At 43.9% G+C, this 450,000-nt stretch overlaps 2 protein-coding genes across 13 annotated transcripts in view; one reads left to right on the top strand and one right to left on the bottom strand.

Moving 5' to 3' along the window:
- The window catches only part of SH3TC1 (SH3 domain and tetratricopeptide repeats 1), a 67,937-nt gene extending 28,697 nt beyond the window's left edge, over window positions 1–39,240 (bottom strand). For all 4 annotated transcript variants that reach the window (XR_012787952.1, XM_075569948.1, XM_075569957.1 and 1 more), the window contains exons 1-7: window positions 39,115–39,240; window positions 27,505–27,827; window positions 9,661–9,753; window positions 8,540–8,661; window positions 8,201–8,306; window positions 6,736–6,879; window positions 3,602–3,800 (exon numbers count right to left, since the gene is read on the bottom strand). Coding sequence is in view for 3 of the 4 variants with exons in the window: in XM_075569948.1 (XP_075426063.1) it covers window positions 3,602–3,800; window positions 6,736–6,879; window positions 8,201–8,306; window positions 8,540–8,661; window positions 9,661–9,753; window positions 27,505–27,781 (941 nt within the window). In the remaining variant the exon portion in view is untranslated. The remainder of the gene's footprint in view (window positions 1–3,601; window positions 3,801–6,735; window positions 6,880–8,200; window positions 8,307–8,539; window positions 8,662–9,660; window positions 9,754–27,504; window positions 27,828–39,114) is intronic.
- Window positions 39,241–129,161: 89,921 nt separating this feature from the next.
- On the top strand, window positions 129,162–377,695 carry ABLIM2 (actin binding LIM protein family member 2). 9 transcript variants are annotated; one of them, XM_075569935.1, is made up of 22 exons: window positions 197,492–197,665; window positions 221,063–221,206; window positions 244,355–244,538; window positions 260,906–261,021; window positions 266,659–266,785; window positions 272,524–272,617; window positions 276,912–276,999; window positions 278,530–278,588; window positions 295,351–295,428; window positions 298,398–298,544; window positions 306,470–306,502; window positions 308,269–308,389; window positions 314,506–314,604; window positions 320,172–320,273; window positions 320,820–320,873; window positions 329,210–329,262; window positions 331,973–332,114; window positions 333,490–333,548; window positions 342,623–342,677; window positions 344,540–344,604; window positions 344,769–344,849; window positions 372,648–377,695. In XM_075569935.1, exons 1-22 carry the CDS (start codon window positions 197,650–197,652, stop codon window positions 372,759–372,761), a joined length of 2,031 nt encoding a protein of 676 aa, XP_075426050.1. In that variant the 5' UTR covers window positions 197,492–197,649; the 3' UTR covers window positions 372,762–377,695. The 9 variants fall into 9 exon arrangements, with proteins under 9 accessions (XP_075425998.1, XP_075426005.1, XP_075426050.1 ...); XM_075569883.1 differs by lacking the exons at window positions 197,492–197,665; window positions 306,470–306,502 and adding an exon at window positions 129,162–129,414; XM_075569890.1 differs by lacking the exons at window positions 197,492–197,665; window positions 306,470–306,502 and adding an exon at window positions 150,108–150,411.
- The last annotated feature ends 72,305 nt before the right edge of the window (window positions 377,696–450,000 follow it).

The following is a 450,000-nucleotide window of genomic DNA, read 5'->3' as shown; positions in this document are numbered from 1 at the left end:
TGTGACACCAGAGGTACCTCCCCCCCCCCCCAATCAGTCAGTCACCCCTGCCCCGGTCAGTCAGTCACCCCTGCCCCGGTCAGTCAGTCACCCCTGCCCCGGTCAGTCAGTCACCCCTGCCCCCCTCTCTCTGGTCTCCCCCCATCTCCCCTCTCTCTGGTCTCCCCCCGTCTCCCCTCTCTCTGGTCTCCCCCGTCTCCCCTCTCTCTGGTCTCCCCCTCTCTGGTCTCCCCTCTCTCTGGTCTCCCCCCTCTCTGGTCTCCCCTCTCTCTGATCTCCCCTCTCTCTGGTCTCCCCTCTCTCTGGTCTCCCCCGTCTCCCCTCTCTCTGGTCTCCCCCCTCTCTCTGGTCTCCCCCCTCTCTCTGGTCTCCCCCGTCTCCCCTCTCTCTGGTCTCCCCCGTCTCCGCTCTCTCTGGTCTCCCCCGTCTCCCCTCTCTCTGGTCTCCCCCCTCTCTGGTCTCCCCTCTCTCTGGTCTCCCCCGTCTCCCCTCTCTCTGGTCTTTTTCTCCCCTCTCTCTTTCTCTCCCCTCTCTTTCTCTCCCCCCTCTGTCTCCTTCTCTCTCCTGTCTCTTTTTCTCTCTCCCTCCTCTGTCTCTTTTTCTCTCTCCCTCCTCTGTCTCTTTTTCTCTCTCCCTCCTCTGTCTCTTTTTCTCTCTCCCTCCTCTGTCTCTTTTTCTCTCTCCCTCCTCTGTCTCTTTTTCTCTCTCCCTCCTCTGTCTCTTTTTCTCTCTCCCTCCTCTGTCTCTTTTTCTCTCTCCCTCCTCTGTCTCTTTTTCTCTCTCCCTCCTCTGTCTCTTTTTCTCTCTCCCTCCTCTGTCTCTTTTTCTCTCTCCCTCCTCTGTCTCTTTTTCTCTCTCCCTCCTCTGTCTCTTTTTCCTCTTTCTCTCTCCCTCCTCTGTCTCTTTTTTCTCTTTCTCTCTCCCTCCTCTGTCTCTTCTCTCTCTCTCTCTCTCTCTCTCTCTCTCTCTCTCTCTCTCTCTCTCTCTCTCTCTCTCTCTCTCTCTCTTTCTCTCTCTCTCCCCCTCTCTCTCTCTTCCTCTCTCTCCCCCTCTCTGTATCTGGATATCTTATTTACCCTATATATCTTAACTGTTCTATACAACACCAAAATAACCTATACTGCTTTCTTCCAGATCTGACTCAAGCTTCACACGGAAGACATCGGAATCCCCCCTAACCCAGAAGACAGGTAGGGAACACATCCCCTCCAACTTATAACATTGCGGGAATGAGGTACCTGGACATTGAGGGACTGCGGATCAGGTAAGATCCCAGGCGGGATTGCTGCTTTAGATATTGGGAAGCGGGGACGTCCAGACACTGGTTAAGGGGTTCAGGAAACTAGTCATCCACACCTGGCTTTTATTTCTAGATCCGACACTTACACACACACACACACACACTAAATACATTTGTCAAAAACGAATGTTGTTCTGACTAGGAATTTATTAAATGTATTTTAATTTTAATTATATATTTTATTTTAAAGCGGGGTTGGGGGCGGGACTAGGGGCGGGGTTGGGGGCGGGACTAGGGGCGGGGTTGGGGGCGGGACTAGGTGGCGAGTAGATTTTTTGGTTGGGCGAGTAGATTTTTGGGTGATTTGTCGAACACTGTATATATATATATTAAACAAAAATCGGCCCTCCAAAACGGGACCTTCATCAGGGAGGTGCACTCCATGAGGAAGGTCCCGTTTTAGAGGACCGAAACGTTGGGTTTCGTGATGTCTTACATTTTTCATTAATACATTTATTTTTGGTTGATCCATTACTGAGTGCTGTCTCCTGATTTCCTGACTGGCAGATTGATACAATGGTATCGTATGGTTTTATATATATATATATATAGGGAACCATGTTAAAAATGGTTTTTGAGGCAAAAAGTGACACTGTGTGCTCATTTGCATGTCATTTCCCAGAATCCCTTGCTGCAGTGGAAGTGCTGTATGCTGGGTGATGATGGGGAAAGGCGGGGTTGCAGACCTGCCTAAGATATGCAGATGAGCATACAGTTGTATTTGCATATATATATATATATATATTTTTTTAAACAATACAAAAAGCTTGCTAAAATAAATCCGTCAAGACCAGGATTAGTGTAAAAATGAAATCTCGGTGATTGTTAGTTACCAAGTATACTTTACCAACATACAGAATAATTTATACAATGGAGGCTAAAACAGATCACACTTTATGAACGTGAATTATTTTATTAATGGACCCCGCTGAGGTAGGGAATGCCATTTCTACTCAAGGTCATATACTAGGAGACCATGTGCAACGCCTGTCTATTCAGGACCAGCAATTGGCCATGATCACCACATCTATGCAGGACATCTCTATTCACCTTGATTTTCTACTGGGGATCTTCACTTCATTACCGCCTCTAGTGGCTCCTCCTATGGTCTATAAACCTCAGCCTCTTTAACCCCATGCTCCACAGCGCTATGGAACGGGATTCAGCGGCATAAAGGAGCTTCCTGAACCAGTGTGAACAGTTCGAGCTACAGCTATCGATGTTCATCACCCATCGCACATAGAGTGACATACATTATATTTCTCTTTGCCTTGGGAGGGCATAGCTAGGCTTTCTCCACCTGGTGAACAACATGAGGGGGTTTGTAACTCATATCCTGGGCCCTGAAAAATCTGTCTTCGGCCCTGCTCTCCAGCACAAGTCCTCCCGACACTCCCCATTTTTCTCCGGCCTCGGTTACCACCCGCTCTGTTGCTGACTTCCCCCAGCAAATTTGGGGTACCTGCGTATTGACTTGAGGTTCTAGAACCTTTAAAAACTCTGAACAGGGATTACCAACTATAACACATTTTCACAAATCTCTCCATGCATTCTCGAAAGAAGCTTAAAAATGTAGAGAATGCAACACGATACAAGTCGTTATGCAGCCTTATCCGTCCTAGTGCTCTATTTATTTAGAAAATTTCTAGATATTTTGACACTGCTGGCAACTTTTTATACACATTTTTACCATTCAATGAAATTGTGGTAACTGTATTTTTCAAATATTGACATTTTTATAAATGTTTTGATGGGACGTCAATGTCCAATATTCACTGTGAAACAAATGAACAGAACACAGACACAGTTACCATTATCTTTCACCCTGAGAGGCACATTTTATTTTTATTTTTACACTTTTCAAGTTGCACGGAGTGCTAAAAACCTAATATACTAAACTGCAGTATCGGTGTACTGCATGATCTGCAATGGTGTTAATGTGCACAAAACATGTGCCTTAGTTTGATAAATGAGTACAGATGGACGAATATGTCAAAGTTCGGCACACAAGACAATCTCTTTTTTGCTAGAGTTCCAAGTTGGAGTACCACCCAAAACATACCTACTGTATACTAACTTGAAACAAATATGCCAAACAAATGGACTACGTTTGAGATTGTATCTCCAGTATTGTCCTTGTGTTTCCTGATCTTATCTCTACAGGTTATATAGTTGTGTACCTTTATTGCCTGTGCCTCATTATTTGCATTGTGAAGTGCTGTGTGCACTGGCAGCAGAACACTGTTACATCAAGAAGCAACAATGAAAAAACATTTTAGAAATTGGAAGCCAGCTACCTACTGATGAAATGGGCACAATGGTTCAGCTGAACCTTTAGAGTTTAACATGTTGTCATTGTCCTCAGCCACAGAGTGTTTGGTCCCTGTCCATCCAGCACTGTAGCCTTCAGTAACATTGTTTGACTGGAAAACTTGTAGGACATCATCCACAACAGCAGCCTGTCTTATCTGGTTGTCAGCACAGAGGACAAAGAATATTCCTTTAGTACCAAAAAAAGAAAAAGAAAAAACAGTTACTTTTGTTATAAAATAAAAGCAACATTGAATCTTCCGTTACCCACTACTTTTTATTTTTTTAATTCTTTATTTAAAGCATTTTGAGGATACAGAAAGAAGAAGAGGGCAATGAAGTAAACACATGCAGGTAAATAACAGCATCAAAGTTATTATAAATCGTTTTGTTCTTGACATTTTGATTACTGTTATCTAAACAAAGTGCAACAACATTTTAATCCATTTGCTAAGAGACTAAGTTAATGTAAAATAAAATGATGACATAGCTATAACCTATTCAGTGTTTGGTTTTTATTTATGTTGTCGTTTGGAGCTCAGCTTAATTTGCATCCCTTTCATTTATCCTTTTGGTGATAATTTCTCCATGGTACCCATATTTCCTGAAATGTATCTATAGAGTCATGGATTGTGTGTGCGCTCTTCTCCATCACCATTACTTCCCATACCCTTTCCCTCAGTTTCCCCACTGGTGGTGCAGTAGCTTGTTCCAGGGATGCAGCTACGGTATGGTGCACCTCACAGTTGTTATCAATTAAAAAATGTGTGCTTTCTGTAGTGTGAAATCAACAATTCCATCCTAATTTAGTAAAAGAATCCATGGGTTCAATGGGATTTCTTTTTAATAATGTTAATTATTTTTTTCCACAAATCTGTATAACTGAGCACACCCACCATATATGTTTCATAGAGCCCATGAGACTAAACTCACCATCATCTATCAGATATATTCAGCATTATACTATGTAGTTGTACTGACATATAATACCATTTAAATAACATTTTATATGAGTTTTCTAGTTTGGTTGCTACTGAAGATACCTCTAATATCCCATATTTTTGTCCATTCTTCCAGGGACATCTCTTCCCCTAATTAGCTTTCCTAGGAAACAGTTTAGCTTGGCTTTTCACTGGATTGTATATACAGTATACAGATGTAGAACATTTTACTGTGTCCAGCACAACGGCAAGCTGCATGACCACGATGTCTCAGCAGACACTATCTCCGTAACCACAGCCTTTTGCTTTTCCTGCCACGTCTCCGGAGACCGTGGGTCAAACTACGTCTGTACATGTGAGAGATTGTGACATGTGGTTTAATCTTTTGAGAATAAGAAGTATTTAATTTGTGTATATTTCCACATTTCAGACTTAGGCCACCTATACTTACAGATGTAGTCAGACTAAATGTCTTCGATGCCGCTGCCACCCGCACACGACCGCAGTGGTCTCAGCACAGAAGGATTAATGCTTCGGGGGTTCATGTGGAGGCATGGACCCCCTGTAGCTCGATCATGGCACACCTGATCCCCAGCCCAACAGACTTTTGTATATTCAACCACGTGCCGGGACAGCGAGTCTTGTAACATCAGTATCTCTAACGTGCTCATAGGGTTTCAGATCATGAAAGAATATCTCAATGCCTGCCTGCTTCCATTTCTGGAAGGCCCAAATTTACTTTGAAATCTGACATTAAAGCTGCAGTTCAGTCTTTTTTTTTTTTTACATTTATTTTTTTACTTCAATAGTTTTATGTGGGCAATCTCTAATTACCTAAAGAACTGTATAGCTGCAGCTCAATTTGTTCTCCATGTATTGATAGGCGAAATTTGGTGACATAATTAGAGCTGGCATATGTTTTTATTTGCTTCTGTCAGTCAGTGGAAGCTCATGAATATTCATTAGCACTCCTGCTCTGACATGTGCTAGAGGGAGGGCAGGGCTGACAAAGGGGTGTGCCAGGGCTTGTGACAGGACATGAAGGGGCAGTGCCTTAGCAAATGGCTGTTAAAATAGAATACAAGAAAATTGGTCTTTCAAAGTTGTTTTTTTTAAAACAGAAAATGCTAAAAGTATTTTTTCTTACTACAGAACTGATTTATTAAAAAAAACACACATGCAGGATATTTACTGAACTCCAGCTTTAAGCTTAATATTTAAATTTCTTTCAATATGTTGGACATGGATATATTAAGGTTAGTTATGATCAAAAGGATGTTGTCTGCATATAAAGCTATTTTATGTGCGCGGTTCCCAATATGGATCCCTGTGTTAACAATATTAGATCGTTCAGTTAAGGCAGGGGTGCACAAACTGGGGGGCACAAGAATTTCCAGGGGAGGCCCAGCGGTTGCAGAGGCCCCGCGCTCTTCCTCAATGCATTTAAATGAATCGTGTAAGGCTTCTGCAACTTCCCTTACCTTGTCTTCTGCGACACGTCGCAATGGCAACGCGGCATCACATGACCCCACAGCGTCATTTGACAGCGAAGACCAGGTAAGGAGGGGGGCACAAGCAGGGGAGGAGAGTAGGCAGGTGGGCGTAGGGTGAAATGTTTTCACACCCCTGAGTTAAGGGTTCAATCACTAGAGCAGATATCCGGGCGTCCTTGCCTTGTACCATTACTTATAGGAGGACATTATACAATAACCCATTAACTTTAATTTTAGCTGTTGCTTTTCTATATAAGGCTCTAATATAATTGTTTAGAGGCAAAACCAAAATACCAGGGCCAGTGAGCATTTCTCTTATCTTCTTCAGTAGTGCAATCAAGGGGGTACAAGGGTACACTTGCACCCCCCCAAGAATGTCATATACTTACACGTGGTTACAGATGCTCCGTGCTCCTCCCCACAGCAATGAAACGGATTGCCAGGGGAGAAAGTGGGGCCTCTGTAAGAGAGCAGCCCTCCTCCATCGACGCTGCGTCGTGGTGGCGACGCAATGTCACATGGGGATGTGTTGCCATGACAACGCACCGTCAGTGGACGCAGTGACATCATGATGCTGCGGGATGGCACGTAAAAACTTTGCATCCCCCAAAAGGAATTTCTGGTTGCGCTCCTGATCTACGCCATTAATATATTTTGCATTTTAAATGTAGGTATATTTTTGAAAGCTAACCTTCTTCCATTAGGAGACCTTTATATATCAGGTTTAGAGACTCCTCATTAATGCAGACTTGAATTCCAGTATCTTCTTCCTCTGGTGAGGACAACCAAAATGACTGGTCTAGAAACATGTTCTCCATGCAGTGATTTAGGAAACCTGTATTGATGAAAAACATACATGTAAAATAGCTAATGGAGAGATTTGTACCTAAAATAGAGGCAAATTGCACATCTACCACTGGCCAACTTCAATAGAAGACAGCAAATAGAAGGTTTGCTAGCCAGCAATAGTCCTCTCACTGAGGTAGATACCACTGCTACCTATGGGTCCTCAGCAACATTAGGGAGATTCTTGGTTCATTTATTTCTTTTTCAAACTGACTTTTTTTTACTCTTGAATGTGTTGTGTATATTGCTACATGTGGTACCACTACTTAATAAACCCACAACACAATCCAAGTACAGCACCATGATATATGTACGTGTAGCTGGGACTCAATGCAGCTATGTATCAAAGTCTCCCAGATGCAAAACTTGAGCAATTAATTTGCAGTATATTTATCAAATTAAAAATATCCCATTGTGTCCTATGAGACCGTTGTATTTGTTAAATCTAATGCTGATATGTTGTCCCAGTTTTCCAGCCATTATACTCTGATACTGTACATACAGTATATAACCCAACATCTCATGCACCCATAGGTATTTCACATAGACATTTAAACATGCCAAATTGATCATATCCTAAAAAAGCAAGATATAGCCTATGTTTCATTCAGAAGGGGTTATACATTGATAGAGAGTAGATAATTAAATATTTGTCTGAAATATAATAGATACAGGGGTATATTTACTAACTGGTGCTAAGCTTTAAAGCCTCTCACAGCCTACTAATTTGAAAGGGATATAAACTGCCATCAGGTGTGGGGCCTTTATAATAAGCTGTGATAGCGCTGATCGTACCAACATCGCTTCAAGTCAACATCAGCTTTCCTGCCACATATTAATGAATGTAGCCATAGAGTTTTAACACTCACTTTGTACCAATCTGGTCCGATACATTTTATTCCATTATATACCTATTCAATGTGGTTTTAATTTACTCATAGTACAATGAAGAAACAGGCACACTGTCTTATCATGAGGTTTAATATGCCATAAAGACCAACGTTTCGGCAGTCTAATGCTGCCTTTCTCAAAGTGAAGGCTACACCGTCACATATTACCTATGTGACTGAGTGCGTGTCTCATCCTCTATCTGTTTAATTTACTCATACCCATATTTCACTGCATATAGGACCAGATTTTTTGTCTTTGACTGTATAGCTCTTATTAGATAGGGCACTCTCCCCTCACAAATCCTGAGTGCAATATCAAGGGACTTATCCGGGAGGTAGTGCCTTTGCTCCACCCAGTGTTTCTTTCTTTCTCAGTAGTCATAGAGTTGTTTAATAAATCTGGGACAATTGTTTTTTTACCAAGTGAGTAGTGGGTGGAAAATTTCCATATCTCCTCAAATGTTTTGAAGGTCACAATTATGAGATCCTTATCACTCTGAATGGATAGCAACCGGGCCGACAATTCCTAAAAGAGATGCAAAGAAAACCGAATAAACTGAAGGTTTAAATAAGACCCTCTAAAGTTAAATATTTTTGTCAAAACTATAAAGGGGTTATTTATCAAAGTGTCTCAGCTGGAAATTTGTGACACATGTGGTTCAGAAAATGGCATGAAATGTATTAAAGAACAAACAAAATTCCCATTTAAAGCCATGTCAAGTCAAATAATCACTGCGATTAATAGCTGATTGTACTTACACTAAACACCGCAGTGACCTCCTTACTGTCATTCTCCAACAGACGTAGTCTACTTCTGAGTTCTACTTGCAGATGTGGATCAGGAACTCCATGTCTGACCATGACAAGGTGAAGGCAAAGGTCTGGAAAAGTATGGAGGATAAACTCATACTAATTCATCTTTTCTTCCTGGACTTAATCATCCAACCAGAATATACAGTATATTGTGCACCGGAAATCACTATAAGGTGTCTTATGTAATAGCACTGCTTAGTAAACATGGTCTGGCTTGTACCAATAAATGTTAGGGAGAGTAACATTTTATCTCACCACAAGTCCAAATCTGCTTCTTGCTTTTTAGTAATATAAAGTCTGTTTTTTTGTAGATATATTATGTATCTTCCAAGTATTTAAAAAAAACCACATTAATTAAACTTGAATTGTATATTTTACTATTGGTATGATGTTAAGTTACACAAAAAAGTATGCTGAACATTAATGTTTACATTACACCAAAAAAGATGGAAGGGGTGGCCAACCCATTGCCTGCGTGACGGCATTTGAGGTGGGCCACGTTATCCTCTAGAGATCCAACTTTTTGCACGCTGGATTGTATGGGATGTTGAGCTCGACCTTTTTAAGGTGCAGCAACCTTCCACAGCAGGATCTGAGGGGAGCTGGGGACTTGTGGCAGATGCAGAAGTTGGGCCCGACTTCCAGGTAGGCCCAACCTATGACACAGGTGCACGGGCCGGTGTGACAAGAGGCTGATCCCCAAAGGATTCTGTGCCACTGCACCCCAAGGTAAAATTGTGAGGGGGAAGGGGTAAAATTGTAAGTAAGGGGGGGGAGGGTACATTTATAAGTGAGGGGGTCAAATTGTGGGAGGGGAGGAGAAGAAATTGTGAGTAAGAGGGGGGAAGGAGGAATTGTGAGGGGGTGGGGGAAGTTGTGAGGTGGGGTTGTGAGTGAGAGGAGAGGGCAGTTGTGAGTGAGAGGAGGGGGGAGATTGAGTGAGAGGAGGGTAGATTGAGAGAGAGTAAGGGCGACAGAGGGGAGGAGAAAGGGGGACTATGAGTGGGGGAGAGGAATACACGGGTGGAGGGTGGCACAGTCAAAGCAATTATTATGTAAAGACTTACCTGACATGACAGTGTCTGTGTGATCTATACATTTGTCTGAACTGTGTTTTAAGCAGTCATTAATATGAACAAAGTCTGCAAGCATGGAGGGAGCTGTAAAAGAAAATACTTTGTCAGTTTAAAAAAAATATGATATTGTCATCTGAAAAATAATTGTGGAAACAACTATCATAGGATGGGATTCACTAAAGTTTATCGTAGCCCAATTATTATAATAATTTATTTATAAAGGAGATTCAACGCCAACGTGCAGTATTGTATTGTATAGTATTCCACATCACAATCCAGCATTAAGTGCCATACAAGTGATTAGTAATTACTGCAGAAAGCAGCTGCGGGGCCCCTATCAGAGTTTATGAAACTCCCTAACAGGATCTTGTATTTTCCGCCTATTTTACTATTTTCCGATGTTACTCCAGGTATATTAATTACAACTCTTTGAAGGATTGAAATCACTTCTAAGGCCGCGGGCATGGTCAGCGCTGAGGCAGCAGACTTACTCCCGGCACCCTTTATGAGGGCGGCTTTAGGAGGCGCTTCCGCACGCTTCCGCAAGCGTGCGGAGGTGGAGGAGACAGATCAATTACATTTTGGCGCTGAGGGGAGCGGAGGGCCGGTCACATGAGCGGTTCGCCCAATGAGGGCGAACCAGCTCCGTGACGTCACTGGCCCGCCCCCAGACACGCCCCGGACGGCGCACACACCCATTTTCCCTCAGCCTCTGTGCGCCTCTGCACGGCTGCAATCTCTATGGACTCAGCCTAATTGTTTTGAGTCTCCATAAAAAATGAGGCTTACTGTACATGTTACATTATTGAACTTCAAAGAATGGATACTCTTTTCAAACAATAAAATAGACTACGCCACTGGACCATTTCTGGTTTCAGTTTGTCAGTGTTTCGCAGTGTTTCTCAGTGTTTCTCTCCTAAGGACACTCCAGCCAGACCTTATTTTAGAAATAATCAATAAATTACCCAGCACACATCTACATGTTTCTTATTTGTGAATGTGTGATTAGCTGGTAATCCCTCAAATATGGCCTGGCTGGGGTATCCTAAGGGGATGGTTGAGAAACACTGATTTATGGTGATGGCGATTACTTGGATCCATCAAGTAAAAGGAAAACTTTGTTTCTGATGGAAAAGTCCATTCTTGTGACTTGTTACCTTTATCAAAATCTCCAAAAATAGGATGGTCGGTTAAGAAGTGATTGAACCTCTAAATTAGGACTGAATGGCTTTATTACCTAAAATACGTGATCTTTAAGGGGTACAGGATGCCTATAATTACGTCTTGATGTTGGTCAACAATTTCCTCTAAATTTATCGTGATAAATGTGACTGTCCCTTTAAACATTGTCAGTCTATAGAAATGCATTGCTTTACAGCTTTGTGATCAAAATGACCGCCAAACTGCAGGCAGGCCAATAGAAAACCGGTGTACGGGCACCGAAATCTGTAACTCCAGGGGGTCCCAGAAGCTGGAAAGAGAGCCGTTCTTCTCCAGGGGACCCCTTGGTTTGAATCGTATTATACAAAAAAATATCAGTATTGAGCGAGATTGCTGCTTTATGATGGCTGCACACGGCATGTTTTTGCAAACATTAAGGGCTTTAATTCCCACTGCTACTATTCTGGCACCGGAAAACAAATCTCTGTTCACTAAAAGTGAATATAAGCAGATATATTTTTTCTGGCAAATACAGAAAACGTGTTGCTATATTAGGATGAGAGCCAATAAAACATATTTGCATTTTGCCTGCATGTTGCAAATAGTTCCAGATGCTTGCTTATCTATTGCCAGTCCAGCCTAATTGTTTACAGTTTCATTCTATTGTTCACATTTTCAACAAATGTGTTTGCCAAAAAATACATTTCCAAGAAATCTTTACTAACCTATAAAAATAAACAGTGGAAAAAACTCAACGGTCTTTGCTCACTTAGCAAAATAAACCAGTGGGCCATTGTAGCGCTGGAGGATTATTTATGAAACTCTAATATTGCCAATGTAAAAGCTCCCGAAAACAGCATGCAATTTGATGCGTGAAAAATCTGGCATACAAGTAGTTTGATACCTCGTTTGCAGGCATGTATCGCTCTATTTGAAGAAATTCTGTGGATGGTAACAGTCAGAAACAGGGCCACCGACAGATTTCCCAGGGTCAAGGACTAGGGTTTCTACAGGCCCCCTCCCCATGTCGGCGGTCTTGCGAGCCACCTTTTTCACACCTCCTTGCGAACCCAATCCACAACCCCCTCTTCCCATGTATTTCTCTCCACCTGTCTCGCTCTTACCCCCCTCTCTTCCTCAATCACTCTTTCCCTCCTCTCTCCTTTCTCTTCCCCCCTCCTTTCTCTGCCCCCCCTCCTTTCTCTTCCCCCCTTTCCATCAATTACCCCCTCATTGAATCCTGCTCCCTCAATCCCCCTCCCTCCCCGACCACATACAATCCCCACACAATAATTACCCCACCCCCCCACAAGATACATACAAAAAATCCCACCCCCCATACATACAAATCCCCCACATACAAACCCCCCCAAATACATACAAAAAATACCCCCACCCCCAAATACAGACAACCCCCTCACCCAATACATACCAAAAACACCCCCAAATACATTAAACAAAACACAGCCAAATGCATATGTAGCCATGCATAACAATGTCTACAATCATCTCTCCTGCTGGCAGTAAAACCTGGTAAGTTACAGGAATGCCAGCAGTAATCATGGAGGTTTGCCCTCACACCCTGGTGAGGTGCCCTACAGTATGTATGGATGGGAGTGGCTACATGTGCTGAGTCCCTAGTTAGTGACATCAGAGATGTGCCTGCTTCCTGAGGTATATAAGGCACTGCACTGCCTAAAGTTAGTGTGTGGTTGCTGCGGGTTGATGTTACAAGGTGAAGCAGCAAGTTCAAAGGTGCCCACTAGTGCAGTAACTAGTGGCACCATTCTATATCCAGCCAGAGAAGGCCAACTGTGTCCAGGGACCTGGCACACGGGTGATCTCCCTGCGAGGGAGAGGGGATCCCACTCCATTGGGAGGGCGTACCTTTTAAAGGGGATCACGGAAGAATGTGCGGCTGAGACCATGACTGTGCGGGGCGGCTGGCCCTTATCACCACGCACAATAAAAATGGCTTGTTCAACGAGAACCCCATGGTGTGAGTCTGCAATTACTCTCCTGGGGCCCTCACCACCAAGAAGGAGTTCCTCATCAGGACCATCTACCTGCATACGCATAGATCCTGATGAGGTGGAGGCGCTGCAAGTGATGTAAGTAGGACTCGCACCCACTACCTCAGATACCTGTCTGGCTTGACATCCCCGAATACCATCATGCGGGAGACTCAGGAGTCCTGTTGCCTTCAGGTGCACCACCAGACACAGACATGTAACGGGGCTGGATAGACCACAGGGGCCAATGTAAGATTGGGTGGGTCAGACCAGACACAAACAAGCGTTACAGTTGGAGGCGCTGCTGAGATACCTGTCAACAGGACAGGCTTTTGCTAGGCTCACCAGGAACGGGAAGAGTGTCTGCTGCCACTTTGTGCTGCGTGGAAGGGACCCAGGGGTAGTCAGGGGAGCTGCATGCGACGCGGACCGCACGGATGCCCTGGGATTCTGCAAGGAGTTAGCTGGGTCTGGAGCCGGGCTATAGCTGTCCGAGTCCCTTGAGGTAGTGCTAGTGGTAGGACGCCTAAAGGGATAAACTGGTAACTTAGAGCAGGAATCCTGGAGAGGGTCTGCGCCAGACTAGCCAACAGTAGGTAGACGCCAAAATATTGCATGGACGAACCAGAGTACTCTAGTCCATTCCAGACCACTCACCGCAGGGAGCACAGACTGGGAGGAAGGAGATACAGCAGACACAGCAAGAGAGAGCCTAGCCTGAGGTAGTGCAAACACAAGTCAGATCTACATTAGGTACACAAGGTGGTGCACAAGGCATTTTTATTGTATCGGTGTGGCAGCTGCCCCACAGAGTGGAGCTCCATGTACAATAATTCAAGACACAGTATTCGAATGGCGCCCGACAAAATGGAGAATCCGCGCAGTGCGGAAGCTCAAATATGGCTGACGGAGGCCGAAGGAGAGAACGAATATGTTATGATGTGTGAGGAAGAGGAGCCAGCTACAGAAGAGACTTTTGTGAGCCTGCTGTGGAATGGCGTGAAAACAGTGGTGGTGCCGTGTATGGCCTGCTTAGGACCTTGGGGTACTGACCCTGAGGAAAGTGAAGGGGACAGCGTTGTGAAATGGGAGGCACGTAATTGACTTGCTTGTCATTCAACATACAAACAATCGAACGCTACCTCAACGATGAATCTGATTGACAGTGCAATCCAAGATGGAGGTTCCCGCGTCCCTGGGAAACCGCATGGGCCAGTTGCAGAAAATATTGCAAATGCGCAATTGGCAGAAAGTTGGCCAGGAGTGGTGCCAACGGAGAGACCCTGCCCTGTTGGGGGGTATGGCGCGAAAGCTGGAGCCGCGCCCACATGGATTGTGACTAGTTCCGCCCCTGTGCTGGGCCAGCCTACAAGTCTACGGGACATCCCCCAAGTTTCAACCAGGGGGAGTGGTTTCCTGTCTTGGCGGATGCGGATGGAGAAAGCTGGAGGAAGGATTGGCGACCCAGCTCGCCCTTGCCCTTCAGTTGCGAGGAACCAGCAAGCCGTACAGACCACTAGTGCGAGCACCTCCATTGGTGACTATGGCTTGCAAGCAAGAACAAGGGCCTTTGATAACCACTCATCCCTACTCGGCTCCAGGAGGCTCCCTGATCCTCCGAGTAGAGGGCGTAGAGACAGTAGCATGCCTATGCCTGCAGTGTCGACTGCCGGGCGGAGCGGTGAGCTCTACTGCACGATGCGCCCAGTGTGGCCTACAATATTTATGGCCCATGCCAACATTTGTGCCGATTCAGGCAGTAGAGGCTGCAGAAGATGCCGCTATGCTGGCGGCGGAACTTCCTGGTGCGCTATGGAGGGAGGCTACGGGTCCCGGTGAACAGGGACCAGCTCCGGTCATCAATACAGAGCCGACCGAGAAAACCAGTCACCGACGCGGTGATAAGAGGGGGCCGCGCCGCAAATCACCAGGCGGAATGCCCTGGCCAAATGCAAAATTGGAGTCCTTGGACGAGGAGTCCCTCAGCATTATTGCCGTTACGACCCGACCGCTGGCGTACCACAGCAGCAGTACAATTAAAAGAGTGCCACTTACCGGTGTCGGCGAAGAACGGAGCCGAGTGTCGCCCATACCGCGGCGAAGTCCCACGGCCGTGGTGACCAGCGGATCCGATGGCGGCAGGTCCACTCCAATGCCCCGGAGTGGTAAGCAGAGTCCATGCTTGACCCAGGCTCCCAAGGTGGTGGTGGCGGAGGAAGGAAAGAGCCAGGCCCAGGCGGCGCCACGACGGAAAAAGGCGTTGCCGGATATCGTGGTGGAGGAAGAGGTCCCGCTTGGGGACCCAACCCAAGATGGCGGCGGAACACGTGCGTGTCCGGACATCACTTCCGGTGGAGCTGCGAGGGAGATGATCGTGCCCCGGCGCTCGAGCAGTGGAGGTCGGATGCCCAAGTCCAAGAGGAGCGGGCGATCGACGCAGCGATCGAGGAGTCGTGAGACCGGAGAGACGGAGAGTCCCTGCGGCGGAACCGGACCAGGTAGCGGAGAAGAGCGGGTCCTAGCCCCGCGGATACCGACTGTGCGTTCCTATCCCCAAACCCCAGTCCTAGCTAGACCCCAGGCCCTAGTTAAAGTCCCAGCCCCATACACTTTCACTTTTGGGTCATCCTCTAGTTTAGGGATGTCAGGGGATTCCCGGGTCACTTCTGATGAACGGACTGGGAGCCTGGACTATGGGACCTCTGATGATGGGTCAGTGGGATGAGGGAGGATTACACGACAGGTGTCGGTATCCAGTGACTGTCCCAGTAATGTGAGCGTTACTATTGGAAGCCAGAAAAAGGGTTCAGACAATCAAGCACCGTCCGAGTGTACGTCGGGTATATCTTCCGGGGGTGTACCAGAAGAGGGAGATCTAGAGGAGGTATCGCTAGAGGAAGTCAGGGAAACCCGATGGTGGGCCCCCTTAGTTGAGGGATATGTGCCCTGGATTGATAGGACTCGGTTCATCATAGATCGGGATGGGGTGGTAGATCATTGGTGGGCTAAAGGGGAGTTTACGGAGGAGGATCACCTAAGGGAGATTCAGGAGAGGTGGTATAGAATTGGGCGAGGATTAATAGAACCCATGGGTCCGGATGGGTTGGATGATCCGGTGGATCCCGAGGAACCCGTCATGGGTGTTGCCGGGGAGAGCGGGCTGTGCTAAGCTGACCAGGGCCTGCCGAGCAGAACGGGTCATTATAGCTAAATATAAACGTACCCATGGGCTAGAATACCCATATGTTCCCAAACCCCTCATGCAGAAGATAGAGGACCGCCGGGATGGGTGGCTCAGGGAGGATATTGAGTACTACATGGTTACCAAGGGAGATGCCATTGAGGGCCCCAGAGCAGAGGGACGTATATCTCAGTTGATGCGAGTCTGGAGTATTTGGCGCATCATCTATATGCATAAGGTGGTGTATAGAGGGGAACGTGGCTTGCCTAGGGAGTATAGCGTAACAGTTACCGACATGGCGGGCAGAGAAGTGAAGAAGCCAGATCCTCGTCACTAAGGGAGAAAGCCAATGTGGTCTGTGAAAAGAAATCTTGAGCGCCCCTGCTGGTCAGTGAGCGCTGTGTTATAACTGATTATGAAAACATTGTTATGACTTTTGATTGTGTGTTCCTTTTGCAGTGTTTCCTGAAGAAAGGTACACCAAATTTAGGTCCCAGCCGGGGCGGTGGGGATTCACCAGGGGGAGTATGTAGCCATGCATAACAATGTTACAATCATCTCTCCTGCTGGCAGTAAAACCTGGTAAGTTACAGGAATGCCAGCAGTAATCATGGAGGTTTGCCCTCACACCCTGGTGTGGTGCCCTATGTATGGATGGGAGTGGCTACATGCGCGGAGTCCCTAGTTAGTGACATCAGAGATGTGCCTGTTTCCTGAGGTATATAAGGCACTGCACTGCCTAAAGTTACTGTGTGGTTGCTGCGGTTGATGTTACAAGGTGAAGGTGAAGCAGCAAGTTCAAAGGTGCCCACTAGTGCAGTAACTAGTGGCACCATACGATATCCAGCCAGAGAAGGCCAACTGTGTCCAGGGACCTGGCACAGGGGTGATCTCCCTGCGGGGAGAGGGAATCCCACTCCATTGGGAGGGCGTACCTTTTAAAGGGGATCACGGAGCAATGTGCGGCTGAGGCAATGATTGTGAGGGGCAGCTGGCCCTTATCACCACGCACAATAAAAATGGCTTGTTCAACGAGAACCCCATGGTGTGAGTCTGCTATTACTCTCCAGGGGCCCTCACCACCAAGAAGGAGTTCCTCATCAGGACCATCTACCTGCATACGCATAGATCCTGATGAGGTGGAGGCGCTGCACATGATGTAAGTAGGACTCGCATCCACTACCTCAGATACCTGTCTGGCTTGACATCCCCGAATACCATCATGCGGGAGACTCAGGAGTCCTGTTGCCTACAGGTGCACCACCAGGCACAGACATGTAACGGGGCTGGATAGACCACAGGGGCCAATGTAAGATTGGGTGGGTCAGACCAGACACGAACAAGAGTTACACATACAAACAACATCCACCTCCCAAATGCATAAAACCCCTCCCACCCCCCAAATCATACAAAAAAACACCCCCAAACAAATACAACCCGCACCCCTAAAGGCATACAAAAAAAACCACCCCCCAAATGCATACAAATCCCCCACACCCAAATGCATATAAGCCCCCCACCCCACAATTAATACAAAAAAAACTCCCACCCCCCAAATACATACAATCCCCCCATCCCCCAAATACATACAAATCCACCTCCCAAAATACATACAAAACATACTTACTTTGGGGAATCGTCTCAAGCCTCTGGTGCCTCGGCCCTCCCCCAGCTGCTGCGGGCCTCCTGTCAGGCTTCCCTCTCTCCCACGCTGTTTGTTCCTGTCTGTCCTGCAGCGGGCTTCTCTCTCATGCCGGTGCGCACCGACGTCAGAGGGGGTCTCTGTGCGTGACCGTGACGGAGGCCCACAGCTGGGGAGAGACAAGACCCGACCTCTGCCGGGCCCATCTTCTTTGCCCGGCTGCCAGTCGTCTTGTTGCTGCCAGGCCCCAGGCTCTCCCCAGCTGCGCCAAGCTTCTCTCTCATGCCAGTAAACACCAGAAACTGGGCCCAACTTCCGGTGCACGCCGACGTCAGAGAGGCCCGACGCGCACCGGCGTCAGAGAGGGGACGAGAGCGTGAGAGAGGCAGGACCGCAACTGGGGAGAGCCCAGGCCCGGTGGCAACGAGAAAACCACTGGGCCTTGGACACTTGTCCCAGCCCTCCCCCTTGTCGGAAATGTAACCTCCCTCAAATAAGCGATATAGGGCTTTTATAAGGTTTACAAAGCGCCAATGCGGGGTATCGCACCACAGTCTGGTGTTAACTGTCCTTCAAGTTAATAGCAGTTAACAATGGATGGAGATCTGATACACAGCATCAGCGCTTGGCGAATCACAACCAAAGAGAAAGAGACCCAAGAACAGCCTTGAGACAAAGGTACCTGAGAAATATACATATAAAGCATTTAAATACATTTGACATATTTTGTATTTGCATATTTCCCAGACAAACTAAAGTAAGCTAGACGTGATACCTAACTTTTGTTTGTTCATTCTAATGGCTAACATGGCAACATCCTACATTTGTGCCCATTATTTCCCAGGTATCTGTGATGATTGCCCATGTGTGTTTCATTTCCACACGTAGAGTATATATTAGGTCAATCAATTGTCCCCTTACTGGATTGGTTTCTCTTTCTCGCATTTGTAGTAAATAAAGGATATTTAACGGATTGCCTCAAGGTTCAGTACTGGAGTTCCTGCCTTTTAAAATGTTTATTAATGGCATAAAGAGCAACGTCTCCATCTTTGCTGATGACACTACATTTTAAACTTGGATAACACTGGAGGTTTGGTGCAGGTAAATGGCAGATGAGGTTTAATACAGATACAGTAAATGTAAGGTAATGCATTTTGGAAGAAGTAAAAAAGCATGCTACCCACAAACTAAATGAAGTGCTTGTAGGCATAACAAAAGTGCTCAATGTTGTGCAGTAGCTGCAAAGGGTACCAGAATATTATCATGCATAACACAGGTGGAATACCTAAATCATGCAGAATACATGGAAGGAAATATAGCATAGCTTTACTCCTGTATACATCTTTAGTAACAATACCATCCACACCTTGAATAGGGAGTAATTTGTGGAGTACGTTGTGGAACTAGAAAAGGCGCAGAGAAGTTCCCCCAAATTAATAAATGGGATGAAAGGTATGATTTACAAGAAAAACTATCCAGATTTGGATCGTTTACTTTAGAAAAAAGGTGTCTCAGAGGGAATATGATTACTAAGTACAAATATATCTAAGTTCAATACACTTAGTTCAAGGAACTTTCAGGGACAGTACAAATGACACAGGGTCATCCCCTGAGGGTAGAGGAGAGGATATTTCACCAGCAGCAAAGGAAAAGAAGCCTGGAGCCCCTCAGTAATGGGGCACCTGACCGCAGGGACTAGGCTCCCTCTCTTCCCTCCCGGTTCACGTGCTGCTTCCCCTCTGCCCTCCAGCTTGGCTGGATTGCATGCTGTTTCCCCTCCCCTTCCCCAGTGTCACGGGGGGCGGAGCTAAGGGGATTCAAAGGGGCGCAGGGGAGGGCAGTCTGGTCCCTGAAAAGAAGTTCAAATGGCTGCTGTGCAGGAGCTGTGGGACAGGCTGCAAACAGAGGCTGGATGGTTTCAGAAACAGCTTGGAGGTCTGCTGCAGGAGGTGGGGAAGGGGATGCAGAGGGTGAGTGTGAAAGTCTGCTGGATAGGCTACAAACAGAGTCTCTTTTAAAAGGGGCTGGATGGCAACAGCTTGCAGGAGGTGGTGAGGCTGGAGTTTACACTCGGAAGGGTGGCCTCACACTTGGGTTTGCATAGGTGTGGGGGGCCCCACTTGAGCCTGCATAGGTGTGGGGGGGGCACTTGAGCCCCTCACTGGGGTGGGTAAAACTATATTTGTGTCCCTACAGTGTTGGTGTGCCCCCACAGGGGTGGGAGGACCAACAGGAGGAGGGGGGGGGGCTTCATGGGAGCCCCCATGGGGTTTGTGGGCTCCCCTTTTTAGGGGGCTCACCACACTTAAGTCCCTGCGGGGGCTGTGGTAGTTCCCCATCAAATCCACATTGGTTGGGAGCCCCACAGGGGTGGGGAAGCTATTTGAGCCCCTGTGGGAGTGGGAGGAGCTACATGTGACCATTGGGGTGGGGAACCTCTCTTGAGCCCTCACTGAGGGGGGGGGGGGGCTATACTTGTTCCCCTAGGGGGTTGGTGTGCTCCCACAGGGGTGGAAGGACCCACAGAAGGTAATGGGGTGGGGCCTACATGGGAACCCCCACTGGGTTTGGGAGGCAGCCCCACTTTAGCACCTGTGTGTTGCTGCTATTGTAAAAGCGGTGCTGGAAGCCTTCGGTTTTCACTTGTTAGCAGAGGGAAAAAGGAAAGCTATGGACAGGGGAGTACGTGGAGATGTTATCCCTACTACACAGGTATAGGGAAGCGCTGAACTGTGGGATTGGTTAATTTCTAGTGCTGGTATTAAGTGTACAATTAGAACCAGGATGAGTGCTGTGCTGTATATACTAGCATGGGTGGCTGAACTTTGTGTGTTCAGTGGGTTAATTTCTTTTAAGTGTGTGGTAATTGAAAGCCTGTAACTTTATTTTCTCTCCGTGCGGAAGCGTAGGTCTTAGAAAAAAATTAGTTTCAAGCGCTCACGGAGCGCAGGGCCGGTCACGTGAGCGGTTCGCCCAGCTCCGTGACGTCACTGGCCCGCCCCCCGACATGCCCCCAGATGGCGCGCTAACCAAGGCCAGGGAAAGCACCTGCTTTCCCTCAGCCTCAGCGCGCCGCCGCACGGCTGCTGCAACTCTGGACGCAGCCTTGCACGCCTGGTTGGTGTGTCTCTCTATTTAAATCAGAGGTTTGTGGTGAATCCTGAGCTTGGGTTCCCTGATCTGTGTGACTGTGGTTGATTTCACGTGCTGGCTGTATTAAACGTGGAAGTGGAGCCAGATGGAAAGTGCTGGGTATACTAGCAGGGGTGGCTGAACGTGGGGATTGTACAAGGGGTTAATTTCTTTTAAAATATGTGGTATTATCCAGAGGGATCTTCTGTGAATGATGGTATCAACAAGGAGCTTTGCTCGGTGGGTTATGCATTTTGTTCAGGCTGCAGCATTATTGGACCGGTACGGGCAGGGCGCGCTTCTGGCGAAGGCAAAAATAAATAAATCGGCATTTAGGTTACTATCAATACACCTCCAGTGCTTTCACCTACTGGGATGCAAGTTTGGTGACCAGAATTTGTGGCTTCTACTTGAAACTTTCAGCACTTTCTTGGAATGGGTAGTCCGGAAAAGAATGCAGGCGGTTGGAGTAATACACTATTTAGACAATTTTGTTCATATTTATTTATTTATAAAATGTTTTGCCAGGAAGTAATGCATTGGGAGTTGCCACTCGTTTTGAGTATGTCCTGGGCATGGAGTTAAGATGACAAATGGTACATGGTTGCATGGGTGAACAGGGTATACATTGTGTGTGGGACATTGCATGCACAGTATGGTTTGACAGTTGGAGATGGTAGATATTGTATGCGTATGGAACAGTTGGAAACTGGAGGGAGGTGTAAGACAGCTTTGGTTTTGAGGGAACTTGGACTGGTGGTGGCTGTGGAAGTCTCTGGTAGGTTGTTCCAGTTTTGGGCTGCATGGTGGGAGAAGGAGCGGTTGGATACTTTACTGAACCTTGGGACCATGAGCAGTCTTTTGGAGTCAGATCTCAGATAAGTGCTACATGTGGTAGGGGTGAGGAGCTTGTTCAGATAGACGGGTAGCTTGCCCAGAAATTATTTGAAGGCAAGAAAGGAAGGATTCATTTTGCACCTAGACTCAAGTGATGACTAATCTAGTTCTTTGAGCATTTCGCAGTGGTGTGTGTTGTAGTTGCATAGGTCCAGGGAAGTCAGATTTGTGCGCCAGATGGTTGTCAAGAGTTTTTAGCAGGGGCATGTGAGTTCGGCGTTCCTTTGGCGGTGGAAAAATGGAGGGCCCCACTACCGTTCTGTTTTTAGGAATCTAAATTGATTCGGTTCTTATGGAACATAGGTTGCCTGAGGAGAAGCTGAAGGCTTTAAGAGGTTCCATGGAGACATTTATGTCTCTCAAAAAATATGAAGTTTTCAGGCCTTAATGAGACACCTGTTTTTGCAGTCAGAATTATGCCAGTGGGGAGGGTATTTTCTAAATGGCTAGCGGCTGCTATGACCGGGGTGAGAGGTCCACATCATTTTGTAAGGGTAACAGCGGAGATCCAGAGGGATTTGAGAGTGTGGTTGGAGTTCTTGCAATGCTACAATGGGAGGACACTGCGGAGGGGTTGGCCTACATCCAACAACAAGTTCCAGCTTTTTACGACTGCAGCAGTGGGATTCGGAGCGTATTTTGAGGGGTCTTGGTGTGCGGAACGGTGGCCGCTATCTTGGGTGGAGTAGCAGTTAATTAAAAAAAAAAAAAGACGTTCCTAGAATTTTTTCTTTAGTAACGGCGATAGGACTTTGGGTCGCACAGGTGGCTAAGTGGAATGTAGTATTCTGGAATGACAATATGGGGGTGGTTGGGGCAGTTAATAATTTGGGTCTCGTTCCTGTCCCATCCCGTTCCCCCCCCCCCCCCCCAGTGGTGGCTTTATTGCGTAACTTTGTTCTAACTTGCCTGGAGTTAAAAATAGCCTTTAGGGCTATGCATGTACCTGGGGTGGCTAATGTAGTGCTGTCTTTTTATCCCAAATGTAGTTAGCAGAGTTCAGGAGGTTGGCACCAGAGGTGGATCCAGTTGGCCGGTGGAGTTGTGGTAGTTGGTGACGGTCCAGTGATGGACTTGGTGCTGGCTTCAGTGGCACCTGGTCTTTGCCTCCAGACGTTTGGATAATCGGGAATTATTTTATTCATTGGGCAAAGAAGCATGTAGGTTCACGGCCATACGGGTGGAATTTGGGCATGAGCAGGAAACAGGGAAACGTGTTCTGGTGGGGCAGGCAAGATGAGATGGCATCAGCTGTTGCCAGAACCTCTGGTACTGGCAAAGGACAGGAGGCCTGCCAAAAATGTTGATTATTCACGTGGGGGGGTAACATCATTAGACTACTGTAGCGCAGATTCAGGTGTGTTGCGGAACGGTCCAGGTGGTGTGGTCAGATATAGTCCACAGGAGGGCATGGTAGGGGGCGCTGCGAGCTGAGGCGGTGGAGCGCACAAGGGAAAATCAATAAGGCAGTTGGGAAATTGACATTGCAGGTAGGAGGCTGGGTGATGAGGCATCTTGAATTCGAGTCAGTGACATAGAGGTAGTATTTGGGAAGGAGAGTCCCTGCTCCGAAGAGCTTACAATGTAATTAGTTGATGGGAGGAACGTATGTAGACAATAGGAGGCCGTTCTGGTGGGTGCGTCTGCAAGGGGCAAGTAAGGGCAGTGACCGTGTAGAATGTACTACCCATGAAGGCTGTGATGACAGATACAGTAGATAACTTTAAAAGGAAATAAACAGACATATGCCAAATTATATAAACATAGAAAGAGCATTGAGAGAAATCTAATTGCCATTACTGGGGCCAGGAAGGATTGTTTTTCCCCTTATGGCAACATTTCCACTGGGTCATTTTGTTTGCCTTCGTCTTAATCAATCGAGCTATAGTATACGTATAGGATAACTATCTTGCTCACTTAGAATTAAGCAAAACTAATCTACTATGTTACTACGTAGCTTGAAATGTATAGATTTTTAACACATTTACTGTAGATATGTCCACAATATGATGTCCACAATATGTGGTCCTCATTTGGTTACTAAAACTTACTATTAGGGAATGAAGGAGTAGCTTAGTGTTCACCATACTGTCTTTGAAGCTCTTCTTGTGTCAGCTCTCTTTCTGCCCCTGCGCATGTCAGTTTACTTCCTTGTGCCTCAGCACCAAAATTAGATTGTAAGCTCTAAAACCGAGAATCATTGTGGAAAACTACATGTATATCTCTGTATAGTGGTATGTTAGGAGACATAGGCCCAAATCCACAAGGCTTCGTTATTGACTTAATGAGGAATTAACTTAACATATGAGTAAATGCTAATGGAATCTTCAACGCTCATTAATGTAGTGTTAAGTGCTATTTTCATCAGTAACAAACCCTTGTGTTGCTATAGCAGACGTTAGTGCTAATGATAAGCAAAAGAGGCGGTCCCTCTAACAACACATATCCAGAGCTGTGTTCTAGTTACAGTATCTCAGAGATTTAATGTTATGTTAGTTAGGTAATTGCTAAACTTGGTGCTACTCACATCCAGGTAAATAGGTCTTTCACAGGGTATGGATAAGTGTATGACCACAGTTAGGTATGATTTAACTGTCATATATTGTTATTTACATGGTTCTTTTCCTCTCCTGTCTTCTCTGTGTTAACTTTAATTAAACACCTATTCAGGGTTTTGATTGGAGGAGCACCCCCTTTAGGTACGACAGGCTTACCGCCATGTTATCTAAAGCTAATGCAAGGCAGTACTACAGTAACTTCACATGGTGTTAAGCCTATGCTAATGAGATCACTAACGGACGTTGTTTTTGCATAGATTTAGCTTTGTGGATTTGGGTTAAACTCAGGGGGATATAATGTTTGTTACTGATTTTGATAACATGACGTTATGATCCCGGACTTGCTGTAACTGAGCTTTGTAGATCTGGCACATGAGGGAGTAAGTACAGTAGATGGCACTGCTTGACCACCTTGGCTGGTAACTGTGGATGTGAGGCTGTAGCAATGAGCCAGGCTATAGAAATGTTTCCTTCAGAATGTGTATTTTTAGATTAGACTTAACGGTGGGAAGAGAAATTGCTTGGCATACTGTATACTGCGAGGGAGTTCCACAGATAGATAGTGGGGGGAAAAGGTTTAGGGTGAGAGAGCAGTATAGAAGGGGTAAAATGGAGACAGTTACGAGCAGAACACAGGAGACTGGTAGGGACATAACGAGAAATAAAAGCTTATGTGTAGGCAGGATCAGAGAAGAAGAGAGCCTTGAAGGTAACAAGGAGAACCTTGTAGGTGATCCAGAATTTGAAGTCAGAAGGAATTTCAGGAGGAGCAGATCAGGGACTGTTCTGGGGAAAACGTTGAATGATTCTGCTGTAGCTGTTGAATTCTGGATAGATTGCAGATGAGAAAGTTGCGAGGCAGGGAGACCACTTTGTAAAAGTACTTAAACAAATCCCAAACTTCCCAAAACTAAAAATAATATGAACCCCAAGTATTCACACACTAAATTATATTAAAATAAATATGAACAACTAACTAAAAATCACTTTTAACAGCTCTTTAGTGGGAGCTGGTTTTACACACAATGCAAGTGTGGACAGCAAAGGGCAAGTCTGTGGTATGAGTAGAAGCAGAGATACATTTATTTTTAAGCCTCAGCCTGATACAAATATCTGGTTGATCATTTAGACCAACCAGAACAGGAAAGGCTTAAAACTAAACTAAACGTAAACCAGAAATCAGTGCTTCTGTAACATAAAATCAAACAGTGCAATATAATAGGAGGCATCGTTTAAATAAAACTGGATGGGGGGATACCGAGCAGAGCACCCCATTTATGGCCCACTGGGAGGCAAATGCAGGTACCTGTGGCCACAGTGTGGGTAAACTCTGCTCGGACACGGGCGCACACCGGCACCCGGAACAGGGCCTGACAGTCAATGGAAGCCTCACCAGCCAAACGCTCCTTCCTGGACTTGTATATAGCAGCTTGGCTAATACCAGGAGCAGGTTGGTGAGTTGGTCCCTGGCCCTATTGTTCCGGGATACTGGACGCCCAAAAATAAATGTATGAGGACAGAAATGCAGCCAGAACTGCAGGAGGAGGCCCCTCAGGAGTGACAAGAGGGGCTGCAGTCTGGCGCATGAAAAATAAATGTGGAACATGGACTCCCTTGCTCTGCAGAATGGGCATGCTCCTGGGGAGTCTGTGAAATGGGTAAGGTACTCTACCTTGCTCAATGTACCATGGAGTATTCTCCAACTCAGATCCACAGTGGGGCGGGGAACCAACCACTTAGTAATAGGTTACAATATTCCAGACAAAAGAGGCTAAGAGCATGAGTTAGAGTGTTAGCAATAGATTGACAGAGGAAAGACTGATCTTGGTAAAGTTACAAAGGAAGAAGAGATGTTTTAGCCAGAGCATAAATGGGAATGGAGAAGGAAAGGAAAGAGTCAAATGTCATACCTAGGCTACATGCTGTAGTGATAGGATCGATTGTGGTTCAATTTACTGTTATGGGGGCAAAAAGGATACTAGGTCAGGTTTTGGAACAAATATAGGGAACTCAATGTTAGACAAATGTGACCCTTTGTTTCAATAGACAAAACAACTTGTTTTGAAGAACTGCACTCATTTTGCTCCAGAATTGCATCACAGTATGTACCAGACTTGTTAATCCAGTTGCTTACATGAGTAATTTTTAAGCAAGAAATCTAACGTCACCTCAGACCTGGCCGATTCTTTGGCGATGACTGAAAGGAGAATAGTGACACACAGAGGTGCACAATTCGATACATAGTTACATCTTATTAAAATCTGTGCACCGTGTCACTCCTTCCTAACTCCTCCCTTTGACACTTTTGACAAACTGATGCATAGTCCTCGACACATTGATGCATAGAGGCGCAACACAAACATTGTGCTATTTGCTCCAATTTTGTTCCAGAACTGCCTTAGTGCCACATTTAGACCAAATTTAGTTTGAGTTTGTGGAGATCCATCCTATAGATGTAGCTGATGTAGCAGAACTATTTGTGTCTGGCACTGGGGCAAGCTGTGTGACCGTGGCTGCCCTGGTACCAGAGGATTACTGCTGGAGGATTCAATCCAGAAGCAATGCCCCCCCCCCCCCCCCCCCTGCTAACCCCGCTCCACAGCGATGTCTCAGTAGCACTATTTCTGGAGACAATAAGTCCTGCTACATCTGTAGGTTCCAATGTGGCAATTTGGAACTAGCCAATGGCTATTCCTGACACAGTAACTGGCTACTTCAGTGAGTCCTCTTCAGAAAGTAAACCTCATTTTTAACAAATGATACGTCGTAGTTTCATTTATCAAAAGTTAACAAATTGAGATGCATTGCTTCTTTATACTGTAGGACCACTCCTAAGGACCATTTATTTATTTGTAAATAGGTTTGAAGCAGGAGTTCTCTGGAGCCGAACAGCGATAATGTCAGGTCGGGGGACCCCCTTCTTCTTGAGATACTTTCCTCTATATGGGGTGCCGGTATCTCTGTTTTTTTAAATGTCCCAATTCACGTAGGCCAATAGGAAGCTGCAAGGAATGACATCACCGCTTCCTATTGGGCCGCAGAATGTGGGAGCTTTAAAGATGCCATTTTCATGCGGTTCTGGAGACCCTTGCTTCAAACCCACTGTATTTTATTTCAAATAAATGGTCCCTAGGAGTGTCTCTTTAACATGAACTGCCCAAAACATATCACAAACAAAGTCACTTATATTAACCAATTATGTGTCCTGGCAGAAAAAGGAAACTTATTATAACCACTAAATACTGTACTTACTACTAGGTCCCAGGAAAGAAATTGCCTTTTTCATAGAAGTGACTATGGATTTGGAATTCTTAACAGACGTTGCCTGCACACCTGCAGAGTCTTGATCTCCTTCCAGCGTCGGATTTTCCCATTGCACTTCATTTTTTTTCTTTCTTGTCCAATGTGACAAATCCTGTGGTCCCGGAGTTGTCTGCTCCTCCTTGTCAGATTCCAATTCGTCCTCCTCAATGGGATGCAGTCTACGAACTGAAGCATAACAGCCAATGACCGCTTCTGAGAGCTCCATGGCTTGCACAGTCCTCTGATGCTATGATACTTGCATTATATATGCACTATGAGGGAAATAAATACTTGATTTAAAATAAAAACATGACATCAAATCATACTATATTTTGAAATGTAGAACACAAAGGGGGATATTCTAGTAACTGCGAGATTGTCATTGCCAAACCATGCAGTTTGACGTTATCATAAGAAGCGGATTAAAACTAGACAAATATCCGTATTCTGTATTGTAAATCTCATGGTTTAAACCGTGTCTATAAAAAGAGACAAACCGCACGGTTTAACAGCCAAAACGCCCAGATTGTATTTACTTTTGAAGCGGAATAACCTGAGGTGGTGCTAACTCCATCCCCCGTCTGACTTCTGGGTTTTGCTGACACATGCTTTTTTGCTGAGAGAGCAAAAAACCCACTGCACACTCACAGCGCACACTGCACACTCACAGCGCACACTGCACACTCACAGCGCACACTGCACACTCACAGCACTCACAGCACACACTGCACACTCACAGCGCACACTGCACACACTCACAGCGCACACTGCACACACTCACAGCGCACACTGCACACACTCACAGCGCACACTGCACACACTCACAGCGCACACTGCACACACTCACAGCGCACACTGCACACACTCACAGCGCACACTGCACACACTCACAGCGCACACTGCACACACTCACAGCGCACACTGCACACACTCACAGCGCACACTGCACACACTCACAGCGCACACTGCACACACTCACAGCGCACACTGCACACACTCACAGCGCACACTGCACACACTCACAGCGCACACTGCACACACTCACAGCGCACACTGCACACACTCACAGCGCACACTGCACACACTCACAGCGCACACTGCACACACTCACTGCGCGCACTCACAGCACACTGCGCGCACTCACAGCACACTGCGCACACTCACAGCTCAGCGCACGCGCACACACTGCGCACGCGCACACACTGCGCACGCGCACACACTACACACGCGCACACAGTCAAATACACACACAGAGACACACTGTCTTTTTAAGGGAGCTTGCTCTCGCAAGACGGAAGCAGGAAGCAGAGACAGGAAGAAGAGCTGCCAGATGCCGGGTAAGTGCTGTGTGCTGTTGCCGCTGCCCCACCGGGTCTGGGAACGCTGGGAGAGTTCTCAGCTTTCCCCCTCCGGCGGACACAGTACCACCACAAAAAAAATGTAAAAAAAAAATAATATTTCGGCGGCCATTTTTTTTGGTGGCCCCCGATGACCGCGCTATAACGGGGTTAAGCTGTACATGCAAAAACAATGGCTGTTCCATATCTCCTTAGCATGGGGTTTAACGTCACGTTATTGTATTATAACATTGCATTATCTGCCAGTGACGGGACGTTAGGTTGTCTTTGCAGTCTCCAATTCAGACCTTAAATAGGTGTTTGACTTAAATTGAGAAAGAGAGACGAAGGAAATAACACTCTATTAATTAAATCATACCTAACTGTGGCGTCACACCTCGGGTAGGCAACTCCAGTCCTCAAGAGCCACCAACAGGTCAGGTTTTCAGGCTATCCCTGCTTCAACACGGGCTCAATTGAAGACTGAGCCACTGATTGAACCCCCTGTGCTGAAACAGGAATATCCTGAAAACCTGACCTGTTGGCTAGTCACCCCTGTGTTAGACCCATCCAGACCCCATAAAAGGCTTACCGTATATCACTGTTAATGTCAGTAACGCCAAGTTTAGATGTGACTAACATACTGTAACATTAAGTCACTGCTTTAACATTAATGCACTTTAGTGGATATGCGTTGTTAGGGTCATGTCTAATGTGTATCATTTGCATGTCATTATTACTACTGTGCATTATAGTTAAAGCAATGCTCTGTATTGGCGAAAACACGACTTAACGTTACGTTGACATCCTTTGAAGATACGTGCTTAGGGTAAGTTACAGTATGATCTGGGCCTTCCAGTTGTTTTCTTAGTAAGTGATATAGTGTAGAAAAAAAATATCTACAAGAAGTGAAATACAAACTTCCAACAAATGAAAGAATATAAAAAGTTAACAAAGGTAAAATGCAACACTAATGTTTGAATAAAATATATACTGTATGTTAGATTCAAAGTAAGAGTGGCTGCAGTGTGAGGACTTTTATCTGTATGTATGCAAAACACATGAAGTGTACAAGTCCATATATCACTGGTGGTACAGTAGGTGGGTGGAATGTCAGCTTTGTGGCTCTGCAACTACATGTTCTGGTGACACTGTGTAGAACGTTTATCACGTACAGAAAATGTGGTTTAAACAAGTGCATAGATTCATTCTAAGAATTTCTTTGGCCACATGAGGTGGGGGGGGAAGGGGAGGTCGTACACATACAGTACTATTTCTGTGGTTTAACAAAAATAAAAAGACTCAATTATTAACCATAAAGAACCTAGAATTATGTCTGAATAAAGTGTATATGAATGAAAATTAGAATACATACTATAACATTGCAATGGGAATTAAATCAATATAATTAAAAATTTTCCAATCCAAACTAGTTCTTAAAAGGTAGATGTTTTTTCATCAATCTGGTTTAGGGCCAATTGCACCAAATCTGTGTAAAACACTGCATTCTAAGTATAGCCAGGACTGGTTTCTGGCTACCAGTCTGCCCCTCTCCTGGCAATTGGCCCTGGTAAGGACAGGCTGCCAGGAGTTATCATGGGTTTTCCCCACCCACAGTAGCTTCCGTGAATCACAGGGGAGGCGGTGGGACTAGGCCTGTGTGTGTCCAATCAGTGACTCAGACCTGGTACTGTAACGCGTAGCGCACTACAAACGAAGCGCGACCGCGGTGCTGAGGTAGGGAATTGAGAAACGCCAACCCACAGCCACACGGGCGCGTCTAGGATATAGATTGGTCGTGCAAGCCGGATCAGGGTTAGAGAGTGCAGAGTAGTCGTATATACTTGCCAGGTCAGGATTGGAGAATAGTGGATCGTTTGGGTACTTTGCCAAGGTCAGGAGCGGAGAGAAGCGGAGTACAAGAAACTAGCTGGGTTCAGGCAACAAAGGGTTAATCAGGCAGACAAGGCAAAATAAGTTATCAGGAACAGAATGCAGCAAGGCACGGCGTCACACTGACTATGCTCAGCAAAGGTAAGCTGGAAGTGCAGGGTATATATAGAAGGAGGCTCCAATAGCAAGCAGGGGTGGAACCAGGAAGTGAATCGTCATAGGCTGCTGGTACATACAGGTGCGTCCAATGATGCAGCCGATCAGGTAGGAGGTTGCTTGCAGCCTGCACATGTCACAGGGTTCAGAGGGTGGGACTTGGAGTGTGTGATACTCGCACGCCGGTTCCTTGAGACATCAGAGCGGGGGCGGAGCCTGGAACGCGCGTCACTGCCATACTGGTGTTGTTTACCAACAGAGCGGGGACGGAGCCTACCGCGCGCATCAGCAGAGAGACTAGACGAGCACCCACGACGTACAGCCAGGTGAGGGATGCTGGAACAGTGAATCCTCACAGGTACCTACTTCCCTTGTACTTAAGGAGCTGCAATACCAAATTTAGTCAGTGCCTCTACCTGCTTGAGAGAGGCTGGTCTACCCACAACAATTCTGCAGGGGTCTGAGAAACTGTATTCCCTCCCCTAGGGGAGTGGACGGGAGACTATTCCCCTTTCTCCACCAGGGAGTAAGGAACTGCTTCAGGGCCCCTTGGCCTGGAGTGGAGGTCCAGGGTACATCCTGAGGGTGAAACCCCAAGAAGAACTGTCTGAGGCTGTGTATGATGATCATATGCAGTGTAACCACATAAAGTGATCCTGTTCAAATATATCTTTCTGCCTGAGACTACAATCTATCAGGGGGAGGGGAAAGAAGTTTTCTTGCAAGGATTGTCTCCACATCCCAGGGCCTGCAAGAGATGGAGAGTTACTACCCCAGAAGCCTGTCCGGTTCTCCCCTACAACAACGCGGAAAGCTCTGATCTACTGTGAGCCAGTAGGTATGCACCACACCACACCGTGTAATGGGGGGGAAAACACTGTTATATTTGGAGGCGCTGCTGAGATCATCAGGACAGGCTTTCAGTGAAGCAGAACTGGAAGATATGAGGTATGATTCCAGTGAGAGAGCCAGAGAAGGAGGAAGGCTAGGTGTCGTGTCCGGGGGACACCGGCATACCATAACCGGGGCTCAACTTCCCCGTCAGGGAGCTACAGCATGTGCTGACCTTAAGGGCAAACTGTGCTGAAGCAGAGGGCTATTGCTGTTCGGATTCACCCCGTGGTCTGATGTTGCTCAGGGTGTCTAGAGGGATCTCGTTGCCAGGAGCCTGGATTACCTGAAGGAGACTGGGGGGTCAGAGTCAGACAGGGTGGCGTAAGGTACTGCTAGGGGGGGTTCCTGGACATACTCGGGTGCCTGAACCTTTGCTTGAAAGAGCCACCACAGTGCTACTAGCTGTTGAGTCACAGGGTACTCAAACTGGACTGTAATCGTGTGCAGTGTACCACAGAAAGAGTTTTGCCTAGCCTGGGGTATATTAATGTTCCACTGGTCAGAGACTACCATGTGCTGCAGATGTACCAGGAGATTGGGCCCCCTGCAAAATCGTAAGGGTCGCACTGAATCCCTTTATTTCAACTAAAATGGCGGCTTCTCTGCAAGGGAGTGCACCTCGTCGACTGTGTGATCTAAAATTGCGGTTCCTTCCGAACTGGGAGGTCGCGTGGAAAGTTTGCAGAAAGTTGCAAGCTTTCCTTTGCCAAGCCTATGTGGGGCTCGGCGCGAAAGCAAGAGCCGCGCGCAAATACTTTGTGACTGGCTCAGAGCGGAGCCGAAGTCACGCCTTGCTGCTGTGTGCCCCTAGTCTAAACTCCACCAGAGGGACGGGGCACAGTGAGCACCAATCGGAGAGCTTTATCTACACTGAGGGAGGAGCTGGATGTGAGCTGCCGCACCCTCAGTTCCTCGGAGCTGGTGAACAAGACAGAGCCCTTCTAACAGTGCTGCTGTTCAAATTTGCCTTAACCAAATACAGAATGGCTGAGTGTCACCTAACCACATATCAACTCCCAGGAGGCTTCCTGGTGGTGGAGATGGCAGGCCAAGAGTTACAGAAGTGCCTGTGCTCGAAGTGCAGAGGACCCGGAGGTGAGCCGAGTACTACGGCTCGCTGCCAGCAGTGCGGGACTTATTATCTATGGCCAGCAGTACCTTTGCTTGCCCTCGGTGCACTGACTGAAGGCCCTATGGCTATGCTGATCGAGGTGGAAGTCCTCGACGCTACAACCACCAAGGGCCCGTGCACCCTAACAGACATTCCAGGCGGTACGTGCACCCTGGTTTCGGAGGCTAGAACCCAAAGACCCCAAGGTGCGGTGACAGGCCTAGGAGAGACCAGAGCATATCCCCTGGTGGCATCGGAGCCGAATGGCTTCAGACCAATTGCCACCAGTGCAGGTGAAGTGCTGCAGAACCTCTTCCCGAAAGAGCCGTCCCTATCCCCCTCATAGGCCTGGGACACAGTAGTTGGAAGCTCGCTGAGGCGCGCTCCTGCTCTGCCTCGCCTGCTGAAAATGCTGCTTTTTCCTGTCCTTGCAGGTGAGGCAGTGAGCGCGCTCAGGGGGCGGGGCAGAGACAGAGCAGAGGCGTGCCAGGAGGCGGAGCGGGAGGTGGGGCTAGTCCCCCGCTCCCATTGGATGGGAGCTGTCACTTTACCGCTCCTCCGCTTCCCCGAGCGGCAAATTTTAAACCTGCCTGTCTCGGCAAAGTTTCTGAGCCTCCGCACGCATCAGCGCGCATGCGGAGGGAGAAACTATAGCCGCGCTGATGACAGATGCAGGGGCTTTGTGCATCTGCTCAGCGTGGCTCAGCCTGCCTCAGCGACGCTTAAACTCACTATGTCCCAGGCCATAGCAGAAGAACCAGAGACGGTCAGGGAGCTGGAACCCTTCCAAGGGCCATCCGTGGAGTCCCCGTTTTTATCCAGGCAGAGTGGTGGTCGGACGTCTGTGGTGCTTCGCTTACTGGTGTGTACCCCTACTGACTGGGCTACGGATGACAACGGTACCGGGGACCTCGAGCAAGGGTGCCGTCTGGTCCCGATGACAGCGATGGTGCGACCTGAGCGGCGGAGGAGCGTATCATTCATGGTGGTTCCCAGCAGCCTGGTCGGCAAATCAGCATCCCGATCAGAGAATACCAGGGTTCCAGTGGTGAGAGTCCACCTATTTACACTCAGCAGGAAACGACGGAGACTTCCGGTGCAGGGTTGCAGGATGACTGCGATCTCTACACAGAGGAGGACGACGACATGCTCATCCAAAGACCGGATGCCTACGCACTTCCAGTGCGGGACATCAATCTCTATCCAGATTCCTTGAGACCAGCTGATGTAAACAGAGGCGCCCGCCGGGGCGAACGAGGAACGGATGATTCCTGCTCCGGTGAGTTCCGTTTCCACCAGCCCTGGAGTGGGACGTTTTATTGACTCTATGTGAGCACGCACGTAACACAAGCCGGCTGCGGCGAGTACTAGGACACTTACCCAGAACACTTGGCTGCATGCCCTGACCCTCTGAGCCAAAAGCCAAAGCCAGACGCGGAGCCTCACACAGTCAGTAGAGCACTGGCATCTAGTCCAGTTGGGCGTCAAACCAAGGACTCGGACCGAGACTTTAAGGCCTCAACTCCCGGGTCTATTACACTCCGCACTGCCCTTTCTCACCCCCTGAGTCCTGGAGCTCTGCTAGGTGGGCTCGAAATCAGCACTTTATGTTCAGCAACCAGGGGGTAGGGAGATTGAGTCTGAGTATAGTTTGGATGAGGAACTAGGGGAATCCTCTACTAGGACCTTCAGGTTTAGGGAAGATATTCCTCACAGGGTCCCTGTTCGGCGTGTCAGGATGCAGAATTAGGATAGTGATGGGGAGGAGAATGATATTTCGGGAATATCCTCAGATGAGTCTTCAGAGTATGACTCTCCCAGACAGGTGGTTTCTATGCTTAGAGTAATACCTAGGTGTGGGTGCTTGGTGTGTTACATGGAGTATTGTTATGAACAAGCTTTAGATAAGGTTGAGTATGTTTTCGAAAGACCACCCTAAGAGGTTTTTTTTTTTTTTTTAACTGTGCCAGATAGTACTGGGGCACTTGTTAACATACCAGACCCGGAGCATTACTACTGAGTAATTAGGTTCTCCATGTTGGGAGGGCCCCGGGTTTTTCATGGAATACTGTGATGTAATCAAAGTTATATGCACTGTAATACAGAAAAGTAGGTGTCTTTTACATTGTGATTCTCATACTGTTATTGATTCTCCTGTTCTGTTTAGGATATGCATCTGAAGGATGGTACGCGCAAATTTCGGTCACAGTGAGGACATGGGAGTTTCCACCAGAGGGACAGTGGAGCCAGGACTGGTTCTTGGCTACCAGTCTGCTCTCCCTGGCAGTAAACCCTGGTAAGAGCAGGCCTGCCAGTACCTATCATGGGTTTTCCCCACTCCCAGCAGTGCCCTTGAGTGACAGGGGAGGAGGTGGAACCAGGCCTGGGTTCACCCAATCCTGGGTCAGACATGGTGCCGTCCTCCTTGCTGTACTTAAAGTTATTGCCACCCAAATTTTGTCAGTGCCTCTCCCCAATTGAGAGAGGCAGGTCACACACAGGTTGCCTGAATACTGGCCTTTCCTGTTCCTCTTCACCTAGGGGGAGAGTGAGTGTGAAACTTTCCCCTGATCCTGATAGAGGATCAAGGAAGAGCAAGGACTGCTGCAGGGCTCTTGACCCATAGTGCAGGTCCAGGGACCATCCTACAGCTGGATGTCAACCCAGATTGCATTGGGCAGTTGCCTGCCGTGACTGCCTTGAGCTGAACAGAATAAACCATTATTCTACCTCCTGCCTGGTGTTTGATATTTCTGGGGAAGGAGAGGGGATTGTGTTTTATCATAGGAGATCGCCTCCATACATCTGGAGCCTGCGGCAGATGGAGGCGCTGTACCACTAGAAATCTATGTCGGGTATGTACCCCAGAAGCTTGCCCTGTGTCCCCACAAACATTGGCGGACGACTCAGCCCTCCTGCTTACCAACAGGTAGCATGCACCACACATGCTGTAATGGCAGAATCTCCCATCGGGTGGGGGAAACACTGTTACAGTTGTAAATGGAGTACCTTGGGGATCGGCACTGGGACCCCTGCTTTTTAACTTGTTTATTAATGACCTTGAGGTTGGCATAGAGAGCAAAGTCTCCATCTTTGCTGAAGACACTAAATTGTGTAAGGTAGTAAAATCAGAACAGAATGTCATTTCTCTCCAGAAGTACTTGGATAGACAGGAAACTTGCGCAGGTAAATGGCAGATGGCATACAAACTGGCATATAACGTTTAATCCAGATAAATGTAAGGTTATCTGCTTCCCAACAGACAGGCCTCGGTATGGGCGTCACGTAACCCGGGACAGTTAAACGTGCAGGAGATACTGGCACGCCATACTGGAGATACTGGCACGCCATACTGGAGATACTGGCACGCCATACTGGAGATACTGGCACGCCATACTGGAGCCTGTAACTCGGGAAGCAGAAGGTCCCCGATGCTGAAATTAATGTGGTTCAGCTCCGTAAACCCCCTGCTTCAAAACTACGTAATTAAAATAAAACACTGCGATCGCCTGTTAGAAATGCACAGAGAGAAGTACCGCTTCTGTCTGCTGTCACTACGCAGCTCTTCCAGACTGATGAGTTACCCGGTAGGATTAACACAGCGGGTATCCCATTAAGAAGCAGGGACCCCCGCTGTGTTAATCCTGATGGGCAATTCCCCCCTACTCTGCACTTGGCTGTGTTCACTCCACATTTGGTCCGTGGTATACCAGCAGGGCAGGGTGGAGATAAAGCTGGCTACATCTGTATGACTTTTTTTCAGCCTCATCTACTATGTAACTATGTAATTTTTTCTCTACTTTTGCCCTACATTTGTAGCCGGGAGACTGCCTCAGTCACTTCAACATACTGTAGGGGTGCTTATCTAGTTACGTCTACAGGCTGCAAAACTGGTGCAAAAATCAGCATTAATTTAATATATTTGTATTTAATATTACATATCAGATGTAGTTTTTTTTTTGCTGCCAACAAACTTGTATAAATTGCCACCAAAGTGATATCTCACGTCTATTTGGCACTAGGAATTATAACCTCCTATTTCAAGGAATAATATTATTACCATTAGACCAATTCTTCTACATAAATACGTTTAGGCCAAACAAATACATGTACTGTAATCATCACCCATCCGTCATGCATTCATTTTAAGTTAGTAGCATTTGTAATAGAATTTTATACAACGGTATAGTGTAATTCAAATGTTCCATCATTGCAGTTTTTTTATGCCAGAAGTTCTCAACTCCAGTCCTCAAAGACCCCCCCCCAACTGTTCAGGTTTTAAGGATATCCCTGCTTTTGCACAGGTGGCTCAATCTCTGGCTCAGTCAAAGACCTGTTGGGGGGTGGGCTGGTCTTGAGGACTGGGGTTGAGAACCCCCTGTCTTACACTGTTCAATTTTTACAATAACTTCAAAATAACATTTTCTACAGATGCTGGAACTCGTTACAAATGTCACCACAAACTAAAAACAAATACAGGTAATGGAAACATTGACAAATATTAATCTTTCACACTCTCACCTTGCTAATGTTTTCTACATGTGGTTAGAGTGTAACTTTATTTAGTCAGCTGCCAGTATATTAAAAGTCCCAAGGATCAAAACAAATGATTGCGAATAGCAGAACATGTTTTTTAATTGTGATAAGAATTTTGCCAATCTTCTAAACGGTTTGTATGAAATGCATATATTGCCCTTCATCTTGTGCTGTGTTGAGTTCCAAACTAAGGCAGCGCAACCTTTTCATGCAAATCAGGCGAAATCTGCTGATTATTTTTTTGGTAAAGAATTTCGCCATCACGGCGGTGGCAATCTTTGCAACATTCCTTTCCAAGTATGTATGCAATGTATCTATATCTTTATTTATCTCACCCTCAAATACTTTCTGGGCAAGCTACCCAGCTACCTGAACAAGCTCCTCACCCCTACCACATGCAGTACCTATCACCTGAGATCAGACCCCAAAAGACTATTCATGGTCCCAAGACTCAACAAAGTATCCGGACGTTCCTCCTTCTCCTTCCGTGCACCCCAAAACTGGAACAACCTACCAGAGACTCTCATATCCACCACCAGCTTAAGTTCTTTCAAATCTAAGGCTGTCTCACACTTTAATCTGGTCTGTAACTGTTTCATACGCTCATAATATATATTTTCTCTAACTGTGCATGCAATGTCTTGTATATAATGTATACCTTGTTCATTTATGTAACTGTACTTGTAACCATGTATTATTTGTTTTACTCTGTGTCCAGGACATACTTGAAAACGAGAGGTAACTCTCAATGTATTACTTCCTGGTAAAATATTTTTATAAAAAAAAATATAGCGCCATTAATGTACATAGCGCTTTACAGCAGTAATACACGTGATAAGCATATTAATAACAAATAAATACAAATAACACATGAAGGGGAGAAGTGCTTAAGACTTAAAAGTGACATTTAGGAAAAAGGAGTCCCTGCCCCGAAGACCTTACAATCTAGTATTAAAAGTCAACGTGCATTGCAAATTCCAACACAAAAGCGAGTGGCATCAGGTGAAGGGGCTCTTTAAACGCAGCTATTTTGCAACATTATTGCAACAGTAGTGACAGTTTGTGGTAGTCAGGCAAAAATGTAACATTTTGAAGGGGTTTATTCTGTATACTATACATTTTGGCAGTGAGTGCAGTGGTATGTGTCTAATAAAATAAGTTCAAATTATCTGCTTTTAATGGTGCAATTTTGTAAAGAAAAAGTTTGGGAAAGATTAAAAAAAAAAACCCTATTCAATATGCTCTGAAACCTCTTCCATGTGTCGGAGAAAAGATTAGCTGCATTCAAATCAGTGGCACTCAAATCTGCTCCAACACAGGGAAGCTGCTTCAGAGCATACTGAATAAAGACCAGAGTCCAAAAGTCAACTGCTTATTCGCTGTACAACAGAAAGGAAGGCAAGAGTAAAGTGACATTTACATTCTTACATTAAAAGCGCCATTAAATATAATTATTACAATTAAGTGAAATTAGTGTATTTGTTGTTCAATTTTTGGGCTGAAATTCAGTAAATGTTTTTCAATTCCAATTTACAGAACATAACCTCACACCTGATAACTCACTGGAATGCTGTGACTTCTGTGTTAAATAGAGCCACATAACCTGCAATGAGAAATAGTCGTGTTCCTTACCTTTCTGTGTGGAACCTGTTCTTTCTAATACTTTGGCAAACTTCACTCAGCTGCTTTGCTGTGTGCTGAACTGACTTCTCTGTGTGTACATCCCTTCCTGTGTGACCTCTTTACCTTTCCTGTTGACTGAACAAGCCAGAGCTGAGCTCTGTGCTAACAAAGAGTTGACCATTAACAGTTAGTTTGTCAAAACAGTTGTGTTAGTTGTTCACAGATACCGGTGTAGTGCGTCTGGAAGAAATGTTTTTTTTTTTTTTTAATAAAGAAGCATTTGATTTTTAGGAACAAAATGCCACATTACCATTACAAATGTGCAAAAGCATACTCTTCCTTTTCAAATAATGTCAGTTTCTCTATGCACATTTAGGCTGCTCTCTTGGTGGCGGCGCAGGCACACGCCACCGCGCGCACTCCTGCAGCCCCAGCGATCTGTGCACTTGGCTGCAGAAGATTGGGAAGGCGATGCGGGGGCGTGGTGGAGGCGTGGCGGACACGTCACGGAGCTGGTTTGCCCTCATTGGCTGAACCAGCTCAAGTGACGCTGACGTCACGCGACTGCAGCCTGAAAAGACAATTTTACTTGTCTTGCCAACCTGCAGCAGCATCGACGCGCAACATCACCGCCAGTAGTATGCTATCTTCAATAGAGAAGCATAGAGGAGTCCTAAACGTGCGCAAGCACGCACATGTAGTGACGCCCCCACCATGAGCGCGGCCTTAGGATGGCAAATGACTTCTAAAAGAAAATATAGGTGGACTCTCGATTGCCAATAGAGTAAGCAGTGCACTGTGGTTTTGAGTTCTCTGGTTGCTCATTTGCTAATGTATTCTTGGTACCTAAAGACGATTATATCTGACATGTGGACATTGTGTAATTAGACAGCAATCAGATTATAATAAAACTTTTCCTTAAATGTTCAGAATCAGGGGAAATTAGTATTTTCCTGATTCAACTTATGCTAACTTTAGACAACAGATACTTTATCCTATATTTGTATTTACAGTATTTTGATCCAGAGGAAGGCAAATAAAAAAAAAAACAGTGAAACATCATTGTTCCTGATTAAAAACTCTAAATGAGATATTAAGATAGTGGTACATTTGTAATACATAAGGGTTTATTCTTTGATTGCAGTTTGTGTAAACAGTTGGTTGATCGAATGGAAAAAGTGGCAACATCAGTTTTACATAAATCATGCAACAACAAGCAAAAATCTGTCAATGTGAGTCACTGATTTACATGTAATCACCATAATGCATTGTCAATCCTTTGTCTGTAAACCATATTAAGTGTGTGTGGGTGTGTGTACTAAAAAGTTATATTTCTGTGTGCTAAAAAAATCACGTCCACCTTGGTGTAAACCCAACAAATGCTCTTAAAAGTGTTAGCCCAGAATGAAGTTACTATATATAAACCCAGAAATATATTTGCCTCAGCAGGGATGTTTCATTATATAGGTATTATTTTCAGTCGGGCTATAATAAATAATACTAAACGAATAATTGACATTTACTAATACTAGTTTAAATGTACATTTAAAAAAAATACACACAATTCTGTTTTCATTAAAATTGTGCCCGTCAGGTATTTAACATGGAAATATACATCTTAAAATTATTTCAAACAATGGTGCATGATATGCATGAAGCCTTCACATACTATACTGTATATGACACACGTTTTTTGAAGGTTTTGTTTGACTTTTTAGCACTGAAATTTTGTCGCAAAATAATAATGAAAATAAAATCTTAGCACATCGCCCCACTGGCGCTTTCAATGGTCGTCTTTCATTTGCTGCAAAACTGGAGCACACGACATCCAAAAACATCCCCACATTTATCAAAGAACATAAATCCTATGGAAAGCAGGCAGCATTTTTACTTTGATACAGTAAATCTAGTGTTGTGTTTTTGCAGCCACTAAGCTTTAGTAAATAACCCCCATAAACTTCATATGGTTCTGATTATTGGCCCTATAATTGCACCGCTTTTGCCTTGATAGATTGGGTATTATTTACTAAGGTCTCCCAGTGGTAAAACCAGAGCAAAATCAGTGCAAGATTATCAAGGAAAAAGTACAGTAACCTCAGTGACATGAATCCTGAGCAAATAGTTTTGCTGCTGGATGACCAGGAGTAACCAACCTAGCCCACAAGGGCGGCGATGTATCAGAGTCTCCCAGGTGGAAAACTGTGGCAAAACCGGAGCAAACAATCACAAAATTGATCAAAGGATTGAAGATGTTTTCTTTTGATAGATTTTGTGCAGTTGTTTTGCTCTGGTTATACCTCCATTTTGCAGCCGGAAGACTGAGATGCATACCTCCCCCCTCCCCCCCCAGTTGTTGCAGTATTTTAAGCAGTCTGCGCAAATTTATCATTTTAGAATTTACCATAACTATTTACACTTGTTTGGCGCAAATCTGTCATACATTTTTGTATATTTATTTTTCAGATTTCCAATTGAATCACCAAGGGGAAGACGCACAAAAGAAATCATGTTTTAATAACCATTCTTTGAATGGTTGTTAATGCCAGATCATAACTATCACATTTTCATGAATCTCCCCCTAATTCTCTATCTTACGCACAGGGCATCTCAATTACAAAATATTCACTACACTGCAGAACTGGTTGAGGAATCCTGCATTAGGATATCCTACTGTATGTTCCATAGAATAAAATAATTCAACTATTATTGATGTAATGCTGCTTGAATAAACTGTGCAATAAAAGCACTTGTCCCTATTTTTAATTGACACACATTTATTGTTTGTGGCAGTAGATGTACTGATCTCTAATGTGTATTAATGCATTTGTGCTACGTTTATAAAATATTTGCTGTATTTTCTCATAAATAAATTGTTACTTTCCTGCATGATATAATATTAACAAGATGATTTGTTTATATCGATAAACATACATGATATCAATATCATATGAAATGTGTGACTATTGTAATTTATGAGGCCAGAATACATCACATCCTTTGCAGCTCTGATATACAAATGCAAGGACATCACTTTTATCAGTCATCGTTCCATTGTAAAACCAGAACATACCTACATTGTTCTCAAAGCTCCGAACGCAGCAAATTAACCACATGGTTCCTGAAAGTGCCATTTCAGGGCTGGAAAAGTCTTCTACATTAGATAAACAGGAAGGGAGAACATCATTGTTATATTCAAAATCTGATAGCTTAGTTCATAAAGGGCACTGCATGCAGCTGTCTCCCAATTTCAGGAACACTGTGGGATCATTGAATTTATTAAGATGTACTGTAAATTACAATACAGTGCGTTATGTAAACTTGCTCTAAAAAAATATAAATATATATATATATATGTGATTTTGCCTAAAAAGGACACTAATAACAAATACTATATTTTTGTTAAATAGCGCCAACAGTGTACACAAAATTTGTCATGCACAATGAGTGCCTGACCAGGCTTCGGTCGCTTTTATAGTAGTTAGTTGAAAAAAAAAAACATATTACTCCAGATAATGAGGAATAAGGAGAAAATAAATAATATAGTGTAGTAATCCCAGTGATAACTGAAGAAAATAGCTAATATACCCCCAGATTTATCAATTATCCATTATGGGTTGACACACCTGAACAGGCATTACCTACCATTTAAGTCAATACAAGTGAGAACACCCATTTGGGTACCTGTAACGCTGTTCTCACCACAAACAAGGCGGGACCCCGGTGCTGAGGTGGGAATGGGTAGAAATGCCACTCACAACAACGGGGTCACGTCTGTAGAGTGGATGGTCAGGCAGCCAGGTCAGGATTGGAGAGTATAGGTTAGTTTTGATACTTGCCAAGGTCAGAGGTAGGAGCCAGTAGAATAGTCAGAGTCTGATAGCCATGGTCAGGGGTTAGAGCCAGTTGGATAGTAGAGGTCCATAAGCCGAGGTCAGGTTTGGAGAGATGCAGAAGGTCAGAGGTAAGCCGGGGTCGGTAAGCCAGAAGTGTGGAGTCCAAGGGTCAAGCCAGGTTGGTACACAGGAGATCAGGTGTAGTCTTAGATGTCTTCCAAACTCAGGTGGATAACAGGTATTTCTGCATTGTGTTCCTCAATAGGACACATCTGTGTCCTCATATCAATATATGTTTTGTTACTTTGGCTGATGTGTTGTGTGAAATAGAATAATGGCACATGGAGAAGGTGCATTGAGTAAAATATTTTCAACAGTATTGCTCCATTGGTTTTGTACAAAAAGCTCACGAGAACCACAGTGTGCCACTTGGGAGTGGCAGCAACTGAGGACACTGAACAGAGGAGAACACCACTCAGGTAAAAATAACAGAACTTGCTGAGAATCGTTCAAAGATCTGTGCAGAAGAACTCAGTGGATATTCCTCTGATGATACACAGCCATTCATTTTAAAGGAACAAGCCACATTTATAGGCTAGGAGATGTAGATATATATTCACCACATGTGATTGAGCATAATTGTTTTGCCTATTTCTAATTTTCTTTTAGTTTTCTAATATTTTTTTCCTATAGCTGCAAGCAGAGTTCTTATAATACTGTAATACAAAGGAGAACAAGATTACACTATTTAAATAAAGTTATACAATATGAAGGTGCATACATTTTTTCAGCTATTTATCACATTTGTACTGGACATTACAAAAGTTATGGTCAGTTAAAAAAAAAAAGAGAGACCAAAATCCTTCACTGTAAAGTGTGCAGTAAGTAAAAATACCCCGTGTGGTGCATTTACATGTCTCAGACAGGTCTGCAACCCTGCCTATTATCACTTAGCAAACAGTGCTTCCACTTCAGCTAGGGATTCTGGGTTATGACATGCAAATGAGCACAGTGTGTCACTCTTTACTTCTCATCCATTTTAACATGGACCCCAGCAGCTTCACGTTGCATAGCCAGCAACCAGCCTCGCACTGATGAGACCCAAAAGGTCGAAACAGATGTCTTTGAGTAGGTTTACTGGCTATGCACTACTCTACTTAAACAGAAAAAGAATCCCTGTGCTTCTCCCTTTGGGATAGCAATCAATGGGGAATGTATATATATATATATATATATATATATATATATATATATATATATATATATATATATATATATATATATATAACTATATAGATATAGATATAGATAATGGGGAAAGGCGGGGTTGCAGACCTGCCTAAGACATGCAGATGAGCATACAGTTGTATTTGCATATATATATATATATATATATATATATATATATATAGATGGTGTAAATACCTATAAGAAAAAAGGAGACTTTTGGTATACATCCTTTGATCAAATAATGCCAAGCCTGCTAACCACATCAAGGTAAGTATCAATAGCAGGTCCCTACGCTCAATACATACTAGTGTTATGTGAAATAAGCCCAGAAGGGGTTAAAATATAAAAGCATATGCTTATATAATCTAGTGCAGTTAAAAACTGGTATATACCAGTACAGATACTCACATGTCTGCAAGTGAAGTGAAATAATGGGACCTTGCTTTGGGATTATATACCTAGAAGAGGAGGGGCTGGCCTGCCACAAACTGCTCAATAAGCAGTTGCAGGTGATTGGCTAAATATATTAAATTACACCATAGTAGTGTTGCCCTCTAGGAGCGTGCTGCTAAGGATTAAAATCGGCCCAACAAATAATGTAAAACAAATATATAATCAACGGGCTTCTCCATATAAGGACAAAACAGAAAGAGAATCCCTGCGCTTCTCCCTTAGGGATAGCAATCAATGGGGAATGTGTATATATATATGTGTGGTGAAAATACCTATAAGAAAAAAGACTTTTCGTATACATCCTTTGATCAAATAATGCCAAAAAAGTCTCCTTTTTTCATATAGGTATTTACACCATACATATATATATATATATATACACCTTCCCCATTGATTGCATGGATTCTCTTTCTGTTTTGCACATTTGTATGGCCAATTCCTTCACTAGCTGCATGCTCCTTATACGGAGAGCGCGGTGATTATATTTGTTTTACATTATTTGTTTGGCCAATTTTAATCCTTAGCAGCACGCTCCTAGAGGGCAACACTACTATGGTGTAATTTAATATATTTAGCCAATCACCTGCAACTGCTTATTGAGCAGTTTGTGGCAGGCCAGCCCCTCCTCTTCTAGGTATATAAGTACAGTATGTATTTAGCGTAGGGACCTGCTATTGAGACTTACCTTGACATGGTTAGCAGGCTTGGCATTATTTGATCAAAGGATGTATACCAAAAGTCTCCTTTTTTCTTATAGGTATTTACAATAGACATATAGATATATATACAGCTAAACCCCGTTATAACGCGGGTCTCGGGGTCCACCCCGAGACCACCGCGTTACTAACGGGGTCGCGGAAAAAAAAATGGCCGCCGCTTTAGCGCATATTCATCCCGCGGGACAGGAGATGGGAGCGGGCATGTCCCTCCGCTCCCCGCTTCCCCCTGTCACCGCGGGACAGCCCGCGGGGCAGGAGATGGGAGCGGGGATGTCCCTCCTGTCCCCGCTTCCCCCTGTCACCGCGGGACAGGCCGCGGGGCAGGAGATGGGAGCGGGGATGTCCCTCAGGTCGCCGCTTACCTCAGATCCCTCCACGGGCCCGGTGCTCCCGCTGCCTGCATGGAGGTGGTAGCGGGGGGTTTCTTCTCCCCACCGCTGTCCCCGGTGCTCCCGCTGCCTGCGTGGGATGAGGGGGGGGAGCGGGTGGTGGTGCTGGTCGCGGCCTTTCCTCTGCTCCGACCCCACCCCCCGTCTGTGTAGAGTGAGAGAGTGTGTGTGTGTATGTATATATGGGAGAGAAAGTGTGTGTGTGTATATGGGTGTGTGTATGTGGGTGTGAGTGTATGTAAGTGTCTGTGAGTGTGTGTAAGTGTCTGAGTGTGTGTGTAAGTGTGTGTGAGTGTCTGTGAGTGTCTAAGTGTGTGTGTGTGAGTGTCTGAGTGTGTGTGTAAGTAAGTGTAAGAGCCTGAGCGGGAGGTGGGAGGTTTGACAGGGAGGGGGGGCGTGGCTTGAGCGGAGGGACCCGCTACTCTCCCCCCCCTCCCTCCACGGACTGCAGGAGGGAGCTGCTACTCTCCCCCCCCCTCCCTCCACGGGCTGCAGGAGGGACCCGCTAATCTCACCCCCCTCCCCGGACTGCAGGAGGGAGCTGCTACTCTCCCTCCACTGGCTGCAGGAGGGACCCGCTACTCTCCCCCCCCTCCCTCCACGGACTGCAGGAGGGAGCTGCTACTCTCCCCCCCCCCCTCCCTCCACGGGCTGCAGGAGGGACCCGCTACTCTCCCCCCCCTCCCCGGACTGCAGGAGGGAGCTGCTACTCTCCCCCCCCCCCCCTCCCCGGACTGCAGGAGGGAGCTGCTACTCTCCCCCCACTCCCTCCACTGGCTGCAGGAGGGACCCGCTACTCTCCCCCCCCTCCCTCCACGGACTGCAGGAGGGAGCTGCTACTCTCCCCCCACTCCCTCCACTGGCTGCAGGAGGGACCCGCTACTCTCCCCCCCTCCCTCCACGGACTGCAGGAGGGAGCTGCTACTCTCCCCCCCCCCTCCCTCCACGGGCTGCAGGAGGGACCCGCTACTCTCCCCCCCCTCCCCGTACTGCAGGAGGGAGCTGCTACTCTCCCCCCCCTCCCCGGACTGCAGGAGGGAGCTGCTACTCTCCCCCCACTCCCTTCACTGGCTGCAGGAGGGACCCGCTACTCTCCCCCCCCTCCCTCCACGGACTGCAGGAGGGAGCTGCTACTCTCCCCCCACTCCCTCCACTGGCTGCAGGAGGGACCCGCTACTCTCCCCCCCCTCCCTCCACGGACTGCAGGAGGGAGCTGCTACTCTCCCCCCACTCCCTCCACTGGCTGCAGGAGGGACCCGCTACTCTCCCTCCATGAGCTGCAGGAGGGACCCGCTACTCTCCCCCCCCTCCCCGGACTGCAGGAGGGAGCTGCTACTCTCCCCCCCTCCCCGGACTGCAGGAGGGAGCTGCTACTCTCCCCCCACTCCCTCCACTGGCTGCAGGAGGGACCCGCTACTCTCCCCCCCCCCTCCCTCCACGGACTCGGGCTGGAGCACTCATACATACACACACACACACACACACACACAGGCACTCACGCACTCATACACACACACACGCGCGCACACACATGCAGGCACTCATGCACTCTCACACACACACACACACACAGACAGGCACTCGCACTCACACACACAGACCGCTAACCCCCCCCCCCGCCGCAGTACAGGGCCCGCCGTAGCCGCAGCGCAGGGCCCCCCCACCCCCCCACAGCACAATGACTTCCCACCCCCTTAACTTTGTCAAACAAAAGTCACAAGACGTTGTACAGGCAAAATACATCTGTTAAAGTGCAGTTGTCTGTTTATTTCTATATAATAATTGTGTGCAGTGTGCAGTGTGTGTGCAGTGTGTGTGCAGTGTGTCAGTGTGTGTAGTGTGAGCAATGAGGAGTGTGTGTGCAGTGTACAGTGTGTGTGCAGTGTGGCAGTGTGTGCAGTGTGAGCAATGAGCAGTGTGTCAGTGTGTGCAGTGTGAGCAATGAGCAGTGAGTGTGCAGCGTGTCAGTGTGTGCAGTGTGAGCAATGAGCAGTGTGTGTGCAGTGTGCAGTGTGTCAGTGTGTGCAGTGTGAGCAATGAGCAGTGTGTGTGCAGTGTGCAGTGTGTGTGTCAGTGTGTGCAGTGTGAGCAATGAGGATTGTGTGTGCAGTGTACAGTGTGTGTGCAGTGTGTCAGTGTGTGCATTGTGAGCAATGAGCAGTGTGTGTGCAGTGTGTCAGTGTGTGCAGTGTGAGCAATGAGCAGTGTGTGTGCAGTGTGCAGTGTGTGTGCAGTGTGTCAGTGTGTGCAGTGTGAGCAATGAGCAGTGTGTGTGCAGTGTGCAGTGTGTGTGTCAGTGTGTGCAGTGTGAGCAATGAGGAGTGTGTGTGCAGTGTACAGTGTGTGTGCAGTGTGAGCAATGAGCAGTGTGTGTGCAGTGTGTCAGTGTGTGCAGTGTGAGCAATGAGGAGTGTGTGTGCAGTGTACAGTGTGTGTGCAGTGTGGCAGTGTGTGCAGTGTGAGCAATGAGCAGTGTGTGTGCAGTGTGTCAGTGTGTGCAGTGTGAGCAATGAGGAGTGTGTGTGCAGTGTACAGTGTGTGTGCAGTGTGTCAGTGTGTGCAGTGTGAGCAATGAGGAGTGTGTGTGCAGTGTACAGTGTGTGTGCAGTGTGTCAGTGTGTGCAGTGTGAGCAATGAGGTTTGTGTGTGCAGTGTGTCAGTGTGTGCAGTGTGAGCAATGAGCAGTGTGTGTGCAGTGTGCAGTGTGTGTGCAGTGTGTCAGTGTGTGCAGTGTGAGCAATGCGCAGTGTGTGTGCAGTGTGAGCAATGAGCAGTGTGTGTGCAGTGTGCAGTGTGCAGTGTGTGTGCAGTGTGGCAGTGTGAGCAATAAGCAGTGTGTGCAGTGTGCAAAAAAAAAAATTGTCCATTACTGTACTGTATGTGTTGGGGGGGGGAGGGAGGTTGGGGGTAGAGGAGGTGGGTAGTAGGGTTGTTGTGTGTATTTTTGTTTATTTTGGAAAAAGGGATTGGGTGAAGTGTTAGTAGCCCCAAGGATGGATGTTTAGGCCTACCAGGTGTTAGCTGGAGGGGTTGACCCCTTCATTACCTTAGCGGTATTAACTGCTAAGGTAATGAAGGGGTTAACTCCACCTGCAAACCCCCCCACAAGGTCTAAACACCCACCCAGGGCCAAATACCACCTTCAACCACCCCCACTATCCCACAATAAACCGGGCACTGGTGGTTAACCCTTCAATGCCTTAGCGGCTAGCCGCTAAGATCATGAAGCTGTTTTAATAAAAAATGTAATACTAGTGTACGTGAGCAGTGGGTCTCCGAAGCAGAACCGCATTGATTTGAGGTCCGGTCCCCCCCTGCTCCGAGATACAGACCTCGTTATGGGGTGCCGATATCTCCTATGAATTTTATTCCCATGGTCACGTGACGCAAGACATTTAAATGCATAGGAGATACCTGCACCCCATAACTGGGCCTGTATCTCAGGAAGCAGGGCGTCCCCAGACCACAAATCAACGCGGTTCTGCTCCGGTGCCCCCCGGTTCATGTACACTAGTATTAAAAAATGTATTAAAAGCCTGCAATGGCAAGATAAGTGCAGGGAGAGGCGGCTCTCTCTGTGCAGCTCTCTTTGAAGCTGGGACAGATCGTTGGGTGAGCCCTTTTGAGAGAGGCGATCATCACGTTGCTGGTTACTCGCCACTTTTGGGCATTTTGCTATCGCAGGTAATCGAGGCTTTCTGAATACCGTGATAGCAACGCTAATAAAACTAGCAGTGTAAACAGCCCAGCGATTTTTTTTTGTATGAAGCTTAATAGAATAGGGCCCTTAGGTGTTTCATCCCATCCAAAAATGGTAAAGTTGTTATCGCCTTCTTTGAGCTATGGAAAATGTCCGATATCATTGGTACCGTACACACTGCTGATTGTGATGTCAGTGGCCTCTTTGAGACAGGGCTTTGCTGTTCCATGAACTTTCTCCTAGACTCTTGTTGCTTCTATCAATTGTTACTAAGTGGCAATCAATTACATCGAAAACATTTTGCTCATTATACATTCTGGCAAATTCTGCAATTTTACCGTGCTTTTTTGAATATGTATGTACAGTATGTGACTATGTTAGAATAAATGCCAGAGTATGTTATAATGAGCGAGGCATATAGGAACCTATTATAAAGTATGTCCATAAATGACTAGGCATTGCTCTTCTTTCCTACAGTACTTTCTGTGGTTTGACTTTTAACATGCAGTTCAAGCTGCCGTTAAAAAAAAAAAAAAAGTCCATTCAATATGTGCATCAATACAATCTGCACACTGGCAAGTGAGTAACTAAGTTGCTGATCTCTCCGTTCTCCTGTAATCGATCACCAAATCAGGGGCTATTTAATTCACTGTTAGGGCTGCACAAGAGTACAGTGGCGGCCGATCTGAGTCTAAGACGGCTAGATCCGCGGCTCTCAGATTATCCCGGTTAGGTGCGTTTTTTTGTCGTTTTCGCCCGGAGTGAACTGCGTTATTTTCACGCTCGTGATATTAGCATTTTATTCTCGCTGTCTGCAATACTGCAATGCCGTGTAAAAACTCAGGGGGGCGTTTGCGAGCTGTTGTCTTGGAAGTCTAATACCTTCGCGGTTCAACCTACGTCAGTACACAGTCTGTGTGTGTGTGCGCAGTAATTGTCAATTTGCATATTTAAAGTATACATGCATTTGTAGTGCTGTGCTGCTGTACGGTATGTCTCATTTGAAAATTGTTGAAACGCATAGGTGTGAACAGTACTGTAACAGTGTCACATTTCGGCATATACATATTGACAGCAGGAATTTACTGCGCATGCGCCTGTAACTTCGCCCACCACTGCTTGCTTGCCTGAAATTAAAAATACAAAATTAAAAAAAAATTCAAAAAAAAATTTTATTTTTATTTTCTCCACAAGCCTGCAAAAACCATCTTACTGTATTACGATATTCAATCTGTGCTGTAGCTTTTGACTGCGACCATGTGCGTTTGACTGCACATGGTTGATTTGTGTGCTTTTTACGTACTGTATTTGGGGGTGTAATATTATGATGAACTGCCTTTTGAAATTAAAGTATGTCTTTAGCTTTGAACTTCATGCAGATGTACCCTGTAGCCCCCTCCCCCATGAATGCTAGCTCAAGGATTTGAAATTCCACGGAGTCGTTAATTTTCTTAATCTTGCCATTGTGTTCTGAATCCGTCCATAGCTGAGCTACAAAGCCTCACTGCGCCTGCGTGTAATCCTTTTAGAGATGGGAGATAGCTGCTTACTGCGCATGAGTCACCCAACCCCCCCTCTCTCCACAGGGTCGTTAATTTACTCAATCTTGCCATTGTGTTCTGAATCCGTCCATAGCCAAGCTACAAAGCCTCACTGCGCCTGTGTGTAATTCTCTTTGAGATGGGAATTTTGAGGCTTTGTTTACGGAAACGCTTTGGAAAATCCCTTCTCGAATTTGATTTGCACATAGCATCACCTCTCTGTGCGCCTGTGTGTAATCCTCTTTCGGATGGGAGCTAGTTTACTCCTGCTCATGCGCCTGTAACTTCACCCACCACTGCTTGCTTGAGTGCCCCCCCCAAAAAATTTAATTATGATTTTTTAACTGTTATTTTATCCACAAGCCTGCAAAAACAATCTTGATATTAAATCTGTGCGTTTGCCTGCACATGGTTGATTTGTGTGCTTTTTATGTACTGTATTTGGGGGTGTAGGGATCAAATTACAGTATTATGATGAACTGCCTTTTGAAATTACTGTACTCTACAGTACAGTATGTTATTTCTTTGAACTGCTGCACAACTAATCCTTCATCCCTCCCCCACGCACACACAAACTCTTATCGACATACACCTCCACAGAGTCATTAATTTTCTGAAGTTAGTTAGTCATTGTGTTTTTAATCCGTCCCTAGCCGAGCGTCAATCGCCTCACTGCGCCTGCGTGTACTCTAATCCTTTTAGAGATGGGAGCTTGCTGCTTACTGCGCATGAGTCACCCAACCCCCTCTCTCCACAGAGTCGTTAATTTTCTGAATATTGCCATTGTGTTCTTAATCCGTCCATAGCCGAGCTACAAAGCCTCAGTGCGCGTGCGTGTATTCACCCCCCCCCCCCCAACCCTTTGAGGCTTTGTTTACGGTAATGCTTTGGAAAATCCCTTCTCGATTTTGAAATTTAAATCCGATTTGCACAGCATTGTGAGAATTGAGAGTTAAAAAAAACATTAACTGATTCATGTTGTTTTGTCATTCATTCTTATTCATTGGAGTACTGTAGGGGTGGGGGGGGGGGGGTTGTGGTTGTTGTAAATGATTATGACTAGCAGGAATGTGAATAAATATTTATTTTATTTTATCAGGAACCAAAAAATACAAATATAAAAATAATCATGAATAATACATAATGCAGTCTTTAATAAGTTCTTTTGGCAGATTGAAATTGGATAAACATTTAGAAAACATTTGTAAAACATGGGGAAACATGAATAATGCACATTTATAAGAATATTATTTAATAATATATACTGTAATGTATAATATATATATTGTGATGCCGACACCACATTGCAGTCTCTTTTGTCCCAAATGAGGCAGGAAACACTGTATTTCTCTATACTTGGGGTTTATTTACAGGGATAAATAATATGAATAGGCCCACCATCCCTTTGAGAAAAACCAAATAATAAAATCAAATCCTATTTCCTTTAGGAAAGCTAACTACACATTTCAGCAGCAACCCTTACTAACCCGGCTGCCAGCTAAGCCAGTTGTCAGCCCAAAAACATGTACATTGCATGCAAAGTCTCTGCAGATAATAACAAAGCGCTTGCCTTATCTTTAGTCCTTTAAGGTCCTCTGCAACCAGACGTCACTGCTTCAGCACAGCTCTCTCAGCAGTGTCTCTCAGACTTCTTTTACCAGCCTCCATTAGCTGGGGAGCTCCTCTGTCTCATCCCTTCTCTGGGATAAACTGTCTCTCTGTGCCTTGCAGCTTCCAGCCTTTTAAAGCACTTCCTGACTATTCAGAACAGGTTGATTAGCTTCATTAGTTATCACCTGAATAGCCTTTCCAAGGAGGATTAAATTAACTCTTTGTGGTGAAAAAGTCCAATAGCTTCCCCATTCAGCCCCTAGAGGACAGCGATGGCACCACATACCACTCACCCCAGTGAAACATTATCCTGTGAGCGACCTGTGCACTATTCCTGTGCACCCACCTCTTTGTCAGACTTCGGCCCTTCCCTCCCCCCCTTTTTTTTTCTTGCCTTCCAATTTAGGCATTTTCTTTTTGGGGTAATTGCCAGGTCATCTGGGCCTGAAGATTGGTACCTGTCTTGTACCGGCCTGAGTCTAGGATTGAAGCTCCGCCTTTGTTGTGTCCCCTTTTTCAAATGTTCCTGAGCATCCTGCCGTCTATCAGCTATCTCTGCCTTCTTCCTCTTGTGCTCAGAGTCTCCCTTACCTGTAGATGATCCTTGACCTCAGTTAGCTCATGGCGTTCACTCACCAGTGCTTGTTTGGCCTTTTCTTGTGAAGACAGCAACTCCGCTTTAGCGGTGATGGCTTTTGGACCTTTTTCCATCAGCGTTCTTTTAGGGTTGGTTTTCACATCATTTATCTTCAGAACTTCAATTTGGGTGGGGGTCTTACTAACCCCAAGTGTACACCATGATGCCTCTCTATGACAGTCGGCAGACTCATAGGCTTTGGCCTTTCTTCCTTGTCCCCTTAACTTACTCCGCTGGGAGTGTTGCTGGACAACCTGTGAGGTCTTTCTCATCTTACGAACATAGACACTCTTCAGTCCCATTCTCGACTGTCTCTTCACAGCGGCTGCCTTCCTGTCAAGGAATCCACTTTGGGTCCCATGGGTATTGCAGTACAACTGGCTTCTTACTGTGCTACTATGTCGCACGTTGGTCTTCCCATTCCGTGCCTTGTGGAAAATAGACTGTAGCACTGCAACGGTATTGCAGTCACGCTTTCTGGTGCGACTCACTTGCTTTATCTCTACCATCCTCTTTTCCATGGACCGCTTCTGTGACCCAAGTGTCTGTCTTAGGGTGGTAACCTCTTTCTCCAACTTCAGCTGAGAAATCTCCTGATGGGCAGCATTAGAGTCCAACATAGCGTCCTGCTCAGTCTTCAGAGCCTTGAGTATCTCGTCCAGGTCACGCTTTTGTTTCTCTGCCATCTTGCGGCCAGCACGCTCAGACTCCAGGTCCTTCCTCAGGTCACGAAGCTGTCCTTCTGCATTTCTTTTTTCACTCAGTGCAGCTGCCAGTTCATCTTCTTTGGCGCTGAGTGGCGACTCCACATCTCCTAGCAGGTTCAGCGCAAGGCTTAAATCTGTTTCTTTTCCTCTATTTCTGACCTGCAACTGCCTGTGCTCCTCCCAGACCTTGTCCAGCTCCAGCTGCAGTTGGTCCCTCTCATTGGCCGTGTGGTCCAGCAACTTGCGGGTATGAGCCATCTCGGTTTCATAGCGCAATGTCAGGCAAGCCACCTGACGAACGGTCACCTCCTCCCTCTCGGCGAGTTGTATTTTGCGCTCAGCAATCTGCGTCTGCAGGACTTCAGTTTGATCCTGCAAGTCCCCTCTCAGGCCCTCACCTCTTCACGGTGCTTGCTCTGGGCTTGCGTCAGCACCTCCTTCATCTTTTGGAGCTCTGCAGTTTTTGTTGCCAGTATCGCCGCTGCTTCTGTTTTCCCAGCTTCTTTCTCCTTGGTATACTGACTCATGGAGATGGAGCTGCCTCTCTGCTCCTCCAGTTCTTGCTCCAGTCTCTGGACCTTCTCACGCTCCCTCTCATACAGAATCACCTGGCTTTCAAGCTCCGCCCCCAGCGATGCTCTTGTGGCGTACAGCGTGGCCCTCAGCTCCTCATGCTCGTCTGTGGGGACATACTGGGTACTCAGCCGTTCCTGTAGCACTCGCTGCTTCTCCTTGGCTGCTTGCAGACTTGCATGTTGCTCTTGCAGCTGGCTCTGCCATAGGTGCGCTGCTTGATTGTGCTGCTCCAGGGAGACATGTTGCATCCTCTCTGCATTCTGCAGTGCTTCCTGCACCTCTAGCTTTTCCTGGATCAATTGCTTCTCCACTTTCCCTGCTTGGTGAAGCTTCTTAGCATCTTTACTGATCTGGTCAGTCAAGTCTGAATTTTTCTGTCCCAGGCTTGTATTTGCTCTTTTTACCTTTTCTAAACGAATAAGGATCTCTTCCTCCGAATCCTTCAATTCAGAGACCTCATGGCGTGAGAGTTCCAGCTCTGTTTTGAGCGCGCGAGCCTCTTGGTGAGAAATTTCTAAGTCTGTGATGAAGTTCTGCACATCTTTCTGGGACATCTCATGGCATAGTCTCCAGTCAGGACTTGTTCTCTCTGGTTCGCTCGGCTCTCTGCACACGGTGGTAGCGGCAGCCTCTGTCATCTCTAGGCGTGTCGTCGTTCCCGTGACTATTGTGCCAAACACTCTGGGCTGTAACTTCTGCTTTAAGGTAGCAATACTGGGCACACATTCTCTCTCATCATCATCATCATCATCAAGATATGCTGCCTTTTTTGTGGAATGCAAAGCTTGCAAATCTCTCCAGCGACACAGTAGACTCGTCAGTGAAGATGCAATCCTGGAAAGTTTCCCCACTGTCGATCCATGCCTTTGCCTGGATCACTCTTTTGATTTTGTTTGCGTCCCTTATCATGGGGTACGCTCTGTAATGACAAGGAATAAATAATTTTAGCGGTACAGTACAGTTTCCTAAACAATACTTTTACCTCCTGTACTGTCCAGTACTAACCTCATACGTCCATATTTCCATCCAATGCTGCGTCTCATCTTCTTTATGCTGGTCTCGGATACAGCGAGATTGTGATTTTCCTGCAGAGTGTATTTGACCCTTAATGCACTCCTCTCATCATTCTCCTCACTTATTTTATCCACCAGAAGATTTGTCTCCCTACAATGTAAAGAAAAAAATTCCGGTAAGTAAAAATATTAGAGACAGTAGATCAAGAGGATACAATATATTGTTCTATTAATATGCAGCAATATAAAACTGTTGAAATATAAATATACACAATATATTTACTGTTGTAATATAAATATACAAAATATATATACTGTTGTAATATAAATATACAAAATATATATACTGTTGTAATATAAATATACAAAATATATATACTGTTGTAATATAAATATACAAAATATATATACTGTTGTAATATAAATATACAAAATATATATATACTGTTGTAATATAAATATAAATATACAAAATATATATACTGTTGTAATATAAATATACAAAATATATATTCTGTTGTAATATGAATATAAATATACAAAATATATATACTGTTGTAATATAAATATACAAAATATATATACTGTTGTAATATAAATCTACAGAAATAACAAAAAATATTAGATACAGTACTGTAGATGTACAGTACATTTTTGTATCTAATTTTTTTTTTAAAGTTTTATAAATATACTTACGCGTTTGTTACCCTTGGTGCCCTTTTGCGTTCTCTGTTTTTTCCGTGTGCATGATAGCTCACGGTGGTTGCTGGCACAACGAGGCCAGAAGTAGCTAACCAGCGTTGGATGGCAGCAATTCGGTGTCCGCTCGTGTACATCTCCTTAATTCGCATGCTGAGATCCTTGGAAATCTTTTTAACAACCATTGCTGCGAGTAGAAAGAAATACAAACACAAGAATGTATATTCGATGTTTAGTCGATGTGTATTCAATGTGTACTGAATCCACAAAATGGATGGTGTATTTATACGGTAATGACTCACATTAGAGTACGCCCACTTTCAGCACCTGTACCTCGCCGCCATGCATAAAAGGTTACACACTTTGCATAGCCCACCACTCGATGATCTTTATCTGAACTTGCCCTTGTCCAGATACTGCATTGAGCCACCTGCTTCCATGAACAACCCCGATTCTACGGACGCAGGAACCCACTCGCCTCTGCCGTGCCTGTCATGCAGAAAAAGCGAAAGGCGATTGCCGTTTCCATGCCAGGGCAAAAGCGACAGGCTAGGCCAATAAAGAAAACCTTCTGCTGACCCCAAAGGCTAAGGGTTTTCATAGACGTCAGCCTTATTATGTCAAGAAGATATAATGTACTCGCGACGCAAAACGATTGGCAGCCAACCCATCGAATCCGCAGACCACTTCCTCCCATACGCTTCGACGACTCTGCCGCCGCTATCCCGGAAATCTTCAGCCCGTCTTCTCCACCCCTCGTCCTCGACGCTGTCACCGCCCTCCCGGAAACCCACAGGCTATCTTCTCCGGTTCTATCCGACGACGCTGCCGCCTCTGAAATCCACGGGTCACTTTCTCCTTTGCTCTTAGACGACTCTGCTTCTAGCCCGGAAATCCAAAGGTCACTTTCTCCATCCCTCTTCGACGACGCTGCCGCTTCTCCTCTTCTGGATATCCACAGGTCACCTCCTCCACCCTTCTTCGATGTCGCTGCCACTTCTCTCCATGGAACTCCCATCTCATCCTCCGTTGCACCCATCCACCCAGATGTCCACACGCCATGCACAAGAAGCAGCTCGTTAGACTGGATGCTGAATGGGATAAATGTGGATTTCCCCGGGAACTCTATTGTGCTAGCAAAGATAGATCTGCTTCTGGAGACCATGTTAAATGTGGAGCAACGGATGCAACATATGGATCAACGGATGATACATATGGATCAACGGATGGAGAAGATAGAGGCTGACATAGCGGGTATACATTATTTGCTCTGTGTTAATGCCCCTGTTTCCCCGACGCCGGAGCAGGGGGGTGACATGGATGTGATGAATGGGAGCATCGACCCCCCTTCCATCACCAAGCGCACCCCCTCCACCAGAAGATGTAGTGTACATGTATGCCGTTGAGGAGGACATGACAACCCCGTCAAGACCACGCCAGGAGACAACACAGCGACCTAGACTGGAGGAAAGCTTCCTCCCAGACAACCTACCATCGCCCGTCGCCTCAAGCACACCTGCTCGCAGAAGACCTACATTCGCTCGCATCGATGCGGTGCCCGACATCACCCTGTGCGATCTGCCACTGGCGCTCAGGGAGAAGTATAGGGTGAAGAGTGCTGGTGCACCCCACAAGTATGCCTTGTTACTTTTTAAGCACCATGTTCCCTACTCGTTGTACTGCGACTGGGCCTTCAGAGTGAACTACGACGGAAATCGAGTAAAAAAGACGCTTCCTGCCAATTTAAGAAAGAACATTCTGGATGAAATGCGGTGCTTTTATCCAATTACAGATCCTGTAATGAAATACGTTCGAGACTGCATTAATGGCGTTTTGTGCCATGCAAGGAATCGGCCATGGACGGACAATGTGGTGGACTTTCTGGATTAATCACGGGAACTGTAAGACCATACTGTTGTGCTGAACTGTGCTGTACTGTACATGTTTTGACCTGCTGAACTTAAATAAAGGAGATGTTTTGACCTGCTGTACTGTATTTAACTTACTGTTTTAACTTGCTGTACACGCACACAGGACCTGCACAATTCCAGTCCCTGAGGGCCGCAAACAGGCACAGTTTTCAAGGTTGTCCTGAAAACCGGGCCTGTCTGTTGACCTCGAGGACTGTACTGGTGCAGACTGTTTTGCACACCATCCCACTGTACTGTATATGTTTTGACTTGCCGTTCTTTAATAAAGGAGATGTTGCGTTTTGTATTTTTTATGAATAAAGAATTTGTTTTTAAAACATGTGACTGTAAACCATACTGACTGACTGTAAATGTTTTTACTTTCTATACATAAATGTTTTCACAACTGTAGCAGTAAACCAAACACCTGTTGATGTTTTGAATTGCTGTGCACTTAAAATGTTTCTACATTGTACAGTATTTGTAAATAAATGTTTTTGTACTTACTCCACCAATAAAAGAACATGTTGATTTGTTTTACATTGTTCAATTGGCTCCTTTGCTACTGTAACAAAATAGTGTTTCTAGAATGTACACTACTGTCCAGGCACACTGTACTGTATACTGTAGGCATGCTCAGTACAAGAGTATTAAAAAAAATAAAAGACACATACAGTACTGTACTGTGTACTGGCACTGTATAGAAGACACATACTGTATGTACAGTACTGTAATACATGTAGAATAAATGCATAGTTTTTATTTTTTTCTGGTTTATTACACAGTATACTGTTTATAAAAATGTATTGTATACTGTACGGCCGGAAAACATCAGCATAGTGTACATCAGCCACTAAACTGTAGACTCCGGTACGTGGGTTTTTAAATCTGATTCAGCAATGTGCAAGCATTGTTACACAAAGCGATATTATCCATTGAAATCCCTCCATTAGCCGTTTTCTTTTCTGAGGAAAAACAAAAAGAAAAGTTTTACTGTAATGGTCAGCCCCCTAAAGAAGTTCCCAGCCAGTCCCACCAATAATTTTCTCGGGGGGCATCTCCTGTTCACATGCGCATGCGGCTACCGTCGATGTAATGACACGCATATGCGTTTCAAGAAGGTTCCAATGCGCATGCGTCTAGCGTTCCACCAATTGTTCAGTTTCTGCAGTACAGTACTGTAGAAGTCGCTCAGCCAATGATATTGCTTACAGGAGAATCGCTTGACTTTTGAATCACACCGATATTGATACTGTATTGTCAAAATAAAAAAAACACTGAAAATAATACGGCAACAATACTCACCATAGAATTTCCCATTCAGCTGGTGCCGGCGCCGGTCCACTGCCAGTCCAGCGTTCTTGATCATCCACGTCGATAGTTTGCAGCGGGACTAGTCCACCTGTAGTCAGCTGATGAGGCTGGAAATTGCTTGGGTACATGCAAGCTTGATCGAAACTGCTCGCGAAATCCGGCTCAGGCTCAGGGTTGTCACTGACGGTGGGACCGTTATTGGAAGCCGGTGCTGGTGCATTGCTTGGCAGCGACTGTCGTTTCTTAGTTGGTTTTAACACGACCCTTCGCCTTTTGCCGTCTGCATGGTCATAGATACAGGAAAAAGCCGGTGATACATACCAATACCCTACAACAAATTGTGGCTCAATACGATAAAAACTGGGATCGCTACATAACCTTTTCCTTATTGCATGCTTCCACGTATGAGGAGTTGGCGAAAATTTGTAAAAGTCATAGTTTTCGATAAAATACTGATAAATTTGAGCAACTGTTGCCATCTTATCATCTGTTGCATTAATCGCGGCCCATATCAAATACGCGTAACTTCTGACGGGTTTTTGGAAAACGGGCTGCACTTGAACACTCATGGCAGGCGGCGGGTCTCTGGAGAATACTGTAACCGAAACTGGTCTTTGTCTGTAATATGAAAAGCCTAAATTGATACATTTTTGCAACCTCTCCCTTCAGTCTCAAGGCCAAGTTACAATAGCACACTGTTGTATCTTTTTTTAACGAAACACCTGCAAGTCGACACATTACTGAAGCGCATGCGCATTACAATTCATGAATATCTGCCATCTGGCGGACACGCGAAGAATTGCAACCTATTAAATCCATTCTCAATAAACGCATCAACCGCGCGTCAACCGCACATGACCCGTGGCTGAAAACGCAAAATGAATGCGGCATGCTTCAGGTGAAGTGCGTCGCATTCCGGGAAAAAGCCATGGAAAAAACGGCGATGTGTTAGACTCAGATGCCGCAGCAGTACCAAGGATGCAAAGTTCTGTGTGGAAGATCATGTGTCCAGGCAGTTACTAGATACAATGGGTGCGCTGCTAGAGAGAGGGCAGGGCCCAAGAGCCAGAGCCTGTTTCAGAAGACGAACGGGGTGTGACTTTGTAAATGGTTTCTATAGAAACAAAAATGCTACCTTCATTAGAATACATAAAAAATGTCTTTAAATTCTTCTTTTTTTTTTTTAATGCTACAAGTATTTTCTCATAGTACAGATCTGATTTATTTTAAAAAAAAACCACATGTAGGATATTGCTTGGTCTGCAGCTTTAACTGCAACATCTGCACATTCCAGTCATTGTGACAAAAAATAGCTATTCATGAAACAATGACAATGTGTTGAAACTTACTTTGAGCCCTTCTCGAGTTGCAGTGCTATGTCCTGTTTACAAACTTCACTGCAGATGTACATATTTTTTGCTATAACAGGATATGCTACTGCATTATTTTGTGAGTACATGGATATACTGTATTTATAAATGACATAAAGTACATAATATATTGTATTTCCACAACAGTTTTAATAGTTTTTAGCTATATTTTTTTAAGCTTTACGTTTAGCAAACATTTTTGTGTAATAAACAAACTAATAAAGAATTAAGGATGGGCAATTTCACTGGTGTATATGTTTCGGTTCTAAAGAAAATTGGTTTTAGATGTGGTTTTTGTTCTACAACTTTGTTGTGCTTTTGTTTTGATATTAGTTTTACCAAAAAAACAAGATATGGTTTTGGATTTTTTTGGGGGGATTTCTTTTTAAAGTGATTACATTTAAAAAAAAATCAAAATGTTGTAAGAGAGAGAGAGTGTGTGTGTGTGTGTGTGTGTGTATGTGTATGTGTATGCGTGCCGTATACAGTATACACAGAAAAGAAATAACAGTGCCAAATCCAGAAATAAGTGTAAATAATGGAACTGTATGTGAAGATAAATAAATGATATAAATCAAAAATAATGTCCCACTCTATAAAGGAGTAGACATATGTTGCTAATACCAATGTGTAACATAGAAAGGAATCTGATAATAGGAGAAATTGCAGCCTCTAAATTGGACAAATCAAATCCAAAAAGTAGATGTGAACAAAAAGAGAAAAAATAGAGGCATTTTTAACCAATTATTAGCAGAACAATTCAGTGGTGTGAGCACCATGGTGTAGAGTAGATGTTCTAGAACCACCTACAGTCACAATTCTGGAGTTTTTGCAAGAAGGTCTAGAGCAGGGACTCGGCAGTAGCTCACTGAAAGTTCAGGTGTTCGCATTATCAGCACTACTAGAAAACACTTGGCAGCCATAGATCTCATAAGTAAACTCTTCCAAGCTTTGAAGAGAATCAGGTCACAATACAAGGACCCAGTTCCTGCTTGCTTGTATGTATGTCTGTATGTCTTTATTTATATAGTGCCATTAATGTACATAGTGCTTCACAGCAGTAATTCACGTGACAATCATATAAATAACAAATAATATAAATAACACATAAAGGGGAGAAGTTCTTCAGACAAAAGTACCATTTAGGAGAAGGAGTCCCTGCTCTGAAGAGCTTACAATCTAATTAGTTGGTAGGAAGAACGTACAGACAGTAGCAGGGCATTCTGGTAAGTGCGTCTGCAAGGGGCGAAGGTTTATATAGGAGGTGTTGAATATCAGCGATGGAGCTGCTTGGGATTTACCATTAGTATTACAGACCCTAAAATACAGTATGCCCCCTTTCACCCACTTTCTTAAGCTTCAGATGTTGATCTAACGTTAAAACCAGTCCTGTTGATAGCAATAATATCCGTGCGCAGGATTGGTGAATTACAAACCTTGTCTACGAAAGAACCTTTCCTTATTTTCCATCAAGAAAACGTTGTCTTAATGCCAGTATATCTCTTATTACCTAAGGTCGTTTCAAGATTCCATCTCAACCAAGAGATCAAAATAATTGATTTTGTCCAAAGCTGGTGAACGACAAAGAGCGGACTCTATACACGTTGGATGTAGTGAAGTGCTTAAAGCTCTACCTTTCCAGAACAGAAGGATTTAGGAAGTCAGATAGAATGTTCATACTCCCAAAAGAAACAAGGGAAGGGCAACCGTCTCAAAGTCTACTATGTCAATGGATTGCAATGGCGATCAGTAAAGTCAATACTATTCAAAAGATTCCTGCCCCAGAGCTGGTAAAAGCCCATTCGACAAAGGACATGGCCACATTATGGGCAGCGAAGGCACAGGCTTTCCCTGCAGAATTATGCAGGGCAGAACTATGGACTTCAATTATAACATTTATCAACTACAATTCTTGGATGTACATGCCTCAGCAGACTCATGCTTTGGCATGGCCTACAGTCAATTGTAACCACTTAAATAAAAGATCATATTTAAGTAACAAAGAATGTTTTATTCTAGGACCCCTCCCTTTTTTTATGTGGGTACTGTTTTGGCAAGTCCCATTGGTGACCACTGCCATAGGGATAATGAGGAAAATAGAAAATCAATACCAAATTTACCCTCATTTTCTTTTCCTGGAAAGTCCACCCATGGCAGTGATCACCAGTTACTTCCAAAATGTTAAGTCTAAGATGATAATTTTTGTAGTCATATGTTTCAGTTTTTGTACTGAGACTACCTGCGGAGGAAAGTAGAGGTTATTTATGCTCCTCCCACAGGTAGCATTTTCTGTTCTATCTCAGCTGGAGGGTGGAACCTAACCATTGGTGAGCACTGCAGTGGATGGGCTCTCCAGGAAAAGAAAATGATGGTAAGTTGGGCATCAATTTTCTATTTTCTAACTTCATCCTCTCATCTTACATTTGGTCATTGTCTTCGTCTTTTGATATCCTTTGGAATCCAGTCGAGTATCATCACTGGCAATGGTAATTTATTCTTGCAAAATGTCCAGCCCACTGCCATTTTATTTTTTTCACCGTTGTAATGATGTAACAGACCTTTGTTTGGTTTGAAACCCATTCATTCTTTCTCTTCTCTCTTTGGTAATGACCAGCATACAGCTCTCTATACTTCTTTCAGTTTTCTGAATTGTGTTCACCTATCGGGTCCAAGTTTAACATCCATATGTGAGAATAGGTAAGATACACTGTTCAAACACATTCCTTTTGAGGAACAGTGGAAGGTTTCCTTATAAGATTGTCTTGTTTTCTTCCAAATGTGCTCAACCCCATCTTCATCATCCTATTGATTTCATTTTAACGGTTCCCACCCATTGATACTTGCTGGTCAAGGTAGATATAGTATTTGACTTCTAGTTCTATTCCATTTATTTCAATCTTTGTAGAGTTAACACATTTGTTGAAAATCACTTTGGTCTTGCTGAGATTTATTTGGAGGATCATCTTCTTACTTTCATGGACAAGTTTTCAAATTTGTTGTTGAAGGTCTTCTGGATTGTGGCAAAGAAAGCAATCTGCAAATCATAGGTGACTCAAATAATCACTGTTGATTTTGATTCCGTTTTATTCCCAATTTAACGTCCTGAACCATGCACACTACTTCAACGCTTTGTTTTCTTAATATCTTCAAAACCGCTGCAGTGCTGACAGAAACAAAAACTTTTTCGTAATCCATGAATCTTAATGAGTGCTAGATCATATTCATTTATTCCGGAAATTCCTGCTTTTATGTAGAGATGGGAATACATTTGTACTTTGGTCCGTGGATTTCAACGGATCACTGTGAAAAAAAGCATTCTGGAATTTCATATTTCTTTCTTTCAGATGCGCAAATTTCATCAGGGCATGGAAGAAACAAAAACACAAAATAGTGCAATATTGTCTAATTCAGCAATAGAGAAATAGAACTGGAGACTATAGATTTTGCACTCACGTGTTAAACGTGATATTCAGGCAGTGCGGTTGTTAGAATTAACCAACTTTGATTGTATCCAGACAGGTACTTCGGATCAACACAGGCAATATTCCATAGGAGGGGAGGGAAAATCCACATACAGAAGGAGAAAAGCAAAAATAGTATAATATTGCCTTAATATTTAAAAAACAAAAAGTATTGCACTTGCATAAGTGTCTTTGTGGTAAGCATTCAGACCACCCTGGGTCAATTGGACGGATAGCACTCCAAACAGCAACAGCTTCTGCTGCACGGCCGATACAGCATCCACTGGGCTGGATGATGCAGTCCTCCGGTTTGAATGTTCCCAACAAAGTGTCCCTTAGCGCGTTTCAACTTGTTAGTCTTCTTCAGGGGCTAAGAGATTTTAAACATTACAGTAATGTAGCAGGGTGTCTCCGGAGCTGAACCGCATTGATTTCAGGTCCGGTGACCCTCTACGTCCCGACATACAGGCTCCGTTATGGGATGCCGGTATCCTTCTGTTTTGTTTAGATCCCACGGTCATGTGACCCACAGGATTTTAACATGGCGGGAATACCGGCACCCCATAACGTGGCCTGTATCTCGGGAAGTAGGGGGTTACCGGACCTGAAATCAATGCGGTTCAGCTCCGGAGACACCCTGCTACATTATTGTAATCTTTAAAATTAAATAAAACCCCCGCGATCGCCTGTGAGAGGTGCGCAGTTAGAGTGAGTGATTCAGCCTCTCTCTTACTGCGCGTCTCTTACAGACAGGCAGACCCCGGTAGGATTAACACGGCAGGGACCTCTGCTGTGGTAATTCGATGGGCCATTAATCTGCCGTGGCAAATTTTGAAAGATGCTCTGGCAAATCTTGAAATCCATTTCAAGAAAATGATCGGATAACGGCCGCTGCATATGCATACTGATAAAATATAAGTGTCAGTATACATTTTACTACACACATTTATTCAGGTTTTCTTATCTCCTTCTAAATTCTGTTTGTACGCCAGTGTCCAATAATTCAATATAAAGTCAATCAATATCAATATTGAGTATTAAAAACCACAATAGGAGGGGCGCATGCGCGGCGACTGAACTGCATGGACGTCTGAGCCATTTGCTCCGTCTTCAGCCGGCGGCAAAGTGTAAAAAACTAACAGCACAACGAAATAAATAAATCAATAAAACTGACTCAAAGCTGCCTTGAGACGGCAGGATGTCAAAGGGGACTCGCTCAAAGCGTACATCTACAGTCCTCACCGATTATTTCACGAAAGGGGATACCGCACGTATGAAGAGCCAGGAGAATATGGCGCGCAGCGGCTCCGAATCGGAGGAGGAAGAGGAGGTTGGAGCAGAGGGGGGAAAAAACACCACGGACAACCCAATTGTCAGACGAAGCGATCTGAAAGAATTCTGCCAGGATATCAAGAGGTGCCTGCAGTCTGAATTGGCGGCAATACGGGCAGATATACGGGGGATTGGGGAGAGGACTGACTCGTTGGAGAGGAAAATGGATGCCACAGCAAAAGCACTCCAACGCACGGATAAACAAGTGGCACGGGTACAGGATTCGGTCAGAGAGATTGTGGACAGGCAAGAGGATGCAGACAATCGAGACCGAAGAAACAACCTACGTATACGAGGGGTGCTAGAAACAGAGATAGACCCTGAGGATTTTATGGGGAGATGGTTGCAACATCTAATGCCTGACCGAGCAGAACGAGACCTACACCTCGATCGTTGCCACAGAGCACTGAGAGCTAAGCCCCAACCTGGAGACCGACCACGTGACATCATCGCCCGATTCCATTTCTTTCGAGTTAAAGAAGCTTTTGGACAAATGACCAGAAACGAGGTGGAGTTCGAAGGTCACAAAATACACGTGTATCAGGACATTTCCCCCACTACCCTAATAAAAAGACAACAGTTGTCCCCAATCACGAAAGTCCTAAGAGATGAGGGAACCCGGTATAGGTGGCTGTACCCCTTTGGCCTTCTGGTGATCCAGAACGGTAAGGCCCACACTATAAGGCGCCTTGAAGATGGCGTCCCCTTCCTTACAACACTGGGGCTCCAGGATAAGATCCCAGAGGGGATGGAAGCAGGAGAGCCAGCTCCCGAGCCAGCATGGTGAGAAGGCAGAAGAGGGGAAAAAAAGAAACAAGCCCGCAACACTAAGTGAAGTTCCCCGCGATAGTTCCAGTTAATTGACACTCGCTACCTGTTACAGATGAGGCCTAGATGACGCAGGCTCAGCCCCGGACTCCCTCAGGTCAGTGGCGCCCCTGTCCCGGAGCTCGGACGGCGTTCCCCTCCAAATGGCGGCCATCTTGGACTGACATTCACCCCACACTGAAAGAGAGGCGGAGCGGGGAGGAACCAGGGGAGGAGCTATCTCCTCTCGCGAGACACGGAAGGGATGGTAGCCTTGCCACACACAAGATGGCGCAGCGATCGGAAGGAGAGATGACGACACAAGAGACGGCCGGCGAGCGCACTAGTTACCCGCGCGGGACATTGACAATGCACTCGACCCAAAGGGGAGGGAGGAGGGGGAGCCGGGGGATATAGGAGGGAAAAAGGGAAAGTACAGGGAAGCGAGCAATGAGGGAGAGCAGGTAGTAGAGGGGGCAGATCTCCAAACTAGAGGAGAAATAGAAAACATAAGGAGCGCCCTAAAATAAATAAATAAATAAAAAAAATATATATATAAACAAAAAAAAAAATGTGACACAGGAAGACATTTTAGGGCATTTGGAGCACCCTGACCTCAGTACCCTCGAACTTGGATACTTGCCCCCTACCTCAGCCTCACAGACAGGCGACACGGAGGGAGCACTTCTTTTGGGCTCCACGAACAGGCCATATTCATAGAGCACAGGTAGTGAACATACAGTTTAAAGGTTAGAGTTAGAGTTAAAAAATTACAGTTGACATGAGAGGCTATCTTTAAGGCCCATAGTTCTGATTAAGGAGTCCGTCTGGTCTACAAAAAGAAGGGAACCAATAGTAGTAGAGTTAGTCTATTAGAAAAATAGCTGTTAATGTTTGATAAGTTTTATATGCAGATGCCGCTGCCGGCCAGAGCTGCAGTCTGGTCGGTGCCATGAACCTACAACCTCAACTCGGGGAACCCACCCCGAAGTGTGAGGAAGTCCTTGGGAGGAGGGGAGTCGGAGCCGCCAAGCAGGCAGGCGGAGGCCCGGAAGTGAGTCCAGGAGACCCCCACATTCCAAAGGCATGGGAAGGGCAGTGGCCCGGGGCCACTAGTATCTTCCCCACTACATGTACCTTCCCTATTGTCTCTTTTGTCCCCATTGTGTACCCCCCCCCCCATATCTTCTACCAAGGTGGAGCAACGTTGCGGCCTGAAGCACCGCAGGATGTCACAGGGACGCGGGAGACCCCGAGGACCATCGGGCCACCTCGCTGGAAATCTCGACTGACGACAGGTGAGGCACACCATATAGTATGGCACTAAAGGTCATATCACATAATACGAAAGGACTAAACTGCCCCCGCAAAAGAAAGGTAGCCCTTACAGACTACAGGAGAAAGGGTGCGGACGTGGTACTATTACAGGAAACACACTTTAGCTCCTCCAGCTTCCCAAAATACTTTGACAAATACTATACACAGGCGTTCCTATCCTCCGCAAAGGAGAAGAAGCGGGGTGTAGCAATCCTTATCCATAAAGGAATAGACCTAGAGGTAGATACAATCAAGAAAGATAAAGAGGGGCGGTTTCTCCTACTGACGGGGACTATCCAACAACAACATATTACATTGGTGTCTATTTACGCTCCTAATGGACAAGACACGGATTTCCACACCACAACCTTTAAGGCAATTCAGAGACACACCAAAGGCGCTCTAATAATAGGAGGCGACTTCAACGCAGTGCTGAACACGACTCTAGATAGATCAGGACCCCCAAGGGCGGGCCCGCAGGCAAGACCTAAAGCACTGGAAAAAGGGCTGCGAGACTTAGATCTAGTAGACATCTGGAGGGAACTACACCCTTTAGACAAAAATTATACTTTTTACTCCCACCCACACAACTCCTTCAGCAGAATCGATTACTTCTTTGTTAATAGCAGACTGGTCCCACAGATCTCCCACACAGGGATCCACGATATTTCGTGGTCTGATCATGCACCCATAGAGCTACGGTGTACAAGAATAGGTATGGACAGGCCAGGAGCAAATTGGAAATTGAATGAATCCCTTATTAAAATACCGGCGATACAAAAAAGGATAGGTGATGAAATTAGACATTTCTTTAGAGAAAATAAGGGGAGCGTCCAGTCTCATATCACCCTCTGGGAGGCACATAAAGCAACACTAAGAGGGACTTTAATCAGTATTGCGGCCAAGAGAAAGAGAGAGAGAAACGCCCAAATAATGATAGATCAACAAGAACTGAGAACCCTATGGGATCAGCATAAGCGGTCTCCTGACCCCGCAACCCTCCAAAAGATTAAAGACACTCAGACGAAACTAAATTTGTTACTCACATCTCAGGCCGAGAAGGCGCTGACTTGGTCAAAGAGGAAATTTTTTGAAAAAGCGAACAAGCCAGATACCTTGCTAGCCAGAATGCTCAACCCCAGGGGGAACAGTTATAACATTCAGGCGATTAGAACACAATCAGGTACAACCTCGGCTAACCCCCAAAACATAGTGGGAGAATTAAAAAAATTCTATGAACAATTATACGATGGGAAGAAGGTGATCCGCTCCTCTACCACAGAAGGGGCCCTTCGGGATTTCCTGAGGGGTGCGAACCTCCCAGGTCTGGGAGTGGTTGAAAGAGAGGTAATGGGTAGAGATTTCACCTCGGAAGAGGTTATGGAGGTAATCAATAATTTGAAACCCTCTAAGGCCCCGGGTCCTGACGGATTCTCTAATCTTTACTATAAAAAATATAAACAACAATTGACACCTCATCTACTACGCATGTTTAACCAAGTATTGGAGGTAACCCCCTTCCCTCGACATATGCTCCAAGCGTCCATCTCAGTAATACCCAAACCGGGAAAAGACCTGCAGGATTGTGGTAGTTATAGACCAATTTCCCTGATTAATTCGGACATTAAAATCTATGCTAAATTATTGGCCAACCGTTTGAGTCTAGGCCTTCCCAGGCTGGTGCACCCAGATCAAGTCGGGTTTATCACGGGCAGGCAGCGGATAATACCAGACGAATCATTGATCTGTTAGAAATAGCCAATACAAGATCAATTCCAGTTATGGCGCTCAACCTGGATGCAGAAAAGGCATTTGATAGGATAGACTGGCCATACTTAGAGGCTACGCTTGGAGCGTTTGGACTGGGGGAGAGGGTGACGAGAGCTATTTTGGCCCTATATTCAGATCCGTCAGCGAGGGTGACCCACCGAGGATTCGTCTCGGATCCCTTTTCAATTAGAAGCGGCACGAGACAAGGCTGCCCGCTCTCCCCACTTCTCTTTGCTTTGTGCATGGAACCCCTGGCTGCTCAGATTAGAGACAGTAGAGACATCTCAGGTATTGTCATTGGAAGCCAGTCGCATAAGGTGGCACTATATGCGGATGATGTATTCCTGACAATCACTAAACCCCTTACCTCTCTGCCAAACCTATTTGACTTACTCGGGAGGTTTAACAGGATCTCTGGTTTCAAAATCAATCAGGCTAAATCAGAGGCTATGAAAATAAATTTGCCAAAACCATTGGAGAAGCTGATCACCCTCAACTTTAATTTTGCATGGCAACAGAATCAAATTAAATATTTGGGAATCAACGTCACAAAGACAGCCAAGCTGCTATACCAGGCCAATTACCCTAAATTAATAAGCACCCTGAAAGGGGACATACGGCGATGGGCTACTCATAAAATCTCTTGGATCGGAAAGATCCACTGTATTAAGATGAACCTGCTTCCCCGCCTTCTTTATCTGTACCAAACCCTACCGGTGCCGATACGATTGAAGGAAACCCTCGCGCTTCAATCAGAAATAGATAAATTTATCTGGGGAGGTAAGAAGGCGAGAGTAGGCAAGCAGATAATGCGTAGACAAACGGGGGCAGGGGGGCTGGCGGTACCTTGCTTGTTCAAATATTATAAAGCGGCACAATTATGCCAAATTGTGCAATGGCACGCCGACCCGGACTCAAAACGATGGGTCGAGATAGAACAGGAGATTTGCTCCCCAATTGACTTGAAACACCTAATCTGGCTACATAAAAAGGTGCGATCGGGCACCAAATGGCCGCTATCCTCAATGACCAACTCACTCTCGGTGTGGGAGAGTACAAGGCTTAAGTGTTCTCTGACCCATCAAAAATCTGGTATGACCCCCTTATGGGATAATCCATTATTTGCTCCGGGACTGAACGGTCCTAATTTCGCAATCTGGAAAGCTAACCATCTCAACCGATTAACAGATCTGGAGGGCTGAAGAGGCATACAAACTTTTGATCTACTAAAATCTGATAACAATATCCCGAATGCTGAATTCTTTAGATACCTCCAGATCAGAGCATTTTACCAGGCATATCAACCAATAAGCCCATTGACAAATTACGAAAAGCTCTGTCGCTCAGTGACATCCACTAAGGGACTCATATCGCAGTTATACAAAGAAGTGATGGGTTCGGGAGTAGAAGTGGCGGAAAAACTGTGTTATATGACCAGATGGGAGTCTGACCTAGGGGAGGAGCTGGAATTATAGGAGTGGACAAAAATTACGACTGCGGTCTCCAAGAGCTCCATATGCACGACCCTACGGGAGAACGCATATAAAGTAATGATGAGATGGTACTACACCCCCACAAAATTAGCTAAATTTCTGCCCGGTTACTCCCCATTGTGCCCCAGACAATGTGGACAGCAAGCAGACCTGTTACACATGCTGTGGTCTTGCCCCAAAATAGTCGGAGTCTGGGAACAAATCAAAGATTGGCTAACTAGAATCCTAGGCGTTGAGGTCCCATTGGACCCATGGCTGTTCCTTCTGAACAGACCACACAAAGACCTATCCAAACATACCCATAAACTGATATCCCACTTTGCAACGGCAGTGAGGGGAGAGATCACAGCACGCTGGAAACAAAATACGATCCCATTAATAGCAGCAATTCGGAATAGAATCTGGACGGTCTGTCAGATGGAAAAACTGACCAGCCTCGTACAAGACACAGGCGAAAATTACCTAAACGTCTGGATACCGTGGCTGTTCCAGACAGACATACCGGGGGTAAACAGGTCCACAATCTGGCAATGATGGAGAGAAATGCGTTCTCCCGTGGTAGTGCAGCACAAACACAAATAATGACACTAAAAATAAGAGACAGACGGGAGACATAGAGAGCCCCACGAGGGGGGCGCAGATGGAACCGGAGAGATCCCAGCCACCCCCTGTAAGAGATTGGCTGAAGGTGATAAGGCACGCAGCGGAACATCGGTAGAAGATAACTCCCTCCCCACCCCCCCCTGTTTACCCTATGCGTAGCTTAGAGATGTTTGTTTGTCTGTATGTCCCCCCCAGTCTGTCCTGTGCATAGCTAGAATACATGGACACTGGATTTTGTTCTGATTTTGTGATGGATAACAATGTATGCAATGCCTGATGTACATGTCACCTTCTAATAATTTTTTTTTTAAAAAAAACCACAATAGGAGCTAAGCAGTTAAAGATTCTACAACAGACCAAGTCAGCATTTCCCCTTCCTTGTTGGAACGGAAATATTCCATGTTTTTCTTTATTTGCAGGACAGGAATCTGTACCACTATCTGGGTCGCAGTACAAATGAAAAGCTGAGAAAAGAAAACATTATGTTAAAACTATGAGGAAATGCTGTCGCCCTGCAGTCTGCAAGAAGTTGCTGACTAACAGGCAGCTGTGACAATATTTTACCTTCAAATCAGTCACAAAATAGTCCTACATCTTAAAGTTTTTTGTGTTAGCTGAAAACTTCTATAAAACTAACAAAACAGTGTGTGTATTCTATATTTTCTATGGCCAGGTTTCAGGGCCCACGTTTGTAATGCTAGTAAACATATATTAAACTATAATACAGTGTTTACAAATGGTATAGAAAATGCTGATGGACATGTTTATTGTAGGTCCATTGTAAACTTTAGAGCCGGAGTGGCCAACTCCATTCCTCAAGGGCCACCAACAGGTCAGGTTATCAGGATATCCCCGCCTTAGCATAGGTGGTTCTAATCTGGGCACAATGCCAAACTTTCTTCTCCCAGGTAATGCCTCGTGATAAGTTATATCGCGATGTTTCACCTGCAGAACTGTCAGTCTCACACCCTTTTTATGTCAGGGTATTGTATTGTGAGATTATTATAAAGAAAGGTCACTCAGAGTTTGTATAAGATAAGGTTTGTTGTTTATTGTAACGCAACAAAATAACCAGAAAACATCATAAGCAAAATTGCAAAGAAATTAGCTAACAGTAAGCTAACAGTCAGTGGCCATTGAGGACTGGAGTTGGCTACTCCTGCTACAGTATAGAGTAATGTTTCCATATGAGATGTGTGGAGAATGGTGACCGCCATTTACTGTGGAACTAGGAATTCCACAACTGCTAAAATTACTCATCTTGAGTCATTCTTGCTTTGTTTTCATTACTGAGGCACATATTTTCAAATGTAGGAAGGTAGGGTTTAAAGGAACGACACACACTTCTCAAATGATGCACTGTTGAGATAAATAGATTTTAAAAATGCTATTATTTTTTAATCTTTGGCTCTCCTTCCTTGTACTGTACAAACAGGCCTATATATGAAAGTAAACAAAAGTGGTGGGGGCGCAAAGAAAAGAGATCATCAGTATAAAGCAAAATAATTCAATTTATAAAGATATAAAATATCAAGCACAAAGACTTACAATAAAAATAGATCACATAGATCAAAGTACACCGGACAGTAAAGCATCACAGCAGGAACGTCTGTAGTTCAGGTTAATTCCCCTCTCCGGATTGCAGATGTCTTGTGCTGAGGGGAAAGTTCCTAGACCGGCATCTCCGCGTGGTGTCTCCTGCAATGGTATATGCACTGTTGGGCGTATGACGTCGTCACGCAAAGCCCAGCATGCACTGGCTCTCCTACGCGTTTCGTGTCACGTGGGACACTTCGTCAGGGAATAGCCACATCAGTCATTGGTGCTCACTAAGTACAGCCAGCTAACCAATGAGAACCTGGTATTTCTAATCTGGGGGATGGTACACATAGCCTTCCAACTAGTTAAAAAAAATACTATTATCATGCACAATAAAAAGCGACAAACATAAAAACAAAAAGCAATATTAGTGTCATTGATATACACCATAAAGTACATATACAAGTGTTGAATCGTTAAATAAAAGCCAAAATAGGCTACATCAATTGTGATTCAGTATATCTAATTAATTATACTATACATAATGTGTAATTGAACCAAAATATCTAAAATACATAAAGGAGAAAGCAACCTTATAAAAAGTACACGGGCATACCAAACAAGTGTAAACAAGGATTTTATTAAAGTGAGTTAAAAACAAGGGATGAAATTTAAAAGAGGAGGGGGACTCACATCTACCATGTATATGTACCTTGAGGCAAGGGTCTAACAATAGAGCCAATTCTGACACCAAATTCAAAAGACACAAGGAGCTCTATTGAAGCAAACATGTGGAACCTGTAGACATACTACAAATTAGTACATGCCCAGATAGATAATCACCAGACAATATAGGTGAATAACTGCAGTAAGTGGAGGCATGAATAGCACAGATAACAGTATTATATATACGTCACCACTAAAAGTATAGGTGTCACGGGCAAGAAGATAGCCATAGCCTCATGTCAGGAATAGAGAGGTAGGGGCCCCCCTCAAGAGACTCCACTCGTCAACCTCTTTTTTAGACAGGGGCTCACGCCCGAGAAGAGGAAGGAAGGCGGGGAAGGAAGGCAACTCAGAGACAGAGAGACATACGGCTACAAGCCTCAGTACCAGAATCGGCGGGCCTGGCAGACGATGAACTTAATATCATCAACCTTTCTGAAATTATTCTCTCTGAGGCCCAAATCAGAGTATTGAAAAAGGGTTTATCCTTTTCCCCTACCAGTTATATGGACAAATTTGAGGTCATTAAAGATCTAAATGTTTTTTGCCGCAAGCTACTACTCTTCAAACATTTCTCTAAATCCCAAGATTCTACTATAGTCTCTTTTATATCTGTGACATGGGACAAAGAAGAACTACAGTACATACATTGGACAACATGGCTGCGCTTTTGGAAGAACAAGAACTTATTAATATATCTACTAAGGATATTATGTTGCGGACAAAACCTACATCTACATTTTGCCCACCCATCCAGAGCTGTTCGTCAGTTGAGGTGTTTGCCAAGGCAGTTACAGAGGAGATTTTAAAGCTACCAATATTACATAAGACTACGAATTTGGGTAAGGAAGGGTGATTATCTATTAAAGAGCTACAACAGATCCCTTCTGTGGTAATCAAACAACCTGACAAGGGGGGTAATGTTGTTATATGGCCACAGCTCATGTATGAACGTGAAGCATATAGACAGTTGCACGACACTTCATGCTATTCTGAGCTTGCCTGTAATCCAACTATACGGTTTAGGTCTGACTTGGATCGCATATTGCGTAATGCTTTAGATAATCATACCATCACCAAGCGCAATTATGATGGCTTGATCCCCAAATTTCCTGTGATTCCAACTTTCTACCTGTTGCCAAAAGTTCACAAAAATCCTTCCCGCCTACCAGGTCGCCCAATTGTTTCAGGCATAGGGGGGTTGTGTGAACCTGCTTGCTGCTTCATTGATTCTTTTCTGTGCCTTGCTGTTGTGAATTTACCCTCTTATTTAAGAGACTCGATGGAGGTTTTGTCCAGGGTCAACTGCATCACGGTCGATGAGGATACTATCCTCGCGACCTGTGATGTGGAGTCCCTGTACACTAGTATTCCCCATCGTGAGGGTCTCTTAGCATCAAAGTTTTATTTATCTACTGCACCGACACACTTTATTCGAGCAAATACCCAGTATGTACCTGGCAGATACCTGGAATGCGCCGCTCCTCACCTCTGACAAGCCCCGTTGCGTTTGCCTTCCCAGCCTGGGTTCATGCCTGGCTGACGGGCGGCTGATCTGTTAAATGATAATGATTAGGATTTAATAGGCTGCAATGCTTCGCGTGTCTACCAGATGGCATAAATTCATGAATTGTAATGCAGTATATATATATATACTGTGCAGTATTGCAGCCAGCGGGAATAAAATGCTTCAATCCCTGCTTGGAAAATACCTCAATGCACTCGGGCAGAAAACAGTCACAAACCTCAATACACCCGGGTATACCCGAATTCGTGGGACTAGCCGAGCTCGAATAAAGTGTGTCGCCAGTGTATGCAGGATATTTCTGGAGACTTACTTGATTTCATAATGGACTTACTTCATTTTATTCTTACCCATAACTATTTTATTTTTAAAAATAAATACTATCTACAAGCAAGAGGCACAGCTATGGGAGCGGCTTGCGCACCCTCCTATAAGAACCTATTTTTGGGCTGGTGGGAGAGGGAGGTAGTTTTTTCGGATCAACATCGCCAATTCAGTGATTTGGGTTTATTGTGGCTGAGATACATCGATGACATCCTGGTAGTCTGGCATGGCACCAGTGATGCATTTGCAGATTTCATCGATGCGCTCAACCACAATGAACTCAACATCAAACTCACTTACCTATGCAGTCCTACATCCATAGATTTTCTGGATGTTAGGATTAGCATTGATCAGTCAGGCATGATTGAAACAGACATTTACCGCAAAACTACCGCGACAAACTCTGTTCTCCATGCCTCAAGTTCCCACCCACAACATCAAATATCAGGGATCCCATGCACTGAATTCCTTAGACTTAAGAGAAATTGTTCATCTAAAGCCAATTTCGAACTTAGAGCCGCAGAACTAAAAACAAGGTTCTCTAAATGTGGTTATACTAAAACACAGATTCAAAAAGGCTATACGAATTGTCTAAAAGTGGCTCGTGAGAGTCTATTACAACCAAAACTCAAGTATAGAGGTAGGAAACAAATCAGATTTGTTAGTACTTTTAATCAGCAGTGGCCTGACCTGAGGGGCATTCTACAGAAACATTGGGGGATCTTAATGACCGACACAGAACTTAGAAATGCACTTGGTGATCATGTAAGTCTTGCCAGTCGCAGATCTCCAAATCTGCGAGATAAGTTAATCCGCAGTCATTATGCCCCCCAGGTCAATCCCACTTTTTTATCCCAACAACACAAGCCAGGTTTTTTAAAATGCGGTATGTGTTCCGTGTACTTGAACACACTCGCAATATAAAAAACGCACAAAGAGACTTAGACTCTTGTAAGAAAATCACTTCGGTTGCCCATCACATTTTGCGTTGCCATGGGTCCGACTGTGCGGTCCTTGCTGCGTTTGCCTTTGACAGGGTCTCTCTCGGTGCACGTGGTGGTGACCTTGAGAAGGCTCTGTTGAAGAGGGATTGTAGATGGATCGTGCAGTTGGGCACTATGATACCACGGGGGTTGAATGATTATCTTGGCTATGCAATGTTTTTATAAATATTACTTCCTTGTCACGGTTTGTTTTCCTTTGACCTGGTTTTGTGATGCTCTAATATTTGGCTCTCCCACCCTTTTTCTCTTATGTTCATGCTGTGGACTAGTACCTATACCAAGGATTCCCCACTGTGGCTACCCGTGTGCGTCTGCAACGTCATCTCTTCTGATTCCCTCTCATTTTTGGAGGATCTGTGTATGCTCTGGACTGTTTGATTTTTTTCGTGACATTGTGTCTTTCCCTCTTTAGATGTGGAAGTTAATTAAGACTCAGCGACGAATCAAGTCCTGTGAATATGGACCATCCTAACGAACCAAATACCCTACTCTGGGTTATTCTATCTCATGTTCTGAGCCAATAGATATTTTGGCATTCCTGATATTGCGAGCCAATTATGATTTTATGATGGACCTAGTCCTCATGTCATTAGGGATATATTGTTTGCTGTATATTGCAATTTTCTTATTACTTATGTGATAAGGCATTCATGTATACAAGGAGAAAATATGGTCAGACTTTGTTGTGCTTATGTTTGCTCAATTCTTTTGACCTCTCCTAGTAATGATTTCCATCATATGATGACGCTATTTATATCATTCAGTAATCTAGAATAATGTATATGATGTTTTATACTTTATTGAGCTGTTTGACGGACATACCATCTATTATAGTAAGCTGACATCTATTATATATCTAGTTTTACTGCTATCGTTAAACTGCTTGTCATCCTAGTACTTTATTTACTACGACCTCTCTTTTTACACTGGGGGTTCTTCAAAGACTAATGCCTGTTTTATACCAACATCGTCCTTTGTGGCCATTATGCATTTATGTGTCTTATTTGTCTGTTAAGTTTCTTACAGCTTATGGCTTCATTATTCAAGTTTGCTTAAATCTCCTTGACAACCATGTGTAATTGTTTTCATCACGTGATGACGTCATTTGCGTCAATTATCGGTTCGCTAATGTATAAAATAACATGTGTAATGTAAGGCAGTTATAGGATTGGTGAGACAAATTGTTTAATGTGGGTACGGCCAAGACTGTTTTCCCTTCTCCTTCCCCCCTGTTTGGGCTGTTGTCCCTCTTATGGTAGGAGGCTCGCGGATGCTGTGGCATTCTTATGTAATATCGCGCTATGCGCAATGACGTCACTATCTGCTCATGATCAGGGAGGTTTTGATGCATACCATGTGTCTCATCCAGTCCAATGAGGTCTGTAGTTAGGTTCCTATAGGGATTAGGGCAGGTTCATGGTTGATAATAAGCTACCTCTGGTTGCTATGGTAAATTCACGTAATGACGCGCTATACGCGATGACGTCATATGCGTCATATGACGAGGTTTACATGGGAGTGTCAGACGTGTACCAGGTGACTCCCCTAGACCAATTAGGTTGATAGTTATGCTTCCACAGCAACCATGACGCGATGTTACACTGTGAGTACGGTATTCACATTGATCACAGCTGTTATACAATAAATGTACTTTTGGCGCGAATTCTTTTAACATGCTCCATTATAAATTCTAGCTAATTTCTCCCCTCACCACTCCCCGAAGAAGACCGTTTTCAAGTCGAAACGCGTTAAAGGAGTGGGAGTCTGCTGAGGGGGGCCCCTAGCTCTCTCTTCCTAACATGAGGCTATGGCTATCTTCTTGCCCGTGACACCTATACTTTTAGTGGTGACGTATATATAATACTGTTATCTGTGCTATTCATGCTTCCACTTACTGCAGTTATTCGCCTCTTTTGTCTGGTGATCATCTATCTGGACATGTACTAATTTGTAGTATGTCTACAGGTTCCACATGTTTGCTTCAATAGAGCTCCTTGTGTCTTTTGAAATTGGTGTCAGAATTGGCTCTATTGTTAGACCCTTGCCTCAAGGTACATATACATGGTAGATGTGAGTCCCCCTCCTCTTTTAAATTTCATCCCTTGTTTTTAACTCACTTTAATAAAATCCTTGTTTACACTTGTTTGGTATGCCCGTGTGCTTTTTATAAGGTTGCTTTCTCTGTTGTTACAATATTATTTCAACCTTTAGCACCACTGTCTAGTATTATTTATACTACACATTGACAGTTTTGTGGATACTAGTGACTTATTGTGTTGAGCGGTATTTCTGTGTGTATCATTATATAAATATATATATATATATATATATATATATATTGTGACGTCTCAGTCCCAGCGTCGGATCTTTTGTCCAGATCAAAGGCAGGAAACACTGTATTACTCTAAGCAGGGGTTTATTTACAGGGTATAAAGCAGGTACAGGGTTAACTCATAACACAAAACGGAAATAAAAGACCTAACTCCTTCCAGGAGTACTGACTAATACTGCTTAGTCCCTAACTAGTCGTGGGAGAACTAAATTCTTTTCCCCACTTTACCCAGTATACCTGCAGCAGGTCTCCTTTCAGATCAGTCTACAGCAGCTTCTCTCACCCTGTCTGTATAACTCTCAACAGTGTGTGTCTGGCAGCATTGGGGGGGGAATCTCTGTATCACTTCCTGACTATACAGGCTAGGCTAATTAGCTCATTAACTCACAGCTGCACAGACCTGTCCAGAATAATTAACACTATGAGAGCTGTAAAGTCCCACAACTGCCCCACTCTAGCCCCTAGAGGGCAGCGACGGCACCACATATCCCTCCCCCCAGCGAAACACAGTCGTGTGAGCGGCCCGTGCACTATCCCGTGCACCAACATCTTTGTCAGACCTGTCTGACATCCACCGCTTCTTAAAGGTTTTCTTTCATTAGACCTTCTGCCGAGCAATAATAGAGCCCAGCGTAGTGTCCCACTCAGTCATCAGAGCTTCGAGCTCTTCGCCTAGGTCACGCAGATGTTTCTCTGCCTTCTTGCGGCCAGCACGCTCTAACTGCAGGTTCTTCCTCAGGTCTTGAAGCTGTCCTTCTATGCTTCTTTTCTGGCTCAAGGCAGCTGCCAATTCAATTCCTCTCAGGGCCTTCATCTCTTCCCGGTGCTTGCTCTGGGTTTGTGCCAGCGCATCCTTCAGATTTTGGATCTCTGTAGTTTTTGTCGCTAGGATTGCTGCTGCTTCTGTTTCCCATGCCTCTTTCTCCTGGGAGTACTGATTTTTTTGTGATGGAGCAGGCTCTCTGCTTCTCCAGCTCTTTTTGAAGCTTGAGGTTGTCCTCCTTTATAGCTGTGAGTTGCTGGGACGTGTGTTCAGTTATCTGCTTTAGCTCTAGAAGCTTTTTATCCAACTTCAGTTTTTCAGATTCCAAGGTTTGGACATTTTTAGTTTTTTTCGTATTCCGCTTCCAGTGATGCTCTGGTAAGGCTCAGGGTGGCCTTCAGCTCATCATGCTGCTCAGTGGGGACCCACTGGGTACTCAGTCGCTTCTGTAGCACTTGCTGCTTTACTTTTCCCAGCTCTGTTTTTAACGTGCAGACCTCTCGCTGAGAAGCTTCTTGCTTGGCGATGAGGCATTGAACATCTTGTTGGTGTGAAGGATAAAATATCCCTAAGCATATCTCTATGCTTTATAGAAACCACTCGTCTCCATATTTATCTGTCTGCTGTGCTTTTTTACTAATACTGTTTTCTATCCGAGGTGACTGTGGAATGCTGCTTGCACAGACTCTGGCCCACGCAATAAAGAAGTAGCAAAGTGACCTAAAGCCGACTGATTACAGAGAAAACGAAACATAACTTCAGAAAGCAAGGACACACGGCATTCCTGTGAAACTTGCATCTGCCGACAAGACCCCCGCCCCCATCGCCCCCATCGTGCCTTTTTTCTACTAACTAATGTAATAATATAATTGGATAAGCTTTGCCGCATAATAGGTGTGGCATTGAATGATTGGCTAGTGTTAGCCTACTTTGATATAAACAGATTGTAATACAAAAAACTCGGCAGTCTTGTCTTGACTACTTGTCTGAGGAAACTAATACGTGACTCTGTGTCATTATTGGGATCCAGGGTGCGCACCCAGACTCCAAGTTACATAATTTGGAGCCCACATCTGAGCAGTAGAGACCCTCGATTGAAGGGACCTTAACAGTTGGCGTAGTCGGCAGGGTCCTTGTGAAGGGACATCGGAACAATCCTGAACCCATCTCCATCCAAGGAGGACGTCCCCTGTCCGGACTGATCTGGGGGTCTGATCAACCTCTAAGGACAAGGTAAGATATATTCAGAATATATTTTTACCGAACTCCTGTCAGTCTGTTCAGGTTGGCGACACTTGGTTGATGGGCTAAGTATTGTTAATCTATAAGAGACCATAGAGTCCGGTGGTTCCCGCCAAGGATTTATATAGTTGGTAAGGTCTTGTGCCTGCCAGATGTGTGGTTTATGTTCATATGTCAAAAGGGTTACGGAATAACGACATTATAAGTAATAAGGGGACGAGTGTGTAAGGATATCTATTGTTAGATAATAGGAGGATCGTCCATACAGGTGACGGTCCGGGGAGTGTCTGCGCGCCTCCCCGTCTAGGTCAATTTATCGTTGAAGCTCAAGAGTCCAGGTACCGCCGGTAATTGGCGCACATGTCCGAGGTTGTTTTTAAAATAGACAATGTTCTCGCAGTTTTTAAAGAAGGATTTGCCTTCTGGTGCACGGGATTCCGTAACTCTTGTGACAGAACGGGAGGGAAAGAAGTATACCAAGAAATGGAAATTGTTGTTTAAAGTATTGGATTTACCCTCTACGGGAAGATTGCAACCAAAAATGTTGAAAGATAGAATCCAGGCATGTAAATGAATGTTGAAAGATGGAGGATTGTGGGAGAATGCTGAGAATTTTTTGAGTGTGGCTATTGAGCTTCAAAAGGAAGGTTTCACTGAAATAGAATGTGGAGGGAAAGATAAGAAAAGTTACTGTTATATGAAAGTACCCGAAAGTGACAAAACTACACCTTCTACCCCTAAAGTTGACCCTCCCCCGCCATATCCTCAAAATAGTCAGAAAAGTCCTGAGGTGAGATGAAGGAAGAGTTAATGAGAGTTAGACTTGTGAGTGTTGACTAATGGAGAGAAATAGGTGTGTGTAGCTTGAGAAAGGACAGAATTGCAACAGGATAGCATAAATTTGTAGTGAATGAAGTCAGTGAAACTATAAAAGTTCAAAACAGAAAGCATTAAAAAAAACTGAGTGTAGGGAAATAGCATGAGCGTGTGGCGTTATTTGTGTGTTAAGATGTTATATGAACCTCAGCTATATAAAAGCCTGTTGGTTAATTTTTGAAAGGTCATAAAAAATGTAGTTCTTAGGGCTCTGGATAAAGCTCCATGTATTTAAACTTTAAGCAAAAGTTCCAATCAAATAAATACGTGACTCTGTGTCATTATTGGGATCCAGGGTGCGCACCCAGACTCCAAGTTACATAATTTGGAGCCCACATCTGAGCAGTAGAGACCCTCGATTGAAGGGACCTTAACATTGGGATGCCTCATAGAACCGTTTCCAGTCAACAGTCTTTTGGTCTGGCTCACTTGGAATTCTGCTTATGGCGGTATCGGTACCCTTTGTCATGCCAAGGCTAGTAGTCATTCCTGTGACGATTGTGCCAAGTGCTCTGTGTTGTAGTCCACCTCTGGTCTTTTCTGATGCCACGGGGTAACCTTTCCCTGCAGCTTCTGTTGCACACGGAGGTTGTTCATTCCGCAGGGCCACATAGGAGTCCTCATCGTCCTCTTCTGAACTGCAAGAACTGTGCTGAACCGTAGAAACCCAGCGCGCATGATGCCCCACAGAAAAGTTACATTCCATTGGTTCTGTGTTCCGAGGGCAAACTGCGGCCACATGTCCAAGTTCATGGCATCTGTAGCACTCTATATACCTTCCAAAACTGGGTCGGCGTTTTGTCTCCAGTCTACTGGGAACAACGAGACCAGAGTCCCTCTTAGGTGCTGTGGGACTCCCTACTCCTTTACGCAAGTCAGTGAGTCCTTGGGGATTCCTATTCGGTTGAACAGTCTTATCGGACCTCCTGGAGCGCAGGAAGTGAGAACCGGCGCACTCATCTGGACTTGAGCTCTTGGACATCTCTTCGGCAGTCAAGTAACATTCGACTAAAGCGACCACCTGTTCGGCGTCTTTGGGGTCACTCTGGCTCACCCACTTCTGGATGGTGCGGGGGAGACCTCTCAGGAACCGGTCTATAACGACTCTTTCAACAACTGCAGCGATGGAACATAACTCAGGCTGAAGCCACTTCCTTGCAGAGTGTATAAGGTTATAGAGTTGAGAGCGGGGTGTCTTCTCTAAATCATAACGCCAGGAATGGAACCGTTGAGCCCGAACCGCGAGGGTGACCCCTAGTCTTGCCATAATCTCCGCCTTCAGGGTGTCATAGTCTTTAGCTTGCTCGGGCTCTAAGTCATAATAGGCTTGTTGTGAGTCACCCACCAGGAAGGGAGCAATTATTCCCGCCCACTCCTCTGCGGGCCACCCTTGGCGTACTGCGGTGCGCTCGAAGATTGACAGGTACGCCTCAACGTCATCGTTCATCGTCATTTTCTGAATGAGGTACGTTTGTACCTGGTGAGCGACCTGTGGGGCCACTCTAGGCTGGGCGGTAATTTTCTCTCCCAACGCTCGGAGCTCCTGGTGCAGGCGAAGTTGCGCCTCGTTTTGCTCTTCTTTTAGCGTCTGATGTAGCGACAGCGCCATCTGCTGTACTAACGCAGCTGTGCTTTCAGTTTGTCATCTGTAGTAAACCCTCATTATAGGATTTTGCCATCTCCTCTTGGGTCTTTGCCAGTTGCTGCAAACCCCGCATTAAAATTGCAGAATTTTCTGTTTGCTTGTGCTGAAGCGAGGTCAGAAATTCATCCATTTTCCCTTTTCACTGCCTTGTGGACTGCCCGCGTTAAACTCCACCAATTGTGACGTCTCAGTCCCAGCGTCGGATCTTTTGTCCAGATCAAAGGCAGGAAACACTGTATTACTCTAAGCAGGGGTTTATTTACAGGGTATAAAGCAGGTACAGAGTTATCTCATAACACAAAATGGAAATAAAAGACCTAACTCCTTCCAGGAGTACTGACTAATACTGCTTAGTCCCTAACTAGTCGTGGGAGAACTAAACTCTTTTTCCCACTTTACCCAGTATACCTGCAGCAGGTCTCCTTTCAGATCAGTCTACAGCAGCTTCTCTCACCCTGTCTGTATAACTCTCAACAGTGTGTGTCTGGCAGCATTGGGGGGGGGATCTCTGTATCACTTCCTGACTATACAGGCTAGGCTAATTAGCTCATTAACTCACAGCTGCACAGACCTGTCCAGAATAATTAACACTATGAGAGCTGTAAAGTCCCACAACTGCCCCACTCTAGCCCCTAGAGGGCAGCGACGGCACCACACTATATATATATATATATATATTTTTATTTTTTATTTTTTATTTATATATATATATATATATATATATATATATATATATATGTATGTGTATATATATATATATATATATATATATATATATATATATGTATATATATATGTATATATATATATATATGTATATATATATATATATATATATATATATATATATATATGTATATATATATGTATATATATATATGTATATATATATATGTATATATATATATATGTATATATATATATATGTATATATATATATATATATATATATATATATGTATATATATATATATATATATATATATATATATTTATATGTATATATATATATATGTATATATATATATATATATATATATATATATATATGTATATATATATATATATATATATATATATATATATATATATATATATATATATATATATATAGAGAGAGACCAGGGGATCCTGATAGCCAAAAAGAGACAGCACACTGCAGGTATGGTATCAAAAAGTGTATTCAGTAACACAAGGCCGCCAACGTTTCGGTCCTCCCAACGGGATCTTCCTCAGGGCTATATCTATCAAAGACAACACAAAAATTAAGTAGCCCTAAAGAGGATGTGAAATAACCCTAATAAATGATAAATTATAATAACATATTGAAAATATTAAAATAAATTAAAATTACCACAATTTAACCTAATAATATCTACAAACCATAACGTGATAGTGAAAAAAAAGGAAAATCCAAATTGAATGTTCCACTCAAACAAAAAATCCAGAGAGAAATATAGTCCAAATAGAAGATCCAGGGAGCGTCTTTGCAGCTTTAAGGGGAGTGGTATGGCCAACCACTTTTGGAATCTATGAACAAAAACAAACAAAAGCGCAAGCTCCATAGCACGTAACTGAGTAAAAAATAAGGTACATTTATTTAAAAAATCAGCAACCCATAAAAATGTGCACTTACAGGATTTCAAACAGAACCATTCGTGGGAGAGAAATCTCTATTGTGGTCATCTGCGGTGGTAGGGTGAGTCCCAGGTTTGCAGAGTGGATGTAAACAGCCCAGGTTTACCATGAATTGGCAGCAAGATATAAAGGCATCCAATGCCTGCACGTCCTTTGCTCCCTCATACAATGATTGCTAACACTTGAAATTACCGCCAGCCGGAGCGCAGGGAAGCCAGGGACTCCAAATACACCAACACAAACGCAATGACGTCACAGCTCTACGCGTTTCGTCACTGCATACACCCACGGGGACCACCTGAGGAGACCCGCAGGGACCACCCGAGGGCCCCCAGACACCCACGGGGACCACCTGAGGAGACCCGCAGGGACCACCCGAGGGCCCCCAGACACCCACGGGGACCACCTGAGGAGACCCGCAGGGACCACACGAGGGCCCCCAGACACCCACGGGGACCACCTGAGGAGACCCGCAGGGACCACCCGAGGGCCCCCAGACACCCACGGGGACCACCTGAGGAGACCCGCAGGGACCACCCGAGGGCCCCAGACACCCACGGGGACCACCTGAGGAGACCGGCAGGGACCACCCGAGGGCCCCCAGACACCCACTGGGACCACCTAAGGACCCCCGGACACCTGGGAGGGGTTAACCTCTTCATTGCCTTAGCGGCTAGCCGCGAAGGTAATGAAGTTAACTGTAAATGCATTTTTATTGCATGGGATTCATATTGGGGGTCTCCGGTGCTGATTATAATGGTTATCAGCTCCAGAGATCCCCGGCATCAAAAAAGCATTTTTTTCCCCTAAGTCCTCTATCGCCGCCTTTAGCTTCTTCTCACCACCCTCACGCCAACTTTTCTCGCCACTCATCCGGTGATTTTTTTATGACGGATGAAAATTTTGGCGATTCATGCCTTTATCGCCCACTTATCGAGACTTACTGAATAGCAGTAGGCATTTTGGCAGATAAGTGCTCGATAAGTGGCTTATCAATGCTTATAGCATAGGCCCCATGGTGTTTTGTTATCACCCTACATTATATTAGGATTTACACGGACGAGGCTAAAGTCATGGCAATGTTGTATTCAAGGTTGTTATGACTACTAAACAGTGATGACATTGTGATTCATACGCGTCTTCCGTTATGCGCGGTAATGGCGACCGCCAACAGTTGAAATATTTTGAGTGAGGAGAAGCACCTATATAAGGTACACGTTATCATTGGTTATCTAGACTCTTGACAAAGGGCTACTGTGTCACTTTTTTGTATGTGCCCGTTTCAATACAATATTGATTTGTCTCAGACTGGTGTCTTTCCTACAATGCAAAGAAAAGACAAATGCTGCACACCATAAAGAATAAATAATCGCAATACAGTTACCGGTGCTCCTGTGTTTGTAGGATATCCTGTAGAAAATCCAATGACTGTAGTAGAGAGAAGGCACTTTCGGATTTAGTTAATCTAATTTATTAAAGCCGAAGCCAAGTTAAAGTGGCACTTTATGGAGGAGGCGGAGCTACACCGAGGTGAATGGAGTCCTGATCCCAGAGCTCCTCACCCGTCGGCATTCTTAAACATAATAAAAGCGGCAATTTCAATCACTCCCCGGCTCACTATACAGCAAAAGTTTTATAAACCTGCAGAGATGGCCTCAGGCAGAACTGCCCGCACCAAAAGCCAGCCAGTTTCTACATATTTTAAGCGGAAAACAGTGCCCCCAGCAGATAAGCAGAATAAAATGGTGTCTCCCCCCCACCCTGCTATAGATGACCCGGAGGCAGATCCCTTCACGGAAGATGAAGGAGATGAAGAAGTGGTTCGCAGAAAGGACTTAAGAAAGGACTTAAAAGAATTCTGTTCACATATGAAAAAGTTTTTCAAATCTGAACTTTGGGCCCTCAGGAAAGACATTGATGCCCTGGGTGAAAGAACTGACACTCTTGAAACAAAGGCTGATGAATCAATGGCTGCCATCTCCCATACACAAGAACAAATATCCTCTCTGACTGACAAAGTTAAGTTCCTGGAGGATAAAGCAGAAGACGCAGAGAATCGTGACAGGAGATGCAACATTAGATTACGTGGAGTGCCAGAAAGCATCAATAACCCAGAAGATTTCACCCTCAGGTGGCTAGAGCACCTCTTCCCGGACAAACAGGAGGCAGAGTTAAGGCTAGACCGCTGCCACAGAGCTCTCCGTGGGAAACCGCAGAGCGGGGACCCCCCCAGGGATATTGTCACCAGATTTCACCACTTCCGCACAAAGGAAGAAGTGTGCAGAATTGCCCGAGAGGCCAGGTCACTGGAGTTTGAAGGAGTTAAGCTTCAGGTATACCAAGACCTAGCCCCAGCTACCCTTTTGAAGAGAAAAGCCCTGGCCCCCACCACACGTGTAATGAGAGACAACAACATTAAATATAGGTGGCTGTTTCCCTGTGCCCTTCTTAGCATCAAGAACGGAGTAGCCCATACACTAAAGAATCCGGAGGATGGGGAGAGTTTCCTAACCAAATTAGGCATCCCCAGAACCACCCGAAGCACACCGGGTTCCCCATTACCAAACCCCCCTTCCACATCTACCAGCCCCTCCTGGTCCAAAGTGGGAACCAACAAACCTAAGGGGATGACTGCCCCTGAGGCATCAGGATCAGAATAAACCAGCTTCCCTGATTCCTGATACAAATAATGAACTGTTGGCGCAGAATACCCCTCCCCGCCGCTGTCCCGACCTACCTACGCTCTCAAAACCCTGATCGCCGCCTGGAGCTGAGCCGCACACCACTTTCGAGCGGCAGCCATCTTTCCCTGGTCCTCCCTGGTCCGGCGCGGGAGCTGCAGTGAGGATGGCGCGAAGCCAGGTATGACGTCGCCGTCGCGCTGCTCCCTCTCGCGGGATCAGGGTTCCCTTGAGTGATCAGACGCCACCACCAAGATGGCTGCCGCTGGATGCCGCTCACGTCACCGAGGACTCGCGGGATTGGAGTCTCCTTAAGGGATCCGACGCCACCACCAAGATGGCTGCCGCTGACGTCACGAGGTCTCGCGAGATCGGAGTTTCCTTAAGGGATCCGACGCCACCACCAAGATGGCTGCCGCTGGATGCCGCTGACGTCATCGAGGACCCGGATGCAGGAAGAGCCCAAGCTGAAAGGAGGAAGCCGGATGCCAGACGAGCAGAGAGAAGAAGAAATTCAACATAGCAGCATTCTCCCCAGTATCCACCTCACTCACATCTACACTGTACACCACACACTAACAAACTAATAAACTAATAATCTAATACATTACATAGTTATATACATATGAGTGTATATGGGTGTATGTATATATGCGTTCGTATATAAGTATGAGTGCGTGGGTATGTATGCATTTGTACATATGTATGTATATGTATATGTATGAGTATATATGTTTATGTATATGTGCGTATGTATGTATGTATGTGTGCACGTGTATGTTTATGCATATGTATATGTGTGTGTATATATGAGTATATGTGTTTGTATATATGTGCGTGTGTATATATATATGTGCACATATGTGTTTATATGTATGTGTGAGTATATATATACCTGTGTATGTGTGTATGTGTGCATGTATGGATAAGTATATATATATGTATGTACATGAGCGTATATATGCGTTTATATGTCTGTATGTGTATGTATGTGTGAGTATATATGTATATGTGTAGGTGTGCCTATGTATGAATATATATGTACAGATGTATGTATATATGTGTGAGTTTGTATGTTCGGGGATATGTGTGATGTGTGTGATGTATATATGTGGATACGTATGTACGTATATATGTGTGCATGTAAGAGTGCATTTATGCACATATATATGTATAGATATATATTTTGATTCTGGCTCATCACCACAATATAGCCGAAACATCTGGCTTTTACCTAGCAGGGAGAGATCCGAGGAGGCACACTCTCTCTTCGACTGCATCGCAGATGGGTTGGGAATCTCTTCATGAACTATACTCCCCAAGGCTTCCAAAATATATAATCCAATCCTTAACTCATTACTTACACAATAACTACATTTTCTATTGCAGGAAATTTTACTATCTATACTGATCCCACTATAAGCAGCTATCACTATATTCAGTCCTTAGGTGTCCTCCCTCACGTTCGTTCCCCCATACTTTAGTATGTATACACATGCTTGTTTATCCAGCGGTAGGTTTATGTATACTTAGGCGGAGCCAGATGACAGACAATATACTTTAATACATTCTCCAGTTACCTAGGCTATTCTCCCAATCGGGATTAATCATAGCCGTAGGAGGTCTGGGCTCAAAGACTCTGGCGGGATCTGGGCGGTTTTCGCAATACGCTTTATACTCACCTACAGAAAGAGCCAAAATTCTGTACTTACAGTTCACAGTTTAGGGTATATAATCTGTTTAATACCTGTTTAATATGTTCGAGCTATTTGCCGCAAGTTTGATTTGTTTTCCCAGTAGAGGAGTGCCGGCGGGCCCAGCCTCGTCGTGGCATATGCCTTCTCTAACCTGGTCCCCTAGTTTACGGGACCAACCTCAAGACCTAGGGAGATCTGACTCCATTTTTGGAGGCAGGCTCATCCAGGTGATGAGACCTGAAGTCCCTCCCTCTAGGCGCAGGAGCCGTCCTCGGGGGCCCCCGAGGCGAGCTCTTGTCTTCCCTTTTTTCCCCTACCTTTTTTTACTTTGCATATGTTGCACATTACTTAATTTATTTTGCTCTTTCCCCCATGTAGCTTTCCCAGTATGTTCAACCTCTCCCCACCCCCTCCCCCCCCCAACCACACTCCTAAGACTCAAGGATCCAAGGGTCACGCTCCAGACGCGGGCAGAAAAAGACAAAGCTAAGACCACTTCGGGCATTGATAACAGTAAGTACCCATCATACGACACATCGTACCTCCTCCATATTGCACAATGGCATTAAACTTAATCTCACACAACGTTAAAGGCTTTAATAGCCCAATTAAAAGAAGACTAGCCTTCTCTGATTATAGACGAAAACAGGCTGAAATATTGCTCCTCCAGGAGACACACTTTAGTAAAAACAATACACCTAAATTCCTAGACAAGGGCTTCTCCCAGTTCTATACAGCTTCGGCGCCCACCAAAAAAGGCGGTGTAGCTATACTCTTTAGCAATAAAACTCCATTCGTAGCCAAAACAGTGAAAAAAGACGCGGAAGGACGTTTTCTAATCCTTGTAGGTACTATACACGAACAACATATCACCTTAGCATCCTTATATGCCCCATGTGTACAAGATGCTGCATTCTTCAATAAATTTTTCCGAATTCTGCGCTCAATATCCCAAGGCAGCATAATCCTCGCAGGTGATTTCAATATAGTAATACAAGCTTCCCTAGATAGATCAGGGGGAAAGGACTCAGACAACAAAAAAGCTCACTCCTCCCTACTTAAAAACCTAAAAGATAACCAATTAGTGGACATTTGGCGAGAGACACATCCGACGAGTAAGAATTATACTTTTTACTCCCATCCACACACAACATATAGCAGAATCGACTACTTCTTCATTTCGGGTCAACTGGTCCCTATGGTCGCTCGTTCTGAGATCCATGATATTTCATGGTCCGACCATGCACCTATAGAGCTACGGTGCACTAAAATTCAGGCCTTTAGACCAGGGGCGAACTGGAAACTAAATGAATCAATCCTAAAGATACCCGCACTCTGTGATGCTATAGGTCAAGATATTGATCAATTCTTTAAACTTAACACAGGCTCTGTGGAATCCCATATTACTCTTTGGGAAGCTCACAAAGCTACACTGAGGGGTCTACTAATCAGCATCACCGCTAAAAGAAAACGGGAGAGAGACGCTAAAATTATTATTCTCCAAGACAAACTCCACTCTCTACTAGTATCTCACAAGTCTCACCCAAACAAACAAACACTTCAGACATTAAAAGATACCAAAATTGAACTAAACATGTTATTAACTTCCAGGGCCGACAACTCACTAAGCTGGTCAAAGAGGAAGTTTTATGAAAAAGCTAACAGGCCGGATACGATGCTAGCCCGCGCGCTAAAAGATAGACAATCTAAGTTTAATATCCAAGCTTTACGCTTAAAATCTGACATCCACACATCCAACCCCCAAAAGATAGTAGAAGAATTTGGCTCTTTCTATGGCTCCTTATATGATGGGAAGAAAGTGGCACATAACAGCAAAACGAGCAAGGCTCTAAGAGATTTCTTAGCCAGCTCAAAACTAGAGAGATTAACAGAGAGCGAAAGCAACAAGCTGTGTACTGACTTCACATTGGAAGAAGTGTCACAGGCTATCAAAGAACTCAAATCTTCAAAGGCACCAGGTCCGGATGGCTTTTCAGGGCTCTACTATAAGAAATTCTCAGAATTACTTGCCCCAAGGCTGCTCCACATGTTCAACGCTATCTTAGCGGGAGCCCCAATCCCCGGAGATATGCTGCGGGCGTCTATATCTCTCATACATAAGCCTGGGAAAGATCCGTTGCATTGTACAAGTTATAGACCTATATCATTAATCAATACAGATATCAAATTATTCGCTAAACTCCTGGCCAACAGATTGAGTACAATCCTACCCAGACTAATACACCCAGATCAAGTCGGCTTCATAAAAGGAAGGCAGGCAGCGGATAATACCCGACGATTTATTGATCTGCTAGAATTGGCAAATAAAAATAACACCCAAAGTATGCTATTAAGTCTGGATGCAGAAAAAGCCTTTGATAGGATTGACTGGCCATATCTTAAGGAAACGCTCGCAGCATTTGGATTCGGGGATCAGGTGAGCAGAGCAATTATGTCTCTATACTCAGGCCCAACAGCCAAGGTTATACATCAGGGTTTCCCCTCTCTCCCATTCCAGATTCAGAGCGGCACGAGACAGGGGTGCCCTTTATCCCCTCTCCTGTTTGCCCTATGTATTGAACCTCTGGCGGCACACATCCGAGACAACCCAGATATCTCAGGGTTAAACGTATATTCACAAACTCATAAGGCGGCCCTGTACGCAGATGATATCTTATTAATAATTTCAAAGCCCCTCACTTCCCTCCCAAACCTATTTGACCTACTTGACAGATTTTCCAAAGTCTCTGGATTCAAAATCAACCAATCCAAATCAGAAGCTCTAAACATTAATCTCCCTAGTCACACCGAGAAATTGTTAAAGCTCAACTTCCAGTTTAATTGGCAAAAGAAATCCATAAAATACCTAGGTATTCAAATTACAAAAAACGCTAAAAATATCTATTCCGCAAATTATCCCAACCTAATTCGTTCCTTAAAAAAAGACCTCTCCAGATGGGCCTCCAAGCAAATTTCATGGATAGGTAGGATACATAGCATCAAAATGAACCTACTACCCCGTATCCTATACCTCTTCCAAACCCTGCCAGTGCCACTCAGACTGAAGGATATACTCTCACTTCAGTCTGAAATATCCAAATTCATCTGGAAGGGGAAAAAACCGAGAGTCAATAAAATAAATATGAAAAGATCTGTGTTAGCGGGAGGCTTGGCGGTACCCTGCCTGTTATCGTATTATAAAGCGGCTCAATTAAGTCATATTATACATTGGCACTCCGACCCTAAATTGAAAAGATGGGTGGAGTTGGAAGGTGCTGCTAGTTCCCCATTGGACCTTAGCAGTTTAATTTGGCTACCTAAAAACTCAAGAAAACACATAGGTCTGCCGCTCACCTCAATGACTAACTCGTTGTCGATCTGGGAAGCTTCCAAAATTAAGAACTCTCTTACATCAGTTAATTCCCTAATGTCCCCCATATGGAATAATCCGAGGTTCGCACCTGGTCTAATAGGCAGTAATTGTTCAGTATGGAGATCAAAAGGATACAATAGGATCAAGGACCTAGAGGGTTTTGATCTTAAAATTAAAACATTCGAACACATCAGATCAGAACAAAATATCCCCCACTCAGAATTCTTTAAATATCTCCAGATAAGAGCATTCTACAACAAATTGGCCCCATACCCCCCCCTGACTAAATTCGAAAAGCTCTGTCGGGCAGAAACCGACACTAAGGGACTTATATCAACGATATATAAAGAAGTAGTCGATCTCTCAGCATCACACCAACACACCCCTGCTTTTAGAAACCAATGGGAGACGGACCTAGGAGAGATTCTAGAGGAGGACGATTGGAACACCATATTTTTAGCCACAGCCAAAAGCTCTATTTGCACCACACTAAAGGAGAACGCATATAAAGTACTCATGAGGTGGTACCTCACCCCACTCAAATTATCTAAGTTCGTGCCAGGTTCCTCCCCCCTATGCCCCAAACAGTGCGGAGGAACAGCCGACTTGTTACATATGCTGTGGTCTTGCCCACGAATAGCCCAAATATGGGACAAGATTAGAAATTGGATACAGAGGATTTTTGACCTCACTATTCCCCCAGATCCTTGGCTGTTCCTCCTGAACAGACCTCTAAAAGATCTAACAAAATCCCAAAATAAATTAATTTCTCATTTTGCAATTGCAACGAGGTGTGAGATCGCAGCACTATGGAAACGCCCCGACATACCAAACATCCCAAAGATTCGAAATCGATTATGGTTTATCTGCCAGATGGAAAAGTTAACGAGTCTGGTTAACGACACTGGTGACAATTATCTAAACGTCTGGCTGCCTTGGTTAGCACAGACAGACATCCCCGGGGTTGAGCGTAACACAATTTGGCATTGATAATGGTAGATGCGTTCTCCTGTAGGAGTGAGCGATTTCAAAGATCCCGCTCTATCTTATATACTTCAACACTCAGGCACCAGCTTACTCATTCTACGACTGACAACTGGAGTATCTCTCGTGACCCGGCGATACCAACATCTAGTAATCAATTACCTCCTTTCCCTATCCCCCCTGCCATTTCCTAACCCTCCTCCCCCTTCCCCACCTCCCCCCCCCTTTTTTTTTTTTTTTTTCCCCCCCCTCAACCCCGGTTCAACCCCATTTTCCACGGCTCAGTAGGGCGCGAAAAGTCGTGGAACCCCCACTTTATATACAGCACAATGTTTCAAAGATTGTATTTATTTTATTACGATGCACAAAGTAACTATGTAATGTATGTTTTATTATATTTCTTACGCAAAAAAATATTTCAATAAAATACAAGTTATAAAAAAAAAAGTGGCACTTTATTTCAGTTGACAAAGACCTATGGGTCGAAACATTGTGCTTTGGCTTTAAGAAATTAGATTAACTAAATCCGAAAGTGCCTTGTGTTACTTCTCTCTACTATGTCTTTCCTACAATTACATTACAAACATATATGTCTTTTTAGGGACTTCTATGAAATAACGTTAGGATGATCATGGTCTGACAAGAATTATGGCAAGTTTTGTTATGACCTATTTCCCTGCATTAACTTTAATGACATTTAGGGCATCTGTGATGTTAGGTTAAAGGTACAGGTAGAGATGGGCGAATTTGTTTTTGCGGATTTGGATCCACCTCGTATCAACCGTTCCCTTTGGTCTGCAGATTTCTGTGAATCGGTCTCAAAAAGGGCGATTTGTGTTTTCCGGGGGTTTTTTTTTTTCCATCACTGACCATCCAATTTGCGGATTCCGCAATCTGTTGGAGGATTTGACGAATTCAATCCATGGATTTAGCAAACCACTAGTGGATTTTCAGAATCAAATCTGCAATCCGCGTGGATTGTTAACATTCACCAGCGGATTATATTCAATGGTGGTTTTAGATGAATCCACATGCATTGACACTGGGACAATCCATAGATGGATTTTACAATGCGGAACGGAATTTGAATGGAAAGCTCTGGAAATTCCAGAAAATGGATTTTGACAGTTTCGCCCATCTCTAGTTGCCGGTCCATTATCATCTTATATGCATGCGTAAGCCTAACATCCTTAGAGAGTTTTCGATATGTTATTGCGGTAATTAACACAAGGTTATCGTTACATTATTCTCTTTACTGCATACGCGTTAGGTTTAAAGCAATGTTCATTTAGGTTAACATTATGTTGAATAGGCTAATATAGTTTAGTGCATCTGGCTCTTTGATTAATTAATTATTAAACATTCTCCAATTCTTTTAAACAAACCCTCTATTCTTAATATGTTCAAATAGTTACTGTTCAACTGAGACTATTCTAGCTCATTTCTGCCCTCTAGCTGTTTCTCAAGAAAAAGTGAAAATCTCTCTTGTCTTAATGTACAGTATTTGCAAAGTACTTCTCACCACTCAAAAACCTACGCCACTATTGACACTATAATTGATCATTTTCTGTAATTTAGTGAAGGTATACATACTGTACCTCATAATAGCCATGCTTTTCATTTTATATTACCAGAATGTTTGGTTTATGGATTAAACCGACCGTATGCGATTATTTCATTTAATCTCATTGCTTTATTATGACAAAAAAATTGAGATTTATTTATCAAAGTCTCACGACTATGTAAAACTGTGGCAATACTGTAAAATGCAAAAATGCAATACAACAATGTAGCAAAATAATGATCAAAAAAAGATCACATTACTTTCCGATGGATTTTTTAAAAATTCGTTGTGTGTTGTGATAATATTGGACCAACGTTATAATTCTTTATAGATGAAATTATGATGAGAAGAGCTTTCGAATCCTCATAGGTGTCTTCAAGTATTATTTCATCTATGAAGAAATCTCATGTTTGTCTCCTAACAGGTATAACAACTCACAAGAAATCTATAAATCTCCAGTACCAATAAGGCTCTTAGAATATTGAATTACATCTAGTAGCATGAGAAAAAATCTGGTACTATTTGTTGAACCAACTACACGCCATTTTGGCAGCTCTATCATTTTGATAAATAGCCCCTATTGTGTAAATTTCCAGGGGTTATTCATTTGTTCTGATCTGGGCACTGTCCCACAAAAGGTCCCATTTAAGTCAACAAGAGCTTTCATTGTATAGTGCCCTGCTTAGCCTTATCTAAGCGTAATGAATGAATGTTAGAGCTTAGAAAGTAAATGCAGCTTCAATAAATCACACTCATCCAGTGAGGCAACAGTCTTTTCATATTTATTCATTTTTATTCTACATATCCTTAAAATACCTTGGTTGGCATATATAAATGTTAAAAAGTGATGGCAATGCAAAAAAAATCCAGATCTTGAACTTTTGCTTGTTTTCTCAAAAATATTTACTTAAGGTTTTCCAGTAATTTTTAGGTAAAATGTGGTTCTGTACCACTGTGTATAAACTGTATATAAATGACTAAAAACCTGTGTTTTCAGACATATTTGGAGATTCTCCCTACCATTTTAATAATTAAGAACAATTCATAGTAAATACTGTACGAGAAAAGTTGTTTTGCTTGTTAGGATAGGAGTTTGGATGGTTTTTACCACAATGGTGGGTATCTACCAAGGAAATTATGGAGCAAAGTCTACTGCAAAGAGCATCATTTTCATCTTGCGTCTCTTTGGTCCAGTATTTGCCCTGTGTGCGTCAAGTTTATTATTTTCAGAATGTCAGATGTAGGAGCCATTGAAGAGTTAAACGGTGAATGTATTATAATCAGATGTATCAAATTGTGCTCCACTCTGCATCACTTTTCTACCATCAAACTGCAACAAAAAAACTCTGCCAAATATAAGGTGCCGTAACTCTCAGGCTTCTAAAAATCTGCAGCTTATGTAAAAAAACATTTCTTACATCTGATACAACTGTGCACCAACACGTATGCAATGCATCAAAACACAATTTCTCTGCGTAAAATTACATTAGTACATAGCCACCCCAGTGTTAACTGATCTTAAAGGTGAAGCACATTTTCTTTTACGTTATTTCAATTTAATATCAAAACCAGCGCAACCATGAACAATAATAAAGACAAAATGGGTTGGAGTCTTTAAGCATAGCCTAAGAAGTGCAGATGTGCCAACCTTTTGCATGAGGTCAAGGGACAAACAAAATTGGCAAATAAACGTGGTTCAGTCAGAGTTCGCAGACAATACGCCATACATTAAGTCAATGTGCATTACAATTCTATTTGACGTGCTAATTTGCAAAATGTTCTAAAATTCAAAGATTCGCTTGTGTAATTCTCCAAAATCGCTAGATCCTAATACTGGGACTTAGGGCTGCCAAGAGCTATCTTGGGGCCCAGGACAAAGGAAAGGTACAGCCTGTGCACCTCTGTGGTGGATGCCCGTTGCGGTCAGATAAAAAAAATCTACGTACATTAATTGTTCTGTTGTGCCTGAGATTATCTTTTTTTGCAAAAGTAATATCATACTATACATTCATTGGGGGCTATGAATTAAGAGCGCAAAGTGGCTTTTAAGGCCGATACAGACTGCTGTGCGATCCACTAAGCAGTGATAACAACGCTTTATCGGCTTTAAAAGGCATTTTTTCTGGCCTGCGAGCAAAACGCATCTGATGTGGCAAAAAAAGGCAAACGCAGATTTTTGCCAGTCCACGGGATTCTCTAAACAGCGCTAGCAAAGTCAATGGTGCTTTAAAAGCCCGTCGGAAAAATGTGCCAGCTAACGGCAGGCGCAAAAGATGCTGGACTTAGAAAAAATTCTTTGTTTACCTTTTTTCAGGCACACCATCATACATAGACCGGCGGGTGTCCCCGGCTGATCCCTGCAGGGGTCCCCGGGTGATCCCCGCGGGCCTGCGGTACCAATGGTGTTCCCCCAAAAAATAAACAATACTTTTAAATAAATACCCCGCCCCCCCCCCCCAACACACAGTACACAGTACAATAATGGGCAAAATTACTATTATCCACATATGGATAATAGTGCATTTGCCCATTTCAAATACATTAATCAGCATAAATAAAGTTAATTTATTGCCAGGCTGCCACGATGAAGGCCGTCCTCATCCTCATCCCGTCCATGCCCTCCGGTGCTGCAAACAATACAGAAGAATAAAAAGAGACAATCTAATGTCCCCTAACCCCTTAATCACCTGTTGATTCTATCCTACAGTATTCGCATGCTGTCTCAGCCTCACTTACCTTGAAAACGTACCACAATCTGATTTTTGAAAGGTTGAAAACTGGATCACCATAAACAGTAACTATGGTGTTCGGGAGTAAGGTTACACTTCGTAAACATCCCATGACAGAGGTACTGATTATAACCCGCTCTAACACTAACCTTTTCTCTTTTACTAACTTTAAATATTTAGTATGTGGCTTGACATAAATGTAACATCTGGTTTGCATATTGACAAACCGACATCCAAAATCTATCCCTAACTGGATGTACTTTATAGAAATAAATTTGGCTATGCCAATTGGTCAGAAAGTGCATTGTACAGCAGATGCTAATGCCAATTATTTATTATGGGGATATAGTGAACGACACAGCACCTCAAATTCACCTCAACAAACTTTACACTGGTAATATTTTAAAAACAAATAAATGGTGGTACAGAGAGATAAAATGTTATTTGCAAAATGTGTTTTTGCTCATAAAACAGGGTTGGTTACCATCGTGGGAACTAAATCCATTAACTTAAATGTTCAAGTCCAGTAATACCTACATTTCAATGCCACTTAGAAGGCTAAAAGGATATAAACAAAACTCTGCTATGCCGACTATGGACCCACTTAGCTATCCATTAACTTTTGCTCAACTTAAATACAAACAGAAAGAAAATCATGATAGAGGACAGTATCATTGTTTGTTTCTCTGGCTAGGTCTAGGTGCCAATGCAGATTTTGCTCTGCGTTCCCTTGCAATGTTGTTTAAGCTCTGCTGTGGCTCACTGAAAAACTATTTTTACTTGTGACCTATGCTGTTTGTAATATTGTGAAAGCACCCATCCCAGCTATGGCATCTAGCGCATTGCTGTTTCAAATACTTGGCATGTGATTGCAAATTCACTTAATGAAACAAATACCCCAGTAAGATGAAAAGTGGTATGCAAAGTAATTGGATGCTATGAGGATTCTATTTGGTGCTGCTTAACATTCGAGGCCTTGTTAAAGCTGCTAACAATATTTCTACAGTATTACTAAATCTAAACTGATCAATTCAACATTCACTTAAAAATAATGTAATAGGGTAACATTGTAGATTGCTGTCAGTAAGTCAGAAAATAGCTTTGGTTTTCAGATTCTCAGATATGGACTGTCTCAAGTCTTGTTGGTCCTTTCAAATTTTTTCAGTGCATCATAGAAAGAACACAAAATTATCATTACAAAAGTAGTAGTAGTACATTGTTTGATAATGCATAGTCCTGGGTGAATTCTGGTGCTCAGAGGTGTACGGGGCGGGGAAATCAAATCACTCAAAAATAGTACTTATTATACTGAATAAAGTATAAGTTCCAAAGCTCCCTTGAAACTTATAGACAGCAGTCACAGCTCAACTCCATTATAGCGCTATACGCTACAACACAGATCGCTTATAACGCAGTCTGAGCGTGGCTCTCGTTTTCCCCCTTGGCACAAAACAAGCAGCAGTGGTTGCCTCTCCTACCTGGGATCGTGCTGCCAGTGCTGCCGGTAGTGTGCGGGCATGTGCGGGGGTGCGGGCGCCCCCCTCCCTTCTCTGCTACTCTACTCCGGCTTCCCCCTCTGCTCCGGCGTCCCCCTCTGCTCCGGTGTCACTCTCTGCTCCTCTGCTCCGGCGTGGGCAGCATGTCCAGAGCGCATGGACTGTCCTGCCCACTGACCTCTACCCGGGGCGTGATTGGGCCGTGGATCTGTGATGTCAGGAGCGAGGGAGAGCGCCAAGCTGAGAGGAGGAGGATGCAGGCTATAGGTAAAGTACAGAATCCCGGATCGCGGCCACTTTTTCCCCCCCGTAATTCAGTTATAACGCAGTCGCATTGGGTGGACCTCGAGCACCGCGTTATAACGGGGTTCAGCTGTATATACTAAAACTTGTAAGTAGAAGATAACACCTACTTGGACCATTCAGAGTGTGAAGATGTCTTTAATTACCATATAAAGTGACCATGAAACAACAGCATCCTACATTTATTCAATTTTTGCACATAGGGTATATCTGTGAAGCCTTATATCCAGAACAGTCCAAAAGTAGAATTTCCACAAAACAGTACACGCACATGCTCATGAGTCTCAGTCGTCCGCTCTTCATGCTGTTGGGAACTCCTCGGTCTGCAAAGTCCGCTTGATACTGAACAGGGAGAGAAATGTGCAAATGCGGTGCACTGCCAGCTGAAAAGGAACAAAATCGAGAGGTGAAGTCCAATAAAAATGAATGTATTTCGTCATGGATATAAAATTGAGGTAAAAAAACCTCCTATCTTTTATCAAGGTGGACAAACATATATTCAAGGCAACCCAGCCTGATGACGTCATCTGCAGGTATTATGCATAAATCGCATTGGATTGATGCTATGCATAATACGTCCTCATGCTTAGATCAAAATGCATAAACTATATACAACTTTGTTGGAAAAAAACAATACACAATCAATGAGAGGAAATTGTAAGGAATCCACTACTGGCTTTGACTATAGCCGTGCAGACCTATGCAGTTGCAAGCTTCCTCTGGCAATCTATGGCACAGGTGCTGCCTCTCATTGCAGCTTCTGCCCTGTGCTACTTCATTGGAGGAATTCTCACACACCCTCCTCCTGTGATTGGATCTCCGCCCTTTATATTCTAGGCGTTGGCTCTGAACCAGCGCCGAGCATAACTATTCAGGCCACAATTTCGGATTTGATTCTCTCTAAAGATCACAAACCAAAGGAAGCGGATCCTTCTTCAACTGCCAGTACCATGAGTTGCATACACACTGCTACAGACTCTCGCAAATTGCTTGGGATAGCAACCCTGCTTGGTATCAAAAGTACCGCTGCAATAGTGTGTAGTGAACCCTCCCGCCCCATTCCCTTGCTAACCACCACCCGGAATTCCTTGGAAGCTAAAGACTCTCGCAACTTCCTCCGTGCTGATTTCACCAAAGACATTGCCTTCTCTGAAGGTCCCTCTGCCATTTTTGTCCGACAATCTGTGTCCTGTGTCCCGTACTCTTGGACTATTACTATGCACCGGACACCTGGCTACTGTCCTTCCGATGTTCCCATTCCGGAGCCCTCAGGTCCCATTGTCCATGTACCAAGAACTGCAGTACCACCGCTGTCTTTCATGGCACTCGCCAATGTACATCTGGATTGTGGACCTAATTCTCACCGGAGACACTTCAGGAACAACTCAATGTCTCCCAGACCTATGAATGGTCCTGTTCACCCAGGCTTCTCACCCAGTGGTGGGGGTACTGTAAGGAATCCCAACAAACTATGGGCTTTCAACGCCACCTCTCGCCTAAGGAGGTTTAGGAACAATTCCATGTCCCCCAAATCTGTGATGGATCTTGTTCGTCCGGAGGTCTCACCTGAAGGGGGGGGTACTGTAAGGAATCCACTACTGGCTTTGACTATAGCCGTGCAGACCTGTGCAGTTGCAAGCTTCCTCTGGCAATCTATGGCACAGGTGCTGCCTCTCATTGCAGCTTCTGCCCTGTGCTACTTCATTGGAGGAATTCTCACACACCCTCCTCCTGTGATTGGATCTCCGCCCTTTATATTCTAGGCGTTGGCTCTGAACCAGCGCCGAGCATAACTATTCGTTTCTCTATGTTACTGACTCTGCCACAAACCACCCCAGGCCTCTCTCCTAGTGTTCTTACCTTCCAAGTTTCTGAGTATCCAGAGGCCTGGTCCTGGACGTCTGTGCTGAAGCGTTGTTGCCAGCACTGGCCTGCTGCTATCTCCTTGCAGTGGCCTACCCTGGACGTCTGTGCTGAAGCGTTGATGCCAGCACTGGTAACTGCTGCATTCCCTCCTAGCAGTGGCTACCCTTCCTGTCCTGCGGCCTGCTGCTATTCTCCTGCAGTGGCCTACCCTGGACGCCTGTGCTGAAGCGTTGATGCCAGCACTGGTAACTGCTGCATTCCCTCCTAGCAGTGGCTACCCTTCCTTTCCTGCGGCCTGCTGCGATCCTCTTGCAGTGGCCTGCCTTGGACTTCTGCGCTGAAGCGTTGGTTCTTCCCGACGCTGCCCTGCGGTGAACTTCGGCCAGCCTGCTGTCTCCTCCTGCTGAGATCGGCGTCATGGGCCGAGGCCGCTCCTCGCGCAGAAGCCACCCCCGCGCTCACGCTCCTAAACTGAAGCGGGGCACTCCTGATTTCCTGTTGCCGAACTCCTGCTTCATTAACGACGATGTTGCCTTCTCCAATCCTGACCCTGCGATGTACGACTACGAACTGCGCACTCCGGATCAGTCTGCGTGGACTAAGGTCGGTGATTATATAACCCCACCTCAGCCCCGCGGTCCGGTCCCAGTTTGTGGTGAGCATCGGCGTAACACAAATAAACTGTGTTTAATTCCCCCCTCACTAAAAATGCATTACATGTGTGTTTTTCTTGATATTGCATATTTATACCGCAGTTGGGGGCCCAGACCCCACTGTCTGGGACATTTCAACAGTTAGTTATACAATTTGCATTGCATGTATATGAGGTATATTGTACAGATTTAATAATACTTGTCACATATATATAATACTTTGTCACATATACACATATATATATATATATGAAAAGGGAGTGAAGTAGCGCCAAATAAGAAGTGTTGAAATAGTGTAAAAATATTATTAATGATAATTTAAATGAATATTTCTAAATAGGCAAAATCACTAAAAATTATAGATGTGTATACTACAATTTAAAATAAATATATATAACATATATGATGTGCTCCTATTTCGTGAAAAACAATTTAAGACAACACTCCAAAAACATGTGATAACATAAAATACAAGCAAAAAGTAAAATTGATATGAAAACCAGTCCTTGAGTGAAAATCCTTAAATAGGAAAAAATAGTCCTGGTATGAGGGGATCTCCGGCAGCTCTCAAATAGGATGAACCACATCCAGATGATACCTATTAGAAAAGAAAAAAGAGAGAGAGAGCGCACGCCCATAGCATAATACAGTACATTTATTGGGAAAGGGGAGGGGGGGTGGTGAAAATCCACTCATAAGGGTAGGTTAAAATCAAGCAGTGTGTGAAATATATCACCGCCAACTCTGGTCACACAGCCTCCAGACCCTGCAGTCCAAATCTCACTTGAAGCTGCTGGTAGATGTTCTCTGGTGCATGAGTAGAAAGGCTCCTTAAAATCAATGATGCAGTCTTTGAGTTTTAGGAAAATCTCCAATCTCTGCTGGCCGCAATGTGTATCAGCGCTCGATACGGCCTGTCATGCGCTTGCGTGATGACGCAGTTCCGTTCCCTAACGCGTTTCGTTAGGATCATAGGGACTATTCCTAGATCTGTGACTCTCATGAAGAGTCCCTTTCAATAGATCAATACAGGATTTTCAATATTGTATATAAGTGTAGCCTGTGCTTCTGTTACCTGCGTGCTTACAGGAGACCTGATCCTCCACTACTGGGAGCCTGGGGTGATCGCGTTCATTGGTACACAGAGCCTCCACCTGCGAGGGATCCTAGCGCGGCAGGATAACCCCTTACAGGACCCAATCCAAGAATAGTAATATACACACACCAGTATATGATAACAGTTTACTAATACACCAATAATAATACCACTTGACAATAGTACCCCACACAGTAACCCACATGGTATAGGCCTCACAATATACACAGCCCGGTGAGATCCCCCAAAGTACTGGGGTGCCCTGGGCACCTAACAACCCGGTGTCCACAGAGCCAAGCCCGCCCAAAGTGTGGCCATTGGTGCACTTCTAGATACCTCCCTGGCACTCCTGTACCCAGATAACGCTGAACAATAAAGGATCCGTCTGATCCCACGATGGATGTCTCTACAAAGCCGCTGCTCCTGGTGCATCCAGTCCACCTCTGAGGGAGCTCCAGCTGGAGGGTGTCCCTGTAAATGTCTAATGGAATGCCTGTGGTCTTCCCAAACTTCAGGTCGCAACTCGCTGCTCTGTTGGGGTCCCTCTGCTGATTGGCGCATGGTCCTTCGCGCCAAAATTTATCTGGCTTGCTGTGATTCTATGAGCCCTATTGGTTCTAAAATGATCACCTCTCGCGCCCGTACGGCACATGTGCACGCTTCTCCTCACGCATGCGCAATACTCTAAATGGCGGTGCCCGGTATCGCCGATCCGCCACGGACCTCCGGCAGCTCCCAGACTCCTCTGCAGTCGCCCCCCTCACCCCCCCCCCACTACCCTGGCCAGGAGGTATGAAAGGGGACCTGGCTAATTCCTCAACCTGGTGGAGAATCCAATGTCCCCGCTTGAGAACAACATAATACATAAGTTATATAATAAAAATGCATAACAAATATATATATATATATATAACTTAACTGATGCATACTCTAAACAACATTGAAGACTTCAGTGAACACGGTTATTATAGAGGCAAACCAGCTCAGAGACAGTTGCTGAGACTCGTAGTGAGGTGTCCCTATAGAATCGTATGCCACTCTAGTGGAAGGGCTTCTCACTCGCTGACCTCTGCGAGTCTCTTCTTCCACGTCTCCCTCTTGGCGAGGAACCGGAGGATGAACAAGGTGAATTCCACCCCATTCATGCCCAAAGAGAAGGCCCACTGTCAGGAAATAGACCTGACATATAATTTCATAATTCTTCCTCTCCCCTTCTGTTACTTATCTGTCCACCGGGTGTGCTGCTGTTTCTGTCTGCTCTAGGGTTCCTCTGTCTGTCTCCTCTTGTTGGTCCTGTCCTCTGTCCTTATAGTTTCCTGTTCCTCCCTTGCCTTTGTTTTGTGTCCAGACTCCTTCTAGCATGCCCTGATTTGCTTCTGTTTCTGTTCAGTCCTGTACATATTAATGTCCCTTGCTAGTGTTCTGGCTTGTCCCTGTTTGTTTCCTGTTCCCTGCTCCCTAGTCTCAGTCCCTGCTCCCCAGTCTCAGTTCCTGCTCCTTAGTCTCAGTTCCTGCTCCCTAGTCTCAGTTCCTGCCTTCTTGCTACTAACCCCTGCCTGACCCCTGCTGCTGGCTCTTTGCTTGCCACCTGCCACCAACCCCTGCCTGTGACCCTAACGATCCTACTTGCCACCTGCCACTGACCTCAGCTCGTGACCGCACCAATCCTTGCTTTCCCTGCTGTTTCGCCACCGAGGTCCTACCTGCTCCTGGAGTCCCTGTGGCAAAAAACAAAGGCCATCTCTAGATCTCGCCGGAACAGATTCTCTGCCTTCTTACTTCAGCAGACCCCATCCGCTTGTTTTGGAGGATGAATAATACTTTTGTTTTTGTTTTTGGAACCCCTGTTTGGGATCTTGAAGGGTTTTTTTTTTGCCGCAACGTGTTCTGCAGGATTTGCTGTGCATTTTCTGCCTGAGACGAATTCCCTTATAAAAAAAAGCACCTTGCATTTTTCTGCAGTACCTGGTGTCACCATTTTAGACTCTCAGACTTTCATTCCCTGGACAAGGCTTGTCTCTCTCTGCATTTCCAGGTGGGCCACTGCAGATTTTCAGACATGCATTTCTAAAAACAGACTTGCTTTTGATATCTTTGCTTGGGTATACCACTGCTGGTTCTCAGGGTCCATTTCAAAAAGACAAAAGTATTTCCATTTGTTTGTATTTTTCTATCTATGGTTTCCCCTGCAATTATGATATGTCTATCACTTATGCTAAGGTATCAAATCTAAAAGTCAGCTCCCCTATCTTTTTGTCTCTCTGTTTATGTCTATTTATGTTGTTTATTCCTATGCTTCTGCTTTAAAGACCCATTTCATCTTTACTGGTTTTCTTGGGAAGTTTGGATTCCCCATGTCTGAAGCTATGGCTCCCACATTGAAAACAGTCTTGAGCAATAAATGTGAACACAGTACCACTGATTCTTCAGCGTTTCTCAAGGCAAAGAGAAGGAAAAAGAAGAAGAGTGGCTGTTCAATTATAGTGGTAACTGCATAAGGAATTAAGGATGACCCTTTAACCTCAGGAAAGCCTGCATTAGAAGGGAACAGAGATATGCTGCAGCCTAAGGCAACTCACAGAATTGTTCCAGGGGTAGTGGAAAAGAAAAAGGACGCCTTTAACCAAGTTAAAGATGCCTTAACTCAGGCACTTCAATCTGCATGGAATGAGATTGATTGCCTCTATGGATGACTTGATAAAGAGCAAGAGGCCAAGGCTGCACTACAAAAGTAAAGAAGAGAGAGACTACTTGTATCTTTGTATTACAGTTTTTTGTTATTCTCTTGAAATTTTTTTTTGATAAATACCTTTTGGTGTGTTCGAGTTTTATGGTACAGTACAGGTATACACACACATATATGTCTAAATATGTGTTTATGTATATATATATATATACAACAAACGACAGAGATGCCCAATGCTGCATCCAATATGACAAAAGTACACAGTAAAATACTTATATATTCTCTTGAAAAGGGGTCATTTAGTTTAACCCTTTGGCCAAAGCATTGTAAGCTTGCGAGCCACGACAAGGCAGACCCTTTTCTCAAGTCCTAACACTACCAGATAAAATACTAATATATCTCTATTAGGATTAAAATTTTCATTTACCTCTATTAGGAGGGAGAAAGATCACCATTGGATCTGTATCCAGTAGAATGAAAGGACCTACTCACTTGGGAAGTGGGGAGGGGCGGGCTTAAAACCTGGGAAGAAGGAGCCAAAACCTCCAGCAGCTGAGACAGCTGAAAATAAATGAACAAAACACACAAAACCCCAGCAAGCTCTTTTTGGGAACCCCTGAGCTCCCACAAAAAAAAATATGTATGTGTATATATATGTATATAAGTGTCAAAAAGGAGAGCTATTGAGCGTGGCATATGTATACAACAAACGACAGAGAAGCCCAATGCTACATCCAATATGACAAAAATACACAGTAAAATACTTATATATTCTCTTGAAAAAGGGTCATTTAGTTTAACACTTTGGCCAAAGCATTGTAAGACTCAGACCCTACCTCCCCCTTGTCTGTCCTGGCCCCAACTGATGCCTCACTCTCAAAGTGCGCCAAATGTAGCCAACTGTTGCAGGGGAATCCTGGCAGCCCTATTGGTTGAACCTTGCCGTGTGTGAGGATTCGCCGTTCTGGTGCTTCTGTCCCCTTAACCCTTACTCGCCCATCTGACTCCCATGGCACGCAAGAGTGGCAACCTAACAGGGGTACTTACACGAGGCGCGCGGGTGCTGAAGGGTCCCGTCACCCTACTCTGTCTCTGGGCGCAGGGTCTCCCCGTCGGTCTGCTGTCTCCGCCTCCAGCCCTGCCCTGATGTCAGGACTGCTCTGCACTCCGCCTCGGTTCCTGTTGGCCCTGCCTCTGGTCTACGCCCCCGTATGGGCGTCGGGTGCGCGATGACGGCACGCGACCGGGTCGCTAACGTTTATGTGTGGGTTGCGCGCGACGCGCGCACACACTCTGATGTGGTCGCAATTGACTGTGCAATAGGACACACCTGCATGATCCAGCAGCCTATCAAGAGCCGCAGCCCCACTTCCTGGTTGCCTCCCATTGTTGGGAGGTCCTTTTAAATACCTTGTCAGAACTCTCCTTCCTTGCTGAGCATAACTCTTGTTTGTGTGACACTGTACCTCACTACCTTGTTCCTGTCTGCCTTACCTTGCTGCCTGGAACTTACCTTGTGATATTCTCCGAAGCTGATCCTGGATTGGATACGACAACTCTACTCTCTCCTGCACTGACCCTGGCTTTGGATTACGACGACGATGCTCTCTCCTACACTGACCCTGGCTCTACTCTCTCCAATCCTGACTCTGGCTACATACCCCGATGATCCACTACTCTACACTCCTGGACCCGGCAAGTATCACATTTATGCTGTCTTCTATTACCCTGATCCGGCCTGCAAGACTATCCTACACTCTAGATGCCCCCTCGCGGTTGTGGTCGGCGTTCTATACTAATCCCTACCTCAGCCCCGCGGTCGTGCCACGTTTGTGGTGAGCTACGCGTTACAGTATGCTCGGTCACACAATCTTCGACCACGCTGAGGTAGAAGAGTCCTGAACACGCACACCTACGCCCTGCAAGTCTGGAAAATAAATGGGAGTCTAATGACCAAAACTTGAGAATCCACCGGGAGGACTTTAGAACCCTATCCCTCCATCTACAAGGGCCACTCACAGATCCCTTGCAACCGGTCACTAGTACCCCCACCATGCCCGCTTATCTGTCCGAACCCCGTCTTCCCATGCCCAATCGGTATGGCGGAAATCCTCACAAGTGTCGAGTTTCCTTAACCAATGTTTCATTCAGTTTGAGATGAATTCTTCCCGCTTTTCTTCTTCCCGTTCCAAGGTAGCTTACATAATCTCTCTCCTCATTGATGATGCTGTCACCTGGGCTTCTCCCATCTGGGAGCGAAGATCCGATCTCACCCTAAGCATTGAAGCTTTTACCAGAGTTTCGCAGGGTGTTCAATACACCAGGTCGAAAGGTATCTGCTGCTTCTGCTCTGTTCTTTATTTCTCAGGGTAACCGCGCAGTTGCTCGTTACGCACTCAAGTTTAGGACTATTGCCGCTGAGACGGATTGGAACGGAGAATCTTTGTCCGCTGCATTCTGGCAGGGATTATCTGAGACTTTGAAAGATGAACATGATCGGCCTACCGACCTGGAGGATCTCATTGCGGTCTGCATGAAGGTGGATCATCTCCTGCAGGAGAGAAGGGCTGAGAGACGTCTCCATCGCACTGTTTCTCCCAGGATAAACCCCAATCAGATGGGTCAGTTTCAAGTTACTGTTCCTGATTCTTTGAACCTATGCAATTGGGAGTCACTGTGCTCTCGCGCACCGAGAAGCAACGCCGCATAGATGCTGGACTTTGTCTGTATTGTGGAGGTCCTGGACATTTCGCTTTCTCTTGCCCCAACAAGGCGGGAAATGCAAGGTTCCCATGAGGCCTAGGGGAGTCTTATGGGAACGATCTCTCTTTCCCCTATGGCTACTTCTAATCCCAGAAATATCCTTGTGCCTATCTCCTTGTCCGGTGAGGGATTCTCTGTCTCCACATTGGCCTTTCTTGATTCATGTTCTGGGGGCAACTTTATTGATCAGAGTTTTGCAGAACACCACAAGATCCCTTTAGTGTGCAAGAAGAGCCCTATCGCCTTGGAGGCCATTGATGGTAGACCACTTCATCCTGCGTTCATCTCGTTGGAGACCCAGACTATTCAGCTAAGGTCTGTAAATAACCATGTGGAAAATATTTATTTGAATGCCATCCATTCATACTCCCTCCATTGCGGTAATCTTGGGCCTACATTGGCTACAGGTCCATAATCCATGGATTGATTGGTTGAGCAAGGAACCTATTTAGTGGAGTTCATACTGCGTCCAAAATTGTCTGGAAGGCTCAATAGCGTTTGTGCAACTACCATATCGGGAGAAAAAGAAAGGGTACAATTGCCAGAGGAATACTTCAACTTCAAGGATGTCTTCAACAAATTCAAGTCTGAAATACTTCCTCCGCATCATCCTTATGATTGCCCCATTGAATTACTTCCAGGTACGACACCGCCTAGGGGAGCCTCCTATCCTTTGTCTATGCCAGAAACTAAAGCCATGAAAGAGTATATTGCTGAGAATCTTCTGAGGGGCTTCATCCGCAAATCCACATCTCCCGCTGGCGCCGGGTTATTCTTCGTTAAAAAAAAAAGATGGGACCCTGCGGCCTTGCATTGATTATCGTGGACTCAACAAAATTACTGTTAAAAATCGCAATCCCCTTCCTCTCATTTTCGAACGTTTTGATCGTCTTCAAGGAGCTAAAATCTGCTCCAAATTGGATCTACGGGTGCGTATAACCTTATCAGAATCCGTCAAGGCGACAAATGGAAAACTGCATTCAATACGCGGGATGGACACTACGAGTATTTGGTCTTTCGGTCTTTGTAATGCCCCAGCTGTGTTCCAAGATTTTGTCAATGAGATATTCAGAGATATTCTCAATTCCTTTGGAATTGTGTATTTGGATAATATTCTAATCTTCTCTAAGTCTCTTGAGGAACATGTAGGACATGTCAAACAAGTACTTTAATGGATATCGTCCTTCAGCAAAATCAGATTCCTGATAATCTTACGGTTCTTGAGGGACGTCTGTTTACTTCTTCTTCTTTGTGCAAACAGGTCCTGGAGTGAGGACACTCTTTTAAATCGGCAGGTCATCCCGGGGCAAAAAGTACATTGGATCTCATCTCCTGGACTTTCTGGTGGACTCGGATGCAGAAGGATGTTACGAACTTTGTGCTTGTGTGCCCAACTTGTGCCAGGACTAATACTTCTAGAAAACTTCCTGCTGGGCTAGTTCAGCCATTACCTGTTCTGGTTCGGCCATGGACACACTTATCCATGGATTTTGTGGTGGATTTACCTAATTCTAAAGGTATGAACACTATTCTTATAGTAGTAGATTGGTTCTCAAAGCAATCAGACTTTGTACCTGTCAAAGGCCTGCCTAGCTCTCCCAAACTTGCTGAGATATTCATCATTGAGATGTTTTGTCTACATGGGGGTCCAACAGTGATTGTATCTGATAGAGGATCGCAGTTTATATCTAAATGTTGGCGCTCTTTTTGTCTCCAGTGGGCATATCTCTTCACTTTTCTTCAGGGTATTGTAATAAATCCGCTCCTGGCTTTGATTATAACCTTGCAGATCTCTGCAGTTGCAAAAGCTTCCTCTAGTAATCAATGGCACATGTGCTGCCTCTCATTGCAGCTTCTGCCCTGTACTCAGTCATTGGAGCAGTGCCCTCACACCCTCCTCCTGAGATTGGCCCGCTGGCTTTTAAGTACTGCATTCCCACAATCCCTCTCTGCCGAGCATAATCCTTCTCTGGACGTTACTGTCTCTGCCACAAGCCGCCTGGCTTGCCTCCTTGTGTACTAACCTCTCTAGTTCTCATCTCTAGATCCTGAGTATCCGGAGGCCTGCTGCTAGTTCCACGCAGAGGCCTGTTCCTGACTCCTGTGCTGAAGTGTTGTTTATCAAGCACTGTTTCCAGGTACCTGCTTCCTTCTCCCCTAGCAGTGGTTACCCTTCGTTTCCTGAGGCCTGCTGCTAATCTCCACGCAGAGGCCTGCTTTGGACTTCTGTGCTGAAGCGTTGGTTTTCCCCGACACTGCCCCGCGGTGTACTTCGGCCAGCCTGCTGTCTCCCCCTGCTGAGACTGGCGTCATGGGCCGAGCCCGCTCCTCGCGCAGAGGCCACTCCCGCGCTCACGCTCCTAAGCTGAAGCGGGGAACTCCCGACTACCTGTTGCCGAACTCCTGCTTGAATAACGACGATGCTGCCTTCTCCAATCCTGACCCTGCTATGTAGGACTACGAACTGTGCACTCCGGATCAGTCTGGGCGGACTAAGGTCGGTGATTATATAACCCCACCTCAGCCCCGCGGTCCGGTCCCGGTTTGTGGCGAGCACAATCGTAACAGTATGCTCGGTCCCACAAAACCGGACCGCACCGTGGCGGGGGTTGGTAAACGTTTTACTGAACCTATGTCCCAGGCTGCGGACCAGTCCCTGTTTGTAAAACCATACCTGTTTGAGAGACTGCCTTCGCCTGAAACTGTGGGTATGTGTGAAGGTTTAACCCTTTCAAAAAGACTGATCTGTAATGAACTCCTTACTAAAGCTCAGCGCCATAGAGAGATGAAACAGCGCCTGGCTCCCCAACTGTACCCTTCTACTTCCACTGTAGACTGGGAGACTGTGGATCTTGGGGTACTGGCCCAGGCCCGTGATGCGTTTCATACGCTTTGCCTAGATTTCGATCACTCCATTAGACTACGGGACCCTCTCCTCGCTGCCTACGCACGTTATAATTACACCCACATTCCCTCAAGCCCTTTTGCTGAACCCTTGGGGGTTCTTCCCGCACCTCAGGATAGCCCTACTGTCTTGGTGTCTCTACAGCCTAAAGAAGCTGCCACGGTCTCTAGTCCTGAGTTAACCTCCCTGGGTTCTGTCCCCGAGGTTATTCCTGTTTTAACCCCTGCTAGTCAGGCCTATGAGTCCCCCACTGTAAATCCCAGCATTCCCCAGGTCAATGTGTCTCTCCTAGCAGCAGAGAATGAACCCTGTTTGCCCTCTCTTTCTAACCCAGAATTTCTAAGCTCTGTTCCCAAGGTTATTTCTGTTTTAACCCCTGCTAGTCTGCTCTGTGAGGTCCCCATTGTTCACCCTTGTATTCCACAGACTAATGTTAGGTCTCTAGGGCAAGAGGCTGAACCCCCTATGACCCCACTTTCGGAGACTAGCTTCTCTTTTTCTGATTCTCAGGCACAACCTGACTTAACCCTTGATGTTTTTTCTGAATTAACCCCTGCGGGTCAGCTCTATGAGCCCCCCTTGGTAAATCCATGTAGTCCGCCAGTCAACGACACCTCCTTAGCTTCAGAAGATTAACCCCTTATGTCCCCTGGCTCAGCTAAAATTCTCAGAGCTGCACCCCCTGAACCTTCGGCAAGAACACTGGCTCCAGTTAAAAGTGTTCAGGAACCGTTTGTTTCCCTAAGCCTGTCCGCAGAATCCCCACTCCTAGGTATTTCGCTGCCCCAGTCTGTCACTCAGAGAGCTGAGACCCCTGCTTCTGAGCATAGACCCCTTTTCTTGGAATCTATAGTCGTTTCTGATGTCCCAGACACTCCTTCCCAAGTACCCACTTCAGAGACCAGCACAGTTGTGGTTGCCCCCCTTGTACTGTCTGTGTTCTCCTCTTCTCAAATTCTAGGGTTAAAAGCGAACAGTGCACATTATGCCCCTTCCCTAGTGACCCCTTCAGAAACCAGCACAGTTGTGGTTGCCCCCCTTGTACTGTCTGTGTTCTCCTCTTCTCAAATCCTAGGGTTAAAGGCGAACAGTGCACATTATGCCCCTTCCCAAGTGACCCCTTCTGAGACCAGTGTATCTGTTGTTGCTCCCTTAGTATAATTACTGTCAGGCCCCTCCTTTTTGGAGGATCAGGTTTTCAAATCTAAAACTCCCTCTACCCTGGATTTTGCAAACCTGCAGTCCCCTCTCACTGTAGTCTGTGAGGTGCCTATCACTGTTGCTAAAATTCCTGTTTTGCAAGGTATTTCTCCTATTAAGTCTGTGATACCTGCAATTCCTTTAATTGATCCCAAGACCCCTGTCACTGAGTCTCCCATGGAGTTTGCTACCACGAACTCAGGGGTATCGCACTTGGAACTTTCGGCAATACCCGCTGCGTCCCTTTTTTCGAAAACTCCTGTGTACAATATGGGCTTATATTTCACTGTATTTTCCACAATACTTGGGGTACATACTATTGACTGTCCTGTCGCAAAACTAGGGTTATCTCTCAGGAAGGTGCCTGGAGCTACCGATGTTAAGAACCCTATGTTTAAAACAGTCACATTCCGCATTGCTTCTCCCACAGTATCATGCGAGACCTGGGTACCTGGGACCTCCACTCCTAAGCCAAGCTCTAGTTCTCTGTTTTCTGCACTTCCAGATCAGTCAAGCAGCGTGGCGGCGTGATCCTGCGGTCCCGTCTGTGACGTCAGAGCGCCTGGTTTACTTAGAGTCGCGGCAGATGCCCGTCCTGCTTCAGACTTCACTTAGCAACCACAGAAGCAAGCAACATCACAGCACATGCGCAGAAGGATGGAAATCAACTCGGTGTTCAGCAAACCGTTTGACCTCACAAAAATAAAATGCACCTTGGAAAATAGATATTAAAAATATATAGGTTGAATGGTATCTCTCCAACGCGTTTCGTAGCTCAAGGGCCACTTCTTCAGGGAAGTGCAGTGAGGTCTGCAGGGGAACCTGTGCACAACCTGCGAGTAAAGGACAACTACTCCCAAGGATCCACTAAGCGTATTGACGCCATATACAGGACATTGAGACTGTGGCAGAGTCATCAGCTATCCGGTATTTTACCTACCTGCGCGTTTGGAGAGGGGAGAAAAGTCTCGGCGGTTCCTGGTTGCAGCCGTTGGTAACTGCCACGTTGTGGCTCTATGCTTGATTAAATCTACCTTGATGTATGGATAACCTTGAAACACCTTATATATAAACATAGTTTATTACATTTTTTACGATGAGTGTTGTGCTCTTTGTTTGTTTTTTTGTTACTAGATTCTAGAGTCTTGGGCTACCCTTTTGCACAGCAGCATACGCTCATCTACATAGGTATACATTTAATTACCTTTTTCACATGGTGGGGTGTTTTTGATTTTTAATTCATATCACACTTAACACTTTTATCAAGTTTATATTCTTGTGCGCACTTGTCTATTTTTTCTATTTTTTTCTCACCCAGAGGTGGGGGTACTGTAAGGAATTCCAACAAACCGTGGGCTTTCAACGCCACCTCTCGCCTAAGGAAGTTTAGGAACAACTCCATGTCCCCAGATCTGTGAATGACCTTGTTCGTCCGGAGGTCTCACCTGAAGGAGATCTTTTGTCTACATGGGGGTCCAACAGTGATTGTATCTGATAGAGGATCGCAGTTTATATCTAAATGTTGGCGCTCTTTTTGTCTCCAGTTGGGCATATCTCTTCACTTTTCTTCAGGGTATTGTAAGGAATCCGCTCCTGGCTTTGATTATAACCTTGCAGATCTCTGCAGTTGCAAAAGCTTCCTCTGGTAATCAATGGCACATGTGCTGCCTCTCATTGCAGCTTCTGCCCTGTACTCAGTCATTGGAGCAGTGCCCTCACACCCTCCTCCTGAGATTGGCCCGCTGGCCTTTAAGTACTGCATTCCCACAATCCCTCTCTGCCGAGCATAATCTTTCTCTGGACGTTACTGTCTCTGCCACAAGCCGCCTGGCTTGCCTCCTTGTGTACTAACCTCTCTAGTTCTCAGCTTTAGATCCTGAGTATCCGGAGGCCTGCTGCTAGTTCCACGCAGAGGCCTGTTCCTGACTCCTGTGCTGAAGCGTTGTTTAGCCAGCACTGTTTCCTGGTACCTGCTGCATTCTCCCCTAGCAGTGGTTACCCTTCGTTTCCTGAGGCCTGCTGCTAATCTCCACGCAGAGGTCTGCTTTGGATTTCTGTGCTGAAGCGTTGGTTTTCCCCGGTGCTGCCCCGCGGTGTACTTCGGCCAGCCTTCTGTCTCCCCCTGCTGAGATCGGCATCATGGGCCGAGCCCGCTCCTCACGCAGAGGCCGCTCACGCTCCTAAGCTGAAGCGGGGAACTCCCGACTACCCGTTGCCGAACTCCTGCTTGAATAACGACGATGCTGCCTTCTCCAATCCTGACCCTGCTATGTACGACTACGAACTGCGCACTCCGGATCAGTCTGCGCGGACTAAGGTCGGTGATTATATAACCCCACCTCAGCCCCGCGGTCCGGTCCCGGTTTGTGGCGAGCAGAATCGTAACAAGTATCACCCGCAAACTAATGGACAGACGAAGAGGACTAATCAGTCTTTAGAGCAATTCATTCGGTGCTTCGTGTCTGATTCCCAGGATGATTGGTCTGAGCTCCTTCCTTGGGCGGAATTTGCACACAATAACCTTTGTAGTGAATCAACCACTGAATCTCCCTTTTTCATCAATTACGGATTCCATCCAGCTACTCTTTCTTACTGTTTCTACCTCTGGGGTTTCAGCCGCCGATGACAGGATCAGGGAACTTCAAGTGCTATGGAGAAGGACCCAAAAGAACATCAAATCAGTTGTCGAGCGACAGAAATGTCAGGCGGATCGCCAGTGTAGACCAGCCCCTAAATTTAAACCTGGTGACAAAGTCTGGCTGTCTTCTAAAAATATTAGGCTTAAGGTCCCGTCAATGAAGTTTGCTCCTAGATTCCTCGGTCTGTTCTCTATTTCTGAAAAAATCAATCCGGTAGCCTATCGCTTGTCTTTACCTCCGTCCATGAAAATTCCCTCAGTTTTTCCTGTGTCCTTGCTCAGACCTGTGATCCAGAACGGTCATTCTATTCCCGTTCTTCCCACCACTCCTGTTTTGGTACAGGGTCAGCCCGAATACGAGATCCAATCTGATCTGGATTCCAAACTCTCTTGAGGCTCCCTACATCATCTCGTTCACTGGAAGGGATTCGGTTCTGAGGAGAGATCGTGGGTTCCTAGTCATCGGATGCATGCGGCAAGAATGGTCAGGAACTTCCATTCACATTTTCCAGAGAAAGCTACATGGAGTCGCCCGGAGGTCGCTCCTAGAGAAGGGGGTACTGTGAGGATTCGCCATTCTGGTGCTTCTGTCCCCTTAACCCTTACTCGCCCATCTGACTCCCATGGCATGCAAGAGTGGCAACCTAGCAGGGGTACTTACGCGCTGCGCGGGTCCCGTTGGCTTCCTCTCTCTCTGGACGCAGAGCGCGCTCCCGCTCCTCCGGCTTTGATGTGCGTGGTCTCCCCGTCGGTTCGTGGTCGCCACCTCTCGGCCCCACCCCCACACCCAGCTGTTCCGCTCTCCACCTTGGTTCCTGTTGGCCCCACCTCTGCTCTCCGCCTCCGTACTGGCATGGGAGTTGTGGCGCGCGATGACAGCGCGGGACCGGGTCGCCAATGGCTATGCAATAGGACGCACCTGCATGATCCAGCAGCCTACCAGGCTCCGCAGCCCCACTTCCTGGTTGCCTCCCATTGGTGGGAGGTCCTTTAAATACCTTCACAGAGCAAAAAAACGAATATCAGCTCCAGAAGCAAAAGGTAAGTGAAATCAAATAACAGTCTTTTAAATTGATAATAGCAATGTCCGGAACATATAAGTATAGATCCAGGGAGAGGGGAGAAAAACCCAGTGGGTTAAGCAAGGTATAAGAAGCGGGGTACTTACAGAGAGGTTGGATTCCCACCAGGCTGTGTGACCCCCTGAGAAGCTTCACCTTACCACCGTCTCCTTCCAAATGAAGTGGTGTAGAGCCGCACGCTCACAAGGTGTCACCACTAATCCATTCCTCCCGCAACAATGGTAAAACCGGTGGTGTCCTCCGATCCAGGCAGCAACAGAAACAAAAAATGATCGAGTGGACTACCACTTGCTATGAAAAGAAGTTGGGGAACACACCAGATTTGAAGGTTAAAAAAGTCTTTAATGAAAACTACATAAAATGACAAAACTCCTCCTGGAGGAGGAGTTTTGTCATTTTATGTAGTTTTCATTAAAGACTTTTTTAACCTTCAAATCTGGTGAGTTCCCCAACTTCTTTTCATAGCAAGTGGTAGTCCACTCGATCATTTTTTGTTTCCTTTAAATACCTTGTCAGAACTCTCCTTCCTTGCCGAGCATAACTCCTGTTGTGTGACACTGTACCTCACTACCTTGTTCTTGTCTGCCTTACCTTGCTGCCTGACCCTGCCTGGAACTTACCTTGTGATATTCTCCTACGCTGACCCTAGATTGGATACGATGACTCTACTCTCTACTGCACTGAGCCTGGCATTGGATTACGACGACACTGCTCTCTCCTACACTGACCCTGGCTTCGGCTCCATGACTACTCTACTCTCTCCAATCCTGAATCTGGCTACGTACCCCGACGATCCGCTACTCTACACTCCTGGACCCGGCAAGTATCACGTTTACGCTGTCTTCTATTACCCTGATCCGGCATGCAAGACTATCCTACACTCTAGATGCGCCCTCACAGTTGTGGTCGGCGTTCTATACTAATCCCTACCTCAGCCTCCCGGTCGCACCTCGTTTGTGGTGAGCTACGCATTACACCGTGTGACTGCAGCCTCCAGGGGCATTCTGGGAATTGTAGGTCCGCTGCGGAGCACTATCTAACATGGCCGCCACTGCTGCTGATCAGCGCGCATGCGCAATGCTTCTGCGCATGCATGCCAATGCAAGATGGCGGCACCCTGTTAGAGATGCCGCCGCGGAGCTCCAGCGACCCGGTCACCCTAGCGGCATACTCTCCTCCTCCCGCAGCCGCCCTGCTGCTCGCCACCCCCATCGGAGTCAAGGGGGAATTCCCAACCGCTGCCACAGCCGCCGCCTTAGCCTCCCCCTGCCCGAATCGGAGGTAATGGGGGGGAGCAGGGGGACATGGCGACAATTATTAGAAAGGTAGATAGCAAAGACAAGGTTGTGCACCTTATTTTAGTAGAGTTGAAACTGTTGCGATAAAGGGTTTCAAGGCTGTAAGACGAGTTGCCAAATTGAAGTCAATTGTTGAGTCAAGAATACCAGGATTATACTCATGCATAACTTTTATATTGCACTGAAAATCTGCACTTATAATATGAACATTATAAAGGCAATACTAGCCCCAGCAATGCTTCCCCAATAGTGACCTCAAATTTACAGCATATCATCAGATATTAATCAGTGCTACAGTAGTTTACACAATAAATCCTGACAGATGGCTAATAAGCAAATTAAAGGTATTAGCAGACTAACATCAATTATAGGAGATAAGCAACATTAAGGAAAGGGATCAGATAAAAACCCTGACAGAGGTAATATACATTTCAACTACTGTATATGAAACATAAACTGCCAATAGCCATTTCAATACTGTCAGATTAAGTAACTTTCATTACCAAACAGATTTAAATTGTTTAGGGGGGTTAACTTTCATTATCTGGAAGTGGAGAGAGAGTGAGAGTGATGATTTCTGCATGGAGTCTGAGTAAAATGAGCTATACATAGTAACTAGCAGAGTAGAATAGAACACATGCATAAGTCTTATATTCCACTTGAAATATGCACTTATAATATGAACATTATATATGCAATGCTAGCCCCAGCAATTACTTGGCACTGCTTAGTAAATATACACCTCACTCCACAGGTTAGATCAGCGGTGCGCAAAGTGGGGGGAGCGCCCCTAAGGGGGGGGGGGGCGCTAGATTTGCTGGGGGGAACGGGTGTTACAGAGGCCCTGTGCTTCCCCGAATTTATTAAAATAAATGCCGGGGATCGCGTGAGGCCTCTGCAACTGGTTTACTTACTTTGGTTCCAACGACGCGTTTCCATGGCAACCGACGGCAAATTACACCGCGGGGTCATGTGACGTAATTTCACGCCGTGCGGGGGGAGAGGGGCACGAGCCGTAGAGGAGAAAGGGAGGCGCATGAAGATAAGTTTGCACACCCCTGGGTTAGATGATCTCACATCTGAAAAATGTATTGTATATATATATATGAAGCTGTAAGCGTTTCATACTGTAGCTAGTCAGGACGTGCATTTACTTGCATTCTTATACATTACTTTTGTTCATTATTTAAAGCAGCAATCTCACAAAAAAAGAACACTTTTTTTTTTTACATAATTTGGATCAGGGTGTCCTCTGGAGCTGAACAGCTGTAGTTTCATGTCGGGGACCCTCCGGTTCCTGAGATAATTGCGGGTGAAGGTTTTGGTGCTCCTCGTGGAGGAAACAACATGGCCACCGGTGTTGCTCAATAGGAAGCCACAACCGATTACATTATGGCTTCCTACTTGATCTCGTTGTTTGCAAGATATGGTTGAATATTGATTCCCTCCTTCACACCCGATATCTACTGCATCTCGGAAATAAGGGGATCCTCGAAGTTCAAAATAGCGTGTTCAGCATTGGATGCTCCTCTGGTGGAAACCTGAGAGAATCATAGATGCAAAGAATTTGATGGCAGATAACAAACACCTACTGTAGTATGCCCATTTTTCTATCTGCTGTAAAGCCACACACCCTATTTTATCCTTTGCTTTCTCTCATTTTTCAGATAGCCTTATGTGTATCAGACTAGGAAGCAGTGTTAGCACGTTGGACACGTGACGTGACGCAAACGGAACAGGGCAAAAGACCGAGGAGGAGAATAACATCCAGGAAGCGGTGGTGGAATACAGAGAAATCCCTTGCCAAGGCACTTTGGAGGGGAGACTTTACAGGAGCCCTGCAGTACACCATATCAGATTTCTACTGATGGGCCTGTTATTATCCTACTATCTGTAATTAGGACTCCATTTTTTCCCACCCTCCCGGAAGATCGTCAGCCAGCAGTTCTTTGTGTCCTTAGACATATTCTGTCTTTTTAAGGATGTCTTCTCAAGGATGTCTTCTTTCTACCCCCCTTTGTATCTAAAGCCCTCTCCCGCCTTAAACCTTTTTCACTGACTGCCCCACACCTCTGGAATGCCCTTCCCCTCAGTACCCGACTAGCACCCTCTCTATCCACCTTTAAGACCCACTTTAAGACACACTTGCTTAAAGAAGCATATGATTAGCACTGTGGATATTCTGAACACATGATACATAAAGCTTGGCCCCCTTCAGACGCACTTACCAGAACTCTCTCCTACTGTCTCTGTACGTTCTCCCTACCTACCAATTAGACTGTAAGCTCCTCGGGGCAGAGACTCCTCTTCCTTAATGTTACTTTTATGTCTAAAGCACTTATTCCCATGATCTGTTACTTATATTATCTGTTATTTATTTGATTACCACATGTATTAATACTGTGAAGTGCTATGTACATTAATGGCGCTATATAAATAAAGACATACAATACAATACAATACAAAGTTTATTACTGCTGTGAAGTGCTATGTACATTAATGGCGCTATATAAATAAAAATTGTATTGTATTATATGTCTTTATGTGTTTTATATTGTCATCACATACAAGTATTTTTTATTAAATTAGCTTCTATCTAAGCTTCATTGTTTTCGTAGTTTTATGTGTTTAGTTTATTTGTGGTAGTTTTGTTTGTCTTTCTGTGTTGTCTATGTCCATCTGCTAACAGTATACACTATAATTGTTTTATGTGTTTCTTTTCACATGTTCTGAGACATTCTATGTGGGCATCTGAGAACAATCCGGCCCCGCCAGATCGGACCCATATGTATGGTAGAGCTTTTGTATTTCATAGACTCTGGACTCTTTGAGGTGCTGATAACAGTCACCTATTTTTCTGAGGGATATCCTTATAACCTGACCCGTTGGTGGCCCTTGAGAACTGGAGTTGCCCCCCTGCTATAGATCATGCATTATTTTAGTAGAACTTCTTTTTACAATCTCCAATTTAATTCTGTTCTTCCAGAGATTTGGTCTCCTGAACTGAATACTGTAGGTGAGGTCTTACCAATGATATGTAAAGGGGCACCACTGCGTCTTTGTATTTCTGCTTCTAATAACTCTCCCTATAAAACTACAAAAGTCTGTTGGCATTTCCCATTACTCTCTTGATTTACCCAGAATTGAGGCTGGGTAAGTCAATAGAGCCTGCAGCTAATTGGATGGATGGGGGCGACATGACTAAAGTCAGAGGGTTAACTCTGGTATTACTGTAGTCCCTTTTGGGTTAACTTGGATTGAGGTTCAGGCAGGAAATTAGGTGGGTTGAGTGGGGACTTAGTTGGAGGTTCTAAATGTTAGGGTTACCATGTGTCCGAGCTCTACTTTCTTGCATTTAACTGTTTTCTTTTGTTGCAGTATGGCGGGATGGCTCTATTGTTGGAGATCGGTAGACCTCTTAAGGTGTAGGAGTGGTGGAGGCAGTCTCATACTGGGCTAATTTGGTAAGTATGGGAGTGACCTCCCAGTTACATAGTTACATAGTAGATGAGGTTGAAAAAACACGTACAGTATGTCCATCAAGTTCAACGTATGCTAAATTTAGACAATAGATACTTTATCCTATATCTATACTTACTTATTGATCCAGAGGAAGGCAAACAAAAAAAAACCATTAAAGGGGAAAATAAATTCCTTCCTGACTCCAAGAATTGTCAATCGGATTAATCCCTGGATCAACACTCTTCCCATGTTTACTTATTTGGTATATCCCTGTATACTTTTCCTTTCTAAAAAGATGTCCAACCTTTTTTTGAACAAATTTATTGTAACTGCCATCACAGTCTCCATGGGTAATGAAGTCCACATTTTAACTGCCCTTACTGTAAAGAACCCTTTCCTTTGTTGCTGGTGAAATCTCCTTTCCTCCAACCTAAAGGGATGCCCCCATGTCATTTGTACTGCCCTTGGGATGAATAGTTAATTTGAAAATTCCTTGTACTGTCCCCGAATATATTTGTATATAGTTATCATATCCCCTCTTAGATGCCTCTTTTCTAATGTAAATAAATTTAATTTAGCTAGCCTCTCCTCATAAGATAGATTGTCCATCCCCTTTATTAATTTGGTGGCTCTTCTGTGCACATTGTCTCTAGTTGCAGAATGTCTTTTCTAAGGAGTGGTGCCAAAATTGTACTCCATACTCAAGGTGTGGTCTTACTAATGCTTTGTAAAGGTGATAATTATGTTTACTTCCCTTCCATCCATTGCCCGTTTAATGCAAGATAAGATCTTGTTTGACTTTGCAGTTACTGCATGACTTTGGGCACTATTGTTAAGCCTGTTGTCTACAAGCACTCCTAAATCCTTCTCCATCAAGGATTCCCCCAATTTATCCCCATTTAATGTGTAAGTCGCCAGTTTATTCTTGCATCCCAAATGCATAACCTTACATTTATCTGTATTAAACCTCATCTGCCATTTACCTGCCCACGTTTCCAGTCTCTGGGGTCAGTGTTAAAAAGGATGAGAAGTAAAGAGTGACACACTGTGCTCGTTTGCATGTCATTACCCAGAAACCCTGGCTGCAGTGGAAGCACTATTTGCTAAGCGATAATAGGGAAAGACAGAGTTGCAGACCTGTCTGAGACACGCAAATGCAAGTTATATTTTTATTTACTGTATTTTATGCATATATTATGTCATGATTTACTTTCTAATTATAATTGTAAATAAATTTAAAAAACAGTTTGTATACAAGTGCTTTGAATTGATATGTTTTCGCGAAGATGTTTTTGGAAGGACTGGTCCTTTACACGGTACTGTATCATTACTTGCAAGAGAAGATTGTTTTCTTGGGGCCCAGATGGTTAGTATGCTGTAGTGACAAGCTGTTAAGTATAAATTATTTGACGGTGCAATGTGCCATGTACTAATTATTCTGAAACTTCACAATGCTTCACAACACTTTGCGGGTTCTTTAAGCGGTGATGGAATTAATGCTAACGGGACATGTATTCGATGTCTGTGAATACTTTACTGAAATCTGTGTCCAAAAACAAGAGAAAAGAAACACAGTGCACACCAGAGGTAAGTCGGATTAGTGTATTCAACAAATATAAAAGAAGTAAAAATGTACAATTCAGGTGTATTGAGATCACTGGGTTAATGGTTCATAGTGCCAGTTGCCGATCGAGATGCTGGAAGTACAGTAGGATTTTTTCTGACTACATATCCCGCACACTGGGACCAGCTGCATGTCGGTGGTTAAACTACATCCTAACCTGAAAATTAACAAACTAAACTACAATTGCTAAACTATTGAGGCAATCCTCACTATAATAACATTGAGCAGCAAACTTTGTGGAGCTTCTGAGGCATGGCTGGCAGATGAACATTTTTACTAGCTAAATAGAAGGCTTCACAATTCATATCCACTTCATAATTCTAAATATACTCCACACTTATTTGGTTTACTTTATATTATTAAAACATAATGGGGGCTATGCACTAAGCTGAGATAAGTTGTTTTAAGAGCGCAAAGTGCTCTTAGAACGTGATGTTCCGCTGAGCGCGATTCACAGAGCCGCGCTAACAGGCACTTCGCGCTCTAAAACTGACTTTTTTCAAGAAATGTTTCCAAGTCCAACTTTGCTCGTACGATCAGCTGTTTGCGCTGAATTCTACCCTTCTGCGGGATTCACTAAGCTACGCAAACTTATCGTACTTGAAAGTTGCGCTGAACAAAGCTAACCAGCTAAAGGCAGGTGATAAAAAAGCAGGACTTAGAAACATTTCTTTGTTTACATTTTTGCAGGCGCAACACCCATACAACAGGCCGGCGGTGTCCCCGGCTGACCCCGCGGGGGTCCCCGGCTGACCCCGCGGGGGTCCCTGAGGGAGGCCGGGGGTCCCGCATGTGTCCGGGGGTCCCGTGGTTGTCCCCGGCTGACCAAGCGGGGGTCCCCGCTGGAGTCCGGGGGTCCCCGCGGCTGACCCGGGGTCCCCACGGCCGTTTCGGGGTCCACGCAGGTGTCCGCGGGAGTCCCGGGTCCCCGCGGGCCTGCGGTACCAATGTTGTGCCTCCAAAAAAATAAACAATATTTCTAACTAAATACACCCCCTCCCCCTGCCCCCTAACACATACAATATAGTAATGGGCAAAATTACTATTATCCACATATGGATAATAATGCATTTGCCCATTGTAAATACATGAATCACAATAAATACAGTAAATACATATTACACGTACCTTTTCCAGGCACCCACAATGAAGGCCGTCTTCATCCTCATCTTCATCCTGCCCATGTCCCCTCCGATGCTGAAAACATACAAAAGAATCAAAATAGCCATTGTAATGTCCCTTAACCCCTTAATCACCTTAGCGGTCATTAACTAACCACCAACTACCCACAGGGAGGCCTACCCAGCCTGGCTTGGGGACAATACCCACTTCCCCCACCCCCGTTAAACACAATAAACAGCACTATATTTAATAAATAATACATAACGCAACCCCTGTGCCCCCCCATAAATACCTGATTTATTCTTTTACATACAGGGTTAATACCCCAGGCCTACGGGAGTCCCTGATGGCCCTGACTGGTGTCCATAGGCCTCACAGTGGCCCAGCAAAAGGTTTCAAACAGGGTCTGGAGGCCTACGGGTGGTCCCCGCCAGGCACCGTGGTCCACCAGGTGGTCTTCGCGGGTCATCGTGGGCCCCAAATGGGGTCTCTATGGGTAGGCCCTTGGGTGTCTGGGGGGCCCCGGGTCAGACCAACAGGTGTCTGAGGGTCCTCGGGTGGTTCCCACGGGACTCTGGGCCCTCGGGTGGTCCCTATGGGTCCGCGGTGCCCCCACAGATGTGGGGCCACCGGTTCTTCCCCGCAGGTGTCCTCCGTGGACCCGGCAGCCTTGTACCCGTGGGAAGTCCAAGGAGACCTCAGGTGGTCTCCAGAGGTCCCCGCAGACCTAAGGAACCAACCATGTATGTAAAAAAGTGACGAAGTGTACGTAGTATACAAAACGTTCGTAGGGCATTTTACTGGCGCCACGGTGGTGGCGTCAAGAACGAGAGGCTGTTCAAATTTCATCTACCAGGTTGTATGGTTACATTGATCTAGCGTGATGTACTACAGATTGTAGCGGTCTGCAATACTGACACCAAAGGGTACACTGGCACCAAGTGGCGCTGATGCGCGGAGGTCTAAGTTAGCCTTATCCCTTACAATATTGACAACATAAGGGTGCGTTTGACCCTAAGCGGCGCTGATGCGCGGATGTCCTAGTTAGCCTTTTACCTTATACCTTGGATGGCAGCTAGCATGTTACTAGATACACCAACACTATCCGTGTAAGGGTGTATTTAATGCTGATATATTTAAACTGCCTATAGGATTGATAATCAATACTGGATGGTGAGGCTTATCTTATATGACTGTAATGACTGCATCTGTATGAGGTTATATGTTTATATATGTATACCAACAATACTATCTGACACATGCTAGAGATAACAATATATCCTGGATAATATAACCAATATATAAATATCATTTTATATTATTACTGCAACACAGTGATATATATTTTTTGATAAGTACTATTACCTATGAGGAGTAGGCAGTACTGTCACACTGTGAGATTTACTGACTAATAATAATGATATTAATGGTTAATGCCGCACCTAAATAGGTGTTATTAAATCTTGGCATTTATCTATTTCAGCCTCTCGATAGGAGTTTTTTAAATCACTGTATATATCAAACACTATTACGTTAATGTCAGATGTTAATAAAAGTGCTATTATTTTCATTTTAGTGGTACATAAAGAGTACTAATATATAAAATTGCACTCATGAATATTTGTATCTTGCAAGATATATTACATATCAACAATTCATTATATGTACTTTGAGTGCAAGCTAAAGGGTCTCCTTGTAAGGGATTTCTTTCCCTTATATATTCTGTTGTAAAAAAAAAAAAACCTGTCCTACACATTGAAATAAATAAATCCCCCCTCCTCCCCCCCACACATACAGTACAGTAATGTGCAAAATAACTATTATCCAGATATGGATAATAGATTATTTGCCCATTATGAAACACATAAAAAAGCATAAATAAAGTAAATAAATAGAGTTCTACTTACCCCCTGGCAATGAGATGGGCAGTCCGGTCATCAAACGTCCTCCGTTTATATATATATATATATATATATATATAACACCAATATACAAATAAATGTTAAAGGATTACATAAACATGCATAAATAAAAACATGAACTCTTAATCTCAAAATCACCACATTGCATCTTAAAATTAAACCAGCAGCACTTTAAAAAATAAATGATATCTCCTCTCCCAACAAAGCAGCACCTAGACAAATTTATATCAAATGTCAAACAATTGCATTTTAGTGTGTACATGATGCAATTAATCTGTGCATTATGTAACACTATGCAAAATCAATGTTCAAAATAAAATAAACTATGAACAACATACAATGCCATCCACAAAATCAAATACAAACTAAGCAAGTAAACATAAATAAATTTACCATCAATCAATGAATCAATTTCTAAAACCAATTACAATACAATACAAATCAATTATGCAATTCACTATTCAATTCCTAAATAAAAACCATTGAGAAAAAGATTCAACTTCAAAGTAAGCACCATCATACAAATCTAACTACCAACAATAAGCCATTATTACAGCAAACCCCTGAAATAAACTATTGCAAAATCATTATATACTACAAGTAAATAAATATCAATTACATGACACACAACAATTCCTAACCAAAGCTTCCAAATACATGTTAAAAACATAATTAAACATTTGCAATACAATCATTTATTTTCCCTGTATGTTTACCAAAAATAGCTAAACATTACATACACGGGCAATAAATGAACATAAAAAACAATGACATTACATCCAAAAATACAATACAATACAGCCATTCAGTGTCCCTGTATGTATGTATGTATGTATGTATCTATGTATATCCAAAGGGACATACATAAATGCAGAGGCATTAAATGGACATAAAAAAACAACACATGAATAAAAAATCAAAAAACCTGTAAAAGTAAAATAATTTATACTTTTCTTTTGTTCACTTACCATTAGATGGCCGACACAGCGAAATCCAGGGGAACCGGAAGCACTCGAACCAATCCACAGGTAACCATAAAATAATAAACCCTTACAATCCACAACGGTGTTTTCTTTCTTCTATTTGTAATTCATTTCGTCAAAGGGGGTCTTCATCTGTATTCTTCTTTCTTCTTCTTTCTTCTTCCGCTCTCTTCCGGGGTCTTTTTCTCTTCTAGCGCCACGCCCTGGTCCACCTCTTCCTCGAGGAGGTCCGTCCTCCTCGGCGACTGGCTTAGAAATCAGACGACATAAGCTTTTATAGGCCTTTGACATCACATTTTCGTCAAATGGTTCCCACGGCCCTGATTGGTCCGTGAAAACCATGTGAATTTGTCAAAAAAAAATCATTTAACACTATGAAGCAAAGCCTCTGTCACATGGTCTACTAGAGCCAATCAGAGTTGGGATTAAGTTCCCACGCTCTGATTGGCTACCGTACCATGTGTCGCCGGCCATCTTTGTTATGATGACATCATCTTAAAGGCAATTGAAGCTCAGCCATTCTGATTGGCTGGCTTCATTTCCTTTAAATGACGTCATCATATTTTTTTGACAAATTCACATGGTTTACACAGCCCAATCAGGCTGTGTCGTCTCATTTTTAAGCCAGTCGCCGAGGAGGACAGACCTCCTCGAGGAAGAAGAGGACCAGGGCGTGGCGCTAGAAGAGAAGAAGACCCCGTAAGGGTTTATTATTTTATGGTTACCTGTGGATTGGTTCGAGTGCTTCAGGTTCCCCTGGATTTCGCTGTCGGCCATCTAATGGTAAGTAAACAAAAGAAAAGTATATATTATTTTACCTTTTTCAGGCCATAATAAAATATGAGACACAGTGTAGATTATCCACAATCAATTTCTGTAATCTAATCTTAACCAAGGGAGAAGGACCATGCCAGTCATACGCAGACCTGTCAACCCTCATCGGTTTTCTATGAGTCCTACTTATTTGGAGTCAGTCTAGGTGATTTTTAACATAAACTGCCTCACAGATTTTAATTGTGTGGGACTAATAAAAACATAAAAAGATTGAGCAATTTTCAAATAAAATTATTATTTTTTGTTCAAAACCCTCAAACATTGTTGAATTGTGTCCTTAGATACAGTATCTCTTCATACAAGAAGTGCACGCTGAGGCGTCACTATAAAATAGCAGGAGAATGGGGATGGGCACTGCTGTATGTTCATAATGAGATTTTTTTTTTTTGGTGGAGAGATGCTTCATGTGAGATGATGTCCTCATATAGACATGGATCTTCCCCAGAAAAATATCCTCAACCCATTACTATGAAAGTGGTGCTTTGACCTGCCCTACTCAAGTTTTTTTGAAAATAAATGAAAGAACATCCTCTGAGAATGAAGGGAGGAAGCATTCACATTAGTAACAACATCTTAAATTCATTTAGCAGATTAAAAAATATATATCTTAAATTAAATCAAAGTGTTTACAATTACTCTGATAACATGATGAAACGTTGTTATTCTTATATAAAATGTTATTCTATGATTATTTTGTCTGATGGCCTCAACAAGATTTTTTTTTTGTTTGGAAGCCAAGAGGTAAAGTAATTAACTTTCTGGAAGAGAACCAAAACTCCATCTAGCTGTCGGTGTGAAGCAGCTCGGGTAATGTAGTTTCCAAGCTAAATTTCCCCTCTGGTGGATACACAAAATGTGAACAGGATGAAACTACATTCCCCAAGATGCATGTCCTCCCCTTTCCCTGCACTGTAGCTGTCCGAGAACTAGTTATCAGCTCAGTGCTGAAGCAAAGGAGGAGGGGATACTGTGCATACAGCAAGAGGTGTCAGAGAGGAGTGCAGGACTAGGCGTTCTGTATCTGCCTCTCATCTCAGTGCTGAAATATCTTGCTGCGAGCGCGCGTGCATTGCCAGCTGTTGCAGCAGAGATGCTGCCAGAGGCTCCTTGGATTTAAATAGGAGGGGAACCCTTCATAATACGTATGTCACTAGCCCTACGAGGGCTGAGACGGCTCTGCTTGCTTAGGGCTAGAGATTACCTGCGGCTGGATGTGTGGCAGGGACTAGTGGATGCAACATGAGTGTGGGTGAGTACACTCCAGATCTTACCTTCTCAATGCTGCCAATTACCAATTGCTGTGCAAAACGGAAGATACTCTTATCTCTCATCTTTGACTATATATATATATATATATTGCTTTTCAGATATGATCGTAATGCATCACATTGCTGCTTTATTGTGGGATCTTATGATTTCAAAACCCTTATCGTGTCGGACTGGCCTGAAGAGCATTGCTTTTCAGGCCCCTGTGATACTGAAGGGGTTAATGCATCCCAACATCATGATGTCAAGAGCAAATTATATTTATTTAATTTAAAAAGCCTGCTTTACTCCAGCACATGTAGGGTGAATGCACTAGCATCTCTGGATATACAGTATTGCAAGATAGTCCATGAATGTGCTTGTGTACAGCATCTTGCAGTCTCTTCATATACATGCAGCTGAGTCATTACTGTCAATAGTTGATTTCACTGTTGGTTTAAACAGAAATAAAGAACGGATGCATACTGTGTAGCAAGTCATCTTTATAGAGTAGTGTGGCACTGCAGCATTGCAGAAGGTAAATACACCATACATATCTGGACCATTGAACTGTGCAACGTGCATTCATTAAAAAAATAATGTGACAAATGTAAATCCAGGGACAAGTGAAAACATTAGCCTTTATTAAAAGTCCATGGTTGTAGGTGCTAATTTGTTGCAACCCTAACCATGCTCCATATCATTGATTGGTAGAAATACTGCAAATGGAACATTTTAAACTGAACTACCTTTATCAAAACATTAGAAAATCCAATTACCTCCATCTATCCATTGTATACTTCTCTTCCTTGGGATTTCTGCCATGACATATACTGTATGCAGTGTGGCTTTCACTACTGAGAAATGTGTGTGTGTGTGTGTGTATAAGGAATTGGTTGGTTTGAGGTGTAATAATTGTTGCTACATTTTGCCATAGGATGATACTGCTAAAATGCGTAAAGGGAATACATTGGAAGTACAGCATGGTGAAACTAAATGTTCATTTTCTCCTAGAATTGTTTCATTAGCGAACAGTAAAAAATATTTCACATCTGTGCACTAGATGGCCTCTCCCTTTCACTCCTTGGTGTAAATTAATTAGACCATTAAGGCTAGATAATAAACTGTATACTATTACTGTATCTGTACGTTCACGTAATGCAGACACAGCACAGCATAGTAAAGTACAGTGCGTAATTAAATTCATATTAATTTGCTGTTAATTTGGTAAATTCAGTTTACTGTCAAGCAGATTTTTTCTAATGGCCAACATATTTGAATAAGTATCAAGGCTCAACAAAGTATCCGGCTCTCTTCCTTCTCTTACCGTGCACCCCAAAACTGGAACAACCTACCGGAGACTCTCACATCCACCACCAGTTTAAGTTCTTTCAAAACTAAGGCTGTCACACATTTTAATCTGGTCTGTAACTGTTACATACGCCTATAATATATATTTTCTCTAACTGTGCATGCAATGTCTTGTATATAATGTGTACCCTGTTCATTTATGTAACTGTATTTGTAACCATGTATTATTTGTCTTAGCTCTGTGCCCAAGACATACTTGAAAACGAGAGGTAACTCTCAACGTATTACTTCCTGGTAAAACATTTTATAAATAAATAAATAAATAAAATAAATAAGTAAGATAGAACAACACTAACAGGATTATCCAAGTCGTTTTCAGAGGAAAGTGATATTAGGTCAGTGGTCATTTCTTCACAGTAGAGGGAACAAAATTATAACCAACATTTTCTGATTTGCTAAACAGAGCTGGTAAAGACTTGTCATAGCAAGTAAGCAGGAAGACAATAGGTAAATCTTCCACAGATCCCAGATAGCTGCACACAGGCTAATAGAATATATTGTACAGATAGAGTAGCTTGTATTGCTACAGGGGGTGGATTGAGGGGAGGGGGATCCTGGTAATTGTACCCAAAATTGGGATAGAACAATCACCTAAAATGCCCTATGGGCAAAACAATAAACTTTTATTAAACATCTATGTAGACGCACATTGTCACGACGCAAAAAGTGTAGTGAGTAATAAAAACAACTAAAACACAGTGGCACATTTCCTTATGTCCAGAGGCCAAGATCTAGTGATGCATAATCAGTTTATTCTTCAGCTATTGGACCTTACCCTGACCAAAAATTACTTTGTATTTAACAACAAATATTACCACCAGATCCAGGGCACTGCTATGGGGACCACATGTGCTCCCACCTACGCCAATTTATACCTAGGCTGGTGGGAGGAGACGGTGGTCTTCACTGAGGCCCTGGACGAATACACTAAGTTTGTTGAGTTATGGGTAAGGTTCATTGATGATATCATGGTCCTCTGGACAGGCACACTGGCATCCCTAAGAGAATTTGTGGATATTTTGAATTCCAATCACCACAATCTCAAACTGACTCTAGTTTCAAGTGAAACACATCTTGACTTCCTTGACATTACCATCACTAAAGACAGTACTGGGAAATTAGACACTACCATCTTTAGGAAACCGACAGCCACCAACAGTTTACTGAGAGCTGACAGCCAGCACCCCAAACATGTGGTGAAGGCAATACCCACTGGCCAGTATCTCCGCCTGAGACGTAATTGCTCCACTCTTAGCGAATACAAGGACAAAGCTAAAGACATGACGCAACGTTTCATTGAATGAGGACATTCAAAAACAAATCTAAAAAGAGCCTACAATAGGGCCATTATGACGAACAGAACACAACTCCTAGTTGACACCAAGCGGAATGATGGGACTAACGATTATAAACCAATTCGTTTCATCGGTACCTTCAGTGACCAATGGGGCTCAATTTACAGGATTTTCAATAAACACTGGCACCTACTATTAGATGACCAAGATCTACAAGGGGCTATATCACACACACCCAAACTTACAAGCAGAAGAAGCCGTAACTTGAAGGATATTCTTGTTAGAAGCCACTACCAAGCCAAATCAAACACCACATGGCTAGCTAAAAAACCTACGGGATCATACGCATGTGGCCGATGTAAGGCCTGTAGACACGTACCTAAGAGAACAGACTTCATGGACTCTAATAAACAGCGAACATTTAAAATTAACGAGTTCATAAACTGCGTTACTGAGGGGGTGATATACCTGTTAGTCTGCGGATGTGGCAAGTTATATGTAGGCAAAATGTTCAGGCAGTTTAAAAAGAGAATTCTTGAACATCTGGGTTCTATTCGGAATGCCGCAGACACCCCTGTGGCACGTCACGTAATAAGCGAACACAATGGAAACAGTGACCAATTAATCTTTATTGGCATACAACATATCCCATGGGGCCAACGTAAGGGTGATTGGGACAAGGCACTACTACAGACTGAGTGTAAATTGATATACATGCTCAATACACTCAGTCCCATCGGCCTCAATGAGGGGTTTATTTACAAGTCATACCTGTAACCTCTGTAATACACTACACAGGATGGGGATCTAGGTATACAGTTTAAACTTAGAGTCCGTTTTGACTTACGGGGCGGATGCCATAGGTTAGAACAGTCCTACACCCCCCATTTACGCACCACCGTACACAACTTCACAGCCCACTTACATCCACAATATATTTATAGTTACTGGTTGGCCCCAGGTCAGAAAATCAGAAATCATATAAAAATAAAAAAATATATAAATGGAGATATTATACCTATACCTACCTGTGTGTTCCTTCATTTATATACATCATAGCCCTAGATGCTAAATACACTGTTCCAACTAATTACCCTATCTATATTCATACTTGGGGTATTTAGTGCCATACTCACCATCGATTGAGGGCTATGCACATAGAGCTAACTAAATGCCTAGTGAGCTATGTGGATACGGATTTCATGTCTTACCAACTGACAACCCACTTATCTGGCAAGTTTGCAGCATCCAAAGGGTGACACAAAAAGGAAGACAGAGACAGCCACATTTAGGCATATGTTATACTTTTTATTGTGTGCCACTGTACTTGATCCGCTTTCCTTTCCCTATCACAAGATACTAGGGTTCAAAGTATCAATAGTCCTCTATTACCCCTCGAGCACTATGATATGCTCCTTAGATTGTCCATCACCACAGTGGAGTGTGATTGGGGAGGTTTCCAGTCACGCCCCTTCATATGTATATAAATAAGAGTTACCATGACTCAATAGGGACCTCCTACCTTGAGAAAGCGCCGCCCCCGAGCGCGAAACGTACGTCGGGATGACGTCATCACGCTGACGTCGGAGGTCACGGGAGAGATCGCTCCTTGACAGGGAAGGGAGGGTGTTTGGTGCTGTACTGGCTACTCCTAACTACAGTTACTTTGCCTGAAATTGAGCACCATACTGGCACTTGCCACTCTACGTAACAGGAGAGCAGGTGCTGTACAGACTGCACGAGGTGACACTGCAATCACCAGAGCAGTGGGTAATGCACCCGTATCTTACTGCAGCACTTCTGATCCATCTTAATTGAGGCTCATTCCTCCGGTACTATTACACTAGTTGTATAAAAGATACCCATTACACCCTCCCAGGGCTTTAGGTGATTCATCAGCATATATTGCTAGTTCTCAATTAGGCATATTTACCTCACCGCCCACTACCCCTATCGGAGCCACCTATGGAGGTATCTATTTAAGCAGTGGTATACCTCATATTAATCCTACCACCACCTCCTTATACATCCGTGCCTGTGTTTTAGTTGTTTTTATTACTCACTACACTTTTTGCGTCGTGACAATGTGCGTCTACATAGATGTTTAATAAAAGTTTATTGTTTTGCCCATAGGGCATTTTAGGTGATTGTTCTATCCCAATTTTGGGTACAATTACCAGGATCCCCCTCCCCTCAATCCACCCCCTGTAGCAATACAAGCTACTCTATCTGTACAATATATTCTATTAGCCTGTGTGCAGCTATCTGGGATCTGTGGAAGATTTACCTATTGTCTTCCTGCTTACTTGCGATGTCAGTACTATCCCTTTGCACCGGTTACATTATTTGCTATTTGGTGAGCGGTGTACTACCAGTTATTTTACATAACGTTTTTGGACATTGTTAGTGTCCTCTCTGTACTACCTGCTCCCCGAGGGGTTATTTATTCACCTGTGCACTTGTGGTACAGGTACGCTTGATTATTGAGACTATTGATGCTACACCCACCCTTGTTTCATAATTGATATACGTTTGGATTGCTCTAACACTAACATCTTTTTATAAGGTGCTATATACAATGACATATTTTCTATCAACCCAGCAAGATCTAGGTCTATGGCAGGCAGAGGCACAAACTCTATTTTCAACTACAGAACCTACTGCCGCAACTACAACATCTAAAGATATTAATAGATTCTTTAATGACCTAGAGAGACTCTATTGCACAAGGGCCAAAATCTGGTGGGAAACAGCGAGTCTGGAAAATTACCTCAAACTTGACATAGTACCAAGGGGTTTGAGACCTAATGTAGCTCCATCCCACCAGATCTTGGACGAAAGCTTCCATGAACAATGGGAAAAAATTCTCTTGAAATGTTCTGCAGACCTGATGAAACTTCTGGTTAGATATGAAACCAAGAGGTTTGAATCAGTTCAAACTGAGATTACCAAACAACTACCCACAATTGAATCCTGGAGAGACACACAAAATTTTGATAAATATGAATCTAAACTAAAATCCCGTGTTGATGGGTTTATAGCAGACATTAAAGAGAGGAAGCATATTAAATACATTAGAGACAAAAGCGACTTCGATGCCAATCGTATTTTCAAATACAAAATCTTCAAAAACAGACGCCAATATAGGAATACACGCCACCAAGAGACCAATGATTCATCTACAGAATGGGAGGGTTCTACCAGTGACTTAGAACACGATAAGGGTAATGAGCCTGGTTCATCTAACATAACTCCCAAACCCGCTAACACCGACATTAATTTTTTAGAACTAGAGGGGCCCTCCTACCTCAGCAACATAGGAGGAAAACCAGGAGGGGATCGGGGAGACTATCTAAGGGACAGAAAAGTTTGGGGATACAAGGACAGAGAACGCAGAGGGACATACAAGAAAAAGAGCAAACAAAATCACAGGTCATAAATCTATCTTCTATGGATCTGAATGCACACCATTTACAAGTCCTCTCCAAAGGACTGTCCTTTTGTCCCACAAGTAGAATGAACTTATTCGAAACTGTCAAAGATGTTAACCTCTTCTCAAGGAAGCTTTTGTTACACAAATTCTTCATGAGGAAGAAACAGAGAGATATACTTAATACCCCTCTTGAATTCCTAGATCCCATAGATTTAGAGAATGTAGAAACCTTAGAAGAACTCCTGGTAGAGAGTAATAGACCTCCAGGGGAGGGCCCCTTTACTCAATTTAGAGCTAAATCCAATTTCACACCACCATCTGAGATCAGTGCCCAAGTGAAGGTATTCACTGATTGTGTGACCCACGACCTAGAAAAACTTAGCAACAAAACCAGTAAATTTAACCTTACGATACAGGAGTACGCTGCCCTAAAGGAGATTAGAGATAACGACACACTGACCATTAAGCCTTCAGATAAAGGGGGCATCGTGGTTGTGATGGATAGTACCATGTACGTTACTGAATGCCTCCGACTACTGTCAGATCGCAACTGCTATCGCATACTAGACAATGATCCCACTCTGATCTTTCAGACTGATCTATTGAAAATCCTAGAGGTAGGGAAAACAAATAAAGTCATCACACAAAAAGAGGCAGACTTCCTATATATTAAAAAACCTAGGATATCTACCTTCTACCACCTACCCAAGGTACATAAGGGTAGGCTCCCACCTCCTGGCAGACCAATAGTGTCTGGCATTGGAAACTTAACGTCAAATGCCAGCATTTATGTTGACCAACTACTCCGTCCATTTGTCAGCGCATTGCCTTCTTATCTTCGTGACACGAAGGATGCGCTGCGGAAATTGGATGACATCACTACAGATCCTAATACACTACTGGTCAGCTTGGATGTTGAGGGCCTTTATACGAGCATACCCCATGAGGTAGGCATGCGAGCAGTGGCACATTTCCTTATGTCCAGAGGCCAAGATCTAGTGATGCATAATCAGTTTATTCTTCAGCTATTGGACCTTACCCTGACCAAAAATTACTTTGTATTTAACAACAAATATTACCACCAGATCCAGGGCACTGCTATGGGGACCACATGTGCTCCCACCTACGCCAATTTATACCTAGGCTGGTGGGAGGAGACGGTGGTCTTCACTGAGGCCCTGGACGAATACACTAAGTTTGTTGAGTTATGGGTAAGGTTCATTGATGATATCATGGTCCTCTGGACAGGCACACTGGCATCCCTAAGAGAATTTGTGGATATTTTGAATTCCAATCACCACAATCTCAAACTGACTCTAGTTTCAAGTGAAACACATCTTGACTTCCTTGACATTACCATCACTAAAGACAGTACTGGGAAATTAGACTCTACCATCTTTAGGAAACCGACAGCCACCAACAGTTTACTGAGAGCTGACAGCCAGCACCCCAAACATGTGGTGAAGGCAATACCCACTGGCCAGTATCTCCGCCTGAGACGTAATTGCTCCACTCTTAGCGAATACAAGGACAAAGCTAAAGACATGACGCAACGTTTCATTGAACGAGGACATTCAAAAACAAATCTAAAAAGAGCCTACAATAGGGCCATTATGACGAACAGAACACAACTCCTAGTTGACACCAAGCGGAATGATGGGACTAACGATTATAAACCAATTCGTTTCATCGGTACCTTCAGTGACCAATGGGGCTCAATTTACAGGATTTTCAATAAACACTGGCACCTACTATTAGATGACCAAGATCTACAAGGGGCTATATCACACACACCCAAACTTACAAGCAGAAGAAGCCGTAACTTGAAGGATATTCTTGTTAGAAGCCACTACCAAGCCAAATCAAACACCACATGGCTAGCTAAAAAACCTACGGGATCATACGCATGTGGCCGATGTAAGGCCTGTAGACACGTACCTAAGAGAACAGACTTCATGGACTCTAATAAACAGCGAACATTTAAAATTAACGAGTTCATAAACTGCGTTACTGAGGGGGTGATATACCTGTTAGTCTGCGGATGTGGCAAGTTATATGTAGGCAAAACGTTCAGGCAGTTTAAAAAGAGAATTCTTGAACATCTGGGTTCTATTCGGAATGCCGCAGACACCCCTGTGGCACGTCACGTAATAAGCGAACACAATGGAAACAGTGACCAATTAATCTTTATTGGCATACAACATATCCCATGGGGCCAACGTAAGGGTGATTGGGACAAGGCACTACTACAGACTGAGTGTAAATGGATATACATGCTCAATACACTCAGTCCCATCGGCCTCAATGAGGGGTTTATTTACAAGTCATACCTGTAACCTCTGTAATACACTACACAGGATGGGGATCTAGGTATACAGTTTAAACTTAGAGTCCGTTTTGACTTACGGGGCGGATGCCATAGGTTAGAACAGTCCTACACCCCCCATTTACGCACCACCGTACACAACTTCACAGCCCACTTACATCCACAATATATTTATAGTTACTGGTTGGCCCCAGGTCAGAAAATCAGAAATCATATAAAAATAAAAAAATATATAAATGGAGATATTATACCTATACCTACCTGTGTGTTCCTTCATTTATATACATCATAGCCCTAGATGCTAAATACACTGTTCCAACTAATTACCCTATCTATATTCATACTTGGGGTATTTAGTGCCATACTCACCATCGATTGAGGGCTATGCACATAGAGCTAACTAAATGCCTAGTGAGCTATGTGGATACGGATTTCATGTCTTACCAACTGACAACCCACTTATCTGGCAAGTTTGCAGCATCCAAAGGGTGACACAAAAAGGAAGACAGAGACAGCCACATTTAGGCATATGTTATACTTTTTATTGTGTGCCACTGTACTTGATCCGCTTTCCTTTCCCTATCACAAGATACTAGGGTTCAAAGTATCAATAGTCCTCTATTACCCCTCGAGCACTATGATATGCTCCTTAGATTGTCCATCACCACAGTGGAGTGTGATTGGGGAGGTTTCCAGTCACGCCCCTTCATATGTATATAAATAAGAGTTACCATGACTCAATAGGGACCTCCTACCTTGAGAAAGCGCCGCCCCCGAGCGCGAAACGTACGTCGGGATGACGTCATCACGCTGACGTCGGAGGTCACGGGAGAGATCGCTCCTTGACAGGGAAGGGAGGGTGTTTGGTGCTGTACTGGCTACTCCTAACTACAGTTACTTTGCCTGAAATTGAGCACCATACTGGCACTTGCCACTCTACGTAACAGGAGAGCAGGTGCTGTACAGACTGCACGAGGTGACACTGCAATCACCAGAGCAGTGGGTAATGCACCCGTATCTTACTGCAGCACTTCTGATCCATCTTAATTGAGGCTCATTCCTCCGGTACTATTACACTAGTTGTATAAAAGATACCCATTACACCCTCCCAGGGCTTTAGGTGATTCATCAGCATATATTGCTAGTTCTCAATTAGGCATATTTACCTCACCGCCCACTACCCCTATCGGAGCCACCTATGGAGGTATCTATTTAAGCAGTGGTATACCTCATATTAATCCTACCACCACCTCCTTATACATCCGTGCCTGTGTTTTAGTTGTTTTTATTACTCACTACACTTTTTGCGTCGTGACAATGTGCGTCTACATAGATGTTTAATAAAAGTTTATTGTTTTGCCCATAGGGCATTTTAGGTGATTGTTCTATCCCAATTTTGGGTACAATTACCAGGATCCCCCTCCCCTCAATCCACCCCCTGTAGCAATACAAGCTACTCTATCTGTACAATATATTCTATTAGCCTGTGTGCAGCTATCTGGGATCTGTGGAAGATTTACCTATTGTCTTCCTGCTTACTTGCGATGTCAGTACTATCCCTTTGCACCGGTTACATTATTTGCTATTTGGTGAGCGGTGTACTACCAGTTATTTTACAAAGACTTGTCATATACAGTAGCAGAGTTTTTTTTTTCAAATACCAAGTTGTATACAAGAATGCCATTCAGCCAGTTAGTTTTCTTTAGTAGATGAAAGTTGCTCATTATTGCTAACGTGCAATGTTGAAAAATATGCCGTCGTTGGGTAAAACAGCATATACTATATTCAGAATGGTAATACTGTATATGGTCGGAGTCACTTATTAACTTGTATGACAAAATAATAGAAGACAAATGTGTGGCCTTGATCAATTAGGACAGTACATTTGCATAGTGTGAGATAAATTGCATAGTACAGCCACAAGTAATGTTATACATTGGCCTGACATAAGCAAAGGGCTATAGAACATATCTTTGCTGTGTGTGAAAGTTGGTAGACTGGTAACGCTTATTTGATTTTTCCATTATTAGATAGCACATGTGTAGATAATGATGAATCATATAATGCAGAATGTGTTTAATTGCTACTATTGCACTGCTATTCTTTCCAGTGAAATTCACAATAGCCTCAAGTGTATGCTCTGAATGTTTAATTATGTAGTATATATGAATTTCATGTGACAGCACAAGTTCAGCAAAATGTACCGTTAAGGAGATGCCTTCATAAGATGTGAAAAGGAATGTGTCATTTCATTGGATTATTCAGCATGTGAATAACTGGTAGTTTATTTTATTTATCTTTATACTGTATTTTCTTAATTATGTTTGGGAATAATTAATTATTATAAAATGTTGCATATTTTAACACTGAGATGTTATTTTTGTGCACACATGCCTTTCGCGTGTAATTTGCAGAAGAATGTGAAATGTCACTTTACTCTGTAATATTTGTCACACATACTTTGATGTGCAGCTTGCTGTTCTCCATTCACTTGCCTGAGGGGTAAATAATCAGGAAACATATGATCACAGTGCTAGGATTAGGAATAGAGCCAGGGAGCATCTCATTTGGAATACATACATATTTATATACCGGCCCTATGCATCAAGGCAAAAGTGGCACAATTCTTGGGCATAAAAGGCTCCAGACGTACAATATGAAAGAAAATCAGATTGCTTTCAATAATATTATTTACTTTAATACATATAGTGTGGGTTATAATGGGTAAAAAGTGACACAAACCCTCTACCGTATAGTGTACAGTAATAAAAATATTACTTGTTAGCACATTCACGTCTCAAACAGGTCTGCAACCTTGCTTTTCCCCATTATCTCTTCCCCTGCAGCCAGGGATTCTGGGAATTGACATGCAAATGAGCACAAAGTGTCACCTTTTACTTCATACCCATTTTACCATGGACCCCTATAAACAGCCTGGTTTAAAGAAGTGCATAGCCAGTAAAACCTGGTTGAAACCTACAGTATTCTAACTTCACATTTATGAGGTCGAAACAGGTCAAAAGGTCGAAACAGCTGTCGGTGAAAAGCAGGGTTGCAGACCTTTTTGAGACATGTGAATGTGCTCACAAGTTAAATTTTTATATGCTATACATATATATATATATATATAATGCAAATTTTGTGCCCGGAAATTGCATCACTTTTTAAAAAATTACTGACAGAGGCTCTATTGCTTATGAAAAATTTATTGTACGATTCGGTCCATGTTTAGCCATGTTCTATGATAATATACAGTATTGTATTGCTTTTTGCATTATGTATGTTTTCCTTTTGTCCACTTTCACGAACGGCACACCTGTGAGCATGTGACTTGTATATGTGTGTATTAATACACACCTATCTAGCTGATCCACTTTTCACCTCACAAGGTCCCTCAAATTAATAATATCTACACTCACTCAGTCACAATATACAGTTGTGTGAAAAATAAAGTACACCATCTTTGAATTCTATGTTTTTACATATCAGGACATAATAACAATCATCTGTTCCTTAGCAGGTCTTAAAATTAGGTAAATACAACCTCAGATGAACAACAACACATGACATATTACACCGTGTCATGATTTATTTAACTAAAATAAAGCCAAAATGGAGAAGCTATGTGTGAAAAACTAAGTACACTCTTATTGCTTCCATAGGAATTAAGATGCTAAGTAGCAGACAGGTGGTGCTAATCAAATGCCCTTGATTAATTGATCATCAGCAAGTGTGACCACCTCTATGAAAGCCAAAGTTTTAGCAGTTTGCTGGTCTGGAGCATTCAGGTGTGTGTTAACACAATGCCAAGGAGGAAAGACATCAGCAATGATCTTAGAGAAGCAATTGTTGCTGCCCATCAATCTGGGAAGGGTTATAAGGCCATTTCCAAACAATTTAAAGTCCATCAATCTACAGTGAGAAAGATTATTCAAAAGTGGAAAACATTCAAGACAGTTTCCAATCTTCCCAGAAGTGGACGTCCCAGCAAATTCACCCCAAGGTCAGACCGTGCAATGTTCAGAGAAATTGCAAAAAAAACAAGAGTTACATCTCACACTCTACAGGCCTCAGTTAGCATGTTAAATGTTAAAGTTCATGAAAGTACAATTAGAAAAACACTGAACGAGTATGGTTTGTTTGGAAGGGTTGCCATTTTGGCTTTATTTTTGTTAAATAAATCATGACACAGTGTAATATGTCATGTGTTGTTGTTCATCTGAGGTTGTATTTACTTAATTGTAAGACCTGCTAAGGAACAGATGATTGTTATTATGTCCTGATATGTAAAACCATAGAATTCAAAGAGGGTGTACTTTCTTTTTCACTTTATCACTGAAAAAGTTCCATTTATGACAACCCTCTTTTGCCTATCCTTCAACCAGTTTTCAATCCATCAGGTGCATACTGTATATTTTTAGTCCAATTTGGTTTATTTTGTACACCAACCTCTTGTGTGGAATGGTATAACAAAAACGTAGCAAAATCTAAGTAGACCACATCAACTGCATTAACCTGATCTAAATTCCTACTTATCTCCTCAAAGAAACAAATAAGGCATGATCTAACCTTCATAAATCCCTGCTGGCTATTTTGAATGATTTTGTTTTCCATTAGGTATTGCTGAATATTATCCCGTATTAAACCTTCAAGTAGTTTCCCCACTACTGAAGTCAAGCTTACAGGTCTGTATTTCCCCGGTTGTGATCTAGCTCCCTTTTTAAATATAGGCACCACATCTGCTTTACGCCAGTCTTGTGGTACTGAGCCTGTGGAAATTGAGTCCTTGAATATTAAATGTAATGGTTTGGCTATTACTGAACTTAACTCCTTGAGAACTCTTGGATGCCTTCGGGTCCAGGTGCCTTATTTACTTTAATTTTATCAAGCCGCCTATGAACTTCTTCCTCATTTAACCAATTGTTCATTAATATGGAGGTTGTAGCTTCCTCCTGCGGCATTACTATTGAAATTGATTCTTCCCTTTTGTCCCGTGGACTAAACTTTGTGAAATATGTGGAAGTGCCCTGAATGGGTTAAATAAATTAAGCATATGCTTTTGTGATTGATTGCAATTAAAACCTTCTTACTTGGTTCAGGTAGTTCTTTGATTTGTTTCTGAAGGACTGCTGGATTTGTGGCAAAAAAACCAATGTCATCTGCAAATCGTAGGTGACTCAAGTATTTATTGTACCATTGATTTTGATTAATTTTCTTTCCAAGTTCAATGTCTTAAATAATTAAGTGTTGCTGTCAAATACTTTTTGGTCCTTTGCTGTGACGCACATCTATGTAGATTTTTATCTTGCTTGTATCTAATGGTTGATGCAGCATGTTCCTTATTATATCAATAACCAAATATGCACACACAGATCCGAGAATCTCCGACTTATATATAGTAGTACTAGTCTCTCTTGCTGCTCTAAATCCTCCCATGATCAACGGGGCAAGCAAAACCAGAACAAACTGTCCCGGAACCAGTTTGTGTGTTTCTCCATGTCCTGTAACTCCTGTCACTTCTCTGTGCATTGTTGTTACTAATGTAACTACTTTCCCTCCCTGTTTGCCTGTTGTCTAGCAAGTACTGCACATGCTCTTGTTGGTATCTCCCAGCACCCCTGGCAGTATGGTTTCTCCTGGCCATATTTCCTGTTTGAACAGAGGAGTTTACTTCCTTTTGGAACCAACAGCCTGTGAGTAACTTCCCTTCTCACTGCTTCTCCTAGAACAAGGCATTGGTATTTTACCTTCCTCTCACAAGTGTCACCCTCCTGTTATTCTATGTTCCTGTATACCCTTTCCAATAGAGTTGCAGAAAATAGAATGACTCTGTATGCATTAAAAAGGGGAGAAGTTAAACTGCCTGGACCTTCTCCCTTGCTACAGGGAGCTCGAGGGCCAGAACACAAACACACAGAGAAAGAGAGCAAGGAAAGACTCAATCAGTATAAAAAATTCAATTTATGAAAAATAAAAGACAAGTTAAAAACTGACAAAATTGTATGACATATTTCTTGCAGTTATCATGCCAAAACGAGGAAACACTGGTGCTGACCGCAGATATCGAGCTTGAACAGAATGTAGACGAGCTCCACAAACTCCATTAGGGTGCACTAAAGTCCATGCCTAACCCAAACCAGCTCGCATAGAAAAATGTCAGCAGCCTCGTCGGAATGCTAAGAGTCTGACGTCACTGCATGATGACTCAACCTCAATGCATTTCATATACCCTTCATCAGGGGTTGGTCTAAGGATCTCAGGGATGTCGTATAAATACGGTCATAAACCACTCCTCCAAAATGATATCCACTCAATATATATTAACTTCTCATGCATATCCTAAGTCTACACAGCTAATATAAATACAAACTACAATACAAAAATACAGATATAAAAATACAAAACAAATTGATCCAAATCTATTGCAGTCTATAATGAGATGTGCAAAAACTGTCCAAAATGAATTTGTGAAAGCGTTTTTCCCCAAAAATGTCATTCCCTGGAAAATGTTTACCAAACCTTAAAGGTCTAATTATGTTGCCAAATTAGTAGGATTTCAGTGAAATATCTCCAACCAGTGAGTGAATCGTGGTCTGTGTATCGTGTTTATAGCCTCAGCATAAGCAAATTTTGTGATTTTAGAGAATTTTTCTAAGAGAATCTAGCAATTTTAGAAAATTTCACAAATCAGCATATTAAATGAAGTTGCAATGCACAATGATTAATGCTTGGCGAATTGGTTGCAAGCTCTTACTCCAAAGCAGCTGTTTCCTAACTCAAAAAGGCAAACTTTGCATGGTCACCGACATCATGTGGAAATTTCACACACCTATAATTAGAAGTTGACTCGTCTGTTGTTTTTGAAGTCTTCCTTTTGTAATCTCTTTTGGATGAGGATAACTACTTTATGGCACTTTTGCACTTTTGTATAATTTTTTTGTTCATTAAGCAACATGTAAAGAGCTCGACAAGAATGTTCTCTACTTCTTCCCCAGCTTCTTTGAAATGTTTAGTAATTCCATTCGTTCTCCTGGGGCCTTTTTGATTCTTTATGGATTTTATTACCATGACTATTTTTTCTGGATGGATGATTGGATAATCAGTGGTTGTTTCTTCTTGCTCTTGATCGGCTTAATTACACCCTGTGTTTTCTATGTTCATGTACAACATCTTATAGAAGTCCTCTCTATGATAAGTGCATGGTTCTTTCATGTTCATCTATTGTCTTGTATGAGTGCAATGATTCGCTTCTTTCCAATCATAAATCACTGTTGCATCTTCTTGAACCTTTAGTTATCTTAAATAGTTGTCTTCACCATATCGCTGTTACATTTTCTTACATGCTCTGTTATACAGTATGCTTGTGGATCGCCTTGCCTGGTCTGTACATTCATTTGTTGTCCTTGTATCTTGGAATTGCTTTGTTTCTTGTAATTTCCTCAGTAATTGCTTGGTCTGACTTTCTATTTTCTTTTCCTGTTTTTTTTTGTTAGCGATTTCTCCAGTTTTCTCCGTGCTTTCGGCTTTAATTTGTATACCTTTTCATAATGGTTTGTCAAATTATCCACATGCTCTCGAGCAGTTGGAATTCTTTGACATTATTCTTGAATTTCTTCATGTTGATTGTTTTTCTCTTTATTCTTTCAAAGATATCTTTATTGATTTTTCAAGCATTACATATTAAACAATACTAGCTATAAGTAAAAACAGTCCATTTAATACCTCTAGACATTAATGAGTAGAAAATGATGGCAGATTCATGTAATCATAAATATTGAAGAATAAAAAGTAAAAGTATTGAAAGATAAATGAAAACCAACGAATAGGTCACGCAAACTATATAAAAAATAAATAAAAAGAACAGAGAATTTGATCATATGGGTATGTTAAAAATCAGCACATATAAATACATCCAGAGAAAGACTATGCAAAATAAGTTAATGCACATCTTCATGGAACATCATCCATGGGAATCAACGTGAATTAAACTTCTCCACAGAATCATTTACTATATGTGTAAGTTTTTCCATGAACATAATTTCCAATATTATCTTGGTCATGAGATCTACCTGTATAGAGGGTGCTTCCACTTTCTTTGAATAAACTGCAATAATGTATCTAGCAGCTGTTAAAAAGTGGGATAACAGTTGCTTTGAGGAACTCAAATTAGGAATGGGCTTGCCCAACAATATCAGAGAAGGGTCTAGTGGAATAACTATCTCCAAGATAGCTGAGAAAAAAGTGATAGTTCTTTAACCAGAATTTTTGTAGCACTGGACAATACCACCATACATGATGCATGGTCCCTGATTGACCACACAATCACCATTTTGTTGAGAATGTTCAAAAGAGGGGAGAACACCCTAGGTAACTGAACTTCAGCTATCCATATATTGCTATGTTTCCATCTTTTTAAACGCGTTTAATGGTAATCAAGGTGGAAAGGCTGGGTCTCTGTAAAGCAGAGTCAAAAGTGATGGAGAGGTATTCAGACCTTTATCATATGCAACTCCATCCCTGATTGATAATGTATTAATGATAATGGGACTATTTGAAATGAGAGTTGGTCTGATTTTTTGGAAGCCATATTTGTAGATTTAAATTATTCTCATCAGTGTCTTGAAATTCCAACTGTACCCAATGTTTATTAATAGCATTTCCTTTCCAGTCATAGCTTTCCTTAAGTACAACTGCTTGATAAAATCTATGAATGGATGGAAGCCCCAATCCCTAATAGTCTGAGTTTGTAAATTGAACTGAAGCCTCGGTTCTAGGTCTTTCATGTTTCCAAATACAACATCTCATGAATAATTGTATCTTTTTATTGGAATTAATCATGCAGACTGATTGGCAGACACTGTAAAGGATCAATCATTGTATGAAGAATGTTAATCTTAATTGAATTTATCCTACTAATCCATGAAAACGCATATTTTCTCCATGCATTTGTTTTTTGTAATGGTATACAAAAGGGGAGTGTAATTGATTTCAAATAATTTATCGTATTTTGGGGTTATTTTAATTACCAGATATTTAATATAACCCTTAGCCCATTTAAATGTATTTTTTTTTAGATTATGGAACATACTGTAGTGCCGACGAGTATTCTAAAACCAATCTGGGTAATCACCAACAAGACCCAGGTACATACTGGGTACATGCTGAAAACATGCTGGGTACATGCTGCAACATTTCTGCAGACAGACTAATGGCCCATCTGATTAACAGCGCGTGTCCCTGGCAGTCCCATTCAAGCTGAATGGGACTGCCAGGGACCCCTGCTGTGTTAATCCGATGGGCAATTAGTCTGGGCAGAAATGTCACTGAAATGTTTGCAGCATGTACCTGGATCTTGTTGGTTATGGCCCCAGATTTTCAAGGCAAGTTTAAGGCAAGTGTTAGAATACTCATCAGCGCACCTGTAGTATAATGTAATGTGACATTTCAAGCTTCTGTTTTGGAAAGGTTTATTTTAAAGTTGGAGAACAAATGGAACTTTCCCAGACTCCTAGAAATATTAGGATTATTGCAGATTCGTTGGCTAGGGGTTCCATTTCTAGAGCAAAAATCAAAGGAGAAAGAGGACATCCCTGCCTGGTCCCATTAGTGATTAAAAAAGACTAGGATAAGGTTCCATTTACTCTTAATTTAGCTAATGGGCCTGTGTATAAGACTGACATCCATTTTAGGAAGTAAGTACCCAAGCCAGAACATCCGTTTCATAAACATCCAGCTAATAGGACCGTAGCCCCCCTGCTAAGGACTACTACTGTAGTAGTTAAGGACCATAGAGGGTTACCTATGTAGGTTCAAACAGAGTTACTCCGCTCCCTATTATATGATACAAGATGACGTGCACAATGGATAACCACGCCACAGTAGGTCTTGTGACCAGTGATGTCACATTAGGGAGATGGGAGGATATATATAGCGCCCCCAGTGTTCTAGAATCAGGATACTCGGGAGTAAGAGTTGGATAGGGCCGTCCTGTAAGTTAAACAACACACAGAACCCCAGCAAGCTCTTTTTGAGAACCCCTGAGCCCCCACAAAATATATTTATGTATATACAATAAGTGTCAAAAAGGAGAGCTATTGATCGTGGCAAATGTATACAACAAGCGACAGAAAAGCCCAATGCTTCATCCAATATGACAAAAATACACAGTAAAATGCTTATATATTCTCTTGAAAAAGGGTCATAAATTACCCTTTTTCAAGAGAATATATAAGTATTTTACTGTGTATTTTTGTCACATTGGATGTAGCATTGGGCTTCTCTGTCCCTCCCTGTAAGTGTATAGTTATGTGTAGTAAGGATGTCCTGTCACCTTTATTGTTTTCAGTTAGGGAAGGTGCCCTTTACAGAAAGGTTCTCTGACCAGAAGAGGAGCAAGTGCTCAGCTGGGAGTTCTCAGAGTAGAAACCCCAGAGCATCATTGGATCAGACCCACCGGAGAATCTCTAGTGAGTCCCCAATCCAATAGGTATGAGCAGGTAAACAGTGCACAGAGTGACCGATTCCCAGGCGTAGGAGTGGCTGCATAGGAGTGGCTGCGGCTAGTTGGCTGCGTAGGAGTGGCTGCGGCTAGTTGGCTGCGTAGGAGTGACAGCGGCTAGTTGGCTGCATAGGAGTGGCTGCGGCTAGTTGGCTGCGTAGGAGTGGCTGCGGCTAGTTGGCTGCATAGGAGTGACAGCGGCTAGTTGGCTGCATAGGAGTGACAGCGGCTAGTTGGCTGCGTAGGAGTGACAGCGGCTAGTTGGCTGCGTAGGAGTGACAGCGGCTAGTTGGCTGCGTAGGAGTGACAGCGGCTAGTTGGCTGCGTAGGAGTGACAGCGGCTAGTTGGCTGCGTAGGAGTGACAGCGGCTAGTTGGCTGCGTAGGAGTGACAGCAGCTAGTTGGCTGCGTAGGAGTGACAGCGGCTAGTTGGCTGAGTAGGAGAGACAGCGGCTAGTTGGCTGCGTATGAGTGGCTGCGGCTAGTTGGCTGCGTAGGAGTGGCTGAGGCTAGTTGGCTGCGTAGGAGTGTCTGCGGCTAGTTAGCTGCGTAGCAGTGGCTGCGGCGTGTTGGCTGCGTAGGAGTGACAGCGGCGAGTTGTCTGTGTAGGAGTGGCTGAGGCCAGTTGGCTGCGTAGCAGTGGCTGCGGCTAGTTAGCTGCGTATGAGTGGCTGTGGCGAGTTGGCTGTGTGGGAGTGGCTGTGGCGAGTTGGCTGTGTGGGAGTGGCTGAGGCTAGTTGGCTGCCTAGGAGTGACAGCAGCTAGTTAGCTGCGTAGGAGTGGCTGCGGCTAGTTAGCTGCGTAGGAGTGGTTGCGGCGAGTTGGCTGCGTAGCAGTGGCTGTGACTAGTTAGCTGCGTAGCAGTGGCTGCGGCTAGTTAGCTGCAGCTAGTTAGCTGCGTAGGAGTGGCTGCGGCGAATTGGCTGCGTAGGAGTGTTTGCGGCGAGTTGGCTGTGTAGGAGTGGCTGCGGCGAGTTGGCTGTGTAGGAGTGTTTGCGGCGAGTTGGCTGTGTAGGAGTGTTTGCGGCGAGTTGGCTGTGTAGGAGTGGCTGCGGCGAGTTGGCTGCGTTGGAGTGTTTGCGGCGAGTTGGCTGCGTAGGAGTGTTTGCGGCGAGTTGGCTGTGTAGGGGTGTTTGCGGCGAGTTGGCTAGACCGCAAATGTAGTTATCTGACCGTCACAATGAGTGTCATGTTTTAAATAGTCTTATAGAGATGATACAACAAGATATATATCTGACCGTCACATTAATTTCGATAATCCCAAATAGCCCAGCCTGGGCTGCTACTTGCACCCCATTCCAAAGCAAGTACCTCAGGAAGCAGGGGTCACCCAGAGCTGCAATAAATGCAGTTCAGCTGCGGAGACCCCCTGCCTCAAACCTATTTAAAAACTGGTCCCTAGGAGTTCCTCTTTAAAAGCAGTGCTAACATTAGACACTAGGGGCGCCTCATGTTCTCTTTGCTGTGTCACGGTTCAGTTCTGTAATGGCTGCTGATTTAATAAGAGTGTATTAGCAAGCAGTCCGCCTTTACTAGTTAAGCCATGTGTTCTACATTCAATAAACATCATCATTTAATTAACAAAGTGTTCCTGATATGCTGAAAGGTGTTGTTGTCCACCCACAGAGAGATCAGAAATGCAGGTACTAAATAAAACACAAAACTGCATTCGCCGAGATGCATGTCCTCCCCTTTCCCTGCACTGTAGCTGTCCGAGAACTAGTTATCAGCTCAGTGCTGAAGCAAAGGAGGAGGGGATACTGTGCATACAGCAGGAGGTGTCAGAGAGGAGTGCAGGACTAGGCGTTCTGTATCTGCCTCTCATCTCAGTGCTGAAATATCTTGCTGCGAGCGCGCGTGCATTGCCAGCTGTTGCAGCAGAGATGCTGCCAGAGGCTCCTTGGATTTAAATAGGAGGGGATCCCTTCATAATACGTATGTCACTAGCCCTACGAGGGCTGAGACGGCTCTGCTTGCTTAATGCGTAACAGGTAGGGGTCTGCAAAGCACTGCCTCGGGCCAGAGATTACCTGCGGCTGGATGTGTGCCAGGGGCTGGTGGAAACAACATGAGTGTGGGTGAGTACGCACCAGATTTTACCTTTTGGTGTTGTCAAGTACTGTGCAAAACGGAAGATGTTGTTATCTCTCACCTTTACTTAAATATTTGTATTTTATTTTAAGATCTGATCATTACATTGCTGCATGTTAAGGGTTTATCATGGGATCTTGTGATTTCAAAATCCTTGCTTTGCAGGCCCTTCTGACACTGAAGGGGTTAATGCATCACAACACCACGATGTCAACAGCAAATTATATCTATTCGATTTAAACTACTTCTTTACTCCAGCACATGTAGTGTGAATGCTCCAGCACTTGTATTTAGTAATGCAGCTCTGAGGCTATACAGTATTGGAAGATAGTCCATGACTGTGCTTGTGATCAGCATCTTGCAGTCTCTCCATATACATGCAGCTGAATCTTTACTGTCAGTTAAAGAGAACACCAGAATGGTTTTCTTATTCCACTGCTAGTGATACGCAGAAATAAGAAAGTGATATATATTTTAAGTGGGGTTTTCAAAGAATACTGCAGCATTTTAGAAGGCGACTATCACATAGGTATCTGGAATATTGTATTATACTATGTGCAACTAATCAAAAATATTGTGAAAAATGTCAACAGGGACAGGTGAAACTATAAGCCTTTGTCAAAAGGTCCTTTACAGTTGCTCGCTTATTGCAAACCTAACCATTTTGAATGGTATACATTGATGGGTCACTTTAAACAGCAACACCCATTGTAGAAAATTAGAAAATCCTATTTCATCTATCTATCCATTGCATAAGTCCCTTCCTTCGTGGGATTTTTGCCATGACATATACAGTATGCAATGTGGCTTTTACTACTATTACATGTGTGTATTTACGGAATTAGATGGTTTAAGGTGTGATAATTGTTGCTAGATTTTGCCATAGGATACGGCTGAAAAAGCAAGTATTGAAGGTGTTAAACAACTGAGGTGTAGCGTGAAGCTAAATGTAGAGTTTTTTCCTAGAATTGTTTTCCGTGGGTGAAGCATGCGACATTTTCACATCTGTGTACTAGATTGCCTCTCCCTTCCACTCTTTGGTGTAAATTAATTAGACCATTAACGCTAGATAATAAACAGCATACGCTGTACATTCACGTAATGCAGACACAGCACAGCATAGTCAAACGCAAATGTAGATAGACTTACGCTCTCCGTGGCCGCAAGGAAAAATGCCGACGATCGCGACACAATCTCTGCCAGATCACGGCCACAAGGACAGTAAGACTTGTGGCCTGGAAGGATTAATCCTGCAGGGGGTCCAAGCTTTTGAATGGGACCTGCAGCCTTAATCCTTCACTTGATGGGCTATCAGCTGGGGCGACAATATCGCTACTCACCTCTCAGATGAGCAGCGCACTCTCACATTTAATTATTATTTTTCACATAGGTTTGAAGCAGGGTGTCTCAGCTCAGTAGCTGAACCCAATTCATTTCAGGTCCGAGGACACACTGCTTCCCGAGGTTCAGACCTCCGTTTGGAGTGCCGGTCTCTCTGCGCTGTTTAAATGTCACAGTCACGTGGGCCGTGGTGCTGGAGATTTACACTTGCAGGAGATATCGGCACCCCCTACGGAGGAGGGGGGCCCCAGACCTGAAATTAATGGTGTTCAGATACGGCGACTTCAAACCTATGTGAAAAATAATAATAAATAGCAAGAGTACGCTACTCATCTGAAAGGTGAGTACCGATATTCTCTCTCCCCAGTTCATGGCCCATCAAAGTACAGGGTTAAGGCTACAGGGTCTCATTCAAGAGCATGAACCTCGGCGTGAAAAATAACGAAGCAAAGCTTCATTACCTTAGTGACTAACCGCTCAGGTAGTGAAGGGGTTAACCCCTCCTGCCGGCCACCCACACCATTTCCAAATAAACGTACCCCTCCCGGCCGTGAGAACTGTAGCCACTATGCGGCCATGATACAGCCGCGCTCCAGTCGAATTAGTCACTCCATATCGCGGTCACGGAGAGCATATGTCTTGCTACTTCTGTACCGTTCATAATTAATTGATTACCCTATACATTAGCTGGGTAAATTGGGTATATTGAGCTTTTTGTCAAGCAGATTGTTTTAACTGTAAACATAATTCAATAAATCGAATGGAAACATTCTAACAGGGTTATCAAAGTAAATTTCAGAGCAAAGTGTGTCATTTCTTAACATTACAGGGAACAAGTTATTAACACTATTTTCTGATTTTCTGAACTGAGCTGGTGCAGTTTTGTAATATAGCAAATTATTTTAAAAATAAGTATTCTGGACCCAGGCTCATATGTAGCTTGTGAGTAAGTCCATGTAGCTTAACTCACCCCTTTTAAAGCACACAACGTCCTTCTATTTTCTTCAACTTTATTGAGTGGAGTTAACAGACAGAAGTGTAAAAGTTCTATATGTGGATTGTGCTAGCAGATTTCTCTTGTCAGGAGAATAACCTATGAGAGGAAGGTGTTCTGCTATGGGGAGTGCTTCTCTGAGGGGAAGGTAAAAAGGATTTCCTTTTCTAAGGGAGCAGTGGAAGAAGTGTCTACTCACTCTGGCTGCTTGTTGGAAAAGAGGGAGCACACTTTCCTGTCAGACAGGAACACACTAAGGGGCATAACAATGTGCAGATAAAGGCAGGGGAGAGGGCTAAACCAATCTCAAACTGTGAGTATTGGTAGGTTGCCAGGGCAACTGACTAGAGGCTGTGTGAAGGGGATTACTTGTAACATCTATGTTGCAATATACACAGCTCTTGCTGCTTCAGAGCAGGAAAAAGCATGTAACTTCAGCTGGGAAGGGCTTGCAGCCTGAGAGCGAGAAAAATACAGAGAATTAAACAATCCTGTTCCAGGACAATAAGAGGAAAGTTGAATATAGGTATCCTATTGAGCGAGTTGGTTTCTAGAGAAGGTGAAAGTTGTGCATTATTGCCGAAGTGCAACGTTGAATAATATGCAGTTGTCGGGCAATATGTAGTTGAGAATAACTGTGTGCGGCCAGTGTCACTTGTTAAATTGTATGACAGAATAATAGGAGACAAATGTATGGCCTTGATACATTAGGACAGTACACTTGCATAACATGAGATAATTGCATATTATAGCCACCAGTAATGTTTGACTTTGATCTGAACAGCTTTGCTCTGTGTTTTCTTACCATTTTCCATTTAAGATAGGACATTTGTTGAATATAATGAAATTCTCCTGTATTCACTGAATGTTTCACAGGGGTGAACAAAACTATAAAATACTTTAGGAGCCATCATTTTCTTGGGGGTGTGAGAGGTGTGTGTGTATCTGTGACAAACAGACACATTCTCTCACACAGACACCCTCGCTCTCACTTTCTCACAGACACTCACTCAAACACAAACAGACACTCTCTCACACACACACTCTTCCATCCTTCCCCTGCCACAGTGTGCATTGAGAGCGTGGGCGGGCAGAGTACAGGAGGGCTCCGCCCCCAGCCCTCGCACTGCATGAGCTACGTGGCAGTGACTTGACCTGTCAATCACCCCCGCTGCCAGTCCCAGCACGACAGATATGGCTTTGATGTGACATGGGAGCGCTGTTGCCGGTGCAGCGGTGATTGACAGGTCAGTCAGTATACAGTAGGAATTTCATGAGACAAATTCAGCATTAGACTTGTGTACAGTTATGGCAATCACGCCTTCATAACTCAGGTGTGAAATGGAATGACATTTCTCTGAATTATTCATCATGTGAATCATTGCAATTCTAATCTTCTAATTAACACGTGAATCATTTCTATTATACTTTAACTCTCTTATATTATAGATTACATACAGTATGTGAATCACTAAATATTATAAAATGTTGCATATTTTAACACTGACCTGTTAACACTAACATGGCCTTCACATGTCATTTGCAGGAGAATGGGAAATGTTTGCTTTACTATGTAACAGTTTTCAAGCATCCAGTACTTTGCTGTACAACTCCATTTACTTGCTAGAGGGGTAAATATTACAGTAATTAACCAGTTGACCCCTTTTGTGACTTAAGCCCTCTCCTGCATTAAAACTTTCTCACTGACTGCCCCACAACTCTGGAATGCCCTTCCCTTCAATATCCGACTAGCACCCTACTGTCCCCTCCCCTTTTAGGGGATTTTTGCCATACTCCTGACTATTAGGGAGTCAGGGAAGAGCAAGGACTGCCCTTGGTGCCCTTGGCCAGAGGTGGATGTCCAGGGCCATCCTAAGGCTGGCTGGAGGCTGAGAGCTGTGAATGCAGATCCAGTGTATGCTGTTTCATATGCTGAGAGAAGAAGAAAGAGCCACCCTGTTATACAATATACTTCTGCCTGGGCATGCAATCTGTCTGGGGGAGTATTGTGAGTTCTACTGCAGGGATTGTCTCCACATCCCTGGAGCCTGCAGCAGATGGAGGTGGTGATCACCATGAGATAAAGACCAGTCATCTACCCCAGAAGCCTGTCCTGATGTCCCCACTACCACCGGCATCCTGTGAACCAGCAGGTAGCCAGCACCATACACCTGGTAACGGGGATCTCCCAGAGGGTGGGGGAAACACCGTTACACATACATGCACAGAGCTAAGATTAGAGCAAGGGAGCAGAATACATAAGTATATATGCGTATATACAGGGTCCATTTTCACGGAAAACGTGGTGCAAATTTTAGGCATAAAATTTCCCCACATGTACTGTATTATACAAAGGAATCCTATTGCTTTCAATTAAATATTTTCCTTTGATACTGTGCATAGCTCTTGCCCCAGACTTTCTCCACTTTTGTTTTGATACATAGGGGTCTGTTATTTATTTATTATTTATTTATTTATAAAATATTTTACCAGGAAGTAATACATTGAGAGTTACCTCTCGTTTTCAAGTATGTCCTGGGCACAGAGTAAAACAAATAATACATGGTTACAAATACAGTTACATAAATGAACAGGGTATACATTATATACAAGACATTGCGTGCACAGTTAAAGAAAATATATATTATGGGCGTATGAAACAGTTACAGACCAGATTAAAATGTGAGACAGCCTTAGATTTGAAAGAACTTAAACTGGTGGTGGATGTGAGAGTCTTTGGTAGGTTATTCCAGTTTTGGGGTGCACGGTAGGAGAAGGAGGAACGTCCGGATACTTTGTTGAGCCTTGGGACCATGAACAGTCTTTTGGAGTCTGATCTCAGGTGATAAGTGCGTTATGTGGTAGGGGTGAGGAGCAGGTTCAGGTAGCTGGGTAGCTTGCCCATGAAGAATTTAAAGGCAAGACAGGAAAGGTGAACTTTGCGCCTAGACTAAAGTTCACTGAGCGTCTCAAACTGCTTTTTTTTTGCTCAAAATTGCACACAGAAATTATCATTTTAAATTGCGCACAGAAATTATCATTTTAAATTGCGCACAGAAATTATCATTTTAAATTGCGCTTGTGGGCGCCATTGTACTGTACTAACCTGACATTTCTTAATCTTCGCCATCATTGTCAAAATATATATTTTTCCGGCACACTGAAATAGACTGTGCTAGCCGTGCAGATTCAAATGGTGTGATGTTTCTGTGCGACCCAAAAAACCAGAAAGTGTGTCAATTACGTTCGCCGTTGGTGTAAACCCTAAGAATTTTGTTTATATTATTACATATTAAGGTTACAATGTATCAGCCAATTAATTATTTGACGCCACAGAGATGTTTAATTACTTGTATGTAGTTTATCAACATTTCTTCTTTTCACGGTATGGCTATTTTAAATAATATTACAGTAATCATTTATGTTTAGTAATACTAGTTATCAATAAAAAATACACGTCATTCTGTTAATTAGGTATTCAACATAACGCAATACGTCAAAATTCATTCCGAACAACGAATTATGCATCATGTTCCAAGTCACATAATGACTTTCATACATAGGACTCACATGTTATAATGGTTTGTACTACATTTAAGCAGTAAAAAAAAATCAAATAGGATCTTTGTACATAGATAGGGGGCTGGGGGGTGTACATTATTTAAGTTATGGTGAGTGAAAAGGCGACAAAAAACCTCCATTGTTAGCATATAGCCAATAAAAAATATCACTTGTGAACACATTCACGTCTTAGAAAGGTTGCAGCACTGCCTTTCACCATTATCAGCAAACATTGTGTTACCATTTGCATGTCATTTCCCATAATCCCTTGCTGCAGTGGAAGCACTGTATGTTTGTTGATAATGGTGAAAGGCAGGGCTACAGACCTGTCTAAGGCTGAGGCCATGGTGCCTTCTCCTGTGCGGACGCGCGCGGAGGCTGAGGAAAACCGGGTGCTTTCCCTGGGCATGGTGGACGCTCTGTGGGGGGTGTTCCTCGGGGCGTTCCTAGTGACGTCATGGAGCTGGTTCGCCCTCATTGGGCGAACTGCTCACGTGACTTGTCTGTTGCGCTGAGAAATCAGTGTAACTGATTTCTCACGCAACGCGCGCCCCATCCCTATTCCGCGCGCACGCCGCATGGATGCAAACACTTAAGGCAGTCTGTTCGCTCAGTGTCCGCATGGCCTGCGGCACCATGTCCGAGGCCTTGGACATGTGGATGTGCTCACAAGTGATATTCTTTATTGGATATATATATAAAAATAATGACAGCACTAAATCCAGAAATAAGTGCAAATATAATATAAATGCATAAATGTGCTGTAAATCAACTGGAGTCTATAACTTTTGAGATTTCCATTAGGGTAGAGAAAATTACTAGCGGGGTTTACTCCCTGCATCTCCCCCCTCTCTATGGACTTTTAGAATCGACATCACTTAAGTGTTTTTTAATAAATGCAGCAGTTCCTTGCCTTTAATGAAGCAGTCCTTGCGGCTGTGCTTTAAAAAAAGAAATATATATGGGTTTGAAGCAGGGGGTCTCTGGAGCGGAACTGTGTTGATTTAATCTCTGGGGACCTCTGCTTCCTGAGATACTTAACTCCATATGGGGTGCCAGTAGGAACCCTGGTTGGGTTCACAATCTGGTGATTTAGAAGTCCCGCGTCACATGTAATTATGTACATTATTTATGTATGTATATATTTATATAGCGCCATTCATGTACATAGCGCTTCACTGCAGTAATACACGTGATAATCATATAAATAACAAATAATACAAATAACACATAATGGGAAGAAGTGCTTTCAGACATAAAAGTGACATTTAGGAAAAGGATTCCCTGCCCGAAGAGCTTACAATCTATTTGGCAAGTAGGAGGAACGTGCAGAGACAGTAGGAGGGTATTCTGGTAAGTGCATCTGCAAGGGGCCAAGGTTTGTGTATGAGGTGTAAAGTATCAAGCATGGCCCTTCTCATATGCTTTGTTAGGGAGGAGAGCCAAGAGGAAGCTGTGACGTCATCCCTTGCGGCTTCCAATTGGCTTGCATGACCGGGACATTTAAACAGAAGAGAGATACCAGCGCCCAATACGGAGGTAATTATCCTGGGATTCTATCTCCGGAGCTGAATCAACACGGTTCTGCTCCGGAGACCCCCTGCTACAAACCTATTTTATAAAAAGCCTAGCAGCACGGACTGCTTCTTAATGCAATGTAATTAAGCTGCCGATCAATTCGTTCTCCTGTGATTGATCGGCAAAGAGCCTGTTTCTCGGGACACGCAATATGGCCACTTATTTCAAAAGAGGAAGTGCTGTGGCTACCTAAATTGTTGCTGTAGTACCCCAAGGACGCGTACATTAAAACTCATGAAAAGGTCATAAAGAGGGATTCTTTTTATGCAGTAAGTATTGATTAATGCCACACAGCTGATTAATAAAGGAAGAAAAAAAAAACCATTATTCATGCAATCTCCGTACTGGAAATTTTTTTTTTTAAATTACGGTCTAAACTGAAGTTTAAGGTGGAATTATCTCTCTCTCATCTGTTTCCTTTTTTATACGATTACCTAATAAGCAAGAAACACAAGATCAACTCAGATCCCAAATCCCTAATAGCCAATTTAGTTTACCTAATAACATTATTGTTTGGGTGGAGCAAACAAGATTTACTGTCACCCCACTCTGCCCTCGCAAAGTCCACACTGTGAATTAAAAGAGAAACCATTTAAGATTTTTTTTAAATGATCTAAGGAAACGGGTCTGCTTTAACCAATGTATGTTTTTTTAAATCACGGTCAGTTCAATTTGTTAATCTGTGAGTCTCCATCTTTACTTAGCAAACACATACAGACTCTTCTGGTCTATTTTAATATTTTCCCACAGCAATAATTAACAGTATATTCCCTTCCCTACAAGCTTTTGAAATTGTGGGGTGTTTGGTGTGATCAGCACCTGGAATTATTGTCTTGAATCAGTAATTAATTCAGTATTGTATTCTGTAAATGAAAGATCCTTTAGATACTGTATCTGGAGCTGATGGCTGTCATATTGAGTCCGTTTCCCTATAAACATGAACTGAAACAGAAATGTTATGTGCCATTTCAAATATGAAAACTGGTCTAAATATAAAGCCACACACACAAATCCTGGAAGCTCAGAACCAGAACCCACCACACTTATATATGTGTGTGTGTGTGTGTGTGTGTGTGTGTGTGTGTGTGTGTGTGTGTGTGTGTGTGTGTGTGTGTGTGTGTGTGTGTGTGTGTGTGTGTGTGTGTGTGTGTGTGTGTGTGTGTGTGTGTGTGTGTGTGTGTGTGTCAAAAGGAGAGCTACTGGGTTTGTGACCTCATGTATTCAGCAAAAGACAAAATGCCCCAATGCTACATCCAATCTGACAAATGATATAGTTAAATACTTATCTGTCTCTCTTCTCATACTGTAAGTAAGGGTCATTAAGTTAGTTTAGTTCTTTGGCCAAGTATCTTTAAGCCTGTAACCACACCAAGGTATCCCCTTGTTACAGTTCCTAACACTACATGCAAATGCTCTCATAACGTTTCTTTTTCAGCCCCATTAGAAAAGTTATGTGCCATTTCAAGTCTGAAAACTGACCTACATATAAAGCACAATACTATACATTTTGTAGGGCAATAATTAATATACAGTTTGAAACGTTTAGCTACTTTTATACCTGTGCAAAGTTTAATAACTGTGATATTTTGTATGTTAACATTTTTTGTTAAGAAATGGCACAGAGAGAATATTTCACTTCAAATGTGGAAGAAACCTGGAATAGCATTATAAAAGCGCTAAAGCATTGCGAATGCCAGTTGTAAAATTGTGAAGTTAGAAAGAGTTTAGCGACTAGATGCTCAGATCACAGCATCAGATTTTACTTTCTACTGTACCTAACATTAGTGATGTTGTCTTGGAACGGTTGCCCGGAACAAATTGCTATTTTAAAGACAAACAAAAATTTGAGTTTCATTTAAATATACAGTGTTCTCTATTTCCCGTTACTAAAACGCCATAAAGCACCACCTTGCCCTGAAAGATACCTTACTGCCCATTCAAGTCAATGGGGGTGATGTATCAAGTCAAATTGGAACAAAATTTTCGGAAATTGCTCTCACCTTGCGTCTCTTCGCATCAATGTATTAAGTCTGTGCTCTAAGTTTTGGGCCACCTTCCAATTCGGGGAGTAACAATAGGAGGGGTTAGGGAGGAATTACATGACGCACAGACGGCGTCTTATGGCAAAAGACTGCTTAGTAAATATGGGCCTAATGATCACAGATAATTCATATTCGTATGACTACTATGAAAAGAAATGACCGCTCTTTTAAAAATGGTTTTACAGATTGGACATTTCTGGGCAGACATCTATAGTGATTCGACTGTATAACAATTAGGAGGGGAGCATTGAAGAAACATGTCGTTTTGATTTAAATCCCCCCAAATTGTCTTTATTTTGCCTTTTTCATCTTAATCATATAGTTCATTATGAAATCATGCAGTAATATTCTATTCTGGAGAAATATTGGTGAAAAACATTATTTGCAGATCCTCTTTACCTGTGATATTTTAGAAAGGGTGTTTTAACTCAACAGGAATTACTGTAATTTGGGACAGAATAGTTACTTTTCCAGTTACTGAGGGCATGAGTCTCTAACTAACCTCTAATGAAGACAGCATCTATTGTATATTCAGTCACCTACATTTCTGAGGCAATTATACACACATTATACAGCAATCAATAAATAATAAACATGTTATTTTCATTGGGTCATGTGAATGTGGTCAATCAAGTGTATACTGAACCTCTAGCCGCCCCTATCCCTGATAGAGGGCAGTAAAGATAAGGTGGAGGAGAGAGTGGGGCTTTCCTGTGATATGTTCAGCACGTAATACTATTACACAAATGGGAGTTCAGAGGGAATTAAAGCCCTTCAATGTTTAAAGTTACCATGTTAACAAACTATAAAAATGAAGCTAAAAACACTAGAGGGGTCACATTTTTTTGCAAAGATAAATACAATGTGTCAATCACCTAGTTTAACATTAGATCAGTGCCTCTTTTTCTGTCTCTTCCTGAGTAACATTGCTAAAGTACAGCCCTTTATCTGTTTCTTTACTAAGATGTTAATGCATGCCCTTATTCTCTCCCGCCTGGACTTCTACAACATTTTCCTTACATGTCTTCCTCCCATGGAGATCTCTACCCTATCAATCAAATCAAAATGCTTCTGAAAGAATAACCTCACTTTCCTCTCAATCATTTTCTGCTCTCTCATGCCTACAACACTTCTAACATGCTCTCAATCTCCACCACTCTTTTCACTCCAACTTACAAACCCATCTGAAAACTCACCTGTTTAACAAAGTATTTAAATGGACCGCAACTCACTAAACTGCAGTATGTTCTTATGGACACTCTAACTAATGAACTCAAATATACACCCACAGTTTCTGTTATTCTCTCCACATGCTGAATAGATTGTACACTTTGGGGCAGGGACTCCATTTATCCAATGTTACATTAAATTACTCTGGTTGGTGCTGCACACATATATGTATATATTGGTTTGTTTTGGTCCTAGGATTTGAACATTTAGGCAGGCAGTCTTAATGGTAAGGTGTTCACTTTGGAGAGAAAATACTCTTTGGTATATTCAAATAGCAATCCCATTTCATTGATCCAAATACATACTTTTCCAGAATACCTTTACTTTTTCTTCCTGGTCCCACAGCTCATTATAAATTCCTTGGCAGTATCTAAAAGAAAAGTTGGTGTACGATGAGCAGTGGTCGAAGTGGCTTAAGAAATGTAGTGGCCCCGTGCCAATTCTGAATTTGTTAAGCATTGGGGAAAAAGCTAACTGGGCCATATTTTAAAGAGATTATACAGTATTTATGTTTGAAAAGCAGAACAGGAGAGAGCCTTCCTAAAATAAATCAATTTAACGTTCAATACAATGTGGAAGGCGCATTATAGCTCATTCACTTGAACAGGCCATAATGCATTTTCCACCACTCGAAGGTGTCCTTTTCAGTAACATTGCTTATTAAATATGGCCATGCAGCCCAATACGTTTTATGCTTATTTTGGCCCAGAAGAGGTTGTATATTAGCACATATTTAATGATTTTATTTGAACATAGCACAGTACAAGGTCAAATCCCTTTCCTCAGAGGGCCTTTTATCATGTTTGCCTGCTGATTAACAGGAAGATAAAGTGACTTGTTCAGTGTACTCAGAGGAGGCCTTGAACCCCCCCCCCCTCCCCCAGGATCTCCTGCTAAACACTCCTGTGCTTTTATTTACTGTGACAATCTCCCACACCTGGGTATTGTACAGTATGATAATTGTGTTGCTTCATGTCCTATTCTAAGCATGGATATTAAATTACATTATTTCATATTCTATTAATCTAGTTGTCATGTTAATACTTCTTTCACTTTATTCACATTGGTATGCAGTGGAATGTGGGGAGGTTCAGCCCCTGCACTGAACATCATGCAGTCTATTTTTAGAATTCCTCTTCGAGCTTGATTGATTGATTTAAAGATTCTCTCTTAAAGGTGCACTCCCTTCTACCACCGGAATGAACTCATTACAGTGTCGTGTTTAAGGTGTCTTATTTGGGTAATTGACAGATTTTTAAGTGAAATTGCTATGCTGGCACCTACAGTACCAAATGAAAATTTCCCTTGGAATAAATTGCCTTGTTGGAGACGGAAGTGCAGTCTCGGAAGTGACGTCACTGCTGGCAGAAGAGGCTGTTTTGGCAGCTGGCACGGATTCGGAGGCCTTCCAAGCTCGGCGCACATGCGCAGGAGACCTTGCCGCCGGGCGGGCGCGCCTGTGCAGTAGGCGTAGTTCGGGCGTGCCTGTGCAGTATGCTCCGTTTGGCCGTGCCTGCGAAGTGGGCATCGTTTTACTGCGCTAGCCGGGCGCATTACATCCTGAAGGGCTGCATTACCCAGCAGCAGCCAATCAGGAGATGTCAGGAGCCTGTGGGTTGGGTCAAGGAGAGGAGGAAACAGCATGGAGCAGAGAGGGTGTGTGTGTGTATGTGTCGAGCGCGTCACACTTTTCACTATTGTGTCCAGTATTTTTGGAAAAGCTACCTGGCAACCCTAGCCACAACCCCTCCTGCGTAGCGTGGTAACGTGACCGCGGCGGCCCTTCATCCAGAAAGAAATGAGGCGTTCTCCTTCCGTTTTCCCTCACTTCAGATTGCGCCTTGCACTCCATGGAAATGCACTCTGCGGGCATGACGTCATGGGGCCATTAGAGTGCCAGACCCAATGAAGTAGTCGCTACTTCTTGGGACAACCAAAGGGTTAAAAAACAATCCCTCTAAAATATATGTAACGGGTATTCCCTGTGAATACAGACGCTACTACCTGCTGTGTAACCTGTGTGGCTCTCAGGAGCCTAAGCCTCCGCTTGGGGAGTCTGGGGTACATACATATAATACGATCTCGTGGTGCAACGCCTCCACCTGGGAGGGATCCCAACGGAGTGGGAGGAGGCCCTCACAGGAAACAATCAATCACATTAAGCAAACAGTTGTAATACAGAACTGGCTTTACTGCATAGCATGTACTTATTCATAAATCAACAGGTGTCCCTCTCTAGAGGAGACACTGACTACTGCGTCTCGCAGGACGCTCCCACCTACACCGGGTGATCCCACCCCGTGTCCAATAACCCCACACAATATGTCCCGCACCCTTAAAGGGAGAGGATATGTGTGACTGCGCAGCCACTAGTCCCGTATGAATATAATATATGTAGAATCGTTGGTGCACTTGGTGATGGTTACCTGCCGGGCACTCCAGTGCCCGGGCCTGCCAAGGAGCTTCACAAAGGATCCAAAGGCTGCCGAATACAGGAACTACCGTCCGGGGCGATCCCACCCGGATGGCTACTGCAGCGGTAGCGGAGGTCTGAGCCCAAACCTCTGGATGGACGCGCAGTGTCTGCTGTGTCCCTAACTGACTCTGTGTAGTAAGGGGTAGGGTCCCTAACCTGGGGCCTGTCCCTACAACACTCAACTACTGGTGACTCAGGGCTATCTGGGGCCTAGGGGGCTGCTGGCCTAGTGCAGGGAGTCACTGACCCCTGCACCCTACCTCCTTCCCCTAGCTGCTCCTGGCGCCGACTGACTAGAGTGCTCCAAGCCTGCGAAATGTATCTATCCCTGAGCAGGGATATACTACAGCCCTATTGGCTACCTGGCGTCACCTGAATCTGCCCCTGTGCACCCTGGGGGCTGTATCTCTTGGGAGCTATTCTCCCCTATGGCCGCCTCGCGCGCACTTCCTCTGCGCATGCGCCAACCTCCACAGTGGCCACCAGCTGCCCAGACCCATTGCGCATGCACAATACTTAGACAATGGCGGCGCCCCTCGCGGGAGCCACCGGGGACCTTCCGAGCACCGGAGTGCTCCCTGCTCGGCCCCCACCCTCCAGGAACGCCGGCGGGGCTGCCGCTTGGCTCCGGCAGCCACCATCATCAGCGGAGATAACGGGGGTTGCGGAGCAAATGGGGGAACCTGGTTACATATAGTACCTTATTTGATCTTACTGGGTTATTCTGAGCTTTTATATATATAGCTCAACCCCCTTACAACGCTGTGCTTTGGGTCCAAAGAATCACATCGCGTTATAAGCGAATCGTGATAGAAATAATGTACAATTGTATGCATTGTACAATAATTCATTGTAAAGTATTCATAAATATACGAAAATTGGGAGCCACGCTTGCATCGCGTTATAAGCGGATACGCGTTATAACGGGGTTGAACTGTATGTCTATATCTCCAGAGATTGCTGCTGCTTTATACTAAAGCTCCCTTCTGCATGGTGTATAGTAGAAGCAGTTATATAATGTGTTTTTCTCAGCAAAATGTCTGCTGAGTTATTTGTACATCACTATAAAATGTACTAAAATCTTTTTCTCTCATTTTAGTCTAATCCTGATTCGTGACATCCTCATAGCCCTGAATTTTTCATTTGTGATTTCGAGTTATAAAAATTACCAGTTTTTTTTTTTGTAGGTACGTCAATTTCTTTCTAATTTTAGTGGCTCTAACTATATGTAAAAAATAGACTTTTTTTTTTTCAGATGTAACTTTCCCAACGTTGAATTGTCACACTGCATTATCAAGGTGGGAAGCCATTTCCAGAGAACATCTCTGTATGCTTCAGTCATATGTGACTAAAATCGAGCACAACAAAGCATTTAAAATAATAAATGGGAGGCTCACATTATTATTTATGGGAACATTTAAAAATTCCTCAGATACTTTTAATCTGAATACTGTAAATCACGTCACAGGGCTGCTGTATATGTATGATATTAAATTATTCCCCAAGGATCTATCAATGTATTTTTTGATACTTGAGACTCAGGGTGATAGGGCAACAAGGATGGATAATCTCTTAAAAAGAGCGAATGCGCCGCACAGCACCAAAAAAGATTGAAGGCTGATATGGGAAAAATAAAAGAGCTCTTTTTAAGAGATTATCCATGTTGATTCATTGCGCGCCTGCACGCCGAGTCACTGCTGGGTGTTCCTGGCTGTCGGGTCTGCCGTGACGTCACTCAGAAGCAACATCCATGCCGCCGGTCAGGTGACCACCCTCCGCATCAGCGGGTAGCGGGTTGGCGGTGAAGCAACGAGATCCTGCGACGGAGAGACCCCAGCCTATCCAGGAGGAGCGGGAGCATACAGCACAGCAAATTGCAAAGACCGGACATCAAGAACCATACGTGAGTTTCCCGTGTTCCAGCCTGATAGTGCTCTTGGTGAGCCGGTTGGAGGGAAGGATACACTTTTCACACTGCTAGATGGTTGTATTTAGCCGGGGTCTATGAGATTCATTGTATCATTGCTCACCAGCAGGACTATGCTTTATTCTGAGCGCCTGGAGGGTTAGTCCATTGATTTACCCATTTGTATATGATAGGGCAACAATGTTACCTGTGGCTGGCACTGATTTTGATCCTTTCTTTGTGCAACGTTAACCTGCTTAGAGGTAATTCTACATTGAAATTGAGCTGCAGTTGGGCCCGATTTCATCCCAAAATCCCCAGTGACTCCAAAGTGGTTTCGGCAGAAAACTTTCTGAACAGCCGTATTGGACTATAAAGAATAACGTTAAATGGATGTATACATATAACATATATGGATTTTTAACATACCATCCATTTTACATTGAGCGATTATAATGTACTACTATGCAGATATGGACAATGTATATTTTTATACCATAATATAGTCTTTGCCAAAAACTGTTTTCACAATAAAATAATCAATTAGACATCATAGTCAAGGGATACATAATTTTACACTCCTAGCTGTTTCATATTAAATTCAACTGACCCAACATTTTCAATCTAGGTGCTGTCTCTATCAATCTTTACTTGATATCTGTCTATTCATGCATTTATTTTATTATTTTTACATGTTTATTTATTCATGTTTTAAATTAGTCTACACTTTATGGTGTCATCTATCAATATTATATTGTGTAATTTTGTTGTTTGATTTGATTGTATAAATAATGTATCGTGATTAGTTGTAACTTTATTTATGTATTATCCACCTATAGTATCCCAACCATCAGGATTCCCTTATAAATGATCCCTAGTTGTTTAAGATATTTACTGTATAGGGAAGTATAAAGGACATTAACCCTGAAGAAGCTGTAAAGTGAAACACGTAGTGTTAACTCCCTGGCCTTCCTGGATTACATCCAAACACTTTGAGCTGGCAAGATTTAATCAACTCAACATGCAACACTCTCTCCACTGACGTCATTAGGCAGAGATGAGAAAAGAAAGACTCAAGGCTGTGGTGTGAGAGTACGATGTGCAGAGTGAGAATACTATTTCCCGGTCTTCGGTGGGTTCAGTCAAGACCCTGCTGGGCGGTTCCCAGCCAATGCCCGTTGTTACTGGAATCTTGTAATTTTTCTCTTTACTGCTTATAAATATATATTTTTTTATCAGTATTACACTATGTACTGCTCCTCAATTTAGAAATATATATACAAGAATGATCAGAGACATGTTTAATTTGTTCTATGCACACTTACCTGCATTCCCAAAGTAGAACATTTGTGAGTGCACAATTTATAGAGTACTAGTCCCCGACTTATATCCGTGACATACTACACCACATTGGTTTTCATCTCTCCCATCCTGTGCGCTTAGGTCACCACTCGCACATTTCTATTCCCTGTGAGGATCCAGAGTGGCTTCGTCAGACTTCAAGATGCACTATATACAGTAGGGACAGATTATCCAGTGATATTTGGATTCAATTTATTTTTAGTTCAAAATGTATGTATTTATACGCACTTATAATTTAAACTTTTGAATGTTGATTTGTGTGCATCTATCTATCTATCTGAAACAGAACTGTAAGGCACTCCTAATCGTCACTGCCAGGGTGCTGCTACAGACGGGGTAGATATTTATACAAGGCATAAAGTCCAGCACTCTTTACTGCTGCACTCAGAGGGTGTGTTGTCCATATGACAATGTATAATGAAAACTATTAAGAAATGTTTTACCGCTCCCACAAATTGTTTGTATAAGACCCTGCTACAGAAATCTGGAAAGCATGTGGCCAAGATCCATTGGGAACAGTACAACAAACACAATATGTTGAGCACCCTACTGTTCTTCAAATATTTCAAGTCACTCCTATTTCATGAAGCCTTTCATCTTCTACCCTAAGAAGTCTTTGAGCACAGTACATTCCTATCCCTTCCACACCTTTTCGGCCAAACTCCAGCTGATTGCACTAGAAGCCCAGCCTTTTGCCCAGACAGCTAGCTATTATTTGTGTAGCAGAACACGACTGGTATCAGAAAGTATTATTGAAATAAACTGACACAGAATGCCAGGCAGTGCCCTGGGATGAGTAAAGAGGTAAAATATAGAATTCATTACAATTAAAAAAACAGGGAACATAATATAAAGAGAACATATATTAAAAAAAAAGGCACAATTTCTTAGCAAGAAAGATGGAACTTCTGTACTATACCAGATATCTGATTAAAATCAGGGATTTGGGAGCCCTGAGGCTTTCTCCTGGGAAGAATGATAGGAAAGGGAGGAAGAATCGCAAAACTCATACAGTATATCACTTTAATTCTGAAACCAGTCAAGAGTCGGAAGACCTCAATCTTGGATCACCAGTTGTACCCACATAAGCCTAGATTCACTAGACTCTGTTAAACTAGGGTTATTATTACGCCTGTTTAAAAAAAAAAAAGCACAAACAAAAAGTGCAGGGAAAATTAAGGGTGTTGTATTATTGAATATTATTGTTTATAATTAAAATTCTGTTAAATATGTGGTAAATATTGCAACCTTGAAACAAGCGTTATTCACCACTAGTGATGCAATTCTGTGTGCGGTGAATGGGGAATACAAGCATGTTTTATTAAAGTGTTTTGTTACAAAATCCTATGGCAGAAAATAATCTAATCCCCCTGATGCCTGAAGCTACCATTGCACTGCAAAGTAATACGGTACATTCATGCACCAAAGTGGTTAAAATACTACCTAAACACCCTACCACACTAAACACAACCTAAACACCATACCACACTAAACACAACCTAAACACCATACCACACTAAACACAATCTAAACACCATACCACACTAAATACAATCTAAACACCATACCACACTAAATACAATCTAAACACCATACCACACTAAATACAATCTAAACACCCTACCACACTAAACACAACCTAAACACCATACCACACTAAACACAACCTAAACAACATACCACACTAAACACAATCTAAACACCCTACCACACTAAACACAACCTAAACACCCTACCACACTAAACACAACCTAAACACCCTACCACACTAAACACAACCTAAACACCCTACCACACTAAACACAACTTAAACACCCTACTACTAATACACTACACTACCTACCAGTATTGCCTTACTAACCCCTATGTAAAACAAGGGGATTAACCACTACATGTCTACCCTGTGGCACCAACTCTCATCAACCACCCATACCACCCCAACTCACTAAACAACACCCCACCCAATTTACAGGAATCACTTACAGCCCTTGTAGCCAACAATGGCAATATACCATGCATATATCAAACAAGAACATAACATACATTGCAATACATAAATCATTAACCCGTTGAGTGCCCAGTACCCTAACATGGCCCTCTCTGGCAATCTGTACAAAGAGTCATGTTTTAAGTGGTTTACTTACTGATGTTTAGTGAATCGGGCGTGAACAACAAGGCCATTTGAATACAGGAATTCAAATTGCACAGAACGTCTTCTGCGCTTATAACATCTGATACATTTTCAGTGAAGATGCATCTATATAAGTGAACTCAATTACGCCCAATTTTCAGCACCACTTGGTGCACCCTTGACTCAGTGCTGCCCCCTTGCGTTTTTGGAAGTGTCAATGTGAAATTAAGGAAAGGTCAAATGCTGCACATCGTTGCTACAGAAATCCACCAGTTATTATGTGGCATAACCCCTTCATGGGCTCATGATGTTCTAGATTGTGGTTTCATTTCTAGCCAATCTTGGAAAAGGTCTGAATTTGTGGCCGAAATGTTGATAATAAGAACACCACTAATTCAATTTCCATGTGAGTGTTTGTTCTATTCGAATTCATCATTTGTTGTCAGTGACCAGCACTATTTGTCTTCCTGTTGTCCATTTGACCCAAATGTAACAGTTGATTAAGATTAGGATGTAAATCATCTGACGCCTCTCCCTGCGCAAATCTTGCCCGAAATTGATGTTTTTTAATATAAATGGTATTACTAGTGTAGATGAGCAGGGGGCCTCCTGAACAGAACCACGTTGATTTTAGGTCCGAGGACCGCCTGCTTCCTGAGATACAGGCCCCGTTATGGGGTGCCGGTATCTTCTATTCATTTTATTCCCACATGACGCAAGACATTTAAATGCATAGGAGATACCGGCACCCCATAACGGGGACTGTATTTCGAGAAGCAGAGCTAACCCGGACCTCACATCAATGCGGTTCTGCTCCAGAGACTGCCTGTTCATCTACACTAGTAATAAAATGAATGTTAAAACAGCTTCTACCCACAATAACCATTAAAACACAACAACACTAATACTTACCTCCTCTACCCCCACATGATTCATACCAAAGGCCACGGATGTCTGGAGGCCCTCAGGTGGTCACCACGGGTGTCTGTGTGCTCTTGGGTGGTCCCCCTGGGTATCCAGGGGTCCTCAGGTGGTCACTGCAGGTGTCTGGGGGCCCTCAGTTGGTCCCCGCGTGTCCCCGCTGGCCTGCGGTACCAATCCTGTGTCTAAATTTGTTTTTCAATACATTTAAATAAATACACCCCCATTCCCCACCCAACACATACAGGATTGTAATGGGCAAAATAACTATTATCCAGATATGGATAATGGCTCATTTGCCCATTATTAAATAAAACATTAGCCTGCCAGTATAAATAAAGTAAATAAACCTTTCTACTTACCCCTGCCATCATGAAGGGTGCCCTCATCAGCATACTGCAGGTCCATGTCCTCCTCCGAGGCCAGCACAATACATGAAAAAATACAATCTAATGGCCCCTAACCTCTTAATGACCTTAGCAGTTAATAACCGCTATAGTAATTAAGGGGTTAACCCACCCTCCTCCGCTACCCACCCGGGATGCCTAACCACCTCCCCCAAGACCACTATACCCACCCTGACCCACCCTGTACCCATTGATTGGCATAGTGGTACATCACACCCTTATAATATGTGCATTATAAGCCACTGTAGCAATCAATGGTCACCCTAATAAAAAAGCATGAAGGCCAAAAATACACAATAATAAAAGATATACACAAGCACCTAAACACACCAATTCAATAAATAAAAGCACTAGCAACAAATTCAATAAATAAAAGTATTAGCCAACCAATTCAATAAATGAAAGCACTAGCCAACCAATCAATTAAATAAAAGCACTAACAACAAAACAATTAATTAATTTTAAACACTAGCCAAGAAAACATTAATGAATTTAAACCACTAACCAGCAAATCAATGAATTAATAAAAACACTAGCCAACACATCAATTAAAACCAGTAGCCAACAAAAGAAATAATTAAAAACACTAAACAATCGGAAAATGAAATAAAAACAAGCCATCCAAATTACAAACAATGTAAGCCAAACAATAAACAGAAAAGAAAAAACAACAATCAATAGAAAAAATGCATTTGCCAAAAAACGCATTAGATGTCACTGTATTTATCTGTACCTAAACAGGCACAGATGAATACATTATCAGTCAATGGGCAATGAAAAACATAAAAATTAAAAAATACAATAAAAAACCCTGTAAAAATACAATTTTATACATTCAATATTTTTCTTACCTTTAGAAGTGTTGACCCTCCAAATCCTGGCGTTTCAGGAAGCTCTCGTACCATGACATCATCAAAGTCAATCCAACGCCATCCACCATTAAGATCCGGAACAGATAACAACATTCTTCTTTCTTTTATCTTCTATTACCTTCTTCTATCTTCATCTGTCATTGTTTCTTTCTTATCTTTAATGTTCTATCTTCTGTTTTTATCTTTCACTCCAACCCCATGGTAAGTCCCAATGGATGTTGTCTCATTGTCTTCTTCCTGTTAAATGAGGTGTCCAGGCCTTATATAGGGCCTATGACATCACATTTTCAGGTCAGATGGTACAGCTCCAATCTGATTGGACGCTGTATCATGTGCCAACCTCTTTTTTTAAGGATGTGATGTCATCTCCAAGGGAGGTACATCACATCCTTAGAACCACATGGCTATATCACATTGTATTATAGCCAATGGGATTGAAGACGATCCCATTGGTTACTGTACCATGTGATAGGTTACATGAGTTCAAAAGGATGTAAAATCATTCTTTAAAGTGACGTCACATCCGTCCAAAAAAAAAAGAGGTGGGCACATGATACAGCATCCAATCAGATTGGAGCTATACCATCTGACCCAAAAATGTGACGTCATAGGCCATATTTAAGGCCCTGACGCCTCATTTGAGCTCAAGAAGACGACAAGACAACATCGTGTTGAGGATTTACCATTGGGTTTTTTGGATTAACAGATGAAGAAAGAAGATGAAGAAAAGCAAGAAACAATTACAGATCAAGAAAGAAGAAGCTGTTAGATGATAAAAAAAAAAGAAGAATTTGGTTACCTGGTCCGGATCTTCATGGTGGATGGCATCGGATTGGGTTTGATGATGTCGCGGTATGAGAGCTTCCTGATACCCCAGGATTCGGAGGGCCAACACTTCTAAAGTTAAGTTACATATTGAATGTATGTCAATGCATTTTTTTGCAGGTTTTTGCATTAGATCTTGTTTAATTTATGCTTTTCATTGCCCATTGACTGATAATGTATTCATCGGCACAGATAAATACAGTATTAGCAAAAACAAATTTGGCAAATGCTTGTTTTATATTGTTTATTTTTTCTATTTGAGTTTATGTTTTGGCTTTAATTGTTTGATATTTTGCTGGCTTGTTTATATGTTTGGATCGGATTGCTACCGTTTTTAATGAATTATTTGTTGTGTTGGCTTCTGCTTTTAATTGGTGTTTTGGCTAGTTGTTTTATTGATTAATTGATTTGTTAGTTACTACATTAAATTCTTTAATTGTTTTGTTATTGCTTTTATTAATAGAATTTGTTGGATAGTATTTCTATTTATTGAATTGTGTTGTTTAGGTGCTGGTGTATTTTTTATTATTGTGTAATTTGGGCCTTAATGTCTTTTTATTAGGGTGACCATTGAGTGATATAGTGGCTTATCATGCCCATATTATATGGGTATGATGTACCACTTTGCCAATCAATGGGTATAGGGTGATTATAGTGGGTCCGGGGTGGGTGGTTAGACCTCACGGGTGGCAAGTGGGGGACGGCTTTTAACCCCTTAATTACTATTGCGGTTATTAACCGCTAAGGTGATTGTGGTTTAGGTGCCATTAGATTGTTTTATTTCATGTATTATTTCTGGCAACGGAGGACATGGCCCTGTAGTATGCTGACGAGCACGCCCTTCATAATGGTAGGGGTAAGTGGAAAGGTTTTTATTTACATTATTATTGCTGACTGGCTAATGTTTGTTTTAATAATGAGCTATTATCCATATCTGAATAATAGTTATTTTGCCGACTACTGTACTGTATGTGTTTGGTGGGGGGAGGTATATTGATTGAATTATATGCCACATTTATTTATTTTTACAACAGGATTAGTACCGAAGGCCAGCGGGGACCCACAGGGACCACCCAAGGACCCCCGGACACCCATTGGAACCACCCGAGAACCCCCGTACACACACGGGGACCCCTGTGGGGCCCCCAGACACCCGTAGGAACCACTCGAGGGCCCGCAGACACCTTTGGGAACCACCCGAGGGCCCGCAGACACCCGTAGGAACCACCTGAAGGCCCCCAGACACCCATGAAGACGACCCGGGGATCTCCAGACACCCGCGGGGACCACCCGGGACCCCATTGGAGACCACCTGGAGGCCCACGGACACCCGCAGGGACCATCCGAGGACCTCGTTGGGGCCCCCGGTCACCTGCGGGGTCCACCCGAACACCCTGCAGGCTTCTGGTATGAATCCTGTTTTCAAAGAAATAAATGATGGTTTCATGTGGGGGCACAGGGGGTGGGTTGTGTATTGGTGATTCTAACATATTGTAATGTTTATTGGGGACAGAGGAGGTGATTGAAGGGCCAAGTACCCCCTTCACGCACCTCCTCCACGCCCAATAAAGCTGCGGTTGTCCATTAACCCCTTCATTGCCTTAGCGGTTAGCCGCTAAGGTAATGAAGTTGCCTATAAATGCATTTTTATTTCATGGAATTGATGCATTTTTATTTCATGGAATTGATGCATTTTTATTGCATGGAATTGATGCCGGGGGTCTCCGGTGCTGATATTATTAGATATCAGCTCCCGAGTCTCCCAGCATTAATCCGATGCAGGAAATAGGCATTTTTTTTCTAAGTCTCGTCTTGCCACTTATCGGCTGCTTCTCACCACCTTCTTGCCAACTATTCCTGGCGAGGCGATTTGGAGAGGAAATACAACGAGTTTGAAAAGCTGGCGATAAGTGGTGATAAGTTGCTTATTGCCGCGCGTTTGGCGGTTTTTTTTTTTGGTAAATTTTTTTTCCGGAAAGCTTTCTGATCGCCGACTTATCGGAGCTTACTGAATAGCAGTAGACTTTTTTGGCGATAATCTGGCAATAAGTGGCTTATCGCTGCTTACTGCATAGGCCCTCAGTCTTTTATCGGCCACGTATAGACGCTTACAGAATCGTAGTAGGCATTTTGGCCGATAAGTGGCTTATGAACGCTTATAGCATAGGGCCCTAAAAGTCCATTTGGTTTAGTGGCAAAAAGTTCTGTACAGTACTATTGATATAGCAGAGAGCACATTGCAATTGTCTAATGACATATCAGGGGTAAGTATTTAGTCTAAATTTGATGAGAGAATGCAAATGAATTTGGGGGCTGAGAACAGGCTTGCTAAATTAAGAGACACGAGAGACCCTCTGGTGACTCAAGGTATACACGTCATCTGGCTTGATAAGCCTCGGTATGAGTAAGTAAGTGGAGCATGTAGAAACAAGCCTGATGGAGATTTGGGTAAAGTGCTGTGGCTAGTCCCGTCCCAGTATGTGGTAATCAGCTGCAGTTACACAGCAAAACGGATGGAGTAAGTACTCACGATAGTCCGTTCCCTCTTCTCCTGGCTGGATGCTCACCACCAACAGTGAGTGACGTCCTTCCGTCGCGCGACCACGATCCGGATGTAAACAAGAAGAAAGGAAGATCGATGCCACCGCAGCTCCTATGAAGATCAGACTCACCAGGTAGAATGATAAAATGACTTTATTAAACTACATAAAACAGATACATGACTAGGAGACCTCCTCCCACGCGTTTTGGGCTAGTTGCCCTTTCTCAAGGAGTGTGGCTTCGATCTTCCTTTCTTCTTGCTAAATTAAGATGCAATAAAATGGACACGTGCTTCTTACATTTTGCACTTCAAATTATTTGAAATTATACAAAATGTACAGAAATCAACGCTTTTGAATGAAAAAGTCCCATTTTATTTACTTTTTTGTTATATCAAATACGCAATCAATTCTAGTTTAGGACATTTCACTACATTTCTGCGGGCTCTTCCTAAACTCGTTATGTAGAACAAAAGCCCTGCTGCCTGGGATAGAACAGCATGACAGATAGGATCAGATTAAGCTTTAATTCCAGTCTGATGTCCCATGGGAGTGGGAAGCAGACAAATCCAATAAACATTGAGGAAGAGATAAGCTGGTTTTTTTAGATATTTTTTTATGAGGGTAGAACTTGGAATTGATTATTCACGTTCATATGATACGTGTGCACAAGGGGGTGCTGACATCATTTTAAAACTAGATTTATGGACCAGGAGTCATCCAAGTGCCTGATCTCGTGGTAACAGCCATTCCAGTCAATGGCCAGTTTGGGCGTGGCGCCCAACATCGTGCTTTGGTGAGTCCCAGCCATTGACAGGACACATTATTATAAAAAGCGTATAGTATCACTTTTGCAGAGTCAAGAGGCTAAAAAATCCCAAGCTAGTGCTGCACAGCTGAAGCAGAATCCCAGTATCACTGATCACAATGTAATGTCCATATATTCAATGATTTGTAAGAAATGAAGGATAGGTACAGGTGAGAGGGGAGACAATTTTATATATGTAAATCTGGTGACAGTGTTCCTTCTGATGTACTATATATTCAGTCCAGCAATGAACCAGAAAAAATGAGGGTATACAGCAAACACTGAGCATTGAAAGGGGAGGAAGGGGTGTATAAGCGAAATGGGTCGCAGTCCAGCGAAGTCTCTGGGCGGCCCGAGACACCACTCCCTCAATAATCACAGCCAGTAATAACCCCAACCAGATAGAACAAAGTCAGTGCCACAATGGCCACAAACTACTCACTTCCCCCGACCTGGGAGCGTTTATTCCGACCTATGTAAGCATGCAATCTCCACAATGCAATAGAAGATAGAAGACCTGGAGAACAGGAACATGGAAAGCACTGCTCTAATAGCAAAAAAAACGGGGATCCAGACAGGAAAAGTTGATGACAGGTAATTTATTCACAAACCAGAACCACTAGCAACATTGAGTTGCACATAGTTAGCTCTATGACATGTTTCGCCCCTGTGCGTGTCAGAGGACTACCTTTGTGCAACTCAATGTTGCTAGTGGTTCCGGTCTTCTACCTAGTATCACTTTTGATTATACAAATTGGCAATGCTGTTTTAAGCAGACAATTAGAGATTTCGTGATCTATGGAAGAGAAGCCTCTATGGTGGCCCTTATTAACTAAGGGGTGCTATTGGAGAATACATCTTTATGGGATGAAATACATATCCATGTGAAGGGGCCATAAGGTGTCTTCCGGTGACAAAATGTCTTATGCAATAGCACTGCTTGGTAAACGTGGGCCTATATTTCGTATTCTGATGTTATGGCTGATTTCTTTTCCGGCTTTTCACTATTTCTCACATGTCAAACAACCCCACAACAACAAACCCATTTTAGGAGGTCCCGTTGTGTGCCCTTGTTCTTCTGCTTGATAATTACTCAGGGTATATTGAGTGTTATTTAATGTTCAAATGACATTAGCAAACATGAATTTGTAATTAGTAGTGGACCATTGTTCAGAATTCCCTAGAAGGGAACTAACCCAGTTTCAATGTATTGCAGGATGCTCTGGCACTGGGTGAGTTAATAAAACAGGATGTTGAACGCAAATTAAGATAATTTAGTCTTATGAACAGGGAACATTTTTGAACCATTTGAAAATGTAAACCTTGTGCTTGTTAATTTTCTGCAAAGGTTAGGCAGCTGGATAACAAACATCATACTTCTTTAATGAAGAATTATGCAATCATAATGCAATTACATAGAACAATTTCTGGACATTCAATTAACTTAGATTTGCTTGACCTACATGCACTTGATTAGCTGGAAACTCAAAGTACATTTCAATATGCTACATCCATACCAGAAACAGGGAACCATAAATGTGTTGACCTTTATGGTGCTTTTACATTACAAGAAATTCAGCTTGGAAATAGCTTTCTAATTTCAAAGCGCACACATTGCGGAGGCGGCCGAGTTAGAATAAACTCTGCCGCCACTGTAACCTTACATTTAGCTGTATTAAAAGTCCTCTCATTTATCTCCCCACGTTTCCAGTCTACCAAGTTCTGGATTGAAATTACATCCTGCTCTGATTCTACTACCTTACACAATTTAGTGTCAGCAGCAAAGATAGAGACTGTGCTCTCAATGCCAACCTCAAGGGCATTAATAAACAAGTTAAAAGGCAGGGATCCCAGTATTCATTCTTGAGGTACTCCACTCACAACTTTAGCCCTACCAAAAAAGTAACATTTATGACAACTCTCTGTTGTACCTTTCAACCAGTTTTAAATCCAGGTAGAAATATTTTTACTGAGTCTAATTTGCTTTATTTTGTACACTAACCTCTTGTGTGGCACCATATCAAAAGCCTTTGCAAAATGTAAGTAGTAGCAAAATATTGTAGTAGTATGAGTCTTTAGATTTCCCCTGGAACTTGAAGTAACAAAACTGCAAATTTATTTGGGTATTTTATGTATTCTACATGGAACATCTGTCAAGTGGCATCTATATTTTCCTTTCAACTCACACTCTTGAGCAAATCATAATTATTGCACTAATTGGTCTTTTCCCTGAACAACTGATTTTTAGTTTCTTTGAAAAATTAAGTTTAGTCATCCCAGTTAAGAGTTTTATATTTCATTATTCTTAAAATGAAAATTCTGTGGCACAAACAAACATTAAAACTCCCAAATAACAACAAAATACCGTTATACGCCCCAAAATTACCATATTCTTCCATTTAATAGAAATTCCTAACAAGTGTCATGCATTTCTTAATGATTACATTGAATTCAACATAGTTCTTTTTATCAGCACCTTTACACTGAGAATTATTCAAATCCCATGTTAACGAGGATAAATCCCAATATCAGGATCTCACTACATATATTTTAAAAGTGAGCTGGGGGGGAATGGAGAGATCAGAGTCCAATTGCACAGAAAGTCCCATGCGACTCCACCAGATCTGCACCATTACAGTTTATACAGTAGAATAAAGGACGTAAAAGGCAAGAGGTGTCTCTCTCCATAGACGGAGAGAGACGGGAATACCCAATAATGTGCACTCACAGAATAGCCTGAATGGTGTAAATCCAACCAGTGGAATAAATGTGTGAGGAGACTTGTGTGTGATGTCACCACTATGTGACACTTATTGGCAAGATGTTGGATGAATATAATGGTAATAAGTAGCCCCTGCACAATGTGTATGAATCTATGAAGGAAATAAAAACTAAACTTTAATGAAATAATCTGAGTAAAATAATTGGAACAGGTAAAACAAACAATGGTAATAAAAGCCACCTGGATATAGCAGACTTTGCTGGTGGCCATGGTTTAGAAGGGTGAACACATAGAAGTGTGGTCTATGCAGGGGTGGGACCCCCATACAAGTGTGTCTCCTGCTGATGCCAGAGTAGCATACACTGTTCACACTTTAACGTTCTATATGGGTTTCCACCCTGCATAGACCACACTTCTGAGTGTTCACCCTTCTAAACCATGGCCAGCAGCAAAGTCTGCTATCTCCATGTGGTTTTTATTACCATTTTTTGTATCTGTACCTGCACCAATTATTTTACTTTGATTATTTCATTAAAGTTTCTGTTTTCTTTCCTTCATAGATTCATACACATTGTGCAGGGGCTACTTATTACCATTATATTAAAACATCTTACCAATAAGTATCACATAGTGGTGATATCACACACTCGTCTCCTGACACATTTATTCCACGGATTGGACTTATATCATTCAGGCTATTCTGTCAGTGCATGTTTTTGGGTATTGTCTATGGAGAGAGACACCTCTTGCCTTTTTACTTCTGTCAGCTATATTACCCCAGTGCACCCAGATTCCCACCCTGGTCAAGTGGGTGGAACCTCCACTCTAGTAGAATAACGGCCTAAGCATTTTTTCCTGTCTGCTTCTCATTCCCATCTGTTATGTTATCTGTCAGATAACATATATTTGCATTGACCTCTCTACACTCGCAAAGATAATACGCAGGGATGGACGCCACTCTTTCCCCAAAGGAAATAATTATCGTCACTATAAAATAGATGGCTCTTTGGAAGACATCAAAAGAACAACATGGAAAATTGTTACAAGGACACATGGATATAAGCAGCAGTTTAAATCACAAAGTACATTTGACAGATCCTTGGCACTATTTTAAATTAATGTCTTTTGTCATTGCAACAGCATTTTATTATTTCATCATCGTCATTGAATATCTAAAGCACTGTGTGTGTGTGTGTGTGTGTGTGTGTGTGTGTGTGTGTGTGTGTGTGTGTGTGTGTGTGTGTGTGTGTGTGTGTGTGTGTGTGTGTGTGTGTATATATATACATATATATAAATAATATATATTAATAGGTTTTTTTTTTTTTCAACTTCAAATTTTCTTTATTGGGTCACAGGTTCTTACATTGTATCACATCCCATTGTGTTACGTCCCCCCAATAATGTTTTTAAAACATACATCAGGCGATTTTAACTGCCACAGTTTAGAACACGAACAGTACGTATAGGACGAACAAGACAGACCAGACGACGGACAGGGGAGGGGTGGAAGGGGAGGAGGGGAGGGGGGGAGGGGTCTTCTCCGGGTATTCCTGCTGACATGTTGTCTCTCACGAGCTTCCTGTCTTTTTTTTTGGTTGAAACACTTTGTTTCTATCTCAAGTATGCCTTGTTATCCCTATAGGCTTTATATATTATTTATATTATTTATATATTAATAGGTTTTTAAACTGTTGAAGTGTCAATATATTATTGATTAGGATTGTTATAATTAAATATATTGAATATCCCCCCCCCCCCGCTCACTTTTAATATATATGTAATGAGATCCTGATATTGGGATTCATCCTCGTTAACATGGGATTTGAATAATTCTCAGTGTAAAGGTGCTGATAAAAAGAACTATGTTGAATTCAATGTAATCATTATGAAATGCATGGCACCTGTTAGGAATTTCTATTATATGGAAGAATATGGTAATTTGGGGCATATATTGGTATTTTGTTGTTTTTTGGGAGTTTTAATGTTTGTTTATGCCACAGAATTTTCGTTTTTAAGAATAACGAAATATAAAACTATTAACTGGGATGAGAAACTTAAAATAAGTTGTTAAGGGAAAAGACCAATTAGTGCAATAATTATGAATTTCTCAAGAGTGTGAGCTGAAAGGACAATACTGATGCAACTTGACAGATGTTCCATATAGAATACATAAAATACCCAAATACATTTGCAGTTTTGTTACTTCAAGTTCCAGGGGAAACCTCTGATATGGAGTAGAGTTTTGGGCACTGTGACGGTGAAGGGGTTAACCAGGCTCATCAATAAAGGTCAAGCCCACTTAGTTACCCCTGATCCGTGTGTTGGTGTCCTAGAGTGTCAGCTCTTGGACCAATGTCCTAAATGTTTGTTTATGCCACAGAATTTTTGTTGTAAGAATAATGAAATATAAAACTATTAACTGGGATGACTAAACTTAATTTTTAAAAGAAACTAAAAATCAGTTGTTTAGGGAAAAGACCAATTAGTGCAATAATTAGGATTTGCTCAAGCGTGTGAGCTGAAAGGAAAATACTGATGTATCTTGACAGATGTTCCATGTAGAATACTTAAAATACCCAAATAAATGTGCAGTTTTGTTACTTTAAGTTCCAGGGGAAATCTAAAGACTCATACTACTACAATATTTTGCTACAACTTACATGTTGCAAAGGCTTTTGATATGGTGCCACACGAGAGGTTAGTGTATAAAATAAAGCAAATTAGACTCGGTAAAAATATTTGTACCTGGATTTAAAACTGGTTGAAACGTACATCAGAGAGTTGTCGTAAATCTCACTTTGGTGGATGTAGAATAATTTACCTTAGTATGCAGTGGCGACACTGATTTAAGATCTTCAGCAGATATCTCTCTTGTATGAGTATATATTTTGATATAGTTACTAATGTCCCTTGTTGTCTTATAAATTGTGATGGCATTAGTGCTGAGCCTAGGGTTTTAATGTGTATGCAGATATATGGCACTTTATAGTAATTACTTGCCAATTTTACTCATGTACACTGTACACAACATATTCTTTTATTTTGCAGTTTTTATGTAAAAACCAAGCATGCTTTTGTTTTATTTGTAAAATCTAAATAATGGGAGATATGTGATATGGCTTTCCTTTTTAAGCAGTATCAGTATCAGAAATCTGTCAGAAAGTGGAACGATTATACCAAATGCAACCCCTCATGTCTAAAAATAAATCAGCTAACTCAGGATGACATTGCTAAACGAAAGTCTTTCATCTGCACCACATTTGAGCCGTATGAGAAATAAAGTAAGGAACTTCCTTACAGAATGTCAATGTTGGCTCTAAAACTACTGGCACTTCAGCAGTGTGTAAGCTATCAGATCAATGCTGACGTGTATTGGACCTTCCTTATTCTATAGTGCAGTATCTGTATTTTAAGTGAAGAAAGACTGGTGGAGCACTGCCTAAGAAAATAAAGGGCTGGAGGCTGGTTGAATAAAATTAAAAATGTTTTAATCTAAGGCATAAGTAGACATGAGCTACAAAAAACGGGTCCTCTATCGCGTTTCACACCGTTGTGGCGCTTTGTCAAGGCAGTGCTCCACCACTCTTTCTTCACTTGGATTCATTACTACTGGATGGAGGCACGCCATGCTTACCAGGATGCTTTACAGATCGTGAGTGACTTTCCTTTCAATTTATATGCAGTATTTGCAGCAAGGCTATTCCATGTGCTCTAGCCTATGGATATAGGTTTATTGCTTCCATTAGTGGGTGTGTGGTGGGTTCTCTTTGTGGAGTATTCATTTCACACATTCACTGTGGGGCTTTTATCCTTACTTTGGAGTCCCATATCATGGCTATATTGTGAGCTTTTATTCCTATATACTGCATGTTCTATCGCATAGAGGATATACTATTCCCTGGACTTTTTAGCTATATTGCTACTGTTATCCTGGATATTGGAAGCACCTATTGGGGATTCATTTCCCATCTCTACTGTATCTGTATTTTATGTTACTCAAATGGACACTATCTGATATGTATTTTCAATGTGCCTTTTTCAGTTTAATAGACAGTTTTGCATACAAAGTTACAAGGAATTGTTACCATTCCTACACATTGCTATTGTTTGCCCCTTTAGCACAGTAAATAAAGCAGTATAAAATCTGATATTGGATATCCGTAAGACAAGGTTTGTACAAATGTATGGGAAATATACATCTCTCATCCTGGTAATGAGTGGTTAATGCAACTGAGACAGCAGTTCCAGAAGACTGGCAGCTGATGTTGCTACTTTCAATTTATAAGACACAAGCAATACAATTTGTCCCATTATCAAACCCTCGCCCCATCCCTATTCTTCTGGTCCTGCTTTAGATAAAGCCACCTTAAATAAGGCACAGACCTAAAATTGACATGACTTTAGCTCGAGTTTACTGGTTGTCCAGGAGTCTACATTTCCAGACTGCCCTCATAGATGAGGAGGAAGGTCCACCATTGATGGCTGCCACAGCTGCCCAACCCAACTTCTTTGCTCACCAATCTTCGTTTGTGTTCTGACCTTCGCAATAATACAACCAGATGTTGCAGAGGTTGATTCATCTTTCCACTCTGGCAGAAAAACCAGCAACAGAATGGTCATCAAAAATCACTTGCATTCACTTCTTTTCTCCACAAATATCTCATCACCTCGGCAGTGATGCTTGGAGACACATTTCAGTGTCACCACGAATTGCGCCACTAAGGCATGTCTAGTTTGTTGTGTTGATAATCGTGTCGATACCGATGAATGACAGACATACAATTTCATACCTACAGTATAAAGCCATAGTCATTTATTTTGCATTGCAGTGCTGTTACTTCACTTATTATCTCCCAGTCCAAAGGGGGATACTACTGTATGCTTCAGCCCTCTCCTATTATGCCACATGGCCTCTTTTAACACACCAGTTAGCTCTATATGGGAGGCCAAAATAGAGATTAGACCAAGAAGCATGTAAACCTCTACAGTATATTTATAGTCATAAACCTGCTTTCACCGTGTGTCAATAACCAAGGCAGGAACTGTACCTTAAAGAATTGTCCCTTACATGTACGGTTGGTGATTTTTGGCCATGCTATGGTACCTAAGGCATGGGCGATACATTGATTTTAATAAACAATTTCTAATTCCATTCATTAATCCTTTGACTCTCAATTCCTGGTCTTTGGCCTCCTAGCTGCCTACCAGATTATTCACCTAACCAATTTAGTATATTCCTTATAACCATTCCAGAATAAGCACAATTTCTCTAGTCCGGTTTCCAGTTGACAGATCCATGCTGCCATTCTTTATGTGGCCTGCTGCCTGAAATAATTATATACAGCAATGACTTCTCATCTTACAAGAGAAAGAAATACACAGTATCTTTTTTTTTTACCTCCAGACCTCTTGAAATTCTAGTCTGATTATACTGTATCATTGGCCTTGTTTGGGAGGAATGCTAAAAAATAGTGAGAGAAAAATAAACAGGAGAGAAAAAATTTCAAAAAGTCTCCCCGACACTGCAGCAATCATTCAAATGATTATAAATCAGTAGAATTAGAGTTTTGGGGAAAATAATTAGGATAGTACCTTATTGGCCGCAAGTACTGATCATAGTGCAGAATATAATCAGGGGTATTAAGCTTACTGCACAGATTAATGTATCTTTTGGACATACAGTATACTGTAAATGTAAGTAACTATGGGGGATATTCTATAAACTCTGAGGTCTGACACGGAACCCCATTGAAGTCAGACCGCACGGATCGGCAGTCTCGCAGTTTTCAGATTCATTAATCATTTACATTTAGAAAGTAGCTAGCAAATGGAAAGCAACCCTGAATATATCCTGTTGGGTCATTAAATAATGAAAGGAAATATTAAAACTTAAGAGTTTTTCTTCATGTGTGCTGAAGTCACAATAGCAACTATGCTACATGAATGTACACTGATTTGCTGAAAATAATAGCAAACACTATGATCCCTATCATTACTCCATTGAAGGGCTCTACATCAGCACAGCTCAAAATCTAATAAAAATAACTATTTCAGTATTAGAAATTCAATTTTCTCTCAGTCAGAAACTTTACATTAGCTTCGTATTTTTTTAAGAACTACAGACTGGCTTAATTGAGAAATAATGTGTAAGATTGAAAGTGGTTTTCTATAAACTATTCCCTGGACCGTGGTTTTACTTTATGAAAGCTAGTGTGGCTTTTATTTAGCAATGTCAAATTGTTATATTGTAAAGCAGAGCGTTATATTATTATAATTATCATCACTGTTTATTTCTAAGGTGACATTATATGCCACAGTACAATATTATATGGGGAGAAAGACATGACATACAAATAACAGGAAATTCTAAAATTACATTATCAGACTCTCCCCTCTCTTTATTCACCCCTCTCTTCTCCCCTTACACCCCCCTCTCTGTTGCCCACTTACACTCTCCCCTCTCTCTATTCTCCCCCTCTCTTCTCCCCTTACACTCTCCTTATCTCTCTTCTCCCCTTACACTCTCCCCCCTAACACTCCCTCCCTTACTCTCCCCGCTCTCTTCTCCCCTTACCATCTCCCCCTCTCTCGTCTCCTTACACTCTCCTCCTCTCTCTTCTCCCCTTACACTCTCCTCCTCTCTCATCCCCCTTACAGCACATACACACACCTTTGGGCAGCACCCCGGTCCGCAGCTCCCTCCTCCTGTCAGCTGGAAGTTGAACATGACTTATGGTTCCAACAGGAGCAGGGAGAGGATGGGTTGCAGTGACCGGGCGGCTGCTGAGCTAGCGAGTCATTGGGTCACCGCTGCACGGGGTGCCGCCGTGCTGCCAGGCCTGGGACAGCTGGTAGAATTGTCCCAGCCCCCCCCCTGGTGGCCACAGAACCCCTGAGTGGTGCTCGTGAGACCACGGTTGAAAATTACTGCTCATGGGGTATACAATCACATACAGATTATCATAAAAAAAACATAAAGTGACCATATATCAAAATAGCAACTTTAGGCAAATAGAATTCATCTATACTTGCAGTTTCACTCCTAATTTGAGGTACCGAACGGCTCATGGTATAAAAAATGGATTCCTTGGTGTAGCTAGTGATTAGAGCGGGTTCAACATTTGCTGTGCTCTAGGATGTGTATCTGTAAGGGCTTTTCTTGAGGCCGGCCCAGATTGAATTGCAGGCAAGGGCAGCAACATACAGTAGCAGCAGTCATTGGACACCTGGAAAGAGTGCCTGAATTGCAGATGGGAGATTGAGCAGGAATTTTCCAGACGTTGTTTTAAACGGCAGTGATTCCCCACTGTTTGAGCGTTCACTGCATGTTCTGGTTTTCCATCAAACATTTTTCTCCTCCATATGTTAAGAGAGGGTCACAAGAAAGCGTAAGGGGCTGATGTAGCTCCAAGAATGTCCTAACTAATGGGACTAACCCAATGCGTTTTGTGACGTGATTGTTGACTTACTAAGGCGTGTTTTTCTAATGAGCATTGAAGGTCCATATATAGATATACATATGGGAACATAGTAACACTCATGATCCAATATGTAAAAAAGTCATATGACTGTAGGTATGTGTTATCCAACTGAGACATATATACATATTTTCTATTTTTATAAGTTTAAAACAACAAATACCCTTACATTATATACATATATATATATCTATAAAAACACAGAAAAAACAGGCGCACTCATAGCGTAAAAGGTATAACAATATATTTATGACCTCCACACAACACTCTCTACGCGTTTTACTCCTGATAAAGTCTCTTTAAGACGAAACGCGTAGAGAGTGTTGTTTGGAGGTTTACTGCCCAGTTTTATTATATTTCCACTCACTGGCTTGCTACAGCAATTTATTGCGTTTTTGGAAGTAATACTCTCAGCTGTCCACTCGTTGCATACATGGGAACTTTTTCCGGTCGAATCCACTGACGTCACTGAGTTCTCGCGGTATCTGGAGCTGAGTACTCACTGTGTGACGCAGGATTGAGAGGAAGGCGGCATCCTTCGTGTTCCCCGGGCTCCGGAGGTGTCCATAGAGGCTGCTGCAGTGTACCTACACCGGATACTATACCAAAGTCATCTGCTACCGGGTTCCTGCGTCTGGCTGGCTGAGTTTTACTCAAAATGCTTTTTATTAAGCTATGTTTGTGAGTGTGCATTTTTAATCCTTGACTCCATAAATATATTGTTATACCTTTTACGCTATGAGTGCGCCTGTTTTTTCTGTGTTTTTATAGATATCTTCAAGGAAGTGGTGTTTCCTTCAATCGGGCTGCAGAGACTCTTTTGGATAGCAATTGGAGCATTTTTTAGGATTTGTATATATTTTATTATATATTTTTTCTGGACTTTTCATCTGTTATTTTTATATGTTTATGTATTGTTTGTACTATGTTTCTCCACCTTGTATAGTATTTGTTTTTTTTTATCATTTACGTTCATTTAGTGGTTTAGGTTGGCGCCATTTTTTCTTTTTGTTGTGTTATATATATATATATATATATATATATATATATATTTATATAGGGGGAGGGAGGGTTTACCGCCTTTTGTGGCTTGACAATAGTAAAACACATCCAATGGGCTGTAACAATCAGGTAGTCATCACCTCCATGACCACTACTCCACATGGCGGTAGTGAGGTGTACCCTACTTCTCTCTGAGTGTGCTAGAGCATCAAACAACAATGCAGCAACATTGCTGTACAGTTCGGGAAATGCCTTGTTAGAGAAATAGGATCTTCTTGGGATGGTTCAACGTGGCTCCCAACTTTGAATAAGCTCTCTAAAGCCCTAACACAGTCAACAAATTTGAATGGCAACAAATCAAACGCTTCCCGAACTGTGGGCTGCTGCTATTGCATTGGGGTGCGGGCATATAATGCTGCTTGTATTAGTTCTACTGTATGTGCATTAGCACTCACATCATCATGTCTCCTTTGCAAACTGATGCTACGCAGGAGAGCACATCTAGCACCCATGCTATCATTATCATCATAATCATCACTGCTATTGATTACAATTATCCATGCTACACCAAAATAATCTAAATCGACAGGATCAAATGCATTGCCACCATGAGACAATATCGATTGTGTTGGGAGTGTGTGTTAAGTCTACTGATGCCGGTGACCTATTGCCTCCATCTCCACCTGGGACCTGCTGCAATCAGACCTGTGCTGTCTGATTTCAGCAACTCCCCTTTGCCATATAATGGCTATCTAAGGTTTCCTGCCACTTTGCGTGGTGGTGGCGGGTCATGTGAGCTCTTAAAGAAGAGGTGCCAAGATGGGTACCCGGCTTACCCCTTTTCACAACTGTTCTACATAAGCAACATGTACAGTAGCTGTAACACGATTCTTTCAGAGTTTAAAATAATTGTTGTATTTGAAGTTTGGGCAACTGGAGACGTAACTGGTGTTTGTGGATGAACATGTGAATGTGAAGATTGGACCTCGGTCCCGCCCCGTGAGGCGTCCCATGACGTGCTGGGTGACGGACATCACTCTGAGGGTGTGCACAGGAGACGTGCTGCCAGCCTGGGGAACATCTCATGGATCGGGCTTAGGCCCCACCCCTGTGACGTCTCGAGAGATGCCACTCGCGCGCGCGCAAGCACCGCATTACCCCGACCAGGACCAGACCCAGGCTCCACCCCCACGCCATCTCCCGTGATGCAACAGGACGTTCCTCACACTTCACGCCAGCGTCGCAATACCAGGGGCACTCGAGGAGTTAATTCTGGCATTAAGTACTCCACAGCTGCGATACACTCCTCTCCTGCCAATCAGTACACAGTCTACCTGTGATCGTTCATTACCCTGCAGCCTTGTACTACTTCCTCATTGGCTACCTGCCCTTTATATGCTCAGCGAACCCTCTGGCAAATTGGCTGAGCATAAACCTTGTTTATGTTTCACGTGCTTGCCTCAAGCATCCTGCTGCCCTGCTCTTACATTCTGCCTTGATTGTCTGTTACCTTGACCCCAGCTTGTACCGGGACCGCTGGCTTCTCTGACCCCTTACCTCAGCTTGTATTTGGACTCCCCACCTTGTCTACTCCTGGATCCCGGCTACACACAACGACCATCCGACTTCTCCAACAACAGACCACGGCGAGTATATACGACCATTCTGACCTCTCCAACCCTGACCCAGCTACACGACCACGACTCTGCAATCCGAACGCAGTTACGCAGTTGTAGGTCGGTGTATTCTGACATCCCCACCTCAACCTCGTGGTCCCGTCCTGTTTGTGGTGAGCACTCGTTACAGAATGTAATCGTGGTCATCTATGTTGTGGTGTGGGGGGGGAGGGGGGAAGGTCACCCTCATCATTGCCATCACAACAACCTGAGCCATGGTTGGTCAATTATCATAGTGATGATGTGTAACAGAGCATGTTGTTGTTGATGCTGTTCAGAAGGAAGGAAACATCAATGTACGGCATGATGATGATGGCTTCTGTTTATTAAATAATGAATATAAAGGGTTATTATTATTATTATTATTACCGTTTGTATTTATCGCTTTACTTGTCATTGAATCTGTATTTTCCCAATCGTGAAGAACTATCAAAGTATTGTGACTTTTATCTGCAACATTATCATATTCATCATCATTGCCCAGGGCACCACCACGGCCACCACTAATGCCACGTAAAGTCTTTAACAGCATCAGCAACATCATTATCACCAGAATCATCATTCAAAACAAGTGATAAACAGATGTACACCCGCTGCTCCTCAAAGTCATCAAATCCCTGTGATTTAATTTGTGACTCTCTTCAACATCTGACTGGTTTAACAGCTCTTCAGAGTCTAGTAACATCAAGGTCATAACTTGCTCTGAACTAATTGTTTTTGGGACTGTGACAAGAAGGAAACGCCTTTTGAAAATGACTTAATAGTGGGCTTGTTGTTGGTACTGGCAGCAGTAACAGCCTCGGGCACCGCAGAAGCTGGCGTTGGTGTCAGTGGTGGTGGTCCTTATTTTTTTCAGTACAACTGACAGTTTTATTAACTTTCTCAATATTATGCTTCACCAAATTATTCTTTTTAGTGTCAGAAGTACTAGCTAGGGATAGTGACATCGCCGGCTGGCTTGAACTTTCTCTTTTAGTTCCATTTTTATATCTCTTCTTGACTGGAAGTTAATTGTTTTCTATTAGACAGAGGGGGACTAGAGGAAGTTGTCCTTCTGTTGTGAGATTGTTGTGAATGTGATTAATTGACAGTGTCATTATTGTCCTTCCGCTTATACTTGCTCTGACTGCAATGACAGCCAGTAAGTTACTGCTGCTGCTGTTGTTTGACCTGCTGCTGCTGGAGTACAGCACTGTATATATTATCTTTGACTGTCCTTGCCAAAAATTGTTAGAGTTACAATTAAACTGTTCTGGAAGTTTAATAATAAATCTTGGAATTATTATTCACAGTAACATCAAAACTAATTGTAGCGCTGCTTCCCCCCCCCTTCCCCCACCCCATCTGGGAGCTCTTGCTATTGCTACAGGTGTATTGGTGCTGGTTACCTGTGAGGGTCCAGGAGAGATGAGCTTCCGCGATGGTAAGGGGAAACAGGACAGACTTTTGGTGATCCTTCGTGTTCTTCTCGTGGTGTCAGCGCCTCCAGTCACAGCAAGCTCCAGGGTTCCTGGAGACAGTCCCCACTATGACATACTTCTCGCATACCCCTACCCAATAGACTGTTACTTAGGCAGGGGTATTTAAAAAGGATTCTTTATTAAGCAGCCACTGCAGTTGGTATTACAGCATATGCATGGGTTGTCAGGATAGGTCCCAGACCTCTGAATGATGCCTGGCCTCATGCAGTCTTGAGGCCTTGTGGTCTGCGCAGACCTTGGGCTGCATGTCTCAACCCCAGGAGGGGAAGAGCTCAACTCCATGTCTCTTCCCCAGAAGGGGGAAACCTTGACTGTCTATAATTTGGATTGCCTCCTCCTTAGTGCAGAAAGGGAGGGGACCTGGGCTGCACCCGGATTGGGTAAAACGTAGACCACGCCTCATCTCCACTCCTGACACTCAAGGAGGTTGCATGATCGGGGGAGGGGTAGGATGTAAATCCACAGGATAGCCTGTCACTGCCTGTAGCTACTACAGTAGGGCTTATGTGACAGGGAGTCAGAAAGATAGCCAGGACCAGCCATGGCTATATAATAATAAATGCAGCTATATATTCCAGTTAATAAACTACAATCACAGTAATGTGCAGCATGAGGGCCAGAGGCAGAGCCCACTTCACTGAAAGTCCATTCAATAACAGCAGGTTAATAACACAAGAGCTATAGTTAAGTAATTGTTTTTCTCTTTTTACGCTATAATAGTATAGAAGCAAGACACAGGCTAACCGACCCACAGCTAAACCCTGCAAAAAAAAGTCTTCCATTTGAGGCTTCACTTCTATTTAATCACCATGAAGAAGTTCCACAAGCAAATAGCCAGTGGAGCATCCAAAGAAAGTACATTAATGGTGCACACCTAGACTATTAAAACTTAACATTTAATCAATCCCTGAGAAAAATAAATCACAACACATAGTAAATGACTAAGTGACAATGTGCAAATACATTAATTAAAATAATTAATGTATTTGCACATTATCACTTAGTCACTTACTTTGTGTTGTGATTTATTTTTCTCAGTGATTTATTAAATGTTAAGTTTTAATAGCCTAGGTGTGCACCATTAATGTACTTTCATTGGATGCTCCACTGGCCATTTGCTAGTGGATCTTCTTCATGGTGATCAATTAATTACCTAGTACATAGGTAGCACCCATTGCCAATCTCTCAGGCAATCAGGCACAACCATGTTACTTCATTCACTTTAATATTTTGAGTTTGCTGCCTGTGAGCGGTGTGATCTTTCTTGGGTTGTACTGTATATGTTCACCTGTATTTATCGGCTCCTGACCCGCAGATCACGGATGATGGTTTTCAAGGCTTGACAAATTACCAAAAAAGCTACTCGCCCCCTGACCCCGCCCCTGGCCCCCAATTTTAAAAAAAATTGAATACATTCCTAATAAGAACTAATAACATTCGTTTTTTTTTATTTACGTATCTTGCCTTTTAAGTCATAGGCGAGAGAAACGTCACCGGCTCATACCTCCAGTCCAAGGGGCCTTTAGATATCTGCCCTTTCATTTTCTGAGCCTAAACAGAGTGCAGGGTTATTACATGTACTTGGGTCTGATCGGCAATCTGATCTGTAATGAATCCAACTTTTTACATATCAAACAATAGTCACATTTATTTTGTGAACTGCCTGTGTGGCAATATGCTGCACATTTAACCCCCTTCACAGCTAGACAGGCCTGCGACAGTACTGGTGAACTGTAAGCAACCCTCCACCCCCCCAATTTGACGCAATAGAGTGTCGCCCGACCGCTCATCCTATGTACTCTTAAGCATTTAGCGTAATATTGTGCAAATATGCCTTATATTTTAATTAGGGCTGATAATCTTAGGTTGTGCTCTAAGGCTGCGGCCAGGCTGGCGCACGTGCGCGGTGACGTCACGTGCTGTGCTCGGCCGGGCGATTTGTGGCCAGCTAGGTACGTGTGCGGAGGGGTATGTCGGGGGACGCGAGCATGACGTCACGGAGTGGTTCGCCCTCATTGGGCTAACCGCTCAAGTGAGCGACATATTCAAATTTGCTTGCCTCTGCAAGCAGCTAAGCGCCATGCATGCGCAGGCACTTGCTCACGCTGGCCACACACATTGCAGCAATCTGTTTCATCGCGGCCAGCGCAAGCACGCCTGCTCAGCATCACCCTCGACAAGGCCTAAGATCTACAGTCTGTGCTTGTGTATATATACAGTAGTAGGCTGTGTAAGCCTCACTGAGGACTAATGGTGCTATAGTTTTAGCCCCGTCAGTATAGTCAGTGCAGTTAAGCTTGTTATATATATCTGTTGGGCACTCTGAAGCACGGACCATAAACCCCAGCGACACATTATCCAATGATTTCTCTTAAGGGTGTAGTGGTGCCCCTCTGAACCTCTCGTTCTTGTACTTAGCTACGAGTGCTGCAGGGACATGTGACAGGTCAGCTGGCCTTCAGAGAGTGAAGGGGTTGAGCAGGTAGTGTTCGGGTGTCACTGAGGCTCCGCGGCGGCCCGACAAGCACAGGGCGCCGCCATGTTGGATCATTGCGCATGCGCAGTATAGATGTGCTGCGGGGAGCTCCGGGAAGGTCGCGCATGTGCAGAGTAAGCGCGCGAACGGCGAACCAATAGAGCGAAGGCTCTTAGCGGAACTACAACTCCCATGAGCCCCAGTAAGGTGAGAGGGGACTCAGGAGCCAATAGGAAGGTGAGGATTGCGGTGAGGCAGGAAAGGGAAGCTAGCTGCGAGACCACGCTAGCGAGTGCGCCCCGGGGAAGCAATGGGAGAGGAGGTGTGTGTTGCAGGGGGTCAGTGACCCACTGCATAGGCCAAAGAGTCCCTGTAGGCCCCAGTGCAGGCTCTGAGTCACCACTAGCTTGTGGTACTGCAGGGAACGGCCACAGCCTAGGACAGAATATCCCTTTACTGAGAATAGCAGACAGGGACACAGTATCTTCTTGCGCTGCTGTGAGAAAGGTGGTTTGGGAAGCAAACTGCTGAAGTCAAGTATAGACTCAAGTACAGACACGTGGGAGACTACACTGGATCGGCGGATCCTTTGCAAAGCACATTTACCGGCTGCTGGAGTGGCCGGAAGGTATTATAAATAAGTGCACCAACACCGGTACCTACAGGCGCTGATCCCGCCTTGGGGGAGGGTTCTTTGGGGAGACTGAAGGTTGAGTGACCAAGGGACTGGTTCAGTACATTGGACACGGTGTGGGGCACACGCGGTGGTGGGAAGAGACATCACTCCAGGGTGGAGGCGGCCAGGCCGCAAGTGTTATATCATTATATTGCCCTATCTGCTTGTAGGGTGATTAGTTATATAGATGCGTGTATGTTCATGTTCTGCATTCGCTTATAGTAAACCGTTATACTATATGAAATATTATTGTTATTCTTGTCCAGGGGAATCTTACTAATTGGGGATCTTGGGCAAGTGGAGGCGCTGCCAAGTAAATATTGTGGCCCCAAGCTCCCAGTTAGCGGAGGCCCAGATCTCGCCGAGCCAACAGGTATATACAGCATACGTAGTCTTTCTATGTCAGTAGGAAAGAGGGCTACAAGGGGAAAAATTAATTCCTCCCTGACTCCAAGAATTGGCAATCGGATTTGTCCCTGGATCAACATCCTTCGCATATATACCTAATTATCATATCCCCTCTTACACGCCTCTTTTCTAATGTGAATAAATCTAATTTAGTTAGCCTCTCCTCATAGAAATACATTTATAATATTAAAATGTATGATGAGCACAATTATAGACTGTTTGACATGCTGGGTACAGTTGGTATTCAGTGCAACACAGCAAGTCATCCCCCTCAAGCAGAAAATACTACAAGGAAGAAACACTTGGGACTTGTGCACTTATAAAATAACTCAAAGGGTGGTGATTTTTTAAATATTTTATGATTTATGGCTACTGCTAATTTTTTATACTCATGCACAAACCAATGTAATTGTTCTTGAAGGCTATGTGAATCAATGATGAGACATAAGTACCATGCAGTATTTATTTTGAAAAAAAAAATAGAACCAGAGTTCATAGCCAGTGCTTCCAAATAGGAACTTGTTTCAGGGAGAAAACGGATCTTCCAAAATGTCCACAGTCATTGTAAAGTATATTGATGCACAGACAAGACAGATAAACAGAGTAAATTCAGGCGCAGATGTGGGAACAGTGTTCATCTACTCAGATGCATTTGTAAATAGAATACAATTCAAAATGTCCCCAGCAATCGGAGACTGTGGTGTGAAATCACAGAAGCAGCCAGTACCTGGTATAGCCAGCTGAGAAGGAGAGGGAGGGCAGGGGGGAGAGGGAGGGCAGGGGGGGAGAGGGAGGGCAGGGGGGGAGAGGGAGGGCAGGGGGGAGAGGGAGAAGCAGAACCATGTAGTGGAACACCCCATGTTGCTGTAGGTAGAAGACTATGAGGAAGAAATTAATAGAGGCACGGATATTACTGGATTTCCAGTCTAAGCAGCAGCTCACGCTATGCAAGATCTGCACACACATACATGTAACCCCTTCACAGCCAAAGGGGTTACTGTATGTAAAAAAAAGTGTGTTGACTGCTTCCTTTGAACCAGAACCCCAATCCCCCCTCACACTCTCCCCTTTAGGCCAGGTCCCCACTGGCTACTGCAGCGCCCGCTGTGGCAGACGCTGCAGGGACAATATCTACCCCATAATGGGGCCAGACCCTCTGCGAGGGGGGGCCACTGCACTGCGCCGACAGAATCTCCTGCTCTCAAGAAAATTGAGAGCAGGAGTTGCAACGGAGCACAAGGCCACGTCCCCCGGCGGTTCAGCCAATGAGGGCGAACCTGCCGGGTGACGTTACGGCCGTGCCCCCGTCACTCCCCCGTCACGCCCTCCCCCCCCTGTCTTTCCCCCTGCAGCTCTCTGCAGACCGGGGGACTCGGCTGTATGCGCCACCTGCCTCGCAGGCGCGTGTGCAGCGCAGGCAGCGGGGCCGCAGCCTTACATTCCCTCTCCCCCACACTTTCTCTCTTACACTCACTCTCCTCCTTTATCTCTCCCTATCACTCACACACACACTCCCCCTCACACACACTCCCCCTCACACACACACACTCTATCCATAAAAAAAACACCCACACACTCTCCCCCTCTCACACAGACACTCTCTCCCCCCCCCCCACACACACTCAGAGACACACACACAGAGACACACACACAGTAATCTGTGTGACACACTGTCTTTAGAGAGCCAACTCTGAATTTTCTTCCTCTCTCTCCTGTCAGCTGGAAGCGGCAGAAGCAGGGAGAGGGAAGAGCTTTGAGCTGCCGGTTTCTGCTGCTGCTGCTGCGTGGGGGCGCCGCCGTGCTCCCGGGTCTGGGACAGCTGGGAGAGTTATTCCAGCTCTCCCTCTCCGGCGGCCGCGGAACCCCTGAGGGGTGCTCAATCACTGCAATCTATGCTGCATGTGCCAGATAGCAGGGTCCAATAGTGAATAACTGGGCGGTAAACACTTGCAGTGTATGTGGCTGCTGGGGAGGAACTACTTGAACTGTTTGGTAACTGGGGTACTTTATATAAAGGGCAGTACCGAGCAAGTGGGGAGAAATTCAAAGTGTGACCTCACTGAGAAACTCCAACATACTGTACACAGGCATTAAACAATCGGAGACTGGAGGAGGATGCTGCAAAATCATTTCAAAGCAGTCATACCAAACTCAACAAGAATAAGCTCAAAAGCACCACTCATCCGACAGCAATCTGACTACATTAGAAATACTGCTATCCGCTGAAGTTGATTAGGTGAGCAGACTGAGACTCACATGTAGAAAGCATCATCCAGATGAGAAGAGATCAGCAGGTTCTGCAGAATTTGGGGCGTTCAACATACATACAGGACGCTCCCCAACACACCGCGCATGCGCCCAGGGCCAGCACCTAGACTCGACCAGCGGAGCACTTCTCGCTGGATCTCTTCAGGGACTGCATCTCCTCTCCGGAGATCTGCGCTCCTTTGTTCTCACCTACAGGCGGGGGGAGTGGGTGGAAGCAGCGCGTGGAGAGGGCGGGCTCTGGTGCTCAGCCGGGTGATGAGATTAAAGTAATCGCGCCGCGCCAGGGACTCGCAGGTCTGCCGGAGAGTCCTCATATGCCCTGGAAATATCAAGGCTCGCCTGCGGCTCAAATGTACACACCCCAGCGAGTGCATTTGTCAAGCCCTGATAGTTTTTGGCTCAAATTATTAATCTGTTGCGCGGATTCTCAGTGACATAATTCTTTTTGGGGGGGGGGGGGGGAAAGATGGATTGCTCTTTTTGAGACTGATCCGTGGAAATCTGCTGACCAAAGGAACCGGCCGATCCAAATCCCCAAAGGATTTTCAACCCATCTCTACCTAGGACTACAGTTTTGAACTGTTGTTAACCGAAGGGGTGGAGGTACCAGGCTAGAGGTAGCGGAAGTTTGAGTTACAGCACGCCAGGTCACACTCCCTGTCGGCGGCCATGTGCTCACCATTTGTGCTAATGTCTTTGATTCAGATCCCATGCAGCAAAATTTATTCACATTGGCCAATGAATAAGACACAAGATGCGCTCCTTCACATTTATTTAATGAGATAATATGTATAGATGATGAGGTAGAAAGCAGATATTTCATTTGTAGAGATTTGCAGGTGGTGTTAAGGGATGCATAGGTTAGTGTACAATTCATTGTGGGTGCTGGACAAGGGTGTGGAGAAACCAAAGTAACATTTCCTTAAAAGTAGTGCCCTTTATCACTCATCACCCTTCCCAATTTAATTACTTTGTCTGAAGGATCTCAGAGCAACACCGATGTTAGAGGTGTGTACATACTGTAGGCAAACTAAAATTGTTTCTGATTCTGATATCTTATTCTTAAGTTGCAAGTACTGTACCAAAAGTTTTTGACGTAAAAAGCAGACTTTACAAGTGTGTTTAATACGGGGCAAAATATTGCAAAATACATGATAAAAGGACAACTAGTAATTCAATGCAATATGAACCACCAGATACCTGGCCTAAGGACTCCATTAATTAAGATACACACACACACACACACACACACACACACACACACACACACACACACACACACACACACACACACACACACACACACACACACACACACACACAGTGTTATACATCAAGAAACACACTGAGAAGAAGGCCATTGGTTCTCAAATATTGTCATCTGCCTCACTCCAGAAATAATGTTCTGAATGAGGTTTCTGTGTTTATGACTTACAGTATTATAGTAGCCTATAATGCATTTATAGCTCATAACAGGTGTACTTGAACTACACTAATCTTTCCCGATTCACAAGGCTTCTGATATTTCCACTAGTAAACTGTTGCTAGTTTATGTTGATACAATACATACATCACATTTAATCCAACCCTGTTGTGCACTCAGTAGCACGGTAGCTGTGAAGAAGTTTCACGCACGCTCAATCAAAGATAATACTGTACTGAAAAGGAAAACCTGTTCGTGTTGTTCTGAGGCAGCCCTGGAGAGCACATCACTTGTAAGCATTACATACCGCTTGAGTCAGTCACAGTATGTTTAAATGTGTTCAGGTATTTCCCAAATGCTAGTGTGGGAGGTTGAGAATTTTCAAGCGCTGTGGCTTCTAATTTTAGAATCGGGCTGAGTTTGTGCACATGTGCGGGCAGATGAAGGCGTCAAATGACCATCCGCACTGAAGGGAAGGACCAGAAGCAGATATCTGTTACAGTATTTCTCTGCTATGAGTGCCCTTCCCATTTACTTAATACTCTGAGGTACTGAGCATTGGCAACTGGAGTGCTAAACTGCTAGCCTTATCTGTGACTACGACTGAGTAGAACTGTCGGGATGCCGGAAGATATAGGTACAGTGTGGAAACTATATATTTTTGTATTTTAAATGACTAACTTTTAGTTTAGAATTTGTGTTACAGAAAATCTGAATTCACTTAATCATAAACATGTAACATGTATTTACATTTTTTACCAATGTGTAGGTATTTTTCAAATTATTTTTAGAGAGCAAGTAAGAATGAATATTTAATAGAGATATATCTAATGCATTATAAATAAATATTTAACAAATAAATATGTGTGTGTGTGTGTCTTGTATAAAAATACATGCATATGTTCAAATACACACGCAATCTGAATTACACAAACACTATCTGTAATTCTAGAACCGTCAAAGCGGCTGTTTGGGCTGTTTTCAGATGAAAATCCCCATAGACTTTCATAGGGCTGTTCGACATAAAATGGCCCAAACAGCCGATTCGGCATATATAGAATAAGGCGCAATGCCATGGAAATGTATGCACATTATTATATTACCAGTATGGTAGCTGCGGTGCTTGGATGCAATTTGTAAGCTTTAACCAAGCAGAGAATGGAATATTCTATATTCTACTTAAAAAAACTATTACAAAAAACAAAAGGACAATATAAAATAAATTAATTTCGGAAACTAACCAAATAATGTTTTATTTTTAATAGTATTACTAGGACAGGATTTATCCAAAGTCATAAAAGACTTGGCAATAGGGTTAGCAATAAGAAAAAAAAACTCCCACGATAATGAAATTAATACATTTATTCCGATAGCAAACTTTACCATGATTAATATCTTAGGGTTGGGCGACTACAAAAAAACTCCCACGATAATGATCATTATCACGATAAATATCTGTTAAAACAATATGAAAATGTTCTAGTAAATGTCTAGATTTATAAATGTAAAATTAATTAAGCGAATGAGTTGTTTAAGGGGTTTGGTGTGAGGGTGAGAAAGGGGAGAGGTGTAAGGGTGAGAGGGTAAAACTGTGAGGGAGAGAAAGGGGAGAGGTGTGAGGGTGAGACGGGAGAGGGTAAAACTGAGGGTGAGAAAGGGGAGTGGTTTGAGGTGAGAAAGGGGAGAGGTGTGAGGGTGAGAAAGGGGTAAGGGTAAGAAATGGGAGAGGTGTGAGGGTGAGAAAGGGGTGAGGGTAAGAAATGGGAGAGGCGTGAGGGTGAGAAAGGGGTGAGGGTAAGAAATGGGAGAGGTGTGAGCGTGAGAAAGGGGTGAGGGTGAGAAAGGTGAAAGGTGTGAGGGTGAGAAAGAGGAGAGGTGTGAGGGTGAGAAAGGATATGGTATGATGGGGGAAAGTAATATGGGGGTGGGATTACGGGTTAGGGGGAATTCCACAGTGGAGAACTTAGAAATTAAAAAATAAATTACAGTGAATATGTTCCAATAAATATATCATTTTGATTACTTCCATTTTTATATTTAGATTTTTGCTTTTGGAGTGCTGAGCTTCTTTCGTTTCCTTCCATCATTTCATCGCTTAACTCTACTTCAGCCAATGTTCTAATTAGCCAAAGAGGCAGAGTTGTACCACCAGACATAAACAGTCCTAGTAAAGTCAAACATATATTAATGGCTTTCGGAAGTGACACATCCCTACTCAGAATGTTTTTATACTTTTACATCTAACATTACAGGAAGTCTACATCTTGTACACAGCAGTACCCACATATAGGTTCATGCATTCCAGCCACTTTTTTTCACTAGAGAACGAATGGTGGGACAGATTACATAATTGCATAGTTACAGTGGCGGACGCCTTTAGCCTCCTGCGGCCGTTTCAGCAGATGCAGTGTTTGATGCGGCATGTTCCGGCATTTAAAGCCGCGGCCGCGTGCATTGTACAGTATTAGCGCTGTGCTTATTTAATTGTAGGTACACAAGCAAGCTATTTACACAAGGTATTTAATTGTAGGTTTAATTAGAGGTACACAAGCAAGCTACTGTAACATTATGGGCGGCGTGCGTGCAACATTATGGGCGGCGTACTGTATACAAACTTTCACTGATAACTACAGTACTATTGGCGCTGTCTCGGCATGAATGCGGCATGAACGCGGTGAAGTGCGTGGCATTCGAAAAAAATACCCAAACAAACCGGTGATGTTGGAGAATAAAAGGGGCCGTGACAGTACATGGCAGATGAGGTTCAAAAAAAGACTTTCTGCAGCTCCATTAAAATCAACCATTGTTAAATGATATACTGATGTACAGTACCATGTCGTGTATATTGATCCAGAGGACGCAAACAAAAAAACCCCCAGTGAAATATTTGCCCATTACGTCTCATCAAAATAAACTCCTTCATCACTCTGCTAATAACAATCAGATTTGTCCCTGGATCACCATCCTTCCTATTGTAAGTTGAAATTCCCCGTACTATAAAGACGCCTTGCAGGAAAGTACACAACATTTACCAGGCAACAACATTTTTTACTAGCCCATCCCCTGCTTACCTTTATCACTACTCCGATCTCTCTCTCTCCCCTCTCTCTCATCTGCCTCTCCTCTCTCTCTCTCTTACTTCCCGCACCTCTCTCCCCTCCACTCGCACACTGCGCCCCACTCTTGTATCAGACCTCCTCCGACTTTCTCATCCCCTCTTCTCTCAGAGCCCCCCTTTCACCCCTCTCTTCCCTCAGACCCAGCACCCCCCAGGCCTTACCTGTTGAGTTGGGCTCTGGGCACAAACATGCAATGATGGGGGGCCAATCCAGGTGGCCAGTAGCAGACATTGTGCCTAACATCTAGTATTGGACCACCACAGCGAACTCAGAAACGTCATCTGGATAGGTACAGGTGTCCCTGAGCTCTCCCAGTCGGCAGATACACACCCAGTACAGATTGCCCCTAGCTCCGGGCAAGTGGCTATATGCAAGGTTGCTGTACAGAACCCTTTCCTCATAAGACAGACCATCTATCCCATTTATACTTTTTCCAGTTCCACAATCTATTTTTATTGAACGGTGCCAAAACTCTGTATTCACGATGTGTTTTGACTAAGGATTTACAGTGGCAAAATGCTGGGATCTTCCCTTACATGTATACCTAGTTTATGCATGATAATATCCTAGTAGCCGTTGCAGCTACTGACTTACATTCAGTACTAGGCCGCACTTATAGTTCCGGCGATGGCGACAGCGATGCGACGTTGCACCAAAAAATATGCATTGATGCCGTCGCATCCGCATATAGTAAGCATGACGCGACAGCTTGGTCGCGAACGCTGGAAGTCATTTCAATTTGATTTTTCCAGCAACCGCAGTGTGACATCAGCGTCCCCATCGCAGTCGCCGTCGCTGTCACTATAAGTGCGGCCCTATTGTTAAGCCTGCTACCGACTTTAGCAAATGCGAGGTCCTGTGTGCCATTCATGTAGTAGCCTACCTGTCCCTTGGGGTTAAATATATACATACACTTACCCCCCCCAAAAAAAACAGATTTAATTTAAATCAGCATAAAATATTTTTTTTCAACATAATTTGTGTGTGTTAATTTTCCACCAATGGTTTCTACTGGAGGAGGATCTACCTGCTTCCAGTGTTTAGCTATTGCAGATTTTGATGCCTTAAGAATGTCAGAGATTAGATTAATATGTGATATTTTTGGGGGTATCTGTGGGATGTCCATACTTAAGAGTAATAAAGGGGTCATGAGGAATTTTTAGTTTCAGGATATCATAAATGTTAACAATTTGTGACCAGCATTTTGAAAACTGGACAGTTCCACCAGATATGTATGGTAGTATGGAGTCTATTGCCCCACATTTCCTGCAGCAGCTGCATGACACATCAGGGAACATTTTATGCAATTTAACTGGAACCAGGTACCACTTAAACAGTGACATATCCATTCTCTTTAATATTTGTACAACTAGAAAGTTTTGATGTCTTAACAGAAATAGAGTTCCACTTTTCAATGGGTAGCTCAAATACCATCTCCTTTTCCCTGCTAAACATAAATGAGATTTTGGCATTGAAGAATATATCTTGCATCATTTTATATATCATCTGCGTTGCCCCAAATGCGGACAGCCTGGTGGGGCTCCCCAAGAGCTGCTCCCCTCTGCACAGGACCAGCGTGCTAAGGGTTAACATTTGCTTGTACTTTGAGGAATGTCAACGCCACCCACTGGAATGTTAATGAGCCAAGAGGACACAAAGAACTTTGTGTTCACAGCAACATTGAATTTCAACCACCCCAGTGTACATCTGTGTTGCCCCAAAGGCGGACAGCCTTTGGGGCAGATGAATGGCAGCCAAAGGGTGTGAGCCGTTTGCTGCCATTCGCTGATGTTTGGTGATATTAAAGCTGCTCTATTTCAATCTGAAATTCACAAGCCCTTTATCCCCTGTATCCAATTTTCCAACTGTATCTGTCAATGAAATGTCTGTGAATTGACTGTATAACCCTGTTCTTTTAATTAACCATGTATTTTTATAACTCTATGCCCAGGACATAATTGAAATCGAGAGGTAACTCTCAATGTATTACTTCCTGGTAAAACATTTTTTATAAATAAATAAAATAAAATATATATAGTAGAAATTAAACCTTTCTTATACTGTAGGTGTATTCTTTACACATGAACTCAAATTGTGAAGCTGCGTGTAGTTTACCTCCAAGAAGCTTAGCATCGTGCCACGCTTGAATTTTTTTTTGCATGTACAGTATCCAGTAGAAAAATCTCTCTCTCTCTCTCTCTCTCTCTCTCTCTCTCTCTCTCTCGGACTGCAGCCATGCGGAGGCGCGCGGAGGCTGAGGGAGAGCGGGTGCTTTCCCTGGCCTTGGTCCGGGGGCATGTCGGGGGGAGGGGGGGCTGTGACGTCACGGAACCGCTCACGTAACCGGCCCTGCACTCCCATGAGCACGAAAATCTAAAAAATTTCAAAGACACACGCTTCCACACGCTTGCGGAAGCGTGCGCGAGTCCCTGCTAAAGCCGCTCTCATTGCGGCTGCAGGGGCTCACTGAGAAGCGTCAGCGCGCCTCAGCACGGGTCAACGCCTAAGCGCTGACCCTGGACGCAGCCTTAGACAGGTCTGCAACCCTGCCTTTCACCATTATCACCTAGCATACAGTGCTTCCACTGCAGCAAGGGATTCTGGGAAATGACATGCAAATGGGCACACTATGTGTCACCTTTTGCCTGAAATCCATTTTTACACGGATCCCTTAAAGCAAATGCTTGCTGTACAGACAGCTTTTAAGCACAGCATGGGATGAGAGGCAAAGCCGGTCAAACCACTCAAAGACAGCTGTTGTGACCTTTTGGGTCCCATCAATGTGAGGTTGGTTGTACTGGCTCTGCAATTTTCAACGTGGGAAGGTTTACCATACACATTATTTAAGTGATGGTGGGAACAAGGCTACTCTGACCTTTTGCTGTTTTAACCCTTTGACTGCCAAAGGTGTAAACAACAGACCGCTTTGCAGTGCATTGCTGCCTCCTCTGACAGTGAAAGGGTTAAAGTGCGGGTTACTAACACGCCGGTTGCATTAAGCTGACCAGTGTACATGACAGCTATTTCTGTTCCAGACTACATGACTCCTTCCTGACAGTATCTTCATGCTTGTGGTTATCCTATTTTTCTCTTCTGAAATACAACCAGGGACATATTGTATCTCTAATTTCATTCACCGTCAATTCATTTGAAAGGTGGTTTTGTATATTAAAACTTCCTTGGTATCCCCTTTGAATGCATTGTTACCAAATGTAAGCTGTGTGATATCTGGAAGTAATGCCTGCGCGGTGTTACTAATGCTGAATTATTAATTCAGTCACACTTTCATGGCTTCTCGAGTTTTACTTGCATAGCAGCAGACATCATTGATATTTCTTGAAGCAGCACTTATTAAGGCATTTTTTTCTGGCAGTAATAGGATATGCAGTACTAGTGTCCATGTAAAATGGACAGGCAAAAATAAATCAGCATCTTAATCTATATCTAAACTGATGTATAGGGGGAAAAAATTACATTGACTTTCTAACGATCACCTGGAGCTGGTATTTGGGAGGTTCATTATTATGTTTTCCTGCTGCAAAACCTGAACAAGTTTTGCAGCTTTGATAAATGCCTTCCTACAGTATATATTTTAAATGAAGAAATATGTCAAATGTGTTCAACCAATTATTTCAGGGGGTTCTGGAACCACTAAGGGTTTGTGCAGTGCCGCCAGGGGGTTAGCCAAACAATATTTGTCATTGTGAATCCCAGGCAGTATAGCGGGTTCCTGAGCCCTTGGGGAGGCTACACATTAGTAAGGCCCCAAACAGCACCTTAGTGTGGGTGGTGTAGCTGTCAATTACAGTAGGAGCTTCCAAAGTTGTTTCCCTCAAAGCTTTGCATCCACAACGGCAAGATACAGTCACTTTGGAAGCTTCTGCAGAGATTGAGAGCTGTACCACCAATGTTTTCTCCACACACTGAGCTACAGTTTTGGGACCTACTAAGCATGTGTTCCCCGCACAAGCTCAGGACACCACACTGCCTTGGATCAGTGAAACAGTTTTGTTAGCAACAGTCTGAGTAGGCCCTAAGATTTATTCATTAAGGGTTCACGGAACAAATGTTTTTTTTAGCAGGGGGTAGCACAATGTAAAAAACGTTGGGAACCACTGTGTGAAACAATAGAAAGTTACACAATCGGGTGGTAATTTTTGCAGCAATATTGCATCAGAATTGTAAGTGAGCCCTTGGAAAAATGGAGTCTTGTATCTGATTCTCCCACATTTTCAGCTACCGTTATTACACTGTTTCAATAGATGAAGACTTCTCATTGTCAGTGGGGTAAAAGCAAAGCAGAACTGCTACAATGGACTGTGCCACACAGAATAGCAATTTGTCAAACACATCTTGAAATTAGTGTTTAAATAACATAACGTGTTCTACAAAATTGAGTGTATTTTCTTTGTAGGTTGAATTATTTTTGTCTAATGTACAGTACTTATGCTTTCTGTGATGTAGGCTGATGTTGGCTCAGGAGATATTGACCTCTGGCAATTTTTAGAACTTAAAATTGGCATAGGTATGAAAATGTTAGCAAACCAACCAGTAACTGCTTTGTAGATCACTGACTTCCTTAGAGACAGGAAGCGGTCCAGTAGCCACCTTGGAAGAACAAGAATGCACACTTTTTAAACAAATCTCAGAAATACACTAGGAGGACCCCTGCTTCAGAACACCTCCCAAAGTGCTATATAAGGGGATATCTGGTTTAAATCCAGAAGGAACTTTGCTGACTGTAAAACATTTAGCAAAACACATTTTGGTCAGAATTAATGCAGTGTTAGAGAATGAAAAAGTTAAATAGCACACATTTCCTCGAAAAAAAAAAACTTCAGGTGTCAATGGTAAGCATGTAGCTTTGTTTTTTTTTGCCAACTGACTCACACTGCATGACAAACAATTATAATATCAGCCTATTTTAGGCTGCGTCCATAGACACTGCAGCCGTGCGGAGGCGCGCGGAGGCTAAGGGAAAGCGGGTGCTTTCCCTGGCCTTAGTATGTGCACTGTCTGGGGGCGTGTCTATGGGCGGGCCGGTGACGTCACGGAGCTGGTTCGCCCTGATTGGGCGAACCGCTCACGTGACCGCCATATCGTGCGAGAAATCAGTTTTGATTGATTTCACGAGCATCGCGCTCCCGCGCGCACGCACGCTGTATAAACGCGATCACTGCCTTTAGGTCTGCCCCTGTATGGACGCAGCCTTAGTCATTTAAAATTAGTTCAAGTTAAATAAATAAAACACAATGCCAGTGCACATACTTTTAAACCCTTAATGCCCCACCACCGTTTGCAACATTGTATTATGAGCTTTTTTTGTTTCTTAATTGTGCCAATAACTGTCCATAACCTGTAAGTGCACTTACATTGGGCTTGTTTATGGTCTCTGAATGCTGTATAGAGGGGTATATAAAGCCTGCTGCTATTCATTTTCGCCAGCAACCAATTCCTTTTCTAAGCGGGGTTTTTCTGTTTCATTTTTAAAAAAATCTAGCCCCCACATCAAGGTAAACCACATAAAGCAGATCCCGTCCCATAGAGCAGGGGTGTTCAACTCCAGTCCTCAAGCCCCCCCCCCCCCCCCCCAACAGGTCAGGTTTTCAATGCTCAATAAGTCCATGCTTCAGCACAGATGGCTCAATCAGAGGCTCAGTCTTGGATTGAGTCTCTATTTGAGCCACCTATGCTGAAGCTGGGATATCCTGAAAACCTGACCTGTTCGGGGTGCAGAGGGGTGGGGGGGTGGGGGGCTTGAGGACTGATGATGAGCACCCCTGCCATAGGGCATTTGTATCAAGGCAAAAGTGGTCCAATTCTGGGCAAAAGTACTGCATCTGCACCATATCTATCAAAGAAGAAAAAACTCTAATTGAAATCTATAGAATGTTTTCTTTGATACATACAGTCTGGAGCAGCCTGGTTTGTCCCAGAATTGCACAACGTTTGCCGTAGTACAAATGCCCCATGGTGCAGGACCTGCCTTTGGTGGTCAAAAACAATGCAAAAAAAAAGTGCACAAATCTACTGTATCATGGAATAGGAATTCCATTGAAAGCAGATTGGGTTTTTCTCTTTTGATAAATCTGGTACAGCCAGACAACTTTATTAAATCCCCTATTATACATTTAAGGCGCTGGCAGTTACAAGTTCAGGAAAACATTTGTGTGATATTGTGAATGGATAGCTTGTGACCAAATTCAGGTGGTTTTGTCAGGCTCAAAACGTAGAACTTTAGTGAGAAAGGAGCAAGGGAGAGAGAAATCTGATGCAGATATTCAGGGTAATAAAGTCATTTCAATTAAAGGGACTGTGCAATGTTTATTGTGTAAAACTACATGAATGATGCTTTAAAAATAAAAAGGACAAATAAGTAGAAGCAATTCATTTTTTTAAAGTTGATCCTTTAAATCCTGGACAAATCGTACAGTAGAGATAACCTTTTCAGTGCCGGATAGCTGACACCTCAGCATCATGTGTTGGCTCCCGGAGTGTTCACATGATGCGCTGGTTCCGGGATGTCGATAATAGAAGTGGAGAGGACTCATTTTGCTCAGATTGCCTCTCTGTCAGAGCTGCACTCTCCACTTCTCTGTGCAGTACACTCCCATCGTGTCCCTTTTTTGTATACGGTCCATTTACAAGCAATGGATAGATAGTTATAATTACTTTATATTTAAATGTCAAAAGTAATTTTCAAATATTTATGCTTTAAAAAAAAAAAAAAAATGATAACTCACCGCTAGCTGTGAACAATGAAAGTTAGGTTGAGTTTGATATTATCTGACACTGCACCTTTAATCCCTGGGTGCAGAATGTGACATTGGGTTAAGCTAATTATGTATTTAATGCTTCAACCAACAATAGCAATTAACATATTACAAAAATATAAATGTTTCAATACCAATGTTATGTATTATTTGTGTTAATAGTTTTAATGTTCGGCTATTATGTAAAAAAAATTGCAACCTTCTAGTACGATTTCTAGGACATTTTAAAAGGCACTTTATGTGATTAATTGTGCTGACTTCAATTAGGTAGCAAGTACAGTATGTTAGGCTTCATTGAGGCAGTGATTTGAAGCTTTAACTGAATGACCCGTGGTCCATTAATGAAGATGAACACTTACAGATGCATACGTATATTGCTCTGCACATTACCCTGCACAAATTGACTAGAACTAGTAATTATGATAATGGCATTGCTTATTTTCCCTGAGGGCCAACGATTCTAATACTTGTTTTATGTTATTTTGGAAAGCATCTGATATAAAGTAATATTTGCTGATGACAACACATATAGTTACTATTGTTAAACATATCTAGATATGCGTGTTCAAAGCATAGAATGTGCTACACAATTGTGTTTTCACTCCATGTATAAGTGTGTTAGTCTGTGTGATGTACTGTGCCATCCAACATGTGTCCTTTTACATTTACTTGTGCAATTTTAGTTGTTGGAGGAATCAAACCTGAGTTACATTATTTTCTCTTATCACAGAACTTCTATCACATATTTTGGATAAACGAGCTTCCATGCTTCCATATGATAATAAAGACAGTCTCTGCGGCGCTGTACATAACATTGTGCAGGCCCGATTGGTCCCTGTTCTGAAGAGACTACATTATAATGTTGCTGCCGGTGGACCAGGGATGTATAGTGACACCTGGGTCACACAGAGATGACATCCCCCGCCCCTCACTGACAGCTGCAGAGGTTTGCCAGATTACCCCTTGAAAAGCCAAGCGGTGATTTGCACAGGTTCATTTAGAAACTCGCTGATCTTAAACATGTGACTCGCTGATGACAGTTTTGAGGGGTTATTTATTACTGTTGTTGCTTCTTTCGATATTGTCTCCATGATTTTGACATAGGTAGGGGTTCAACCCAATTCTGGTATTGGGGGTGGATTGCTGGTTGCAGCCACCTTGATTCATGAGATGTTTCCTTTTTTACTCCCAGAGGAAAATTCTTGACCGGGAAAAACAATTTGGTTGCTCCACTAGAAAATAGAATACACAAATACACTAAAAACCTAATATCCGGAGGGGAGGTTTGGTTGGGGGTCCCCAGTGCTCTAAGTATTGTTAACAAATAATTTAAAAAAAAAATAATTTTAGGGGTCTAAAGTCATCGAGTTAGTTTTATATAGGAAAATCACTATTTAGAGAACTTTAGTCCAAAAGCAAAAAATAAAAACACACAAAACGGAACAAGATTCTTCAAAATAATAGTTTTGTTTGCTACAAATTACAAGCACCAATGATGTCAGAAACATACTGTGTGCGTGGTGAGCAGTGAAGATCACTTAACTAGCATTCTGTAGAATAACTCCGAAAGGAGACAAGCTATAATTGTAATGACTCACATGTACCATGCTCAGCAACATAACTAGTCATTTTACTTAATGTCTTTTTTCAGCCTAAACTAAGGCTAAGGCCCCGCTGCCTCAGACCACGCACCCGCACTGCAGACAGGCGGCGCGTGGAGAGGCACTTGACCGCTATCTGCGGTCTGTAGGGAGCGAGAGCTGGAGCTGAGGGGGCGTGGCCAGAACGGCTCGGGTGGGCGCAGCAATGACATCGGGGAGCGAGGCCATCCCACTGTCTGTGCCAGGGGTTCCCTCCCCCGCCTCCCCCCCCCTGTGCATCTGCTGACACTGCAGACAGTATAGGGGTTAATCTGCTGTGCCCCTCTTCTTCATCGAGCGCCTTCCTTCCCCTTCATTTAGGGGGGAAGGGTCTTCCCTCTGGTTCACAGTCCCAGAGTGTGTCTCGGCTCACACAGTATGAGGAGAGAGTCTGTGGGAGGGAGTAGTGGGGTTCCCTTGGTGCTGCAGAGTTCATTTGGAAGACAAATTGCTGCTTTCTCCTGAAAGCCTCCCCACTCATCGAAGCCTCCCCTCTCCCAGAAGCCTCCCCGCTCCCCGAAGCCTCCCCTCCTCCTCTCGCTCACTGCCACACCCCTGACGCGTCGCCGCTCTGGATTACAATTCTCTTGCATCCCCTGGCGGCTGACGCATCACAGCGTGTAGTGAGCCCTGCAGGGAGGAGGGACTGGACCGGCTCGGGAGGATACCAGGAGATGGTGAGTAGCACGCACGCGGCCGCGCGCAGGCGGACGCAGCGGGACCAAAGCCTAAACTGGGATGGGATACATTTCAATAAACATTTTCTTCTTCCTTCTTGGAACACTTTGTGTATGTAACCCTCCCTGCCCGGCTCCTGGGGAGTTTACATCGGTGTGCAATATTTGGCTCATCAGGATAGGTCACCTCAATTCAGGGTGCTGGATTCAGGTGGCAGGACGATGAGGTAGCAAGGGTGACAATGATGGGTGCCAGGAACTTTTGAAGTACAACTCAGTCTTTATTCATATCCCCAGGCACGGGAACACATCACACACATACGTATGACAACATTGTACTGTTCATATAGTCTCATGGTTTCTCGGTGCTTCCTTGGGTGCCCACTGTTAACACTCACAGAGAGGTGTATTTCCTCAGGTATTGGACCGGGCCCACCTTTGGAGTAACATACATTGTACCCCATCATCTATGGGCCCTTACTGGGATACTGGCCGTTATGAGAAGGTACCGATTAAATTTCGTACCTAATCGGGAATGCCACTTCTTACTGATTGAGGAGAATATTCTTACAGACCCCCCTGTAGAGCTTACCCATTGACAACGGGGGACCCTCTACATGTATCCCGCTGTGGTGTGTCTGTTTCTCCCTATGTGGTACCTATGTGTCTCTGTTGGCCATTTACTTGTAAAACGCGCTATAAGGGCACTGTCATGTATTTGCTTGTTCTCTGTGGAACGTCAACCCCACCCACTGGAATGTTAACGAGCCATGAAGATACAAAGAGCTTTGTTCACAGCTACATTGCATCTCAGCCACTCACCCCACTGTGCATCTGCATTGCCCCAAAGGCGCACAGCCTGATAGGTCTCCCCAAGAGCGGCACCCCTCTGCAAAGGACCAGCGTGCTAAGGGTTAACATTTGCTTGTTCTCTGTGGAACGTCAACCCCACCCATTGGAATGTTAATGAGCCATGAGGACACAAAGAGCTTTTGTTCACAGCTGCATTGCATCTCAGCCACCCACACCACTGTGCATCTGCGTTGCCCCAAAGACACACAGCCTTTGGCGCACCCGAAGGGCAGCCAAAGGGTGTGAGCCATTTGCTGCCGTTCGCTCTAGTCTGGTGATGTAAAAGTGATGTAAAAGTGATGTTAAAGCTGCTCTATTTCAATCTAAAACTCACAAACCTTTTATCCCCTGTACCCATTTTTCCAACTCTATCTGTCCGTGACCCTGTTCTTTAATGTAACCATGTATTTTTTATAACTCTGTGCCCAGGAAATACTTGGAAACGAGAGGTAACTCTCAATGTATTACTTCCTGGGTAAATATTTTTATAAATAAATAAATGTATGGCACACCTGTGAGCACGTAACCTGCATATAGGACAAGGGTTAATACACCGCTCTCTAGCTGACCCACTCTTCACCTTCCGCAATGGTCCCTCAAATTAGTATCGTTGGATGTAGTGATGGGATATTTTACTATCTGTCACAAACAGCACATTGGTGAGCACCTTACATATTTCTAACCAGGATTAATACACACGACTACTCTAGCCAACTCACCTTTCTCCTGTGCAAGGTACTTTCAATGAGTTTAATATTTACCATTTACTCGGTTACTATAATACCCGCTAACACCACCCAAAAAATAGGCAAATAAAATATACATCTGTCTGCTAAGGTCCCTGTTTACAGTATTAAAGAAAAATCTATGCACTTGACACACAAAAATCTGTTGTAAGAAAATGTGTCCAAAAAGGTACTTGACTCAATACAAAGTGAGCAAACAGTTCATTCAGAACCCAAAGCATCACTTATTAAAGTTTTGTTTTAATAAATATAAAAATACAGTGCTTATGTTACAAGAACATACAGTTACAATAAAAACAGATCAATTTCTTAAAATAAGAGGGCACTCTGTAGAACCCTTCTAGGGACGCTTTGAAAGTACCTTTAAAGGTGTCCTGTTTACTTGAGTGTCAGAAGAGCCATAATGTAGTCCCATCTGTGGGAAAACATAAGCCCTTATCTCTAGAGTTAAACAGTCCCATACAACACAGACCTGGCCTGGCAGGCCATAAACGGTGTGTTGCATACGTACTGTACAACAAAGCGGCACCCTAGGGGCCCTTATGATATATACCGCTTGTTTTGTATGTTTTGCACACGGTCGGTGCATGATCGGGTATGTGTCCCATTTGACCTGACGACCAGAACAGTAACCTCATCGCGTGCTGTGGGAAATGCCGGAGGGTCCGCTGCCATGGAGGCGGCATGACCCCCCGGCACTCAAAGAGTTAAATTAATTTTTTGTTCTGCTTGGTGAATGTGCTCACAAGTGATCTTTTTATTTGCTGTACACTGTACGGTGGAGGGTTTTTTGCAACTTTTTTACCCACTATAATGTATATAATGTGTGGTTGAAACTTATTCCAGCTTCACATTGCGGAGCCAGTATAACCAGCCTGACACTGATGAGACCCAAAAGGTCGAAACAGCTGTCTGTGAGTAGGGTTAGTGGCTAGGCACTTCTTAAACCCAGGCTGGGTGGGCTGAAAAGCTGTGTAATGCGGCAGGTATAAGCTTAAAGGGGTCCATGCTAAAATGGACACGAAAAAAAAGGTGACACTGTGTGCTCATTTGCATATCTATTTCCAGAATCCCTGGCTGCAGTAGAAGCATTGTATGCTAAGAGATAATGGGGAAAAGCAGAGTTGCAGACCTGTCTGAAACGTGACTGTGCTCACAAGTGATATTTGTATAACGATTCGACCCCCACCCAATCTCATATTGACCCCTATGTGAGGATACTGTCCCATATTACATGTCATGTTGTGTGGTGCACCTGCTGGCTCACAGGACTCCTGAGTCTCCCGCTTGATGGTATTGGGGAATTCACCTGGACTGGCTCGTGAGGTAGTGCTGAGATCTACTCACAGTTGGTACAGCGCCTCCATCTCTTCCATGTCCCCACGACAGCAGGGACCCCTGGGTGCAGCTTCTTCCTGATTAACTCCAGTCTCAGGCAAGAAGGTTCTTTTGATCAAGGCAATATTTATTAGCATCTTCATAGGCAGACTGCCCCTCATAGCGGCCGGTCTCTAGCCGCACATGTTCAAGGTTGCCCACCTCAAGGAAGTCCCTGGACACCACTCCTAGTCAGGGCCCTAGAAACTGTCCTTGCTCTTCCCTGACTCTCTAATAGAGAAAGGGGAATAGTCTGTATCCTCTCCCCTAAGGGAGGGCCACAATCTGTGCCAGAGCCCTGACACAGTGTGGGGTCAGATTGTAACACTCTGCAACACTTGACAGACTGACACTTGAACTGCACAGACACAACCACACTGACTTTAGGAAGTGATGCGTATTATATAGCTCCAGTAGGCACCACCCCTGTGTCACTGTCAGTGGACACAGAGCATGCTGCCACTTCCTTTGCTACACATTACACCTCACAGGGGGTTGAGGGCAAACCTCACGATTACTCCTGGCAAACCTGCCCTCTTAACAGGGTTTACTGCACAGGAGGAGAGAGGCATGTAACTCCAAAATTACACAGGGCTACATTTGTATTCACTATATTTCTGCTTAGTGACAAATAGCACAAAGATCTGCAACAGGATCAGCACTACAGTAGGGGTATACAGAATGGTTAACAACCTAGGAAAATGTATTACAATTTTGACCACCTAATTCCTAATAATACAGGTATGGAAACATTCCCAACATTGCAAGATGTATGGATACACCAAGATTTGATATTTAGAAATACTTGTATAAAATACGGTAAATATAATTATTACAAAACAAAGACAACAATGAGATAGCTACTGAAGCTAATTTTAATACATTAGAGACAGATTGCCAAATTGTTATTTACCATTAAAAATAAATCAAATATGGTGTTTAATATGGTAATTGCTCCAAGTATGTGCAACTATGGCTGACTTTAGCACATTCCTTGACTATAAACATTGTGGTATACATTACTTTTCTGATATGTCAGAGTAGTTTGGTGTGATATAAAGAACCTTGCTATACAATTTCACACATATGTTGTCAGCTATGTGATACCTACAGCTGAAATATATGGCTCCTTCAGAATGTGATTACCTTGTACCCATTAAAGGTTTAGGGCTCTATTGACTAAGCAGTTCTGTTTCATAAGACACGTCCAGTTCCGGAAGTCACCTTAAAGCCCACTCACTTGAAGGCGCTAGAATTTGTCTTATGAAATAGCACCGTGTGGATCATAATGTTTCCCTGTGTCCATGACACACACATTTACTTTTCTACCCCTGACCTTACACCTGCTGTACAGACTAAAGGTTCTGAATGTCTCTCTGCTATATCATCCTGGATGGCCCTCCGCTGACTTAAACGTAACATGTGAAAAACAGAGCTCCTCATATTTTCTCCCTAACCTGGCCCTACTACCTCCTTCCACATTACTGTTGGCACTATCATACACCCAGTAGCCCAAGCACACTGCCAAGCACACTCGACTCCTCTCTCACATTCTCCCCCCACATTCAAAAGGTATCAAAAATCTGTAGTTTTTTCCTCTGCAATATTACAAAGATACGCCCTTTCCTCTGTGGCTCGACTGCTAAAATCTGACTCAGGCCCTCATTCTCTCCCGTCTCAATTACTGTAACCTCTTGCTGTGCAGCCTTCCGGCCTCTCACCTGTCTCCCGTACAATCTATCCTAAACGCTGCTGCCAGAGTCACTCTACTCTTTCCTAAATCTGTCTCAGCGTCTCCCCTGCTGAAATTCATCTCCTGGCTTTCATTCAAATCCCGCATCTCACACTCAATTCTCCCCCTCTCTTTTAAAGCTTTACACTCTTCTGCTCCTCCTTACATCTCAGCCCTAATTTCTTGCTATACACCATCCCGACTCTTGCGTTCTGCTCAATGATGTCTTCTCTCTACCCCCTTTTGTATCTAAAGCCCTCTCTCACTCTAATTTTGCAGATAATATACTTTGAGAAATAAACCCGCTTAATATTTTTATTACTGCTATTTATTGCAAATCATAATTTCTGGTGATGTGGGGGAAAAAAAACCATAATTTTGTATTACTATATAGACACAGCCTATCATTTCAGATTTAAGGTCTCAACGATATAACTTTGCAAACTACTGTAGTGTTTTAAAGCAGCAGTCCAAGCTGCGTTTATTCCGTTTAAAATATATATATATATAGGATTGAAGCAGGGGGTCTCCAGAGCTGAACGACGTGGATTTCAGCTCCAGGTACCATCTGTTTCCCGAGATACTTACCTCTGTATTTGGGTGCCATTATCCTGGTGCTGTTTAAAGGTCCTGAAAACATGGGCCAATAGGAAGCTGCAAGGGATGATGTCACAGCTTCCTATTGGCTGTGGGACATTTAAGATGGCATTTCCATATTCCCACACTGCCCAGCTGGAGCTACTACCAGCACCCCCTACAGAGGTAAGTATCTCTGGAAGCAGGGGGTACCCAGAGCTCAAATGAACTATAGTGAATATAGATTGATATAGAATTATGATTGTTACTTTGAAATGTTTGATATTTTGATTGTCACACATTTATGATTGTTACATATTTATTGTATTATTGGAATATAGAGCACTGAACGCAGTTCAGCTCCAGAGATCCCCTGCTTCAATCCTATTTATAAATACATTTAAAAAACTGTCCACCTCGACTGCTCCTTTAAAACAATATATCATATTGCTTTCTGTGCATTCAATTCTAAATTGCTCATCTCACTTATGCTGAGATTAAATGAGCTAATTTGGTTTGCAATCTAAAACATTAAAAGTAAGCAGAAAACGGCATCTGTCCCTTTAAAAGAGGAATTAATTAAATATTTCTAATTTGGTTACTAAGGGTTGATTGTCTCAAATGGACTGCGCTGCAACTGAGAATGATGATTCGTGTTAAAATTCCTCTCTTTTATATCAATCCCAGATAAACCAATAATTGAGTTATATTTTCTGACTTCCTGTTTATGAAATGTATTTCCCCTAGTTACTTTTCACTTTGGTATTTAGATATACTGTATTTTTTAGAATGTACACAGGCGGCACACTTTATCCGAGTGCGGCTCATTCCGCAAGCCGGGAAATGTCCCGGCTTGCGAGCCGCACTCCCTCAGCGTGATGCGCGGTCACGCATCATCGGGTGCCTGTGCCGCCTGTACGCGTGCCCAGGGCTCCCCGAGGGAGCCCTGGTGTCGTGTGGATGTCACGACGGCGGCGGGACGTTCCGGGGGACCCGGTAAGGAGAGGGGGAAGCCCCGATCGGCGGGCCTCTCCTCCGAGGCTTCGGCGCGCGCCCGGCACCCTCCGGCGGGCGCCAGGTTACTGCTGCGGCCGAGAACGGGCAAATGCTCGAATAAACTCGGCCGCAGCAGTACAATGTCTACTTATTCTTTATATTGGTGCAGTATATTTTCTTGATTTTTTTTACCCAATTTAGTAGAATTGTAACAATACAGTACATGTATTAGGGAGGAAGTGAAGTAAATTAGATTAAAAGAAAATGAACAATTTTTGATATCATAAAAAGCACTGACATTTCACCAGTATTTCTTAAAAAATGTAATGCCATGATAAGGAGGAGGAAGTTCCTCGATGCTTGGGATAGAACAATATGACTGGACATTGACTGGAGCAATGAGATTAGCATTACAACTAAAGGAACCAGGTTTTTGGGTGGTGCTACATGACCAAAAATATTGAGGAACCAACCAGGAGAGGGGCAATGCTGGATTATGTAATATTAAATAATGTAGAAGTAATAACACATTTTCAAGTCCAGGAACACTTGATCATAACATGGTCTCATTTGCAATAAATGATCACAAACCATAGTATATGGATTCAACAAAGACTTTAAACTTTAGAAAGGCAGATTTTAATAAACTGAGAAATAATCTACAAGGAATAAATTGGGATGATGTTTTTGCAGGGAAAAATGTGGAAGATAAATGGACAGTCTTTAAAACATTGTTAGAAAAGCACACTCATCAGTGTATACTGTATGTACCCATGGATAATATAAAAGAAGCATGTCTAAACCAACGTGGCTAAATAACAGATAGGGGAGGAAATGGAAAGGAAGAGGCAGGCATTTAGATTATTAGGGGCCTATTCACTAAACTTCGATAAGTGACATAATGCTGGTTAAGTGCACTTTTCAAGTGATTTTGCATGTGTAGCTATTTACAAAGCTTCGTTAACATGGAAAAATCACTTGAAAGCGGCTTTCTAAGGAGTGTTATTAGTCTTCAGCTGTGTTGTGGCTCAAAAAATGCCCACATTCGCATTTTTTGCCAGCAACTGCTATTCACAAAGCTCCGAGATAGAAATCGCGGGTTAAACACTCGCATTTTTATCATAACCTAAAGGCTGGTGAGATCGGAATTGCGATTTGCATATGACTGTTTATTTTATTTTCATTAAATAGGATTGAATCCGGGGGTCTCTGGAGCTCATCCGCATTCATTTCAGCTCTGGAGACCCTGTGCTTTAATCATAGTTAATAAAAATTAAATTCTAGCGCAGCTTCATTACCTTAGTGGCTAACCGCTAAGGTAACGAAAGGGTTAAATAGCTTTAACCGGTTTGTTGGTGGTAGAGGAAGTGGTCGAAGCTTGTAGTTGCCCCAGGGTGGGTGGTTAGGCCTACTGAGAGAGTTGCGGGATGAGTTAACCCCTTCATTACCTTAGCAGTTACTACCACTAAGGTAATGAAGAGGTTAACCCCTCCTGCGAGGCCTAACCACCCACCCCTAGGCAACTACCCCCTTCACCCACCCCCTCTACCACCACCACCACCACCACCACACAGGAATGGGCAAAAGTGCTATTAGCCAAATATGACAAATAGCACGTTTGCCCATTCAAATATACAATACAGTGCAATAAAATTAAATAATTTACAAAATACAATAATCTAAAAAAAATACTGTAGCCACTTTATCCATTGATTGTCACTGTCGTTACTTATGCCCTTAACGGGACATAGACAGCCACATTGGCAATCAATGGACACCCTACTAGCAACTACCCACCACCGCTACCCCCAACAACCCCCCTCCCCCAACACATATAGTAATGGGTAAAATATGGGGAGAGGCTAGCTAATTTAGGTTTGTTTACATTAGAAAAGAGGCGTCTATGAGGGTATCCCCTCTATACCTATACCTATATATGATGACTATATACAAATATATTCGGGGACAGTACAAGGAACATTCAAAAGAACGATTCATCCCAAGGGCAGAACAAAGGACTCGAGGTTATCCCTTAAGGTTGGAGGAAAGGAGCTTTCACCAGAGGAAAGGATGCTTTACAGTAAGGGCAATTACAGAACTGTGGAATTCATTACCCATGGAGACTGTGATGGCAGATACATAAGATATATTCAAAAGAAGGTTGGACATCTTTTTAGAAAGAAAAAGTATACAGGGATATACCAAATAAGTAAACAGGATGGACGTTGATCCAAGGAGAAATCTGACTCACATTATTTGGAGTCAGGAATTAATTTATTTTTTCCCTTATGAGACAGCATTGGATAACATATCCTTGGGGTTTGCCTTCTTCTGGATCAAAATACTGTAAATACAAATATAGTATATGTATCTGTTGTCTAAATTTAGCATAGGTTGAACTTGATGGACATACGTCTTTTTTCAACCCCATCTACTATGTAACTATGTAACATCAGACAAAATCTGATGAAGAATCAGATTTAACCGTATGTCTCTAACTTCACTTAGGAGAGACAGCCACTTAACAGTGAGCATGAGACATGCAGTGGATTCTTGGAGGGATGACAGCAACTATCCAAACTCCCTGATACGGTGGCAGCCCTTAAAATTGTTTATTAAACAGTAGATATTGTCATTTTTGGGGGACAAAATAGTTCTTGTAACTGGCTTGTAACAGGGGCAAGTCTGTTACCAACAGCTAGGACTGTTGGGTGTTGCCCAGCAAGTAGTTAATCCCTGCCTGAAGGAAGCAGGAGGATTAACAAACCCATTTGGGTAGTAAAGGTTTAAAAGGAGAGCAGCATGCAGTCCAAGACGTGGCTGTTCCTGGACTGCATAGGGACTCTGGGTCTGACATATGTTCCCACGTTATGTTTGTGTAAATATTGCCTTTTTACTTGAGAAAGAGCTGTATTTAGAGTTACTGAATAAAAACCTATGTTTCATTTTCCAAACGCAATCCTCCTGTCTTTGCCTGTGTGCATCGCCTATATGGCTACTTTTTAATGTTTCACTGTATGTGTTCAGCTCAAATATTGTTTTGGGTAGTATTGCACTTTTAATCCACTACTATACCAATCTGGAGTGGATTCTAAGGAGATGATATATTAAAGCTTTCATGATTCAAAACTATTCATAATTGAATCGTTTAATTCCTTTATTTAAGTTTGTCTGTACAAGATGCATGATTGAGAAGAGTTATTGAAAACCAAAAGATGACCTCCCGCTCAACCTGTATTAATAGATTAAGACAATTTCCCTACAAAATGAAAATGGAGAGCAAACACAATATCCCAGAGGAGGGATCAAACAAGCCCCCGGAGAAAACTGTACTCTGTACAGACATATATTGTTGAGGCAATACAGATATCTCCTAAAGACAACCACCCATCAGAGGGTCAATAAAAATTAATAAACTATTGTTGTCTTAATCACATAGATAAAAAAGAAAAAGCACACAAGAATACAATCTTACATCAAACGAAGATACACATAAGTATGTATATGTACAGTGTATACAACTATTATTTAAAACTATGGTGAGAGGGTTGCTACTGTATCTGAATGATATATTGTTGTATGTTACTAAAATAGTAATCAAAGGGATCTGGTACATATATATGTAGATTAATGGGTAAGCATGCATATATCCAAATGGTGTATCCCCTTCATTCACATTCATTGATGTAAGACTGATACCCACAATCTCACAGTCTGCCAACATCAATGTAATTCGTACCTCCTTCGAATAGCAGTGATCCCACTATACTAAGTTTCACCTAGATCAACTTGAGGGATTTAATATATAATTTAATGTTGCATTTCCAGTCTCAGTGTTTAGGTACAAGACATCCCAAATGAGACACTGCAGACAAAGATCTAATGCTTTCAGTGTCCCGGTATCCACAGCTCTATATGAGATGGCATAGGAGAAATGTACAGTACATCAATGGCTAAACAAAGCCTCTATTTCTGGGCCATATATGTCTAAAATATTACAAGTAGTGAGTGCAGTTTTCTCTGGCGGCTTGTTTGATCCCTCCTATGGGATACAGTGTTTGCTCATGATAGAGGAGAGCAAAGATTTTGTAGGTTGATATTTTCTGACTGGTGCTATGTCATGAGACACATCCTGGGGGCCAGAAAACATCTAATGGCCCATTCATGGTCCAGATATACGAAGGTCTATTAGGCTATTTAGTGTAATGCTAACCTAAATTATCCATAGTGGGAACATCCTAAAGTTAACCCACCTTTGCTCCTTTAAATAGGCTAAGGTACAGCCACTAATGCTAGTGATATGCAAACAGGGTGTCTACCCTAACATCACATGTGTTAAAAGTCATTGAGAAGAGATAGATAGAGAGGGAGAAATACATGGAACAAAACCTATATACACCCGAGGATCAGCGTTAGTAAGCAGTGCTATTGAATAAGACAAGTGATTGGGCTGCAAGGTGTATTCCAGTTCCAGAAAAGTGAAAAAAAGGTGAAATTAACGAGTGTTGGAAAATGTCTTAAGGCAAAGCACCGTTTAGTAAATATGCCCACATTTTTTTCTCTTTATTTGCATGAACCATGATATTAACATCTGCAGTTTGCATACAACATCATATTGAAAACAATTATACATGGGGAGCTAGTCAGACATCTTGTAGTCTATTGAGTGTTTTTGAGTTTATTGTATTATTGTATTACTAGTACTGTTGTTGTTCTAACTCATGCACACTGTGGCAAGTGAGTAGAGGCAGACAGCTCAACTCAATCCCTATTCCACACAAAGTGAGGCTTCTAGTATCTGAAATGTTTTATTGGGGGAACAAAACAGCAATAAAAGGGGAAAAAAGTACTTGGGAAATACAACACTAGGGGATGGAACATGTTATAGAAATAGGTATAGGTAATAACAAAGCTTCTTACATGTAAGCAGTGGAAGAACTGTGAAGCAAGCTCTGAAAAGACAGGAAATAGGGTGTAGGACTGAACCAAGTGACAAGGGGAGGAGGAGCGGCCCAAGACAGAGAGAGAAAAAGGGGGAGGTTGCCAGGGCAACAGGGGTGAAACCTGGAAGTGCTGGAACAGGAAACAGAACAGTTGTACTGTTGTATTCTTGTTCTTTATTATATTCTGTACAATGCAAGTTTTTTGTCACCTTTTTTTCTCTACGGATCATACATTTATTGATTTAACAATGTCTGCTACTGTTAGGAAGAGCTCTCATATTAAATGTCAAAGGGGATGATATAGACTACAGGTTTCAAATCAAAGGATGGTGAAAAACACTCAACATCAGATACACTTGACATTAGTGTGCAAGTCTCTTCTTTTTTTTCCATAGGGCAAAGGAACAATGAGGAAACGGGAGACTATGACTCAATACCATTATATAGTGTAGTATACAGTATGTGTAAATATTTTTCCTCTGAATGTGACTGTGTGTGGCCTTAACTCCTTTTAAACAAATTTTACATTATATCTGGAGCTGCTCTGTTAGAATGTGCTCAGTGTATGATTAAAAAGCTAACTCACTCTTCTCACCTCCTCAGTATCACAGCACCAGGCTGTACACAGCCATCTAGAGAAGCCAGCAGGAAATGCCATCCTCTGCAACAATTGTGGAAGTGCTTGTAAAGGAGAGGTTTTGCGGGTGCAGAATAAATATTTCCATATCAAATGCTTCGTCTGTAAAGGTAGGAATTTCTAATTAAACTGATATAATGAATGACCCGTTCTGTTTATCAAGAAAAACATTGTCAAAGTAATTTTCATTGTATAAGAATTGGGGACGTATAATAATAAAAATGTATATATTGATTAAAAAGGGGCACAAAGGATCATAGTCCATATTTACTAAGCGTTGCTTTTACACATGACACATTTTCATGGTAGAAGGCACCTTGCCACATTATTTATTAAGCAATCTAATAATCTACTTGACTTAAATGGACTGTGTGGTGTCTTCCAGTGCTGGCAGATGCCTTGTATTGGAAGACTGCTTTACAGGCATACCCCGGTTTAAGGACACTCACTTTAAGTACACTCGCGAGTAAGTACATATCGCCCAATAGGCAAACGCCAGCTCATGCATGCGCCTGTCAGCACGTCCTGAACAGCAATACCGGCTCCCTACCTGTACCGAAGCTGTGCGCAAGCGAGGAGACTATAGAGCCTGTTACAAATGCATTATTTACATCAGTTATGCACGTATATGACGTTTGCAGTGCAGTACATGAATCGATAAGTGGGAAAAGGGTAGTGCTTCACTTTAAGTACATTTTCGCTTTACATACATGCTCCGGTCCCATTGCGTACGTTAATGCGGGGTATGCCTGTATACTGTTAGCAGTGGATTTCAAGATCCGCTGCCTCTAGGCACTTACATGTGGCGGTCGCCCTCCTTCTCCTTCCGAATCGCGGAGTAATTCGTCACCAAAGAGATGTCGCAATGGCGTGGCGTTGCCATGGTAACGCAACGTCATGATGTCATTTGTGTATATTACATGAACAGTAACAAGTGAGGACAACCATGCACACACAGATACAAAGAGTTAATGAGGGCCCTGCTCGTGAGAGCTTACAGTCTTAAATGTTTCCCTGTTTATCAATATTTAAATATATCTAGAAAAAAATAGAAGAAAGTATACCGTATAAAAGTATAACAAGTTCATCGCAAATAAAAGGAGAACCAAATGTGCACTTACAAGGGTAAAAGGTTTAAAAGCATTGGAGACATTTTGTGATAGTCACCAGCCAGCATAATCCAGGCCCAGAGAAAATACGCCAACTGGCAAAATTAGTCCGCCAAACTGGCACTTGAAAAACGCCTCTCTCATACTGTATGTCAAAGTTGGAACCGGAATCGGAAAATTTTGGTATATGATATGAACTACGGGTGAGGCGGGCCTCCATCTCACTCGATCAGCGTGATGACGTCAATGTCAGTATAGCCCAATGCATTTCCTCACTCAAAATGGCGACTTCATCATGGGTTATCAGTCAAACAATGTAACCACCTTTAATAGTCTAAGGTTGCCTAGCAACCTGCAGAATGGAAATCAGAATGGGTTCCTAATTAACCCGTTCTATACCAAGATATACAAATAGCAACATAATAAAGCTTACTTAACATAGAATACTCTACATAAAAAATGAAAACATAGAAAGGTAAGATATGCAACAGATGTTGAATGAATAAACCCTATAAATACATACTCTATAGCAAAATAAATACTAGCGAAAGAGCAATATATAACCACAAATATAAACACAGATATACAGGTTACACAAAGCATCTTTCCTTTTGTGATGTCAACAGCTTCAATTAATAATGTTCATATCTCCAACTGGGAATCAATTATTCATTATTGCATTATTTGACTAACTGATCTATGCCACTAAAATGGAAGTACGTTACTCACAATTAATAATAATAATAATAGTTATGTCTAAGTAAATGTAAGTGTATTTTTATATTATACTTGTTAGTAAATGCATAGATTTTTTTTTTAACATGTAATTTATTCATTTTGTATATAGGGGGTACAGAACATAATAAGTGGGGGGGGGGGAGGGGGTAGTGTGAGAAGGGGTTAGGACAGTTGCCAGGGTAATACATTCATGCACATTCATACATTCAAAGGGAGTGATACACTTTAAAGCTGCAGACCAAGCAATATCCTACATGTGTGTTTTTTTAATAAATCAGTTCTGTACGATGAGTATACTGTACTAATTTTTTAAAAGACAACTCTGAATTACATTTTTAATGTATTATAATGTAACGAGCCTTTTTTTGTTTCTATAGCAACCATTTACAAAGTCACAGATACTGAGTCAATACTTCTCTGCAGTCATTTAGTGAACCCTCGAGCCGAATTAATCGGCAACTTAGTTAATTACTTATCATAGTGTGGATTGTATTGATGCACATATTAAAGGGAAAAAAATAAAATATAAAAAAAACGGCAGCGTGTACTGCTGCTTTAAGAAGGATACCCCAAGGGGTCCATTACATCAGGGGTATGCAAACTGAGGGGCGGGGTCATTTTTTTGGGGGGGTGCAGCAGTTACAAAGGTCCCCAAAGCATTTAAATTAAATGCCGGGGAGCACGCGAGGCCTCTGAACTCACCTTCTCTCCAACGGCTTCGGGTGACACGTCGCCATGGCAACACAGCGTCATGGTCACATGACCCCGTGGCACCAATGAGGCACCATTTGACTTCGGATACCAGGTAGGGGGGTGCGAGCACTGGGGCTGAGCTGGCAGGGTGTCGCAGGGCCAAACGTTTGCGCACCCCTTAGCTTGCACAACAAGCTAAGCTCAGCCTTTCTTATTCACTGTTAGACTCAGGCTAGGTCCCCGCTGCAGTCGGCGGCGCGCAGCCACGTGCGCGCCTCACACCAGCCCATTACATTCTCCCTAGCAGTCCCCGGTGCATACTCGCTTCCTGGCTCACTGCATACTGTGACGCGTCAGCCGATAGGGGATACAACAGGATTGTGTTCCCGTGCGGCGACGCGTCACGTGGTGCGCCATAGAGCCAATCAAAGAACATTGAGCAGAGACATTTAACAAGCATTGTAGAATATTAAAAGGTCCATGTATGAAGCTTCCACGCTGGCCATTTTGGTTGTAATAGTTATAGTTATTGAGAATATGCATCAATGCACCAAGGTATGGTGCTTCGATTTTCTCTGCTGTATGGAATAAGATAGCACGTTACATTCCATGTCATATTGAACTATATCAATTTGTGTCTTGTGGTCATATTCCTCCACTTTCTGTACATTATTTATCCCAAGTTTCAGCTGGTGTTAACTCGCTCTGCACAAGGAATTTCTGCTTTGCTTTTAAATGATCAGAAATTTGGCTGAGCCGGCGTCGTGGCCCCACCCCCATCATGGCCACGCCCACCGACCCTTTTTGGCCACGCCCCCCGCACCTGTGAACTCTGCATACAGATTACAGTCTAGCGCTGTGCACGCGCCGCCAGGACACCTGCCGCGCGTGCTGCAGGTGTCCTGCGGGACCTTAGCCTTAGTTCGACCGGAGGGTATGATCTGGTAAGGATTTGTGCTGCTAAAAGGCCCGAAGGGAACTAATGGAAATGGCAGTTTAACAGCTTACATGTAGGTGATTGACGGACAAGTAAAGTAAGTATTTTTAGATCATTGTAAGCTTTCAAAGCCTTTGTAGTCACCAAATGCGTTGGAGTGTTTTTACCATCTTTCCCTTTTCTCTTCTGCGATAATACTGTAACCAGGGAGTCTGAGTCTTGCCCCTTTGATGTTTTATTCGGCTAATGATGACAGCGTAATTAGTTTAAAGAGATTAACAATGACTAAAAATAACTATTTGATCACATTCTACAGTAATTACACATAGCCAAGGAAAAAAGAAACAGGTTCATTTTTACGCAATATGCAAAATAAAGTAAAAATTTTACTTTTGGGGAATTTAATCTCTCTCAGGAAGTGGATTACATTGCTAAATTGCTTCGGAACAAGTGTTTTTCGGTGTATATACTGTATACTGTACACACACACACACTAAACTATATAGCAGCATGTCAGGACATTTGGAAAGCAGATGTTTACTTTGACTAATATTTGGTAATAACGGTCATTGTTATTGTTTAGAGTATACAGGCATACCCCGCTTTAAGGACACTCACTTTAAGTACACTCGCGAGTAAGTACATGTCGCCCAATAGGCAAACGGCAGCTCACGCATGCGCCTGTCAGCACGTCCTGAACAGCAATACCGGCTCCCTACCTGTACCGTAGCTGTGCGCAAGCGGGGAGACTATAGAGCCTGTTACAAATGTGTTATTTACATCAGTTATGCACTTATATGACGATTGCAGTACAGTACATGCATCAATAAGTGGGGAAAAGGCAGTGCTTCACTTTAAGTACATTTTCGCTTTGCATACATGCTCCGGTCCCATTGCGTATGTTAATGTGGGGTATGCCTGTATGTCATTGTTTTGCCTATTCTAAGACTCCAGGACCTTCTCAAGAACATTTTTCTTTTAATTTTTCCATGAAAGTTCTAAACATATCGCGTGTAACAGAGAGAATTTTAGGTTACAAGATCAGGCACATCTGCTAGGCTATTAATAACTGCAGTAAAAACTGGCACAGTGTTGCACCTAATCATTTCCGTGATTTATGTAGAACCTGCTGTGTGAAACATATCAAATTATTCCCCAGTAGCTCCATTCACTGTCATAAATTAATTACTGTGTATTAAAAGTATTATTACATGGTTGCCAAAGCTTTATCATTGTCTCCATTGTTATGTGTGTGTGTGTGTGTGTGTGTGTTGTGTGTGTGCTGTGTGTGTGTGTGATTGCAGTGGTACTCATGTGAATTGGCAAACTGACCTGGGTGCACTAGTGGAGTTTATATAAACAGCTGTTGTATACAGTACAAAGCACTCACAGGCTCTCGCTTTGTGGCATTCTTATAACTGTGGCACCCCTGTGGGAATGCTATGTTATTTTATTGGGTTAATGGTTCCTAGAGTAGTTAGCTTCAGTGTAACAGCCTTCCATCACATTATGTGTAGTTGCTGGGTAAACATAGCCACCCCTCCACCTTCTAGATGGTGCTTAGTGAGGGCTCTAAGTAAAGATACATTGTAGAAATGTAACCCTTCCCATAGTAGTCAATAGTGATGTCACAATGCGATATATAAGATGGGAATGGAAGATTCCAGATCAGATCTTAGTGGACCCTGAGTGAGGGGAATCCCATCAGTAAGATTAATTTATTTAATTAAGGGTAAGCACTTTATTTCTTGTTTTCTACTTAGGGAAAGTATCCCAGTGTCGGGCCCTATACATATATTCTTGAACCGGTCACCTGTCACAGTAGAATAGTGCGTTCCTGATTACAGGTTATCTTCAAGGAGCCTTGGAGAAGTTGCTGGGGAATTACTTAAGGTAGGTCCCTTAGTTCTGTTCCTAGTAATAGGGTGGAATGCTTGAGAAATAGATTGCCCCATCTCATACAGTATCTCTCATGGTTGAGGAATACCTGTTCATATACAGTACAGTTGTGTGAAAAAGAAAGTACACCCTCTTTGAATTCTATGGTTTTACATATCAGGACATAATAACAATCATATGTTCCTTAGCAGGTCTTAAAATTAGGTAAATACAACCTCAGATGAACAACAACACATGACATATTACACCGTGTCATGATTTATTTAACAAAAATAAAGCTAAAATGGAGAAGCTATGTGTGAAAAACTAAGTACACCCTTACTGCTTCCATAGGAATTAAGATGCTAAGTAGCAGACAGGTGCTGCTAATCAAATGCACTTGATTAGTTGATCAGCAAGTGTGACCACCTCTATAAAAGCCAAAGTTTTAGCAGTTTGCTGGTCTGGAGCATTCAGGTGTGTGTTAAAACAATGCCAAGGAGTAAAGACATCAGCAATGATCTTAGAGAAGCAATTGTTGCTGCCCATCAATCTGGGAAGGGTTATAAGGCCATTTCTAAACAATTTAAAGTCCATCATTCTACAGTGAGAAAGATTATTCAAAAGTGGAAAACATTCAAGACAATTGCCAATCTTCCCCGGAGTGGACGTCCCAGCAAATTCCCCCCAAGGTCAGACCGTGCAATGCTCAGAGAAATTGCAAAAAAAACCAAGAGTTACATCTCAGACTCTACAGGCCTCATGTTAAATGTTAAAGTTCATGACAGTACAATTAGAAAAACACTGAACAAGTATGGTTTGTTTGGAAGGGTTGCCAGGAGAAAGCCTCTTCTCTCTAAAAAGAACATGGTAGCACGGCTTAGTTTGCAAAGTTGCATCTGAACAAACCACAAGACTTCTGGAACACTGTCCTTTGGACAGACGAGACCAAAGTAAAGACGTTTGGCCATAATGCACAGCGCCACGTTTGTCGGAAACCAAACACAGCATATCAGCACAAACACCTCATACCAACTGTCAAGCACGGTGGTGGAGGGGTGATGATTTTGGCTTGTTTTTGCAGCCACAGGACCTGGGAACCTTGCAGTCATTGAGTCGACCATGAACTCCTTTGTATACCAAAGTATTCTAGAGTCAAATGTGAGGCCATCTGTCCGACAGCTAAAGCTTGGCCGAAATTGGGTCATGCAACAGGACAATGGTCCCAAGCACACCAGCAAATCTACAACAGAATGGCTGAAAAAGAAAAGAATCAAGGTGTTGCAATGGCCCAGTCAAAGTCCAGACCTCAACCCGATTGAAATGCTGTTACTGGACCTTAAGAGAGCTGTGTATAAACAAATGCCCACAAACCTCAATGAACTGAAGCAACGTTGTGAAGAAGAGTGGGCCAAAATTCCTCCACAACGATGTGAGAAACTGATAAAGTCATACAAAAAACGATTACTTCAAGTTATTGCTGCTAAAGGTGGTTCTACAAGCTATTGAATCATAAGGTGTACTTAGTTTTTCACACATGGCTTCTCCATTTTGGCTTTATTTTTGTTAAATAAATCATGACACGGTGTAATATGTCATGTGTTGTTGTTCATCTGAGGTTGTATTTACCTAATTTTAAGACCTGCTAAGGAACAGATGATTGTTATTATGTCCTGATATGTAAAACCATAGAATTCAAAGAAGGTGTACTTTCTTTATCACACCACAGTATATATAATCTGCAACAAGAAGCTGCCCTCTGTATGAAAACCGCTCCTGTTTATCCCTGCTATTGGACTGTTCAAATAAAGTTACAGAAAAGTTCCTGGTGGCCTTTTAATTTGTGCTCACCATTTAGACCATCAGCCCCTGAGAATTAAGGTAAACCAACAGTTGAGCATCACCTGCACCATTATAGAGACATTAGGGCACCTGGGTGTAGCCCCTCTTCTGTTGGCCGGGGGAAGAGGTGTTACATAACTGTAGATAGACATTTCATTCTCCTTGGGAGACCTTTCTCTTATAAGAATAAAATAAATCACTTTACCACTTTAAAGCAGCCGTCCAAGTGACATTGATGAATATGCAAAATTGATGCAGAACAAAATGAATTTCTAAAAGAGGATCATTGATTAACCCTTTCATTGCCAAAGTTGTGGGGGGGCGGGAGGAGGGGGCACTAGCAGCAAAAGGGTTAATTGTGCTCAAGAATTGACTTAGAAAGTAAATACATACTAAAGAGTTAGAGTCCACCACCTGTAGGCTTGTAAAAAAAACTTGAGAGGTATTGAGATTACCCTGATGTATTTCTCCCAGTCAGACCTTGTTCTGAGGTTTCAGAAGAGATGTTCACAATATTTAAAGAAACAAAATTATTCTTGAAGTCTTTTCTAGATCAATTGGAGGACAGTTTGCTTCTCAGTGCGGACAATAATGCTTTAGTCTTGTCTGCCATTGTAGAGCTTAATGGAACCTTATTTACTTCATAGACTCTCCCATTCTTACAACCTATTGCTGTGCACTTAAAGCAGCAGTTCAAGCTGCCGTTTTAATTTTTTTTATTTATTTTTCCTTTTAATATGTGCATCAATAGAATCCACACAATGATAAGTAATAAGCTAAATTGCCGGTCGATCCGTTCTCCTGTGATCGATCAGCAAAGATTCGGCTCGGGGTTTCACTAAATGGCTGTCAGTGCAGCAGAAGAGGACCAAAGATACAAAGTTCTGTAGGGAAGTGCATGTGACCAGGCAGTCACTAGATACAATTGGTGCACTGCTAGAGAGAGAGCATGACTCAAAAAGGGGTGGGTCAGAGCATTTTTCAGAAGAAGGGGATGTGACTTTATAAATGGTTGCTATAGAAACAAAAAATGCTTGTTACATTATAATACATTCAAAATGTAATTCAGAGTTGTTTAAAAAAATGCCACAATTAGTTTCTCATAGTACAGAACTGATTTATTTAATAAAAAACACACATGTAGAATATTGCTTGGTCTGCAGATTTAAAGCAGTATTGTGTTGGGGTATATATAATTACAAATCATTTTTAGGGACCTCTTAATAAGAAAATATAAATATATGTAAATAAACCACTATGAGAATAAAAGAAAGGTCACTGGCAGGGAGTTCTCCTTTTAATACAAATCATAGTGGTAATTTATAATACATATCACCATATTAAATATTAAGCACTAAAGTTATACACAGATAAGTGTATGGCATATGTAACATCTTGATAGTTGTTTGCACTTGAGTCTTTGATTTGCATGGTTTTCTTATGGCATGTGTCATTGCTTCTGTTATATATTGAGCCACCTTCCTAATAAGAGTTGGAAACAGCAGCCAATAGTTGTGTCCCGCTGGCATAGAATACAGGGCAGCAGACAGGACAGAGAAATTCCAGCAACTCCCTGCTTGATAGTAACCCTGGAAACTTGGTGTATGTACTGGGACCTACAGTACAATACCCAGTTACTCCAAAACAGGACCCAGCTGCTAAGACTCATAACAAATCAGTCAACCTTTTATACACTGTTGGCTTTGGCCAGTGCTGTGTAAATTCACCTTTAGGTCACTGAGTAGCTCTGTGAACACATTTAAAAAAACAGTCCATCCCAATCTTTTCCCATTTTATATTGTTCCCTTGGGTAACAATGAGAATGTAATGGGTACACAATGCTTCTGAATGCTAGGAAACATTGTGTATATATATAATAATGAACCACCAAGCTTGAGAATCATATTATGCTCCTTATTACTCATTTTAAAACCCTTCCATTGGCATGAATGTGTATAAACAAGACAAGAATCAATGAGGAGACTATGGATATTTCCCAAAGACAAACCACGTGATCACCAGGGGTAGCGATGACATGTTCACGGGCTGGCCCCTGATAATGTTAAAAGAAGTGGGGGGGAGTCAGGGAGGGGTGGAGCCTCACTTCCATTCTGATCATGTTCACAACTCCTAACTCCCCTAGAAAATAAGCAAAAATAGCATGACATATCCTGTACATCATGAGGCCGCGCTTATAGTGCTGGCGACGCGACCAATGACGTCACCCGTTGCCGTCGCAACCAGCGAAAGTTGTAATTCAATTTGAAGCGACTGTCACCAGCGACGTCACCAAAGGGGGCGGGCCGCGGTCTCTGATTGGTTTAGAGACAGTCACATGTGGCGACAGTATATAAAAAATCAAATTGACATGGCTACCAAATGTTTTGCCGCTCCGTCGCCGTTGTGGTTACTATAAGGAGTCAATTGATTTGTTTTTGAGCAACGTCGCATCGCCGTCGTAAGGCACTATAAGCGCAGCCTAAGGAACCCTCATCGTGTATAGGGTAGTTCGTAAGGGTAATGAAAGAAACGGTGAGAGTGTCTTCCGTGGGTCTCCTCCATTATTGTTAATATATATTATATATTATTTGAGAAAAAAGAGTAAAATCAGGAAAAATATTGCTCATTATTTGTTTGCTAATGCCAAATATTATTATTATTATTATTATCGCAGATTTAGCCACCTTTATTGAATCACAGCCAGTATGTACAATTGGATTAGATTTAAAAAATAATGACAATGATTACATTATTATTTATGAATACAATATAAATAGGGTGTAATTCTATAGGTATAATTTGTGAAAAAATATAAAACAATTTTGTCAGCTAAAGCCTGTTATTATGTGGGAGGTAACACGTTCCTCTATAAATTCCCTTTCAAGACTTTCTAACCTATTTGAGACAGACCACCTCCTTTCTCCTGCAAAGGATTAACAAGGACATTCACATTCCATTCCTTCACGATAATGTGTTTCTTCTCTGAGTTAGGATGGTACACGAAATGTAAATTAATACACTACTGACTTTAATGCTAAAACACCACTGTCGTCCAAAAAGCATGAAGGGGCATATTTATTAAGCACTCTGTAACACCTTCCGACCCATTAAATATACTAAAAGGTTGTTTTATGTTAATTAAATTTGTATTCAAATACACAGGAATTAAGCCCATATCTACTAAGCAGTCTTTTGCCATAAATCCCTTTCCGGTGCTGAAAGACACCTTAGAGCCTATTGACTTGCATAGGCTCTCTTTCAGCAATGGAAGGTGCCTTTTGGCAGAAGAAGACTGCTTAGCAAATATGGCCCATCATGTAAAGGGATTTAAATGTGATGTGAATTAAATTAGGGCACTGAGATTATGTCCATATTTACTTATCACTCGTCTGTCATGGGACACAATTGGCACTGGTAGGGACATTTGGGGCTATAGACTTGAATGTGCTGTCTTTCAGCACCAGGAGGGATATTATGGCAGAAGACTGCTTAATAAATATGAATCAACATCTTTATGGTTTTTGTGATCACTAAATTTAAATTGAGATGCTATCCATCAAAAGAATAGATTAACTGGATATACCGTAGGAACTTGAACGTAACAAAAAATCTATATATAATATAATTCTGTAATTCTGCATTATCAGTCTAACTAGTTCAGTAGCCCAAGAAGACAGGATATGTGCCAGCATGCCTAAGTTTATCACAGACAATTGTAGCATCTTCGTGGTAATGTCATTTGACACTTGTAGAGTGTGTCATTGATTTTTTTTTTTTTTGCTATTCTTGTGCTTGATACACACAATATTTTGGCTGCATCAGTATATTTGCAAACAAGCTGTGAGACAGGCTTTTCCTTTCCTCCAATAGGCTGAGCTTTCTGTGAATTGATCCTTATGTGATATATTGTAAATTAATCTTATGATCGCTGCAGCTCATTCGAGACCCAGGATACAATTCTAGATGTTGTACTGCACCTCTATATTGCCGATTCCTAAAAGCCTGGTTCTCAATATTACTGCCCCTCAGGTCTTTTGCAGATATTGGGGCCTATGCAGAGAGCAGCGAATTTTAAAATTGGCGAATTTATTAAAAAGTAGCTTTTTTGGAGTTTTATTCTCCATATGCAGAAAAGTGCGAATTCTGCTATGTTTAACATGGATGCGTGTGGCTTTTTTTTCCCATTGCAATGGCCGCGAGCGGCAGCTTCTTGCCAATTTTTTCTGGCGAGGCAAAAAGGAGACAATCGCGCCATTTTATTGGCACGAACAGCCGCTAGATGCCGTTCGCGCCTCTCTGCATTAGGATATATTTAAAACTGGCGAGATTGAGGTTCTCGCCAGCCGCGAGGCGAGTTTTACAAACAGAAAAGAAAAATTGGCGCGTTTTTCGGAACTCGCCATTTTCTGCTGCTTTCTGCGCGATTTTCTCCAAAAAATGGCGAATTTCGAAATAGCGCTGCTCTCTGCATAGGCCCCATTGTAAGAATAACATGTATGATATTTTTTAGCTCTTCTTTAAGCTCACTTCTTATTTCCTTCTTGAAATTAAATCAATTTAAGTATGGCGTTTAGTTTGCATTGTGGTCTTATAATGTAGCAGATTAACAACGCTTTTGGTGTGTGTGTTCTGACTGGGTAAAGTGAATAATAGAGGTGTGTGTCAAATCAGTAGAGATGCCCTCATTTATACATTTCTGTAAAATGTCCTTATTTCTCTTTCTTCGATTAACCCAACACCACAGTTCTCAGCATTCTGGTCTCATCACATAAAAAGAAACGTTTATTTTGAAGATAAATACTCACATACAAAAACAGTACAAAATGGTGGTGATGTTCCAATAAGTTGTAATATCCTCAGAGATTGTTGAATACTTTTCTGTTTCTGAGTGGAATCCTTGTATTTGATCTTAGTATCATGATGTTGAAGCTTCTCTCATTTATCTTGGTGTTATCCCTCTTACATCTTTTTGATGTAATTAATCCATCTATACTCCCCCAGGTTTAATCCTGTTCTCCTATTCTTCCCCTAGATACTGTACCCTCTGCTAGATATTTATTCAGATAGTATCCCTTAATAAGCTCTTGCTATCACTAATTCTATTACCAGATAAGGTCCTACAGCCAAACTGATGTAATCTGATAAGGAACTGCCCACACCTCCATACAGATAATTACCTAATATGGCATGTCTTCTGGAAAGATCCAACCTACCTGTAATGCCGCAGCCTCTTCCGTCTCTAACCACAGTTGTCTATAGTCACTCAAATGTAACCCTCAGGGGTTCACTACAGAGAACTCAGCACAGATGCACTTCCCCGCAACTAAATACTGTCCCAGTGCAACTGAGTTTGTCAGAATATACAAATTTAAATATTAAATATCATATGCAATATAATATGAACTGTAAAGAAAGAACTGCAGTATGCAAACATACTGTATACTTGGCATTTTGTCTTCATACCAGATTCATACATATTAAAATAGAATAATATAACTGAACTGGATTTCTTACAATTTCCAGTATGCACTGTAATGTTGATACTCAAGGGGTTGATACTATTCTGAGATCCTTGCTAGACCTCAACAAATGTGAAGGAGTTGCTTAATCCTGTAATGACGTGAGTGAAAAGGGGTGATTAGCGCATGCAAAAATAAAACAAAAATAAAATATAGAAACACTTATTCTGTAGGTAGTATTAGTTCCTTCTCAGGTGATTAACAGTATTCTGAGAATGGGGATAGAGTATAAATATTAAATCAGTACTCAAAAGGCCATGTGTGAGACTAAATCACATAAAGAATTTATTTCAGTGTCTCCTCTCACCGTCGGATAGCTCGTCCCTCGGTCACTTGGTAACATGGATAAGAAGACGCCCTGCGTCCTTGCATCGTGCCAGAAAAGGATGACAGCCACAGGAAAAGGTATCAACAGTGCAATTTATTAATTAAAAAATTAAGGTATCCAGTAACTCACGTTGACAAAACATCTCCGGTACAGGCAACCCCTCTGAGTCTCCTGGTGCAGTTAGCTCATTCTTCCGCAACCGGTCGAAAGGACTGCAGCCTGTGTGCTCGCTGATGAAGCAAAAGTGTTTGTGAAACGTGTTGTTGCCTGTTGAGACGTGGAGCTTTTCATCCATCAAAGGTCACCATAGCTTCCGCGAGCACTCAGGCTGCAGTCCTATTTACCAGACGCTGAAGAAGGAACTAACTGCACCAGGAGACTCAGAGGGGTTACCTGTATCGGAGATGTTTTGTCAACGTGAGTTACTGGATACTTTAATTTTGTAATTAATAAATTGCACTGTTGATACCTTTTCCTGTGGCTGTCATCCTTTCGGGTCCGATGCAGGGATACAGGGCATCTTCATTTGTATGTTACAAAGTGACCGAGGGACGAGCCATCTGACGGTGAGAGGAAACACAGTGAAGAAATTCCTTATGTGATTTAGTCTCACACATGGCCATGACAAGGGGTCATGTTTGATCCACTTATGGAATAAAGTTGTTTTTATGCAGCTGTGAGCCTCCTCCTGCTTTCTGAGGCCTGGGACATAGTAGGGTGAGCCTTGCTGAGCCTTGCTGAGCCGTGCTGAGCCGCGCTGAGCAGATGCACTTACCCCCTGCATCTGTCATCAGCGCGGACTTAGCAGCCGCTTCCGCATGCGTGCGGATGCGTGCAGAGGCTCAGGTATTTTGGCGAGACAGGCAAATTTAAAATTTGCCTCTCAGGGAAGCGGAGGAGCAGTCACGTGACTGCTCACATCCAATGGGAGCGAGGGACTAGCCCTGCCTCTCGCCCCGCCTCCGATCCGCCTCCGGCCTGCCTTCGCCCCGCCTATGCACCGCCCCCAAAGCGCGTTCACTGCCTCGCCTGCCAGGACACAAAAAAGCTCCAGTTTGAGCAGGCGAGGCAGAGCAGGAGCGCTGATCAGCGTGGCCCGAGGCACCATGCCCGAGGCCTTAGGCAGTGCACTGCCTTTTTATCACCTGTATCCAACTTCCAGACCAAGAAGAAATCTTTTGACATTAATGCGACTCGCAAAATTAGGTTTTATTTAAATATACAAATGTAGTGGAATTCAGTGATCTATCTGGTGTAATGTGTTGGGATATATTGTGATGCACATGCCAGCACAGCTATGGGATCCTAAGGAAACTTGAATATGTTCTGTATTATATATAAATATGTTGCATTATGTGAAGGAAAAATGTCACACTTTAAATTGCTCATAATCCAAAACTCGCTGATATTTGCTTTGGGATCTTGCCCGTCTTTCATCAAAGGGCCATCGGTGGTGCAGTGTTTTCATCGGTAAGCTATTCAGATCACACTATGATCCCATGCTTGCTAACCTGCGTATTTCAACCCCCCACCCCTTTACAACTTATTCACTGCAGTCTCTCCCAAAACTGACTGCACAATACACTGAAACCCTGAACTGACTCTAGCATTGTAATACAGCTAAACCTTTGACAAGGAACAGGCACACACCTGCTGTTTATTCTGCTCACACTCACTCTGCTCACAACAGCTCCTTGCAGCACTGCCTACCTCTGGCATCATGAACCTGCTATGTATTTAAATTTTTTTCTTTCTCCTGGTCTCATGGAGATGTTACTCCCTCTATCCACTACAAACTCCTCCATCCTGGCCCACACCCAACATCACCATACACCCTGGACTACTCAAAAGCCTTGCACTATCTACTGAATGTTGGTGGAGAACTCTAAAAACCAGCACACCAACCACTGCTCACTCAAATGGCAAACATCACAAATCTACAACTTGCAAACAACTACCCAAATTTCTACTCATACTATTACTCTCTTTAGCAGGTGATATTGAACCAAACCCAGGTCCTCCCATTTCAGCTCTGTCCCATGCCCCTGAGAATTCCACCTTTACATTCCAAAAAGGGCTATCTGTCGCCCATATAAACATCCGGAGCCTGCTGCCCAAACTGGACGAACTAAGGGCATGGTGCCTTATGCATAAACCCAAAGCCATCATTCTTACAGAAACATGGCTATCCCCTAAAACCCCTGATGCAAATATCGCCATTCAGGGATACTCCATTTTTAGGAGAGATAGGTCAAAGACAGGAGGAGGGGTGTTATTTTATATTGCAGACACCTTACAATTTACACTGTTAAATTGCCCACCAAGTCCACCCTCTTTTGAAACTCTAGTTGGCAAAATCTGCCTCCCCTTTTCTAAGCCCATCTTGCTTGCTAGCATCTACCGCCCCCCTAAAGCCCCTCTAAAATCCTTGACTGATATCATCCAATTTCTTGGCTCCATTTCCTCTCTGAATGAGAAGAGTGAGCTGCTAGTTCTTGGGGATTTCAACTTCAATTGGCTTGACCCTAAAAACCGCAAAATCCAGATACAACTCAAGTCACTTAACCTATTGCAACTCATTTCCCAACCCACACGGATAAACCTGAAATCGCATAACCATTCCTTGCTAGACTGGATTCTCTCCTCAAACCCCAGCAGAATCCAATCCTCTGGCATCCTTCCTGATATTTTCAGTGACCATGCAATAGTGTACTGTGTAAGGAAAATTAAACCGCCCCATTCAAGCCCTAAAATTCTCCTCACTAGAACATTTAAAAACTTTAACCCACAACAGTTTCTGGATGACCTTACCAACTGCCCATGGCACAGAATCGATTTAATTCCCGACCCCGATTCTGCGCTCGACTATTTCCAATCCGAGTTCTTAAAACTCTGCAATACCCATGCTCCACTACGCAAAATAAGGGTACGGGGGGCCCACCTTCCATGGGTTACACCTGACCTTATAGCACTCTACCAGTTCAGGGATGCCTTGTGGAAAAGCTACAAAGTAACTGGCACTACCAAGGATCTCAATCACTACAGATGCATGCGGAACATGTGCACAAGGCAAACAAGGCATGCAAAAGCACAATATTATGCTGACAATCTCCACCAAAATACATCAAACCCAGCTAACTTCTGGAAGGTTATCAACAATATATTCCAGCCTCCTAACCATCAACAACCAAGTAATATCACTAAGGGGGATATTACTCTGACAAACCCCACTGACATTGCAAATGCATTCAATGATTACTTTGTGGGGTGTGCCACTAACTTATTAGCGAAACGCAGCACAAACCCCAAACATGAATCTCATCCTGGGAGTATCCCTACAGTCCCACCCCCTCCCAACACTGCCCACAATTTTCAATTTAGCCCAGTATCTGAAGAGGAGATTACACAAGCGCTCCTCAAACTAAAACGAAGTAGCCAATGTGGACCCGACTTACTACAATCTAGGTTCCTACGACTTGGTGCCCCAGCCATTGCCAAACCAATTGCGTCCATAGTCAACTCTATCCTGTCTGCAGGCCATATCCCTAAGAAGTGGAAAACTGCCAGAGTTGTCCCAATCTTCAAAAGTGGGGACAAAAACACTGTCTCAAACTACAGGCCAATCTCACTTCTCCCAATTCTATCCAAAGTCATGGAAAAATGTGTCCACTCCCAATTAAGCGATTTCTACACCAAGACAAATTTCCCTAGCCAATTCCAGTCTGGGTTTCGTCCCAAACACTCCACCGTAACTACCCTGCTAAAAGTTTGCAATGAAATCCAGTGTGGAATGGAACGGGGACAACTCACTGGTGCAGTATTCCTAGATTTTGCAAAGGCTTTTGACACAGTTGATCATGTTATCCTGCTTAACAAACTCCAGAGCACTGGAATAGGGAAACATGCTTTAAACTGGTTTCAGTCCTACCTATCAGGAAGATCCCAACATGTGTCCATCTCAGGCTCTAACTCCAACCCCCTGGATATCACCTGTGGTGTCCCCCAAGGCCCTGTTCTGGGGCCCCTACTCTTCTCAGTGTTCATTAATGATATTCCCACAGCTTGTAAGGAAGCCTCAATACACATGTATGCAGATGACACAATCCTATATGCACACAGCCATAGCCTCTCTGACCTTCAACACATACTTCAGTCTGACTTTTTGAGACTCGAAAACTGGATTTCCCAAAACAAACTGTTTTTAAACACTGACAAGACTGTAACAATGGTATTTGGGACCAAGACTAAATTTGTAAAGATTCCAGTGACTGAGCTCCTGATTAGAACCAACGCTAACACCACCCTAACACCTGTCACTAGTTTTAAATACCTGGGCTTATGGTTTGACTCCCACTTAACATTCGGGATGCACATTGATACCCTGACAACCAAGACCTATGCCAAACTAGGGGTACTTTACAGGAACAAATCCTCCCTAAGTCTCCTGGTCAGAAAGCGTATTGCACAGCAGATGCTAATGCCAATTATTGACTATGGAGACATAGTATATGGCTCGGCTCTTCAAACCCACCTTAGCAAACTTGACACCCTCTACAATTCAATTTGTCGTTTTGTTCTCCAATGCAACTACAACACACATCACTGCGAAATGCTCAAAGAACTAGATTGGTCATCACTAGAGTCTAGGCGCAAAGTTCACCTTTCCTGTCTCACCCTTAAATACTTTCTGGGCAAGCTACCCAGCTACCTGAACAAGCTCCTCACCCCTACCACATGCAGCACCTATCACCTGAGATCAGACTCCAAAAGACTATTCATGGTCCCAAGGCTCAACAAAGTATCCGGACGTTCCTCCTTCCGTGCACCCCAAAACTGGAACAACCTACCAGAGACTCTCATATCCACCACCAGCTTAAGTTCTTTCAAATCTAAGGCTGTCTCACACTTTAATCTGGTCTGTAACTGTTTCATACGCTCATAATATATATTTTTTTTAACTGTGCACGCAATGTCTCTGTATATAATGTATACCTTGTTCATTTATGTAACTGTACTTGTAACCATGTATTATTTGTTTTACTCTGTGCCCAGGACATACTTGAAAACGAGAGGTAACTCAATGTATTACTTCCTGGTAAAATATTTTATAAATAAATAAATATACAGTTGGCTTTCAGTCTGTCAGCTATATGATGTCCAATACCCTGAACACCAATGTGGAGCCTTGTCTTTTACATTGCTAATCTGAGCACAGCTGAATTAAACAACCTTGGCCACAGCAGCGTTCAGTGTGATTGTTTTCACATGGAATGCTTAGTCACTTTAAAAATAAGTGTTGGAGCAGTAACTGATGGATCAGAGAGGGGAGAGCTTGAGTTAGTGTTAAAGTAAAAGAAGAAGGAGGTATGCCAGCCATTCAGTTTCCTTAAAAGATCAAGGAGAGTATGAGTATAGTAAATCTATTAATTCCACACACACAATGCGTATTAGTTACATAGGAAAGAGACTGTACTGTACCTGACGATAATAATAGTAATAATGATGTCACGTGTCATCGTATATAGCTCCAATTTTGTCGTTGGTCCTTCTCACTTGTCCCAACAGACTCCAGTACTAATGCATCAAAAAGACAGCACAAAGGACTGCATGATGCCACAAATTAATCAAAATAAATATGTAAGGCAAAAAAATGTATAATGGTAACGTGAGTGCCAGAAATAGAATGCATTTTGTTGCAAAAAAGTAAACTTCTTAAAAGTATCTTGGGAGCTACGGGTGTTTTGCATTTATTTTTAATCTATTTTTAAGTGAAACTTCTTTGGTGGCACCTAAAGAGTTCTGATGGTAAAAATCTCATCGCTTGTACAGAAAATGCGTAATGGAAGTTACGTCATTGCCTGGTGATGGCACATGCACAAAAGCGGCCGCCGTACTCCACGCATGCGCAGCAGGGTCCACCGTATACTGCGCATGCGCAGAAGGGGCCACATACTCCGCACATGCGCAGAAGGGGCCACTGTACTCCGCACATGCATAGAAAGGGCCGTCCGACTCCGCGCATGCGTAGAAATGGACGTCCGACTCCACACATGCGCAGAAGGGTCCGCCCAAAGCCGCGCATGTACAGAAGGGGCCACCCAAAGCCGGGCATGTACAGAAGGGGCCACCCAAAGCCGGGCATGTACAGAAGGGGCCACCCAAAGCCGGGCATGTACAGAAGGGGCCACCCAAAGCCGGGCATGTACAGAAGGGGCCACCCAAAGCCGGGCATGTACAGAAGGGGCCACCCAAAGCCGCGCATGTACAGAAGGGGCCACCCAAAGCCGGGCATGTACAGAAGGGGCCACCCAAAGCCGGGCATGCACAGAAGGGAGGACACACACATGAATTCCAAGTCAGTATAAATATAGAAGTGTAAATAGCAAATAAAAAAATGCACCATTTATAATAAAAAAGGCAGAAGTGGAAAACATGCAAGGTGTCTAAACATATAACACATGAATTGTATATAGAGAATTACATTTAAGTAATAATCCCCGAAGAACAGGGCATTAACACAACACAGCACCTCTACACACACAGCAGCTCTACACACACAAGCACACCACACACACACACACACACACACACACACACACACACACACACACACACACACACACACACACACACACACACACACACACCCACACACACACACTGGAGCTCTAGACACACAACACAGCACCTCCTCTACACTCACAACACAGCACCTCTACACACACAACACAGCACCCCTACACACACAACACAGCAGGTCTACACACACAACACAGCAGCTCTACACACACACACAAACAAACTCTGCTGCTACACACATGCTACACCCATAAACACTGCTGCTGACACACACACACACACACACACACACACACTGGAGCTCTATACACACACACACACAGTAGCTCTATACACACACACATCAGCTCTACACACACAAACTGCTGATACTGCACCGACACACTTTATTCGAGCAAATACCCAGTATGTACCTGGCAGATACCTGGAATGCGCCGCTCCTCACCTCTGACAAGCCCCGTTGCATTTGCCTTCCCAGCCTTGGTTCATGCCTGGCTGATGGGCGGCTGATCTGTTAAATGAGGATGATTAGGATTTAATAGGCTGCAATGCTTCGCGTGTCTACCAGATGGCATAAATTCATGAATTGTAATGCAGTGTATATATATATACTGTGCAGTATTGCAGCCAGCGGGAATAAAATGCTTCAATCCCTGCCTGAAAAATAACTCAATGTACTCGGGCAGAAAACAGTCACAAACCTCAATACACCCGGGTATACCCGAATTCGTGGGACTAGCCAAGCTCGAATAAAGTGTGTCGCCAGTGTACACATACAGTACAACAGCACAACACACACACACACACACACTGGAGCTCTATACACTCACAACACAGCACCTCTACACACACAACACAGCACCTCTACACACACAACACAGCACCCCTATACACACAACACAGCAGCTTTACACACACAACACAGCAGCTCTACACACACACACACACACACAAACAAACTCTGCTGCTACACACACGCTACACCCATAAACACTGCTGCTAACACTGACACACACACACACACACACACACACACACACACACACACACACACACACACACACACACACACACACACACACACACACACACACACACTGGAGCTCTATACACACAAACACAGTAGCTCTATACACACACACCAGCTCTACACACACACACACTGCAGCCACAATAAAAAATGCAGCCACTTACTAAACGTTGCACTCTCCCCCCCCACACCTCTACACACAACACAGCACCTCTACATACACCCCCCCCACACACACACACAACACTGCACCTCTATACACAACACAGCACCTCTACACACACAACATACACACACAGCACTGCACCTCTATACACAGCACCTTTACACACAATAGCACCTCTAAACACAACACAGCACCTCTACAGACACACACACACACACACACACAAACTGCTGCTACACCCATAAACACTGCTACTGCTGCTGACACTGACACACACACACAGCACCTCTACACAGATATACAACACAACAGCACAGCACACACACGCTGCTACTGACACACTCACACACAAACTGCAGCCACAAAGAAACTGCAGACAGCCACTTACTTCTTTGCAGACAACCCCCCCCCCCCCCCCAATTCAACTGAATCTGCTCAGAAAATATCAGTCAGCTCGGGAGAGGGAGGAGTCAATCTGTGGCTGATACTTACTGACCAATCCCCTGCCCTGTCACTTCATTCTAACCAATCCCCGCCCTGTCTCAGCTGTTCTGAAAGCTGATTGGCTGTTAATAAACACATTGAAAACTGCACTTTGCAAGCTGCTAAAATTCCGGCCATTACTGATTGGATAATGCCTGGAATTTGAAGCAATCATTGAGCAGGGTTTTCAATAATGCCCGGAATTTTACTGCTTTAGCCTACAATATATAATATAATTGTAACCCATATTCCCCCCCTGCCCCCCAATCGCAGATAGGGTGCATGTGAGGAGAATCTATATGTGTTACCCAGTGTGGTGCTTTACCTGTTAGGCTCACAGGAGGCCTGAGCCTCCGCCAGTGAGAGCCTGGGGTGTATCCTCTGGTAAAATACTATATGGTGCAGCGCCTCCACCTGCGATGGCTCCCAGCAGAGCGGGAGTTGTTCCTCGCAGGACACATTCAAATGAACACATACACTAGATGTAAAATAGCAACGATCTTTACTATAACAATATGAACACACATCTCGCTCTATAAACTCTTATCACTCTATAATAGTAATGGCACAACTGCCCAAAGCGCCAACACAGGACGCAACCCTCCACGTGTCCTCACACCGTGTCCACTGTCCCACACCTAAACCACAAGTGTTTGGTGACCGCGCGGCCCACAAGTATGAGGATGTTATAGATGGTGCACTTAAAATACGATACCTGCCCCAGTGCTCCAGCACCTGGGGCTGCAGACACTTCACAAAGGATCCGCCACTCTGCGACCTCCTCGGCGACGTCCTGAAACTCTGCCTGGCGGTGGGTGGCTCCCGCATGGAGTGATCCACCTTTGGAAAGTCTATTATCTCTGCAGCCACAGAGATTGATTCACCTTCACAGCAATACCAGGGGATTCCTGCTTCCTGGCTGAACCCTCACTTGTCTGGGTTCTACAGGACCCTGTCCCTATCTAAGGGGAGCCCCTGTAGTAACCACAAGCTGCGGTGAATGGGACTTAGCTGGGGCCTAAGGGAGATGCCTGGCCTAGTGTATGAGCCACTTTTTCTCTACACTTACCCACCCTCCCCTGTCTGTGTCCCAGCTTCTTCTGCTTCCTCACTGCAGCACACAACAATGTATCTTTCCACTCAGGGAAAGCTGTAAGCCCTATTGGCTCCCTGGTATCAGGTAGCCTGTCTGCCTCTAAGCATTCTGGGGGACTGTAGTCCTCCATGGCCCTCTTTCCTATTGGGGCCGCATGCGCGATCTGTAATGGCCGCCGCTACTCTCCACTGAGCCTGCGCAACCCTGTAATGGCCGTCGCATCGCCCTAACTGCGCATGCGCGACTGTGGGCCGTCCCTGCGCTACGGAGCACCTCTGCTGCCACTTCTCCTTTACCAAAATGCCCGCCGCGTCGCTACTGCGCATGCGCGAACCTCTGCGACACAACCAAGATGGCGGCGCCCTGTCTCCGACGCCGCAGGGAGCCCCCGCAGCAGCGAGGGTAAGGGGGACCAGGGGGGACCCTGCTACATAATATAGTAACTGTAATGATTATACAAAAAAAGGGGGGGGGGGTGCCAAGCACGTGCGCTCTAAATCAAACTTCTTTGCGTTTTGTCTCTGAAATTGTGTTTTGATTTGTATGATTTACATTGAATTAAAGACTTTTGAGAGTATCGGCATTTAGATACTTTACAATCCTTAATAGTTGTATCTTACTTTAGTTATCATAAGTCAATTATATCATGTATTCCAAGTCATAGTATGGACATTTCTACACAAAAATAAATAAATTATACTCTCAAATATCTTTCATTTAATTAAGAACATCACTATCGCAAATACAATTTCTGTGGCAAAACACAAAGAAGTTTCCCTTACAATGAGCGTGCTCAGCACACACAACTTTTTTATTTACTTAGAATGTATTTTCTTTTTATAATGTTCCCTTTCTTCTAGTATGTGGATGCGACCTTGCCCAGGGAGGATTTTTTGTACGGCAAGGTGACTACATTTGTAATCTGGACTATCAAAGACTGTACGGGACCCGATGCTTCAGTTGTGATGACTTCATTGAGGGAGAAGTTGTTTCTGCACTTGGAAAAACGTACCATCCCAGCTGTTTTGTGTGCGCGATTTGTAGGTAAGTCACAGACAGATGTGCCATTTGTAATGCACCTGATGTTTATCGTCCAACAAAATTATTTTTTCTAATTTTTCCTAAACTACATAATTACTTATTACTGCATAATTACAGTTATATATTTTGGGGAAATATTGCTGAAAAGTCTTGTTAAAATGTGAACCATTACACGTTTTCTCAGAACGGTCATCAATAAGGTATAATTGAGATTTCTGCATTAGATTGATGGGTATATATTATGTTGTTCTTCGTTTGTATTGTAAGTATGTTTTGGCATAAAATTCCACAGTAGATTCACATTTAGGTATCCATAAAATTCCAGGGGGCGGATCCACAATGTTTTGTTAGGCTATTTGTCGTTACCCACAATTATCGTAAGGATACTCCTAACGCCTATCCACTGTAACGAGTGCTCACCACAAACAGGACGGGACCGCAGGGCTGAGGTGGGGATGTCAGAATACACCGACCAACAACCGCGTCCGGATTGCAGAGTCGTAGTCGTGTCGCTGGGTCAGAGTAGGAGAGGTCAGATTAGTCGTGATTCTCGCCGTGGTCTGGGGATTGGAGATGTCAGATGGTTGTTGTGCGTAGCTGGGTCCAGGAGTGGAGAGGTCAGAATGGTCGTGTGCGTAGCCGAGGTCCAGGGGTCAGAGAAGGTAGAAGTCCGGGTACAAGGTGAGGTCAAAGGCAACAGATAAACAAGGCAGAATGCACGAGCAAATAGCAGGGCAGCAGGATGCTAGTAGCAAGCACTTGAAACATAAACAAGGTTTATGCTCAGCCAATTTGCCTCAGGTCATGCGGAGCATATAAGGAGCAGGAAGCCAATGAGAAGGCTCCTCCAGGCTGTGAGTCAGGCATAATTAGATGTAGGCTGTCCACTGATAGGCAGGGGCGGGGTGTATCACAGCTGTGGACTAATTGGCAGCATTAACCCCTCGAGTGCCCCTGGTATTACGGCGCTGACGTAAAGTGGGAAGAGTGACGTTCTCCGTTGCGTCACGGGAAGTGGCGTGGGGGCGGAGTCTAGGTCCGGTCCTGGAAGGAGTACTGCGGCACTTGCACGCAGCACACGCATGAGGGGCGTCACCCAACGAGTCACGGGACGCTTCACGAGGGCGAAGCCGAGGCCCAATCCTCACATCCACTAAACAGATTCACGTTAGGATGACATTAAGTTAACTAGTAAAATAGTGTATCAATAACTTTTGACAGACGTTAGTCTTACTCTTATGCAAATGAGATGCTAGTTAGCAGTTGGCCTAACATCGCAGATTTATAAACCTCTGTTATTTTTGGCTCAGGGAAATAACGTAACGATAAATAGGTCACACCAAAAGTTGGCCATTAATAACAACCAGACCATGATTATCATCATGTTATTTCTGGGAATTGCTTATGTAGCCGCTGTCCCCTGCGCGGTTCCCAGAGACCCCCCTCCTTGATCGCCGTGCGGTCGCGGGTGCCGCCGGAGCCAGCGACGGACCCGCCGGCTGCTTGCTAGGGTGGGGGCCGGAGCAGGGAGCACTCCGAGGCTCTGCAACGCACCCGGCTAGCGGGGGCCGCCATTGCAAAGGCGCGCGCATGCGCAGTGGCCACACATGCGCAGAAGACACTTGGGAGTTGCGGTGGCCATTACACAGTTGCGCATGCGCAGTGGAATCGCGCACGCGGCCCCAATGTTATAGTAGCCTCCACGGGACTACAAGTCCCATGAGGCTTAGGGCCAAATACACCAGGTGTCCCAGAGTAGCCAATGAGGGCCAAGGATTCTCGGCAAGAGGGAAAGAGATACTTTTCGCGGGCTTACAGGAACGGGAGTTGGAGCTGGGAGCTAGGTGAGTTAGGGTGTGTGTGCAGGGAGCAGTAGCCCCTGGCACTAGGTTAGTTAACCCCAGAGGCCCCAGATAACAGTTACCATTACCCCAGTTTGTGGTTGCTTCAGGGACAGGCCCTACTTGAGTCTCAGTCCACCACTTCTGTTCCCCAGCAGGGAGGAATCGAATGCAGCGAACTGCACCCTCAGTTATACAGAGGTTGGCGAGTAAAAGGAGTGAACGTGCCCTAACTTTTGTGCCCATGCTTACAAAAAGAATTGCATAAGTATGGCGGTATGGACTTTGACCCCTATCACCTACCAGTAGAACTTCTGGTGGCAAAAGTGGACAGGCAGGGGTGCGTAAGATGTTTCTGCAGCAAATGTGATTTTCCAGATGGAGAACTGACTTGGGGACCCAAGAGTGCTTGCTGCGGAGCACAGTTCCTGCATCCCATGCTGCTGCAGCCTACGGAACCCGCCGAGAAAGATGCGACGAACCCCTCTACTGAGCCGGTCAATGCTGCTACTCTATCTACCTCAAGAGCGGAGGTTTTGGAGGGCCCGTGCGCCCTACCTACGGTTCCAGATTCAGCTCCAGAATCGGTTCCAGAATCGGTTCCCATGACGGAACCACAGATGGTTGAACCAAAGAAGGGTAAGGCGTCCCTACCCCCTTTCTCTTCTACTGACAACAGTAACCATTAGGCCGTGGTGATGCGCCTGGCGGCGGACATCTCAAGCAACACTGAGGACAACGGGCTGATTGCCCCACCTACTGCGGACTCTGCTGTGGGCCCGTGTGCCCTACCACGGCCAGTCTGGCCTTTTACGATGGTACCATCAGTCCCAGGCTTGGGATCAGTACCTGCCAACGATAACAGGGGTGAGTTGACTGCCCCAGGGGTGTCGGGTGTGAGCTCCCCGGTGATCGCGGAGCCTGGTGGCTCCAAAGGTATGGTCACCCGGGTGATGGGCTCACCCCGTCATCGCGTCCTGGTGGAGGTGTCCCCCCTAGAAGATCTCTGCCAACCAGAGAGCAGATTTGACCCCATCAATGTATCCAGTTTAGCGGCCATGTGCGGCGCTTACTCCTACAAGAGGAAGCTTCAAGCTTTTTCGTCTCAAGACATGGACGCCCTGCACGTAGATATTGTGATGTCCCCAGAAGACGTCACCGCTAAAGAAATTGTTGGGGTGAACCAAGACTGTGCAGTGACCGCTCTGGTAATTATTGCTTCCTTCATGTGCACGATGGAGCGTTTCATTCGCCATGTGGTGGACTGAGGCAAAGGGCAAGACCTCCTGGCCTATATCATCCATGCTGCGGATGGCCGGGCAAAGGTCTGGCACCGAGACCCAATACTATTCCTTCTACCAGGGGGAGGAGGTAGTTTGGGGTTAGAGACTGTAGCACCCGATCATGAGCTCCAAAAGACTCCCAGGAGTCAATCACTCAATCAGTTAGGGGTACCCCACTATGAGACTCAGCTGGCCTCGGGTATCAACGTGACGATGTTGGGTACCGTTGAACAAGTGCATGTGATTTGCTGTATAACCTATGCAATGCATTTTTCATTATATAACTCTCTGTTATATGTCTGCTACCCAAGCGAGGTCGTTGGGATTTTACCAGGGGGAGTGTGTAGCCCATGTCCCCTGCGCGGTTCCCAGGGACCCCCCTCCTTGATAGCTGCGTGGTCACGGGTGCCGCCGGAGCCAGCAACGGACGCACCGGCTGCTTGCAAGGGTGGGGGCCGGAGCAGGGAGCACTCCAAGGCTCTGCGGCGCACCAAGCTAGCGGGGGCCGCCATTGCAAAGGCACGCGCATGCGCAGTGATCACGCATGCGCAGAAGACACTTGGGAGTTGCGGCGGCCATTACACAGTTGCGCATGCGCAGTGGAATCGCGCACGCGGCCCCAATGTTATAGTAGCCTCTACGGGACTACAAGTCCCATGAGGCTTAGGGCCAAATACACCAGGTGTCCCAGAGTGGCCGTAGAGGGCCAAGGATTCTCGGCAAGATGGAAAGAGATAATTTTCGCGGGCTTAGAGGAACGGTAGTTGGAGCTGGGAGATGGGTGAGTTAGGGTGTGTGTGGGGGGGGCAGTACCCCCTGGCACTAGGTCTAGTTAACCCCAGAGGCCCCAGATAACAGTTTCCATTACCCCAGTTTGTGGTTGCTTCAGGGACAGGCGCTACTTGAGGAGTTCTGCCCCTTCAGCTGTTTGGGTTAAGTTAGAAGCCACTCAGTGGCGCACAGCCTGATTCCTGGGTCTGGGCTCAGACCCCTCAGTTATATAGAGACTATCTTCTCGGAGGCCACGCCAAGCAGTGACTGTGGCCGGCCGGTTGCAGACGGATCCCCGTCAAAGTACAGACGGTGCGGAGCCGTGGTGATATTATCCACGCTGGAATTCACCCCACGCGTAGGAGGACGTCTCATCGGATCCATACCAGTTGTATAGCGGTACCCGCGGGCTGGAGCCCCGGGCAGGTATCTATAAATAGTGCACCAACACGTCCAGGGATAGCACTATCTCCAACACACGTGGGTGGGTTTGGACATAAGGTACTTTGGGGGAATACCTATGTTGATGTGTGCACCCGGTGCACGTCCATGTGTGTGTGTATATGCATTATTCTGTGTGGTACAGGTACCGAAGTTATTATTAGTAGTTACAATAGTAAACAGTTATTAGCATACACTGTGTGCGTGTTTTATTATTGAGGTTCCTGTAAGAGGACCATCCCACTCAGGTGGGAACCCTTACAGGTGGAGGCGCTGTGTTTGACGAATGATCAGGTAACCCCAGGCTCCCAGTGGCGGAGGTTTAGGCCTTCTGTGAGCCTATCAGGTGACGCACCACACCCGGTAACACAAGTGTGTATTTCCCCACATGGTCCCCATCTGCGATTGGGGGAGGGAAAAGGTGTTACACTTATAAATGACAAAGGCAGGTCTAAAGTGTTACCCTAATAATTTGTTTGGTTATGGTACTGAACACTTTCCATTTAAATGCTGTAGTTAGAAGTGTCATGCAAAGATATATATTCAATATATATTCTAAATAATATAAAAGTCAGAAACACACAAAGGAAAAGTATCATTAAGTTCATGTTATAAACTGTAGAATGTTTTTGAGTGATTAAAGTGAATGAAGGGTATCTTTGCCATGATATGGAATATATTCTTTAATTACTAAAGTATGTGAGTACAATAAGAGTCCAACTTTTTTCTAACAACAATTACAAAGAGACAGAAATAGTGAACTTAATATTTATTCAAAACAGTTGCAGTAGGATGGGTTGTCTTGATGCTTCAGAGAAAATACATGGTGTAAGTAAAGTATGTGAATCATATAAAAAAACAAATACATGTCTGTATACATGGAGAGATGATCTCTTTCTTAAAACATCGTGTTTAGATACATACGATCCCAAGGCAAGGGGGTAGAAATTTTCTTAATGTATGTATGTGATCTGTATCAGACACCTACCAGGATAACCAGAAGACGGAAAACCAGCCTTAACCAATCACTCTGTGCCGTCAAGAGTCGCGAGACCTACAGACAACCGATGGGCGTCCTCGAATAGTCATACACCAAATACAAAAATCTTAAATGCAATAAGTCCATCCAGGAAACAAAGCTGATATTAACGTACTCATGTCCCACTTGTCCATCTTTGTCTTGGTCGTTTGGAACTCCGTTTTAGCGTGCAAACAGTGCAACATGTAAATAGAGCTAAACAATTAAAACTGCGATGCACAGCAATGAAAGCCAGGGCTAGATTGCATGTGGAATAAAAATATTTTTTATTTATACACAAGCATGAAGTAAAAAAAGGGAAGAACGAGTTTCGCGCCCATCTTGGCGTTTTGTCAAAGCTTTATCAAGCTGGGCGAGAAGCGCATTAGAAGACTCCTTGTTCCCTTATTTTAACTCATGGCTTTTGTATAAATAAATAATCATTTTATTCTACATGCGATTGCTGTGCATCTCATTTGTTCTTTTTTTGCTATTTATTCAAAACAGTTCAATCACTCTGGGTGAAAATGTACAGGGGAAAAAACGGAACATGGTATTTGGTGACAAAATGTCACAGGACTAAGCAAAAGTTATCTCTTCCTCTTCTTTGGCAGTTGAAGGGACTGACTAACTAGGCCCCCTTATACGTGGTCTTCCATGTCTTAACGGAGCTGGGGCCACTGGGTCAGGATATAAACTAGTGAAAAGTTGACATCCGTAGTGAAACCCCTTATGTAACGAATAATTCGCTGGATGCAGCTGGCGTGATCACAATAAAATGTGCACACAAGCTCTCGGGTAGCTTGCTGCACTACCCAGGTTAGGTCATTTACTGCACCAGTAGGTAGAGTCAAGTTGCAGGACTTGGTGGCCAAATGCTGATTTAGCATAAGCAGGCCAATGTATCCTAAGCAATTGATACGGCAGAATGGCCTCATCATAATGCTCTAATGAGCGGTCAGCTGCCGAAGCAAGTCTCCATGCTGGACATGTAGCAGGTCCCGGTGCTGTCCCAGGAGCCGGGCTTGGTGCTGGATCAGGTGCAGGTCTCGCTGCTGGACCAGGAGCAGGTTCTGGAGCTGCAGGGGGTGTTGGAGCAGAAGGTGCAGGTTCTGGAGCATCAAGTGAAGGTGCTGGAGCAGCAGGTATTGGTGCTGGAGCAGCAAGTCTTGGTGTTGGAGCATCAGGTATTGGTGCTTGAGTAGCAGAGGAAGGTGTTGGAGCAGCAAGTGAAGGTGCTGGAGCAACAGGTATCAGTACTGGAGCATAAGGTGTCAGATATCGGTGCCGGAGCAGTAAGGGAAGGAGCTGGAACTGCATACTGCTTGAGCGGAAAGACAATGAGGTCTAAAGTCACTGTGTCCTCATGCAGCTCTTCCTCACCCGAGACCTCTATGGACCTTTCATTCTGTGCAGTTGGCTGTCTGCGCGATGGTCCTTCAGAAAAGGTACATAATATGATCAAATACAGTACTACAGTATTTGGGTAGATATAACCACATTTGTATTGAGTTTGTGTACATAAATATCGATTTATTTACATGTTAAAATACTTTTAATGAGTTGAATAATATGCTCTTCTATTAGTATGTGTGATTGCAGTGTAAATAATGCAGTCATCTTATGTCTGATCTACAAGGCTGAATATAATGTTATATGTGTACAAGATTGATATTCACTGTATAATTGATGTAGTTTGTTTTTACTTCTTCTCTTCTCTTTTCTTTGTACACACTTTCTCTAGGTGACCTAATCACATCTCTTGGGTTTAAATATCACCTCTATGCCGACGACACACAAATTTACTTTTCAACCCCATACCTTACACCTGCTGTACAGACCAAAGTTTCTGAATGTCTCTCTTCAATATCATCCTGGATGGCCCTACGCCGACTTAAACTTAACATGGCAAAAAACGAGCTCCTCATACTTCCTCCCAAACCTGGCCCTACTACCTCCTTCCACATTACTGTTGGAAGTACTATCATTCACCCAGTAGCCCAAGCACGCTGCCTAGGGGTCGCACTCGATTCCTCTCTCACATTCTCCTCTCACAGACCTGTCGGTTTTTCCTCTGCAATATTATAAAGATATGCCCTTTCCTCTGTTGCTCCACTGCTAAACCTCTGACTCAGGCCCTCATTCTCTCCCATCTAGATTACTGTAACCTCCTGCTGTCTGGCCTTCCTGCCTCTCACCTGTCTTCCCTTCAATATACCTTAACCGCTGCTGCCAGAATCACTCTACTCTTTCCTTAATCTGTCTCAGCGTCTCACCTGCTGAAATGACTCTTTTTGCTTCCTATCAAATCCCGCATCTCGCACTCAATTCTCCTCCTCACTTTTAAAGCTTTACACTCTTCTGCCCCTCCTTACATCTCAGCCTAATTTCTCACTATTCACCATCCCGACTCTTGTGTTCTGCTCAAGGATGTCTTCTCTCTACCCTCTTTGTATCTAAAGCCCTCTCCGCCTTAAACACTTCTCATTGACTGCCTTTCACCTCAATACCCGACTAGCACCCTCTCTATCCACCTTTAAGACCCACCTTAAGGCACACTTGCTTAAAAAGGCATATGAGTAGCACCGTGGATAATACTAGACACATAATACATAAAGCTTGGCCCCTGCAGACGCAAAAACCAGAATGCCCTCCTACTGTATCTGTATGTTCCTCCTACCAATTAGATTGTAAACTCCTCGGCGCAGGGACTCCTCTTCCAAACTGTTACATTTATTTCTGAAGCACTCTTTCCCATGATCTGTTATTTGTATTATTTGTTATTTATATGGATTGTCACATGTATTACCCCTGTGAAGCACTATGTACACTAATGGCGCTATATAAATAAAGACATATATACATACATACTTACCAGAGGAGGGCCCAGCTGAACGGCTGATAACAACATTTGGGCCCAACTTCTGGTTGCCCCTGGGACCCACCAAGCTCTCTCCCCTGTTACGGCCTGAGTGTTCTGTTCTTGCTACTACTCATTTTTTCTTCTTATATAGTATACGCAGCCCTTTACAGAGAATTCTGCAGGCACAACTCTTTGTCACATAGATATTACAATCTAATATTGGTGACTGAGGGGAAAAAGATAAAGTACTTTGTCCAATGTTGCTAATAAAACGGACGCTGGAATTGTGACCATGTTCACCTGCTTTAAAGGAAGTGTTCTAACCACTAAGCTTCTTCTTCAGCCCTCCTTTAAAAGAAAATCAGAAAAAGGAGGAGGGGACACAAGGTGATTGTGGCCTCTCAGAGAATTCACTAAACTGCACACCACTAGGTGTAAAAAATTACTTTTATTGAGTAATTTACTTAAAACATATATTACCGTGGAATTGTGTAACGTGAGTTAAAAATACATTAAATCAAAAATTATCAAGCATCAGTGCCAGCACATACATATAGCTTACTATCCCAGTTACCCAGCTGATGATGGTGGGATAGGGTGGCATATGATGCTATAAGTCAGGGTATGATCACCTCTGGGTCAGCTAACAGACCGGATGGTAGGTATAGATTTGCCAGCGAGACTGTATATAAATTGGTGAATCAATATCCAAAACCTCCTAGTCTAGTGCTGTAATGTTATACACCTCGATGAATCATTTAATAGGTTAAAATAGGTGCATAAACTGTGAGTGAAGAACTGACACTCACAGCAGTAACAATGACAGTAACATTAAAACAGCTCCAAGTAGGAGACTGACAACATGGCGCAATGTTGTCAGTCTCCTACTTGGAGCTGTTTTAATGTAGTGTTTATAGGTTCCTGGGTCAGTGTGTACAGTCCCTGACACTGGGTTAATTTGAGTCCAGTGTTTATATGCCAGTGAGTCTCTGCTTTCACCTTCCTACCTAGTGCTCTATGCACCTCTGTAGTACATGTGCTTGAGACTTATCATTGTTACTGCTGTGAGTGTCAGTTCTTCACTCACAGTTTATGCACCTATTTTAACCTATTAAATGATTCATTGAGGTGTATAACATTACATCACTAGACTAGGAGGTTTTGGATATTGATTCACCAATTTATACACCTTGTGTCCCCTCCTCCTTTTTCTGATTCACTTTATCAGTTCACAGTTTGCACCCACTATTTGATTACCTGATATTTATGTAGCCATGCATAATAATGACTGCATACATCTTCCCTGTTGGCAGTAAGTCCTGGTAAGTACAGGCCTGCCAGCAGTAGTTATGGAGGTTTTCCCTCACACCCTGGTGTGGTGCCCTGTGTAAGGAAGGGAGTGGCTGTATGCTCTGGGTCCCTGGAAAGTGACATCAGAGATGCGCCTGCCCCCTGAAGTATAAAGGGCACAACACTGTCAGTTGGTGTTGTTGCAAGGTTGGCAGAGAAGCATCTGGTAGAATGTATCTTCCTGCATCAAGCGGGAGACTCAGGAGTCCTGTTACTTGCAGGTGCACCACCACACACGACCTTGTAATGGGGACCGGTTAGACCACACGGGCCAATGTGAGATTGGGTGGGTCAGACAAGGGGGGTCCAGCCGTTACAATTGGAGGCGCTGCTGAGATACCTGTCAACAGGACAGGCTTTTTCTAGGCACACATTAGGAAACAGGGAAAGTGTCTGCTGCCACTTTGTGCTGCGTGGGACGGAGCCAGGGGTAGTCAGGGAGATGCTGGAGCTGCATGCCGCAAAGACGCCTTGGGATCCGTTAGGGGTTAGTGAGTCTGGAGCCGGGGGCTATTGCTGTTCTAGTCGCCTTGAGGTAGCGCTAGCGGGGGACGCCTGAAGGGGTAAACTGGTAACTTAGGGCAGGAATTCTGGAAGGTTCCGCACTAGGCTAGCCAACAGTAGGTCGACGCCCAAAGTACTGCATGGAAGAGCCAGAGTACTCTAGTCTCCATTCCAGACCACTTACCAAGGAGCACAGACTGGAGGAACGTGTTACAGTAGACACAGAAAGAGTGAGCCTAGCCTGAGGTAGTGCAAACACGAGTCAGATCTACGTTAGGTACACAAGGTGGTGCACAAGGCATGTTTATTGTACGGATGTGGTAGCTGCCCCGCAGAGCGGAGCTCCATGTACAGGAATTCAGTGTTCAACGATCAAGAGAGACCTGTCGGAATGGAGGATCTGCATAGAGCAGAAGGTCCAGGATGGCGGGGAGAGAGAACCACAAGAATGGAGGATCTGCATAGAGCAGAAGGTCCAGGATTGCGGTCAGAGGAAGAACACGCATATGAACTGTGCGTGGACGAAGAACAAGCTACAGGAGAGACTCTTGTGTGTTTGCTCTGGAATGGCGTGAAAGCCGTGGCTGCGCCGTGTTTATCATGTTTTTGTTCTCGGGATGATACCCCTGAGAATAATGAGCATGACAGTGTGATCCGATGGGAGGAACGAAATGGACTTTGTTATACCCCAATTAACAAACAGCCAGACGCTGCCTTCAATGGGAAAAAGGACAATGCTTACCAAGATGGCGGTTCCCGCGTTCCCGGGACACCGCGTGGGCATGCTGCAGAAAGTCTTGCAACTTTGCAGTTTGCTAATTGTTGGCCAGGATTGGCGCCAACGAGAAAACTCCACCCCGATGGGGAGTTTGGCGCGAAAGCTGGAGCCGCGCCCTCATGGACTATGACTCACTCCGCACCTGTGCTGGGTCAGCCTACAAGTCTACGAGACATCCCCCTAGTTTCAACCAGGGGGAGTGGTTTGCGGTTCCACCGGATGTCGACAGAGAAAGTGGGAGGAGGGGTTGCTACATCAGCCCATGCCTTTCAGTTGCGAAGAGCCATTGACCAGTATAGACCTCTGAGACGAGTGCCTCCGCTGGTAAAGATGGCTGAAGCTGCTGATAAAGTGGACCAGAGTCCGGTAATCTCCACTCACCCCTATTTGGCTCCAGGAGGCTTCCTGGTAATCCGTGTGGAGGGTGTGGAGACTGTGGCGTGTCTTTGCCTGCAGTGCAGACTGCCGGGCGGAGCCGTGGGCAGCGAGGCCCGATGCCCCCACTGTGGACTGCAGTACATGTGGCCCATGACCACGTTTGTACCGGTGCAAGCTGTGGGAGTGACCGGAAATGTCCCGATGCCGATAGAGGAGCAGCCGGGAGCACTATGGAACAAGAGTGCAAGTCCCGCGGAGTCGGAGTCAGGTCTGGTGCTTCCGACGGAGAAACCCAGCCATCGGAGAGGTGATCACCGAGGAGCCCATCGCCGGTCTCCTACTGGGATGCCTCGGCCGAATTGCAAGTTAGAATCCTCGGACGAGGAGTGTGCTAGGCTGTCGAGTAAGACAGTCATAAGAAGAGACTGTCATACTATTGGTACGCCATGGAGGGATGCCATTCCCCGTGGTGTGGAGACACGGAGTCGAGTGTCTCCAGTACCCTGCCGTGGTGACTAGTGGATCGGACGGAGGTCGATCCACCCCGACCCTGCGAGGTACTAAGATGACACCGTGCCTGTCGCAGACCCAAGGGGTGGAGGAGCAGGAAGAGCGAGTCCAGAGCCAGACTGGATCGCGCAGCAGACGGGCGTTGCCGGATGTCCTCGTGGAGGAAGAGATCCCGATTGGGGATCCAACCCAAGATGGCGTCGCAGCACGTGCGTGTGCGGAGGTGGTTCTGGATGACCAGAGCGGCATCGAGTGGGAGATGGTGGCGCCTCTGCGGTCGAGCAGCGGAAGACGATCTCCTACTACCAGGGGAAACGGGCGTTCGAGTTGCAGAACAAGAAGCCCAGCTGCTGGAGACAAGAACGGACTTTGTGGCGACGTTAAGGCAGGTATCGCTGGAGAGCAGGTCGTAACCCTGTCAATGCCTACTGTTCGGTCCCGTCCCCAAACCCCGTCCACACCCAAGGTTAGCCCCAAGGCCTTAGCTAAAGCCCCTGTCCCCGTCACTATTTTATTTGGGTCCAGTTCTAGCTTAGGGTTGTCCGGGGAGTCACGGGGTCCTTCCGAGGATCGGACTGGAAGCCTGGACTTGGGAACTTCGGATGATGGGTCGGAGGGAGGAGGGAGGATGTCCCGACAAGTGTCGGTATCCAGTGATTGCCCTAGTGTGCTAAGCATTACCGTTAGAAACACCTCACAGTAAAAAAGGAGTTGTCGAGCGATCTGAGGGTACGTCCGGGGTATCTTCTGGTGGGCCTGATGAGTCCATAGAGGAGTCTATAGACTCTAGCTCCGAAGAACGGAAGGAAACTAGGTGATGGGCACCGTTGTACGAGGGGTATGTAGCCTGGTTCGACCGCACCCTATTTATCCTAGAAAGGGAGGGGGTGGTTGAGAATAGGGAGAGATGGCTTAAGAACGATATCCAATACTATATCGTAGAGAAAGGGGGAGCCATTAAAGGAATGCAGGCCGAGCAGAGGGTGTCCCAGCTTATGCGGGTCTGGAAAATAGGACGCAGTATGTACATGCACAAAGTGGTGTATTACAATGAGCGAGGGATACCACGGGAATACAGCGTGACTGTGCATGATGCCACGGGGCGGGAGGTGAAGAAGCCAGATCCTCGACATTATTATTGAGTAACAAAATAGAGTGGTCTGCTGTTTTCTTTAGCGCTCCCTGCTGGTCAGGAGTGAGATGGGCTTGCATTATTATGTCAATGTGATGATGTTTGCCATGTTATTTGTGTGTTCTTTTGCAGTGTTTCCTGGCGCAAGGTACACCAAATTTAGGTCCCAGCCGGGTCGGTGGGTATTAACCAGGGGGAGTATGTAGCCATGCATAATAATGACTGCATACATCTTCCCTGTTGGCAGTAAGTCCTGGTAAGTACAGGCCTGCCAGCAGTAGTTATGGAGGTTTTCCCTCACACCCTGGTGTGGTGCCCTGTGTAAGGAAGGGCGTGGCTGTATGCTCTGAGTCCCTGGATAGTGACATCAGAGATGCGCCTGCCCCCTGAAGTATAATGGGCACAACACTGTCAGTTAGTGTTGTTGCAAGGTTGGCAGAGAAGCATCTGGTAGAATGTATCTTCCTGCATAAGGGATTGGAGGAATACTTTTGTGACCCTAGTGCTGTAACTAGCGGTGGCAGAGTGACCGATCGAGTCTGTCTAAGCCACACTGTGTCCAGGGACCTGGCGCAGTGGTGATCTCCCTAGGAGAAAGGGAAACCCACTTCAATACGGGAGGGCGTACCTGGCAAAGGGACAGCACGGAGAGATGTGCGGCTAGAGCCGGCAGCTGCATGGGGCAGTCTGCTACATCCCAATCTACAATAAAGATGTCTTGTTCAAAGAAACCCCCACTGTGTGAGTGTGAGATTACTCAACAGTGGCAGTCACCACCGAGAAGGAGTTCCTCACCAGGACCATCTCCCTGCGGAAGCATAGATCCTGATGAGGTGGAGGCGCTGCACATGAAGTAAGTTGGACTCGCACCCACTACCTCAGCTACCTGTCCTGATGACATCCCCTAATACCATCAAGCGGGAGACTCAGGAGTCCTGTTACTTGCAGGTGCACCACCACACACAACCTTGTAATGGGGACCGGTTAGACCACACGGGCCAATGTGAGATTGGGTGGGTCAGACAAGGGGGGTCCAGCCATTACATTTATTTAATCCACTCAATTAGTATGGTTCTGTGATCACTCCCTACCCTCCCCCTGTTGTCTCCTTTAAAAGAAGTCTAACTTTGGTTCAGTGATTAAGTTGATTCACTTTACTATTATCTATTTTTTATCTATGTACTATTTACCCACTTATACACAGGTTCAGTGCCACAAGATTGCCGTAAAGTAGACGTGGTTTACATATGTAAACAGAGAGCTAGATCACTACCGGGAAATTACAGACCTGTAAGCCTGACATCAATAGTGAGGAAGCTACTTGAAGGTTTATTACAGGATAATATTCAGGAATACCTAATGGATTAAAAAAAAATATTAGTAAAAGTCAGCATGGATTTATGAAGGATAGGTCATGCCAAACTAACCTTATTAGGTTCCATGAGGAGGTAAGTTGGAATTTAGACCAGGGTAATGCACTGGTCTGCTTAGATTTTGCAAAGGCGTTTGATATGGTGCCATAGAAGAGGTTAATGTACAACATAAAGGAAATTGGTCTCAGTAAAAAATATTTGCACCTGGAGTGAAAAATGGTTGAAGGATAGACAACAGAGTTGTTATAATTGGAACTTTTTCAGTTTGGGCTAAAGTTGTAAGTGGAGTACCTCACGGATCGGTACAGGGACCCCTACTTTTTAGCTTGTTTATTTATGACCTTGAGGTTGTCATAGAGAGCAAAGTCTCCGTCTTTGCTGATGACACTAAATTGTGCAAGGTAGTAAAATCAAAGCAGGATGTAATTTCTCTCCAGAAGGACTTGGATACACTGGATACTTGAGCAGGTAAATTGCAGATGAGATTTAATACAGATAAATGTAAGGTTATGCATTTGGGAAACAAGAATAAACAAGCAACTTACAAATGAAATTTGGCAACATTTGGCCAATCTTTAATGGAGAAGGATTTAGGAGTGCTTGTAGACAGCAGGCTTAGCAATAGTGCCCAATGTCAGGCAGTAGCTACAAAGACAAATATGATCTTATCTTGCATTAAACGTTGTATGGATGGAAGGGAAATAAGCATAATCATGTCACTGTAATAAGCAGGTGTGCGCAATCTGGGGGTGAGCACGAGATGCTTTTGGGGGGGGCGGCGCTTGCAGAGGCCCCACACTCTTCCTCAAAGCATTTAAATTAAATTCCGGGGGACCGTGCGAAGCCTCTGTAACTCTCTCTTACCTTGACTCAGATGGCTTTTGGGTGACACGTCGCCATGACAATACGGTGTCAAATGATGCCGCGGGGTCACATGATATCACATGACCCCGCGGCATCATTTGACACCCTTGAGAAAGTAAGTGGAGGCGCAAGGCAAAACGTTCTTTGGGGGAGAGCAGACGGGGTGCAGGGCAAACAGTTTGCACACTCCTGGTATAAAGCATTAGTAAGACCACATATGGAGTACAGTTTTGGTCCCCACCCCATAAAAAAAAAAAAAACATGGAACTAGAAAAAGTGCAGAGAAGAGCCACCCCATTAATAAAAGGGTTGGAAAATTTGACTTATGAGGTAGCCAAATTAGATTTGTTTACATTTTAAAAGAGAAGTGTAAGAGGGGGATATGATAACTATATACAAATATATTCGCGTTCAATACAAGGAGCTTTCAAAAGAACTATTCTTACCAAGGACAGTACAAACAACACAGGGTCATTCCTTAAGGTTGGAGAAAAGGAGATTTCACCAGCAACAAAGGAAAGGGTTCTGTACAGTAAGGGCAGTTAAAATGTGGAATTCATTAACCATGGAGACTGTGATGACAGATACAATAGATATCTTCAAAAAAAAGGTTGGACATCTTTTTAGAAAATACAGGGATATACAAAATAATTAAACATGGGAAGGATGTTGATCCAGGGAGAAATCTGATTGCTTTATTGAAGTCAGGGGGGGATTAATTTTCCCCTTATGAGATATCATTGGATAATGTTTCACTGGGGTTTTTTGTTTGCCTTCCTCTGGATTAAAATACTGTAAACGTCTAAATTTAACAGAGTTTAAACTTAATGGACATACAGTATGACCTTTTTTTTAACCTCATCTACTATGTAACTATGTAACTTCTGTATTTAATATGTGAATGATTAGAAATTCACTGGACAAGCAAAACACGTTTGCTAGTATAATCATATTTACTTTGTATGAATGTTAGACTCGATTACTTTGTTGTGGAAAGTTCAATATAAAGAATTAGGCTTTTTGAGAACAACTTGTACAGATGTTAGATAGTGGCATATCAAATATTTTCACAGATAACATTATTTATTTTCACAATTTAAAAATAGTTCCTAAATTCAGCTCCAGTATTTTGGTTGGCATTGCACATTTTGTGGAATTTACTGGACTATGGAATTCTAAATCGGCTTTGATTCTTGTTATGTTGGAAATATACATCCTAAAGAAGACCATCTCACAAACAAAGTATGAATTCATTCTTTTTCAGGAACCCTTTCCCCCCTGGTGACCGTGTGACTTTTAATGGCAAGGAGTGCGTATGCCAAAAATGTTCTGTGTCTCCAACTGTTGGGAACAGTAACTTCTCAGTTCAGGCTTTGAGAAGTAAGTTCATCTTTACAGATATTTGATTATTTATTTAACATTTGTAGTATTCAACTGCATGCTATATTTGTATATACTGTGATGGGATTGTATGTGATCTGATGTGTGATGTGTGATCTAATGCTAAAACAGAATAATTCACAAACAGAATTGTAATGGTGAATCCTATGAAGATAATGGGGCATATTTACTAAGGACGGGCGATGTCACTAGTGTTTTGGTTCTTAAAATGGATGTGGTTTTGGTTCTAAAAATGTTACAAATTTATTTTTTATATATATATAATACTGAGTTAAGTTATGGTGAGTAAAAAAAGTGACAAAAACCATCCACAGCAAAGCAAATATGCAAATGTAAATACAACTGTATGCTCATCTGCATGTCCTAGGCAGGTCTGCAACCCCGCCTTTCCCCATTATCACCCAGCACACAGCAGTTCCACTGCAGCAAGGGATTCTGGGAAATGACATGCAAATGAGCACACAGTGCCACTTTTTGCTTCAAAAACCATTTTTAACATGGTTCCCTATAGGCGTAAGCTTGCTGCATGGTCACAGCTTTGAGCACAGCCAGGGTTAAGGTGCATACCCAGAAAACCACCCACAGACAGCTATTTCGACCTTAATGGGTCTCATCAGTGTGGGGTTGATTAACTGGGTATGCAAAGAAGCTAACGGATAGGCCAACCATAATACTGAGTTAAGTTATGGTGCGTAAAAAAAAGTGACAAAAACCCTCCACAGCAAAGCAAATATGCAAATGTAAATACAACTGTATGCTCATCTGCATGTCATGTTTTAAGTTATAGTGGGTGAAAAAGGCAACAAGAAACCTTCACCGTATTGCATATAGCAAATAAAAAGATCACTTGTGAGCACATTCCCATATCTTAGGCAGGTCTGCAACGCTGCCTTTCACCATTATCCCCAGCATACAGTGCTTCCACTGCAGCAAGGGATTCTGGGAAATGACATGCAAATGAGCACACAGTGTCACTTTTTGCCTCAATAACCATTGTTACATGGAGCCCATATAAGCTAATGCTCGCTGTGAACACAGCTTTAAAAGCACAGCATGGGAATCAGATGCAAAGCCAGAGAAACCATTCACAGGTATGTTTCAACCTTAATACCGTAGGTATCATCAGTGTGAAGTTGGTTGTACTGCTGGCTTTGCATCTTCAAACTGTAGGTCTCTCTCTCTCTCTCTCTCTCTCTCTCTCTCTCTCTCTCTCTCTCTCTCTCTCTCTCTCTCTCTATCTCTATCTCTATATATATTTAAACATTTTCAAGTTTTTTCAAACTTTTTGCAAAAGTGTGCAATTGATCAGATGTTTGGTCGTTTTATTTCAAACAAAAAATGCATTATCCCTCAAAAAATGAATCGGAGGGTGAGCCTTTTTTGAGTATTGGTTCTTAACATGAGTGGAAAGGTTGGAAAATGGAGAGAGTGCAGGAGAAAGGACAATAAGGAAAATTAATCTGTGTGATTAATAAAGTATAAGAAAGAAAGAAGCAAACAAGTCAAAGAACTGACATATAGTAACCCTATTTTTTTAAAACCTCTGAGATGCTAAAGCTGATTACTTTCAAATTTCCCCTCTACATTTGTAGAGATGACATGATAATTGGGCTCAAGTTCAGCCTTTTATGTAATACTGTTCCACTATTACACTGCTGATTCTTATCCATGTTATGTCTATACCTATTCGTAGCTAATAATTTCATTAGACTAGTAAACTCCTGTCTGATTAGCAAGAAGCAGCTGAGTTATGACACCTATCTCTTTGACACATTCTCAATGGAAAATAGGAGCCGTGGGCTATGGGAGAGAGTTAATCACACAGTGAAAGGTGTCAATCTCCCTAATATGTTGCTACCAGTGAGAGAAAATGGCTCCCCTTTCGCCTGCTGTACATGATTCTGAAGATGAGCTATACCAGGGGTGGGCAACTCCAGTTCTCAAGGGCCACCAACAGGGCAGGTTTTTAGGATATCCTTGCTTCAGCACAGATGGCTCAGTCATTAACTGAGCCACTGATTGAGCCACCTGTGCTGAAGCAGCTTCAGAGCGACGTGAAACGTGTGTCAGGTCACGTGTATGACGTCATTGCGTCATCCTCTCTATTCCTAGGCGGTCCCGTTTCATTGTCTGGGGGCTCCTGGTTACTTACTTAGATACCTGATGGCAGACTATATCCATTCCAGCTGTATTTGTTGCTAATAACTCTAGCTTTGGCTTGGAATAGGCACTCTGCTTATACTGTAAGTGTAGCGTCTTCCCTAACCTTTAAGTACAGTTTCTGGGAAGGAGGTTTAAGGGTTTGATGGCTGTGTTGTTTCCAATGAACTTTTATGTCTAAACTCCAACTGCTACATTTGAAGTCTTTGTCCCGTGCTGTTTCTACTGCTTCACAAGGACCACGTAGAAGCTGTTTATCAGTATACAGCTTGAAACTCTAGCCTTGTTTAACCTTGTAGCTGCTGGACGCAGCTCTTATTCCCTCACCTGCTGTGTCTGTAAGTTCCCCATCAAACCTCTTCGATTGTAAGCTCTTCGGGGCAGGGATTTCCTTTCCTATTGTCTGATTTTGCTGCACTTATTGTATTATTATAATTCCCTGTACTGTATTCTTTGTGAAGCGCTGAGTACACTTCTGGCGCTATATAAATAAAGACATACAATACAAAACAATACAATAGATTACTGAACTATTATTATATTAAGATTCAGTTCTCTAAGATCACCATTAGGTCTCTGGTATACTCTAACTCTGAGACGAAGATGATTGCAACTATCTATCCACCCAGCCTGGTAACCACGTCCACGGTTCTCTATATTGTGAATTGGTTTGTACTTTAACTCTTTGTAAAGACCAGATGGTCATTAACCTCTGCTAACACTTTTTACCTTTTGACATTCTGGATACAAGTAGGCAATATAACGATTTCAATTGGTGTCACTTACTACTGTGAACCCTAGCAGTACACTGCCTATAGCCACTATATGCCTGGTCGTAATATATTTGGACTTGGCCTGGACTAGTTTTAAATATTGGTGTATAAATGTTCATTTCATTCACCTATTTTTTTAAATCTATTTACCTATTAAAGATTTAAGTTGTTAACTCATCCATACTCCAAGATCACCAGTGCAATTGTCACGCCTGTATGCCCGCAGACCTGGCAAGACCATAATACTGAGGTGGGAAGGGTATTACCACGCACCAACACAGCAAGGAGGGTGTGCCCGGAGTGTGGTATGGCGTTGCCGGGCCTGTTGAAAGATAGTTAGTGATACTTGCAACGCCTTGGGAGTACAGAGTAAGGATAGTGATGTCCGTGTGCCAGAGTCCAGGGATCCAGAAGTCAGAGTCGTCAAGTTCGTAAGCCAAAGTCCAGGGGTACATAGGTCAGCAAGGTAGAGTTCGTAAGCAGGGTTCAAGGGCAACAGAGAGCAGGGTAGTCCAGGACAAGCTGAGGTCAAACCAGGGAGATCCTGAGATAAGCAGAAGCAGGAACAGGCTGGAACACAGAGGAGAGCCAAGCATAGGACTGCACACACAGGGATAACACAAGCTATGCAGAGCAACGATAGAAAGGACAGACAGGGGTTATAAAGGAGGGAACACCAATAGGAGAGAGAGGAGGAGCAGAGGGTGAAGTGGGAGACAGCAGGGATAGGTGAGGAGAAGAAGAGGAGGAGACAGGGGAACCAGTAAGGGAGATCACTTGCAGGGTATGGGAGGAGGAGTCAGGACACTGGAAACCCCTACAAGAGGAGCGTGTGCGCCGTGCCGCGGGGACACCTGCAGAGGAGGATGGGGGAATGGAGGGAACAGCCGCCGGAGGTAAGGGGATAGGCGCAGATACCGAGGGGGGCTGAGAGTGGGGAACGCCGCAGCAGGGAGTCGGGGACCACGCGGGTGCGCGAGTCTTGCGGGGCGCGTGCCGTGGTAACGGAACGGCGTCAGAGGCTGCCGGAGAGGGACAGGAGTTGGTACAAGAAGGGAGGCTGGCAGGAGAATGGACAAAGAGGGTAGGTGAGCGTGTGACATCAGGGCCACATGAATGGGAAGGAATCCCCTGAACCGTCACAGCAATATTGCAAAGCCTGTTCTGTTTTGATCCTGAAAACCTAACCTGTTGGTGGCCCTTGAGGACTGGAGTTGCCCATCCCTGAGCTATACAGTACTTTCCAAATCTTTACCCCAGAGAGGGCACGCACAGAAAATGCAAAACGCTGAGAGTGAACAAACGTGTTTTCTAGAGAAGCCTTCAGTAAGGAATACTGTAGAACAGCAAAGATACCCAGGGATAGATATACTGGTCCATAATTACTAAGTGGTGCTATTCTATAACATACTTTCTGGCGTTGGAAGACACAATATAATGTCTTCCAGAGATAGAAGTGTCTTAAGGAGTAGAAGTGCTTAGTAGCTATGGCCCATTATCTCCAGGATTCAGCATCTCCAAGAAAAGCGAACCTCTAAGCCAGCGTACCCACTGATGCTGACCGCGCTCATGCTGACCGCGCTCATGCTTGAGAGCGATGACATCACCAACTCAAGAGCCGGGTGTCCTGCCTATTTTGCAAGCGGGGGGGGGGGCTTTGCGGGCAAGTTGAGCGCTCTTAATTTTTTTAGTTTACTCATGCGCCAAGCTGGTGTGAGCGTGCGTGCACGAGCGCGCGCACCACGTGAGCGGGATCTTCCACATATAGACATATGTCAGTAAAAGCGGCAAGCACAGCGCGCTCAGCGCCAGCGGGGACGCAGCCTTAGGCTAAGGCCCCGCTCCCAGAGTCAGCGCACCTGCGCTGCTGACAGGCGGTGCGCTGAGATACACAGACCGCGATCTGCGGTCTGTAGGGAGCGGGAGCCGGAGCGGGAGGTGGGCGGGAGGTGGGAGGTTTGATCGGGAGGTGGGCGGGAGGTGGGAGGTTTGATCGGGAGGTGGGCGGGAGGTGGGCGGTTTGACAGGGAGGGGGGCGTGGCTTGAGCGGAGGGACCCGCTACTCCCCCCCCTCCCTCCACGGACTCGGGCTGGAGCTGGAAGGTAAGTTTAAACACACACACACGCAGGCACTCATTCATACACGCGCACACACACACACAGGCAGGCACTCACGCACTCATACACACACACACACACACACACGCGCGCACACACAGGCAGGCACTCACGCACTCATACACACACACACACACACAGACAGAGGCAGGCACTCGGGCACACACACACACAGACAGGCACTCACGCACTCAGACACATACACACACAGACAGGCACGCACTCAGACACACACACAGAGAAAGGCACTCACCTGCTTTCACTCCACACTCCTCCCCGCTCCCCGAAGCCTCTCCTCCTCCCGCAGCCTCCCCTCCCCATTGGCTCACAGCCACACACGTCACGCGTCAAAGCTAGGAAACACCATTCTCTGGTGTCTCCAGCGGCTGACGCGCGACAGCGTGTAGTCAGCTGTGGCGCCAGTGGGGACCGGGACCGGCTCGCGAGGATTCCCCTGCTGGTGGGGAACTCGCGACATTGCCGCCCGCGCCAACGAGCGCAGCGGGACCGAGGCCTTAGTCTTCATTATAAGACTGACTCTAATGGCATTTTGTCTGTTTTGCAGATTGTGGGAACTGCGGTCTGGAAATTAAAAATGGACAGTCCTTGGTAGCATTGGAAAAACACTGGCATCTGGGCTGTTTCAAATGCAGAACATGTGGTATACTTTTAAAGGCAGAGTATATAAGCAAGTAAGTAGAGCAAAGGCAAATAGTAGTACCCTTGTACATTACTACATAAACTTGTAAAAGGTGTTAATGACACCAACGTGAAAACGCGGGGCCAAGACATAGGGCTGTATGTACTAAGCAGTGCTATGTCATAAGGCACCTTCTGCTGCTGGAAGACGCCTCCCAGCACATTCATGTCAAAGGCCCAGAGTCATCAAACTCTGTTGATACAGGTGTGAATTTTATTATCGCACCCGTTAAAACGAAAAGAAAATGTCGCGTTACCGCATGGCCTAAGTCATCAAGACTGCGGTTAAATTTGACCAGGTGCGATATTTTAAGTAGAGTGGTGATGCAGCGATAGATGCAACTAATAATAAGCAGTTAATTACCACATTGCAATAAAATGGGGAGGGTAATGTGATATTTCTACCACAGGGCTATGGAATATACATTATTACGTAACTCTATGGTAGAAAATAAATGAAGGCCTTTGATGCCTGTGGCAATCAAGCAGTAACCCAGGCACCAAAAGAGTTAATAATTGCGTTAAACTATTCTAACTACCCTGTCGGCTACGTACAGGGCTAGCAAATATTGTCATGCACTAACCACTAAGAAAACAAGGGGTTAACCTCTACCACCATGGCAGGGACGTCTTGATGGCGGTGCCATCTGTGCCACTACATCAAGCCCTACGCTTACAGAGGCCCCACGCTCTTCCCCACATTTGAACGGGTTGCCGGGTTAGAGCGCCGGGGCCTCTGTAAGCGCCTCTTACCTTCCACTCAGAGCCGTCATCTCCTCCTGCAATCATGTGAAGACGCTTCGCCATGACAACGTGACATGACGTGACGCCGAATCGCGGGAGGAGATTGCGCTCTGGAGAAGGAAAGAGGCCCCACCAAAACCCCACTGCACCGAGCCCCGCAAAACTCCCAGCTCTGACACCTCCCCCCTCCCCTGAGAGTCCTACCACCTTCCCCAGGGCAACTACCGTATATAAATGGCCATGTGACCTGAAGCCAATTGTTGTGTGTTGGGCCTTTCAACGCACACTGATATTTAATGCTTTGACAATTTTTCTCAAATGTATCTGTACCTGCAATTTTTTGCCTGATAAAATACATTTCGTTAAAAAAAGTCACATTTCTGTAGTTAGTGGTATTGGGTCCTGGAAATGCGTACATTTGATGTACTGTAGCTTGTAATACCATTTATTGGACCAATATGGACCGAACTTTTGTCACCTAACAGCTCTCTTCCTCACGTGTACAGTATACAGGAAGGAAAGACGGCTTTAAGCCTACCAGGTTTCCAAAAGTTATACATGTGTATAGATAAAGAATTTTGGATAAATATAATAGATGGATATCAGCAAAATTGTAAGAGAATATATATATATATATATATATTTGCATTTTACTAAAATAGTAATTAACCTGATTTAAAAATCACTTAAAAGACATTTTAAAAGAACCACGCCAAGATTTTTAAAAATGGCAGGGTAAAAATTGAAGAAAGCATTTTGAAAAAAAAAAAATATCAATTTTTTGATCAAGCTTTTTTCAAGCAATATGTTCACTAATAATTATAAATATATACTGTACATGGACAAGAAAAATGATTTGTGGGAAAAAAAGAAAAACTTGTGCAAAAAAATATCCATAGTCAAATGCTCAAATCAATCATTCATGCACAGATAGAATATGGAATGCTAAATGTGAACCCAATGTGTTTTACTTTACAAAAGGCAAATATTCCTCTCAGTCCCTCAAGGAATATGTTTGAATCTATATAATGTTATACTATATACCAGGCATGGCCAACTCCAGTCCTCAAGGGCCACCAACAGGTCAGGGATTAGGGATATCCCTGTTTCAGTGGTGCCTTCAATGACAGACACCTGTGCTGAAGCAGTGATATCCTTAAATGTGACCTGTTGGTGACGTTTTGAGAACTAGGGTTGGCCGCCCCTGCTGTATATAATAGAATATGAGTTTTCCTTTCCTCCAGATGTAGCAAGACTTACTGCCCTCAGCACCGTCTACAAACAAACGTCTTCGGCGCCAGGGACAGTGTCTGCCAGGGGGGTTCATTCATCTGAGTGGGACCCCGCAGCGTTGATCCTTCAGTGCTGTGAGCACCGCGGTTGCGTGACCGCAAGTGGCAGTGGTACCGAAGACAGGCTTACTACATCTGTAATTGTACTTTGCTCAGTAAGGCTTGTTTTCAGTGTTCTTGATGGATTTTCTATGCCTTACACAGTATCAGACTGCAATGTCGCATCAGTAAATGCGCATGTGATACCTGGGATCCGTTCTTCCAGTGGCTATTGTATTCCCTCATGAAGGGTGCTGTGAACCTCGGAAGCAATCTCCAGTATTCCCTCAGAGGGATTGAATTACACACAGCGCAGTTAGAGCAGTGAACGATTGCTTGCTCCAAATTACTACAATATTTGGTATGTTATCTTCTGAACTGTATCCTAAGCAACTAGGAAAATTTGCCCCAGATTTATCAAAGAAAAAAAACTAAATTTCATTCAGTTCATTTGCTTTGATAAATCTGTTATTATTCCTTTGTGCGGCTTTTGCTCCAGTTTTTCTGCTGGTAGACTTTAGTAACCCCCCCCACCCCCCCATGATGAGTCTTACATTACACAGTGGCTGGGATTTATCTAAGCGCGATGCGGGATATCGCACCCGTCCTGGCGGTTACTGATATTCAAGTCAGTGGCAGTTACCACCAGAACAAGGCGTGATACCTCACATAAATTCCGGCCAAGAGCGATATTTATAAAAAATGTCCCGTCTGCAAAAATAGTTCAAAAGAATTGCATCCGATTTATGAAAGGAAATCTAATTGCTTTCAGTTTGTTATGATGTCGTTTTTTACAGTATTTCCTCCCCCCCCCCCCCCCACCCCTCAGTTTTGTAGCCAGGAGAATTTAGTAAACAAACATGATCCCTGGATGTTAAGAAAACAGAGAAAAATAGGGGAGCACAGGGTTAAAGGGTTGCAGAATACATATATGTATAAATATTGGTGTGAGAGAACAGATGGCACACAAATATAGATGTAAGTAGGTGCTAGTCCCATAAGTAAGTATAATACAAGGCTACTTACCAGGCAGACCATGAGATCCAGGGAATCCAAGGAACACAAAGTAAGGAAGAGGCAGCACACTTGGTAATAACAAAAGTTGTATTCAAAAGCAGGCACAGTCACCGACGTTTCGGTCCTAAGGACAGGACCTTTATCAAGGGAGTGCTCACGACGCAGTGACTCCCACCACCTATAAATAGCCAACAACACCTACAATCAATGATCAACTACATAACACCAGAAATGCACACACCTGTGTAGCTGCAGCCATCTCCGTCGGATGAGGAGATGACGTCACTGCTATGCGTCTGTCTCCCGCGCTGTCAGCAGTCAGGAGCGTCAGTGGTAACAAGGGAAACCCCACACTAGAAGAAATCCCTCTATTGCGCATGCGTGGCGCTCAAGTCCCGGCTGCTAAGCAGTAATGGACATATTGAAGGGGAGAAGGGGGTTCCCGAAGTGCTCCGTGAGAGCTGTGCAAAAGCGCATGGAGTGAGAGGCAGCTGTGAAAGGCAGCATGAATAACACATTACCAGTTCAATACACCAAGGGTGAATGTGAATAAAGTAAAATCACCAAGGCTGGGCAGGGGGAAAGGACAAGGGACAAGAAAGGGGGGGGGGGAGGGGAAAGGTAAAGGGGGGGTGGGTATGAATGGGTGGGGGAAGGGAAAGGGGAAGGGTAGGAAAGGGGAAGAGAACACATAAGGGGAGGGAGGTGGAAAAGAAGGATGAAAGACATAATCTCAAGGGTAACCTCCTGAACCTGTGGACAGCCATGCGCTCTTTAAACATACGGCTAGTTTTGCCTATGTAATAAAGCCCACAAGGGCATCTGATGAAATAGACAACAAATCTTGTCTCACAATTCATGGAAGTCTTAATGTGTATTTGTTTCCCGTTATGGGGGTGGGCATAAGATTGGCCAGTGTGCAAAAAAACGCAATTAATGCACCCATGACATTTATATACACCAGGCTTCTTTTGTAGCCATGTTGTTGTAGGTGCATATTTCGTTGATGGATTTCGTAGCGCGGGAGACAGACGCATAGCAGTGACGTCATCTCCTCATCCGACGGAGATGGCTGCAGCTACACAGGTGTGTGCATTTCTGGTGTTATGTAGTTGGTCATTGATTGTAGGTGTTGTTGGCTATTTATAGGTGGTGGGAGTCACTGCATCGTGAGCACTCCCTTGATAAAGGTCCTGTCCTTAGGACCGAAACGCCGGTGATTGTGCCTGCTTTTGAATACAACTTTTGTTATTACCAAGTGTGCTGCCTCTTCCTTACTTTGTGTTCCTTGGATTCCCTGGATCTCATGGTCTGCCTGGTAAGGAGCCTTGTATTGTATAAATATTGGTTAATAACAAGGGACAGGCTGCTGAATTGTAGCCAGCCCCCTTATACCATACTGAAGTGCACAGGGGTTACTTGACCACGGTCAATGCACTTACTGTGTGGTCCAGAGGTAGGTGGAGTCGAGTAGGAAGTACTAAAAACACTTACACGGCCATGTGTAAGTAGCACACATGTCAAATGGATTTTTCTCCTTCTCCTCCTCACTCCTAGCCCCGGTCGTCTGGGTGTTCTTATCTTCAGATCCTGTTGAACCTTGTGCCCCTTTGTCTTGGGGTGCACCCCCATCGATAGTGTTGAGGCTAGAAATGAGTATTAGATTATAATAAAAAAAACTTTTAATGACATAAAAAAAATCTAAACTCACATTCACAAATAGTCCAAGTGGTGACCGTTTCAAGTCTGTGCCGACCGCGACACCCCAACGTCCCTGCTCCCGCGTCCGGTACACAGCTCTGGACCCCGTGGGTGTACCACAAGACCAAGGGGCACAAGGTTCAACAGGATCTGAAGATAAGAACAACCAGACGACCGGGGCTAGGAGTGAGGAGGAGAAGGAGAAAAATCCATTTGACGTGTGTGCCACTTACACATGGCCGTGTACGTGTTTTTGGTACTTCCTACTCGACTCCCCCTACCTCTGGACCACACAGTAAGTGCATTGACCGTGGTCAAGTAACCCCTGTGCACTGCAGTATGGTATAAGGGGGCTGGCTACAATTCAGCAGCCTGTCCCGCGTTATTAACCAATATTTATACATATATGTATTCTGCAACCCTTTAACCCTGTGCTCCCCCATTTTTCTCTGTTTTCTGTACCAATTTCTAAGGATCCAGGATTGATCCTAGGTGGGATTTGAGCAACAGGCGCCTTCAACCGAGGCATGTTTTGAACAGTTGGGCAGTGGTGAAGGTAGTATTGATTATCTTGAATTTACAACCTGCGTAGATTGCGCCCGAGTAATCCCTGTCTCCCTGGATGTTAAAGCAACTTGCATTAAATCCAACGTATTACCTGGTCATAACATAGTGGATAGGTTCATCTACAGTATAATATTATGCCTGGACATCACTGGTAACCTTCAGTATCCATTGAAGAAAGTTTCTAACCATACTGTAGTCTAGTACTGAGCCACTGATTGAGTCTTATGTGCTGAAGCAGCGATATTCTTAAAACCTGAGCTGTTGGTGGCCCTTAAGGACTGAAATCACCCACCCCCTATCTAGTAGATAGTGTTACAGTTGTAGACTGGTCTACCTGTCTATTAACTACACATGTAAAATCTTTCTTTCAGAGATGGGATCCCCTATTGTGAAATGGATTATCACACTATGTTTGGCATAAAATGCGACCACTGCGAGAAATACATCACCGGCAAAGTGCTGGAGGTAAAACCTACCCTTTGTTGTTCTGCACAAAGAAATGTCAGTGAATGAGCATGTTTTTTTATATTTGTGTCTTCTTGTCCAATTTAGATGTAATATACTTATTAGCGGCAAAATCTTCCGCAAAGCAACGAGCTCAGTACAAAATGATTTCTTGGGGAAAACTCGGGAATTGTAATCCCTTTTTAAAATATTCTTGTTTTTACTTGTTTTTTGTTGTTGTTTTTTTTGTAGCATTCCTATAATACATATTTAATCACACAAGCTGCAAAAGCAATGGTAGTATTTACAACCGGTTAAAAGCTTGTTAAATTGTTATGTCAATTTGGGACATACCTGTACATTTGAATATAAATACTTGGCAGGATCAAGTGAACATACTATAGTTAGGGTTGCCAGGTGTCCGGTATTGAACTGGATTGTCCTGTAGTTGGATACTCTGTCCAGTAAAAAATGAAATGTACAGTACTGTAATACTGGACATGTATGTGTCCGGTATTTTCCTCCCTGGACATAGTGACCTGACGCATCTTTCACCATTGAGTCCAGTATTTTTGGAGAAGCCACCTGGCAACCGTAAGGCTAAGGCCCCACTGCTTCAGACCACGTGCCCGCACTGCAGACAGGCGGCGCGTGGAAAGGCCCTTGAGGCTTTCTGCGGTCTGTAGGGAGCGGGAGCGGCGGCCGGGGGGGCGTGGTTTGAGCGGAGTGCTACTCCCCCCCCTCCACAGCTCCCGTCCAATACACCCCCCTCCACAGCTCCCGTTCGATACACCCCCCTCCACAGCTCCCGTTCGATACACCCCCCTCCACAGCTCCCATCTGATAAACCCCCTCCACAGCTCCCGTCCGATACACCCCCCTCCACAGCTCCCGCCCAATACACCCCCCTCCACAGCTCCCGTTCGATACACCCCCCTCCACAGCTCCCGTTCGATACACCCCCCTCCACAGCTCCCATCTGATACACCCCCTCCACAGCTCCCGTCCGATACACCCCCCTCCACAGCTCCCGTTCGATACACCCCCCTCCACAGCTCCCATCCAATACACCCCCCTCCACAGCTCCTGTCCGATACACCCCCTCCACAGCTCCCGTCCGATACACCCCCCTCCACAGCTCCCATCCGATACACCCCCTCTCCCCCCTTCCAGCGGATGGCTGCAGCGGGGGTCGGTCTCCCGGGCTGCAGGAGGGTGCTACAGCCGGCTGAAAGGCAAGCAGCTCCCCCCACTACACATGCCCTCACAGCTGATCCATCCGTCGAGACACACACACACACACCTCTCTCTTACCTCTTACCTTTTGGAGGCTGACAGCTCCAGCTCCCGCCCCCGCCGCTGATAGGCTCACCAGAGCACCACGTGACGCGTCACCGCTCGGGATCGCAATTTTCTTGCATCCCGTGGCGGCTGACGCGTCACAGCGCGCAGTGAGCCGTGCAGCGAGGGGGGACTGGGACCGTCTCGGGAAGAAACCCTGCAGGTGAGTAACGCGCACACGCGTGCCGCCGGACGCAGCGGGACCAAAGCCTAACTATAGTAGTAAGGTTTTTGTTTTTTTCTATTAAGAAAAAATATTTTTGTTTGGCAGCAGTGTGCTTACTGAGCTTGTAATGAAACCACACAGCATGAATGTTAGATTTATTCCAGTGTTTGTGAGCTCAGCCAAGTTTAGAGGTAGATGGGTCAATGTAATCCGTGCAGATTCAGATTGGTCCAGTAAGGTTGACAATACAGAGTTGTAATTATGGACCCTATTGTCAATGGCAAAAGAAAATCGGAGTGAGGGTAAGTTAAAGGTTATGTACATGGCAGAGATGACAAATCAGTGGCATGCAGGTTTTCCAGTCGATGTGGAGAACAAGGAAGTGCAGTGGGACAGAGGTAAGAGGTAAAAATTAAGCACTGTAGTGTCAGAGAGGAAAAGTGAGTGATGGGAGAAATTCAAAAAGGAACAACTGCTAGTGTTAAAGTGTTTTTTGTCATGTCTTTTGTAAGATCTGTGGAAGAAGAATATGCACACGGACTGGAAATATAAAAATGAAACATTACACAAAACGCATAGCATATCATTTAGTACAAGAGCCATTCTACGTTTCAAGCAGTGTGACACATTATGGTAGATGGAAATTTGCAAGTGGGATTGAATAAGAACAACACTGAAATGAAGGAAGAATGGAATAGTTGAGTGCAGTGGAGGAGAGGTGCTGGAGCAGACGGATCAAATTCAGGCTGCTTTCGTTTATGCAAAACACTACAAGCAAAATGAACAGGTTTTGGTAGTGCAGCAGGAAGTATCCCAGCAAAGCAACAATAGTGCAAGTGCACTACAACTGGTCAGGCCTTGGGGAGCCTTTCAACCAGGCCTTCCAGCAGCTCCGACATCCTGTAATCCTGGAACAGAATAGGCAGGCGTAAAGTGACTCATCCTTTTTCCTGTAAAAAGGACATGGAACGACTGCCAATTTTAAGTCGCTATCAACAGAACATAAAGGCAGGTGTCAACTGTTACTATGAACTCCTGAAGGAAGATACATTTATTGTTCAGATATATCCATGTTACTATTAAGTACCCCATGTGGACATACCATAAATGTAAATTGTATGAACCCATATGTGTTCAACCTTGTTTCAACCCTGCTTAATCTCTTTATTTGGAATTTTACACTTCAATTCTTTGTACCTTCATAATGTTCTGTTATTTCCACAAAATATTCATAATTACTTAGGGATTCTCAAGTTTTTGTCCTCAACCGGCACCCAATGCAGCAAATACAACCCCTACTTGGTTTTGACTATATCTATATTTTGTAACCATTTCAATATGTGCATAAACTGACCATTCTTTCCACCTCCTCATTCATCCACCTGTCTCCTTCACTTTTTTTTCTCCATCTTCCTTATGTGCCCTTAAAAGTTATTTTGTTCCATAAATCTAGAGATGGGCACATTTTTTTTGGCGGATTTGGATCCACCGCAGATCGGCTGGATCCTTTGGTCCGCCAATTTCCACGAATCAGTCTCAAAAAGGGCGATTCGTCTTTTTCGGATTTTTTTTTTACCACCGACAATCGATTGGTAAAATCCACGAGTGGATTGTATCTGATGGTGTTTTTTTTTCATTAATCTGCACGGATTGAGACTGGAACACTCCGCTGACGGATTTTACACCGTGAAACGGATTTCGAATGGAAAGCTCGGGAAATTCCGCAAAACGGATTTTCACAGTTTCGCCCATCTCTGCTTAAATCTGTGCCTATGCCTCTTCTGATTCCAAGTCATTTTCTCAGCAACCATTGAATATATAAAAGTAATTAGTAATTAGACAAGCAAACACATGAAAAAAAGAAAAGAACTGATTCTTTTCTTTTTTTTCTTGCGTTTGCTTGTCTAATTTTAACAAATTAATTGAAAATGTTTTTTCTTCATAATCCACATACTGTAATCCACATTTGCCCTCCGACCCCAATTGCATGCGGGTCTGTGGACTAGAGCAACAAACAGATTAATTGAAGAAAAGTAATCCCAACACAGTTTTTTCCTTTGATGGATGTGGGGCAATTGTTTTGCTTCAGTTCTGCCCACTTTTGCAGACTTTAGTAAATATGCCCCATAGTTATTTTTTTGTATTGCTTCACTATCTTATTTTAGTATATTGTTCTTTCCCCATTTTTTGCAGCTTATCTATATTCATTTTGCCCCCTGTGACATATAGATAAATAAATGGGTGAAGCGCCAAAGCAGCATAAACATAGATCACCCAAAGAAAATAGAAAAGATTGTATGGTTTGCTTTTGCACACATCAACAATAACAGTTTGCATTATCAATATGTAAAGAAAGCGTATGACATGCTTATAACTTCCACTGTATCCCAGATTTGTAACTGAATATACAGCCAAAGGTCACAGATTACCGCATGAAGCCGGTACAGAACACATGTACAGTACTGATGTGTAGGTGAAATATATTCTTGGAATGTAACACTTATGAGGTCATTTACCAAAGTCTCTTGGCTGCAGACCTGGCTCAAAACCACTCTACATGTCCTAAGGCGAGCTCAGGGAGGACAGAAACCTACATGATTCTACATGTACCGAATCGGCTAAAGTCAATGGGAGATTTTGGTCAAAAACGCTCGTATCGGCCGCTTCTGCATATATAGAATCAGCCGCATAGTGGTAATAAATGATGTCCTTTGTGTCCATACCAATTTGCGGCATTGCGATAAAACCTTTAGTTCACAAATGAGTAGATTAATAGTGATACATTGATGCTCTTTTTATGTACTGTAGGCTGGAGAAAAATATTATCACCCAACCTGCGCGCGGTGTGTCCGATGCAGTCAAATGTTCGCAGAAGGCGAGGAGATGTACCTACAAGGTAAAGGACCACCTGATTAATATCGTGTCTGTTCGTCACTGACAAAACTTGTACTGTATAAATAAGTAGAGAAATCGTGTCCGTGCATTAAAGCCACAGTCTCTCCAAAGGATTTGTTTCGTGCATTTTTTTACAGGAGAAGTCCTCTGAGCTGAATCGCGCTATTTTTAGCCCATGTCCCCCCAGGTTCCCAAGCAATGTACCGTTGTAGTTGCAGGTGAAACGTAAACAAAATCAAGATGGCTGCATGTGGCTAACGGGAAACCACAGTGTCGTGCACTGATAACATTTTAGCTTCCTATTGCTCCCACAGGAGGGAAGATGACCCGAAGACCATATTGATTTTCCAAAAAGGAAATTATAAGCAGCAAATATATAGGAACATTTCTCAGGAACCAGAGGGTCCCTGGAGCTGAGTACAGCGTACAGTAGTTCAGCTCTGGACAACCTCCCCTTTCACATTATGGGGGTACAAATTGTACTGGAAATGTTTGTCTATTTAACCGTTTACAGCCAGAACAGGGGTGGCCAACCCGTGGCCCATGACCTTCAGTGCTTCATGCGACCCCTGAAGAAAAGAAAAGTGTTAGCTCTGCAAACAGTGCAGAGGGACCATAGAGACATGGTGAAGCCAGAGCGCCCCCCCTAACGAGCTCCTATGAACCAGCAACCCCTGGTGGGCTCCCAAGCAGCACACGGTTCAGTGATTATATACCCTGCCTGCTGGGAGCTCCACATGGGCCTGGCTGTTGAGACTGGGGTGCGAGGTAGGGACAATCACCCCACTGCCTTTCCTTTCCCTCCTGTCACCCCCTTGTACCCAGTCACCCCAACTGTCCCCCTCTGTCACTCCAACAGCCCCTCTCTTCCCCCTCCCTATCTGTCCCCTCCTCTCCCCCCCTTCCTATGCATCACCCCCTCTCCCCTCTCCCTATGTGTCACCCCTTCTTCCCCCCCCCCCTTTGTGTCACCCCTCCTCCTTCCCTCCCTATGTGTCACCCCCTCTTCCCCCCTCCCCATGTGTCACTCCATCTCTCCACCCCCCCCTCACACTTGTACTCTGTCAGGTTACCCTGTGTCAGTGCATACAGCATAACCTGACGGCACTACACACTGACACAGTCAGGTTATGCTCTGTGTCAGTGTATACAGGTACAGTATTCATTTGATTTTTTTTTTATTGTGGTCCTTTGACAATGACACTGGTAAGTTGGGGCTCTAACGCCCAGTTAGGTTGGCCGCCCCTGTGCTAAAAGGTTGAAGATGAGTAATCTGCATATGTTTTGTACATCTATTTAGCAGCATGTTAGCAGAAGAAAATAATGGCAGGATCTTTTGTGCCATATTCAGTCTTGTGTTAGTAAATGCAGAATGTTTCTTCCCCAAGATGAATTAGTTCCTCTCTGTATGACTCACTTTCTTTATTTCCCCAATGAGGAAAATATAAAACAAGTATGAGCTTTTGCTTGCAAGTCGTGCCGTTGTTCAATAAAAAGAAATATAATTAAATGAAAGTCGTGTCTTCTGCAGGTAACTCAATATGGCATCCGGTGTGTAGACAAGCTGCCAAAACTGAAGAGAGAAATAAGGTAACAGTTCACGTACTGTAAAAGGCTTTATAAAATACAATCATTGTTTTATAGTTGTTGCTTGCTCTAGAACAGGGGAGTGCAAAATTCTTCCTGCTGCGCCCCCCTGTCTGCCTGCTCCGGAGCTCGCACCCCCCCCCCCCTCCTACATGGCAGCTGCGTCAAATGACGCTCCGGGGTCACGTGACGTCAGTTCACGTGACCCGAGGCCTCATTTGACGCCTGTCACGTCATTTGACACCGCTGGGTCACTTGACGTCGTGTTGCCATGGAGACGTGTCACAGCATCTGAATCCCGGTAAGTTATATTGTTGCAGAGGCCTCACACGATCCCCCTGCATTTAATTTAAATGCCTGGGGGAAGAGAGCGGAACCTCTGCAACTGCCCCCTCCCCCAGACAAATCTCCCGCCCCCTGGGGGGTGCGCCCCCCAGTTTGCACACCCCTGCTCTAGAACAGGGGGAGGGCAACTCAAGTCCTCAAGGGCCACCAACAGGTCAGGTTTTCAGGATATCCCTGCTTCAGCACAGGTGGCTCAATCAGTGGTTCAGTCATAATGACTGAGCCACCTGTGCTGAAGCAGGGATATCCTGAAAACCTGACCTGTTGGTGGCACTTGAGGACTAGAGTTGCCCACCCCTCTTCTAGAATGATTAGTAGAAACAGAGAGTGGGAACATTGGGGGATAGGTTATAAATTGTCGCCAACTTCAATGTATCGAGGTGCTTTTTGCTCCATTGTTTGCCCCAATTTGATCCAATTGCGCCATGGCTAGTTTTGGGGAGTGTCTATAGTTAGGGGAGGAGGGAGTCAGTGCAATAATATGATGAGATGTATCAAAAGTTGCATTTATAACCAGTACAGGTTTCCATTCTCTTTGTGTCATATAAATCCGCAAGGTGTGTGGGGGCGTTCACCTCTGCTCCAAAGAGATCTGCACCCAATGTAAGAAGTAACATTTCAAAGATATCTATATATATATATATGAAAAAAAGTGAAAGACAGCGCCCTTCCTCAACCACGCACAAACCACTGTGGCCCCAATAAAATACAGCAAGGTGATACCCAGCACAGATGACTAATACAAAATAGCATAAATTTGCAAATAGTAAAAAATGTAAAAATGTTGGTGGTTAGGAACTAATGATTGGGACTAGTACCCTGTTAATGTTGCTACTAAATTTGAGTGAAAGTTGTGTAAAAAATATAAAATATTGTGTGTGAAAAACTGTGTGTGTGTGTGTGTGTGTGTGTGTGTGTGTGTGTGTGTGTGTGTGTGTGTGTGTGTGTGTGTGTGTGTGTGTGTGTGTGTGTGTGTGTGTGTGTGATAATGGGAAAATCAATAATATAATTTAATGATATGTGTATATTATGTAATGAATGGACCAAAAGAAAATGGTGTGAAAAGCATAGAAATTGCAAAAATAGAAAAATAGAAACAATGCTAAAAAATATTGTGGTATAATATTAAAAATAAAAATGAAAAAATAAAAATAAATAAAACAATACTTAAGTCCACATAAGTCCTTGATATTGACAAATAAAAGGTCCAGGCAGCTTCTTCATGGGATCACCAACCTCCCAACGAACCTATAGAAAAGAGAAGAAAAAAAAAAAAAAAAGAAGAAAAATAAATAAAAATGTATGTGTGTGTGTGTGTGTGTGTGTGTGTGTGTGTGTGTGTGTGTGTGTGTGTGTGTGTGTGTGTGTGTGTGTGTGTGTGTGTGTGTGTGTGTATATATACACATATATACACACACACACACATACATATGTATGTATGTATGTGTGTGTGTGTGTGTGTGTGTGTGTGTGTATATATATATATATATATATATATATATATATATATATATATATATATATATATATATACGTGTGTGTATATATGTGTGTGTGTGTGTGTGTGTGTGTGTGTGTGTGTGTGTGTGTGTGTGTGTGTGTGTGTGTGTGTGTGTGTGTGTACTACAGTATATATGTGTGTATATATTATACTGTAATATATATATATTTATACACACACACAACTGTGTTTCCCCACCCTCTGGGAAATTCCCTGCTGATTCACAGAAGCTCTGAGGTTCCGTCGTTGTTGGGGGAGACAGGACATGCTTTTGGGGTGATAGCTGGTTCTCTCACACTCTTGGTTCAGCACCTCCATCTCTCGCAGGTTCCAGGAGTGCTGAAGGCACTCCCTGCAGGAGAACTCTCTGATACTCTCCCTGACAGATTGCACTCAGAGGCAGGAGTATATTTTATAAACACAGGAACAGCTTGATGCTCTCGGTGCAGAATATAGCAAACAGTCAGCATACACTTGCACTTCACCTCCAGCCTTTGGCCGAGTCCATAGAAGGACAGGCCGTGCTGAGGCGTGCGGACGCTCAGCGCTGAGCCCCTGCATCCTCAATGAGGATGCCTTGAGAGGGGGCTCGCGCGAGCGTCCGCAGGCGTGCTCAGGCTTTGGAGTTTTCAGCCGAGCGCCAAGCTGTTTTTCAGCGCGCTATCGGCTGAAAACCTCGAATGAGAGCGGGGCTGCGTCAACGTCACGGCGCCGTGACGTCGGCGCCGTGACGTTGACGTCAGTGCGTTGCGGACGATTGGCCCAGCGACGTCACTGCCCCGCCTCCCTCAGTCTGCCCCCACCTCCGATCGCGGACGCTGGCTCGCCTGTATGTGCATGGAATCGCACAGCTTCTGCAGGCGAGCCTCAGCGTCAGTGCGGTGCAGCACGGCTCCCCCCCTCTATGGCCCGGGCCTTAGGTTGGTCCCTGGATGTAGTAGGAGGTATAGTCCTCACTCCCAGTCCCGTAAGCGAGGGGATAGAAGGTGGCCAGACCACTGAGCACACTCTTCTACTTAACCAGTCTCTCTCAGGGGAAAGAAACTGGCTAAATTTAGGAAGTGCAGCCCTTAAGTACCGATGGGGAGGGTCAACGGTCTGAGCCCCTGAATTAGCAGAACACAGGCCTCAGCCCACCTCCCCCCTTGTCACTCAAGGGAGCTACTTACTGCTGGATAAAACCCTGGAGTGGGCCTAGCCTCCCTGCACTGATACCAGGGCTTACATGTTAGGCAGGGTAGATTAGTAGCCAAACCAGGCATGGCTACACATATATATATATATATATTGTGACATAGTCCAAAGATGTTAGGCAGCTTTCTGCCCCATTTTAGAGCAGAAAGTGCAGGAATAGTTACAAATGATCCGTTCCACAGCTTCCCATTAACTCAGGCAGCTGGATGGAAAATCCAGACCACAGATTACCATGGCTCTAGTTCTCCCTCACCTGCTCTTCTAATCACATGCACAGGTATTTAGAGCAGAGAGGTTTTGCATTTCTCTCTCTCTCCTTGGAGCCTGGGGGCTGGGGGTGTCGCTGCTCCCCTGCATCCAGTATCGGGGTTGACGGCCCCTCCACGTATCACAGTACCAGAGGATTTGCCTGGACTCCACGAACAGATAAGACAAAACAAATGGTTACTGCTGTTGCTAAAAGACTGTACTGTATCTTGTGACCCTAAATGAGAGAGCATTGTTTTAAGCTGGGGAACCAGTTTAGTTGGCCAGCAGCTGTTAGAGAGACTGATTCTGATGTGTAGTTAGATCCCTGAAAGGGATAGGATTTGCTTATATGATTTTGGTTTTATTTCTTGAAATAACAGTGTGGGAAATATGGTAACACTGAAATATGTGAACTGCTGAATGAAAGTATCTGAGTACCTCTAACCTTCACATGTTAAAGCTGCAGTACCTTACTTGGATGAAAATAAAGCAGGCAGAAGCCTGAGTTAAGCAGCATAATACTTTGCATGATCCTGTTTGTTGTATAATTAACCCTAGAAGACTGTGTCGGGAAGAACCCAGACAGACGTCAGCACTACAAAAGAGGGGCGTTTGTCACATATGGTGGAGAATGCGGGCAGACACAAAAAAGTCTGTGGGTTTGCAAATAAATGCGGGGATTTAAAATGGCCGCCGAGCTGAACTAAAGTACAGATGCTATGAGTGAAGTCTGTCCCACTGTGTATATCAGTTGTGCTTCTAGCATACACAGAGAATGTGCGAAGTGTGGATGCAATAGCACCCTGAACCCAAACAGAAAACCAAAATGTTTTGCTGAAAAAAAAAAAAAAATTTGCATCTAGCAAATGCTGTTTGTAAAGCTAATGCCTTTGGCTGAAGTGAGTGAATTTGCAGCTAGCAAGTGCTGTATGCAAGTTGCTGAAGTGAGTGAAATTGCAGCTAGCAAATTGTCCCTGCCGGGTTTCTAAAATGGCCGACGTGAAATGTTTGTTGTGTAATGTACGTAACCATACAAAACAGTGTCCCTTCAGGCCATACTATGATCACGACCCTGGAGGAGAGCCGTACCCACCGATGAATTTAGTATGCGGGGCCTGTCGTGAAGTAGGTCACATGGAAGATGTGTGCCCCAAAATTTTCAAAGACAAACAGCTGCAAAAGCAAGCAACGCCCTGTGAGTGCAAGCAAGATGTGGAAGCTGATAACAGTGAGTGTGTGCCCAGTACCACTGATATCTCTGGAGCTAATAAAGCAAAAAGAAAGAAAACTGTTCCTCAAGTCACAGGGGAAGTGAACGAGCCACTTGAACCTGCACTGTCAGGACATGCGTCAGAAAGGCGCCGAGATGAGCAACAGCCCATAGGGCCTGGCGCAATCGTCCCAGGAATGACGACACGCCTAGAGATGACAAAGGCTACTGCTACCATCATAGGCAGAGAGCCAAGCAAATCAAAGAAAACAAGAACTGACTGGAAACTATGCTATGAGATGTCCCAGAAAGATGTGCAAAACTTCATCACAGAGTTAGGGGTTTCTCGGCAAGAGGCTAGCGCGCTTAAAGCAGAGCTGGAACTCTCACGCCATGAGGTCTACGCTCGCAGCACAGAGCTGTGTACATTGAAGGAAACCTATGAGAATACCCTGAGTAATTTAGAGACTGTAAAAAGAGAGAATGTAAGTCTGACACAGAAAAATTCAGACTTGACTGACCAGATCAGTGAAGGTGATGAGAAGCTTCACCAAGCAGAAAAAGTGGAGAAGCAATTGATCCAGGAAAAGTTAGAAATGCAGGAAGCACTGCAGAATACAGAATCAGCGGCGATCCAGGCGACACAAACTGCAGAGCTCCAAAAAATGGAGGCGCTGATGCAAACCCAGAGCAAGCACCAGATAGAGGTGAAGACCCTGAGGGAGGTCTGGCACGATCAGGTTGAAGAGCTGCAGAAGCAGATGGCTGAGCGCGAGATACAGTGCGCCAAGAGAGAGGAGATCTCCGTCCGTCAGGTGGTCTGCCTGACATTGCGCTATGAAAGCGAGATGGCCGATATCTACAAGCAGCTGGACCACACGGCAAATGAGGGGGCCCGGCTGCAGCTGGAGCTGGACAAGACCCAGAAGGAGCACCTGCAGCTGCAGGTCAAGAATAGAGAAAATGAAACAGAGTTAAACCTCGCTCTGAAACAGATGACGGACATGGGAGAAGCGGCTAAAGTGGTTCAGTCGGGCTATCAATCCTACCTCCTAACCAAGCAAGCTGTACGTTCCTATACGTGTATCTTCAATGCTGTTGCAATATTACGATTTGCTATAAAGATGAAGTTGGAGAAAGAGATTCCAAGGCTAAAAGAGACACGGTCACAAAAGGAGACCAGGGAACGTAAACTCAATGCCCTCACTGATGACAAAGAGGAAGGAGAAAGAATTGACTTTGATTGTGCTGCTGTTATTCCAGAAACAGATAGGCACCCTCCTGAGAATATTCTCCCTGATCTGGGATTCAAAAATCCAGATCCTCAATTTCATTTACGTTGTCCAGAAGATTATCAAACTAGTGGACACACCCAGGACACCACAGAAGATGTTTTAGCCAAGTGGGTGGCAGTTCCTGAAAACACAAACTTGTTGACAGATCCTGATGACGTGGTTAATATGGACTACGTTTGTACAGAGGCAACTAGGTCTCCAAAACCCAAAGGCCTGGTAATGGCCACAAAAGGGAAATCAAAGATTGAAAAGAAAAAACAACGAAGGTTAACACGGCGCCTGAATAGTTCCATATCTCACCAATCTGGACCACACTGTGGAGCCAAGGAGAATCCGGTCCAAGGGTCTCATCAGAAGCTAAAGAAACAGTCCAGTCATTTGCAGGTTGCAGCGGGCTATGAAATAAAGTCAAAGGATGCAATAGACTGGAAGTCAAAAAAAAAAAAAAAAAAAAAAAATATGTTTGGGGGAACTGACCGATTTATTTTTTTATTACACGTGTGGACTATGTCACGGACACTTAACTATGCAAATAAGCATTTTGTCAATATTACAATGTTATATTGGTTCTTTGTGTTGAAAATGTAGCTAAACTACAAATTAATATACAGGGTTGATGGCCCTTAAGATTACAAGGCTGTAGTATAAGAAAAAAAAAATATTAGTTGCTTACAATATGGAAAAAAAAAAAAAAAAAAATTGTTTTTGCGGTTGATAAATTTATAATGAGGTTCATATTCTAGAGTAGAAAAACCCAGGGAGGTAATAGAAATTGTCTGGTTTTGTGAATATATTTAGCAGATCCTGGGTTGTAAGAATGTGTGCTAGACATTTATTTTTCAAAATAGTTCCCTAATAGAAAAAAAAAAAAAAAAAAAAATATGTTTGCCAAGTATAGTCTCTTATGACGAAACCTATTGTCCATAATTGCCGTGGAAAAAGTTCATATTCGTGTCATGTGAATACTTAATGTTGTACTGAGGAGTTAGCTCAAGTATTTCAGGTAGGACGCTCACCCCAGTGAGGTCCATGGCCGCTCACCCCAGTAGGCGTGAGCTGGGGAGGGGGATATGTGACATACAGTAGTCCAAAGATGTTAGGCAGCTTTCTGCCCCATTTTAGAGCAGAAAGTGCAGGAATAGTTACAAATGATCCGTTCCACAGCTTCCCATTAACTCAGGCAGCTGGATGGAAAATCCAGACCACAGATTACCATGGCTCTAGTTCTCCCTCACCTGCTCTTCTAATCACATGCACAGGTATTTAGAGCAGAGAGGTTTTGCATTTCTCTCTCTCTCCTTGGAGCCTGGGGGCTGGGGGTGTCGCTGCTCCCCTGCATCCAGTATCGGGGTTGACGGCCCCTCCACGTATCACAGTACCAGAGGATTTGCCTGGACTCCACGAACAGATAAGACAAAACAAATGGTTACTGCTGTTGCTAAAAGACTGTACTGTATCTTGTGACCCTAAATGAGAGAGCATTGTTTTAAGCTGGGGAACCAGTTTAGTTGGCCAGCAGCTGTTAGAGAGACTGATTCTGATGTGTAGTTAGATCCCTGAAAGGGATAGGATTTGCTTATATGATTTTGGTTTTATTTCTTGAAATAACAGTGTGGGAAATATGGTAACACTGAAATATGTGAACTGCTGAATGAAAGTATCTGAGTACCTCTAACCTTCACATGTTAAAGCTGCAGTACCTTACTTGGATGAAAATAAAGCAGGCAGAAGCCTGAGTTAAGCAGCATAATACTTTGCATGATCCTGTTTGTTGTATAATTAACCCTAGAAGACTGTGTCGGGAAGAACCCAGACAGACGTCAGCACTACAAAAGAGGGGCGTTTGTCACATATGGTGGAGAATGCGGGCAGACACAAAAAAGTCTGTGGGTTTGCAAATAAATGCGGGGATTTAAAATGGCCGCCGAGCTGAACTAAAGTACAGATGCTATGAGTGAAGTCTGTTCCACTGTGTATATCAGTTGTGCTTCTACTGCACCGACACACTTTATTCGAGCAAATACCCAGTATGTACCTGGCAGATACCTGGAATGCGCCGCTCCTCACCTCTGACAAGCCCCGTTGCGTTTGCCTTCCCAGCCTGGGTTCATGCCTGGCTGACGGGCGGCTGATCTGTTAAATGATAATGATTAGGATTTAATAGGCTGCAATGCTTCGCGTGTCTACCAGATGGCATAAATTCATGAATTGTAATGCAGTATATATATATATACTGTGCAGTATTGCAGCCAGCGGGAATAAAATGCTTCAATCCCTGCCTGGAAAATACCTCAATGCACTCGGGCAGAAAACAGTCACAAACCTCAATACACCCGGGTATACCCGAATTCGTGGGACTAGCCGAGCTCGAATAAAGTGTGTCGCCAGTGTAGCATACACAGAGAATGTGCGAAGTGTGGATGCAATAGCACCCTGAACCCAAACAGAAAACCAAAATGTTTTGCTGAAAAAAAAAAAAAAATTTGCATCTAGCAAATGCTGTTTGTAAAGCTAATGCCTTTGGCTGAAGTGAGTGAATTTGCAGCTAGCAAGTGCTGTATGCAAGTTGCTGAAGTGAGTGAAATTGCAGCTAGCAAATTGTCCCTGCCGGGTTTCTAAAATGGCCGACGTGAAATGTTTGTTGTGTAATGTACGTAACCATACAAAACAGTGTCCCTTCAGGCCATACTATGATCACGACCCTGGAGGAGAGCCGTACCCACCGATGAATTTAGTATGCGGGGCCTGTCGTGAAGTAGGTCACATGGAAGATGTGTGCCCCAAAATTTTCAAAGACAAACAGCTGCAAAAGCAAGCAACGCCCTGTGAGTGCAAGCAAGATGTGGAAGCTGATAACAGTGAGTGTGTGCCCAGTACCACTGATATCTCTGGAGCTAATAAAGCAAAAAGAAAGAAAACTGTTCCTCAAGTCACAGGGGAAGTGAACGAGCCACTTGAACCTGCACTGTCAGGACATGCGTCAGAAAGGCGCTGAGATGAGCAACAGCCCATAGGGCCTGGCGCAATCGTCCCAGGAATGACGACACGCCTAGAGATGACAAAGGCTACTGCTACCATCATAGGCAGAGAGCCAAGCAAATCAAAGAAAACAAGAACTGACTGGAAACTATGCTATGAGATGTCCCAGAAAGATGTGCAAAACTTCATCACAGAGTTAGGGGTTTCTCGGCAAGAGGCTAGCGCGCTTAAAGCAGAGCTGGAACTCTCACGCCATGAGGTCTACGCTCGCAGCACAGAGCTGTGTACATTGAAGGAAACCTATGAGAATACCCTGAGTAATTTAGAGACTGTAAAAAGAGAGAATGTAAGTCTGACACAGAAAAATTCAGACTTGACTGACCAGATCAGTGAAGGTGATGAGAAGCTTCACCAAGCAGAAAAAGTGGAGAAGCAATTGATCCAGGAAAAGTTAGAAATGCAGGAAGCACTGCAGAATACAGAATCAGCGGCGATCCAGGCGACACAAACTGCAGAGCTCCAAAAAATGGAGGCGCTGATGCAAACCCAGAGCAAGCACCAGATAGAGGTGAAGACCCTGAGGGAGGTCTGGCACGATCAGGTTGAAGAGCTGCAGAAGCAGATGGCTGAGCGCGAGATACAGTGCGCCAAGAGAGAGGAGATCTCCGTCCGTCAGGTGGTCTGCCTGACATTGCGCTATGAAAGCGAGATGGCCGATATCTACAAGCAGCTGGACCACACGGCAAATGAGGGGGCCCGGCTGCAGCTGGAGCTGGACAAGACCCAGAAGGAGCACCTGCAGCTGCAGGTCAAGAATAGAGAAAATGAAACAGAGTTAAACCTCGCTCTGAAACAGATGACGGACATGGGAGAAGCGGCTAAAGTGGTTCAGTCGGGCTATCAATCCTACCTCCTAACCAAGCAAGCTGTACGTTCCTATACGTGTATCTTCAAAGCTGTTGCAATATTACGATTTGCTATAAAGATGAAGTTGGAGAAAGAGATTCCAAGGCTAAAAGAGACACGGTCACAAAAGGAGACCAGGGAACGTAAACTCAATGCCCTCACTGATGACAAAGAGGAAGGAGAAAGAATTGACTTTGATTGTGCTGCTGTTATTCCAGAAACAGATAGGCACCCTCCTGAGAATATTCTCCCTGATCTGGGATTCAAAAATCCAGATCCTCAATTTCATTTACGTTGTCCAGAAGATTATCAAACTAGTGGACACACCCAGGACACCACAGAAGATGTTTTAGCCAAGTGGGTGGCAGTTCCTGAAAACACAAACTTGTTGACAGATCCTGATGACGTGGTTAATATGGACTACGTTTGTACAGAGGCAACTAGGTCTCCAAAACCCAAAGGCCTGGTAATGGCCACAAAAGGGAAATCAAAGATTGAAAAGAAAAAACAACGAAGGTTAACACGGCGCCTGAATAGTTCCATATCTCACCAATCTGGACCACACTGTGGAGCCAAGGAGAATCCGGTCCAAGGGTCTCATCAGAAGCTAAAGAAACAGTCCAGTCATTTGCAGGTTGCAGCGGGCTATGAAATAAAGTCAAAGGATGCAATAGACTGGAAGTCAAAAAAAAAAAAAAAAAAAAAAATATGTTTGGGGGAACTGACCGATTAATTTTTTTATTACACGTGTGGACTATGTCACGGACACTTAACTATGCAAATAAGCATTTTGTCAATATTACAATGTTATATTGGTTCTTTGTGTTGAAAATGTAGCTAAACTACAAATTAATATACAGGGTTGATGGCCCTTAAGATTACAAGGCTGTAGTATAAGAAAAAAAAAATATTAGTTGCTTACAATATGGAAAAAAAAAATTGTTTTTGCGGTTGATAAATTTATAATGAGGTTCATATTCTAGAGTAGAAAAACCCAGGGAGGTAATAGAAATTGTCTGGTTTTGTGAATATATTTAGCAGATCCTGGGTTGTAAGAATGTGTGCTAGACATTTATTTTTCAAAATAGTTCCCTAATAGAAAAAAAAAAAAAAAAATATGTTTGCCAAGTATAGTCTCTTATGACGAAACCTATTGTCCATAATTGCCGTGGAAAAAGTTCATATTCGTGTCATGTGAATACTTAATGTTGTACTGAGGAGTTAGCTCAAGTATTTCAGGTAGGACGCTCACCCCAGTGAGGTCCATGGCCGCTCACCCCAGTAGGCGTGAGCTGGGGAGGGGGATATGTGACATAGTCCAAAGATGTTAGGCAGCTTTCTGCCCCATTTTAGAGCAGAAAGTGCAGGAATAGTTACAAATGATCCGTTCCACAGCTTCCCATTAACTCAGGCAGCTGGATGGAAAATCCAGACCACAGATTACCATGGCTCTAGTTCTCCCTCACCTGCTCTTCTAATCACATGCACAGGTATTTAGAGCAGAGAGGTTTTGCATTTCTCTCTCTCTCCTTGGAGCCTGGGGGCTGGGGGTGTCGCTGCTCCCCTGCATCCAGTATCGGGGTTGACGGCCCCTCCACGTATCACAGTACCAGAGGATTTGCCTGGACTCCACGAACAGATAAGACAAAACAAATGGTTACTGCTGTTGCTAAAAGACTGTACTGTATCTTGTGACCCTAAATGAGAGAGCATTGTTTTAAGCTGGGGAACCAGTTTAGTTGGCCAGCAGCTGTTAGAGAGACTGATTCTGATGTGTAGTTAGATCCCTGAAAGGGATAGGATTTGCTTATATGATTTTGGTTTTATTTCTTGAAATAACAGTGTGGGAAATATGGTAACACTGAAATATGTGAACTGCTGAATGAAAGTATCTGAGTACCTCTAACCTTCACATGTTAAAGCTGCAGTACCTTACTTGGATGAAAATAAAGCAGGCAGAAGCCTGAGTTAAGCAGCATAATACTTTGCATGATCCTGTTTGTTGTATAATTAACCCTAGAAGACTGTGTCGGGAAGAACCCAGACAGACGTCAGCACTACAAAAGAGGGGCGTTTGTCACATATGGTGGAGAATGCGGGCAGACACAAAAAAGTCTGTGGGTTTGCAAATAAATGCGGGGATTTAAAATGGCCGCCGAGCTGAACTAAAGTACAGATGCTATGAGTGAAGTCTGTCCCACTGTGTATATCAGTTGTGCTTCTAGCATACACAGAGAATGTGCGAAGTGTGGATGCAATAGCACCCTGAACCCAAACAGAAAACCAAAATGTTTTGCTGAAAAAAAAAAAAAAATTTGCATCTAGCAAATGCTGTTTGTAAAGCTAATGCCTTTGGCTGAAGTGAGTGAATTTGCAGCTAGCAAGTGCTGTATGCAAGTTGCTGAAGTGAGTGAAATTGCAGCTAGCAAATTGTCCCTGCCGGGTTTCTAAAATGGCCGACGTGAAATGTTTGTTGTGTAATGTACGTAACCATACAAAACAGTGTCCCTTCAGGCCATACTATGATCACGACCCTGGAGGAGAGCCGTACCCACCGATGAATTTAGTATGCGGGGCCTGTCGTGAAGTAGGTCACATGGAAGATGTGTGCCCCAAAATTTTCAAAGACAAACAGCTGCAAAAGCAAGCAACGCCCTGTGAGTGCAAGCAAGATGTGGAAGCTGATAACAGTGAGTGTGTGCCCAGTACCACTGATATCTCTGGAGCTAATAAAGCAAAAAGAAAGAAAACTGTTCCTCAAGTCACAGGGGAAGTGAACGAGCCACTTGAACCTGCACTGTCAGGACATGCGTCAGAAAGGCGCCGAGATGAGCAACAGCCCATAGGGCCTGGCGCAATCGTCCCAGGAATGACGACACGCCTAGAGATGACAAAGGCTACTGCTACCATCATAGGCAGAGAGCCAAGCAAATCAAAGAAAACAAGAACTGACTGGAAACTATGCTATGAGATGTCCCAGAAAGATGTGCAAAACTTCATCACAGAGTTAGGGGTTTCTCGGCAAGAGGCTAGCGCGCTTAAAGCAGAGCTGGAACTCTCACGCCATGAGGTCTACGCTCGCAGCACAGAGCTGTGTACATTGAAGGAAACCTATGAGAATACCCTGAGTAATTTAGAGACTGTAAAAAGAGAGAATGTAAGTCTGACACAGAAAAATTCAGACTTGACTGACCAGATCAGTGAAGGTGATGAGAAGCTTCACCAAGCAGAAAAAGTGGAGAAGCAATTGATCCAGGAAAAGTTAGAAATGCAGGAAGCACTGCAGAATACAGAATCAGCGGCGATCCAGGCGACACAAACTGCAGAGCTCCAAAAAATGGAGGCGCTGATGCAAACCCAGAGCAAGCACCAGATAGAGGTGAAGACCCTGAGGGAGGTCTGGCACGATCAGGTTGAAGAGCTGCAGAAGCAGATGGCTGAGCGCGAGATACAGTGCGCCAAGAGAGAGGAGATCTCCGTCCGTCAGGTGGTCTGCCTGACATTGCGCTATGAAAGCGAGATGGCCGATATCTACAAGCAGCTGGACCACACGGCAAATGAGGGGGCCCGGCTGCAGCTGGAGCTGGACAAGACCCAGAAGGAGCACCTGCAGCTGCAGGTCAAGAATAGAGAAAATGAAACAGAGTTAAACCTCGCTCTGAAACAGATGACGGACATGGGAGAAGCGGCTAAAGTGGTTCAGTCGGGCTATCAATCCTACCTCCTAACCAAGCAAGCTGTACGTTCCTATACGTGTATCTTCAATGCTGTTGCAATATTACGATTTGCTATAAAGATGAAGTTGGAGAAAGAGATTCCAAGGCTAAAAGAGACACGGTCACAAAAGGAGACCAGGGAACGTAAACTCAATGCCCTCACTGATGACAAAGAGGAAGGAGAAAGAATTGACTTTGATTGTGCTGCTGTTATTCCAGAAACAGATAGGCACCCTCCTGAGAATATTCTCCCTGATCTGGGATTCAAAAATCCAGATCCTCAATTTCATTTACGTTGTCCAGAAGATTATCAAACTAGTGGACACACCCAGGACACCACAGAAGATGTTTTAGCCAAGTGGGTGGCAGTTCCTGAAAACACAAACTTGTTGACAGATCCTGATGACGTGGTTAATATGGACTACGTTTGTACAGAGGCAACTAGGTCTCCAAAACCCAAAGGCCTGGTAATGGCCACAAAAGGGAAATCAAAGATTGAAAAGAAAAAACAACGAAGGTTAACACGGCGCCTGAATAGTTCCATATCTCACCAATCTGGACCACACTGTGGAGCCAAGGAGAATCCGGTCCAAGGGTCTCATCAGAAGCTAAAGAAACAGTCCAGTCATTTGCAGGTTGCAGCGGGCTATGAAATAAAGTCAAAGGATGCAATAGACTGGAAGTCAAAAAAAAAAAAAAAAAAAAAAAATATGTTTGGGGGAACTGACCGATTTATTTTTTTATTACACGTGTGGACTATGTCACGGACACTTAACTATGCAAATAAGCATTTTGTCAATATTACAATGTTATATTGGTTCTTTGTGTTGAAAATGTAGCTAAACTACAAATTAATATACAGGGTTGATGGCCCTTAAGATTACAAGGCTGTAGTATAAGAAAAAAAAAATATTAGTTGCTTACAATATGGAAAAAAAAAATTGTTTTTGCGGTTGATAAATTTATAATGAGGTTCATATTCTAGAGTAGAAAAACCCAGGGAGGTAATAGAAATTGTCTGGTTTTGTGAATATATTTAGCAGATCCTGGGTTGTAAGAATGTGTGCTAGACATTTATTTTTCAAAATAGTTCCCTAATAGAAAAAAAAAAAAAAAAAAAAAAAATATGTTTGCCAAGTATAGTCTCTTATGACGAAACCTATTGTCCATAATTGCCGTGGAAAAAGTTCATATTCGTGTCATGTGAATACTTAATGTTGTACTGAGGAGTTAGCTCAAGTATTTCAGGTAGGACGCTCACCCCAGTGAGGTCCATGGCCGCTCACCCCAGTAGGCGTGAGCTGGGGAGGGGGATATGTGACATACAGTAGTCCAAAGATGTTAGGCAGCTTTCTGCCCCATTTTAGAGCAGAAAGTGCAGGAATAGTTACAAATGATCCGTTCCACAGCTTCCCATTAACTCAGGCAGCTGGATGGAAAATCCAGACCACAGATTACCATGGCTCTAGTTCTCCCTCACCTGCTCTTCTAATCACATGCACAGGTATTTAGAGCAGAGAGGTTTTGCATTTCTCTCTCTCTCCTTGGAGCCTGGGGGCTGGGGGTGTCGCTGCTCCCCTGCATCCAGTATCGGGGTTGACGGCCCCTCCACGTATCACAGTACCAGAGGATTTGCCTGGACTCCACGAACAGATAAGACAAAACAAATGGTTACTGCTGTTGCTAAAAGACTGTACTGTATCTTGTGACCCTAAATGAGAGAGCATTGTTTTAAGCTGGGGAACCAGTTTAGTTGGCCAGCAGCTGTTAGAGAGACTGATTCTGATGTGTAGTTAGATCCCTGAAAGGGATAGGATTTGCTTATATGATTTTGGTTTTATTTCTTGAAATAACAGTGTGGGAAATATGGTAACACTGAAATATGTGAACTGCTGAATGAAAGTATCTGAGTACCTCTAACCTTCACATGTTAAAGCTGCAGTACCTTACTTGGATGAAAATAAAGCAGGCAGAAGCCTGAGTTAAGCAGCATAATACTTTGCATGATCCTGTTTGTTGTATAATTAACCCTAGAAGACTGTGTCGGGAAGAACCCAGACAGACGTCAGCACTACAAAAGAGGGGCGTTTGTCACAATATATATATATGTATGTATGTATATATATATGTCGCTTCCGGGAAATGGACACAGGTGCAAATGTTTTTCTCTGTCTCTAGCACAGATTGTACCATTTATGCCTATCCCCCATTATTTGTTACATCCTTGTGTTTAATTCCATCTTCCAGTCTCAAATGACATAAATATTTGTCAACATATTTGAGCAGGAAATGGAGGAATTTCATTTTAGCCAAATAGTCTTGCTGGAGTTTTCTATATAAGATAACTAGTGGAGAGAAACACTAATGATTATGAGAAGGTTGGTTTCCATTCTTTTAGAGGCTGTAACGTATAATGAAATACCATGGTGGTGATGTATCAAGGCAAATGTGACAAAGTATCTTTGTTTAGCCTGAAAGATAGCAGTGTTGCAGTGAAATCTCATATGGATTTCTACATAGTTCTACACAATATTGACTCGCTAAATCCAAATATAAGTTTCTAAGAGCTGATATCTAAGCTTTATGTTCTCTACCTTTTCTTATTAGCACCTACCGGGCACGGAACTGCCAGCTAATGTTTTTTCACTATGTCATCATCTTTCTGTATTGCCAACTCCCCTGTCCAACACCACAAATCTCTACTGCTATGAATTCCACCTTGTGTTTATTCACTGTTTATTCACATGAAGAGTTGAATAATAAAAACAAAAACAGTTAATATTATCTAATATTACAGAACTGATTTTTTTTTTTTAAACATAAGATTTCACATGTTTTGCTGCTTTAAGATACCATAATCAAATCTTGCAGGGTGGATCCTGAGATCAAAGAGCAGGCTTTTGTCTGTGTTTGGATACAATTCACAAATGGCATCAGTGATGACATCACAAATGACATCTGCAATAATATAACTGGTGACATCACATATCACATCATAAATTACATGATCCCATCACACAGCCCTCAAGCTACCAGTTAATCTTGGTCACTCTGAAAATGCAATTTGCAACATTAGCAGAAATACAGGAGCAGCCACAGTTCTTCAAGAGTGCGAGATCATTGTTTGGGACGAGAATACAATGTCCCACAAACTTTTGATCGAAAATTTCAGGACCTCAGAGGCAATTATACTATTATGGCTGGAGTTGTTGCTTTATTAGTAGAGGATTTCGCATTATGAAACGAAGGGGAAAAAAAGTATCCATTTATAAATCTCAGTATTTTGTTTTTTTTATTAGAATTCCCGAGCAGCACCGGGGACTTTCATCCAGTATGTAATATGTTAGTAATCTTCTGTTTTCTGCTGTAGGAGACTAGAACTTCTTCAGAGAGTATCATTTCAGTACCTGCATCAAGTACTTCAGGATCCCCAAGCCGAGTTATTTATGTAAGTGTGTAGACCATTGAATATTTTGTGTTTTTGTAGTAATCACCTGCAGAGGGTTCTTTCTGCTCCCCAAATTAAATTAAGAGTAATGGCAAAGGGAAAATCCAAAACGGTCACTGCTAACACTCCGTAGTCTCAACCAAGCATGATAGTATCAAAAAAACTTTATTGGTTCATAATCATCAACATGGAAGAACCTCTAACGCGTATCATCCCGTGAGAGGGACTTTATCAAAGAGATACATATATACACACATATATACATACAGTATACACATATGCAAAAGATGACACAAATGGTTTAAACCCATTGTGTGTAGTGTGCACTTTTACATAGGCAGTATGTATCAGAACATAATGATGTAGGTTTTTGGTCCTACAGAGGTATTTTTTTATTATTATCTTTTATTGTTTATAATATGGAATTAGTGTCATCTAATGAATGTGCTGAATCTTTGGACTTTGTTCAGTAATAAATATAGTACAGTACAGTAGTTCAATCAGAACCCTGACTTTCCATAGAGGGATAGTAAAGGTTTTACTGCCACCAACAACAAAGCATCCGATCCATGAATGGATTTTAGATGTTGAATATCAGTGCTCAAATTATTCAACAAAGCACAAAAATCCCTCCGTTTCTCATTAGAAAACACAGATCCACCAAGCAACAGTGATGCTAATAGAAGAATACTGTATCTGCTAATGCAGACCGGTTGAAATAGCTCATATTTAATCTATTTATCTGTTAAATCTAGATTTACTTGACAGCAATTGACTGTGATGGAAAGAAAATGTCTTTGCTTTAACATAACAGCCTCGGAATTCTGTCCAGTTCTTTAATTATAGCAACATAATTATTAATAAGCTTGCAACATGTTACCAGGAAGATGTCTGGTATGAATAAGTGCACAACCTCAAATGACTTTAAAACACATATTTATGTTAATAAAAATCATTTAAATTAATATAGAATGGAAACAACACTCAGAAATTGGGTACGTGTAAATAAATATGCCTCCTTTGAGCTTCACCCAACTGTGTGTGGGGTCGGACATTCTGGATAGATTTTTATTTACTTGGGAAGCTATGTTATTCAGACCTCATCAACCACTGTATTAAGAGAAAGTGAAATTCCTAAAAGATCTATACAATATTCAGGTCATATTGTGTCTGCTGGGGTGTAAGGAGATTCAATAAGGATAGTTAGGGAGGAGTTACAAGTAACATGATACACGCCGCTAAAATATGTACATTTATCAAATTCGGCATCTCTGTATATGAGTTTTACTCTTTTACTGGTGCAAGAACTCTGCCAGGTCTGAGGTGGCTTTAACCATCTTGCGCATGTAATGCTGGAAATTTGATTAAGAAGCGTTTTCCACAGCTGTAATGCAGAAAATGGCGCAGCGCATATACAGCAAGTAACCTAACAAGTGTCATGGCGGCCCAGGCTACTGCATGCTGTTAGTAACTGAAACAAGTCATCAGAAATCAATATTCAGGAAATGAAACTGCAATTCATACACACTTTGACCTATATGCAAGTGAATGGGCCATGAACTATTTTATGGCGTCGGAAGATGTCTTATGACGCGGCTTAGTAAATATGGCCATTTATCTTTTATTATCAATATTGATTGAATTATAAAAATCACAAAAATTGTAGCATGCTTCACCTGGATGAGGTATCTCACTTTACAGTAATTGCAATAAATCGTGTTAATATAATATTTTAATTATTATGATTCATTTGCTATTCATATTCCCTGCTTTTGTTTTCAAATCTTAAATGCTTACATTTGAGTAAAAGCTTTATATAATTCAAGCAGGACTGGCAGAAATGCGACTTTTTCAATTGTGTACTGAATTGTATTATCCTCTAATCTCTTGGCTCATTTGCCAGGTTTATGCTTTTAATAGTTTGATAGTTTTGTCTTACTTTGTAACACCCACCATTGCCATATACTAACTGAACGAGGTTGATTATCCCTTGAGTCCAGATGCAACATACATCTCTCCTGTCTCACCTTCAAATATTTTCTGGATAAATTACTCAATTATGTGAGCAGGTGTCTCACCCCTACAGCACTTATCTCCTTAGATCCGCCTCCAGAAACCTGCTTATGCTTGCAAAGTTCCCTAAAGATTCCGGTCACTCTTCCTTCTCTTACTGATCACCTCACTGCTGGAACAATTTATCTGAGTTGAGTCCCTCAACTCTACTTCCTGTCTAAGATCCTTCAAGACTTTGGCGGTTTTCTACTTGAAACATGTTGATCACTGCAAACTGTAATGTGTCAAATTTACTTTGTGCTCAAGACATACTTGAAAACGACAGGTATTTTTTCTGGTACACTATTTTATAAATAAATAGTAGTGGTGTTATTCCAGAAGACACCTTTCGGCACTGGAAGACAACTTATGGACTATTCCAATGATTCAGCGACCATATTTATTAAGTGCTGTTATTCCATTAGATACTTTGTGGTCCATTCGCTTCAGTGAGCCGGATTGATGTCATGGCATTGCACTGATCAGTAAATATAGCCCCATGGGGCATATGCATCAAGTGCTGGTATGGCTTATAACTTCCAATGACTTGAATGGTAATAAATACTGGAGTGGGTAAGATAACCCTTACTAGCCCCTTATTGATACATGGGCCCCAATTTGCTCAATTTTACGTTCCAATGTTTTTTTCCCTCCACTTTTTCAGTCCTTGTTCACTAAGCAATGAGAGCCCAACTTTATTGTGTAATATATAACCCGTGTATGTGTGAGTCCTGTATATGAGCCTTGGAAACTTCATTCTGCTACTAGTAATGTAAGTAGACGTATTCCTTTTAAACAATGGGTACCCTGTTATAATATAAGATTAACTACTTATTGTAACTCAGATTTGTTCTCTGTACTTTTTCTAATCTTTTCTCTTACCTGTCTTTCATCCCTTTATTTCCTCTCTTCCTTAGGCAAAACTCGGGGATGAAATTCTTGACTACAAGGATTTGGCAGCTCTTCCTAAAAATAAGGCCATCTATAATATTGACCGTCCTGATATGATCTCCTACTCGCCATATATCAGTTACTCTTCAGATGACAGACATAGTTATGGGGAGGTACTGAAAACAGAGGCTTTCTTTACATAGGGAAATCTGCCACATGAGTGATTCATTTTAACAGAGATTCTTTGTTTCAGCCAACTGAGATGTTTTGATTTAAATAGCCATTTAAACACACAGCACTAAGGCAGCTGGGATAATACAAATACAAAAATGTATGTATGTCTTTATTTATATAGCGCCATTAATATACATAGCGCTTCACAGTAGCAATACACATGACAATCATATACAGTAAATAACAAATAATACAAATAACAGATCATTGGAATAAGTGCTTCAGACATAAAAATTACCATTTAGGAAGAGGAGTCCCTGCTCCGAAGAGCTTACAACCTATTGTATATTTATACACTGTAACGTAGGTAGCTTACATTGCATCTGTGCTAGACTGGATCTGTGAAGAAGTTACTTGCAATCCCCTTTAGTACTAATCATGTTGTATGTAACAAACAGGTCATTAAGGCGTAGATAGATAAACTAAACTTCGATATGGACATCACTGTGTTAATGTAAAAAAAAAGTGTTATTTTCACCACCGTAACCAGTTCCAAATGCTTAATGCTTAAATAATGCAGTACTAACTCATTTTATCGCAGCAATTTGTGGGCTACATTTAACGCCAGGATCGCTAATCAGCATGCAATGGAGTATGCACCAACCTAACTACACATGAAAGAATGTTATATTTAACAGCAGTATGAAAATGTATGCAAATTAAGAATTAACGGCTAATTACCTATTCCCATGCTACAGGTGCGCCGACGAGTATTCTAAAACTTGCCTTGGAAAATCTGGGGCTATCACCAACAAGACCCAAGTACATTACAATATGTACTAAGCACAAATACACAATACATCATATAATATGGGCATGATAAGCCACTATAGCACTCAATGGTCACCCTAATAAAAATACATGAAGGCCCAAAATACACAATAGTAAAACATACACAAGCACCTAAACACAGCAATTCAATAAATAAAAACACTAGCCAAAAAATTCAATTAATAAAAGCACTAACAACAAAACAATTAATTAATTTTAACTAGTAACCAACAAATAAACTAATTAATAAAAGCGCTATCCAACATATCAATAAAAAGCAGGAACCAACACATGAAATAATTAATTAAAAACATGAATCAATCGGCTAAAAAAATATAAACAAGCCAGCAAAATGACAAAAAATTAAATCCAAGAAATAAACTGAAATAGAAAAAATAACACTCAATAGAAAGCAAGCATTTGACAAAAAATACATTGGCTAATACTGTATTTATCTGTGCCCTAAAGGGTGCATTGAAAAACATAAAATAAACCATATACAATCCAAAAACCTGAAAAAAAATAATTTACATACATTCAATATTTAACTTACCCATAGAAGCGCTGGCCCTCCGAATCCAGGGGTATCAGGAATCTCTCGTACCGCGACGTCATCCAACTCAATCAAGTGTTATTTTTTCTATTTCAGTTTATTTCTTGGATTTAATTGTTTGTCATTTTGCTGGCTTGTTTATATATTTTTAGCCGATTTATTCATGTTCAGTGTTGGCTCCTGAATTTAATTGATGTGTTGGATAGTGGTTTTAATAATTAATTGATTTGTTGGCTACTGGTTAAAATGAATTATTGTTAATTTTTTTTGTCTGGGGTTTGAGCACCCTAATTTTTCTTACCTACCCATTTTTTAGTTAGTGCTTTTATTTCATTGGTTGGCTAGTGCTTGTATTTATTTAATTTGTTGGCTAGTGTTTTTATTGATTGAATTATGGTATTAATGTGCTTGTGCTTGTGTATATGTTTGATTATTGTTTCATTTTGGCCTTCACGCTTTTTTATTTGGGTGACCATTGAGTGCTATAGTGGATTATCATGCCCATATTATATACATATATTATATGTATATATATATATATATATATATATATATATATATATATATATATATATATATATATGTGTGTATATATATATATGTATATATGTATATATATATGTATATATATATATATATACCGGTATATAATCAATAATCAAACATATATATATATATATATACACATACATACAATATATATATATATATACATACGTGTGTGTGTGTGTGTGTGTGTGTGTGTGTGTGTGTGTGTGTGTGTGTGTGTGTGTGTGTGTGTGTGTGTGTGTGTGTGTGTGTGTGTGTGTGTGTGTGGTCAAAATAAATGTGTCCCCGCTCAGTAGCACTCCTTTTGACACCAGCATAAAAATATGATATTCATTGATAATTCAGAAAGCCTGTTTTAGCTCAGGGATTTGAGAAGAGGCTGGAGAACAACGTTTTTAGGAAGCTTTCCAAAGAAGCTCAACTATAATTATGAAAAAAATCTATTTATTAACACATGGCAAAGTAGAGATTTTGTTTGCATTATAGCTGTATTTTACTAATGCATTTCGCGCTAATGGGCACTTTGTAAAATCTCTTTGACGAATCGCCCATACTGTAGGTGCGAAATGCGTTAGAGTTTTCTCTGCCTTCAAGCTGTATTTTACTACTTGCCATGCAGCATTAAATAGATTTTTTTTTTCATAATTGTGCACTCTTATTTACAGACTCTTGTCTTTCTTCTATTTTTGTTTGTCCATCATACGGCAGGAAGAACGGCCACAGAGATTTGCCTGGCAGGGTCTTGTGAGTACTGGGATTTCCCTTTCATAATTTGGGATACGGAGTTGATACATGCCAATAATCCCCTCACACCAGAGGGTCAACATATAGTGCTCTAAAGCGCGGTTTGTTCAGGGATTTTAATGGGTCATCTAGGGCCACTGACATGTCTGTGACCACAGGTACCTACCTCCCCATGTCCATTACCAGCATTTAACATTTGAGAACACATTTACGTACCTTTCCTTGGGTCAGAGAATTGATGGACATTATATTATATTCATGAAAAAACTCCTTACACCTTAAAATCTTACTGAATGTTGTTTTCTGACTTATAAGTGAAGTTGAATACCGTACACCCTATGACACGTCTGAAGTACTGATATTAGATTTGTTATTCTCTTTTGAACAGTACAGCTTGCTTAGGTTTCAACACCACACAAAACACAAAATGGATTATAACCAGTTTATAAATCCAAATATGAAACAATAAAGGACATCTTAGTTTTACTTCCTATCCAGGCAATTTGAATAAGTGGAAAGTTAGATTGGAAGACCACTTTGTTTGCAAACGAAAGGCACTGCACATTCTGCTGTCATTATTCACTCTTTCCCTGCGTCAAAATAATCGGCCTGGATGGCCTTACTGAATTATGCCTAATATAAACTAGCTTCATGCATTTTACTCATCTACGAGCAGAAAACAAAGAACAGTTACATGTATGTGGATCTAGGCACACTTTCCTGGAGACCATTTAATTCAGTGGTGGCCAACTACGGTCTTCAAGAGCCACCAACAGATGAGTTTTCTAGAATATCCCTTCTTCAGCACAGGTGGCTCAATCAATGGCTCAGTCGAAGACTGATTTAATCTATAGTTTTCTGGCGAGGGTTATTACAAATTCGTGATACAAATCTATTAAAAAAACATTAAAGACACACGCACACTGTTACTTACACAGCTCTGTAATATTATTTTTCACTATGCAAATTTGCTGTTGCTTTTCCTTAATAATAGCATCATTATCATTTTAAGTATATTTTTAATATCCACTCGGCAGATGGCGTTTACAACTAAACAATAAAATTGTTATAAAAAATGTAACATTCTTCACATTGTTCCAATCATTTTTTAATAACTCCTTTTATTGTTTAACAATAAATCTCTGCTTCCCTTTTCTTCTTGTTTCATCACAAAGCTAATTAGATGCTATAGCATTTTCTGAGTATTACAGCACTTTATTATTTACATAATGCCATGCATTATTTATGTCATGATAATTATTCCTCTAAGTGATTACATCAAATCACTGAAAACAATTCAAATACTACGGTCCAACACCACTTCTGATCTCTTAGGTGGCCCTGTAAGAAACCCCTTTAATCTATTGCAAAGCAATGCACTGCAGGCTCTCCGAACTTGCTTAGGAACATGTATTTATGGGATATGCATGTACAGTAATAGGCCTAAATACAACATTACTTCTGAGTGGAATCTTTGTATAAAAAAAAAAAACTTATGTAGGAACAAAGTGTAAATGTAATGCAAAGCCCATACTCGCAAAATATATGTTTTATATATATGAATGCAAGGTGAATTTGACACCAATAAAATCATGGTACTGTATAGTTACCAATTTGACACTTGCTAAACATAAATATCATGCACAAAATCAGAAATTATAGTACCATATATATTTATGGCATTAAGAAGTGCTGCTGAAAGAAGAAAAGATGTCTTTAAAATGGCACAACCCAAAGGACACTATTAAAACATCAAAATGAGGAAAGGAGTTGTTCTTGGTGCTTTCTACTTACCACGTACAGTACTAAACATTCGAGGTTGAAGGAACAACACCCACTGTTTAACTTTAGCAGAGAGCACACATCACGTAGGTACTGTACTGTCTATACCAATGGATGAAGTTGTCCTACAGCAAATAAGATAATGTTTTCACTTTGTGTAACCAACCATGATTAAAACTAGGGACCGATCAGGTTGATTCAGGAGAGTATCTACACATGTAGCAGACGCGATTACCTCTATTAACTCACAAAATAACATGTGTTGTCTCTTTTGTTTTAACAGCACTTCTGTTAAATAACGTGCCACATTAACGCAACATAACGCAGTAACTGGTGCAATGACGCATGCTATATCTGTGTGTGTATATATATGTATGTTTATTTTCTCTTTATTGAAAGCCGTATAATCTTGGCTATTTCCCCAAGAAGCACATTTGTTACCATTTCTCAGTGCCGGCCTACGCAAGTAGTTATTATTTTAAAGTTCTTAACCACTACTTGATATTTAATATTTTGTTCAGGGATTTGATATCAGTCACAATATGCCATTGTTAAGGTTGAGTTGATAGAAATATGAGCGTTGCTGACTCTTGCATTGGCCTTTTAACAAATTGTAATAGCTTGTAATGGGACCCTGCTGTGAACTACACAAATCTATGGCAAAATAAGTCTGTGCACAAAGCAGAACGAGAATAAAAGGTGCAAAAAGAAACTAAATAGATCAGAGGAAAATAACTGATGCTCTGCTACCAAATGTATTAAAAAGAAAACATCTGGCTTTTGAAGTGGTCTTCAATGAATAACAAATCAATAGCGTGTTATAAGGCCCCAATCAGAAGAGGGATGCAATAAAAGTTACAGTTGCCTTAGTTGGTGGCTTGGAAGTATCAATGTTTCAGTTCATCAAAATGACATAACATGAATAGAATGGGATTACTTCTTTTAAATACCCAATTATGTTCCTACACTAGATGTCAGACTGTAACTGCATTCACAAGGCTCTGTTAACTCAGGATTCCGAATGTGATGCTCCCTAAAAGAGAAACAGACGTTATGTGCCCTGAGTTAACATGGGATCCTTAGAGCAGCAACATTTGCTTCCAGAGATACCTCCGTTTGGGGTGCCGGTATCTTTGCAGCCAGAGAGCTTATGGGCCTAATGAAATGGCGGCTTAAAATGTCTCCGGTCACACGAGCCAATAGAAAGCTGTGATGTCATCCGTTGCGACTTCCTATTGGCTTGTGTGACCTGGTCATTTAAACTCCACTGAGATACTGGTACCGCTACAGAGGTCAGTATCTCTGAAGCTGGGGGTCCCCAGAGCTGAAATTAATGGGGTTCAGACTCCTATCTATCCAAACTCCTATCCAGGCTTCAAAATAGAAGAAGGAAATAACACCTGGAAATAATGCTATGTCCTTTAAATTATGTATGCAAATCTTTATGTATATATAGCGCTCACGGTGTACTCAGCGCTTTATAAAAGAGACAATACAGTGCAGGGAATTATAATACAACAAGTGCAACAAGCCAAATCAGACAATAGGAAAGGAAATTATGCCTAACTGTGGCATTGCGCCCATCCCTACACTGCAAAGCCCTATTGTAGCGTCTGGATAAGAGTAACATGGAGTTTAGGTATAAGTTAAATAACATGACTTTACGTTACTGCATTACCTTAAGATAATTTGGGGGATATGCGATGTTATGATAATGCGTCATTATCACTAACATCCGTTATATTTAACGCTATGCTATTTGCAGGTAAAACATGGCTTAATTGTATGCTCTTGTCCTTTAAATATACTTTTATTAGTCTTAACGGGCCATTAAATGAGGTGAACACCACGTTGAGTGACTTAGCAGAGCTTTGTGTATCTGGGCCCAGGTATGTTTAGATAGATTTGTATTGTTACTGTTATGATGGACTTCTCGTAGAGACAGGTGCATTATGGAAGTACTGTAAGAAGACATCATCAGCATCTTTTCAGCCTCAACCAATATGCTACCACAACGTATAGTATTTTTGTCAAGATATCTTGTTTTGTTATTGAGAAAATCAGCAGTGACCAATGCTATTTACTTAGGTGTAAAATAGTATGAAATAGTACCAAATCCCCAGCAGATAACATAGAAAAGAAGAGGTAATCTTTCCATGCTAGAAGTGAGGTATCACACACTGTAACCAGCACTCTCACTCTGTACTTATGGCATGGCACAATGCATGGCACAATGGTTGGTCTAAAATCAAGATAATAATTTGCATTATTCACAGAGACATATGTAATAGGAATTCTAAACAAACAGGTGATGGGTTTTCATCAGTGAGCTTTTTATATCCAACATAAAATTAACTGTACATTTGGGAACAGATGTTCAGATCCACTCTCACAGTTCATATATCCCCATGGCAAGCTCAGACTCATTAATAGTCCCACAATGCCTTAGTAAATATGGCCCTTTATCTGCAGAGAGACATGTGTGGTATGGGCACAGCCGGATTATATTATTTAAATGACATGACAGATGGGCTACTGATTGCTTTCAAGAGTGTTGGACAAAGAGATATCTTAACAAATGATTGACAAACTCTATTATATTTACTTTCCCGTTCATAGGTTTCTGCCCCTAAGTACTCCAAACACATTTTGGTTGACTAGAATTGTCTTGTATAATGATGTCATACCATGATGACATCACTAACTAACACCTAGACATTGCAAAGCCACTGACTGACTGACAGATGCTGAGTACAGTATATTAGGGGCAATATTGGTGCAGATTTATCACAGGAAACTATATCCCGTTGTTCTAATAGTATACTGTATCTTTAATATATAGCTTACTGCATTCAGGAAACTTTGATAAACTGCCACATTTGTGTACATTATTAACTATCTCTAACTCTGACAGTCAGCAGGGCCTGCAATGCACAACAAAGCTTCAAGGTCTATGTTTACTAAATGGTGCTATATAGCACCACGTAGAAAATGTAGCTCTACATATTTTAGGGATTACAGTCATTGGTCTTGAACCGTTATGGATTTCAAATCTTAAAAGTGTTGTAAGTATACGTTTGAATGCTTCAAAATGGTTTTAGGTTTTACATGCTATGAACTGTTGTAGTTCCATTAGTAGTAGAAAAGCAGCGGGCACTCTTTATTTGAAGAAAACGTATCTTTATTGAGATCACATATTCCTCCTACGCGTTTCAGTCCCAGCTGGGAAACGCGTAGGAGGAATATGTGACCTCAATAAAGGTACATTTTCTTCAATTTACAAGTGCCTGCTGCCTTTCTACTACTGAATCTGTTCTACTATGTATATGGTACACCACTATTATTCCGGTACAGCGAGTACTAGGAGTGCAAGCTCTTACAAATCTTATTTTCTAAGTACTTCCATTAGTAACATCATGCATGGATTCCTATCACTCATTTCTTATTTTGTGTTGCTGTTTGCAGTCACATCAGTTGCTCTCTCCAACACCTACGGAGGTAATTGGCCATGTCTATTTTTTTCATAATAAGCTTCATGTTGAACATTTTTGATTTGTTGCATTGATGAGTGGCTTATATTTTTATAAGTATGATTTCATAAGCTGTGTCACTGCCAAAATATTATCTTCATAACTATATGGAGAAACCGGTTTCAGACTTATTCAGAGAACTAACACCATATTTGAAGAATTATACAGTAGGTTATAGTTTTTACATCGTAACCACATCACATTAAATTATTCATCATACATTCTTTACTTTTGACTGTATCAGGTCAAATGTATGATACTTACATGTATTAGGTCAAATGTGTGATAATTACATGTATTAGGTCAAAAGTAAGATAATTACATGTATTAGGTCAAATGTATGATAATTACATGTGTTAGGTCGAATGTATGATCATTACATGTATTAGGTCAAATGTATGATAATTACATGTGTTAGGTCGAATGTATGATCATTACATGTATTTGACCAAATGTATGATTATTACATGTGTTAGGTCGAATGTATGATCATTACATGTATTAGGTCAAATGTATGATCATTACATGTGTTAGGTCGCATGTATGATCATTACATGTATCAGGTCAAATGTATGATAATTACATGTAATAGGTCGAATGTATGATAATTATGTACTGTTATTTTGTATTTTATTTGAAACCCAACTCGTTATATAGTTAAAGCAGCAATCCCCCTATTTTTGAAATAGCTATTTTCCTATTTTCTATTTTTATGTTCTTAGCTGAAGGAACCCCCTGCTTCCCCAAATATTTACCTTTTTTATTTGCCATCAAATGAAAGTAAAATCAAATATGGCTGCCTAGGTGGACCAATTAGAAGCTACCATTTCATGCTCTTATGACATTGCAGCTTCCTGTTGGCCCATGGTATTGAGGATTGGATGACAGCCATATTGATTTCCAAAAAGAGACAAACACTATTACATAACAAAGTAAATATCTCATGAGCTAGGGGGGTGCCTGGCGATAAAAAAAAATGTCTGGGTTTAGCTCCAGAGGGCCCTTTGGTTCCAGTTCTGTAAAATGAAGTGGTGGAATGCTTCATTAGGGGAGGGGTTTTTGTTACCCCCTCCACCCACTTTATGTACACGCATGAGATGCAGGTGTTTTCCAGAGCTGAAACATGTTAATTTCAGCTATGGGGATCCCCAGATACCGGGGGAAGGTGCCCATAGTAGCATTCCCTCCAGGGAAAACAAAGTAGTGTTTAAATCTCCTGTGTCTCCTGGGCCAATAGGAAGTCACGACGGATGATGCAGGGATTTAAATACCAGAAAGTAACCTTCGGCACCTTTCCTGGTATATATCCCGGAAATCAGAGGGTCCCTGGGTTGAAATGAATGCAGTTCTACTGCAGCGACTCCCTACGTCCCACCTACAGTATGTAAAAAAAAGGTGTACAGTACCACAATTTGCAATGCTCTACTTCAGAGGTGACCAACTCCAGTCCTCAAGGGCCACCAACTGTTCAGGTTTTCAGGATATCCCTGCTTCAGCTCAATCAGTGGCACAGGCTTTGACTGAACCACTGATTGAGTCACCTGTACTGAAGCAGGGATATCCTGAAAACCCGACTGGTTGGTGGTCCTTGAGTACTGCAGTTGGCCACCCCTGGTCTACTTGATAGATTAATGACAAATGCAGGTTTGTAATACTGAAAATAGAGTATGATACTTTAATACTGTGATGCTTGCGCTATATGTACTGACTGGAATTGTGTTTCTGCTTTTTTAGGGAGATCAAGATGATCGGTCACTTAAACAATGCAGAGCATCTAGCCCCAGCTCAACTGGATCTTTAGGTTATGGTCGTTACACGCCAACCTCCCACTCCCCTCAGCACTATAGCATACCAGGTAAACTAGATGGGGTTTGTTCTTCCTTTGCTTTCTTCTTACTTAAAGTATATGCACATTTGTTGCAACAAGTACTGATTTTCAGATTATTCTGTGGAATCTATCACATTAATTTGCAGGTACCGTTGTGTTAATAGTTAGAAGTGCTAAGTACTGTTTTCCAGTAAACATTTGAGTTGGTTTTGTGGAATTTTGCAGATATATTGGTCCTAGAGAAAAATAGGAAGGAATACAAATACATTCAATTAACACTTGAGTAATACTGTACATACTTCAGAAGTTCCAATGAAGCTGAATGGTACTATTAACTGCTTATAATATGCACGTTGAGACATCAATGTTGTCAATATTCCATTGGTTAATGATGTATTCTAAAACATACAGGACACCTGCAAGCTCATATTGAACCCCCAAAATAACCACAACATATATATATATAAGCATATAAGTGTTTTTAATGATGTACAGTATTCTAATCAGAAAACCACTATCATAATAAGTATCAACATGGCATGCATGGGGTGATAACTTGCTTTCCCACAAGTCCATACTTGGTTTTGTTTTAAATCCCTGCTCACTGTCACTAATTTAACTTTATCTTCTTACTTCTTCATAATGTGACATTGAGTGTACAGTAGTAACATGCACTTTGACATTCTTCATACTACTCTATCTGCGCGTTGCTTTTGATTCTATTTGGCCTTATTTTAGCTGTATGTTTATTGAGCTGTCATGATTGTTCTTTAAAACAGCAATTCTCCTGCTTGTTTTTCTCACCCCACTTAAAAACCATGAAGCAATGTCTTCCTTTTGCCCTCTTGAGTTTTTCACACTAAAGCAGCAACCCCCCCTACCTAACCTCCCTTTTATATTAAGGATGGGAACTAGAAAGTTTTCCGGAACCCCCTGGCTCCCAAGATACTTTCGGTGTCTCTGCCCCACCAGGGGAACCCAAATGGCCATTCAGATCTCCAGCATCAAGTGGGCCTATAGGAAGCCACAACGTCACCCAGACTGATGCCATGGCAACAAGACGCTGTGTGGCGTCATGACGTCACGTAGCACCTCGTTGTCATGGCAACGTGGCATCATTTGACGCCGCACGGCCATTTTCACGGAGATGCAGGAAGAGACACTGAAGTTTGACAGAGAGATGCAGGAAGAAGGCGCAGCACCCTGCCGCTGGTAACACTCGACAGCGGGCAAAATGCTGTGTGTGTATCTATATCTATATCTATATATATATATATATATATATATATACACATATACTGTGTGAGACAGACAAAGACGACAATAAACAGCACAACATACAAAAATAGGAGAGAGCGCAGAAAAAAACTCCTTTAGATATAATTCACATGAATATTTAATAAAGTAAATTAAACACTTACAATTTAAAATCTGACTGTAGGCATTGCTTGTATCCTTTCCCCGTATCACCCGACGGTGAGGACCAGCTAGTAACGCTCTACACATTTCACGTGAATTCACGCGTCATCAGGAGTAAACGCGTAGCTGGTCTGTGTTCAAAGGCTGGACGTGGTGTTCAATCCCGTCAGGACATTTTGCCTGCATTTCCTGCATCTCTCTGTCAAACTTCAGTGTCTCCCCCTGCATCTCCCGTTAAAATGGTCGCGTGGCGTCAAATGATGCTGCGTTGCCATAACAATGAGAGGCTATGTGACGTCATGATGCCATGTAGCGTCCTGTTGCCATGGCAACGCGGCGTCATTTGACACCGCTCAGTCATTTTCACGGAGATGCAGGGGGAAACACTGAAGTGTGACAGAGAGATGCAGGGAAATGCCGGGAGACGCCGCATCATGCCGCAGCACCTCGCCACCAGTAACACTCGTTAGCGGGTAAAGTGAGGAGGATGAGAAAGGGGGGGGTGGTTACAATTAGACAAAAAATAATAATGGTGGCGAGGGGCTTTTTCCCCAATTTGTCGAGTCCTGTATGTATGTATGTATGCATGTATATCTCAGACTATAGAACCTGTCACTGAGGTGGGGGCCTGAGTCCTGTAACTTAACTCTTGTAGTGGGTGGTACACAGAGTGGGAATCAGGAGTAATTAGACACAACAAAAATTTAAGGAATTATGATAAACTTTATAATCCTTTATCTATAACTTTGAACAGGGATACATACACAGGGCTATAACACTCATGTGACCCTAATGATCATGATCACCACATGACCACACAGTATTTCTGCAATCCTACTAAAAAATCACTAATGCTGCACCTCTGTTTAGCTATATACTGTATATGTAGCGCACTTTCCCCCCCATCCTCTGGGAGATATGGCGGCTACTGTGTGTGTGGTGCGTTACCTGCGGCTCACAGGAGGCTTGAACCTCCGCTGCTGGGAGCCTGTGGTGTACCTGATCCATCTGGTGAAAGCACCTCCACCTGTGCGGGATCCTACTATGTTGGATAACCCCGCTACAGGACCCAATACAAGGATACACACGAGTAAAGATAACAGTTTTACTATAGGCACACGAAAAGGTGAATAACCATAAACACACCCACACCAATATAGGCCACGTACGGCCGTATCCCCACTATGCCCGTCAACCCTGCGTCCACACCCAGATGAAACGTCCCCCCAAAGTACTGAGGTGCTCCTGGGCACCTAACCTCAACGGTGTCCACAGGAACTAACTCACCCAAATGTGTGCGACAGCGCTGCCCACAAGAACTGATAGCGTACACTTGGTGCACTTGGAGTACCTGCCCAGGTATGACCGGGTATGGTCAGACGAGGAACCGGATCCACTGATCCCAACAATGTTGGCGTAGCTTCCGCCTCTACGTTGGGTGGTATCCCGCATGGAGGGTGCCACCACGAAGAATGTCTCTTATAGGTAGGTGGTGATCTGGTCCCAGACCATCGGATGCCAGGATGCAGCCGCGTCCTGGCTGTGTCCCTCACACTTATGCTACACGGCAGTGTCCCTATCTCATGGGCCTGTCCCTTTAGCAACCACAAACTGAGGTCTAACAGGGGGTCTCTGGCCTAGTGAAGGTGCCACAGACACCTGCACATACAACCTACCCTGACCTTGTCCCAGCTCCCACTGACATGCTCCTAGCGCGTGCAATGTATCAATATCCCCCTGTAGGGGAATCATGCCATGCGATTGGCTAACCGTGCTCACATGTTCCTGCAGCCCCTGTGCATTGTGGGTCTTGTAGTACCCGCGAAGCCCTGCATCTGTAATGGTCGCCTCGCGCATCTTGCGCATGCGCGATCATATTCAAAATAGTAGGGCGCCGCCAGAAGCTTCTGGCGATCTGACCACCTGCACCACTCTGCAACCTCCCCTGCTGCAGCAGAGGTAAGCGGGACCCAGGGGGCCCTGTTATATATATAGATTTATATATTTTACAGTCACTGTATATTAGTTCACATACCCTGTTGATGAGACAGGATATTTGTACAATAACCTTTCGTTGGAGCTCTGGATTCAAACAGATGCAAGCTGCTGCTTCTTACAGTTAATTTGAAAACATAACCTGTGTTCCAATGCAGGGGGATCTCCGTCTTTCCTCTGGTTGTTAAATCCTGATATTTCTCCTCTTAGCTGTTGCAGTGCTCCCTGAGGTGTCACTGTACTTTTTACTGGCCAGCAAAATCCACCAGTCTCCTCACTCCATGGATCAGTCAGGCCCTTGCAGAGTGTTCTGCAGCAGCCTCACCATATCAAAACAAACAGCCACACCAGTCCCCTCAGCAATCACACAAAATGTACCCCTCCCTCAGACTCAGTGTTCCGCTCTCTCACTGGCTGATCCCTGTTATTGAACCGGTTTGTCCTTTCTGGTGCCTTGATCCCGGGGTTACGTTCTGGTCTCCGTGATAATCTTTGAGATAAAGTTTGACGTTTAGTCTCCGAATCCACTACTTAGCATAACTCTTAAAGGGGCAATGTTGTCCTGAGTTGTTTGCAAGCACAGGGGGATACAAATATATATATATATATATATACACACACATACACACACATACACACACACATACACACAGGGCTCGACAAAGTCAAAAAAAAAAACAAAGTCTAAAAAAAAAACAACTCCCCCAAAACAAAAAGTGACTCTCCCCCCAAAAAATCTCTCACCCCCGCCCCTCACGAGTCTTACCTGCGGCGCAGTGTGGCGGTGTGGTGCGGTGTCTCCCGCCATTCTCCTGCTTCTTCCCTGCAACTTGCGAGTGTCTCCACTGCGGCGCCTGTCAAAATGGCTGTGAGGCGTCAAATGACGCCGCGTTGCCATGACAATGGAATGCTAAGTGACGTCACAACGACACGCAGCGTCAAGTTGCCACAACGTAGCGTCACGCCGCACAGCCATTTTGACAGGAGCTGCAGAGGAGACACTCACAAGTATCAGGGGAAAGCAGGAAAGCGGGAGACACCGCACCCCGCCGCAGATAAGACTCGCCAGCGGCCAAAATGCACTCGCCCCAGGCAAGTGTGTGTATATATATATATATATATATATATATATATTGTAAAATAAACATTCCTATTCCACAAATAGTAGTGTCTTCATCTACTTTGAAGCACGGCAATTAACGTTCCTTACTCTGACTCTATAATCAGTGTTTGACGTGGCTTACAAATTGTGGAAAAGCTACAGTAGTTTAACCATATTTTAGAAGATTTATGCAATATTTAGTCTTTTAAAGTAGAAAAGGACTTCCAAAACGAAATATATATTTTTTCAGAAACAGAGGAACTAATTTGTCAGTAGAAAAGTTTTGCCACTAGAACTGTACCAGCATACTTCAACCCCTGCCCATAATTCTTTAACGTCTCTCTTATATTCTGGTGTGACACACTTTTGAGCAAATGCAATGATTGTTTAGTACAGTAAATGCAACAGGTTCCATCTGTTCTTGCAGTACATGCCTTAAAAAGATACCTGAATTGCTCTAAAATCTTGCATTTTCAAAGAAATTATCCAGTAAAGGTGTAGACTCCACATTTGTTCTTCTTTTTTGCCATAAGACACCTTCAGATGCTGGAAGACACATTATATCAGGGGTGTGCAAACTTTTTGCCCTGCGCCCCCCATGCCTGCTCTCCCCCAGTGCTCGCTCCACCCCTTTACCTTCTCTAGAGCGTCAAATTACGCCGTGGGGTCATGTCACGTCACGTGACCCCGCGTGGCGTAATTTGACGTAACGTTGCCATGATGTCAAGTGACGCCTTGGGTCATGTGACATCACGTCACGTGACCCTGCAGCGTCATTTGACACTGCGTTGCCATGGCAATGTGTCGCCGAAGCTGTCTGAATCAAGGTAAGTGAGTTACAGAGGTCTTGCGCGGCCTCCCCAGCATTTCAGTTAAATGCCTTGGGGAAGAGTGCGGGGCCTCTGTTACTGACGGGCCCCCCAGTTTGCGCACCCCTTCCTTATATAACCAATTCAAGACAATGGGCTGTAACGGGTCTCCAGGCAGAAGACTGCTTAGTAAACATGGGCCAGTGTGAGCAAAATGTTAGTTTTACTAGTGGGAAACAAAATCCAAATTCTTGCTTATGGAGCTGCCCATCAGAACAATTTTCCTGACATGTTCTTCACTTGACTGGTATACGGTAGGTTTAGCAGAAATCTAGATTCCAATGTGCGGAGAATATTTGCAAATATTCGCCCACCTAAAATAGCAATCAGCGCTGTTGAAGCATTTGCAAATGCATGAAGTCATATACATTTGAGAAAGCTATACACATTTACATATCGTGATAGGTTTACTGGCTATGCACTTATTTAACCCTGGCTATGCCGGAAAAGCTGTGTAATACGGCAGGCATAAGCTTATAGGGGACCTTGATAAAAGGGCCAAGAAGCAAAAGGTGACCCACTGTGCTCATTTGAATGTCATGTCCCAGAATCCCTGGCTGCAGTAGAAGCATTGTATGCTAAGAGATAATGGTGAATAGCTGGGTTGCAGTCCTGTCTGAGACGTGAATGTGCTCCCAAGTGGTATTTTTATTTGCCATTTCACGATGGTAACAATGCTCTATATCACTGCTATGTTGCATGAGTTCCAGTAATGGAACTAAACCATTATTTTCATTTACTCTTTGTTGCCTTATCAGCTGGTACTCTGCCTTTTGGTACCAGTAGCTGCCTCTCCCTGTCCCAACACCCAAGCCCTACATCTACATTCAGGCATCATTACATCCCTTTCTTCAAAGGTAAGGACGGGAATGGCATTTGTGACGTGATTCCAGTAGTAGACATGTCGTTGTTTGGATTGAGTTATTTTTGTGAAAGCATGGCTCCTGGCAAAAGGACATTTTTGTTTTAATTTGTCCATGTTTTTAATGTATTGTATGTAAATGAAAGCCTCATTTTTCACTACACAGTAGATTCACTTTTCTTAAAGCAACATTTCATTTTAGTGAGATGATGGGTGATATACAACCCCCCTGTTTCCCCTTATTGTGGCGTTATGCTATGGCTATAGATTTTCTTCCCCTGTGGGCTCCTTGTGGGTCAGTATAGCCATCACATACATTTTGTTACCCAGATCTCTCATGCCAATTGTGTTTGGTGTCTGCCCACATTGAAGATGACTCCCCCCCCCCCCCAATAGTTATTTTCTGGGAGTGTTAGAGTAGGGGTGACCAACTCCAGTTCTCAAGGGCCACCAACAGGCCAGGTTTTCAGGATATTACGGCTTCAGCACAGTTGGCTCAATCAGTGGCTCAGTCAAACTAATTGAGCAACCTGTGCTGAAGCAGGGATATCCTGAAAGCCTGGCCTGCTGGTGGACCTTGAGGACTGGAGTTGGCCACCCCTGTGTTAGAGGGTCAAAATAGTGTCCCATAATGTCCTAAAATGTGATAACATTTTCACTATCCATTCTCTATATGAGAATCCATAGGCAGTAAGTGGTATGTAGCCATAACCATTGTTGCTTATTGCAAGGTGCAAGATATGCATTTTTAGTCATTGGATCTAAACATGAAATGCTGCTTTAATCTTGCATGCTGAGCAGCACATTGCAAACCTGTGCTCTGTTTAAAGTCAACTAGACAAATAATGAAGTCATTGTATAGATTAAACTGTGTACCATTTGAAAGGTCAGCATTGTGTACACATTATTGATCAGAGAAGCATATGTAAATACCAATTTCTATAAGTGTTTAGGAAGTAACTCAGTGGTAATGTCACTGCCTCTCAAGGGATGGACCCCGGTTCAACTTTCAGCGTGACCTTGTACACGTCACTCAACCTTCATGTGCCCATACACCAAAATTAGTTTGCAAGCTCGGCAGGCCGTGGACTCGTTTTGTCTGCAAAATGTTGTGTATAATGCTGCATACACTGTCAGTACTATAAGAAGGCAGAGAATGGGTAAATATTAGGCAAAGTCTAATATTATACTTTTTTTTACGCTTTCATAATACTTTACTATTTATTGCTGGGGGAGGGCGGGACTGTTATGCATTGGTCTGCAATGCGCTGTAGGCCCTTTCAGCACTGAAATAGTCAATAATGATCTATTAAACATATGTATGTATAGATAATTATTGAAAACATCGGTGTAAAAAATATCTTCATTTAGTGTGTTTTGGGGATTATAGGCTAGCTATATGTTAAGTGTAATAGTACAAGCCCTTATTTACTCATATTTACAAATGTCAATCTCGTCAGGAAACTGAGTTATGCCTCTTCTGTTGTAAGCAGAGCATGTGAAACATGCTTTAAATATTTCTATATTACCACCCCATGCAGGTGAATGGTTATACCAATGGCCTTCTATGTGGTAATCGTAGGCTCTTGATAACTTTTGGAATGAAGTGAAATGGTTGTACAGTATGTTTTGATTTGCTCTTTTCCTGTATGGGTAATTCCCAGCATACTGTACATCTTGTCTTGCTTCTTTTCTTCTGAATAGTCCTTGTATGTTAGAGCCACAGATGAGCAAAGGCAGAATGCGTTAGTCAAACACTTTTTTCTGCGGGCATAGCAGAAAGTTTCTTGTCAAGATGATGTGGTTTCCCAGATGCACTCCATTTCATCATCATTCTTGTTTTGAGATTCACGATACCAATATCAATATGTTTTAACCAAATAATGAATGACCTCTGATTCCTATGTTAATGCATTGGCTTCTTCCTTTTCCCAGTAAGACAAAGTTGTCAAATATCTCTTTGCAGATCAAATTCTCGGGTTCTTTATTAATGATCTTCTGGACTGATAATAATATTTTCTGCAAAAATTAGGCGCATTACAGAGGCGCGTTAATGCATCTATCACATACTTGGAGAGAACCCAGTTTTGGAGGTGCTTGAAACATAAAAGTTTGCCTCTTTAGCAGAAATCAAACATGGCTGCCAGCACATGCGTTTTACCGGTGTGTCCCACTAACATCCCTGCTTCTGATTGATGGTTGTTGCTGGAAACCACCTCTACTAATCTTTGGTACAGTAACTTCTAGGACAGTAAATTGAGGCCCAGTAATTCAATTGTTTTCAAATATAAATTTCAGCAGCATTTATTGCTACTTAATTTATTCATAAAGTAATAGACATGGTGAATCAATTAACCTCTTATGATTACTTCACTGAGACTCTGATTCAGGCCCTCATTCTCTCCCGCCACAATTACTGTAATCTCCTGCTGTCCGGCCTTCCGGCCTCTCTACTGTCTCCCTTACAATCTATTCTAAACGCTGCTGCCTGAAACACTCTACTCTTTCCTAAATCTGTCTCAGAGTCTCCCCTGCTGAAATCCCTCTTCTGGCTTCATATCAAATCCTGCATCTCACACTCAATTCTCCTCCTCACTTTGAAAGCTTTACACTGTTCTGCCCCTCCTTACATCTCAGCCCTAATTTCTCGCTATGCACCATTCCGACTCTTGCGTTCTGCTCAAGGATGTCTTCTCTCTACCCCCTTTGTATCTAAAGCCCTCTCCCGCCTTAAACCTTTCTCATTGACTGCCCCACACCTCTGGAATGCCTTTCCCCTCAATACCTGACTAGAACCCTCTCTATCCACCGCTAAGACCCAACTCAAAACACACTTGCTTAAAGAAGCATATGAGTAGCACTGTGGCTAATACTATACACATGATACATAAAACTTGGCCCCCTGCAGACGCACTTACCAGAATACCCACCTACTGTCTCTGTACGTTCTTACTACCAATTAGATTGCAAGCTCGTCGGAGCAGGGACTCCTCTTCCTAAATGTTACTTTTATGTCTTCAGTAAGCACTTATTCCCATGATCTGTTATTTGTATTATTTGTTATTTATTATATGATTGTCACATGTATTACTACTGTAAAGCGCTATGTACATTATTGGCGCTATATAAATAAAGACATACATACATACTGAGAGAATAAGGCAACATGGCAATCCTTTGCTTGATTGGAACTCAGATGATGTCATTATTTGTCATTTAACAACTTGCTTATTTATTTTGTCCTCCTAAATGGGGCTTTGCATTACAGCTAATAGTAGTTTGGTGACTGTACTTTATGTTAAATACTCAGAAATAGCTGCAAACTGCATTATAAGGTCCTTCAAAGGCAAATCTATCCCTATAAAAGCATGGTTGCATTTTTTGAAAGGGCTAATGCATTAAACAATATACTGTCTACGGTATGTTTACAATGTTCTGCATGTTCCATGCACTCTATGCAACGGATGTACTAATTCTATGTGTGTTTTATATCTTAAGTAATGTCTACTCTGCCTAATGGATTAAAATGTCAAATTTACTTCTGACTTTTATGTTGTTACTTTAGAAGGACTGATTGCAAATAGTATGTTATTAATTGTGTACCTTTTAAAAATCAAACTCTAGTACACAATGGCCAGATCCTCAAAAGGACTGTTAATCTTTAGCACACTTTTACTCCTCTTCATTTGAATGGGACCTGAGGCGTACTAAAGCTTTGCACCCGTTTGTGGATATGGGACAAAGTATTTTGTAAGAAGGAATTTGGACCCATCACATTAGTTTGTGAAGCATAAGAATAGTTTATTAGCAAGTACCCAAAAATTTTAAGTTATCACTTTACAGTCCTCATTTTGAGAAGTACATTGCCGCATTTAGGGACTTATTCTATATCAGTCAAAATTGCAGATTGGGTTGTGTTAGGGTGATATTCCCCATTGAAGTAAAAGGGGCATTTCAGAAGACAATGCCCAGATCGACCACTTTGGCTGATCTAGAACAAGCCCCTTAGTCCTGAAGGCCAGATTTCCAGAAGGATGTTGGCAGAGTGGAGATGATTCAAAGCATACAGTAGCTAAATATCTACAATTATACATGTATTCAAACTAATGTTATTAAAACTTATAATAGCACCAAGGGCCAGACTTTAACCCTAGATGCAATGATTGTACACATGTAGTTCGACTGATTCTTTTTGCCACCGATGGTTGCGGCTGTCCGTTCACCTGTAAATCTTGTTTCTGAGTATTGGCGGCAGTGTGACCGCTGTAGATGAGCCGGCTATGTTTATAGGGGCAAATACAGTATAGGAATTAAAAATAGAGATCATTTGGGTTCAAAATAATGAATCGACCAGAAAACGTCCCCCGTTATCTGCTTACATATTGTGTGGAAACCTTTTGGTAGAACAATTGTCTGCTTTGTGCCATTTCTGTGCAGAGATGTGTTGTTCTGGTGGTGGTTGTGGTTGTGGTGGTGGTGGTGGTTGTGGTGGTGGTGGTTGTGGTGGTTGTGGTGGTGGTAGTTGTGGTGGTGGTGGTTGTGGTGGTGGTGGTGGTAGTTGTGGTGGTTGTGGTGGTGGTGGTGGTGGTGGTGGTGGTGGTGGTGGTGGTGGTGGTGGTGGTGGTGGTGGTGGTGGTGGTGGTGGTGGTGGTGGTGGTGAATGCTTTGCTATACTTTTTTTAATCCCTGACTCAATAATCCAACCTATGTTTCTTACTATAGCACTAAATTGCTCTTTATGCCTTCATACCTTTAACGTTAGTCTAAAATCACATTCTCAATTTAAGCACAAGCGGGAGTTATAAGTCTGATTAGAGCAAACCTTGTGAAGGTCACAGCAAATCAAATCATTCCAAATTAAAGCATGCACTGGAAGATAAACCACAGGAGGTATGAAACATTGTTGAAAGCCAATCTTCCAAGTGTAGAATGGATAAAATGGATCCTGATTAGTTGGTATGTTTTTGTTATACAATAAGAGGCATTTGCAAGATAACAGGGAACTATTCAATGTGTCACTTAATTTGCTTTACAATATAGCATACATGCTGTAATGCTATATCACACACATATTGCATGTTACTTACCGTACTAACACCTAATTACACTAAACATCAGCACTATGTAAAACCTTGTTATTATGATGCATTTTTGTACTCCAAAACCAATCGATGCAATTCAATATTTTTATCAAATTGATCATTTACAGCAACGACTGAGCCACTGATTGAGACACCTGTGCTGAAGCAGGGATACCCTTAAAACCTGACCTGTTGGTGGCCCATGAGGACTGGAGTTGGCCACCCCTGATTTAGAGCTAGTGTTGATTTCACTGTTTTTGAAGATAGTCCTCATTCATATTTGATTGCAAGACATTTTTGGCAGAGGTTGGATTAGTAAGTCAACGTGAATACACTTTCTGTTTTTCATCCCATCAACACCAGTGGGGCCTTCAAATCTTTTGAGCTAAAGTTGGACCCTGCTAGCACTGAATGGGATAAATGGCTACACTCTGATTTCTCTCTCTGGTTTGACCTGCTTTCTTTGCTTTTCCCATTGGAGGCAGTGAAAGTGGCCGGAGCACTCCAAGCTTATCCATGTGCTCAGACAGCAAATCTTCAGCTTCTTCCTATCAGCAGGCTCCTAGACATTTCCATGTCCCAGGTAGGCGTGTGCTACACAGCTACTATAATCTCCAAACGTGCGTGTTTATGTACTGGTAGTCTTGATTATTTGTCAAGAATATCTTTGCTACTTGAAAAGTGTGTCAGGTTTTTCCTTTGAATTAATATTTTTAAAATATATTTGTTATTTTATTAAAGCATGTGTAAATTCCTACATGTAAATGCACTGGGAGTTCTTTATTACAAATAACTTCAACTTCTTTCCTTGAGCTGAAATGGGGAAATCAAAAGCATATACTGTACTGTTTTTTTGCTAACACTAACATTATAACTACATACGTACGGTAGTATTTAATCTCTGGAGGTTTGGCTTATTGTGTTATAATTAGTTGCCTATAGCATTGCACCACCATGCAGCCCTGCTTGCCTCATCATGTACTAATATTTTGACATACCTGTAGGACATTAACGCCAAGAACGACACATGCAATATTTTCCCAGCGGTTGCTTTTGCAGTGATGGAAAAGAAATGAGTTGCCGGCCTGTCTTTCCTCATTCTTTTGTTCTTTCCTTTTCTCTTCTGTAGACACTGGAGTAAAAGATAACATCTATAGAAAACCCCCTATCTACAAACAGCATGGTACAGTCCGCTTTTTGCTTGCTGCTATTTTTCCTCTTGCATGCCATTTGACGACAAATACAAATTTCATTTTGAAATCCCGTATTAACAAAGTCATTCACATAGTTGATTCCAAAATAGGTTTAAAACGACGAAACATACAACACTAAAAACAATGCTGCAGAGTGGCAGAAAACGATATGAACGTTGGTATAGTATTTGCATTTGTGAAGATGTGAGCCCGATGATATCTCTGTGGGAATGAATTCGCTTCAGTGGTGACGTGTGATCTTAACTACATCGTTCCAGTTTGGGGGAGAGTTATACTTAGGCAGTTTGATGCGCAGTAACTTCCCTATTTACTAATGGTGATAAGCTTTAAATCATTATTTAGAGGAGCAATCCAAGCCGTATTTTATTTTCTCATTTTTTAACAAAGACTTGAAGCAAGGGTTCTCTGGAGCTGAACCCCGCTCATTTCAGCTCTGGAGACCCTCTACTTCACGAGTTACAGACCTCCAAGGGGGGTGCCGGTATCTCTGCAAATTTTACAGCTTCCGCGTCACTCGGGCCAATAGGAAGCCCAACCTGATGATGTCACAACTTCATATTGGTCAGCAGGGCGCGGGAGCTTTGAAACTCCGACATTACATGAACCCTGGTAGCCGAGTTGAGCGGCTTCCTTCCTTAAGGAGGGAAGTATCTCAGGAGGTAGGGGGTCCCCGGAGCTCAAATGAACTGGTTTAGCTCCGGAGCCCTCCATGCTTCAATCCTACGTTAAAAATACAAGAAAATGCCAAACAAAACTGCGTGCTTGGATTGCTTTAATTCAGTTGAGCTTCAGGTTCCCTATATTCCTGCAATCTGGGCAGTGATCTCTAGGAACATTCTTTGTCACTGTCTGGGTGAGACACCAGATGCCTAATTTGACATGCACATGGGAAACCCTAGATCAAGAGACACTGTAACTTTAATCATTGCTGATGGGTACCATTACTAAACATGGGCACCAGCAACATCCTTGCCAATGTAATCAGCTGCTAGTGTCAGCATTTATGGAAGCAGCCGTTTCAGTTTCACCAACATTGCTACTGGTAGTCATTGCCTTGCTGGCAAGGTCACTATTCCTGAATCATCAACGATGAAGATTGAAGTGTCTTTGTAGTGGGAGGTCCCCAAGGTGCATGACCGCCGCAGTCACACAGTACACCAGAAGAGCCTCGTTTTAAAATGAGCAACAACAACAACAAAGAAGTCACGGATTGGAGCAAATGAGCAGTGTAAATTGGCATTTTAATTACATTGAACTCTTTCCCAGTACAAAATCACATGGTCACCGTTTGACTAAAAATTCGACCTTACTTAATCAAAATATTCCACCTGACAGGCAGTAGGTTCATTTTTTTTTATCAGTTAAAAGAAACACAAAATCGCCATCTATTTGGCACGAAAGGAATAATGAAATTCACATTGGAGGTAATCTTTCTCTGTGTCTGTGTCTGATGTCCAGTAAGGTAATAATATTAAAAAAGTAGTATACAAATCTCTTTCTGCTCAATTACCATGTATAAAACAAGTTCCATGTTATTTATGATAATGTGACATACTAGTTGTACACTTTGTCTAGTTAGTGTAGTTAGGTAGAAACAAGGTTAACCTTCCTGGTTTATGACAAGTATATATATATATTTTTTTAAATAACGTTTCTGCTTAAAAAAATAAATAATAATTTTACCTTTGGCTGTTTGTTCTCTAGAGAAATTACGTTTTTAAATGTTGGAAGTCTACTATATTCAGTATTGCTTCATATTGCAGAATAAACTGACAAACTGCAGTATTGAACAATGTTATTTTACCTCTTTAATGCAGGCTGTGCTGAAAAGCTGTGTAGTACGACAGGCATAGGCTTGTAGGGGTCCATTGTAAAATGGATGAGAAGTAAAGAGTGACACTGTGAGTGCTCATTTGCATGTCATTACCTAGAATCCCTAGCTGCAGGTTGCAGACCTGGCTGAAGTAGACACGAAATCCAGGGGGAGCATAGGGAGAAACACAAATAAAAACAGATCTAAGTGCAGTGGAACTGGGCATAAGGAAAATGAGTTTCCAGAATCTTAGCTCCTGTAGGATGGCTACTTAAAAGATGTAAGTGTTTAGTGACACTCCTGACTAAGCCGACGTGATTACGTAGCGAAACGCGTTGAGTGGGAGTCTTTCTTGCGGAGCTGTCTGGAGAGGGATCACGGAAGGTCCAGCCCCCACCAACAGACGAAACCGGATCTGACGTCAGACGCCGAGCCGTGCGGTGACGCAGTTGAGCAGAGGCAGAGACGGAGGAGCACGGAAAGTGAGGGGATGTGAGTCAGCTGGCTGATGTTATCCTCTCATACACTTATTAAGTGTGACATGCCCGATTTTATTCTTTACATTGTGAGTGCATTTTTTACTTAGATAAAATATTTATTTTCCTTGGTTGATCTGCGCTATGCACGTTTGTTCTCTCTCTTTTACTGGGGTTTACCTTCCTGAGTACCTGAACCACCCTGATGATTGCCACACTAACATCCACCACTGACTGATTGTCAACACTGCTATTTTGACTCTTACATCTTGTAAGTAGCCATCCTACAGGAGCCAAGATTCTGGAAACTCATTTTCCTTATTCCCAGTTCCACTGCAATAAGATCTGTTTTTATTTGTGTTTCTCCCTATGCTCCCCCGGGATTTCGTGTCTACTACTGCAACCATTGGGGACGAGTGAAGACTACCCCTTCCAGTGGGTTTGAGTAGGGAGTGATATTGTATACATTTTATATTTATACATCACTTTTTCACTTTTTGTGTTATTTGATTGTTCTATTCACTTATTAGAAGAGTTTATTATTATTTTCACTTTAATTATAGTGATTACCCTTTATCTGTTGCGCCTTTTTTCACTTTATCACTATACTTTTGCAGACCTGGCTGGGACATGCAAATGCACCCACAAGTGGTATTTTTAGTTACTGATCAATTTTATAAAAGAAAATGACTAAAAAGTAATACTGCCATCTGGTGGTGGAAAATATACATCTGGCTATAAAGATACAGCCAGCCAATATTGCTACATTAGCTCAGTGAAATACATCAAGTACTGTATCAGTCCTGAGACTTTAATAGATAACACCACGGGGTCACTTATCGAAGTATACTGGCTCCAAAACTGGGACAAAGAAATATAATGCATCACTGTTAATGGGATTTGTAATTATTTTATACCTTGGCTGCTAGTCTGTGCCAGTTTCACACCTAAGAATCAGTGATGAACATGAACATCCCCATTGTTTGTCTGTTACTTGATGAAAAGCTATAATACAGGAGTGCCCGGTTCCAGTCCTCAAGGGCCACCAACAGGGCAGGTTTTAAGGCTAGACCTGCTTCAGCACTGGTGGCTCAGATGTTGACTGTGCCACTGATTGAGCCACCTGTGCTGAAGCAGGGATATCCTTAAAACCTGACCTGTTGGCGGCCCTTGAGAACTGGGGTTGAGCACTTCTGCTATAGTAGTTTTGTAGCACTGTGGTTTGGCTATTGATTTTTCATTTGACAAAGAGCTTAGGGGCTTATCCTATATTAGACCGAAGCAGCCAACCAGGTGAATATTAGCCGGAAGTGGCCCGATCGACTGATATAAGATAAGCCCCTTAGTGCAGTGTTTCTCAACCCTCTACTCAGGGAATCCCATCAAAGCTATGTTTATGTGATAACAATCCAGTCGTGCATTCACATACAGATGTAGCAAGACTCACTGTTTTCGGTGTTGTCACGAAACCACGGTGGTCACGGCACTGCTGCGGGGGATTCCCATTGAGAAGCATGGACCCCTCGCAGCTCTGTCACGACAGACACTGTCCTTAGCACCACAACCTTTTGCTTGTTCGTCCGCAGCGCTGAGGACAGCAAGTCTTGCTACATCTGCATACAAGTGTGTACATGTGTAGCTCTTAATTATTTGGTTGCTGATGAAATCTGGTTTGGATGATGTTTCCGTAGGAGAGTATTTAGACTTTCTGCTTTACAGCGCAAGGCCTCTTCTACCTCCACTCAAATGACTGTATACCAGCACAATTTCCAGTTCATAGATTAGGTTGTGCTCGTGTTCTTGTCACTTTGCGTTCATCAATTTATCTCCTCCAGTGTTTCATCGCTATACCAATGTGGCTGTTCCCCTGCAGGACAAGGTCATTCATTCACTTGGCCAACTAATGGCAGCAGGCTTTCCTGAACTGGAGAGTGAGAAAGTCTAGTGTCGTGGCTCTGAAGAAGGCATATTGCTAATGTTCTCATATAGCATTGAGTTGCACATGAGGCTAATAAGTCCCCGCGGGGTCCATCCACATCTCAGACATGTACCCAGGTCTTCATGGTGTCATTGAGCCGATGCAATCTGCTGCTCTGGATTTTCTCCTCTTCTTTTCTAGAACTGGAAGCTGGCGCTTATTGTTTCTCTAGATTGCTATGGGATCTGTGGATTAAATCATTGTTGGCAACAGGTGCATTAAAGAAAACAAATTCTGGAGGTTTTATTCTCATTCCCTGTTTTGATTAATCTGGTGCACATTTTTGTTGCCCCGAAAATGCACCCGTTTTGCACCAAGGAAACAAGAGGGTAATTTAGTCAAATTTCCCAGCTGCAAAACTAGGGGTAATGAGTGCAAAATAATTGCAGCAGATTTATCAAAGGGAAAAAAGCTTCATTTGTTTCCAATGGCATTTCTTTGCCTTGATAAATATGGTACTTTTTTTCTTTGCTCTGGTTTTGCCGCCGAGAGGCTTTAGTAAATAACCCCAATGAAATCCCCAATTCACACTGCACAGTGCTGAGTTTCATCCTCAGAGTGTACAGTATTAAACTCTTACATAGCCTGTAAGTCCTAGACAGCTTCATATCAAGACACATATGTAAAACCCTTGAAAAAGAGCCTGCACTATTCACTGTTTGCTCCCAACGCTTTGTCACAGGTTCACCCTAACGTTGGTCTGGATATTTGCAAGTGGGAAGGAACGTGGAAGAAATTGTTGGCCTTGTATTTCCATTCTAAAGGAGTGTGTGATCAGTGACCCACCCATATATGGAGACCACAATATTAGTGAGCCACCCATATATGGGGATCACACAATATAAATGTTTTAATAGTGTATTATTTTCTTGGATACAATAAAAAAAAAACTGGCAAAAATAACTGGAAATGTAATAGCCATTTTTTCCTTGGCACTTATATAAAAGGAAGGGGACATTGATATCAGCCGTGGAAGGAAAATGGTATGGGAAATTAACGTGAATATATACAGTTCACAACCATGGACTAACTCGGGGACATTTACAGCTTTCCCACCAAAGAAATTCACGAAAATATTTGCAGTGACCCTGATGTTGCAAAATGTCAAAAATGTTTTCAGAATTTCTGTAAATCTTGGGAAAAGATGCATCATTTTACTCCCTCCCCAAAACAAAAAACAGCAAAATTGCTACATTTTGCCCACGAATTTGCAAACCAACTCCTGTAGTTAGCATATTTCTGCTTTGACACTTCAGCTTGCCTAGCAAGGTAGCAAGTATACAGTATACTAAGCTTGAGAAAGACTGACTGACACACAGAGACACAAACAGATAGAATAATATTTTACTAGTGTATCCAGTGATTTACAGTTATACTGTATACTGTACCTCCCCAAACACACCTTTATACAATACGCAGAAATACCTGTGAATAAAACAGGACACATCTGAGATACTTGGGATAATTTTAATATGCGTTGTATATACAAATTAGCTTAATTCCCATGTCTCTAAGTTTTGTTCAAAAGTATCTCTCCATGTGCAGGCAGTCCTCGGTTATCCAACGGAATCCGTTCCGGAAAGTAGCGTTGGATAGTGAAACCGTTGTAAAGTGAGTCCCGTGTTAATCAGCTGTGGTAAGCGTCAGAAAACTTCCCCATTGGATTGCATTGTGACGTGTCGGATATGCCGTCTGTCGTAAAGTAAAGCGACGGGTAACGAGGACCACCTGTATTGTACGGTATAAAGGAGTGTTTGGGAAGGTATCCTCTCCACTGCAGAAAGCCCCATATTTCCGGGTCTGGGTGGTAGTAACGCCACCTTTATGTATAATGTTAACTAACGTCGCGTGAAATACCTGCATTAACAGAGCTTTGTAGGTATTGTTAGGGGAATGCCTCTTTTGCATATAAGTATCACCAACGTCCTGTATAGTTAACACAATGTCCTTTCCGAGCCAAGACGTGAGTTGTAGTTTGAAGATGCACGTTAAGGGACAATGTGACATTAACTCAGGTTAACATCACGTTTACTCACTTAACAGAGCTCTGTGCATCTGGTCCTTAATCTCAAACGGTGCACTCCAGCCAGGCTATGAGGTCATCTATAACAGGGGTGCTCAACAGGTTAGGTTTTCAGGATATCCCAACAGGTATATCCCAACTTCAGCACAGGTGGCTCAACCAGGGACTGATTGAGCCACCTGTGCTGCAGCAGAAACTGTTTAAGCCACCTATGCTGAAGCAGGGACTAATTGAGCCACCTGTGCTACAGCAGGGACTGATGGAGCCACCTTTGCTGAAGCAGCGATATCCTGAAACCTGACCTGTTGGGGGGGCTTGAGAACTGGAGTTGAGCACCCCTGATCTATAATACAGCACCATTTTTCAGCCAGATTTGTAAAAAGTAGATTCAATTTACTGTAGGTAAAATTAAAGGACACAAACAAATTAAAGGGCAGTTGTATCTATTACAAGTGTCTCTGTGCCCAAGTTGCTTGCAGTAGTGTCAGGCAAGCAGCCACTTTCAGCAAGGCTTAACCCAGTGGTGCGCAAACTGGGGGGCGCGAGACTGACTGCGGGGGGGGGCGAGGTTTACAGAGGCCCTGCGCGCTTCCCAAAGGCACTTAAATTAAGTGTCGGGGAAGTGGCGAAGGCCTCTGTAAACCTCACTTACCTTGGCTCCAGCGGCTTCTTAGACGCGTCGCCATGGTAACGTCATGACGCCAGAGCCGCGGTAAGAGGGGGGGGGGAGCGCGGAGAGAGGCACTGAAAGGGTTATGAAAAACAAAAGTGGCTGACAGTACGGAAACTAGCGTAACAGCTTTATGTAAAACCGAAAATCAAATCAACAGAGTTGAAACGGAACCTTTTCCAGTAAAAAATAGGTTGCGTGATGCTTAGTTTAATATTTTTGATGTGTATGCTTATGAGGTTCTGCTACCATTTGTTCACTTTGTGTATTTCAGAAAACTGTCTGCACTAATATTCATTTATAACTTGCTTACATTCTGCATAGAACTTGCTTCTCTTTTCTTCTACAGTATGTTCATGAATTGTAATGCTATGTAATCACAAGCCACACAGAGAATGAAAGACCATTATACATACGGCTGGAATCTCTACAAGGAATCTTGTCTTGGTGCATTCTGATTTAGAACACTGTTGCTTCATAAGTTTGATACAATTAGAAAATATGTAACTTTTTGTAAAACATATGAGTTCATTCAAGTGTGCAGTAGACCAGGGGTGGCCTACTACAGGTCAGTTTTTAAGGATATCCCTGCTTCAGCACAGGTGGCTCAATCAGTGATTCAGTCATTCTGAGAGCCAATATTCTGACTGACCCACTGATTGAGCCACCTGTGCTGAAGCAGGGATATCTTGAAAACCTGACCTGTTGGTGTCTCTTGAGGACTGGAGTTGAGCACCCCTGCAGTAGACTATTAACCTGTTCAGTTTTCAAGGGGTTTGAAGGAAAAAAAACATTGTTTTATATTACAAACTCCCTTCACTTTAGCTTATATGTTAAAATTGTCATTGGGGTAATGGATTGGTAAAATATGAGGACTTTGCATGGATCCTGCACTAAATTACATTCAGTTGCAATATTTTTCATTCAAAGCAGAGCAGATTCATTCATCTACATAACTTTATTTGGACGTAACATTTATTTTCATAGTAATCTTCCCATGAAACCATTTTCAGTTGCTTACTGCCATGCACCATTGATATTTTGCTTCTAACAATTTCTCTGCCAAAGCTGCACTGCGCGTTTTTATTCACGTTTCTTCAACAAGACAACTATTTCCACACAAGACAAATGTCTCCCGAACGAGTTTTTCTTTTCATAAGCATGTTCTTTGCAAATGGACATGTTCAGGTCGACCTCACATGGATTGCTGGGAAAATGCATTATTATGTCATAGTTTGGGCCTACATATTTAATATGAAAGGAACTAATATTTTGCCTTACACCCAAATGTTTGCCTTTTTGTCCTTTTCTGTTTTAATGATTATTCCAACACGTTTTCTTTCAGCATCAAGAAGATCTGAGGGTGACGATATCAATTTAGATCCCGATAGTAGGAAGGTAAAGTTATAGAGGTGAAGCAATACTATGCATCTATTTTGTATCAATTGTATCCTGCTACTTCTATTCTCCTTTGCCAATAGTAACAGAGGAGGGAGAGGGAGTATGGGGTATGATACCTTTTATACGACCAACAAGTAGTTGATATGTTACAAGCTTTCTAACCTCTCGGGGTCCTTCATCAGTTTCCGAAGGTCAGAGGTTGGAAAGCTTGTAACATATCAACTACTTGTTGATCCAATAAAAGGTATCATACCGCCTACTCCCTCTCCCTCCTGTGTTACTACATGGGTGAAAGGACCAACACGGCTCACCACCCTTCTTTGCCTTTGCTAATAGAAAGTTCTGCTCACGTTTTTTTTATTTTCTGATAAGAATAGAATTTATAGAAATGAGGCTGGATGATATAGTTGTTGTTTTATTGTTTTCATTGAGATTTGATAACAGAATAATGCAGAATGTTAAATATTTGTGTGCAATGTTTTGGAGGGATGGTATCACTGTCTGAAAGAGTCATTTCCAATTTCACCTAGAATGGTTGTCCCTGAACAGAACATTAATGATTCAACCTCCACGCTCTATAGATAAACAAACATTACAGCAGGGTCGCTCAACTAAGTCCTCAATCCCCCCCAACAGGTCAGGTTTTCAGGATAGCCCTGCGTCAGCACAGGTGTGTCAATCATTCCCTGCTTCAGCACAGGTGCTGACTGAGTCTCTGATTGAGCCACCTGTGCAGAAACTGGGATATCCCAAAAACCTGACCGTTGGGGAGGCGGGGGGCTTGAGGACTGGAGCACCCCTGCATTATAATATTGATAGCATTGCTGCTTCTTAGTATCAGCAAGTATAAAGCAGGAATGAAGGAGTCCTGTGGTGTTTGTAGGGTTTCTTACTTGGGGTTGTAGGTTCAGCACTTGGGTGGAAATGTAAAGAAAGTAACACCATGCTATTTATTAATCACCCGACCACGGGGAACTTCCCGGTTCTGGGCTCTTTTACTCATGTCTTGGGATAAAAGTTTTTCATGTTGTTGTGTTGGATGTGGTCCCTGTTGTATTTTCCATGTTTTGGTTCTGATTTTGCCAAAACTCGATTTGTTTGGTTTGGGATTTGCTCAAATAAATAACATAATAATGCATAGGAAATGTTTAAAATAAGTCTAAAATCTAGAGATGGGCGAGGCAGTCCAAATCTGTTTTGAGTTTGGCATTCAAAATCCGTTCCGCGGTGTAAAATCCGCCAATGAATTGCTTCAGTTTCAGTCAGGGCGGATTAATCCAAAACCGCCAAAGGATACAACCCGCTGGCAAATTGTAACAGTGCATCGCGCTGATTCCGCAATCTGTGGGTTGGATTTTTACAATCCGGCATCGAATTGCGGAATCCACAGAATATATTGTCAATAATAACAAACAAATCCGAAAAAGGGACCACCAACAGAAACTTGCAATGTCATCTTCTGATGATGTTGTTGTTGTCTATGGGCTGCCAGACCAAGACTGACCATGGCGGCCATATTGTGTCCAAAGGTAAGGTAGGTAAACGGCTTCCGAATCGGAAACCACGGGGTCCACAAAGGTCGGGGGAAAGTAGATTGTCACAGAGGCATCCCCTGGTTCAAGTAATATATATATGTGTGTATATATATATATATATATATATATATATATATATATATTTATATATATATATATATATATATATATATATATAATATCCCCCCTGCCAAAAAAAGGGAGCTGCACAGACCCTTTGCTATAAAAGGATTGTATTTACCAATACATTTATAAGAGGTCCATTAATCAAGGGTAATTCTTCTAAGCTCTTAAATGCATGATCTTGCAGTGAGTTTCCATCTCTGGCAGGGAGGGGTTTCAATCAAATTCCACAGGGGTACCTCATGAGGGGTTACATGGTCCAATTGCAGACATCTGACAGCTAACATCTGACAGCCTAATTTTTAAAAACATTTTAAAAAATCAGCATGCATTTAAAATAATGCAACTTTACAGGATTCATAAGTGGTGGCTGCAAAAATTTTCTGCCTTTTTCTAAATTCGATATAAAGCCGGAGTTACCCGTTTCGGAACATCAAGTATATGCAGTAATGTGAACCGGGTAATAAATCTCTGCTTATGTTCATTTTCTGTTTTGTAATTATGCATTTCTTTAGAAAATGCTTTGTTTACCTTGTTGATTGTGATTACAGAATGAGTAGATTACCCTGATTTCTTTGAATGCAAATGTGTTTTATAGAAGCTCAATAACTTGTCATTGATATGCTCTGCTGACATTTAATGTACTGCACTTGCTAGAAGGGTTTTAACCCCTTGGCCGTCAGAGGGACATGCACAGAATCACAGCACATTGCACTCCAAGCTGCTCCTGAAGCGAAATAATGAAAGTTGCCTACACAAGGGGTGCTCAACTCCAGTCTCCTCAACACCACCCCACCCCAACAGGTCAGGTTTTCAGGATATCCCATCAGAGGCTCAGTCTTCGATTGAGCCACCTGTGCTGAAGCTGCAATGTCTTGAAAACCTGACCTGTTTTTTGGTGGTTGGGGGGGGAGGGGCTTGAGGACTGGAGTTGAGCAGCACCCCTGGCTTACACCACTACCTTTTGAAAGGGAATACATACATACATTTCTTCTTTTGATGTTGATACCAAGATTAATTTAGTACAATTAAACACTTTTTCTGCTTAGGTAAAAACAAGCTGGCTGATTCTCAAAGGGGAAATGGATGCCCAAAGTAATTCAACAGATACAGATTCACAGTCACTTTCCCACAGCTCTGGAGTGTACAAAGACGCATCCCAAAGGATGCAAGGAGACTCCACATACTCACGTGAGTAACTAAAGGGGCCTTCCACTTAACATTAGCAGCAATGCACTGTTCTCAAATGAAAATTAGATGTGTTATTTTTTTCTTTGGTACATTTGTATGTGCTGGTCCCACTCTTTTAAACCCTGTTGTTGGTACCTGTGACATTTTCAATATCTGGATTACAATGACTATTAACACAAACAAGTATTACCAACTCCACCATCGGGCCTTTTGGAGGAGATTGTGCTTTGAGAAGTGCCCTCAATGATAAAGAATGAATCCCTGTAACTACATACAAAGTGACACACTGCGAGTGCTCATTTGCATGTCATTACCCAGAATCCCTGGCTGCAGTGGAAGCACTGTATGGTAAGAGATAATGGGAAAATGCAGGGCTGTGGGCCTGTTTGAGACGTGAATGTGCTCACACGTGGTATTTTCTATTTGCTGCACATATAACTAAGACCTCGTTCAGGGTGCCAGAGACAGGAGTTGGAGGGAGGGCGGGAGGGTGAGCGGCAGTTTGCTGGGCGATGTGTGTTCATCCCCAGCAGACTGTTTCAGGAGTTGGGGAGGGGGCGGGGCTACACACGGCAGCTTAGGGATCCAAGCTGCAGTCATGAAATCATTCTCAAGAATGATTTCATTGGCTGCCGAGGTCCCAGTGACGCTGCTGCAGCTTCAAAAAACGAATTTTTCGTTTATTGAAACTGTAGCCAGCGTCAACTCCGGGCTTCGGAGACAGGGCAGCTGCTACCCTGACAACCAGTATTCAATTTGAATACTTTGTGTCCCACGGCAGCACGCCCTCCCTCCGAAGCCTGCACCCTGAACGAGGCCTAAGAAGTTATGTAAAAGGAAATGTTCTGGCTGCAGAACTTGGACAAGACTGGAGCAAAAACTGCACGAGATTTATCAAATGAAAAACTGCTATCATTGGGGTTTGTGCAATGAGAAATCTGGTGCTGCCCCTACTCACTATAAGAGATATTACAATCTATTGGTATTCCTGTTAACCCCTGGATTCTGCTTATTTTGGAATATCTCAAGTTACCCTCTTCCCACTTTGTTTACCTAGTGCTACTTAGAGGACAGAGTTAAAAGCACCTGAATTGTTCTGCAGTATGTAGCAAACCCTATAATGACAGCCCCATGTAAAAGAAAAATGATTATACGAGTCAAACACAATTTGTCCTCAAGCTTTCTAGTGCTGTATCCTCCGCAAAGGGCAAGTCTGAGATGTTCTGCGCTGACAAACACTGCATTTCGATTGCTGCTTTAGGGCTTTGATATGTATAGACACGTTTTTATAAAGTGCTACCACTGTAGGTTTTATGTTGATTTAAAGCCACATTCCTGTGTCATATATGATCTGACTGTATTGCTGTGTTTGCAGGACTGCCTTATTCCAAGTCTGCATCACTGCCTGGATATGGCAAAAATGGACTAAACAGGGTGAGTAGATGTGAATATAAGTAGACCTTGGAGACAGCAGTGAGTTTCAGCGCTCTCACGCTTGAGAGACTGTAGATTTTACATAGATTGTGATAGTTCTTTAACGTTGTAATTGTGTTTACCCAGCTTTTCATACTTCATACAGTATGTCTCTCGTTCTTCTTCTGTATCGTCATGACATGAGGAAGAGTTTACAGAGGAAACCAGTGGTCTTGTGAAAGCTCTGTACAAACTATTATGACATGTATGACGAACTCTCTAGTTGGTCTATTTAAAAGTATCACATCCAAAATGGTTTTAGGGCCATTACAGCTATTAGAACTTTGTACTGCTTTAGAGACTGGAACAGTCTTAAGAATTCTTTGTAGGACATTTCTACGGGTGGGCACTTTTACTGGTGGGTTTTTTTTCCTGTTATGTTTTAATGTAGGCTTTGGTTTTGCCAGAACTCAATTGGTTTTACATTGGTAAAAAAAAAAAAAAGAATGATGGAAAAACCCCCTGAAAATAACAGGAATGTTTTTTTGTTGTTGTTTACTTTTGAGCAAACCATTTCGAAAGTCATGTGTATACTGTAAGTGTGTGGGTTTTCTATACGTGAACCCCAAAAATGTGCCCAGTTAATAAAACAAATGTAAATAAAAATCCAAAGATTAGCCTTTCTTAGGTTATGGCTCAAATTTTGTTTGGATTCAAAAGTTCATTTTGAAGTTCTACATGGGATATCTGAACTAACACCAAAATCCTGGAAATGCGGGGTTTGAACCCTCAAAGCTTCACCTCCTTAGACATTTCTATGCAAAGGGAAGTGTTTTGTCTTCTCTACCAGCAGACACTAAATAATTCAGCTTAAGGCAAAGGGGAAGAATAAATATATTTATATATTACTAAAATCTGCTGAAATTCCTTCTGGGTAATATACACTGAAATAGAGAACATGTTCCATCCGTTAAAACTGTCAGGTTCTGATATATGATTCAGTAAATGATGCACAGCAGTTTTCCACAGTAATAATAAATACATCTAATATTATACAAGTGAAGTACATCTCAGACTCTTTGTATCCATGCTTAGAAGAGTTTGGTTTCACGCACTGCACCATCTTCTGCTCAAAGCAGTATCATGTGGAACAAGCTTGTTAATGACATTTCGTATACTGAATCTGGCACAGACCGTTAACCGAGGAGGTCAGACTTGTAGGATGTCTCGATGCAGAGAATGGGGAAATAAACAGGGCGCTGAGGTGCACACCATGGAACATCTCATAATAATAATATATATGTAACGGGTATTCCCCCACCCAATCGCAGATATAGTGTGAGTGCGGAGAACCTACTGTTACCGGGTGTGGTGCTTTACCTGTTAGGCTCTCAGGAGGGCTGAGCTTCCGCCACGGGGAACCTGGGGCAAGTATATTATGAGTAACCCTGTATTCGGTGCAGCGCCTCCACCTGCGATGGTTCCCAGCAGAGCGGGAATTGTTCCTCGCAGGACACATACAAATAACCACATACACTGGATGGGACCTAGCAAAGGGCTTTACTGACCATTGATGGCAACTTCAATAATACTCTCTTTGCATAACAGGCAACAGATCAACAGGTGTCCCTCTCTAGAGGAGACACTAACTAATGCGTCTCGCAGGATGCTCCCATCTAAACCGGGTGATCCCACCCCGTGTCCAATAATCCCCACAAAATGTTCCGCACTCTTATAGAGAGAGGATATGTGTGACTGCGCAGTCACTAGTGAAGCTAATAGGATCGTTGGTGCACTTGTTGATAAGGGTTACCTGCAGTGCTCTGGCCTGCAACTGGCTTCACAAAGGATCCGATGACAGGAGAACACCGGAACCATCATCAGGGACGATCCCACGCGGAAAGCCTCTGCAGCGGCAGCGGAGGTCTGCGCCCAACCTTCTGAACGGATGCGCAGCGTCTGCTGAGTCCCTAACTGACTCTGTGAACTAAGGTGATGCTCGCTGCTACTATAGGCCGTCCCTACAGCACAGAAACCTTAAATGGCTTCAGGGGAAACTCATAGGGGCCTACGGGGTAGCCTGTCCTATGCAGGTGGGTCGCAGACCCCCTGCACCCACACTATTCCCCTCTCCACTATACACAATCCCCTCTGATTAACTCCTACCTACTACTCCCAACACCTGCAGCAACGCACTGCAACCTCACACGATGCCTTCTTGTCAGCCCTCACAGCACTGACAGCTGTGACCTGACAAGACGCACACACACACGAACCTAAGGGCAGAGTCCCCAACCTAGGGGCCGTCCCTTATTAACTACCCACTAACCTAGTGGGGAGTTGGGCCTGTCTGGGGCCTGGGGTTTCTCTGGCCTAGTACAGCAGAGCCCTGCTCTGTGTACACTACCTTCCCCAATCTCTTCCTGGATCCAACTGACAAAAACCCTGTCTGCACACAACATTGTTGCAACTCTGCAGCATGAGAGTCTGCCAGCTCTATTGGCTTCAATGCTGCCTGTGACCAGGATGAAAGTGCAGTCCCCAGAGGCTGCTAGGAATTGTAGTCCATGGCACAGCTCTTTCCTATGGGGACCACGTGCGCGGTCTTTACTGCGCATGTGCGACGCTGTAATTGCCGCCGCTACGCTTAACTGCGCCTGCGCAACCTTCCAGAGCTCCGGCACACTGGCGATGGCCACCGCTACCCTGGCCAACCTCTGCGCATTGCGCGAACCTCACGCCGCAACCAAGATGGCGGTGCCCACCGGGAGAAGTCGCCATCCCCTTCCCCCACTGCCACAGGGGGAAGGCAGGGGGCAAAGGAAGATCAGGGGAACCGGGGGCGACCCCCTTACACTCTCCCCCTGGTGAAAATACCAACGTCTCCGCTTGGAGAACAGCATCACATTACAGAAAGTTACACAATAAAAATGCATTGCATAAACTGTACAACTTAACATGTTGACTTTAACATCACTGATACATGGCATATCACACACAGTAATACCCGAGGTCAGCTGAATTTTAGCTGTTTGCTGAGACCAATGGTGGGGTGCCCACAACTGATCATGTGGGGGTACCTCACTTTTACATTTGTGAGCCTCCCCCGGGAGAATCTCTGGGCGAGCACGCTCTGGGGTAACAGTCACCGGTTCCGTACTACTTCCTCCCTCTGGTGGAAGGAATAGCACAGTGTCTCTTGGCCAGACCTTTACCCGGCCATCCGCGACATGGATGCGGTAGGCCAGGAGGCCTTGACCTTTTCCGCGGTCCACCACATGGTGAATGGAGCGCTCCTTTTTGGGCTTAAAGGAGGCAATTTTCACGGAATCACTCGCAACAAAGTCCTTGTCCCTACGCACTTGGGAGGCTTCCACTGGGAAGCGAGCAATTGGCAATGTCTCCATACTCAAAGTCTTTGTTACATCCTGCACCCCCTGGTTGATACCTTACCACTGCGGTGATTCATGGTGGCCAACATGTCCTCGGGGACGCTGTCAGTTCCCAACTCGGCTATCTTGGGACCTGTCCCCGGCACTTCTGAGGCAGTCCACTCACTGTCTTGAAACTCGGGAGCGTTGGATCCCAGTCCTGGGACCATTTGGGTTGGAGCGCACAGGCTCACACTCAGGTCAGGAGCCTTAGTTCGGGCCTTTTCCACGGTCGCCTCCATCGGAGCCTGTGGGGAGTAAGGAGGTGCCTCACCACTGCGCTGGCTTGCGATGGGTTCCTCTTCCTCCGGTCCCGTCTCTGGATGTCCCTCCGACACACTGGGAGTCGCCACGGCTGGGAGCCTCTTCCGCAGCTCCGGCCGCACCAGCGCTTGCTGCCGAGGGATATCGAGGCGCAGCGGGTCCACAGCATGGTCCGTCGCTGATGCTTCAGCTTCACGTGTGGGGTCCGCCGGCTGGCGCATCACCACAGCTGGTTGGCTGCTGTCTTTCCTCTTCACCTGGACGATAGGCGGTGGGTACTGGTCCACTCGCACCACTGGACAGCTATCTTCTAAGGGGGACACCTCCACCAGGACGCGATGCCGAGTGGAGCCATTCACCCTGGTGGCCAGACTTAAGAAGCTACCGTGCTCCGCGGTCACCTGGAAGCTCACACCTGACACCCCTGGGGCAGTCAACTCACCCTTGTCGTTGTTAGGTACTGATCCCAAGCCTAGGACCGACGGTACCATCATCTTAGGCCGGACTGGCTGTAGTAGGGCACACGGGCCCACAGCAGGCGAGGCAACCGACTCTTTGTCCTCAGCTTCACTTGTCCTCTGTGGTTCCATCTGTGGTTCCGGCATTAGAACCGAATCTGGAACCGCGGTTAGGGCGCACGGGCCCTCTGTAGCGGAGGTAGGCTGGTTAGCCGCATCTTCCTCTGCAGGTTCCGTAGCACACAGCAGCACGGGTTTTAGGAACTGTGCCCCGCAGCAGGCACACTTGGGACCCCAGGTCTGTTTGCCACCTGGGAAGTCACACTGGTTACAAACACATCTTATGCACCGCTCTTCATCCACCACTGCCACCCGGTATTCTATGGGTAGCCTAAAATGGTTAAAGTCCATACCACCAGACAGATTCAAGTCCTTTTGTAGGCGTGGGCACACAAGAAAGGATACTTTCCCTCCTTTTGATCGCCATACTCCATACAACTGAGGGTGTGTTTCTCTGCATTCTGTACTTTCTTTAGTGGGAACAGCCGTTGCTGATTGTTGTTCACTGTGCTTGCTCCCCCTGGTGGAACTTAAAGGAGAGGCACGCTCTATCACTGAGTGGTTCTGGCTCTGCACTGAGTCACTCACATTGCGGGGGCGGAGCTCTGGTTTTCCCGCCAGTCCTGTGCAGATTTTTGCAACACAATTTAGTGCAGGCTTGCAGTCAGCAGCACGTGTGCTCTCCTGATTTGGCAGGAGATGCCATTTTAGGTGTGACTCACTGGATGAGGGAGCCTCCATTTTGATCACAGTTCTGTTAATTTCACTAGGGCTCTTTGCATAGATAAGAGGGTAGCCTCCTGGTGGGGCACCTAGGGCTGATAAAGTCAGAGGGGCATTTTCCCAGCATATATCCTGCTCCGCCCTCATTAGTACGGCAGCCCAGTAACGAGGGACGCCATTCTTATGGTCTATCCCCACAATTGGTCTAGACCCAGGAGTTTCTTTAGGGCTTTCCAGATTCCACTCATCGGCACACGTGTGGAAACATTCCCTACGGCTACCACGTGGCTGGGTTCCTCGTGGAGCTTTAAGGCCCATTCGCTCACTTGTTGCGGCGTGAGCACAGACATGATGATTGGGACAGTAACCAATTTAGAATACTTAATAGGGCACCCCAGGTCTATCTCAGCAGCGCCTCCAAATGTACCGGGTATTCCCCCACCCAATCGCAGTTATAGTGTGAGTGCGGAGAACCTACAGTTACCGGGTGTGGTGCTTTACCTGTTAAGCTCTCAGGAGGGCTGAGCTTCCGCCACGGGGAACCTGGGGCAAGTATATTATGAGTAACCCTGTACTCGGTGCAGCGCCTCCACCTGCGATGGTTCCCAGCAGAGCGGGAATTGTTCCTCGCAGGACACATACAAATAACCACATACACTGGATGGGACCTAGCAAAGGGCTTTACTGACCATTGATGGCAACTTCAATAATACTCTCTTTGCATAACAGGCAACAGATCAACAGGTGTCCCTCTCTAGAGGAGACACTAACTAATGCGTCTCGCAGGACGCTCCCATCTAAACCGGGTGATCCCACCCCGTGTCCAATAATCCCCACAAAATGTTCCGCACTCTTATAGAGAGAGGATATGTGTGACTGCGCAGTCACTAGTGAAGCTAATAGGATCGTTGGTGCACTTGTTGATAAGGGTTACCTGCAGTGCTCGGGCCTGCAACTGGCTTCACAAAGGATCCGATGACAGGAGAACACCAGAACCACCATCAGGGACGATCCCATGCGGAAAGCCTCTGCAGCGGCAGCGGAGGTCTGCGCCCAACCTTCTGAACGGATGCGCAGCATCTGCTGAGTCCCTAACTGACTCTGTGAACTAAGGTGATGCTCGCTGCTACTATAGGCCGTCCCTACAGCACAGAAACCTTAAATGGCTTCAGGGGAAACTCATAGGGGCCTACGGGGTAGCCTGTCCTATGCAGGTGGGTCGCAGACCCCCTGCACCCACACTACCTCTCCCGTACCACCCGGGTCCCCTCTGATTAACTCCTACCTACTACTCCCAACACCTGCAGCAACGCACTGCAACCTCACACGATGCCTTCTTGTCAGCCCTCACAGCACTGACAGCTGTGACCTGACAAGACGCACACACAAACGAACCTAAGGGCAGAGTCCCTAACCTAGGGGCCGTCCCTTATTAACTACCCACTAACCTAGTGGGGAGTTGGGCCTGTCTGGGGCCTGGGGTTTCTTTGGCTTAGTACAGCAGAGCCCTGCTCTGTGTACACTACCTTCCCCAATCTCTTCCTGGATCCAACTGACAAAAACCCTGTCTGCACACAACATTGTTGCAACTCTGCAGCATGAGAGTCTGCCAGCTCTATTGGCTTCAATGCTCCCTGTGACCAGGGTGAAAGTGCAGTCCCCAGAGGCTGCTGGGAATTGTAGTCCTTGGCACAGCTATTTCCTATGGGGACCGCGTGCGCGATCTTTACTGCGCATGTGCGACTCTGTAGTGGCCGCCGCTACGCTTAACTGCGCCTGCGCAACCTCCCAGAGCTCCGGCACACTGGCGATGGCCACAGCTACCCTGGCCAACCTCTGCGCATTGCGCGAACCTCGCGCCGCAACCAAGATGGCGGTGCCCACCGGAAGAAGTCGCCGTCCCCTTCCCCCACTGCCACAGGGGTAAGGCAGGGGGCAAAGGAAGATCAGGGGAACCGGGGGCGACCCCCTTACATATATATAATATAATGTTTGTCCTGTTACTCCTACATAACTTCTCCCATTGACACTTTCCAAATCGTAATCTGATATAATAGTGCAATATTGAAGACACATAACATGTTCAAATGCTAATGTTAGTGTTGGTTTAACAGCACAAAAGCATTTTTGTCCCGCAATATGGGTTATGTATCAAAGTAGTCCTGATGGTACATCTAATGCAAAATTGTAAACAAGCGGTACAGTATTTATTATTAATAGGAATCTAATTGAAAGCAATGTTTTTTTTTCTTTGAATTTTTTTGTGCTGTTTGTTGAACTATTTATTTCCCAGTTTTGTAGCCAGGAAAATGTTTACACTTAACTCACATTGATTGAATGGACATAAAATTGTTTGTTAAATTGACTCTGTCCAAAGAGTTTTGAATATGCAAGTTACACAGCACTGTGCAGAGATTATACAAGACATGAACCGACTAGCACTCTCTCTATCCACCTTTAAGACCCACTTTAAAACATACCTGCTGAACGAATCATAGGAGTAGCTCCCATGGCTAATACTATACACCTGATACATAAAGCTTGATCCCCTGCAGGTGCACTTACCAGAATGCCCTCCTACTCTCTCTGTACATTCTTCCCACCTACCAATTAGATTGTAAGCTCTTCGGAGCAGGGACTCCTTTTCCTAAATGTTACTTTTATGTCTGAAGCACTTCTTCCCATGATGTGTTATTTGTCATTTATATGATTGTCATGTATTACTACTGTGAAGCGCTATGTACGTTAATGGCGCTATATAAATAAAGACATACAGTACATGCATACAGTACATGATGCAGGGAAGAGTAATACAAACAGAGATAAGTACATAACAGATAAACTAACAAAATACCACTGTGGGAAAGAAGTCCTTGATTCCAAGAGCGCACCGTTATTGTGACATACAGAGACAGAAGTACAGGAGACAGGAGGATACTTTTATAGGGCCAGGTTAAGATGTATGCGTATGCAGTGGAAGTAGGTCATGTGGCACGTAATGTCAATATATGAAAGTACTGTGCTCCTGCTATGTTGTTTTGTTTCATTGGCACCAGCTTACAATAGGGAAGCTATTGTAGCTATCAGTAGGAGGAGATAGATAGACGCTAAGAAACATGTTATAATGGGATTGATCAAAATCTGAATCTCTCACTGTTTTACCTTTACAGAAAATATCCCACCCCTCACCCCCCCAAAGAAAAGCCAGATCTGAGGTAGTGTAAATAGATTTAGGGCAAGTTTAGGAAATTAAGACGTCGCCTTAAAGCTGATACAAATAGCAGGAGATCCATGACATGTTGGAATAGGCAGACCCCGTTTCATTAGCTTTGTAAAGGTGCAATGCCCTGAAAAATTGTATGTATGTAAACTGTTGACCTCGAAATAAGCAGAGGCTCAAAATATGCACTTTTGTTAGTATACTAAAATGCCCACAGTAGGCATCACAGTAGGTGCTTTCCTCTGGAATCATGGTTTGCCACACCAGCCTCAGATACTATCAGAGAGGATTTTCTGAATTCATAGGTCCAGATTCACTAAAAGGTGCTAAACTTTTGCACACCTTAATCCCATTGAAATGAATCAGTTAAGGTATCATACACCTTAGCACCCTTTAGAGAATCTGGGCGATGGTGGGGATGTATTTTATTGTGGGGAAAACACCAAACCCATCCCTTTTGAAGCATTACCTTTTTCCTTCTGGGGGGTTATACCACAGGCAGAACTACATTATCTGTTTTTGGTTACATTTTGCATCATCCCAGGGAGCCGTAGTTGATATCACGTCCTTAGGTACAAGTGTTTCCCTCATGCAAATCTGCTGTTTTCACACACTATTCACACACTATAGCACCAGATTTATCAATGAAAGAGAACAATAATAAAACACGGGTTTCTTCAAATAAGCATATGCTACTTAGAATCATGGTATAAAAAAAATATAGATTTTATTTCATATAGTGTGGTGTGGCCTGTATCTTCATTTTCGTAATTTCTCTGCTCTCTTTTTCATTTAAATACTAAATTGATCATGTAGCCGAATCCCAAAATAACGTTTTCCTTGAGCATGTTTCCTTTCCTTTCTTTGTTACAAAATATATGATCAATAAAAGGTTATGATCTACTTTTCCAACAACCATTTTTTTCTCTCCTTTTCCAGTCTGCCAATTTTGGCCAATACCATTTGGAGGATGATTCCAGCTGGGGCATGAGAGGTACAAGACCATCTGAAATAATTATAAATATTATTATTAATATTTACTCAAAGTAGTTGCTGCTTTTTATCCCATTACAAGGAATGTTAGTCTTATTTTCCATGTACTGTGAACTCATCACAGTAGTACAACACATTGGTCAGTTTGGAAGCAGCAGAAGCAGGAGATCATGAAAGTTATACTATATTCCATGTAGTGACCGCCGTCAACCCTACAGTACATGCTTTCCAGTAACGTTTACATACTGAAATTACTGATGTAGGCCCCTATTCCATAAACTCTGAAGTGACCCATTAGACTGTAACCGCCCCCCAAAAAATGCCATTCAAGTCAGGTGGCGGTTTCCAGCCAATCAGCGGACTTAAACAAGCCTCTAAGTCCCCCATTGTCAGGAAAAAAATAAAAATGGAAAAAGGAACCGTGCTCGAGCATTGCTGCATTATCACTGCCTTGGGAATGTCATGAAAAGGACGTTATTGTCCGCATTTATGTGTTGCATAAATACCGGGCAATAACCTGAATATCTTTGAAATTAATCCATCTGGCAAGTAGAGATGTAAAACTGCTTTAAGACACGAGTGCAAGATTATTCACATCTACATCGGAACAATGTCGATATTTATATTTAACAGCAAAGCTTCATCGTCACTTTACTTTTTTCCTTATTTATGCACATGCAATTCAGTGCGCGTTTTCGTAAAAAAGGCAGAATATTGTAAAGCAAAAATAATATAAAGTAAATAAGCACCCAAACATACTAAATTGAAGCAAACCTAAAGAAAAATGATTTGATTTCATGTATTTGTATTCTGTTCGCCTCTGCTATCAGGCATCAAGTTAATCCCCCTAGTTCAGAGGACATGTATATAGCTTTCAAAAATCAAGGCAATTCCAGGCACTGTTCACATTGCTCCTTATAGCATTTATTACAAATCACATGTGACTTGCAAAATGTACATTCCAGGTGGGTATTACTTTTAAAGCTAAGACTATATTTGCAATGCAAAATACTGTAGCAAATAAATTACTTTTTATCTCCAAAACATAGAGTTCAGAGCAGCCTGAGGGTCCTTATCAGATGAACCTCCTTCATCAAAGTGAATGTCTCCTAAGCAACGTTCCAGGTCACCGTGACCCTTCATCAGATTCATTCCGAGCCTTGATGTTACATTAGGGATCTCGTGAACCAGGTTCCCGGGCAACTGAAATGTTACATTTGGGATCTGATGACCCAGGTTCCGGGCACCTGAAAAGTTACATTAGGGATCTAATAATCCAGGTTCCAGAGAACTGACACATTACATTAGGGGACAGTCACCTTGATGACGATGGTCCATTTTATATGGACCCTCATCCTACTGTGAACTCTGCATTTTGAAGATACTGTAAGTGACATCGTATTGGCTCATTTCATATCAAACTTATTCTTACCTCTAAAGTATAGACCCATTAACTTCACAGGCAGTCCACCGACGATAGTATAAGACTCTCATACTGTAGATGGCATCATGTTACTCTCTATTGATGAGGTGAAGGGGGAAATCCCGTCCAGCATTGAAATACATTTTTGGGTATAAAATGGGAACCGGTGTGTTGTTTGAAGCAGAACTGCCCTATTTCATGGGCTTTTCTATTCGATAGCACCCCGGTCACAGTTCAATTAATGACCCACTCCCCTAGAGTGTCATCATAACTGTGCCCAGGACATACCTAAAAAGAAGAGGTCGCTCTCAATGTGATATTTCCTGGTAAAACATTTTATAAATAAGAGTGTGCTACTGTATCCATGTATACCTCCTAGTTCACATCCAAGTCCAAGTCTTATTTTTAAAGCCTGTTAACATTTTCCATTCTTTTTACAGAGTACAAGGTAAGAGGTGCACGTCGAGCACAGACAGAATCCCCCGATTCTTCTCTACCTAACAAGGTTAAAACTGTCACTACCTTTCTGTTGATCTTACCACATGCAATGTTGTGTATGCCAAATAAGGATTCAAGTATGTACAATTTCAATCAATTCATTACAATGTTAACCCTTGCAAAGCACATCTCTAAGTTCCTTCTTGTTTCTTGCATATATTTTGGAAACAGGTCTATCCATATGAAATGATGCTTGTAACCAACCAAGTGCGGGTGAGGCTGCCTAAGGATGTCGACAGGGCCAGACTGGAGGTAAAAGTCACAGCATTTATTTACATTTATGAAAGTAGCTTTTTCCTTCTTAGTGAGCATGGCACCAGAGCCAAATTCTAGTGTGATGCCACCTTACCACCTATTCAAACGAATGCTCCACAAGTTGCCATAGCACTGGTTAGAAAACATACATGCCTAGTTGGTGTTTGAGATATACACTCAAAAGCAGTTCCACATTGAACATTTGACCTCTGTTCCTTATAGCCATAGCAGAAGTCCAAGTCTATCTGCAGCAAGTGAGAACCTACAGCAGAGAGACTGCACCAGATTTATTAAAGAAACTAATGGTATTTTGTCGTTTGATAAAACCTGTGCAGTATTTTTTCCCCCACTAGTTTTGTAGACAATGCAGTCAGTGAAGTACAGGAGCGGAGCACAGCGGCAGTGAAAAACGGGGTCTGGCATCAGCAAAAATGTTAAAAAGCTTTTATTAAGTGAACGTGGGGGGGGGGGGTCAGAACACACTCTGACGCGTTTCGGGACGGATCCCATTATCAGATCCTTGTTAAATTTGATAAAGGGATCCGTCCCGAAACGCGTCAGAGTGTGTTCTGACCCCCCCCACGTTCACTTAATAAAAGCTTTTTAACGTTTTTGCTGATGCTAGACCCCGTTTTCCACTGCCGCTGTGCTCCGCTCCTGTACTTCACTGACTGCATCGTTTTGCTATCTCCAGCGTGAGGCACGCTCATCAAGGGGTTGGGACTGCTGTAATATGTGAGTACTCTGCCTGTTATGCCTTCATATCTCATTCAGTTCATGCTAGTCTCAGTGTTATAGTTGATTGACCCGTCATGGTATATATGTTAGGTGTGTCAGCTGTTCACAGGGACAGATACATGACTTTATGCTAACACACAGGCACTAAGCTATTGAGTCTCACACAGCATTTATTTGTTGCATTACCCCCAACCTACAGTGAACATCATTATATATACCTAATCTGCTTCATCTGAGCACTGATTTTTGGGACTTGTACCCATAAAACCACTAGTTTTGTAGACAGGAAACTTTGATAAATGACCCTTCAGAAAGATCATCCACGTTATGTGGTTTATATAGTACATGATGCATATGAGTAACTCAATTGCTGCAAGCTATCAGCAACACCATGTAACAACGACAACATACATGGTGATTATTAACTTCAATGCTGTTTATAAAGACAGCATTTTAGTGCAAAAGTGGATTATGGGATACACATAAAAAGGTAATCCAAGCGGCACTGAAAAAAAAAAATATATTTTTTTATATATGCAGCCTTTGATTATCTAAATTGAAAACCAATTACCTACCTAAGCTGATTTGTTCTCCTGTGATCGATCAGCACAGATCCTGCTTCCCAGGGTTCACTAAATGGCTGCCTTTCAGTTTCAATCAATCCTTCAGTCAGTGTAACTCAGCAGCTACAATGTATTCTTTTACTGCTGGGAATGTTGGCAACAAATGATCACAAGCAGGAAAGTGTTTAAAATATCTTGCACTTCTAGGGAAGTGCTAAAATCTGCTTTAGAAATCAAAGATAATCAGTATATTAAAATGGCATTAAGAGTTTAAATCAACATTTTTTTAAGCATCTAATACTACAGAACTGATTAATTATAACACACACACACACGTGTAAGATATTACACAGATTGCTCCATTAAAATGTAATGAATTTCCTTCTGATTTGTAGTTTGTATATTTTAAATCAAACCCGGAATATTGCTTCTAGCAACGTATCAAATATGCTTTTATTCTGAAGCAGGAGTGGGCGTGCTTTTTCCACACCCACAAATGATGGGGTAATTTTTTTTTTACTCTTAAGCCTGTTAATAATAATATTTTTCCAGCAGGCTAAACAATGCCTGAGGTTTGTGGGTATCAGTCATTGAGAACCATGTTTGTTCAATTTGGTGCTTGTTCCCTGCACACTTCAATGTGTTTCTCGCATGATTGCTGAGCAAGGGGATATTGATTTCAGTGTAAGAAAGAGAGCAATTTTTGGGGAAACCGAGATTATAAAGATACATCTGAGGCAAAGGAGAAGTGAGAAAAGCAACAACAAAATCCTTACCCATCTGGTTTTAGTGAATTACATCCTTACTTTCAACTAGTAAGAAATCAGCCGGCTGGCTGGGATAAAAGTGCTGCTTAAATATTGCTTATTTTAAGAAAATGTACAGTTTGCTTTGGACAGATAAGGGGCTTCTTGGTTGCCATTCCTAATAATCTGTGTATTGTCCTCAGCCAGGGTTGCTATTTTTTTAACATTCAGTTTGGTTAGTTTGCTCCAGCCCAGGTGTGGCCTTTGGTTTTATTATTCAGAGGAGCTCCGACTTCAAAGGTAGCATGGAGTTCTGCAGAAGAAGAATAAACAGGACAGCTTGTTTAAACCGTGCATGTGTTAGGAAACTTTAATACAAGGCCACAGGGTTTGTGCAAAACACTTTGAAGTGTAGAACACCTGCATCAATACATTTATCTAAAGGGTGGAGACGCATAGTAGAATTATAGTCGGCATGTAATGTTGTAACCCACTGCGGGATTATTTTGTGCACAATACATGTCGCCATCCCAATATGTTACTTTATGCAAATTCAATGTAGGTTCTTCATAGATTTTATTATAGTTTACATAGCCTTTGAAACCTTCTTCAGGTGTAATATATAGGTTCCTTCTTGCGCAAAGTACATTTAAAGGAGACACCTTGGAGGTTTTCCAAAGTTTTGTATGCTATCACTTAATCTATGAAGAACTCTAATATCTAAAAGGTGCCACAACCTACATCAAATCTGCTTTTCTCCAGGACCGATACATCTAAGAGAACTTTGAACTTTCTGTAACAAATTCCATGGCATCCTTGTTAAATTTGCAGTCAATATCGTCTTACAGTAGTTTTTATTGCTGTATTTGTGGAAGCTACGGTTGTGTAATTAAACAGTTTAAACTATTTACGTCATCAAAAATAATAAGCATGTGAGTCATATAAATTACCTATGTTTTGCAATCACAAAATTTTAATCTTTACAGGAATGTGCAGTGAGGTGCAGTTTTGCAGTTCTCTGAAAAAATGACCCATCTTGACAGTGGAGTCAATATAATGCCTTTAAAGAAGATTACTAATCTTATTTTTATTTTATTATTTTCTAACTGTTTTTGATTTTATATACATATACATATATACACACACACACACACACATTTATTTATTTATTTTTGTGACATCTCAGTCCCAGCGTAGGATCTTATGTCCAGATCAAAGGCAGGAAAACTTAGCGTTTGTGCACAGGAGGGTTTATTTACAAGGTATAAATCAGGAATAGGATTAAATCATAACACAAAACATAAACAAAAGACCTAACTCCTTTCAGGAGTTCTGACTAATACAGCTCAGTCCCTAACTAACAGTGGGAGAACTAGCCTCTTTTCCCACATTACACTCTGTACCTGCAGCTTTCCACTTGCAGTCTCTCACAGGGCTGTCTGTGTATGTGCCTTCAGATCAGCACAGCAGCAGCACAGGAAACTGTATGCCTTTTACATGGTACCCGATTAATTAAGGCTCAGGTGTGAGGGAAGGGAACATACCCTGGAAGGTGCTGGGTCCTATGTACCTCCCCTCAAACACATTCTGCTTCATTACATCACAATATGTATATATATTATTATTACTACTTTAGTCATGCAAAGAGCCTGCACAAGAGTGTTCACATGGCAACGTATGCTGCTTTCTTTCTCACTAGCGCATCCCTATCAAGAAGCACAGATCTTATTTTTGCTGCAGACTTCCTAACATCCTTATTCCTAACATCCTTATTAGAGACGTCTCCGGATCCTGAGTCTCACTGATAAATCTGTTTGAATTCCAGTATTGTAAGAAAGTGGCAGTGGCGAGCAGCCAATTTAAATTCAGGAAACAAAATACCCAATTTAAATACCAGCGAAGAGAAGAAAAGCTAGAGAGCTTTAAACCGGCACCATGTTGTATGGCTTGGTGAAATATTTACAAATAAATTATAAATAAGGATGGGGGAGCTGCACCTTCAGAGTCACCATGAATAGCCTTGTGGTTGAATGCCTGTCTGTCCTTGGGAAGAATGGGCAGAGCAGAAATTCATCCTTGACCTCAAGCTTTCTACTACCCATAGGATATAAGGGATATTTGCCAAAACGTGAATCTAGTTTTTAAATAGAGGAAATAAAGACCATACTGTGTGGTTGCTTTTGCATGTATGATCTCACCACAGTGGCATTCCCAACATATTATTAGATTTTAAATGTTGAGTGAGTTTGCTGGAAAGTATGGATACTGCAGTGTGTTGCCAGCAACAGTTCAATTAGACAGAATGTAAATGAAGCTGCCCATTTTCTTGTTAGAAGGGACAGAGAGCAGAGTGTGGATATGGTAGAATAAGTTGTAGCTTATTATATGATGGTTTACTATATTATATGATGTTGTTGCAGAGGAAGGATAAAGGGACTGGTTCCTGTTAGTGGACATTTTAAATTGTTTAGAACAAATACAAATACCACTTGTGGGTACATAGTCATTTCTCAGACAGGTCTGCAACCCAGTCTTTCCCCATTTGCCCTTAGCATACAGTGCTTACCCAGCGATTTCTGGGTAATGACATGCAAAAGAGCACAGTGTGTCACTTTACTACATATCCATTTTAATGTGGACCCTTAATGTGCCTGCCACATTACACAGCTTGTTCAGCACAGCTGGGGTTAAAGAAGTGCATAGCCAGTAAACCTACTCAGACAGCTTTTTTTTTTTTTGAGAGCTAGCCCCTCCCCTGTTATGCGAACTGAACATAGCTACAGGTTGTTGGCTTGAATATACAAGTGCCGGAGGCTGAGCTGAGAATTCCCTCCACGGCATATAGAAGTGTCCTGTGGTGGATCCTGGTGTCCTTCCACTCACATATACATCTGTGTTGACCTTGGCTGAGGTCATTTAAACTTACCATCCTGCTCTCCCACCTGCACCTTGGGACTCCGGTTAAAACACGTCTCCCTCTACCTGTGCTCAGGTTATTCATACTGTGATTTTATCATCTACACTTGTGCGTGTACATTTTATGGTTTCAACAATCAATATATGTAATAAATTGTATTACGCTATGGGGCATGCGCTGCTGCTTTTTGTCGTTTGCCCTAAAAGCTTATGCCCGTAATATTACACAGCTTTTTCAGCACAGCCCGAGTTAAAGAACTGCATAGCTATCAAACCTACTCACAGACCTTTTGGGTCTCATCAGGGCGAGGTTGGTTGCTGGCTATTCAATGTGAAATAGTAGTGGGCATAACCAGACATGAAAAATGTTATGGTGGGTAAAAGCTTATAGGGTCCATGTTAACATGGACACAAAGTTAAGAGTGACTCACAGAGTGCTCTTTTGCATGTCATTACCCAGAATCCCCGGCTGCAATGGAGCCATTGTATGGTAAGAGATAATGGGGAAAGGCATGTTTGTGGACCTGTCTGAGACATGTGAATGTGCTCATAAGTGGTGTTTGTATTTGCTGTACACTGTAAGGTAGAGTATTTTGGCCCTTTTTTTTTTTTTTTTTTTACCCACAATAACTTTTTTTAATGTCTAATTGTTTAGATAAACATAAAACACCTTGGAGTTTTGTACATATTATCCTTGTCATGATGAAAAGCCCCGTTCAGTGTTTGATCATGATTACTGCAACTAAAAATGTATTTGCATCTGTTTAAATCTTGCTGTATACTGCACATTGTGTTATTTCTTCTCGTTGGAATACTCTACATGGGTGATTATGGCAATTAGTGATACCTTCAGCTAAACTACTACGTGTTGACACTACTTAAGTGCCTTCTTCAGTTCTAAACAGTTTTTTGGATTACAATTTTACAACTTGTTTTAACTTCTTTGAATAATAACTTTCCCTTTCTGACTATTCCACTTGGAAACCTACTTTAACCCACACAGGTCAACATGTAAAAACTGTTATTGCGGACTTATGGGAGGAAATTATGGAGAATTTATAATATTCTATTGACATGCATTGGGGTAAGGGAACCTTTTTCATGGAAAACATTGAAAACTTATCATTTTTTTAGCCCAGTATCAATCTCTTGTCAAAATGTAGGAAGAAAGTTGGCTAGCACACCTAACGAATCTTTACTGAAAGACTTCCAACACTAAATGCTGTGCTGTGGTTTAATAGTTGCATTTGTCCTTGAGGAGCGTACACTTGTCAAGGGCAGTCATTGTTGTTGATGGCATAAAAAGAGATTTCTTCATGTACAGTGGCGAGAAAAAGATTGTGAACCCCAATGATTATTACGGAAATGCCATCGTTTTTCCATGATAACCTACTTGAATCAAAACCAGTCTTTTGTTAAATATCCCATAGGGTTTATATTAACCAATTCCATATCTTTTTAAACAAAATTATGTATGAATTAGACAATGAGTAATTAAGAGTCATGGTATATGCAAAAGTAAGTGAAACCCCTGTTTTATCAGATAAATGAAAGGAGATAATTAGATTTTGGTGTTTAAATAATTAGGTAGATTTCGGGTGGTGATTTTGGGAGGCCCCACCCTATATAAAGATCAGAAACTTTATGAGTTTGGTCTTCACCATACAGGTGTGTGGAAACATCATGCCACGATCAAAAGAAATCTCTGAGAACCTCAGAAAAGCTGTTATTGATGCTCATCAGTCTAGAAAGGGTTATAAAATCATTTCTAAGTATTTGGGGTTCCACCAAGCCACTGTCAGACAGTCTACAAATGGAGAATGCCACTCTACCCAGGAGCTGTCATCTACTGTACCAAATCTTTCCAAGAACAAACCAGCAAATCATCCAGGAAGACCCAAAGAACCTCAGATTAACATCCAAGGATCTGCAGACCACTCTCACCTTGGCTAATGTGAGTGTTCATGACTCAACTATCAGAAAAAGGATGAACAAGAATGGTGTTCATGGAAGGATAGCCAGGTGGAATACACTGCTCCCTAAAAAGAGCATTGCTGCCCATCTGCGGTACGCCAAAGAGCACATACTCTAAACGATCCACAAGAATTCTGGAACAATGTTCTCTGGACAGACGAGTCAATGGTAGACCTTTTTGGCCTCAATGAGAAACCAATGAGAAACTGCGTGCGAACAGAAGAACATCATCCCAGCCATCAAACATGCTGGTGGGACTGTGATATTTGGGGCTGCTTTGCTGTGTAGGACCTGGACAGCTTGTTATCATTGACAAAACCATGAATTGTGCATTATATCAGAAGATTCTAGAGGCGAATGTCAGGCCATCCATCTGTGAACTGAAGCAAAAGTGGATCATGCAGCAAAACAATAATCCTAAACATACAAGCAGATCTTCAAAAGAATGGCTGCAGAAGAAGAAATTCAGTGTTTTAGTCAAAGTCTGCACCTAAACCCCATCTAAATATTGTGTTCCACCTATTTGTATTTTGGTTATGCAGTATATTCATCTTGCCAATCTTGTTATTTAACGCATGTAGTGCCTATTTTGGGTCCCAGCCTTCCACCCCCACTCCCCCCCCCCTTGTGTGTCTTTGGTTTTATATCGTTTTTTATACATTAAAGTTTGTTTTTTCAGTAGTGGATATTTTGAGTGCTCCTTTTTGAGACTTTTTTTGTCTTTTTCTGTCACATTAACCTTTGTCTCAGAGCACCGACCATACTCTTACATTTAGAGTCTATTTTTTGGTCTTAGTAATACCCTTTATCTTGAGGTGTGTATGCGGAGTCTATCTGTGTGTGTTATATATATATATATAACACACACAGATAGACTATCTATATATCTATATATATATATCTATATATATAGATATATAGATATATATAAATATATATATATATATAGCAAATAAACAAGAACAATAGGCACTCCGTCGGGTAAAACAAGATGATGGGTGCAAATCCTGTAGAGAATAAATAGGCAATACAATACCGTGTTTGAGACGAATATCAAGAGGCAGCACTCCAATAGATGGTCAAAAAAGCTTTGCATTATTAAGACATCATAACCAACGTTTCGGTCCCGCATGTAGGACCGAAACGTTAGTTATGATGTCTTAATAATACAAAGCTTTTTTGACCATCTATTGCAGTGCTGCCTCTTGATATTCGTCTCAAACACGGTATCGTATTGCCTATATATATATATATATATATACATACATACATACATACAGTATGATATTGATATATTTATATATATGTAGCAGGGATCCCCCTTCTTACCTCCTTGGGGAGAGAACAGCTCCATAGTAAGGAGAAGCAGCAGTATTGCGGCGGCCTGGCCCTTCAGACTGTGTAATGCGTATGCATTACATTACAATGCGTAATACGTGTAATGCGTATGCGTGGTGGCCATCTTGGGGTTGGCACGGCCGGAAGGAAGAGGCAAAGACTGACAGGATTTCCTCCTAACTATTTTTCGCAATGTAAAATATATAACAATATTATATTTCTACAATCTTATTATTTACAAATTCAGATTATCCCCTAAACATTAAGAAATATACACAAAAAGTGTTATCAGAAAAACTCAAGACTCTGTCACATATTTATAAAAACCCAAATTGAATAGATAGATGAGTGGTGCACAATCATGGAATCAAATAAGCACAAACATCCACAATAGAGGAATCACATTTCCAACAGATTGTCACTCTTCATTTACCTTGAATACAAATATAAATAAAGCTTGACCCTACCTGTCTTTCTAACTATCGACCTGCCTCCCTCTTGCTTTTTGTCTCTAAACTTCTTGAACGTCCTGTATTCTCTCGCTTGCTCCATTGTCTCAACACCTATTCTCTCCTAGACCCTCTACAATCTGGCTTCCACACTGCTCACTCCACTGAAACAGCCCTCACTAAAATAACTGATGGCCTCCATGCTGCCAAAGACAGCTAGTACACTACAAATACACTAGTGTATGCTTTAATAAATCTCTTTATTTTGGAAATCCGTGTGCCCCATCTTCATTCCTTTTTTTACTATATAAATAAAGACATACATACATACATACATACATACATACATATATACATATATACATACATACATACATACATACAAATCTCAATCAATACAAAAGTTTTGTGTTGATGGAAATGAATGAACAGAATAGCCACTTATTCACATAGTAATTCTGATCAAATGCACATCAATATGTCCAAGAGAGAATGAGACACATATAACACAATAATGTCACAGATGACTAATTAGCAAACTAAGAAAATGTATGCTAATGGCTACTAGGTTTGCAAACCTGAAAAATTAAGTCTCCATCTTAAATATCAATGGTCTCAATAGGATCATCGTATAATTATAAACATATATCTTCTCCATTGGATTAAAAACTCTGCTTACTAAAATAGAATAAAAATAAAATTGGAAATGAAGATAAAATCCCTAAGGGTCAAATTAAAGCATGCAAATCTATGTCTAAATTCAGAACATCTGGATACAGCATCCAAAGTCTGTTTATCCAGAAAGTCCATCTCTGAGATAACTAATAACTAGTCTTATCACCTCCCCTCCAATCCTGATGAACAACTTCTATACCTCTATAGGTCAGTCCCAGAGTATTGGAATTATTAAATTCTTTAAAACAGAAGATCAACATGATTTGCATTTAGAATATGTATAAAAACCTATGGGTTTGGTTAACCATTCCTCCTGTACTGTATCGTCATGTCGTATCTTATCTTTAAATGTACTAGGGGCTAATTTCTGCTTTCAATTTGGAGACTTTGTGAATATTACTCATGGATTTTCAGTTAGAAAATCTCTTAATCTTGTTGTTGTATATGCCAGTGCTTCATGATCATTCTCCTAATATTAAATGCCTCCCTGTTAAAGTATATTGTGTTGTAACGGGTGTGCAAATTTGGTCTAACTTCTCTTTGTTACATGTCTCTTATAATAAACATTTTCTGTCTCAACTCTTAACTTTCTCATATGCTTTCTCAATGACCTCTGTATACTTTCTTTGCCTGAATTTCGTCTTTAATACAGTATTGTTAAATTGTTCCAATTGTTCAATAAAATCAGCTTCAGATGTGCAATTTGTTCCGACAGAAGTATGTGGTCTTACTTCCATCATTTTTTTTTTACGTGATACAACACATTTTTTTTTTACGTGATACAACACATTTTTTAAGAATATTAGATGAGATAGAATGGAAAAATAATTATATCCTAGTCACATTTAATGCTACTTCTATTATACTTTAATTGGACCTATACAAGGATGTGAGGCGGTGAGGAAAGTTCTCCTAGAGGAAAATCCTAAATCCTAATATGAAAACAGAACAAATGAAAAGGTTGTGGAAGCTATTAGATTTATACAGCTCAACCCCCTTATAACGCTGTGCTTGGGGTCCAAAGAATTATATCGCGCTATAAGCGGATCGCGTTAGAAATAATGTAGAATTGTATGCATTGTACAATAAAGTATTTAAGATACCAATAATCGTGTTGTAAAGTATTCATAGATACAAAAATTGGAAGCCACACTTGCATCGTGTTGTAAGCGGATTCGCGTTGTAACGGATCGCGTTATAACGGGGTTGAGCTGTATTACTTCAAAGTGCAGGTCTCCTCTATGGCAGACATACAAAGTGGAGCTCTACTCACAAGTTCATAATGCAATTCTCCATTTAATGTGACAACCAAGAACACCTGATGAAAGGTTCATATGGGACTTGAAACGTTGTCTTTGTGTGGATTTATATTACAGCATAATTTCTTCTGGTTCAGTGGGGATTTCTTGTTACAGGTTTGTGGCACAGGCATGGGAACCAGGTTTGCTCAAAGCTACACTAATTTGTTTATGGGTATGTGGGAAATTGAATTTATATATAACAAAAATGTGTTTGGTGCGAACCAGGTCCTATCGCAAAGATTTATAGGTTACATATTTTTATTTTGCCTGGGAGATATGGAGAATTTAGAGAAATGTATTGACTGTGAATGATAACAGCCTTAATCTAAAATCTATTTTTAATTATATCAAGAAACATATCGAATTTTTAGATCTTTTTATTTATATAGATAATGATGTAATCAATACCAGGACTTTTTACAAAGCTGGAGACAGCAATAATTATATTTTAAATTGGAACGGTCACCACCCTAAGTGGAAAATGAATATCCCCTACGGACAATTTTGCAGAATCAAAAGAAACTGCACATGCAAAGATTTTATTGAACAAGCATGAACGTATTTCCTTATAAAAGGTTTTAAATCCAGTTTAACATATAAACATACTTAACCACTTTTTCTATTTCCTCAATCCCTCTGAAAAAAGGGAATAACCCTCTAAATTGACTGCCCAGTCATGAGTTTCATCCCACTATGTTTCAGTAATGCCTATTATATCATACTCCTCACTTGTAGCTATTAATTCAAGCTCACCCATTTTATCTGCCAGGCTTCTTTCATTAGCATTTCCCCATTCCTATTGATTCTGTTTAGTCTTTTATCTCTTGCTTGTCCCTTCCACCTTCTTCCTAGTTTAAATCTCCTTCATTCTTTTTAACATCCTCCCCCCCTAGCACAAAAGATCCCTCTACGTTGAGGTGTAATCCATCCCTACTATAAAGACAGTACTCTCAGAGAAGGACTCCCAGTGCTCTAAAAACCCTAACCCCTCCTTCCTACACCACTTTCTTAGCCATGCATTAACTTCCCTAAATTCCACTTGTCTCCCTGGGGAAGCACATGGCACTTAGTATTATTTCTGAAAATACAACCTTGGATGTCCTTAAACTTGTGGCCTAAATCCCTGAAATCATTCGTGAGGACCCTCCATCTTTTTTTTTTTTTAACTTTGTCATCGTTGCCAATGTCTACCAAGATCGCTGGGTCTTTCCCAGCCCCTCCTAGCAATCTGTCTACATTTATTTACTATGCAGTGCTTTGTATAAAAAAACTTTCCTGTGCCAGAAGACACCTTACAACCCATTGACTTGAGGAAGCCATAAGATGTCTTCTGGTGGCAGAAAGTGTCTTATGCTTAGCACTGCATAGTAAATATAGGCCCATACTCTAGTTCCCCAACATTTAACAGAACGTAAGTGACTCTCCTTTAGCTAAGAAGTTTTCTCCTAATTTACAACCAAGCTTCTGCAAAACCTGAACTATTTGTTATTGCTCCTGGAGTAGTTATATCTACTGTCACTGATTATCAGTTATCATATTGGCTTTCAAAAGCGAAAAACATGTATCAGCAAAACACACATCGCAAGTGTTCAAATGGAAGCACTGGTCTAAAGACAGGTGCAAATTGCTTCACTTTAATTCTGTTTGACACTGCGTCCATGCATCAAGGTGCTTTGCTCCATTTCTTGTCCCAATTTGGTCCACTTACACCAGTGAGCATTTTGGGAAGTGATAGTAGCAGGAGTTGGAGAGGAGTTTGTCAGAGCAATATTATAAGATGCATCAAAAGCTGCACCTATAACTGGTGCAGTTTTGCTCTCTGTTTGTGCCATACTCCCAGTTTTACATAGTAATAATCTCTGCTCCTAAGAGCTCTGCGCCAAATGTAAGTAGCAAGATTAACAAACTTCATGTATATGCCACTGTTGCAAACTGTTGGAACTGCTCCATGTTTTGGTGCAAATTGCACCATTTTGCTACTTACTTACTTACATTTTGTATTACTGCTGTGAAGCGCTATGTACATTAATGGCGCTATATAAATAAAGACATACAATACAATACATATCCCCCACAGACACTGGAAAGTGCAGTTATTATTCTTTCATGGAAAAACGATTTTTGGTAAATATGGGTGTTTTAGTGATATTTTTAGATGTTATAGAGTTCGTTCCCTGGTTGTTAAAAAAAATACAGATATCAACATTCAGCACGAGAGGGCTCTGTAGGGTTTTATTTAAGATAAACACTACAGAAATAGCTATAAATGACAGGGATTCTCAATTTGACAAGCACTTTAAAAAAAAAAAAAGAAGAAATGTGACCCCTTTTCTGTTTGTACTACAGATGTAGCAAAGCTTACCGTTTCATTGCCAAGGCCCGGGGATGGTTTAACGCTGCAGGGGGTCCCATTCAGAAGCATGAACCCATGCAAAGCGCTCACAGCAGACACCAGCGCCACAGACGTTTGCTTTTTTTGTCCGCAACTCTGGGGACTGTACAACTTGCTAAATCTGTGCACATACAGTAGTACCTATGACATAGTATTTACAATAAATAGCGTGTAATTCCTATTTAAAGCAGCATTTCATGTTTATATTCATCCCCCCCCTTCCAAGGTTGGGGAGCAGGGGTCTCTGGAGCTGCACCACATTAATTTAAGCTCCGGGGACCCCTTGCTCTGTGAGATACTTACCTCTGTAGGTGCTGCTGGTGCTTCATAGAGGTTAAAATCCCACACACTACACAGGCCAATAGGAAGCTGTTACGGATAATATTGTGGCTTCTTATCGGCTCCTGTGCCAGGTGAGATTTAAGCCTTCATATTGTTCTCCCAGTCGTGGATGCTATCGACAGCACGTAAAAAAAAAAAAAAAAAACTTTGGCGGCACCGCACCTTTAAGTAGACTCACTATTTTTGTTCAAGACAAAATTTAAAGATACATTTCTCGTCAGAACTGAGTAAAAACTTAATTTTTTATTTTTATTTTACAATTTGTTGAAATTCTGTAATAAAAGTCAAAGCGCCGGAAAGGGCAGGCTGCTGAGGACCACATAATAGGTTGTTGTAGTCCCGTAAAAATTAACAATGGCCGTAGTAATGTAGGTAGGTGCTGTTTTCAGCAGAGGTAATGACAGGAGACTTGTACTGTAGTTTGAATAAATAAAGGTAGGCTTTTATTTAGCCAAAGTTCAGCAACAAAAAAACATAGCTTTTTCTCAGCCAAAGTACAGCAGTACAGAATATAGCTTTTCTCAGCCAAAGTTCAACAGTACAAAGAATAACTGGGCAACAGATCTTAGGCAAAGTTCAGCGGCCACAATATAGCAGGGCAAATAGTCCTCAGAGCCTGCATGCCTTCTTTAGTCCAGAACAGCAACACTGAATTTTGCAAGTTGCCCGTTTTTAAAGGCTTCTGCCCTGGTGGCTCATTAGCACTCCTGTCTGCTCTAGGCAGGAATTAACTATTAGCTGCCCAAACAGTCCCAGGCATGTGCTGTTCCCAGTATTTTGGAATGTCTTGCCAACATTTTATCCTGTATGCCTGTGCCCATAATGTTATGCTCAGTCATGGAAAAGCCATGTCTTCATCCTCAATGGATTCCAGTGGTCACTCTACACATAAAGGTGTCTTCTCACACGAAAGCTACTTGTCACGCTGCGCTCACCACAAACAGGACTGAAGACCGCGGTGCTGAGGTGGGGATGGAAAGACACCGACCCACAACCACGCAGTCCGGTCCGGAATGCGTAGTCCAAGTCGTATAGCGTAGTAGGGTTGGAGAGGTCAGGGTAATCAGGGTACTTGCCGTGTTGGAGAGTGGAGGATGGTAGATATCCGTAAGCTAGGGTCCAGGGTTTGCAAAGGTAGAATGGTCAAGGGACGAAGCCGGGGTCAAGCGTTGGAGAGTGTGGGAATCCATAGAACAGCCAAAGGTCAGGACTGGAGAGAACAGACAGGTCAAGGCAAGCAGGGTACAAGGCACAACGAAACAGCAGCAGTGAGCACAATGCATAAACAGGAGTTTATGCTCAGCAGGGGAGAACAGACAGGAGTAGGTAGATATGGGGAGAAGGATCCAATTACCTTGCAGGGGTGTGATCTGATCCTCCAATAGCACCAGGAAGGTAAGTGGCTGAAACAGTATTCAGGTGAGGCATTCCTGGACTCTCCCTTGATTGGGTGCCGGGCGACCAGCGCGCGTACGCAATGCGCGGGGCGCTGATGTCACGCAGGCGCGCGGTTGAGATTCCTCCCTGTGGGAGGCGCCGATGGCAAACTTTAGAGCGTGCGCGCACCGGCTTGGCAGTGCGCAGGTGAGTGGCTCTGACGTGTGACGCGTCAGCCGGGCGGGATCCGGCGGCGGCTGCAGCGGCGCTTACACTACTGTAGCTTCTGGAGTAACACTGCTATATAAGCTTTCCCTCATGATGTAGTGCCCCATATAACGGCATCTACATCATCAAGGGGGAAGAAACTATAGCCCTGCTTACCGGGGACATGGATCCAGACCGAGAGATGCAGAGAGTCTGCTCATCTGATAGGCGAGTATTGGCATTTCTCTCCCTGCAGATGGCCCAGGGGGGATTGATGCTGTGGGGTCCCATTCAGAAGCATGGAACCCTGCATAGTTAATCCTCCTGGTAAACCTACTGACCTCGGGGCCGCGAGAACGGTAGCCGCACAGCAGCAGTGCGAAACGTGGCACCAAGGGCGGTAAGTCTGGCTACATCTGTAGGTGAATAACATGATATTCAGGGACTGTAGAAAACAGGAAAAAGCTCTATCATCATGAAATCATGCTGTCTAATTGATTGATCCACAACCATTAACTCCTCTTCAAGAGAATGGTACCAGTTTTTCCTCTCCCTGGTCCTGAATTTTATTTTCTAGCCTGGTATCCTAACTGGCTAACAAAATGCTGACAGTCTCTGAAATGTCGTCACATTGAAGAAAGTTCAGATTTATTTCAAATAAGTTATAATACAAGGTAAATGAATAACAAACCATGTGAATAAGTACAACGGTAAACGACAACATAAGTCAATAGGAGACCATGCCGCGAAGAGCTTACCATCTAAGTGGTGTTTTGAGAGGCTTACAGACACAGTAGGAGTGCATTATTAAAAGTGCAGTCAGGGAGGTCAAGGTCATCTGGAGTTTGTAGTAGAGGCGCAGAACATTTAATGAGATTCTTCTTTTAAGGGGGATTTTCAGCTATGGAAAGTGAAAGTGCTTAACATATATTGAGTGGAAATGCTTTTCATAGGTGGAGACAGATTAGTAAAAATAAAAGTTTAAGATGGGGAGGGCTGTAGTGTGAGTTGAGATATATGGAGCTGCAGTGGCGTGTAGAGAGTTAAAAGAAAGGAGGAGAATGTTATAGTTTATATAGAAATGAATGGAAACCTTACCACCTATCCTTCTAGCCAAATCTCTTGTCGTTTCACCTACGTATATCATGCCACATTGGTATTTTAAAATGTAGACAACATCATCAGATTCAATTAAGACATACCGTATGTTTTAAGGGGTTGGGTAAATTAATTGCTTTTAATTACCCATTTGCATTGTACTAGAGGTGGGCCAATGTGTCAGAATTCAGTTCGCTAATTTTTTACAACATTTGGATGAATATTTAAATGTGGGAATGGTGTACATAAATTCGCTCTGACATTCGATTTGCTCAGATGTTCTAGACCGTGAAATATGGGTTTTGAGGAGGGTAGAGAAAAAAGAGATCTGGTATACAGGGTCAAGGCAATCTTGGAGCATGTTCTTAGAGTCCCAAGTGATTTTATATCTATATATCTATATCTATATATATATCTATATATATATATATATATATAATATCCCCACAAATCCACATTCAAACAAAATGTGGAGAGACACGTGCACAAAAAGGAGCACACGAGATACTTGCGAAATATGTTAATAGGATATATGCAAATGGCTCCAATTAGTATATATGCAAGGTATCTCAGGTGTGCTTTTTTGTGCACAGGTGTCTCTGTATGTTGCGGAGGTGAAGGTAAATCTGTATATTACCAATATGTCTTTAATGTTTCTTGATCGCCTAAAGATATCAATGGTGGATGCTTGAATTGTTCCACTAATCTCACGTCACTTTGCAGAATATGTTTTCTGATGAGGGTTGACATTTTTCCGTGACTGTGTGGGGTACGTAGACACCATTGTTACTTTTAATATATACTATGGTTTCGGTTTTCGTACAGTAGTTCTCCCGGCTTTTGTAATGTAGCTATTGCCTTAATTCTCTGTAGATTATCATATATACCCTCTTATCAACATATTTTTGTATAATTTCTTCTGTTCTTTTTTCTACTAATCCCTTAATGCAGAATATTCTGCACTCCATCAACAATTGACTGTATGGCAGTGCCGCCTTGTGTTTTTCAGGATTTAAGCTGGATGCCACTATGGAGTGAATTTCTATCTGTATTTTTACAGTATATGTCTGAGCAAATCTTATCACCTTGTATCCCTACCATGACATTCAGAAACTAAATAGGCTGTGTTCTGTTTGGTTTCTGTAGTTAAATAGGTAATTGCGTCTCACCACCAGAAAAAATCAAGGTAGAGAGGGTGACTCTAAAAAAGTATATACATTTATTGATTCATGAAACAGAGGTACAGCGGGTTTTCTGTAGGGGATTTAATAATACCATGACAATAGTTAATTCATTTAACAATTGTGTAAATTCTTCTTGGCTCCCACGCCGTATTTTGCAAAAATATGGTCAATATACTGTAGCAAAACTAAGTCACTATATATTGTTGGGGGGGGGGGGGGGGGAAAGCTCTGCTATACGTGTTGAAAAATTTTCATGTATAGATTGGCATACAATGGGGTTATATTAGACCCCATCACTGTCCCCTGTGTCTGTAGATAGTACCTTTAATAAATTTTTTGAAAGTGAGCAATTCTAGCAGACAGTTTCTAAGTCCTGCTTCTATACGGTCTGTAGTACAGTGCAGGGCCGGTGCAAGGGTATTTGGTGCCCTAGGGGAACTTTCAGCCTTGTGCCCCCTCCCCCCCTCCCCCCTCCCCCCCCCCTCCACATTAACTTTCACTTTTTTATGTCTATCTAACTGAAACATTACAAATGTTAAACCCAATTGATATTTTTCCAATATCATACACACTCCCCCCTCTCTCCCTCATACGCCCTCCCTTTTTTTCTCACCCTCCCTCCTACTCTCATTCTCACTCTCCCCATGCCTCTCATTCTCTCCCCCTCCCTTGTCATACTCTTCCCCCCCCTCTTCTACCTGTCATTCTCTCCCCATTCCCCTCTGTCACTCTCCCCCCTCCCCTCCCTGTCATTTTCTCCACACCTCCCAGTAATTCTCCCCCCTTCCTGTCATTCTCTGCCCCCACCTGTTATTCTCTCTCCCCCATCATTCTCCCTCCCCCTCTCCCACCTCCCTGTCATTCTCTCTCCCCTTCTTTGTCACTCTCTCCACCACACTCCCTTCCATTCTCTTCCCCCACCCATCCCTGTCATTCTCTCTCCCCCGCCTCTCATTCTCTTCTTCGTCTCCATGTCACTCCTCCCCCTCCCTGTCATAGACTCCCCCATCATTATCTCTCCCCACCCTCACTGTTATTCTCTCTCCCACCTGGCAATCTCTCTCCCCCTCCCTGTCATCTTCTCCTTGTCATTCTGCACCTCACCCCTCCCTGCCATTCTCTCTCCCCCCTGTTATTGTCTCTCCCCCCCAGTCATTCTCTCCCCTCCACATCCCTGTAATTCTCTCTCCCCTCCCTGTCAGTCATTCTTTCACTCTCCCTCCTTCACCCCCACAGTATAGCCACAGAAAACACATACACACACCAAGGCAGAACAAATACACAGATACACACACCCCAGAACAGGCATACAGCCTCGCCGTTCTCCTGCCTATGCTGCTGCCTCTTCTGCTTGGCCCCACTTCAAGCTCCTCCTGATCGGCTACATTACATAGAACAGTCCACTTCATACTTAGCTGTAGTGACACGGTTATACACTGACTGATGCTTAGGCCCGGGCCATAGAGGGGTGGGGAGAGCGGAGGCGCGCTCACGCTGAGGCTCGCCTGCTTCAGCCAGCGTGCGCGAAGGGAGCCGGGGGAGGTGGTTCGAGGCGGGGCAGTGACGTCGCTGGGCCAATTGCCCGCGACGCACTGACGTCAATGTCACGGCGCCAACGTCACGGCGCCGTGACATTGACGCTGCTGTGCTGTGATTGGAGGTTTTCAGCCGACAGCGCGCTGAATAACAGCTTGGCGCTCGGCTGAAACCTCCAACTCGTCAGCACGCCTGCGGACGCTCGCGTGAGCCCCCTCTCAAGGCATCCTCATTGAGGATGCAGGGACTCAGCGCGGAGCGTCCACATGCCTCAGCACGGCCTGTCCGTCTATGGACTCGGCCTAGAGACTAGCCGAATGAGGGAATCGGTGTTGGTTATAAGGATGAAGTCTTCTGTCTTCTCTGTATATTATTTTATATTTTTTTTAAATGTATGTTCAGATCTTACTTATATGCAAAATGAAACACTGTGTTAAAAATGCTAGATTGTTTCCATAATGCCAGGCTGCTGCAGGATTTAGGTACGAAACTCACTGCACAGAGTGTCTGCAAGGAAATGGGTTATCGCTAAAACGGCACCAGTAAAAATTCCTTTTACAGTACTTTTTCTCATCTCCTACGGCCAAAATACTTTTCTGCTTTTAACAACTAGGGTTTATTTAGCACACTAGGAATCAGAGATGCGTCTCTGATCCCCGCTGTGCTCAGCAGACCTTGCATTACCAATTAAGAAAATTGGAAAACCATTTAAACTCTTGGGAATGTTCAAACAAGGTTTATCAAGAGTATGGTTCTGGATGCTCTGAAGGCTATTTGGACCTTTATTGTGAGTGTGTACTGTATGTGTATATAAATATATATATCTTTATTTAATTTTTTATTGTAACATTTTTATTACAACAGGGCATGCAATGCATTTCAAGGGCGAGTCAATGCAGTTAATATAACAGCTCAGACTTTGATGTTCTAAGTGTGGTGAAGACTAAATAAAATACCTAACCTTTTCAAATTGAAATGTGACAGATTTGTTACTGAACTTTTGTAACATTTTAGTGTATCTCATTTAGATTTTATTCCCATGCTTATTGACTTTTCAAAGTATTTCTTTATCTGCTTTGTTGGTGTACATGAGAATAAGGAAGACCTTTAAATGTTCCTTGGATTAGTTATTGATTGCAGGTTTGTTTGTGTTCCTTATAAACATACTTTTTTTTTCCTCATTAAAAAAAGTAATCTTTATTAGCTGATACACTGTTTCCTTTATGTGGTTTGCAGAAATTGGTTAATTAGTTTGCCTCTGAAACAATTTGTGGAATGCACTCAATGCATTATAGTAAAGAGTAACAGAGCATAATACTAGTATAATTCTTTGACAGGTACTACTTTATAAAAAAAAAAAAATTGGATAGGTAATTTTCACAAGCTTGCTCTCTTATGAGTAGTATTTTGAATTATTGTATGGAGACTAAACACTAGTTTTGTAGGCTAATTTCTATATAGTTAATGTAGCATTATCCACATCAAACAGCAGATAGTAGGATAGTAAAAATCAGCTAACACATTTCAATTAATATGTTTTTAGTGTGCTGTCTACCCAAGGGTTTCATTAGTAATCAGAAGTAACATTACCCCTAATGATGACAACGCACTAATATGGTAATACATGTGCTACTCCATAGACATGTCCTAGCATGGCCCCTCATAATGTGCCTTCCAGCATGGAAGGTGTCTTATGGAGTAACTGCATAGTAAATATGGCTCTTTAGGGACCATTCACTTGAATAGGGCAGTAAGGTATCTTACAAGGTCCTTGACAAAGTTCCACAGGACGAAACGCGTTGGTGCGTTTGTGGCTTTCTTTTTCTGTGAGCAGAAGCTGATGAATTAAATACCTTAATTTTATTCTGGAGTTGCCATCCATTTTTTTGCTGTTGTGCTCCTTTGCTCCATTGCTGCTGTTCACCACTACAACTGCATTGACTTTAATATTGTGATATATTTTTATATGTGTATTAACATAGGGTTAACAACTATATGTTACCATTTAGGAAACTCATCCAATATCCATGATTTAATTGACTCCTACAGACATATATAGCAAGTCTTGAATATGTTATCAGCTGTCTGAGATACCTATCTGTCCAGGTTTAACATCTGTGTATCACCACTATTCCCATTCAAACATTATTGTAAGGGTATTATACCTAGTTAGGTAGATTTTATTTTGCTTTTAGGCATACCTACAAGACAAATTGCTCGTCCGTCTCTTCTCCATGGATTTTAAGTTTTCCTGCACTGTACATTTATTCACGTTTTTTGTTGATCTTGTTTATTAATAAAACTTTATTATTTTCATTTTTGACATATGGTGTGCTACCGATTGGCTTATTCATCACTCTTTATACATTAACAGAGCTTACTATATACTCAGCCATCGTGGGGATGTTCATATCCCTTTAGTTATATTTCCCCTTGTCTGTTGACTATTGAGTACATTCTACTAGTGACTTCTGTGACCTTCTGGTCACTATCCACGTGTCTATATTAATTCTAGATTTCCAATATACCATAAGTGGTGAATGCAGACACAAATCACAATTAGGGAGGAGAGGCTAATTAAAATAAGAAAAAATTCAGACATCCAGCAGGTTTTTAGCTAATTTGCTATCTGTCACATGTTGCATATGAAATATTACTTTAGTATTCTGTCGTCAAAACATAGGCCGTTCATATTGTGTGACACTGAGGTACATTTGTACTTGTACAAAGTTGGTATAATATACAGTATCTTAAAAATACCCTGATTTGTTTTCCTATGTCACTTGGTAAGGAAAGTTACTGGGCTAGAGTTATCCAACTCTGTTAAAACTGAGTTAGTATTATAGTCTGTGCAACTCAGCCATGTTGCAGGATCTTTGTTCTCACATTAAAGGCAGGAAGCATAAGAATCTTTTAGCAGGTTTATTCTTAAAGGCATAATAACAAAATCAACAATCAAATAAAATGCCTAGCTCCTCTCTGAGCACTAACTACACAGTGCACATTTTGCCCCTAACTATCCCAGGTGACCGGTTAAACAAAACTCAGGGATAGCTGATTCACAGGCAGTGCAACAAAAGCAGGCTAAATTGTCCGTACTTTAGGCTCCTGAGGTAAGTCCATCTCCTATGCCAGGTACATCCTGTGGGCAGCTTGACTTCCTTCTGGCTCACCTCGTTCACGGCAGCGGATTTCTACAGCTCCCAGGTATACCCATCTGGGCAGTCCCCACAGCCTTTTCACCTGTCTCTACAGGTTCTGGAACAGGTAGACAGGGACCTACTTCCTGCCTTTTAAAGCCCTGCTCTGGAATTGTCCACATTCTAGCACAGCATACATATTGATATATTTAAGCCACTACAACCACATCATCTCAGCATATTACTACTGAGACTAGTACACCTGGACATTCATGAGCATCAACATTAGCAGCTTACAGAGTTCTTCACACCAGAGGAGGTAGAACAAGCAGCATGGGATGTGATGACCCCACACCTTGTAAGAGGGGCAAACATTAAGAAGATTTATTTTATTATCGCTAATGCTTTCATTTATGTATTAAGAAAACAAAATGTTTAACAAGCGTACAAAGATATTATAAAGAACATTTATGAGAATGTCACATCAACTATTAGATTACATGAAGATACAAGCAAGATAAGGATCAGCAAGGGAGTGTGGCAGGGAGACACTATGTCACCAAAACTTTTCACTGCAATGCTTGAAATGTTCAAGACATTAGATTGGGAAGAAAGGGAATCAAAATCAACAGTGAATATTTGAGTCATCTATGATTTGCAGAAAACATTGTTATTTTTACTGCAAGACCAGAAGGCTTCAAGCTACATTTGGAGAACTCACCGAAGCAAATAAGAATGTGGGCCTCTGTATGCTTCTCAGCTAGACCAAAGTTAATGTATGTTCAAAAACGTGTCAAGTCTGCAAAGAATGAAATAAATGGAATAGAACTAGAAGTCGAAAACTGTCTACCTTGGCCAGCAAATAACAATGGATGGGAATCTTTTGAACGAAATCAATAGGAGAATGAAGATCGAAAGTAGTGCTTTTGGAAGAAACAAGACTATTTCTAGGAAGCCTTCCACTGGGCCTCAAGAAGAAAGTTTTTGCCCAGTGTATTCTGCCAGTGCTCACGTATGGATGTGAAACTTGGACCCTAAATGCGAAGATAATTCAGAAGCTTCAGACAACGCAAAGAAGTATGGAGAGATGTATACATACCCCGCATTAACGTACGCAATGGGACCGGAGCATGTATGTAAAGCGAAAATGTACTTAAAGTGAAGCACTACCTTTTTTCCACTAATCGATGCATGTACTGTACTGCAATCATCATATACGTGCATAACTGATGTAAATAACGCATTTGTAACAGGCTCTATAGTCTCCCTGCTTGCGCAGAGCTTCGGTACAGCATACTATGATGTTGTGAATACGTAGGAATACTCATGATAATGTTTAAATGGTTGCAAAATGCTGCAGATCAATACATGTAGGGATATGTCAAATTATGCGTAATCCTACTTTAAGCATTGCCAACAGATGACTATTGAAATGAGGCCAAAATAGGGCTGTTTTGTTACAAAGTGATTTAAGTTTGCTACATAAGACTTAATGCTTTGTATAAATGGGGCTTCAGTCTGCTATTTATATAAGGAAGTTTGTTAGAATGCTCAAATACCCAGCCGTAAAATAATCAATCAATCCCAAAACACAGGTAGGTGTATAGCATGAATGTGAGTTAGTCCATAAAGCAGAATAAAGCCATGAATCCCTGAAAACCGAAAGTGTGTGAGAGACTCACCACAATCAATTTCATTGGGGGCAATACTATAGCATAAAGGCAAATAAACTCACGGACACCTCCTTGTTTGGATGACGTGCTGCTGCTGGTAAATCCAAGGTAGATGCGAGAAAGATAGAGCACCATCAAAGACTGGAGTCAGGAGGGGATCCAAATAAACAAAAATCTTTATTGGAGTAAACACCTCCTACGCGTTTCGAACAATAGTTCTTTATCAAGGAGATTGATAAAGAACTATTGTTCGAAATGCGTAGGAGGTGTTTTCCTGTGCTTTTTTACTCCAATAAAGATTTTTGTTTATTTGGATCCCCTCCGGACTCCAGTCTTTGATGGTTCTCTACTTTTCTCACATCTACCCTGCTATTTATATAATTTCATCCTCAAACATGTTACCATTTAATCATGTGCTTAAAAAAAATGGAGATCATGGTCACTGGACTAAATTGATCCTTCTATTTGTAGTTGCAGTTCTGTTGTGAAGCTGGAAAGGTGTATGTGGCTAGAAGGAGAATTGGAGTAGTACAGGCAGATGCATGGCTGCAGGAAACTAGGAGAATGGGAGTAGTACAGGCAGATGCATGACTGCTGGAAACAAGGAGAATGGGAGTAGTACAGGCAGATGCATGACTGCTGGAAACAAGGAGAATGGGAGTAGTACAGGCAGATGCATGGCTGCAGGAAACAAGGAGAATAAGGGTAGTACAGGCAGATGCATGGATGCAGGAAACAAGGAGAATAGGAGTAGTACAGGCAGATGCATGGCTGCAGGAAACACGGAGAATGGGAGTAGTACAGGCAGATGCATGGCTGCAGGAAACACGGAGAATGGGAGTAGTACAGGCAGATGTATGACTGCAGTAAACAAGGAGAATGGGAGTAGTACAGGCAGATGCATGGCTGCAGGAAACAAGGCGAATAGGAGTAGTACAAGCAGATGCATGGCTGCAGGAAACAAGGCGAATAGGAGTAGTACAAGCAGATGCATGGCTGCAGGAAACAAGGAGAATGGGAGTACAGGCAGATGCATGGCTGCAGGAAACAAGGAGAATAAGAGTCGTACAGGCAAATGCATGGCTGCAGGAAACAAGGAGAATAGGAGTACAGGCAGATGCATGGCTGCAGGAAACAAGGAGAATGGGAGTAGTACAGGCAGATGCGTGGCTGCAGGAAATAAGGCGAATAGGAGTAGTACAGGCAGATGCATGGCTGCAGGAAACAAGGAGAATGGGAGTAGTACAGGCAGATGCATGACTGCTGGAAACAAGGAGAATGGGAGTAGTACAGGCAGATGCGTGGCTGCTGGAAACAAGGAGAATGGGAGTAGTACAAGCAGATGCATGGCTGCAGGAAACAAGGAGAATAAGGGTAGTACAGGCAGATGCATGACTGCAGGAAACAAGGAGAATGGGAGTAGTACAGGCAGATGCATGGCTGCAGGAAACAAGGAGAATAGGACTACAGGCAGATGCATGGCTGCAGGAAATAAGGAGAATGTCACTATAAACGCAGGGGTAGGACCCAATGCCTGAATATTTACAGGTGTCATTGAGCCTCTCCTTCCCCCAATCCCAGCCAAGCAGAAAATAATCAACCACTGCATTTTCCCAAATACAGATGTGGAAGGCATTATTACTCCTATGAACGCTGTATAATGGGAGTAATAATGTCCGCAACATCTGTATGCAGATAAACACCAATTCCAAAAAACAAAGTCACCATAATTGGTAGTTTACCTTAGCATCAGAGGCTTCCATGAATCTAAGTACATACAATGTACGTCTCCATCCGGATATTCTAAACTGGTCCGTTAAATAAATCTAGCAAATGCACTCCACATTCAGCAGCATTGTTTCCACTGCTACAATTGTGCAAAAATTAGTTCATATCAAATAAAAGTCACAATTATACTTCTGCCCATTTCAAGTACTCAAATACCACAACACTCAGCAGTTTGAGAAAGCGGTTTGGAAAGAGCTGACCATTTTCTTTCCTTCACCTTCCTAAATTCCTTAGATATAATCCATCTACTCCCACTAACATGCTCTATTTCAGCTTCAGGCTCCTTTGGTTTCTCTCCTCTGGTAATAGTGTAGATTCCCTATCTAATTACATTATATTGCTATTGTCATTTATGTATTTGGCACTGTAACAATGTGGATTCAGGGTGTGCTGTAGACGCTGACGCTACGCAGGCAGAGGCTGAAAATCAGCAACCCTTCCGAGCAGCCTGTATTGCAGCACAAACATATTTACAGAACTAATAATAAGAATGCAGTTAGTGCTACCTGGCATGTCCCCGCCTCAATACTCTGTCTGAGCCTTACTCTGTGGCTTTCAAGCCTCTCTAGATATAGAACCAGCCCAGCAGAGTTTCCCCATGCATTCAACCCTTCAGTTGTGAGCCCCTGTTATGTTCTTGTCAGCCTTTTATTAGACAGAGAGGCTGATTAGATTGGGCTGCAGTGCACCTGAGTGTGCTGTGCTAGCAGCCCACCACCACACTTATTGCCCCCCGTCACTGCCATAGGCACCATCATATTCCACAGTACTGTACAGTACAATGAGGAAAGGACAAAACATACAATACATACAACAGGTAATGTGGTCCCAGCTGTGAGGAGTTTATAGCATATAATCCCTGCTGTTTATCTCTTATCCCTAATGTACTCATCATCCACATGCTAAGGGCTTTGTCAGGAATCTGTTTTATCAAAAGGTTGATATGTTTCTAGCCTCTATTTGGGAAATATTTACAGAAGATAGAAAACTGCAGTATGAACAGGATTATTTTTACCTTGCCATGATCAGAGAAGTCAGACAGGGTGAATATGGTGTGACCCGGCTATTGCCAGCGCCTTATACTCTTTAATTCAAATTCACCATCATTCACTGGTAAACATACCGTAACGTAGGGGCACGCAAACTTTTTTTTGCTGCGCCCCCCTGTGCCTGCTCTCTTCCTTGGTGCGCCCTGCGTCGTTTTCTCGCACCGCGGGGTCGTGAGATGTCACATTACCCCATGGTGTCATTTGACGCCGCGTTGCCATGGTAACACGTCCTGGAGCCGGCTGAACCTCGGTAAGTAGAGGTTGCAGAGGCCTCGCACGGTCCCCCAGCATTTAATTTAAATGCCTGGGGGGAGAGCGCGGGACCTCAGCAACCGCCCGCACCCCCGAAAAAAATCTGATTCCCCCCAGTTTGCGCACCGCTGCCGTAATGCACATACTAAAACAATTGTTCACATGGCATTGATGTTCAGAAATTGTATGCCTGTGCTTTTTTTAAGTGAAACGTCTTTGCTGGCACATACAGAGTTTTGATGGGAAAATTCTCTTGCGTTGTATGGAAACACCGTGATAGAAGTGTCGTCGCGGTACGTTTGGTCGCGCACACGCGCATCACACAGAGGTTGTAGGCAGCGCATGCGCAGAGAAGGTTGTTAACCATGCCAAGCATCCCACGCAGAAGAACATATTGATTTTCCTATCTGCATGTGCAGTAACGGCATGGCCAGCGCCACGCGGCTGCGCAGACCTGCTTGGCGACGCGTACGTGTGCAGGCCCGCCTGGCGATGTGCGCATGCGCAGGACCCCGGAAGTAGGCTGCACCATCAATGATCAGCCGTCTGGACACCTTCTTATGCCTGGCCAACACCGAAATCTCAGCTGCACAGGTGGGCCCCCTCCCTTCTCAGCAGTAAGGTCACCAGCACATCCTTCCCAATGAATACAGTCAGTCACCCACCCAGTCACCTACCCAGTCACCCACCCAGTCGCCCTCCCAGTCAACCAACCAGTTGGAGTTTATCTTTTACTACATAGGTAAACTTTTAAAATTGTACAAACAAAATTTGGGGAGAAAAAAAAAAAGGCACATTTTCCCCGATTCACCAACTTGAATGAAAAGTTAGCAATATAGACAATATAAATACTTAATAACTTTACATCTAACAGTTGTGGAACTACTGTACTGTAAGTACTACTGATTGTGTGTCGAATTACAGTATTATTGCTGCTTTGGTTTTATCTCAAGTGTGTGATCATTGAAAGGGATAATCTTATAAATATTTGTTGCGTATGCCGGTATAGCCATCTAGATCACTTACATTGTGTGTTTTTTCTCCTTTTGTATTACAGAGACACTTGTCTGCGGAGGAATTTCAGCATGTCTTTGAGATGACTATAGAGGAATTTGATCGCCTGGCACTCTGGAAAAGAAATGACCTCAAGAAAAAGGCCCTGCTTTTCTAACCCCTCATAGGCATATTACATGTTTATTCCTGTCCAAGCTGTCATCTGTACTTGTTGTTATTTCATTATAACCCTTATTGTTTTAGAAGAGGAAAGAGAAGATCAAATAATGCCACATCTGCATAGCCAGCCAGTTCTTACAGTAACTGCTGGTCAAAGCCAGGGTCCTTCACATTTTGCTTTTCTTGCAGTAATTGTTGCATTAACCCAGAAATAAAATAGTATAAACAACTGTAAATCTGTACCATGTATTGCTGTTAAATTCCCTAACATTAAAGGGAGCGTACACGACATTGATCTAATCAGAGTGATTCAGATACTGTATATCAGGGGTGCGCAAGATTTCTTGGGAGGGGTGCAGGGCTTAGGGGGGCCCCGCGCTCTTCCCCAAAGCATTTAAATTAAATGCCGGGGGACAGTGCGAGGCCTCTTTAAGTTCCCTTACCTGGTCTCTGACGGCTTCGGGCAACGCTGCGCCATTGCAACGCAGCGTCAAATGACGCCACAGGGGTCATGTGATGACACCACATGTCTCTGCTGAGTCATTTGACACCAGAGAGAAAGGCAAGTAGGGGGCAAGAGCAGGGGGGGGGGGGGCCCAGGGGAAGAAGTTTGCGCACCCCTGCTGTATATGAAGAAGGCCAAAGAATAGCATGTAAGCCATTTGTGCAATCATTCTTGTGTGGTTCATTTTAAGGCGTGGAAGCTAAACTAACAAGAACACAAAGCACTTTAATGTATTTGTTGTATTCTGAAACAAGCTAATGTTCACTTAGCCTATTCAATGCATTAACATACTGTATGATCTAATGGCAATTAGTTACAGCAGATTGAAATACAAATGTTTGTTGGTAGTTTAGTGCAGGAGTGGCCAACTCCATTCTCTAAGGACCACCAACAGGTCAGGTTTTAAGGATATCCCTGCTTCAGCACAGGTGGCTCAACCTCGTGCTGAAACAGGGATATCGTTAAAACATGACCCTTGATGATTGGAGTTGGCCACCCCTGGTCTAGTGTATTATAGTGTGGTCATTTAAAGTCGCAGTCCCAGATACCTGAGAAAAACCACATTGCAAATGTAAATATTGACATCTGACATTTATAGCGGCCATTATCTTTCGTGGTTAACTTTGGTTTGTTTTTTTTATGCTGTAGCACTGGTTTTGTTTCTGTGTTATTCCTAAAGGGGATTTCTCCTTTAAAGATCACAGAATTAGACATTTATTGACTAGAAAATGGCCTGAACTACAACACATGTTGGCACCTGTTTTAATGAACCCAATGTCTGTATTTAAAATAACCATATTGCTTCCCTATACACTATGATAAACATGCGGAAAATGGGTGCAATGTTGGAATGAAGCAGCATGGCTTCAGAAAAATGATATATTTATTTGACTGAAATATTACATTCAGGGTTAATTGTTCCTAAGTTCCATTTGCCATTCTAACACATTTCATTGTTTATTTCATTGTCTCCATCTACACCAAATAAGAGAGAGTTCTAGATAATAGGAAGAAGTCAATGTTTATTTTTATTTTCTCGTGGTGGTTTTGGGTCCAGTGAAGTTTGATAAACCAGTACGAGAAGGTCAATTTATATATAACATAAGCACTTATCAAGGAATATAAACAATACTACATGTATTCACTTTCCAAGTGAGAGATGTATAGCCTACGTCTAGCAAAACTGTGCTACAATTCAGACTTTGTTCACAAAAAAAAATAATTGATATTATATTTTTTCTATAGAATATAGTACATTTGTCAGCCATACAGTAATATCTATATTGGAAAGCTTGCTCCAGATGCACCTAATCAACAATACCATGAAGAAAAATGGCAAATAATGTCCTGTATTGTGTATTTACAAGTAGCGGGGGGAAATGGGAGGAATCTTATTCTGTGGTGTAGTGTAGTACACACTTTGAACATTTGCCACACACTTGCTTTCCCGTAATCTTCCCACACATATGCCCTGCGTCAGTCGAGCACATTCGTGAATGGTGCTTGCAAATTTTTGGTGTCCGTGAAAGATTCCGTGTTGTGACAGCCAAGAATATTTTCATCTAAATTAGTGGGCTTTGTACTGTATCAAGCGACAAATATTTGTGCATTGGCGTGATGCAAGAATTTTCTCTAGTGGCAATGTACTCTGGTGCTAAATGTAGGAAAGTTGCTACATGCAGAGGGTCACACCACCTCAAAACTGAATAGTTTAAACCATTGTAGACATGGCCCATTATGTCATGTTGCTTGTTTAACCCGTACAGTGCGGTATTTCCTCCTATGGACTGTTCCCAAATCGCATGCAGGTGCCTAACAGGTAAAATAGGGGCAAAACACATTAATTCAGTGATCCATTGAGTTGCTATTATACTATTATTTAGCATCTTAATACATATGTGTATTTATACCTGTTATTCTGAAACCCCAAAGATTTAACAATGTAAGTTAATGAGTAATTGAGCTTAGTTGGAAAGGTAATAAATGGAATATAGAAAGTTGTGCAGAGATTCATAGAAGAGCGTTTTGCTTTAATCAGGGACATTCACTATTTACTGCTTCGATGCTGGGGATGTACTGTGTAAGGTTACAGCTCAGTGTGTTGTATTATCCTCTATCACTGAAGGTGCTAAAGGAAAATAAACACGCAGATTAATAGTGGTATAAATATTAGTGGGCTAACCTCAGGGATTGATAGAGTTTGGTGATTTCCTGCATAATAGTGGCAAGCTGAATCACAGCTGGGGCTGGCCAATCGGGTTTCTAAGAAAGTGCTGAGAAGGAAAGAGAAAGTGTATTGTTAAAAGTTGTAGAATGAACAATAAAAGGGCAGTCCTACCTAGCGGGCAAAAAATCAACACTTTAAAAAAACAAGGGTTTTAATTAATGTAATTGGCTTCCTTAGGAAGATTTAATCCTCCCCAGTGTAACAGTGTCACCTTTGTTTCTTTTGTACAAATGGACATGTTTCTATTTTCTTCGGTACTGTTAGATTATTATTTTATCTGGTAATTGTTGTACTTCCCCATTATCGCAAAACTAATTATGCTGCCATCATTAGCCACACAAAAAAAAAAACAATAGGAAAAGTCTGGAACAACAGTTTACCTGTGTATACAACCATTTGCAGACAGTCTTATCACAAAAGAGATTAGGTAAAGTTTGTAAAAACACTCCTAGGAATTTGGTTACTATGGAGACATTAAAGTTTAGAAACATTGAAAAATACTAATATTTGTGTAATTTGTTTGAAAATGTCAATCGCCTATATTTAACTTATTGAACATGTCGCTGCTATCGATTCACTCTGGTCCTTGGGGGGAGCGGACACTTTCAATGGGTTTTGCAGATTGTAAACTCACATTTAAAAACCAATGAACGATGCATTGCTGGACTTTCAATCTGCTTTCTCCATACCGTATGGTCCTTCAATGCGTTGCTGGCCCATCTGGCAGCTAACAGGTTAAACCTTTCGGCTACAAGATGGCAATGATAGTAAAAATAGGACTTACAACATGAAAAGTGATAAACAAACTTTTGTTCGGGTGTGTGTATTTGTCATATCGCTGCTTTAAACGGAATTTAATTGTATTTTTCCATGGCTTATGTGACTACATTTTATGCTGCTATAAGTATTATGAATGTTCTGTAAACCTCATTATTCATGTGGATAATAAATGGTTGTGCATTATTTTTTCTCTGTTTTGGTACAGCGACAACTGTGTTTTAAGACACAGTAAGACTTGTGTATAGGACCTGCATGTGTCTACACAGAATCTGTATGCAGTATTCTTATACCAAATATTATCTTAGAATTCTTCCACTAATCAGCAAGTAACATTTTATTGGTTGGATGTGTATACACACAGTATACTAAATAATCAATAAAATTAAAACAAATAATTTGCAGCTTCACTGAATAATCAATGAAGAAGATTTTTAAAATGAGTTATTTCATTTTTGCTTGTGTTAAAAGTGATCTATTAAAACATCTGTAGTGATTTGAATTTGTACTCCTAAAAATGCCTGTTATCATAGTACATAAAGTAATAGGCTGCCCTTAAAAGGTTACATAAAATGATATGACTAAACTGCCTGTGCTTAATATTGCGAACAAACACTTATTTATCTGCTAGAGATTCAATATTTACTCATGTATGCTGCAGAAAGTTGAGTTCTACTCCTGGCTTCACAGTCTGTGCAAGCCATTAATGTTACAAGTTTGTATGAGTCACATCGAGACTCTTGCTAGTGGCTGCTACAGCTATAACTATAACAGAGCACTAACTCCATGTGGGAAAATGAGAGGCACAGGATTATTCAATCAATAGTGTTACAGTATTACTTTTATGGAGACATAATATACATTATGTAAGAAGTTGGTTAATGTCATATTTCATGAGTATATTATACTTCACCTATTCTCCCCTCAGTTCAGAGATAGTGAGCATATATTATATATGTTTTTAACTTTGGATGGAGAACAGATACAAGTAATCATAGGAACATTCAATTCATGTCCAGTATCTAACTATCTTCTCCTCAGCATAACATTTTGTTTATCTATTTGTAATACAGACACGTTAATATATGTTCTCTTGTATATTTGACTGAATGTATACAGATGCTTCATCATTTTATTTTGTAATTATACATTCGATACAAAATAACTCATTGTGTTGTTTGTGCAAACAATAGTGTACATCACTCAATGCATTCAATATATCACCAACACTTCCCAAACTATATTACAATATACCACAATAGGTTTTCTATGGATACAAGTTATTCTGCTTTGTGTTTTTCAACTGTGTACAGGGCAATTGAAAAAGAAAGTTCTGCAGTATGATACTTTGTTCTGTGTCTCATCATTTCTTTTCAGTGCAGATAATGACCATGTGCTAAAATAATAAAGATATTTCACTCAGTGCTTGGTGCCTATTAGTGTTTTGTTATCATGCTAATGCTATCTTTCCGTATAAAATAGCCGGCAGACTATGTTGCATTGAATTGTACTTCTGTATTTATTGGACTGAATCTGGTACAGGATAATGTTTCACATATAAAATTGGAAATATGGGTGTCTTTTGATTCAATCAACTAACAAGTAGATACAAATAATTAACAAGACAGTAAAGAATAGTGAAACATATAGGTTATCATGTTGAATGCTGACCCTTACTCAATACACCAGTGGTGCGCAACCTGGGGGGCGCGTCCCCCAGGGGGACGGGAGATTTGTCTCGGGGGGCGCGGGCCCGCGCTCTTCCCCAAGGCATTTAAATGAAATGCCGGGGAACTGCACAATGCCTCTGCAACCTCTACTTATCGAGGTTCAGCCGGCTTCTGGATGCGTGACCATGGCAACGCGGCATCAAATGATGCCGTGTGGTCATGTGTCACGGTTGCTATGGTAACATGGCATCAAATGATGCTGCAGGTCACGTGATGCCACACGAGGTAAAGAGGGGGGCAACTGGCAGAGCAGGCAGGGGGGTATGGGGGCACAGCATAAAAAAATTTATTATGAGAATATATTTGTGGGTAACAGAAAAAAAAATGGGGGATGTGGGTAAAAAGAAAGGGGATATGGTACATATCAAATACAGCATATACAAAAAAAAAAAAGCTAATCTGGTACTCACATTGACTATAAGCTTGTATACAATGGATGACTATGAAAGACCAAGGTGTCCTATCCTACACTTTAAGCATAGGACCAACAACGTTGACACGTTGCTTGCCAAATTTGATCATTGACCATTGAAAAACTCAGAGCTGGCTTTTTCTATGTTGCCGCAATGGCACATTTGGTAGCTGAGAATATATGTTCCAAAAGCTTGTTCTCTTTGTTGGGGATTTTCCGGATTGGTTTATTTAGAAGAGTCACCCCCTGGGTTTGCTGTGAAAGCAAGGCCTAACAGTCTATTGACTAGGTCAAATAATTGTTTCCAGAGCTAATCAATTGATGGACAATTCCACCAAGTATGTAGAAGGGTGTCCACGTTGCCACATCCTCTTAACAGTGGTGACAACTAGCCACAAATTTTGCTTCAAAAGTTTTTCAGTGGTCAAATATCAATGATACAATAACATGTAACACTTTTTCTGAATGATCGTATTATTGGAGACTGAAGTAGTGGACTCCCAGATGAGATCCCATGTCTGGGAATTAAGTATATATTTTATATTGTGCCCACAGTATACTCAGTGCTTTACAAAGACAATACAGTACACAGAATTATAATACAATAAGCGCAACAAAGTCAGACAATAGGAAAGGGAATCCCTGCCTCAGAGAGTTTACAATCTAAGTGCAGCATCTTACCTACATCTGATTCCCATTGTTTAATATGGTGTGTCTTTATTTAGGCTCACAAATCAAATCCAGATAAAGAATTGATATTAAACTTTCCACATTGGTGTAGATTCTACATATCATCTCCAAGTAAGTATTGGTACTTGGGATAACAGTTGGAAATGTCTTATGAATAAAATATCTACAATGTGTAAAATGTGGAGTTCGGGATCTTTAATCGGGCGAGCTAGCCAGGGGGGCAGGGAGACAATTGCCCCCCCCCCCGGGCCAGTCCTATTTGCTGAAAAGCGGGCTGCTCTCTACTTTGCAGTAACTGTGGCCGACAAAAGACAGAAAATCCCAAAGCTACATCCAATATGTCAAAAATACACAGTGAAATACCTATACTCTTGAAAAAGGGTCATTTAGTTAAACCCTTTGGCCAAAGCATTATAAGCCTGCAACCCACATCAAGGCAGGACCAATTTTGCAGGTCCTAACACTACCTGATTAAAATTTGTCCAAAGATAAAAGGGACAAAGGCGCTCAAACACTGGATCCTTTCAATATAATAGTATGGATAATATACAGATAAACAGGATGGGACAGGGGGATATTCTGATTGATGCTTGTAGTAAAGTCCCCAAACTGACCAATATTCCCTGAAGGGCAAGACAAGGGCTGTGAAACCCAGTCAAACCCTCATTGGATAGATCCTGGACTCACAATAAGTGCTCAAGAGAGTAATGAATGATACTCACAGATACCCCTTTTGTCCCAATCCTGATGAGCGTGCAGCCAGGTAGGATGAGATGCGCTCCTTGATAAAGTGCATAGGAGGTTGTTCACCTCCATTTTTTAGATAGTTCAATAAAGATTTTATTACATTCTTGGGACCCATTCTTGGCTTCGAGCCATTTTTTTCCTTTTGTTTGTCTGTGATGATTAAAATTAGTATTTACCTCTATAATTAGAGGAAGAATGATCACATTGGATCTGTCCAAACCAGCAACAAGAAAAAGACCTGCTTACTTGAAAAGTGGGGAGGGGTGAGCTTAAACCATGGGGGGGGGGAGGAGCCACACACCTCCAAACAGCTGAGACCAGCTGGGAAAAGTTAATAAACACACAGAATCCCGGTTTGGACAGATGCCAGGAAGCTGGACGAGGCCTTTCTGCATCCTAGACAGTGGTATCCAATGGGAGAGCTGTGTAGACTTCTCAGGCCCTTTGAAGAAGCCACCGCTCGTGAGCTGTGACATAGCTGGCATAAGCCAGATCGTCCCTTTAATTTTTCTCCTTAAAAAAAACTTATCAATTGACATGTATGCTGCAATGGTGACGATGATGATGAAATTGTAGATATGGTTGATACATTGCTAGAATGCCTGATAAATGACCCCTGTGTTGCCAGTATCAATCGGCGTGATGAATACCTTCAAGCTACACTTTTTACCCTCACTTCAAAGACCGAATGAAATACCTTTTTATCCCATGGTGAAGAGGCTGTGCCAAATTACAAGGAGAAGCTACATGATTGTGTACAGGAAGTGTTGCTAAAGGAGAAAAGGCAGAGGAAGGAGGGCAATGAAGGCTCACAGAGGGCAGCTTCAGTGGTCAAACAGTACATTCCAAACACGATGGTCATCATCACCGCTTTCTTCCTCTCAGGCCTCAAGTCAAGGGGCTTTTGGTAGTGGTGAGAGTATTTAGTGCAATCCTAACCAACCTTCAGATGAAACTGTCCCATAGTAGCATTGAAAGGAACACTTTTATCAAGATTAACAAAATATACATTACAATACATAATAATATAATAAATATTAAGCCATTAAATCCATTGATTAGTAATGTGGTCCTCAGAGGGTATCGAAGCCCTCAACAGGGACCTAGATAGGCACATAGCCATCAATTAATACCCTAAATAAATAAAAGTGTTACTTACACCTCCTGGGATGAAGGCCGTCCTCGTTGTCAGGGGCAGCCGCTGCAAAATCCATGGGAGGACTCTTTTGGGGGTAGGTGGCATGAGTGATGGGGGTAGTTGGCCTTGGGGTGGGGGGATGGGAGAGGTTAACCGTTTCATTACCTTAGCAGTTAGCCACTAAGTTATTGAAGGGTGTTTATTCATGTTTTTTAATATAGTTACTGTATATATTTTTTTATTACAGGTTACCATTTATTTAATATAGTTACTGTATATATTTTTTTATTACAGGTTACCATTTAGTCCCCCCATTAAGAGGGCCTAGGTATCTACAGTGACAATCAATAGTTTTATGTATAAAATGTATTATGAATGTTAATGTTATTATCTTGTAAACGTGTATTGTATATATATTTTTGTTAATGCCCCAAACAACCTAGGTCACCTGGGTTGGTGGCAGGACGTGTTAACCACTTGGTTACCTTAGCGCAAACTTTTCCTGCTGCGCCCCCCTGTCCTCCTTGTCCCACTCTCGCACCCCCCCCCCCACCTGGTATCCCCATCAAATGACGCTGTGGGGTCATGTGACGTCACATCATGTGACCCGCAGCATCATTTGACGCGTGTGACATCATGGCGCCACGTCGTCACTTGATGCTGTGTTGCCATAGCGACATGTCACAGTTGATTGAATCCCGGTAAGTAAAGTGTTGCAGGGGCCTCACGCGATCCCCCGGCATTTCATATTAATGCCGTGGGGAAGAGCGCGGGGCCTCTGCAAATGTCCGCGCCCCCCCAGCAAAATCTCGCGCCCTCCAGGGCCCCCCAGTTTGCGCACCTCTGCCTTAGTAAAGCATTGCATTGCAATCCTTTAGTAGTCACTAAGGTGGGCAACAGGGTAAGGTAGTGTAATTTGTTATGTATAAACCCGTTTGGTGCCTGTGGTATACCTTGTTAACCACAGAAATAATATTAACTCATTTGATGCCAATTATAGGCTTCTGTAATAATAGATCTTACGGAAGCTTATGATAGAAATATGATCACGATTCGGGGTAATTAATGCATTATTAACAGCCATGTTAATTCCTGCATCGTGATTTTGGTTGAATATTGAACTCGGTAAATTATTACTGCAATGTTTATTTTTACTGTGTCAGATATTAACTCCACATTAATGGAGTTTGATGTATCCAGCCCTTTATTGGGTATTGAATTCCAGTAGCAACTCCCTTAAAATGAGTGGATTTTCTTTCAAGGGGGTATGCTTTGCAATGTAAAGGGGTAAAGGTTTTAGAAAGATTGGGGCTAGAATATTTTTGATAGTGAAGACTTTCCTGTAGATCATAGTTGGCCTAACAGAAATGATGTCTTTCAACAGAGTATCTTGATGTAAAATCAGATCATATAATTTGTCTTTACATTTCTCCTTCAAAATATGTGCCTGTTGATTAAAGGTCTGAGAATCAGAACAATTTCTTTTTAAGCTTAAAAAGGGCATATTGTTTATCCCTGATTGATTATGATTAGTTATTTAATGTAAATATGAATTTGCATTAACCTTCTTGAAATAGATGGCTGTGTGAATAGTTTGTTCTATTGTATAGGTCTCAAAATCAAGAGAACACTCAAACTAAACATAGGTAAGCTTTCCCAGTTGCCACAGAGTCGGTCAGTGCCAATGTGTGCCTGCTAATGTTAATCTGCCACCACCACCACATCTACCACCACAATCATCATCCATTATAATCATATTAATTTTATTGGAAAAACCGAAACTTGCAAATATGTCATCTTATAAATATTTTTTTATTTTGACCATCTTGTGGGGGTCCAAAACACGCAAGTACAAAAACGTTTCTGCTAAGACAGGTAGGCGGTGCTACACCCATCTCATCTGTGTCAGAATTGAAAATGGGCAAATTGGCACCTGGCAATGCAGGGTGGCCAGCCACCAATTACATAACATCTAGGTTAGCACTGGAACAGTGCTTGGCTGGTTGTTGTGAGCCTTCCCGCCCTCAGATAGGGACTGCTGAAGTGTTGGTCAGTTCCCTAAAAGGGGTTAGGCCTGGTTGTTATTTTCTGCTCTAACTTTGTTTGCTGATATAAAGCTGTTTTCTGTTTAAAGCTGCTGGTTAATAAAGCCTACATTTATTTCTCCTAAAAACGTCTTCAGTGTTTTACGCTCTGTGCACATCTTCTACATATGGTCTTCAAGTGGAATGAGATGAGGCCCTAGAATTTCAAGGGAACCTCAGTATCCCTGATGCGCCTGAGTCTTCCAAAGTAAATAGGAAGAGACAGAAAAGAGGTTCTCAGCTTACGTGGAAGTTACAGACACATCAACAGATGACCCGGCGACATCAGAAGGGAGCCGAGATGCTCTGCAGCATAGAGCTAATGGAAGATTCATCCTGGGAATGGTGGAATTTCCAGAGGGCTCAAGGCTGAAGTCATGCACCGATAGCATTGGGCATTTTTGTTTTTTGTTGTATACATTTAGCCACGCCCACTAGCACTCCTTTTGACACTTATGTGCATATATATATATATATATAATGTGGTAATGGTTGGGGTTTCAAAGAGCATATTGGGAATCTGTGTATTTTGTTAGCTGGTATCAGTTGCTTATGGGAGGGTAGTGGCCCCTCCTCCCCAAGGTTTAAGCTTGCTCCACCCCACTTTCAAGTTGGCAGGTCAGTTTCATTTTGCCAGGTTACGACAGATCCAATGTGATCATTCTTCCTGTAATTATACAGGTAAATAAGTATTTTAACCCAGGTAAGTATTAGTACCTGCTACGGTCATGCCTTGTAGTATAGCAGGCTTAAGACGCTTTGGCCAAAGGGTTTAACTAAATGACCCTTTTTGCAAGAGATATATAGGTATTGCACTGTGTATTTTTGTCACATTAGAAGTAGCTTTGGGCATTTTTGTTTTTTGTAGCATAGAGCTAATGGAAGATTCATCCTGGGAATGGTGGAATTTCCAGAGGGCTCAAGGCTGAAGTCATGCACCCAAAAGAAGTGTCTGTATGGTTCTGACAGTAAGAAACCCTCAACAAACAATGCTAGGGAAGCAGAGACAGGACAAATATGTGGCGATCCCTTGATCAGCCCTCAAGATACATGGCAAACAGACCAGGAACAATTGTTAAAAGACTTTCTGTATGACCAGGCCAAGCAAACTGACCTACTATGGCAGCCTATTGAGCAGCACACCAAACTCCAAACCCAGCAGCAGGCAAGACAGGATGAAAGCCTGGCTCAACTGATGACCGATTTGGAGAAAGCGAACGCTACTATTGCCGCCATGGTCAAGAAACAGAGCCGCTCTGACGAAGTTATTATTGAGTGGAAGCAGAAGTATGGGGAAGCTCAGACAGAGCTGAAAGTCTCTCGGGAGAAGCCTCTCAGTCTCGGTATAGAGCTTGAACTCTCTCAAAAGGAGTTTTGCAGTCTCAGTACAGAGCTGGAAATCTCACAGAGGGAGGCTCACACTCTCAGCATTGAGCCAGATGTCTCTTGCCAGGAGTTCAGTGGTCTCAACACAAAATTGGAAATCTCTCTGAAGGAATTTCAGTCTTGGTGCATAACTCGGAGTCTCTCAAAAAGAGATTTGCAGTCTCTGGTATCGAGGTGGAAGTCTCCCAAAAAGGGGTTCGCAGTCTCCGTACTGATCTGGAAGTCTCTCAGAAAGAGTTTCACACGCTCAACACAGAGTCTTGCACCAGGAAATCTTAAGTTTCAGCATAGACAGAAACCTGACAGAGGAGGTTTCATATCCGACTGATCAAGTCAGTGAAGAAAATTAGAAACTTCCCCAAGTAAAGAAGGTGAAAAAACAAGTTGAGCAAGAAAAGTTGGAAGTGCAGTTTGCGCTGAAAGAAGCAGAGGCCCCTTGGAGCAGGAAAGAGGCCAATCGCTGTGTTTCCAGTTAGAACTTTCTCAGAACAGAGGAAAGAAAGAAAGAAAGAAAGAAAGAAAAGAAGCCTTCTAACACTCCAGAAATACTACAGAGCTCTTATCCAAGGAAGGATGGAGAGAGAAAGGTATCTGCGCAAATGCTTTGCAGCAGTCATCATACAGGCTGCCTTCAGAGGAACAAAAGCTTGTCAGCTTTATCGCCAGAATAAAACAGCTTGCCTTACCCAGTCAATATGGAGAATGCAACGACAAAGAAAAAAATATGAATATTTGAAGCAATCTATAATTGTGGTCCAGTCAAATGTTAGGAAGTTTCTGCAGCAAAGATGCTACAGGAAAATGAAGGCAGCTGCTTGTATGATTCAGTCCAGATATAGGTCCTACGTCACAACCAAGCAAGCTGTGCATTGCTATAAGAGCATCCACAATACCGTCTCCGTGCTACAATCTGATTTCCACAAAATTTAGGAAAGAAAAACAGAATTAAGACTGAGACGTGAAATACAAATCCAGCTATGCTACCATGCCCACGTGGCCCAATCCAGATTTCTCACTATTAAAACAGATTATAAAGATTCAGTCTTTGGCAAGATTGAAACAGAACTGTATCTGTGATCATGCCCCTAAAGATGCAACCCTAGTTGTCGACTCTTTGCAAGGGGAAAAGGCACAAGTCTACAGGTTTGAGAATCGCAAAAAAGGAGAGGCCATATGTAACGATTAGGTGGGAAGAGAACTACAACAAGATGGATGCACTGGAATTTAAGGATACTAAACCATCCGAAAAGGACCACTCTATGGATAAGCGGGTCGTGCTTAATGATAAGGAAGCTGTAGACCGGGGTCCCCTGACACTGAGGGAGCTTGAAGATGGTTTTACTATAGTAGAGATACCACACCAGACATTATATGGGACTTCACCACGCATTGGAGAAGTGAACAGGATAGATAAAGTAATCCATCAAGGAATAGAGGTCTAGGATGATAAGTCTGCCGATTACCAAACAGATGCCACGGGAGTCAGAGTTGATAAAAACTCCGACAATATTTAACCACCTGGGATCAATGATACAGAGTCAGATGCCGGTGTTCATCTTAGTGAAGGGGAAGAAAAGTTGGCATGCTGAGTGAAAAAACTCGTTGCCAAGCAAATAAAACAAGACTATTGTGACGGGGAAGGAAGGGGTTAAATTATTTGCTATGCATTACTGTGTTTGCCTTGTCCCAGCCAATTTTATCCCCCATTTGCAGGCCATTCCCTACCTGCAAGGGTAAAAGACAAGATGCATTGCTTGCCATACCCTCTAACCGACACATGATGCCAGATCTTAAATGTAAGGCAGGAGGTATTTTTTGTAAGTACAAGCAGGAATTACTTGGACATCCAGCTGTGATATGGGTGAATGAGCTGGGGCTATTTTTATGATGGAGCCTCAAAGGAGTCTCGTCTCCCTGTCTAAAAGTGTGTCAGTTATGAAAAGAACCAGAGACCCATAATGTATACAAAACTGGCATACTGATGCACAATAGATGCTAGGCTAGTGACCCCTCCGGGTCAAAAATCAGACATAGTGGTGCCAAGATATGGGTGTAGCCCAGGTATGCTAAGTGGCATGGGCGTCAACCTGACCCATGTGCCCTGCCCACCGGACAGCCCTTTTGACCGGTCTTATGAACTGTGTGTAACTTGGCTATTCGTGGTTTTTTTTGTTCCCACGAGGGGATTGGATCCACATGTTAAAGATAGCTTTGGCCAGTCTATAACTGTGGCTCCCCAGGTATCCCCAGTGTGTTTCCTGAATTTTAATCCATGATGTAAAGATGCAAGACTGTGTTCCAGCCCAGCAGCAAGCAGTCCAGGAGTGAAGGGGTTAACAACAACATAACCACAGGACTTTTAAAACCAAGGCTGCATTTCTTGCACTGGCAAGCAAAGGACAATTTCTTTCGTTCCCTTATCCCAGTGAGTGTTGTTTTAAGTGTATTCTGCAGATATCGTGTGTTTGTCTATTAAGGAAATAAATCACAATTTCTTTTGCAACTTGTTCAATCAAGTACCCAGAAATATAAATGTGTTGATAAAAGTTGGTGTCATCGTGACAGGCTTTTAAAAAACTGGTGGCAGCTGATGGGATACTGATTGAACCTTTATTGCAGTTTCCTGCGGGCTCTGTAATATAGTGAGGACCTTGTAGCTTGCGAGCTCCTCAGACAAGTAGCAACTGACACACTTCTAAAGAGCATGAGAGACTTCACTGTCCCCTTCACCCATACCCCGAAGGTATCATGAGCGATCGCTCAGGAAGGTTCAGGTCGTGGACCAGAGAGAAAGTCGTGGAGAAATGTGTGGGGTATGGCTTACCGACAGATGGACGGTCGAAGGCACAACTGGAGGAGGATTTGGAGCATCATGAGGACCGCAGGGTCCTACTAGAGGGGCAAGTCGCCGTAGCTGCTGTGTTGGCAGACGCTATTCAGCCCGGAGTGCAGGAGGTCCCTCTAGCTCCGGGGCTGCAAGGACATGAGGAGAGTGCTAGTAACCCCCCGGTCGTGGGTGGCTTGGCGCCAGGAGTTGCGGACGAGATAGCAGCTGCGGCTGCCGAGCATGCCGTCCCTGTGCTCAATGCACTTCTGGCTACATGGGGAACGGGTGTTAGCACTGTGGAGCGGGTACAGCTCCTGACAGCAGTGCTCGGAAGAACCCACAGCTCTTACCTTGAAAACGGGGAACAAGGTCTTTCCCGGGCGGATCATCACAGCTTCAGCAAGTTCGTGGATTGCACAGATGACCTCGATGCGTTCCTGAATGACTTCCCGGTTCCGAATTCCAAGGAGGGACTGGGTGGTTAGACTGCGTCACTGTTATCTGGCAAAGCCAAACGGACTTTGATGGGTATTCCACGCTTGGATGACAATGACTACGGTCATGTAAAACGCAAGCTGCTAACCCAGTATGCTCTGACCCCAGAATCTTACAAGGGCAAGTTCTGGACGGGGCTAGTACACCCCGGAGAGTCATACAGCACCTATGGCGGTAGGATGGCTTTGCACGGGACAGGACAGTGGGTGGAGGGGAATGGGGTTACAAAATTCCATACCCTGCTGGACTTATTCTTTCAAGAGCAGCTGTTGCAGCAGCTTCCCACAGATGTGAGGGGATGGGTCTATGACCATAAACCTCAGACCTATGAGGATGCAGCGAAAATGGCAGATGAGTATGTGGCCAGCCGAGTTGCAATGAAGGACCCTAAAGCACCCAAAGGAGCGGGCCATGCGGCCCAGGGCGCTAAGACTACCCCTCCGTGGACACACCAGCCTGCGGCAGCAAACAGCACACCCAAAGCTGCTGAGTTCCAGCATGAGAGGCAGTGTTATTCCTGCACTAAAGTTGGACATCTCAAGCCAGATTGTCCAGACCGGGACCGGTCCAAAGGACCCCATCAGGGGCAACACTCACCAGCTGTGAGGCCGGTCGCCCGTGTGAGACTGGCACACACAGAGGAGCCAAGTACAGCCATGGAACCAGCTCACAGAGGGATGCCCAGTGGAGAGACTGCACTTGCCACCTCGGGACCAGCAGCGGAGAGCGGGGCACATCAGGTTGCTCCAGTCGGGATGCAGGCCAACGATGTCCGGCAGAAGCATCTGCGGAAGGTGACCATCGGAAACCGGCAGGCGGATGGCTGGCTAGACTCCGGTGCCACCATGACTCTTGTTCGCTCTGATATTGTGCGGCCAGAGGATTTGCTCCTGGGCACCGGGATGCAAGTGACCATGCCAGACGGAGGGCCGCGGTCACTCCAGGTTGCCCGGGTCTTTTTGGACTGGGGTGCCGGACGTGGCATGAGGAAGTTGTGGGTTTTGCCTGGGTTAGATGCTGAGGTCTTGCTGGGTAACGACCTAGGACACGTTACCTGTGTTTTTACCACTGAGCTGGTGCCTGTTGCAGCGATCACCAGGAGTCATCCAGCAAGGATCACAGCAGAACCAGCCCCTGTCCCCCTGCATTTGGGACCTACAGTTCCAGTAGTCTCTACAGAGACCAGACAGGTAAGCCAGACTCAGTCGCTTTCTGACACTGACACTGGTCCCTGTACCTGTTCCCTGTCCCCCTGACTCAGATGTGACCGGGGGGTGGCCAGAGTTAGGTGCCCAGTTTAGGGATGTGGTGCGATCTGATCCCAGCTTGGAGGGCATGAGACTGCGGGCGTCCGAGTCTAAGCCAAGCAAGGGGTCTGATTACTTCTTGTGGCACCGCGGGCTCCTGTATAGAGAGCAAGGGACCACCGGGTTAGATGAGGTATGGACGGGGAAGAGACAGCTAGTGGTACCCCGGGAGTATAGGCAGCAGTTGTTGCGGGTACCCCACTCCATTCCACTAGCGGGGCATTAGGGGGTCGCTAGGACGAGAGCCCGGCTGTTGCAGCGTTACTACTGGCCGGGGGTATCTAGCGAGGAGGCAGAGTTCTGCCGGTCCTGTGATGCCTGCCAGCGAGTAGGTAAGGCGGGTGACCGTGTGAAGGCACCCCTGAACCCGTTACCTGTAATAGGGGAACCCATTCAGCGGGTAGCTATGGACCTCGTGGGACCCCTCATGGTTCCCAGATGGTCAGGAAAGCGCTACATTCTCACGGTGGTGGATTTTGCCACCCGGTACCCTGAGGCGGTAGCGCTTGCCAGTATTGATGCTAGGGCAGTAGCTAAAGCTCTGTTAGCCATTTTTTCTAGGGTAGGTTTCCCTAGTGAGATCCTAACCGACCAGGGGTCGCAGTTCATGAGTGAATTGCTCCAGTGTCTCTGGGATGCGTGCGGGGTGAAGCACCAGCGCACAACCCCTTACCACCCCCAAACCAACGACCATGTATGAGGTTCAGTGGTACCCTGAAGCAGATGCTGTGAACATTTATAGAGGCAGAGGGAAAAGACTGGGAGATTCACCTGCAGCACTTGCTGTTTGCATACCAAGAGGTACCGCAAGAATCTACAGGCTTCTCTCCCTTTGAGCTACTATATGGTCGCAGGGTACGGGGACCTCTGGACCTATTCCGTGAGGGATGGGAAGGGGAGACTATCACTACTGATGCTTCTGTGCTTCAGTATGTGATAGATCTCAGAGACCGGTTAGAGATGCTCATGGGGTTGGCACAGGACAACCTTAGGGCTGCTCAGAGCAAGCAGAAGACTTGGTATGATCATAATGCCCATAGCAGAGAGTTCATCCCAGGACAGCAGGTACTTGTTCTCAAGCCCATTCAGGAGAACAAATTAATGGCTGCCTGGTCGGGACCGTATCCGGTACTGCGAAAGATGAAGGAGTGCAACTATGTTGTACAGGTAGATGCTGAGACAGGGAGAAATAAGACGTATCACATCAACATGCTGAAGGAGTACATAGCACAGAGTGTGGCGTCGGTGCTGGCCATTTGCAGCCCACCGATGCGGGATCCGGCGAGCAATGCTCTGCCTGATCTCCTGGAGGAGGCTAGGCAGGGGGGTACCGTAGAGCAGGTGGAGATAGGGGCTCAGCTGAGTGTCAGGCAGAGAGCAGAAGCCATGGCTATGCTAGAGAAGTATAGGGCTTTGTTCTCAGACAAGCCAGGGAAGACACACATTGCAGATCACCCAGTGCTGACAGGGGATCTGAGACCTCTGCATAAGCACGCACGTCAGCAGAGGTGAACGGCAGTATAGAGAGGGAGGTAGAAGAGATGCTGAACCTAGGGGTAATTGTACCGTCCCAGAGCCCTTGGGCTTGTCCGGTAGTCCTGGTGCCTAAGAAGGACGGAACCACCCGGTTCTGTGTGGACTACCAGCAGCTCAATGCAGGCATGGTGTCAGATGCCTACCCCATGCCCCGCATGGATGAGTTGTTAGATGAACTCGCGGGGGCAAGGTATCTGACGACTATGGATCTCAGTAAAGGGTACTGGCAGATCCCTTTGACCCAGGAGCCTAGAGAGAAGTCTGCATTTATTAACCCAAGTGGCCCTATGAATTTCTAGTGATGCCATTCGGGATGAAAAATGCACCGGTTACCTTTCTACGCCTGGTCAATCGCTTGCTGGAGGGTATGCAAGGGTTTGCAAGGGCATACTTGGACGACATTGCTGTCTTTAGTAATTCGTGGGACTCACACTTAGTGCATGTAGCTGCGGTGCTAGCCAGGATTAGGGAAACGGGACTCACGTTGAAACCCACCAAGTGCTTAGTAGGGATGGCCGAAGTACTGTACCTAGGGCACAGGGTGGGTGGCGGGCAACTTATGCCAGAACCAGCTGAGGTGGAAGCTATAGTGCAGTGGCCCGTTCCCAAAACCAAGAAGCAAGTCATGGCTTTCCTAAGCACCGCAGGCTACTTCAGAAAGTTTGTCCCTCAGAATAGCGCCATTGCCAACCCCCTGACTGACTTGACCCAGAAGCGACAGTCTGTGCTGGTAGTCTGGTCTCCTGCCTGTGAGGTCTCGTTTCAGGCATTAAAGACTGCACTAGCCAGCGCTCCCATACTTGCTGCTCCAGACTATGCAAAAAAGTTCCTGGTGCAGACTGATGCCTCGGACATGTGCCAAGTGGGGGAGGAGGGCAGTGAACACCCAGTGGCGTATCTGAGCCGCAAGCTGCTGCCCAGAGAGGTGGCATATGCCACCATTGAGAAGGAGTGTCTGGCCATAGTGTGGGTTCTAAAGAAGTTACAGCCTTATTTGTATGGCAGACATTTCATGGTGATAACTGACCACAATCCTTTGAGTTGGTTACAGAGGGTGTCGGGGGAAAATGCTAAACTTTTGACATGGAGTCTTGCCTTACAGGAGTGGAACTTTACCATCCAGCACAAGAAGGGAAGTGAGCATGGTAATTCTGATGGCCTTTCCCGCCAGGACAGCCCACAGGACTTACTAACTTCAAGAGCTGGCAGGTCAGCCCAGCCACCGGACGGGGTGGTCTGGGCAGTCCCTGCGTCTTGAGTGGGGGAGGTGTGATGGGGAAGGAAAGGGTTAAACTTATTTGCTATGCATTACTGTGTTTGCCCTGTCCCAGCCATTTTTATCCCCCATTTGCAGGCCATTCCCTACCTGCAAGGGTAAAAGACAAGATGCATTGCTTGCCATACCCTCTAACTGACACATGATGCCAGATCTTAAATGTAAGGCAGGAGGTATTTTTTGTAAGTCCAAGCAGGAATTACTTGGACATCCAGCTGTGATATGGGTGAATGAGCTAGAGCTATTTTGATGACGGAGCCTCAAAGGAGTCTCGTCTCCCTGTCTAAAAGTGTGTCAGTTATGAAAAGAACCAGAGACCCATAATGTATACAAAACTGGCATACTGATGCACAATAGATGCCAGGCTAGTGACCCCTCCGGGTCAAAAATCAGACATAGTGGTGCCAAGATATGGGTGTAGCCCAGGTATGCTAAGTTGCATGGGCGTCAACCTGACCCATGCGCCCTGCCCACCGGACAGCCCTTTTGACTGGTCTTATGAACTGTGTGTAACTTGGCTATTCGTGTTTTTTTTTGTTCCCACGAAGGGATTGGATCCACATGTTAAAGATAGCTTTGGGCAGTCTATAACTGTGGCTCCCCAGGTATCCCCAGTGTGTTTCCTGAATTTTAATCCATGATGTATAGATGCAAGACTGTGTTCCAGCCCAGCAGCAACCAGTCCAGGAGTGAAGGGGTTAACAACAACATAACCACAGGACTTTTAAAACCAAGGCTGCATTTCTTGCACTGGCAAGCAAAGGACAATTTCTTTAGTTCCAAGGACAATTTATTCCGTTCCCTTATCCCAGTGAGTGTTGTTTTAAGTGTATTCTGCAGATGTCGTGTGTTTCTCTATTAAGGAAATAAATCACAATTTATTTTGCAACTTGTTCTGTTCAATCAAGTACCCAGAAATATAAATGTGTTGATAAAAGTTGGTGTCATTGTGACAACTATGGAATGGGAAAAGGAGATTAAGCGAGGAGTCCTCCGCAGAGGTGAGGAAGGTAATCACATCATGGTAAGGCTGTGCTTAGAAAAAGTCCTTAATGAGTGACTAATGCATGCTGAATTCAAGCACATACTGTAAAAGTCATTGGGTAGCTACACGAGCCTCAAGGACTTTCTAACTGTTGTCCTCATCAACCATGGCCACAAATCGTGGTCATGAATGGACCGAGTGGTAGAAACCAGATAAGGGACCAAAAGCAAAAACTAAGGTTACTGGTAGGAGTGAAGGTAACCAAGAGGAAGGGCCCCAATCCTAGCATGACTGAGGGCTCTATACTTCCAGCTGTTCTCTTTCAAATCACAGTCCCGTCTCAAAAGAGAGTAGATGGATGGGCTTCTGCTGTGGCTACACAAACAGTAAAGGAGCCTTTACCCTGTCTAAAAGAGTTCCAAAATAAAGCTGATAAATCCAGCAGGTAGCTGGTTAATTTCAGCAGGAGTTAATTGACCAATCTCAAGAAACATTCTTAAAAACCTCAAGCACAGAGAGAGTCTGTGCTGCTAGAGAGATCCCAGGGGAAGAGAGACTCTGTGTCCCAAGCAACATCAATCCCTGGAACCCGCCAGAGGGAACCCCCACAGGCACCACCACAGAAACTGGACTGGTGTGGAGAGCACCCTGCCTGCACGTACGTCTTTTTGGACTTGTGTCAAATGTGGATAAGAGGCCTAGCCTTCCAGCCCTCATACAGGGACTGTTGAAGTGTTAGTCCCATACATGGGGTTAGGCCTGGTTGTTATATTCTGCTCTAACTTTATTTGCTGATATGAAGCTGTTTTCTGTTTAAAGCTGCTGGCTAATAAAGTTTACATTTATTTCTCCTAAAAATGTCTCCGGTGATTTATAACTCTGCGCACATCTTCTACTGTGCACCAAAACACAACCCGAAACGTAAAAAATGGCCAAGATGCCACAGGTGATAGTAGCTAGTATGCATCTGTGTCATGATGACTGTCAAATAATTCCATGTTCTGTACAGTATAGTGACCGACCCCAACAAAAAAGGATGAGGTCCAGGAATGAAAGTAAGAAACAGTAGGCCAGAGGAATTGAATTGGGACTGAGCCAATTGCTTTCAGAGTCAGCATGGAGAGGACAAAGGATCTCCATCACCACGTACTTGAAACGCAACAAAAGGGACACGCTCATTAGCGCGCTATGAGACTGCCCACATCCGCTCCAAATGGTGGAATTGCCAGGGGTGGTGCAGCCTCAAATGCTCACTGATGGTCCATGTCCACGCATTATTAACTACATAACTACTACCAACAATGTGCACACAGGATAGGCATTGCACCCATACAGATTGCCACGCAAATGGATGCAATGTCTGTTCTGTGACACCGGACCCTGTCCAACTCTGAAGCCTATCAGGTCTCTCTCTCACTCTCTGGCTCAGTTCTCGCTAGGGTGGATATGGTGGAGAAGGAGTAGGTTCCACAGGTAGAGAGATGGGTGGAGAAGCAACAGAAACTCTTCTCACCGTGTAGCCCACTCGGGCCTGCCATCGAGGATAAGGAGTGGGTGATGGCTATTGAATGATGACCCTGAGCAGGATCATCACACCTGTAGACACGTGAGGACACACAAGTTCCCTGATGCTGCTTCTCCCAGATGTCATAGTGGTTGGTATGCAAGTGTTGATGCAGACTATTCATCCTGAGGCATTCTCCACTCCTGCCCCTATGCAATAAGGCACCACATAGGATGCAGCGTACCACTGCAGTCACTTATTGAGCCATGGCAAGGCAATTTGAAGTATTCTCACACCATGGAGGTGGCTCCACTGGGCAGATGACTGCGCCCCTGTGATTCATGCGAGCTAGAGGAGGTGCATGGAATACCATGGAAGCCAACTTGGGAACTACCTCATGGCACCTTTGAGAGAAGCACATTTGTGTTTCTTCACCTCACTTTCTTCAAGACGCTTCTTGCTAAGATCATCAGAAGAGCCATCATCACCACCACCAATGTCACCCTCACCTTCTCCAACTTCGACTGACCTACTTCCTGGCCCAGACGGGATTACAGCATTTGCAACAAACTCACTCCTTGAAGCTCTCTCTGCTACACTATCCACTCCTCCTGCCTGCGATTCCACCTCCTAAACACCGACATCCCTACCTGATGACTCTTCCTGTGCCCAAGTTATAGCAGCAAGAACTGCCGTAGAGGTTCTGGGCGAAGCCAGCTCAGATGGTCCAGCTGAAACCAGATCCATAGACATAGATTTAAAACCCATCATGGTGGATTCCAACAGGCTAGAACTGGCCCCTATTCCAGCAACCGTGACACCAGCCTGACCTGCACGCACATGCAACACGTGCTGCTGCATTACCTGCTCGCACACCTGTTCAAACAGCTGGGCCTGGGAACACAAAACATCATCTGTCTCTGTCAGTATGCAGACAGAATAACCTGAGGTCAATGAAACAGAGGAAATAGCTGCTGACAAATGTGGCCCTTACAGAAACTCACTCTCCAACAAATTGGTAATAGCCTGCAAATCGTCAGTCCTACCTGCTTCTTCTAAGACACAGCTTCTTTCCATCACAGCCTGTTTATCTGATGCAGGTTGAACAGCAGTATGAGCAGTAGGTTACTGAGGTACGGGCACAACCAGAGTTGCAGCCGCCACAGTACTATGGCTAGGCCTACTGTTGGCACCAGAAAAATCCCCTGGCACATTGTGAGGATTCGGGGATCGCGTCCCTTGCGGCGTGGTTCCTCCTCTCTACATACCAGTACTGCAGCAGCTGCTGCTTCCGATCCGCCCCCCACTGGTGCGTGCACCCCCACTCTGTTTACAGAGCGCGTGCGCACCCGCTCCTCTTCTACCAGGTCACAGACCTTAGCTCTGCCCCCTCGGTCACGCCGCCCCTCCGCTGCACGCGGCGTGCATGCGGGATGTTGCGCAACGAGCCCCAGCTGCAAGTCAAGATTCCTGTGAGCCCTTGTCTTCCTGCAGCCTATCCCTGTATCCGCTGGGGCCACGCCTCTGCTCCACCTCCTGCCTCATTGGTTACTTCCTGTATGGATTCTGAAGCTTCCGCTAATAGGGAGCAATCCGCCTCCGAATTTCATTGCGTCAATTTGATTGCTCCCCTGAAGCCAGGAAAAATGTGCAAAGTTGTGCGGAGAGTCTATCAAAATTATTTTGTAACAATAGCAGTTCAGCTTTATTTTCACCTTGATCACTGGCTTCCTAGTAAAATCATGTTCTCACAATCCAGGGGGAGTATAAAGGGAGAAAAGACAACAACACAGACGATATAAGTGCAGGTGTAGTGAAATGATGAGTAAATGTAAGCTCTAATCTTGGCTCTATAGTTGACGTACTCACAAGATGTAAGATGTTTTTGGGCAATTGCAAAAGACTATGGCAATCTTCTCTCTGTATGTCAGGTAAAGTAGAAGCACCACCCGGGGAATTCAGGAGAGACGAACCTCAGCAGTCAAGGAGAAATAGATCCATAGCACAGATCAATAAAGTGTAGTGGTGCCAAGATATGGGTGTAGCCCAGGTATGCTAAGTGGCATGGGCGTCAACCTGACCCATGTGCCCTGCCCACCGGACAGCCCTTTTGACCGGTCTTATGAACTGTGTGTAACTTGGCTATTCGTGGTTTTTTTTGTTCCCACGAGGGGATTGGATCCACATGTTAAAGATAGCTTTGGCCAGTCTATAACTGTGGCTCCCCAGGTATCCCCAGTGTGTTTCCTGAATTTTAATCCATGATGTAAAGATGCAAGACTGTGTTCCAGCCCAGCAGCAAGCAGTCCAGGAGTGAAGGGGTTAACAACAACATAACCACAGGACTTTTAAAACCAAGGCTGCATTTCTTGCACTGGCAAGCAAAGGACAATTTCTTTCGTTCCCTTATCCCAGTGAGTGTTGTTTTAAGTGTATTCTGCAGATATCGTGTGTTTGTCTATTAAGGAAATAAATCACAATTTCTTTTGCAACTTGTTCAATCAAGTACCCAGAAATATAAATGTGTTGATAAAAGTTGGTGTCATCGTGACAGGCTTTTAAAAAACTGGTGGCAGCTGATGGGATACTGATTGAACCTTTATTGCAGTTTCCTGCGGGCTCTGTAATATAGTGAGGACCTTGTAGCTTGCGAGCTCCTCAGACAAGTAGCAACTGACACACTTCTAAAGAGCATGAGAGACTTCACTGTCCCCTTCACCCATACCCCGAAGGTATCATGAGCGATCGCTCAGGAAGGTTCAGGTCGTGGACCAGAGAGAAAGTCGTGGAGAAATGTGTGGGGTATGGCTTACCGACAGATGGACGGTCGAAGGCACAACTGGAGGAGGATTTGGAGCATCATGAGGACCGCAGGGTCCTACTAGAGGGGCAAGTCGCCGTAGCTGCTGTGTTGGCAGACGCTATTCAGCCCGGAGTGCAGGAGGTCCCTCTAGCTCCGGGGCTGCAAGGACATGAGGAGAGTGCTAGTAACCCCCCGGTCGTGGGTGGCTTGGCGCCAGGAGTTGCGGACGAGATAGCAGCTGCGGCTGCCGAGCATGCCGTCCCTGTGCTCAATGCACTTCTGGCTACATGGGGAACGGGTGTTAGCACTGTGGAGCGGGTACAGCTCCTGACAGCAGTGCTCGGAAGAACCCACAGCTCTTACCTTGAAAACGGGGAACAAGGTCTTTCCCGGGCGGATCATCACAGCTTCAGCAAGTTCGTGGATTGCACAGATGACCTCGATGCGTTCCTGAATGACTTCCCGGTTCCGAATTCCAAGGAGGGACTGGGTGGTTAGACTGCGTCACTGTTATCTGGCAAAGCCAAACGGACTTTGATGGGTATTCCACGCTTGGATGACAATGACTACGGTCATGTAAAACGCAAGCTGCTAACCCAGTATGCTCTGACCCCAGAATCTTACAAGGGCAAGTTCTGGACGGGGCTAGTACACCCCGGAGAGTCATACAGCACCTATGGCGGTAGGATGGCTTTGCACGGGACAGGACAGTGGGTGGAGGGGAATGGGGTTACAAAATTCCATACCCTGCTGGACTTATTCTTTCAAGAGCAGCTGTTGCAGCAGCTTCCCACAGATGTGAGGGGATGGGTCTATGACCATAAACCTCAGACCTATGAGGATGCAGCGAAAATGGCAGATGAGTATGTGGCCAGCCGAGTTGCAATGAAGGACCCTAAAGCACCCAAAGGAGCGGGCCATGCGGCCCAGGGCGCTAAGACTACCCCTCCGTGGACACACCAGCCTGCGGCAGCAAACAGCACACCCAAAGCTGCTGAGTTCCAGCATGAGAGGCAGTGTTATTCCTGCACTAAAGTTGGACATCTCAAGCCAGATTGTCCAGACCGGGACCGGTCCAAAGGACCCCATCAGGGGCAACACTCACCAGCTGTGAGGCCGGTCGCCCGTGTGAGACTGGCACACACAGAGGAGCCAAGTACAGCCATGGAACCAGCTCACAGAGGGATGCCCAGTGGAGAGACTGCACTTGCCACCTCGGGACCAGCAGCGGAGAGCGGGGCACATCAGGTTGCTCCAGTCGGGATGCAGGCCAACGATGTCCGGCAGAAGCATCTGCGGAAGGTGACCATCGGAAACCGGCAGGCGGATGGCTGGCTAGACTCCGGTGCCACCATGACTCTTGTTCGCTCTGATATTGTGCGGCCAGAGGATTTGCTCCTGGGCACCGGGATGCAAGTGACCATGCCAGACGGAGGGCCGCGGTCACTCCAGGTTGCCCGGGTCTTTTTGGACTGGGGTGCCGGACGTGGCATGAGGAAGTTGTGGGTTTTGCCTGGGTTAGATGCTGAGGTCTTGCTGGGTAACGACCTAGGACACGTTACCTGTGTTTTTACCACTGAGCTGGTGCCTGTTGCAGCGATCACCAGGAGTCATCCAGCAAGGATCACAGCAGAACCAGCCCCTGTCCCCCTGCATTTGGGACCTACAGTTCCAGTAGTCTCTACAGAGACCAGACAGGTAAGCCAGACTCAGTCGCTTTCTGACACTGACACTGGTCCCTGTACCTGTTCCCTGTCCCCCTGACTCAGATGTGACCGGGGGGTGGCCAGAGTTAGGTGCCCAGTTTAGGGATGTGGTGCGATCTGATCCCAGCTTGGAGGGCATGAGACTGCGGGCGTCCGAGTCTAAGCCAAGCAAGGGGTCTGATTACTTCTTGTGGCACCGCGGGCTCCTGTATAGAGAGCAAGGGACCACCGGGTTAGATGAGGTATGGACGGGGAAGAGACAGCTAGTGGTACCCCGGGAGTATAGGCAGCAGTTGTTGCGGGTACCCCACTCCATTCCACTAGCGGGGCATTAGGGGGTCGCTAGGACGAGAGCCCGGCTGTTGCAGCGTTACTACTGGCCGGGGGTATCTAGCGAGGAGGCAGAGTTCTGCCGGTCCTGTGATGCCTGCCAGCGAGTAGGTAAGGCGGGTGACCGTGTGAAGGCACCCCTGAACCCGTTACCTGTAATAGGGGAACCCATTCAGCGGGTAGCTATGGACCTCGTGGGACCCCTCATGGTTCCCAGATGGTCAGGAAAGCGCTACATTCTCACGGTGGTGGATTTTGCCACCCGGTACCCTGAGGCGGTAGCGCTTGCCAGTATTGATGCTAGGGCAGTAGCTAAAGCTCTGTTAGCCATTTTTTCTAGGGTAGGTTTCCCTAGTGAGATCCTAACCGACCAGGGGTCGCAGTTCATGAGTGAATTGCTCCAGTGTCTCTGGGATGCGTGCGGGGTGAAGCACCAGCGCACAACCCCTTACCACCCCCAAACCAACGACCATGTATGAGGTTCAGTGGTACCCTGAAGCAGATGCTGTGAACATTTATAGAGGCAGAGGGAAAAGACTGGGAGATTCACCTGCAGCACTTGCTGTTTGCATACCAAGAGGTACCGCAAGAATCTACAGGCTTCTCTCCCTTTGAGCTACTATATGGTCGCAGGGTACGGGGACCTCTGGACCTATTCCGTGAGGGATGGGAAGGGGAGACTATCACTACTGATGCTTCTGTGCTTCAGTATGTGATAGATCTCAGAGACCGGTTAGAGATGCTCATGGGGTTGGCACAGGACAACCTTAGGGCTGCTCAGAGCAAGCAGAAGACTTGGTATGATCATAATGCCCATAGCAGAGAGTTCATCCCAGGACAGCAGGTACTTGTTCTCAAGCCCATTCAGGAGAACAAATTAATGGCTGCCTGGTCGGGACCGTATCCGGTACTGCGAAAGATGAAGGAGTGCAACTATGTTGTACAGGTAGATGCTGAGACAGGGAGAAATAAGACGTATCACATCAACATGCTGAAGGAGTACATAGCACAGAGTGTGGCGTCGGTGCTGGCCATTTGCAGCCCACCGATGCGGGATCCGGCGAGCAATGCTCTGCCTGATCTCCTGGAGGAGGCTAGGCAGGGGGGTACCGTAGAGCAGGTGGAGATAGGGGCTCAGCTGAGTGTCAGGCAGAGAGCAGAAGCCATGGCTATGCTAGAGAAGTATAGGGCTTTGTTCTCAGACAAGCCAGGGAAGACACACATTGCAGATCACCCAGTGCTGACAGGGGATCTGAGACCTCTGCATAAGCACGCACGTCAGCAGAGGTGAACGGCAGTATAGAGAGGGAGGTAGAAGAGATGCTGAACCTAGGGGTAATTGTACCGTCCCAGAGCCCTTGGGCTTGTCCGGTAGTCCTGGTGCCTAAGAAGGACGGAACCACCCGGTTCTGTGTGGACTACCAGCAGCTCAATGCAGGCATGGTGTCAGATGCCTACCCCATGCCCCGCATGGATGAGTTGTTAGATGAACTCGCGGGGGCAAGGTATCTGACGACTATGGATCTCAGTAAAGGGTACTGGCAGATCCCTTTGACCCAGGAGCCTAGAGAGAAGTCTGCATTTATTAACCCAAGTGGCCCTATGAATTTCTAGTGATGCCATTCGGGATGAAAAATGCACCGGTTACCTTTCTACGCCTGGTCAATCGCTTGCTGGAGGGTATGCAAGGGTTTGCAAGGGCATACTTGGACGACATTGCTGTCTTTAGTAATTCGTGGGACTCACACTTAGTGCATGTAGCTGCGGTGCTAGCCAGGATTAGGGAAACGGGACTCACGTTGAAACCCACCAAGTGCTTAGTAGGGATGGCCGAAGTACTGTACCTAGGGCACAGGGTGGGTGGCGGGCAACTTATGCCAGAACCAGCTGAGGTGGAAGCTATAGTGCAGTGGCCCGTTCCCAAAACCAAGAAGCAAGTCATGGCTTTCCTAAGCACCGCAGGCTACTTCAGAAAGTTTGTCCCTCAGAATAGCGCCATTGCCAACCCCCTGACTGACTTGACCCAGAAGCGACAGTCTGTGCTGGTAGTCTGGTCTCCTGCCTGTGAGGTCTCGTTTCAGGCATTAAAGACTGCACTAGCCAGCGCTCCCATACTTGCTGCTCCAGACTATGCAAAAAAGTTCCTGGTGCAGACTGATGCCTCGGACATGTGCCAAGTGGGGGAGGAGGGCAGTGAACACCCAGTGGCGTATCTGAGCCGCAAGCTGCTGCCCAGAGAGGTGGCATATGCCACCATTGAGAAGGAGTGTCTGGCCATAGTGTGGGTTCTAAAGAAGTTACAGCCTTATTTGTATGGCAGACATTTCATGGTGATAACTGACCACAATCCTTTGAGTTGGTTACAGAGGGTGTCGGGGGAAAATGCTAAACTTTTGACATGGAGTCTTGCCTTACAGGAGTGGAACTTTACCATCCAGCACAAGAAGGGAAGTGAGCATGGTAATTCTGATGGCCTTTCCCGCCAGGACAGCCCACAGGACTTACTAACTTCAAGAGCTGGCAGGTCAGCCCAGCCACCGGACGGGGTGGTCTGGGCAGTCCCTGCGTCTTGAGTGGGGGAGGTGTGATGGGGAAGGAAAGGGTTAAACTTATTTGCTATGCATTACTGTGTTTGCCCTGTCCCAGCCATTTTTATCCCCCATTTGCAGGCCATTCCCTACCTGCAAGGGTAAAAGACAAGATGCATTGCTTGCCATACCCTCTAACTGACACATGATGCCAGATCTTAAATGTAAGGCAGGAGGTATTTTTTGTAAGTCCAAGCAGGAATTACTTGGACATCCAGCTGTGATATGGGTGAATGAGCTAGAGCTATTTTGATGACGGAGCCTCAAAGGAGTCTCGTCTCCCTGTCTAAAAGTGTGTCAGTTATGAAAAGAACCAGAGACCCATAATGTATACAAAACTGGCATACTGATGCACAATAGATGCCAGGCTAGTGACCCCTCCGGGTCAAAAATCAGACATAGTGGTGCCAAGATATGGGTGTAGCCCAGGTATGCTAAGTTGCATGGGCGTCAACCTGACCCATGCGCCCTGCCCACCGGACAGCCCTTTTGACTGGTCTTATGAACTGTGTGTAACTTGGCTATTCGTGTTTTTTTTTGTTCCCACGAAGGGATTGGATCCACATGTTAAAGATAGCTTTGGGCAGTCTATAACTGTGGCTCCCCAGGTATCCCCAGTGTGTTTCCTGAATTTTAATCCATGATGTATAGATGCAAGACTGTGTTCCAGCCCAGCAGCAACCAGTCCAGGAGTGAAGGGGTTAACAACAACATAACCACAGGACTTTTAAAACCAAGGCTGCATTTCTTGCACTGGCAAGCAAAGGACAATTTCTTTAGTTCCAAGGACAATTTATTCCGTTCCCTTATCCCAGTGAGTGTTGTTTTAAGTGTATTCTGCAGATGTCGTGTGTTTCTCTATTAAGGAAATAAATCACAATTTATTTTGCAACTTGTTCTGTTCAATCAAGTACCCAGAAATATAAATGTGTTGATAAAAGTTGGTGTCATTGTGACAACTATGGAATGGGAAAAGGAGATTAAGCGAGGAGTCCTCCGCAGAGGTGAGGAAGGTAATCACATCATGGTAAGGCTGTGCTTAGAAAAAGTCCTTAATGAGTGACTAATGCATGCTGAATTCAAGCACATACTGTAAAAGTCATTGGGTAGCTACACGAGCCTCAAGGACTTTCTAACTGTTGTCCTCATCAACCATGGCCACAAATCGTGGTCATGAATGGACCGAGTGGTAGAAACCAGATAAGGGACCAAAAGCAAAAACTAAGGTTACTGGTAGGAGTGAAGGTAACCAAGAGGAAGGGCCCCAATCCTAGCATGACTGAGGGCTCTATACTTCCAGCTGTTCTCTTTCAAATCACAGTCCCGTCTCAAAAGAGAGTAGATGGATGGGCTTCTGCTGTGGCTACACAAACAGTAAAGGAGCCTTTACCCTGTCTAAAAGAGTTCCAAAATAAAGCTGATAAATCCAGCAGGTAGCTGGTTAATTTCAGCAGGAGTTAATTGACCAATCTCAAGAAACATTCTTAAAAACCTCAAGCACAGAGAGAGTCTGTGCTGCTAGAGAGATCCCAGGGGAAGAGAGACTCTGTGTCCCAAGCAACATCAATCCCTGGAACCCGCCAGAGGGAACCCCCACAGGCACCACCACAGAAACTGGACTGGTGTGGAGAGCACCCTGCCTGCACGTACGTCTTTTTGGACTTGTGTCAAATGTGGATAAGAGGCCTAGCCTTCCAGCCCTCATACAGGGACTGTTGAAGTGTTAGTCCCATACATGGGGTTAGGCCTGGTTGTTATATTCTGCTCTAACTTTATTTGCTGATATGAAGCTGTTTTCTGTTTAAAGCTGCTGGCTAATAAAGTTTACATTTATTTCTCCTAAAAATGTCTCCGGTGATTTATAACTCTGCGCACATCTTCTACTGTGCACCAAAACACAACCCGAAACGTAAAAAATGGCCAAGATGCCACAGGTGATAGTAGCTAGTATGCATCTGTGTCATGATGACTGTCAAATAATTCCATGTTCTGTACAGTATAGTGACCGACCCCAACAAAAAAGGATGAGGTCCAGGAATGAAAGTAAGAAACAGTAGGCCAGAGGAATTGAATTGGGACTGAGCCAATTGCTTTCAGAGTCAGCATGGAGAGGACAAAGGATCTCCATCACCACGTACTTGAAACGCAACAAAAGGGACACGCTCATTAGCGCGCTATGAGACTGCCCACATCCGCTCCAAATGGTGGAATTGCCAGGGGTGGTGCAGCCTCAAATGCTCACTGATGGTCCATGTCCACGCATTATTAACTACATAACTACTACCAACAATGTGCACACAGGATAGGCATTGCACCCATACAGATTGCCACGCAAATGGATGCAATGTCTGTTCTGTGACACCGGACCCTGTCCAACTCTGAAGCCTATCAGGTCTCTCTCTCACTCTCTGGCTCAGTTCTCGCTAGGGTGGATATGGTGGAGAAGGAGTAGGTTCCACAGGTAGAGAGATGGGTGGAGAAGCAACAGAAACTCTTCTCACCGTGTAGCCCACTCGGGCCTGCCATCGAGGATAAGGAGTGGGTGATGGCTATTGAATGATGACCCTGAGCAGGATCATCACACCTGTAGACACGTGAGGACACACAAGTTCCCTGATGCTGCTTCTCCCAGATGTCATAGTGGTTGGTATGCAAGTGTTGATGCAGACTATTCATCCTGAGGCATTCTCCACTCCTGCCCCTATGCAATAAGGCACCACATAGGATGCAGCGTACCACTGCAGTCACTTATTGAGCCATGGCAAGGCAATTTGAAGTATTCTCACACCATGGAGGTGGCTCCACTGGGCAGATGACTGCGCCCCTGTGATTCATGCGAGCTAGAGGAGGTGCATGGAATACCATGGAAGCCAACTTGGGAACTACCTCATGGCACCTTTGAGAGAAGCACATTTGTGTTTCTTCACCTCACTTTCTTCAAGACGCTTCTTGCTAAGATCATCAGAAGAGCCATCATCACCACCACCAATGTCACCCTCACCTTCTCCAACTTCGACTGACCTACTTCCTGGCCCAGACGGGATTACAGCATTTGCAACAAACTCACTCCTTGAAGCTCTCTCTGCTACACTATCCACTCCTCCTGCCTGCGATTCCACCTCCTAAACACCGACATCCCTACCTGATGACTCTTCCTGTGCCCAAGTTATAGCAGCAAGAACTGCCGTAGAGGTTCTGGGCGAAGCCAGCTCAGATGGTCCAGCTGAAACCAGATCCATAGACATAGATTTAAAACCCATCATGGTGGATTCCAACAGGCTAGAACTGGCCCCTATTCCAGCAACCGTGACACCAGCCTGACCTGCACGCACATGCAACACGTGCTGCTGCATTACCTGCTCGCACACCTGTTCAAACAGCTGGGCCTGGGAACACAAAACATCATCTGTCTCTGTCAGTATGCAGACAGAATAACCTGAGGTCAATGAAACAGAGGAAATAGCTGCTGACAAATGTGGCCCTTACAGAAACTCACTCTCCAACAAATTGGTAATAGCCTGCAAATCGTCAGTCCTACCTGCTTCTTCTAAGACACAGCTTCTTTCCATCACAGCCTGTTTATCTGATGCAGGTTGAACAGCAGTATGAGCAGTAGGTTACTGAGGTACGGGCACAACCAGAGTTGCAGCCGCCACAGTACTATGGCTAGGCCTACTGTTGGCACCAGAAAAATCCCCTGGCACATTGTGAGGATTCGGGGATCGCGTCCCTTGCGGCGTGGTTCCTCCTCTCTACATACCAGTACTGCAGCAGCTGCTGCTTCCGATCCGCCCCCCACTGGTGCGTGCACCCCCACTCTGTTTACAGAGCGCGTGCGCACCCGCTCCTCTTCTACCAGGTCACAGACCTTAGCTCTGCCCCCTCGGTCACGCCGCCCCTCCGCTGCACGCGGCGTGCATGCGGGATGTTGCGCAACGAGCCCCAGCTGCAAGTCAAGATTCCTGTGAGCCCTTGTCTTCCTGCAGCCTATCCCTGTATCCGCTGGGGCCACGCCTCTGCTCCACCTCCTGCCTCATTGGTTACTTCCTGTATAAGAACCTGATCAGTGCTCAGTCTCATTGCTGAGCATAACTTTGTGTAGCCTTTGCGTGTGCCTGTCTTGTCCAGCCCATTCTTGACTTGTTCTCTGCAGTTAAACTCTCGAGTACCGACCTGGCTTTGTATTTGGATTATCTCTGGCTCTTGACCCCTGGCTTACGGATAACGACTACGAGTACCTCTCCAACCCCAGACCACAGGCTTACGGACTTCAACTCTGTGTACTTCTCCAACCCATGGACTCAGGCAAGTATTGGATTAACCCTTTCTACATACCCAGAACCAGCATCACTACGAACCACCTTCTGGGCTCGCCCCCGCTACTGTTGGTGTGTGGCATAGTCCTTCCCACCTCAGTGCCTGGGTCAGGTCTTGTTTGTGGGCTCACACAAGCGTTACATACTGCTGTCCTTGGTGTGCGACCCTCTGTTAGGAATCTGATTTCTCAGCGCCGTTCACGCAACACACAGACTACCCTCAGGGAGACTCATGGCGCGCAGCGCAACCTCCGCTTACCTGCCTCCACGGGCCATCATCTCCTCCATCGCCGCAGGGCCCCTTCCCTCTGTGGCCCCACCGCTCCTTCTCCTTCTCAGTGGCAGGCACGGGTCCTCTATCCCGCACGCACACGTGTGTCCTCCTCCAACATTGCTCGCATGCACACGCAGCTTACAGAGCGCACGCCCAGCATTCACTCTTCTACTTCCACTCTTGCTATGAGGCTCCGCCCCTGTACACCGCACGGGTGTAATCAGAATTCTACCAGTGCTCACCAGGGTTGTATCAGCCACACCTATCCAGAGAGGCTCCCTGCAGTCCTCCTGACCGCCTCCATCCCTGATTGGTCAGCCCAGCCTCATCTAGCATCTCTGAGCCCTCACTCATCGCTCGACATAGTCTCTGTATGGATGTGTTTGGTGAACTCTCGGTTACTACAGGTTTTGACACGGCTCGTACGACTACCCCCTTTGGCTCTCGACTTCGGCTCTCCTTGGACTACGTATTCTCTGGCATCCCACGATCACGGCTTGGACTTCAACCTTCCTCATCTCTCCACTTCCTGACCTCGGCAAGGCAATCACTATTCTTCTCCTATACCCAGTACCGGCAAGTATTGTCTACGTTACTTATATCTGGCCTGGCAATGCTTAACACCACACTCCGGACTCGCTCCATTTGCTGCGGGTGCGTGTATCCCTACTTCCCCCTTCGGCACAGGGGACAGGTCTGGTCTGCGGGCAGCACCAGCGTAACACCCTCACAGGGAAAAAATCATCCTCATTCTCACAGGTGGGACATGAGCAGAATTCCTCCTACCCTGGCTTCCACTTCTCATAATAATAATAACAATAATAATAACAATAATAATAAAAACACAATTAAACCCACCTACCCTAAAAAACCTTATAATTTATTTGTATATTTATCTCTATCTTGCTATTTCTCTCTTTATTACTAATTTTGTATTATTTTTATCTTTCTCTCTACTGTATCTCAATCTTTCTCTCTCTTCACTCTCTCTCTCTAATTTAGTTTCAGACTCTGCGTCATCCACGCAACGGATTTCGGTCGCGGAATTTGCAGAAGCAGTGCAGTTGGCGCCCCCCGGTGGATTCTGAAGCTTCCGCTAATAGGGAGCAATCCGCCTCCGAATTTCATTGCGTCAATTTGATTGCTCCCCTGAAGCCAGGAAAAATGTGCAAAGTTGTGCGGAGAGTCTATCAAAATTATTTTGTAACAATAGCAGTTCAGCTTTATTTTCACCTTGATCACTGGCTTCCTAGTAAAATCATGTTCTCACAATCCAGGGGGAGTATAAAGGGAGAAAAGACAACAACACAGACGATATAAGTGCAGGTGTAGTGAAATGATGAGTAAATGTAAGCTCTAATCTTGGCTCTATAGTTGACGTACTCACAAGATGTAAGATGTTTTTGGGCAATTGCAAAAGACTATGGCAATCTTCTCTCTGTATGTCAGGTAAAGTAGAAGCACCACCCGGGGAATTCAGGAGAGACGAACCTCAGCAGTCAAGGAGAAATAGATCCATAGCACAGATCAATAAAGTGTAGCGCTGCTTCCCCCCCCCCCCCTCAGGGAGATCTTGCCTAAGCTACAGGTTTAATGGTGCTGGTTACCTGTGAGGGTCCAGGAGAGATGGGCATCTGCGATGGTAAGGGGAAACAGGACAGGCTATTGGTGATGCTTCGGGTTCTATTCATCTTGGTGTCAGTGCCTCCAGTCAAAGCGAGCTCCAGCATAACTGGAGACAGTCCTCACTATGACAGTCTTCTCTCATACTTCTACCCAATAGACAGTTACTTAGGCAGAAGTATATAAAAAGGATTCTTTATTGGAGCAGCCACTGCAGTTGGTATCACAGCGTATGCATCATATTTTAGGATGGGTCCCAGACCTCTGGATGGTGCTGGCCTTCCTGCAATACTGAGGTCTTGTGCTCTGCACAGATCTTAGGCTGCACACAGCTCAAGGAGGCATGTCACAACCCAATGAGGGGCTGAGCTGGACTGATTATAATTTGGACACTTCCTCCCTAAGGTACAGAGGGGGACTCCTGAAATTCCGCACACCCGGCTTCCTCCTCGCCACCTCATCACTGGCATCTATGTGGCCCTGAGGGAGTCACTCACATGACCAAACATGTCGGGATGTTAAGCTAACGTGTGACATCATCACGGAGACCCAGAGTCGGAGACTGCGCAGAGATTCAATCTGTCTCTTTGACACAACAGCTGGATGGAAAGGACATTCTTGGATGCAAACCGCATGCTGCTGACTGTGCGAGTGCTGTGAATTTCTCTACAGCCTTATACGCTTTGAGACAGTTTCTCCTTAAGATAAACTCTGAGGATTTCAGACGGCCTCCACAGCAAAGCATATAGCAAATGTAAATATACTGTATGCTCATTTGCATATCTTAGGCAGGTCTGCAACCCCGCCTTTCACCATTATCACCGAGCACACAGCACTTCCACTGCAGCAAGGGATTCTGGGAAATGACATGCAAATGAGCACACAGTGCTACTTTTTGCTTCAAAAACCATTTTAACTGTGTGAGAACTGTGTGCTCATTTGCATGTCATTTCCCAGAATCCCTTGCTGCATTAGAAGTGCTGTGTGCTGGGTGATAATGGTGAAAAGCGGGGTTGCAGACCTGCCTAAGACATGCAAATGAGCATACAGTATATTTACATTTTCTATATGCTTTGCTGTGGAGGGTTTTTGTCACTTTTTTACTCACCATAACTTAACTTAGTATGGTAAACCCCATTCTTTCGCTTCATTGCAAAGCCAGTTAACCAACCCCACACTGATGAGACCCATTAAGGTCGAAACAGCTGTCTGTGGGTGCCTCGGCCTTTTGGCTAAGATCAAGGCGATATGAATGCTCATCTCGGCCTGCACAGCTATGACCAAATGCAGTACCATCCTATCTGGGGCTTCAGTAGGAAAGGTCTGTGGCAAGCATTTGGCCCTCTAGCTCGTTGAGAGGTGGACCACAGAACCCCTGAGCCTTCGGTCTAAGGGGGGATGGCATTCAAACAACCAGCTCTTCGGGGCTGGGGTGCACCCGCACAACCCTCGAAAGAGGGGCGATGACGCGAATTCGCTTGCGGGCCTCGGGCCAGAGGGAGGAAGAGATGGATGTCCTGAATCCTAACGGAGGAAGGCATCAATGTCCCTGGAGACCTAGGCTTTCGGGCTGAAATCTTCAGGGAACCCGTTCCGAGGGCGGCTCTGACTTCGGTTGGACAGTCCAAGGGCATGCACCCGAACCACTGAAGTGGATTGGGATCTGATGAACGAGAGGGGAGGGTACCCCCCAACCCTCTCGGGAGGGTGAAAAAAAAAAAAACGTCTGTGGGTGCCTTGGCCTTTTGGCTAAGATCAAGTGTCTTAGTCAGAGGGTCTGCTGGGACTGTACCTCCTTGGCCTTACAGCATCGACCCTTCGGGGGTCTTAAGCTGTCTGCTGCTTTTGGGTAGGTGCGCCATCCTGAGCGTTTCGGTGGGAGCCAATAGAGAGCTGGGACTGTACCTCCTTGGCCTTACAGCATCGACCCCTCGGGGTCTTAAGCTGTCTGCTGCTTTTGGGGAGGTGCGCCATCCCGAGCGTTTCGGTGGGCGGTGAGATGGCGACCTTTTCGGAGGTGCGTCTGAGGAACACGGTGCGTTTCCTGGCCAGAGAGGAAGTTCGTTCCGGTGATGTCCTGAAGCTGATCGTGGAGAAGGTGCTGAGACAGCTGTGTGATGTCGGGACGGGATTGCTGTACTGCATCCAGGACTTCACCCGCCAAGGAATCTACGATGTCACCTTCCAGCGTGAGGCGGATGCTTTGCGAGTATACGAGACCTGCAAGGCGAATGCAGAGATCGACTGGCTGAGAGGAATTACCACCTGCTTCATGAGGGAGGAACGACCGATCCTTGTACATATGTACAATCCGTATGTGAGCAAGCAGAACATCACCTTCTTCTTGGACAGGTATTGCTCACTTGTAAAGGGAGGTGTGGAACAGACCAACGCTTATGGTATATTCAACGGAAAGATAAAGTTTTGGGTCCGTTTTAAGGAAGACCCTTCATGCATAGGGGGGGTCAGACAGCCGCCCGCCAATTTTAGTATTGGAGGAGACCGAGGTTTTTTGACATACCAAGGCCAGCCTATGTACTGCCGTCATTGCTTCACTTACGGGCATACCAAGGACGAGTGCCCAAAGACTGGAATTATTTGTAGAGTGTGTGGGAAAGAGGGGCACATGGCAGCGTCCTGCAAGGCCCCACGAAGGTGTGACATTTGTGGTGAAGAAGGTCACTTAATGCGGCAGTGCACAAGGCGGTCATATGCACAGGCAGCAGCCGGTGAAAAGAAGCCGGCGGAGAAGGAGGAAGGAACGGCCTTGCCAGAGGTCTCCCAGATGGAGACTGATCCTATCCTGACCGAGATTTACTTGGAGGAACAAAGGAGAGAGAAAGAAGAAGAGGATCGTGTGTTGTACCTTCACGCGCAGGTACCTGTCAGCGGGGAGTCTAGGGTTGAGGCCCAGGAAAATTCAGACTCTACAGAACCTTCAGATTTGGAGACATTGAGTTCAAGGAGCCCAGACTGAGCAGAGACTGTAAAGGCCCTAGAAATAGGGGGGAAAGACAATAAAGAGACTTTGGGGTCTGTTATTGTGGCTCAGGTCACGGAACAGAGAGGACCAGAGACGCTTTCTTTGGACTTTGTTGCAGAGACGCCAGAAAATGAGGGAATGGAATGGACAGAGATGGGGAAAAAAGCGCAAAAACGTAAAGAGGAAGTGGGAGGTTCTGGGATAGGTAGTGATAGCCAGAAAAGTAATAAGGCACAGAGGAAAGTGAGTGGGGATTTTGAAGGGTACCCTAGCGCAAAAAAAAAAGGAGAAAGTACAAAAGGAGGTAGGGGATAAGCTCAAGGTAGAAAGCCTAAAACATAGGGAGAAAGCAGTAAGCCATAGTAACGTAAAAGAAAAGGCGGGAGTAGAAGAAAAAAGAGCAGAAACACCAAGAGAAAGGGACCTGAGAAGGAAGTGGGAAGAGTTTGGAAAATTTATTGGGAATCTAAGTTTTTGGCAGGGATTCATGTTTGAGACGTACCCGTTATACACCCCAGAGTCAGTAATGGAAGCATTAGAAGGATATACTAGCACACAAGCGTAGTTTATCAGAGGAAGATTTTGAGAAATATTTGAGTAGGAAAATACAATTTATGGAACACGAACAAGCTGTTTTTAAGAAACATGGGAGATACATATAAATATTTAATTAGAAATGCTGTAGAATGAAGACGTTAGGTTTGTTTTTGTCTTTTGTCTGAAGGGTTTTTGTAATGTTCGGGTGGTTTTTTGTTTTCTGAAAAGTAAACCTTGTAAAAATAACAAACTGTAAAAAAAAAAAAAAAAAAAAAGTCTGTGGGTGCCTTGGCCTTTTGGCTAAGATCAAGGTGATATGAATGCTCCTCTCGGCCTGCACATCTATGACCAAATGCAGTACAATCCTATCTGGGGCTTCAGTAGGAAAGGTCTGTGGCAAGCATTTGGCCCTCTAGCTCGTTGAGAGGTGGTGTCCAGGCCCCGGACCACAGAACCCCTGAGCCTTCGGGCTAAGGGGGGATGGCATTCGAACAACCAGCCCTTCGGGGCTGGGGTGCACCCGCACAACCCTTGAAAGAGGGGAGATGACGCGAACTCCCTTGCGGGCCTCGGGCCAGAGGGAGGTAGAGACGGATGTCCTGAATCCTAACGGAGGAAGGCATCAATGTCCCTGGAGACCTAGGCTTTCAGGCTGAAATATTCAGGGAACCCGTTCCGAGGGCGGCTCCGACTTCGGTTGGACAGTCCAAGGGCATGCACCCGAACCACTGAAGTGGATTGGGATATGATGAACGAGAGGGGAGGGTACCCCCCAACCCTCTCGGGAGGGTGAAAAGAAGAAGAAAAAAAAGCTGCCTGTGGGTGAGAAGGATGGCAACAGCGGCCCCCCAGACCGGAAGGGAGAGGATGGAGGTCGCCATGGAGCCCACCGGGACCACCCTGCGCAAGGAGAAGAAGAAGAAGACGAAGAAGGAGAAGCACACGGCACCCCCAGAGACGGTCCCCAGCAGCCAGGAGACGGACGGAGGGGGCCCAGCGGCTACCAGCTCCAGTGGCTCAGGCGACGCTGCCCCCCTCAGCGGCCTCACCCCCACTACCAGCACCAGCAGCGGTGGTCCCAGCTCCAACCCTGGATGAGGCAGACGGTGGTGATGCAGCTGAGGGAGGTCGACGGACAGCGCCCTCTATTGGACGCTGAGACCTTCGCCTAGGAGCTGGTCAGCAAACAGGCTTTACTCCGGACGAGATCCTGAGCATCCAGGACCTCAGGGGTGGCCTGTTTTTTGTCACCTTCACCACGGCGGGAGCCTGCAGGAGGTACTGGGAGGCTTTCCAGACCCTGAAACAGGAGGTCCCCTTCTCCCAGTTCGACGTGAACTGCCCTATCCAGAGGGACGAGATGAGGATCACTGTGACGGTGAGGAACCCCCATATCCCTGGAAAGGATATCGCTACCTTTCTGTGGCGCTCTTGCACCGTGGTGAAGGAGCCAAGCAGGATCAAGGACAAGTTGGGGTACTGGGTGGGAAAGTGGAGCATGGTCGTTCGCTTGTGGCCAGATCCAGAAGCGACGGACCGGCTGCACCACCTCCCTCCCAGTTTTTCACTCGCGGGCAGCCCAGGGAGGATCTTTTACCCTGACCAGCCCCAGACCTGCGGTAATTGCGGGAACCTGGGGCATCAGTGGAAACAGTGCACCCTGAAAGCCTGCAGAAACTGCAAGAACACCGGACATGAAACAAAGGATTGTCCACGCCAGAAAACCTGCGACCTGTGCGGAGAGACAACCCACATGTTCCGGGACTGCCAGCTGAGGGTCAGGAGCTACGCAGAGGCCGCGGCGAAAGGCGCAACACCGGACGCTCCCCTGACAGCAACCCAGAAGGCACCCAAGAAGCCCCCTGCAAACCAACCCGTAAAGGCAAAAGGTGGTAAGTTTCAGGAGCAAGGGCAAAAGGAGGCCACCCAAGCAGCGCCCGCTGCGGCTCCTGAGCCCGCTGTCCCTTCAGTAGCAGCCCCCACCCCACCCCTTCCCACCCTCAACCCTGCAGCAACACTCCCTCCCACACCCACTGCTGCTGCAACCCCCACCTCCCCTTCCCCCCCAACCTCCCCCCCACACCCACCACCCCTTACCCCTCCTCCCAACCCCCCACTGCAGCCCCCTCCACCCTCCATGAGGCTGCAGCCCCTCCCCCTGTAACACCTCTCCCCAGCCCCGAGGCTGTTGCACCCCCTCCCTCTTCCCCCCTTGCTGCAGATACCGCCCCCAGAGCCCAGACCGGAATGGAGAAGCAGGGAATTAAGAGGAGAGCCCCATAGACGGAAAGCCCGCACCAGGGGCTGGAGCAGAAGAGGGCCCAAATTCAAATCGGCTACTCACCCACTTCCAGCGACGCTGACAGCGACCTTGAAAGCGACCTGGAGGAGGAGGAGGGGGAAGCAGAGATGCAGGAGGCAGCCATTGCAGAGGAGCAGGCGGCCATTTTAGAACAGCCAGCTAGCGAGACACAGGTGACCGTGGAAGAGCTCATAAGAGAGGGGCGAGAGGCAGCAGAGACCATCCTCCTCGATGACAACCTTGGGCAAACCATGGATCTGCTGGCCCAGCTGTGCGAGGAGATCAGCAAGACCACCCACGCCAGCGAGGATGGTAACTAGTATCACTGCATGTCTGTCTAACCCTTTATTCCCAAACTAATGGCGTCTTTTAACATTTTCTCCATTAACGTAAGGAGCATAGGAGAGCGGATGAGACGTGCCAGAGTACTAACATTCCTTTCTTTACAGAAATGTGATGTGTATATGCTACAGGAATGTGCCTTACCTTTTTCTCGGTCCTACAGGCACCTGAGCGGGCAGTGGTCTCACGGCCCCTCCTACTGGTCTGGGGGGAACGGGTGCAGGAACGCGGGTGTAGCCATTTTGATCCGGGGGGGATGTTTCACTGTTGATTCTGTCCATGAACTCGTCTGCGGCAGACTACTGGTCGTAGACGGTTCGTGGGCAGCGGAGCCGATTAGGCTCATCAATGTGTACGCCGCCCCCCTGAAAAATGAGCGCTTGGAACTTTTCCAGCACCTTCGCCCTTGGCTCGCAACCTCCAGGGCAGAGGTGATGGGTGGGGATTTCAACTGCACGATTGAGGTGGGGGGGGCGCGTGCCCCCCAGCAAATCAGCAAAGATAGATGCGACGTCCAGGCTACTCACGGCAATGATTGGGGAGGCATCCCTAAAGGACGTGGTGGGATCTATGGGAGCAGGCGCCGCAAACTACTCTTGGTGCCACCCAAATGGTTCCGTGCGTTCACGGATTGACTTCCTGTTCACCACCAAGCAGGTACAGCCCAGACAGCACTCCATGGTCGCAGTACATTTCTCTGACCACAGAGCCATTCATCTCCAGGGGCGCCTGGGAGGAGGTTTCTCCCCAGGGCCAGGATCCTGGAAGCTGAACTGCGCACTGCTGGAAAGGGAGGAGATCATGGAGGAGCTGAGAACAGCATACACAGCATGGAAAGAAGAAAAGGCCTGTTTCCCCAGCACTGCAGAGTGGTGGGAATTCACGAAGATAAGGATCCGCTGCTTCCTGTAGGCAAAGGGCAGACGCCTGGCGTGTGAGAGGAAGTGGGAGTTCGAGGGCCTGCAGCGCAAGCTGCAGTCCCTGCATGACCTCAAACGCTGCGGATGGAACGTGGATGACGACCTGGAGGAAACCAAGGAGAGCCTGCAAAAGCACTTTGAGGAGGAATCCAGACGAATCATCTTCCGTTCCAAGGTGGAGAACCTTGAGAGGGGGGAGAAATGCAATGCCTTCTTCTTCAAGAAACTCCACTCCGCCCACACGCCCCTGAGGGAGCAGCGAGACAAAGATGGCAACGTGCAGCAGGGGAAGGAGGAAGTCATGGGAGTCGTGAAAGATTTCTATGAAGACCTCTACTCCCCAAAAGAATCAGACCGAGACCAGGCTGACAAATTCCTGTCAGGGATTACAAACACCATCGACCCGGCAGGAAAAGCAGCCATGAACGCCCCCCTGACTCTGGAGGAGCTCCATGCTGCAACCAAATCCTTTAAGACGGGTAGGACGCCGGGCGGAGATGGTATCCCAGCTGAGTTATACACGAAGCTGTGGGACCTGATCGGCCCGGACCTGCTCGAGCTTTACAGGGAAATGGAAGCAGAAGGTAGGATGCCCCCAACGCTGAGGGAAGGAATGCTGACGCTCTTGTACAAACGGAAGGGGGAGAGGTGCGACCTCAAGAACTGGCATCCCATCTCGCTCCTGAATGCGGACTACAAGATCCTAGCAAAAGTCCTAGCGAGAGACTGAAGAAGGTCATCAGCCAGATCATCCACCCAGACCAGACGTGCGGCATCCCCGGATGCAGGATCGCAGACAGCCTCGCCCTAATCAGAGACGCAGTCCACTACATCAAAGACCACCGTGTACACGCGGCCCTAGTCACCTTTGATCAGGAGAAGGCCTTTGACCGTGTCTCCCATGATTTCATGGGCAGGGTGCTGCGTGAGTATGGGATGGGGGAGATGTTCTTATGTTAACCTGATGTACCTTGACATTTGCAGTGTGGCGATCGTGAACGGATGGAAGACTAACCCCTTCCCTGTCCTCTCAGGGGTTAGGCAGGGCTGCCCTATTTCCCCTCTCCTTTTTGTCTGTTGTATAGAGCTCTTCGCCCAGTGCATCAGACGAGACGCAGACATCAGAGGGATCATCGTGCCAGGACCCCAGGGACGCGAAGTGAAGTGCTCGATCTACACGCTGGTCGAGACGTGCGAGGATTTCGGGAAAGCTTCAGGAGCAAAATTCAAATGCGGGAAGTCAGAGACCAAGCTATTTGGGCTTTGGAACCTGGCTGCCGACCCCCTCCCCTTCCCCATCAGAGCAGGCCTCATCCAAATCCTTGGCGTCTGGTTTGGTGTGGGGAGCGAGGAACAAGCCCTGAAGAGCTGGAACAAGAGGCTGAACAAGGTGAAGCAGAAGATCGGATTGTGGCGCCTCAGACCCCTCACCTTTGAGGGGAAAAAGCTGGTGCTGCTGAACGAGATCCTTCCTGTTCTGCAGTACGTGGCCCAGGCATACCTGCCTTCGGCCAGAACTTGCTGGGAAATCTCCATGGCAGTGTTCCGCTTTGTCTGGGGGGCCAAGCTTGAGAGGGGCAAGCGTGAGGTGATGTACAAGGAGCCGCACAAGGGGGGCAGAGGAATCCCCGACATCCCCACTGTGCTGCGCACCTTCTTTGTAAGCAACTGCGTGCAGATCACCTTGAGAGACTGCGACAAAGACTCCTCTGGCTACTCCATGTCCCGCCTCCTACTCCTGCCGCTCTGGAGAGCACTGGGGTGGGACAAGTGGGACAGCTCCATCCCTTACAGCTGGCGCACGCCCTGGTTCTACAAGGACGTGAAGAAGTTTGTGAGGCAGAACAATCTGGAGGTAGTAAAACCAGACCTGTGGAAGCCCAAGGTCATCTACAAAATGATCAGAGATAAAGACATCATGGAATCGTTCCCAGGTCTCCACACCAACACCTTTGGAACGGTGTGGAGGAATGTGGCATCGAAAAGACTAATGAACAAACACAAAGACATTGCTTGGCAGGCCATACACGGGGGACTCCCTGTGAATGCGGACAAGTACCAGAGTAAACTCAGCCTCGTGAGGCACTGCCCCAGGTGCAACCCAGCAGAGGAAAGCATCATGCACCTCTTCTGGAACTGCCCCTTTGCGCAGGCCTTGCTGAGCGCGCTCTACACTGACTTAAAGGATTGTATACCGAGGAAGTGCGTCACGTACTACTCGGTGTTCCACGGACTTTTCACAGGAACACACACAGAGGACGCAATCGAAGCCGGTTGGCGTCTAATGTGCTGTTTCAAAGACGTTTTACTATTCGCCAGGGAACGTTTGACCAAGGGGAAGAAGAGGATGTCAGTACAGGACTGTCGCAGGCTGCTCCACAGCCTGCTCAAGGACTATTCCATCTTTGACGGTCCTGAGGAGGAGGACTAAACACCCCCCTCCCCACCCCCCCCTACTCCCCCGCCCCAAAAGTTTTTCTGTGCAATAAAGTTAGAGATAATGTTTGTATGATATGTCATGTCTGTGGTGCGGTGCATATGTATAAATGCACTGCACCACCGTGTTCGTCACAGTTTTTTAATTTTGGGGAAACCATTAATAAAAATGTATGTGAGATGTGTGGGATATGCACTGCGCCGTTGTTTACGTCGCGTTTTTTTTTTTTCCGTTTGGAAAATGATTTATGTACTGTTATAATCTTGTTGTAAAGATTCGCTGCATAATAAAAGAATTTTCAAAAAAAAAAAAAAGCTGTCTGTGGGTGGGCTTTTGGCTAAGATCAAGGCGATATGAAAGCGGTGTGGGTAATGCTCCTCTCGGCCTGCACAGCTATGACCAAATGCAGTACCATTCTATCTGGGGCTTCAGTAGGAAAGGTCTGTGGCAAGTATTTGGCCTTCTAGCTCGTTGAGAGGTGGTGTCCAGGCCCCGGACACAGAACCCCTGAGCCTTCGGGCTAAGGGGGGATGACATTCGAACAACCAGCCTTTCGGGGCTGGGGTGCACCCGCACAACAACCCTCGAAAGAGGGGAGATGACGCGAACTCCCTTGCGGGCCTCGGGCCAGAGGGAGGAAGAGACGGATGTCCTGAATCCTAACGGAGGAAGGCATCAATGTCCCTGGAGACCTAGGTTTCGGGCTGAAATCTTCAGGGAACCCGTTCCGAGGGCGGCTCCGACTTCGGTTGGACAGTCCAAGGGCATGCACCCGAACCACTGAAGTGTATTGGGATCTGATGAACGAGAGGGGAGGGTACCACCCAACCCTCTCGGGAGGGTGGGAAAAAAAAAAAAAGCTGTCTGTGGGTGGGTTTTCTGGCTATGCATCTTAACCCTGGCTCTGCACAAAGCTGTGACCATGCAGCAAGCTTAAGCCTATAGGGAACCACGTATACAGTATATTTCCATTTGCTATATGCTGTGGAGGGTTTTTGTCACTTTTTTAATCACCATAACTCAACACACACACACACACACACAATCAATCACAATGCTGGGTGCACACAAACATATGAATAAAAGTTCAAGTATACTTATCAATAGTCCAGGTGCTTGCAGACGGACGGGGAACACCAGCCAGTACAAAGATATAGAAAAGAACAAATCTTCAGCACTCACGAATAGAAAAAAATGTAATTTCATCCAAAATCATCCGGCAGTCAGACAAACTCCAGAGCGACGTACGTTTCAGACCCCTTGATCTTTTCTCAAGCTCTGTGACAACAACATACACAGCACAACATATATAGGGGCATTGAGCACATCAAAAAGCTTTAATACCCAAGGGGAAGGGCTTGTAACCCGCCACATAGCAGGGCAAGTCCAGGTACTGACAGGCATCACACCATATATATGTGACCCAGTCAGTACCCTCCAAAGGTATGACAGTCCAACTGCCGGTTTAGGCCTGCCCATGTATAAGGCAACATAGTACATAGTACCCATCCATAGAACCCATCCAGGCTGCAACTGCAGGCTAGGCCCTGTGCAGGAGTTTAACCCCAACACTGCCTATTCCTATCAGGCAAGTAGAAGGCTATAGCCAGGGGCACTTGGCTACACACATATATAAGAAGAACACACTACCCCCCCGCCCCCAATCGCAAATCGGGACCATGTTTGGGGACGCTACATGTATTACCAGATGTGGTGCAATACCTGCTACTGCTCCCTGCACATACAACCTCCCCTAACCTGCTCCCAGCTCCAATTGCCTTCCTGTCTCTCAGCACGCGAAATGTGTCTCTTTGCAGCAGGAGAATCTGTAAGTCCCATTGGCTGTAATGCAGCAGGTGATAGAGGTGAAAGGGCAGTCCCCAGAGGCTTATGGGTAATGTAGTTCCTTTAGAGCATCTACTCTATTGGCGCCGCATGCGCTGACTGTAATGCGCATACGCAACCCTGTAATGGCTGCCACTGCTTGCATCTGCGCAAACTTGTAATGGCTGCCGCGGGTCCTCCTGCACTTGCTGCACATACGCAACCTCGCACCAACCTCAACATGGCCACCTTGGCTGTTCTGCGCATGCGCAAGCCTAACCTACATGGCAGAGCCCTGGAAAGGGAGCTGCCGGCCAGCCCGTCGCCACCTGCAACGGCCCATAATGTAGGGAAGGTAAGGGAGGAGGAAACGGGGAACGGCTACATATTATTTATATATATATATATATATATATATATATATATATATATATATATATATATATACATGTAGAGGTATCAGTACCGTGTTAGCCGAGCTTCAATAATCAAAAAATAAATAGATGATACCGTTCTGTGGCTAACGAAATGCTTTTATTTGATCAGTGTATCTCGAAAGCTCGCACAAATAAAAGCATTTCATTAGCCACAGAACGGTATCATCTATTTATTTTTTGATATATATATATATATATATATGATACGAACCAATCCAAAGACCAGTAAAGAGACAGCACACCGCACGGGGTTAATCCAAAAATCTATATTCACAACATGAAATACACGTAAGCCAACGTTTCGGTCCCACAGAGAGACCTTCCTCAGGGCCGAGAAGCCGATTCATGTTGTGAATATAGATTTTTGGATTAACCCCGTGCGGTGTGCTGTCTCTTTACTGGTCTTTGGATTGGTTCGTATCATACTTATTTTCTATGGGACTAGCATCTGCTATTATAACCTTTTCTACTGCAGTGTGCTGACTGACCTTCATGTGTATATATATATATATATATATCATTAAAGGATCCTAAGGGACAAGACAAAATGTGTGAAGAGAGAGAAGCAATTAATAAGTATTTTATAGATGGGTGCATGGTTTTACAACTCTGTTGTATCTTAATAAAGGACACTGGTGCTTTATTTAATCAATTGGTAGCATTCCGTTTTGAAAAAACAGATGGAAAAACTAAATGAACCTTGAAGAAATTCCAGATGACTTCATCATTGTGTGAAGTATTGTAAATGGTGAAGCAATTTATGAAGTTACAACGTGTACACGTTAGGTATTTATTTCTAAGGAAACACCCAGAATCTTTTGCACATCCACTAATTCTAAATGCACTTGCGTCAGACTAAAGTAGCTGTTTAAGTGCAAGTCCAGCAGAAAGCAGAGGCTACACCCCAACCCCCAGTCACTGAGACTCCCACCCCAAATTATTGTGACATTCACCCTCTTCACTGGAACACTCCCTCAGTGACCTTCTGCAACGGATTGGGGGACACGCGCCTCTCAGCGGGTACCCGTCACCTCAGGCCCCACGGCGGCTCTCTGCCCCGGTTCCCCGCTCCCTCGGCCTCTTACCTGTCCCGCTCCCACGCCGAGCCGTTCCTCCGCGGCGCACGCAGCATCCGCACGTACGCGACCAGGGCATGCGCACGGCAGCCTTACAGAGGGGGCGCGCATCTGATCTTCTTACCAGCCCTTCCGCACCGCTGGCGCCGCCCCCCATCGGCTGCAGGCGATTACCATGGATCACACCCCTGTCTCCCTCCCTGCTCTCATGGACCTATCCCTGTGATCACCCAGACCCTTGGACAATTACCCTCCGACTTCTGGCACCCCGGACTCAGCAAGTATATCGTTAACCCTTTTCTCACCAGGCCCGGCAACGCATCTTACCACACTCCGGGCATGCCCTCACTGCTGTGGGTGCATGTTATACCCTTACCCACCTCAGTACTGGGGACTAACCAGGTCTGCGGGCATACAGGCATTACACCTTCCTCCTCAGAGACACATGCACACCATCAATGACCGTCCACTCTTACACCCCCACCTCTTCCCATCCCCACCTCTCAAACAACCCTGTCTCATCCTTCCCCTCTGTTTCCCTCTTCCTCCCCCTTTCTCACTCTTCCCTCCATCTCTTAAATCCCCACCTTCCCTCTCTTACACCTCTCCCCCTCCCTCTATTATACCTAAGGTGACCATTTGTCCCGGTTTTGCCGGGACAGTCCCGTTTTTTTCTGTCCTGTCCCGGTTTCAGATCCGTCCCAGAAATGTCCTGGTTTTTGTCCCTGGTCCTGGTATTGCGGGGCAGCGGCGGTGAGGAGAATGCGGTGGCCGGTAAGTATTTTCTATGTGTGTGTATGAATGAATGCATGCTGCCGGGGGGATTGAATGAAGGAGAATGCCGGGGGCAGGACTTAAAATGTCGGCCGGCCCGCAGGGGATTGGTCGCAGGCAGGTCATAGGAAGCCGGGGGCGGGGCTTCCGCTTTGTGCAGAGCACACGTGAGTGTGTCTGTCTTCCCGCTCCTGGCTCCTCTGTCGGCTGTGCGGTGTGTCCTCCTTCTGTCCCAGGTCCCAGCCAGGGGGGGTAATAGGAGGTGGTAGCGGGGGGGTGCCTACCTTTGTACCACCTACCTTGTACCACCTTGTACCTTTGCCCCCCAGCACTCCCACCTTTGCCCCCTGGCACTCCCACCTTTGCCCCCCGGCGCTCCCACCTTTGCCCCCCAGCGCTCCCACCTTTGCCCCCCAGCGCTCCCACCTTTTCCCCCCGGCGCTCCCACATTTGCCCCCCGGTGCTCCCACCTTTGTCCCCTGACGCACCCACATTTGCCTCTCCTGGCGCTCACTTCCCCCCGTCCCCTTGGTGCGGGAGATGGGCTCGGGGCGGGCAGTGCAGGGGCTGGTGGGCGGTGCAGGGGTAGGCGGGGTGTATCAGTGTGTGTGTGTGTATCAGTGAGTGTGTGTGTGTGTATCAGTGTGTGTGTGTATCAGTGTGTGTGTGTGTGTGTGTGTGTATCAGTGTGTGTGTTTATCAGTGTGTGTTTGTCAGTGTGTGTGTGTGTGTGTGTGTGTGTGTGTGTGTGTGTGTGTGTGTGTGTGTGTGTGTGTGTGTGTGTGTGTGTGTGTGTATCAGTCTGTGTTTGTGTGTATCAGTGTGTGTATCAGTGGGTGGGTGTGTATCAGTGTGTGTGTGTGTGTGTGTATCAGTGGGTGTGTGGGTGTATCAGTGTGTGTGTGTGTGTGTGTGTGTGTGTATCAGTGGGTGTGCGTATCAGTGTGTGTGTGTGTGTGTGTGTGTGTGTGTGTGTGTGTGTGTATCAGTGTGTGTGTGTTTATCAGTGTGTGTGTGTGTGTGTGTGTATCAGTGGGTGTGCGTATCAGTGTGTGTGTGTATCAGTGTGTGTGTGTGTGTGTGTGTGTGTGTGTGTGTGTGTATCAGTGTGTGTTTGTGTGTATCAGTGTGTGTATCAGTGGGTGGGTGTGTATCAGTGAGTGTGTGTGTGTGTGTGTGTGTGTGTGTGTGTGTGTGTGTGTGTGTGTGTGTGTGTGTGTGTGTGTGTGTGTGTGTGTGTGTGTGTTTGTGTGTGTGTGTGTGTGTATCAGTGGGTGTGGGTGTGTGTATCAGTGTGTGTGTGTGTGTGTATCAGTGGGTGTGCGTATCAGTGTGTGTGTGTATCAGTTCGTGTGTGTGTATCAGTGTGTGTGTATCAGTGTGTGTGTGTGTGTGTGTGTATCAGTGTGTGTGTGTGTATCAGTGTGTGTGCGTATCAGTGTGTGTGTGTGTGTGTATCAGTGTGTGTGTGTGTATCAGTGTGTGTGTGTGTGTGTGTATCAGTGTGTGTGTGTGTATCAGTTCGTGTGTGTGTATCAGTTCGTGTGTGTATCAATTTGTGTGTGTGTATCAGTTTGTGTGTGTGTGTGTGTATCAGTTCGTGTGTGTGTATCAGTTCATGTGTGTGTATCAGTGTGTGTGTGTATCAGTGTGTGTGTGTATATCTGTGTGTGTATATCAGTGTGTGTGTGTGTATCTGTGTGTGTGTGTATCTGTGTGTGTGTGTGTGTGTGTATGTGTGTGTTTGTATCTGTGTGTGTGTGTGTATCAGTGTGTGTGTGTATCAGTGTGTGTGTATCAGTGTGTGTGTGTATCATTGTGTGTGTGTATCAGTGTGTGTGTGTATCAGTGTGTGTGTGTGTGTGTGTGTATCAGTGTGTGTGTGTATCAGTGTGTGTGTGTGTATCAGTGTGTGTGTGTATCAGTGTGTGTGTGTGTGTGTGTGTATCAGTGTGTGTTTATCTGTGTGTGTATCGGTGTGTGTATCTGTGTGTATAGGTGTGTGTGTATCTGTGTGTGTGTATCAGTGTGTGTGTGTGTGTATCAGTGTGTGTATTAGTGTGTGTATCAGTGTGTGTGTGTGTGTGTGTGTGTGTGTGTGTGTGTGTGTGTGTGTGTGTGTGTGTGTGTGTGTGTGTGTGTGTGTGTGTGTGTGTGTGTGTGTGTGTGTGTGTATCAGTGTGTGTGTGTGTATCAGTGTGTGTGTATCAGTGTGTGTTTGTCAGTGTGTGTGTGTGTGTGTGTGTGTGTGTGTGTGTGTGTGTGTATCAGTCTGTGTTTGTGTGTATCAGTGTGTGTATCAGTGGGTGGGTGTGTATCAGTGTGTGTGTGTGTGTGTGTGTGTGTGTGTGTGTGTATCAGTGGGTGTGTGGGTGTATCAGTGTGTGTGTGTGTGTGTGTGTGTGTGTATCAGTGGGTGTGCGTATCAGTGTGTGTGTGTGTGTGTGTGTGTGTGTGTGTGTGTGTGTGTGTGTGTGTGTGTGTGTGTGTGTATCAGTGTGTGTGTGTGTGTGTATCAGTGTGTGTGTATCAGTGTGTGTTTGTCAGTGTGTGTGTGTGTGTGTGTGTGTGTGTGTGTGTGTGTGTGTGTGTGTGTGTGTGTGTGTGTGTGTGTGTGTATCAGTCTGTGTTTGTGTGTATCAGTGTGTGTATCAGTGGGTGGGTGTGTATCAGTGTGTGTGTGTGTGTGTGTGTGTGTGTGTGTGTGTGTATCAGTGGGTGTGTGGGTGTATCAGTGTGTGTGTGTGTGTGTGTGTGTGTGTGTGTGTGTGTGTATCAGTGGGTGTGCGTATCAGTGTGTGTGTGTGTGTGTGTGTGTGTGTGTGTGTGTGTGTGTGTGTGTGTGTGTGTGTGTATCAGTGTGTGTGTGTTTATCAGTGTGTGTGTGTGTGTGTGTGTATCAGTGGGTGTGCGTATCAGTATGTGTGTGTATCAGTGTGTGTGTGTGTGTATCAGTGTGTGTTTGTGTGTATCAGTGTGTGTATCAGTGGGTGGGTGTGTATCAGTGTGTGTGTGTGTGTGTGTGTGTGTGTGTGTGTGTGTGTGTGTGTGTGTGTGTGTGTGTGTGTGTGTGTGTGTTTGTGTGTGTGTGTGTGTGTGTGTGTGTATCAGTGTGTGTGTGTGTGTGTGTGTATCAGTGTGTGTGTGTGTGTATCAGTGGGTGTGCGTATCAGTGTGTGTGTGTGTATCAGTTCGTGTGTGTGTATCAGTGTGTGTGTATCAGTGTGTGTGTGTGTGTGTGTATCAGTGTGTGTGTGTGTGTATCAGTGTGTGTGCGTATCAGTGTGTGTGTGTGTGTGTATCAGTGTGTGTGTGTGTATCAGTGTGTGTGTATCAGTGTGTGTGTGTGTGTATCAGTTCGTGTGTGTGTATCAGTTCGTGTGTGTATCAGTTTGTGTGTGTGTATCAGTTTGTGTGTGTGTGTGTGTATCAGTTCGTGTGTGTGTATCAGTTCATGTGTGTGTATCAGTGTGTGTGTGTATCAGTGTGTGTGTGTATATCTGTGTGTGTATATCAGTGTGTGTGTGTATCTGTGTGTGTGTGTATCTGTGTGTGTGTGTGTGTGTGTGTATCTGTGTGTTTGTATCTGTGTGTGTGTGTATCAGTGTGTGTGTGTATCAGTGTGTGTGTATCAGTGTGTGTGTGTATCATTGTGTGTGTGTATCAGTGTGTGTGTGTATCAGTGTGTGTGTGTGTGTGTGTGTATCAGTGTGTGTGTGTATCAGTGTGTGTGTGTGTATCAGTGTGTGTGTGTGTATCAGTGTGTGTGTGTGTGTGTGTGTGTATCAGTGTGTGTTTATCTGTGTGTGTATCGGTGTGTGTATCTGTGTGTATAGGTGTGTGTGTATCGGTGTGTGTGTGTGTATCAGTGTGTGTGTGTGTGTGTATCAGTGTGTGTATTAGTGTGTGTATCAGTGTGTGTGTGTATCAGTGTGTGTGTGTGTGTGTGTGTGTGTGTGTGTGTGTGTGTGTGTGTGTGTGTGTGTGTGTGTGTGTGTGTGTGTGTGTGTGTGTGTGTGCATCAGTGTGTGTGTTTATCTGTGTGTTTATCTGTGTGTGTATCTGTGTATGTGTATCTGTGTGTATCTGTGTGTGTGGCTGTGTGTGTATCTCTGTGTGTATATTTGTGTATCTGTGTGTGTGCGTGTGTATCTGTGTGTGTGTGTGTGTGTGTGTGTGTGTATCAGTATGTGTGTGTATCAGTGTGTGTGTGTGTGTGTGTATCTGTGTGTGTATCTGTGTGTGTATCTGTGTGTGTGTGTATCAGTGTGTGTATCAGTGTGTGTGTGTGTATCAGTGTGTGTATCAATGTGTGTGAGTGTATCGGTGTGTGTGTATCGGTGTGTGTATCAGTGTGTGTATCAGTGTGTGTGTGTATCAGTGTGTGTATCAGTGTGTGGTGTGTGTATCAGTGTGTGTGTGTATCAGTGTGTGTGTGTATCAGTGTGTGTGTATCAGTCTGTGTGTGTATCAGTGTGTGTGTGTGTGTGTATCAGTGTGTTTGTGTGTATCAGTGTGTGTGTGTATCAGTGGGTGTGTATCAGTGGGTGTGTATCAGTGTGTGTGTGTGTGTGTGTGTGTGTGTGTGTGTGTGTGTGTGTGTGTGTGTGTGTGTGTGTATCAGTGGGTGTGTGTATCAGTGTGTGTGTGTATCAGTGTGTGTGTGTATCACTGGGTGTGTATCAGTGTGTGTGGGTGTGTGTGTATCAGTGGGCGTGTGTATCAGTGGGTGTGTGTATGTGTGTGTATCAGTGGGTGTGTGTATGTGTGTGTGTGTGTGTATCAGTGTGTGTGTGTGTGTGTGTGTGTGTGTGTGTGTGTGTGTGTGTGTGTGTGTGTGTGTGTGTGTGTGTGTGTGTGTGTGTGTGTGTGTGTGTGTGTGTGTGCATCAGTGTGTGTGTTTATCTGTGTGTTTATCTGTGTGTGTATCTGTGTATGTGTATCTGTGTGTATCTGTGTGTGTGGCTGTGTGTGTATCTCTGTGTGTATATTTGTGTATCTGTGTGTGTGCGTGTGTATCTGTGTGTGTGTGTGTGTGTGTGTGTATCAGTATGTGTGTGTATCAGTGTGTGTGTGTGTGTGTGTATCTGTGTGTGTATCTGTGTGTGTATCTGTGTGTGTGTGTATCAGTGTGTGTATCAGTGTGTGTGTGTGTATCAGTGTGTGTATCAATGTGTGTGAGTGTATCGGTGTGTGTGTATCGGTGTGTGTATCAGTGTGTGTATCAGTGTGTGTGTGTATCAGTGTGTGTATCAGTGTGTGGTGTGTGTATCAGTGTGTGTGTGTATCAGTGTGTGTGTGTATCAGTGTGTGTGTATCAGTCTGTGTGTGTATCAGTGTGTGTGTGTGTGTGTATCAGTGTGTTTGTGTGTATCAGTGTGTGTGTGTATCAGTGGGTGTGTATCAGTGGGTGTGTATCAGTGTGTGTGTGTGTGTGTGTGTGTGTGTGTGTGTGTGTGTGTGTATCAGTGGGTGTGTGTATCAGTGTGTGTGTGTATCAGTGTGTGTGTGTATCACTGGGTGTGTATCAGTGTGTGTGGGTGTGTGTGTATCAGTGGGCGTGTGTATCAGTGGGTGTGTGTATGTGTGTGTATCAGTGGGTGTGTGTATGTGTGTGTGTGTGTATCAGTGGATGTGTCTCCCTCTCTGTCTCCCTCTCCCTCCCTGTCTCCCTCTCCCTCCCTGTCTCCCTCTCCCTCCCCGTCTCCCTTTCCCTCCCTGTCTCCCTCTCTCTCCCTCCCTGTCTCCCTCTCTCTCCCTCCCTGTCTCCCTCTCTCTCCCTCCCTGTCTCCCTCTCTCTCCCTCCCTGACTCCCTCTCTCTCCCTCCCTGTCTCCCTCTCTCGGCCTCCCTGTCTCCCTCTCTTTCCCTCTCTCTCCTTCTCTCCCTCCCTGCCTCCCTCTCTCTCCCTCCCTGTCTCCCCTCCCTGTCTCCCCTCCCTGTCTCCCTCTCTGTCTCCCTCTCTCTCCCTCCCTCTCTCCCTCCCTCTCCCTCTATGTCTCCCTCTCTCTCCCTCCCTGTCTCCCTCTCCCTCCCTGTCTCCCTCCCTCACCCTTCTTGTCTCACTATCTCCCTCCCTCTTCCTCCCTATTCCTCCCTCTCTCCCTCACCCTCCCTCTTCATCTCTCTCCCTGTCTCCCTCTCTATCTCCCTCTCTATCTCCCTCTCCCTCCCTGTCTCCCTCTCCCTCCCTGTCTCCCTCTCCCTCCCTGTCTCCCTCTTCCTCCCTGTCTCCCTCTCCCTCCCTGTCTCCCTCTCCCTCTCTGTCTCCCTCTCCCTCTCTGTCTCCCTATCCCTCTCTGTCTCCCTCTCCCTCTCTGTCTCCCTCTCTGTCTCCCTCTCTGTCTCCCTATCCCTCTCTGTCTCCCTCTCCCTCTCTGTCTCCCTCTCTGTCTCCCTCTCTGTCTCCCTCTCTGTCTCCCTCTCCCTCTCTGTCTCCCTCTCTGTCTCTGTCTCCCTCTCTGTCTATGTCTCCCTCTCCTTCCCTGTCTCCCTCACCCTCCCTGCCTCCCTCTCCCTCCCTGCCTCCCTCGCCCTCCCTGTCTCCCTCACCCTCCCTGTCTCCCTCACCCTTCGTGTCTCCCTCACCCTCTATGTCTTATCTTAACTGCCGTATACCTACACCGAAGTACCCTACCCTGCTTTCTTCCAGATCTGACTAAAGTTTCACGTGGGAGACATCGGAAGACAGGTAGGGAAAACCTCCCCTCCAGTATAGTACCTTGAGGGACTGCGGATCAGGTAAGATCCGAGGCGGGATTGCTGCTTTAGAAATTGTGAAGAGGGGGCATCCTGACACTGGTTAATGGGTTCAGAATCATTCACATCTGGCTTTTTTTTTGTTCGATTAGTGAGGTCATCCGACACACACACATACACACACGTAACTATGTAACAAGGACTAATGGTAGTAAAGTATAAGTGTACTAGAATAAATAAACTGTTATGTAAAAAAAAAAAATCTGTCCCGGTTTTTCATTTTCAAAATCTGGTCACCCTAATTATACCCCCACCCCTGCGGCCTATGCTCTCACCCTAAGGAATGTCCAGAAGGACACCAGCTCAGCGCTGTGAGAAATCACATATCTCCCTGCAAAGCAAAGATTAATTAGTGGCGAGAAACCAACCAGCGGCCTAGTGGAGAAGGAGCACCCAATCAGAGGTGCAGCAGTTAAAAACATAAGAGAGAAAAAATTTGCACTCCTAGTGTCCACTTAGTATGTTTCAGGTGTCAAGGTTTCATGGTCTTGGAGCTATGGCTCTGACAGACCGACAGAGGCTATTTTATTATTATAGATACAACTATTAAGGGCTGGATTAGAAACTGGGATGGTACAAATGCGTTTTCTGCCATATTTTCTTAACACTGAATTATTTATTGTAGTTTAGCTATAAATACATTTCCCTTTGCGCTGGGTATCTTTGACTTTTCTCCCGTATAACCCCCTCCTCCCCCCCCCCCACTGCTTACATATCATTTCCTTTAGTATTGCCTTACTAGCCCCTTAGGTACAGTAGGCAAGAGGGTAGGTGGAAAAGTGTTAGGAACCTATGAATCATTTAGTAGCCTTTAATGAAAAGGCAGTCAGGGGTTCCCATTACTATCTGACCATAAGGGGTTAATATCAAGTAAAATGTATAGCTGTTACATTTCTATCATCTATTCCAGGTTCGCTTAGGTTATCTTATCTATGTGTTTGGCCATTACATACAGTAAATAGGTAAGATAGGACTATCGCCAGCCTGGGGTAGTTAGGAATACATGTGCAGTACTTTTTGGTGGCAGTCCTAGATCGCCAGGTATCAGAATTTGATGAGTAGCATCGAAATAAGTAAAATTGATATTATTTACTCATTTTTATTCTCAGTTCCAATATCTTTAACGTACATGATGACTTGCCCTCGAAAAAAGAACACATTCTTACCCAATAATACAGCATTTTTGCCCTATCACAGTTTGGTAACTCTAGGCCAAAGACCCATATTACTAAGCAGTGCTACTGCATAGCACCTCTTTAAACGCTGGAAGAAACCTTGCAGCCCATTCAGTTTAATTGGCCGTAATGTGTCTTCCGGCATCGTAGGGCGTCTTGCGGAATAGCACCGCTTAGTAAATAGGAGACCAAAAGGTCCTATTTCCTCTGCAGTGCTAAACCATAAGGCACCTAACAACCCATTCAAGTGTATTGAATAAAGTGAATGGATCGTAAGGTGCAGTACAGCGTCGCATCGCTTAGTCGATATGGCCACACATTTGACAAACAAGTGCACGAGTTTAAAAGAATGATGGATACTGCACCACGTTGCTTTTTTTTTATTTCACATGAAGGAGTGAAACGGATGCACCTTAAAACTTGTTTGAATCTCTGCTGAAGTGGTGTATAATACTGCACCTTATTTGCATCAGTATATACAGCCAAAGGGTGTACTTTTCCGGCTATTGGCAGCATCTCAACAAACCAAGCCACAGCACACAGCAGGAAGAGGTCAGTCTCCTCCCTGAGCCATGTGCTTGGGCTCAGCTGTTTCACATTGCTCCCCTGCCTGTGCCCTGACAGCATGCTTTCTTATGCTCCAGATAAGAAACCTGACAGCGAGCATTACACAAACCAATGACCAAGCACCAAATCCAGGCAATTATTAAAAAAAAAAAAAACTCCCAACACACAATCTTCAAAACCTGTCAAATTAAGAATATATTTAAATATAGCCCAGTTTATTTGCAAGTCTGAAGGTTTTACATCAACCCTGTCAACTAATATAACAAAAAAAAAACCTCTTAACTCTGTTGTTGCCTGAATTAATAATCGAATGTCCAGGCCAAAACAGGATAAATGAGTAATGATTTTTATAGCCAAGCATATGCAAGGAGACCAAAATGAGGAAGTCTCAAAGGCTTGGTCTCAAGTTATTAGTGATACAGAAGCATATATACTTAACATAAATTACGCAATCATTATTACAGTGTAATCAATGCAATGCTCATATAAAGAATATTGTTGACAAGATATGTTTTTCTGCTTTGCACATATTTATTATAGCGAACACCCCTAACTTTCTGTAATCTTATTTTGAGCCCTAAACTGCATGGAAGCCTCCTTTTTCTTGATAATCATTCTATTTTCAATTCCCCATTCATCCTAGACATTCATTCTGCAAGCCTCGCACAATCTGATTAACCCCCTATCACCCGAGTCCAGTCCTGGCATACCACAATTTGTCTCAGAGACCCCATACCACATTCCAACTCCCAGAGACCCCCTCTCCGTACATCCACAACTCTTAAATGTTGAAATACACAGCGAGGGAAGCCGTCTTTGTTCTATACAGCTGTAATCAAACTTCCCCAGTTTATATCCAGCGAATTTTATCCTTGAATTTAGAGATGTTTCCAAAAGTCGAGTACTTGTGGTTTAGAAGCAGTGTTATTGTAAAAGAGATATCATACATTTGAGGTACCCACTGTATTTCACAGAGCCATGAAAAGCATCATGTAGCCTCAGTATTAACTGTATGTCACAGAGCCACGCATGCATCATGTAACATCAGTATTAACTGTATGTCACAGAGCCACAAATGCATCATGAAACCTCAGAATTAACTGTATATCACAGAGCCACATGCATCATGGAACCTCAGAATTAACTGTATATCACAGAGCCAGGCATGTATCATGGAACCTCAGTATTAACTGTATGTCACAGAGCCACGCATGTATCATGGAACCTCAGTATTAACTGTATGTCACAGAGCCACGCGCATCATGGAACCTCAGAATTAACTGAATGTCACAGAGCCACGCATGCATCATGGAACCTCAGTATTAACTGTATGTCACAGAGCCACACATGCATCATGGAACCTCAGTATTAACTGTATGTCACAGAGCCACACATACATAATGGAACCTCAGTATTAACTGTATGTCACAGAGCCACGCATGCATCATGGAACCTCAGTATTAACTGTATGTCACAGAGTCACGCATGCATCATGGAACCTCAGTATTAACTGTATGTCACAGAGCCACACATGCATCATGGAACCTCAGTAGGATTAACTAAGATTTTGTTGCTAGAGGATTCATTGGAGCACAATGCTTTCCAATGCATATATATATATATATATATATGGACAAAAGAGGACAGGCACTCCAAAGGAAAAAAGGGTGAAGTTTAATGCTTAACATTTCGGCTCTCACAGGAGCCTTTTTCAAGAGCCGAAACGTTGAGTATTAAACTTCACCTATTTTTGTTTACTTTGGATTGCCTGTCCTCTTTTGTCCCTTTACCCATTCCATGGACTATAAGCACCCAGTTGTTTTTTTCTCTTGTCTTGTTTTGCTGCACACGCAGTATTAAGTATCCTACAGAGGGTGTCTGTGCTAGATAGAAAATAATATCCAGTTTGAAGAAAAAAACAGAATGGTCTAATTTTCTGAAACAGAAAAAATAAAGGCAAAATAGAGGGTAATTATCATAAACACCCTCTTTTTTGCATTCATTTTGTCTGGTGCAGATAATTAGACCATTCAGGTCTTTTTTTTTTTTTTTTTTAAATATATATATATATATATACTGAGTTAAGTTATGGTGAGTAAAAAAAGTGACAAAAACCCTCCACAGCAAAGCAAATATGCAAATGTAAATATAACTGTATGCTCATCTGCATGTCTTAGGCAGGTCTGCAACCCCACCTTTCACCATTATCATCCAGCACACAGCACTTCCACTGCAGCAAGGGATTCTGGGAAATGACATCCCTTGCTGCAGTGGAAGCGCTGTATGCTGGGTGACAATGGGGAAAGACAGGGTTGCAGACCTGTCTAAGACATGCAAATGAACATACAGTAATATTTACAGTTGCTTAATGCTTTACTGTGGAGGGTTTTTGTCACTTTTTTTACCCACCATAACCTTAATGACAGTGGTGATTACCTAGTCTAGTCTCAAACCTGCTCTAGCCATTAAGACCAGCCTCACACTGATGATACCCATCAAGGCTGAAACATGTATGTGAGTAGCTTCTCGGCCTTTTGGCTAAGATCAAGTGTAGGGTCTGTCCTGTGAAGGATAGCCCTAGTTGCATCACTTGGTCTGGTCATGGGCTGAGGCAGCGGATGCAAAGTAGCCCGGGCTTTTTAATCTTGCACCCCAGGCTTGGAACCCCTGGGGAGCATCACTTGCTGCACTGTGGATGGTTGTTTGGGCGGCGGCCTCCACTTATGAGCACTTGATCTGCACAGATTTTTTTGCACCGTCCCCTATTTTTCCCGCACTTTGGCCCCCCTTATTGCCTTCCGCTGAGGGGACAAGCCAATTATTTTTGTCACCGCCTGGCCTTGCAAAGGGCCAGGCATGCACTCGTGCACACCCTTTTTGTGTTGTACGTTTGAGCACCTCCTGCACTGCATTGCACAGAGCACCGAAGCACTCGCACTATGGATTTTTGATGTTTCGTTTGTTGGGTTATCGTCACCCCTCTCTCCGGAGATCAAAGACTGTAGTGCTGGCTAGTAGTCGCCATCCCTTCGGGGGAAGATTGCGGTGGGTTAGTAGGCGTCAGCCGAACACCCTAAAGACTTGGACCCTCCTGCGGCGTCAGCTGCACTAGGAGGGAACAGGATGGACGTCGGATTCCTCGGATGACGACGTCGATGTAACAGGAGGACTCCAAGGCTTCGGCTGGAGAGAATGGAAACAAAAGAAAACAGCGCACAACGCCAAATAGTGAAGCAAATTCAACAATATATTATAGAATTAAAAAGGGGGTAATATATCTGCGTACATGAAAAAAGTTGGTAAAAGGCATGTAGTGTGTATCACACTGTTTACCACTCGGCGACTGTTAGCTGTAGATTCAGGTGCTTGCTTCCCTCTGCTGCTTCAGCTCAGTGTGTGTGGGGTGCTGAGCCACCCCTGCGTTTACAGCTGCAGACGCCATTATCCCCAACACGGTTATGTGGCACTTATTATTTAATGTATAATTATCTCACTGTGGGAGTTGTGGTTTAATTTAAAAAAAAAAAATTATCACTAAATTGATGGTATAGTCACTGCACTGTATATATATATACATTTAAACTTTATAGGTAGTTAGGTAGTAGCGCACAGTTTTGTTTTTTGTGTTTACTGTTTCGGCTGGAGAGGACTGCTTATGGCACGGACTGGCCTACTCTCCGGAGCGGACTTTGTCACAAGTTTTGAGCACCTGGTCTCACTGGACCATGAGCACGGTTTTTGAGGTGGAATCACTTTTTCACCACCCGGGCTACAAAAAAAAAAAAAAAATGTGAGTAGGTCTAATGGCTTTGCATCTCATTCCAGCCTCTGTTTAAAAGCTGTGTTTAAAACAGCATGCATTGGCTTGAGGATTGGCTTGTGTAATACGAGCTTGAGACAAAAGGTGGCACTCAGTGCTCATTTGCATGTCATTTCCCAGAATCCCTTGCTGCAGTGGAAGCGCTGTATGCTGGGTGACAATGGGGAAAGACAGGGTTGCAGACCTGTCTAAGACATGCAAATGAACATACAGTAATATTTACAGTTGCTATATATATATATATATATATATATATATATATTCCACACAAAGCCAGTCAGCACACTAGTATATAGGCATAAAACAGATGCTCATCCCATAGGAATCCAAAAGACATAATTACCAGTCCAAAGTCCAGCAAATAGAGACAGCACACTGCATAAAGTAGTCCAGAAACAATTGTATTATAACAAAAGTTACACCACAGCCAACGTTTCGGTCCCACAGAGAGACCTTCCTCAGGGCCGAGCAAACAACAAGTGACAGTGAACATCCATATATACCCAACCCACAGTGCACCAAGCATGCAGCAACCAATCACCAACAACATAATCATCTCTTGCATGCACATCAGCTGTCCAATAAGCACTAATAGCCAATACCTGTATAGGGTCACTCATCCTCCGCCCACGAACGGAGGGAGATCAAATAGAAAATCAGTGCGGCACACTGTGACGTCAGCACCTTGCGCCCGGCGCCGGGACACGCTGCGCATCACCTGTCAGGCATGCTCATCAAGGGTTACCCCGCTGAGCCGGGGAGCCAATAGGCAACCAGAGCTGCGCATACATGTATACACAGCATCTGTCAACGATTACCCTGGCAACCATAGACGCTGGCATCTAGCTTGTGCATGCTCAATACACATGAGTGCCGACAGGGACAAAACCACATGTACCGGCAAATTAATCGAGTAGATCACATTGTCTTTAAAACTGTGGCTATGCTTTGCATAGCAAAAGCCACATATAAGCTGGTATTAAGGTGCAGTAGGACACTGCTGATGTGCACAAATGCAAGCACAGACAAACACAAACAAAGGGAGTGCGGGTGTGCAAGATCAAGGGAAGAGAGTCCATGGAGGACATGTGACAACAACTACTGTTAAAAATAGTCATATTCTGTAAACAAAGAGTTTTCTGAATGTATATTTGCTATCACTAATACACTTTGATTTTCAACATTGAGTGCTGTCTCTTGTTCACCAATCCTTGAAACGGTAACGTATAACTGTAAACAAAGAAGCAATACAAAATCACGAGAATACATAATGCATTTACAAAAAGCAGCCTAGTTTCAGCTCGTCGCTCAGACCACCAGGTGCCATTGTTCGCAGTTCATAAATGAGTCTGGCCTCAAGCTGTAGCAGTATCTTGCCCCTGTCACCACCACGCGTAGGGATAGGAACCTGAAAAATAGGCATGCATCTTAGTGTCGCCATGGAATGCCTCTGTTCTTTAAAATGTCTAGCGACAGGGAGGCATTTAAGGTCCATGTCATCAGCATTACTCAATAGGGCTTTTCTAATTGTAGTACGGTGCATGGCCATCCGCTCCTTAAGCATCCTCACCGTCTTGCCAATATACAGGAGTCCACAGTGGCATTTAATGTAATACACCACGAATTTTGATTCGCAGTTTAGTGCCTGCTTGATTTTGATGGGTATGCCACTATGTGGGTGATTGTAACTCAGGCCCTGTTGCATAAATTGGCAATTCATGCAACCATGACACCGATACGAACGGGTTTCTTGGCCAGCCATGAACGGCCATGGGACGGCATATTTATTGGTTGGGTCTGATCCTGTGATCATATCCCCAACGGTTGGACCACGGCGGAATCAGAACAGCGGTGGTTCTTTGGCACATGCGCCAATCCTCTCATCATTCTCCAGGATACGCCAATTCCCCTGGATGCATCGCTTGATATCATTAGAGGCAGTACTAAAGGTGCTGACGATGCTAAATCTGTTCGTGACTGGTCTTGTAGACACTGGTGTCAGCAACACATTTCTGTCTATCCGTCCAACCTTCTGTAAGGCATCTTGGATATCTTTTGAGCAGTATCCCCTCTCAAGGAAACGCGCAGCCATCAAAGCAAGGGACCTTTGAGTCTCCTCCGGATCAGTCGTAACTCTCTTCACTCTCAAGAGCTGTGAGTAGGGGAGACCCATCTTTAGTGGCAAGGGATGATGACTTGCTGCACACAATAATGAGTTTTTGTCCGTACTCTTCCGATAGAGTTTGGTGGCCAACGTACCGCCTGTTTTGTATACTATTGTATCCAAGAAAGGAATTTCACTATTATTGTAATTTAGGGTGAAGCGTATTGTAGATGGAATGTTGTTCAAAAAAGCCACAAACGCCAATAAGTCCTCTTCACTGCCATCCCACAAGATGAAGACATCATCAATGTAGCGGAGAAACGTCATAATATGCTGCCCATGTGGCGCATCGTGTAATATGTGCATCTGCTCGTACAAGTCCATAAAAAGATTCGCATAGGACTGCGCCATGTTGGAACCCACGGCCGTCCCGGTAAGTTGTAGATAATGATGTTTCTCGAATCTAAAGAAATTTTGTGGAGAATGACTTCAATCAGCAACATGAGGAATTCTACAGGAGGGCCTTGATGTACCCCAAATTCTTCAAACTTAGTGCGTACTGCTTCTAATCCTTCAGCGTGGGGGATGTTTGTGACTAGATACATCTAGGGTGACAAAGGAACACTCTGACGTATCAAAAGGTAGGTTACTTAGCTGCCTCATGAAATCCGTTGTGTCCTGTATGTATGAGCCCATATTGGCCACCAATGGCTATATATATACGAAATACGATAAGATAAATATGAAAATTGGGAGCCACGCTTGCATCGCGTTATAAGCGGATTCGCGTTGTAATGGATCGCGTTATCACGAGGTTGAGCTGTATATATATTTTTTTCACTTTAGCACATTGACAGTTACATCCCAATATATATTTACTTATATGTGTTTATGTTGATTTGCTGATTCACCTAGTTATTGATGTTTCTGCAATTAGTCACTTAATGACTAATCACTTATTTGCATTTTGCGTGCTCCAGTATTTTCTTTTCTGTATCAAGAGATGCAGGCCAGAAAACACATGCCATGTTCCCTATTATTCTGAAGTTTAAAAACATTTTTTATATATATTTACCACAGTTTTTTTAGGCTTGTTTATGCTGCCATTTATTGACAAACAAAATAAAGAGGACAATAATAAATGCCTTTATAACAATTCCCCAAATATTTTTGGCAAATGAAATATCTGGAGCATTAAAAAAAAAAAAGATGAATTGAAATGGATTTGAAACTTTTGAGGGTGCCAAAAAAGTAAATGAAGAACAGCAACACATTTCAGATTCAATCTGCCTTGACTTGTGTGATTATCATTGTGAACACAACTAGATTCATTTTTCTTGGTACTGTAACATTGCCAGAGCAGCATATGCAAGCAATATTGGGTTGATGTAAAATGTTGTATTAACAAAAATGTCAGATCTATAAATTGTGTCTTAAAGACAAAAATTTAAATGGGAGAAATATTGAAGCATTAAAACGACACCCCCCCCCCCCTTTTATTTACATTTGTTTATTTCTTACATTTATATGTAAAGCACGTGACGATGTACAATACTACACCATTCTTTCTTCTTTGGTGCTACTGTTATAAATCTGTAAATATCCTCATTGTGAGCCTAACATAATAGCTGCCTTTTCGTTTCAATCAATCTTTCAGTCAGTGTAACTCAGCAGCTACAATGTATTCTGATATTACCAAGGTAACATTATCTATTGTAATAGTTTACAGCTCAAACTGCTGGGAACATTTGCAACAAATGATCACAAACAGGAAAGTGCTTCAAAGATCTTGTACTGCTGGGGAGGTGGGCTAAACCTGCTATAGACAGCACAGGATTCTTTAAAACAGCGGTGCGCAAACTGGGGGTCGCGACCCCCAGGGGGGGGGCGCGAGACTGCCAGCGGGGGGGGCGGGGTTTACAGAGGCCCCGCGCGCTTCCCGAAGGCACTTAAATTAAGTGCCGGGGGAGCTGCAGGGCCTCTGTAAACCTTTACTTACCTAGGCTCCGGCGGCTTCCTTCCTGCGTCGCCATGACAACGCGGCGTCAAAATGACGCCGCAAGGTCATGTGACGTCACGTTGCTATGGCAACGTGACGCCATGACGCCGGAGCGCAGGTAAGTGGGGGTTAGGTGGGGCGCGGGAGTGAGGGGACGCAGGGAAAAAAGTTTGCGCCCCCTGCTTTAAAACACATTAAAATTGCATTAAGAGTTGAATAACAAAAATAAATAAAAGTCACTATTATCTGATACTACAGAACTGATTTTTTTTAAAGCTGCAGACCAAGCAATATCCTACCTGTGTTTTTTTTAATACATCAGTTCTATACTATAAGAAAATACTTGTAGCATTTTTTTTAAACAACTCCGAATGACATTTTTTATGTATTATGTAACAAGCATTTTATTTGTCTATAGCTACCATTAACAAAGTCACATCCCCTTCCTCTTCTAAAACAGGCTCCGGCACACCCCTTTTTCAGGCCGGCCCTCTCTCTAGCAGTGCACCAATTGTATCTAGTGACTGCCTGTTCACATGATCTTCCTCACAGAACTTTGCATCTTTGATCCTCTTCTGCTGCAATTTAGTGAACCCCTGAGCCGAATCTTCGCCGATCGATCACAGGAGAACGGATCGATCGGCAATTTAGCTAATTACTTACATTGTGTGGATTGTATTGATGCACATATTAAAAGGAATTTAAAAAAAAGGCAACTTGGACTGCTGCTTTAAAACATAACATTTCACATATTGCTGCTGTAAAATCACAGAAGTATCATTGTAACTTCATTTAAAAGCACTGATTCTTCTGAAGCTTTGAAAAGTTCATCTTTTTCCAAAGATAAGAAGAAACGACCTGTGAAGTTTCAAAATAACCACCCAATACAGCAGTGACATGTCAGTCGCAAGCTACGATGAATTTATGCTCCCCCGGATTAATAGAATCGGGATTAATATGGCCATAAGAACGTTACATTACATTTTGAGGTTTTGAGCTATTTTGCGGTTCATGTTACTGAGAAGTCCATGAAAGATACAGTGATATGCAGGGTCACGTCATTTACTGGAGTCATTCAAAGTAATGTGCAAATCATGTGAACTGAGAGATAACCATTCACAACACAACTTTATTGTACTGAAATTATATACATGGTGCTCTCCGACTTTCTATAATTATGTACAGTATGACCGATGTGTGCTACAGCTGATGCCTCCAATCTCAAATGTATTTGATCATGTGTATTTTCACAACCACATAGCAAAGCAGCAAATCCTATTTTGTTTGTTAACATTTTTTCTTTATCTTTAAAAAATAAAAAAAAAACAAAGGATTGAAGCAGGGGGTCTCCGGATCAGCAGGGGGTCTCCGGATCAGCAGGGGGTCTCCGGATCTGAACTGCATTCATTCTAACTCCGGAATCCCCTGCTGGCTGAGATACTTACCTCTGTAGGGGGTGCTGGTAGCAGCTCCGGCTGAGCAGTGTGTGGGGAACATAATGACTACTTAAATGTCCCGCATCAGGCGGGCCAATAGGAAGCTGTGACATCATCCCTTGAGGTTTCCTATTGGCCCGTATGACCAGAACCTTTAAACCTTCGCAGCTGCTACCGGCGTCACCTACGAAAGTATCTCTGGGAGTAGGGGGGTCCCCAGAGCGGAAATGAATGCGGTGCAGCTACAGTGACGCCCTACTTCCAAACCATTAAAAAAAAAACATGTTATGCTCCTTTAAGATCCATATTTACTAAGCAGCGCTATTCCTTAAGACAGGGGTGCTCAATCTTTCCCTGCTGTGCCCCCCCTGTCTGCTTCCCTCCCTGCTCACGCCCCCCCTCCCTTACCTTCTCTCCGGCATCAAATGATGCTGCGCGGTCATGTGATGTCACATTGCTATGTCAACGTGACGTCACATGACCCCACCAGCGTCATTTGACGCCGCGTTGCCATAGCGACGCGTCACCGAAGACAAGGTAAGTAAAGTTGCAGAGGCCTCATGCGGCATTATTTTAAATGCCTTGGGGTAAGAGCGTGGGGCCTCTGCAACTGCTGCGGCCTCCCCTGAACAATATTGAGCCCCCCAGTTTGCGCACTGCTGTGTAGGGAGAAGCGCTACCCCTGTGGACCGTGGGTGTACTTTACCTCCCTGGCACTCCTGTACCCAGTTACCGCTGAACAAAGGAAAGGATCTGTCTGATCCCACGACGGGGGTCACTACGAAGCCGCTGCTCCTTGTGCGTCTGATCCACCTCGGGGGGAGCTCCGGCCGGAGGGTGTCCCTGTAAATATCTATTATAATGCCTGTGGTCTGGTCCCAGACCGCAGGCCGCAGCTCACTGCGTAGTGTCCTGTCACCGGTGGCTGAATGTAAGGATCCATGAGGCGCCGTGCGGTAGGCGCACACAAAACTTACCCGGCATACATCCTGATACCAGCATCGCTCCCAAACCTCACCCTAAAGCCTGTTATCATCATAGGAGCGCGTGCACACCCCACACGGACCTAAATCCCAACTCCGCTGCTCCCGCCTCCCGGTTGCATCCACGTGATGACATCATTAGCGCACGGCGCGCGTGCAGCACACATCTGTATCACATTAATAATATCATCAGGAAGACTCCGCACACCTGCCTCTTGCAGCAGAGCTTCCTATCAGAACCTGCTCAGTGACACGCCTCCTGCTGTGATTCGTCACAGCTTCCTATAAATACTCAGCAGAGCCAGAGGCTCATCGGCTGAGCATAATCTCTGTTTGTGCGTGTGCCTCTCCACAGTCTGTTCTGTTCCAGCCTTGTCTGCCTTGCCTTGTTACCTGACCCTGCTTGCCTTCGGACTCCGCTCTTTTCCTCTCCTGACCCGGCTTTGTTTGACCATCCGCATCTCTCCATCCCTGACCTTGGCTTACTCTCGATGATCCACACCTCTCCAATCCTGACCTCAGCTATAGCACCCACAACGATCCGTACCCCTCCACCTCTGACCCCGGCAAGTATCACGACCATTCTAACCTCTACTACCCTGACCCGGCTACTTTGACTACTCTAAACTCCAGATGCACTCACACGGCTGTGGGCTGGCGTTATATATATTACATTACCCCACCTCAGCAGTGTGGTCCCATCTTGTTTGTGGTGAGCACACCGTCACACTGACACTGTTGGGTGCTAGTGGGGAAGCGTCCCTATCTAGGGGCCTTCCCTACAACACACAAACTGGAGGGAATGGGGCCTATCTGGCCTTGTCCAGGGGAGCACTGCTCCCTGGACACTACCTGCTCCGTTGGGGTCCCTCTTCCAACTGGTGCGCGGTTACTAGTGCGCCAAATGTATCTATCTTCTATTTCCCTGCTGGCTCCCTAAGACTCCTGGGACATGTAGTCCCTTGAGGAGCCTCTTCTAAGATGGCCATCTCAACTGTCGACTAGTGTGCACGTGAGAGCATCGCCCAGCGCATGTGCGAAGATAGATGGTGACAGCGACTTAGGATCTCTCTGCGTATGCGTGAAGACCGCACTGCGCATGCAGGAGCCTAAGATGGCAGCGCCCGGCAGCGGCATAGAAGATAGGATGGGGACACGGCCACACACACACCTCTACCTAAAATATCATTCTAAAAAATCGAAACATGTTATATGTAAAACATCGAAATATTAGAACATATAAATGTCTAAACCTCATAAAAGGAAATAGAATCTCAGGATGGCTCGATATTACAGGACGCAATCTTTATTAAATGTGATTCGACTCCTAGAACTATAACATCAAGTAATGTTGCCTCCACTATGCAAGAATTCCCTAATTTACCCGTGTTAATCTGTAGCTAACAATGTACGTGCAGGAGTTTGTTACCAGAAATTAAATGTTTGTTTCAAACAGTAACACATTTCAGAGTCAATAGTGCAACAAAAAAAACACGAGAAAAAAATCATGCCAGTCCCACCTAGAAGCATAAGGTATTATTTTGTTTTTTGTTTTTCATACACTTGTTTTTGTCATCCTGATCACATTGCACCGCAAATATTACAATTCTGAGGAATACAGTCATTTTTTATCAATAGTGTTATATTTTTAGGTTCCCCCCAAGTTGTTATTTCATCTAATGACAGTGATATATCTGGTTAAAATCATTCCTTCTTGCTTGATAGACATTTCTGGGTCTAATGGCTGGAAGTCACGTGGTGTGGGTGTCTGTAAATCCCCTTAAATTTTCACATGGAGGTGCTTGATTTCTCCCCCCCCCCCACACCCCCAACCTTCCATAAAATGTCAATACCTTTTATCAAGATGCAAAAAAACAAACACAGTCTCCAAAGTATCCCATGAGATAGTCGGTCCTGACACAGCTGCAGGAAACATAATTGGGCTCCCATGGCATCTCCCGCTTCCCATTATAGCCCTATTAATAACTGGGTTCCCAGTGTGCCGCATCCTCACTACACGATATACATGTAGAAACCTTGGGTAAAGGGGGCAGGATGATATGAGGGCTGAATGTGCCTAGCTCCGGAGGAATTGACAAACTCTCACCTTTCCTCCAACGGGTGTTTTTACCACCGACCCACTTAAAAATGCCCTGGTTTAACCTCCAAAATATTTGGTAGCTTTACGCTCTTTTCCATTCTCCGCCTGGAATTGACACTCTCACAGCTATTCTCAGTCAGAACAAAAGTAAGACTCTTTCAGCTTATGTCATGAGCCTTCTGCGATGGCAAAGGGTGTTAGCCACATGCTGACGTTGGCTGCTAGTTGCTGGGTTGCACTACAGTATATGTAACACCCATCATCTGTTACAGTTAAGAGCAGCCCAGCTGCTTGCTTAATGGCACGCAGTATTTAGGAACATCCTTCCACCACTTACAAGTTTCCCATCCTTTTACGTTGTAGGCTCTACAAGGGCCCCTCTTACCTACAGTACCAATGTGTGTTGTTATTTAGTTTACCCAGTCAATTTCGCGCTGCGGAATATGTTGTGCATTTTATATAAAATATAATAATTATAGCTAGAAAATATCTTTAGGAATTAATATGTCTTAGTTTTTTTTTTTTTATTATTATAGCGGATAATTACGTACTAACCTTAAAGAGACAAACCTACCAAGGATCAAAGTAAAGTAACGGCAGGGGCAAGTTTAATAGGTAAAATGCAGACAACTTGTGTAATTAAGAGAAGAAAAACAAAATCGGATGTGAAATGTTTTCAACTTGTTATGTTTCCATGGTAAACAAAATTCCTTTGTACAATCGTTATCATTTTTGGTGATTAGACCACTTGCAGACTGTAAAAGCTACAAGTAAATTCGATTTTTCGTTAGTTTTTATGTTTTTAAAGTAATATCATAGTCATCCCTACTCAAACAGAAATACGTAGAGAGCAATAAATGTGGGATAAAAACTAATTTTGATGGACCAGTAAGAAAAATAAATGCCTTTTGTCAAGGACACTAAGGCCAGGTCCCCGCTGGCTACTGCAGCGCTCGCTGTGGCGGACGCTGCAGGGACATGAGCCACCCCACAATGGGGCCGGGCCCGCTGCGGGGGGGGGGTGCACTGCGCTGCTCTCAAGAAAATTGAGATCAAGAGTCGCGACGGAGCGCTAGGCCACGCCCCCCAGTGGAACAGCCAATGAGGGTGAACCTGTCGGGTGACATCACGGCCGTGCCCCCGTCACTCCCTCATCACGCCCCCCCTCCCCACTGTCTTTCCCCCTGTAGCTCTCTGCAGACCACGAAATTCGGCTGCATGCACCGCCAGCCTCGCAGGCGCGTGTGCAGCAGAAATGCAGCCTTAGGCCATGCTTATAGTGCCGGCGTCGGTGACACAACGTCGCCCGAAAACAAACGCATTGCCGCAGCCGCTGCATGCCCTTATAGTAAGCGCGATGGCGACAATGCGACGGAGCGATGTCGCTGTCGCAAAAACTGGTAGTCGGCAAAATTTGATTTTTCAAGGGCTGTCGCTCATGTGACCACCCTTGAATCAATCAAATGCCCGGAAACCCGCGACACCGACGCCCAGTGAAATATAACTTTCGCCTGTGGCGACGGTGACGTCACCCGTCGTGTCACCATCGCCATCGACTCACTATAAGCGCGGCCTTAGAAGTAAAATCCCTTCTTTTCCGGCAGCGCCCCTAGACTTTAGGCATTTTAAAGGTTAAATAGAAACAATCCTGTATAGAAGCACTCATTTAAACGTTCAATAGCTTAAGTACATACATCCCGGTGCTCCGGATCCAAGGGCTTGTCTTGCTGCTATCCCTATAGTAAGTTGATCCAAAGAACAAAACAAAGAAATGGGCACCACCGATTGATCTTCAGAAAGGACATACATTGTCCCTGAGACGGGTCAGAGGGACAGCGGAAACGTTGGAACATGTCTGACTTTTCTGGAGATCACCCCCCCCCCAGTGCCCATTTCCTTGTTTCCTTCTATTCTTCACTTTAAAGGCTAGCTATATTTTTAATATCTAGATGGCACTGTACCTTTAAATAGTGTATTGATATTTGATATGATATTGAGTGATTTTGTTGACATTCAGTGCCAAGGGACAAGCAGTGCACACAACCCTGAGGCATACTCCGTCCCACATTGAGCAGCTGCTTTACCTTTTGTTCCAACAGTGCCCCTTATTCTCTATTGATTGTAAGCTCTCAGGAGCAGGGCCCTCATTCCCTTCTGTATCTGGTTGCACGTGTTTGCCCTTATGTGTATGTCATTCTGTTCATGTAATTAATGTCACTTTGTACCCCCATTGTACTGCGCTTCGGAATATGTTGGCGCTTTACAAATAAACGATAATAATAATAAGACCCCTTCAACACTGTAGGAGTTAGCCAGCCATGTACACATGTAACCCACGTATTACCCCCTTTAACGGGGCATAACACAAGAAATAGCAATGTAAAAAGCACATGCTTAAAGGAGATATTGCACACGTTTCCATTGTTTTTAATGGTGCTCGCAGTAAAACCTGCAGTAATAATGTGATAATATTCGTGTTAACGCTTCACATCACGCTAACGGGCCACAATAAATGCCAGTGCACGGATGGCCAACTCTTGTCCTCAGGGGTCACCAACAGGTCAGGTTTTAAGGATATCCCTGCTTCAGCACAGATGGCTCAATAGAAGCTCGGGTCATTGACTGAGACACTGATTGATCCACCTGTGCTGAAGCAGAGATATCCTTAAAACCTGACCTGTTGGTAACCTTTGAGGACAGAAGTTGGCCACGCCTGATCCAGTGGGCTACTCTTGTATTGATGTAATTACTACTACCTGAACGTTCGAGAACTTCCACATTCTCCAAACCTGGAGAACAGAGATCTGTGAGGCATTAACCTATATAGGTTTTTGGAAGACCAGCACCAGTGCTACCTATTTTCTCTATATACTGTGAATATATATATATATATATATATATATATATATATATATATATATATATATATATATATATATATATATATACACACATACATATATATACACACATACATATATATACACATACATATATATACACACATACATATATATATATATACACACACACACACACACACACACACACACACACACACACACACACACACACACACACACACACACACACACACACACACACACACACACACACACACACACACACACACACACACACTGACCTACCTACTGCTTCCATACCCCATACTTTTACTTGTTGGTTAAAATGATTTACCTCCACACTATATATGTGCAGTATGTATATATCTTTATTTATATAGCACCCACCAGTCTCCCCAGCGCTTTCCAAAGAGACGATGCAGCACAGTGAATTACAATACAATAAGTGCAACTAAGTCAGACATTAGGATAGGAAATATATAATGATATTGTTACAATGAGCAAAGCACAAGAGGGTTATGGATAATATGCTCGTAGAAATATTTCCGTGGCATTTACCCCGGAACTTATTTAACCAGGACTTTTGGGGCTCATTAACCATTAACTTGCTGAGAATGCAATGCAATGCAAAGTTTGCAGTAATTAACAGAAGTTATCATTTAACATATATGAATTACATAGAATTACTATGACTTGACCACCTCAAACATCTGTAAACATCTGTCTTTTACGTATTCTCTGCGGAATAGTTATTACTCCCCACGCAGACAGGAAACTACATTTTTCTCCCCAGAAAAAAAAAACAGATTATTGCATAAAAATTTAGTTTCCTTTGTTGGGGAAATCATGTAGTTAAAATACCATTTTCAACTCTGTTCTCTGTGGATGTTTGTGTAGGAGGAGCAAGGGGTTAAGATTCCCAGATGTCATTATTTGAAATTGATTTATTTAAGATGTGCAGAGAGTTTCCAAAACCATACGCAGGCCGTTATCTATCATGATATATCCCATGTCAGGGTGAGTTTGTACTGTACTATTTGTGACCTCCCTTTCCTTAATCTTACACCAGGATTTGTCTTTTTAATGTAGAATGTACAATCACAGGACATTCTAAAACATAAAAATTACCCGTACCAATCAAGGTGCTTTATAGAAATGCCCACATACTGTAGGCAAACCAAAAGCCAATATCAGCAGTCTACACATTTAATAGCTGAAGAAGTGGTTTGTGAGTAAAGGCCCTGACTGAGAAAACAGCTGTTTTTGATGCAGCCTGGTTCCCCAGTGTTGGTTTCTTCTGACCTTGAGCACCAGTCTCAGACATTTTGTCGCACCGCCAGTGTTTAGCTACCACTCACCGCGCTGCAGGAACACCTCGCTGCCAAGGTAACCCCCTAATACTAACGATACCCCGTACCCTAAAAACCTTAACCACTCACCCTAAACCCCTTTACTCCAATCCACTACCCTAAAACCTTAACCTCTTATTCTAACCCCCTGCCCTAAAACCTTAACCTCTTATTCTAACCCCCTGCCCTAAAACCATAACCCCTTATTCTAACCCCCTGCCCTAAAACATTAACTCCTTATTTTAATTCCCTACCCTAAAAACCTTAACCCCTTATTCTGATCCCTTACCCTAAACCACTATCCTTAACCCCCTACTCTAACCGCTAAAACCCCTCACATTAACTTACCTTATTGGCGAAATGTGCAGCGGCTAAGTGTCCGACGGCGGAGCAGCTGTGGCAAAGGTCCCTGGGTGGCTAAACACTGGCGGCAACCTGGTCGCTGCGAGATGGCAGCGACCAAATGTTTGATTCTGTGGGGTGTCTGTTGCTGGTATTAGGGGACAGCAACTATAAATGGCAGAGGTCACCATTACCCCCTTTGCAGCCAGAAATACATTGCTGGCCTTTGTGGAAGCAAAGAACTGACACAAATCTATGGTTACAAAAAAATTGCCCTGATTCCCTTGGCAGATAATAATAATAATGATAACAGAGTAACATTGTGTTACACATCTACCGTCTCCCCCACACCCCCCCTCTGGGAGATACTGCAGTGGCTACTGCTGTTGTGGTGCTGGCATACCTGTGAGTGTCCAGGAGAGCTGAGTGTCCACGATGTAGTAGGGGAACAGGATAGACTTCTGATGATCTTGGTGGGTGTTCTTTAACTGGTGACAACGCCTCCAGCTCCAGTGAGCTCCAGGAGATCCATAGACAGTCTCCCACTGAAACAGACTTCTTTCCCCCATTGCCCAATAGACTGATAACTCAGGCAGGGGTGTATAAAAGGAAAGGGGTTTATTGTGTTGCAGTCACTGCAGATGGTCTTACACAGCGGATGCATGATGGTCAGAGGATCCCAGCCCTCTGGATGGTGCTGGCTCTCTGTTAATGGAGGCCTCTTGATCTTTCCTGGCCATCCAGCCCATGAGGGACTGACTGGCCTGTCCCTCTCCCAGCCGGGGGAGACCAGCCACACACCTCCACTCCCTAGGAGGGTTGGATCAGCACTAACTCTAATTTGGCACTTCCTCCCTGAGCTCCCTAAAGGAAGGGCTCAAGGGCTGTACACAGACCCTGAGTCACCACCACTTCTGTCACTCAGAAAGCCCACAGGATCGCCTATCACAGCCTGTAACTGCAAAGGACATACAGTATGTGACAGGAGGCAGGGAGGCAATCTGGACCACCATGTTACAATTGTATAACATTGTTATGCACATGCCTTATCTAATATCTCTTCTCTGACCCCTCTCACCAACCTGAACACATACTGTACAAGTGCATGTAGCCAGGTACCCTCCGGTCTCCCCGCGCTCCCGTTCCCCCCCCCCCTTATACCTTCAGTGTTATGCAGGGCAAATAGAATTGGCGGTAGTTCTCACCCCAGGCTGCCGCCATGTTAGGTATGCGCACGCACAAGCGCAGAGTCGGCAAAGGCTGGGAAGAGCCCTGGAAGGTTGCGCATGAGCGGGACAAGGTTGCGGCGGCCATTAGAGCCGCGCAGGCGCAGTGCCCTATGCGCACGCGGTCTCAATGTTAATTGTGCAGCACAGAGACTACAACTCCCATGATGCTCAGGGAGAAAGCTGCTTAGTGACACACGAGAGCCAATGGAATGGCTGGGCTGCTTCACAAGGAAGGAAAGACTATTGCCTGCTGGGAGAGGAAGTCAGGACTCAAGACCAGGAATCTGAAGGAGCAGGTTAGGTCCACGAAGCAGTGCTCCAGGGCTAGGCCAGCGGTATACCCCCAGAGCCCAGTTAGTCCCCTGAAACACTGTAGTTATGTAACTGTTTGGTGTAGGGAACTGCCTTAAGACAGGGACTCCTTCACTTTACTCATAGAAAGAGAGAGCTGCTGCAAGACAGTGCCTGACTGTCAGTACAACGTGTAGCTGAAAGAGGATCTGACTCCATAGCAGAGACTACAGGAAAAGGGATCATTCAGCTGGGGACCCCTCCCCTGTGGAGTCAGCGTGTTTATTCATCCCTGCAAGGAGCAGCGTGTTGCGCCGTGGGATCATTGTGCGGTGTTGCTCATTTCCAAGATAATCCTGATCAGGAGCGTGATCAGGGAGGTAGTATAATAAGTGCATCAACGGGCCCCAACACAGGGAAGTGCTGTCCCTCACACTAACTTCATAGCTGGTGGACACTGAGAGGTTAAGTGCCCTGGCACATTGGTACACCAAGGACTAGGGTGATATAAATACTGACACTAAAGTGGTGCAACCATTTACATGTGTGGGGTGATGTGATCATATTCATGCAGGGGAATGTCATGCTGTTTATGTATGAAACGTTATGCAAGGGTTCTTATTATTATGCGGAGTAAATACTGGTTTATCCAACTGTGTGTGGTTACTATATATGTTGGTTCTGATAAGGGAACACTCCCACCATGTTGGGATCCCTCATCAGTGGAGGCGCTGCACCGAGTGTAAGTACACCCCAGGCTCCCAGTGGCGGAGGGACAGGCCTCTTGAGAGCCTCACAACTGATAGCAGTACCAGTAGTTATAGTACCCTAGGGGTACACCCGCTACATGCACAACAAGCTTACATATTAATTTGCATGTATTGCACGTGTAGCACCCTGCTAAATTATTTCCCCATTGTCCTGCATGTCAGCCCTGGTAGCTGCAGGCAGTGCCAGGGTTAATGTCTCACCAGGCTAGGCATGTGAGTCAGTTCCCTACTATATTTGTTACTAAAATGTTGCACTTCCAGGCACATGTTTGGCCTGGTGATGTCTGTAAAGTGCTGGAGGGTAACATGTCAGGATGGGTGACATGTAACAATATTAAATCTGCCAGTTACTGGGGGCAGGATAATTGCTAATCCCTCGTGATATAAAAGAACCACCCTCTTATCTTTAGACCCCCAAAGAGATCTACCATCTAAGAAAAGCTTCCAAGGATCCCTAACGCCAGGGATCCTCTTATGTAACCCTGATTCCCCTACCCAATCTCACATAGGGTCTCCCAAGGGAAATAGCACTCTGGTTATATCGCTCTTGT

This window comes from Ascaphus truei, chromosome 1 (genome assembly GCF_040206685.1).
Source record: "Ascaphus truei isolate aAscTru1 chromosome 1, aAscTru1.hap1, whole genome shotgun sequence".
Lineage (NCBI taxonomy): Eukaryota > Metazoa > Chordata > Amphibia > Anura > Ascaphidae > Ascaphus > Ascaphus truei.
This window is presented reverse-complemented; position numbering and strand designations above follow the sequence as displayed.

What these genes read in the sequence shown, in the direction of transcription:
- ABLIM2 (XM_075569935.1), top strand. An exon ending in AAGGCAGAGTATATAAGCAA is followed by an intron (nt 266,786 to 272,523) that starts GTAAGTAGAGCA and finishes TCTTTCTTTCAG; the next exon opens with AGATGGGATCCCCTATTGTG. An exon ending in TAGACATTTCCATGTCCCAG is followed by an intron (nt 320,274 to 320,819) that starts GTAGGCGTGTGC and finishes TCTCTTCTGTAG; the next exon opens with ACACTGGAGTAAAAGATAAC.